This window comes from Hylobates moloch, unplaced genomic scaffold, assembly GCF_009828535.3.
Source record: "Hylobates moloch isolate HMO894 unplaced genomic scaffold, HMol_V3 SCAFFOLD_3, whole genome shotgun sequence".
NCBI classification, from domain to species: Eukaryota; Metazoa; Chordata; class Mammalia; order Primates; family Hylobatidae; genus Hylobates; species Hylobates moloch.
In genome coordinates this window covers 55213405-55790120 of record NW_026652278.1, presented here as the reverse complement: position 1 = coordinate 55790120, position 576716 = coordinate 55213405, and the positions used below count along the sequence as shown (strand labels likewise).

Below are 576716 nucleotides of genomic sequence, written 5' to 3'. Positions count from 1 at the left end.
AGGATTATGGGTGTGAGCCACTGTGCCTGGCCAAGTTTTGTAATTTCAATTCTAATAGGATATATTCCAATAAAATCTGATCTCCTTAACATTTTCTTAAAATTTCTTGCTTTAAATTTGTTTATAACTAGAAGTTTTTGTCTTTTTTTTTTTCTTGTAAATGTGTCTCTTATTCCCAGCCTGCTTCTGTAAGAATTTTGTACTCCGGTTCCATTTTAAAACAAAAGAATTACAAAGCTGAAAAGCTGAGAATATTTCTGTGGAGAGAATCAACTTGGAAGCTATTTCATCTTTTTATTTCCAAATAAATTTTTCCCTAAGTCTCTTTTAGGGTCTTACATGATACAGTATATTGATTCATGGCATTAATATGATGTAATGTAACTTTTATATAGTGTCTAATAATTATTCAAACTGTGTGTAATTATCAGGATAACAAATATACATGGTAATGTATGATTGATTTTATCAGGAAAATAAATTTGTTTTTAGGTTGGTGCAAAAGTATTGTGGGTTTTGCTATTATTTTTAAGTAATAAAAGAAAATTCTCTTTGGAATGCACTTTGACACATGAAGATGTCAGCATCTATTGGATGGAGTTTGGATTTTTAAATGAAATTTATAGTGGTTTTTGGCTTATCATCTACTTTAGAATGTATTCATTTACTTCCTTTATTTTTGTGCTACAAAACCTGATACCATTGCAATTTTTGGCTTCATTGTTTTGAAGTTGGTCCACAGCAAGCAGATATCATTTGTAAAAAGATGCTACAGCAAAGAAAGGCTAGGATTTTGCACTATAGGCTCTTTCCTTGAGCTGCCACCAGTTTGGAGCCCAGCAGGACCACCTGTGCTTACCTGCATTTATGGTGCAACACACTGTCCTGGGTTCCCTGGGTGCAATCCTGTCCCTGTTCTCAGGGAGATTACAGTCTCATGGGTTGACTACTTTTGAATTTTACTTAGAGAAAGGGCTCTAAGTGATATGGTTTGAAAAGGGTAATACATGAAAAAAATAAAAAGCATAGCTTAAGACCAGGAAGAACACAGACTTAAAGATGCATTTTGTGCTACGGTGTATCCGAAAAAGGGGAGAAAGCTTGCTTTGAACCCTGGTGGCAAATTCATATAAATCAAAAGCCAAAGAAGTAATAGAATTGAATAGATTGCAGCCAGTCTTGCCAGCTTTTAATGATTATTTAAGAAAAGCCAGAAATCTAATTTCTACGTGAAAGCTCTTGATGCTGAAATATTGAAACTAATATTTATTTAAAAACTTAGCATGGGTCAAAACAACCAACCAATCAACCAGCACAGTCCTTGGACTCCAAGTCTGTAACTGTTTTGAACTGTGTTATAAAGGGCTACCTACCATAATCAGTTATCACTGAGCAGAACATTGCAACTGAGTTCCTATGCAGAGAATCTTTGTGGTAAATGTTTATCTAATATATACCTATCTTCTTTTCCTTTATTGGTTTTCAAAAAAATTATTTTACTCTTTTAATTGTTCAAATACTGATTTCAGATTTCACCTGCCCCTCCTCCCCCTGCCCCAGGCAATGCCTTTTAGAAAAATGATTAAATGAGCACTGGATACATTGTGTTCCCCAAGGACTGAAGAGATAATTTTGAGTAATAGAAGGAATACAGAGACTGTAGCTGAAAAAATCTGGATAACATCTGAGCAGCTCAGGAGCTATAAACGGAGGTAGAATTTCAGATTTCCAAATTAGTACATATCAGCAGGTATTTATTTTATTAAAAATATATTATGAATTAACTATTTCAGAAAAATAGAAGATGCAATTAATATTTTCTGGATCCCTTCTATGTGCTGGGTATAGTCTATGAGATTTATGTAAGTTATCTCATTCTTAAGTCCTACAGCAAACCAATTAAGTGTTTTCTTCAGTTTTTCACTAGTGATCAAGCTTAACCTAAGAAACGTGTCCAAGGTTACCCAGTGGGTATAAGGCAGACCAAGGATTCTAGCCTTTCAGAATCCAAAGCCTAGTATCTTCTCTCTTGCCCTTTTAGCACTTCCCTATATTAGGAAAGTTTGCCATTCAGACAGTGTAATTAAATTTCAATTATTGTAATTTATCAGTTGGTATTATCACTGTATTAGTCCATTCTCATGCTGCTGATAAAGACATAGCTGAGACTGGGCAATTTTCAAAAGAAAGAAGTTCATTAGACTTACAGTTCCACATGGCCGGGGAGGCCTCACCATCATGGTGGAAGGCAAGGAGGAGCAAGTCACATCTTACATGGATGGCAGCAGGCAAAGAGAGAGCTTGTGCAGAGAAACTCCCATTTTTAAAACCATCGGATCTCATGAGACCCATTCACTATCACAAGAACAGCACGGCAAAGACCCACCCCCATGATTCAATCATCTGCCACCAGGTCTGTCCCACAACATGTGGGAATTATGGGAGCTACAAGATGAGATTTGGGTGGGGACATAGCCAAGCCATATCAACCACAAAGTGAAGGAAGCAGGAACACCTGCTTTAGTAGATTTAGCAAAGCTTTAGTAGATTTAGTTATTTACACTTTATTACTACATACGGCAAATTTCCAAGATTCTACAGCAAACTAGGTTCATAAAAACAGTTCAAATCTCACACATTGAGAGTTCATGACTGATACATGAACAGTAGTAGTAAGTAAATCTATCTTCACTAAAGGGCAATACCAAATTCACAAGGTGTCCAAGATCCTTAACAAAAACATATGCTTGTACTTTGTAATTATCCATAAAACTTTAAAGCCGGTGATGTTTATATTTACTGTTGTAATAAAAGCATTTTGTTGAAATCTCACATATGTATATCTTAGTAGGTTGTGAAATCTGAGACATGGATATTTAAAAAGTGTTATGCATTCAATCTCATTAAATAGTTGAGAGCAGCACAAAAATCAGCTTACTTTTTTTTTTTTTTTTTTTTGAGATGGAGTCTCCCTCTGTCACCCAGGCTGGAGCACAGTGGTGCGATCTCCACTCACTGCAAGCTCCGTCTCCCGGGTTCACGCCATTTTCCTGCCTCAGCCTCCCAAGTAGCTGGGACTACAGGCACCCGCCGCCACACCCGGCTAATTTTTTGTATTTTCAGTAGAGACGGGATTTCACCATGTTAGCCAGGATGGTCTCGATCTCCTGACCTCATGATCCACCTGCCTTGGCCTCCCAAAGTGCTGGGATTACAGGCATGAGCCACTGCACCCGGCTAGCTTACATTTTATAATCATAGACTAGAAGATACGTGAAGACTCCTATTTCTAATTGTAGATTAACAAGAAATGAATATGAATATCATGTTTTCTCAGTTCTAAGTGATATAATATGTTGCTGTCTCTGAAACTGGAGTGTATCTTATAATTGGTAAAGTCTTATCCTTGGTATTGTCCAGGCGGCAGCCTTGATGAAGTTGTCATTGCTCTCATGTGTGCAGGCTTGGTTGTTATTGCAGGTAGTATGATTGCAATGCCTCAAAATTTTAGTTAACAAACAAAGATGCTTTGAGAAAGGAATTTTCCGACAGTAGGTTGGAAGAAGTTCCTGGAGACAGTTGTGGAGCACATTGAGAAATGCTGCATCATCTCCCATCTTGATGGCACAGAGGTTGATGTTACATGTGAAACAAGGCATTGATGACTTGAAGTCAAGTCACTGATGACTTAAAACAGTAGGACTCCGAATATGAAGAAGTATTAAGAATACCTTAACCAGTTTATTTTACTTATTATCTTCCTGTTTTACATGCATATAAAGGTCATATGAGATAAAAGTCTCTATATAAATGAGCCTAATTTTTCAAAAAGACTAAATTTGAAAGTTCATGTGATAATCAATTGAGTCATAGTTTGACAGTATTTTTCTTTGTGTTAAATTAAAAATGGAACATTTAATAAACAATAGCAACTTAAATGTGATCAAACATAGTAGTAAATAACACTTCAAATCAAAATTCAAATCTCAGAAATAATTTATTTTCATCACTAAAATTAGAAACTTAATAGTATTATTTGTTTGTACATACGTATCTTCTTTTAAATTTTTGTACGTTAATTCGTAAATGGCATCCCAAAAGTCAGCAGTGTGTACTAATTTAAATTTGTAAGTAAGATAAAATCAAAAGTAGCAACATAACTGAATGGCCTAAAAATTAATTGGCTCTCACTTGGATTCCGTCTGTAAATATTTCATCAATAATGGCCCTTTCTACTATTTTCAATCTGATTCTTACTTTTTAAAACAGTTGTTCTTTGATCTGTTATTGAATGTATTGACCATGCCTTTTCATTTTGAATCTGCACGTTTAAAATATTACAGTGATAGATATCCTTGAATATTCAGGTTCTAAATTCATGTATAAAATACTGTTATATTGAAAAAGCAAGAAAACAAAAAATCCAAACCAGGCACTTTATTGCGTGATATATTGAAAATAGAGCCAGTGTCATGACATTGGTAAAATATGCAATTGAAGACATAGGATATGTTTAACTTAACTTTCGTGCATAGAAAATCCTTGATAAGGATACATTAAACCATTTCGTAAATTGTAGATATATTGAAGTGATGGAAGCCTCACTCCTGAAGAGATGTTGCATATTTGGAATGATATGGTTGATATATTAAGCAGAAGTTACAAAAAGGCATAAAATCTAGTGTATGAGTAAAAACCAAAAGCAAAAACAAAAAAACTTCCCAGTTTATGAAAAACTCATAAAGTAAAATTCACTTCATTATAGCAATGACTTCTCCAAAGATATATTAGCTGCCAGAATGTGCTGTGTTCATGCTTTTCTGCTGAATTTAAAAGGCAGATGCATAATTGTAAAGTTAAATATCATTTATTTTTTAAACTTTATACTTTCATGCTGCCATTTTGTTTTATGTTTTTTTAGAGAGTGTATTTTACTGTCTTTTAAGAATACAAGAAATATACCTTGTCATAAAAATACCAGAAAAATACCAAAAAAAAGAAAGAGAAGAAATTTATATAGCCATTCAAAAAATTCTTTTTAGTGTTTTAGACTTTTTAGAAATTTACATATTTTCTATACTCTTTTAAAAACTCTAAGCATATATATTTTCCCTTTCTTCTAATAAAAATGATATATTCACCTGAAAATTTTCAAGATACATTTATATCAAGCTTTAAATGAATCACACATGGCAAAAGCCTCTTAGTTACTTACAGGAAAGGAGTCTAAAAGCTGCTTATGTATCTTACTTTAATCAAGCCTATGCATCCCCAAGACACATGGATATTTTTACACATTATTACATTTATATAATCATAAATATGCAATATATTAAAATATATACTTATATAAAGTATACAAATGTCGTATTTTTATAATCTTTTAATAACAAAAATTGTATGATTTATATATGATTTTACTGTTGTGATTTTTAGTTTCAATAATTTTCATATGAAATGGCAGATTACTGAACAGGTCTGTTCTTTCAGTTTGAATTATTCTAGTTCACTTCAACGAAAACAAAGCTTCCTTATGGAAGCATGGTAAATACTCTTGCTTATTTCTTTGAAGGCATTCCATGTCTTCTACTCTTCTTGACAGCATGTTCCTTCTAGGTACCTGTGCACACATCCCAGAGTAATATGCCACCTAGTGACTCTATAAAGAATTCACAATTTTCAATCAATAGTCCGTCATGCATTAAAGCCATTTCACAGAACAGGTCTTTTTCTTTTTTTTTTTTTTTTTAATTATCGTACTTTTTTAGGGTACATGTGCACAATGTGCAGTTTTGTTACATATGTATCCATGTGCCATGTTGGTTTGCTGCACCCATTAACTCGTCATTTAGCATTACGTGTATCTCCTAATGCTATCCCTCCCCCCTCCCCCCACCCCACAACAGTCCCCGGAGTGTGGTGTTCCCCTTCCTGTGTCCATGTGTTCTCATTGTTCAATTCCCACCCATGAGTGAGAACATGCGGTGTTTGGTTTTTTGTCCTTGTGATAGTTTACTGAGAATGATGATTTCCAGTTTCATCCATGTCCCTACAAAGGACATGAACTCATCCTTTTTTATGGCTGCATAGTATTCCATGGTGTATATGTGCCACATTTTCTTAATCCAGTCTATCGTTGTTGGACATTTGGGTTGGTTCCAACTCTTTGCTATTGTGAATAGTGCCGCAATAAACATACGTGTGCATGTGTCTTTATAGCAGCATGATTTATAGTCCTTTGGGTATATACCCAGTAATGGGATGGCTGGGTCAAATGGTATTTCTAGTTCTAGATCCCTGAGGAATTGCCACACTGACTTCCACAATGGTTGAACTAGTTTACAGTCCCACCAACAGTGTCAAAGTGTTCCTATTTCTCCACATTCTCTCCAGCACCTAGAACAGGTCTTTTTCAAAATGCCTTCTATGTACCTGTATATGTACTGTTTTGGATCTCCTCTTTCATTTATATTTCCAAATGTCAATTATGATATTAATATTTGATTTGATATAAAGCAATTTCAACATATAATTTCCATTCCTCCTGAAGTAATAAATTTGATAGTCCTCAATAAAATCCAAGTTAAGTGGCCAAATTGCCTAGAATTCTGGGCAGATTAATCTTTTTCGTGTCTGGAATATAGTTAAGTGCTTCAGTGAGTTAAAATATGTTACAAGCACTAATTCAGTTAATTATGTACCTTACAAATAAGTACTAGGCCTTTTCCCGGAGGTGGAAGTAAGGGGATTGTTCTCTAAACAGCACGTACATTAGTTTTAAGAAAAATGTTGTGTTATAGTATTTATACTGTTGAAGAATGAGAATAAAATATTAAACTGCAGTAAATTAATAGCAAGAACATTATACAACATTTATCCCTGTTGTAAAGTTTGAATCATAAGCAGTAAGCCAAATATTAATTATTAATATTCTAAACTACAGCTTTTGAAACCTATTTCAATGTTATTAAATATTTTAAACTCATGGTGTCTAACATTTCCTGGAAAACCACGGTGTTTTTGTGTACACCCTGGTCAATATGATGGTATGTGTGTGTGTGTATATGAAGCATGCCCTTCTCTCTCTCATTTGTGTAGCAATTATTGATTACCTTGGTTTCCTTAATAATTCTATCATTCAGAAGGACTGGTAATAAAGGCTTGGTTTCTTACTTAATTTCCATGGGAATTGGAAATACCCACAATATTCCAATTGAGGAATTTAACAATTATACATTTCTGTTGTGCATATGATTTGGATTTTGGTATCAAGTTGTGGATTAAGTGAGCAGAAGCTGTAAATTCTTATTATAGAAAGCCCTGAACTCTCCAGCTTTAGCTTTCCTAGCCATAATAGTGGGATAGCATGATGTCTTGTCTACCTCATGAGATTGTTGTAAGAATTAAATGAGATTGGGAATGGGAACTTTTTCTATGGTTTATAACCATATAATTTACATAGAATGTACATAGAATGTAAATTATAATAATCCTATACTATAGTATTTTAGGAATTAGTTATGCATTAGAATGAAGGAATAAACTATTGCAATCAATGGGAACTAGTAAGGTATATTTAACTACTTAAGTCTGTAAGTGAGGAATGTTAATAAATCAGGACCCAACCCTTATTTTGAACTTTCACACTTAAAGTATTTGGGAAATATGGCTGGGTGCAGTGGCTCACGCTTGTTATCCCAACACTTTGGGAGGCCAACGTGGGCAGATCACTTGAGGTCAGGATTTCGAGACCAGCCTGGCCAACATAGCGAAACACCGTCTCTACTAAAAAACAAACAAACAAACATCAACAAAAAAAACATGCACACACAAAATAGCTGCACATAGTGGTGGGCGCCTGTGATCCCAGCCACTGGGGAGGCTGAGGTGGGAGAATCACTCGAACCTGGGAGGCAGAAGTTGCAGTGAGCCAAGATCATGTCATTGCAGTTCAGCCTGGGTGACAGAGACTCGTCTCAAAAAAAAAAAAAGAAAGAAATATTTTAAAATGGGTTTGAAATTCATTTGATTATATAAAACAGGTATTTTGATATTTTCTGAAACTATATGTTACTTATTGTTGGGTATTATGAAAGTTCTCTGTGAACGTTTTCAAATACTTTGGAAAATTTTCCTCTTTGGGGAAAAATGATGAGAACCTGTCCTCAGAGCAAATGGTGATTATTATGTTGTTTCAGACTTGTGTGTTTCCTTTGCAGTATCTTGTAATTTTAACTAATAATTTCTACTGAAAGGAAATTTGTGTAGTTTTTTTTTTTCTTAGAAATTAATAAAACTTAGAGCTATGATGTCTAGATGGCTCCAAACTTCTATATTGCTTGCGGATCAGTTTGTAAAACAGGTTTTCATACTACTTTGAAGAGTTTGAATAGGTAACTGCTTGTCTTTTGTTCTATCCTCTTCCTAAATATGTAGTTAATTTGCTTGATAAGGGCAATTCTCCTCCCTATTCCCCACCTCCCGCCACTTCTCTCTGTCTCTCTGTCTCTGTCTCTCTCTCTCTCTCCACCACCACCCTCCCCACCCTCCCCCCACAAGGCAGGTGGATCACCAGGTCAGGAGTTCAAGACCAGCTCTCTACTAAAAATACAAAAATTAGCAGGGCGTGGTGGCGCACACCTGTAATCCCAGCTACATTACTTGGGAGGCTGGGGCAGGAGAATCGCTTGAACCCAGGAGGTGGAGGTTGCAGTGAGCCGAGATCGCGTCACTCCAGCCAGGCAACAGAGCAATACTCTGTCTTAAAAAAAAAAAAAAAGAAAGAAAAAAGAAAAGGACTGGGCGCGGTGGCTCACGCCTGTAATCCCAGCACTTTGGGAGGCCAAAGCAAGTGGATCATGAGGTCAGGAGTTCAAGACCAGTCTGGTCAAGATGATGAAACACTGTCTCTACTGAAAATACAGAAAAATTAGCCAGCCATAGTGGCAGGTGCCCGTAATCCCAACCACTCAGAAGGCTGAGGCAGGAGAATTGCTTGAGTCCAGGAGGTGGAGGTTGCAGTGAGTCGAGATCATGCCACTGCACTGCAACCTGGGAGACAGAGCCAGACTCCTTCTTAAAAAAAAAAAAAAAGAAAAAAAAAAAAAAAGAGTTGCATTGAGGGAACTGACAAGATGAGGAAGCAAAGACAACATTAGTAGTAGTTCAAAATATGCCTGATTTCAAGTTCAGGCTCTGACGTTTACCAGCTGTGTGATCTTGGACAAATCACGTTACCTCTTTGTGATTCCATTTTAACTTTTGTAAAATGAGGTTAATATTATCTACCTTATGGAATCACTATGAGGATTATGAGTTAAAACGTCACCTGGCACGGGGAAGCACTATGAGAGCATCTGCCTCTCATAGAGTGGCCTGATGTTGTAAACTTTCTCGATCTTTTCTTTTAATTTGAATGTTTATTAAATATGTTTTCATTTTTGTAATTATTGTTTTTCCTCTATGTGTACGTTCCACCTCTTTGCAGAAATTAAGCTCAGTTGCTTGTTGTAGGAGGGGCCACAATGTCTAAAGGAAGTGAAATTGCAGAAATAAATAGAGCAGTTGAATGTAATGGAATGTTGGTTATTGCTAAGTTAAAATCGGTACAGAATATACTTGAATAAGAATTTACCCTAAAGTCATGCAAAACTCCTAGTATTTACCTTAAATTTTTAAGTGGCTAGTCATTTCTGTAGATCCTTTTAATTTCAGAGATAAGCTGTAAATTCAATTGCTTTCAGAAGGATAAAAATGGAATAAAAAATTGCAATAATATTGCATGGTAACTATAATTGTGAATGTGGTAATACCTTGTAATTATAAAAAGACTATCCATACTTGGCACCATGGCTCATGCCTATAATTTCAGCTCTTTGGGAGGCTGAGGCACGAGAATCACTTGAGGCCAGGAGTTCGAGACCAATCTGGGCAACATGGTGAGACCCTGTCTCTACAAAAAATGAAAAAATTAGCCAGGCGTAGTGGTGCATGCCTGTAGTCCCAACTACTCAGGAGGTTGAAGTGGGAGGATTGCTTGAGCCCAGGAGTTTGAGGCCACAGAGAACTATGATTGTGCCACTGCCCTCCAGATTTTAATTTATAGTGCCCTCTGTATGTCTATCCTGATCTTTTGACCTTGTGAGTCAGATCTAGATATATAATATTCTTTCCTTTGACTTGATAAATATTTTAGACTAGATCTAATATTTCTTTCAATCCCTTGAAAATCTTACACATTCATGAGAATTACAAGAACTGTTCTTGCCATCATACTTGCAGGCTTGAAGCCTTCTAGAATTTTTTTTTCAAGTTTTATAACCAAGGTTTATAATACTTGCTAGCACAAAATTGACTAGAAACTCTATGAAGTATTTGTAGAACTATTTTTTTTCATTTGACTTAGAACCACAGAATTTCAATTCTGGAAGTACCTTCACAAAACATTTAGTTCAATAAAAGACACCAGTATGCTCCCCAGAGATACATAGCTGGAAAACAAGATGAAATTGCAATCCCTGGACAAATAATTTCTGACACTGCTAGTTTTCAGGTCTCTCTTTTCTGTTCTCTCCCACAACTTTGGTATCTTTCCTGTATCATTTGGCTTCCATCTCTTCTCCGGTTCCATCTGATGTTCCTGATCATGTCTTTCTAAAAGCATCCCTAGGTTTCCTTTACAGTCTTTTATCAATCCTCTTCCCACCCTAGCATCATCACTGTTCATCATGACTTGGATTTACTATTTTACGGGTCTTTCGTACTTACTGATTATGGTTGTTTAACTTTTCTAAAACAGCGCTTGTTACAAGTTACAAGGTTGATATATTAATATCATATTATTAATGACATTAATTAATGATATTAATATGATATATTAATATCATATCATATATAGAGATATATCAACCTTGTAACTTGTAACAAACAAGCATTTGTTACAAGAGACTTCCGGGGAAGAATCAAGAAGGGACAATCTTAGCCAAGATAACATGGCACAACACTCCATTTCTGAAAATATTGTCCACGCCCTAAAATGATTAGTTCACTAGCAAGTCACGTAACTACACATCTACCACTGAATTACTTGGGGATTTTAAATGGATTTGTGTTAAAGTATTATTTGTTGAGATAAAGCTATATGGAAATTTACAAACATTGGTGATTAATATTTAGATTTCTTCAACTGTCCTAGGTTAAGGAGTACAATAGATTAACACAAACAAAATGATCAAGACAGCCTTATAAATGAGAGAATATGGCTAGAACTTACTAATTTTACATTATTTTGATATCTGTGTGTGTTGTTTTAGATTAAAATCTAAGTCTGTCACTTTAGAGTGAGCTGTCTAATGATATTTTCATATGTGTAACTGCCAGTTAGAGATAACTTGAAGTTCAGTGCAAAGTCATTATGTTTTAAAGGAAGAATTTGTTAACCTGTCAGAGTTTGAAGGTTATTAATGGTGATTAAATATAGGGGAAAAATGGAAAGCCATATTTCAAATGAGGTACTGAAGAAAGCAGAAATGCAGCAGGGATGGCAAAGGAGAATGTTAAATTATTTTATACATTAAGGATTTAGTAATCATGTTTTCTTTACTCTTCTTTACTTCCCAGAGACCATAATTACATTCTAATTTAAAACTTTTATATAACAGCATCAACATCAGATAGTCTGTTGAGTTAAAGGGTATTATCTCAAAATGGGTTGAAATATAACAAGACTAATACTATTTCCTGCCAGGACACAATGAGTGGGCTCTTAGAATAAAGCATATATGGATATTTACTGATGCCTGCCCCCTTCTCTGGGTTGCCTTCTGGATGGTGTTTTCTATACAGTACATTTTGCTTTCTGCAAACTTCTGAGCATACAACATACCGGTGTCTAGATCCTACTGAGTGTTTTGCACTGTAGCAAGCCAGGGAGAGAGGAATAGCCCTGTCTCACATTCCATTGTCTTTCCCCTTGAGGAGTTTACATTCTTATTGAGAGGATGGTAAATGAAGCAACAAAAACAATAACACAAGTAGCTTATTAAGTCAAATTGAGGCATAAACTGTATGTCCTATAGAAGTTTAGAAGAGAAAAGAATTGAGTCTGGACAGATTGGCTAGGGAAAGCACCATGCTGGGATTTCAGGTAAACTTTGACAGTTTTGACAATTGTAATTAAGTAGGTGAGAGAAGGTGGGCATTGTGAGAAAATGGAATTTATATCTCAGGAATGAATGATTGAAAATTTTAGATTAAAATTTTATGAGATTAAAAATATTTAAGAATAAATACATGTGCATGACATAAAAATAAAAATGTATAAATAGTGGGTACCTACCCAGTGACAGAGAAATCCCTCCACAAAGAGAAAATCACTGTTACCAATTCCCTTTCAGAGATAGCCCGTGTATACAAAAATGCGTGTATGTGTGCCTATCTGTCTGTATTTTTTTTCCCTGGAACTGACCTTTTCCCTGAAGAGATACCTTGCTCTTCACCACAGCTCAAGTCAATATATGAAAGTGCTTATTTTATTTAAATACTTTGGCCATTTGCCTATTAATAGACATTTGGGTCATTTCCAATCTTTAGCTTTTACAAATGTTGCAGTAAATATCTTATATCTTTGTGCATATCAATGTTTCTGTGGTATATATTCCTAGAAACAGGAATCTAGGGGCAAAAAATGTATACTCTAAATTTATAGATATTGCCAAATTTCCACAGAGTATCTCCCAAATTATCCCGTATTTCCTCTCAGTCATATATGGGACATCTTGTTTCCCTACAGCTCTGCCTTCACATAGATTTATCAGACTTTTTGATATTTGTCAATGTGAAAGGGAAAAATGTATTTCATTGTAGTTAAAATGTGTGTTTCTTAGTTTCATGAGATTCTAAGTAATATACATAGCACAATCCCTTAAGGACTATTTAAAATATGACATTTTACTAGAAAGATTACTTATTGGATACTTACTGGTTTCAGTGACAGCTACAAAACCATACTAAGGACAAGCTGAATCATGTTGGGTATGTAGGGTGTTAATTACCTTAGTGTTGTTGTTGTACATTTTTCTGGCTCCCACAGCTTTAAACATCATTAAAATAAGTAAAAGAAAATGTAATGGTTCAAACCTCAACCTGGTGCCAAGTGGGCTCTCAGCTGCTTGAATTAATGACTCAGTGAATGAATGGGAATCTTAACCTTTAGAAAGGTGAGATTTCAAGGCAGGAGTGATAAACCTCACGTTCTGGTTTTGTTCTCTGATTATCTAATTATTTTAATTCTCTCTCCACCCAAAGACTAATCAAGGGCAGAATGAAGAAATATGCATTATATTATCCTTAGTGTCCTGAAATAATAAATAATGTACTTTATTGATCAAATGCCTCTGGATTTCATTCTGTGATTTTTTTCCCCTTTCTTTTTATCCACATCTGCTATAAGGTATTTTTAAAATCAATAAACCTGCAGGATTTGTCTTCTTAGTAGAAAAACTAAAACAAAATAAAACCAAAAAACCCAACCCTGCTTATAAAAGAGAATACAGCCAATCCAAACATTCTTAGCATTTTTTCATGTTGTAAAGTGGTGTATTGAGGGAATGTCATCCCCAAAGTAAGGAAGATTAAGGTGGGATTTGAGGTAAATTTCTGCTATTGTAACTGTAATGCAGCATCTCAGTCTCAATAAAAGAACCAGACAGTTCCTGGGGGTGCAGACTCATATAGGACTCATATATTTTATATATATATATATATATATAATTTTTTGGAAGTACCATCAAATGAGTCCAAAATTCACAGGAAGGAGATAAAAGGATTAAAAAGATAAAGGATTAAAAAAAATTACAGCCACACGGTTGGTAATTGGTGTGTGGTTTTCACTAGTATGAGGGGAAGTGAGAGGATGTTTCTTGGCTCAAGCATCTTATTCTCAAACTACAAATGTGTTTACAAATTAAGAGCACACTAATGTATGGCAGCTCAGTCCCAAGGAAGTAGATTTTAGTTTTTAGTGCTCAGAAATGAAGGATTCCCACAAGGAACTTTGCCTACTGTACCAAAATAAAAGGATCATCACAAATAAAGCAATAATTCAGTTACCTGCTCCTGAATAAAAGTCTCTGCCTTATTTTTAAGCCAAGTACAGTGATTTCCCAATTTAGCTTTTTGGGAAAAGCCTGTCAGGGTGCTATGACAATCCTCATTTTCCTTCCTCAAAGGAACTCCCTCGTTTGCCAAAACCATATTCTAGCCTAGTAAGTAGTGAGACTTCATCTTTAGCCACACTTTTAGGAGTACTCTAGAGAGTCTGGGTGTTATTCTTAAGCTATTTATAGCAAAGGGAGTTGAGTGAAAGCTGGGTGCTGTGGTGGTATGGGGGTTATTTTTAGTACTTTCGGCACTTTGTGTTTTTCCAAAACTGTCGGTTCTATGAACAAGATGTAAAAATCACTAGATTTCTTTCTTTACAGTATTGCAGAGCAGTTTAAAAAGAAAGAAAACGTAATATTATCTCACATTTCTAAATATGAGTTTGCTTGCCATTTTTATATTGTTAAACCTATCTTTTATTTTCTGCACAGGCATAGATTGGGCTTAATACCAATATTGGTTTACTGATTAGAAAAGTGATGCATACTAGCAAGAAATATGAACAATATAGAGACCAACAAATCAGAAAATGAAAATCCCGCTTTAATCATCATCAGATGAAATCTCAATGAAGAGTTTTGAGGAGAGTCATACAGACTTTTCTCTGCATATTTTCATTACATATGTAAATGTGCATGCATGCATGCTTATTTTTGACCTAAGATGATAATATATGTTCTTTCCTGAAGGTTTGCTTTTTATTTCCATTTGTCAGTGTTTTTTGCTCATGGTTGCATGCCAATACATGTAGCATTACTAGATTACTTTTTAACTATTTGATGTTCCATTATGACTATATCATAGTTTAGTAAACCAGTTGCCTTTTGATATATATTTGTTATTTCCATTTTTTCACTTAGATGATACTATAGTAATAAATATCTTTATACATGCTGATGCAAATATTTCTACAATATACTCGGAGTGAAATTTTGATATGCATATTTGAAAAACTGAAGCCTTTAAATGAGCAAATTGTCACTGTCATGACAGGCTTTTTAAAGGTAGAATTATTTTAGGAAACCAAGTAAAGCCTAAACCCAGTGGCTATGTTGGTGATAGGTCTCATCACCTCCACATTCAAAATGCCAAGATGCAATAATTTGCCCAATCTCTTGAGTTTTAGAGACATTCTAAACCATCTTTTGTGTGGCTTTGTGAAGCTCTCACCATGGTGTCTCTTAATCTCATTGTCATGGCCATCTTCATCCATGTACCTTCCCCACTGTACCATGCTTTCTCTTAGCCGACAGTGTTTAGGATTAACTGGATAAATGGTTTCCTAATGTGCTTCCAGGTGGAGCTCAGAGAGCAATTTAACCCAGTTGTAATAACCATGTTTTAGAAAGATTAAGCCTATTTGGATTACTTTACACCAAAGAAGGGGATTTATCTGAAAGATCCAGATGAATTTCATGGATCCCATGGGCTTAAAACACAGTCATCCCTCAGAAAAGACTAGAACCAGGAACTGAAAAGCCATATAGAACTGAGGTCACTTCATCTTCCCAAGACCTTGGGGTTTCTCATCTCTGTGTCTCTCTGCTCTCATTCATTTTTTGGATGATCAATTATCTTGACCCATCAAGTGGAAACAAGCCACCCAAGGCCAGCAAGCATTTAACAAGATCAACTGTCTTAGAGTCGTGGTTCCAGATTTCCTAGGACAGAATGTTTTATTGGTCAGTGTAGTCATGTGTTCACTCCTGGTATACTTAGGGAATGAAGGTGAAGGAGCCTGACATTTTCTTCTTATCAATCACTTCCTCCTTCTCAGATGTTACTATCTCAGAGAAGCCTTTCCACCCACCCAAAATGTACCCCTTGTCCATGACTTTTCCTCTCTTGATTTTGTATTATTATTTTGAGGCATTTAATTTTGAGCTACTTTGTTGTTTGTTTTTTTCTCCCACTAGAATATTAGCTTCGTGGTATAAGAAAACATATCTATTATATTCATTGCCATAATACCAGGGCCTGAGATAGGGCTTGATTTCATAGGAGGCACTCAATAAATACATGGTGGGTGAAGACCCAGGTGGACAGACCTAGAAGACACCTCTTTGTCTTGCAGAGGCTGTCTCTTGGGATTTTAGTGGCTGGTGAAATTGTACATTTCAGCTTCTCTCAGAGCTGTTTTGTCCTATATGTACATTTGACTACTTCTCCTATTTGGAGACCATATATTTCACTACCTCTTGATTTAAACAGGGCACGCCTACCTTCAAACTGATTACAGTTTTATTAATTTAATCTCATAGCAACCACATAGGGTGAGCAAGTTAGGTACCATCTTCTTTGGTAGATATATTAACTGAGATGTTGCATGGTTTGTTCAAAATCAAATACCTAGTAGACAATGGAGCTCATTCTAGAACTCATATCTTTGCTGGGGTTCCTTTCAATAATCCCTAGCTCCTAGGATTAATTATTTGCAGTTGACAAGGAACTTTTAGGTCCAACTCAAAAGTACTGTTTCTTCATAAGGTACAACAAAGGATCATGCCAAGAAAAATCAATGGTATTATAGTGTATATCTGCTTTTTAAAACTTCCTGTGGATCGATTTTATAAGCATGAAATTTCTAACAATAATAGTTCTATTTTCAGAGATTTCTATTTCAAGATAATGTCAACATAATTATGACATTTCAAGTATTAATGGTAGTTTCATTTTTTTTTTACTCATATCCTGTTTTATGCTTCCCTTGGTAACAGATCTCTGAAAACATATTATCAGAGAACAAATGCTGTGTTACTCTGCATCTGCCCTCCTTTGGCTTTTATTACTACTTATTTACTCACGGTTAATGGAGAGATTACTGTGTGCCATGTTTAAAGAACTTCGTGGAAACAGCTTGGGTCAGTGAAATGTAGACAACCAACAACAACAACAACAAAATGGAAATGTATAGGCCAAATATTTTCAATAGGCTAAATATTTTCATTAGAAGCCATTGTTTCAATAACTATGGCACAGAGCTTATAATTTTAATCATACCATTTATTTTAAGAAAGTGTAAAAGTTATTAAAATGGATGCTTTTGGTATGTGTCTCATTCAGTAGTAAATATATATTTACTATTTTCTATATGGGACAAGATAACCCCTGCCTTTAGAAGTTTTAAATGCAGAAGAAAAAGTCACATTAAAAAATAACTGCAGAACCATGGTGTATGTTAAATGTGTGTGAGCATTCTTTCTACGTATCTGGCCTAGTGTCTAGTGGATTTCATAGCATATAGAATAGAGTATATAGACGTTTGTTGAATGGCTATATGCATGACTGGATACTTGAACAAACCTCCAAGTGAGTGATTAAAGCAAAAGGCTTGATGAAGAGGTAGGCTTTTAAGAGGCAACGTGGGAGCCAGAAGGCAAGTATTCCAGGCAGAGAGAATTAATAAGAGTTGATTTCCTTTTCCAAGGAAGGAAAAGATAATGAACTATGGCATGAAGCCTGCTGACAAACAGGTAACTGGGAGGAGTTGGCTTTTAAGAATCTTGTATACCTTGACTATACAGAAAAGTCTAGTGTATAAGACTTTTCTTTAGTGGTGGACAAATTTGGAATTCTGTAGAGAATCCATTTCCCTTATCTGTTATCCTTGTTCACCACTGGCCCTTTTCTTTGCCTCACTCAGTTTTAATCATCATCCTGAAATATCTTCTCTACTTCTAAAAACAGCTATCAAGGGACATGTGACCCAACCCAAATATGAAACTATGGTTGGCGGCCCCATGGATAAGGAATAACACAAAATTCAGTATAACCACAGTTGCCCTGCTTAGAGGGAAATGACATTTATCTGAAATTATTTTTGATGTGCTCAGATTTTAAAAAAGAACCTAGAATTTATTCATTACACTAATACATTTTAAATGTATTCCCTTATAAGAATGACTCATCATGAATCACACATTATAGGAGCATTTTAGTCACTGTACACAAATGAAACAGTGACAAAGGAAAATGAAATGTCACCTTGTTTGTTCCATTAAGTGTGGTTTAAAATTCAGATTTTTTTTAAGTTATAGCCTATAGCCAATACGCCATATATTCCAATTCTATCATATTTTTGAAAATCAAATATGAATTTTTAATTTGTGAAATAAGGCTGCTTGGGAATATTTATTTCATTTGTGCAATACCTTATTTTTATGATACAGAAATTAATGAATATAGTTTTTCCATGACATAAATTAATTTCCATTTTCTTCCATAAATTTCAAAAGCAGGCTTCTCATTTAAGCCAGTGAGTGGGGGTATTGTGAATATAATATTGCAATATATACTAAGAGTGACTCTGAATAATCAGGTGGGTTATCTAGTAGATATTTGACTTAATCCCACCACTTAATCCCTCTGTTTTCTGTGCGTATGATGTGATGGTTTGAGGTTCTCAATTGAAAATGATCTCTACTGTCCACTTTAAAAGTATTTTTCATACAACAATCTTAATTAGTATGTTCAAGAAATACATGAAAAATCTAAAACTAGGTATGCATCACATTAAATTGCTGAATTGTTTAACACATCCTTTTTTATATTTTCTCCCCAAATCTTATACGAACTGTTAGAAGAACTGAGTAGCTATAACAAAGGCATTTCAGGAAATACGATAACTATTTTCATTCTGCAAAATGACAGTATCTGAATGAAAAGAAAACTTTTGTTTAGTTGAATGTGGAATTTAAAATCCTACCTCTAAATTTTCATTTCTTTCAAATCCTTCCACTGAAATGTGAATTTTTTGAACATTTTTTTCCCATACAATTTTTCTTGAAGGTGATTGTCAACAGTAGCAATTTCTGGCTCTTGGTGGGTCAGACATTTAGGTTAATGCTTCCGCTGGCTTTGTTTCAGCCAACTGAAGAATTTTGATTGCAATTATTGGGATTACTTTAATTTAGAAAAGTGCCAGTCCCTTTTTGCAAGCATGATTTATTCTCGCATAAATAAAATTAAAAGTTTTTATAGACAGCAGATCTGTTTTCTTGGCTCTGAGGTGCACTATTCCTTAAAGAAGAAGAAACTAGAAGAAAGAAGATGACTTATTAGAGATGAGTCAGACTCCGTTGTGGAAAGCTTTGTCACCCATCAAACCACAGTTAACTGGGTGGATGCATCTTGCTTAGCCCTCTTTTCAGTAGAAGTGGATATGTTTTCTTGTTTATATGATTCACCTTTTCTTGAAGTGGTATGAGAAGATCCCTGAAAAAGGAATCATATATGAACTTGTGTTGGGTATATTTCAGGATACTCAGAAAAGAACGTTCCTCTCCTTGATCATGTCGACTATTTTAGAAGCATACCCTATTAAGTTTTTTATGAAGGCAATATTTTCATGTTTAGCTTGTAAAATTTTATTTAAAAGGATTTTAAAGAAGGAAAGCAGATGAATTGCAGGTGGCATTTCTCTAATTTTTTGCTGTTATATCATTGTAACTACACAACTTGTTCAATGTTTCATGCGTGCTTTAAAATATGTGTGCACTCTTCTGCAAAACAAGCTTTCTGAAGCTTAACTAAGAGGATGCAGATTGTTACAGCTTTAAAGTAGGACTGTCACATTTTTCATCTGCAATTATAAAATCAGTGATTACCATCTTAACAGAAATAATTACATATGCATTTTATAATGGGTTTGATAAGAGAGAGAAATAGTTTGTGAATTCCTGAAAAATAACCAGATAAACTTGTTGAAAGTAGTTTTTAGTCACTCCTAATAAGATGACAAGCATTTTGTAAAATATTTGCAACCACATAGAATTCTTTTTCACTTAGTTGCAATTTGCAATGGCTATCCTCAAAGAGAAAATAATTTGATTGTTATCGAAATCTTGAATGTAAACAACCAGTGTTGTTTCCAAAATACTATTTGTGATTTTTTTTTTAGCTGGAGATTTCAAACAGTTGCTTTGCCAATATTTAGAGCAACCATTGTTTCATTATCATTGCTCACTTAAGGGGCCTCTGTATACAATTTTTTTTTCTAATCATCTCCCCATAGTGAAATGTTAGTACTATAGATCTACTTTTTATCTCTTTATGTAGTATATTTATATCTGTACTTTATGCATAAAAATAATGTGCAATGAATAAGGTTTTTCTTCCCCCAACCCCAGAACCAATATTTGCCCTGTGAGGGGAATTAACACCCTCACCAAGAATGCGTGATGTAGACAGAGCAAACTCCATTCAACCTTGACTGAGGTAAGATCAGTAACAAGCCAAGAAATTACAGCCCCTCCTCTTTATTGCTAAGTTTTGTGGAGGGTAGATAATTTTCTTAGATGTAACATTAGGCTGCCTGAATATTATTTCACTATATATAGCCCACCAGTATGTATTTGGCATATATTCAAAGGGAAAATAATAGTCTCTTCAGATAAGGGGCTTTCAGAGTATTTTGCAATAAAGGACTATTTTGAGACAGGACAATTTCTGTTGGGCATCACCAAATCAGAAATTTTGAGTGAATGTATTTTTCATTGCTATAAAATAGAGAAATGAAAAGTGAGGAATTTCCCTTTCTGGATGTGGCTCATATAGTATATTGGTTTCATTTCTGACCTAAATTGAAAAGCCCACTGATATTGAGTGACTGTGAAACCGCAAACATTAGAGCCCAATAAATTTGGATGTTTCTAAATCTACAAGTGCTATGATTTAAGGCTGCCCGTCTACAATGACCTGTACTGCTAGTGGTAATGCTGAATAGTTTCACAAAAAGAAAAACATGTCTCAAGGAGTTCTGGAGCCATAGCTGCAGTGAGCCCAACTTGCTTCCAGCAGTTGTATGAATATTTACCCAGCTGTGATGAAATTAGGTTTGGTTTTAAGGATCCATGAACGCTTAACAGTGGAGGCTGATTGACACTAGGTGATCCTGCTGGGGATTTTTCTTTTGTGTTGGTTTCTTGCTGAAAAGCTAGGGAAGTACTTTTCCATCCTATAGCATTGGGACTTTTGTCACAAGCCAATAGTTTACCAATTGTGGTAATAAGAAACATGCATTTTCCGCACACTTGAAAATAGAAAATTGCCATTTTAACTGTTACAGCTGGCTTATGGCTATGATTTCAGGCTAATTACAGTTTTCTCACATATACTAATAACGCTAATTTAGAATTTTTAAATAATTACACTCTCAGGTAGAACTGACAAGCTTCTGAGAAGTGAAAACTTTGTGTATATCCTGGAGGAAATTTAGGTTGTTGCAGACTTCATGCCCTGCCCTACAGTAATGAGATGTATTATTTTTCTTGAGTGCCAATATATTTTATGCATAGGACCCTTTGAAGCAACTTCAATTAGAAAAAAAAATATATCTGGGCGCGGTGGCTCACGCTTGTAATCCTAGCACTTTGGGAGGCCGAGGCGGGCAGATCACGAGGTCAGGAGATTGAGACCACGGTGAAACCCCGTCTCTACTAAAAATACAAAAAAAAAAAAATTAGCCGGGCGTGGTGGCGGGCGCCTGTAGTCCCAGCTACTCGGAGAGGCTGAGGCAGGAGAATGGCGTGAACCCAGGAGGCGGAGCTTGCAGTGAGCTGAGATTGCACCACTGCACTCCAGCCTGGGCGACAGAGCGAGACTCTGTCTGAAAAAAAAAAAAAAAAAAAAAAAGAAAAGATATATATATCCTGAAGAATTCTTTGACTTATGGCAATTTAGAACACCCATTTATCTTTTACCGTGTAGTTGACTCTTGACCTTCACAGATTTAACAGGAGAGTCTCAGTGTTTCCCAAGTGATCCAGAGTAATTTGCAATTCTGCTGAGACATGAATATGTTTGGAGTTCTGGAAGGCTGATGCACAGAAGCAATTCGCTTGGTGAACAAACCTAGCCATCCACTCAGGACCTGCCACCCATTGCACTCTGTCCTATATTATTTGTTTGCACCTAGGAAGGAAATTATGTGCTAGAGGGATCCATTAATTTGGGGAGCCACAGAGGTCTCTAGCTTATCTAGTCATAAATATTAGCACTCTGTTGTTATTGTTACTATTCTGAAATATCGGAGTGGTGACTCTTAACACCACCAACTAAAGATTCTAATATGGACCTTCTGAGAATCACTTCCATAGTAAAAAGGTTGTGTCATAAATCCTCAGGTGTGTCAGGGCAGGAAGAAGAAGCAGAGGAAAGAAACCAACTGGAATGAGGCTTAAATATAACAATAGAAATAAAACACCTTAATTTTTATTAAATATTTTAATATATCCAGTGTTACTATATTATAAAGATAAATCTTGTTGATATTCTAATGGATAATGGAATAATTTCTTAAATTAAGTCTGTTACAATTAGATAAATAAAGGTAGATGGTATAAAGGGGCTTGAGAACAATAGTCCATATTCTTCCTTAACTTTCTTCTCTACTAGCTAATCTTATATTATACATTTACCTTTGGAATATAAGACAGCTATTCCCTAAAAATAATTCAGCCCAGCTCATGACAAAATGAACATGCATTACAAATAATGGGGTCAGAAACTGATTCTAGTTTTATTGTGCACTTTGTTCCCTCTTCACCCTCAACCTCCACTTGCTTTTTCCAGTGTTGATAATACTTCCCCCAGAACCCACAGAATTATCTTCTTCTTAACTCTACTTCCCGTGATACTACTAGGCTGTAATGTCCACTAGCTTCATCTTTTGTCTCTGAGAAGTAGTTACTGGTATGTGTGGAGGAGTGTTTTGGTAAAGAAGAGTGCCTAGCCTGAGCTTTAGAAGATTGGAGAGCCTGGAGCCCTTCTTCAGCTGCTCTGTAGAAGAAATAAACCCTCTGTCCAGCTCCTGGGAGGGTGCTGAGTTCTTCTCTGAGTGACAGCTTCCCTGACCCAAACATGATGGGATTCTTCGGGATCACACAGATCCGGTCCAGCTCTAAAGTTCTGAGTCCTTGTAAATTCTATTGTTCTTAGTCACTCCTTCATTTCCACAACCAGGGAGCCGCTGTGCCTTCCAAGGCCTGGTACCAGTTCCTTTTGGTCCAGCCATGTCCAAATTGAGCAGCAAGGGCCTGGGGCAGGCAAGAGCTGAGTTCATGAGAACAGCACTTCTCAAACCTTTAGAGTCCCGGGATCAAGTTCACACACAAGAAATGCTGGAGGAACATTTCAAGGAGTTGCATTCCAACATGATACACTCTGTTTTATGACTTTTGCTGGCTGAGAAGAGCTGTTTGCAGCCCTGAGCAGGCTTTCTTACATCCTCCTGAGGGTACTTGTTAAACATTCAGCCACTCCTCTTAAAATTACCCTCTCCAGGTTGTTCCCTGCCCAACATTTCCCAGCAGAACTTGCTCAGCTCAAAGGTCTGTCTGACACCTACACCCATAACATTATGCATCTTCAGTTATAGCAAAATTTATTATACTTGGTGATCATATTTGTCAGCATGCTTGAAAAGGGCCTATAGCATTCTGGTTGAAAACCTGTGGTCCAAAGAAGTGTTTCTGAAAGCACTGGAACCAAGAGATCACCATCCATATCACCAAATAATCACCATGACCCCCAGTCTCTACTGCATGACAACCCTGCAGTTGGGGTAGCGCAATCTGTTTTTTAATAAGGGCTGCAAACAGTTCTTCTCATCCAGCAAAAGTCCTAAAATAGAATGTATCATGTTGGAATTGCAACTCCTTGAAATGTTCCTCCAGCATTTCTTGTGTGTGAACTTGATCCTGGGACTCTAAAGTTTTGAGAAGTGTTGCTCTCATGAACTCAGCTCTTGCCTGCCCCAGGCCCTTGCCACTCAATTTAGATAGGACTCAACCAAATGTAGCTGCTACCAGGTCCTGGGAGGCACAGCAGCACCCTGGTTGTGTAAATGAAAGAGTGCACCCCATTTAGCATTCTGGTGCCTGCTAAAATTTGGTCGGCTGCACAAAGATGATCACACATACATTCAACAGAGAGGCCTGATTGTGAGAAGTAAGTATGCAACTGGGTCTCTTTAGACCGCAACATGCAGATTAATCTCAGTAAAAATCATTCGAATTGATCACAGCCCATTTTGATTTTAGAAAGAGGTTACTAAGCTCTGGCTGTGTGTCAGAATCAGGCTTTTAAACAATATTCATTCCTGTGTTTCACCTGGAATATTGAAATTCAGTCTAATCTGAGGCCCAGGTGCCTGTTTTAAATACACCTTCCAGGTGTGTCTGCAGCCAGTCTGCAGAGTGTTTGTGAATTACTGATCTGGATGGTGTTTCTCAAACATAAGTGAATATTAGAGTCACCAGGAGGGCTTCTTAAGCCTGATTCCTGGCCCCATTCCTAGAGATATCTTTTCAAGAGGTCTGAAATGGGATCAGGAATCTGCTTTTCTAACAGACTTCTAGGTGATACTGGTTCTTGGACCTCAGCGCTCTGACCTAGAAAACTGCAATACGAACTTCTGAGCTCCCAAATAAATGTCAGGCTTGACTTCCATGAGCTCACCAAGACTTGTACCAATCTCACTGAAGTTCTGTATTTATTGTTATTTTCCTTATTTTTTGAAATAGCTGATATATTCACATAAAAGTTATTAACTTTTATTATGTGAATATTAAAATTATGTGAATATTAAAAGTTAATAGCTTTTAATTATGTAAATATGTCAGCTATTTCAAAAAACAAGAAAAACAAAATGTATAAACAGACATAGAGTAAATTTTCTCTCTTCTGGCCCACAGCCACTGATTTTCTCTCACCAGAGGCAACTAATATTATAGTTAATTGTGTATCTTTCCAGAAATATTTATGTTTACAAAGGCACATGTATATAAATATATACACACTGAACCTCCTTTGTAATTAAAATCCTAGCATTCCCTGTTCTGTACCTTGCTGTTTTCACCTAATATACTGTGTGAATCTTTCCCTTTCAGTATCTAGAAGCCTCCCTGGTTCTTTGTGCGTGGTTGTGTGGTACTCATTGCATGATTGCCTCATAATCTATTTAAACAGCCTCTATTTATGGGCATAATTGAGTTGCCAGTCATGGAGTCCACAAATAACGAGCAGCCACCCAAAGTCCAAAAACATCACATCTGAGCAAATCACCTTATCCTCTCCATTCACTCCTGAAGAGATCGCTTTCTGAACATTGTCCATTATTTGTATTCTCATTGATTCTAAAAACAAAGTTTAATTTTGCTCAATGTAAAATATGATTTTAAAAATTACCATTAATGTATTAAGTGAAGAGTTCTCTTGTGTAAGGAAGGGTGGAGAGTAATATTTATTGAGTGCACCTTCAGGGCCATGTCCTTGGATTGAGGTGTTCGCAGACTCAATGATTAGGAGGCAAACTCTTGGTGGATATGTTCCCCACCCAACCCCCATCCACCACATAAAATAGCATCCGGCTCTGAGAAATTAAGGTGTAGAGCTAGCAAACAGTGGAGCTAAGGTGTTAACTCACTTCTTCCAAAATCCAAAACTCTGTGTGTGCATTCCCTTATGAATGTCTTCAGGTTAGGGGTGCCCAAGGCCATGGGGGCTCAAATCGCACCTTCCGCAGCAGGGTCAGCTTTAGGGTAAGGTGAGGAAGGCACGTAGGGCAATAAACTTACGGAGGCGCCCACTCTCAGAATCACGCCCGTGTGCCCGAAGTGCCTCATTTGCTGTAGTCTAGTCAGCCCCAGTGCCTTAGTTTTCTTATCTATAAAATTTGTACCTATATCATAGGGTTTTTTTTTTTTTTTTGGTGAAGATTAACAGAATTGAGGATTAATAAAATTTAAGCACATAAAATATTTAGAAGTGCATCGCCTATTGTAAGTTCTAGTTAAATTTAGACATCATTAAATTTAGTTTCTTGATTCTTCCCTTATGTAGAACAGTCATAATCTTGATTGAATAAATAGGGTTCCAGATGCTCAAAAATTTAAAAAAGAACAAAGAAAAATTTTGATGGCTTCTTGTGAGCTTCCTTTCATGGACTGACTTAGGAAGATCCTAACATCTCCTTTCAAGTCATCATCTCCTAAAAATCTACCCAACAGAAACCACTGCCTGGGCACCAAGATTGGCTTGTGTCTTGTGGTGGGGGGAAAGGGGGCAGGATTCTGGCAAAGACCAGCTGGTTGCAAGGGGTCAGGCCTGGGGGAGACGTTCTCAAGACTGGAGTCTTGTTTCCTTCTCCTTCAAAAGCAGGGGGTGGGATGGGGGAATCCCAATTCCTTTTTAATGCCAGCTTTTATTCAGTGCCTTTTGAGAATTCCCTCCTTCCCACACTTCCTCCCACTCAATATCCAAAAATATTAATGCCTGAGAATGAAAACAAATTCTGAGGCTTTTAAATAAGTCCTTTGAAAATGTCTATCATGTATCTTATGTATTGGTTTAGACAGTAAGATGATTGGGGGTTGCCTATAGATGGTGTTAATGTAATGTCTAAATGCTATATTGTCACATCTCATATATGCCAGTGCTTAATCAGAACCAAGGCTAACAGATTCATGACTAAAAGCTGTTAGCTGGTATTTGTAAGGCATGTTTTTTTCCTTTTCTTTAAGAATAAATGTTCCTTCAGAGCACGTGAATAAATAAACGTGTTTGAACTTCGCCATTCTTGCTTTTGATAGGAGGAAAACCACCTCACTATGTGTATGTATTTACAACACTCTGGAGTGCGTGCACGTGAGCCCCCAAACATGTCCATATATAATCAATCTTAATTTTCAAAATAAATTGTATTGATTAAACCTCTATTGATGTGTGGGGGTGGCACATAGATCAGTTGGTAACTGACAGCCTCTTCCACCACATGCATCTGTGAAGACAGTCCTAATTGCCATTCTCATTGTGTTTATGCCTAGGCATTTGAGAACATTTTGTGATCCAATGTTTCAGAGCCTTCTGAAAGCCTTTGCTTGGGAAAAGCACACTCAGGCCTGATGACTGTATGCTAGCCTGGCATATATACATGACTGTTGTTTCTGGCACTTTGCAGACATGTTTTCTCTCACCCTTATTGTCTACCCCCACTTTATCTCGGGAGAGCAGCTGCTGTGCATTCCCTTGCTGGTGGTTCTTTGCACATACCTTCTGTGCATGGCATGGTACTGTCGTGAGTATCTTTTGAGGGTTGGTAGATCACAATGTTCATGGTAATGGTGAACCCGTCATATCTTTAACAGATGGCTCAAATGTGAAATTCATGCAAATGTCCATATTGGGTTAGTATCTCAGCATTATTATAAACATTAATGTCAATCATCCCAGTTCTTTAGGCAGTGGTCTCCAAACTATTTTAATCATTCAGTAGTACAAACTCAGCATCTGTACTCAATATAGATCAGTGATTATTAACAGGAGATGATTTTTGTCCCCCAGGGACAACTGACAATGTCTGGAGACACTTGGGTTGCTGCAGTGGTTGGGGAGGAGGGTGAGGAGTGGTACTACAGACATCTAGGAAGAAGGGGACAAGGATGCTGCCAAACATCCTAAATGCACAGGGCATCACCCCACAGCAAGGAATGATCTAGCCTAAAATGTCAATAATGCTGAAGTTTCAAAACCCTAATGCATAGGTTGAACCATATGAAATGCATACAATTTTTAATAATACATATGAGGCTGAGCCATATAAAACTGCAAATATTTTGGTTTGTAAAAATGACAGTTTCATACAGTTCAACCTAATGTAATTATGGATTTCTGAATGAACTGCTGTACAAATAAATTATTTACATTTTAAAATTCAAAAACATTGCTGGGCGTGGTGGCTCACACCTGTAATCCCAGCATTTTGGGTGGCCAAGGTGGGTGGATTGCCTGAGGTTGGGAGTTCAAGACCAGCCTGGCCAACATGGAGAAACCCCATCTCTAGTAAAAATATAAAATTAGCCAGGTATGGTGGTGCATGCCTGTAATCCCAGCTACTCGGGAGGCTGAGGCAGGAGAATTGCTTGAACCCAGGAGGTAGAGGTTGTGGTGAGCCGAGATTGCACCATTACAATCCAGCCTGGGCAACGAGAGTGAAACTCTGTCTCAAAAAAAAAAGAAAAAAGAAAGAAAAAAAAAACCAACATTGACTTTTATAAAGGCTGTTATTCAGAATTTTAATATTTTCTTTTTGTTTGCTTATGGATCGTTTTGCATGTGTCCCATCTTGGTGAGCACAGTTCTAGACTTTTGTTTAATCTGAAGGTTGATGTGACTGCCATCAGTTTACTAGGCTACAGCACTCTCCTACTTGCTCTTTGGAAAAGTTAGGGGTTCCTTGGTGATGTCTAGGGGGACTGGCTGCCTCAGGTAGCACAGACAGACCTATAGGAATTTGGGCTCTAATCTTGTTTGCCATCTCAATTGAATCAGCCTTCCCCTGAAATGCTTAAGATATCCACCCTTCATTTAGATTGCATTGCAAGAGAGTCTTTAGCAGGCAAAATTATAGTTTGAAAACCACTGAAGGAGATGGTAACTTTCTGAAGTACAGGGATTATTTCCTTTCTCTGTATGCTCAGTATGTAGCACATAGCAACTGCCCAATAAATGCTCTTTTGAATGAATTTCAGAGAAAATGTTACTTGAATTGAGGAGGACTTTGAATTATGGAAAGGCAAATTTTTTCTTTCAGTAATACTTTCTGAAAAAAATCTGATTTTCTTAAGGTTCTTAGCCTTAGGCAGGTTTATATGCTATTTTTGTTTTGTTGGCTTATCTGGTGGTATTTATTAAGAACTCATGTGGGTGTGTATTTCTGAACACTTCTCTCTCTCTCGTGTTCTTAAATTTCCTGCAATCAATATGGATTACTAAAAACAAAATACTTCTCCTGCATATGGTTACGTAGTGTACATTGATCTTATGAAGCATGTTGAAGAGATCTGGTGCTTATCTTCCTAGCACTTAAGCAACTGATGAATGTTAGGCTTACCTAGGGAGCTTTGAAAAATCCAGATACCTGATCTGGGGTAGATCCTTAAAATAAGTATTTTTTAAATGGTGTTTAGGTGATTCTAGCTTTCAGTCAGTGCTGACAGCCATTGACTTAGAAGTTAATTATCATTTGTTTTCTACAACTTCTTTTTTAATTTAACTGCCCATCTAGCACGCTATGGAAATGGTCTCCAATATCTATATATTTAAGTGAAAAAAGCAAGACATAGATATTTATTAGATGTATACATGTATGTATATATACATGTATGTATGTGTGTGTGTATAACATGGACATTCACACAATACATATATTCAGAAAATGACTTCTAGAGAGACACACCAAAATTTTTAGTGCTGATCACTTGAGTGAGATTTGGGGTTTGGAGACTCATTAACTGTCCAGTTTGCGTTTTGTTTTCTCTATGAGCATTAAAAACGAGCAAAAACAATAAACTGCACTGAGCCTGCACTCCCTTTTCAATCTACATTTTTTTATTTCTTCATACTAGTCTTTTTCTAAATATACCATGTGGGTCTCTCATTTCTTTTCTACTGCATTGACATAACTTTTTGGAAATCTGTTGTAGAAAATATTAATTTGGCACTGGGAAAAGCTGATTATCTCTATCCTAACAACCTCTTTAAAACGATCCTAATATATTCCTACCACAATGCCTTTTTTGTTTCAAATTCTTGATGGGTAAGCGTATTACACTAAAGAGCTGTTTTGTCACAACGATCTGGAATAATCACTCCTGACATTTTTATGAGTCACTGCAAAATTCGAAGAATGTCTGTTTGATGGAACACACAATAAAAGGGACTCCAATGTATAGAAGCAGAGTATTAGGGATAATGTTATATTTTATAATCGCCTCAGCTGAGATTGATACTGTTTTTAAAGTTGCTACTGATTTCATTGTTCCAATAACATTGATGAAATCATTCGTAGGAAACCAACATTACAGTACTCAGAGAACAATCGATCAAATACGTCTTTTGTATACTGAGGAAAATAACAGTTTCAAAAGGCCTTCTAATTTTTCTGTCAACTGTGTGTGAAGAATGAGTGTATTTGATTTCACTGAGAGGACTTTGTTAAGTAAGGGAATTATGCAAATGAAAAATACCATTAGGATGGGGAATTCTTTCATAGTTGACTTGTTTTGTATTGTCCTGGAGGAGTCAGAGTTTCTGACAAGTTCCATGTAAACCTGGGCTAGCTCACATTACATTTTATTTCTAGATTTTTTTAAGGCTCAAATATCCTTTCTCTACAATCTCTGAAAGAGCTTAAATCCGTTTGGCCTGGTTTTCCTTGATGCAGCATCAGGCAGTCTGGACCAGCTCCCCTTTCTGCAAATAATGTTGGAGCTTTCACATCTGCGCAGAATAAGTGAACTCACAGGAATTAGCATTTGCCAGGTGCTTCATCATTTACAAAATGCATTCTCATGCATTTGTTCCCCACAATAACACGAATGATGTGGGCATTCTATTCCCTCCGTGTTGCAAGGAAGTTAAGTGATTGTCCAAATTCACAGTTTGAACAGATAGGACCAAAATACATGGTAAAGCGACAGGAATCCTTTTATATTGGCAAAATAAAAATAGTTGACAAAGTCTGGTGTGTCTCCTCCCAAAAAGGACTACAGTCATATAGGACAGAACCCACGTCTCTTATTTCCTTGGTAACTGCTGCAGTTTAGCGCATATAGTAGGCTCTCAGCAAGTACTTAATATCTTTCTAAGACACCTAATGAGTTATTTATATACCATGTTATCTTTCTTTCAAAAGGAACTAATAGTTTCCTTCAACCCTTCTAAATTTTATATGTTATTGAAACAACATGTGTATTAAATGCAATTTTCATATCAATAAAGGGCATTTACATGGATTTTCTGAGATGCTGAAGGACAGCTGTGACTATTAATATTGAAAATCAGCTTTGACATTTTTACATGGTTTCTGGGAGTGAAAATGTTAAAAATCCCGTCTCTTTTCAAGATGGATGTTTATAATAGAATCTTCTGACATTTTTCTCAAAATGAGATGCTTCTGTTTACATATGGAAACTGTGCTGTGGTTTTAGACTTAACCAATTTCTCCTACAATTGCCCATGAGAGAACTGTCCTATGGGTTGGAGTTTCTACAAAGAAATTAATGTCAGATGAAATTATTAGAAGGGAAAATAAAGTACTTAATTTAAATAATTTGTTTTGATATCAAATATCACAATGATTTGAATAAGCAAAAACTGACAAAATACAATGCTGAATTATTGATTCAGCTTAGGGTATTCAATGATTACATTGCAAAATATTTCACTTCATGGGTCTAGTTCATCAAGTGAACTGTGGGTTCGTGGACTCTTCATGCTTTTGACGTGATGCTCCCTTTCATCCTTGTACATGTGTCGTCGTGGGAGTTTATGACAAATCAAGTTCACTTGACCCCAATCTCAGTATCCTCCAACCCCCAGACATGATGAAACATATGGTTTTAGTCAAAAGCTTTTATGGTTGTATTAGTCTGTTTTCATGCTACTGATAAAGAAATACCTGAGACTGAGCAATTTACAAAAGAAAGAGGTTTAATGGACTTACAGTTCCACATGGCTGAGGAGGCCTGACAGTCATGGTGGAAGGCACGGAGGAGCAAGTCACATCTTACATAGATGGCAGCAGGCAAAGAGAGAGCTTGTGCAGAGAAACTCCAATTTTTAAAACCATCAGATCTCATGAGATTCATTCACTATCACTAGAACAGCATGGGAAAGACCAGCCCTCATGATTTAATCATCTCCCACTGGGTCCCTCCCACAACATGTGGGACTTACGGGAGCTATACAATGAGATTTGGGTGGGGACACAGAGCCAAACCGTATCAATGGTCTATATTCTTCTGTGGATTACTCTCTTCATAGCCAGGCTCCAGTTTGCTGCTTAACATAGTGTTTCTCAGACTTGCCTGATAATTAGAATTACCTGGGATGGTTGATTAAAATCCCCAAGACGTTTTCTTGGAGACAAGATTTGATTTAGTCCAGGAGATTCTTATTATCAGGAGTCTGTAACCCTTTGGTTATACCACCGAGTTTAGGACAGGACATTAGTAGACCTAGAGATAACTTAGATGGTAGTGGTGGAATGAATAAATGGGAGAGGCCAGAAGGAATAGAATATTTACTCTTGTGAGTATAAGAGCACCAGAGCATTCCTTTAATTTAATACAAGAAAAGACCTGGCCAAAGGCTTGTACACCTTTTGAATAAACCAGTGTGTGTTTATACATATGTGTGCAGATGTAGATGCTTGTTGTTTTTACCTGATATCATTGTTCAGAATGTAAGCATCCCATTTAATCTTACAACAACTTTTATTTTTTAATGGTGGTGACAAAGAGTGTATACGACCACATGCTCTTATTTTATCAGTAGAAAAATGTGTATCTCTGACCATCTACTTTTGGTACATAAATATTATTCTGAAAATTCTCAAAATTCACAAATCTACTGCATATACCAGGAAAGGCTGTAAAAGACTCTCAAATGGGCAAAAGTAGATTACTAGATGTCTTTTTAATGGACCGTTAGGTGATGTCTAGTATACTGTTTCTGGTTATCTAATTCTCTAGAGGTGTGTTCTTTTCATTATCTTTAACATAGGCTATAGAAAACTGACAGGCAAATTTCATCTATGAAGATTCAATTGACACCACCTATCTTTCTTGTAGAAGAGGTTTTGTGTCTTCTGATTCATTTCAGCATTTCAGATTGTCCATGTATGTGTCTGCTATTTGAACTGGTTGTAATATCTTCCCGGTTTCCTCATTAATTTAAGGATTTCAATAAAATCTTTGAAACATGTCTGTTTCATATTCATAGAAGAATCATCATTTTAGTCTTTAAAAATATCCTTTAACTCATATCATCCTTATAAAGCCTTATGAGGATTATAAAATGGATATTGCTATCTCCATTTAGGAGAGGATAGGAATTCAGCCAGTGGATAGGATTAGAAACCTCCTAGACAAGTACGTAGGAACTTGCAGTTATGCTGGACCAGAGGATCTGGAACCCAGCAGGTTAGAGTGTCAGCTCAGATAGGCCAAAGCCAGACAATGGGTACAGATCCAAAACCCGGGTCCAGGTAGAAGGTCAAAGATTTATATAAGCAACAGTTGTGGGCTATAGGGAAGGAGCTGGGTTATAGGGAAGGAATTTTTTTAATCTAGCAACGGAGACAGAAAAGGGCCATGTTCCAAGCAGAAATCTGGCCCAAAAGCATGCATTGGCTACAAAAAAAAAACAAAAAGTCTCAATATGGAACCTTAGCAGTCCCTTTGTGTCAGAGCCATTATGTCATCCTGTGTCAGCAGGAAACAACCCCAGCGTGAGCATTGAAACTAAGCATAAAATTGGAAACACCTGGCTAAACAGAGGCGCTTGTGGGTTGAGGCAGGCAGCAACTCCTGATAACTAGATAAGGACAATGGCCTTCAGCTGGGCTCAGCTGCAAGGAATTGCATTGATTTTTAGGCATGTGGTCTATTTCAGAAAACTGCTCACATTTTCCAAATCCCCGTGGAGCTGACATTTTCTTACTACCCTGATTAATCACACTGTGTTCAAAGTGAAGAAACTTCTCTGCCCAAGGTATTCTTAGTCCTTTAATGGCAGCAGTGCTACCTAGTCTCCCCTCCATCCCTCCATGCTTAAATTATTCTTGAGGTTATGTTTGCTGCCATTCTAATGTGGAAGCAATGTTGATATTTTAGTAGCTTTCATTATCTGCTACAGCCAGAAGACAGTGATGTATTGAAAGTGATTTAGAAAATGGGAGATTTTGTCATTGCTTTTTTGGGGTAGGACTGTCTTTTTTTTTTTTTTTTTCTATTTTTTCACTTTATTTATTTATTTTTTTTAATATTATTATTATACTTTAGGTTTTAGGGTACATGTGCACAATGTGCAGGTTTGTTACATATGTATCGATGTGCCATGTTGTTTTGCTGCACCCATTAACTCATCATTTAGCATTAGGTGTATCTCCTAATGCTGTCCCTCCCCCCTCCCCCCACCCCACAACAGTCCCCAGAGTGTGATGTTCCCCTTCCTGTGTCCATGAGTCCTCATTGTTCAATTCCCACCTATGAGTGAGAACATGCGGTGTTTGGTTTTTTGTCCTTGCGATAGTTTACTGAGAATGATGATTTCCAGTTTCATCCATGTCCCTACAAAGGACATGAACTCATCATTTTTTATGGCTGCATAGTATTCCATGGTGTATATGTGCCACATTTTCTTAATCCAGTCTATCGTTGTTGGACATTTGGGTTGGTTCCAACTCTTTGCTATTGTGAATAGTGCCGCAATAAACATACGTGTGCATGTGTCTTTATAGCAGCATGATTTATAGTCCTTTGGGTATATACCCAGTAATGGGATAGCTGGGTCAAATGGTATTTCTAGTTCTAGATCCCTGAGGAATTGCCACACTGACTTCCACAATGGTTGAACTAGTTTACAGTCCCACCAACAGTGTCAAAGTGTTCCTATTTCTCCACATCCTCTCCAGCACCTGTTGTTTCCTGACTTTTGAATGATGGCCATTCTAACTGGTGTGAGATGGTATCTCACTGTGGTTTTGATTTGCATTTCTCTAATGGCCAGTGATGATGAGCATTTTTTCATGTGTTTTTTGGCTGTATAAATGTCTTCTTTTGAGAAGTGTCTGTTCATGTCCTTTGCCCACTTTTTGATGGGGTTGTTTGTTTTTTTCTTGTAAATTTGTTTGAGTTCATGGTAGATTCTGGATATTAGCCCTTTGTCAGATGAGTATGTTGCAAAAATTTTCTCCCATTCTGTAGGTTGCCTGTTCACTCTGATGGTAGTTTCTTTTGCTGTGCAGAAGCTCTTTAGTTTAATTAGATCCCATTTGTCAATTTTGGCTTTTGTTGCCATTGCTTTTGGTGTTTTAGACATGAAGTCCTTGCCCACGCCTATGTCCTGAATGGTATTGCCTAGGTTTTCTTGTAGGATTTTAATGGTTTTAGGTCTAACATTTAAGTGTTTAATCCATCTTGAATTAATTTTTGTATAAGGTGTAAGGAAGGGATCCAGTTTCAGCTTTCTACATATGACTAGCCAGTTTTCCCAGCACCATTTATTAAATAGGGAATCCTTTCCCCATTTCTTGTTTTTGTCAGGTTTGTCAAAGATCAGATAGTTGTAGATATGCGGCATCATTTCTGAGGGCTCTGTTCTGTTCCATTGATCTATGTCTCTGTTGTGGTACCAGTACCATGCTGTTTTGGTTACTGTAGCCTTGTAGTATAGTTTGAAGTCAGGTAGCGTGATGCCTCCAGCTTTGTTCTTTTGGCTTAGGATTGACTTGGCGATGCGGGCTCTTTTTTGGTTCCATATGAACTTTAAAGTAGTTTTTTTCCAATTCTGTGAAGAAAGTCATTGGTAGCTTGATGGGGATGGCATTGAATCTATAAATGACCTTGGGCAGTATGGCCATTTTCACAATATTGATTCTTCCAACCCATGAGCATGGAATGTTCTTCCATTTGTTTGTATCCTCTTTTATTTCATTGAGCAGTGGTTTGTAGTTCTCCTTGAATAGGTCCTTCACATCCCTTGTAAGTTGGATTCCTAGGTATTTTATTCTCTTTGAAGCAATTGTGAATGGGAGTTCACTCATGATTTGGCTCTCTGTTTGTCTGTGATTGGTGTACAAGAATGCTTGTGATTTTTGTACATTGATTTTGTATCCTGAGACTTTGCTGAAGTTGCTAATCAGCTTAAGGAGATTTTGGGCTGAGACGATGGGGTTTTCAAGATATAAAATCATGTCATCTGCAAACAGGGACAATTTGACTTCCTCTTTTCCTAATTGAATACCCTTTATTTCCTTCTCCTGCCTGATTGCTCTGGCCAGAACTTCCAGCACTATGTTGAATAGGAGTGGTGAGAGAGGGCATCCCTGTCTTGTGCCTGTTTTCAGAGGGAATGCTTCCAGTTTTTGCCCATTCAGTATGATATTGGCTGTGGGTTTGTCATAGATAGCTCTTATTATTTTGAGGTACGTCCCATGAATACCTAATTTATTGAGAGTTTTTAGCATGAAGTGTTGTTGAATTTTGTCAAAGGCCTTTTCTGCATCTATTGAGATAATCATGTGGCTTTTGTCTTTGGTTCTGTTTATATGCTGGATTACATTTATTGATTTGCATATGTTGAACCAGCCTTGCATCCCAGGGATGAAGCCCACTTGATCATGGTGGATAAGCTTTTTGATGTGCTGCTGGATTCAGTTTGCCAGTATTTTATTGAGGATTTTTGCATCAATGTTCATCAAGGATATTGGTCTGCAATTCTCTTTTTTGGTTATGTCTCTGCCAGGCTTTGGTATCAGGACGATGCTGGCTTCATAAAATGTGTTAGGGAGGATTCCCTCTTTTTCTATCGATTGGAATAGTTTCAGAAAGAATGGTACCAGTTCCTCCTTGTACTTCTGGTATAATTCGGCTGGTCCTGGACTCTTTTTGGTTGGTAAGCTATTGATTATTGCCACAATTTCAGAACCTGTTATTGGTCTATTCAGAGATTCAACTTCTTCCTGATTTAGTCTTGGGAGAGTGTATTTGTCGAGGAATTTATCCATTTCTTCTAGATTTTCTAGTTTATTTGCATAGAGGTGTTTGTAGTATTCTCTGATGGTAGATTGTATTTCTGTGGGATCGGTGGTGATATCCCCTTTTTCGTTTTTTATTGCATCTATTTGATTCTTCTCTCTTTTCTTCTTTATTAGTCTTGCTAGCGGTCCATCAATTTTGTTGATCTTTTCAAAAAACCAGCTCCTGGATTCATTAATTTTTTGAAGGGTTTTTTGTGTCTCTATTTTCTTCAGTTCTGCTCTGATTTTAGTTATTTCTTGCCTTCTGCTAGCTTTTGAATGTGTTTGCTCTTGCTTTTCTAGTTCTTTTAATTGTGATGTTAGGGTGTCAGCTTTGGATCTTTCCTGCTTTCTCTTGTGGGCATTTAGTGCTATAAATTTCCCTCTACACACTGCTTTGAATGTGTCCCAGAGATTCTGGTATGTTGTGTCTTTGTTCTCGTTGGTTTCAAAGAACATCTTTATTTCAGCCTTCATTTCATTATGTACCAAATAGTCATTCAGGAGCAGGTTGTTCAGTTTCCATGTAGTTGAGTGGTTTTGAGTGAGTTTCTTAATCCTGAGTTCTAGTTTAATTGCACTGTGGTCTGAGAGACAGTTTGTTATAATTTCTGTTCTTTTACATTTGCTGAGGAGAGCTTTACTTCCAACTATGTGGTCAATTTTGGAATAGGTGTGGTGTGGTGCTCAAAAAAATGTATATTCTGTTGATTTGGTTTGGAGAGTTCTGTAGATGTCTATTAGGTCCACTTTGTGCAGAGCTGAGTTCAATTCCTGGATATCCTTGTTAACTTTCTGTCTTGTTGATCTGTCTAATGTTGACAGTGGGGTGTTAAAATCTCCCATTATTATTGTGTGAGAGTTTGTCCCTTTGTAGGTCACTCAGGACTTGCTTTATGAATCTGGATGCTCCTGTGTTGGGTGCATATATATTTAGGATAGTTAGTTCTTCTTGTTGAATTGATCCCTTTACCATTATGTAATGGCCTTCTTTGTCTCTTTTGATCTTTGTTGGTTTAAAGTCTATTTTATCAGAGACTAGGATTGCAACCCCTGCCTTTTTTTATTTTCCATTTGCTTGATAGATCTTCCTCCATCCCTTTATTTTGAGTCTATGTGTGTCTGCACGTGAGATGGGTTTCCTGAATACTGCACACTGATGGGTCCTGACTCCTTATCCAGTTTGCCAGTCTGTGTCTTTTAATTGGAGCATTTAGCCCATTTACATTTAAAGTTAATATTGTTATGTGTGAATCTGATCCTGTCATTATGATGTTAGTTGGTTATTTTGCTCGTTAGTTGATGCAGTTTCTTCCTAGCATCAATGGTCTTTACAGTTTGGCATGTTTTTGCAGGGGCTGGTACCGGTTGTTCCTTTCCATGTTTAGTGCTTCCTTCAGGAGCTCTTTTAGGGCAGGCCTGGTGGTGACAAAATCACTCAGCGTTTGCTTGTCTGTAAAGTATTTTATTTCTCCTTCACTTATGAAGCTTAGTTTGGCTGGATGTGAAATTCTGGGTTGAAAATTCTTTTCTTTAAGAATGTTGAATATCGGTCCCCACTCTCTTCTGGCTTGCAGAGTTTCTGCCGAGAGATCAGCTGTTAGTCTGATGGGCTTCCCTTTGTGGGTAACCCGACCTTTCTCTCTGGCTGCCCTTAACATTTTTTCCTTCATTTCAACTTTGGTGAATCTGACAATTATGTGTCTTGGAGTTGCTCTTCTCGAGGAGTATCTTTGTGGCATTCTCTGTATTTCCTGAATCTGAATGTTGGCCTGCCTTGCTAGATTGGGGAAGTTCTCCTGGATAATATCTTGCAGAGTGTTTTCCAACTTCGTTCCATTCTCCCCGTCATTTTCAGGTACACCAATCAGAAGTAGGTTTGGTCTTTTCACATAGTCCCAAATTTCTCGGAGGCTTTGTTCATTTCTTTTTATTCTTTTTTCTCTAAACTTCCCTTCTCGCTTCATTTCATTCATTTCATCTTCCATCAGCGATACCCTTTCTTCCAGTTGATCACATCTGCTACCAAGGCTTCTGCAATCTTCGCGTAGTTCTCGATACTTGGCTTTCAGCTCCGTCAGCTCCTTTAAGCCCTTCTCTCCGTTGGTTATTCTAGTTATCCATTCGTGTAATTTGTTTTCAAAGTTTTTAACTTCTTTGCTATTATTTTGAATTTCCTTCCATAGCTGGGAGTAGTTTGATCGTCTGAAGCCTTCTTCTCTCAACTCGTCAAAGTCCTCCTCTGTCCAGCTTTGTTCCGTTGCTGGTGAGGAACTGAGTTCCTTTGGAGGAGGAGAGGTGCTTTGCTTTTTAGAGTTTCCAGTTTTTCTGCTCTGTTTTTTCCCCATCTTTGTGGTTTTATCTACTTTTTGTCTTTGATGATGGTGATGTACAGATGGGTTTTTGGTGTGGATGTCCTTTCTGTTTGTTAGTTTTCCTTCTAGCAGACAGGACCCTCAGCTGCAGGTCTGTTGGAGTTTACTAGAGGTCCACTCCAGACCCTGTTTGGCTGGGTGTCATCAGCAGTGGCTGCAGAACAGCGGATTTTTGTGAGACCACAAATTCAGCTGTCTGATAGTTCCTCTGGAGGTTTTGTCTCAGAGGAGTACCCGGCTGAATGAAGTGTCAGTTTGTCCCTACTGGGGTGTGCCTCCCAGTTAGGCTGCTCGGGGGTCAGGGACCCACTTTAGGAGGCAGTCTGTCCATTCTCAGATCTCCAGCTGCGTGCTGGGAGAACCACTACTCTCTTCAAAGCTGTCAGTCAGATAGGGATATTTAAGTCTGCAGAGGATCCTGCTGACTTTTTGTTTGTCTGTGCCCTGCCCCCAGAAGTGGAGCCTACAGAGGCAGGCAGGCCTCCTTGAGCTGTGGTGGGCTCCACCCAGTTCGAGCTTCCTGGCTGGTTTGTTTACCTAAGCAAGCCTGGGCAATGGTGGGTGCCCCTCCCCCAGGCTTGCTGCTGCCTTGCAGTTTGATCTCAGACTGCTGTGCTAGCAATCAGCGAGACTCCATGGGCATAGGACCCTCCGAGCCAGGTGCGGGGCACAATTTCCTAGTGTGCCATTTTCCAGGCCCGTTGGAAAAGCGCAGTATTAGGGTGGGACTGACCCGATTTTCCAGGTGCCGTCTGTTACCCCTTTCTTTGACTAGGATAGGGAACTCCGTGACCCCTTGCACTTCCCGAGTGAGGCAATGCCTCGCTCTGCTTCGGCTCGCGCACAGTGTGCTTCACCAACTGTCCTGCACCCACTGTTTGGCACTCCCTAGTGAGATGAAACCAGTACCTCAAACAGAAATGCAGGAATCACTGGTCTTCTGTGTCGCTCAGGTTGGGAGCTGTAGACCGGAGCTGTTCCTATTCGGTCATCTTGGCTCCACCCCCCAGGACTGTCTTTAAGTTAAGGCAACCCTTTTCACAACTTTGATCAATTACATTACAAAGGAAAAATGTTATTTCAGATTGGGCCCTGGAATGGCTTCTAAGAAACCACAAATGATGTTTCAAATGTAAAACATTAAAATGACTGGGGTGCTTAATTCCACACCATCATCCAACGTTGCAACTACTGTCTCTATTGGTCTTTAATTTTACCTATGGGTCTTGCAAAGGTAACTCATCATGATTACAAATAAACTTTATCAGTCCTGTCATGAATTTTCTAATTATATTTTGTGCTCAGATACTAACCATTGCTCAGAACTCTAGACTTTATTTAAACTGTAAGACAGTTAATACTAGTATGCTTTTTCCTCAGTCTGATCAGGAGCCTAAGTAGCTAATAGCTTCTAGGTAGAGTACTTCTTTGCTATGGACACATTAGCTTTTTGCATTACATAATGTATAATATATTCCTTTAAAGGATGGAAAACTGTACTAGATATTTAAAAAAATTAGTTGCAATACGACGTAATCATTCTTAAAATAATATACTGTTGCAACTTGACTCATAAGCCAGATTCATTAGAACTCAGCTGATGTAACATATAGATGTTCTACAAGTAAGAGAAATAACCTCTTTAAAGCTGATGCAAAGTAAATAAAATAATATAAGGTCCATAATTATTAACCCAGTCTCCTAGGCATGATTTATTTATGTTGTGACAAAATAGATAACACTTGACAGCTCTAACTACTTTTATTTTTGAGATAACAGATTTTGTAGATTATAATGGCCAGTTGGCTGCAGAAACAGTACTCAAGATAGATTGCTGAGCTAGTCTATGAATCAAATTAAAAAAAAAATAGGACAAAAATTGTAAAATGGAAAAATGATTAAGACTTCTGAGCAAAGTAGGAATTCAAAGAATTCGAAACATGTCACTGTATAATTGGTCTATTAATATGTAAAAATTGTTTTTGATTTTCACTTTTGCCAAGGAATCATGTCAAACAGTTTTTAGAAGGACAAATACTTTCTGTTTGCCAGTCAAAATGATTTGAGTGACAACAATGGGCAGAAACACCATAGTAAGTACTCTAGGGAGTAATACAAAAAATAGAAAAGACTAGGCCTTTGCTGGAGAAGTTTATGACCTAGATGGTCAGGAGAATATACAGACAAAAATTCAATTAAAGGATTGTTAGCATACTGGAATTGTGTGCAAACTGAGCAGGCCTCTTAGAAGATAACTTTTTCATCGCCATATTTTAATCCTTTGAAATGCTTCTTATGTCATGACTTCTTTTCATTCCTATGAATGGATTGGAATGGAATGGAGATGGTCAAAATTTATTTTCTTTTTTAGATTCAATTTTATGTTAGATTTAGGTAATACATGTACAGGTTCGTTAATGGTTATATTGCATGATGCTGAGGTTTGGGATGTGAATGGTCCCATCACCTAGGTAGTGAGCATAGTACTCAGTAAGTAGTTTCTCAACCCTTGCTTTCCTCCCTCCTGCCTCCCCAGTGTCTATTGTTCCCATCTTTGTGTCCATGTATACCCAATGTTTAGCTCGCACTTATGAGAACCTGAAGAATTTAGTTTTCTGTTTCTGCATTAATTTGCTTAGGATAACAGCCTTTAGCTGATCCATGTTGCTGCAAAGGACATGATTTCATTCTTTTTTATGACTATGTAGTATTCCATGTGTATATGTACCACTACAATGGAATTTTACCTCAACAGATCTGAGCTTGAATCTTGGGCCCATCATATACAATAGAGTTACTGGACTTTGTGTTGCTTGTGTTAAAATTGAAACTCATGATCAGAGCATAATATCTCATCACTTCATGACAAAAATTTCAATAATCTAATAACTGATCAACCCTCTAACCCATCTTCCTCATCCTATACGCACACATACACAAACCATCTTCTCTGATGTCATCCGTATTTCCCAGTGTTATCTTTATGATTCTATGCCTTGGTTCTTACTGTGGTCAGGTGTAATAAAATGAACAAGAGAATATAAGCTTTTTGAAGGCAGTGATTTATTATTTTTGCCCGGTGTCCCCAGTATCTAGAACAGGGCCTAGAGCATAGTAGGTGTTGTATATACATTTGTTGACTTATTTAAAATTAGAAAATCTAGGATGAATGCTGAGGCTTGTTCTTAGTTCATTTTCAAGCTCTTGTCTTCTCTGAGAACCTATTTAGGTTATCAGAATTCAGAGTGAGAGGCAGCTTCCCTACTGGCAAAATGAGGAACTGGGGCAAGATAAATGTGTCCAAGGTATTTTGCAGTTCAATTAGCAGATAATGATTTCTTCCTCCTCCAAACCTCTGGGACATATTGTCATTTATCCTTCCTTTTGATTAATGTTTCTACCAGCATTGGGCTATAAGCTCCTGGAGGGCAGGGATTTTGCCTGAACTTGGATTTTGTTTCCTGTAACACCTGTCTAGTGTCTTAATATACAGGACACTGTGAGATATTTGGTGAGTGGATAAACAGAGGAGCTAGTCTATGTTCCAGTAAGTGCCTTAAGCCACAAAAGCAACTTTGTCAGCCTCTTTGCTGGAGCTTGTCATTCTTTCATGTCTCACCCAGGGCATTGGGTCCAGGCCAGGGGCCCCTCTCAGCTCCATAGATATTGCAACGTTGCTTTTTCTTTATTCTTCTTACTTTTTAGCCTACAGCAAGGAGGGAAGCAAGGGTAATATTCTCTTACTGTGTTCTCCAGCATCTACAGAAAACGCTTTTATTATAAAAGGGAAATAACTTAATTGCTCATCCCTAAGGCAGAAGGAAACCAGGTAGAAAGGAGGCTGGGATCAGAGCCAAGGAAGAGATGGGGACGCCTCCCAGTGCTTCCCAGCAACACCACGGCTGGGTTCTTTTTATCATTTTGGGCAAGTCATGAATTATCAAAATGCCTTCAGGCATTGCAAGCCAGAATTGCATATTGGTTTGGATAATTAAAAGCTGTTTCCATCAAAAAAATTTGTATTCAAGCCCTTGGTAGTCTTCAGGTGAAAATAGTCTTCCTGTCATTAAAGTTAATTAGTAAGTGTGTATGTGTGTTTATGAATCTGCAGATAATGGTTTCACAAGCCATGAGATTGGGAATTGGAAGGGAGGGGAAAGTGATAAAGAATCACTATCAGTGTCTAGTAGTCAGCTAGGCTTCTGAGTACACTGTATCCTAAACAGGCCTGATCCTAAGGTTCATTTGGCGTATAGATTCTCATGGCTCTTAGAGATTCTGATTCAGGAGCTCTGAGGTAGAGCCTGGAGTCTAGATGCTTAACAAGTACCCCAGGTGATTCTTATGATGGGCTAAGAGTGAGAAAACCTGCTGTGTGCCTTTCATAGGTATTTGAAGACTCCAGCTTCCTGTAGTAACGTTAGGAGGCTTGTGGCTCAAGGAGGCCAGAGCAGCAACAGTACAGGCCTGCTACGTGTCACCGGGAGCATCTCATCTGCTGGGAAATAGGAGCTTGCTATTTTTTCTCTTTTGACATTTGCTGATACGCACCATGTCATTTGAAGATAGAAGAAGTAGGTGCATTTTACATAAATTATGGGATGACAACACCAGAAACTTCTGGCAGCATGGAAGAAGTTCTTCCATGATATCCTTCTTGCCCCAGGTTTTGGAGTAAGATTTAGCCATGCCAACCTCTAGGGTAGCATGGTGCTAACGTATTTTGGCTACATTTATTCAGTATTTCTGCTGTTCAGGGCTTTGCTAAGCCAGTGAGTCATGCCACTTAAACTGCACAACTTCTCTGAGATGTAGTATTATTCTTATGTTTGTGATGAGATGCATAATAGGAGCAGAGCGAGGTTAAGCAACTTGGCTGAGTTTACACAGCTAGCCAGTGGGGTGGTTATCTGGTTCCTGTGCCTTCCTTTCCCAGTTACCCTTTACTGTCTGCTGGGGAGGGAGGCTCCAGTGGCTGATTTGTCTGTACCCTGGGAGAGTCATCTTGTTTTATACAGAGCACACTTCGGTCTCTCTCTTTCTCTTTTTTAATAATAGTGTCTTACATTGGTCTATATTTTACAGTTTACAAAGTACTTTAAAATGTGCCATCTTGTGTGAGTCCCCACAACAATCCTGAGAGGTTATTTCTAGATTTTGTAAATGAGAGAATTGAGTTTTAAAAAGTTATGACTTGGCCAGGCTTGCAGTTATAGCTTTTACTTTTTATTTCTTTAGCTGTTTTGGGCAAGTAATAAATACACGTGGCCCCAAATTCAAATTGTACAAAGAGTGCATGTTCTGGGTAATCTCGTTTCAGATGAGATGGAGCATGTTCAGGATGGTATGGCCATAGATGGGTAATCTCATTTCATCTTCACAAGCCTACCAGTTTCATAGCTAAGAAAACTAAGAATTGGCTGGGCGCATTGGTTCACACCTGTAATCCCAGCACTTTAGGAGGCCAAGGTGTCTGTATCACCTGAGGTCATGAATTTGAGACCAGCCTGGCCAACATGGCGAAACCTCGACTCTACGAAAAATACAAAAATTAGCCAGTGTGGTGGCACGTGTCTGTAGTCCCAGCTACTCAGGAGGCTGAGGCAGGAAAATTGCTTGAACCTGGGAGGCGGAGGTTGCAGTGTGCCAAGATCGCGCCACTGCACTCCAGCCTGGGTGACAGAGTGAGACTGGCAAAAAACCAAACAGAAAAAACTAAGAATCAGAGTGGGTCAGATAACTTGCCCAAGACCACCCAGAGATGATAAATTGTGGTCCAAGATTCAAAGCCAGAGCAGCTGCATTCCAAAGCTCTTTCCACGGAACGTGGCTCTACAGTATTTTCCTTAGTGTGCAACAATCAAGGAGGCTATTTTTCACAGAGGTTTTAAGAAGAGCATTGTCTCCCTTCTCCTTAGGAAAAAGAAAATTCTGCTTTGTGATCCCTTTAGTGACAGCTAAACCTACATATTTGGAGTGTTGGTGCATTTTTTAAAAAAATACAAAGTAGGGTCTTGCTATGTTGCCCAGACTAGCGTGCAGTGGCTATTCACAGGCACAATCATAGTTCATAGCAGCCTTGAATTCCTGGGCTCAAGTGATCCTCTGGGTAACTGGGATCATAGGAGCTCACTACTACTCCTAATTTTTTTTTCCTCCATTTTCTGATGGGAGTGGTTAGAGGTGGTGAGAAAATATTTGGCAAAACAGCAGCCTCATTATTTTGTCTACAGGAGTAAGTTGCTACAGTCTTTCAAAATATTAGACACTTGGCTAATTAAAGTAGGACGTTACAGTGAAAACCAGGCTTGAAGCTGCTCTACTGATGCCAATCTTGTGGTTTTCCCACCACTCTGTCCCTCTCTCTTCCAAGGGTGCTGTCAGTAGTTTTAAATCTGTTAAATGAGATTTCCCAGAACAGATCCTGGCTCCCAATACCTGTGCCCTCAGTCCCATGGATTTGTGTTACAAGTAGGTTTTTCTTCTATTTCAGCCAAGGTTCTCGATACCTTTTTCTCTTTTTGGGGGCTACTGTTATAAACATTTGATGACCGTTCTTCCTTTACATCTTCATTGTTATGGAATTGAGTCCTCGGATGACTGTTGGAGGGAGGTGACCTGCACATAAATTTCACCTCTTCCTTGGCCACACTTAGTAGGTCCCTACCATGTTCTCCATTATTCTATCCCCTATAAATAGGGATCACAATTCCCTGTTTATTACATTATCCCTGCCCCTGTCAATTTTGTTCAAAGCATTGACCACAACTGGTAGTGACACACTGATTTATTTGCTTGAGGTCATCTATCTCCCTTACTAGATTGCAAGCTCTGGATTATAAGAGAATGCATTTATTTGGTGTTTATCCAGCACTTAGCCCCGTGCCTGGTACGTAGTTGGTTCCAAAAGATAACAATGGAATGAATAGTTTTTACTAGTATAATGACATGTTTTTAGCTTTTAATGTTTATCAGTTTGTTTGCTTCTGGTTTTCTCTATTTAGCTGCTTTCTTTGATTTCTAACTCTAAGCAAGGTAGAATATGAGGAAAGACCAATTTCTCATGTTCCAAGGCTGTAACCATGAATCCTGGTGGCACTTGAGTAAGGATGGAACTTGATGTTGAAGGAGATGATGGTGGCTCTAAAATACCCTGCTGGTTAACTACTATAATATACAACAGCTTCAAGTAAATCCCAGGCACAGATATTTTAATAATGATTTATAATTACACTAAAGCACTTTATTACAGTAAACTAATCATTATTTTGGGCCTTGTCTATCACTGCTTTATTTTGAAAACTTATTTCCCTTCTCGTAGGCCAGAAAAGTTCCTGTGTAATCATGAAGATCCTCTTTCTGCTTATAGCATTTCTTATAAAATTGTGATTTTTGCCTGGAGGTTCTTCGTTTCGTGCTAGGCCAGCACAGACCCTGCTGAATGTGCAGGGGCTAGAACCGCTGGGGAGTGCTTATGGTCAATGCTTCCTGCAGTCTCAGTTCATTCCCTAAGTAATAAGAACACTGGAAAGTATTTGCTAAGTTGATTTAATAATTTCTGCCCTTGTTTTCCTATGATATCAGGTACCTTTTGGAAATATCTGTACCTGCATCACCGCAAAATGTCTAATATAATACATTACCTATATAGTTTCCTGATCAGAACTTCTTATAGTATAGCTCTAGTATTCCTACATATTATTAAGCCTATTTAGCCTTAAGTGCAACATATTCACATTTATTTATCCAATGGCAATAGTGTATGTAAATTTTGGCAATAGTATTTTTTAAAAAAATTATCAGTTTTATTTAGAGCCTAGAGATCTAGTTAGTTATCAACCAAAGACACAACTCTCTACAATAAAATTTGTCATTTTATATGAAATATGAGAGAAACAGCTTATTTGGTATACTTTTATGTGTTTATTTTTATTAAATCACTTGATTCAGATAAGTTGACATAGAAGCAACATATTCAACATAGAAGAAACATATTCACTAGTATTTTATCCTTTAGCGGTTCTATTTTCTTCTTCCTATGTTCTTCATTAGGAGAACATTTAATGCCAATCTCAAAGAAGAAAGTCCCTTGAAAGGACAGTCACGGAATAACGTTGACAAGCAGTGAGGGATAGGGATATATAGGCCATCAATTTGCTTTGTGTTTTTCCTATTTGTTTTGGATTTCAAAGAAGAGAAACTCACTCAAGAAAACTCAAATAGAAAAGAGCTTATTTTAAGGGATATTTAAAGGATGCATATTGGGGGATCCAACTGCAAGATTAATGTAAAGAACAGAAAGCTGATAATAGGTAATTTTGAGAAAGGAGATGTTAGAACTGGAGCCAATAATCAACCAGGTGAACTCTAAGCCCCGTTCACCTGGGCCGTTCTGATTTCTTAATACCTAAACCTTATCTGCTATTACATTTTAAATATCACTCCTGATAGGGTTTGCTTCGTTTTGGAATTTTCATTTTATCTGTCTGCTGATTGGGCTATCCAGTTGCGCCTTGAACAGAGAGGGGGCTAGGGCCACTGACCCCCTGCACAGTAAAAACTCTTGTGTATAATTTGACTTCCCCAAAACTTAACTGCTAATAGCCTACTATTGACGAGCAGCCTTACTGATGACGTAAACAGTCAACTAACACATATTTTGCATTTTTTTTCAGAATTACTTATGGAGGTTTTATTATTTTTATTTTTGAGACAGAGTCTTGCTCTCTCATCAGGCTGGAGTGCAGTGGCTCAATCTCGGCTCACTGCAACCTCCGCCTCCCAGGTTCAAGCAATTCTCCTGCCTCAGCCTCCTTAGTAGCTGGGATTACAGGCGCCCGCCACCACGCCCAATTTTTGTATTTTTGGTATAGACGGGGTTTCACCATGTTGGCCAGGATGGTCTCAATCTCTTGACCTTGTGATCCGCCTGCCTCAGCCTCCCGAAGTGCTGGGATTACAGGCATGAGCCACCGTGCCTGAACTACTTACGGAGGTTTTAAAAAATCTTTTAAGTCCAGGCCTGATGCTTAGAGAAGGTTACAAAGGTGGTCAGGATCTGAGTATCTCCAAAAAGCTCTGGAGGCAGCATTGAGGTTTCCTTCCAGTTGAATCACTGACTCTAGGTCAACTGGGGTACTTTGGGTTTTTTGGGCCATTTTTGGAGGGTGTGGGAAGCCTTTCTCACAGATTTACTAGAAGTGGTGAAGAACTTGGCCTCTGGCTTTTTTGGAGTCTGTCTCGCATCTTTTTTCCCCAGCGAAGGATTTTTTTCCTGCGCTGCCTCTTGTTTGATTTTTGGCTTCTTCCCTGGGCCTTTCCCTGGGGTCTCAGACTTTGCAGCTTTTGGGGTCTCAGATGCTGGCAAGGCCTTTCTTTTCTTCCCACGAGGTGTGCTGGGATTAGGACTCTTTGTTGGAGACTTCTTTCCTGTGGCATGTTTTTGAATCTCTACATTTTCATTAGCTGGAGTCTTCTTTCCTATTGGTACCAGCTGTGGAATTTCGTCTTCGGATTCATTTGTTGCTTTAACTTGGGCTTTTCCTCTGCCACGTTTTTTCTTCCCATGCTCTGGGGTCTGTTCCTTCTTTGATTCAGGTTTCTTTACTGTAGTATCACCACTTTCAGGTGCCACATCATCTTTACTAAGAACTGATGTGGTCTTCCTAGCCTGCTGCCTCTTCTTTCTCCTCTCCTTTTGTTTTTCAAAATTTCTTTCTCTTCGTTTTCTCCTTGCCTCTTTTTTCTTCTTATTAAGCAAAGATCTTTTGGTGGCTTCATCCCAATTGCTGACAAATGAGGAAAAGATGGGAAGAGCAGCCGATTTCTCAGTTTTCACAAACAGGAGTTTCACGCTCTCCCACTTCTCTGGCAATTTTTCTGGAAGTCCTTTGGTGACAGCAACAATGTTTTCAATGATGTGCTCAGTTTGCATTCCAACGTGACCGATACGTATAGCACTGCAAGAACCACTTTTAGAAATGTTTAACACCGTTCCACCTATACAGTCATTGATCTCTCTTGATAAATTCTTGGACAAAAGGTTTACAGATACTGGAACTTTCTTTCTTTGACAAAAATGTCTCCCAATGAGTGAGGGTAAGAGCCGCCTAATTCTGGCATCAGTAAGGAAGAAGTCAAAACTGCTCAGAAGGCGGAGCTTGGCTTCATAGGGTTTATATTCCTTCTTTAGAGTTTGGAGGGAGATAATCTGAGAAATGGTTTTAATTCCATGCTTGTTTAAAAGCTTTCTATAAAACTGTTCTGTCTTTTCAGAAGTTGAATTGGGTTCATCCTTCGTAAATAAACAGATATCTTCTGAATCTGATCGAATACTATGAGGCAAGGTCAATCTGACCTTCAGTTCTTTACTTGGAATTTTCCATAATACCACCATTAAAAATAAATTTTCATTCTCATTCAAAAGTAACCCATAATTGTTTTTCCTGGACTTGCAATGTGTCAAGAGAGCGTCCACTGCCTTTCTAACCTGCTCTTTGTCCAGCTGCTTCCGTGCTGTCGGGGCTGCTGGAGTCGAGGTGGAGGTTGCAGTAGCCGCTGAAGAGTGCGGCACGGAGGCCAAGCCCTCTATCTTGTTTCCTTTTGCATATGTTTTATATACTGTATTCTTATAATAAAGGAAGCTACAGAAATGGTTAAGAAAATTATAAAGAGGGAAACATTTACTATTCATTGAGAGGAAGTAGATAATTATAAAGGTCTTCATCCTCATTGTCTTCAGGTTGAATAGGCTGAGGAGGAAGAGGAGGGGTTGGTCTTGCTGTCTCAAGGGCGGCAAAGGCTGAGGTGGAGGAAGGGGAAGGAGAGGCAGACCCACTCGGTGTAACTTTTATTGAAAAAGGTCCATGTATAAGTGGACTCGCTCAGTGCAAACGCATGTTGCTCAGGGTTCAATTGTTTATATGTAATCTTATTTTAATTCATTAATAATTACTTGTTTCTTACGACTACCTGAGATAGTGCTATGCATAAGAATGTCTGTTAAACATGTTTCCCCTTTCATATGCTATGCATTGCTTTAAAAGATATTAAAAAGATAGGGTCTCTAATTTTTCACAGTATGTTGAGGGCAAATAGTACAGTATATTTAGGGAGAGATTGTTTTGTTATCAATTGAAGCCATATGACTTCAAATTTGGACTCATATTTTACCAACCTTTTCTTTTTTCCTGCTCAACACTAACCACCTATTCTAGCCAAACTTCCCTTATATTAAGACTCAACTCCCTTCAATGTTTCACTTCTTTTTGAGTTTCACTTCTTCAAAAAAGTCTCCCTGGTTCTCACTGCCAACCTAGACTGATATCTCATTAGTCTGAACCCCCATGGATATTAACACCATCAGAACAAACGCCCTCATATAAAGTAGAATCTTGACTGGTAGTTGGGTTTTTATGTTTAAATATCCCCAATTACTTTGTTAACCTTGACAGTAATGACCACATCTTATAATCTTTGTTTCCACCATAGCTACTCACACCTAGATGTATCTTTATTCATTTATTGAGCAATATTGAGCACAACCCATGGATCAATCACTATTTTAGATGCTAGAAATACAAAGATGAATGAATTGCTGTCCTCAATTTTTAATCTCATGAGGGAGGAAGACGCAGTTCAGAGAGGAAAAACACTAATAAAGGTATGAACCTCTTGAAACAAATTCAGATTTCTGGCAATTTTTTATTTTTCCTCATTGAGACACAGCTATGTTTTTAACATTAAAGTTGTTCATGATTCAGCAGTTCCTAAGTGCAAGTTTTTAACGAAAATAAATATGAATCATGTAAATTATGGAAAATAATGCTCTCCCTTGTTATTTCTACTTGGAGTTTACCTTGCAGGAATTCCCTGGGTCTCCTGCAATAGAGGCCACCATTACTGCTATATTCTAACTGTTCCTGCAGCTCTTAATTCTACTTGTTCATTAGCATATATGTAATCCAAATGATAACCCAGAAGTAGTTTTCTTATGGCTAATATTTCTTTGTTCTGCATCAGAATCGTAGTCAGTAATATTCTAAAAAATTTTATTCCCTCAAGGACAATTTTTCCAGATTGCCATAAGGTTTTGAAAAAGTCATCTTCTCATTAAATGAAGAGAGTAAGAATGTCTGAAGCCAGGAAATTATTGATAGCATCCTAGACCAGCAGCAAAATCATATTCCTTGCACTGCAGTGAATAATTGATTTTGCTTAAGAATTTTCTTTTCTCCTGCAGAAAGATCTTTTTTCTATTTCCTCAGTGTGAAAAATAACCCCTGTCATGTACGTCATGATACTTTCCCAGTTGGTGGTATCTTAAACACTTAAAATCAGTAGGGCTTTTTCACTAATTGGATGAACATTTCCTTTTATAATTCTTTATTCTTTAGTTTTAAAAGGCTTTTCAAGGATTATTTGCGTTGTTTGGTGCAGGGGGTAAAAGCAGCTGAAGATATGAGAGTGTTGGTTTTTAGTGACTGCACTAAGACCATTGATGCAAAATGACCCTATTCAATTCTGTTCTTATGGTTTTTGTTTTTATTTTGTTTTATTTACTTCCTTGACTTCTGGGAGATGAAAATGAATTTTTCCTATACAAGATAAGACCCAGACTGGTGTCTGCACATTGTACTTTTTTTTAATTGATGGAAAAGACGAAAGTTCCTGGAAACCTGTGATGTGTGCCTCTTGTCCAGGAAAGGTGATTCCCTGAGTGTTGCCACAGTGAAGAAGGACACTCTGTGCTCTACGGGTCGCTGCTAAAGTTTCCAAAACCTAGATAATTTCAGGATAGCTATTTCAATCTTGACTCGATGTTTACATCAAGAATTGAGACCTTCAAATGTCTCTGAAATTCTGTCATTACCAGAGGCATTTGAATCTCTCTTTAGACAGGAAAATATTCTGTGTACTGCACAATTTGCAAAGTCTCCTCTCTTAAAAAAAAAAAAAATGCCTTTCCCCATTGTCCTGCTGATAGTGCGAGAAAAGTGGGGGGAAGCAGGAGTTCCTTCTGGTACTGGGGGAACTGAGCTTATCCTTTCAGTATTCCATAGGGAGTTGAGGTCTTGTCTCTTAATGTGTGTCATAAGAGGCTGGAGGCCACATGCAGTCATCTGTAAATGCTTTGAAAATAATATTCTGAGACACATGAAGGGCTACTTGCATAAAATAACCCTTGTATTAAGGATACCCTCTGTGAGATACATTAAGTATTTATTTAATCTCTAGCTAATAGCTTTTATTATGTAATTCAGAGACGGAACTTTATTGGGGCAAAGCACAGATTGTACTACTGCTCTTCTAACACAACAGTTACTTTTTAATCTTATAGAATTCACAAAAAGCAATTATTTGGAGCTGCTTTTCGGTTTTGTAGTTGCATTCATTTTCTTGTCGTATTCCTCTTTCATCCTTTCACGGCTAAAAGTTAAAGCCATAGTAACAAAAAGCCCATCTCAGACTGTTTTTTATTGGCCAACATTCTCTTGCTGACAAATTGAGAGTAGAAAGGAGATAAATAAGGATTAAACAATTGTGACCATTTCTATTTGAAATAAAATTGGCTCATGAATATGCCTGCTTAATTTCATACCGGTGTTCAAGTGATATCCAGAGCAGTCAATAACATGGGGTACACAGATCTAAAATATAGTCATAAGAAATAGAAGTTAACTAGACCTGATGAATGCTATTTTCTCCTTAAAAAAAAAAGTTTTCTCACTCTGTAGATGCACATATCACTTTTTCCTTATAAAGCAGAGATAGTCATGTAGTCAAATGGAAGCAGGCAGCCCAAAGCGTGTCTTACAGTGTAGAGGCATAGGCTGGAATCCCAGTGGAGACCCATGTGTGCTTTCACCTCTGATGCTACATTTCTTATTTTATTTTATTTTTTTTTTTTTTTTTTTTTTCTTTTTTTTTTTTTTTTTTTTTTTTTTTTTTTTTTTTTTGCAACCAGCCTGGAGTGTAGTGACATGATATCAGTTCACTACAACCTCCACCTCCCAGATTCAAGCAATTCACATGTTTCAGCCTCCTGAGTAGCTGGGATTACAGGCACCTGCCACCATGGCTGGCTGATTTTTTTTAAATATATTTCACTAAAGACTAGGTTTTACCATGTTGTGGCCAGGCTGGTCTCAAACTCTTGACCTCAAGTGATCTGCCTGCCTGGGCCTCCCAAAGTGCTGTTATAGGCATGAGCTACTGTGCCAGGCTCTGAAGCTACATTTCTAAATCTGTTTATCTGTAAAATAAAAATTACACTATATTTTAAAGAGGATATTTGCTAAACTAAAATCAGCTGACATAGGTGAAATGCTTAGTATTGTACTTGGCACATGGTGGGTAATCAATGACTTTTGAATCAGATCCCTTATATGATTGGCCCCAAAGATAAGTTTATTAGTGGAAGGAGAAAACCACACATATGCCAGAACATTCAAAGGAATACTTTGCCCTTCAGAGTCTTCATGATAGAAAGTACCATTTGTATTCAAGGGATACTTGCCTTGATATGTAGATATATATATGAAAGCTCTATCTACCTGTCACTTACCTATGTGTCTATGCAATAACCTTAATGAATGCAAATATTTTGTAAGGGGAGATTTGACTTCAAAAATGACAAGTTATTTGATACTAGATGAAGGACTACTTCCACTAAATAATATGGTTTTTAAGTCAAAATCAAAGTTATAAAGAGACCATGGCCTTGTGGGATTCATATAATGTCTGAAGACAGCTCTAAAAAATGAGAGATGGTAACTACAGGGGAGTGAGTACACTGCTTCCATGTGGGGATGCTTTGAAAGGAGGTCTGATGCCATTGACTATAGAAGGTTATGTTACGTGTATTATCTCATATTTTATATATCAGGTATCAGTCCTATGAACAATCCTTAAACTTTAGTGAGACTGGTTTTAGAGAATTCATCTAAGAACAAATAATAATTTGATACTTTGCAAACTGATCCACTGAAGCGTTTTATTTCTACCAAAGACTGATTGTTAATAGTTTGTTCTAAGCGAATAATATTCACTATCTTAGAGAAAATAGCTATAAAACCATACTGTTATCATTTTGATTTTTTTGAAGTGCACAATTGCAGACTCTTCCTCAGTCTTTCAAAAACATGTCAAAATGAATCCCGTGAGGGAAAGAACTTTATGTCTTAACTCATGAATCTATGAAATCTGAGTTGACAATAATACACAAAATACAGACATTGTATGAATCCCACAAAGCACACATATCTTTATTCTAGCTTTGCCATTCTTGAACATGTGGCTTTCAGCAAGTTTCTTAACTCTTTTTCTTCCTTGTTTACAAAAAAAATGAGGATACTACTAGTTTATGCCTCAAATAATTGTTTAAAATATTAAGTGAATTTGTACATGTAAAATGCTTTGGTATTTGACACAATATGTGAGCTCATACATACTAGTTGTGCTAGAGTTAGAAGAGATTAATTTATATTAACTTTTTTTTTGCTAGTTATATGTCCTTGGTGCTTCACTATTTTGCATATTTCCTATGTCTCAAGACAAGAGGAATGTTTGTGTTAAAATATGCTTTTGAGGATGTGCACACCAAAGTGTTTAAGGGCAGAAAACTGCAGGGTAGTGAACAGTGATGGTATTTGCTGCTCTATTTACGGCTCTTTTAGATGCCAGTTGCCCTAGAACTACATTGGCAAACTCCCAGCAATAACTAGCACCATTTAGTCCTATAAAGAAAGAGTTGCAACTGATCCAGTGACAATCATTAGACACTTCCTGGGAAACATCCTCAAGATCTTAAGCGATTCCTGGTTCAATCACCTGTTTTATTGTCACATCTGCACTTCAACAAACGAAGAGCGATTGTTTATGAACTCACCATAAATAAAATATTCTACTTCTGCATCCAATTAACTTGTATCTGTCAAAGAATTTATAGATTGTAGGTGGGGGAAGGGACCTTCTATTTTCAAACAGTGTTATTAAAGACCACACAGTTATATTTGTCTTTTTCTTTGTCACATAATCTGCTTTAAGTCAAAGCTAATTAGTAGAGATGTGAAGAGATAATTGTGCTTTCATGATTAGAGAGATTTAAACCTCTGCTTTTCCTTTTGTAGGTAAGTGAACTTGGCATTGGCCATTGCTTGTTATGCTTCCTGTCTGGCTCTTACTCGTGTTGCCATTTTGTGGACTAAAACTCAAGGCCGTTCAAAAATACTGATATGCAGGTGCCATGGATGCTGTTGGAGTGTGTGTCCTAAGAGAGAGGGTAAGTGCTGGTTTTCCATTTTAAACATAGCTCGTGATATCAAGTTGCCCTCTCCCTTCATTCCCTGACTCCAGTCTTCCCCCGAAAGTGGCTCTCTTGGTTTAGTAAGCATCTCTACCCTGCAAAGCGGAAATAATGAAAAATGAGATTCATTTTGCAAGCTTGTTGGATGAGCTTCTGGAGAATAATTTTTACCAAAAGCCTGAAATCATTTGGCATTGTTGGTGTTTTCAATGCATCTGCATCACAGCACATTGCATTTCACATCTGGCCAGTTTGGAATGAAACTTAGAATATCACCAGACTACAGTGATGTAATTGTCATGAAGTGGTTTTTGTAGCTTAGAGAAAAAAAAAATGCTTGGCTGAAAGAATGGTCTGAAGTCCCACCCAAAGTAAAACATTCTAAATTAATAGTTGCCTAAAGACTAGAGTATTATTAGACTTCTATTTAAACAAAATCACAGTTCTGATCAAAGAAGTGTAATTGGAGTTTCCTTTTTAAATATTTGAAGACTGTATTTACTATGTTGATGTTCAAATATTAGATCTATATTTAGAAGGAAGTCTAGAGGCATTTTAAGCTAAATAGGAATGTGGATTCCTATTCAATTCACTATTGGAAAAATACACTGTCATTATAGACTTTTTAAAGTATTAAGTAGCTTTTAAAAAACATTATAGGACTGTTATAGCTAAATCTTTTTAATATCTTCATTGTTCTTAATTCTCTAGGAGTTTAGTAACATTTTGCTTTTTTTGGTAAAATTTGAAGTCTAATTTACTAGTTGGCTATTTCTTTACATTGAGAATAGTTATTACTTTTTCACTCTGAACAATTGAAAATTAAGAAAAATTACACTTAAATATAAATTCTTGATGGTTTTCTTTGCTGTTCTTTTTTTCATTTATTATTGGAAAACAGATACTGCATTAAAGTATTTGTTGAAATATGCCTAAGTGTGTTTTTAGATTGACAGATAGTACCTGGATTCATTGGTTTCCTATTTATTATAGCTTCATCTGGGATAAATGTATAGAAATCTTGTCATTACCTTTAGAAATTTTATTTGAGTGGCTCAATGTTATGAGTATTCTAAATGCTGACCTATTTCATTTTGAGTTTTTTCTAAGTGAATATGTTTAGGTGGTATGATTCTTTTAACTCATAATTATTATGCCATTGTGACACATTAATTTTTGGCAGTGATTATTGTTAAAGTAAACAAATATATACCCCCCCACCAAAGCACCGAGTTTCATACAAGTTTTTAAACAACGGTTTCTTTTTTAAAAAATTGATACATAATAATTGTGTGTATTTTAGAAGGCACGATGTGATGTTTCCATATATGTATACATTTGTGTAATGATAAAATCAGGGTAATTAGCATATCCATCATCTTAAACAGCTACCATTTCTTTGAACAACCCATTTCTAAATGCTGGATGGATGTGTGAATAAATGCCATTTTATAATGGTGGTTATTTTCACAACAAATTAATATATTTCACATTTCATAAATTGGGGAATATGAATTATAAATAAAATATTTTTCCCACGTAGTATTTGCAAAGCAACTGCTTTCACTGCTAATGGGAAAATGTCCTTTTTAAAAAAATTTGGATGTAAGAACTTTCAAGATGAGGCCTTGAGAGAATTGGGCACGAACTTCAGACCTGTGAAATTTTTAGTTTACCTTCTTCTGGACCTTGAATCTTGTAAATTTTATTTATAGTTTATTCATCAGAAATTAAAATCTCAATCAACATTATGCTTTGACCCAATAAACATCATACTACTAGTTTCAAATATCATGGATTTTACTGGGATACTCCTGGTCACACAAGTATTTAATTCTGATTAGAAGCAGAGTCATGTCTGCATCTGCTGAAATCCAGAGCCTTTAATCCTGGCAAAACTGGAGGTTCTTTAGAAGCCTGTGAAACTTAAAGGTAACTTAATATACAGTGAATTGTGTTTATGTTTGGAGTATATGGTTCACATCATAACATGTTTTTAAGTCCCCAAACTTTGGAAAGATGCCTCAGCCACATCTTTCTCTTTAATAGAAGTTCAGAAATAGCCAAAGTTGTTATTCCCAGATAAGCTTTCTAGAGTCACTTTGGGATTTTCTTGAGTGATTTTGTTTGCATTATGTGTCATTTGCATAGTCCTTTAAAGAGTGCTGATGGTAACTGAGTTGCTTCCCTTGTAGAAGTAGAATCATCTTAATAGCTGTTATAGAAGAACAGTACTTTTTCGTTAGTAAAATAATACAACTGGATGGGAAGGAAATAACTGTATTTGCATATATTCCTGCATCAGTGAGCACTCTCATCAGTTTTATTGTTTATATTTTTAAAAATATAAAATAATTACCCACTCCTTTTTTCTCTTGTGTTGTGCTCTTCTGAGAAAATAGGTTTGGGGGGTTTATTGTGAGTATGAATACTTAATTGAGTGGAGAAACTTGATCCAGGTGGCTGCAGAAGCAAGTTGTTTCTGAGGGCTGGCTGGACAAATTTGAACCTGCCCCACACAGTGATATTCGCCATTTTACTGTGTAAACCACAATAGGTTGATCTGCTTGAGATTGCAATATATTTAATTATGCTTGGAAAATACAGATTTGAGGTTTTGTAAAATAAAAAAAAAGAGCTTTTTAAAAATAGTCTAACTTATTTCAGAGTTTTTTAATACAGACGCTGGTAATTTATGGGGTCCAAAAGAAACTGGGTTATTCTGAAAGAGTTGGAGTGAGAGGAAATGAGGACTTGGGATGTTCATTGTACCTCTGGATTCTCCTCTGCCAAAAGGATTTTGTAGCATAAGGAATTGAAGATGTCATAGCTTTGGAAATGCCAGTAAATGTAAGGCTGAATTCAGAATCTTGATCAGGAAGAACTTCTGGTTCTTTCCCTGATGAAAAATATGGTCTCTTGTAATTTCCAGAAGAACAATTGCTAATGCTTAATTTGAACAAAAATTGGTCTTCAAGAACTAAAATATTAAAGACAAAATATATCTTGGTAGATGAAATAAAAGATTAATGTTTAATATAAAATATTAGGCAAATGAGATGAGTGAATTTAATCTGCAAGTAAAATGTCAACTCTTTCAAAAATATAATTTATATATATATCTTTTATGCTATAATTTTTAAAGGTCATGCATTTTATAATTCATGTTGATTAACACTATATATAATAGTTTTATATATTTAGAATTCTAGATTATCTCTATTTAAAGAAAATATTTTACTATAAAAATCACACACAAAAGTGGAGAAAATGATTTAATAAATCCCATCGTGCAAGCTTCAACACTGTGCCATATTGCTATTTTGTCTTTGGGGGTAGAGAGTGCTGAAATATTATAAAATGAATCTTAGATATATCATTTGCTTTTAAATGCTTCATATACATGTCTAAAAAAGGGAGTTTTTTAAGATAATTACAATAATATTGACACATAAGAAAGTTATAATGATCCCTTCATACCTTCTAATCCCTAGTTTACATTCAAATTTCCCTTACTGGCTCACATATGCCTTCTATAGCTAGTCTGAATTTCAATTCAAGTCAGTTTCCACTCATTGCATTTTTTATGTCTCTCAAGACTTAAATTTTAGGACAATTTCTACTTTTCCCTCCTCTCTCTTTCTTGGCATTGATATTGATGAAATTTGACCAGGGGTCCTATAGAATGTTCTATATTCTGCATTTTCCTGATTTCATCTTAGTTGTATTTTTTAATTTGTTCCTCCATCCCCCATACTTCGTGCAAACTAGAAATTGAATCTTGAGGGATTCTATTATTTTAATATTTTCAACAAGAATACTTTGTAGATGAGGTTTTGATACATTCTCTCAGTATCCCAAACATATTTGTTTAGTAACTAATGTCATTTTATTCCACTCTTCAAATGGACTTCTTGCTGCAATATTCAAAAGTAATTAAGTAAAAAATTAAGTAAAAAAGTAATTTCCCCAAGGGGGAAAAAAAGCCTTTTCCTGCCCAATAAGTCTTTATTATAATCAAATCCTTATGGGAGTAAACTTCAATTAATTGATGCATGAAAAATATCAGAGACAAAGTGAACCCTTTAATTCTCTAAATTTGGCTATGCATAAAGAAAGCTGCACCTACCATGCCTGTCATAAACTGTCAATGGCCAGTCAGACTGAACCTGCTGCCTTCACATTGCCCCTGTTGTGAGCAAGTATCTCCATGCTCTAGTGAACTCTTACTGAGACAGATCTGCTATTTGGAGCTTTGATGTCCATCAAGGTTTTACTCCCATCTCTATATTAAAGCATCATGTTTTTAGGTTTTGGATAAACATCCAATGTATGTCTTTTATGAGTAAAACAGATCACAAGAAATTATGATATGTGTTTGGTTTTCTTACAGACCTTGCTGTATCCAATTGGTTCGCTCTTATACTTTTGTATTTTTAACTCAACATCTCCATTACTTCTAGTCATAGGGCTTGACATTCTCACTGCTAGAATCATTCCTTTGGGGCTTTCTGGAAATGTTTATTAAAGAGAAATCAAGGTATCACATTACTTGGGAAAAATAACGCATATATAAGGCTCACTGTCACCTAAACCAAGATGATGATCTCAGTAGGCACTATCCAAAGAATGTCTTGACCTTGGACAAACATCTCATCTTGGAATTTTTCTTGGGCTCTGGACACCTGGGAAATACCTTGTAAAGACCAAATTCTGTTGTAGAAGTGGAGAACTTCAAAAGGAGAATGAGATATCTTGGGATTATTGCCTCTGGTTTCTAATAAACTGAATTATGTTGATAATGCCTATCCCAGGCTCTGTGGTCTGTAGAAGGAAGAGTGGATGAGGACTAAAGAGATACTGAGCTTCAGTCCTGGATTCCAGGCAGTGTAGCTTGGTGATCAACAGCACAAGCTCCAGATTCACATTGGGTGGCCTCTTGCTCATGTGACCTTAGAAAATTTACTTAACTTTCTGAGAAGCCTCAGTTTCTGAATCTGTAAAATGGTATTAATAGTAGACGTTGGCCTTATGGGGCTATTATGAGGATTTAGTGAGACAATCCATATAAAGTGCTTGCATAGTTCTGGTACTTAGGAAATGATCAATAAATGTCACCTCTACTGTTTTATTATTGATCGTAACTAATGGTTGTTCCCTTCATTAAAAACTTCACAGCAAATTCTGGCAGAGAATTAAATTTATAAGTTGCATTTTCTCAACATTTAGATTTCTTTGGCTAATGACAGTTATTTAATTTACAGAATTACTCTTTGTATGCCAAAGTCCTCTAATGATAAACACTAAATTTAAAAAGTTTAAAGAGCAGCATGTCAACAGAATCCATTCAACCTACTTGCTGATTGTTTGTGTACAAGAGTATAAATGGATGGTAAATTACAAATATATAAGTTTATATAAGGTCACATACTGCAGAGTTAAGCATGCATAAGTAATTGAACCAGAGAGTATGCTTGCTTGCCCGCCCTTCCTTCCTTCCTTCCTTCTTTCCTTCCTTGCTTCCTTCCTTTGTTCCTTTTATTTCTTTTCTTTTTCTTTCTGTCTTGTTCTCTTTCTCTCTCTTTCTTTCCCTCTTTATTTTCCTTTCTTTTCCTTCTTCCCTTTCTCCTTCCTTCCTCCTTTCTTTTCTTTTCTTTTTTCTTTTCTTTTCTTTTTTCTTCTTTCTTTCTTTTATTTCTTTCTTTCTTCTTTCTCTCTCTCTCTCCCTCTCTTCCTTTCTTTCCCTTCCTTCCCTCCTTCCCTTCCTCCTTCTTCCTACACGGTCTCCCTATGTTGCGCAGGCTGGAGTGCAGTGGCTATTCACAGGCACAATCATCACGCACTGCAGCCTGAAACTTTTGGCCTCGGGTGGGCTTCCTGCCTCAGTGTCCCCAGTTGCTGGGATTATAGGCATGTGCCATCATGCCCGACAAGAGCTTTCTTTAATGCCAGATATTCTGCCAAATGTTTTACATAGATATGTCATTGAGCTTTGGCAACGATTATATAGTTCGTGCCACTGTTATCCTGAGGACCAAGGCCACACTCTCAGAACACGGAAGATCTAGAATATAACTCAGGTCTGTCCAGCTCTGGAGCCACTTGTTACCTTCCACATAACTCTTTTTTCTAACGTGTTTTCAGTCAAGGGGCTTATTATGGCATCTGTTTGTTAGTGTGATATGTTACCGTGAAGCAAGAGTAAGTATTTGCATCTTGTGGTCCAAGAGTTGCTGCTACAGGGGCTGTAACTATTTGAACTGTCCCTGTAGCTCTAGTACCTAGGCTACCATCAATTCATTCTTGAGGCTTCAGACAGCTTTGTCACTTGAGCTAAAACTTTTCTAGCTGGTCAGAAGTTCTGGTCAAAGTATTTTCTATTATTTTGCTTAAATTTGGGGTATCCTGTAGTCATTTGGGAAGATGTTAAAATGTATCCTCTTTTTTCCCTGCATAATGGACAGAGTCTCACCCTGTCACCCAGGCTAAAGAGTGCAGTGGTGCAATCATAGCTCACTGCAACCTCAAACTACCAGGCTGAAACGATGCTCCTGCCTCCGCCTCCCCAGTAGCTAGACTGCAGGTTTGCGCCACCAAGCCTGGCTATTTTTCAATTTTTTTTTTTTTTTCTGTAGAGTTGGGGTCTCACTATGTTACCCAGGCTGGTCTCACACTGTGTCCTCTTTTACAGGACAAGTTTTTCATTTCTTTTTCATTTCATTTCTTTTTTTTTTTTTTTTTGAGACAGAGTCTCACTGTTGTGGCCCAGGCCACAGTGCAGTGGCACAATCTTGGTTCACTGCAACCTCTGCCTCCAGGGTTCAAGCATTTCTCATGCCTCAGCCTCCCAGCTAGCTGGCATTACAGGTGTGCACCACCACCAGCTAATTTTTGTATTTTTGGCAGAAACAGCGTTTCTCCATCATGGCCAGGCTGGTCTCAAACTCCTGGCCTCAAGTGATCCGCCTGCCTCAGCCTCCTAAAATGCTGAGATTACAGGCGTGAGCTGCTGCACCCGGCCAAGTTTTCATTTTCTAGGTGCTGTTCATTACTTGAAGAAATACATTCACTTTGTCAGCACTGTGGTTTGTCATTTGGAAAGAAAAATACACCCTTTTTAAGAAAGCGAGTTCCCTGTAATGTAATATGCTTTCTATTAGAACTCAAATCAGAATGAGTTTTGTTCAGCACTGATGTTTTCATTCCATCCTCCTCCTCTCACCTCCTGCTGCTCTCGGCCCACTGTCCTCTCTGCCCCATTCCTCCTTGGGTTGTCTCAAAGTCAAAAGCTCTCAGGGTTGTGTTGATTTGGGCTTGCAGAGAATTTACCTGTTGGTAAAGGATACCTTTGAGTATAGCAGCTTCTTTGTTTCTTGATGGTGATTTTTTTCCTACCTTTTAATGTTTCAATTTGATGACGTGGTTGATTAAGTTGGGACTGTAAGGACTTGGAAGGCAGAATATTTATATGGTTTGCTTGCATATCTCAAGGTAGATAGTGCTTTGCAAATGGTAATATTTGTTTAATAACAGGATATAATTACCACAATCAAATATTTAATTGAGAAATATGATATTATGTATGTATGTGACAGATTTCAAGGTGAGAATTCTGGGCCTTGAAGGAAAAATATTAATACCCTCTAGTGCAGTGGTTCTTACACTTTGGCATTGTAGGAATCACCTGAAGTACTTGCTATAAAACGCAGATTCTTAGATCACACTCAGAGAGATTCAGATTAAGGATGAGGCAGGGCCCAGAAACCTGGATAATTTAAAACATTATCCCAGTTGCTTCTGTGCCAGCGATCCTCTTAAAACACTTGGAGAATCATTGTTCTAGGGTGGCTTTGTTATCTCAAAACCTCACTGTATTTTCAATTGCTATTTTAGAGTATCTGCACTTACTGTTGGGATAGAGCCTAGAGTAGGTTAAGCAACTGAATAGCCTTTGCAGCCCTCCTCCACCCACCTCTTTTTGTGCACAAGGTACCTGGTTTCCTCGCGTTACCTGTTTCAGTTATATTCCTAATACCTTCCACGAATTGAAACTCTTTTTTTCTTCATCATGCTTAACTAGCTGTTTCCCGTAAAAGCCAAATTTGAGGTTTGGTATGCATGATTGACAGTTGCTTAAAGTGTTACCCCTTCCCAGAGTTCAGTTTACAAAGCCCAGATGAGTAACTCTTATAGTGAAAATTTAGTTAGTAAGGCAGATTTGGGGAATGGGCATGGGAAGACATGATTTAGGGCAAGGATCATTCTTCTTGGAACTGCTCTGATCATGCAACACCTAAGATGTTATTAAGACCTGACGTCAACCAAGCCAAGGTGGTAACATTTTCTGCTCAATAGTTGATGCAGCAAGAGCTCAGGTAATTTAGTCAAGCTCTTTGGCTTTTGAAAAGTGCCATAGTTTTCTGTTCTATAATAGATGATATTTAGTCAACTAAGTATTTCTGAAAGATGTCAAAGGTAAATATTTAAGCAGTTCTTTAAAATAATTCAGTAGATGTAGGATGGGGCTTGGGGGTGGGGATTGAGAACAGTATGGACAAAGCAGATTGTCCTGGTGTTGATACTCAGTGAAGCCAACTAATGGGTACAGAGTAGTAAATTATACAACACTCTTACGTGTGCGTTTCAAATTTTTACCATAAAACATTAAAATGGGCTTAAAATATTTCACCAAACATGGCCAAGCCTTCCTTTTTGTTATTTTTGAGCTGGCCCCTTAGTAATGTGGCATTCTGATCCTGTCAGTGTCTGGCTCTTCTGTAGGCCTTGCCGTGTAGACATGGTAGCTGAGTATGGAATGGGAAGATGCACCCATGTTAGCAAAATACTGGGTGTTAAGTATCCCTTATGAATGTGGTGTTTTCTCTCTATATCTCTCATATTTTAATCTGGACAGAAATGGTAAAATGAAATTGGTGTTATGTAGATAGTAATTTGACCCCTTGATTGTGATATTGCATAATGTTTCACTTATCGTGTATAGTTTTTTGAAAAGTTGAGCTCTAGTTTTCTTTTCCTTTATTGATGACTTATAAAAATATGTATTATAAGTATAATGAGCACTATAAATCATACTTTATAGACAACTGGTAATTGCTACCTGCAGGTGCCCACATGCAGCTGAATATGAGTTAGCTAATTTTATTTTCGCATGGTATATTATAAATAAGATTCCTGTTACTTTTTAGAAGTGAAGTGTATGGCATTATTCATGACCCTTTTGAGGAAGAACATGCATTTTTGTCAAGTAGCCAGGACTCTAATGAATTTTTATGGACATATTGAGGCTACTAGAACCTCTGAGGGTGAGAATGTGTCTTAATCTGTCTTTTCTCCCCTGCAACATCCTGGAGGACAATATAATGGGTACTTTGACTATAACAACAAATAAATGAACAGTGGTTAAAAGAACTGCCACTTTACGAAATTGTGATTAAGATACTATAAGAAGATAATGTGACTGGACTTTTAATTAATTGCTTGATATGACAAGTATAGATTGAAATCAATCATTTTTATTGAATTAGTGTGAACTACTTATAAAATCTTTATCCTTAACATAGGTATATTGATTGTTTTACAAATAGGCTTGACGGCCACCTTACAATTTTGTATTTTAATAACATACAATAGTAATGATTTGAATGGCAGTTTACATGACAAAATCAGTAAGTCAGTTAAAGACAATGGAATGGGATAGAATGTTGATTGAAAGAGTTAGTGTGTGCATTAAAAATATATTATCATTGGCTATAGTATTATCATGGCAGTAATCCCAGCACCTTGGGAGACTAAGATGGGAGGATCACTTGAGGCCAAGAGTTTGAGACCAGCCTGAGAAACACAGTGAGACTGTGTCTCTACGAAAAATAAGAAATAATTAGCCAGGTATGGTGATGCATACTTGTGGTGCCGGCTCCTCAGGAAGCTGAGGCAGGAGGATTGCTTTGGCCCAAGAGGTCAAGGCTGCAGTGAGCTGTGATTGTGCTGTTCTCCAGCCTGGGTGACAGAGTGAGACCCTGTTACAAAATAAAAATAAAAATAAAAAGGTCATGAAGTCAAAAGATAAAAATAGGCTAACTTCAAACTTGAAGTTTTGTGGTATTCTCTTCAATACACCCAGAGTCAACATATTTACCGAACTGCATGTCACAAACTGTGCTCTGTAAATTGGAGAGTTTTTGTTTTGTTTTGTTTCGTTTTCTTCTGAAATTAGCTTTGAGCTATAAAAGATCAAGAGAATGTGAAGAACAGTTGTTCTAATCATAGAAGGTTGAATATACCCAGTGATTCAAAGACAGAAAGGAGAAAAAGGTCTGGGGGCAGCAAGGTAGCAATGGGGAGGAAGGCTTAGGAAAAACCTTGTGTGAGAACAGAAGATGAGGCAATTTGGAGAGAGAGATTGTGGGTGGATTGTCAGGAGTCCAACGGTGATAATGGATGTTCCAACAAAAGGTAAACATAACTGCAGATAAAACCTCTAAAAATACTTTCTTTTCCTAAGAGACGCTGAAAGTTCTGTTCTCTGAGATACAGGGGTAAAATGAAATTTTGCGGGTGATTTATAGCAACCATATTTTGGTTTTGAGCGAATGGTGCTTTGTATGGTGCATCTATATCTCTGTGTTATCATCTAGGACAGTACTTTTCAAACTTTGTGCATCAAAGTTGTCTGAGTAGCTTTTTAAAACTGCGAAGGGGATCTGAGCATTATTTTTAAAATAGATGGCTACAGTGCCAATCAAATGAACGTTTTTAGTCTGTAAATACTATTATAAAGAATACCAAGCAAAGAACCCTTCTCTTTGTTCCTTATAAGAACCTTGAGAGGCATGTACAGGAAATGTGCCAAAATGAAATAAAAACAAAAGCTTAATAAATCAATCATGTATATGTTGAATTTCCTCCAGCATTTTGCTTTGTACATTTTTATGGCTTATCTCACAAACTCTGAAGTACAAAGTGTGAATCCATGACTGCCTGGGACTTCACTTTGTGTGTTTTCTATTGTTGGCTTTTGGGGTTAAGCATTTTTAAATGTAATTAAGTAGGTACCAGAACAACTACAATTATTTCTGACTATGATATTAAGAAGATTGATACTAGGCACATATTTATTACAACTTACTTGGGCCATTTTTTCTTTTTTTAAAGACAGGATCTCACTCTGTTACCTAGGCTGAAGTGTTCACTGCAGCCTCAACCTCCTGGGCTCCAGCAATTCTCCTTCCTCAGCCTCCTGAGTAGCTGGGGACCACAGGCGTGTACCACCACACCTGGTTGATTTTTTAAATTTCTTTTTTTTTTTTTTTGCTATTTTTTTATTTTATTATACTTTAAGTTTTAGGGTACATGTGTACAATATGCAGGTTTGTTACATATGTATACATGTGCCATGTTGGTGTGCTGCACCCATTAACTCATCATTTAGCATTAGGTATATCTCCTAATGCTATCCCTCCCCGCTTCCCCCACCCCATAACAGTCCCCGGAGTGTGATGTTCCCCTTCCTGTGTCCATGTGTTCTCACTGTTCAATTCCCACCTATGAGTGAGAACACGCGGTGTTTGGTTTTTTTGTCCTTGTGATAGTTTACTGAGAATGATGATTTCCAGTTTCATCCATGTCCCTACAAAGGCCATGAACTCATCATTTTTTATGGCTGCATAGTATTCCATGGTGTATATGTGCCACATTTTCTTTTTTTTTTTTTTTTTTTTGAGACGGAGTCTCGCTCTGTCACCCAGGCTGGAGTGCAGTGGCGCAATCTTGGCTCACTGCAAGCTCCGCCTCCCGGGTTCACGCCATTCTCCTGCCTCAGCCTCTCCGAGTAGCTGGGACTACAGGCACCCGCCACCACGCCCGGCTAATTTTTTGTATTTTTAGTAGAGACGGGGTTTCACCGTGATCTCAATCTCCTGACCTCGTGATCCGCCCGCCTCGGCCTCCCAAAGTGCTAGGATTACAAGCGTGAGCTACCGCGCCCGGCCTCACATTTTCTTAATCCAGTCTATCATTGTTGGACATTTGGGTTGGTTCCAAGATTTTTAAAATTTCTTTATAGTGACAGCATTTCACCATGTTACCCAGGCTGGTCTCAAACTCCTGGGGTCAAGTGACCCTCCTATCTCAGCCTCCAAAAGTGCTGGGATTACAGGCATGAGCCATTACACCCAGCCTGTTTTTGTTTTATTTTTTTTCTAAAGCTGATGTTGTATTCAAAAAGAAAAACAAATTCTTTCTGCAACAAGTCCTTTTCAGAGAGAACTGAACACCAATGGTAGTCTATATAATTTTGGTAAACAGTAAAGATACAAAGATTTGGTACAAATAGGTAGAAAATAGGAGACCCAGGCCCTATTCTCCCACCTGCCTCAGACCTACCTCCCGGCCAAGCAGTTCAACCTTACCATGCCTTGTGACATTCTCCTTTGTAAATTAGGATGATCTATTTTTTTTTCTTTTTGGTCTCAAAAAGTTATGTAGAGAATACCAAATGAGAGTCGAACATGTCTCTTATCTTGGACAGAAAGTACTGTTGCCTTTAAAGTAATTAAAGTTGGATAAATTGAGCCATAATAATATAAAGAAAAGCTAACGTTTGTATAGAAGATTTTCTTCTTGAAGTTGTTTTGGAAAAAAAAAAGAGCAGATTAAATTCCCCCGGAGATGAAATGTTATGTAGGAATCTATGAAGAAATAAAAGTGATAAAGATATAGGAAGAAGATTACATTGAATTTTGCCTGGCTTGTTTTACCAATGGTTTGTTTTGAGCTTATCTTCAGTTGTTTGGAAGCAACCTAATTGCTCAATAGATAGGAAAGGGCCTCATTCACAATTCTATCATCGTGAGTACTACAGAGTCTGTTATGAGTAGGTTGGTTTAATACATGGGAAAGTCTAAGGACATTTTTATTATGCCCCAATACTTGTTTGAATTGGTAAGTACTGCTTGGTATTTAGTAACTCAGGAAACTCTTGGGTTCGATGGGTGACTGGGAATACAGCAAGTAGAGTTCCATGTTGAACCTTGGTAGTATCCGCATCTAAATCATAAATTACTCATCAGGAGAAAAGAAAAATTATTTTTGTTTGAATTTACTCATTCCATATTGAGCTCCATCATATACCAGAAACTATGTTCACCCTAGCTATATAAATTAGAAGCAGACAATTTTGCCATTCTTGACATTGGAAACAAGAGGAAAAAAAAAGAAAAACGAAAAATGCACACACCAGTAATCTGTCCTTAATTTAGACTACATCAGCTATAAGAACGCTTATTAAATGCCTTTCCGAATAGGGATTTGCAAAGACAAGTTAATTATTAAAGACAAGCCTTTGGGAGTCTTATAAAAAAAAATCACAACTAACTGCTGCCTCTGTGCTTGAGGGCTGACGTCTTTTAACTCTTTGCCCCACTTAATGTTATAATTATAAAATTGCAAATTTATTTCCTCTTCTCTTTCCTCTACCCTATATGCTAGAACGTGCAGTAAGATCACAGAAATTTCTAAGTATTAAAAGTTATATCCAGTATTTTTCATACTACTTCATAAAGGCAGTTGTCATAACATTGTTTTGTCCTGAGTCAGACTATTGGCTTTTTGATGGAGCTCCGTTGTGCACAATGCGCAATTAAGCATTGCACTCGAATTCTGAGACTAGCTTTTGTGAATGATGGGCTCTGTATTATTTCAATGAGAACTCAAGCCAGAGGTCAAATAGAGGATACTCTAGAAGTGTGCTTCTCAAACTGTAATGTGTCTACCAAGCACTGATGGATGTTGTCAGCATGCAAATTCTGATTCAGTAAGTCTAGGTGTAGCCCAGGAATCTGATTTTCAATATCTTACCATGTAATGCCAATGCTGCTGATCCATGGACCACATTTTGAGTAGTAGCATTCTAGAACTATAGCATGAGCCTTAACCTCAGGGATCTTACTATAGTTATAGATGATATTGACTTTGAAATGTTAGTCTTGGTTTATAAAACTTTAGAAAAACTTCTTAAAATTGCCCCACCAGTCTACACTACAAAATAATTGTCCTTTGCTGTTGACCTGAACTTTTTGCTACTTTGTGAACATTTCTTAAAGGAGATAGAGTTTCTCTCTTTTACAAAAGAATGAGTGATGAGCGATGACATGTTTTGGCTTGCCTTCTGCTATTAAACTGATCTTTTGTGGAAAAGGTATTGTTAGATTTCTTGGTTCCTTGTAAAGCTAGAGTTGTTTAGCCTTGTAAATTATTTGCTAATCCCTGTAGAATTCATCTTATTCTGTGGTAATGCTTTAGAATGGTGAAACAAATCATTTGCATTATGCTGTATCTATAAGTATTTATATATTTACATCTATATACCATCAAATCTGTGCTATGTCATTCATAGTATTAACTTTATGTGGTAATACTTAAAAAAATCAAATCATGTTCCCAGAAACGTATAACATTCCTGAATTTTAAAGTGTATACTTCTTGAATGTAACTGAGAGAGGATCTTTTACAGTAACTAATAAAAAATAAAACTCAATTTTTTAAAAATAAGGCTAAAATAAAACACCTTACCTTGTTGGAACCAGTTTGCATTCATTTTACAAATATTTACCACAAACTATATGTCAAGCATCAGGTTATACTGTAGAGAGAGAACAGGCAAGTATTTAGGATTTTTATTATTCTTAATCATGAATATTTTAATACAGTGATCAAAAGACAGCACAAGAATGCCTACATTGAGATACATAGAACTATATATTAGCATAAATAATGTTTTTATATAAGCACACATACTCACATGCAATGCCTTCATAGGTCAGATAGGTCAGATGATATATCTCTTAAGCTTGTCTTTCCATATTGAAGTTTATTCTCTTGGTTTCAGTAAAAACACACTTTCCCATTTCCATTCTAATGATTTTCTTCCATCTCTAGTGTGGATACATTTTTTTTTCCATCAGCATGGTTTCCACTTCAAGTAATGGAAATCTTGACTCAAATAGTCTCACATATTGAAGACAGTTATTCTCTCATATAACCGAAAGTCCAAAATCTGCGGGACAGGCTTTGGATCTGGTTGATAGATTAGTTCAGCAATTTCACTAAAGGTCAGGTTTTTTCTGTTTCTATAAACAAAGAAAAATTCCCCAGAAGTCTCCCACCATACTTATCTTTGGCCTTGACTGGGTCCATATCTCTCCTAGTTGCTAGCAGAGGAAATGATATTATCATGATTGATATGTTCTGATCATTTGTAGTAAGGTGGAATGGAAGTTGGGCAGTCAACCACAGTGTCCACTATCCTCTTTCTCTGACAACTTTAAAATGTTAGTATTACCAGAGATTGTGTTTGAGAATCTCTCATTCTTACTGTATACTCTCTGTGTGATTTTATCCAATTCTGTGGCTTAACCACCTTTATGTATAATGATAGTTCTTACATCTCTATATAGCCAACCCATTTTTGGGGGTTGGCTATATAGTTCTTACATCTCTATATAACCAACCCATTTTTTGGGGTTGGCTATATCGAGATATGGGAACATGCAATTTCTCCCTAAATAACTCAACTTGACACTGTTAGCACAATCTCAAATTCAATATAGTCCAAAACTTAGTTTATTAATCTCTTTACCTAAAAGTCCCAATCCCCTACTACCAACTTGGAGAGTCATTTAAACTACAACCCTAAGGGTCATCCATGACCACTGAATGAGTCAGGAACCAAATTTGTTGATTCTTCTTCCTTCCCTTCTCTTGTGCTCATTCTTCTCCTCCTCCTCTCCATGTTGCTGCCTCCTCCCATAGGGCTCTTACTGTTTCTATCTTGAATGTTGTTTTCTAACTGATCTCTCCATCTCCACTCATGCTGCTCCCCACGTGCAATTTCTTCTTCACATTTACTAAGAGAACATCCCAAAGTTATATCTGATCTTGACACTTCCTGCTTACTGTCAGGAACTCCCATTTGTCTAGCAATATTCCTAGCCATTATATAGCAGGACCTTCTAAATCTTACCTCTTTAGCATGTAAATGGGTCCTGCCTTTCCCAGTGCCCTCATCTTTGAAACTTACAGTTCAGTTAGCTTTTCTTTTCTTTCTTTTTTTTTTTTTTTTTTAGAAGGAGTCTCGCTCTGTCACCCAGGCTAGAGTGCAGTGGCGCAATCTTGGCTCACTGCAACCTCCACCTCCTGGATTCACACCATTCTCCTGCCTCAGTCTCCCGAGTAGCTGGGACTACAGGCGCCTGCCACTACACCCGGCTAATTTTTTGGTATTTTTAGTAGAGACAGGGTTTCACCATGTTAACCAGGATGATCTCAATCTCCTGACCTCATGATCTGCTCGTCTCAGCCTCCCAAAGTGCTGGGATTACAGGTGTGAGCCACTGCACCCAGCTCAGTTAGCTTTTCTTATTATTTTCCCCCAAACACACAGTGCCATTTCTTTTTTTTTCTTTTTCTTTTCTTTTTTTTTTTTTTTTTGAGACAGAATCTCACTCTGTTGCCCAGGCTGGACTGCAGTGGTGCCATCTCAGCTCACTACAACCTCTGCCTCCCGGGTTCACGCCATTCTCCTGCCTCAGCCTCCTGAATAGCTGGGACTAAGGTGCCCGCCACCACGCCCGGCAAATTTTTTGTATCTTTAGTTAAGATAGGATTTCACTGTGTTAGCCAGGATGGTCTCGATCTCCTGACCTCGTGATCCACCCACCTCGGCCTCCCAAAGTGCTGGGATTACAGGCGTGAGCCACCATGCCTGGCCCCACAGTGCCATTTCTGACAGTGTCTATCCTCATGCTGTTTCATTTACTTTTATGTCTCAGGACAGTCATTATCCGCTTTTAAAGACCTCACAACTCTTTTACTCTGCCAGGACAACTGAGGACGAGGGGATCATGGTGATGGTGATGGTAGCTAATGCAGTCATCACACATTGCTTAATGAGAGGAATATAATCTAACAAATACATTATTAGGTGATTTTGTATGTGAACATCACAGCGTGTCCTTACACAAAGCTAGATGGTATAGCCTACTGCACATCCAGGCTATATGGTGTGGTTTATTACTCCTAGGTTACAAACCTGAATACCATGTTACTGTACTGAATAGTGTAAGAAGATAATAACACAATGGTAGGTATTAGTGCAATGGAAAATCTTCAGTTCCATTGTAATCTTATGGGACCATGGTTGTATATGAGGTTTGTCATTTACTGAGACATCATTATGCAGTGCATGACCATATATATCACCAGACACTATTCAAAGTGCTTTCCACATGTTAAGCCATGTAAAAATACTGTTAGGTAGGCACTCTTATATCCATATTTTATATGTGAGGAGACAGAGGTACAGAGAGATGAAACTACCTGCCCAAGGACTCAGAGGTTCCAAGGAGTAAAACTGAGATTTGACCTTAGGCAGTCTGGCTCCTAGATCAGTACTCTTAAGCACTACACTGTACTGTGTCTCAATCATTTGATCAATCTTTTCTTGGGAAGCATTTTACCTTGGACACAGTTTTATTTTGCACTTAAGATATTTTACTGCACTGCGTTTCATGTCTAAGTTCCCCAACTATATCAAAATTCCTTGAGGCTGGAGCAATTCTTATTCACATCTAGTCCTCAAAACAGTAGGCACAAAGTGTTGATAGGATGTGGATAGAAAGGAGTAGAAAGAATGACTGGTAAAGTATTTATGGGTAAAGAAATGAGTCAACATTTCTCTCAAATGCCTTGAAAATGTTATTATGATTTGCATTCACAGAGGCATGGTTTTTGATTGAGCCATCTCGTTCGTTTAAGAAAGAGGTTCTTCCTGCATTTTGCCAAGTCTGCAATTTAAGAACAGATGATTTATGCAAGATAATAACTCACCCAGGTCGATCCCTCACTTTATATATTTCTTCATCAAACACAAGTCATTCTACAAAAAGACTAATATACAAATGTTGATTGCAACCTTAGTCATATTATTAAAAAACTAGAATCAGTCCAAATATCCACCAATAGATGAATAAACAGTGTGCTATATTCATAGAATGGAATACTAATCAACAATTAAAAATTTAAATGAATAACTGATACCATGCAACAACATAGATGAACATCAAATGCATTATACTGAACAAAAAAGCCAGACACAAAAGAGTATATAATATATGATTCCATTTAGATTAAGTTGCAGTACAGGCAAAGTTAATCTTAGTTCTATAAATCACATCAGTGGTGGCCTGAGCATGTGAGGCAGAATTTATTGGAAAGGGACAGGGAAGAACTTTCTTGAGTGATGGAGATGCTCTGTATTTTGTTTTGGGTGATTTTTACTAAGTTTAGGCAATTATCAAAACTGACTAACCTGAACACTTAGAATCTGTACATTTTATTATATGCCAGTCATGCCTCTATTTTTAAGAAATGGTGGCAATAGCAAGGGAAGTGGGAGCCCAGGAATTTTTTTCAAGGTAGAATAAATAATAGCAAGCTTGTATGTTAAATAAAATGATCCATTGGAAGAAAAGTATTGATGAATAAGAGAGAAGGGAGAATTGGTGAAGCAATGTGCTTGAGCAGGAGAGAGGACGGGAGTGAGTGCACAGGTGGAGGGACTAGCTTTAGAACAGTCATGGATAAAGACAGGCTGTGTAGCTGTAAATGATGATAGCTGGTTGGTCATGATGTTCTGAGTCTACCCAAGTCTTCTTTGCCTGATTTTTCAGAGGGAAGTAAGAAGGCAGGACAACAGTTTTTAGTGAGGGTTAAGGATGGAGGAGGTGCAGGAGGTTTGAGGAAGTGTGGAGCAGTGGTCGTCAAACTTTTTCATGCATCAGAAGCATGGTGTGTGTTAAAACAAATGTTCTGGGCCTCATCCCAGAGTTTCTGGTTCAGTAGGACTGGGAAAGACCCTGAGAATGTGCCAAGAAGTTTTTAGATGATGTTGATCTAGATAAGACTCTGAGAACCACTGGTGTAGAGCTTTCACTTTTATAGCTGAGACATTCATGCTTTGAATAATAAAATGGTTCATCTAAGGTGATGGAACTGTGACTAGTGAGTAGTCCAGGCTGCTGCTTTCAGCTTGGGCTCATCCTACATATGCGCTCTGATTTCAGGGAGGGAGAGCAGCAGAAGGCAGTGGGTTCCAGGGGTTAAGTGGGGAGTGTGAACTAGGCAGGGAATTTTGGAGAAAGGAGAAACTGACATCACCAAAGCAAATCTTGTTAAGGTCACCTTACTATGTTATGGCCTGTTCCCTGATAAATAAATGTGGGCAAGAAAATGTTTTTGTCCTGTTCAGTACCTATGAGCATAGCTTCAGATTCTAGGAGGGCTTTGCTTTTTTTTCTATGAAGAAGGTTTGTTCTTAGGATGTTCATTAATGGAGATATGATTACATTATTTTTAAAAGGCTGGTTCTTTATTTTCATGCACATGCTTTTGTGGACCCAGGGTACATATATATTTTAAAGAAAATTATGCAAATATGACTGTAAAAATATATATTAATATTTAAAGAGCTTTTTGTTGTATATACATGAATTATATTGAAAAGCAACACAGTTATGGTGAAAGATGAATTTGAACTATGTATAGTAATACCAATTAATATACCTGTTTATGTTTACAGAAAAACTAGAAGGAAATGTGCTGTTAACTGTGGCTTTTCTTTGAGTTACATGATCACAGATGGTTTTAATTTAATTTTTCTATATTTTTCTGCGCTTTATGTTTCTAAAATGAGTGAGTTATTTTCATAAAACTTATTTGTAAAACAAACAACTCATAATAAATAAAATATAATGTAATATATAATATGTAATAATAACTAACAGCATAAAAGCTAATCTATGTCTAGTGCATTAGTCTTGGCTCCTGGGCACTTGGGATGTATCAATAACAGGTAAAATATCCCTCTACTTTCAGGGTTGGTATTTTGGAATATCAATGATTAAACTCACTGTGCATTGGAGAAGCTATTGATCCTAGTGGGTATCTTGGCACAGGGTAACTGCACATGTATGTTTTGCTTTGAAGTACTATTATTCATGTTTATGTTGTTTGCCTCTTTTGGATTATACATTTCTTGAGACTATGGTCATTGTGAAAATTGTCATTTGCTTCCAAAGTAACCACTTGTAATAAAAGTACTATAATTTTGCCTAGAAAAAAAATTAAATGTATTTTATCTGAATAAAAGTAGGATACCATATCCATTTCTGGTTGGAATCTATTCATGGAAATGAGCAAAATTTCCAAGACTATGTTTGGTAATGTCAAATAATAGCAAATAAGATGAATTATTTGATTTAAACAATTTAACATCCTCCAGTAACATACAGTACAGTTGTCTAATGCATGAATAAACGACAGCTTTTATCAAGACTCATCTTTTCTAAACATTTGATTGAAAAATACATTTTTTGGCAAAGAAAGGAATAAAATACCAATATTTTCTATCACGTGGATGAAACTTGAAAGCATTAAACAAAGTGAAAGAAGTGAAACACAAGAGGTCAATATATCATACGATTTATGATTCCATTCATATGATATACCCAGAACAGGCAAATTTGTAGAGGCAGAAAGCAGGTTCATGGTTGGGAGAATGGGCTGGGAGAAAGGGGAGAGCAGGGGGTGATTACTAGTGGGAATGGGGTTTCTTTTGGGGGTGATAAAATATTCTAAAATTAATTATGATGGTTGCACAACTCTGTAAGTACCCTAAAACTATTGAAATTTACACTTTAAATGGGTGAGTTGTATAGGATGTGAATAACATCTCAATAAAAGGATTACAAAACATTTTTAAAAATATTTCTCAACATATTTTTCAGGAGCTCTTCGTCTGCCCACACTTTCCTGTTCACCTTCCCATTCTTCCAGGGCATGTGTAAACTTGTCCAAGCATTTAGACTTTGAAGCAAAACAAAACTTGGCCTAAGGGATTCTTCTCAAATCAAGCTACTTTTGGCAAATATTTTAATTAGCTGACATACAAAGAAAATCCAAATGGCATCTATCTCATTTAATTAAACACTTTTTGGTATTTGTTTCTACTTCTCTACTCTCTCTACACCTCTTTTTTTCCCTGTATCTTACTTTATTTTGGTATAGTAGAAAAAGCACTCAACCTGAATTCTATTCCTATGTGTTTGTTCTCAACTTCTAGGAGGAAAGTTTGAGGAGATGCCCAGAGTTTTTTTGTTTTGTTTTGTTTTGTTTTTTGAGACGGAGTCTCGCTCTGTCACCCAGGCTGGAGTGCAGTGGTGCGATCTCAGCTCACTGCAAGCTCCGCCTCCCGGGTTCACGCCATTCTCCTGCCTCAGCCTCTCCGGGTAGCTGGGACTACAGGCGCCCGCTACCACGCCCAGCTAATTTTTTGTATTTTTAGTAGAGACGGGGTTTCACTGTGGTCTCGATCTCCTGACCTCGTGATCCGCCCGCCTCAGCCTCCCAAAGTGCTGGGATTACAAGCGTGAGCCACCGCGCCCGGCCGGGTTTTCAAAAGTATAATCCATACTTTGGGAGACCGAGGCAGGCAGATCACCTGAGGTCGGGAGTTCGAGACTAGCCTGACCAACATGGAGAAACCCCGTCTCTACTAAAAGTACAAAATTAGCTGGGCATGGTGGAGCATGCCTGTAGTACCAGCTACTCGGGAGGCTGAGGCAGGAGAATTGCTGGAACCCTGGAGGCAGAGGTTGTGGTGAGCCTAGATCACGCTATGGCACTCCAACCTGGGCAACAAGAGCAAGACTCCGTCTCAATAAAAAAAAAAATACATGAGCCAACATCATCAGAATTATCTGAGGAATTTATTAATATTAAAAATGCACATCTTAGGTCTAGTTTCCAGAGACTCTTGGGATTTACCAAGTATACTTTCCAAGTCAGATTTTCTTTGCTGGGACCTAGAGATATGCATTTACCAAGTATTCCTCCCTCTGCCCTGCCACCATCCCTATGTGATTCTCAGGTGCACTAAAATTTAAGAATCACTGCTTATTAATTTGTTAATGGTCTTGCCCATCTGTCATGCTCAACAATTATTGATGTCTTTTCTATCTCATTTGGCTTGTTCTTTCAGGCTGTTAGGAAACTCCTTTGCTTTAGTGTTTGCTTAATGAAGATTGGGACCAAAATGGTTACCTGAGATACTTGATTTCTTTGTGAGGACTCCTTCTAAATATCTTACTTCTTTGAATAATTTATATCTACTCCCTGTTCTCTTCTCTTAATGCGAAGTACTGGATGATTCCAGGTGTTGTGCTAAACACTAGATATTCTGAGTAATGCAGTATTAATAAAATACAGATATTTTCCAAAAAAAAAAATCGACAGTATAGAGTTCTTACTATTTGGTTTAGTTATTTTCCCCTCTCAAGAATTAGGTTCTTTTTAAGTTTCTTTTTTCCTTTAATTGCTCATTGCTCTAACTTTTGGAACAAATAATATATTTGTGTTATTAAATTTGGGAATAATTACATATGGCTCCTCAACTTAAAAATTCAGCATTGTGCATAAATAGCATGGAATTTAAGTAAAAAATATTTTTTATTATAAAACAGACTAAAATTTAGCATATAACTTTTAAGAATTAAAGTCTAGTTTGAAAAGTATCTTTTAAAATTGCATTGCTGTATATACTACAGAAAATTGGAGGGACACATTTTTTAGTGTTTACGTGAATATATCAGTAAGAGCAGTTCAGTTATTAGTTTAGTTTATTTTAATATATATTGTTAAACTATTAGTTCTTAGCCTAAGATTCCATGGCTTGGAATGTCTTAAGAATAAAGTATTGACTGCAGAGGGATTGGAGAATAAAATCAGAAAGTCTGGAACTCAAACGTGCTTATAAAATGTGACCACAATTTTGTACAAAGAACTATAGATTTCGTTGTTGTTGTGTTGAGACACAGTTTTACTCTGCTACCCGGGTTGCAGTGCAGTGGCGTGATCTCAGCTCACTGCGATCTCTGCCTCCTGGGTTCAAGTGATTCTCCTGCCTCAGCCTCCCAAGTAGCTAGGACTACAGGTGCGCACACCACACTCAGCCTAATTTTTTGCATTTTTAGTAAAGATGTGGTTTTGCCATGTTGGCCAGGCTGGTCTTGAACTCCTGACCTCAAGTGATCCACCCACCTCAGCCTCCCAAAGTGCTGAGATTACAGGCATGAGCCATTGCGCCTGGCCACAAATAACTATAGATTTTAATTGAGGCTTAGTATTTTATTTAAAACTAATAAGCAACTTTTTATTCACTATTCTTTTTATTAGAGGATAAATGAGATTTAATTAAGAAATTGTTAATTATTTTTCTCATTGCACGTATTTGTGCCACTTCCAGGGAATTCCTGTTCAGAAATACTGCTTCTAGTGTGTGGGTCAATCTCTTGCCAGTTGGTAAAACTGGAGCATCAGCCTATGAAACATGATGTTCCATTCTTTTTGAGTGAAGTTTTTCTTTGAGTAGGCTCTCAAGCACCCCTTTCCTGTTCCACTGGTTTCCTCTTTGCTTTTTTTCCTTCTTTTTTCCATCTCATTCTTTCATCATCTTTCTATACTTTCTCTTAGTTATAACTTTTCCAATCTCCTCCATTTTTAGTATCCCAAAAGCCAGTTTTTCAATGTATTACTTTAAAATTTACAGTTGCTTTAGATAGAATGTTCTCAATGTGCCCATCATGCTGACATTTTCCATGCCATCCTATGTTGTCCCAGCAAATACAACTCGAGTGTGCTAGACACTGAAAGCTGGAGATACACCACAAATAAGAAAGCCACAGGCTCTGCCACAACAATGCCCACACCTAATTTTAAATCAGTATGGCAGATGTACAGAGACTTGATCACAGAGACAATGGGAACACCGGGTGGGGACACCTACCCTGCCCTTAGAGAGCTGTGCTTGGCTGATTTACCAGCATCTTCACCACCTGCCTCCTGCCCTCTCCCAGAGGTTTAGTGTCCCTTGTTGATGTCCCTAGAACCCCATAATCCCTGCCACAGAACTGATCACATTGTTAAAGTCTTCCCTGAGGATAATCCCTTCCACATGACTGTCACATATCTCCGAGATGCCTTGCCTTTTCGCATGGCTTTATTCACATCCGATGAGAAAAGCCAGAAATAGACTTCTCTTTGCTGTTCCATCAGTCGGACTTGCCGAGACCTGTAGCCTTCCTAAAATTGGAGGTGTCATAATCTCTGGTGAGCACTGGGATCCTGAACAGGTGTAGACATGGAAAGGAACAGATCTCGGCCTCTAGGATGTTAGAACCAAAAGAATCTTGTGTAGCATGTAATAGAATCCAGTCATGGTACAGATGATGAAACTGACTCGAGTGTTGAGTGACTTGCTTGAGTTAGCAAGAGGTTTTTCTGGCTCTATTACCTGGGTGTCCTAATTCTTCATTTATTCTGTTACTCTTTCTGCTATATTAATTTTTGAGATTAGTGGCCCTTTATTATTTTTCTTTGATGATTATCATGGTCATCAAGGAAATATCAGATTTAATTATACCAATGATCTAGTTAAGTCAGTGTCAGTTTTAGAAATGCCAAAATACACAGACACACATGTGTGTGTATGTAGCTTTGAAATTCATTATTTTTACTTGATATAAAGGGAAAGTAACATTGGATTCATCTTAAATTAGTTTCTAAATATAAACCATGTCATAATTTTTGAAAAGGTCAACTTTGGAATGGGAAATACTCAATTTGGTGGCCTAATGTGTGATAGGTGGAAGTTGCTTAGATTCTGTCTTTGTTTTCACCTGTGCAATAGTAATGCTGAATCCATCATCAGAAAACAAGTGAGTCCTTCCACAGACTATGTAGTTAGACATTCCTATTTCCCCTTTATGTGTTTTACCAAGCTCTTCACTCAATTCTCTCTGATAATTAACAGTCTAGATTTTTTTTAACAGAGAATAATGTAATGAACCACTGATTACCCATCACCCAACTTAATGACCAACTCATTGCCACGCTTGTTTCATTAGTCTTTTCCACATATCTCTAATAGATAGGACTTTAAAAATAACCAAAATTACCATTATTGCATCTAAAAAATAATCCTTTGATATCATCTAATTCGCATTCATTCAAATTTCCCCAATTGGAAGAGTCAAGATTTGAATAATGAATACCCTAGATTTGTGTTTCTCTTTTACTAATTAACTTGATAAAGCTTTACTCTCATTATAAGCCCAGTTGACATAATCATCATCTGAGGTTGTCTCTCATTTCCATCCCCCTCAATGATTTTTAGTTTTCCTTATTATTTTTCTTTTCCAGGTTTTTCCATCTTAGATCCCTGTTGAACGGCTTATGCATTTTCAGTATTTCCCTATTTAGCATCATTAGTGGTGAATGTTAGCAGTACTTTATTATTGCTTATCTTCATTTAGGATGTGAGTTTAATAAGGGGGGAAAATGGTATCTCCAGAAAGAATGCACATGGTATTCTTCTGGTATTCCACCAGAAGGTGGAAGTCCAGGCTCCTTATCTTAACTTTGTTCTCTAACAATGTTAGCTTAATCAAGTCAACTAGTCACTTTGCTTATCTGTATATTGTGGGCAGTACCTGGACATTGTTCTGTCCGACTGTCGTATCTTTTGCAAACCTACTCAAGCCCTTTGTGACCTAAGAATAAATATAGACTCTCTCCTTGCCTTCTCATAAGGCCTTGTTCGGCGGTATAGACAAGCATGTGGAGTGTGTAGCTGACATGGGCCCACGGTGAGGGCTCCATGAGTTCCTGGGGGCTGGAAGGGGAGGTCGCAGAAAACATTCAGCCTTCGAAATCATTGTCATTAAAAGTGAAAGCCTAACAAAATATGCTGTGTGTCATTTTAAAATTGCTATTACACATTGATATAAAATCAAAGAGAAAAAAATATCAGTTAACTTTCGTAAGCACACAAAAAGAGCTGAACAGAACCCATTGGATCAAAGGTCTTTGCCATCTTATTTTTAACCATGCTGAAAATTATCTTTGAAGGAACATGAGCCTGAGGAAAGGAGAAAATGGGCAGCAAGGGTTGCAAAAGGACAAGTAGTTATTTACAGACTTATACCTTGGTTGCTATGGCTATATATTTGATGAAAATCCCATTACATGCAAAAATATTTTGGAAGTGTTAGATATTTTCATTATTTTGCAATTAAAGTTTTTAAATAGAGATATTACAGATAGAAGTCTCTTTGCTTAGTATGAATAATGGTATTTCACGCTTCTCTCCTCCAGAGATCAGGTGTTTGATGATGATTGAATGCCTGGGCCTTGGACTCAAACAGGCCTTTTTCCAAACACCAGCTCTGCCACTTAATAACCAATTCTTGGGACTAACAAGATACATAACTTCATTAATTTTCAGTTTACACAATTCAGATAAAAATACTCCTTATAAATTGTTACAAGGATTAAACAAGATAATGCACCTAACAGAACTCAGCACTGACATATCCACATTAAGCACGAGAATGATGTGATGCTCATGTGTTCTTCCTTGATCCTCAACATTTAGAAAAATCCTGTGCTTAGTTCTTTAATTTTTCTTTGGGAACATGATTCTATAACATAATCTGTTGTCTTTTATTTCTTTTTTCTTTTATTAAGGATCAGAGTCTCTTGGATAAAATCTTAAGTCTTTTTGCTTTTTATTTTACTTTAGTAAATGAGTCTTCTTAAGATGTTGGTAGAAGGCTGAGTGCAGTGGCTCACACCTGTAATCCCAGCACTTTGGGAGGCCAAGGCAGGTGGACTGTTTGAGCCTAGGAGTTCAAGACCAGTCTGGGCAATGTGGTGAAACCTGGTCCCTACAAAAAATACAAAAATTCGCCAGACATGGTGGCATGCACCTGTAGTGCCAGCTACTAGAGAGATTGAGGTGGAAGGATCTATTGAGCTCACAATGTCGAGGTTGCAGTAAGCTGTGATCAGCCACTTCACTCCAGCCTGGGTGACAGAGTGAGACTCTGTCTTAAAAAAAAAAAAGAAAAAAAGATGTTGTTAGAGAGTAGTTTTGATTATTTTGGGTAGGTATCTCAGAACACTTCTAAATCTGGTGAAGGAGATTTTATTTTAAAATGGTTGAAGATTAGCTAAAGGAGAAACTGGCAATATCTTTGGTTTGGGAATTAGGAGATCTGCGTTCTGGCGGAAATCAGTTTGTTGCTCTCAGGCAATTTACTTAATTTCTCTGGACACCAGTGTCCCTGTTATGAATGTGGGGTTTGGAATAAGTGATAGTGCAAATGCTTCAGGTCCAATGCCCCATGATTATTGTTGGGCAGGTGGAGTTTTGCCATTTGAGTCAGAGCAACAAGGGGAGCAAGGCTGATGAGTTTGAGGTACGAATTAAGAAACAACAGGAGATGACAGAAGGCATTACTTTTCATAATCAAGGGAACAATATGGGGAGTGGGAGGAAATATGAGAACTGAAGAACAGAAAAGGAGAGCAGTGCCAGGAACTTTAATCTGACTTTCATTTTTTGAGCAATGTCAGAATTTCATAGCAGTCTCCACTGATGCTTCTGGACATGCCTGTTTTAAGGAATATCTCTCAGGGAGTGTGTACTGTAAACCCAAATTCTGGGGAAACCCTAGGCCTTTGCAATTCACTGGAGATAAAGACAATATGAATGTTTTGGTGTCTGTGCTAGGATGCAAATGAAAGTATGATATGACCGCTTTTGCTCTCAAGTTTAATAGGAATTTCAAATATCTGGCTTGTGGCCAGGTGCAGTGGCTCACGCCTGGAATCCCAGCACTTTGGGAGGCCGAGGCGGGCAGATCATCTGAGGTCAGGAGTTTGAGACCAGCCTGGCCAACATGGTGAAACTCTGTCTCTACTAAAAATACAAAACATTAGCTGGGCATGGTGGCAGGCACCTGTGATCCCAGCTACTCGGGAGGCTGAGTCAGGAGAATCGCTTGAACCCGGGAGGTGGAGGTTGCAGTGAGCTGAGATTGCATCACTGCACTCCAGCCTGGGCAATAGAGCAAAACTCAATCTCAAATATATATATATGTATACATATATATATATACTCTAAGAAAGGATGGGACCCGGAAGGCAGAAAAAATAATGGATTGGGGCAGGCGGGGAGTCAAAAGGTGGGCTGATTAAAAGAAAATTCTAAAAGAGAAAAGGGCCTCTATTTCCCTTCCCTCTCTGGGACCCTCTAACCTCAAAGGGCCTGGTTTCTCCATTCCTCGCAGCACCCCCACTCCCACTAAGGACAACTGAGGAAGAGTAGGGAAAATGGTCTTCCACTTGAGGCCTGGTTGCCACTCGGCCTCTACATATATATATACATATATACACATATATGTACATGTATATATATATACACACACACACACATATCTCTCTCTCTCTCTCTCTCTCTATATATATATATATAGATATAGATATAGATATAGATATATTTATCTGCCTTGTGTTCATAGCCAGTAGGAACTATGGAATTTTGCTCAATTCCATTCTGCTGCTGCCAGGCAGCAGAATGTAAGGCTGGCTTTGGCTAAAGGCCTGGATATTAGTCATGCTGGCAGATACAGTGAAATCACTTTGAAAACATGTGCTCATGTTGCCTTGTGCCAGTAGTTCAGTAGGATTTCCAAAAATCTTCATCATGACAATTTGGGATTGGACACAGGCATGTAGAAAGATCAGCATTTGGCAGTAAAGTACTCCTTGCTACTGTTTGACAAACAGTATCCTCTGTTGTTCAAGCTTGTTAAGATCACTTTGATTAATCTTTAAAAGCAAGTTTCATAGAGATGAATAACCAGGGAGATTGAATGGTTACTCAGTCAGAGATTCACAAGATGTAATATCTCAGGGAAGCCAATAGCTTCTAAGATCTGGGACTTCAGCTTTGGAAGTCCGGTGGAATCATCTATCAGTGTGTGCACTGGCAGTCTAGTTCCTGACAACTGATCCTAACCGACCAAATGTACAAGATGCTGAAGTATAAATGAACATGGTAATTTATAGTGATGCATGAATGGATCCAAAACTTTTGTTAGCAATTTTCTACCCAAAGGAAAATTAACCTAAAAAGGACATTACTATCAGAGTTTGCACAGAGCTTGGGGGATTATTTGAGTGACTTTTTGACAAGCATCAAGTTGTGATTTTTATCTGTAGTTCACAGATAAAACTACCAAAAGTAGTGAATAACCAAGTTGGTTGGCCAGGGAGCCCTCTGTGAAAACATTTCCCCCTGCCTTATTTCCATGTTCATTATCTTCTTTGGTAAACTTTGTCTTATTTATCATTGTATTTCCAATTTCTAACAAAGTGCTTATGAGATATTTGCTGAATGACTGAATGGTAGATGTACAAATACATTGACTTGATTTCTTTGGAAATTGAGTAACAATCAGTTTTGTTTTAGCTTTCACATCCCTTTTTCTTTCGCCTCTTCCAATTGAAATTGAATGTTCCCAGATCTCTGGGCCACAAATTAGGTTACTTTGTAATCTCATTCATTAGGTGTGAATTTTTTTCTAGTTTCATTCTCCTCTTGCCCTTCAAGATATTTTTTCCATAAGCGTTTGTCTGTGCCCATGGCTTTGAACATGTTTAAAATGCTGATGATCCCTACTTGTAAACCTAATAGGTCTTGAGCTCTCATGGGCATTTTAAACTGAACAAGACCAAACTGAACTCATCATATCACCCCAAATTGACTCTTCTCTAGAACTTTCCTTTCTTGTAATGAGTCAAGTGCTCATGTTGGAACCCTAGGAGTAGTCCCTGACCCTTCCTGTCTCTACCACTACTCATCTAATCAACACTGCTGTGTCAGGGGTCATAAGTGGCCACATTTCCTAAACAATAGTTTTGTTTCACTAAGGCAGTGCCTGCCAGCTTTTTGTATTTATTGCTAACCTCCAAATGTACTGAATAGTTACTGTATATGATGTAATGGGAGCAATCAAACATAAACAAGACTAAGCCCTTTCCCTCAAGTAATCTATAAGGAGAAAGAGGTTTGTCATAAACATGTTGAAAACAAGTTAATGTGTGGTAAGTAATCAAAAGCGTTGTGAAATTCTGGAGGTTAATTTTGGCTGTGTGTGAGGCTTCATGGAGATGATTGTGTTTGAACTGAACCTTGAAGGATGATTTCGACCAACATAGTTGACTGTCTCTTTATATGCTACCAGCCTATAAAAAGAGGTATCTAAGATAGGAGTGTCTCCACTTCTTGGTGTTTCAGTTTCATGATAGCCTCGTAGTAAAGAAATGTATTTCACTGGATGACTTTGAAAATTTTTAGCTGACATGTAATTCTGTAATTTGATTTTAGGATTTCGAAAACTCTCAAAACCCAGAAATGAGTCAGCTAATCCTCTTAATATGCAGTCATGTGTCACTTAACAATGGGGATAAGTACTGAGAAATGCATAGTTAGGCAGTTTTGTCACGCGAATATCACAGAGTGTACTTTCTCACACCCAGATGGTATAGCCTACTACACACTTAGGCTATACAGTGTGTAGCCTATTGCTCCTAGTCTACAAGCCTGTGCAGCATGTTACTGTACTAAATACTGTAGGTAGTTGTAGCACAATGGTATTTGTGCATCTAAATCTATCTAAACATAGAAAAAAGTATAAAAATGTGGTTTTATAATATTATGTAACCACCATCGTATATGTGGTTTATCACTGAAATGTTATGTGGTGCATGACAGTACACTTTTTTTTAAGGAAAAAAATCATTCAGTTGCTATGATGTTTTTATTACTTAAATTTGAAGCAATTCCTAGGACAACCAAGTTCAGCTTGTTAAATATTGGTAAATAAAATAAATCTTAGAGGAGGCTTTAGTTCCATATATTTAGAAAATTTGGCTAATAAAGATGAGATCGTGTTTGGGAACAGCTGCCTTTTCTTTGAAAAATATCAACAATAATGACAATAAAAATAACCACCGTGTTCATACGCCAATAACAGTATTATAATATATACTTTTCATTAGCTAGCCTGTTCAGACTTCATAATAGCCCTTATAGTTATTAAAGTAGATATTACAATCCTTATTTTATGTGAGGAAATTAAGTTTCAGAGATACTGTAATCCAGGTCTTATGACCCTAAAGCTTATGCTGTTAACCACTAACATACTCCATTTGGTTTTCTATGATTTGTGTTAATGAAATATATTTATCAAATTTTTCTCTTTAAAAAACACAGTAGTAGTTCTGTCAATGAAAATGATTAGCTCAAAAACATCATTTTCTCCTTTCACCTTCCTTTTCAGGCTAACAAAATTATCAGAAATTTATATCTTTCTTGTACAGTATTTCCTTATTCTCAGCAATAATTGGCTCATATTAATGATCTATACCCACTTGAAAGAATAGCCATTTATTTCATCTCAATTGTCTTTAAATATTTGCTGTCAGATTTGAAACAGTGCTATAAAGGTAATTTCACAAAGTTCCATTAGTCATTCTTTATTCCATTCAGTTTTTGTTTTTACTATTGTATTAAAATCATCTATCATATAACCTACTGAAATAGCTACAGATTTTTTTAGCATTGCAGAAAAATATGTGACTGTTACAAACAAAATCAGGAAGTATGAGAAATGGCAATTTTCTGAAGTTTTGATTTTGAACTTGAAATTGGACCATGAAAAGAAACCCATTGAGTCAGACTAATAACCTCTTCAGGTTTGTTTCTTAAAAATGTTAATTGTTGACTGCTTCATGGTTGGACTCTGGAGAACCTCTTATTATAAATGTTATATCAGGAAAGAAACTCATCTCTTTGAAGATTAATGATGAATTCATTCTCCCCATTTCCGTTTGCCCAAATGAAGACTGGCATTTCATTTCTCATTAAAAGGAAGTCTCACTTAGTGGGTAATGATAGTTTATTTTTTACATACTTGCCAATTATATATTTTAAGTTTTACAAAGTCACCTGAGTTCATATTATCCTAGGAATGTCCTTCCTGCAGGATAATTAATAGATTACATGAAAATGTTTCAATCTGTTCATTTGCAACCTCTTTCTTAGTTTTATTGTTTCCTTACTGTGGAAAGAACAGGGATATACAATTAGGTTTTTGGTAAATGTTTTTGGTAAATATTTTAGAATAACTCTATCATCCTTTTTTGCTTACCTGTTTCCTCAGTCATTTATATAATTTTTATGTGGGAACTTCCTGGGCTTTCTAAGAACTTTCTAAATTTATGTGTTTTTATTTATTTATTTTAGATTGACTTGACCAAACTGGAGCTAGCATTCATTATTATGTTACTGTGCTTGTTGGTTTTAATAGCCTGTAACACTTTGTTTTCCACTATTCTTCATGCTACCTGGTGTGTGTGTGTGTGTGTGTGTGTGTGTGTGTGTGTGTGTGCGTCTGTCTGTAGGTATGTATATTTTGCATTCACCTGTACTTCGTATCCCCAAATCATTTTGCTTTAGAAATTAGAACATAATTCAAGAGTACAGAAAAATATAATTTCTGTGATTCTTTCCTTGACTTTCAGTGTTGCATTTTGCTGCTTATTCTACATAATTCAGGTATTTGGACTTGCAAGATCTTGTTACAGTAGAGAATGATGATCTTACCTTTTTCCAGATAGAAATCGGCCATTCCCCTTATGCTTCTTACTCATTGCCATGTTTATTTCCCACAAATTAAATCCCATAATTATGAAGTCTCCAGAAAGATGTTAACTTTTTTCAAAAATGTTAGCATCAAAGGCCCTCTTCACTCTCTCCCCACTTCTTGAAATTAAAATAAGTATATATTTTAAGCAGTAGTTTTATGTGGCATGCAGAATTGTAGAATTGCACACGCTGTATAAAGAGGATTCACTTAAGAATAGAAGTGACTTTTTTTGGTGGGTGTTCTAGAAGATTTTTTTGCAGGCTTTCTTTCCTTTAATGTGCCACCATTGGCAATTTCGAAGCTGGAAGATGCTCATAAACAGTTTTGCATATTAATTTAGGAGAAAAACTTTTCTCTATTCGTCATTGAATTGTTTTCAACTAGAATTCAAAAATGATTGTTGTTTTTCATTTAGTACCTGTAATCCAATTTAATTTTTACACAAGGTCTTCATTTTACAAATGAAAGGACTGAATCTCCAGACGGTCCATTGACTGGCTTAGGTTGATACAGTCTATGAAATAACAGAGCCAGAGTTTTGGCTGTAAATCCAATTCATATTCAGAGTTTTGGCTGTAAATCCAATTTATATCCAGAATTTTGACTGTAAATTCGGTATTCTCACCACTAGAGTAAAGCTACATTTTGGAAGTTGCCCCCTTAAACTTTATCAAAAACATATGGTTAGTGCCTACATATAATTTTTGGCATTGCATAATGTTGTTTAAAATAGCAGAGTAGGAGCTTATAGTTTTCTATGAAGCTCTTTGTTAGCTGAAAGAAAATAGTTTCTACCTACTTTTCGTTATTTCCTGATCATTCTCTTAGGTAACCAAGGCAAAAAAGTTAAAATCACTTAAAAAGGGATGTTATAATGTGCTGTGCCTACAGAAATTATATTATTATTTATCCTCTATACAAGTTACATCATCAAGTCATGTGTGGGCTGCCATATTTTGAGCATTTGATATGTCTAAAGGCTCCTCCTTTTGTTCCTTCAACTCTATTAACTCCATTATGAACATGATTTTCGAGAACAAATTTGGAACTTTATTGTTCTCTTTTCCTCCATTAAAGTCTTCTTAAAAATACTTTGTTATTTTATTCTGAGTTCCCAGTTACCAGATTCATAACAAACATGTAGGTGTGACTTCATTTCTCTTAGCTCCTGGCTTCAATGTTGAAGACAAAATATTATTAAAACAACAACAATAAAACATAGAGGTTTCTGCTAAGTCCTGTTGTTTTGGTTTAATCAAGATTTCTCTTTCAGTTGTTTTCTTTTTTGTACATTGGTTAGAGATGATCTTTTTGGAATTATAAACCCTTACTTTTAAAGCGCTGCTTTAGGTGGAGTTGGAATATATCTATCAGCATGGCGTGTGTCTTTGGTGTATCTTGGCTGCTTCAGAACCAGATTTTTTCAAAAGCGACTCCGTCCCATGAGACCAGTGGAAATGTGTCCAGACGGGCCGGTGGGATATGGCCAGAGTCTTTGAGAAGGGCTCTCTAGTTAGTGAAGATATACTGGTAGGTAGTGGGAATAATTATCACTTAGTAATATGTTCTCTTCTTTGAGGAGAAAAAAAAAATCCCTCTAAATTTTATAACTGGGTTTTGTTTCCTGATCTGGTAGACTGTTCCAAAATTAAACTATTTGGCTTTTCTTTACAAAACAGGTTTTTGTTCAGATGCTTTTATTTGGGGTAGGAAAAATTGTGTATAATACAGATCTAGAGATGCTTTTTCTCCCACAGGGGTAAAATCAGACTTCTATTGTCAGCTCTGAAATAGGACTAAAACATGTCTATATAGCTGATGTGACAAACAGAAGCCAAAATTTATGGATGCAAGGAACAGTAGTGAAGAGGAAATGCAACATTTATCTATGATCAGTAACTATAGTTACAGTATAATCATTATTTTCAACTCGGATTTATATAAAATGGGGAGATGGTAAAACTTTTTCTGTCATAGTTGATGTGTATTTTTCTGATAAGGATTATGGTCATAGATGGCTATCAGTGTGATCCATTTGCTTTTATAAAAAAGTTGAGATTCATATCATTGCTTTGTTTTCATTCAGCATTACTATATAGTGGCATATGTGCGTTAGTTCTTCCAAATCCTTCAAATGAATTTGCTACTTTCAATGCTGCCAGCAAGTTTTATAAATTTTATTTAAATTTCTGATTGGATGTGAATGGTAGCTCCTGAATGACACACATTTCAATAGGTAAGACTAGAGGTTTGGGGTTAACAAGATAACATTTATATTATATAGATAATTTCTCTTTTAGATATTTTAAAATATAAAAATGTTGCAGAAAAAATTTAAATGCAGAAAAACATAATGAAGAAGATAAAAATCTCCTACATTCCCACTACTTAGAAATAACTACTAATCACACAGTAGTACATATTCTTCTATACCTTTTTCTGTGAATACATACACACACAGAGATGTGTGCTGTTTTCAAAATGAGTATGGAATATTTAAAAAACAATAGACTTGCATATGTAATAATTAGGTTTTAAATTCATACTGGAAAACACACTAAATTCTACAGAAACTCTTATTCAGTCTTATTCTTAACCAAAAGAAAAACTCAGGTATGATTACTATTTGAAAGGCCACAATTGCTAGAGGCCGAAGTATGAAATCACAGATCTTAAAATCACCCAATCTTAACTGTTTTATTGTACATTTTTTTAAGTTTTTTTTTTTAATTTTATTTTTATTATACTTTAAGTTTTAGGGTACATGTGCACAACGCATGGACACAGGAAGGGGAACATCTTTTTTAAGTTTTTAATATAAGCTGGGAAATTTGTTTTTCCTTTGATTCAACCCACTGTTCCTATCACTGACCCCCACTTCCAGAGGGAGGCAGAGGCATCTTTCATCCTTTCCCTCTTCTTGGCAGCCTTCTCTTCAGAGTGACTTCAGTGATCTAAAGAATGTTGGTCCTGCCCTCTGGCATTAGAATGCCGTAAAGATCTCTAAGTCTGCCTGTGCATGGAAGCACTATCTCCATAAAGTTTGAGCATGTCCATTCTCTGTAAGTATGTATTCCTGTCCCTTTCCTGCACTACCTGGACTTTTTGAAAAACTGCTGAAGGATAGTGAATTTCTATCTGCTACTAACTGTAGCAAGCTTGAAATTTCTTTGGAAATATTTATTTAATTTATTAATTTATTATTTTTTAGAGATAGGGTCTCATTCTGTTGCCCAGGCTGGAGTGCAGTGGTGTGATCATAGCTCACTGCAGCCTCGAACTCCTGGGCTCAAGCAATCCTCCTGCTTCAGCCTCCCAAGTAGCTGGGACTACAGGTGTGCACCACCATGCTTGGCTATTTTTTTTTTTTTTTTTTTTTTTTTTTGTAGAAACAGGATCTCATTTTATTGCCCAGGCTGGTCTTGAACTCCTGGCTTTAAGCAGTCCTCCCATCTTGGCCTTCCAAAGTACCGAGATTACAGAGGTGAGCCACTGCACCTAGCCTGTTTATTCAAAAAGTTCATGTAAACATTGCATTCCACTCTGTCATATGTCGTTGTTTTCATAGAAGGATAATTTGCCAAGTCATATTACCATTCACCCTCCCTAAGTTAAACCAGCACTCTAGGAAGATGTCCACATTTGCCCTTGGGTTTTTATGCTTCAATCTCCTAACCCCCAGCCTGTGTACTTGAGGTTGAGAAGTCATGTTAGTCATTCATTCAGTGAATTGCATTACCTAGTGCTCCTAAATGAACAGGATAGGAAAGTCGTCCTTTTCTTAAGGGGTCCTTCATGCTCACCTTTTTATTATCTTCATGATAGGATCACATTTGAGATGCGCATTATTGCCTCGATTATGTCTTCTGATCATCTTAGTGAATGTAAAATCCTGACTTATACTCTTGTATTTGAATATAGAATATAATTCCTAAGACAAAGAATACTTGGGCATCTGGAAGTTTCTGAAGCATTAGGAAATAGATTTATATCCTGGATTTTCTTTATAAAATGAATAAATGTAAGTTCTTGATGTAGTTATTTGTACACTTTTAGAAAATAGAAATACAAAGAAAAAACAATGGTAATCCATCACTCAGACAAAAATCACTATTAACATATTTTTAGGCATTTCCTTTCAGAATTTTTTCTATATAAATACATGAGTGTGAATGTCTGTGGGTGTCTATAGACATGTCTGTGGATATTACAAAATTGGAATCATGTTTTATATTCAGGTTTGTATCCTTTTTTATTTGATATTCTGTGCATATTCTTTGATATCATGAAATATTCTTCAGTTGCGCTCAAAATACTCTCAAGTGTGTGTTCTGTTACTTATGCATGAAATAATTCCTACCTTACAGCTGCATGTGGGGAAGGACGGGGGAACTGTAGGTTGTTGCCCTTGTTATCAGGTGTTTCAGGTTGTTTTCCTGAATCTTTGAGCTCCACGTAGAAGAGGATGCCGTCATAAGCAATGAATGCTATGATTTTACAAATGTTGTATAAGTTTAAAATCTCAGGTTTTCTTTATTATGATAAGTTGTTCATTCACCCGATATTGAGTCAATTACTACCATGTGTCAAGAAATGTGTGAGCAGTAGGGATGGAGTAAGACATAATCCTATCCTTAATGCTGGTGCGGTTGCTGTTGCATGACCCAGTCTCTGTTGAAAGTAACAGTTTGCTTCTTAAAACATAAATGAATTATTTTAATAGGAGAAGAATTTACTGTTCTGATAAGTTTATAAAATGATGCAACTATATCTCACTCTCTGAAATAGAGCTCTGAGAAGTCCTATAGCTAAAAAAGAAAACTAAACAAAAACCCAACTCTATTCAGCTTTATTAAATCAAGCATTTCCAGAACTTTTCTAATCACAGAAAACTTTATCTGAACACATTAAGATGCCCCTGAATTCTCCTAATGAATACAGTAAATTATTTAGCACTACAATGTTTTGTGATGGCTTAGTTCTTCGCTGAAGGCTGAATTGTTACTGGAAATCTATGTGATGATATAAATTATCAGAGGACTTTTTTTCTGACCTTGAGTTAGTCTCAAATAATAGCATGAGGACTATCGATGCCAAAGTGCTATCCTGAGATTTCAGCACTGCTAGGTAATTGCAAAGAGGATTGCAGTGGTGCTTAACTGCTTGCAGATCATTCAATTAGTCTTTGCCTTGAACTTCTGAAAATCTTTATTTCCAAGTTTTATTTGATGTCTGTCATAAGCATCACTTGAAATGCTAAATTAGAGCCACTCTATCTGATAAGATCTAAGTCTCCTTCTCTAAAACTTTTTCTATTAAATTTCCCTGAAATAAATTCTAAGCATACAAGGGCTTTCACTGATAATGACTCCTTATCAAATATTAATATTATTATTAATCTGCTTTTGGCTCCTTTTAGTAACTCTTCTCTCTAGGGCCTTTATGTGCGGTATAGGAAAGCTCCAATATCTAGTGGCAGCTCCATTGAATGAAAGCACATTTTCATCTCAGCTTATTCCTTTGATGCATGTATGTTTTCCAGTCCTGTTTAGCATTTTAGTATAGTATTTTGTTGTCAGGCCATGGGTAAAAATTATTTTGATGTATCTAAGGTAAAATATTAGTAATTTCTTATAATAATGATCAGGGTTTTAAAATGTTATTCTTGGAAGGCAATTTGGCAATATTTTTCAGTAGTCACAAGGTATATAGTGTTTGATCAAACAATTTCACTACTAGGAATGTATCCAGTGGATATCCTCATAAAAAGAATCCCTCATGATAATGTAAAACAATCATCATTTCAGCTTTGTCCTCCTATAAGGCATTCAACAAATGACTGTTGGTACACCCATGCAACTGAATACCAGGCAGCCATTAATAAGTATAAATATATCTGCATGGGAAGACCTTCAGCATGGACCAGTATACTGTATAACAGTAACTGGAAAAATGATGCCAAGTGGTTTATACAGAATATCTTCTTAAAAGTAATAACAGTAACAAAAAGATAATACACACACACATACATACTGTATATCTGTGTATATACGTTTTTGTTTGTTTGTTTTCTGGAACTATGCACAAGAACTCTTGGCTTTGTTTTCCTTGAAAATAGGGACCAATTGGCTTGTAATTTGCTTTTTGCATTTTTCTGTATTGTTTGGAATTTCAAACTAATTGCATTTATTACTATTTTTTGTCAGTGCGAGTTATCTGTATGGTGTGATTTGGGGTCTTTTTTGTAAATGTCAAATGAGACAACATATGTCAAAATGCTAGAGCAGTGCTAATATTGATATTGTTTCAATGTGGTTTTTAAAAATCAGTGCTGTGAAGAAATAATAAGGGCACCAGGGGAGATAAAAGACATATCCTAGAAAGTCAGAGAAGTGCAAGTCAGGGAAAAATATGAGAAAAAGGGTTTGTTTGGGGGATGTGGGAAAGGATGACTGCTTTTAATTTTATTAACTGCACTTTTTTCAAGTTTTGTTCTCTCTGTAAACGTTATTATTTTATACTTGTTTTTTGTTTGTTTTTTATTCTTTGGCTTCTTTATTAGATTACTTCTCTACTCTGTGCTATTCCATTTCCTCCCACTCCCAGCTATTGGTCTGTGTGGTTCTTTGTTCTCTTTTCTGGTAGGGTTGCAGTAGGAGCAGGGCTTTGGGTATTGTTACTAAAGTCAACATCAGCGTCTATCCTGTGCTTATCACTGACCAGCCACGGGGGTGATTGTCCTCCAACAGCCTAATATCTGAACCGCCTCAAATGTGTATTTCTTCTACTCAAGTCAACTGATTCTGACATTCTCTATTTTTGTACTAGGAGACAGTGAATTGCTAGGGTTTTTTTGTTTAAAAAAAATAGTATAAAACTGTTTAAACATGATACCGCATTGATATTATTGGAAAATGCAAAGTATTGCATGATGGCAGAAAGTATTGACGTGCAAGAAATCATTGTGGTTTATTTATTGTCATGGTTATCTAACTTAATTTACCAAGCATAGCTCCCCTAATGTGTAGTTGTGTAATTGAACAGCTGAGGCCCACACAGTTACCCAAAATGACGAATTTCTGTCCAACTAAAATAACAAAAAAGAGCTGTAAAAACACATTTCCCCTGTGATATTGTAAGTTCCTTAATGCTCAAATGCTTCATATCCCACCATTTCTGTGATTTTTCTGATTTGACTAGCTGGAAACCAAGGAAAGCCAAAAAGCTTTGTAGACTGACATGGAAGATTATTGTAAATATTTCCCCATCTAAAAGAGGAAAACTATTCAACTCTGATTCTGGTCCCTATTTTCTCTATCACTAAGTCTAAAGTTGGGGAATGAAATTATACACAGATAAATAGATTATTATAGAAGTTATCTTTGGCCATTCAATTAACTTGTAAAGCTTGATGTCCATGAGCCCACAGCTCCATATGTGAGGCACGGTCAGTTCGGTAACCGAATGGGTTTCATTGGCATGGATTCATTTTCCAATCTGATAAACAAAAGGATGTGACTAATTGATAATGTGTTGATAGCCAGTCTTTAATATTAGTAAAAGTTTATAACTGGAAAAGAAATATTATGTTCAACACCTGTTCAGTGTGAGATAAAAAATGGCATATAGGACCACTATATACATATATACCACTTTTAATATATATATAGTATATAATAAAAAGTGGTGTATGTGTCTGTGTGTGTATATGCGTGTGTGTGTATATATATATTCACACTAAAAGTGGTGTGTATATATATATTCACACTAAAAGTAGTGTGTGTATATATATATTCACACTAAAAGTGGTGTGTATATATATATCACACTAAAAGTGGTGTGTGTATATATATATGTATATACACACACACACACACACACTAAAAGTGATATATATATATAGTGGTCCTATATATACTTCTCATATATATGTGTGTGTATATATACACACACACATACATGCACACACCACTTTGTATGTGACCACAAAGAAATATTAGAATATCAAAAAGACAAGTCTGTCTCAGTATTGCATTTTAGCCTTATCTTTTATTAATGTATGGTGTGCAATAACAAATCACAATAACCAGTGTATATTGAGTGATGTAATATATTATGCTGAAGTTCTTTCATTGCACCATCTCATTTATTCTCGCCTTAATGTTGGCTTTATTTTAAAGCTGCATTTTAAAGCAAAATCTGCCAAAGTTCACCCATGTAGTAAATGACAGAGCTGGGATTGGAAACCAGGCTAGAATTTCCTTGTGTGTGAATCAGTAATCATGGTAAACAAGAGACTGGTCAGGTGAAAATTTTGGTTGGAATAGAAGGAGAGAGAGTCCAGTATGTAAAATGTGATTTTGCTATTTTAGTTGAAAATTGTAGATTTGTAGAATATCAGACACCCATACTTAAATGAGTACAGCCTAATTATTGCTGTTCCATTTTCTTTCAGAAATTTGATACTCAAAATTCACAAATGAGGGCTTCTCCACATTTTTACTTAATTCATAGTTTCTTCACACATTTATAGACAATACACAGTTCAAGCATGTATGGTGCTAAGTTACATATTTTTGAAAAGTTTTTAGGCCGGGCACGGTGGCTCATGCCTGTAATTCCAGCACTTTGGGAGGGCGAGACGGGCAGATCACCTGTGGTCAGAAGTTCGAGACCAGCCTGACCAATATGGAGAAACCCCATCTCTACTAAAAATACAAAATTAGCTGGGCATGGTGGTGCATGCCTGTAATCCCAGCTACTTGGGAGGCTGAGGTAGGAGAATCACTTGAACCCAGGAGGCAGAGGTTGCAGTGAGCCGAGATTGTGCCACTGCACTCTAGCCTGGGCAACAAGAGCAAAACCCCATCTCAAAAAAAAAAAAAAGTGTTTTTATATGTTTTTTCCATTTTATCTTGAAATATTAAATTTAACTTTGTCTTAGTAATTTCACATTGTGTTTATGTAAGTTCAGTTACTTTGCCTTTCAATGATTTGTAGCTCCATATTTATTAGGTTTCTCCAACTTATGTATTCATAAACAGTCTATAAAATTTCCAAGGAATAAATCGAGTTTGTTTGCTTAAACTGGCTTCCTTTTTCTTTAATTACCTGTTCTTCTCTGAGAAAATAGTTTAAGTACATACCTCACATGATTTACTGGGAAATACTTTTTAGTTGAAAAAAATATATAAAATAATTGAATAATTTTTGCTCTTTAATTATAAAAAATTTGAAAGTATTTTAAATGTTACTTGTGAATATTTAGGTGAAAGATGTTCTCATAAAAGATTAATAGTGCCAGCCTGTGGCTAAATATGCCTCTATTAATAATTTTGATATTTAAATATCATAAACATAAACCTGTTTGCCAATTTTTCAAAAACCTTCTGTAAAGAATGGAGCCTTACTTCTTTAAAAATCTGATACCTCCCACATCCTGCTAAAGATGTGTTCAGGATTAGGATATAAGCGTTGGTGGAATAATTTTATTATCAAAATGAAATGAAACTTCTAGAGTGGCAGTGTGGGGAGTGGAAGAGCAACTATATGTTAATGAATTGCTGCATTGAAGCCTAAGCAGTGGCTACATGATAATATTTGAGTTTGTTCTTCTATGAAAGTTTGTTCATTTTCTGTTTCATAAGGGTAGTAAGCTGATAATGTATTAAATTGCCAAGTAATTGCATTTTGAGTCAGCCAATAAATTTTTAATCTTGGATGAATTACATACATTTCCTGAGCTTCACTCTCCATATCTTCTTCTTTTTAATAGCTTTATTGAGATATAATTTACATATCATACATTTGACTCATTTAAAGTATACAATTCAGTGGTTTTTAGTATGTTTACAGAGTTGTGTCACCATCACTACTATCTAATTCCAGAGCTTTTTCATCCTCCAAAAAGAACCCCACTCCTATTAGTAGGCACTCTCCATTACCCTGGAAACCCCTCCATTTCCCAGTCCTATGGGTGACTAGTGTTGTATGTTTTTACTTTACACATTTGCTTATTGTGCAAATTTCACATAAGTAAAATCATACATTATGTGGTGTTTAGTTTCTGACTTCCTTCACTTAGCATAATGTTTTCAAGGTTCATCCATGTTGTAGCATGCATCAGTATTTCATTCTTTTAATGGCTGAGTAATATTCCATTGAGATATATACATGTTGTTTATTCATCAGCTGTAGGACATTTCAGTTGTTTCTACTTTTTGCCCACCATGAATAATTACTGCTGGGAAGATTCATGTACAAGTTGTGTGTGGACATGTGTTTTCAGTTTTGGGGGGTATATATCTTAGAGTGGAATGGCTAGGTCAAATGGTAACTATATTTAACCTTTTGAGAGTCTTCTACACTGTTTTCCAAAGCAGCTACACATTCCTACCAGCAGTGTATAAGGCTTCTTATATCATTACAATAGGAATAATAAAACCTATTTCACCATTCTTCTGAAGATTAAACAAGGCAAACATGTAAAGTGATTAGGGTGGTATTGGCATAGTGAGGATTTAATAAATGTCTCTTTCTTTTCCTTGTCATTATTAGAAACACCCCTTATCCTGATCCAAAATCTTGAGCCACAGGACTCTAACTGAAGAGAAAGAAAATGAATCTACTGCCTCCTCCAAAGCTAGTCCTTCAGACACTAGAAGACAATTATGCCCTCTTTATCAAAGGCCCTACTTAAACCAGTTCAGTGATAATCGATTTTCTTTACATGTTTTTCATAAATAGACCCATGTGTTGTTTCTTACGTAATTATAGAAGTGTTCAAGAGAAACGAAGAGAGTGAGTGGCAGGACCATGGTGTGATGCAGGAGGAAGAGCTCTTGGCTAGAATCTGCTCCCAACTTTCCAACTAACTGTGAATCATTGAATTGTTACTTAATGCCTCTATAAAACAAAGGCTCATATGAGATGATCTCTAGGGTAGTTCCAGCTCTACTTAATATTTGGATTCTACTATAGCCAGAAAAAGAGCTTAATTTCACAAATAGCTAGACTTTTCCCAATGAAATACCCTAACTCTTCATCCTAAGTCCTCTTTTTTCGAAAAAAAAAAAAAAAAAAACAGAAAAGAAAAAAGAAAAAACTATTCCTATTAGGAATTCTTACACTGCTGTAAAGCATTCTGTCAAGTTTTACTATTGAGTTTATTTCGGAAATCATTTGAGAAGATGTCCCTGGCTTCTAACAAAGGGAAGAATCCTGCAATGTTTGGCCTCCGTGGCAGAGTGACCTAGCCTTTCAATATCCCTCTGGTCACACTTTCTTACCCATTTCACTCTGGTTTAATTTCCTCCCAAAACTCTTCAAGAGGAATGTCTCTCCTTTCTTTTGAATTTTACAGTTTCCTGCCCTATGGATACAGACATGATGACTGATCAGGACTATATTTATTTTTGCTGGTCATTTAGATGTGGATTTACGTTATTCCAGGCAACTGGAAATCATACATATTGATCTGTAATTTTGTGCAATGTGAATGGGAATTTTTATAGTTGACATAGGATCTAAAAATTCCTGCACAAGTCTCAGTAGTAAATGAAGAACTTCTCTTTCTTTTCTTTTCTTTTCTTTTTGTGTGTGTGGGTTTTTTTTTTGTTTGTTTGTTTTTTTGTTTTTTTGAGACTAGGTCTCACTCTGTCACCCAGGCTGGAGGCTGGAGTGCAGTGGGGCAATTGTGGCTCACTGCAGCCTCAACTTCTCAGGTTCAGGTGATCCTCCCACCTCAGCCTCCTGAGTAGCTGGGACTACAGGCATGTGTCACTAGGCCCAGCTAATTTTTGTGGGGACAAGTTTCACCATGTTGCCCAGGCTGGCCTCGAACTCCTGGGCTCAAGTGATCCACCCGCCTTGTCCTCCCAAAGTGCTGGGTTTACAGGTGTAAGCCACTGTGCTCAGACCAGGAACTTCTCATGAGAATCTGGTTTACCACAGAAACATAATTAGAAAATAGAGTACTGAAACATTTGCTTTGGAAAGCCTAAGGGTGTGGCTCATTGATTTCTAGATAATGAGTGCAGCAGGCTAAGGAAATGTTTTTATGAGCATTTTGTGATACTTTGGAGTGACTTTGCATTTTTAATATCATGAGCATAGAATTAGTTCCACACATTGCACCTAATTAAAAGTGACATTTGTGTTATAATTTTGTTGTTGAATATTTGACATGAAGCACTTTGACAGTACATTGGGGGTTACCAAGTAGAGCTAAACATAATAAATTTCTGAAAACTAGAAATAGAGCAAAAATATTCCATCTTCGTATGCTAAAGAAAATGATCAGAAACACTTAGACAAACAGTAGTTTCTCAGCACATTACGTCAGGGTGTTCTCTGCATGTGGATCACTTTTAGTTAGGTAATGTTTAAGATGCTTTAGTTAGAGAATGTTCTTATAGAGACAGGCTATCTCCCTGTCCACAGATAAGGCTTTGTGAATCTTTGACCAATTATGTCAGATATCTTGGAATAAATAGCAGGTTATTACTTTGTCTACTATTATCTGGTTTTCAGAAAAAATATTTTTTAGGAAAAAGATATGTGTTAATTTGAAGCATCCCATTTTAAAGCAAAACATTAAAGTATTTTTAGTTAAAAATGTAAAGATGAGAAGAAAACCAATAATCTAATACATAGAATTTTCCTTTCCTGAATAAATACTTAACATTTTTCTCACCTCTTGATGAGCTCTGTGATATAAGTTGTTCTAATGAATGGCGACAACAGCGCCGATTAGCACCCCCATCTCTGGCATTATCATCTCTCTGCAGACTTAGAGCTGTTTCTTCTTTACTATATGTACCTGTAGTACCCACATAGAAGGCACAAAGTTTCATACAGTGTGGAGATAAATCTCTGTGTGAAACAATGCTAATCTTTTCAGTGTTTCTGGACCATTTCATAGTTTTAGTGGAGTACATTTCTTGGCAAAGAAGGCAGCATTTTTAGCTCCTCAGCAGAGAGTTAAAAATGTCTTCTTGGTGGAATGTAGCCATCATTCCCCCTGGAGCATGGTATACAAAAAGCTCCCTTCCTCCACACACACACAAAAAATCTTTCTAGAGGAGAAAGAGTTGAGCCTATTTTATTATATTTGTTCATTAAATTTAAGGCTCCAAAAAAAAGTAGAAATGAAAAGTGTTTATAAAGAAAATCTATTATCTGTCTCAAAAAAAAAATCTCCTGGAAAATTCTTTGGTTTGGGTTTTTTTTTTTTTTAAGCAAGATTGTAAAATTTTCACCGTTGAGAATAAAATGGAACAGTTATGTCAGACTGTCCTTTGCAACAGGGCCACTAACCTGATAGATCAGAGAATTTTAATGTATGTTCAATAAGATCACTCTTGATATTCTTATGGAAAAGATGGGGGAAATGCAAGGAAGAGAAATAATGGTAAATAGTTGAGTGATTTTACCCAAAGACGACAGGGAGCTTTACAAAAACATGCCAGAGGGTTCTGTCTTGGGCCTTGACCTAGCCACTGTTTTTGTCAGTGGCCAGGATAAAACAGACACAGTGCTCATCCCCTCAAATCTAGGCAGACGGGAAATATATTGACTGACAAAAATACCGTAACAAGATCTGAAAAAGTGGGTCAAAAGATGACTCTTAATAGGGATAAATGTAAGGTTTAAGAAAACTTATGGAACAAGTCCAAAAGAGGAAAGAAATTTCTTAGCTATGGAACCTAGGGAGGCTGGGTGCGGTGGCTCAACACCTGTAACCCCAGCACTTTGGGAGGCTAAGGCGCATGGAATCACTTGAGCTCAGGACTTCCAGACCAGCTTGAAAAATGTGGTGAAACCCAGTCTCTACAAAAAATACAAAAATTAGTTGAGCATGGTGGCACAAGCCTGTAGTCCCAGCTACTGGGTAGGCTGAGGTGGGAGGATCACCTGAGCCTGGGAGGTCAAGGCTGCAGTGAGCCGTGATCGCATCACTGAACTCCAGCCTGGGAGACAAACTGGGACCCTGTCTCAAAGAATAAAAAATAAATAAAACTTTAAAAAAGAACCTAGGGAAAGAAGATAGTGAAGAACAGAGATATGACAGAAATTCTTAGCTTTGGTTATACATTCTTTGTGGGTACCTGGAGAGTTTTTAAGAAATTTCAATGCCTGAGCATCACTCCAGCCAATTAAGTTGGAATCTCGGGGGGTGAGGCCCAGGTATTGATACATTTTAAAATCTCCCCATGTGATATTATAGTGCATCCTAAGTAGAAAACCACTGATTTTGTTTATTTTATGGATAGATTTATAAATCCAATAAAGAACTAACAGTATATGACTTCCCATCTCTTAAAAAAAAAAGCTAAATTTTTTATTGATCTGATCACATTTAGAGAAATTTAGGGGAAAAAGGAAGTCTGTACAAGAAGAACAAGACTAAAATGGAGAAATGATTCAAAGTCTTAGAACTCTTCAAGAAATTGTAAATACTTAAAACTCTTAATATAAACACATATATGGCAGTAAACATTTTCAAGGAACAGATCTTAGCATGCATACTTTTACACTCAGGGTTATCAAGGAAAACTGGGGATTACTATTTGGGAATGTCTCCAAAAATATAGACTAGATTGTCTGTAGAGAATCAGAATATGACAGAGACCATCCTGTAAGAAATAGGGGCCTCATTAAAACGAGTCTTGTCCTTTTGGTAGTTTGGAGTTGGACATGTTTATCAAAACTTTTTTTTTTTTTTTTTTAACTTTGTCAACAGAGTTATCTAGAATCTAGAACGCTGGCCTTCCAATCATGGAAAAGCACTGATTTCTGCCAGCTCTTGACCAAACCTTCCCATTTTGCCCCTCCTTATTAGCTAGTTTAGTAAATCTCTTCTTTCTTCTAGTTTCTCTCTTAAAGCACAAATTGCACATCCGTAAACCTGTACTTCCATTGATCTTCTTCAGTCCCCTTGGGCACCCCACCTGCTGACTACCTCTTCCAGCATCTAAGCAGCATTGTACAGAACTTCCCCTTTCCTCCCGTCTTGTGGTAGCGAGGTATCCAGTGCTGACTTGGTGATCACAGAAGAGGGAATAATGTGAGAATAAGCTATTTTCCACATCAATCTCTTTACTCTGTCAGGGGTGAAATGTGTGAATTTATATTTGATTGCATGATTTTCAACCTTGCCCAATCCGAGTTTGCAGGGGAGTCATTTCAAACACTTTTCCTGATACGAAGCCATTCGAATAATAGTTATATTGTCTTGTTAACTTGTCCTCAAGTCAGTGATTGCCTTTTCCTGCGGACGGTTTTGCTGCAATTTTTGATGGAATGTTGAAGTCAGGGCATACACCTAGACGAGGAAGTCAGACAAAGTATGTCTTATGTATACAGATTCAATTTAAACAAATGCATTATTGGGCCCACCCTGGCCGTCTTTATTCACCCTGCCTGTTGATGTGTCTATCTGTGCTTCATAACATGTTTGGATGTTCCTATCCATTAGCAACAAATCTATGCACTGAAAATATCATTTTGGTCCAGTTATGAGTAGGGTGACTATTTTAATAACTGTAAAGCATTACTTATTAAACTGCTTTAGTTCTTTTAATCTTAATTATTATTATTTGGTAGTGTAAAGAAGTAGCCTGGAGAGTATAGCATTCATTGATTGTGGTTTAGGTTTGAGAAAAGAGTTTTTCTCTTCAGATCTAGTATTGGGGAAAGGATGCTCTCCCCTTGAGAAAAAGGACCAGAAACAAGAGCCTTTATTTTAATGAAATATGAGCAGCCTGTGATAGGATGTGACGTGCTGAGAGAGAGCATATGATAGAGGCCAGTGTGGCCATTCAGGGTAGATTCACGCTTAGTTGAAAATGAACATGCATTTTGAGTTCTGTGACCTGTGCTTAAATTGCATCCCTGCTTCCAGCCAGTGTTTCACTAGAAGTCACTACTTTTCTGGATGTTAGTGTCTTTCTCTGCAAAGTGAAATTATTTAACAGAATTACTCAAACCTCTCACTCAAAATCCTCTATGGTATTGTGAATTATAAAGTCTTATCTCATGTATGTACAGTATTATGCCATAGATTTGTATTTTAATAAAATTCAGCAATAATTGAAGTGTCCATTCAAACTTATAAATTTATGGTTCTGTCTGCTTTGTGTTGCTAGTGTCTTTATGTGGAAAATATGAGAATAAAATGAATTCTTAGGACTATGGACAATAAGAACTCTGAAGTACAATTTTTTTGGTGGTAATACTTTCAAGATCCGGAGAACTAAGACACTTTCTCCTCAACTTCTTAGATATTTCAGAATATTAGTGATTGTATAAATTTGACGTAAATTCAGATATAAAACGACACAAAATAAATAATACATTGAGGTGAAATCAGAACAGGGCCCTCAGAACACCCTGAAAACACCAGCCAGTCTAATTTGAATGCCACTGGAGTTACCTTGTTAGTTCTCCAAGAAATATTCAAGAGACTTAGGAAAAATGTACCTGTTTGGCTGACTCTGGCAATCATCTTTTTGTGCCTTAAATTTCTTATGTAAGTTCCCTGCAAAGTTGTATTTTCTCCCCAAGTTTCTAATGATTCTTGCTTTCCTAAATATTGCCTTTCTGGCTTCTTCATCTGCTGAATCATTGTATCTGCCTCTGGGAGACATGTGGTTATTTCCCAAAGGGTTTGCTCCTGACGACAAGTGATTCCCTACATATTAGCAGCTTAGGTGTTTCTGCTGTTTGGCTTCTTTTTAGATAAATCACAGTTTTTGTGAAGGGAGTGTACAGCTAAGCTCAGGTATAGGGAATTTCATGTGGGTGTGCTCAAAGGAATTGGTGGTGTGTTCTAGGCTGGCTTTTGTCTTCATGTTTCAGATGTTAGAGTGCAAAGGTGAGAAAACCGTTCTGCCACCTGCTTTTCTGAGCTGAGCTGTTCCAGCTTTCTTAGGCTCGTGTCTCATATACTCGACTCTGCTTTTGAAGCTTTTGCCACCAGAGCTGTGGTATATTTCAGAGACACGAGGAAGTTTTACAAAGACCAGTTGGAGACAGATGGCTTTCAGATAAAGGAAGCACCGAAAATATTGGCAAAGGAGATTGGCAAATGTCTAGGAGAGTGTGTGTAAGTTCCTAAAAACAGTAAATTACTAGGAGCCCATTGAAGGAACTCAGGGCTACTGATCTGAGATGGCTTTGGTTCATTAAGGTTATATTCCAGAAAGAAGCTGCATTTTACTTGCTGGGTGAGAAAGACGGAAATCTTTATGGAAACAGTTTTAAAATCCACCAGGCATCATTAATTAAAGCTGACAAAAGAAGCAATCAGTCAGAAAGAGAAAAGACCTGGAATTATGCATCAGCGTTGAAAGCAGATGATCTTAATAAAGTAGAAGAGGGTTCCAGGCAGTTGCAAAAAATAGCTGAGTAAAGACTCTGAGATAGTTATTTAACAAAGGTATCAGAAACAAGTATCTGAAAATGTCCAGAGTGCCTCGCCGCATCCATTATGTGATTGTCAGGTTGAAGTTCCTAGTTAGTACGGGAGCCAGTGGCAGTGTCCCTGACCTGCCAGATCATACAAGGTTTTGAAGTGAGAAATATGGTGAATGAGACAGGTAGGTGTGCTGCTTATTACAGATGTGGGTGGCTTTCAGATAAAGGAAACATTGAAAATATGCTCAAAGCTTTTCACTCTCAGACCAAGAGACTTAACCTTTTACCTGTCACAGGAACAGAATCTCAAATTGTTATGTATATAACACATCTGTCCTTTGCAAAGAGAATATATTTGTTCCTTATAAACTGATTCTGTCAAGACACAGTTGAGTACTTTTCAGTTTAGGCTCTTGGATATGCACTATCACTCATTTTGATGCATTATATTTTATGGTACTTTTTAGTGTTCTTCTAACTTTGTATAAAAAAATTCTCCCATATTTTAACATAGAATAAATGTCATCAACATTTTTTGTTAGTAGCATTAAGGCCAATCCAATTCTCTTTTTTTAAAGGTGATGCATATTCATAAATTCCTTGTTGTTTTAGGTCTGAATAACATAAGTAAGGCTTCTCACTTTCACTGCATTATTTGCAGACCCTCAAGCATGACCCCCGTGTCTTCACACAGGTTTAACTCCAATGAAATAATTGGGAGCCTCGTAAATCTGGCTGATGTTAATAACTTTCTTCTGTTATTATTTCCGTAAATTATCCATTGCTATGTGGTAGATATTTTTACTTGAGCTTATTGTTTTCTGTTTCCCTTTCTCTCATCTAGTCATCCAAAATAATATTGCAAGCTCACAAGAAAAAGTAACCTCTGTTTTCATCTCTTCTGCTCCCAAAGGTCAGAACCAGTCTCTCTCTCCCTTGTGCTCTGGCTGAATTTTCTCAGTACTGCTGTTACTACATACAACCATTATATATGAGGTCATAATCAGCTGGTGTTTGCCTGTTTCTTCCTCTAGATTGTGAATGCCTTTGGGGTCTGGAGGGGTGCCTAATTATTACTTATCACAGTAACCTAAGGTGTACCAGACACATATTAGGACCCACCCTAAGAGATGTTGGCATGTACCTTCTGTAAATGGAATTATGGAGTATCTGGGCTGCTAGCAAATCTCATTTTCTTGAGTTACTTTGATGGCAATATGAGATTACTGTGGAAGAAGCTAGTTCCAAATGAAAGAACATGACAGGAGAGAGTACACTTTCATTTCCCAGTAACTTCCATCTGTACTTGCAGGATGCCGATTCAGAGATTTTTGTGCACAAAACATCACAACTTCCCTGGGCAATTTTTATATATGGGAAATAATAACAGCCAACATTTTTTGTTCATGCTATGTGCTAGATAGCTGAAGGCACTTTCCATCCTCACCCCTTTTATTCCTTACGATAACCGTATGAAAAAGATTGTATATTATTCTACATATTAGAATAGAAAGAGACAGGTTAACTAACTTACCCAAGAACATTTGTGAAATGGCACAACAGACCCGTGATTGTGCCTGTTCCTGATTCAGGCCACGTCTTCTCTCTACTACACTACCGCCCACTGCATTTCGCTGATTCGCTCTCAGACTTAAATGGTTTCTGGCGGGATATACCAGACTAGGAACAGTGAGGACCCAAGGATAAGGCAGACATGAAGGAGGGGTTGTTTGCTTTAATAAGCAGAGCCTAGAATCTTCAAGAATATTCTCTCAAAGGAAATCAGGAGGCCCTAACTGTAATTCTTTTCCTGTCATTTTCACCTTCCCCACGAGGCTCCATCCCTTCATGTTCCTCTTCCAGTACTCTAAGGAGACACTGATGATCATTTTATCCTATGACTTAAAGGGTGACATGAAGGGGGAATCCCCTTTTATGGTTCCATTAACACAGCAGAGACCACTGGAACTTGCTAAATACCAAGGGAGAGCAAAAGGGATACAAACACAATTTTAGAACATATTAGCAACCTAATCTATAAATTCCAGGCTTCTGTTCTACCTGACTTCATCTTCTGCCAGAACTGGCAGAGCCTTTGACTTCTCCTCATTTCCTTCAACATCCATACATTAGCACAGTAATCCTAATGGTTTTCTCCATTATGAGGGCAACTTTTACTTAGTATAGGACAACATTTATTATACACAGGAATTCTTAGGCCCCTTTCAATTACCATACCCATCATTTCTACCCATTTCTGGTATCCACAGTTTAGCTCTAACTTTGCACATGTTTAGCTTCTATGGAGAGGGTGCTGTATTATTGCCCTCTGCCCAGGAGCTCCTTCTGAGTATGACAAACCATGGTTAAAGTCAAGGTAGAGAGACTTAAGGCTGTCTTACAGGCCCAACTTCCTAAGAAATATGCCCCTTCCTTAGATTGACTCCAGGAATGGAGACCCACCAATGTTTGGCCTTTTGGCCAGAAGAATAGAAAAGTCCCAGCTATAGTTGATAGTTGAAGACTCAGGCAGGCAACTAAGCATATGGTCCAGGCTCAAGGGAGAGAGGAGCAGTAAGAAGAATCCTATTCAGTGTTAGAGAGCAGTCAAACAATAAATTAAGGTTAACCAGACCTAGCAGCAGGAAGCAAAGATCTAGTGTTGGAGATTGCGATTTGGAAGTCAGGTGCCAATCCCTGAGTAGGCTTTCATAAGCCAGGACTTGAGTCTTAGAGGAACTTGGGTACAGGACCAAAGCAAGACTAGCAGCTAAGACTGAGTTGATTTTGGCTGATGAGGGTCAAGAATGAATGGTGCCAGAGCCTGCTATGGGACCATCCTATTGATGATCACAGTGCCTCATATGTAGGGAATTATCAGGATACAGTTAGAAGACATCATCAAAATTCCAATTGGCGGTTGCAGTCTCATTCGTTATTATAGTGTCATTGCTGGTTAGTTCGGTTAGGTGAATGGTGTCAGGACAGGGTGTATTTCCTCCCTCTGTGGGATCAGGGTAGGAGGGAGGTAGTTTGAAAAACCATTGATTGGTGTTGTAATATAATTTTCTTACTCATGGGGAAAATAGGCCCATTGTTTTTACAGTGTAAATTATAGAAACTAATGCTTGACGAGGTATTTTTGACTAATGATAGGAAATAGAGTGACTCATTCCAAGAAAGTGAGTGAATCAATCTCTTAGGGAAGATGAGCTATGTTTCCCCAAAGGGGGCGCTGGTGGCTTGACTCCTGACTGGATTTTTTTTTGCCGGCTCTCACAGGCATTTTACTTCCCTGGTTAGATACAGGATAAGAAGGATGTCCTCTGAGAAGAAAACCCCACGGCAGGTATCTTCCACTAATTGGGAGGACAGTTGATTCAGGCCTTTTAATATAGGTGGACCTCCAAATTCTGTCACATGTGTGACATTTATTTTAAAAATGACATGCTGAATTAAATCAGCTACGGAGACCTGGCTTTCCCTGCCTAGGGTGCTTATAATATAGATTCACCTTTGGTCACACAGAACTTGGTTGGATAGATTGAAGAGGGAACTGTTTAATAATCTCATTGTACATACCTTCACCCATATCATCCCATCTCCCAAGGGGAGTGACTCTTGAAGTTAGAGTGGAAGGACTGATTGTGTGGAGACCTAAGAAGGATTTATTCTTAGATGAGTAGCCGAGACTGAGTTGACATTTGCTGATAAGGACCAAATATGGTCAAAGCCTCCTATAGGGTTAGCCTGTGAATGGGATCACAGTGCCTCAAATGCAGATAATTTGAAATATATACAACGATGAGACAGGCACATAATTAAAATTATAGTCACCTCTTTTACTAAAATCAATGTAATTTCTGAGTGTGATGTAGACAAATGATTTATATTTACAGGCAAAGTAAAGGAAACATTTTAAACTAGTTAAACAATGAACATATAATAGTTTTAAGGTGACCAATTATAAACTGTTTAAAAACTGTAATAAAATATAACATGTTAGTACATTGAAGGCCCCTAGTGCATTAATATTTGTTGCCTGCTTAAGTTGTTTTGTGCATGCTTTCAATAAAGATTTTCATTACCTATATTTAGTTGAAGAATATCTTGACACAGCAGGGTGAAAAATTGAGAACTATTATTCTTTGAAATTAGTCATCTGTATTAATCGGGAATGTTTCAGTATCCTGGAAACAAAAAGAAAACATGCAGTGCTGAGACAAATATTATTATCTATAATGCCTAGTTTGAAATTTTGGAGTAAATCAAAGCAACCTTATTATTCTCATTAACTAATTTTGTAGTGGGTAAATTTGGTAGTGAAATTGGATTATGTAAAATATTTTTCCCAATAACCAAAAACCTATTTTTTTCTGTTTTATGCATTGGAGTTTGTTATTAATATCTTGTTTGAAAGTTGTTATGCTTCTTTAAAAACGTTTTAACAGCAAAAACTTCAAATGTTTGGGCACACCACACCAAAGAATGCTACTTATTTACTTATTGCCACATGTTACAGAAATGGAGTTTTTACAATAATGTCCAACATTTTCATATTTAAGAATGTGATCTTACTTTCCCCGTACTCAATTTGAGTGATAAAAAACTATTTGAGAACTTAGTTGCAGTGCTGTATAAGGTTTCACTATGTTAACTTCAGATTATTTTGTGACTGAATTTTTCCAGTAATAACCCATTCGATTAGCGCTTCGAGTCCAGAAAGCTTATTTGTGAACTCGAACAACTTCAAGTCAAGAAATAAATTATTTTATCTTTGATTTGCAGGTAGAGTCAAATTGAACAGCAGAACCCTTTTGTGTATGTAATGAAAACGTCATCCCAGGATGTCCTACTTCAGGCAGAGCCAAAGGGTGGCCTATTTTTATCCTGGTGCTTTGAATGGGGCTTCTCTTTGGCAGGGGGCATCCTGTAAACTGACCATCCTGGCCTTCTTCCCTATTGTAAAGGAAGTGCTCTTCCTGTCCTTATCAATGTCGGGGTTACAATTTCACAGGGCTCTAAAGCCGCCAGGAGACACAGGAGAGATTCTAAGAGGCTGGGCTGGCATTAATAGAAACTGAAGGCAGGAGCCTGAGGGCAGTCAGTGGATAGGAAAAGAGAAGGAGAAAAGTGTCATCCTAGATTGTGCTTTACTTCTACTGATTTTCTGTGGATTGTGCTTTTTCTCCCTCTTTCATTTTCCAGTGTATACAGAACAGTACATTTTAATGTCGAGGAAGACAGAACAACGTTATCAAAAGACACAGTCCTCGAGAAGTTTCTACTCCAAGTCAACATAACAGTTCAGCACCTATAATCCAACTCTTATAATTTAGTAGATGAACAAAAATGTAAAGGAAGCATCCAGTTCCTTGTGAATTTAAATCTACACTTTCAAAAGGGAAGGGAAGAAAGTGGTAGACAAGAATGGCTTTAAAAAGGCCTAATTTGCATATAGGAAAAATATGCCAGCTGTTTGATTCATTGTTTAACTTAAAATGTTGAGAAACCTATAAACCAGTCATATTTCATCTGGCTATAAATTTATATTTCATTTATTTTCAGTTTCTAGTTGCCAACAGTAACCAGATTTTAGTAAGTCATATGGGAGTTATAATGGGAATATCTAGAATGATTGCTAATATTTAGGCATAAAATTTGAAAAATGATGTTATGACTTCAGAAACAATCACATGTGGGGATTTCTATTTAACACACACTGTGTGTGTGTGTGTGTGTGTGTCTGTTTGTCTGTGTGTGTCTGTGTGTTTAGAGAGAGAGGCTGTTTCCTATCGGTTTGGTCTAGTGTCAAAAAAAGGTCCATTTTCAGTCAGAGTATAGAAGAAAACAAAGAAAAAAGTAATGGGGAGTTTAACTTCTCAGATATTTATTCAGCCATTTTCTCATGTGTATCTTCTAGATCCTACCTGAATCCCAAGATCATTACTGTTTAGCTTTGAAGTCTGTAAGACATGGAGGATTTTGTAGTCACACACATGCACAGATACATTTGGGACACATTTTAATTTTCTTTGAGAACAGAACACCACGAAGACTATTTAAATGGCTGGAAAATGTATTTAAATTCAACAAAGAATTCTTAACTTGAAGGAGTTAGAACAGATTTTGGAAGTAGGTCGTAGAATTTTCTTCTCCAGAAAGCATCTGTGCAGAGTGGTGAAAGAGGGTGAAAAGAGCCCCCGGTCTGTGCTGGCACTTGCCAGCAGTGTGCAATTCAGTACTCGAAGGTACTGTGTAGATTGCATGTTATTATTGATTCCTTATGCAGGATTAAATGGGCTGAGAGGTTAAGCCACTTGCCCAGGCTTTCATAGCTAGTAAATCCTGGAACTGAGATTCAAATTCAAGCCTCCGTTTCTAAAGATTGTGTTCTTTCCACTCCACTGTGCAACTTTCCCTAGAGATCATTTTCATAAATTTAGTTTTCTTTAAAACTACGAATTGGATTTGCAGAGTTTGTTTCAGCCCCTGCTGCCATGGGAAACAGAGAAGATGTCTGACTGATGTGGCCAGCAGTGCCTGGGCATCACGGGAAGTGTGCTGGGATGATTGGTGTCCAGGTATATGTGATGCGATGGCATTCTTCTCCAAAAGCTGTGAGCACCTGCATAGCTTGAAGTCAGTTTATGTGGAACTTTCCAGTAGTCACAGAACAAACAAGGCTTCCCAGCACAACTAATAAAAGGAGAAATCAAGTGAGAAGTAAGAGACACCCAAATCTGCAGGAAAACCCGCAAACAATTTAAATCAAAGGTGAACTTTTGGAAATATTTTAAAAATGTAAAAACTCACATAATTGGATGGAGCTTGAATTTCTGAGTATCTTTATAAAGTTTGGAAGCTCTTTATATGAGAAGATTCTCTTTCTGAACTGCAGTTGGCATTCCTTACTCTGGTGATATTAAAAAGATTTATTATGAGGGTTCCCCCTCCTTTTAAGGCAATTGAAGGGGAGGAAGACTGGTTCTCTAAGGTTCCTCTTTAGTTCACTGAAGATAGGGTATCAATAATACTAAAAGGGTATGGCCAGGCACAGTGGCTCAGTGCAGAGGCTGAGGTGGGAGCAGCCATTCTTATCTCCTGCTAGAACCTCATCCCAAAGGAACAACCCTGGTTGCTGTGAAGAAACCACAATAGAAGAACCTCTCGTGCTGAGGGTGCACGTAGCTGTGGTGATTACACTGAAATCAATAAGGACACAGCCCTGGCAGCATGAATAGCCAAGAAACAGTTCCTTGAAATTTGTACCTGGAGAAAGAATGGCAAAAAGATTTCCAGAGCTGATCAGTCCACTCTGCTGGTTTGCACTGTGTGTACCGCTAGAGGCTGGATGTCGCCTTTCTTACCCCTAGGGTCATGGGGATGTCTAGAAATGTAAAGATAACATTTTCAATGAATTTTCAGAAACATATTATTCCATTTTATTCCCCCCAGAAGGCAAAGTACTTCAGCAGAGTTTATAGAGCAAGACAGAGCGAATGTGCCTCACACCCATGTGCTAGTGAGATTCCACTCTGTTTCTAGAAGTAACCTGGCCACAGGTCCTCCAGGGTATGTTCAGTGTCCTTGAAGACAGTGGAAACCCTTGGTATACACTTGTCAAATCCTTCAGTGGTGGCAAAAATCACTCAGTTCCTCAAGTGACTTTTCTCTCTCAGGCTAGGCCAAAGGGTAGCTCCACACACCCACAGAGCTGAGCCGTGAGAAAAAACAGCCCAACGACAACCACATTTGGCACTACCATAATGCCAGCTAGTCCTTGGGCCCCAGCTGACTGCCCTGGTCTGGGTTCTTTATAAACACATTCATGGGTATAGGCAGTTGGGGATGTTGAGGAAAAGACAAAAAAGTCTGATTCTGTGTTCCGGGTAGGAAGTGAAGCTTACATTTTGCTTCTCCCTAGCATGAAGCAGCCTAATGTAGCTTCTACACTTTTCCTGGATCCCCATGTGTTCTTCAAAAGGCAAGCCCATGTGAAATAAGTTGAGCACTAGACCAGCTGCCAGAAGACTTGAGTTCCAGCTCCGGCCTCACCAAATTCTAGGCCAATGGTTTTGAAAGGGTAACTTCACCTCTCTGAAGCCTCAATTTCATGCTCATCTCTTTTCAAAGGCTGTATGAGTTTCCAAGGGTTGCCATAGCAAATGACTACAAACTGGGTGGCTTAAACAGCAGAAATGTGTTCTTACAGGCTTCTGGAGGCCAGAAGTCTGAAACAAAGGTATGCGCAAGGGTGGTTCCTTGTGGAGATTCTGAGGGCAACTGTCTTCCATGCCTCTTCTCCAGCTTCCGGCGTGGCTGGCGAGCTTCGGTGTTCCTTGGCTTGCAGATGCATCACTCCAGTCTCTTTCACTCCAGTCTGCCTTCACCTTCCTCCGTGCCTCTCCCTCTGTGTCTCCAAGTCTCTCCTTTTCTATCTCTTGTTAGGACACATGTCATTGGATTCAGGGTCCACTCTAATCCAGGATAATCTCTTCTCAAGGTCCTTACCTTAATTACATCTGCAAAGACCCTTATTCCAAATAAAGTCACATTCTGAGGTTCCCAAGTGGACAGATCTTTTGGAGGGCCAGTATTTAACCCACTACAGGAGTGCCTACTGCATAGGTCTGTATTAGGAAAAAGTGAGAAAATGCACGTTAAGTGTTCTGTGAAATATGAAGTGCTACATTTTTCTTGTTACTTTCCAACTCTGGCTTTGGTAAATTTCCTGTTTTCCTCTCCTATTCCTGATTCCATTTTCATTATGATGTGATCCTAAGCCATCTTTCCAGATTCATTTCCTGTTTTATCCTCTAAGGCATCTTATACTCCAGCCCAAAGAGCTTACTCTTTTTTTGATTCATCATGCATTTTCATCCCTCTTAATTTTTTTCACTCATTCTTCTACTTTACTGTAAGTTCTCTTTCCTCTCCTACTTATCTCTCCAGGCTGGGCTGCTAGCCCACTTCTTTGGCTAACTATGCTTCTTCCTGTAAGTTGAAATTTTTCCAGGGGTGTGCTGGAGCTAGCCCATACTGTCTAGATAGAGCTGATTGCTGATTGTTAAATATGCAGTAATACTTTCAGCAGCTCGAAATCAGCCATGATGGGAGTATTTACATCATGGAAAGTGGCAAACACCGCAAATCAGAGCTTGTTAATTCTCTCTCTATATTTTTCTTAAGACAGGGCCTCCCGCTGTCACCCAGGCCAGCTGGAGTGTGGTGGTGTAATCCCAACTCAGTGCAGCCTCCAACTCCTGGGCTCAAGTGATCCTCCTGCCTCAGCCTCTCAAGTAGCTGGAACTACAGGCACTTCACCACTACCAGATAATTTTTTATTTTTTGTAGATATGGGGTCTCACTATGTTGCCCGGGCTGGTCTTGAACTTCTGGGCTCAAACAATCCTTCTGCCTTGGCCTCCCAAAGTCTAGGATTATAAGCATGAGTCACTGTGCCCAGCCTCTTTATCTTTTTCTCTCTCTTTCTCTTTTCCTCTTTTTTTCTTTCCATAGCACCACTGAATTTTTCGGTTCTCTAGACTTTCAGAGCATTTTATGTTTACCTCTATTTTAACATTGTAACCATCTATTACTTAGTTATGTAAACAGCCATCACTTGTGCTACATTTTGAGTCCCTTGAGGCCAAAGGAATATTCTGTATTCTGGAAAATATATGGAGTTGTCTTATTTCTCAGAGCACCTAATTCATAAAAGGCTTTCAGTAAATAGAGTAGGGTAAATAAATGAAGAGAGTAATGCCAATGCACATTTACTGAGCCTCCTCTGTCCCATCAACTCTGGGAAAGCAAGTATGATTATTGGGCCCTTTTATGGAAAGTAACTGAGGTTTAGAAAGGTGAGTATCTTGTCCAAAGTTACACAGCTAATAGGTGGACCCCAGGAGTCTGAGCCTGTACCCTAAATTCTTAAGTACAATCTAAATATTTTTTAATGGTACTATGTGAATACTTTTTAATGAGATGAAATTTCCTATCCCAGACGGACCTCTGCCATCCAACTGAGTAGCCACTGGCTACGTATGGCTACTGAACACTTGAAATATGGCTAGCCTGAATTGAGAAGTGCAAAACACATACCAGATTTCAAACATTTGTTGTGCAAAAAAGGATGTTTAAATATTGAAATGTTGAAATAATAATTTGGATATATTGGGCTAAATAATATCTATTAATAAAATTTATTTTTTATATTTTAATGTGGGTACTAGAAAACGTATGGGTTACATATGTGGCTGGCATTATATTTTCATAGAAAGATAGACTACTATCACCTAGGACCTGGAACTCTCCTCTAGCCACCTTGTTACTATACTAGCATTTAGATATCCAGAGAGACCCATGCTTATTTTAGCATAGGGCCAAGGCATGTTCATTCAGAGACTATTTCACATGTTTCTAACCTCCTCTGAAATTTGCCTCTTGGTCATTTTACTGACCCTTTGAGATGAGACATTTGTTATGAATGAAGAGATAAGGTCAGTGTTTCAGTCAAATTGGTATCCTGTGAAAAGGTCGGGCATCCAGGGATTCATGGAACAAGGTTGGAGCCATTGGCCAAAATTTTATCTCTGAATAATCTGAATATCGGTTACAATAACTCTTGTGTTTGCTCAGTTGGAGAGGAGCCACAGCTCAAAAGAAGATATCTCAAAGGAATTAGTAATCAATTCCTCTCTTCCTTTAGGGCAGGAATCTGCTTCCAGTAAACACAAAATAAGCCATGCAAGAATCCTGCTGTTCTCCCCAACTGGCTAGGGTGAGGTCATGGGGTTGGTTGGGGAGTCGCTCTAAACTGATGAGTAGAGAAAATGCACGAAGCAGATAACTAAGACTTAACCACTCTATCCTACCAGGTTATCACAGGAGGCAAGTAGTAAAAGAAAAGGAACAATTTGTGTAAATAGGTCAACCAACTGTCTTAGAAAACAGAAAATGGAGCACCAATAAATGTCAGTAAAATGCATCTAACCAGCCTCCCTGCTTTTCTGTTCCTCTGCCAGGGGAGTTCTCACATATTCCAGTCTGAGTCAGAAGGAAAGACAGGATATGAGAACCCTAATTTTCCTGACTTTCTAATGAAGAAATAAATTATGAAAATGTTATGATGACATTTTATTTTTCTCCAGAGTGCTGTAGTTTCATATAATTATTTTGGCTTTTCTTCAGTGCTCTGAGTCTCTGATTGCCAGTTCCCAGAAATATAATGAATCTCCCCAATTTTGCAGCCGTAGAACACAGACATTAGTGCGCAGGCCGTGGTCATTATGGCCGTCTCTGATTGCAGTTGCAGAATGCTGCAGGCTTTCCCTGCCTGTTCTTCTCTAGATTCCCAGGTGTATGAAAGTGAGTCTCATCTAAGCTGCTATGTTGTGAATGAATGGGCTTTGCAAAGGATGTCAGAAAGGTTTCCTTCTGGCAGGGGGAGCCTATCTGCCCCTCCTTCATTAATACAGCACAATAATTTTAAGGGTCCCTATATTTGTGAAAGTCATTCCTCTAAGGGGAAAAAACCATAAGATTTTAGAGAAGGAAAAGATTCTTAAAATTATCTATCACAACCCCTTAATTTTTAGGTAAGTGACACGGCAAGGTTAAGTCACTCAAGGAGGGTCGTGTATCTAGGCCTGACAACTGCTACTCCAGCCTTCTTTCCACCATATCAGGCCATCCCATTTCAGTAAACAACTTCCAAGTCCCTCATTTCATTCACAGGAATAAGGTAGAGGGCAAGATACTATTTTTTTATAAAGGTCAGGAATAAATGTCATTTTTGACATTCAATAGGAAAATCTTGGCATTGTGCATTTTGCCCAGGGAACACCCCTTCTCTCAATGACTTTGGAATTCCCTTGTTGTTTGCTTTTTTTTTTCCCCCACATGCAGACATCATTTATTTCAGTTAATGTCAATGACAAGAACTGAGATGCTTTTACTACTGGAGTAGCACATACCCCCTCCTTTTAACCAGAAAACAAACAAACAAAAACTTTAGTGTCCTTCAATAAGTATGCTTTTGAGGGAAGAATTACCCTGTCTAGCAATCTTAGAAATGGTTCTATTTTTACCTTTTCTGAACCATCGCCATCCTTCTCAACACCCTCAGTTGGATACTTTATCTCTACTCTCCATTTGTCCTGATACCCCTTTGTCACAGGCTGTGATGTTTTTAGAATGCTTAAAAATGAAATTCCTCCTTTTTCTTATGGGGTTTCTTCTTCTTCCTCTCTGAGGGAAGCCCTCTAGTCTTTGAACACACAAGTCACCCCCTTCCCTGAAATGGAAGCAAATATGCACAGATGCCTGGGATGTGGCCGTGTGGCATTTGGCAGAGCAGTTGGCACTAGGAGAGTGCCCAGTCTATCACTCCCCTGGTATTTCCTGTCACTTGTGGAACTTGTTTCCTATTACCTTCGCTAACCCATGAAGGTCTGTATTTTAAGCAGACACTTCCTGCTTCCGTAGTACTTCTTACGTACAAGACCCAGAGTAATCTGTGGATCAAATGCAATGATTAAATGTCAAAGTAAGCTCATTTTAAATGGTGCTTCACTTCCAGGTACTTGTTAGGTGCCATTTTATTTATTTTTTCCAAGGCATTTTCATTGGTTATGGTAGTTTTGGGTGAGACCATTTGTCTTGATAATATAAAAATATCTTGTAGTATCCTAGCCTCTTTCCCACAGATAAACCTCCAAATTAACTTTTTAAGTTGAAGCTCCTTTGAAAGCAACCTTGGCATTGCTATTTGGAAAAATGGTATCAAGCTTCAGAGCCTGTACATGTTATCTGCCCTTGGCTGTATGGAAAAGCTCAAAAGAACAAACAAGGAGAGAGATAAAGAGGAGTAAAATATTTTGTTTGGATAAAGCTTTGTCACTGAATGTATTTGAACCCAAAGAAGACACCAGAAAGTCTCCAAATCTCTAATTCATCTGTAAACTGGGAACTCATACTAAGTCATGCTGACTGTAGGAATAAAAAGATGAAGAGGAATGGGGAGCTTACTAGGAATATCAGGCACTACCCAGAATTAGTGCCAATTGATCCCTGATCAAGGTGCATAGGCCTTGGAGAAGAGTAAGTTCGCAGGGCATAATGGACCACGCTCTGAGATGTAATTTTCTTAAACTTAGTTGGCTCTGGATGAGTGCATTCTAATGTGACGGAGGAGGTATTTGCTTCCTGGGAAGGTTTTCTTTCACAACAGGCAAGAAAAATTGCTCTTTAAAATATACCTCTTCGTGGATGAGAAGACAAAATCCTCCATTGCTTAAAATTCTAAATGGCTAGCCATCATCAAAAGTACCCCGGCATCAATGCATCAAGGCACCAGATTTGCTGTGATTTCAAGCTGGGTATTTAAAGCAGGTCACAAATTGCTTTCTGCTTTCCCTTCCTTTTGCTCCTCTGAACAAACAGGTTGTAATTTTAAGAGCAGCACTAATGGAGAAAAATGTTGATGACAAATGCCAGTGGTTACATTGGGCAGACATAAAACACAGCTTTCTGTATTTTTATGTTCATTTTCATATTCTGTGATCACCTCAGAAAGCCTTTGTCTACTTTCATTGTCTGTATTTTTGTCATTGATTGACATGCTGGTAACAGGCCTGGGAAACAAGATACAATTCTGCAGCAGCCTCTTCAAAAATTTCCCTGATGACCTGGCCCGGCCAAAAAGCTTAAGAACTGTGGTGCACTGTTTATGTTACCATTCTGATTGGGAGTTACCCAGAAATTCTTGTTTAAAACTGTTATTGCAGTTATGTAGGGAATTTTATTAGCTGGTAGTGTGTGAAACCTGCCTTTGATAGAGAGACTTGTACAAATATAAAGGGTGTTTACATCTAAATTTCAGCTCTCCTTTTTTTTTTTTTTTTTTAGTAGAAGATATACCAGACAAACTAAAGATTGACTAATCCTGGAGCCCTGATTTTTTTTTTTTAAATCACTGTTGTCAGCTTAATAACTATTTACTATGATCCAAGTATATGCTAAGAACTTTTGTTTGTTTGTTTGCTTGTTTGTTTCTTTTTTGGCACAGGGTCTTGCTCTTTTGCCCAAGCTGGAGTGCAGTGGTGTGATCTCTGCTCACTGCAACCTCTGCCTCCTGGGTTCAAACCATCGCCCCATCTTAGCCTCCCAAGGAGCTGGGGCTACAGGCATGCACCACCATGCCTGGCTATTTTTTGTATATTTTTGTAAAGATGGGATTTTGTCATGTTGCCCAGGCTGGTATCAAACTCCTGAGCTCAAGCATAGGCGTGAGCCACTGTACCAAGCCAAGAACTGTTTTATCTTTTTTTAAAACATAGTTTCAATAATTATTTTTCTTGTAATCTAGAATATTGCATTAATTGTGCCTTCAGAATTACTCCAAAATCGTTTATTAAGGAATGAAACTATCTCTCAAAACACTAATGACTTTCTCTTACATTACTTTTACTTTTACAGCTATATAATTGTGATGTTAGCAGAAGGAGTTCATTTTTAAAACAATTAAAATGCAAGAAAAAAAGTTCTACCGACCTCAAAATTGTGCTGAATTCAATAGGAGTAGCTACAAAATTGCAACCAAAAACAGAAAATTAGAAGGACCTTCGGACACTTCATAAATACCCACAACTCTTACCATGTATTCACAATTCAAAACTGTATGTTAAATTAAGCATACTAAAGAAAAAAGGAATGTTTTCTTAGCAATTTAAGAACTTGCTTAAAAAGAAAAAAAGATCAACCACTCCCTCTAGTGACAAAAATTAGCCACAAAATGAAATTCAGTTAAAATTCCAAACACTGTGGAGATGGAAAGCCTTGTATTTTAGATGAAAGGATTTATGGCTGGAATTAAAAGAAATTAAAATGCAGAAAAGTGGGTGAATGCAGAACATTTACTTTTTGTTTTTACATGTTAATAGCCACTTTTTGTCCAGTCTGTTCCTCCTTTCATTAGTCTTTATATATATATATATATATACACACACATATATGTGTGTATATACATATAATGTTTTACATGTTATATATACACATATATGTTACAAATATGTTTTTTTTCAGGAGCATTATATCATGTGAATGAGTTCAAATGTACAAGCTTGGAGATTGATTTGGAATCACTTAGCATTTTAACCTCAGAATTATTCAGTTTTGCTCTCTAGCTAGGATTAACTATTTTAATTCTGATACCATAATTACTTGCCAGAATTTTAGTGCTAGTGATACACAATAAATGGATATAAGGTAAGAAATAGAAAAAAATAAGCCAAAAGAAGAAAATAAACACAATCCCATTACTGAGAAGTACCCATGCTAACATTTGAGATACGTGTATATTTTCATGTTTTTTTTAAATGAAAATTCTGACATTTTCATCCTAAAAAAATCTGCGTAAGCGTCATTGAGGTGGGCCTCTGGTTAACTGAAGGTGAGTTCAAGAGCCCAAGGTACCTTGGTAAATGTAGGTTTGAGTAGATTCTGATATTAGTATATCTGAGATGGACATGGGCTCCCAAATAAGCAGCAGCTGCCATCTTGCTTGGCACCTATCAGAGGATCAGGAAATGTTTGCTAAAAGAATCAGTGAAGTAACCTCACTATTAAACAAAAGCTTTGAAGAGTACAAAGAAGCTTGAACTAAGGGCTTTTGTGATATATTTAGCCAAGAAGGACATCCATTTTCTGGTTGCCACCAAGCATCTGTCAGTATCACACTGGGGTACTCCCCTTGGAATGTCAAAGGCTTTTATTTTTAGTCATCTTTTTTAGTACAATATTCCCCAGGAAAAAATAGCATTTTAACTTGAAGTAAATTGGGCAAAAAGCAATGGGTCATGGTGGGGGTTCTGAAATGAAGGAGTTTATGTTGGCAGTAAGCATTGAAAAACACGATTGGGCCATTTTGGAAATCTGTGATTTATTATTTTTGTGCCAGAGTGGTGCAAAATCTTTTTTCACTTTCACTATTCTCAGGCTCCCAGAAGGAATATGATGCAGATTCCAGAAAAAACAAAGTGAAGCCTTTCATCTAGATTATGAGACAGCAGTGATCCATCCTCAGCCCACACCCCACTCCCAGCCCTACTCTAATACACACACACACACACACACACACACACACACACGTATTTTAACAAATGTCCTTTGTGTTTTCCCACCTTTATGTTTTTCTGCTTAGACTAACCTTCCTCTTTCCTCACCTATAGTACCCAGTACAAGCTTAGCCACAATGCCTATTTCAAAGCAGATATACAATAAATACTTTTCAATGAACAGTCAACTCTGAAAATGCTTAGACAGACATCCTTTAATGCTCAGCTCTAAGACCTGAGCTCTAAGACCTCCTCCTCCAAAAAAGCATTCATTGAAACTTGATGTGCTGATACAATGTTTATACTATGATGAAGCTCTAAGTTGAAGACAGATAATGTGAGTACCTAACTGTATACTTTACACGTATTTATTTTCACATTAATCCTTGGGTTTGATTTAGCAGTCTAAGTTTGAATCGTCTCTATAAGTATGTTACCTTGGGGAAATCATTTCACCTGCTTGTGCTTTAATTTTTTTATCTGTCAAATGGGGATAATAACATCTGCTGCATAGAGTTTGTGGGAGATCAAATGCTATAATCTATGTAAGAAATTTAGCATAATATGTAAAACAAAAAGAAGTTACTCAGTAATGATTGAATGAAGAATACTTTATTCCAAGTGAATCATGAAAGTTTTCAGTTTTTTTCTTTTAATGTAATACCTAATACAATACTGAGTTAAAATTTATTAGGTACAGTCTGCCTTTTGTATCTGTGGTTTCAACATCCATAGGTTACATATCTGCGGATTCTGCCAACCATAGATTGAAAATATTTGGGAAAAAACACAATAAAAAATAGCAGTGCAATAATAAAAAGTAAAACAAATTAAACACAATATAACAACCACTTACATAGCATTTACATTGTATTATGTATTATAAATAATCTTGAGATGATTTAAAGCATATGGGAGGATTGCCTGGCGTGGTGGCTCATGCCTGTAATCCCAGCCCTTTGGGAGGCCAAGGTGTGTGGATCACCTGAGGTCAGGAGTTTGAGATCAGCCTGACCAATTTTGTGAAACCCTGTCTCTACTAAAAATACAAAAAATAGCCAGGCGTGGTGGCGTGCACCTATAGTCCCAGCCACTGGAAAGGTTGAGACAGGAGAACTGCTTGAACCTGGGAGGTGGAGGTTGTGGTGAGTCAAGATCACCCCACTGCACTCCAGCCTGGGCAACAGAGCAAGATTCCATCTCAAAAAAAAAAAAAAAAAAAAGTATATGGGAGGTTGTGTATAGATTACATGCAAATGATACATCATTTTACATCGGGGTGTGAGCATCCTTGAATTTTGGGGTCTGCAGGGGGTCCTGAAACCAATCTCGTGGCTGCAGAGAGACAACTGTATTTGTTTGCTCTTCAGTGCAAAATTTTAAGCAAAATGTGTCTTAAAATTCTGCTGAGTGAAAAATAACCCATGGCTGCAGACCGTGGGGAAACAGAATATATCCCAAATTCTCTTGGTTAGTTTATATGGCAGAAAAAGTTAAAATAAGCAAATTATGATAAATACTTGGAATTTTAAGCTTACCATATATAAAAATCTAGGTGTCTGGTGCTTCGCTGAAATTTATGTACTTGTATGAACACTAGAGGGAAGTGTTGTGAATAGCAACAAAACAAATGAGTAGGAATTAAGTGATGTTATTGTACTTACTGTAAATATAATTTTATTATTATGCCAGATATAAACATTTTCTACACCTTAGTTGTTTAAGCGTGAAACAGGTTTTAATAGGAATTCCATACATGTAATTGCTGTTGTGTGTGTGTATAGGACCTACATACAGCATTTCTAAGAGAAAAATTCAAGATAGGAGAAGTAGAAATCAAGCTTCAGAAACTTTACATATTAACAAAATATCCAGAGGAAAAAATGGCTTCTGATAATAAGAGTCAGAGGTTTCATTAGATATTAGTTCATTCTTTGTTAATAAAAGTAATGCTTTCACCTAGATTTTTTGGAAAGTGTATCAGGATAACAATCCTAGATTTCTAAATCTCAAGAAATTGCTTGTTCTCAGGCTATTTGGCAGTTTTTCTCATCTCTAAAATCAGGAGTGGAATGATATTTTGATAAAAACAGTAATGCTCATTGAAAAGCAAATCTGAACGATGCAAGAGGAATGATATTATAAAGAAAGCAGTCACTCACAATCCATCTTACCACCCAGACATGACTGGCAACGGTTAATTTTTTGGTGAACATCTCTTCTAAACTTTTTCCTGCCTTCTGTTTCTTTTCCCTTCTCTCTCTTGCCCACCCTCCTGCCCGTAGGCAATACTCTTAAATCAGCATTGCCAGTTCAGATATGTCTCCAGAGTGAGTGCCATTCAGAAGTCCCACAAGCTCCTCAAACTCAATATTTTAAAACTGGTATATGAACAACTACCCTTTTTTAGTTTTCCATTTAAAATGTGTCTACTATTAGTTCCAACTGTTGAGGCTATATGCCACCTCACACACTTCACTTCCTACGTTAATTTGGGTGGTTGGATGAAATTTATGTACCTTTTGCTACGTAAGTCTCTCAACATTGGGGGCTCTCAAACTGTGCAAAGGAGTCACTCAAGAAACATGACAAAGATGCAAATTCCTGCTCCCTACTCCTAAAGATCCTGAGTCAGTGAGTCTTTGGGTGGGAGTCTCAGTACTCTGCATTGTTTCCTACATGATATGGTTTGGCTTTATGTCCCCACCCAAATCTCATCTTGAATTGTAATCCCCAGGTGTTGAGGGAGAAACCTGATGGGAGGTGAGGGTATCATGGGGCGGAGGGTTCCCCCCATGCTGTTCTTATGATAGTTAATGAGTTTTCATGAGATCTGGTGGTTTTATAAGTGTTTGCTTGTTAGAACTCTTGGTTGAAGAACTCTTGCTCGTTCTTCTCTGTCCTGCCGCCTTGTGAAGAAGGTCCCTGCTCCCCCCTCCACCATGATTGTAAGTTTCCTGAGGCCTCCCCAGCCATGCATAACTGTTAGTCAATTATACCTATTTTCTTTATAAATTACCCAGTCTTGGATATTTCTTTATAGCAGGGTGAGAGCGGACTAATACACTAGGCCACTTCTATCCCAGGTCATTTGGTACAGCTGCTCTGAGACCACACTTTAAGAAACTCCACCGAGTCAAGGGCAAGGAGGTGAACATTATTTAAGCTGTTACTCTTTATCCTTCCTCTACTCTTACTCTGATTTTTTGCATGAATTGTTGTAACAGCCAGACTTGTGAATACTCGTTGGCAATGGAGCATTCTGTGTAACATGGAAGGTTCCTGGGGGCATGCACCAGGAAAGGGCATATTGAAATGTACTTTGTACAGATTGAAAAACTCAGAGTGCAGAATATGTTAATTAACTAATTTTTTCCATGAAGTGAAATGTGCTACAATTGGTTTAGGTTTTGACACAGGTTTTTCAGCTGCTGGAAGGAGGAATATCTAGCTAAAGTGGAAATTCAGGAAAAAATTACAGTCATGAATTGTCAGAGATGCAAGAACTTCAGATGTCATTGGAAGCAATGCTTTTATTTCTCAGAGAAGGGAACTAAAGCCCAGAGAAGTGAAATGTCTTGCCCAAAGCCACATAGCAAGTTATAGTCAGAATCAGCTCTAGAACTAGTTCATCCTGCAGAACCACCTCCATCTAGTGTTTGCGCTTATCCTCAGTTGGATGGCATTCCTGAGGCTCACAAGGGTTTAACATTTTAAAATGTCCCATGATGGCTGCTTTTGATGTTAAAAACTTCATATATAAGCTATCAAACAAAGTCTGTGTTTTGGGGGGTTTTTTAAATTAATTCTTTTTCCATAGAGATGAGGGCTCAATTAGCCGGGCGTGGTGGCGGGCGCCTGTAGTCCCAGCTACTCGGAGAGGCTGAGGCAGGAGAATGGTGTGAACCCGGGAGGCGGAGCTTGCAGTGAGCCGAGATTGCGCCACTGCACTCCACTCTGGGCGACAGAGTGAGACTCCATCTCAAAAAAAAAAAAAAAAAAAAAGGAGGGCTCACTCTGTTGTTGCCCTGGCAGGTCTCGAACTCCTGGCCTCAAGCTATCCTCCTACGTTGGCCTCCCAAAGTACTGGGATTACGGGCATGAGCCACTGTATCCAGCCTGTTATGTGTTATTTTAAATAACAAAATGTTTTTGCCAGTCTCTACCACAGGATTCTGTTTAATGCAGTATTTTTGATAAATCGATATACCCTTCTCTAGCAGTTCACAGAAGTAGTTACAGGGAGCCACCACATTGAGTCATTTTTACAGTGGAGCCACATCTTACTCAGTGGCTAAGGTCTCGTCAAAATTCACCTTGAAAGGCTCCTAGATAATCTATCATTTCTCAATAATTTCAACATACAAACGTTTCCTGCAGCTTTGGAATAGATCTTTCTTCAGCTGGATTGGCTGGTTTGTGTTTAGGATCATGTTATAAGAAAAAAATATTCTTTTATACAGTAGAATCCCAGGGTTTCCCACATCTGTGAGACTTTCTAAGGAAATGACAGACTCGGCTCACTTTGTTTTAAGACTCTTAGGGGACAGATGTTCCTTCTGTGAAATGGCCAAAGGGATTTTCCACGATTTAAAAATTTTTCTTCCTGCTTTCCTCCCTCCCCACAGCAAAAGGTCAGCTCATCTGCTCTTGAGGGAATCAGAATCAAAATGTTATCAGGGGAAATATCTCAGAGGTCTGATGCACTTTCCCTTATGGTAAATTATAGAGAACACAATTATTATTTGCTCGTCCCTTCCTTATGTCGTTATTGCTCGCTGCTCAAGGCTCCGTTGAGGTTTTGTACTGATCACTCATTTGGTCTTCCTCGCTTAATAGAAACTTTTTATTTTTTTCATCTAACACCTAATCATCCAATCATTGTGAGGTGTGAATAGCTGGAAATGGCTTAGGCATTCACATTTGCCTTACTCTTCCCCACACTTTGCATTTTAAACTGGGCTTTTTGTTGCTTTAACAACTGAAGTACTAGATGCTGGGATGCAGGAACTGGGTTAGGTCTTCAAAGGGATTTAGTAGAAGAGTGGGAAGATGAGAGAGTAAATTTTCATAGAAGCTTCATATCCCATCCTTTCAATGTAGGCCTAATGGTAAGTGGAGTTGAGGCTCTATTATTTCAGAAATGGAGTTCTCATTTTTAATGCCTGTCCTGGCCATCCAAGCCTCACTCTTCAATCCATACATATATGTATATAACTTTGGGCAAGAGCAACCTGGTATATTGAAAGTTATTTTTAAGCTAGGTGTGTTCCTAAAACCACTAGCTAATCTAGGAATTGGAGAGTAGAAAATTAGGTATGACCATCATACATAAGGGTCAGCATGAATTTCTGGCCAAGGTAAGTTTGGCCTCCTCTCAGCTTTAATGGACACTTCAGCTTTTCCATTTGGAAAAAATAGTAAATAACTCTTTGCTGTTATATAATAATTGCTAGAAATTTAATAAAAGCATAGAGTTTTGGAGAGTATAAGAACCTCTGAGCCAACTCATGATGGTATGGTTAAATAGAAATACCTGCATTCTGGAGGCAAACTTCAAATCAAGTCTCACTTTCTGTGAGGTACTGCATAAGTTGCTTAATCCTTTTAAGTCTGTTTCTTCATCTGACAGGACAATTAGGGTGAAAAGATCTAATGTGAAATCTTGATGTGAGTGCTTTGCTCTAGGTCAAGAGATTACTAAATTTATATCCCTGTTCCCCTCTCCGCCTTATGCACACTGTAGGAATCATTTCTGCAATATCCTTCTGCTCGAGTATTCCAGGGTCATGGAACCTATTAATTTTTTGGATAGCTGCTTGCATTGCTTGGAAGCTAGAATCTGTTCATTCATTCCTTTATTTAGCAATAGTTATTAAGTCCCTCTTCAGTGCCAGGCACTGTGCTAACAAACTTTGCTTTACGTCAGATCCTGAGTCCCTGTCTCTGTAACTCTGTTTTTGGGTCCCCTGGCCCCTGCAGCACTGCAGGGCTTCCCTACATGACAGCCTACTGCTGAGTTAAGAACATGCCAAAGGTCTTTCGTGTATCTTTTCTTCTTTGAAGTGTCTTCAGCTGTTTTCTCCCACCTGTCACTATTCTGTCCACCTTTGCCTAGTGGCATTTCAATGTTTTTTAATCTTTCATAAAATATGGCACCCAGAAATCCCACCCCATCTGTTGTCTGGCCAGTGCTGAGTCCTCTAGGACTCTAACTTCCTCTATCAGGACCATCTGCCTGTGCTCATGAATCTCAGACTGTGTTCACTTTCCACCACATTTAAATAGTAATTGTGAATTTGTAATGCCAAACAAGTCATCTAAACACTCTGGAGTCAGTGGTAGTTCAACCAGAGGCTTGGTTAAGAGAAACACTGTTCCAGGTGGAAGAAAGGCCCACAAGACTGAAGGCTACATGGGGTCCTGTGCATTCTGACTCCAGTCTACATCAGACTAGATGAAGATTTGACAGACCTCATGTGAAAACTGATTCTCTGCAATGTCCTGATTAAATCTGTTGTTCTGTTTCTGTTTAAATCCACCACAATATTTGTGGATTAAAATAGATTGTGTTGATGTGACACCGTGTACAACCAGAGAAAAAAATAGATTATACTTTTCAAAATAAAAAAGCTTTTGTGCTTCAAGGGACATTATCAGAGTGAAAAGACAACCTGGAGAATGGGAGATATATTTGTGGATCATCTATCTGTCAAGGGACTTTTATCTAGAATATATTTTAAAAATCCTTACAACTCAATGATACAAAGATAAATAACCAAATTGAAAAATAGGCAAAGTATTTGAATCGATAGTTATCAAGAGAGGATATACAAATGGCCAACAAGGACATGAAAGATTCTCAAAATCTTTAGCCATCAAGGAAATCTAAACAAAACTACAATGAGATATCATTTTACACCAACTAGAATAACTATAAAAAAGGCATACAACAAGTGTTGACAAGGGTGTAGAGAATTGGAACCCTCACACACCACTGGCAGAAATGTAAAATAGTGCAGCCACTTTGGAAAACAGTTTGGCAGTTCCTCAAAAAATTAAACAGTTACCATATGACCCAGCAATTCCACTCCTAGGTATTTTCCTGAGGGAATTGAAAACATGCTTCCACACAAAAGCTTGAATACAAATGTTCATAGCAGCATTGTTGATAATAGCCAATAAGTGGAAACAGTCTAAACACTCATCAACTGATGAACAGAGAAACATAGTATATCCATACAAGGGAATACTATTCACCCGTTAAAAGGACTAGAGTACTTATTCATGCTACATGGATGAAACTTTAAAAACATGACAAATGAAAGAATCCAGACACGGGCAAATATTGCATGTTTATATTTGTATGAAATGTCCAGAGTAGGCAAATCCTGAAAGACAGAAAGTAGATTAGTGGTTGACGAGGACTGAAAGAGGGGAAAATGGGGAGTAACTGCTAATGGGTATGAGGTTTTTTGGGTCTGTGTGTTTTTGTTTTGGTTAGTGATGAAAATTTTCTGAAATTAGATAGTGGTAATTCTATAGCTTTTTTAAATGGGAGAATATTATATCTGAATTATATCTTTTTTAAAATGAAAATTCATCTTAAGGAAAAAAGATCATTTTTGCCCAAGGAAGATTTTTGAGAAAGGTGTATATGGTGATTAGGACTCATCTAGAGGAAAGATTGTTCTAAGAAAAGAAAATATGCTGGAAGTAAGAGAAAATAATATGGAGACAGAACTAAATTTGTCTTCTAAGGCAACAGTTTATACATTTGATAAATGGATTATTATTTCCAATGTAAGATATCATTTACATCAAATTAGTAGGAAACAGCTTTTCTTAGGAAAGTTTACAAACTTTCAAAAATATGCATTCCAATGACCAACAAGGGAAAACAGATTCAACCCGTAATCCTATACTGTTTTGTAATACAAAGAAACAATATATTAAACACAAAATACTGAGCAATGCATTATGACATTTTATTCCAATGATCACTGTTAAAGTAACACAGTTCTCAAGAATGAGGTTGGTCCATAGGAAAAGGTGTAGTATTCAGATAATCGCAACCCTCTTTTCAGAGTTATACCTATAGCTCATTGCCCAATACACTCTTTCATTTACTTCTGTTGGGCATTTTCACAGAGCCTTATACATAAGAGGATTCTCTTTGAAAAAAAAGTGAACATACTTGCTGAAAAGAAACTCAAGTTCACATAAAACAAATTTTTACATTAATCGAAAATAAAACATCACCGAGTTTTCAGTTTGGAGAATGCTCTGAAAAATTCTAAAGTGTAAAGTTATTGCAGGCATATAAATTCTGAAACCATTTGATTTGAGCTTCTGCAAAAATGCATACACTGTACTAAATAATAAAAAGATCTAGGCGTACTCTGGGATGCAGATTGGGGGCGTAGTTCCTAAGTTTATGCTTTTCCAAGTCTGGTTGTTTTCTCTGAATATTCCACAGGGTGGCAGTGCAGGAAGGCCATATGCTGTTAACAATTCCATTCAAGATGAACCTGCCAAAGAATTTAAGGCTCTCTATGTACAAAAGACTGTTTTCTGAACTAGGAGTTGATGATCAAGTGGATTTGATTTTTTAAAGCAAACAAATTAGAAGATAACTCACATTAGAAATGTTTTGTCTTTGTTATTCTGTTTTGTTAAAATCACTAATTTTCCTTAAATAGTGACTTCATGTACTCTATTCAATGTGTGATTTGATTTAAATGCCATATTCGAATTACCTGTAGTATAATAAGTAGACTATATTCCTTCTGAATATTGAATACATGGGCTATGCTATAGGGCCATTAATATGAAAATAAATTTTTGAAAATCAAAATTATAAGCTGACAAGTATCTGTATGTTATATTAAAATTAGGATGAATATTCACCGGTAAAGGTAAAACCATTTTCTTTAATCAAGAAATATGACAGCATAAACACATTTTTGATATTCCATAGGGGTTTTGAATGTTTACTCAAGGCCTTCCTTATTGTTATGTATTTTAAAATTAGTTGCTTGTGTATTCTATTTGTTCCACTTTTATGACATAGTTGACTTTTTTAAGGCTAATGAGTAATAAACATAGCTGGTACTTGCTGTGAATTTCTACAAAATCTGTTTAGCACATGCCAAGTGTAGAAAGTTTCAGCAGCTGGGACGATGCACAGTAAGAGATTTCAGAGTTATTCTACAGGACATGCATATCCTGCTGGCAGGATCCTCTAAGGAAAGCACTACTCATTCGAGCTGCATTTGATATATGTACTCAGAATTTGGAAATAGATCAAGAACTTGGATATACTCTGGGCGATTATCTCAATCATGAAGTAAGAGTGTTTTTCTAAAATATCGTAAAAGCATAATTCGATTATTTCAAGCCTTCTTCCTGGTTCCTGCTCCCTTCTCTGCCCTCCACCTCCCTACTTCCTTCTTTATCCCTAGGCAACTTAAAAATTTGTTTTTTCTTTCTCTTTTTCTTTTTTTCTTTTTGAGTCAGAGTCTCACTCTGTCGCCCTGGCTGCAGTAGCACGATCGTGCAGTGGCATGATCTCGGCTCACTGCAACCTCTGCCTCCTGGATTCAAGTGATTCTCTTGCCTCAGCCTCCCAACGTAGCTGTGATTATAGCTGTGCACCACTACACCTGGGGCTAATTTTTGTATTTTTAGTAGAGACGGGGTTTCACCATGTTGGCCAGGCTGGTCTCAAACTCAGTGGGTACAGGAATAAAATGTTTCTCAGCATTATTCTAAGATCTTGCAGTAATGAGGAGAGCATGACAAGTTCTTACCAAGTGAAATTATCCCACTGTAGCTCTGCTGCTGTTCTGACTTTCTCAGAACAGCTGGCCTCAAGCAATCCACCCACCTTGGCCTCCCAAAGTGCTGGGATTACAGGCATGAACCACCATGCCTGGTCTTACTTACGTTCTCTTTTTCAGTATTGTTCTTTGTATGTCTTTTTGTTGTTTTAATATTTCTTTTTTACCAATCATTTTTGGCCATTTAGGCTGTGATTAGCACCTGAAGTGGAACAGTTTTTAAAGAGTATTGGGGGCAGTTTCTGTCATCATGATCCCACTGTCTTCGTCTCAAAGGGGCTCTATCACTGTGGCCAACCTTTGGCTGAGGCTGGAAAAAGGAAGGGGACTGTTGATGATGGAGTGGGCTGATGCAGGAAGAGGGATCTGGGTCAAATTTTCAACTTGTTCATGAAGATGTTTATTCTGTAAATGACTTTCTCAGAACAGCAGCAGAGCCATAGTGGGATAATTTCACTTGGTAAGAACTTGTCGTGCTCTACTCATTACTGCAAGATCTTAGAATAATGCTGAGAAACATTTTATTCCTGTAACCATGCCACGCCTCCTCCTAGGCCTCCACCTGAATGTACAAGAGGTGTAATATTTGGCCTCATATTTGTTCAGCTTTTTCTAATGCAACTCTGTGTTCTAAAAGTTATCCCTTTTTATTATTTTGTCATCATTATTTAAGAAGGGAGCTGACATACTCCATGGATAGTCAATTCCTGGAGTTAATAAGGAATACAGTAGATGTCTTTGCATTAAAAGTACCAATAAGGATGTTTACCTTTATATGTGTTAGGAGATCTTCTGCTATCAGTGTCACCCCAAATCAAGGGAGGAACTAGGAAGTAAGAGTTTATGGTCATCAGATACTGTGGCCTAATGTCCTTCAGAGAATACCTTTGTGTGAACTCTCTGAAAGTTTATTCCCAAGAAAATACAACATACCTTAGAGATGAGCCCTTTCCTGGGGGTACCAAACTCTTAATACCTTCATATAAAGCAAAAAAAGAAAGAAAAGAAAAGGAAGATCCAGCTGGTTTGATGAAAAATTACCATTCATGTTAATGGTAATTGTTATAATATTTGATGCAGCCCCAAGGTCCTGCAAGAAGGAACAGTTATTCTGACTTGTATGGACAGTAGGCCTACTTGATGTGATACTGCCAATATCCACTTTGCAAGTCAAGCACTTATTTATAAACGGGGATGGCAAACAGCCATCAGAATAATGTTTATTGATCACCTCTTCAGACACATTTTAGGCTTCTTTGAATGTTTGGAATTCCAATTTCATTTCATGAGATAGGTAGGATAGAGTTAAGGCATACAAACAGTTTGTGATCCAGGTGGCATGGAAAACAGGCTAACAGACAGATGGGAAGGAACGAGTCAGAAGGGCAAAGACACCACGAAGAATTGTTTAGATGTATATGGCTGAATGTGGGACCTTTTTGTGGTAGATGTTGTCCTAGGAATTTACATTTTTTAAATTATGCTTTAAGTTCTGGGATACATGTGCAGAACGTGGAGGTTTATTACATAGGTGTACACGTGCCAGGGTGGTTTGCTGCACCCATCAACCCGTCACCTACATTAGGTATTTCTCCTAATGCTATCCCTTCCCTAGCCACCGCCCCCACCCCCCCAACAGCTAACAGGCCCCTGTGTGTGATGTTCCCTTCCCTGTGTCCATGTGTTCTCATTGTTAAACTCCCACTTATGAAATTTATATTTTAATGATGGTAATAATAATTATGATAAATACTTTACATCGGGGGTCCTTATCCCCTAGTAGTGGTCTGTGGCCTATTAGGAACTGGGCTGCACAGCAGGAGATGAGCAGTGGTCCAGAAAGAAAAACTTCATCTGTATTTACAGCCACTCTCCATGGCTCACATGACCACCTGAGCTCCGCCTCCTGTCAGATCAGCAGCAGCATTAGAGTCTCAGATGAGCACAAACCCTACTGTGAACCAGACAAACCCTGCTGTGAACTGCGCAAACCCTGCTGTGAACTGCACGTGTGAGGGATCTAGGCTGTATGCTCCTTATGAGAATCTAATGCCTGATGATTTGTCACTATCACCATCACCCCCAAATGGGACCATCTAGTTTCAGGAAAACAAGCTCAGGGCTCCCACTGACTCTACATTATGGTGAGTTGTGTAATTATTTCATTATATATTACAATGTATTAATAATAGAAACAAAGTACACAATTAATGTGCTTGAATCATCCCCAAACCATCCTCCTCCCCTGGTCCATGGAAAAATTGTCCTCCACAAAACCAGTTCCTGGTGCCAAAAAGGTTGGGAACCACTGCTTTACATGCATCAACTTAATCCTCAAAACAAACTTATAAGGCTTACATTTCTTTCCCTGTGTTATAGACGAGGAGACTAAGTCTCAGAGAGGTTGTTCCTTTAACCTGGGGTCACACAGCTAAGAGATAGTAGAGTAAGAATTCAAATCCAAGTTTTCTTTTTTATTTCAGACCTATTTGTGTTATGAAATATGTCTTTAAAACTCCATAAAACTTATTCTTCTGAGAAATGAGGAAACAAGAAGTCATGATTTTTCTCTCATTACTCACAAGTTGACTGTGTGTATTTTATGCTAATAAAAAAATTCTCTGCGGTAAAAAGCAGCAATAGTACGTGTAACTAGGATAACCATACCCATCGATTGCCTGGGACAAATCGTTCAGCTCTGTTACCCTGGTGCAGTTATTGATAGCACCCTCTTTCAATCTTAATAGTGTCCGGATTTGAACAATGAATTACATGGTCACCCTGAATTAAACCTCCTCATATTTTGCCAGAGCAGATTCTGAGAAGAGAGAAGCCCTGCCAGTTTGGAGTGGACGAACAGATGGCTAGTCATTTCTCTTGCACTCTGTGGACCACCAATACCACCTCATTCTAGGCATCTTTAGGGGAATGACAAGGTTTGGTCTTTGGACTATTTGAAGGTAGATGTTACGGGGTACAGACCAGTGAATTCTGGGCTGGTATTCCCACACACTCCTATGTCTAAACATTCCAGTTCTCCCTCCTTGATTTTCTTGGCATTCGGCCTTCAGGCAGACTTTCTGCCCAGACTTCCAAGCCTATGAGCCATCTACCACACTGGTGCTAGTTAAATGCATTACTCAGAAAAACTTTAATAACATGTTTGTATATAGAGCTCTAGTGTTTTAAAGAAATTTTGCATCTATTAGCTTTCTCAATCCTCCAGCACTCATGTGATGAAAGTAGGACAGGGAATTTTGTCCATTTTTATAGAGGGAGCACCTGAACTGTGGAGAAGCTAAGTGAATTTTTGCCAGTTGGAAGTCAAGCCAGGTCCAAAACCAAGAACAGTCCTTCCAGGCCAACAGCCTTCCACTGAACCAGTGTTCCCACTGTTCATCTCTATTCTGTCAACACATTCACCCAAAAGCTTAAAAATCATTCTTACTTTCTTATACTCACTTCTTATTTTTCCTACAAAAATAAACTCTTAATCTTTACTAATCTGTAAAGGCTTTTTAGAGAAAATTCTATCGTTTCTATCTGGGGTAAGAGTACCCTATTTTATTTGGAATATGTGTACCCTCTTTTCCCCCTTTTTCGCCTTGCCTTTCTTTCCTATTCCACATCTCCTTATATAAGTCCCTTTTACTTCCTTTCTTTCTTACTTTCTCCTAGACTTACAGAGAAACAGGAAGGAAGATAGGCTGCTTGAGAGAAGATAACAAAGCACCTCAAGATGTGTTACTTATAAGTGACTCAACAATTGTCAAATAGTTGGATCTGATGGATTACAGAGATTCAGCATCATAACTTCAAAACCATGTGACTTTCATAACAGCAGGCTCTGGAATTCCCTTGGGTTTTTGCCTGTCATAAAATACCTGAGATGGGGTCCCTGGGTCCTGTAATCACATTTATTTTTGGCAGTTGAATTAAAGCTAGATTTTAACACTGAACTTTTGGGCTCCAAATACATAAGTTATTTATATTATCCAATAACACACAGACGTTTAAAATGAGCAGCGCTTATTCCTGAAGATTTGATAGGAAATCATATTTCTAATTTCTTCTGTGAATTATCTTCCTCACAACACAGAGGGCAAGTTAAGACATGTCTTTCTCCTACCAAATCTAGAAGACCTTTCTGCCAGCATTTCTTCTTTGCTTGTGCATGTTTAATACAAGTAGATGTGGTTCCCAAGAAGTCAGAGTTCGTTCTATGTCCATGGAAACCAGGTTGGAAATTACCTTGCCCTTTCTATTAAAGGGAGAAGATAATACTGATTTATTCAGGGAAACCCAACATATTCCCTATCTAGCTCCTCCTTGAGTCTTAAGATATGATTTCAATGCCAATGCAGTTTCTAAAAACAAATGTTGCTTGAATTTTCAGTAAGTCACTGTTGTCAGGGTTGTGGTGTCCTCCTTACAACCCTGGCGCCTCTGGGAATGATATCATGGTGTAGTGATGAAGCAATCAACTCACTTAAAAAATAACCGTGAACAATAGGAAACTGCAAGGAGCAGCTTATTTTCAATCTTTCAATCTTCATAGTGTCCTAATTTGTCTTTCTTGGGCTAAGCCACTAAAGCTAGTCACAGCACCATGTAAAATGAAGAGCTGTGTTTTCAGAAGATAACCATCTTTCAAAGGAAGGATGAGCACAGAATCTAGGCCTGGCTCCACATTTAGGAATTCGATAGAAGCGTTATTCTCATGCTTGGTCATGTTTCAGACAGCCTCATTGTTTGAACTTCATGTTTTGATGCGCTTGTTTAATTCAGTGATGACCCATACAGGTCTTTGAGGGACTCTATAAACAACTATGAAGAGCTCACTGCCTAGACTCACTGCATGGAAATGCAGTTTAATTAACCTTTCAGAATTGGGTATTAGAAGAAATGAAGCAGTTGGAAAAAGATAAGTGCAGGACACTGCTGATGTGGGCTCTGGGGCTAGGCAGGTTATGGTACAGATTGCCCTCTGAAGTGAATGCCAGCCTCTTCCTCAAGGAAGATCTGAGGTGTTAAGATGCTCACTAGTAACTGTGCGTTGTTTAACTGCCTCCTCAAAAGTGTCCTCAGATACTTGAGTAATCTCATCTGTTCAGTGCATTGTCAGAAAATCTGGGTTCTAGTCTAGCTCTGCATCTAAGCCACCAACTAACCTGGTGACCTTGGGAAAATTGCTTTGACTCTCTGTTCATGAAGATTGGATGGCATCAGTGTTTTTTTTTTTTTTTACCTTTTTTGTTTAATCAACCCACCTATCTTTTGCAAAAACATTAAAATTTCATGCCGTTCTCTAATTTTTTTAAATCACAAAATGTCCATGGTAACTATAATCAAAATGGCATTCATATTGGATAATGTTCTTTTGAAAGATATTTGACACTAACTTGATTCTGGTATGTGCCACTTCTCTCACCAAGTTTGAACTCCTGAGGTTTTTTTCTTAGGGCCCTGAAACCCTATATTCTGTCATGAGACCTATTTAGAAAAAAGTGCTTTTAAAAGAACCACTTTCTGGTTTTCTCTTATCTCTGCGGTTCCTCACCAATAATGTCAGGAAAGCTTGCTTTACTGTTTACTCTATTTTGACTGTGAACATCCCTGTGCTTTCACATCAGATGCCCACACATATACAGGTCAGAATCAGGATATGTCAGTTAGTCTCTCTCTTTATCTCTCTCTTTCTCTTTCTCTCAGTACCTTTCACTAGTTAATGTGAACCAGAAAGAAATGTTTACTCCTATCCATTTCGATATTCTCTGATTGCTTATTTGACTTACATGTAGCATTTTGTTGAATTAGTTACTTAAATTGGAATGTTGGGTATCAATATTGCTCTGACTCTGTGAATTATTCTCTTCATGAACTTCAGCAAATGCTCAGTTGTTTTCCATGTGATAACACATTCTTTATCACTTGTAATTTTGCCAGCCTGGTGGCATAGAATCGTCAGAGCAGGAAAGGAATTCGAAGCATCAGATTGGGTCCTCTCAGTTTTACAGAAGAGAACCTGAGGCTCCAAGTTCACTGCAATTGAGTCTCACTGGAAATCAGGTGTGATTTTGCTTAAACTTCAGCCTCTTCCTTAAGATGCCTATACAATGCCTAAAATTTTTCATAGGATCTATTCCCATTAGCTGTTCTTTACATATCGGCTTCTATACTTCATAATTTTGGAACTTGGGTGACCTAATTGAAGATGCTGATTTTTGCTTTGCTAAAAGCTTCTAAAGCTATAAATAAGTAATTGTGGGAAGATGCTTGACGGCCTTTCAGCTGAAATAATAATCTCTTGGATTGATAGAGTTTCTTTTTTATAAGAGCTAAAAGCACTTCTTACATATTAGCACATTTATCTTCAACATCCCTGTGGAACTACAGCAACAGATTTCATCATCTGGATGATTCAACAAAACTTTGAGCAAGGATTTGCCAAATGACTCATTGTGTCTCCTGCCCATGATTTCAATCTAAATTATTGGGATTAAGGAAATTATAAGACAAAGTCCTGGCTTTGTATTAGTTATCATAATGAGATATGCAATTATGAGATGAGAAAGAAACACAGGAGGCTTTGTATAGGTTATTAAATTATAGAAGACAGTAGTATCGCAACTTGAGGTTGTGACTAAATTTGGGGACATGGCAGCTTTGGGAGCAGGTGAGATGGAATATAAATTTATGCTAAAACAAGGAGAAAGGAGAGAGGAGCAATCAGCTTATGATGAAAAGGCATCAACCATATAACAGGAGTTTTATTGGCCAAACTGGAAGCAGGAATCAAGGGGAGATCAAGAGAGATTAGAGAATGTGGTGGGCTGGAAAGGTGAAAATACAAATCAACTGAAGAGGAAGAAAGGTAGTTAAAAACTGATAAACATTTGTATACCACTTCAAGCTTTTTCAAATATTTTTGCTTCCCCAGATAATCTCCAAGGTTTGTTCTTAGTCAAGTACTCTTTTTTCTTCTTCTTTTCAAACCCGAGAGATAAATGATTCATATTATACCCATTTTAACAGATGAGAAAACTGAGGCCTGGAGAACCTAAAGGGCTTTCTCAAGGTCCCATGGTAATTGGCAAAGACTAAACAATACTAATATCATTTAATCCTCTGGTAACTCACACTCATTCTACTTCTTCTTCTTCCCCCTTGGTTATCTCTAAGCCTATTTGAACCTTAAGCCCAAGACCCAGTCCTTTATGTAGCTTTTGCTGACTTACCTCAGCCATTCCCTGTCATGCCAGAGGAGCCCACCTTAGCTTCCTTAATCTTTCATGATCTATTTGCTATGTATATTTTAGGCAAGGAAACTGCCTGCGTTGGGAACAAAATCTTGAATTCACAGATTATGGCTGTATCATCAGGGTTGGTTGTTTACTTAAGGAAGGGCTTTAGCCAAGATTAATGGCATGTGATGAAGGATGCATTGTTGAATCAGCTTGGCTTGCACAGGTGAAATGAAAGGCAAAACCTTTTCTACTTACTAATGGCCATAACTGCAGCAAGAAATCTATTGTTTAAACACATAGAACTTGACAATAGAAGTGGAAAGGGAAACAGAATCACTACATATTCCAATATTTCTTCCCAATACTTATTTTATAGTTTTATCAATGTGTATCTTCCAAACTCCTTTTGTGTTCTTTTGTTATTGTCCTCTGAACTCAAATCCATCTTTCCAGTGCTGCCAAAATTATTGGTCTAAAACACAAGTCTGACTCTGTCACTTACGCAGTAAAACCCTTCAGCAGCTCCCTCACTTGCCCACAGGAACAATGCAACCTTCCTACCTGAATATACAAAGACTCCATCACTTGCCCCACCCAGCTCTCCAGCTTCCCTTTTTGTCACTCTCTACCCTGAAATGTATTTCACCTCACTTGAATTTCCACAAGCGCCCTATGAACATAGTGTCACCTTTTCATATATTTGCTGCTTCATTTTTCTGTGTCTTCCTTTCTGTGCCTTTCTGCCCTGAACCATACTCATTTCCCATCTCTAGCTGACCTAAAGGCCCCTCTTTAGGGGTCACATATGCCTTTCTGTGTATATAATTGAAATAAGAAATTGATTACAAAGTAATGTCTTTAAATATCATTGTTTACCTTTGTTAACATCTCATGTAATCCCTGCAACCACCTCATACTTGGCACAGAGGCAATTAGAAAAGATCTGTTGAATAGAATCAACCTATAAGAGGGATATTATCATCTAGATTTTTCATGTGATAAAAATCATTTTCAGAGCAATTCGCTGTCTTTCCCAAGGCTCAGAACTAGGAAATGGAGGGAACTAACTGCCACACTACAATGCATCCCACAATTCTGCTTTAATTTCTATCTGTTCCAGCAAATCGTAAGGGTGGAATTGTAAGGTTCTCAAGGGCAGAAATAACTTTTTTCTTATTTCCTGAACCCAAGCATATTAATATAGGAAGAGCTCAAAAATGTTTGGTGTAATTGACCTGAATTTTCTTCGTATGCCCTTCTTGATTATTTTTATTTTGGAGCTAGGTTCCATCTCTATCTTTGAATACTGTCTATACTAAACAGTCACTAATTCCACAATTATTCAACTGACAAATATTAAAGACTTGATTTTTTTTTCCCTAAAATTAGTTTTCTAGATTCTCTTATTGGTGACCTTATCAAATGTCTCTCATAGACTCTCAGTATGAGAGTGATGGTATGATTTATCACACTTTTGAGAATGAAAGGGAACACTATTAACAATTATTTTGAGAGGACAGATATGACTGGAGCTGTGCTGGCCAAAACCAGGATGTGTGGTCACCCTAAGTATAGTGACTTCACAGATAGGGGTAACTTAAATTCAACACTTTTAACCAAGCCCTTAAATCAAACTTTTGTTGTCCTCTGATTTTATCATAGCATAGCAAAGTGCTGACAGTCAATCACAACTTCTCAAAATATAAAATTCCTTGACAAAATCTGGAATGCCCAAGGAAATAATATACATTTGCCAATATTAAAACACTTGTGTGAATCTCAAAATTAACTTTATTTTTCTTTAAAACCACCATCAGAGGTAACTTTTATGAAAGAATGGTAGGAGAGTTGTTTGCAACCAGCGTGCTACAGCACTCTAGAATACATAAACCTTGCACAGGGATACTACCAAATTTGGATCAGTGTATAAAGTGTATATTCTGGGTTTTCATACCTTTATTGGCATGCCTGTCTGGTACCATCCTGGCTGACTTAATTGTTCACGAAATACAGTGGAGAGTGGGGACCAACTTGTTCTTATTTAAGAGAGAAAATGCTGGGTAACATGAAGTTATTGGTAAATATGAAGAGTTTTTTTAATAGGGATATACAAGAACTTTGTTTTATTAGTACGTAAGGGATACAGTCAAGGCAGTTGTCCAGCCTGAAGGTTATCCCAATGAAGAGTGACACCACAGACACTATTTGAGATGTTCTGAGCTAGTATATTGTTATAGTTTGATTATTAAAATGTCCTAGTAACAAAAATAATAGAGTGTGCTGTGAAAACAAAAAGATGGAGAATCATTGTTGCAGAATAGATATTCCAGACTGCCCTACCCCCACTTTGTATTAAGACTTTTTGACTCAGAGGCAACTATGGATATTATTTTCTTTTTATTTGTTTTATTTAAAAATCAAATGATTGTCAATAAAGGAAGGTGATATGCAGATACCTAATGTGGAAATAGACCACAAGCAACTTTTTTTGGCAGTAATTGTCTTCTTTGGTGCTCCTCTTGCCCTAAAAGTATGTTTAAGACATAGTCATAGGAGAATTTCACTAGATTGGTTTTCATGTAGACAAATACTACTTCCTGATGGGTCTTTTAAAATTATCTGGAGGTGTTTTGATTGTCATGGTGACTGAAAGGACACCACTGGGATCAGTGGGTGGAGGTCAGAGGTAGTAACAGCCCTTCGCCCTTCAGTACACAGAACTAACCTGTACAGTAAAGAATTGTCCTTCACCAGGACCTCTTCAAGGAGAACTACAAACCACTGCTCAATGAAATAAAAGAGGATACAAACAAATGGAAGAACATTCCATGCTCATGAATAGGAAGAATCAATATCGTGAAAATGGCCATACTGCCCAAGGTAATTTATAGATTCAATGCCATCCCCATCAAGCTACCAATGACTTTCTTCACAGAATTGGGAAAAACTACTTCAAAGTTCATATGGAACCAAAAAAGAGCCCACATTGCCAAGTCAATCCTAAGCCAAACGAACAAAGCTGGAGGCGTCATGCTACCTGACTTCAAATTATACTACAAGGCTACAGTAACCAAAACAGCATGGTACTGGTACCAAAACAGAGATATAGACCAATGGAACAGAACAGCCCTCAGAAATAATACCACACATCTACCACTATCTGATCTTTGACAAACCTGACAAAAACAAGAAATGGGGAAAGGATTCCCTATTTAATAAATGGTGCTGGGAAAACTGGCTAGCCATATGTAGAAAGCTGAAAGTGGATCCCTTCCTCACACCTTATACAAAAATTAATTCAAGATGGATTAAAGACTTACATGTTAGACCTAAAGCCATAAAAACCCTAGAAGAAAACCTAGGCAATACCATTCAGGACATAGGCATGGGCAAGGACTTCATGTCTAAAACACCAAAAGCAGTGGCAACAAAAGCCAAAATTGACAAATGGGATCTAATTAAACTAAAGAGCTTCTGCACAGCAAAAGAAACTTCCATCAGAGTCAACAGGCAATCTAGAGAATGGGAGAAAATTTTTGCAATCTACTCATCTGACAAAGGGCTAATATCCAGAATCTATAAAGAACTCAAACAAATTGAAATTTACAAGAAAAAAACAACCCCATCAAAAAGTGGGCAAAGGATATGAATAAACACTTCTCAAAAGAAGGCATTTATGCAGCCAAAAGACACATGAAAAAATGTTCATTGTCACTGGCCGTCAGAGAAATGCAAATCAAAACCACAATGAGATACCATCTCATACCAGTTAGAATGGCCATCATTAAAAAGTCAGGAAACAACAGGTGCTGGAGAGGATGTGGAGAAATAGGAACACTTTTACACTGTTGGTGGGACTGTAAACTAGTTCAACCATTGTGGAAGTCAGTGTGGCGATTCCTCAGGGATCTAGAACTAGAAATACCATTTGACCCAGCCATCCCATTACTGGGTATATACCCAAAGGACTATAAATCATGCTGCTATAAAGACATATGCACACGTATGTTTATTGCAGCACTGTTCACAATAGCAAAGACTTGGAACTAACCCAAATGTCCAATAATGATAGACTGGATTAAGAAAATGTGGCACATATACACCATGGAATACTATGCAGCCATAAAAATGATGAGTTCATGTCCTTTGTAGGGACATGGATGAAGCTGGAAACCATCATTCTCAGCAAACTATCGCAAGGACAAAAAACCAAACACCGCATATTCTCACTCATAGGTGGGAATTGAACAATGAGAACACATGGACACAGGAAGGGGAACTTCACACCCCGGGCCTGCCTGTTGTGGGGTGGGGAGAGGGGGGAGGGATAGCATTAGGAGATATACCTAATGTAAATGACGAGTTAATGGGTGCAGCACACCAACATGGCACATGTATGCATATGTAACAAACCTGCACATTGTGCACATGTACCCTAAAACTTAAAGTATAAAAAAAAAGAAAAAAGAAGAATTGTCCTTCACCAAATGTGAATACTGCCTCATTGTGAAATGCCGTGGAGAGCATGTATTCCGATTTGGTAACACATACTCTGTTTTCTCTGTATGTATAAAAGTCAAAGCACAATTTTCATGTTTAAGATTACTGAAAATCACTCCCACATGAGCTTTCTATTTCATTGGTATGATTATTTTGACTTAGAACATTTTTTTAAATATTTGGCAAAGCTCTCTTTATTAGCTTGTGCAGTCTATCTACTTCTTATTTGCATTTTAAAAACTTCCTTTATTGTAACAGCTGTGCAAATGCCATTACAGCTTAGGAGGGAAAAAAGAAATAGGCTATGTTTATGAACCAAATTAATGAAAGGCATTATTAAAGAAAGTGATTGCTCAAGCTTTATTACCTAGAAATGAATAAAATAATGTGTTGCTAAATCCAAGTAGAACTGAAATCCAAAAGATAAGAACTTTATAAAAAGACATGTCACCCCATGTCCCTAGAAGCATAGATTTTAATATTTTAGGCAGATCTTTATGATTACTTCAATGTACTTGGATAGCAAGAGGATCTGTATCTCTTGGCAAATCGAAAGTCTAGAGCAATCTTCGTCAGCTAAAATTTACATTGCTAATCACATGTGAAGCAGAATAATTTTGTACATAGAAGAAGCTCTGCAGGTATTTGTTGGCAGCTGTATAGATGAATAAGTTAATGGAAGAACGAATGAATTTTTGTTCCTTGTGGCTTTTTAGTAACCAGTAATCTGTGGCTCTAAGTCTTAGCCAAGAGTAATTAATGGTAGAAACTTTGGGGAAAGACTTTGGTGGAAGTTGTTCAAAATTAAAAGACAAGACAGGGTCAACATTTAAAAACTACTGCAAAGAAAGAATCAGAGTCTGAAAATAGACTTCTTGATCACTAAAACTCAAGCCATGTTCAAACTCCTGCTCTATGGTATCTGATTTGAGCTTTTGTCTAAGACCTTTTATTTACTCATAAAAATGTAAAATTTTTATACCCTTAGTTTTAACAACCCACACTGGAGTCAGGGCCTTCCAAACTAAAGCCACATTTCAATAAACTTCTTCCTTTTCGTCACCAGAGTATCCCCTAATTAATTAAACCCTGTAGGTTTTAAATATAGACCTGACTGATACCACTTGTTTATACAGTAATGACCAATTCTGAAGGAGGATACAAATGCTGTGTTTACGATGTAAGAGTGTGGTTGGATTTTAACTACATACTTGAAAAGATCTAGTGGGATTACTTGTGCCTGGTTAACACAGCCCTGGAGTGCCTGTCTGCTGATGAGATCTATGGTAGGCTGCTCTTTAGGGTGAGGATGGGAGGGGAACTCCTAGGGAGTCAAGGGAGGTCAGTCGCAAGACCATGCCACTATCTACCTCCAGTACCTTCTGGCAGTAATTGTGCACTCCCTCCCCTCATTGTCCTCCACTTGATTTTCCTTTGAGAAATCAAAACCGATTTCTCTAGTCTCACAGGCTGGTAGGTGGTGCAACTGCCCCCTCCCCACTCTCATCAGGTCACTGTAGTTTACATGGAGTACTCAGAGATTGCAACCTTTCCTTTCCTTCCCCGCATTTAAGACTTTCCCTTTTTTCTCCACTTTTTTTTTGTAATAAAAGATGTGTAACAAAATTTGCCATTTTAACTATTTTAAGTACTCAATTCACTGGCATTAATTATATTCAGATGTTGTACAACTATCCCTACTGTCTATCTCCAAAATTCTATTATCACCCCAAACATAAACTCTATTATTAAGCAATAGCTGCCAATTCTCCTCTTCCCTCCGGAAATCTCTTCTCTCTCTCTCTCTGTGAACTTGCCTAGTCTATATATTTTATATAAGTATAATCATACAGTATTTTTTTGATGTGTGTTTTCACTTAACATGTGCTCAAGTTTCTTCTGTGTGGCATGTATCAAAATTTTACTGTTTTTGACGGTGGAATAGTATTCATCGTATGTAATTACCATATTTCGTTTATCCATTCATCTGCTGATGAACAGTTGGATTGTTTCCACCTTTTGGCTATTGTGTATAAGGCTATGAATATTTCACATATAGGTATCTGTTTGAATCCCTGTTTTTACTTCTTTTGGATATATATCTAGCAGTGCAATTGCTGGGTAATATGGTAATTCTGTGTTTAACTTTTGGAGGAACCACTTAAGGTAACTTTTTATTCCCTTTTATAAAAGGGATCTCTCCTTTTCTTCCTGCCAAGCCAGAAGATAGCCAGATGCTCAGAATCTGCATCTTATGTGTAAATACTGTTCATTTAGGGGACAAGAGGATATCAGATGTAATAATGGTTCATTTTGACACAGACTAATTCAAGGCACAATACTGTCCTGGAAACTTTTTTTTAATATATGCTAAGTGGGACACGTATTTTCTATTCTCTGGGTGGGATCTCATTGCATTCCTCTAATAAGCTGACCAATAACCATCTCAGTAGCTGTATGATCTACCTCTTTGAAGAGGAAAGACTGTGCCAAAAGACCTGGGGTCATTCTCTCTTTTCTGATGCTTATTCATAAAGCTCCTTCTCTCTTCAGCTAGACTGTAAGTTTCTGAGAGAAGATGCTTTCTGTGTCCCAGGCTCTCAACATGGGTCAGTGCCTTAAACATGGTGTTTGCCTGATAAAGAGCTAGTGAATAGTACGAGTGATTTGCGGGCTGTTTTATTCTGTTTTTAAATAGTCTTGCATGGACATTTAATAAATTGGGTGATAAAATATGCCTCTGTGTGGTGGTCAAAAAGGGGTGGGGGGAGGGGGGAGGGATAGCATTAGGAGATACACCTAATGCTAAATGACGAGTTAATGGGTGCAGCACACAAACATGGCACATGGATACATATGTAACAAACCTGCACGTTGTGCACATGTACCCTAAAACTTAAAGTACAATAAAAATAAATAAATAAATAAATAAATAAATAAATAAATAAAGAGGTAATCAACCCATGTTAGGTGACTGCTCCAGACAGCTCACTAGGTCTTCCCTATGGTATATAAACAGAGCTACTCTGGTGCGCAAAGCTCTGTTTGTTTCTGCCTACCATTGGGAGCAGCCAGTACAACGTTTTGCTTAATGGTGTCGAAGTGGGCTTGTTATTTGGAGATCATCCGTGTCAGATGTTTGGCTTTTGTTATTTAGTGAGAGGTCATTGGCTAATTTGCTACAGTGGAGATTGAATCCTAACAGGAAAACAAAGGTAATGACTGCTAGCAGAAATACTGTAAGATGTGTAGAGAAAAGAAAAGCAAGGCCCAGAGAGGTTGGATGTAACAAAATGACTACCACAGATGAATACTGGAGTTATCGAGTTCGATTTTGATGTTTCACTGAGGTCTGCATCCCTGTGAAAGTGTGGTCTCACCTGAAGTTAGGATTCATTCCAGGTGTCTGTTTTCTCTTTTAAAAAGTTAGGTCCCTGGACTAAAAATTAGAAATCAGAAGGCAGGCTTAGGTAGGCAGGAGAAGGGACTCGGTTTCTTCTTGAATGTAACAGGCCAAGAGGGCATCCAACAACCAATGCAGACACTTTGCTTCTGACATTCTTGTCTTTAATGATGTCCCGTTTTAGCAAAATGAGATGATATTGGAAGGAATGTAAAGTTCAGAGGCTTCAGAACTGGGGTGCATGGAGTTTTTCTGCCCGCCCAGGAGGCCAGGTGCTGTTTATATATGCAAATTTTCTAGCAGATGCAGGATAGGGCCAGGTATGCTAACTTAGAGCCTGTGGTACCAGGGCCCATGTCTTTGGCTTAATACAGTTATAGACTGTCAGAGTAGGAGGAAGCGCCTCTGAGATCATTTAAATTTTTGCTCTCCATATAATAGATGAGAAGAATGAGTGATGTGCCATGCCCAAGCTCCCATTTCAAGCTAATGACTAAGATGAAGCTGAAATGAGGTTTCCAAACTCCTGACCCAGTATTTTTTCTGTTAAATTCATCTCTTTTCAATGGATTTTTAAAACGAGCTTGTGGGACATTTGTAAATGTTTCCAAAACTTTAAACTTCATTTAAAAGCAAACAGGTTTATATTCAGTGGAAGATTGGATTCACACATTAGCCATTTAAGATAATCAAATTGAGAATTTCAGTCTATAACTTGTACTTTGTTTTTGAAATCAAAAACACTTAAGAGAGAATTGTTTTTAATATGTACTGTAAATATTACAAATACAACTCTAACATTATGCCTTCAAAAGAATATAGATTTAGAATCTCAGTTTTGATCAGCTTAAGAAAACAGAATTTTATGAAATTCAGGGTGTTTTATACGTTTGAAAAGGTCACCCTAAATAAATACAGGAATTAAATAATTTTTTAGGCTCTCTTAAAATTTCTATTTAGGGTTTCCAGGTCAGATACAGAATGCCCAGTTAAAATTGAATTTCAGATAAACAAGGCTTTTTTTTTTCTAGCCTAAGTATGTCCCATGCAATATTGGAGACGTATTTATACTTTAAAAAATATTCATTGTTTATCTGATAATTCAGATTTAACTGAGAGTCCTATATTTTACTTAATATGGCAACCCAATTTTCATTATATTTATTATTTTGATATTATTATTATGTTGTTAGATTTTCTTTAGATTATCCACAATTTAGGTGCTAGGCATTAAAAAATGAATAAAAGCCACTTTTCCTCAAGAAATATAGAGGAAATATGAATAATGCAGTAAGTGCAGCTACAAAAGCAAAGGCAAAGGGTACTTGAGCAACCTGGTGATTGGGGAAGGCTTTTGCTGGAAATGATACTTAGGCGCAGGTGTAGCAGATGAGGGAATGTTAACCACCTAATGAGACAGGAATGGGGTTCCAGGCAGAAGCAATGGGAACAGTGAGTCAGTGTGGTGTATATTTATTGAGGCTCTACTGGAAGTCAGAGTTGGGGAAGCTTTTGAAAACATAGTCACAATGGTGCTTCAGATGGACCATTCTGGCTGTGACCTGGACAGTGCATATCAGGAGGCCAAGATTGGAAGTAAGACAGCTTGGAGGCTGCTGCAATAGTCCATCTCAGGAATGATGAGTCAGAACTAGGGCTCTGATAACTGAAGGAGAAGGAACAGACCAAAAAGTATGCCACAGGCAAAATCACCTGTCCTTTCTAATTAGTTAGATGTAGATCTCACAAATAGTAGGTGGTAACTTTTCTTGAAGTGTTTTCACTTCAAGAAAATAGAAATGTGTATGTGGTGAAAGCACAATTTTTTAAAAAAAACCTTTCAAGTATGATTAATACATGTTTTATTTTGAGTGATTATCTTGATAGTATATCTACATGAATGCCTGTTTACTAAGCAGGGAATCCAGGGGTATTCAAGAAAAAGACACTGGTACCCATTTTCTTAATGTTCCTTCCCCAGAGTTCTCTTTAGGGAGTAGGATCTGATTTATTTCTGTTGGTCCTAATTGTGACATCATCCACCTGCCAGTCTGTGTCCCTCCAATAGTACCAGCTAGCTTTCCATGAAAACCACAGAAATTCCTGCAGATTTCTATCCATTCTTTCTGCAGGTTGCTAACTTCATAGGTGACACATCACCTTTCACTTATATCTTTTTCTTCATCCATTGTTCAATCGCAACCTGCTGCAAACAATGCCTGCTCAGACATCTGTTTCTGAGATCAGGACTATTTTATAAAACACCAACCTTATACAGAATTCCTCCATTCCCAGGAAACCAGGCCTGCACTAGTAAACTAGCTGGACAGTCAGATCAGCTTCTACATGTGTTTTCATTTCAGGTTTCAGGCAGTGGCCAGATTTATAACTTTTTCTTTGACCCTGGGGGCACTCAGTTTTCTCAGCTGACCCCCGTCAAGTTGCTGTTTCTCAAACCACCTGGATCATGGCCTAATGATTCACTTTTACTCATGACATCTTCCAGAACCTTTATGTCTAATATCTAGGACTCACTTTTCCCCTGAGTGCACATGTTCCACAGAGATCTCTGCTTAATCTCAAACTTTTTCTTGTCAGTTTAACACTGTGTGGCTAATGCAGTTCTTTCCTGCCTGCTGTTTGCTGCGTGTTATCCTCCATTAGGTCTTCCTGCCTCATCTGGATATCTTTCCTAGCCTCCGCTTCTCTCAGCCATCTTTTCTTTACCACCATCTCCTTCCCTTTAGACTCCTTCTCCTAGTCTTGGAGAACAGTTTATTCTTGGTACAATTTTCTCTCAAAAACAATTTTTGTAGTCAATTCTATTATGGTGTAATTTATATATCTTTAAACACTCAGCTTTAAGTGTATGGTTTCATGGATTATAACAGATGAGACCCCCTGGAACCACCAGTGAAATGAAGATACAGAACATCACTGCCAAGTAAAAGTTTGGGCGATGATAAAAATGTTCTATGCTGTCTAATATGGTAGCTATTGGCTACATGTTGCTATTGAGCATTTGAAATGAGCTAGTGTGACTGAGAAAATGAATTTTAACTTGTTTAATTCTAAAAATGTTAATACATCTAAATAGCCTTAGATGGCTACTGTATTGTACAGCTTAGATGTAGAACTTTTCCATCATTCCAAAAGTTTCCTAATGTAACACTTCTCAGTCAGTCTCCTCCCCACAACTCACCAAGCACCACTGATACTGAATTTTGTCACTTTAGAACTTCATATAAATGAAATCATATTGGATGTCCTCTTTGGTTTGGCTTTTTAAAAACACATTCAAGATATAATAAACACACCACACAGTGCACCCATTTAACATGGACTTAATGATTTTTAGCATATTCACAAATATGTGTGTCTAGCTTATTTTGGTCAACATGTTTTTAAGATTCATCTGTGTGGTTCCACGTAACAATAATTGTTCATTATCAATTTTCTGTTTTAATAGAAACAATCCATTTGTGCTACTATAACAAAATTCCACAAACTAGGTGGATCATAAATAACAGAAATCTATTTCTCACAGTTTCAGAGGCTGAGAAACCCAAGATGAAGGTGCTGATAGGATTGGTGTCCGAGACCCACTTTCTGGTTCATAGATGGTGTCTTTTCATTGTGTCCTCACATGGTAGAAAGGATGAGGGTCTTTCTTGGGTCTTTTTATTTTTTCTTAATAAGGACACTAATACTATTCATGAGGACTCCACCCTCATGACTTAATCACCTCCCAAAGGCCTCATGTCCTTATACCATCACATTGAGGGGTAGAAAGTCAACACATGAATGGGGGTGGGGGGACACAAATTCAGACCATACAGTGAACCAAAATATAAATTGTTACTGCTTTTACCAATGCCATATGTAAGTTTACTAGTATCTGAATGAACAGGAACTTTATTCAATGCACCTATTGCCCATTACAATTTTTTGTCAGGTACTATTTTCTTTGCTGCTTGGGTGAAATATTAGGGCTTAAAGCCCCATGACTCTCCTATAACAAACAGCCTCTGGCCACTTTTGGTCACAAAGATACTTTCATTTAGGAAATTAACAGGTTCATTCGAGTATAATAATAACAATAATAATAACCCAGAATTTCACTGGATGATCAAGCCTCTTCCCTCCTCCAGCTCCAGGCTGATTGGAAGCCTGTAGCAGGGTGTGGGAGCATAGAGGTTTTGTGCCCACTTTCCTGCTGCACATTTATCCTCCCTCCCCCAGGTGGCTAACTCTGGACACTCTGGGGTTGCAGCAGGTGGAGGGAGCAGAGGCGGGGACCACCACCGATGTCATCTGGCAGTAGTTCCCGATGGTCATTTAAGAGGAATTTAAAGGTTCTTCTTTTTGCATTTTGCAGATGATCCAGGCTGCCTCTGATTGATTGTAGTTTTCAGGAGTTTCCTTCCAAAAACACAGGCTGGTCTGCTCATCTTCCTCCCTCGGCCTCTGGGAATGCTGGAGGCATGATGCTCCTTCCAGAAGTCCTTGTAGGCAGGATTTTCAGTAGCTCCAGGCCAGACTGTCTCTTTCTACCCCATGCCCCACAGCTGATCACAAGAAACACCTGTGCACTCTGGCCTTGTTGCAGGTGGGACACGGAATTGTAGGCAGCTGACAATACAATCTGGTTTGTTCTTTCTCCTTCTGCTGCCTCCCCTCAATAGCCAAAGCCTCTGGCATGGAGATTTCCCCAGGCGTGTGTCAGGGACTGGTCCACTCAGCCTCTGGAATTCCAGAGGACCTCGAAGGAAATTCCTCGACTCTGTTCTCACAGTCGTTGTGGGTGGAGATTAGTCAGAGCATACTGATATCTCCAAATGATTTCCTTCTAATCTTCAGTGCCTCCTCTCAGCCTTTCTAATACAGTATGAAAGTGAGAACGCTAAGGCTACTGCTTTGGCAAATGCTGCTCAGGTGTCTAATAGCTCACTCTGAAAGGTGAAGGTAGCTGCCACCAACTTTTTATGCCTTCAGCCAAAAAGAGCGATGGAACCATATAATTTGAACATCCAGTAATATATAAAATAAGATTTTTGCCAGCATTGCACCATCTACCCTTCTCTGGTAGTCCATGGCACGTAGGAGAGAAGGCATATTTATTTAAACCTTCCCCTCCTTCCAACGCCTGTTCCTCCACCATGGCTTCCTTCCCTATCTCCAAAGGAGATCTCCCTCAAAAAAATTGTACAGCTTCTTATTTATACCACCTTTTTTTGGTAATTAATTAGACAAGCTTGTCCTTTACTGTGGTTATTTGTGGATATGCCTTGTGTTCCTTGAACTGCACTGAAGATCGATCTTCATTGTTATAAAGTTGCATGCTCCTGAGAAATTTTGTATATTCCTGTTATGTTTCATAATCCAATCCCCATGGATATGGGAGTGTATTGAATGGCTGAACACAACAGGCTATGGTTCAGTGCCGCCCTCTCCAGCAGGAAGTGGGTTAGTGGACTTGCTGGGAACAGGATTCAATCTATTCTACAGAACAGATCTCTTGTAGGCATGTTTTACATGATAAATAGAAATGCTGGTAACTTAAAATGCCATTGTTTCTGTGATATGAGACTAATTGAAACCACTTTTTTCAAATCACAAATGTCTTAAAAATTGGAGACAAAATTACAGTGCCTATACTGTAATATCAATATTTCCTTTTACGTTCAACTTTCATTATGAATTACAGAGCATTTGCGAGAGTGTTTTAGATTTTTCTGTTTGTTTGTTTTTGAGATAGGGTCTCACTCTGTCACTCAGGCTGCAATGCAGTGGCACCATCATAGCTCACTGCAGCCTCAACCTCCTAGGCTCAAGTGATCCTCCCACTTTAGCCTCCTGAGTTGCTGGGACTGCAAACAAGCATCACCACACCCAGGTAATTTTTTTCATTTTTTTTTTTGTAGAGATAGGGTTTCACCATGTTGCCCAGGCTGGTGTTGAAATCCTAGGCTCAAGTGATCCACCTGCCTCAGCCTCTCAAAGTGCTGGGATTACAGGTATGAGTCACCACACTCCACCTGTTTTAGTTTATGAAATATCAGTTAAATACTCCATGATTCTGAATAGAACATTTTGAGTCCCTTTTTTTCTGGGGTAAAATTGATTTTTCCCCAGACTTCTGTAGGATTACTTATTTTATTTTGCAGAATTTCCCAGATTTCTCAAAGGTTAATGTGATATTTGATGTTGAGCAATATTGTTTTGGAATTCAAGTAATCTTAGAGATTTTCATATTGTCTCCATAGAGAAGAGAAGTTACTCAATAACTACCTTGGGAACTAGAGAAGATTGTCTGTATAATAAAAATTTTATCTGTCATCTTTTCAAACACTTATTCTGTAGAGCTTTACCTGAGGCACTGCCGTGGAAGTTTTATAGGTAGTAACATAAAGGAACGTGGTAGCCCACACTTCCATATTCATTCCCATTCATTTCATGAATTTTTCACTTGTATACTATGTGCCATAGCATCAGAAGAGGAAATAGACTTCTTTTATGAACTCAATATTGCCTTTAGTAAATTGGCCAAAATAAAGTCTTCATTCAATGTCATAAAACTTTAGTGAGGAAGAAGTGGCTAGAATTGCTACAATTCTCTTTTATAAAAAGGCTTAATATTAGTGTCATAGAAAGGTGATAATTATTTTGTACTTTACAGTTCAGTTTTGTAAAGTCAGGTTTTATTGTTTCTGAAACTAGAAGGAAGGATTATTAATGAGTAGACTTTAGTGGATGATCCAACCTTTTATCGATTCATCAACTCTTTCAATTATTTATTGAGACCTTATTATGTACCAGATAGCATGCTGGGTGGGAATAAAAAGATAAATGAAGTGTGTACTCTGTCCTCAAGTGGCTTTAGAGAGAGAAATAAGACACACACATTGAAATAATCATAATTCTAAATAGAAAGTTCTGATTGTCATTAAAGAGAGAAAATTAATCCGTAAAATGTTTGTTGCACATTCTCTCTGTGCTGGGTGTAATTAGCAATGGGGCTACCATAGTGAAAATTATAGACAGTCTCAGCTCTAAGGGAGCTACTATGGCTAAACCTTCCTAATGTGAGCAATTGACAGTGAGATTTTTTTACACTCACACAGAGTATTAGGGTGTTCTGGAGAAACAGAACCAATAGGAAATATACACAGAAAGAGATTTGTTGTCAGAAATTGGCTCACGTGATTATGGAGGCTGAGAAGTCCTGCAATCTTCATCTGCAAGCTGGAGACCCAGGAAAGCCAGTGGTATAACGTAGTCCCAGTCCGAAGGCCTGAGAACCTGCAGAGCTGATGATGTAGATTCCGATGTGGGTCTGAAGGCCTGAGAACTAAGCTGGAGAAGATGGATGTAGCAGTTCAAGCAATCAGGCAGGAAGAGATCAATTTCTTTTGTTCTCTTCAGGCTCTAAGGGGATTGGATGAGGCCCATCCACATTGGGAGGGCAACCTACGCTACTGAGTCCATAGATTCAAACATTAATCATATCCAGAAGCACCCTCACAGACTCACCTAGAATAATGCACCCTGAGCACCCTGCGTGGCCAGTCAAGTTGACGAAGAAAATTAACACACGTAATTTGTCTACCTGGTGGCTGGGAACGTCTTCCCACTTGCTTCCTAACCAGCAGCCATTGAGGAATCCCCTCCTTACATACCCTCTACCAGCCACTTTTAAGGCTCTTTACTTTCTTATTTCTTCTGTGGTGTTGATAAACCTTTTAGAGATTCAAAAGTAGCTTTTCTTCAAGAAAGATTGTAGGATCCATTAGAACTAGGCAGTACACAGCTGGGATTAATTGCCCTGGCTCTCTTATTTTTTTAAATTTGACTCCTTATTTTTATATAGTACTTACTGGATTAAGCACTTTACAAATACTCTTTCATTTCAAAACCTCATGAGTACTTTCTTCTATATCCTCATTTCTACACTTTAGAAGTGTGGAAACTGAGGCACAGGCAGATGGGGTCACTTGTCTAAGGTTATTTTCCTAGTAAGTGACCACGCTGGGATTCATGTCCAGGCACTCTGGTCCTGGAGTCTGGGCTCTTCTCTAGTCCACTGTGGTGCTGCTTAATTCATTTCTATTCCAACTTCTTCAAGATTGGTGAGAGGGGCACACAGGTACCTGCCCCAGCTGGAGTTAGGCTCTGTGCCAATGTTCCCCACCTCCACCCCTCCAGAGACTGAGAAGCAGACTGACTGCCACATGCTCCCGTCTCCCCAGGCCTGCTCTATTAGAAGTGGTTCTCTTTTAGTTGCTGTTGTTATTTTCTCATACACACAAAAGAACCATCAAGAAAACATCTACTTATCCTTAATAGCACAACAACTTCATCTGGCTTAAAAAAGTTTAGCATTTCTCAGTTTAGGTTGCCTTGACCAGAAAGTACAGTTATTGCTAACCAGTTGTACATTTTGAAAGATATTTACCTCTGAACCCTGAATATAACTGGCCTAATTTTTGTTCCTCCTCTTCCTAATCCTGTGAGTCAGTGTAACCTAACTGCTAAAACAAACAACCTCCAAATCTAACATAATAAAAGTTTGTTTCTGGTTCACATCACAGTCCAACGTGGCTTGGTGTAGAGGCTGCAGTTATTTGGAAACCAAGCGCCTTCCAGCTTGGGGCTCCATTATCCACCAGTTCCTTGGAATTCCCGCAGTGGATCCTTGGTAGCTGGGTCAAAAGCCAAGAGAAGAAAAAGGAAGGAGAGGGATAAAGATTGTATGGGAGAGGCCAGGTACAGTGGCTCACACCTGTAATTCCAGCACTTTGGGAGGCAGAGACAGGAGGATTGCCTGAGGCCGGGAGTTGAAGACCAGCCTGGGCAACACATAGTGAGAACTTGTCACTGCAAAAAATGAAAAAAAAAAAAAAAAAAATTGGCCAGGCATTCTGGTGTGCACCTGCAGTCCCAGCTACTCAGGATGCTAAGACAGGAGGATTCCCTGAACCCAGGAGTTTGAGGATGCAGTGAGCTATGATTGCACAATTGCACTCCAGCTTGGGCAACAGAGTGAGACCCTGTCTCAAAGAAAAAAAAAAAATGGGTGAGAGGTTTTTAAGGACCAGGCCTGGAGATGCCACATGTCACATCAATCTGCATCCCCTTTCATCCTCAGTCACATAGCTTCACCCAGGATCATGAAAATTGTTTGAAAAATATCTAGCCAGTCTCTGCTACACCAACCAAAGTTTGATAAGAATGAATGTTCTTTTTGTTACATCTTCCTTCTTCCCTCCCTCCATCCTTCCAACAAATATTTAAGGAGAACCACCTATTAAGTATCAAACACTCTAAGCTCCGTGGAACACATTAGTGAAGAAAAACAGACGTTGCCCCTTCCCCCATGGAGCTAAACACCTGGTGTGGAGAAATTGCACAAAAAGCATGTCAAGTTGCAACTATGAGTAATGTCTTTTTTTTTTTTTTTTTACTTTTTAAGTTTTTTATGTAAAGAGGTGGGGTCCCACTATGTTGCCCAGGCTGGTCTCAAACCCTTGAGCTCAAGCGATTCTCCTGCCTCAGCCTCCCAAAGTGCTGGGATTACAGGTATGAGCCACCACACCTGGCCTGCCTAGTACTTTGAAGCAAGGTGTGTGATACTGTGAAACCTACAAGGTTAGGAGTTTATTCAATCAGAATATCAAAATTCAGTACTTGAGCTGATTCTTGGAGACTGAGGAGGCATCATCTAGGTGGAGAGGGGAAGTGGAGGGACTGGTAGAGGACCAGAGGGGATGCACCTATGGAGTGAGATGAACCTAGACATGATGAAGCTGAGAGACTAGAGCTCAGAGCACGTGATCCATGATAAAAGGGAGGTGGCAGAAGATGGTGTCATTCTGAGCTAAGAACACTGGTAGACTCGTGGGAGGCACATCATGTATTTTTAAATGTTGTTGAGTTTGATACTTCCGAGGGAAGACATCAAATAGGCAGTTGAATTTTGGGATCAGAAGCTAGAGGAGGGGTCTAGGCTGTGAGTCATTCCACATAGATGATCATTCAAGCTGCGGGCATGGATGAGGTGTCCTAGGCAGAGAGTACAGCCTGGGAGAGGAGAAGTCGCAAGGTAGAGACTGGACGGCCTCTAATATTCAGTGGGAAAGCAAGCTGTTCTGCATCAGAAGCAGAAGGAGCCCGACTCCTTTTGCAAAAGGAACTCTTTGGCAAAAGCTACTTTCTAAGCTTCATTTTCTTTTTTTAAAAAGCTAACCAGGCTGGGCGTGGTGGCTCAAGCCTGTAATCCCAGCACTTTGGGAGGCCGAGGCGGGCAGATCACGAGGTCAGGAGATCGAGACCATCCTGGCTAACACGGTGAAACCCCATCTCTACTAAAAATACCAAAAATTAGCCGGGCGTGTTGGCGGGCGCCTGTAGTCCCAGCTACTCGGGAGGCTGAGGTAGGAGAATGGCATGAATCCGGGAGGCGGAGCTTGCAGTGAGCCAAGATTGCACCACTGCACTCCAGCCTGAGGGACAGAGAAAGACTCCGTCTCAAAAAAAAAAAACAGTAGAAAGTGAATCAGCCAACTTCTTTATGTATACATCTTTTTACTTAATCAGAAAAGAATTCATTGTTTTTTAAACAAATGATACCCACATAGACTGATATTCTCCACCATGAGCTATATGCAGGAATATTTGCAATAACTTCTTCATTTCAGAATGGAGACCAACACCAATTGGTGGGAAAGGTGAAATTAATGCTATTGTTTTTCTCTTGGTCTCTCCAGAAATGGGAAATTTGCTGTTTGGGTTGAGTAGCACGTTTCATGAACTGAACTTTCAAGCAGTGCAAGATGATAATACATGGCATGAAGGGAGACTTTTTCTTTTTAATGAAACCCATAAAACGGAGAAATCAGCTGTAACCCTCACTGCAGTGCTAGCTATTTCTGTAAATTTAAGAAAAAGAAATTTGAACTCAGCAGGCAACTTGTAGTAAGGATTTTCTCTTTGCCTTCCCAGATATACTGACATCGCTGCCTGCTTAAGGAGGACAGGAGAGTCAGGCAGAAGCCACATAATGATAGCGTTGCTCCATGACTGTTTTCTGAACTCCTTACTCTTGTTAATTAGTTAATGCACCCAGTGTTATTAACTGATCTCAGAACCACATCTTTACTCAGGAGCAGCTGAGTTCATATAAAAGCCTGGCTGAGGGGTCTGGGACGGGGGAACAAGAGGAAAAGAAAGCCAATACCCAACTGCAGGAGGAAAGCTTCCATATCAGGCCCAGGGACAGAAGCGTTTTCTGTGTATGCACTAGGGGAAAGGATCTCCTGAGATAGCACTTTGGTCCCCAAAGGAGTAAAGAGATTGATACTTTCTTTTATGTTGAGATCTTTACTGCTCATTTCTCTAGAGTTATTCTTTCTTGTTACAGCCTGCATTAGTTCATTCTCATGTTGCTATGAAGAAATGCCTGAGACTCGGTCATTTATAAGAAAAGAGGTTTAATTGGCTCATTGCTCTGCAGGCTGTACAGGAAGCATGGCTGGGGAGGCCTCGGGGAGCTTTTACTTAAAGCAGAAGACAAAGCAGGAGTGAGCATCTTCACGTGGCCGGATCAGGAGGAATGTTGGGGAGGGGGTGCCACATGCTTTTAAACAACCGGATCTCATGAGAATGCACTCACCTACAGTATGGAGCAGGGACGATCTAAACCATTCATGAGAACTCTGTCCCCATGATCCAATCACCTCCCACCAAGCCACACCCCAACACTGGGGTTGACAAGCATGATGGAGTTGACAATAAAACATGGGTGGGGACACAGATCCAAACTATACCACAGTGACAGAGAAATCGTAAGCAGTCAGGCTGATAGAATATAACAGAAAGTTCAAAATGAAAAGAGTGTTTCTTAGGAAAGGGAATTCCTTATTCTATTGCCTTCCATGGATTTATTCCAGAGAAGCCAGAAAGAATATGAGAATACATCACATAGAAGGTGTGTTGGAAAGTAAGTTGCCTGAGCAGATGGCAGCAGGGGTAGGGGCAAGTCAGCAAAAGTTATTGGTTATCCACTGCGTGCAGATTACGGGAGACACAGCCAGGGCAGGCTAAGGTGTGAGCCTCCTCATTCATCCTTCACAGAAATAATCAAGTGGCAGAGATGGGAAAAACATAATAGAAAAGTGTAGCATTGTTTTGCATTGCCTCAAAAGGGCAGAAATTCATTAAATGTGTGACATAAAATATCCAGTATAATATTTACTGAAAGTCTTCAGATAATTTGCTATATCTGATCTGTGCCATTTCTGAGCCCTATGTGAAAGTCATTTAATCACTCTTGAGCCTCAGTTTACACAATTTATAAAACAGGAATTATAAAGTCTTAAGATGGTTTATATAAATCCTGGCATGTAGCAGTTTTTCCATACACATTGATGAATGTATAAATGAATGAATTACTTAGCACAGTGCTTGGCACATAATACTCATTAAATGGATCTATTATTGCTATGATGGTATTATTTTTGTAAGCCATTAAAGAAAGTGGAAGATGTCTCTTCCCTTGTAACAAAACACTGACATATACCCTCGCAAGTTTGTCCATTGATATATTAATTAAGTGAGAAATGGTTGGATAACTTGCATCCTCATAGTTCTGTAGAGGAGAATAAATTATAATTATCGCTAACATTTTCCTGCCTCCATTTCCTTTAAGATATTTGGAGAGAGGCCAGAAATAAGAGTTTAGAAGTGCCAGGTACTTCAAGAAAAGATCAATTTTCAGTGGGATTTTGAATACACAGCTTGGCACCAAGAAATAAATGAAACAATGTGGATTATGGAAGTGACCTCAGAGAAACTCAAAAGCAGGGGTTAATCAATTTGTTTGCTCTAGTTTAGAGTGAGAAAGAGTAACTGGGACTTTCGTGTGATATAACAGAGTAGAAAATCTGCAGAGTTCTCAATGAATTTCTATCTGAAAGTTTGCCTAGAAAATGCAGGGAAAATGATATATTTCCATTTATAGTGCAACTATTATAGATTTACTGAACAAAAGATCTATTATGGCTGATTAATTTGGTCAAATGACATTAAACGGCTTGCTTTCCTGTTATAATTTGCCTGGGTGAAAGACTTGGTGGCAAAAATGATGAATGAGGAAAAGGCAAGGTAATGAAAAAAGACAAAAACAACTAAAATTTACCAAATATCTGCTATAAAACAGGCACTGTGCTAGTTACTTTATGAGAGTTATCTAATTTATTTGTCATAATACCCCAAGTGATAGGCAAAAACCAGATTAATTTGACTCTAAGTCAATTCTTTTATTGATAATCTTTAATGAAAAAACCTAACTTATCTAGGGCAGGAGCCCTCAGCCCCTGGGCTGTGGACTGGTACCAGTCTGTAGGCCTGTTAGGAACCGGGCCACACAGCAGGAGGTGAGCCAGCATTACCGCCTATGCTTCACCTCCTGTCAGATCAGCAGTGGCATTAGAGTCTCAGAAGAGCACAAACCCTACTGTGAAGTGCACATGTGAGGGATCTAGATCGCTTGCCCGTTATGAGAATCTAACTAATGCCTGATGATCTGAGGTGAAACAGTTTCATCCTGAAACCATCTCCTAACCACCCACTTCCCCATCCATGGGAAAATTGTCATTTATGAAACCAGTCCCTTGTGCCAAAAAGGCTGGGGACTGCTGATCTGGGGGTCAGCAAACTACAACCCATGACCCAAATCTAGTGCCTGCCTGTTTTTATAAATAAAGTTTTATTGGAATGCAGCCATGTCCATTTACGTATCATCTATGGCTGCTTTCATGCTACAAAAGCAGAGTTCAATTGTGATATTATGTATGATCTGGAAAGCCTAAAATGGCTACTATATAGCCCGTTACAGAAAGTTTGATGACAGAAAAAGTTTGACCCCTTTTATTGCCCTGACACTTTGAGCAAGGTCCTCTTTGAGAGTTTCTTCCACAAGAAAACAGAGATAATGTTGCTGGCCTTGTCTAATATACAGTGTTATAAAAATGTAACCTGTTGTATATGAAAATTGTATGTAAACTGAAAAACGGTCTACCATGTAGTATTGGTTGCTTTTTCTCCCAACATGCTGTTAGGAGAATTTTCAAATGTAAAACCAAAAAAGTGGAAGAATATACAATGAATGCCCACATACCTAACCTTAGATTCTACAATTAACATTTTGCTGTGTTTGTTTTATTACCTACATACCCATCTGTCAATCTCTCTATACATTCATAAATTTATCTTTCTTTTTCTGTATTTCAATACATAGATGTCAGTAAAATTCACCCTAAACACATTAGCTTGTATGTTGTCATTAATTGGAGGTATTTATTTACTTTTTTCTTAGGTAAAATTTACATACAATGGAATGCACAAAACTTAAATGTACCATTTGATGAATGTTGGCAAAAGCATATACTTGGTAACACAGGCCTTTTGAGACACAAAACATTACTATCACCCCAGAAAATTTTCTCCCTTCCCAGTCAATTCCCACCTCACTCCACACCCAGAAGCAACCTCTGTTCTGATTTTTTTCACTATAGATTAGTTTTGCCTGTTTTAGAACTTCATGTAAATGGAACATACAGTATATACTCATTTGAGAAAGACTTCTTCTACTCAGCATAATATGCTCAGTAACAGTAGGGGTTTTTTCCTTCTTTAAGATTAATTGTATGAATACACCACAGTTTGTTTATCTATTCACTTGTTAATTAACATCTGGGCTTTTAATTTTTTGTTCCAAATAGAGTTTCCATAAACATTCTTATACAAGTGTTTTTGGGCATATGTTTTCTACCTCTTGTGGAAACATCTAGATGTGGAATTGCTAGGGTATAGGGTAGGTGTTTGTATTATTTTATAAGAAACCGCCAAATGTTTTTTCCAAGTGGTTATGCAATTTCACACCCTCCACTCACAATGTATTAGAGTTCTGGTTGTTTTACATCCTTGTAAACATTTGGTGTTGTCAGTCTTTAATTTTAGCCTTTCTGGTAGATGATAGTAGTATCTCATGTCAGATTGCATTTGCATTAGTCCCCAACTTTTTATGTATTGACCAATTTGTAAGTGTCTATTAAAGTCTTACGTTCATTTTTAACTGGGTTGTTTATCTTTTTGTTTTGATTTGTTGGAGTCACTTATATTTTCTGGACACTGATCCTTGGTCGGATATATCTTGAGAATATTTTCTTCCACTTGTGGCCTATTCATTTTCTTAACAGTGGCCTTTGAAGTGCAGAAGCTTTAAATTTTAATGAAGTCTAACTTTTTTTCTAATTTTGTAACTACTATATTCTGTATGCCGTATTAAGAAATGTTTGCCTACCCCCATGTTGTGAAGATATTTTCCTATGTTTTCTTCTAAATGCTTTAGAGTTTAGTGTTTATGTCTAGAGGTATGATTTTTCTTGGATTACGTGTAGTGTGTAAAGTAGGAGTTGAGGTTTATATTTATTCATATGGGTATTCTGTTGTTTTATATGGTTTGTTCAAATGATTTTCCTTATTGAATTGCTTTGGTGCCTTTGTTGAAAATAAATCAATGATATAAGTGTAAGTCTATTTCCCTTGCCTTGATCTTTGTGTCTATCTTAATGCCAGTACCATACTGTCTTGATTATTGTGTCTTTCTGTAATAGTAAATTTTAAATTCAGGTAGTGTCACTCTTTCAACTTTGTTATTATTTTTCAAGGTTGTTTTGGATATTCAAAGTTCTTTATATTCACATACAAATTTTATAATAAGTTTGTCTATTTTTTGAAAAAAAACCTTGTGGTGTTATGATTGGATCATGTTGAATCTACAGTTTCTGAGGAGAATTTTCATTTTAATAATATTGGGTCTTTCAATCCTTGAGTGTAGTAGATTTTTGCCTTAATACAGATCTTTAATTTCTCTCAGCAATGATTATAGTTCACAATGTGGAGGATTTACAAATGTCTTTCATTAAATGTATCCAAAGTACTTTATGGTTTTTGGTACTTTCAAAGGTAGAATTGTTCTTTTTTTAAATTTGATTTTCCAATCATTTGCAGACATCATACAAAATACAGCTGATTTCTGTATGTTGATCTTGTATCCTGAAACCAAGCAAAATACACTTTTTAGTTCTAGGAGTTGTTTCATAAATTCTTTAGGATTTTGTATGTTAACCATCACGTCATTTGTAAAAAGAGCCAGTTTTACTCTTCCTCTCCAATCTTGTGGCTCTCTTTTCTTTGCCTTATTATACTAGCTAAGGTCTCCTGTATAATGTTGAATAGAAATAGTAAGAGTGCCAATACTCAGGAGAATAGTGTGAACCGGGGAGGCGGAGCTTGCAATGAGCCGAGATTGCACCACTGCACTCCTGCCTGGGCGACAGAGCGAGATTCCATCTCAATATTAAAAAAATAAATAAATAAAAATAAAAAAGGGCCAATACTTTTGTCAGTCTTAGAGGAAAACATTCAATATTTCACCATTATGTGTAAATGAAGCTTGTATTTTGGGATAAGCCTCACTTTATTAAATTTGTTTTTGCTAATATTTTGTAAAGCATTTTTACATTTCTCTTGATGAGAGAGATCAATCTGAGGTGTGTATGTGTGCATATCTGTAATTTGTTTACTAGGTTTGGTGCAAAGGTTATGCTGGCCTCATAAAACAAATTGAAGTGTCCTCATTTGCTTTGTTTTCTGAAACAGTTGGTGTGATATTGATTTTTCCCCCAAAATATTCAATAGAAACCACCAGCAAAACCATATAGGTGTGGAATTTTCTTTGTGTAATTGTTTTTGTAATGATTGTTTTTGTAGTAATTTCAATTTCTACATAGGCTCCTTAGATTTTCCTTTTCATCTTGTGTCAATTTTGATAAGTTGTATTTTTTGAGAAATATATTCATTTTATCTAAATGTTCAATTTATTAGCATAAAGTTGTTCATAATATTTACTTTCCTTTTTAATATCTATACGCTTCGTAGTGATAGTCCCTCTTTTATGCCTAGTATTTGTGATTCATATTCTCAGCCTTTTTTGGTATCAGTTACTTGCACTGCATAACAAACCACCCCAAACTGAGTGGCTTAAAATAATAACCACTTATGTAACTGTTGGCTGGCCACTGGGCTGGAATCAGCCAGGCAGTTCTTATGGTTCAGGCAGGTTCCCACAAACAGAGTCTTTGGTTACCTGCCAGTCTGCTAGGTGATGCTGCTGCTGGGGCTTGGCTGGCTATTGTCTGGGGTGGGGGGTGATGGGCCACATGTCTCTGCTTATCTACCAGGCTAACCCAGGCTTTTTCACATGGTAGCTTGGCCATGTTCCTAAACAGAATGGAAGTGTGCAAATTCTCTTGAGGCCTAGGCTTGGACTAGTGCAAAATTGCTTTTGTTCTTTTTTATACATTATATTGCCTAAAGTCAGTCACATAAACAACTCAGACTTACAGGGAGGAAAAATATAGTTCACCAACAATTCCAAGTGAGTGTGCATATAGGATCATTTATTTCAATCTCCTGCATGTTAATGCATATTACAAATGTATACACCATTTGTTATGAATTAAACAGTTCATGTAAGTAGTTTAATGTTACCATCAATGTTATGTTACAGTAATCCTCAGGCATCCTCCCAGGCCTTACTGAGCAGTAAATTCTTTGGTGTCTCGTCAAAACCATTTCCCCCATTAATACTTATGCATTTTTTTATTGTTTATATTCTTAGTTTTATAAATCATTTATTTTGGTTATCCACACAACCCCAAACCAGTATAGTTCTAAGTTCTTTTTTGATCAGTATTACTGCTCTATGATCCATAATACTTGAATAATTCAAAATGTGGCACTGGTAAATATTATCATGAATATTTTGACTTTGAGTTTAAAAAGCAGCTTGGGTTTTAAATAATTTACAGCTGTTAATAAGTTGTAAGTAAAATGAAACATAGCATAGATAATATATTTCTCCAGGTCCCCGTTCTGTCCGCCAACTGTCACAGAAAATTCTTGGACAGAGAATATATAAGTAGAGTTGGGAATGGGATGATAGAAATACAGTTTAATTCCACCAGTCTCTTAAGTATATATTTTAGCCTAGCTGTTAAGTCAGGTTGATTTCACCTTTCCTGAAATCTACCTCCAGAAATTTATCCTAAGTTACTTAATGGGTATGTGAACTCATCTGGTGATAAGTGGTCATTTATAGTATTGTTTCTCTCATAAAAAAATTGGAGGCAATCTAAATGTATAATAGAAGGGGACTGGTTTAAAAAATGACATGTACATCACATGGAATATTATACAACCTTTTAAAAGTTATAGAAGAGGACGTAGTGATTTGCATGGATATTCATTATATACATTAACACATAATACATTTGAAAGTAGATTGTAAAACTACTTGAATGATTATATTCTTGGTAAAATAGTTACATTTAAATACATATAAACATAAAGAGATGCTTGGAATAATATACAACAAAATACTAATGGTACTCATTTCTGAGTAGTGGCAATACGATTTTAAAAAAAACTTCCTAGCTGAAATTTTCCTTTTATTTATCCTGTGCTTTCTGAGTGGCAGTTTTAAAATTTTATTTTACTGTGGTAAGAACACTTAACATGAGCTTTACACTCTTAACAAATTTTTTAAGTGTACAGTACAGTATAGTATCGTTGACTATCAGTGCAAAGGTGTACAGCAAGTCTCTAGTGCTTATTCATGTTGCTTGACCAAAATTTTATGCCCATTGATTAGTAACCTCCATTTCCCACTCTCCACAGCCCCTGAGAACCGCCATTCCACTCTTTGATTCTATGAAGTTGACTGTTTTAGATACCTCATATAGTGGAATCATGCAGTATTTATCTGTCTGTGACTGACTTATTTCACTTAGCATAATGTATATTTTTGTTTTTATGATTTTTAAATCTATGATTTGAAATTTTTAGAACGAATATATGTTGAAGACAGGAAAAATGAATAAAAATGACTTTTACAAAAAAGTTCCACACAGGCACAGTTTTCAAAATTATTTTTATTTTTTTGTTGCCACCCTCAATACAGGAAGAGCTCTCGAGCTTTAGAAAGCCTGCAGAGTCACTTCACACACTGGGGCCTGTTGGGAAGTGGGGTGGGGAGAGGGAGAGCATTGAGAAAAATAGTTAATGCATGCTGGGCTTAACACCTAGGTGATGGGTTGATAGGTGCAGCAAACCACCATGGCACACGTTTACCTGTGTAACAAACCTACACATCCTGCACATGCACCCCAGAACTTAAAAATTAAAAAATAAATAAAATATAATTCAAGATATGACAGGAAATTCCCCTAAGCTGAAGCAAGACTTGTTTCTTTAGAATCTAAAGGCAAACTGCACCTGCAGACTGCACCTGCTTTTATAAATAAAGTTTTTATTGTAATGTTAAAGAAAAAAAAAACTTGGAATGATCTGCTTATCCCCAAGACTGGTTTTATTGCCACCATGATAGAATATGCTATCATGAAATGCAGTAGTTACCTTAGGACTGTTGTTTCTGCTGTTAATACTCACAAGTACTCATAAAGTGGGGCAATTCTTTTTAAATAAGCATGATTTCTTTTTTGTTTGACATTACTGTGAGAAAGACTTGTAAAAGGTTTTGGTTGGAAGCCGAATCAGCATTCTTATTCCTTTCCCATAACTCCTATTCATAGGATCTGAAATCTTTTTAAAAACTCAAATTGGCTAGAAAATTATTGTTAAAAATAGACACAAATATTGCATCTGTGTTAAACCACTGGTTGTTATCCTGTGCTTGTCTCATCAGTCTGACTGAAGAGCTCACTGACAAAGTAATATCTGTTACACATCTGTAGTAAAATGGTATTTCTATTTAGCAAATCCCACTGTTATCACTGGTGTAGTACAGGCTTTAGTCAAATCTTACTAGATTTTAGTGCCATGGCTGTACACACACACACACACACATACACACACTGTATTGGAGGTTTTGATTTATATTTTGTTTTCATTGAATAGATTGTTCAAGCTAATTTTCATCTAGAAAAGGGTTAATGTAATGGACACTCGGTAATGCCCAGGGGTATTGAAACTTTCTGTAACCCAAATTAAATTTGATTTAAATTAGATGTATGCTGGAAAGAATTTTTAGAGTGGAGCAAAGTGTTGCAATATCACCACCTCTGCAGAAAAGACCACAATTTAAATTTTTTCATTAAATTATTTGGGTTGTTGCGGGAAGGAGTAAAACCTAGATACTGATGGCTGAGTGTACGGAGTTTAGTGCAAGCTTTCTTGTGCCGGCGGAAGCACTGGGGCAGATTCAGTCCACCTGGGTAACTGTAGCGGCTCCTTGCCTGCAGCTCCGTTGTTCAGGCAGCTTGTTCCATGTCAACACCTGCTCATTAGGAACTGGACCAAGACTCCCAGAGAGCTCTCCAATGGCCCTGGTGTTGTATCCCTGCCAATCTGCGCTAGAATTTAATAACAACCTTGAGGTGAAACTTGGGCCTTTCCTCATTGCTAATCCCCAAAACCATCTGGCCCTTCCCTTTCTCTGAATAACAATTTTGTGCATGCGTGATGGGAGGGAGGAGGATGGGGTGAGAGAAGGGGAACAAATATCTTACATTTCTTAAAGGACAATGTATTCACTTTCAGAGTAGATAGAGTTTCTTTTAGGTCACAGACCTGAGCTCGTTTCTTTCCATAGCTTCCACATCTTTAATGGCCAGATAATTGTTTAAAATTTGCACCACTCATTAACTGTTGACAAACCTCCAAGTTTAGTTTTTTTAGTGAAATAATGCCAAAAAGAAGCCTGTAAGTCTGTAATCATGATTCTGATTTTTAAAAAGATTATGCATTTTCTCTTCAATTTTCCGCTGGGTTTAGTACAGTATTACAAAGGAGATACCCCATAAATATTTGTGTATTCCAATGTGTGGCCCTAAAAGTAATTGAAGTAATTTATGTGCTCTACAAAGTAATTGAAGTAAGATATGTATCGTATATAATAGGAAATTACAAATAAAATATAAAGCATCAGAACTTCCTATGCCCTCTCCCCACCCTAGGGGAGGAACTGGACATGGTGAACCAGATATCCTATTTATTGCATACACATCATGTTTATGATACTGTTAGAGGTTCACTCCAGGGAAGATGCTCATTGAGTGAATGCCATATGCAATCACCTGTACTACTTAAAATTGTTTTCTTACTTATGCTCGCTGAGCATTTGTTGAGTTTGGGTGTCTTAAATAATGTTTGGATTATGCTGCTTCATTAGAGAAGGTACCCAATAAATATTTGTTAAATGAGTGAATTAAAGAAATGTTATCTGTGTGGACATGGTATAGAAAATGTACATAGCAACATACATTTTTCCATCACTGTAATGTTGGTGATCATGTTCAAATCCAGAGGATAAATTTTCATGGGTATTACATGAATACACACATCCACACATGTGTACATACATGTATGCACATATACCTGTGTGTATATGCATACAGGTATGTACATATACATGTATGTACACATAAAGATTCCAAGCATCAGGTTTTGACCATGCTATCCATTCACCCTTTCCCAAAGACCCTCAGAATGCTATGTTATTAACAATGTGGTACCTCAGAAGAGCAGTCAGCAAACGGGCCTGCAGGCCACATCCAGACTTATTTTGGTATAGCCTGAAAGCTAAGAATGTTATTTACATTTTAAGTGGTTAGAAAGAAATTAACAAGGAGTATATTTGGTAACACCTGAAAGTTAGAAGAAATTCATATTTCAGTGTCCATAAGTAAAGTTTTGTTGGATTAGAAAGACACTTTGATACCCTTACATATTGTCTCTGGTTGCCTTTTCACAGAGTCCATTAGGTGCAACAGAGACCACCTGGCCTTTGGATCCTAAAATATTTACTCTATGGCCCTTTACAAAAATGTTTGCTGACTCATGCCTTGGAAGATACAAAAGATAAGTAGGATGAAATCTTCCTGAATCAACGAATACCTCACAGTATTACTAACAATGCTGTTCACTATCAGCCCCTTTTTAAAAGATATTGGGAAAGAATGAGAAAACCGTTCTCGAGTTGTATTTTTTGAAGGGACCTCATCACCTTTATCTCCAAAACATAGGACCTTATATTCCAAACAGACTGTTTTGAATATTCAAACTTCAATCATTCTTGTGATTATATTGGCATGATCTAATGGAATGGCAAGGAAACAGTTGCAAAGTTGTGGAACATATAACATGAAGCTCAATTGGTCTGATTCCAATTTGCTTTCCAAAACAACACGAAAGAGAAAACCTGCTAACACTTGCCAAGTTCAAGGACAAGTAGGAAGAGGGCGAATCCCAAATCTACTCAGGAACCCTGAGTGCCAATCTGTGTTACTGTCTCCCCAACAGGATGATGTCCTGTGTTTGTGTGTTAATGTTTTTTTCTCTGTGGTGTCCATGTTGCTTCATAGACACTGGTTATTGAAACACACTGGTAAGATAGGGAAGAAGCAGGTGTTATTTCCACTCTACAGAAGGACGAGGCTATAAACTGTACATGTTGCCCTTTCCATGGCAGGAAGTCAGCTCAGTGCTAAATCCAAGAAAATAAGATGTCTTTTTGTTAGACTTAAATTTCTGCATGGTTGACATGTCCCACAATATGCTAAAGAATTATTATCTGAGTTTTAGTCTGAAATTTGACTGATTTTCATTATAGCATCTGGGGTAGTGTTTAGTTGTTTTTTTTTAATCCTACTGTAAGTATGTCCTCCTAAATCAACGAATTAAATGCTTCGTTCTCTAGAGATAAGATCGTTTGCTTTCTTATGTGTGCTGCTCCATTCCTCCTACACAGGGTCAGCAAATGATTCCTGGGCCAACAGTTTCCTGAATCTTCAAATACAATCTCCTTTGTACCTTTGCCTTTTAGTTGCTTCTTGAAATAAATGTTTTGAAAGTGAATTTACTTTCCTTATATCTTGATCAGAACTCACCAACATAAAAGGTTGCAAAAATCAATCACTTCGTCCTTACTGTAATTGTATTTCAGCATCACAGAGCGTGTATGTTGGGAGAGTTTAGAATTCCTTTCATGTTACTGATACAGAAACAGAAACTAGGTAGGATAAGGTCTCTGTAAGGTCTCATAGCTACTTAGCGACAAAGTTGGGGTAAGAGCTATTTTGCCTCACTTAGTTACTTTCATTATATTTCCTTTCAGCCAACTTAAATATAATTATTATATAGACATTAAATTACAAGAGTTTATTGAATTATCAGAAGAAATCATTTCATAGAATGTTATATTTGACTATGAAACAACAAGACTTATTTCCACAAGGTACACAGGAAAATTTATTTTATTACTCAGTGGTTATACTTTATCAGTCTTTTTGAATTGTTATTAAGCTATAAGTTAATAAAGGTGATGGAAACTATAATTATACAAATAGTTTAAGAGATAAGTGTTACCAAAGCATATCTATTATCTTCAGTAATAAGTATATTTGAATTGAACACATTACTTGAGAAACCATTTGCTCTTCACTATTAAATGAATTTCTTGGTTTAGAGGGCAATTTTTGGAGAATTACTACCCTAATAGAGTGAAATACCTGAATCAGCTGGCTCCTCATTGTCTTGATTTATTTTTCCTGGGGAATCTAAACATGGAAGGAAGCAGAGAGTTCAAAAACAATTGTTCCCCATCCGGTCACTTTCAATTCACTCATACTACTTTATTTTCTTCATAGCACTTGTTACTATCTAAAATTATCTTGTTCATTTTTTTATTTGTTTACTCCCTGGCTCAATATTCAAGAATTGAAGCTTCTGAAAAGGGGATCTTATCATCCTCATTCCCCGTTGTATCACCAGCACTGACAGCAGTAGCCAGGGCATAAAGGGAGTTTTGTATTCTCTGTTCAGGTTATGAGCAGTTGGGCATGTTGACTAGAATGTCAAGGGGTCACTTGTGAAATCGTAAGTTTCATGGGTAGGGAAAAGAGATCTGACCTAGAAAGCATTGTGCTGAGTGCTGACCTCTTCATTCTGTTTTATGTTACCCCATCCCTGCTTCTGTAGCACCTGTCTGTATGTTCTAATTATTGGTGTCCTTGTCTTCCTCGCCCATGGAAACTTAAGGGCAAGGACCAAGTCTCATTCCTCTATATGTCCCTGGTGCTGAACACAGTGACCAGCAGGGTGAGGGAACACATCCATGAGCACATGAATGCTTCTTTTCAGCACAATTGCCTGAGAACATACTATATCTTTATGCATCACCTCTACAATAAAGAAAGAAAGAAAGAAAGAAAGAAAGAAAGAAAGAAAGAAAGAAAGAAGAAAGAAAGAAAGAAAGAAAGAAAGAAAGAAAGAAAGAAAGAAAGGAAAGAAAGAGAAAGAAAGAAAGAAAGAAAGAAAGAAAGAAAGAAAGAAAGAAAGAAAGAAAGAAAAAGGCATAGTAGTTGACTGCTAAGTGTTCTCTGCTTGTTTGATGAAACACCTGCCTTCAAGAAGACAATTTCTGACAGATGGGGCTCTCTTTTTGTTAGTACTGTGTGAGTTCTTTATGTAGACCAGTGCTGTTGAGTAGGAATGGAGTGTAAACCATGCATCTAATTTCACATTTCGAACAGCCACATTTAAAAAGCTTTAAGAAAGTGAAATTAATTTACTAATATATTTTATTTAACTAAACATATCCAAAATATTATTTTCAACATTAATCAATATATAAAATCATTGAGCTACTTTGCATTTTTTGGTACTAAATCTTGAAACCTGTTATGTATTTTACATCTCAATTTGGATGCAAAATTTTTGTCGGAAATATTTGATCTGTATATTATATCATAAAATTGAAAGTTAGAAAAGTAGATTCGCATATCCAAATTGTTCCAAACACACTTGCATGTGTTCTAGTATCTGAATTGAATATCAATTTTAATTTGAAATTTTAAATAAAACTAAATATTTAGTTCTCCAGTTACACTACTCACATTTCCCTACCACTAGCCACATATGGCTAGTGGCTACTGTACTGACCAGTGCAGATTATATATAAACTCGGCTTGAATAAATCTTTCTTATATTTTTTTTAAATTTGCAAACACCCAAACCCTCCTGTCACATCAAATCACAGGATTCTAGAAGAGTGAGGACTGTCATTGAAGTCATCTGGTCCAGCTGCCTCCTTTTACAAGAGCCAGAGCGCAGAGAGGAAGTGGCATGTGGTTCATCTTCCTCACGCTCCTCTCTTGGTGCCTGCTTTGTACTCAGAACTCTGCCAGGCACTACCAGTCTACTCCTTCGGGTTGAACAGACACCACAGATATGGCTCTGGGGGCCTTCTGTGTGCAATGGAGGATCTCCTCTCTGCAGGCCAGTGTGGGTGTGATGGAGAGACCTTGGGGAAGCCTCTTCATGTGCCTGCCCCTGTCTGCCCATGTGAGGTCACAGAGGCAGCTGGCATGCTTGGGACCAGCTGGCTCTCTCTCCAGCACTGAGGTCAAGCTGGATAGTCAGATGGATGGGGAAAGAGGGCAGACTAAGTGCTAAGACAGATGGCACCAAGGCCAGTGCTTGTTATCCAGAGGTGCCACCCCCTACAAGGGGTGTATGAATGGCTACCAGTCCCTCAATGCTATCCAGTCACAGTTTTTTGTTTTAAGAACTTCGTATGTCTCATCTAAAAGTGAAAAATAATATGAGATTGTGAATTAAAAATTTTCCAGGTGTGTGTTTTTTATTTTGTCATTTATAACCATTGACAAGTTTAGTGCTTGTTTTCTTTCCTGTTCCTTCACCTTGTTCCAGACCTGCTCTAGGTCTCTTGGTATCATCTAGGATGCCAAAAATTAATGAAATGATCGTGGATCCAGATTTCTTTGTGAAGAAGAAATATTTTGACTATCTCTTATGGCGAGGCTGCTCTGCTTCTGAGAAAACTGAAGTGGGTGCAGCATGAAGTCGTTCTCATTCCATCAAAACACACACTTGCCTCATTACCAGGAACCTGGATTAGGGTTGAGGAGGCACACCCTCCCTGGCAGCCCTGGAGCTGTTTCTCGCTTTAGTTTCTTTCTTGTTTCCATCTTCCATTATTCTATACACTCCCCATCTTCTTCTTTATAGCACAGTGTAATATTTTTTAAATGTGCACAGCTCTTCTAACTTCAGAATCCCCAGGTGACAGTGTCATCTCTGTGGAAACCACATATATTGTTATTAGTGTGTGTGTCAACTCAGCTCAACAAGGTAGACACACAGTATGAAATGACGAGAGAGTAGTCAGGTTATTAATTGGCTGAACTAATATTTAGAGCTTGTCTTGAAATCCTGGAAAGGTATATGTGAAAAATGAGGGGGGAGAAATACTTGGCTGTGATATCTAAAGTCAGTAAGGCATCCTAATGAACTGATTTGGCTTTATTTTCGGTGGAATATTTAGTCACAATTGTTTGATTCCTGGATTAGATATCATCTGGAGTATGCCCATTACTCCATATGCGCAACGTGGAAAGATTTTTTATTATTATTATTATTATACTTTAGGTTTTAGGGTACATGTGTATAATGTGCAGGTTTGTTACATATGTATCCATGTGCCGTGTTGATTTGCTGCACCCATTAACTCATCATTTAGCATTAAGTATATCTCCTAATGCTGTCCCTCCCCCCTCCCCCCAACCCACAACAGTCCCCACCGGAGTGTGATGTTCCCCTTCCTGTGTCCATGAGTTCTTATTGTTCAGTTCCCACCTATGAGTGAGAACATGCGGTGTTTGGTTTTTTGTCCTTGCGATAGTTTACTGAGAATGATGTTTTTATTGTTTTTATAGAAGATTCATGCTGTAATAATGCCCAGGCAGGAAGCACTCTGCATGAAACTTGTTAGTTCTGGTAATAAATAAAAAAAATTATTTCACTGCATAAATGTCTTCTTTTGAGAAGTGTCTGTTCATGTCCTTTGCCCACTTTTTGATGGGGTTATTTGTTTTTTTCTTGTAAATTTGTTTGAGTTCATTGTAGATTCTGAATATTAGCCCTTTGTCAGATGAGTAGGTTGCAAAAATTTTCTCCCATTCTGTAGGTTGCCTGTTCACTCTGATGGTAGTTTCTTTTGCTGTGCAGAAGCTCTTTAGTTTAATGAGATCCCATTTGTCAATTTTGGCTTTTGTTGCCATTGCTTTTGGTGTTTTAGACATGAAGTCCTTGCCCACGCCTATGTCCTGAATGGTATTGCCTAGGTTTTCTTGTAGGATTTTAATGGTTTTAGGTCTAACATTTAAGTCTTTAATCCATCTTGAATTAATTTTTGTATAAGGTGTAAGGAAGGGATCCAGTTTCAGCTTTCTACATATGGCTAGCCAGTTTTCCCAGCACCATTTATTAAATAGGGAATCCTTTCCCCATTTCTTGTTTTTGTCAGGTTTGTCAAAGATCAGATAGTTGTAGATATGCGGCATCATTTCTGAGGGCTTTGTTCTGTTCCATTGATCTATGTCTCTGTTGTGGTACCAGTACCATGCTGTTTTGGTTACTGTAGCCTTGTAGTATAGTTTGAAGTCAGGTAGCATGATGCCTCCAGCTTTGTTCTTTTGGCTTAGGATTGACTTGGCAATGCAGGCTCTTTTTTGGTTCCATATGAACTTTAAAATAGCCAAAAAACACATGAAGAAATGCTCATCATCACTGGCCATCAGAGAAATGCAAATCAAAACCACAGTGAGATACCATCTCACACCAGTTAGAATGGCCATCATTAAAAAAGCAGGAAACAACAGGTGCTGGAGAGGATGTGGAGAAATAGGAACACTTTTACACTGTTGGTGGGACTGTAAACTAGTTCAACCATTGTGGAAGTCAGTGTGGCGATTCCTCAGGGATCTAGAACTAGAAATACCATTTGACCTAGCCATCCCATTACTGGGTATATACCCAAAGGACTATACATCATGCTGCTATAAAGACACATGCACACGTATGTTTATTGCGGCACTCTTCACAATAACAAAGAGTTGGAACCAACCCAAATGTCCAACAACGATAGACTGGATTAAGAAAATGTGGCACATATACACCATGGAATACTATGCAGCCATAAAAAATGATGAGTTCATGTCCTTTGTGGGGACATGGATGAAACTGGAAAACATCATTCTCAGTAAACTATCGCAAGGACAAAAAACCAAACACCGCATGTTCTCACTCATAGGTGGGAATTGAACAATGAGAACTCATGGACACAGGAAGGGGAACATCACACTCCGGGGACTGTTGTGGGGTTGGGGAAGGGGGGAGGGACAGCATTAGGAGATATACCTAATGCTAAATGACGAGTTAATGGGTGCAGGAAATCAACATGGCACATGGATACGTATGTAACAAACCTGCACATTGTGCACATGTACCCTAAAACCTAAAGTATAATAAAAAAAAAAAAAAAGAAAAAAAATTATTTCGGACAATTTTTAGCAGGGAGAATCACTTTTTTGATGTAACTTCTGGTAACAAAGCTGCAAACAGGGAAAACACTGAGACTCTTTGGGGCAGTATGGTGGCTTTCAAATTGTGCTCACCAAAGCTGCCTTCTGAAGGAGAGCTGGGACAGCTAAAGAGCTGGGGCTCCAGGACACCATTTTTTCCATTCAGCCATGCAGCTCCACTGTTATGTTCATTATAAGTACCTTTCCTGTAGGACTTATTCAAAGAATAATTTCTTCAGCTAATAAAAATTTGAAAGATCTCTCTGTACTATGTTTTGAAAGCATGGCTTAGGAATTCTTGTACCTGGGACTTTTATAAAACAAGAACAGATTTTTTCCTTTTTTCTTGAGAAAGGGAAGTCACTTAAGAATTTTTGTCCTCAGCATTTTTTTTCTTCTTTCTTTTTTTTGGGAGGGGGGAGCAGGGGGACAGTCTTGCTCTGTCACCCAGACTGGAGTACAGTGGTGTGATGCAGCTCACTGCAACCACTGCCTCCCGGGTTCAAGTGATTCTTATGCCTCAGCCTCCCTTGTAGCTGGGATTATAGGTGCACACCAACACGCCCAGCTAATTTTTGTATTTTTAGTAGAGATGGGGTTTCACCATGTTGGCCAGGCTGGTCTCGAACTCCTGACCTCGAGTGATCTGCCCACCTCAGCCTCCCAAAGTGCCGGGATTATAGGCATGAGCCACCGCGCCCGGCCTACCCTAAGCTTTTAATAGCTTTGACATTCTGTGCATGGGCCACGCCCATCCTATGCAAGTCCTATGTACACATTCTCATGGTCAATGGCAAGTAGTAGGACTGGAGAAGTTGCTGTAGAGGGAGGTGACCGTCAGCCTGACTGGACCTTGTACTGTTGTTTCCTCTAAGGCCATGTTTGCATCTCATTCTTGTTGCTACCAGGGATCTGCCCCACTTCTCAGACACATGAGCTTGTACCAGTTGGATAATTAGTTGTACTTTAAAGATTCATACTAGTTTTTAGTCTCCCAAATGACCATAAGTTCTTGAAATTTAAGTGGAAATTTTTGATAAAACTTTAGTCAAGGAATAAAGTTTTTAAAAGTTGTTTTAATGTTTTCATTTCAGCTATAATAAAGGCTTTCTAGAACTATTGATAAAAATGTCAATTCAGTTTTGGGGGGAAACTGGCATTTGTGGCTATCTTGAGTCAATGCCTTTGTGTTGAGAATAAGTACACCAGGAGCTTGAGAGTTACTTGTCAGGATGTCTGCTGTGTAGGGAGAAAGGGATTTAGCCTTTAGTAATATCACAGTCAAAACCTAGGACCCACAGGGCCGCCTTTCTTAGTAGAGTTACTGTTCAAAGTTCTAGTTTAGAAATGGAAGATAAAAGATCACATTTTCTGTTAAAAAAGTAATCTGAGCAAGCTATACCTTAGGATTTATTTTTGATGGGCTAACCGCTTACTGAGATAAGGGAAAATCCAAGGCAACAAAAAAGTCACATTATAGAGTCCTAAAAAGCCATGACACATTCTCAACTTCTGAACATTTGGGGGAAGCAAAGAATTATTCTAGAGAGAAATATGTTGAAAAATGCCTGCGGCTTATTTTCCTAATTTCCAACTATACTTTTGCCAATAGAAATCAATGAGAAAGTATAGTGCTTTGCCAGCCTTAGATGGAGAAGTTACTTGATCAAGCACACTTCTAAATATATTTTAAAGTATCATTAGTGTCTATAAAGAAAGAAAAAATGATCCAGGAGGCAGTGGGAAAGCCGCCAGCTTTTTAGCTGGCTGTTCTCTTCAACTTGCTGAAAATAAAAGAAATTGTATGAATGTTTTTCAAAAGTATAAGATGATTTATATTGGGAAAATGCATACGAAGTTTTAATTTTTACTCTGCCCCACCTGTTACTAATACAGTAAAATATCCTAGTAGAAAAACACTCATTTTTACTAAAGACCCAAATACCTTTCATCTGCTTTTGGATCTGAATTACATTTAATCCCCCACCTTCATGTTTCCCCATTTTTGTATGGCTTCATAGGCAGTGGAGAAACTTTGCAGAACTCTTTCTTCAGGAAGATAGTTTGTGTGGAAGTCAAGCATGTGAGCATCGGTGCACATAGTAGGCCCTTGGTAACTCTATGACCAGCGTGGTTTCCCTGTGGTTCACTGTGAGGCCTCAGAGAAGTGTGCAGTCCATTGGTAGCAGGAATGAAACGCCATGGTCCCTGATTCTTTCCCTTCCCATTTTTATCACTGCTTTGCAGAGACTATTAAGCATCCTACAAGAGGAAAAGAGGAAAGACCTTTGAACCCCAAATCTAGAAATATGGTGAGTAAAAGTTGTTTGCAGGAACTCACGCTTGGCACTCTTTGTGAAGCAGACAAACAACAGCTCCAGAGAACCCCAACCAAATCCTCACATGATGCACTGGGCTTGGTGCTCTGTCCTTTACACCTACACACTCAGCCCTACGAAGTCAAATGCACCGACCGCCAAAGTTATGGACTTTTGTATTGGAAGCAAACATGCTAACAAAGTATTTTCATCAGAACATCTTTTTTTTTTCCAGCTCATTTTCTTGGTGAAATTGGTGTGTGTGTGAGTGTGTTTCTTTATTTTTTACTAGGTCTCATATGTTTTAGGCCCAGCCTGACATTTCAGCAGTTTCTTGCTAAAGCGCTTACTGTGAATACTGTGTAGTATGTGTGCAAATGACTCCCGACTTATTAGATTTCTTCCAGTGTGTGCATCCTAGCAGAAGACACCCCAGCAGGCCTTGAGCACTACTGCTGCTTCACTTCACATAATGAATATTCAGAGGCTGCAGTCATTGAGAACTCAGGTGGCAAAAATAGTAAGGTGATTGAAGCAAACCCTAACATGAAAGCAAATCTGCATTTCAGTGACTCAGAAACACTGATTACAGCACAGATTCCTGACCCTCAGACCCCATGAGAGGAGAGTCCTGGGGAACCTCCTATGAATCAGGCATCTGTTCCATACACCAACATGCTCACGTCTTTCTGTATGATGTGTTGTAATCAGCATGTTGTTTTTAAAAGACAACAAGCCCTTCTGTAGTCCTCTCCACAAAACGCATTTAGGCTGATAGTTCAGCATAAAGGATGCACTGTTGAGACGGGCAATACATGCATTGTTTTACCCGTAATGCAGTCAGGATCTCCATAGCAAAATTTAGTGTGTTTTTCGAAATCTTATTTTATATATTTTGTCACCATCAGCAGTTGAACTAAAGTAGGAACAGCTCCATTCTATCAGGGGTTAAATTATTCTCCGTGTAGATCTAGTGGTGATGTATAAATTGCAGCCTTTTCTTTTTTTCAAAGGATTCTAAAATAGGTTTTCAGAATTAGCACTGGATTTTTGCTTCTGCATGTGTGGTGACTCTTGATTCTTCCCCTTTGGAGAAGCATCCTTTGCAGCATTCCCCCTTCCGAGGAATCACTTAGACACTTCCAGCTGGTGGCAGGGGATACAGCCATAATACAGCTTCCTCTGTCCCAGCTGTCTTCTTCACTACGGTAAATGCATTACGATGGCTGCACTCTCCTGTAAAGGTTCAGGTAGAGGAAGGTGTAGGATGAAGTCCGGACACCATCATTTGGGTTTTTAAAAGCTTCAGCTTCTCCAGCATCTTTGCATTGTGAATATCTTCCTGCTTCTAGTCAAAGCTTTCTCTCTAGTGATTGGAATGCTGCTGTAAGCCTGATTAAAGGTGCCTGAGGATATCACCTTTTACAAGGAAGCCCTGCGTGCTTGAGAGGATCTTTTTAAATGCATTATGGCTCATGCAGCCTCACAATTAAAGAAAACCAGGGATTTAGAAATCAATGCTGAAGAAGAGCCTGAGAAAAAAAGGAAACACCGCAAACGGTCCCGGGATCGGAAGAAAAAGGTATCTATGTATGCCAGAGCATATATCTTGCCTGGATTCTTTTTGTTTTAATCTCCCCCTGGCATCTGTTAGAGATATTAAGGGTTATTTTTACATGCTGGGTAGAGTGTAAATTGGGTGTGTAAATTGGGAACAGATGATAAACCCTATGGCACACCATGGCCATAGGATGGCCAAGGCAAGAGGGATGGTTTTCTCCTGTGGGGTGATTGCAGGGCTATGCGGAAAGTGTGCTTCACTTTATATAGGCATGGGCATGTTTCCATGACACGGAAAGGTGCTGTGAGGGAGTTACAAAAGTAGTTTCTTCACAGCCCAGTCAAGGTGAAATGCACTGCGGTGACTTGGGTTAGAGGGAGAGGCCAGAGAGCCAGGCTTTGTACTTCTTAGAGGTTTGTCTCGTGGAAAAAGAGCTTTTGTGCTGGAACTGTGTCACATGCGTGCGTTTCCCAGGCAGATCTGTGACCTTAGAGACGTAGCACAAAAGTCATTTCCTGCTTTGCTTTTATTTCCTCTTTCTTTCCTTTTGCCTCTTATTTTTACAAGATGCTTTTTGTCAAGTTGTGCAATGGAAATAAGCTGCTAGAAATAACTTTCTTTTGTTAAATAAAGCTGAAATCACAGAGGTTTGTTTTTCCCTGCTGGGTGAAAGTGATTATCCTGAATGCAGGAATTCAGTGACCTGCAACCTTCAACACTGATTGCTTTAGATCAAAGCATGGGCACTGATGATTCCTTACTAACATTCCAAGGCAGGGGGAAAATAGGAGGAATATTCTGGGTCAGTGGTGTTTTATTATAGCCCATGAGTACTTAGAGTGCCCTTAAATATGACTCCTAGGTACTGAGCCGGGAATAAGACCCCAAAGCACTTTTCCTCCATGATAATTAATAAAAATTGACTAAAACTCTGTGATCTGAATAGGAAAGGCAGGTCATAAAGCATTTTTATGTGTCTTTGTGAAAATTCCCAAGGGAAAGATATCCTTAATTTGAGCAGTAAGGCATGTGCTTTCTAAATGACATGCAGATTGCATCTCCCACATGTACCCCTCTTCAGGAGTGACCATGAATATTCCTGGTACCTTTGACATTTTCTTCAGAGTTATGATCTATAGAAGACTCTCTGCCTTTTGTTGCATAGCTGACTTTGAGATTGAAGCTGGAGAGCTGCAGTTGTTTTGCTGCAAGTTATTAAATATAGATAGTTCCTACTTTTATATTCTTGTAAATAAACTTCTTGAATATATTTTCATAAAAATACAAACTTGGGTTAAGAAATTGTGTGCAGGCGTATTTCAAAGCCTTGCACAGCAGAGTTGTTATGAAATTGCCATACTTTGCTAGATTCTGGTCTAATTTTATTGTGTGGGGTTTCTCTGTGGGTAGGTCACTACCACTTGCCCCCTCTCCATACATCTCTGCCTACGCCCACCATGATAAACTAGCTTCTACGAAACATGGCAAAGGTACATATATTTGTATGAAGATATGGTGTCATATTAATATTGACACTATATGTTAGGTCGTTAGGCTAGCTAGGTTTATGTACAGCAGTTTTCTGTAGCAGTGATGACAGATCTGTTACCTTTGTGCCTGGGCCCCTGTTTGACTTGGAAGCAAAATAGGGAAGGGATGAGGCAAAGGGAGTTTCTGGACTCACTGAGCTGTAGCAAATGCTTTGTGGACCAAAGTGCTTTGTTACCAGTACAACAGAGTCTGTCCAATGTAAATCTCTTAGCAACCAGAAGGGAACATGGAGAAATATCAGTATCTCTATTGTAAATGTGCAAGTGGATTTAAACATTTTGTTCTCAGGACACTCACAGAGTAGGTCCTAAAACTGGCTCGTGGATAACACTTTCATTACTGTTGTACTTGTTAATTCTTAACATAGTAAAATAGGTATATTCTGTAAGATACAGTGTATTACAGAAGATATAATATTCATAGTCAAATTATTTCATATACTACTTGCAATATACAAAGTGAAGACTGAATTATTTTGAAAACACTCCAGATTTCCTTCAGTGGCATAGCCATATATGACCCTCATTCCTCTATAAAGTGAATTGTTATGACTTTGAGTTTCTTTTTCCCCACCTTTTTCTAAGATCCTGATGAAGGCCTGTGGGCTACTTTGTTCCATGTTGTAGACCTCATGTCAAGAAAAAAAATGCTGCTTCTAAGTATTTTGTGGGTTATCATGGGGATAGTTGCTCTTGTTCATATGCAGAAATATTGTACAGGATTTTTTATTTTTTGAGACGGAGTCTCGCTCTTGTTGTCCAGGCTGGAGTGCAGTGGCATGATCTCGGCTCACTGCAACCACCACCTCCCGGGTTCAAATGATTTTCCTGCCTCAGCCTCCTTAGTAGCTGAGATTACAGGCACCCACCACCATGCCCAGCTAATTTTTGTACTTTTAGTAGAGATGGGGTTTTGCCATATTGGCCGGGCTGGTCTCAAACACCTGACCTCAGGTGATCCACCTACCTCGGCCTCCCAAAGTGCTGGGATTACAGGCGTGAGCCACCGTGCCGGGCCAGGAGCTTTTAATTACATAAAAGTAATAGTGGATGCACTCATAAAATCACAAACTAGAAAAGCTTGGGAAAATCCTAAAGAGTGTCTAGTTTATAAAATAAGGAATTTGGTCCATGACACTCCTGCAGTTCAGGTTTGAGCAAGGCCAAAGACGAAGCTTTCTTGATTAGGTCTGATGACACAGAATCGCATAGTATAGGATATCACTATGTGTTACCATGAAATCATAATACATATGTAGGCTTAACACTGGATTCATATTTCATCAAGTTTTTTAAAACTCAGTGAATTACACATATGGTCTATTTTGAATATGTTAATCATGAACACATGATTACCAGTCCAAAAAAAAGCAGTACAGAACTTCTAGGAATTTATAATTAGTTGAATTTTAATAAAGATGTGTTTTATTCTTGACATAACTTAAGTCGTGTTAAGAAAAAGGAAATCTTCCTATTTGTTGAAAGGAAATGCATCTAGGTGGATGAAACTTTACTTTTTTATTACTAATTTGTCTGGCTTGAAAAAAAAAGTTTGAATGAGTATCTTGTTTAAAAGGTGCTTACCAATGTATTTACAAATGCCCCTTACCCATACTTTCTCACTGCCCTTCCCTGCCATATCTTTTTCCCTTCACACTTCTCTGCTCATGGGCCGCTTAGGTTGGCAACCAGTGGGAGGCATGCCAAAAGTAGATAGAGTGCCTTTGGGTGAGTTATTACTGGATCCCTGCCCTGACTGAGTGAGTTGCAGAGAAGAGCTGTTTATATCTCCTGCTCCCAGCAGGGCCCTGGTCCATGAGCGGTGGTCAGTAGGTGGCTCATCCTACCATAAAGCCATGATGGGCTGAAGTCACACGTGCTCTCTTTGTGGTAAGGCCCCTTTGTGCCTTTCACACTCCCTGTCGTTGTTGGCTTCTGGTACCATGTTACCTGCGTGTCATGCCCTCTCCCCACATAAACTGTAAAATACATTTTGGCATTGAGGGGTATTACTAGAATTGACCCTACTTTGTTCCATAAGTGGGTTTTGTTAGTATATGAATATATGCTTGTATATATTTACCAAATCCTGTCAAAAAACTTGAGGTGACCCAATGAAATTTATATTAAAAAAGGAAACATTATGGAGTTTGCTCTCAACAGATAGGTAGGTAGGTAGGTAGGTAGATCTCCCTATATATATGCACCTGACACAGTGCTAAATACTGGGATAAAATGACAATTAATTCCATGATTAACATATTTTCCGATTATTGATGTCAAACATACAGTTAATCAGTCACAGAGCAGGAACAAATATTCATTGCTTCATTCTTGTATTTGTGTATTCATTCAGTAAACATTTATTAAGTGACTTCTGTGTATCAGGCATTGCATCAAATGTTGGAGACAAAGCCAATCAAAGCATAGTGGCAACACTACAGTAATGCCCAGAAGAGGCAGGGAGGGAGAAAGATAAGAGCCATTAATCAGCCTTCATAAAGAATGAAGAAGGAGCCCTAGGAGCCCACAGAAAGACCCTCACTTGGCTCAGATGCGCTCAGAGGAGAATCTCAGTGAAGCTGAGCCTTGGAGGAGGAGTCAGCAAGATAGTCAAGCAGAAGAACAGGAGTCTCATGCCCAAAGTAATAGAAGTAGGAGAGACTATTAGGCTGTGTGGGAAACAGTATTTGGGAATTCCTGGAGCAAAGGGGACCTGAGTGTGTGGCACGAAAAGCAAGCAGGTGCCAGAGCATGAAGATCTTCATATGCCATCTTGCATAGTTTGGAAATCATCCTGCTCAAAGCGGGGAGAGACCTTAATGGCAGTGGTAGAAGAGAGGACTGTGAATAGCTTTATGGGATAGAGCCGTCACTCAAGCATCCGTGTTGTAGCAGCAGCAGGGAGAGCAGTCAGGAAGCTCTGATGGGGATCCAGGCACGAAATGCTGAGTGTGAACCAAGGCGGAGACTATGCCAGTGGAGAGGGGGTGTTGCATACCAAAGATATTTAGGGGAAGACTCAGTAGAACTTGGCAATGGATTGTAGGCAGGATGTGAGAGAGAGATCGGATTCTAGGATAACTGCCAAGTTCCTGACTTGAAGGGGAAGAGGAAGAATTAAATGTCCTGGATTCATGTCTTTTCTCCCAGGCCATTTATTGACCACTTATTCTACACTAGGTAGGGTATTACATTGCTTTATAGGTGGAGACTCATTTAATCTTCCTAATAACCCTGTGAGAAGAGAAAGAATTTTTTTATTATCCCCATCTTACAGACAAGGAGACTGAGGCTGAGCCTTGAAGCTAGTTGCCCAAATGTTCACCCTAGTCAGACAGTGGTAGAGGTAGGATTCCAATTTGGATGGTCTAACTCTCTAGCTTGTGCTCTTAACTACCATGCCATACAAGGTATGTAGTATGTGGCATTAATATTTTCACAGCTACACATCAAAGTGGGCTTGTTTCAGAAAATCTTCTAAGTGATAAGCTATTTTCTAGACATGTGAAACTTTAAACGACAGGCTTTAGGTCTCTAATTCAGTATTGTAGTGTCTGTTTTTCTTACCCTGTGCAGTAAATTTTAATGTTTTTTCTTAAGATTCTTTTTTTAAATTTTTTGGAAGTTAGAAATGAAAATTACCAACACAAGGATTTCAAATCCTCAGACACATTGTGTAATGACAACATAAAACAGTGTGTTAGACGCCTGCTGTATGTCAGCAATGTGCAGAGGATTCCCATGGGTTATTCTTTTTTCTTCCCTATGACTTTCCTATGGGGCAGGCATTATTTTCAACTCCATTTTTGTAGGTAAAACTAGGGCTTAAAAATACCTTGTCTGAGGTCATATAGCTAGTGAGTGGTAGACCTAGACTTGAACTTGGGTCAAAGGACTTTGGGATCTGTATTTAACCACTGGGTTTATTGTAATGAGATGCTAGCATTCTCTTTTAAGGTCAGCCACAATTTAAGGGTTTGAGAACAGATTTTTTAGAGACATGAACTATAGTGTTATTTCTTGCTATTGAAGCCCAGTGCTTCCTGACGTTTTACAGGCTTTTCCCATTCCTAGTTACCTGAGTATCTCTGACACCCTAAGATGCCAGGTAAGAGTAAGGTTTTGTACTGCAGCAGCTGGACTTTCATGGTAGAAGATTGTGTAAATCTTTATGAGATCAAGGAAACTTGCTCTATTCGCTGCCGCATTGAGTATGTGGACTCCAGGTCTCCAGGGAGCATGGTCAATTAGCATATTTGATATTCTGTACCATAATTATGTGTTTACATGTCAAGAGACTATGAGCTCCTTGAGGCCGGAGATGGTGTAATTATCTACTACAACCAAACTGGGGCTTGCTGGGTGGTGAATGAGTGTATGAGAGGCAGTATCATGTAATGATTAAGAGTGTGAACTGTAGAGTAAGGTTGTCTGAGTTCAAATTCTGGCACTATCAGTTCGCTGTTGACCTTGGGGAAGTTATTTAGTCTCTCTGTGCCTCAGGCTCTCCACCTGCAAAATGGATGTAATAGTAGGATGTGCTTGGTATAGGGCTGTAATGGGGTTTCAGTGAGTTCATATTAAAACAGTGCTTGGCACAAAGTAAGAGCCATAGTGTTGTTGCAGTTGTTGTTGTTGTTCAGAACGTACAGACAAATGAACAGAAGCATAAACAGACTATAGCCTGAGTATTTAGCGTTAGCCAATGTACTGAGGCATTAACCAAAGTTGAGGTGTGTTTATGCAACTTGCCTCAGGTCACAGAAATACCTGGTCTTGGAACCAAGGCCTGTGTGGTTGTAAGTTTCTTGCTTGGGCCATCAAAACCTCTACAAGAGAGGTTTTCTTAAGGGTGATTCTTATTAATGGACATCAGGGTGAATTCTTACATCAAGAAAAAAATTATCACTTTTGAGATGTTGAAAGTTAAATTATTTACTAATTCTAATTTTAATAAATCATTTAAATTTAACTGCAAAATCTAGATTTGTATATTCCTTTATACTTAGTATACTTCTGCATTTAAAATTTTAAAATAGAATCCATTTACTGAAAAAACAATAAAAGCATTGGCTTCTATATATATAGATTTAGGTATAGGTTAAATATTGAAGGAGAATATCTAAATACAACATTATATTGTCAGTCACATAATTCAAATTTTATTTTCAAGAAATAACAAGCAATTTTCTATAGTTTTGCCCAAATTGTTGTTCTAGTTTATATTATGTAAATTAAAAGTAGAAGAGTTAAAAGCAAACCAGAAGACATCAAGCTTGAATCATTGACATATAGGTCAGAGTTTTTTCTGGTACTTATTCCATTCACCCAGGATTCTGCTTTCATGGACCCAAAGTGGAGTCATGAAATGGGATCACCCATTATTGTCAAATGTGGGAGGTGCTTATAAAATATATAGATTTCAATTTAGATTTAATTGGTTCTAGTAAATGATTTCTCAGTCATGGGTGACTTTCTGATTAATTAGGATCATATCCTCAGTTTTGTTTGAACTTAGATGTATCTCATTAGAATGGGAAGAACAGAGACTACCATTCATATCTGCTGGATATAGCTCACCTTTTGGCAGAAGAAAAAAAGTCTACTAATACCATCATCATAGGAGAAGAAGGATGTATGGACTTCATGGTAAAACAAATGGGGAAATAGAACTACGACCTAAGAGGGTTGGAAGGAAGGAAGTTCAAGATTTTCTAGGTACTGCAAGAGACACTGAGGCATTTGTAAGGTACCACGAAGGTACCCCTGAAATCAGAAATACCTTGCCTTGGAACCAATCAGATGAATAGCATTCTTTTACCCTAATAAAGTACAATTTTGTAAGACATCTATACAGTGAAAGAAAGTATGAAAACGTGGTAAATTTTGTTTAATATAAGATTAGAAACATTAATAAAACAGGCAAGCAATAAGGAGCGATGTGGGGAAGTATCTGGGGCTGAGTATTACAATTCATGGTATTGAAGAGAATGGGCCTTGAGGCTCAATGTGAGTTCACAGAGAAGCTGCTACTAATTAGCTGTGTGGCCATGAACTAAATTTCTTTGGGCCTCAGTTTGCACATTGATCAAATAGGGATACTATTTTTTCTTTACATACATGTGGTGAAGAGTAGAGATACTGCAGATAAATGCATTTGCCAGGTTCCTTGCATAAAAAGAGTGTATTTAGCAAGTTTCCATCTTCCCCTCCTAAAGTATAGGTTCTCAAATGTCATTGAGGGTTTGTAGTCAAGAATGAGGTGGAAGAACTGAGAAAAAGAGGGAATATTTTTAACAACTTTTGCACCTTATAAGCATGCAAAATTATTCGCTGAATTGATACAGTGAATAAAGTTTTACTAAGAGACTGTCATTCCCAAACAACCATTGAAGTCCCACAGTTAGCTCTTTGCAAACTTTCCACAGCCCTCAGGGAATTAAATTTGTCATTTTGAGAAATACTCCTGAAGACTCATATGTTAAATACATTTTTCTGTTCATTAACATTAGTACTAATTAGCTTCTCTCAGTAGTTAAATGATTGCTGAGGCAGATATTAAAGCTTAAGAACCCTATGTACAGACAGAGGAAGTGTCAAATGATTCCTTTAATAAATGAACTTTATTTTGCAGATTCGAACATAAATGTTGAAAAAGGAAAAAAAAGGACCACTTGGGTTGAATGAAGAAATCTTCATTATATAGTTTATGTGTTGTGATTATGGAGAAGAAACAAAATATTGCTTATACAATATAAGATTCATTACCAACCAATTTATCCCCCAATCTAGGCAGTGTCCATGATAGAGGCATTGTTACGGTTTTGGGACAGTCGGGGACTGGGAGAGGAATGAATAATCTGACCAGTGTAGACTTACCTGTTGTACCTGCTTTCTGAACCTAAGGTGGCCCAGTGGCTGTCTTCGTTTATCAGCGGATTCCCTTCTCCCTGCGATCTGATTGCTACTTGGAAGAGCCTCTAAAATTTTCAGTCACATATAGCTAGTTAACCTTCACCTGACCAGACTGGCCCACTTCCATAACTGCCACTTAGAATTATCAGTGTATTCATGCGCTCCCACTTGTCTTAAACAAAACAGAAGAACTGCGTCTGAAACCTGGACATCTTTCCTTAGACATTTTCATCATAGACCCTCTGTGATCTTTTTATTGTTCCAGGAAGGTCTACCCAGTGAGACATCCAACAGCAAAAGTATATGAAGCAGAATTTACCTGTCCTGTTATTTGTTGGGCTATAATTCATTGAGGGGCTATAATTCATTGAGGGACTACAGTGGGCCAGGCATTCTACCACGTGCATGACGTAGATCATTGTATTGAATCTTCGTGGCATGGATATTATTTTCCAGTGTTCTGGATTAGGGAAGTTATACTCTGAAAGTTTCAAAAACTTGCCCAAAGTTGCACAATTAGTAAGTGTAAAGCTGTAATTCAAACCCCAATTGGTCTGATTTCCAGCCCTGTGCTTTTTCCACCACTCTTCACACCTGGAATTGCCTCTATGTCACACTGAGAGCATCATTTTTACAGAATACTGAGCTCCATGAGATGAGTCTTTCCTGGACCATGAAAAGCCATGCAAGGGTTCCTCCCCCTAGGAAATCTCACATAGAATCCTTTTTGTGATTTATCTCTTTCCCTCTAAAGAACATTACAGAACGGGATGTAGATAGTAGGAGGGTGATATTACTGGATGTAATAAATAAGTTGACTCAACTTCAAATGACTTTTACTTCATTTACTGGAGTGCATTCTACCTTAACAGTACTATAATTCTATTAATGCTAAAATAAAAAAATATAAATATGTTTAATTCCCAATATATTTGTATTTTTGAAGATAAGTGACAAAATCACTTTGTGTCAGCTGATTTGGCAGGGGGTTCTTCGATTTTTTTTAATTGACAAATGTACATATTCATGAGGTACATAGTGATGTTTCAATAGAATGTAAAGCGATCAGATCAAGATAATTAGCATATTTATCATCTCAAACATTTTTTGTGTGTGTGTTGGACATGTTCGATATCATCCATCTACCTATTTGAAACTATATATTATTGTTAACTGTAGTCATCCCACTGTGATACAGAATACTAGAACTTACTCCCCTTACCTAGCTGTAATTTTGTATCCTTTAACAAATCTTTCCTCTATACCTCCCTTTCCCCTACCTTTCCAGCCTCTAGTATTCTGTTCTTTTTACTTCTATGAGATCAACTTTTTTTTTAGTGTCCACGTATGAATGAGAACATGCAGTGTGTAACTTCCTGTTCCTGGCTTGTTTCACTTCACATGAGGTCCCCCAGTTCTACCCATGTTGCTACAAATGACAGGATTTCATTCCTTTTTATGGTTGAATAGATTTCATTGTGTATATGTACACATTTTCTTCATCCATTCATCTGTTTTTGGACACCTAGGTTGATTCCATATCTTGGCTATTGTGAATCGTGCTGCAAAAAAACATAGGAGTGCAGATGTCATTTCAACATACTGATTTTACTTCCTTTGCATAAATGACCAGTAGTGGCATTGCTGAATCATATGGTAGTTCTATTTGTAATTTCTTGAGGAACCTCCATATTGTTCTCTACATTGGCTGTACTAGTTTACATTCCCACCAACAGTGTATAAAATTTCCCTTTTCTCTGCATTCTTGCCAGCATTTGTTATTTTTTTTTTGTCTTTTTGATAATAGCAATCCTAACTGGGGTGAGATGATACCTCATTGTGGTTTTGATTTGCATTTTCATGGTGATTAGTGATGTTTAGCATATTTCATATATTTGTTGTATGTTTGCTTTTGAGAAATGTCTGTTCAGATAATTTGCCCGTTTTTTAATCGGATTGTGTGGGATTTTTGCTGTTGAGATGTTTGAGCTACTTGTATATGCTGGATAGTAATCCCTTGTCAGCTGAGTAGTTTGCAAATATTTTCTCCCATTCTGTAGATTATTTTTTCACTCTGTTGATTGTTTTTTTTTTTTCTGTGCAGAGGCTTTTTAGTTTGATATAATCAAATTTGTTTCTTTTTGCTTCTTTTGCCTGTGCTTTTGAGAACTTATTCATAAAATATTTTCTCAAACCAATGTCTTGAAGCATTTCCTGTGTTTTCTTCTAGTAGTTTTATAATTTGGGGTCTTATATTTGGGTCTCTGATTCCTTTTGAGCTGATTTTTATGTGGGGTAAGAAGGGAAAGTCTAGTTTCATTCTTCATTCTTTTGCATATGGATATACAATTTTCCCAGCACCAATTATTGAAGGGATTCTCCTTTCTGCAATGAGTGTTCTTTGCACCTTCGTCAAAAATCAGTTGGCTGTAGATATGTGGATTAAAGTTTGCATTGTCTATTCTGCTTCATTGGTCTGTATGTCTGTTTTTATGCCAGTATCATGCTGTTTTGGCTACTATAGGTTTGTAGTATATTTTAAGTCTGATAGTGTCAATTTTTTGCTTTTTGAAATGAGTCTATTCCCACATTTGCCAGCACCTTTTATTTTACGCTTATCATTTTTATGAGAAAACTGTGGAAAAAGCTTTAAATATCTCACTCAGGGCTTTAAAACAGACTAATTTTTAGAGTTTAGATGAGAAATTAAATGCAGTTTGTAGAATGGTAAGAAATTAACACCAGCATCAAAAAAACTACTTCAGCTGATGATATAGACAAAATGTTAGAAATGAGTCACCTTGGACTTTACCACATTCTCTTCTTATTATCAGGATAGAAAAATCTTACAGGCCTTACGAAGTGATGGGGATTGTTTTCCTCCTTGACAATAGAAGCAATGAATAAAAAGTTGAATTTGAGGGAGCGGGCTTGGCAAAAACTACTAAATTTCTCAAAAAATTGATTAGACAAAAACAGACGCTTTTAGACTCTGCTAGCAAACCTCAGTTTGGATTGATAGGAAACCTGCTATCAAAAGTTAAGTTCAATTTACAATAAAACTAATTGGTAGGTGTCAAAGGTTGTTGTCTCACATAACAGTTAAATGAACCCTCTGAGTAAGGTGACATTATTCGCATTTTGCTGATGAGGAAATCAAGGCTTAGAAATTGCTTTTTATCACTATTACTGATAAATTCAGAGGCTGAACTTGAAGCCATGGCTATCAGACTCTAAGGCACCCTGCCCCTGGCCTTTGTTCTGTTCGCAGATTATTCACCAGTCATATAAGAGTCATGCATTTGGAGAAGGCTTTTACTTTCATTTTTATTACTTTATTTTCTATATATAAATGATTTTTATGTCATGTAATTTTTATCCCTCATCATCACCAGTATTGCTCATTTGTTTTATGTAGTAAAACTAGCTAAAAAGTGCTTTTTAAATAATGGTGCATGACTGAAGCTTTATGTTTTTAACTTCAGATATTACATGGGGATGTTAAATATTATTGCAAAAGCACAAAGCTATTTTGAATCAGGTGCATAAAGCTCATAATTGATATTGGCACTGTGTATTTACAATAGTCTAGGGAAGCAAAATTTGTCAAAAATCATAACCTTGAACAATGCATTTTGTTTTCTTCTAGTAACCCCTTGAAATGTCCAGTTTTTAAAATCCTGGCCACATATCTGCTACCTGGCTGATTAGGGGTGAAGGAGACAGGACACGCTGAAAGGAACACAGCTTCGGAGGTCACTGAATCCCCACACTGTTCCCTGCTCCCTCCCCTCTTCTGCAAGGACCTGCTGTCCCTCTGTTCAGTGGCTTGGCCACTACACCCCGATTCAATAACATGATGAGTATATTTACTTAGCTCTGTCAACCCTCAAAATACATTTACCTGTCCTTAAGTAACAGGAAGATAACCATATTGATGTTTAAAAGTGCTGCCTGTAATTAATTTCTTTCCTTTGAAGCATGGCCATTGTTAACGATCCCTGTTTTACTATGCCTCTTCAGCTGGAGTCATTCTTTGCCATCTAAAAATAAATGGCTTTGTTATGCACATTTATTCCATCTGCATTTATTCCAAATACAGTTAATATATTAATACTAGAAATTCAGGCAGATTAAGTTCACCCATTCGTTTGTCTTCATTATTATAGAATTAGTGACCCTGATCTCCTCAATTCCAGTCTGATTCGTTTCAAAAGATATTGAGTGTGCCTCATCTTTGCTGAATTGCATCTTTGGGGTGACCATGAATGCGTTTAAAATATGTGTTTACCCTGCTGACTGGGTCATGGCCTGGCCAATGCAAGTGCTGGTCTTGATTTTCCAGTCCTGCCCAGTGGCTAAGGTAGCATGAGTTTCCTCTTGCTCCAAAGTATATGAGTCCAGCTTCTGGTCTTTTCCTGAGCTCTCCGCGGAAGAGCCTTGTCTTCAGCGGCAGGCTGTCATTTGATTTTACATAACATGTTTCAGTGGATTTTCTGTATGATAAGGTTCAAATAATTATATAGCCATCCATTTGGCATCTGATAGACATTATGTTTTTATCTGCTTTCTGGTGGATTAGTTAGGATTCTGTTTTGGCACAGGAAAGGAGAGTACTCTTATGTTCATTTGGCATTCTCAGCTTTGACCTGTTTTCCTAGACCTCCATTTCAGCTTTAGTGGAAACTAAATTATTAATACGATCTGTATTGTGCCTGTGCAGAGAGCTTTATCCAGCCTGTTTTTTAAAGTGCTGCCAGGAATCTCTGAAGTAATAGGAAAACAGATTTTTGGAGGCCCTGTGGAATAAGGGAAACGGCCTGGGCATGGGCTGTGGAGGCAGACCGGCTTGGGTTTGAATCTTGACACAATTACTACTACTTCTCTGTGGAGTCTGAAGTCGGTTACTTAAGCTCTCTGAGCCCCTGCGCCCTCATCCATAATAATGCCTAGCATGAAGAGACGCTATGAAGGCTAAATTAAATTGAACATGAAGTGGCCATCCCAATTCAGTGATTCAACAAATGTTAATTCCTCCCACTTCCCCACTCCTTTCTTCATTCCCTTGTCCACCTGAAAGAAATGAGGGTTTATTTTATGCTAAGCATATTTAGTGATAGTCATCAGTGAAAATGGGCAAAGTAAATTTGCTAAAGTGAATTACAAGCTGAGGGTAAATAAATAAGGAAATGATAAATACCTGTATGTGTTTATGTTGGGGGAAGTAGGGAATATGTATTCCAGAGAGGACAGTTAAAACCAGAGCCAAATTTCTATTAGGAAGAAATGTGGTTTATGGAGGTATTAAACATGGGGCAGGAGGCTTGGGTTCTAGCGAAGTGTGGTGGTATTCCCCAGATCACCCAGTGCAGCTCCAGCTGCTTCCTCACCAGCACCCCGACAGTCAGTGCAGGTGCCTCGGCCTGCTTGGGAGATTTTCTAAATTGTGATAAACCAGTCCTTTTTTTTTTTTTTTTTCTTTCCCTAGGCGGGCTTTAATGGGTTTACGTTTGAGTTCTCACTAAAGGCCTCCCACTGGCAGTGCTGCTTGACTCCCAGAGCAAAAAGCACTTGGAAGAAATTTGTCAGCAGAAGTTCAGTTCTAGTGATTCTGATAAGAGTGCTCATATGCAGTTTCTCAGGGACAATTAGAAGTAGGCAAACCATGAGTTGATGGGTTTTCTTGCGAAATATTAACTGTCAATGCAAAGAAGACTGCTTTCAGAGCTTTTGACAGTGTTTAATACCTGTTGTGCCCCTTGTACTCGTGCTTGATTACTTGTAATGTACTAGAGCATTCTGTGTATTCTTTGGACTTATTGTTTTTCACCATCTAAATAGATGTCCATTGTAGAAACCACATTAAACCTAGAGAGGCAAAGATCACTCAGAGAAATGTGGCTGCTCCCATTTTGAAATAGATTTTTTCAATGTTTTTCTGTGTGTGTATATACGTCACTTCTTCTTTCCTCCCTTCTCTTTCATTTCTCTTCCCTTTTTTCCTCTTCCCAAATGAAGATGAGATAATAATAGTACCTCCTTTTTTGTAACCTCATTTTTCCACTAAAAATATAATATGAACATAAAAATGAACATATGTCCACTTCAATAAATATATTTCTTTAAATTTTTAAAGGATCTATAGCATATTACTTTATGAGTGTACCAAAAGTACCAACTAATCTCTTATTTTTCTATATTCAGTTTATTTTCATTTTTGTTTTTATGAAAAATGCCACAAAGAACAACAGCACTTCATCTTTTTCCTAAACCCACAGTGTTCTTATTTTCTGCTCTCCTGGGTTTCTGGTGATTTTTGTTTTGTTTTGTTTTTAGCATGGTATTCCAGGTCCTCCATTTTTAAGCCAGAGCTGGTATTTAGAACTCATTTTCCAAAAATCCACTAGCTGACATTAGTTCTGGTGAGAATAACTCTACTTTTCACCATCCCCAGAGCATACCCTACTTTGTCATTGTGGGTCTTTGTGTTGGTCTGCCTGCAATCCCTCCTTCTATTTCATATATACAAATCCTTCCAACTGCTGGGGCTCATCTCCAGCCTCACCCTCTTCCTGAAATGCTAGTTTATCCAGCTGGAAGGAATTTCTTTCATCTTAACTATCATTTTACAACTGTTTGTATCTCTCAGGAAACCAAAGATACTCTACATGGAATTATAGTTTTTCTGAAGACATCTGATGAAAAGTCACAGGTATTGATTTGGAATGTTGACAAGGCCCCTAAGGTTGCCCCCCCGGATCCCCTTTCCTTGTCTGTTTTATCTGGAGGACCCTGACACACTGGTCCCGAGAGTCCTTCCCAGCTCCAGTAGTATCCCTTGTGCTCCTACTACAGGACACATTGCTTGGGCAGGACTACAAATCACAGTGTGTCCTCTTCTAGCTCCCTTGACACTGTCCTGTTGAATGAAGAAATGATAGCGGGTGCACAGCTCTCTGCCCAGGGCTCTGTACTTCTCCTCCAGCCTTCATTAACTTGTCTGCAATTCTTTTAGGCCAGTGACTCTCAACTTATGAGAGAAGAGGCTTCATCAGGTTCATCTGGGGTTAGCGTAAGCACCTGGCCTGGTTTGCCCAGGACTGGAAGGTTTCCCAGGATTCCACTTTCAGTGCTAGAATAAGGATGGCTATGCCCCTCACTCCAAGAGCATATTAGAATTCATGGAGTGTGGTGGGGCAAATTGTAAAGCAAGGGAGAAATCCTCCATGCCACCTATCTCTAAAACCATCTCAGCCTTGTTGCCTTCTGTGGCCTTGCCTTCCATCTGTGATTATGAGATCACTTTTTTTTCCTCTAGGAGTCCATTTCCCATTTTGTAATTTCCAGTGTCATCAATAGGCTTTATTCCTTCCTAAATTTCCTACCATCTCCTGACTCTTTAAGTACAGTGACATCTTCCCCATGCCATGTCATGGTGAATCGATTATATGAAAGTACATAAAATTCAGTTTTGGGCACACGAACTCCTGCTTTCATTATTTAGGGTCTCACCCAGGACCCAATTTTTGCCTTGTTTTTATCTCTCTTCAACTCCCAGGATCTTGTTTCTTATTCATTTGCATTCTTGTTTTGATTATTTCCAACTTTGACTTTCCCCTGCCTGTACTGCCTTAGCCAAGGGATGGACATTTAAATCTTCTTCCCACACAAGAGGCCCCTGGCCTGGCTGCCACCTTCTACCTGATGAGATATTGGACATAAACAGACATAAAGAACATTACTACTTTCTAATTTAATTCTAGTTTCATTTTTTCCTATCCCAGTCAGAGAGAGCCCACCATTGTTTTATTAGAAAATGTTTTGATGGGGAACGCTACAAAGTTATGTAACTAAAATATTGCATGTGCAAGAGAATCACTTTTTACTCAAATTTATATGATGGAGATGACAAACATGATTTCAAATTGCTTTACAATAAATACTGGTTTAAAAAAATCTACTGATCATGCCTCTATTTTTATACCAATCACTCAAATCATATTTAATGCATTTTTAATGACTTTATAGACTGCAGATGAAAACACATGATTCAGTCACTTCATTGGAGTGAGTAAATGTATTGTTTCATTTATTTTAAGTGAAAAGAAAAGCTACTGTAGACATCTGAATTTAAATCTATAGGATTTATATAAACACATCAGTTTCGAAGGGCAGAGTTGTATGGAAAATTCCCAAAGAGGCTCTAGAGTCAAGGAATCTTAGAGATGCAAGGGACTGTTGAGGTCAGTGAGCCAGGGCCTCTGCAGAGCCAGCCTCTCCTTGACAACAGCTCTATGCTTTGTCAGTCTCTGCTTATGAATTGCCTGTGACTGGAAATGCCCTATCTCTGAACATAGCCCCCATTACTGAACAGTTCTGATTGTTAGAACATGCTCTCTTATTTTGAGACTAAACCTAGCACCCTATCATGGCCACCCATATGCCAGCTATTTATATAGATAAAGATAGTGATATGTTGGTGCTGCTGCTTCTCTTCAAGTTAAACGCTCCCTGTTTCTTTAGCTGGTCTTCATAAGACAGAGAGTCGTGATACCCCTTAAATCCTCTCTTAGCCATCATGAGATAACTAGAATTGACACTGTATTTCATGTGTGGATTCTCTAGATCATAATATATTTATGTAGTACATCCACAGTTGTTGCCACAATTGGTAAAAGGGGCCAAGGTCACAGTTGTTTTGGGGAGAAGGCAATTGAGAGCCCATTCAGACCATTTTCATGGGAACTTTGTTTCTGTTTCACATAAATTTTTTTCTTCCTCTTTAACTTTTAGTTTTATCTCTTGGTTGACTTTGAAATATATGCATTTAACTGATTTGTGGATATACTGCAACATTTATAAACAGCAGTAAAGTGTAGAATTACAAAGATGTGAAAGCTTTTTCCCTCTAATATTCTATCGTCTATGTTTTCCATTGTAGTATTTCCCATTACCTTATACCTCACACTTAGAAATTATATTCTAAATATATTGATTAAAGAACAACCCCATGGTCTACATTGCTTTCTCTTTTTTCTACTTCCACTTGGCTTCCGCCCTTCTATTTATGTTTTTGCTTTCTTTTCTCACCTTCTTCATCGTTGAAGTGTTCACTAAAATTCACTAGAACAGATGGAAATATTTTAATATCAGTTTGGATACCAGAAAGGAACAAGTTATGTAATGTGTTAAAATTTATGAAAGGCTCATTTTCATATAGTTCAGAATAACAAATTTAATGAACAGTTGGCTTCTAAGGGACTGAATCCTTAGATACTAGCAAGTATGTAGAATTATCTTGACTGGAAAATTACCCTATAAGAAGGACATTAAAAGAACAAAATTCTGAAACATTTGAGTATTTGTTGTAGTGCAGTGAATATGAAACATACATGTTTTGATTCAACAATATTTCAACATTTTGGTTCAAATATTTTTATGCTCCAGGGGTACAAAAAAATAAAACATGCTTCCAGTCCCTTGGGAACTGGCAGCCTATTAAGAGAGACAGACAACTTTAAAATAATTAAAATAGTCTTACAGTTGATATAGAAAATGTATAAAGTGCAGCCTCACCAACATCTGATATTTTTTGACTTGTTAACAATAGCCATTCTGACTGGTATAAGGTGGTATCTCATTGTGGTTTTGATTTGCATTTTTCTGGTGATTAGTGATGTGGAGCATTTTTTCATATGTTTGTTGGCCACTTGTATGTCTTCTTTTGGAGATCTTATGAAGGGGCACATCTACCAGGGCAGAGGGTGGAGATGAGACTGATGTGTAGATTGAAGGAGTCTTGAAAACTGAGAAGTGTGGCAGATATTGTAGGGAGCACAGGTAGAAATGCTTTGAGAATTAATGGGGCATGATGACTTACTGAATGGGGTTGGAAGAGAAAGGAAGGATCCCGAAAGAACCTGTCAGTGATGTCATGTGTGAGTGTCTGTAACCAATATATGGTGATACCTTATACTGAGAATGGAATGCACAGGGATTGGTTTCCACTTATTCAGGGTATGCCCCCTTCTTTCCTACCGATTTCCCCTACTACTTTCAACTATTAACAGTATGTTTGCAAAGTAAGAAATGCTATCTCAGGTTGATGTTTAGCTTGAGTTTTCAGAGCTAGCTCACAAATGGTGAAGTTCTAGATTTGGAACATCTGAGAACACAGAAATCTACCAAGCTGATGAATTAGAAACCTGGAGAATAATTACTGAATAATTCTGAGAAGTGTTGAAGCCACCGATTTTTAGTGACAGTCTAAGCTGTCATTCACTGGGCATGATGAATGTTAGAAATGCTAATTAAAAGGCTTCTCAGATCTAGACTATGACAATCTTTATGATAAGAACTGTGATGTTATAGTTGTGTTCTCCCATTTACTGTGCTGTAAGTATTTGTTGGATTCATGATAGGGCCTTTAAAACAGTGTCATGTTTTAATGCATTCTTCTACTTTGAGAGCAATATTTGAATAGTGATTTTTACATATTTTTTCTTTTAAAATTAATTTTTCAATGCTATTCATAGTGATTTTTAAAAAATGGAAAATTAGAAGAATCATCCACGGTAAGCTCTGCATGATTAATATAATCCATTTCTTTTTCACATGCTGTAATAGTATTAAACATTTAATTTTCAGAAGTTTAGAGAAATGAAAAAGGAAGCATCTTGAAAAATAATTTTATATGAGAAAGTTTTTCTTTTCAAATCTTTTTGTTAACAGAAATAGGCATGATTACACTTAGATGTAAGAATGCTTGGAAAAGTTGCCAAGCTAAGTCTAAACAACATGGACTAGGTTTCACTTGTCTGAAATGTGCTACCTTTATTGAAAGATTGTTTAAAGTTTGAAGCTGCATTTTAAAGATTTTTGCAAGAACATTAAAATGCACTTGGCTGATCTTTTTATAAAATACTTCTGAAGAAGTGTACATAATATTTTAATGAAAAATGTCACCTTAATATTAAAATCTCAAATTACCAGCAAAGAATGCCATTACCCCAAAATCCATGAGATTAATTTTCTAACTCTTCTTGTAGTTTGTGTTGTGTGTTTGCAAATCTCTCTGTATGTTTAATTTCATTAACCTGACAGTTGTATATCAGTATTGGCAGTTAATAGTTCTAGCAGAAATAAATAAACAGATATCTAACGTGATAAGAGTTTATCTTAGATAAGAGTCAAAGTAGACAAACATGAGAGAGAACAGTTCACAGTTCATTTTTTTTAAGATGAAACAGGTATCTACTGCTCAAATAGTTATGTTAAACAGGAGGTTCCCTGGATGGAATGATTGTAAAATATACAATGACATTTAACAATGTAAAGAAATCTTTTTATAATAAGAATAATTGTGTCTTGTCTACCTATGTTTGAGGTCACATATTCAATTATCATAAAATGAGGCATACATATATTCTAAGGCAAGAGGCCTTCTTAGACTCAGTCTTTTGTGCTGTAGACCACAGCTGGGTCATTTACTTCAGATAGGACTAGGACGTCCCGTAGTCCCTCTTGTCAGAATGGGGAATATGACAGGAATGAATAGCCCAGAACCTTAGCTTGAACTTGCAATTTAATAATGTTGAGCTTTTAATTGCATTCTCGGCAATGTTTACTTTCATCTCACAACATTAAACTATTTATGGTAATGTCCTGGTAAAGTGTGGCACTGAAGCAGAGACATGTGGCACAAGGAATCCCTTAGCTTTCGTGTAAATGTGCAGCCAAAGATGTTCATTTTATTTGCTTATTTGCCTTACAATTATATGTCCAGAAAATTCTGAAAGGAACTCTGTGCTTAGATCTTGTTAGTTTTTACTGTTTCTAGGGAGTTTTTTTTTTAAACCAAAGTATAATTTACATAGAGTCAAATGCACTGATCCTAAGGGTATAGTTAATCAGCTTTGACAAATGCACACAGTCATTTAACCTATTCCTTCCACAAGATGTAGAACCTTTCATCAGCCCTGAAAGTTCCTTTGTTCCCTTCTATAGTCAGTATCCCCCTGCTACTTGAAGCAGTCGGTGTTAGGATTTCCAGCACCAGGTTGGATCTTAATGTTAATTCTTAGAGGTTATATGTCAGACTGACATGTCAAAAAGGATTTTCAAAACTATGTTTTCTTTGAGGAGTTTTTTTCTCCATAGAGAATTATTCAGAAGTACATGAATGGGGATTTAAAACTCAGCCATGCAGATTTCCATTCTATTGCTTCTAAAACACATGACAGCATTCTGTGTCTAATTGTTATTAAAGGAGGAGCAGGTCAGTTTCCGGCCTGTCAAAAATATTTCAAGTAATTTTCTTTCTTGTTGTATTTTCATTTGGCTCTATTTTAATTTCCACTTATGCTAAAAAATTGCTGCCAATCCGTTATGATTATACCTTAACTTTGTGTGGTGTGTACTCCCTTTGTGTAGGGCGTAGATGATCAATACGTGTAAAGTTAGTAAGAACAATCAATAAACATCATGAATAAAGCCAAACAGCTCAGTACTCCCCCCACACTAAGTTTGGAGAAGCAATGTTTGCCTTGGTATCTATCAGCCCCTGTGGGGCGATAGGAGATCAAGTCAAAAACTCCCCATATACATACCTTCTCCATGACTATGTGCCATTGCATGAAATGTGAAGCTCCGTCATTTGGATCTCATGGTAGCCAGACAATACTTTTGTTCTTTTTCTTGGAAAGTGTGTGTGTGTGTGTGTGTGTGTGTACACGCACTGGTGTATAGCATCATGTATTGCCCCTAGAGATTTTCTCTTCCCTTCTTTTAGCTAATGTGCTCTTCTTGATAAATACATTTCAGAGGCAAGGTTGTAATAAACTGAACAATGCAGTGAGATACACGATTCTAGGATACAGGGCTACTTGTATTTCATTATTGCAACACATGGAGTATACAATGAAATTGCACTGCTGTTGTAATTTATTCTCTTTATTAAAATAGACAAGCATTAGACAAGCCATAAAATTTCCATCTGCATTCACAGCAGGCTCCCACCATCTGAAATACAGATTTTCCCCCTTCTCTTGAAAACATCCAGGACTGAAACATTTTAATATTGGGGATCAAGAGGATTATAATATTTAATTTCTGAAAGCGATGGTTATCCTCATCAGTGCTTTCAACTGCTGCATCCATTTTAAAGAGAAAGCTCGCCTTTTATACTTAAATGTCACTGAGGACACAGGAGTTGGGTCGGAAAGATCTGCAGTGCAGCAGAGGGAAATGAATGGGTTCCCAGCTTGGTAATTCTGCTGTAGTTCTGCTTCTATCACCCTACCAGCCTAATCACCTTCAGAAGGAAAACAAAAGGCATTTTTGCAGCGTGCTGATGATCACCCCAGAGGCAAGGCAACCATTGTCGTTTTAGCACATTTTTCCCCACTGCCTGAAGGACAAAAGCTTTTAATAATGGGAAATTGCCAACCAAGGCATGTAAAAGTGAAAGCCTCCTTCTCTGACTAGAGGAAGAATTCATTTCTTTCTTTCTCTAATTTCAAATCCAAACATTTGCTTGACATTTTAGGCATAGAAAGCATAGAGTCCTATAAAGATAGATAAGAAGGTAATTGTAAATTCTAATCCTCTTTTTAGCAAACTGTTCCCCCACTTGGAGAATATTCTGTTTCAATTTTTCATAAAAGCAGTCTGATGAAAAATTTAAACAAACTCTTTTAGGAGCAAGTCTTCCGTCAGATGTCACGCCAAGCTCCCATTTGGTAGGAACGGTTATGTAAGGCAGTCTGTACCATCTATCTCAGTAATAGACATCTAACAGGAATCCAGGGTCCAGGAAACTCTAATGCTTGTCTCTCCGTGAAGACTTCATTTTTGTGGTATTTCTGCCTCTGTTAACTTAAGTGTAACAGAAAATTTTAACAAGGTTAATCTCTTTAGAACAATGTCGGCAAAAGAGGATATATATTCTCTCCTTGGAGAGTAAAATAAAGTCTTCATGCAGTACTATAATTAGGTAAATATAGTAAGAATAAAAATGGGCTGGGCGCAGTGGCTCACGCCGGTAATGCCAGCACTTTGGGAGGCTGAGGTGGGCGGATCACGAGGTCAGGAGATCGAGACCATCCTGGCTAACATGGTGAAACCCCGTCTCTACTAAAAAATACAAAAAATTAGCCGGGCATGGTGATGGTTGCCTGTAGTCCCAGCTACTTGGGAGGCTGAGGTGGGAGAATGGCGTGAACCCGGGAGGCGGAGCTTGCATTGAGCCGAGATCGCACCACTGCACTCCGGCCTGGGTGACAGAGCGAGACTCCTTCTCAAATAAAATAAAAAATAAAATTAAAAAAATGGTAATAGAGCACGTTTGTTCATTGGATAAAGGGATGGGATACAGTGCTTTGAGAAGGACCTCCAAGGACACTGAAGGGGAAACCGAAAAATAAAAGTTCTGAAGTCTTCAGCGGTACATATTGATTTATTATTTACAAAGGACTTTCACGTACATTATCACATTTGATCCTTGTAACTCTGAAAAAGGATAGTGTCATTTTCACAGAAGTTATACTACTTGCTCAAGGTCAGTTGGCTACCAAGTTACGCTGAATCCTGAGTGATTTCCTCCCTGCCTCCCCTCTTCCCTCCTTCCCTTCCTCCCCAACCCCCCTCACTTCCTGCCTCTCTTCTTCCCCCCTTTCTTTCTTCCTTCAATGTATTAAACATGAAAAGCCTAGTATCTCCTCTTATTCTGCTAGAGTAACCATTTCAGGCACATATCCATGGTGAAAGCAGGAAAGAAAGGTCTAAGCCTAACCAGATTGTATCACAGAGACCTGGAGGAGGTGCTGAAAGTGCCTCCTTTCCTGGCAGGGTCATTATCACTAAGGTAAAAACAGAGAAAGAGCAGTTGGGCTTTAACAAAGAATTTCTAAGTACAGTGGTTTAATTTTTTTTTTTTTTTTCGAGACAGAGTCTGTCTCTGTCACTCAGGCTGGAGTACGGTGGCATGATCTCAGCTCACTGCAAACTCCACCTCCCGGGTTCAAGCTATCCTCTTGCCTCGGCCTCCCAAGTAGCTTGGGAGTGTGTGCCACCAAGCCCGGCTAATTTTTGTATTTTTAGTAGAAAAGGGATTTCATCACATTGACCAGGCTGGTCTCAAACTACTGACCTCAAGTGATGATCCATTTGCCTTGGCCTCCCAGACTGCTGGGATTACAGGTGTGAGCCACCATGCCTGGCCTAATATTTTAGTCCTAAAACACAGGTATTTTGCCCTTAACAGGTGAGAGACAACTAAGGATTGGTACAACTTACGGAGATTAAATGTGTGTGAAGTTGTTTCAGCAGCTGTATGTATATGGTAATTTATTATCATATTATTATTACTGTTATCACTCTCACTGATGCTGACACAATCATAGTTTATCTTGGTGGTTAGGAGTCAGTCAGCTCTGGAGTAGGATTCCTGGATTTTCTGCGTTTAAGTCTCACCTCTGTTGCTTACTAACTGTGTGGCCTTGGGCTTGTTAATTAACCTCAGTCAATGTCCTCAGGTATAAGATAGAGACAACAATAATCCGTCTCTCAAGGGGATCATTGGAAAAATTTCCTGAAATGGTCAACGTAAATTGTTTTAGAAGTGCTAAATAAGTCTCTGATGTTTTTCTCTCGTTCCATTTAAAGAATATACTTCCGATTAAATCTTGGTTGAGACTTTTTAAGTTTCTCAATACTTGTCAATAGCAGGTATTTCTTAAACACTAGACAACCAAGAGAGAAATGCTTCTAGTAAGTGGTAAATGCTTATAATGTCATGCAATATCATATAATTCAATTTTCCCTTTTAAGAGCAGATTGATTGCCCTTTATTGTTTTAGATATTTATTTTACAACAAACATGAAAACTGCTCAAGGAAAATGGTGATAGGTGTTATCAGATTTGGATTAATAGAATTTAAAGTGGAATTTGGGAGTAATCTTCAAAGCATCGGGATCTATAACTTCAGAAGAAAGTATTTTGTATTGTTTTTGATTTCCTGAATATCATTGAGCAACTTATGTGTCTTTTACATTGAATGATATCTCTGTAACAGAAAAGGCTAAGATCTTTATAAAGAATATCTTGCTAATATAAGAAGTTTTTCATTTCCCTCATCTCATTTTCTAGTCTTTCCTTTTTTCAACAAATATTTTAGCACCTATTTTTTAGGCACCATACAAGATGAGGGAAAATGGCAAATAATAGCCAAAGCCTTGACTTGGAATTTAAAGTCTGTGTTTTTCATTCCTTGATATGTATTACACATGTATTTCACATTTAAGTGTGTGGTAATTTGGGGGTATTTGCTCTCAAAAAAACATCCACAAAAGGTGGATGTTGTCTTTACCGTTTGGAAATATAGAAAATGTCTCTGAATTTATGTTTCATTTTTTTTGTTATTTGTTTAAAACATACAGTTCTTCCCCAGTTACTTACAGTTTTATAAATTGTCCACATTAAAAATTGTTACCATATTTTCTCATTACATTAGGAAACAGTTTACTAGTAGGCTCTATGGCTATATTGTCTTATTTTTCTAACAAATTACATCCATTTTTTAGTTATACTTTAAGTTCTGGGGTACATGTGCAGAATGTGCAGGTTTGTTACTTAGGTATACACGTACCTTGGTGGTTTGATGGACCCATCAATCCACCATCTACATTAGGTATTTCTCCTAATGCTATCCCTCCCTTAGCCTGCCACCCCGCAACAGGCCCCAGTGTGTGATGTTCCCCTCCCTGAGTCCATGTGTTCCCATTGTTCACCTCCCACTTATGAGTGAGAACATGTGGTGTTTGGTTTTCTGTTTCTGTGTTAGTTTGCTGAGAATGATGATTTATCAGGTTCAAGCAATTCTCCTGCCTCAGCCTCCCAAGTAGCTGGGATTACAGGCACCTGCCACCATGCCTGGCTAATTTTTGTATTTTTAGTAGAAACAGGGCTTCACCGTGTTGGCCAGGCTGGTCTGGAACTCCTGACCTTCAGTGATCTGCCCGCCTCAGCCTCCCAAAGTGCTGGGATTACAGGCTTGAGCCACTGAGCCCAGCCTGTTTTCTCTTAAAGTTAAAAAAAAAAAAACAAAAAGACTTCTCCTTCCTCTTTTTTAACTACAGTCGGCTGGTAACACCTTTGTTGTTAGCTTAAAAACAAATTAATCCTATCTTTTTACAAAAACTTACAACGTTTTTCTACAAGAAAAAGGATTTAGAAAGGACATTATATGCATATATTCCATTTTCCTGGTTGTACTGCCTTTTTCATTCTCATTTTTGATATGTACATCATATTTACTCTTTTGTTCTGTGATTCATGTTAAGGTTGTTTTGTTTTGGTAATTTTGACATTGGTGTGACTTAAGGAAATTGTAATGTTTTGAATTTCTTATTGGGCTGTGTCATTATAGTTTCTAATGAAAACATACTCATATGCCTTTTGGGGCCATCACAGTCAGAGAAGTGTTGCCCTGTACACTTAGCCATGCCTCCCAACCTAGAAAGGGTCGTGTGTTGAGAATCTCAGACAGTTGTTTAAGTTGCACATTCCAAATTCTATGGAATCTTCCCTATTTTGCCCTATCTGGGCCCTTTATTCTACTCTAATTTTCTTGCCTCTATCCAGATACAAGTGGTTGGAGGAGTGATAGATTTGTTAGGAATGTCTTTAGCCACAAATAGCAGTACGTCTGACTAACAGTGAGGTAAACAAAGAGGGGTTTCTTTTTCCCCCACAAAACAAGCAATCTGAAGGTAGACAGCTGCTGGTGCTATTTTGGTTTAGTGATGTTGGCCTTCCCTCCCTTCATTCAATGCTGCGAATCTGCATTCAAGATGGAAAGAAGTGAATGACAGGGCCAGCTATTCAGTGCCTTTATCAAAAAAAGCAGATGCCTTCCCAGAAGTCACAACCAACCTGGGTTTATATCCCGCTGGCCAGAACTGCATGTTATATTGCACCCCCCGCCCTCCGCAACCCCAGCTGCAAAGGAGACTGGAAAAGTAAGTAGTTGGCATTTCTGCTGGAAAGGGTAGCAAAAGAAAAGGGCTTGGGAATATCCAATGGATGAACAGAGAACAAGTCATCTGTGTCCAGGATAACCCACCCTATCTACTCTCCAGGACCAGCTCTAATGTCCCCAGGTAAAGCCTTTCCCGAATTCCTCAGACAGAGTTTTTCTCTGTGAATCCACCTGGTACTGCGGTCATCATCAACTAGACTGAGTGTGCTCTCTGGGGGAGGGCTCCATCACCTCACATGGTACCTGAGAGATGGTGCTCAGTGAAGATTTGCTAAGAAATGAATGAATGTGTGGGGATCCTCTCGGTGTTGCCTGAAGCCAGCTGCTGGAGGTATGCAGAGTGCTGAATGAGGAACTCTCCTTTCCACCTGACGTTCCATCCTTGTCCCTGGACATTCCCTGATGAAATGCGAAACCACAGCCCTGACCACTCACTCATATTCATTAAGATCCTGTGGGGAGCTTTTGGCCAAACCCCTGCAGGCTCACGTGCGATAGAAGTATTCTCATTTGGGACAATAAGCTTTCTGCCTTCCTAAAATTCTTACACAGTTTTAAATAGTGATAGCCATTTAGTCTCTTGATGATATAAATCTTAGCTCAGCATAACAGTCAGTGCGGTTTTCTGAAATGAGAAAATGTACAAAATATCTATTCATAGGAATTATTCTTGGTTATGTCTGAATAGGCATATAATTCAAAATATAGTTTATCCTTCCTGGAATTTATCCAAATAAGATAGTTAAACAAGTGTGCAAAGATATACGTACAAAGTTGTTTTTTGTTTTTTTCTAGCAGTATTTTTTAATGAAATTTGGAAACATTCCAGCTCTTCACTAGGAAGTTAGGTTAAATGGATAATGGAACACTATTGAATCATTAAAAGTGATCACATAGGGCATCCTGAGAGTACAGATATGTTGTGGGGCATATGAAGTAGGCTGTGTGTATGTGAGAAGTGACCTTCTCTGTTTACAAAGCTGAAATTATGCATATATAGGGGTGGCTATTCACCAGAATGTTAAATCATGATTATCTCTTCATGATAACATTTTTCAACCTTAAGATTTTTTGTATTGTTTTATTTTTGAAACCGTGTGTGTGTGTTTTCCAATAAGAAAAAGTAGTTTTCATAAAACATAATTTTCCCAAAAAATGCTTTAGGTTAATGAAAAAAAAAGTCTAAAGAACTATGTACAAAACTTCAACTGACTTGACCCAAATTAACAATAAAACTGGATTAACAGCCTTTTTCTTCTAATTCACAAGAATGGAAAATCAGGACAAAAAGTGAACTATAACCAGGAATATATTGTAAATAATAATCTTCAGAATATTTCTGGGACTACATCTCTTCCATTTCCCCCATACCTTGTTCCACTACAATGAATGATATCCCTGACTACAAACTCCTGCCAGTTCCTTTCTTACTGAATAAAGTGACTGAACTATATGAAACACAAGTGGAATAATACATTGGTGAAATATTTTCAACTTCAAGATCTAAACAAAAGGTATTTTCTGAAAAGTCTTGAGTTAAACCAAAAATTAAATTCACAATTCTATTCCCTGAACATTCCAGTTAATAAAGCATTCACCGTAGAAACTTTGAAGAAGTGGTTTTAAAACTCTCACTTTGAAATTCCATTATATCAAAGGACTATTACTATTAACCACAAATACGGGTGAAAATTCCCGAGAGCAGTTCACTCATACTATTGTATTGCCCTGCTTTTTTGTAAGTAGAGTAATTGTTAGTAGCAAAATTCTGATAACTCAAGTGGAAAATGTATTCGAAAGGTAAAGGTACACATTAATTCTGTGGAATACTGAACAGCTTCCTTAGTCGAGAAAGAAAAGAAAACCCCAGAAGAAAGATTTCAAAAAATAGAATTGATCCAATGTCTTGATTCTGGAATATGTCCAATATCTCTCAACTTCTTGTTGATAAAAACCTGCGTGAGTTTTCAGACTAGTAAAGATTTTTACATTGTATTAATTCAGAAAACCTATCTGGTCTATTGTTTTTAATAATAATTTAAGCAGGTGTGGCATTTTTCATTTTCACCAATCTTTCTTGGAAAAAAATTGATAATCTTTCTCTAAATCTTCCTTTTTCTTTCATGGATAGATCATAGGTAGAAATCAAGAAAAATAATTGTTTCTCTTTTTAAATAAGGGTTTTACACTATTAGATTTAAAGGTTAAATGTGATTTTTTATCCAAAAACCTCTTTAAGCTTCAATAAATCCAGCTCCTGTCTCCTGGGATATCCTGTCACTAGAAGGAAAAGAGAGTATTTTAGACAGTACTTTTTTTTTTTTTTTTTGAGACCAGTCTCACTGTCACCCAGGCTGGAGTACAGTGGCATGAACTGCAGCCTCAACCTCCTGGGTTTAAGCAATGTTCCCATCTCAGCCTTCCCAGTAGCTGAAACTACAGGTGCATACCACCATGCCCAGCTAACTTTTTAATCTTTTGTAGAGACAGGGTCTTACTATGTTATCCAGGCTGGTCTCAAACTCCTGGGCTCAGGCAGTCATCTTGCCTCAGCCTATCAAAGTGCTGGGACTACAGGCATGAGCCAACCCTCCAGGCCCTAGATAGTACTCTTTATTTTCTCTTCACATAGTAAGAAATATTTCATACCAACTTTATTAAAAACAAAATGAAATAGATGTCCCACTGTAAGTTTCTTGACCTTTTAGCTGAGCACTCTTATTCTTTTAGCTCCCTGGAATAAAAGAATTGTTTCTGATAAAAGTAGATCCTCACTTAATTCCTTAAGATTTTGGTCAAAACAGGCAAATAAAGTAAGCCTAAAAGTGCAGTTGTCTCTTGCTCTGCCAGGCACACATATAGCCACGCATGTACACACAGAGGACCAGATGCAACAAGATTTGAAACTGTGGTTAAGAAGCTCTAAAACTATCAAAACTATTTTATGGATCCTAAAAACACTAGATATTTTAGATATCTTTTAGGAATCAGTTAATGTACTATTTTATTATGCTAGTTCAGAAGTTTGGAGAGTACTGATACCAAATAGAAATTTTAGAAAGGAATAGTAGAATTGTGCTTAATCCTCTAAGTTTGGTCTAATTTGATTACTTAGTATAACGGTTAGGAATTTTTATATTTTAGATAGTATGGCTGAACTCTTCATTCAAATTGGCATGCGACTTAAAAGAGATTTGACTGATTGATAATCCTTTGATTAGTTTTAGAGACAGGGGCTTGCTCTGTCACCCAGTCTAGAATGCAGTAGCATGATCATGGCTCATTGCCTTGAACTCCTGGGCTCAAGCAATCCTCCTGCCTCAGCTTCCCAAAGTTCTGGGATTACAGGCATGAGCCACCACAACTGGCCCAAATAGCTTTGTTTTTAAAGGGGTTTTTAAAAGACCAATTAGTAAGGATTTAAATCAAATTACTCTAAGGAAATCATAAATCATGCCAGTAAAATATAATCTGAACTGAAGAATACATGTGGCAAATGCTTAAAAGAACCTCAGACTGACTGGTATATGATAGGGTGCTTTAGTAAATAATAGTAGTTAATTTATGCGTGAATTGAAAAGATGTTATTAGCTCTTCACCAAAGTTGGGCTTGGTATATATTTGCAGAGAGAAATTGATCCAAGGGAGCCATTCTGACCAACACTTCCAATCAAGGTGTGAGGCATATGCTTTAGCTGGAAAGGAGTGCTATTGAGGCCACTGACATCACAGGGTCTCAATCAAATTGGAAGAGTGAGGGTAGCAGGTGCTTATAAAAGAGGAGAGCCAGATGTCTTTATGAACCACTGTTATTTCTCATTACCATGTGTGTAGACATGGCATGCAAGCAGACATCAAGCATTCCTTGAGTACCTCCCTAGTGTCAGACACTGTTTTACACACCAGGGTTACAGTAGTGAACAAGACAGCATAAGACCCTACAAGAATAGGGCTTATAGCTAGTGGAGATAATCAAACAATCAACATGTGAACAATAAGCCAATAAGATAACTGCAGGTCCAAATAAATGTGTGAAGAAGGTACCTCGGCTAAGGTGGGTAGATAGTAACTAGAAGAGTTGCTTTATTTATTTAGGGTGGTTAGGATAGACCTCTCAGAAGAGATGACATTTGAGTTATAATCTGAATTACTAAAAGAAAAAATCTTTTCCAAAAAAAAAAAAAAGATTTATCAAACAGAAGGAACAACAAGTGCAAAGACCCTGTGGATTGATCTAAGCTGGTGTGTGTTAGGCTCAGAAAGGTGGCCAGTATTCAGGAGTAAAGTGAACAAAAAGAATGGCAGCAAGTGAAGTTAAATTTAACCTTGATAGGTCTGTTCTGCAGACAGCTGTAGCTACATCAGCAAGTCAGTCAGATATACAAGTAGGGATGTCAATCAGGAGTCTAAATCTGAGACATGAGACAGCCATCTGTCAGCGTATTGAATTTTAAACCAATGGAACTCAGTGAGGGAAACTAAAGAATAGAGGATGACTGAGCACAGAGCACCCCAACATTTAGAGATCTAGAAAAGGAAGAGAAACCAAATGAGAGGCTGAGAAGTAAAACACAGTGAGGCAGGAGAAAGACCAGGTAAGCCTGCATGATTGTCTAGGGAGGAAAGTGATTTGTGAAGGAGGGTGTGGCCAACGAACAGTGTCTGATACAAGGGAGGTGCTCAAGGAATACCTGACATGTGATTGCATGCCCTGTCTACATAAATGGCTTTGTAAGATGTTTGTTACTGGCAGTCTTGCTAGGTGGGTTAAAGAGGGGAGCGAGATAAAGAAGTAAAACAATATATTGGAGCATTTTATGGTGAAATGGAGCAGATAAATGATATAGTAGCTGGAAAAGTGGGATAAGAGAGAAGTTTTTTTTTGGGGGGGGGGGTGTATGCATGTTTTGAGTATGAGAAGGATAGGAAAAGCATCTCCTTGATGGGAAGATGACTGTAGAGATGGAGAAATTGACAATGTAAAAGGGACAGGAGATAATGGCAAAAGCTGAGTTTTTGAGAAGGCAAGAGAAGCCCAGAATGATGTGAGGAAGTTAGCACCCGCATTCAAGGGTTGGCCTTAGAGAAAAGCAGGGATGCTTCTGCCATTGCAGAAGGAGAGAGAGTAGGGTGCCTGGAACAGATTCAGAAGGTTGGCAGAGTGACAGTCAGAGATGAAGTAGTACTCATCACATCATATCTATTTTCTCTATGAAGTATGAGGGATGGCTGGAAGTGAAAAATGAAGAGGGTTTAAAGAATGGAGAAAGATTAGGTATGAAATAATTGTCTTATTTGGTTAAAAAAGCAAATTTGCTAGGGAAGTTTATAAGACCTTCTGGCACTATTGAGGGTCCATTCAAGATTCATAGTAACAAATTTGAAGTATGTCCAGTCAGCAAAGTCAGGTGGTTTTCTCTGGGATTGTTCAACTGGCCAGATCTAGGTGCAACTCAGTTTCCTTATACATATTGAAGGTATGGCTGAAATGCTGAGAGCAAAGCATATAAAGGAAGTGATTGCAGAGGAGATCATAGAATATAAGCTGATAAGGAGGAAACTGAAGATAAGAGGGAGGTGATGGATAGTGGAAAGGTGGCGGAGTCTGGATGTGAAGGTCTGTATGGAATGGAGTACTAGAACAAGTGAGCCAAGAGACACAAGGGAATGGTTAACTGGAAATACCCACGATAGTTATTTTGGAGGTGACGCAGCTGTTGGTGATTAAATTTAGCATGTGACCACACCAGTGTATGGCTGAAGTGGACTGGAGAAAGAGGCTTGGAGTGAAAGAGGTCAAGGATGTAAGAGGCCAGAGCCTCAGAAACATCACTACATGAATGTTGAAGCTGCAAAGAAAGCCAGGATCAATAGTGGAGTAAAAATGATGGGCCGTGGAATGTAATCATCAGTGACCAAGGGCAGTGATGAGGATAGGAATAGTAGGGTGATCAGAAAACATAGTAATTGTCTGGTGGGCCAGGCACGGTGGCTCACGCTGGTAATCCCAAAACTTTAGGAGGCCAAGGCGGGTGAATCACTTGAGGACAGGAGTTCAAGACCAGACTGGCCAACATGGCAAAACCCCATCTCTACTAAAAATACAAAAATTAGCTGGGCGTGGTGGTACACACATGTAATCTCAGCTACTGGGGAGGCTGAGGCACAAGAATCGCCTAAACCCAGGAGGCGGAGGCTACATTGAGCTGAGTTTGCACTGCTGCACTCCAGCCTGGGTCACACAGCAAGACTCCATCTCAAAAAAGGCAATGAAAAAGAAAACATAGTAAGTGTCTGGGAAACATGGACTTTTGATAGTGATCAAGGGGATCTTGGATATTAGGTGAGGTGAGACTGCTCCTGGAAATCTCTTCAGGAGGATGGTTGGTAATCCAATAGAGTCCAGAGCATTTAGCTGGGGCCAATGTGCAAGTGTTCTAACCTCCAGCTACTGCACAGTTGGGTAGACAGGGATTTTTTTCTCTGAGGGAGTTTCATGAGCTAGGAGTCCCCAAGGGAGGAACTGGAATGGTCATTCTCAAGCCAGTAGATGCCACACCTTCTGGGGACGTAGAGCAAGTGGAAACCTCTGATCATACAATCTTTCCAGAGTCAGTAGGGTTATTACTGACTGTACATGTAGACTGAATCCAGTATATAGATACATGCCCAGAAGCAGTTCTCAGCTCCCAGATGATTTTAGAAATCTGTGTATGTGAACCCAGAACTCAAATTTCCTGTGAAAATTGTGTTTAACAACAGAGGGTGTCATTCTCAGGGAAGTGTGTGAAGACATTTCACATGCAGGATGGCTAAACCAAAGGTCTAAGGAGACTACAGTGCTCACCATGCCTCAGATTATTTCTACTGGAAAAGTGCATTCTACTTACTGCTACTTCCCTGGGCTCTCACATAAGCAGCCCAGCACATGTTTTGTTTGTTCTTGTGAACTTCTTATGTGTGTGTTGCTGTTACTAGACTGTTAAGATCTTTGAATCCTACCACGATGCCCACATTAAATTGCCCTGAAAAACACTCCGAAATAACTGGTTTCTGTTTCTGCCTTGTCCTTTTTGGGAGGGCAAGAAAGGAATCTTGAGAAGACAGGAAGGAGAAATGAAGGAAGGAAGAGAATCCTTACTGGCTTCATTTTTCCACTTGTGTCTGAAATGTAGAACTTTGTTTAAAGTTGTGAGATGGCAAAATACGACTGACTAATTGTAGGCACATTAAGAAAAGGAGCCTGGGCCGGGCGCGGTGGCTCACGCTTGTAATCCCAGCACTTTGGGAGGCCGAGGCGGGCGGATCACGAGGTCAGGAGGTCGAGACCAAGGTGAAACCCCGTCTCTACTAAAAAAAAAAATACAAAAAATTAGCCGGGCGTGATGGCGGGCGCCTGTAGTCCCAGCTACTCGGAGAGGCTGAGGCAGGAGAATCGCGTGAACCCGGGAGGCGGAGCTTGCAGTGAGCCGAGATTGCGCCACTGCACTCCAGCCTGGGTGACAGAGCAAGACTCCGTCTCAAAAAAAAAAAAAAAGAAAAAAAAGAAAAGGAGCCTGGAGGGAGATGTTGGGGAAGGTTTGAAGTGCACCTTATAATCGACAAACAAAGGAATATTGCACTGTGACTGTGGAGGTGAGCGAGCACTTCATGGTCTTTTGTGAGTAGGTTAGAAGGGGGAGCCTTTGGTTGTTCGGCCAGCTTGTCTTTTTCCTCAATGAGAGCAATGTTTTCTGAACTATTTTTGGCTTCAGATACCTCATAGTGACTAAAAGTGATAAAGCCATATGGAAGAACTTTGCCCAATCTCCTAGCTCTGTCCAACAAGGTCATGGGCAATGACAATCCAATAAAAACTAGTGGTGCCACTAAAGGATCCCGAGGGAACAGGCTATTCAAGACAGTGGCATAAAGCTAAACTTAGGTTTAAAAAAAAATGATCACTGATTTCCTCCCTTTTAGGTCTTTGAGAAGGAAATAAAGTTGTTGACTTTTTGATAAGGTTTTGTTTTTGTTTCAATTAAACTTTTTGGAGAATACAGTTGATTTTCATTTGTTTGTAAATCTTGAAAATTATGAGAAATGTAGATTATTAAAAGAAAAAATTAGCAATACAGATTATAAAAAGAAGAAAATAGCAATCATGAATAGCCTCAATACCCAGGATTAAACATTGTTAACAATATAGCATATTTGCTTCTAGTCTTTTTTCTTATATACTATTTCTTAAGTGGCTAAATTATATACTATAAATAGTCTTGATAAAATAAATTTGTTATCTGTCCTTAGATTAAGCAAGGAAACAAAATCTTTTAGTTGTAAAGTCAACTATGAAGATGATCAGACTCAGGGTTATTTATTTAGCAGAAATATCAAATGTGGAATTCTCTGGAAAATTCAAAACCATCAATATCGAAAAATACAAAAGAAAATTTGTCTTAAATTTAAAAATTCATAAGCATAAGATAAACATGTATTATAATAATGTTCCACTTTTTATACAACCGCATTATAGGGGGGTAGCTCTTCTAAAATTGGATAAAAACAAGGAATTAACATTAAACACAACTTGCATCTTATCTTCCCTCTCCTTATCAGTAAGCAAGAGCCAGGAAGAACTGGGGCAAGAGCTATTTTTGTGTTATATGTTCTTTATTTCTGGGATTTGCAAGAGAAATGGCAGCAAACGGTTTCCTAACTGCTGTTCTTAACTCTGTTTTATTTGGAAAGTGTTATTAAAAAACAACACTGGTTCGGTTATTTTTCATTAAGGACTTACTAGACAATGTCAAATTCAGTATTCTATTGAGTTTGAAGATAGTATCTGTCTTTTTTTTTGTGGTAATGAAAGCAGTTTACTACTGAAGACAGCGTTTCAAGCAGTTGAAGATGTAATCCATCTTGTGTCTTTAAAGACAGCTATAATTCCTGGAGAACCACTGAGTTATCTGAAAGGCGTAAAGCACTCAGACTTAAAGGTTTCTCAGATCGTCTCTCACATTTCTTGTAGCAGATGTGCCATGCATCTTGGGGGAAGGGAAGAATCGCCTAAACCCTAAGGCTTGATTTTCACAATTCTGGAACAATTCACAATTCACAAAGTACCCAGTGGTCAAGTCTAGCTGATTGTATTGGAGAAGGTGGGATGGAACTGAAAACTGGGCTATTTATTCAACTTTGTTAGATAGTATACAATGCTGTGCAGGAGACAACACGGCCTCCATGACATCATGGACTGCACGTGGATATGGAGATGCGCAAGCCAAGCACAGCCATTTCGTGCCTGGTCACAGGCTGAGCTGATAACAATGCACGTGGCTCTGCTGGCCCTGCCTGCTGACAACTACTGGGGAAAATTAACAGGCTGGGATCTCCCTGGGGAATCCTATGAGAACTGAGTCAAAGGCTAGTGGGGTGAAGCAGTCGGTTTCTGAGGCAATGTTTATTTTAGAATTGGTCTTCATTCTAAAAACTGCCCCTGTGATCTTTGTATTCCTTTAGTGGTTACTGAATGTTCCTGGTTTCCCCTTTCCCCAGAACAAGCAACAGCACATGCAGGGAATACAATAAGAGTCGGCGCCTGTTATCTTCTGCCTCGGCTGCTCAGCTGGGGGCAGTGGGCCAAAGGTCTTAACTACATCTAGCATCTTCAAAACAGAGTTCCCTCACACGAGAGTAGGCTCAGTTTCTGTTAACGAGCAAAATTAATGACAAAAAGAAGATTGTGTGGCAGGAACTCCTATAGGCAGGAAATAGTATGAGAATCTAAAGACCTGTGTTAGGCAGGAGTAATCAAGGAAAGTTTGACAAAGGGGCTTATAATTAAAATAAGCAATGAAAAGATATTCTATTCATGGCTTATTACAGTGCATATTATAAGAGTTATGGTGAACTCATGGACTAAAGAAATACTAAATTTAAGATTCACAGTTCCTCCAGGTGCCGTGGCTCATACCTGTAATCCCAGCACTTTTGGAGGCTGAGGCAGGTGGATCGCTTGAGCTCAGGGGTTTGAGACCAGCCTGGGCAACATGGTGAAACCCAGTCTCTGAAAAAAAAAAAAAAAATTAGCCAGGTGTGATGGTGCACCTTTATAGCCCCAGCTATTTGGGGTCCGAGGGGGGAGGATGGCTTGAGCTGGGGAGGTGGAGAATGCAGGGAGCCGAGATCACACCTCTGCACTCCAGCCGGGGTGACAGAGCGAGACCCTGTCTCAACAAAAGGAAAAGACAAAAAATTCACACCTCCTATTTTTCATTTGTTTCTTCATATTCTCTTTCTCTTTCCATCCCTTTTTGCCTCTTTTTTCCCTCCCTCTAGTGAGAGTCTAGTTCCATTTACTCACGCTAAATACAAGTATAATTTAACTGTACTGTGCACATACACATAGCACAACATAGTACTTACCATCTCTGAGTCTTAAAATTTTAGTTTCTAAGTAGAAATAGAAAAGTAAATGGCTCAACACTTACATCTTCCACTTGCTAAGAATCCTACCCTCTGTTCTTTTGGGAATGAAAGTAAGGAGAGGAGAAACATGTGTTGGAAGAGTTGAAGGAGAGTCCAAGGATGGTGTAGAGTCATTCTGAAGAACATCATAGGAAGTTCTCACCTGTGCTCTCAGGGGCCATGAGAATACCAATATATGCCAAACACCACAGTTTCCTTGGATCTGGTGTCATACTTCCACAGCTACCAATTAACTTGAACTTCTAAGTGCTGCGGTAACTGAAATTAGATTATACGTTTGTCTAAATGAGAACTCTTACTTTAGCCAGTGCCATAGTGTGTTCAGGACTAGCATCTGTGTTTATGTGCATGAATGAATGAAGTCCAAAGGCAAACCTTCTGCAAGGACTTTATTATCACAAGTGAGAAAGGGTTTCTGTTTTGTTTTTCAATTTGCTATTTATTTGAGACGGAGTCTTGCTGTGTCACGCAGGCTGGATGGAGTACAGTGGCGCGATCACAGCTCACTGCACCCCTCCGCTTCCTGGGCTCAAGCAATTCTCATGCCTCAGACTCCTGAGTAGCTGGACTTGCAAGCACCTGCCACCATGCCTAGCTAATTTTTGATATTTTTAGAAGAGACACGGTTTCACCATGTTGGCCAGACTGGTCTCGAACTCCCGACTTCAGGTGTCTGCCTGTGTTGGCCTCCCAAAGAGCTGGGATTATCGGCATGAGCCACCGCGTGCTGGCCTTGCTATTTATTTTAATACAGAATTCAAATGAGCATGAGAATAAATTTCCATTGTGCACTTACACTTTTATAGTGGTATTTTTTTTCATTCTAAATGCATTTCTTGGTCTTTTTAATGCATTGTTATCTGAGGTACTTGTTTTATAATCCTTATTAGACAGAAATTTTAAAAGTAACAGTGAGGTGTACCTTTACATTCTGGGTTCTTGCTGAACTGTTCTTTGAGACCCCAATGGCCTAAGCAGTGATCCTCTGCCCATCTGTGGCTGCCCAGTCCCCATTAAATTCCCTGTGACTTGTCTTAATTGTTTCAGAGTCTGAATTGTAGGTAGCTGCACTTCTACCTGATCCTGTCGTAGTTTCCCAATAAGGTTCAAAATAGAACTTAACACCTTTACATGGTCTGTAGTTTGCGTGTTTTAATAAAAGAAGCTGGACTACAAAATGCAAATGAGTGGTCTTTTATTTTTCTTCTTCAAACAGGGAAGTTCCCCAATGCTCCTGCCCTGGGATGGAGCAGCCTGTCATAGCACTGAAGTGAATAATTCTAGACTTGGCAGTTCTATGTCAAAGCAAGTCTCATAAATACAGCAGATGTACGTTCTGGGTGACTGCCATTAGTGTGCATCTGAGGGGTTATTGACTGGTTATGGGCAGATTTAGGGGTAGAGGATAGTGAAGGAAGGGGAACCAGGACTTTCCCCCTTGTTGTTTTATTTTCTGAGTGATTGCCCCCAAAGAAAAACTTTCTCAGTCTGAATCTCTAAATGGATCTTTCCTATTGAAATGTTTGTGGTCATAGTAACTACTGGAAGCACTGAATTGGAAGATTTTCACTGAACAGAACGAAGTAAGCCTGTCTTTTGTCATTGTTTAAATTCCAATTGTTTCTTTAAAAAAATGAGGAAATATATGCCCTCTGAATGGTATTGTCTGGTTTTATAAAAGTCGGCTTAGGAGATTTTTTTTTTTCTCTATGAAACCAATAAAGCAGTTTTAAGTAATTGGAGCTAAATTATTCTTCCTGGAACACAGCCAGGTCAGTGGCCCTGGGAAGTATCGAAGGGCACAGGGAACTCTATGGTGGGCAGCAGCAGCATCATTTCCTTTGTCCACCTGGTGAGCCAGGGGCTGCTGAGACCCTGTGGAACCCAGCTTACCTTTCCTGGGATCCTTTTCCTTTTTGATGGCTGACCTAAAAAACTGCTCACACTGTGGCATTTCCCCTCTGCCTGTACCAGCAACCTTCAGTTGCTTTTATCTTGGCAACAGTTGCATTTGTAGATCTCCACAGCTGCTGCTTTTCCTTTAGCGATTAGAGCTGAGGTTTAAGAGACTCTCTTGGTTAGATTTTTGAGTCTCTTTCCTGGGGAAACAGGGATGAGACGATTGGCCTGAACAGGCTAAGGGACTGGCTTCATTACTATGAGACAAAGTTGGAATAGCTTCTCTAAATTACTTCTTATCTGTCCTGTCTGCCCTCATTTGTAACATCCCAAGAGTTAGAAGACTCCATATTGCTTGAGCTTTTCGTGACCTAAAGTTTTTCAACCACATTTATTTAAAGCCATACCTCTTTCCTCTGTTTGTTTAAGCTGTCCCATCCCTAATTCATTCCCTCTCCAACATCCCCTCCACTGCTATATACAACTGGTCTCCTTAAAGCCAAAACCTTTAGCTACCATTTTGCTCGATAATTAGCTAGCCTACATTTATTGGCTGTTGACTATGTATTCTACTATGCATATTATAGATACCTGCATACATTGTCTTATCTCCCGTCCTAGATTGTAAATTTCTTAAAATCAAGGACAAAGCATTATCTGTCTTCACCTCTCCTTCGTGTAGTGCCTTGTACTTAGTAAGTGCTGAATAAATGAGGCTGTCACTGTGATTATCACTCGACTTGAAATACATAAGAAATGGATATGTTAGCTATTGGGTGTGTATTCTCACCATTGTATCCTATTCCATTCATTTCCAGGAAAATGCTTACTAACTAGACAGGCCCTTACTTTATTGTCTTTCCCTGCTGTTTTCTTGTCTTACTGCTCCCTCTAAGTCTCCACTCACTTCTAAAAATTATGACTTGTCCAGAGACCCATGTTGCTCTGAAGTTTCTTATTCTTCCATGAATATTTGTGCCTATTAGAAGGCAGAAGAGAGGGTGGGAGTCTATTTCTACCCTCATTTCAACTTTTGTTCCAATGATTGCTACTATTTATATATCCCTCTCCTCTGTTTCTTTGTGCTTAGAAAGAATTAGGGTTCATGTGGGCTTTTTGCAGATAAATAGAGTTATTTGTAGCCAAAGAATTTGAGTTATTTTGAGTCTCTCTTTATGAGGAGCAATGATTACAAGGCAAGGGTAAGGATTAAGATTTTCATACATTTTGGAGTTTTTTGTGTTTAAAAAACATGTGGTTCTAGATGCACCGAATATTTCATGAATTTGTTTACTAAGCAGTTATCTTCCTTAGCATCAACCGATTATCCTTAACTAATCTTTGCTTACTATTTTCATGAGAACTAAAATTCCTATTTGCTTCAGTTTTGAATTTCCTGCCAGAGCTATAACACATGAGGTTTTTGTACTCTTTCTCTAGTAGTTGATGAAATCCAGAATTCAAGCTGTCTGCATAGACATCTTGCAGAAAAAGATATTTTTCTGATTTCTCTGGTTGAATTCATGAGATCACAAGTAGAATGAAAGGTTAAGTTCAAGTAGCAAATGAAAAGCAAAATGCAACACCAAACAGTTTGCACCAAAAATGTTCTGCATTTTTCTCCTTCAAGCAGCTGTTGCTCAACTAAGTTGTGGCGGTACTGATGCTCTTCCCTCTCTGTGTTTCTCATAAGCCCATCTTGTTACCACTTACTCACCCTTGGAGCAGGGCTTCTTCAAGTACAGTTCATGCTGGGGAGGCTGAAATGGCAGTAGAGAGCTTATAAATATGTATGAGAGATGTACACATTGCTTTAGCATCCCTTCTGTCTTTTGATGTTATAGTCTAAGATCTTTTAGCAGATAATGGATATACCCCTTTCATTCAACATACAATTATGGAGACCTTATCATGCGCATATCATTTACTGTACCAGACAATGTTGTCCTATATGGTCTGGATGAGACTACTATAAATTGATTTCTCGTGTGGCTTATGAAATCACATTTTCTTTTAAAGGTACCCTTCTATAAAATAGAAATATAATGTATCATGAGTGTAAAAACCACCACTACCACACCACCACTACTGCTGTTAGCAGCTACCAAATACAAGGGCTTTACTCTATGCCAGACACTATAATGAATCTTTCAGCCCTCTGAAGTGGGTAATGTATTTGTATTTAGCAGCTGGGAAGCCTGAGGCTAATAGAAGTTAAATTACTTGTTTTGAGTTAAATATCTAATTTGTTTCAGAGCTGAAGTTCAAACCCAAGTCGATCTTACCCCAAGTCTGTGTCCTTAGTCACTATCTGCTACTGTCTCCTGGAGGTTTTCAAATGCCAGTGCTTCCTGAGACAGCCAGTTAGTTCATTTTTTTTTTTTTTTTTTTTTTTTTTTGGCTAGTGATAGGATTTTCTTTCATATGACAGATAAGACAAGATACATGAATAATTAAAACCCTACACCCCAGGTTTCTGTGTCACCTAGACTTAGAATGGGCTGGCTGGGGTGTCAAAGACATAAGACTCAAATATGAGTCTGTTTGGTGTGAAATAACAGAGGCAAGATGGAGGAGCCTCCTTTGGCCCTTTAAAGAATTTGTGATCCATCCTCATCCTATTGCTAATGAGGCTGGAGAGAATATAAGGCCCTAAATTAGTGTAGGAAACAAAGTCCACTTTCTGGCTGACACTTCAAGTACAAGGCAAGCAAACGAAGCAAAGCATGGTGGTGGTGAGGGGTTGGGGGCTGGGGCTAAGAAGTTCAAAGTCACACCTGAGACTCAGAGCCCATCTGATGTTCTCATGCTGGAAAGCTGCAGTCCAAATATAGCCACACATTATTGAGAGTTTAAGGCAGTGGTTCTCAAAACTTGGTCCCTGGGCGAACAGAATCAGCATCAGCTGAGAACTTGTTGGAAAGATAAATTCTCAGGGGATGAGTCCCAGCCATCAGTGTCTTAACAAAGAAATTCTGATTCATAGCGAAGTGTTGCAACCATTGATTTAAGGTACACCTTTTTATATCATTACAAATAGGTCTAGTGATGTAAGAAAAAAGCAATAGATTTATGATTGTATCAATTCACCAATTTGGAACTTAACTATTCATTCACTACCATTTATTGAGTGTCAGGCACTTTGATAGATTTCAATTGATTTCATCCTTAAAACAACCCTGTAGTATGTTTTTATCCTCATTTTACAGATGAGGAAACAGAGGTTCAGAGGTGTTAGGTGACTTGTCCAACATCACACAGCAAATACTTGTCTTGGGATTTGACTCACATTTCTGGAAACATGCTCTGAAAATATCCAATCCCAAGGAAATGCTTCATAGTCAAGCAGAAAGACAGATACACAAGCAAAATTTGGGAAACCATGCTATCTATATATACTTTCATGGTGATGAAATTAACCTTTTCAGCATGCAAAGAGTTAATCAAGCTGATCTTCCCTTAAAAATCTACATAAACTCTTCTAGACTAGGGGGGTGTGGTAAAGAGACTAAGCATGCAGTCTTTCTATGTATAGTTTATAATCATGGAATACTGTATAAATTGTTATATTTGAAGACCATGACATTTTTGAACACCTGCTAGTGTGTAAATCATTCAGTAAACATGTATCTAGTATGTCTGTACAGTACTGCATTAGGTAGTACTAATGCAGTATATATATATATTGCATATATTTCTTACTAATGCAGTACTGTACATACATACTAGATAGAAACTAAAAAAGATAATAATAGGTGGCCTCAAGTTGTTTAAAAGACTCTTATGTATGAAATCATTAGGAAACAATAAAAGATAGAATATCAGGGCCTAAACAACATGACGTAATAGTGGTTGAGTAAAGGGTGAGATCAGTGAGGCTCAGAACACCCATTCTCTGTAAATAATTCAAGCCACCAGTGTTTTCCAGAAGAATAAGTCTGTATGATTGGTAAAACGAAGTTAGTTACTCTGGGCCTAGGGCAAAAGACATGAGGCATAGCTCACTCTGTGTATGTACTTTTGTGTATATATGTTTGCATATATATTTCCAAAGTATGAGAGTTGGTTATGTATGTACACATAAAACATCAACAGTAATTGCTGAATTGCCCCCATCCCCTGCAAGCAGATAATTCTCTAACAATGTGTGATAACCTCTCTTTGTATTCCTTAACATGGGGCGTTTATTATTCCTTAACGTGGGGGCATTTATTATATTTTAATCTTTGCTAATTTAGTAGGAAAATAATATTGTTTTTATCTGAATTTATTTAAAGAGTTATAAGTTTGAGTACTTTTTTGTATGCCTATTTCATTTTATGTCCTTTGCAGATAGTTTTCATTGAAGGGTTTCCTTAATTGTTAAGAGTTCTTTGTACTGTATGGATAGCAGTCTTTGTTGTATAATTTGCATATACTTCCTTTTGTTTGTTCTTTTTTTAACCTTACTTTTTTGTGTGCCATATAGAACTGTTACATATTCATGTACACAAAAGTATAAATTCTACATTCCCTATGAATTTTGCATTTTTCTCCTACTTAGAATTTCCTGCTTCAAAGCAAAATTATCCATGTTTTCATCCAGTTGTTTTTCTGGTTTTATTTTGTATACATGTATTTTTAAGAAATCTAAGTTTTATTTGTTACAAAGAGTGAGGAAGGAACTTAGCTTAATTGTTTTTTCTTCTAGTGGCCAACCACATGTTCTCGACCCAATCATTATGAATAATCTACCTTTCTCCCACTGATTTCAAATTCCACCTCTATTATATATTAAACTCCCAAATTTACTTGAGTGATTTAATTATTTTTGAACTAGTTTTTAGACTTCCTGGCATCTTCCTCATATCAGTCTACGCTCCTAGAATCAATTGCTAGTTAATAAGGGACCACTTTGTCCAAACAGCTTCCTCTTAGCACTGCCTCCAGTATAATTTACAGAAAAGAAGTGAGATGCAGTTTTAAAGAGTGTTTTTATTAAGAATATAAGACTCGTGATTTTTAATGAATATATTCTCCAAGAATGTAAGATCCATGAGGACCTAGAGCAGTGAACAGAGAAGAGCAGATTCCTAATAAACATGTGTTGGATGAACGAACTGGAGCTTTAGTATTGTCTTATCTGTTCTTTGCTTTCTAAAAGGCTAACATAGTTCATCCAGATAAGAAAGTAATACACCTAAATGGATATAATTCAGCCATTTTGTGTTGGGTACTATGTGTTAAAAGCCATAAAACTTTCTAAGAATCTATCTGAAGAAAATGAATCAAAAAGGAAAGGGAAAATTACACTTGTAAAGATTACTCTTCCAGTACTCTTTATATTTGCAAAATGTTGGTAACAGGTAATCTAAATGACCAATAAGATGAATGACTGACAAGATAATTTAGAAGCAAATACAAAAGTAGGGATATGGCATGCCAACTATTAAAACACACATACACACATGCACAAAATGGGAAAAACCTGGAATGAGTTACATGAAAAATGATAAATTGTACTGGGAGGTAATATTTCAGACCCCACTTGCTTATTTTCAAAATGTTAATGCAGTTTTTTGTTTCTACAGTAATAAAACAAATAGCACCATGAATCTAGTTTAATGCTCAGTTGAGGCACAGGTACATGTACAGCATCCTTAATTGGGCTTTGTTTCACAGTGTTGGCTGCTGATTCAATATTTTGAGCTTTATGCAGAAAGAAAGGGGCAAAACAAAAGGACATTTACTACCAAATCCATGGACCTGGGCCTGTATTTGAAGACCCAACTACACAAATGTCAGAAGTTCTGTTAGCCTTTTCAGAATGAATATGTCCCAAAATGATGCCTACTTTCCATTCTGTGTGTTCGCATGCAACACATTACTTTAAATCTCTTTCATCTTCCCAAGTTAACGAAATATTTCATTTGAATTTGCAGATCGCACAGTGAATTCGATTGATGCACATATCTGTGGATTCTATTGTGGCTACAAAATAAGTGAAGTACCTCCCACTGATAGTCACTTTTTAAGCTCTGTTTTCAATGTTGTATATTCTAATGAAATCTTGTTATCGGTAAAATATCATAGCCGTATATTTTGATCTAATGTTTTTTAAGAGTTTTGAAGTTGTGTACCTAGTGCCAATAACAAATATGAAAGATATTTTCAGCAGGGTGGTGGCAATATTTTTAAGAGGAGTGTTCTTTATAACGGCCTTTGTGCATGGGAATACCTTGGGGATGCAGAATGCTTTTTTATGCCTCTTTCCTATGTGTCTTTGTAGCGTTCCTCAAACAGAGCTGTTGTCTGTGTTGCTCACATCTCCTGTGAGATCTAGGCACTCCCATAGCATCTTTGGCATCAGGATAATCTGGTTTAGTAACTATATTATTGTTTTATTCTTCAGTTTTCTACAGCTACAAAAGTACCTTTTCAGATCACGTTTGTCTTAGCATCCAAGAAATGTGGAATACAGAATTAAGAATTAATATGGAATATGATATTAGGAATATTAACTAATGTGGAATATGCTTAAGATATAGACATGATATTAGATGGCCTGAGATTAGTTCACAGGTGATTTTCAGTGTTCTCTTTTCATTTGTTACCTGTTGGATTTTGGATGTTGGAAGCAAGTGATTTAGGTGAAAATGGCAATGGTGGGCAGGCAAGGCCTGCTTTTATGAGCTGGTTTAGTACTAGGCTGTTACTAGATCTGCCTCTCCCTTTTCCCCTTCACATGTTCAGAAAGGAGCAAGCATGCTAGAAAAATATAGGCCCAGGTCCATGGATGTGCAGAACTGGCACTTGCCGTAGCAAGGGTTCTCAAAATGTGGTCTCTAGATCAACTGCATCAGCATCACCCGGGGACTTGCTGGAACTACAGATTCTCAAGCCCCGCATCAGCCAGACTGAACCAGGAATGCTGGGGTGGGCCCAGCAGTGTTTCCACAAGCCCTCCAGGTGACTGTCATGTATGCTCAAGCTCAACACGACTCTTACAAGAACAGAAACTTCACCCACAACTATGTTCTCACTGTCATCACCTCTCTTTATGGCTGCTTAATACATAAAATCCAATTTCAAACTTTAAAGAAAGGTACCTCTAGATCTATCTCCACTCTCACTCCTCAGAGGAGCCATTTCTGATCATTTCTGGTTTTAGATATATTGGTAGTCCTTCCCAACTCTTAAATATTTTCTTTATGTATCATCTCTGATAACCATTTATTGCAACCTGCTTTGAGAGATGAGGATTTAGCTTACTTATACTCCCCTTTCTTTCTCCTGGCTCTTCCCAGTTGTTTATCACTTAGTTTTTGAAATTTCGGTTCTTCCAGAGATTACGTTTATAACTTTAAATTCATGTCTTTACTCATTGAACTTAGACAGTACTATGTAAAATAAATGGATATCCACTTCCCTACTCCCTCTTTTCTCCCTCCCTTCCTCTTTCAGATAAACCGTTAATTTTTATTTTATTTGTTATGCTGAATGCAAAACCACCAACTTTAGATTGTTGACATTTTTATTTTACTGTGATAAATTATCTAATAATGTGTATATACGTTGCTTCTGAAAATTGGAAATAGTGTTTGCAATAGGATGATTGTATAAATATTATTCATTGCAGAATAAAGGGATAGGACTGATCTTTGACTTAATAACTCACCCACGAGTGTGTGTCCTCCTGTCCTTGATTGCTTGCCTGGGTTTGGTCTGCAGCCTTACACTGTGTCATAAGAATGTTCCCCAAAGTGTTTTCTATAGGTTTTTAAGGAAAAACATGGCAAAGTAAGTTTGGGAAACACTTGAGTAAACAAACACACGACTGTAGAACTCATCAAAGCCTTTAGTTTCTAATGAGAATTGTTAATCTTCAAGAGAGGGATTGGTATATAGCATTTCTCAAATGTACTGGGTCATGGAACCCCTTTTTCACAAGTTATCTCAATGAATTCATCTTATGTAGAAAATATTTTGGAAAGCACTGCCATATAGGATCTGTCGATTCCAGATCCAGATGACCTCATTTCTGCCTAGATTCTACATCCAACCTATTACCTAACTTGTCTGGTTCAATGCTCAGACTTAGTGAACCACTGCTCACTGAGATCCCAGCCCTGACTTCGACCCAAGAAAATACATTTTCTCTCAGCTACCGTATTAGTTTCAAAGAGCTAATGTGTATGATCCATGATGCAATCAAGTACTGCCAATACCAGTGCCTCAGTCAGAGTGTCCCTTCACTGATTGTCTCTCATCAGATCATAGGATGGTGATTTGCACGTTTCCTAAATGCTCGGTTTCTCTTAAGTTTTCCTCCAAATTGTCCTAGAAGTAGTAACCTTAACCAACCTACCCCTCTGCAGATATTTTCTTTCTGAAAAGCAGAGCCATCTAATAATAAAACAAATTGACTCATTTAATAAGAAAACCCCTGAAGTACATTTCCAGTTCTTAAAATTTTATGATTCAATATCCGAATTCTTATCTACTGAAATAAAAACTATTTTTTATTTTGGAAAGGACTTTTTTGGAATACTGCAGTGTAGGAGACATTTAATTTCAGTCTGATTCATGCTTCTCAAGATAAAATATACCATCCTGAGGACAAAGGTTTTGTCATATTGCAGCATATTGCAAAGTCTAGGCAAGCACATGAAATGGGACACAGAGTAGATGCTTAATAAAAATATTTATTAATTTTTACCAAATGAAACTTTCCTACCTTTTCTCCTACAAATTTGGTTCCCTTCCAAACCCACTCCCTCTCATGAATGTGTAGGAAGCTGGTTTATATTTATCTTTCTGGAAGATATTTCCAGCTAAACCACCGCTGAGATACTTCCCTTTTTTGTGAAGATGACAACCATCTACCCTAAAATATGATATTATAACAAAAAAACCTATGCCTCTTGTGAATTAACCCTATTGTGGTCTACTTAAAAACCAATCTAAACATTTTTAACCTAAAATTAGGTTTCTTTTGACTAAACTGTGTATTTTGCATAACCATTCATTCAAAAACCAATCACTCAGTGCCTACTCTGTTTAAAGCACTATGCCAAACACAGAACAGAGCACAAAAAGGAACCAGGCACGATCTCTACCCTTAAATGCCTCCTCTTTACTTGGGAAAATTAGACATGTACATAAGTGGATAAAGTGCAAAGCAGAAGCCTGCCATGTAACAAGACCACGAATACAATTCTTTTGGAGTTCCCTGAATACAAATAATATTCATATTTAGGTAATTTTAGTGGGACCTCTGATATTATCTACTTATATCAATTAATTATGAGCCCTAATTGGTAGCTTCTGGGAAGAATCTAGGGAAACATAAGGCCTGTTTTGTGCCCTTGAAAAACTTAATCAGAAGACAAGGCATGAATGCGAATAATAATAATAATAATAATAGAAGAGGTAACCAACATAAACCAAAAGATAAATGAGCTCTTATAAAGTAGAGCATGACTAATCACCAGATGAACAGATTTGAGTTTCAAAAACTCTCCCTACTGGCTTTGATTTATTTTTTACACTTTCTCAAGAAATCAGAATGTCCCAGATGCTTAGTAATAACAATGTAGAGTTGAGTAGCCCATGTCAAGACTGGAGAGAAAGGAAAGATCAGAATTCTCAGGAGCAGTATCAATGACTGAGGGAGTGGTCAGATGGCAGTGGCTTTGAGCAGACTCTAGAAGGGATAAGAGAGAGCCAACATAGAATGATGGGTTAGAAGTTCTGCACTGGAGTGAAATAACCCTGGGTTTGAGTCCCAGATCTAATACTTTGCTCATTTTGAAAACTTGGGCAAGTTTTTTAATCTCCTTAAGCCTCTGTTTTCTTATCAGTAAAATGGTTATGATAATAGAATTCATAGAGTCATTGTGAGGATAAAGCAAAATTTTGCACATGAAGTCTTTAGATCAGAGTTTGCACAGATTAAGTGCTTAGTTGATGCTGGCTGCTCAGTGTTGCTACTGTTTGTACTACTGTCTCTATAGTATCTTCTCTGATCTGTAAGAAAAGGTAATAATAGTATCTCTGGCCAGGCACAGTGGCTCATGCCTGTAATTCCAACACTTTGGGAGGCTGAGGCGGGAGGATTGCTTGAGCCCAGGAGTTCGAGACCAGCATGGCCAACATGGTGAAACCCCATCTCTACTAAAAATACAAAAATTAGCCAGGTGTTTTGGCACATGCTTGCAATCCCAGCTACTCAGGAGGCTGAGACATGAGAATCACTTGAACCCAGGAGGAAGAGATTGCAGTGAGCTGAGATTGCACCACTTGCACTCCAGCCTGGGCAACAGAGTGAGACTCTGCCTCAAAAAGCAAGCAAGAAAAAAAAAATTAGCTGGCCCTGGATATATACAACTTGTATCCCCAGCTACTTAGGAAGCTGAAGCAAGAGGATTGCCTGACCCCAGTAGTTCAAAGATGCAATGAGCTATAATCACGCCATTATAGTTCAGCACTCTGGATAATTCAATACTTTAACCAATACTTAGACCAGTGGTTCTCAAATATCTGCATGCATCAGAATCACTTGGAAGGCTTGTTTGAAACACAGGTTACTGGGCCTCACCCTCAGAGGTTCTGCCTAGGCAACAGAGCACCCTATCCTGGGCAACAGAACAAGATTCTGTCTCTAAAATAAAATTTTAAAAAGTACCTCTTCATACACGGAAAATTTTTGTGAGAATTAAATGAGAAAGTATGCAGAAAGCTTAGCCAGGGCTGAAGCTTCCTATTGCATGACTTCTACACTGCACATTTCAAGGGAGGCATCAATCCGCTCACTGTCATCATAGATACGTGTCATCATCAGTACCTTTTCTTCAGGAAGTGACAATTATTTTCCAATTTGCAAAAAGTCATATTTGTTGGCAGAGAGCTGGGAAACAGCAAGCGTGTTGTAAATTCTAGTTGGTACTGTTACTGCTGCTGTTCTTGCCACTCCTGTAATTCCTAGTATTTTTACCTCCACTTCTACTCATGTTTTCTGTTCACCAAAAGCCTCAATCCTGCCCTGGGAGGAGAAAGTTGTCTGGACAAATCAGAAGAGCTACTCTGGTTTTATTATTTCATTTAGTATTTTCAAAAACAGTGTAAGATACAATTGTTTTGCATTTTATAGAGAAAATATTCTGCTCCTTACTGAAAAGCCTCAAATGGCCTCAAGTGATAGACTGATAAAGTTGGACTATAAACTTAGCTTTGTATATATTTTTCTGTTAACACATACAGCCTGCTCAGATGAAGCGCCTGTCCTTGTTTTACATGACAGGGAGAACTGATTCAAAGACCATGTGAGAGGATTATGGTGAAATAGGTATGTGCATGGGACACGATGACATGTTTATAATTAAGTGAGACATGTACAGGTATTATCATGTGGTATCCATCCTTTCCTCAGAGAAGAGTCAGAGAAGAGTTATAGGATTCTAAGGTTTGCTGATGCTTTATCTCTCTATTAACACTTTAATTTTGTTCCACAATCCAGAAATATGTTTGGCCTCTGAGTAGATTGTATTTTCATTGCAATGCAGAGGATTAAACTCCCACAGATGTTAGTGGAAGCCATATAGCTATGCAGCAATTTCAAAATGTACCACTTAATGTCTGAACCTTTTAATCATGCTAGAATTTTTTTTTCTATCAAATAAACTCAAATCTATTTTGGTACTAACAAAGAAAAGAAACAAGCACACATTCTATTTCACTCCACTCTTGGAGTATGTACTAATTGTCTTTGGAAACCCACCAAACATCTGTGAAGCTCTCCCCAAGACTTCATGGCTTCCAGACCCACAAAACGGCTCCTATTTATTTGGAGACAACCAAACAAACAAAACTTTCAGGTAACTAAAATTTTTCTACATTGAATATGTTTGGCCTCTGAGTAGATTGCATTTTCATCGCAGTGCAGAGGATTAAACTCCCACAGATGTGGGATTAAACTCCTACTATGGGGGAAAAGATTCTAAGAAGTGTTTAAAGGGCAAGCCTGAATTAGGGATTTATTTAGAAAAGCCGTATCACAATTTTATCAAAGGGGGGAACTTTCAGCCCAGTCTCCTCTACCTTATAAATCACCATAGGAGATGATGAATTGGGGTGGCAATAGTTCCCACAAGGGCTGGGGAGACACAACGTCATACACATCCTTGAATTTCCATTGCCCAATACAGGTTGACATACCATGCGCGTGTCCTGATGCTGTTGACCTTTTGCATTCTACTGAATTTGAGAAATGTCTGCTTATAGCCCATTTCTCTTACAATATCAATTTTCTAAGTGTGGCTTCTAGGCCAGCAGCATCAGCATCATCTGGGAACTTGTTATAAATGCATATTCTTTTTTTGTGGAATTTTTATTATTATTATTATACTTTAAGTTTCAGGGTACATGTGCACAATGTGCAGGTTTGTTACATATGTATCCATGTGCCATGTTGGTGTGCTGCACCCATCAACTCATAAATGCATATTCTTGAGCTCCAATCCAGGTGTATTGAATCAGAACCTCTGAGGTGTGGGGCCCAGTAATCTGTGTTTTAAACAAGTCCTCCAGGTAATTCTGATGCAACTGGTCTAAGTACTGGCTAAGGTATTGAATTGACCTGAGTACTGCTCTCTATGCCTGTTGGATGGGGGAAGGTTTATTCTAGCCTATTGCCCAATCTTTATACTAGTTAACTGTTTGTACTTTAAGTCAATCAGTGCTCTGTTTCACACTATACTGAACCTCAGAGTGCAGAGAAGTGGGAGCCAAGACTCGGGAAGAAATCAGAGATGGAGAGAGTAACAGGAACACAGGTACATCTTTCTCAGTACAGGTGAGAGAGGTCAGGCATCCAGCTTCTTCCTCATAGTTCACAACAGCAATTCAAGCATTTGTAAACAGTGGGACTGAGGTTAAAAAATGGAGCCAAATGAAATGTCACATGGAAAATCAAATATAAAATCAGATAATGGGATAAATTCAATGCTTCTTCATTGGCCAGTCATATACAAAATGCTTTTTTCTAATATGGTACTCCAATAATATATTTTTCTACTATAGCACTCACAAGGATGTGTAACAAGAATTACTTGTTAACCTATGTTTATAAAACTGTGAAGTCAGGGAATATCTTGCTTTATTCATTTGTGGTATGCCTTAGCACCTACCTAACATATATTAGGGGGCTTAATGGATAGCTGTGGAATTGAATCAGGCACTTCTGGTTTGGGGCAAGCTGCATGCTTGCCAATTATGAGATTAAAGAGACGTCACTGAGAGTGAAGGGGAAACATACTAAGAAGATAAACTAGGGAAAAGCTCAAGAGATTGTGGGGTCAAAGAGGAGACATGGAATTTAATAGGGAAAGTATTCAGTAGGAGCCTGGTAAGAGAAAATGCTGTGATTGAAAGTAGGAGTCTGGGATTGAAAAGAGAAAGGAAATGGTGGGAAAATGTGATGTTTGGAGGAAAACAGAGAGGCTCATGTATAAGGAGCAGAACTTAGATTATAGGTCTTGGCAATAATGGACAACTCAGAAAACAGAATGGAGCAAGATGGGGGTGGCAAAGAAAAGACTCCATGGAAGACATGGAACTACCTTGAGTAGTGGAAGAGGAGAGGATAAAAAGCATGGGGCCAGGGAATTAGTATTTTCCATTTTACTTGATCATCTGGACTTAAGGACTTTAAAGTTCATTGTTATCTTATTGTTTCATAGCCAAAGCAAAGTCCAACTCATAATTAAACCATCTGTCAGTGTCCCCACACTGCCCAACTGTCTTCCCAGAGAGCCCCCACTACATAATTTGCTCTTGGCAACAGAAATTCTTTATCTTCCACTGTTTTTTTTTTTAAGCCTTTCTCTTGATGACAAGCCACTGAGCAGCAATTCCTTTCTGCAGTCTGAAAACCAAGAGGCCAGGCCAGAAGGTTCAGGGGTCAGTTCATCATTCAGGTGCCATCCTCATCTGCTGGACCGCAAAGAGAATGTAGATGCACATAAAATGGTCCGAAGAACGAGTCCTTCTCTTTGTCTAAACACTGGGTACTTTTCTTACTGAATATACACTTTGTTCTGTGAAGGTGCTCTCAATCTTCAAAGGGGTCTGAGCTGGTCAAAAGCATCATCTGGCATCAGTAGATATGCTGGCTATTCATTTATAGTTGCCTTACGTAAAATGCACATTTAACTTCTTTTTTTAGTAAACCACTGATAGTTTTTTCTTAAAATGCACATTCATTTTAGAAAATATAGATAAGCCAGCTAGCTAGCTAGCTAGCTAGCTAGCTAGATAGATCTCCAAATTCCACCATACCAGAAATATGCAACTACTATGACCATTTTGGCATTGTGCTTTTCTGTGTGCATATGTGTTTGTGTCCTAGCAAAAGGAAATGCATTCCTGCAGGAAAAACACATTGGGAGAAGAGCATCCAGGGCTTACAGTTTACATTCTGTGTTGTGAGCTATCAGTTGCTATGATTTACTGAATTGAGGGGTACATTATGTCTGGGTTTTCATCTCTTCCCTCTCACTCTTACATTTTAAACTTTTCTCCTTCTCAAGAGCTTTCACATTCTCCTGCAAATATGCTCAATTCTCTCCCAGCCTAATTAAGCCTTGGTTGCCCCCAGGACCCCCAATGCCTGCTTCTCCCCTTTTAACCTCACCTTTTGCAAGAGTACTCTAGTTTGGCCTCCACTCCCCAACCTGCCCCAATGTGACTTTTGCCTGCTCCTTGGCACCAGGCTCCCCTCCCCCAAACTGTGTTAAAAATACTCTCAATAATGCACCAGTGATCATCAAACTTCCGCATCCAGAGAATATTTTCTGGTCTTTTTCTTACTGGGCTTCTGAATTATAACGGGCACTTACAGTTATTGCTCCTTAAAATTCTAGTCTATTGGCTTCTGTATCTAAGCCTGGCTGGCTTTCCATCTCTGCCACCTAGAGGTAGCTGTGTAATTTTGGACAAGTGTCTCCACCTCTCTATGCTTTGTTTGCCTCATTGGTAAATTGGGCGTAATAACAGAGTCTGCTAGGTAGGGTTGTTATAGGATTAGATGAATTAAAAATTTACAAATCAATTATACCATTACCTCAAGAAACAATAATAAATGATGATATGGATGATATCCTCCCATACCTGCCCATTTTATAAGGTTAGTTTTTAAGTCAAGACTGATGAGCTCATTAAAATTCTGATCACTCCATCTGTAGTTGCTCAAAATCCTAAGTTCCAAAACTGCTTTGGTTGCCTGTATTTATATAGCTTGATGTTTTGCCCTGTTTTGCTATTCTGCAGCTGTTTGTAAAGGCTGCAATTTAGGTGGGCCAACCTGCCACATTCACTCTGCCAAACAGCAGGAATGGTCCAGGCCTGACTTCTCATTTGCAGAGGAGAAAATTTTATAGATGGTCTAGAAAAGAACAACCTCCAGGTTAAAGCCTACCAGAAAAAAAATCCCTCTACTATGCAGAGATCATGTGTTTACAGTTTTTTTTTTTTTTAATGTCCCACAGTAGCTTTATTCCTTTGAGAAAACAAAAACTTTTTTTTCTAGCTGCTTGGAGGTTGAATGTGAAGTAGAGCTTTTCTTTAAGATTCTTATTTGTAACCCTCACTTCCCTCACTAGCCACAACCTCATTCTTGTTCTTGAGCATCCAGGAGTCCCTACTACAAACTTGGGAAGCATTTCATACCCTGGATTGTAATCATTTTTTCTGTTTCCTTAACCCCCAAACATACACGCGCATGCACATTTTTCTTAAAATCCATTTTTTCAACATGGTGTAAGTTGAAATAGAGGACCTAGCCCCAGTGTCAAGTGTCTCCTTGAAACTAGTCTAATAGTGGGAATATAAATATAAGGCCGTATAAAGCCAGTACAGTGTTTCAAACCTCTTAAATCCCTGATGAAAGTTATAGAATCCACCTTCCCCTGCAGATGTACATTAACACCCAGTAGGCACATAATTGTTTGAGGTTCATGAATCTCCTGAATTTGTCCCATGGAGTCCAGTTTAATAAATAAAAACTCAAGTTTAGATTATTATTTTTATGCCCATAAGATGCTAAGTTATAATAAATTTATCACTAGAAGGGGACTGTACTGGGCTCTTGTTCTCAATTTTAGGATAAAACATTTCCCATTTTTTTAGCTAAGAAAAATTTTACTGCATAATAAAAGACTTCAGAAATCCATCATCTTACATTAAAAACTTGCTGCAAAGTTATGCAAGGCCACTGCTTTCCCTTAAACCTCCTGGAGTCAAAGGGAGAGAACCTGTCCCAGCAACTTGGGATCAATCAGAAAATTAGCCCAGGAAACTCATCGGGTCTTCCAGCTCTGCTCCTTTGCACCTAGATAGACTCGAACCTCTCTAACTGTCAGATATGTAATAAAGCACAGTGATGCTGGCTTGCTAAGATGCAAATTTTAACCATGGTACTAAATATTTTATGAGGTGCAGGGGGAAGGGAGGATTGTGGTGCGGTGGCTTTTGGGTACTATTAATATAGATCACTTTTATCAGGGAAAACATTTGTCATTGAAGTACAGTTTCAAATTAAATAACTTACAAAGATTATTTTATGTGGTCAAAGTAAACATGTGAAGCCCATATTCATTGCATTAAGTGTTGGTAAAAATCTTCATTAGGAGAAAAAGTATAAGATGATTAGTAACCAACATATTCAAGACTGCAGACATTGTGTAACAGTCTATGTAACAGACTAATAGAGATCACCCAATTGCCATCACCTGGGATTTTTAACCTTTTTTAGTGTAGTGTTAATTTCTGCTCTCTGTCAAAATTCCTGTGAGCACATAGGTAGGAAATGAAACACAACTAACCGATACATATATACATCATTAGTGGACAACTGATGGAAGTAAAGAAAAAAATAGAAACGAAATAGTATCCCAGGTTCAGAAAACAGGATAATATGTGTTTTCGTTGGGCTCATCTGTAGAAAAGAAAATTTTCTTTAAAAACACTATGAGAATGGCGATCATTAAAAAGTCAGGAAACAACAGATGCTGGAGAGGATGTGGAGAAATAGGAATGCTTTTACACTGTTGGTGGGAGTTTAAATTAGTTCAACCATTGTAGAAGACAGTGTGGCAACTCCTCAAGGATCTAGAACTAGAAATACCATTTGGCCCAGCAATCCCATTACTGGGTGTATACCCAAAGGACTATAAATCATTCTTTAAAGACACATGCACACATATGTTTATTGCAGCACTATTCACAATAACAAAGACTTGAAACCAACCCAAATGCCCATCAATGTAAGACTGGATAAAGAAAATATGCCACATATACCCCATGGAATACTATGCAGCCATAAAAAAGAATGAGTTCATGTCCTTTGCAGGGACATAGATGAAGCTAGAAACCATCATCCTCAGCAAACTAACACAGGAACAGAAAACCAAACACCGCATGTTCTCACTCATAAGTGGGAGTTGAACTATGAGAACACATGGGCACAGGGAGGGGAGCATCACACACCAGGGCCTGTCAGGCGGTGGGGGTCTAGGGGAGGGAAAGCATTAGGAGAAATACCTAATGTAGATGACGGGTTGATGGGTGCAGCAAACTACCATGACACGTGTATACCTATATAACAACCTGCACATTCTGCACCTGTATCCCAGAACTTAAAGTATAATAGTAATAAAAAGATGCTCAAAAAAACACACTATGGAAATTTGGAGACTTTAGATGTATATCCATATGTCCCATTTTATAGTTCTTTATCAAAATAAAAAGATTAAAGAGACTTTAAATAACCTATAAAATTGTATGTTTTTATACTTCAATGCCTGGAAAGGGTATGTATGTGTACACACACTTTAAATAGACCCTGCTAATTATCCTAAAATTTGCTTAATGTTAGAATACTGGAATGGTGCGGTTTATTCTTATTTCTATTAATCCTCCCAACAGATCCATTCTCTTTGTCTTTTTTTTTTATTATTATACTTTAGGTTTTAGGGTACATGTGCACAATGTGCAGGTTTGTTACATATGTATCCATGTGCCATGTTGTTTTGCTGCACCCATTAACTCTTCATTTAGCATCAGGTATATCTCCTAATGGTGTCCCTCCCCCCTCCCCCCACCCCACAACAGTCCCTGGAGTGTGATGTTCCCCTTCATTCTCTTTGTCTTGTAATCACTTTTTACAGTTCAGTGATTTATCTGATACTATCTTAAAGCACCGATTCTTGGAATGGTCAAAATTAAACCACATAGCAGCAATTCCAGAGGCGGCACAGAGCCATCAAAATATACTGATGCCTTCCTTTAATACGGTTTAGAAATTAGAATAGGATGCTCTTATTTATATATTTATTTTTGGCCTTTCCCAGATATCTGTTGTGTTCCTTTTCTTCCTCCTCAGTGGCTGCTGCCAAACAAATGTGGCAATACTGACAGTTGTCACTTTATAGCAGCCTTGCCATTCCCTTCTGTCCCCCTCCATGTGTCCCTCTCACTGGGCCAACTGGGAGGTGACTACAAAGGGGTGCAACTGGCAGAAATTAGTAAACATCTTTCTAAAAGTTAGAAAAATAAGTGCTGGGTGCTAACATCAGAACAGTGGCGCCAACATCTACATACTCAGCCCTTTGCAAAATTCATACTTTGCATTAAAATATGTACTTGATATGAGGTGAGCTTCAAAGAAGAAATTGTGTCCTATTTTCTTGACACATTGTATTAAATATTATGCATATAATTAAGCTACATATGTCTTCACCAGGAAATTGCTAGTCGTTCTGAATAAAGCCCAGAATTGCTTCTTTATACTTTTCTCAATTTAGAATCAGAATATTAAGGAAACATGCCCATTTGCATGTGCTTCTAATGACAGAGACGGAGGGATGTCTTAATTAGTTCTAATCATGAGGAGAATGGTAACTAGCTGATATCCTTTTTTGCTGAGGTCAGCACAATAGAAAATGGGCTTAAACTGCAACAAAAAGAAATTGAGTTAGCCATATGGATAAATTTCCTGATGTTATGAGGTGTTCAAATGAATTACTCAGAGACTAGGTCTGTAGTTTAAAAACAAAGAAAAAAAGATGTTACCTGCACATGTACCCTAAAACCCTAAAGTATATTAAAAAAATAAAAAATAAAAAAAAAATAAAAAAAAGAAAAAAGGATGTTACCTAATTAAAGGGAGAAAAGAATCTCTTTCTGATTTTATCTTTAAAATGGTTTCGCTGCAAAGGTAATTTAATATTTAATATTCATTTCTGAATGAAGTCAGGTCTTCAGTTCTAATTGGTTACTCCTTGCAATAAATCATAGGTGTTAGTTTAAAATATAAACTGTTTTTTAAATCTCCTGGAGAAAATTACTTTGGTTTATTGATTAGCAAATTTTAACTCAAGGACATGTTAATGTGTTTGTCAGAAAGACTGACCTGTTTGGATTTGCCTTGAAAGAAGGATGGGCAGGAAAGAGATTCTAAGCCACAAGCAAGGTTGAAGAATGACCTGCAAGTTCGCTGCAATAAGAGTCTTTTTGTTTTTTTTTAATTAGGCTGTTTTAACTTCATAGGAGGGTTTCCTTCAAATTATTGAGATCTTCACTTTTAAAAAATTTAATCATTCCGATTGTCGAAATTTTTTAAAGTAAGTCATCTGTTAATTCGCCAACCAGAGAAAACACTGTTTCATTTTGTTTTTTTTTCCAATCTTCTGTTTAATTTTGGTGTATAACACATGTAGATACATATTTGTAAAAATAATTCCAGATCTTGTTTATTTTACTTAGCATTACAGGCTAGGCATTTTTATCAGATCATTTAATATTTCATAAACATTGATTTTTTTTATTATACTTTAAGTTCTAGGATAAATGTGCAGAACGTGCAGGTTTGTTATATAGGTATACACATGCCATGGTGGTTTGCTGCACCCATCAACCCATCATATACATTAGGTATTTTTTCTAATGCTCTCCCTCCCCTTGCCCCCGAACCCCCAACAGGCCCCGGTGTGTGATGTTCCCCTCCCTGCGTCCATGTTTTCTCATAGTTCGATTCCCACTTATGAGTGAGAACATGCGGTGTTTGGTTTTCTGTTCCTGTGGTTAGTTTGCTGAGAATGATGATTTCCAGCTTCATCCATGTCCCTGCAAAGGAAATGAATTCATCCTTTTTTATGGCTGCATAGTATTCCATGGGGCATATGTGCCACGTTTTCTTCATCCAGCCTAACATTGATTTGGGCATTTGGGTTAGTTCCAAGTCTTTGCTATTGTGAACAATGCCGCAATAAACATACATGTGCATGTGTCTTTATAGTAGAATGATTTATAATCCTTTGGGTATATACCCAGTGATGAGATTGCTGGGTCAAACAGTATTTCTAGTTCTAGATCCTTCAGGAATCGCCACACTGTCTGCCACAATGGTTGAACTAATTTAAACTCTCACCAACAGTGTAAAAGTGTTCCTATTTCTCCACATCCTCTCCAGCATCTGTTGTTTCCTGACATTTTAATGATCACCATTCTAACTGGCATGAGGTGGTAGCTCATTGTGGTTTTGATTTGCATTTTTCTAATGAACAGTGATGATGAGCTTTTTTTTCATATGTTTGTTGGCCACATAAATGTCTTCTTTTGAGAAGTGTCTGTTCATATCCTTTGCCTGCTTTTTGATTTATTTTCTTGTAAGTTTGTTTAAGTTCTTTGTAGATTCTGGATAGTAGCCCTTTGTCAGATGGATACATTGCAAACATTTTCTCCCGTTCTGTAGGCTGCCTGTTCACTCTGATGGTAGTTTCTTTTGCTGTGCAGAAGCTCTTTAGTTTAATTAGATCCCATTTGCCTATTTTGGCTTTTGTTACATTGCTTTTGGTGTTTTAGTCATGAAGTCTTTGCCCATGCCTATGTCCTGAATGGTATTGCCTAGGTTTTCTTCTAGGGTTTTTATGGTTTCAGGTCTTATGTTTCAGTCTTTAATCCATCTTGAGTTAATTTTTGTTTAAGGTGTAAGGAATGTGTTCAGTTTCAGTTTTCTGCATATGGCTAGCCAGTTTTCCCAACACCATTTATTAAATAAGGAATCCCTTCTCCATTGCTTGTTTTTGTCAGTTTTGTCAAAGATCAGATGGTTGTAGATGCATGGCTTTATTTCTGAGGCCTCTGTTCTGTTCTGTTGGTCTATATATCTGTTTTGGTACCAGTACCATGCTGTGTTGGTTGCTGTAGCCTTGTAATATAGTTTGAAGTCAGGTAGTGTGATGCCTTCAGCTTTGTTCTTTTTGCTTAGGATCGTCTTGGCTATACAGGCTCTTTTTTGATTCCATACGAAATTTAGAGTAGTTTTTTCCAATTCTGTGAGGAAAGTCAATGGTAGCTTGAAGAGGATAGCATTGAATCTATACATTACTTTGGGCAATATGGCCATTTTCACGATATTGCTTCTTCCTATCCATGAGGATGGAATTTTTTTTTTCCATTTGTTTGTATCCTGTCTTATTTCCTTGAGCAGTGGTTTGTAGTTCTCCTTGAAGAGGTCCTTCATATCCCTTGTAAGTTGTATTCCTAGGTATTTTATTCTCTTTGTACCAATTGTGAATGGTACATGCATGATTTGGCTTTATGTTTGTCTGTTTTTGGCGTATAGAAATGCTTGTGATTTCTGCATATTGATTTTGTATCCTGGGACTTTGCTAAAGTTGCTTATCAGCTTAAGGAGATTTGGGGCTGACATGATGGGGTTTTCTAAACATATAATCATGTCATCTGCAAACAGAGACAATTTGATTTCCTCTCTTCCTATTTGAATACCCTTTATTTCTTTCTCTTGCCTGATTGCCCTGGTCAGAACTTCCAATACTATATTGAATAAAAATGGTGAGAGAGGTCATCCTTGTCTTGTGCCAGTTTTCAAGGGAAATACTTCCAGTTTTTGCCCATTCAATATGATATTGGCTGTGGGCTTGTCATAAAATAGCTCTTATTAGTTTGATTTACATTCCATCGATACCTAATTCATTAAGAGTTTTTAGCATGAAGGGGTGTTGAATTTTATTGAAGGCCTTTTCTGCATCTATTGAGATAATCATGTGGTTTTTGTCATTGGTTCTGTGTATGTGATGGATTACATTTATTGATTTGTATATGTTGAACCAGCCTTGCATCCCAGGGATGAAGCCAACTTGATCATGGTGGATAAGCTGTTTGATGTGCTACTGGATTTGGTTTGCCAGTATTTTATTGAAGATTTTCGCATTGATGTTCATCAGGGATATCGGCCTGAAATTTTCTTTTTTTGTTGTTGTGCCTCTGCCAGGTTTTGGTATCAAGATGATGCTGGCCTCATAAAATGAGTTAGGGAGGAGTCCCTCTTTTTCTATTGTTTGGAATAGTTTCAGAAGGAATGGTACCAATTCCTCTTTGTAGAATTCAGCTGTGAATTCATCTGGTCCTGGGCTTTTTTTGGTTGGCCGGCTATTAATTACTGCCTCAATTTCAGAACTTGTTATTGGTCCATTCAGGGATTGGACTTCTTCCTGGTTTAGTCTTGGGAGGGTGTATGTGTCCAGGAATTTATTCATTTCTTCTAGATTTTCTAGTTTATTTGTTTAGAGGTGCATAAACATTGATTTAATGCCTGCAGTACATTCCACCGTAGAGATATAATCCTTTTAATCATTTCTCTATTATTAAGCATTGCTTACAATTGCTCATAAGTATAAATAAAGATGCAGTGAATATTTAATGGTAAATATTTGTCCAAATTTAATGTTATTTCTTTAGCAATAACACTTTTAACGCTATCTTTGATCATCTAAAACTGCCATCATCTTATAACTGATTTCATAAGCCTACATAATTCAATAAAAGAGATTGAAGGTATTAAACATGTCACTGAGGCTTCTATTTCTTGTTGTATTTGCTTCCATTGTTTCAATTGTTGTCTCTCAGAAAAGTCACCACTGCATCGACTTGAGTTCCCTATCTTGGAAATATCTACTTTAAGTGAATCAAGCCTACATTTGAATGGACAAAACAGACAAATTTGAAAAACATTGGATACCTTTTAGAAGGGATTCTTTTTTTTTAAGAATATGTTCACTAAAGAGTTTGTTTAATTGATGTCAACCCAAGAGTGTGTAAAATACAGCCAAACTTACCAAACTTCCATTTACATATACACACCTTTCTAAAAATAAATCATTTTGACTCTAAAGCAGTAGTTTGCAAACCTGGATGAGACTCCAGTTGCCTGAAGAGTGCTTTAACAATACAGTTTACTAGGCCTGCTAAAGCAGAAAGTCCAACGAGTGGCCCTAGAGAATTGGTATTTTTTAAATCTGACCTGTTAATTCTGATGATCAGCCAGGCTGTGGAGCTGTAGAGTCAAGGGCATCTTTTAGGTTTTATCCATCAATAATGCTAAAAAGACATCAAACAGAAGAAAGAAGGCATGGAAGAGTGAGGAACGTCTATTAGTCATAGTGACACAGGCTTTGAGCCTCTCTTTTACTTCCAAGAAATCCCACAGCACTCTCCCATATCCTCACCCTTATTCTTTTCTGGACCATTTAAGAGGACAGCGAGGGACTCCAGATCTAGAAGACAGTTTTACTGCGGTGTAAGGAGAGGAAAGGAAAAGATTAGTAGAATGTGGGAGTCAGTGCAAAAATAAGTTTTGGTATAGGCAGTATTTGCCAACCATCCCACTGTTCTAAATTTACATACTAATATGTATTTTATCTGTCCGCTTAGAAAGAAAAAACAAAAAAGAGCTTGCTATCTTAACCTAAGAGAAAGTGTCTTGTCCCCTTCCTATCTCAAAAGAGAGAGGACAGTCAATCTCCACAAGTATTTATTTGCTAAACCCATGTGTACCCTGAATATCAGTAGCCCAAGAACCTATGAAAGAATAGGCATAGAAGTGAAGGATGGTCGTAACTGTCACCTCGCCCTCCATTGATGCCACACTTGAATCAATCAGTCTGGCCAGTCTGGCTCTTCCTTTTATGCCTTCATCCCACCGAATGTTTATGAAAGCTGCATGCTCAGATAAAAATAAAGATCTGACTTGCTTTATGAAGGCCAGTCTCTGCCTTGAGGGAGCTTACTTTTTTTTTTTTTTTTTAGTCAGAGTCTCACTCTGTTGCCCAGGCTGGAGTGCAGTGGTGCCATCTCTGCTCACTGCAAGCTCCGCCTCCCGGGTTCAAGCCATTCTCCTGCCTCAGCCTCCCGAGTAGCTGGGACTAAAGGCACCCGCCACCGCGCCTGACTAATTTTTTGTATTTTTAGTAGAGACGGGGTTTCACCGTGTTAACCAGGATGGTCTCGATCGCCTGACCTCGTGATCTGCCCGCCTCGGCCTCCTAAAGTGCTGGGATTACAGGCATGAGTCAACGCGCCCCATCGGGAGCTTACTTTTTAATAAGGAGAGAAGACAGGGAATCCACATCCACCTATTCATTTAAATCACTGAGTGTCAGTAGGAGGGTCCCTGAGAGGGGTTGTGAGATTTGGCTGATCATTTACAGAACAGGTGGCGGCGATGGTCAGTCTTCCAGGGAGACTATGACTGAAAGGAGGGGAGAGGAAGCACTAGAACCCAGAGATGAAAAACACTGTCTCAAGTTCAAATATTTAGACGTGGTATGAAAAAAAAAGCAATGATAGAGACTCACATCAGGATAGAGAAGGATTTGGAGGTAAGAGTAAAGGTACAGGCTCTCACTGGAAATTGTTAGAGGCAATCATCAGAACTTCCCCCTTGATCTTGAGTCAAATGACACATGGAGGCTTGTGTCAAAACTGATACCAGCTTGGGCTTTCTTAAGCAAAAGGTAATTTATTTTTATTTTTATTTTTTTTTAACTTTTAAGTTCAGAAATACACATGCAGGTTTGTTATATAGGTAAACTTGTGTCATGGGGGTTTGTTATACAGAGTATTTCATCACCCAGGTATTAAACCTAGTACCCACTGGTTGTTTTTCCAGATCCTCTCTCTCCTCCCACCCACCACCCTCCAAAAGGCCCCAGTGTCTGTTGTTCCCCTCTATGTGCCTATGTGTTCTCTTCATTTAGCTCCCACTTGTAAGTGAGAGCATGCAGTATTTGGTTTTCTGTTCCTGTGTTAGTTTGCTAAGGATAATGGCCTCCAGCTCCACCCATGAGCTGCAAAGGGCATGATCTTGTTCTTTTTATGCCTGCATAGTATTCCAGCGTGTATATGTACCACATTTTCTTTATTCAATCTATCATTGATGGGCATTTAGGTTGATTCCATGTCTTTGTTATTGTGAATGATGCTGCAATGAAAGTATGTGTGCATGTGTCTTTATAATAGAATGATTTATATTCCTTTGGGTATATACCCAGTAATGGGATTGCTGGGTCAAATGATATTTCTGTCTTTAGGTCTTTGAGGAATTGCCACACTGTCTTCCACAATAGTTGAACTAATTTTCACTCCCACCAACAGTGTATAAGCATTCGCAAAGGATAATTTTCTGAAAGATACCGGGAGCTTGTGTCTAAGGGGGCCAGGAGACCCAGGGTTGGAAAACAGAGAATCAGTAAAAGTGTGTTGCTCGTTTTAGGTGTCAGGAATGGGGAGCATGAAAATCCACTCCTCATAGTTTGATCCAAACCATCTTACAATTTTATGGTCATTGCAGCTAGGAAAGAAAGCCCCGGGTTGGTGGTGGAGGGACAGGGGGGTGGTCTCAGGCTGGCAGTTAAGTGTTCCAGCTGAGAAGGGACATGTATAATTCCCACCTACCAACCATTGACCAAAAGTGGACATTTGTCTCCTGCTAACTGCAGAGAGATGTAATCTTCTCATAGGCACAGAAAGAGGTGAAAACTGTATATAGGGAAGTATTCAGTGCCTCTATGATGGGAGCAAGAAGCAGGACAGGTCCAGAGACCAAGGAAGTAGGAATAACAGGAACCTTATCTCAGATGGTCTTGTCTGGGCAGTTCCGCTGGTACAGCTGAAGCTGAACAATACTCAGATTCATTGTTGCTGTCATTAAGATTCAAATATCAAGAAGAAATGTCTGATTAGCCTAGCTTGGTCCAAGTGTTCACCATCTAACCAGGGTAAGCAGAGTACATTATGGGTAGTGACGGGCTAAGAGTTAAACCATAAGGAAATCAAGTAATTTTAGGGAGCAGCCTAGGATATGAATATGAGCTTTTTGTTTAACAGCAAGAATATCCACCTCAATCTAGAGGCTGCTGGGAGTACCTCATTTCAGTATTCACCAAATATTTATTAAACAACTACTATATGCTATTCTAGGCACTAGGGATATAGCAGTGGCCACAATAAACACAACTTTACTGTTCAATGACCTTATATTTTTAATAGTCAGATAATCTTGGTTGGTGAATTGCTGAGTGGCATGGAGAATATTCTAGAATTGTAAGAATAGGAAAAGATTTTGTGGTCTAGGCAGGCAAAGGGAGAGCTCTCCAAAAAAAGAAAAAAAATTAGAAGACTTAGGGGTCCCTGTGCTTCTCATTCCTGAAAGATTTCAAACTGCAGCTGACTGGCCATTTACCACAAATGTTCCAGAGGGATTGCATGGATTCTATGAGATAGGGAGACTGAGAACAACCTTCACTTAGGTTCCTTCCAGGTTGAAAGTTCAGGGAATTAATGAGAGCCCAATAAAGGGACACTGTCACTGAGAAACAGAAACATGAAATGAGATAATTTGAGCAATATTGTAATCAGAGAGAAAATATTTCTTCTTGGCAGGAGCAGACTCCCTAGGTCACCGTAAGTACAATCTTAAACTGGAGATCCAGATGAGCGCTCAGCTAATGATGGTACTAATAAGTCCCTGCTGCCACACATATTCACCTCCCACTTGCGCTTTGTCTTCTGTCCTGGCACCAACTGTCCATGTCTAAGGACATATTCTCAACATGTCCACAAGATTCATCTATTCTTGCCAACTCTGAGACATCACTCCAGCATTTCTCCCTTCTCTTTCTGCTTTCATAATTCTCTCTGTAGTGGATGGTTCCCATTCGTATCTCACATGCTTGTCCCCTGTCTTCTTCTAGTTACTACTTCTTTTCTCTGTCCCTCTTTATAGTCAGATAAGTTTGAGTTGCTCACATTCATTGCTTCCAAGCCTCTTCTCTGGGTCCCTCACGAACCCTCTCTAAACGCCATTATCCCTTACCACATCATCCGTGCTGCTCTCGCAGGAACACAGGTGGCCTCTCTACCACTAAATGCTTCAGTCAATTCTCAGCTCTGGTCTGACTTGACCTGGCAGGAGCATCTGGCACATTTGACCACCTCCCCCTCTTTGAAACATGTTCTTCACTTCACTTCTAGGACACCTCTTTCCTGCTTGTCTTCCTACCTTGCTAGCTACATTTTCTCAGTCTGATCTTTCTTCATCTCTCCAACTTCTGAATGCTGGCGTACCCCTGTGCTCGGTCATTAGGTGATGTCCCTTGTCCATTTTTCCTTTTCCCTTGGTCATATCATCCAGTCCCATGGCTTAAAAAACCTGGTAATATATTGATAACTACCAAATTTATATTTCCATTTGGGACACCTCCCCTAAACCCTAAACTCCAGAGGGGTGTGTGTGTGTGTGTGTGTGTGTGTGTGTGTATCTCTAATAGTCTACTTAAAATCACCACCTACATGTCAGGATAAACAATGCTGTTGTAACATCCATATTGCTTTGGAATGCACAATTCCCATGCATTTTGGCCTGACTTCCAGTTGTAAATATTTATAACTTAGCCAGAAGGCTTTCTCTAACACTAGAGCCTAGTCAGCCTACTTGGCCTGTGTATGAGGCTAAGTTAACTCCCTCCATAAGCTGCTGTCAACCAGTGACTGATGGGAGCTGAAGGATGAATGTTCCAGCTCGTTCACTTCTCAGGGACTTCTATGCTCCTGCACAGACATTTGTTTTGAGGTATCTTCTGTTTCTTAGCGTTCCCCAGAGAGATTGAGTTCCAATTGCCTATGGTATCAACTGGCTTGTTAATACACCCTTTAGTGGAGTCCTTACCCGTCTCACTTGAATTCCCTGTGATGTTTCCTGGGATCATCTCCTGGGTAGATTACTTGCACTCAAATGTGTGTCTCAAGGTCTGCTTGTGGGGATATACAAAGATAGGTGTCAAATGGGCATCTCAATGATGACAAGCCCCAAACCAAGCTCACGATCTTCATGCCCAACCTGCTCGAAGTTACAGGTCAGAAATCTTGTGCTCACACCTCATACTCAGTTAGTCAGCAGATCTGCCTTTAAAATATACCCCAAATTCAACCACTAGTTTGTTTTTCCCCATAGGTTTTCACCATCTGGAATAGTATAATATTTGACATTTCAAAATTTTTGTATCCAAACAATTAATTTTATGAGAAAGGCAATGTTCATTTGTTTTGTTTGCTTCTGTACTCTCAATGCCTAAAACAGAGTCTGGCATACATTAAACACAAAAAAAATCTGCTAAGAGAGTTGCATGGATGCTTAAAAAAGTTGATTAATGAGAAAAGGCCTTGGGGAAGAAAGGGATAAAAGGATGCTACATAGAATGCTTGGGTAGGATGAATGTACTTTTTCCAGACCAAATGTCTTTTTTTTGGACAATATATTTTTTATTTTTATTTTTTCAAGTAATACCAGTACTGTTTAACTATAGCCAGCACTGGCTAAAATTTTTATATTTTCAGAGCTGAAGTTGGTGAAGACATTCATGATTTAAACACCAGATCCTGAAAGGGGTTAAATCTACTTTGAAATGAATCTGCAATCAGTATTTCAAAGCTTTTGTGGTATTTTTAGTGATCGTATTTGACTAGACTTTTTCAGAAGTACTAAAGAAATTTTAACAGGTTTTTATTAATGCACAGATAAATAGAAATATAGTGAGGTCTATAGTATTAAAATAGCTTAAAAGTTTGTAAAAAAAAAATCTTTGTAATTACTTAATATATTAGTTAAGAACCCATCAAGCTTATACCAAATGTCTTTATTATAAAAATATTTATAACTAGAAAATAATCCTAAGACAACTTTAGATACTCAAGGTTTATCACCATAGGGCACTACAGTAAAATATTATGTTACAAAAGTAAGGAGGTCAAGAAACTAAGGAATCATTTTTCGTAATGCATTCTGCCAACTCCCACCCCCCACCACAAGAGTTCTGTATGCTCAGATTCACAGAAACTTATCTATTCATGTGGGTATATTGAAAAAAAATTTGAAATGTCCAGAATCACTCTAAGTGAATTACTGTCAGGGTCAATAAATGTACTCTTCTCATGACCCTGATGATCAACAAAGGGGAGGCAGGGCAGCACAGCAGTTACAGAATGGGCTCTACAGTCAGCTTGCTGATTTCAGCCCCAGCTTTGACACCCACTTCTGTGGTGTGACCATGGGCAAAGTTATATGACCTCTCTAATTTCAGTTTCTACACTTGTAAAATGAGACTAATAGTGGTGCCTATCTAATGAGGTCATTGTGACAATTAAATGAGCTAATACATGCAGAGTTCAGAGTAGAATGCCTAGCGAGAGTAAGCCCTGAGTTAGTGGAAGATACTCTTTTCTGTTTGGTTCATGTCCACGTATGTTTACCTGTCTTCCTCCCAGGCTATACTGTGAGTTCCAAGACATGTAAGCTATGCCTTTTCTTTTCTTTTCTTTTCTTTTCTTTTCTTTTCTTCTCCTTTTCTTCTTTTCTCTTCTCTTTTCTTTTCTTTTTTCTTTCTTTTCCTTTTGTTTTTTTTTTTTTGAGATAGGGTCTTACTGCATGTCTCTGTGCAGCCTTGACCCGCCAAGTTCAAGTGATCCTCCCACCTCAGCCTCTTGAGTAGCTGGGACCACAGATGTGTGCCACCAACTCTGGCTAATTTTTTAAATTTTTTGTAGAGAAGAGGGTCTCATGCTGCCAGGCTGGTCTCAAACTCCCGGCTCAAGTGATCTTCCTGCCTTGGACTCCCAAATTGCTGAGATTACAGGTGTGAGCCACCATGCCCAGCCAACTATGATTTTATATAGCATCATTATTATGTTTGTATAACACCTTCCACTTTTAATGTTCAAAATAGCATCATTGTAATTGGAAGGTATACCTTTTTGTCCTGATTTTACTAAGGAAGCTTAGAAAGTTTCTCTGTGATAGTGATTTTCAACCAGACTGGGGGACTTCGTGACAGAGCTTGCTGGGAGGATTTTGTCACCCCACACATACCCAGTAGAGAGTCTGAATCACTGCTGCATGAAGTCACTCTTGCAAATGGGGTGGTGGAGAAGGGAGGGATTGTATTCCACAGATTGAGAACACCCTGTCTGGTGGTATTTTATACTGGAGTGCACCAAACAAACCTTTTCTCTCAACTCGCACTATCCCATCCAAAATAGATAGGGAAGTCATTCTATAGGTTGTGCCATGCTCTGTGTGTTCCCTTCAGATTTCTGTACCACCAAGATGATTCCTGTGCTCTACACGCAGCAGGCCTTCAGACATATTGCTTTGTTTGTTTATTTGTTTGTTTGTTTGTTTGTTTGTTTTTGAGAGGGAGTCTCACTCTGTTGCCCAGGCTGGAGTGCAGTAGCACAATCTCAGCTCACTGCAACCTTCGCCTCCTAGGTTCAAACAATTCTCATGCCTGCCTCAGCCTCCCGAGTATTTGGGATTACAGGCATGTGCCACCATGCCCGGCTAATTTTTCGTATTTTTAGTAGAGACAGAGTTTCACCATGTTGGCCAGGCAGGTCTCCAACTCTTGGCCTCAAGTGATTCGCCTGCCTCGGCCTCCCAAAATGCTGGGATTAGAGGCATGAGCCACCGTACCAGGCCCATGGTGCTTTTTTGAATACAAGACCAGAGAGAGCTGGAGCCATGAGCTCCCTCCTTTATCCAGCCTTGCATTTCTGTGCCTTAAGGTACCCATCATGGGAAAAGCACGTGGAAGATTTGAGACAAAGTTAAGCAAATGGTTCCAAGTTACTCCAAAAGGGAAATTGTAGGTGGTAGTAGGGCTGCTGCCAGTTAGGCACAGGGCCCAGCTCCTTCTAATCCAGGAAAGAAAGTGGTTGGAACTGAGGAGAAACAAGTTTTAAGGCATTCAAGGAAGGACAGCCTAGCTTAGTTAAACATGATCTATATGAAGAAGGGACATAGAAGGCTGAGGGAAACTGGTGTCTCTTTTCTCCAGGAATTCCTCTGGAGTACCAGTTTGAGAAACCCTTATCTGGAATGTTATGGGGAAAGTTAGGGTGACTAGGGAAAGTGATAACAGGGAGTATTTAGGTTATAAGTAGTCATAATCAGTGGTGAAGAGGCATGGTTTATGGGCAAGATAGAGATAGAACTTTTAGGCCAGTCAATATACTGTAACATTTTTTTACATTTTGTTAGATTTTTGTGGCCAAGTAGAGAAAGGTGTCTTCACAGCATAGCTGTCTCTAAACACTTTGCCAGTTACCTATGGGTGGAGGCAAGGTTTCATTCCTTGAATCACTAACACAGAGTGTAGTGCCTGGCACCCAGTGAGTGATCATTAGGTACTTGTTGAATCAATAAATGGATGTGTTTTAAAGCATCTTGGGGACTGGCAAAATATGTGCTTAAATAGTAAATATTGGGTACAGAATAGAAGATATATTTCTTTATAAGAAATTCTACCTTACTATCCAGTTGTTTTTCCCCAGGCTGGCATTTGTCGTGTTGTCTTATTACTGTTGTCATGATGGGAGATTACGTTAATGAGCACAAGTTAGAAATTAAAAGGCCTAGTTCTAGTGCAACTACCTGTTTGGGGGAAAGGTTTTTAATCTCTATGAGCATTGGTTTCCTCGTCTATTAAAGAAGGATAATAATAACAAACCTGCCCAGAGTACCTTACATCTCAGGTACTAGTGATGATCAAATGAAATAAAACGTAACAAAGCCTTGGAACTAGAACCATCCCTTTGCCCTTTGCAAATGTCTGTTATAGCAGCCTGTGAATAGTGTTTTTTTCAAAGGCAAGAATTTACAGTCCAGCAATATTTTGAAGTAATTAGTAATCATTTGCAATAACAATGCCAGCTCATCAGTCTTCTGTAGTGAACAAGCAAGAGCACAAGTCTTCATTACCAAGTACTTTAGGCTCTGCAAGGCGCTGCTGATTAGTGAAGAGTTCTTCAGAATTCAGTGGCATCAAATGGCTTCATACTTAGGATCACAGCAACCTAAAATGCCACCGGGCACTCGGAGAAATTGTCAGTGTTTCTTAGATTCAGGAAAGTTTTCTTCCATAAATTATCATAGCATTTGGCAATTTTCTAATCCAGTTATTTAAGTATCTGATCACTATCAGCATTAAGAGATGATGTTTTGTGTCATAACATGAAGAGGGAGATTTAAAGAAAAGAGATAATGTTTTTAAAGGGGGCAGGGTGGTGAGGAAGTGACCTTTTCTTCTTGGTGTTCTGGAGTGATGGTTCTTAATTTGTTGAATTATGATCCCCCCTCCTCTCCCCAATGGCCTCATGCAGAAACACAAAAGCAATTTGCACTCTACTTCCCAGAGTTCAGAGAACCACTAAATCCTGTGACATTAAGACTACCTGGTCTGGTATATTACAATTGAATTTTGCTTTGAGTCAATTCGTATGTGGTCATGAAGGATGTTCAGTAAGTCAGAGCTCTGTTGGTTTTGGCTTGTGAGGTAAAGTCGATCCTGTTATCTACAGCAATTGATTTGAGAATCTGATCTTGGAAATTCAAATTTTAATCTATTAAATTTTTAGAAGGATGTATTATTGGTTGTATAGTCTAAGTGAAAATGCACTGTGAACTGTTAAGAAGGGCACTCTAGGAAATGTTTATAAAGCTGGGTGTTGAGTAGATAATTGAAAAACTATTATTTAAACATATGAACTAGTATCAGGGTAAATAGCTAATGCATGCCAGGCTTAATAACTAGGTGATGGGTTGATAAGTGCAGCAAACCACCATGGCACACATTTACCTATATAACAAACCTGCACATCCTGCACATGTATCCCAGAACTTAAAATTTTAAAAATTATGAAATAGGTACAGAAAACCCAAAGTAAACTATTTGTATAAATTGTGCATAGTAAATGGCATTTCTTTGGAGCATTTGTGTATTTTTTTATAACCTTATGAATATGTCAAAATTCTCTCATGAAGGCTGAGGCGGGCTGATCACGAGGTCAGGAGATCGAGACCATCCTGGCTAACATGGTGAAACCCCGTCTCTACTAAAAAACACACAAAAAAAATAGCTGGGTGTGGTGGCAGGTGCCTGTATTCCCAGCTACTTGGGAGGCTGAGGCAGGAGAATAGCGTGAACCCAGGAGGCGGAGCTTGTAGTGAGCCGATTGCACCACTGCAATCCAGCCTGGGCAACAGAGCGAGACTCTGTCTCAAAAAAAAAAAAAAAAAAAAAAATTCTCTCATGAGTTGATGTTTGGGGCCATAGCTACGACTCATCATATATCTGATGATGTTATTTCAGGCAACTTTTCTGACCTTGGTTTGCTCATTTGTCAGATGGAGATAATAATACCTACTTTATAGACATGCTATGGGCATTAAGTCAAATTTCATTTATTTAGTGATTTTTTAAAAATAGGCATATACAAAAGTAAGTTATGTGATGTAATAGAAGGTGCTAAGTGCTTTGAGAACAAATCAAGCAGGCTAAGGAGGATGGGGGACACAAGAGAGTTTAAAAGTTTGTCAAAGTAGGGGCCGGGCACAGTGGCTCATGCCTGTAATCCCAGCACTTTAGGAGGCCAAAGCCAGGGATCGCTTGAGGCCAGAAGTTCGAGACCAGTCTGGCTATCATGGCAAAAACCTGTCTCTACTAAAAATGTGAAAATTAGCCAGGTGCGGTGGTGCGCACCTGTAATCCCAGCTACTCAGGAGGCTGAGACACAAGAATCACTTGAACCCAGGAGGCAGACGTTGCACCACTGTACTCCAGCCTGGGCATCTGAGTAGGACTCTGAGTATACAAAGTAGTTGAAACCTATCAGATGTTCAATAAAAGTTAGTATGCATGTATATGGATGAAATTTGCCCTTGCCATGTGCAAATCCAAGTCCACACAATATATGGAATATGGGGCTGGGCACGGTGGCTCACGCCTATAATCCCAGCACTTTGGGAGGCTGAGGTGGGCGGATCATGAGGTCAGCAGATCAAGACCATCCTGGCTAACACGGTGAAACCCTGTCTCTACTAAAAATACAAAAAATTAGCCGGGCGTGGTGGGGGGGCCCCTGTAGTCCAGCCACTCGGGAGGCTGAGGCAGGAGAATGGCATGAACCTGGGAGGCGGAGCTTGCAGTGAACCGAGATCATGCCACTGCACTCCAGCCTGGGCGACAGAGCGAGACTCCATCTCAATAACAAAAATAAAAATAAAAAATATGGAATATGGATGGTTAAACTATACTTATGATATATGCATATGCGAGACAGGGTTGCAGTGTCTCTAAAAGGACAATTATAAAACCACGTTCTCTTCCTTTTTGTAAACAATAACAATGGAAATTACAACTAATATTTGTTGAATGCATACTTTATATACATTAATTAACCTCATTGTTTATATTACATTTACTATATTAAATTATTCCTTGTAGAAACCTTGTCAAATAAAACTGTTATTATGCTCATGTTTAAGATGAAAAAAGTGAGAAGTAACTCCAGAAGATGAAAAGAAGCTGAGTAACTAGCCCAAGGTTAAGAGCTAGGAAGGAGCCAAGCAAACTTTAAACCCAGGTAGTCAGCCCCTAACCTGACTTTTAACATAGGTAACCATGAGACTTCCTGCTTTTTTGTTTGTGTGAGGACATCTAGTTTGCTAAGGTGTCATACATTTACCTAGCATTTCTTGTTCTGTCTCTGCTTACTTGAACAGTTTTTCACAGGGTGAGCACTAGGCTGCCCCAGAGCCTGCCTTTGATGGCAGATTAGGAGAATCCAAGGATTAACAAGCATGTCCTCATAGCTCACCAAGCTGTATGGAGTTCTCAAGTCCTCCCTGTCTCTCTCCACAGAAGCTGTGGCACAGGGAAACCTTGATTTCGATAGGTTTTTGATGTTCAGGGAGCCCTGAGTCTCTGGAAATCCTATCTGCTGAGCCAAAAGCATTTTTTATGATTATTTCCATTGCAATTAGCCCACCTTAGCGCATAGAGTAAAAATGGAGGAGATTTCAAACACTCCTGAAGTATAACCATCAGAATACACTGAATTATCACCTTATCGCTCATAATATCTGCTGGCAGAATCTCGCTGAAACACTTAAAATAAATCCTTAACATGCTAGTTGGGAAGAGAATGGTAGCGAGTGGGGCCAGCTCACTCCTGGCACAGTAAATCTGCCATGAATTGCTGAGATGAGGAAGAAGTTAGAGAGAGTGGCAATATATATATATATATAGAACTTTCCCAAATCCTGTGGAAAAAAAATTAAACAAGTGAAGCTAAATCTTCAGATTAAATTTTACTAAAATATTCTCTCCACAGTAACAGGTGGATAGGTTAGACAACTTCCTAAGTCATTTCCATTGTTATTGTTAGTATTTTAACAAATAACTCATTTCTAACAGCTCTTTCGGCAGAATCAGTGATTCTGGGCCTGTTTTTACTTTTTAATTGGTAAGTGCTTGAATCATTGCAACCTTAGTGAGCTCTGACTGGGTTCTATGCCAGACTTCTTCTTGGGTTCTTGGAAGGGTCATTGCATTTACTGGATTTAACCAGCGATCTACTGTGGATTTCATTTGCACACCTCAGTGAAAGTTACATAGACCTTAAAACACAATAATATAAAATACTTTCGAGAAGAATTTACATAAAAACATAATATTCTAGGAAATATAAAAACAATGTCAAGTTGGGAATCCATTCTGTTTATCAGAGGAAGAACTCATAGCTACTACTTATTTATGCACTTTCACTTTTTATCCCCACTATCTCTGGCCCTAGAGTTCTGACTGTTTTAAACTCATCTGGACCCTCTCTCAACCCCTACCATCCTATATAGTGCTAGGCCACACTAGGAAAGAATAAAAGGGTGGATAATGGGCTGCGTAAACTGGAAAATTCCACTCTAATGTAAAGTACCATGAGAAAGTGAAAGATATCATCGTTCGTCTACATTTCTATAATTGTGTGGTATCAGAAGTCTAAGCCAATGTAAGAGCTTTACCTTTAGACTTAAAATCATGTGAATTTTAACATAACTCTGAGATCCAGAACACAAGGGTTTTCCTTTTAGATCTGCCCTTCATAGTTTATGTCCAGTTTTTTGAAATTAGTTACCAATATATAATAACTGGAGAGTGGCATTTTAAAACATCCAGATTTACAGCCTTTCTTGAACTATTAGAAGATCCACATTCTTGCACCTGTCAACTTGAGCCAGGTGTGTGCTGTCCTCCTCAAATGGAGTTTGTACCTTCACTCATCAGGGTCTACACTTTCTGCATAAAATTTTCCCCATTTGATGAAAGTGAACCTCATGTTTTCAGTCCCGATTATGCTTTTACAGTTGTATATTCATGGGATTGTTCCACAGAAATAAGCTTATTCTCTTTCCAATGAGTCATGTACTACTCATATAACACAGATTCCCAGAAGTGTGCCCTCATTTGCATTTCCTGCCTGGCCTAGACCTGGCTCTATTTACATAGCATAATCGAAAAATTGCTATTTTAAGGGTTAATTTGGTTAACTCCTGTTGAGATTAATGTTCTGCAAGCTCTCTCCAGTATAATACAGTAGTAAAGAGCCCTTGAGTGATTTGCTTATAAAACAAATAACAATGACTTTTTACAGTATGATGAAAATTAACTGGGAAAATGAATGCAAAATGCTTAGTGCAGTGCCTGGAATATATTGTCCGTGTTCATTTAATAGCATTAGCATTATGCATTTCTGTCTACACTGAAAACAGTAACTGGACATCACTTGATGAAAGCTAAGACTTTTGAAAATTTTTGCTTTTTAACTTGATTCTCTCAAAATATCCTCCTAATCAGAATCACCACTGTAGTAAATATTATTTATTCAATCACTCAAAAAAATATTTACTGAATACCACAGTAACCAATAGGTAACTTTTTGTCTTAGAAGAGTGCACACTCTAGCAGGGAGATGGAGAATAAACTACTAGAGATACATATAAATTCAGATTGAGATAAGAGCCAGTAAGCAAAAAAAAAAAAAAAAACAGAACAGAGGCAGGGACAAGGGTAATGGGTGATGCAGCCTGGAGGTGCTATTTTTTTTTAGCTAAGATATTCAGGATAAATCTCTCTGACAAGGTTACAGATGAGATATTATCATCAATTAGAGGTGATTTATAAACTTCGTTCAATGTCAACTGTTGGACTATTTATTCTTGTGTTTCATTTGGGACTTTTTGTTTTTGCTAAATATTTCTGTAAATATCGAGGATGTTAGGGTAGCTGAGTTTAATGAACTTGGTTTGAAACTGGAGAAAATATTTTATGAAAGTGCTGGTAGTTGCAGGAGAGCCAAGTTCAGGAAAAGACCAATTGAAGATTCAAGGAAATAGAGTGATTGACGACTGAAGTTAAGGAGGAAATGCGTGGCCCTGGAGAACAGGCAAAGAGATAAGCTGTGGACAGCAGAAGATCTATATGTTCCAGCTCATCCTTTCCTGCAGGAAAGACAAACCAATGATATCATGAAGTCAGCACTTTTTCCTTACTCTCTGCACATACCTGAGTCAAGTGAGGCTCTTTTTTCTCAATCTCAATTATATTTTACAATATTACATTCACATGGTTCTCATAAATATGCTTATTCCTTTTCCTGTGACTCATCTATTACTCAGAAGTTACTGGCTTCTTTTAACTTTCACTGAATCTCCAAACTCTCTTGAAGATATCTCTTCGACAGTGGTGTTGACCCTAACAAAGTTGCAGCTCATGTTATCCCCAGGGCCCTGGGAGTAAGCGCCATTTCCAGACTAGACGTGCTCAGTTCTGTTCTGGTCAGTTCTGCAGACATACCTCAGGTATCGTGCTCTGTGAAAAAGGAGCAAAGGTGAAGAGGACACCTGTCCCTAAAGATTAATCATAGCTACCGGGATGGGCCTTCCCAGCAAGATCACCACTCTATTTTGCACACTGGGGAGGCCCCAGCTGTCTTCAATTTGGCCTCATGATGGCTGTCAATCATGGAGCTGCAAAATCCACTGTTTACCAAGACAAGGCTGGGGAGAACTAGAGCAAACTGCAGAGAAAATGCCCAGCTCTAGGCCATAGCTGTGGCTCTGATGCAGCCAGTTGTTGCTACATGGAAAGGAAGGCTTAGCTTTGCTTAAAACATCTGATTTTTGAAAGAAGGGGCAAAAATCTGAACTCATAAAATCTCTTTATTTGTGAATATTGGAAATTAATTAGTTTTTTTTAACCCTAATAAAGATTGTAATTAAGGGAGATGCGATACCTGTTAACAAGCTGTGTGACTTTGAACAAGTTGTTTTTCCTGTACGGGTTCATTATCAGGAAAATTGGGTCCCACTGACTATGAGATCCCATCTAGGCCTAAGATTCAATGTTTGATAGTTGGAAGCCAAGACAGAATTGCTATGACTTGACAATATCCGTAGGTAAGAGGACTGTGTCCACCTTGCCAAACCCCTTTAAGGTAGGAACAGACCATGTGCCATGTCTACCTCTCTGGATCATCAGTAAATACATCAATAAGGAGCAGACATTTCTAGCGTTCAACAGACATTTATCAAGAGCTTTCACTGTGCCAAGCCCTGTGCCAGTCACCATCCTTTAGGCCTCTTTATGTGGATAAGGAGATTTATTATTTCTAGCTGTGACATTCAGGCACCCAGCCTAGCACTGGGCTCAGAACAAGGGCTCAATAATTGTTGGTTTTCTTCTGCTCCTTCCCATGGAGAATTCTTCCAGAACTCATTTTGCTTGACTTCTTCCCTTGGCCTAGGATATGTTTATCTTTCTTTAGCAATTTTAACTACTCTCAAAAGCCACCTCAAGTCTATCCTCTTTTATTCCTGCCCACAAACTCTGAATTCTGCTTGTTCACATTCATTTAAATATTAATTGAGCATCTACTATGTTCCTGGTACTGTTCACAAGATAGACAAAAGCCCTGCTTTTAAGAACTAAAATTCTACAGGGCTGGAGGCAAGTAGGAAACAAACTATGAACCAGTAATAAATGAGAAATTGATTAAATGATATTACCTGGAAAATAAGGGTGATGTGGTAGTGATTTCAGACCTACTTTAGATTGAGTGGCCAGGAAAGGCCCCTCTCAGGAGGCAATACATATTCTATGACCTATTGATAAGAAGAAAGCAGCTTTGAAAGATCTGGAGGAAGACAGCATTCCAGGTGGAGGGAACTGCAAATTCAAAGTCTCTGAGGGAGGAATACAATTGCCTTTAGGAGGAATATATAAGAAGTCAGTGTGTCTGGAGCATAAATTAGAGGCAGAGGGGAGAGGTACTAGGTGAGACCAGACCAGAGAATTTGGTCAGGTATAAAAAGAAATCAGGAAAGTGTTCTTCCCCCATTCCCCCAATTGGAGTAAAATTTTCTAGAAGGAACTAGGACTATTCTGTCTCTCTCTCTTTTTTTTTTTTTTTTTGGCTTCCATATACCCAATTACTTAGTTACTATTTAGTTAATTGAATGTGAAGAACTCACTAATCATTTAGTATTTAGTGTAGCAAAGTAGGGTTACATTTCAGTGGTTTGACTTAGGAATATTCAGAAGGATTGGGCTACACATAACAGCCTAGGAGGTTTGAACAGCCCTTTCTTGATGGCTAGTTCAGCAGTACCCATCTGAGGACAAAGTTTCATTCTTTGCTTCTTCATTCATCTGTGTGCTATTTCATTGAATGTTATTTTGACCCAGTAGCCAACAGCCCTCTAATATGGTTTAGGAGATAAAGAAGCAGGCAGAGGGACACTTCCACAAGTCTTTGTAATTGAACAACCACCACCAGAGGATGGTTTTTCTCCACTAAGTCTGGCATTTTAATGAGAGAAGTTCTTTTTGTTTCCTATCTCTGATAACTGACTACTCCTCCCCAATCCCCCTTCATCCTTTGCCTGAGAGAGATTAAAGGTGGCTGGAATGCAGGCTGGAGTCATTAAGTGTTCTCTGCCTTAAAACGAAACACATGACATACACCAGTCCTTTCTGCAGAGTAGTGGACTGTCATGTGACTTGCTCCACTTGACCTTTTGATTTATAGAGTTGAAGAAAAGGACATTGCAGAGAGGGGTGATGAATGAAGATATTTAGTTCTACCTCCTTTTTGAATTTCTGGGAAAAAATTATTTCAGTAGAAAGGAGGAGGTAACTTCAATAATTATATTATTTCTACACATTTTAGACATTGGGAGTTACTTGTGTTAGAATTGATTGCAGATCTGTCTGGCGTGGGCATTACGGCTCCTAAGTCTAGATTTTCTTTTTAATGTACCGTCACATTGATGTATTAATTTGTTCTCTTCCTATCTCCTGAACTTTTGTTAATACATGCATTTTTAGTTCCTTGCATTAAACTATTATTTACTCTTTTTTCTCACGTATTCAAATCATGCATAATTTTGTCCAAAGAACAATTTTCTGGAATAATAGTGCTTTTCATTCATATAATAAATGCGTGTGAGTATTTATTACAAAAGCAGTGCTTGGAAATAGGATCTAAGTTTGTTCCTTTTATTTGTGGATGAAGATCTGTCATCCATAAATAAAACTTGGAATAAAAGCATTGCAATTAGAATCAAATAATTATTGAAGATTCCTGGAAACCTGGGGGTGTGTGTGCACATGTGTATCTATTTTGCTCATGAAATGACTTTTTAAAAAACTGCAGTATGGCACAGTGGCTCAAACCTATATTCCCAGCACTCTGGGAGGCCGAGGCAGGGGGATCTCTTGAGATCAGGAGTTTGAGACCAACCTGAGCAACATAGCTAGACCCCATCTCTACAAAAAATAAAAAATTAGCTGGGTATAGTGGCATATAACTGTAGTCCTAGCCATTTAGGAAGCTGAAGCAGGAAGATTACTTGAGTCCAAGAGTTTGAGGTTACAGTGAGCTATGATCACACAACTGCACTCTAGCCTGGGCAACAGAGTGAGATCCTGTCTCAAAAAAAAAAAAAAAAAGGAAAAGAAAAGAAATTGATGTCACTGATATATGCCTGATAAAATGCCAGTTATAAAACTGCTGAATGCTTGATTCTGGGATGGTTGATTTTTCATATCTAACTCTTATTCCTTTGTTTCTTACCTTTGTTTTTGTTTGTTTTTTCTGATGCTTTAAATAGATAATTTTTTAAAGGGATTGGTATATTTCTACAGTTGTTTTTTCTTTAATCACAAGTATTTTAAACAGAGTATGTTAATTTTCAAACTGCAGACAAAACTACCTATTGCAAGTTATTCCAACCTCCTTATTCATCTCCAGAGATGTGTGTTGGTGTCATTGTTTCAGAACACCCCCCTGGAGTAATGTGTCAATGTCAAATGCACAACTGTAAGCTCATCAACTTTAAAGGTCTTGTTCTTCAGCTAATCAAACCCCACAGAGTTCATTACATTTTCAAAATCCTCCAAGCCCTTATTATGCATGACAGCAGAAATGAACATAGTCAATTTCATCTAGCTAAGAATATTATCATTCAATGGAGCCCCTCAGAGAAGGGGAAAAAGGTAATCATTTCATAATCAATTCTGAGTTTTGCGTGCTTCACATTTATATATTCAAGAGCGTATGAAATAATGAAGAAATATCTCATCATTGTGTTTCTTCAGGCTACACTGAACACAGCTTTGATTGTCAAGAAATAAAGTGGCATTCCTAATGTGATTTGGGCTTATGAAAATCAGCATGCTTTCATCATTAAGGGACAGCACCTTTTATGTGTTAGCTGTAAAGTGTGCTGGTGTCGAGAACACACGTATGAAGTCCTGAAGGCATTATTATTGCACATGATTTATTCTTTTTTATCTTTTCTTATTTCTATTGGCCTCATTTGCATCTAGGGCCATTTGCAAAAGTTAAGGAATGGGAGCAGGGTAGGACGTATGAATTCAACTATTCTAATACTCCTGGATTACAAGATTTTGAGGGAATGTGGTAGCGGAGCTCAGGCAGGAGAGGTATTATGGATGTGAGTAGGAAGCTATGAACCCAGTGGGAAAAACAGTACCCGAAGCAAAAGTTCCCCCAGGCATCCAATGCCAGGGGAGTTATGACTGCTTTCTATTAGGGATAAACCAGGCCTCCTGGGGGTCAGTAAAGTGGTCATTCCCACCTTAGAATCAGTCATATTAGTAAAAGCAACCTCCAAGGTAACTGTCATGTGCCCCTGCCTAGACAGTGTATCGCTGGGTTTGGGATGGTAGGGGCTGAGGACCTGAGGGATGGGAGAGAAAATGCCATTGGAAACAGCTTCCCTAACCACTTTCCCTCCTCCCCTCCCTCAGCCTGTTGAGTCCCTGACCTCATGGTCCCCACAACAGACATCCAACACCAGATTCCGGCCAGGCACAGTGGTTCACGTCTGTAATCCCAGCAATTTGGGAGGCTGAGGCAGGCAGATCACCTGACATCAGGAGTTCAAGACCAGCCTTGCCAACATGGTGAAACCCCATCTCTACTAAAAATATAAAAATTAGCCGGGCATGCTGGTGCATGCCTGTAGTCCCAGCTACTCAGGAGGCTGAAAGGCAGAGGTTGCAGTGAGCTGAGATCGTGCCACGGCACTCCAGCCTGGGCAACAGAACGAGACTCCATCTCAAAAAAAAGAGATTCCCTCCAAAGTCAAGGGTCTCCTGTCAAAACTGGGTCTCTAGACTTTTATCCTTTATCTTATCTGTTATCTTGGCTGATAAAGGAAAGTAGAATATGTTCTAATGAAGATCACAGGAAATACTGAATACAGCCAATCTAGATTAATTGGCTGCTTAAAAGCTTCCTTGTAGATTAGGTCATTTGCCCTCTCACAGACTCAATGAGCTGCTTTTTCCATGTGTTCCTTTGAATAATGTCTGTGTCATGGCCTCAGTTTGAAAGAAGGGAGAAAACAAGAAAAAGGGCACATTTTGTTACTACAAGTTTCCAGGAGTCACATCAGTGATATAAATGCTGTTGTCACATTTTCTTTTTTAAAAAGCGTTTCATATTTTTACTGAATACTGAACAGAGCAAATTATATAGAATCCAGGTCCTGGGGCTCAGCGTTTCATGTGTGACACACAAAGAGAGGCTAGAGAGGATATTAATGCTTTAAATTATTACATGAAAAGATAGTAAGGTTTTTTTTGTCATATAAAGCTAATAGGTAAGTGGACTTTTCTGGGGCATGTGTGGTTTCTACCATTTTTTCAATCTCAGGATCACACAGCATTCTAGGTTCATGGGAGTCCACAGCCTTTCATTTAAAAGTACATCATAGGCCAAGCATAGAAGCTTGTGTCTATAATCCCAGCACTTTGGGAGGCCAAGGCAGGAGGATTGCTTGAGCTCAAGAGTTTGAGACCAGCCTGGGCAACTTAGCAAGACCTCATCTCTACTAAAAATTAAAAAAAAAAATAGCCAGGCATAGTGGCACACACCTGTATTCCCAGCTACTTAGGAGGCTGAGGTGGGAGAGTTGCTTGAGCCCTGAAGGATGAGGCTGTGGTGAGCTGTGATCATGCCATTGTGCTCTGGCCTGGGTGACAGACTGGGACTCTGTCTCTATAAAAAAATAACAAAAATTTTATAAGTACATCATGAAGACACGACTGCCAAACCCCTGGTTCTAGATGAGTGGTCAGAAAACTTTCTCTGAAAAGGTAAGTAATATTTTAGGTTTTGTTGGCCATACAGTCTCTGACAACTGCTAACTCTGTCATTGTAGTATGACAGCAGTCATAGACAATTTGTAAACAAATGACCATTGCTGTGTTCCAATAGAACTTTATTTGTGAACACTGAAATTTGAATGGCATATGGTTTTCACATGTTAGAATATTTTTCTTCTTTTGATTTTTTTCAACCATTTAAAAATGTAAAAGCTGGGCAGAGAATAGTGGCTCATGCCTAAATCCGAGCTCTTTGGGAGCCTGAGGGGGGTGGATCGCTTGAGGCCAGAAGTTTGAGACCAGTCTAGGCAACATAGACCCTGTCTATACAAAAAGTTTCAAAAATTAGATGGATGTGGTAGTTCACACCTACTACTCGGGAGGCCAGGGCAGGGGGACCACTCATAAATACCCTAAGTCTTTATGCTTGTTCACAGAATACAGTTATGAATTCTAGACACACCAATATCAACTCACAATATGCCATCATGCAATCACTCTGGGCTTTTGTTTCTTCATCTCAAAAATGATGAGGTTCAACACTTTTACACTGCTGGTGGGAATGTAAATTAATACAACCACTATGGAAAACAGTATGGAGATTCCTTAAAGAACTAAAAGTAGAACTATCATTCAATCCAACAATCCCACTACTGGATATCTACCCAAAGGAAAAGAAGTCATTATATGAAAAAGACATGCACACACATGTTTATATCAGCACAATTCACAATTGCAAAGATATGGAACCAACCTAAATGTCCATCAGCAAACAAGTGGATAAAGATATATGTGTGTATATGTATATATATGTATAGGTGTATATATATATGCACATACACCATGGAATACTACTCAGCCATAAAAAGAAGTGAAATAATGTCTTTTGCAGCAACTTGGATGAAGGTAGAGGCCATTATTCTAAGTGAAGTAACTCAAGAATGGAAAACCAAGTATCAAATGTTCTCACTTCTAAGTGAGAGCTAAGCTATGATGTACACAAAGGCATAAGAGTGATATAATGGACTTTGGGGACACAGCGGGGAAGGTTGAGAGGGAGTGAGAGAGGAAAGACTACAAACTGGGTACAGTGTACACTACTTGGCTGACGGGTGCACCAAAATCTCAGAAACCACCACTAAATAGCTTATCAATGTAACCAAAAACCACCTTTACTCCAAAACCATTGAAATAATTAAAAAGGATGGGGTTCAGTTAAATGGTCTCTGAGGTTATGTGATTTCTTCAGTTTATTTTCCGTGAAAAAAATGTATTTTTACATATTGACTTTCCTTGAGGCAGGGCATATTGTTGTCATCAAATGAGATGGAAAATATTAACGCCATATCCGACTGTGAACGCAGCACTTTCAGTCCATCCACCAGAGTCCCAGCTCAGGCTCCACCAGCCTCCCCATCTCCCTGGGCTCACCCTTTGGGGATTCAGCTTCTGCCTCCATCTCCTTTTGCTGCTGCAGTATCTTTGAGATAAGTGACAGTAGTTTGAGAAACAAAATGTCCTGGCCAGGGGTTGGGTTGAAAGATACAATTACGGGAATTATTAGTCTTCTTATTTCGTGTAACTGTAGAGTGTTTTTCTCTCAAGAGCACCACAGAAAGGTTGAATGAGTAGGGATTATTTATCCTGGAGTGGGGAAGACTGTGGGGAGGGAAATGACTCAGTAACAGCACGGAGTGTTTAAAAAGACAATAACCAACTGCTGTCTCTTCTCACTAAAGACAGAGATTAAGAAATTGATAGCAGAGGGCTAAATTAAATGTGCGGAGTAATATCTTGCCAGTAAGCATGATTAAACTCCCAAGCGAGTTCCTAGGGGAGGTCTCGGTGGATAGGAGGACACGAATGTCCTGCTTAGAGCCAGACGTCTTATTTTCTGGTTTTTGTTGCTGGCACTAAGGTCTGCCTACAAGATCTGAGGGACAGACCCCCAGGCCTGGACTCCTGGCCCTCAGCATTTTGATAAAGCAAAGGTGCTCCACACAGACATAAAGAACAGATCAAAAAACGCAGCAATTGTCATCAGAACAAAATCTGCAGCTTCAGGGAAGTTAGCTGAGCTTGGGGTGTGTCCTGGAAGTTTATGGAAGAGTTTGATCTCAATTGGGTAAAGCCAGACATGGGGTTAGTGAAGACTTTTTAAGCCAGCCTCACCTTCTCCAGAGCATCAACTCATGGCATTTCTTCCCTTTCTATCTCCCCCACCCACTGTGTCTGCTGCAGGCAGATCAGATTTGCTATATTCCAGAGAGGACTGGCTCCACCTCACTGTGTGTCAATTGAGAAACAGGCACAGAGCAAGCAGGATGATGGTTTTCCAGGCCTCCCTGCCGAAGCATAGTTTCCAGCACATACTAAGTGCCTACCCTGTGCATGGTGATTGTATACATGAATGAATGAAGCAGGGGTGAGAAAGAGGAGAGGGGCAGTGAATAATGAACAACCTGTAACTGGAACTCTAGATTTTGATGTGCAGTCTCTCAATTCTCAAACAGTGGCAACTAATTTCAGTATTTTTTCCATCTTTATAAAGGTAAAAATTGACAAAAATTGTATATATTTAAAGTATATAACTCAATTTTTTTTTTTTTTTTGAGACAGAGCCTCACTCTGTCACCCAGGCTAGAGTGTGATGGCACAATCTCTGCTCACTGCAACCTCCGCCTCTGGGGTTCAAGTGATGCTTCTGCCTCAGCCTCCTGAGTAGCTGGGATTACAAGTGCGCACCACCACACTCAGCTAATTTTTGTATTTTTAGTAAAGACAGGGTTTCGCTATGTTGGTGAGGCTGGTCTTGAACTCCTGACCTCAGGTGATCCACCCACCTCAGCCTCCCAAGTGCTGGGATTACAAGCATGAGCCACTGCCCCCAGCCAATGTTTTGATAACATACACATTGTAAAATAATCACAGTCAAGCTAATTAATATCTGTCACCTTTTATAGTTTTTTTTTTTGCTGTGTGTGTGTGTGTGTGTGTTATGAACAATTAAGATCTACCCTTTCAGCAAACTTCAAGTATAATAAAGCATGGTTAACTATATTCACATTACTGTGTATTAAGTCTCCAGAACTCATTCATTTTTCATAACTGAAACTTTGTACCCCTTGACCAACATCTTCTTATTTTCCCTTCTACTCCTAGCCCTTCTACTCTCTGTTTCTGTAGACTTGACTTTTTTCAATTCCTCATATAAATGGGATCATGCAATGTTTGTCTCTCTGTGTCTGGCTACTTTCACTTAGCGTAATGTCCTCCATGTTCATCCATGTGGTCACAAATGGCAGGATTTATCTCTCTTTATGATCAAATAGTGTTTAATTATATATATATATGTATATATATATATGCACCACATTTTATTTATTCATTAGTCAACAGACAATTTAGTTCTTTTCTGTGTCTTGGCTATTATAAATAATGCTGCACCAAACAGCAGTGCAAATATCTCTTTGAGGTACTGATTTTATTTCCTTGGCAATATACCCAGTAGTGGGGTGCTGAATCATAAGGTAGTTCTGTTTTTAATTTTTCAAGGAACTTCCATACTGTTTTCCTTAATGGCTGTACCAATTTATATTCCAATCAACAGTGTACTAGGGTTCTCTTTTCTCTGCATCCTCACCAACACTTATTATCTGTTGTCTTTTTAATAATAGCTATTCTAAGTGGTGTGAGGTCATAGCTCATTGTGGTTTTGATTTGCATTTCCCTGATAATTAGTGATGTCAACCACCATTTCATATATCTGCTGGTCATTTGTAAGGCCAGACTTACACACCAGCCTTCCTGAAGTCAACTTTCGAAAAATGTCTATTCAGGTTCTTTGCCCATTTTTTAAATTGGGTTATTTGATTTCTTGCTATTGAGTTGTATGAGTTCATTATATTTTTTGGATATTAACCTCTTGTTACATGTATGGTTCACAAATATTTTTTCTGAATCCTAAGTTGCTGGTTCATTTTGTTGATTGTTTTCTTTACTATGAAGAAGCTTTTTAGTTTGATGTCTCATTTAATAATTTCTGCTTTTGTGGCCTGAGCTTTTGACATCATACGCAAAAAATCATTGCCCAGATCAATGTTATGAGAACTTTTGCCTTGTGTTTTCTTCTGTAGTTTTGTGGTTTGGGGTCTTACATGTAAGCCTGTAATCCATTTTGAGTTCATTTTTGTATGTAGTGTTAGATAAAATCTGATTTCATTTTTCTGCGTGTGGATATCCTGGTTTCCTAGCACCATTTACTGAGGAGACTATCCTTTCCCCATTGTGCATTCTTGGCACCCTTGCCAAAGTTCAATTGACTAGACACACAGATTTTTTCCGGGCCTTCTATTCTGTCCCATTGTTCTAAATTGTTGGACTTTTTTTTTTTTTTTGGCCAATACCAGACTGTTTTGATTACATAGCTTTGTAATATATTTTTAAGCCAGGTGGTCTGATAGCTCTAGCTTTGTTGTTTTTGCTCAAAATTGTTTTGCTAATTCAAATTTCTTTTAAAATACTATGGTAGTCAAGAAGACATATGTTTACTATTTGCTGCCAGCATGTGGCCTTATCTTTAGAATCATGTAGAATTAGATATAAATACTGCCTATTTACTAGTTGCTGACCTTGGCAAGTTCTTGATCTCTCTGAACTCTAGCTTCTTTCTCACAGAGAAATTGCTTCACAACATTGCTGTGAGAACTAAAATATTGTATGTAAAGAAATATAGCGCCTTGCATGTTTCATAAATGTTATTATAATATCTGATATTATAATAATGAATAGCTGATATAGCATGTTGATCCACATAAAATTGCTGGTATACGCTTGGTTTTAAACTATAAAAATGGCAATTTCATATGGTTCAACATAATATTTTGTATAAAATCCTCCCCATCTACATTATTATTGAGAGGCGACAGCATGCTGGCAGTCCTCACAGCCCTCGCTCGCTCTCGGCGCCTCCTCTGCCTGGGCTCCCACTTTGGCAGCACTTGAGGAGCCCTTCAGCCCACCGCTGCACTGTGGGAGCCCCTTTCTGGGCTGGCCAAGGCCAGAGCCGGCTCCCTCGGCTTGCAGGGAGGCGTGGAGGGAGAGGGGCGAGCGGGAACCAGGGCTGCGTGTGGCGCTTGCAGGCCAGCTGGAGTTCCGAGTGGGTGTGGGTTTGGCGGGCCCACACTCGGAGCAGCCGGCCAGCCCTGCCAGCCCCGGGCAATGAGGGACTTAGTACCCGGGCCAGCAGCTGCGGAGGGTGTACTGGGTCCCCCAGCAGTGCCAGCCCGCCAGCGCTGCGCTCGATTTCTCGCCGGGCTTTAGCTGCCTTCCTGCAGGGCAGGCCTGGGGACTGCAGCCCACCATGCCTGAGACTTCTCCCACCTCCGTGGGCTCCTGTGCAGCCCGAGTCTCCTCGACGAGCGCTGCCCCCTGCTCCACAGCGCCCAGTCCCATTGACCACCCAAGGGCTGAGGAGTGCAAGCACATGGCGCGGGACTGGCAGGCAGCTCCACCTGCAGTCCCTGTACAGGATCCACTGGGTGAAGCCAGCTGGGCTCCTGAGTCTGGTGGAGATGTGGAGAACCTTTATGTCTAGCTCAAGGATTGTAAATACACCAATTGGCATTCTGTATCTAGCTCAAGGTTCGTAAACACACCAATCAGTACCCTGTGTCTAGCTCGGTGAGGTTTGTGAATGCACCAATCGACACTCTGTATCTAGCTACTCTGGTGGGGCCTTGGAAAACCTTTATGTCTAGCTCAAGGATTGTAAATACACCAATTGGCACTCTGTATCTAGCTCAGGGTTTGTGAGCACACCAATCAGCACCCTGTGTCTAGCTTGAGGTTTGTGAGTGCACCAATCGACAGTCTGTATCTAGCTGCTCTGTTGGGGCCTGGGAGAACCTTTGTGTTGATACTCTGTATCTAACTGATCTGATGAGGACGTGGAGAACCTTTATGTCTAGCTCAGGGATTGTAAACGCACCAATCAGCACCCTGTGTCTAGCTCAGGGTCTGTGAATGCACCAATCGACACTCTGTATCTAGCTGCTCTGGTGGGGCCTTGGAGAACCTTTGTGTCCATACTCTGTATCTAACTGATCTGATGGGGACCTGGAGAACCTGTATGTCTAGCTCAGGGATTGTAAACACACCAATCAGCACCCTGTCAAAACAGACCACTCGGCTCTACCAATCAGCAGGACGTGGGTGGGGCCAGATAAGAGAATAAAAGCAGGCTGCCCGAGCCAGCAGTGGCAATCCGCTTGGGTCCCCTTCCACACTGTGGAAGCTTTGTTCTTTCGCTGTTTGCAATAAATCTTGCTACTGCTCACTCTTTGGGTCCATGCTGCTTTTATGAGCTGTAACACTCACCGCGAAGGTCTGCAGCTTCACTTCTGAAGCCAGCGAGACCACGAGCCCACCAGGAGGAACAAACAACTCTAGACGCGCTGCCTTAAGAGCTGTAACACTCACCACGAAGGTCTGCAGCTTCACTCCTGAGCCAGCGAGACCATGAACCCACCAGAAGGAAGAAACTCCGAACACATCTGAACATCAGAAGGAACAACTCCAGACGCACGGCCTCAAGAGCTGTAACACTCACCGTGAGGGTCCACAGCTTCATTCTTGAAGTCAGTGAGACCAAGAACCCACCAATTCCGGAGACATTATGACATTATTGCCACTGTTAAAGCTATATACCCATTTCCTAAACACACACTTATGATTCCCCCTTCCCTGCTCTATTTATTCCGATAGTATTTATCACTTTGAACATATTCAACAAGTTATTTATTATGTGTATGGTTTATCATCTGTCTTCCAACATCTGCTGGTATATATAAATTTCATAAAAAATAGGGATTTTCTCAGTTTTATTCATTGTTTTTCCTCCCCCACTGTACCCCTGTACCTAGAATAATGTCTGGCACTTAGTAGTCTCTGTGTAAATTATGTGTTGAGTGAATAGACTTACACACTGATCTTCCTGAAGCTTAACTGAGCCTACCATGGTCACGTTCCTTCAAGCCTTAAAGGTTTAAGAGAACTATTGATTAGAACTGTACTAAATAAAATATAAATGCAGGTTGTTATAATGATGGGTTCTTTAGGGCTCTGATTCTTGTGTGAGAACAGTAGAAAGTTATCTAAAGTGTGAGAACAGTAAAAAGTTGCCTAAAGTGTTGCATATCTGAAAAGCTGAATTTTATTAGTTGAAAAAAGCTAAGTAAAAAATATTTATCTGGGCCGGGTACAGTGGCTCATGCCTGTAATCCCAGCACTTTGGGAGACTGAGGAGGGCAGATCATTTGAGCTCAGAAGTTCCAGACCAGCCTAGCAAACATGGTGAAACCCCATCCTTACTAAACATGCAAAAATTAGCAAGACGTGGTGGTGGGCACCTGTAGTCCCAGCTTCTCAGGAGGCTAAGGCAGGAGAATTGCCTGAACCAGGGAAGTGGAGATTGCAGTGAGCCAAGATCCTGCCACTGCACTCCAGCTTGGGTGACAGAGTGAGACTCTGTCTCAAAAAACAAAAAAAATTTGTGTATGTGTGTGTGTGTATGTGTGTGTATATGTGTGCATGTGTGTGTGTATATATACTATATATATATACACACTATATACTATATATACTATATATATACACTATATACTATATATATACTATATATACACTATATACTATATATACACTATATACTATATATATACTATATATACACTATATACTATATATACTATATATACACTATATACTATATATATGCTATATATATACACACTATATATGCTATATATACACTATATGCTATATATACTATATATATACTATATATACTATATATACTATATATACTATATATGCTATATATACTACATATACTATATATACTATATATGTTATATATACTATATATACATATATATATATATAGTATATATACACTATATATACTATATATACTATATATACTATATATACACCATGTATATATATATATACACACACACACACACACACACCCCCCAAGATATAGTGTGTATATACATATATCTCGGAAGTATTCAATGAGTTATTTGTTTTTTTTTCTCTCCCCCTGGTTATACACGAGTTTGGCATAGTGCTGTATTTTTTAAAAAGATGATCATCAGTTGCGTTTGCCCTTTGATAAAAGGAAATTGGTTTAGTAAAGTAAATCTCCTCAGCAGTAAAGTATGCCCTCAGAGTGTGCATGTGTGTGTGTGTGAGTGTGTCTATAACTGTAGGTATACATGTCTACGCAGACATATATTCATTAGAAAAGCTAATACAGGGAAGGAAATTAAAAGTTTAAAAAGCCCAATAGTAAAAGTCAAGCCTGACTGGATTCCAGAAAGACAGAGGAGAAAATGGTGGTATTGTCTTTAGAAGGAATGTCAGAGTAGCGTGCGTACAGAGGAAAGTGCTGATAAGCAGAATGACAAAAGCTGGTCTCATGAGTGATTCCAAGCAGCCAGAAAGCCAGGGTACAATCCCCAGCTGATTGCCCTGCTATTCTCGGTATTCCACATATCATGACTAAATCCACAGAGCCAATATGGTAAGTCGTGGGGAATTCTGGGAGGTACTATGCTGTCTGTAAGGGCCCAGGCAGATTCTGCACTCTTGTCTGCCCCGCCCACCCCCCATTTAAATACTCTAGTTAGTTGCTTCTGACCAGCTCCTACCTCCTTCCTAGGAAGTGGGAGAAACCTTTACATTTCCGAAGGCAGATATTTTTAGATGTGATGCTCTGTCCAAAGTGTTAACTAATTGAGTTATCAGGTTTCTTACTTGGCCACAGAGAATGGCAGTGGAAGAGGGAGAGAGCTTCCCAGAACAAGTAAGCATTTACAGCTTCTAAATGAAATGTACTTTCCTTATAGAAGTTCTGTTTTGCCCTGAATAGTTGTGCCTTTTAAAAAATGTTTGTTGCTGGGTAGGAAGGAAATTAACCTGTTTGCACCATGGATCACTTGAGTTAAATATGTGTAGGACAATGGACTGTGTCGTTTCTTTCTGTTTTGTTCTGATCTGGACTCTAGATATGTTTTGCCTGTGATGTAATTTGGAGTGAGTTCAGCTAAGGCCTGCCTTAAGAGGATGCATAACCAAATACAAAAAGACAGGGGGCGATTAGGAGTGCAGGAAAAGCCTGGTAAATCCAAGAGCATAAAAAGGTTTATGTGGTTGCACTTTTTTCAAGAGAAATCCGACAGCTTTAAAATTCAGCTTTTTCTGATTTATTAATTGCAAGAGGCAATATGAAATTTTACAGTTGGGGAGAAAACATAGAATTAAAATTTATTTTTGAAACTCATATAAATGGTAGATGAAGGATGTAATTAGAAGTTGGAAAATGTAATTTTATTTCTATCTTAATAGAATTTCACATAGATATAAATATGTCATCTTGTTTAATAATTTTAAAGAATTGGCATAGTAAGCCATCTCCCCCTTAAGGGATACTATGTAGATAAAGGGAGTAAATATTTGCTTTATGTTTGTGAAATTTTAAAGTATTTGTTTCTGAGGGATTCACCTAACGCTATGTAGATCATGGTATAGTTGAAAATTTTCATGTGATCTCTTGTTTCTACCTGTATCCTTTCATCTAACTGTGTGATGTTACACAGTTAACATCAGTGTATCTAACTCTGAGAACACCTTAGATTCCTGAATATTGTGTTTAAACATTTAGTGAAATAGTCGTAATGACTAGAATGAGACATCATAAAAATGAGGACATTGTTGCTTGTTCTAATATCAGGCGGACAAACATACTAATGGTTTTGAGAAAACAGCTGCCATTTCACAGTGTTACAAAAAGCAATTTGGAAAACTTACAATTTTTATCTTTATTTTAAATGGATTCAGTTTTCATCTTGGTACTCTTAGAGACAGAATATTTTTTGCAAAAAGATTAACCTTTCGTGACCTTTATGGAATGTGGCAATATTGCACATGTACAATTATGAAATTTTTATCTGAGTGAGATTTTGTAAACATTCTGTGTGTCTCAGAGAAAGACTTGTTAAGGGTAACCTTTGAGATTCATAATAAAGCTATAAGATCGTGCATGAATGCCAGACATTAATGCCAACTGTAATTTACTAGTAATGTAAGCATATTGGCAAGTGAGTCCTAAAAATCATGTTATATCACTCTAAAAATAATCAACTTACCCATCCAAAACTTTTAAACTGTACTGTTAAATTTTTATGTGTATTCTGTTCCATCAGTTGTGGATTTGAAAACTTTACATATGCATAATCATAAATTACATAGTTAGACAGCTTTGAGAAATACTCATTGCTGGGAACGGTTTGAGAATAAGCTTTGCTGTAACAAGTCTTGAAGAATGTACCTGAAGAGTTCTGGCCTTTTATTAACTAAAAAGTTTAAAAAATCTGAGATCCAAAAGGAAAGCCCAAATAAAAGTAGACCATCTTGTTTCTGCCTCCTGTCAGAATATATCAACTAAATGGTGAAAGCATTTGATCTCAGCCCATATGTGCAGTGTTTTCTGTTTTGGTGGGCATGCTGTTTGAAAAAACGTGTAATCAAATGACAGACTGAATTTGAAATTATCATGCCCTAAGCAGTAACTCTGGAAGGGTACTGACCCGATACGAATCATATAGAAGTTCCATCACAATAGAGTAGCATATACTATTGCTGTACTGGGTTTTGCTGGAAAATGAAGAATTATTCCTCTCCTGCCTTTGTCTCTGACTTGAATGGAAGACTGAACACTTTATCTGCATGAGCTGAGCTATGGATAAGATCCTTGCAGAGAGGGTATAGTAGATAATTGCATTTTCATGAATGATCATTAATACTTCCTGCTGCTTCTGTTCGGCTTGTGGTTTTTACAATATTGTTTAGAGATTTTCTGTGTGGAAGAACTAGAACTAGTTTTGACATAAATGATTGATGAAAAGTTAACTTTAAAGTTTAACTCTTCAATAATGCTCATGAAAAAAACCTAGACTCTAATATTGAACAAAGCCCAAATGTAATCCAATTTTAATGTGCATTTTAGAGGTAGCTAATAATAAGATCCTTCAATAGCAACTGATGTGCATTAATTTTAAATCCTGTGAAGTTACCCTATAATGCCAAATAGAAAATCTTTGAATTCAGATGTTTCCTATTTTATATATATATATTTTTTCAATGATTGATCCAGTAATAAATACATATTTAACTGTTGGAGGAATCCCTCATTTTATTGTTGATTTTCACTTAAGAAAATTGGGGGCAAGTAGGATATTTTATATAGTCAAACTCAAAAAAAGGAATCACAAAACTTGTCTTTTGCTGCTGAGACTATTATAGTGTTTGTTGTGAAATGGAAACTTTTAGTTGTATAGTAAATATAATATTTACTTACCAACTAAATTTGTTCTGTGTGACAATATAAAGATGCTACTTCAGGTCAGTTATAAATTTCGATGATAATCAAGTTTAAGTTATCTGTAAGACCAAAAAGAATTTACAATATAATGTGATATCTTTTCGAAGTCATTCTCTTTATAATGTTAAGACATTTTTAGTCGCAAAGTAAATATGTTTGCCAACTCTATCCTAGTGCAAATGTGTATTTTTTAAATGTTTTATCATGATCCTCAGAATATATTGCAAAACCTAGTAATAAAAATTAAACTGTGTCTTCTAATTGGACTATTGATAAATATATAATTAGATTATATAATATAAATTTCAGTGTATTTCAGGGAAATATTCATAGTTACTAATAATCACTCATTAAACATAAGAATCTGTAAGGAATTTAATTCTTTTATTTTAGGAGTCTCTTTTCACTTTTGTAAGTAAGATTTTTGTAAGAATATCTTTGTAGATATTCATGATAGCAAACATTTCCAAAGAATAATGTTGGGTAGTGAATGCCATTTTTTTTAGTCAAGTGACAGTGAGTGATGGCAACCAGTTTGAAAAGTAGAAGCCAATAATATTAAAAATTGCTTTTCAGAATGTGGACATGTTTCAGCTTTATTTAGTCTTGAATTATTGATTATTTTGTATTCTAACTCAACATCATTTTGATATATTGTAAATTTACATACTTCTGTAATTCAGTGATTATTGTCATATTTTGAAAACACTTGTATCTGTAAGATAAGATACGTTTTGAATACTGCATACTTTTTTTTTTTTTGAGACAAGGTCTCACTCCGTTGCCCAGGCTGGAGTGCGGTAGCACAATCACAGCTCACTGCAGCCTTGAACTCCCAGGTTCAAGTGATCCTCCCATCTCAGCCTCCTGAGTCACTGGGACTACAGGTGTGTACCACCACACCCAGCTAATTTTTAAAATATTTTTTGTAGAGACAGGGCCCCACTGTGTTCAGCCCAAGCTGATCTCAGACTCCTAGGCTCTCATCTCAGCCTCCCAAAGTGCTGGGATTTACAGGCATGACCCACTGCACCTAGCCCTACTGCAGACTTTTAAACACAGACTGTGTCTTGCTCATTGTTTGATCCCCAAAACCTGGAATATATGTATTCAATAAATATTTGTTAAGATTTTAAGCAAAGCTTCATCTTTGAAGGGTACAGCCTTTCATAATTGTGGCCTTCTAGTCACCAGTTAGTCATACAAGAGACTATTTTAAAATATTTAAATATTTTTAAAAATGTTTAAAAGGAACATGCTCTAGTTAACTTTCCATTTTAGTGACCAGAATCAGGCTGTCATTTTCCATGTAGAAGTTTCCCAGAGCAGAGGATTTGTATCTGTAGTTGTGTTTATGCAACAATGACAAGTTGTCCTGAAGGAATTCTCATGCTATCTTTCTGGCAACATCACTTGCAATGGAATTTGTTGCTTATTTGTCACATGTCATTTCCAAGGACCTTAAGTGGACATCCTATGGGCAGTGTCATCCACTGAGGAAGTGTATTAGTGTTCAAGTATTTTGACTGTGTGGACATAGCCACTTGGAAAGACTCTAGAAGAACTAAAGCAAGGTAGCAGAAAAGCAATGAACAGGTACTGATTAGAGTGATCCTGATCTGTACTTTGCAAAAATAGTAGCACTATATTTATTTAGACTTTGTCTTCCTGCTCATTCTTGCCTTTTGCTTAAAGTATTCTCTTCGGAGGTGTTAGGCCTTTGTATCATGAGGTCAATCAAGAACCCCTGGGTGTCCCTGAGACCCTTCTAGCGTACCCTGAAGACTGGTATCCTTGACATACTTCAACCAAAACAATATGTACATTAAAGAGATTTGCCGACTCGTAAAACAATACCATTCATGTCATCTTTTTTGTTTGTTTTGGAAAATACAGTTATGTTTCATAAGATAAATATTTTAAGTTAACATGTAACAAGATTGCCATTGTTATTTTAAAATAAATTAATGATTAATTAATTTTTTAATTGTCAGCTTCATTTTCTAATGTGGTAAATAACAATAGTTATAATCCTCATAATCAAAAGCTCTTTGGGGCTCCTCAATAATAGTTAGGAGTATAAAGGTACCTTGAGTAATAAGTTTGAGAACCGCTGCTGTAGACAGATCACAATGTGAGTGTTCTCTGCTTTGTTTGCTTCCCTTACTTCCTGAAAGCATTGGGCAAATGAGGTCAAGTTCGTGGGTTCAGTCCCTGTATGTTTATTTGACTCTCATGGTTATAATTGTAGCCAAACAGAATATTAACTTAAAATAATTTTAAAGTGATAATTAATAAAGGATAATGTTAATTGGGGGCCAACTGTGTGCCATGCCATTTCTAACTGCTCGGCATGTATTATCTCCTTTAATATCAACAGCCCTCTGAGTTAAATTTTACTGCTAATTTCATTTTACAGATGAGGAAATTTAACTACAGTATGTTTAAGTATCTTGGCCAAAGTCACATCTTTTGTGAATTGCAGAGCCAGGTTGTGAACTTAGGCATCCTGGGTCCAGAATCCGAACTCTGAAATCACTAAACTATATTGACTTGCCAATAGAAAGTGACATATTAGTCTAGATCTATCTGCAAATGCTTAGAAAACACACATCACATAGCTCCTTAAATAGGAGTCTTTGCTCGTAATAACCCTCGTAGTACATTTTAGCTGTTAGACGGTAACATAACTGAAAGTCACCTTCCATATTATAACTACTTATAACGACAGAGTCCAATGGTTACCTTAACTTTGGGGTAAAGTCCACTCTTACTTGTTTCATTTTTTATCATAGAAAATAACATCCTTATTTTCTTTACTACATGTTTCCTTCACACTTCTAGAAAGATTTCTTGTGTGTCTATGTATGTGCTCTTTCTATATTTTGTCCTTTTGTTGTATTTAATGTAAAGCTGTTTAAGCCTCCCAATTCCAAATCAAGTCAAGGAAAAATATAAATGTCACTTACAGATTATTTACGATCCCGAATCAGTCTATCTATCTATCTGACTTCTCTAGTGAGCTAACCTTGTTTTTAAAAACATTTTTATACATTCAAATAAGAACTTATTTATCTATATTTTCAACAAGGCCTCCTAAAATCCCTTTGTTGATTACAGACTTAAGTAAAAATGAAACATTTTAAGTGAAAAGAACAATAGCATTTTGGTTTATTTGTTTTTTAAAAAATCAGCATGAAACCATCCTCCCTGCAAGCCCCCTACCTCCCAAAAAAGGCAGATAGTTTCATTTACCAACAATTCTAGCAAGGCTCCAGCTGCGTCAGCTGGGGGCCAACATTTTAGGATGATAAATTCAAGAACTCACTAGCTAACGCCTCCTCTCCCTCTGGTACCATGGCCTCACCCTTCAGTTCCTCTGGGCTTTTAAACCTCAGGCCTCTAATTATCTGACCAGGAAGCTGAAGTCCACTGTATTGTAATTTCCTAGCTGATTCGCACCATATGGAGTATATTTATGCATTGCAAGAAAATAGTTATGTTTGCAGTATTAAGTCTATCCACACTAAAAATCAAGCTATTTCCTGGTCTAAAAAAAAAAATTGTTGGGAAAATGTTCATCTGTTCAAATACTTTCTCTTCTCTCTGCTACCTAGACCAGTTTTAGCTTATCACTGTTTTCAGTTGCTATATATAAAATGTGAATAGTTGCCTGGATTAAATATTTTAGGACTCATGCCAATACCTCCTACATAATAAGGATCCTTAAGCATGAAGGCCTGAAATCCTTGTTCTGATTCATAACATACCAAATAAATGGAAAAATCCCAAACGGTTGTTGTGTTTTATATAATCTACCATGTATAATGTCAGAATTTCCTGCTATGTATTTCCTGAGCGGAACATAGCAATATCTCAGTATTATGAGGTACATCTCTAAGGGACTCAGCAGTTTGTTGTTGTGGTGGTGGTTGTGTAGCCAAGCTATGCAAAAAATTGGAATTTGTTTTATAAACAAGGATCTCCGTAGACTGCCAGATTTTAACTGCATAATACTATCTCGTTTCATTTTACATTTAATGAGACAAAGTTGTCGGTCATTTTTAGCCTTCTTTGTATGTGAGGAGTGGGTCCAGTTCATTCTTGTTCTGTAACATTAGGTGGTAGGAAGAACATTAAAGCCAGGGAACCCAAATTCTATTTTCAGCACTTTCTCTAACTAGTTAAGCAAATCACACCTATCTTTGCTTCAGTTTTCTATCTATTTGATAGAGATGATACGGTGACCGCTGCTTACCCCAAAATATAAGATGTGTATAACAGATAGAATTGTACGTATTTTTTTGTTCAATACAAAGCAAGTTGTTTATTAAGACTAAAAGTTAATCATTACTGTGTCTTTGCTTACCAGTTTACTAGTTCAGGGCTATGAACCATGAGATTATTTAGTAAATGTTAAGGTGAGCCAAGGGTATGTACGTAATTGACTAATGCTATCACAAGATGATAAATGAAGGTGTGATGAGATGCATGCCAGCGGATCCCTCCAGGAGAGGGATGTTTAAAGCAGCCACTTTCTCTGGTAAACAAGGAAGAATAGATTATGCATCAAGGATTTCCTAGGCAGCTTGGCTCACAGGAAAGCAAAAGAGAATTTCTTAACAGACATGTTCATGTGGGAAATAATTGAGACAGATGAGCTAGATGAAGCAAAGCAAAAAGAGAGGAAGGGGTGACTGATAGAAAGTTTAGGACCCTGGGCAGGGCTCGGTGGCTCATGCCTGTAATCCCAGCACTTTGGGAAGCCAAGGCAGGTGGATCACCTGAGGTCAGGAGTTCGAGACCAGCCTGGCCAATGTGGTGAAACCCCGTCTCTACTAAAAATACAAAAATTAGTCGGGCGTAGTGGTGGGTGCCTGTAATTCCAGCTACTCAGGAGGCTGAGGCAGGAGAATCGCTTGAACCCGGGAGGCGGAAGTTGCAGTGAGCTGAGATTGCACAACTGCACTCTGGCCTGGCAACAGAGTGAGACTCTGTCAAAAAAAAAAAAAAAAGAAAAAGAAAAAAAGAAAGTTTAGGACCCCAGTGGCTTTATGTTTTTTTTGTTCAGCACATGCCTTCTGCCAAACAAATGAAAAATACTTTAGGTATTTTGGGGAAGGCTGGCATATAGAACACTTACAGATTACGAACCATTAACTGCTCTTTTATTAAACCTTTGATTACTATCTCATTTTAACTCAATGGGGAAAATAATGCCCTGAAATAAACATGATTACACTTTTCCAAAGGACTAAATCTTCCTTATATTAACATTCCATTAGCGTGTATTAAGAAAAAAAAAAATTCTCCAGGGCTGCTGTACGTTTTGAATTGCTTAGCCATGAGAATGCAATGGATAGACTTTTTTTTTTTCCAGAGCAACATATTACTATTTCTCTCATGCTTCTTTGTCTCAAGAGGTAATCAGAAACAGGTTCAAACACAGCAGAGGTTTCAAAAGAGTCGTAATGAATACACCTGCAAAACATACTTTGCAGAAATGGTTTCTCCATCTGTGGTTATTTTCCAGGCTTGTTTATTTGAATCTTTAGATTTCAGAATAACCAAATATAAATATTTTATTAATTTTAAGGTTGACCTGTCTGTTCCTGTTGTATAGCTTAACCCAAGTAAAGGCAAACTCATGCTGTCCTAAAATTTCCTAATGAAATAAAGTCGAATAATTCGTTTTAATTTTAAATTTGAAAAACATCTTGACCTGAGCACAGTGGCTCACACTTGTAATCCCAACACTTGGGAGGCCAAGATGGGTAGATTACTTGATCCCAAAAAGTCAAGAACAGCCTGGGTAACAAGGCAAAAATCCGTCTCTACTGAAAATAACAAAAATTAGTCAGGCGTGGCGGTCTGTACCTGTAGACCCGGCTACTAGGGAGGTCGAGGTGGGAGGATTGCTTGAGCCTGGGAGGTGGAGGTTGCAGTGAGCTCCAGCCTGGGTGATAGAGACAGACTGTCTAGGGGTAAAAAAAAAGAAAGAAAGAAACGTATCTTGGATAAAGGGCTATAATTCTTTTCACATCTTGGGTTAGGTACCTTGGCCACAGTAGAACTTTTATTAACACTGCTCCATCTTTGCTTGTTTGGAAAATTAAACACTTACCATTAGCAGTGGAAGCATTTGCACATTGCATAATATCATGGAGCTTTTAGGGCAGGGAGGATCTTGCCTGTCATCTAGTCAAATCGTCCTACCACTTCCTTCCATCATTTATGGCTTTCTGCCTAACACAGCATAGTGACTTTGTGTCTGCAGCACAGTAAGATACCTTGCAACTTCCATAGTGTAAGGAAAATGAAAGTTTTGAGTCAAAATAGTTTGAAATCAAAATAGTTGGCCATAGCCTGGTACAAATCAAGACAAAATGTTACTATATTGACCTCATATTATTAAGACACAAATTCTCCTCTCCTGATACGTATGATTTTATATCCTCTGAGAGACAAGTGAAACTGGCTTTTTAAGATCTTACTTTATATTATCAGAAAATTTGTGACAAACACAAATCCTATTTTGCAGCTGAATATAATCAAGTTTATGTTGAGGAATATTAGAAATACCCACCCACCTACCAGCACCTGACATGTGTTTTTCCTCCCATGGGAAAATTTTTTTTCTTCTCTGTATTTATTTTCGTTGCTCATCAGTCTCCAAGAGAATTTTTAGGGGTCTGAATTCTGAGTGAGAAAAAATACCCCCAGGGCCTGAATTCTAGATCCTCCTTTTGATGTAAACCAGATCATAGTGGACAGACTGGATGAGGGTATGTTTTATCAGCACATGGCGAGGTAAATCTCGTGAAAACACTGCCTTTACAAAAACAAAAGCCTGCCAGCACTGTATTTTTTTTAACTGGTTCCCACTCCCCTCTATTTAAAGATAAAGATGGGAATGTTGTTTTGCCTTTCAGCATGAGAGTGGCCACTGTGCACAGACACCCCAGCAGGTTTGAAATGTGCACCAGCAGAGGCCTTTCTGGCACAGGTCCCAGTGCAAAGATGCTAACCATGCCTAACATGTGTTAGGGGACAGTGACCTCATTTTCAGGGATGAACTGAGGGGACTTCCAAGCAAAATCCATGCAAAGGCAGCCTTGTAGCAATCAGAGGGAATCTGTGGAACCAGCGCCTTTTACTTCAGTTAGTTTTGATAGTGTTTATTACTAATATAGACCACCTTTAGAAATTTAGAAGCATTTTTTTAATTGGTTAAGTAACCCCCTCTCTACTCCTCTTCTGGCTGATTTATGGATGAGAAATGCTGGTTTATTTCTAATAACTGGATAGCAATTAAGTAAAAAAAAGAATAAAAGCTTAATAATCTGAGGTCTTTCCTAACTAAAAGGGTTCAAGTTTTTTCAAGCTCTTACCATGAAAAAGGCACATAAAATTGCCCTTTATTTAAGATCTCCACACCCAAAACACATACTTGATAATAATGCATTTGCTGATATAGACCAATCTCTTAAAAAGAGAAATACCAATCTCTTAAAGATCCAAGGTTTTTACTGACAGGCAGCAGATTATAGTATGAATGTCACCGTTGTTTTCGTTTGTGTAATTGGTTGCATTCTTTTGAAATTGGTGGGAAATTAGATCACTGTGCAAGATATCTATAAAAATATCAGTGCACAATATCTTACTCTAAAATATCTGGCAACTTAGTGGTCACAATCGGGATGGCCATGTCCCAGTGACTCAGCTCTACTCTCATAGGAAAAAAAAATCCACCCTTTGGCTCCCCTCTCATGTGCTTGGGCAGAGCCACAGCTCTGTGTCCCACACGAAAGCCTTAAACACAGAAGAATGGGCCTTTCAAGTCATTAGACTAATTTTTTGTTGGACATTATCTTATTCTAAATAAATACATTTTAGATTTTGGAAAATTCAAGTCCCCTTTCTGATGGAGAATAATTTTCAAACTCATGTTACTTTGTTCACCAAAAATTACTTCTCAGTGCTACCAAGCAAAGCCTCTCATCTTTAGTTTCTGGTTATGAAAAGCAGGGGCAATAAGGCTGGGCACTGTGGCTCACACCAGCACTTTGGGAGGCTGAGACAGGCAGATCACTTGAGCCTAGGAGCTTGAGACCAGCCTGGGCAACATGCTGAAACCCATGTCTACAAAAAATACAAAAATTAGTCAGGTGCGGTGGTACCAACTACTTGGAAGGCTGAGGTGGGAGGATCACATGAGCCTGGGGAGATCAAGTCTACAGCAAGCCATGATAATGCCACTGCACTCCAGCCTGGGTGTGAGAGTGAGACCTTGTCGCAGAAAAAGAAAGAAGGAGGGAGGGAGAGAGAAAGAGAAAGGGGGAGGGGAGAAGAAGAAAGAGGGTTGCATAAGCCAGAAGCTGTGGATTGCTTGAGCCCAGGAGCTTGAATACAGCCTGGGCAACAGAGCAAGACCCCATCTCTTTAAAAAAAAAAAAAAAAAAAAAAAAAGCAGGGCATAGATGAAAAAGGGTCGGGGGAGGTAATTATGAAAGTGAAGAATTTAAAATGTGGCCTTGAGATCTTAATCTTGTATGTTAAATTAGAAGCCTGTCAGTATACCTTCAGAATGCCTCTTATATCACTTTCTTGTCCATTCCACAGCTAGCCCCCCCCAGTCTTCTCATCACATTGTCACATACAACCATATTTTCACAGTAACCTACTTCAGTGGCTTTCTCCTTTGGTGAAGGAGAACTTAATGTGCCACCAAAGGAGATCAGTTTGAGCTGCATTGATCAAAACGTCCCATCTCAGACCAATCGAATCTGAATCCCTTGGCTGTGACGTGTGTGTGTGTGTGTGTGTGTGTGTGTGTGTGTGTGTGTGTGTGAGATTCCTACCTGGGAGATCCCTGAGGCACGGTGGGGTTGACAACAGGGACCCACAGATCTTATCTCCATTTCCTCCCACACTCATATCTGACGTCAATTAATTGGGTCAATATGTAGCTTTAATGATGTCTTTTCACTCCTCAAAACTTTATTTCCTCCTGGTATCTTTATGGCGAAGTTAAATCAGATTTATCTGGTGTTCCAAACCTCTTCTGAACCTGCCCTTTTCGCCTACTCCCCTCTCCCAGGGGAATCCCCTTTCACAGAGATTGTCTATTCACAATTCCTCAAACCTTTCCGGCTCTTTATTTCGAACTACCTTTTCTTCCTTTTATTCTCCACTGACCAAATCCCCTGTTGAAGTCCTGCATCCTCCTACCAGCTGTTTTCCCAGTTGTAACAGGATGCAGAAATGGCCCTTCCCAATGAGCTTCTCTGACTTTATGAACTTCTGTAGGTTAATCTACCATGAATTCAGGCTCCAGTGTGCACAGCTAGATTAGGACAAAGACCTACCCTAAAAAAGATTATCATCCATCTCTGTAGGATATGTGATCCTAAGCAGAACAGACCAAGTGCTGTAGGAGTCCAGAGTGAGAAGGCGTCATGCCTAGTGTTTATCAGGGAAAGTAGCAAATATGAAGGGATCTTTGAGCTGGACCCAGAATTTAGTAGGTGAGTCTGTTGGTCGGGGAGGGAAAGTGAGGAGGGTTAGTGAGCATTACTAGCAAGGCATTACTGTTATTACCAGTGTCCTGGGTGAAGTCACAGTGCCAAGAAATTATAGGGGGTAGTTGAGGAATAAAAAGATATCTAGGTTGCTTTCAAGATTAGTGTTGATTCATGTTTTGTTTCAGGCTGGAAGTATGTGTTTGGGACAGGCTTTAAAGGGCCTGTGAGCCTATGCCATAGAAGTGGATTGGATATTACGGTTTAAAAGCAACAACATTTGAACAAATGAGATATGGTATAAAACAGCAATATATTAAACAGATAAGGGTAGACCTATCTGGGGCAAAACTGAAGATAGGCACACACAACTCTGCTCACTGAGCCCTACCTTTGATCTCAGTGTTTCTAAACTTTTGGGCTCCACAGAACTCAACTGGAAAACCCCTGGTGTTGAAGGAAGAGCCTGGGCTTGTTATCAAGCAGTCTCGGGTTTCATTCCTTGCTACTTACTTATTAGTTATGTGACCTTTGGCAAGCCACTTAATTTTTAAGAAAGGTTTCTGCCTCTGTAATGAGATTCCTGTTTTGATTGAATACTTAAGAAATAAATGATAATACATGTATAGTAAGACATAGTGCATAATAATAATACATGTAAAATGCTTAGTGAGGTCCCAAGTATATAGTAGGCACTCATTTAATAGCAGCTATTTTCCTTGTCTTGACTTTCTTAGAACCCTCAGTGGCTCTTTATAGACTGTTCAGTGCTTCCAGCAGATTCAACTAGTGCCAACTACAGCCTCTTGGAGATTTTTTAAATGACCTGGGCATTATATAGCAAGGGCCTGAACGGGCCAGGGAGAAGGATGAATGAGGAAAAAGAAGGTGAGCATATTTTCAGCTGTAGGGAAAGCTAAGAAGTTAGGAAAACAATAAAAATAAGTCTCTTAAAGTGCATCTTTGAACTAGCACTTTAAAAGTAAGAGGCCTGTAGAGATTTAAAAATATATATATGTGAAAGCAAAAACTGTTTTACTTGGTTGTATGAGTACAGAGTACAGGAGACAAAGCCTAGGACATGCCCAAGGTGGATAGTCTAATAAGAGACCCCACATTAACCTGGGCCCCAAATGGTGAGCCCCCAATATAAGAATGCACAAGAAATAAACCCACCATACAGAAGAGACAGGAAAAACATTCCTCTCCCCATTTGTCACCAGATGGAAGAGAAAAAAATCTGTCCTGAGAATTTGTAACCACAAGGAATCCCTCATATCTATACCAGTTTGAGATCTAAATTTATCCATGTAGTCTTAACAAAAACAAAAACAAAAAACCTCAAGCCAAGCATTTATTTTTAAAGTAATCTTGGGTTGATAGTGCCTCTAGGCAACTGGCAGAACCAATCTCAAATTTCTCTTTGGAATATGACAACATTAATCCAGGCATTAAAGAATTACCAAAGATTAGTTTCTAAGGAATATGAGGTCACAAGCAACAGTCACAAGCCAGGGAAATGTAAATTGGTGCAATCACTTTGAAATACAATTAACTAGAAATTAACTAGTAAAGCTGAATAAGCACATACTGAGTGACCCAGCATTTATGATCCTAAGATTTAAAAAACTCTTGCCCTTATGCACCCCAACTAGTGCCAGGATATTAATGGCAGTATCTTTCATAGTGGGTCCAAACTGGAAACAAGACAAATGTCCATCACCTCTACAGTGGATAAATACATTGTGTTATAATCACATAATGGACTCTTCTACATTAGCAATTATAAATTACCCACATGTTACATGTCAACATGGATGACTCTAAGAAACACATTAGACAAAAAAAGACAGAATGATACATAATATATAATTTTACTTATATAGAGTACTAAGACTCTTAAGTACTAAGACTAAGTCAATTACATAATATTTAGCTTAGGGAGGGGTACATAAATGTTAAAACTATAAAGAAAGGCGTGAGAGTGATTAACTAAAACAGAGGATGCCTTAGGAGAACCACTCAAGAAGGGACTCATTGGGAGTCTTCAAATCCGCTTGTAACTTGCATTCTTGAGCTGAATAGTGGGTATGTGGGTGTTTATCTTATGATTTTTCTTTAAACTGTTCATATCTGTTTTATGTATTTTTTAAATGTATGACATGCATCATGATAAATACTTTTTTTAAAAAAGGAGAAAGGAGAACTTAAAAAGTCCCTAAGACAGAATATTGAATCAGATGTGTACACATAACTTTCTGGAAGGGGGTTTGAGGGAGAGAGTGAGGAAAAAAAGGTAATCAGAGAGTTGCACCAAGATTGCATGCCTGGGTGGCTAGGATAATCTTGGGATGTTTAAATAAAAACAAGGAAATCTATTGTTCATATTTCTGTCGTTAGCATCTGGTTGCAGGCATATGCATTATATATCTCAGCACACTTCTGTTGTTGCTGTTGTTGAGTGAGGGAATTGTGGGACATAGAAATGTCTTGGGGTGAGGATGAGCACTACGTAGATATAGAGTGCTGAGCTTAGAGAGAATGGTGGGAGCCATAGAAGCGATGAGGTCACCTAGAAAGAGCATGCAGAAAGGAAAGAAATGTGAATTCTGAACATTTTCAGTGATGGGTTGAGGCAGTGAGGCACAGAAGGAAGTGAACAAAGAGATGACAGAAGAAAAGCTTGAGGGAAGATTTTCAAGAAAGAGAAGGTGATTGGTACTATCAAACATTACAAGAGGAGAAACTTAAAAGTCATGGAACTTGATGACTTGAAGGTCATTGGTGATTTTATACAGAGAGACAGTATTGATTAGTGAGAGAAACCGTATTGCCAGAAGTGCAAATATGAATTAGTATTAAGGATATAAGTCAGTGTGAACCTACACCAATCTTTCAAAATGTTTGATATTTAAAGGAGAACTCATAAACATCTATTTATTGAGTGCCTAGCTATGCACTCACATTGTTAATTACTTTACCTGAGTTATCTAATTTCATCCTAACAGTAGGTTATTTTATTCTGATTTGACAGCTGCGAAAACTGAGGTACATAGATATTTTTAAAAACTTGCCAAACACTAAGAGGTAGAATAGCTGAAACACAGATTCGGGCTGTGTGATTCCAGTGCTTTGGTTCTTATCTAGTCCACTGCACTGGGAAATAGAGGCAATCATCACTTGCAAGGGGGTGCTGGGTAGAAAAGTGGAAGGAAACTTTTTTGTATTTTGGGTTTTGTTTTGTTTTCTATGTTGGTAGGCAGAAGACAGGGCACCAGTAGAAAAAAGGAATTTGAAGTTTACAGGAAGGATCATCTGACCCTTCACATGGCTTCCAGGTAGCTGGGAAGATGAGGTAATGGGGAAAGATTAGAGAATTGGCACATCAAGTAGAAACAGGCTCCTGAGATTGCCCCCGCCCCCCAGAAAAGTTTAGAAGCAAAGGAGCAGAGCTATGTTATGTACTCACTGGGTCTCCAGTCTGCATTTTTTCAGGTGATCCACTGTTAGCCTGATCTTGAGTCACATAATAAACTCAATGAGGAAATTCTGATCCATGGAAGATATACCTGAAAGTGCCTAAAATAGTTAATTCAATGGATGGATAGACAAATCGATGGACTGATGGAAAATGAATGAATGAATGAATGAATCAAGAATTCTCATTTGGAATGGACCAAACATGTATTAAGCCCTTTCTTAGAATGGTGATTAACAGCCTAGACTCCAGAGCCAGACTGGGTTTGCATCCCTGTCATTCACAAGCTCTGTGTCCCTGGGAAAATCACTCATCCTGCAGCTCAATTTTCTTATCTATGAAATGGAGCTAGTAATAGTACGTACTTGTGTTAGTTTGCTAGGGCTGACATAGTAAACCACCACAAACCGGGTGGCTTAAAATAACCACAATGTATTCTCTCACAGTTCTGGAGGCCAGAAGTCCAAAATCAAGGTATCAGTAGAATCACACCTCCTCTAAAGACCCTAGGGGAGAATTCTTCCTTGCCTTTTCCCACTTCTGGTGGTGCTTGCCTTGAGGTAGCATAACTCAAGTCTCTGCCTCTTTCTTCACTTGGCCATCATCTCTCTTATGTGTACATGTGACTTCTCTTCTTATAAGGTCACCAGTCATTGGATTTTGGGCCCATTCTAATCCCATGTGACCTCATCTTAACTAATTACAACTGCAAAGATTGTATTTCCAAATATAGTCATGTTCTGAGGTTCCTAATGAACATCAGTTTTGGGGAGACACCATTCAACCCACTACATTACTTAATGGAACTGTTATAAGGATTACATAAATTAATATAAGGACTTATAAAATTAATACATATTAAGTGATGGATAATATAATTAAGTTAATATTAAGTGCTTGTAATCATGTCTAGCTTATAGTCAAAGGTATGAAGTATGACTGAGGTTGGCACTCTGAAAATGCTTATTCTTTCCAATAACTGCTTTCTGCTGAATAATATCAATATTCCACTGCCGGTAAAGATGCTGAGTTACTAGATTAATTCATAATAATGCTTGACTCTATCCCTGAAGCTATTTCCTTGAAAAACATACATGATTCATATTTCTAGTAAAATGACTAAGTAGACAGGACATTAAATGGTAACAAAGTAAACTTTCATTTCCAAATCCCTCAGATTTTGGTCACCCAGAGGAAAAAAAGTGCTGAACAACCTGTTCATATTCATTTTTGTGCAACTAATTCCTTAGGCAGTGGCTTTGTCTGTGTGACTTTCCATGTGGCTGCACCCAGCTTGTCTTTGAACCTAATTTCCTCCATAGTAATTTGTTGACGTTTTTGGATGAATCTTAGATATAGCATCAAAAGAGGCATTGTTTTGATACAAGGTTATCAAAAGGTTAAAAAAACAAGCTATAGACTGTGTTAAGAGTAACTCTTAGTTATTCCATGAAATGATGGCAATGAGATACAACCCACTGATACTGAGTCTAGTACAAAATTCATGTGTTTTTTACATGAAGGATATAAACAACAATATATTCTCTATGGGCAAAATTGGGGGGAAAATGGTTAAGGATCCAATATTTGCCCTGCCACTTATGCAAGGTTATTTTAGAGGAGAGAGAGTAAGAAGCTGTGAAATGAAAGCAAATAAGTCATTATTTGTGCCACATTTATTTTGTTCCACCAATGTGTATCCAGATATTGACACAATGCCTAACATGTAGTAGACATTCAACAAATATTTGAGGAAGAAGTGGCTATTTTGTTTGCCAGTGGCTAAAAGGAGGAACTTATTGGTTCTTTTTCTGTGGGCTTTGTAATGTCTCTTCCTATGATGTAAGTTTTCTTCAGGGCAGTCTTCATTCACCTCTTCTTGCTTTTTCCCTACCTTTACCCCTTTTTATTTGAAGTGGGTGGTTGTTATGGTTTTGGTGTGGTAAGCATGTTGATATGTAACAGGGCCAAGAAAAGTGAAGAAAATTAATTTCTGTTTCTGCTTGTGCTTCCTAAAATTCTGAGGCGGTCAATTAGCTATCTCAGAGAATTGTTTGATATCAGGGTCATTGAATGAAATAGATATAATGAAGGTGTCCACCAGAGAATTTTGTATCAGTAGAGCAGGAGTTCTTAAATGCAAGTTCACGAGCAAGCTTGGCACTCCTGAGCCACATGAAATTATGTGCAAATTGTGTGGGTGTGTGTGCAATTGTTGAAGGAAGATCATTTATTCACCACCTTTATTAGTCTCAAAGGAATCCAGATCCCAGATAGGTAGAGAACCGCTGAATTCGAAGATTTGTTTTATACTGATTTTGTTTTGTTTTAGAGGTTTGGATGGGAAGATTCTGAGGAAACTTGAGAGCAAAATGGACAGTGCATGGAATTATTAAATCTTTCCTGATATGGGATCAATTCAAAGGCTTTTTTCTTGAATTATAATACCTCTTTTTTAACTTCCTTAGCTGCCGTTGTTATGTACTCCATGTTGGAGTTTGGGATGCTAAACTCACAGTTGTTATCTCTGGCAGTTGAAATATCCAGGCAGACTGATGTCACTTGTTCCCAGAACGGCATCAGAGCCCTTCTGGGCAAATTCACTGATAAGTCATTGAACAGGCACAAAGAAGATGATATTTTGTGGTGCAATGAGCCATCCTTGCGTGGCTAATTTAGTTCTAACTGAACTTATAAACAAAAAACTAACCTCTAAATAGTGAGCCTCTTTAAAAACTGCATTCCGTTTTTCTTTAAATCCCTGGAAACTTTTATTTGTCCTTTGTTTAACTTGAACCTTTATCTCTTGTCATCTGCTTAACCCTCTGCTCTGATTAAATGATTTTCCTGCTTATCTCAAATTCTAATTTTATGTTATTTTAAGTAATAGCTATGTGTGCCCTCAGACACCTGACTCGGTGACTTAGTTTATAATCTCTGGTAGCTATCAGATTCTCAACTTAAACTGCTGCTGCTGCTAATAAAGCCTCCTGTATTATTCCAGGCAATAATTTAATTAATAGTTATTTCCACCCAATTTACTTATTTGTTGATGCATTCATTCACAAAAAACTTATAGGCACTTGCTATATGCCAAGAATGCTTCCAGTTGCAGAGGAAACAGTAAGATGAATATTACACATGGAGTCACAATGCCTTGTGCTGAGTCAAGGCTTGTGGCAACCCAAACAGGCCAAAGAGCTAAGCCTCCTTAAGTGTACAATCTTTATGTAAGTTGGGTTACTGTTTATTTAAAGCAGTGGTTCTCAACTAGGAAGACTTTGCCCCCTCCCCCAAGGGACATTCGGCAATTCTGGAGACACTTTTAGTTATCACAAATAGGGGATACCACTGGCACCTGGTCAGTAGAAAATGCTGGTAAACTTTGGACAATGAACAGGACAGTCCCCTACAGCAAAGAATTATTCAGATCAAAATGCCAATACCGCTGAGGCTGAGAAGCCCCAGTGTAGAGGCACAGTAGTGATTGAGAGAGGCTCACTACTGTGAAAGAGAAGGGGGCAGGTGACTCCAGAGGCAGTGGCCTCTCCTCTGAGGTTCTGAGCAAGTTGACTCTTAGTGAATTGACCCACACTGCAACCAAAGACCTTTCTGAGGGGTAGAACTTTCTTCTTCTCAATTACATTTCCATGAAAGAGTTAGCATTCCTCTCTTAAAGACTGGCATCTTGGCTGCTTTCCAGTTGCCTACTCCTTAATCTGCCTCCTCTGCTTATTCTGAAGGGGCTCATAATTTAGGGTGGAAGAAGGACAGGTATACCAAAACCTGTGATGTTGTGTAGTAAATACAAAGAGAGTTCAATGAAATTAATGCTGGGAGCACTGAGAAACTAAACTCTACCTGGGGGATCTGGGCAGGCTTCACAGATGAGGTGGCATTTGAACAAAGCCTTTGAAGGTGGTGTTTACCATATGGCTGAAAGAAGACACTTTTCTCTTTTAAGCCATACCCTGCATGATTGCATTTATAACTGGTGACAAGATGTTTTTGGCTGCTCTTTCAGGAAAACCTGCTTTTGTATTGTACTGCATTAAGCAAGACTTCTTTACAAATTTTGCAGGCCCAGCTTTGCAGTGTCTTTCCTCTCAGAGATTCTTCTGTCAGAGATTTCATTAGTAGGTGGTTTCAACTATGAAATTATAGATGTTAGAGTTTAGCAGTAGTTCAATGTTGCAAGCTTTCAATGAGTGAATTACATGTCCTGTTTTAAAATTTTATATGTATTTCTTTCTGCTGCTGCTCCTACGTATGGCTATGTACTGTAGGAAAATCCAGTAGAACATCATTGCCTGCAAATTTCTGTTAGACTATTAAGTACAACATAAAATGTGTTAAGCATGGTGGCTCATGCCTATAATGCCAACACTTTGGGAGGCCAAGGTGGGAGGATTGCTTGAGGCCAGGAGTTCAAGACCAGCCTGGGAACACAGTGAGACCCCTGTCTCTAAAAAATAAACAAGTAGCCTGGCATGGTGACGCATGTCCATAGTCACAGCTACTCAGGAGGCTGAGGCTGAGGATCACTTGAGCCCAGGAGTTCAAGGCTGCAGTGAGCTGTGATTGCACCACTGCACTCCAGTCAGAGCAACAGAGTGAGACCCTGTTTCTAAGAAGAAGAAGAATGCCATTGTGGGGTGGGGGGTGGGGGGGGCGGGGACAGCATTAGGAGATATACCTAATGCTAAATGACGAGCTAATGGGTGCAGGAAATCAACATGGCACATGGATGCATATGTAACAAACCTGCACATTGTGCACATGTACCCTAAAACCTAAAGTATAATAAAAAAAAAAAAAGAAAAAAAAAAAAAGAAAAAATTGCTGTGGTAGATGCGGATAAAAGGAATAGATGTTACATTTCTGCTACAAGAAAATAGTAGGGTCTTCATAATGTAATTATCAATAAGTTATAGAATTTCTCTTTTCCCTCTGGAAATTGTGTGTTGATTTAAGGTGCCTATGCGTTATAGGAAATTTTCTCTCTCAATTCAGAAGGAATTCTGACATCACACAAGGGATAACATTGTACTTTTGAAACTAGCTTTTAAAAAATGTGTCCTTTTCTTGGTTCTTTTTACAAAGAACTTTTATTCATATTTTCCTGTTAGAAATAAAAGAGTTCAATTATTTTAGTTTGGATCTTTAGCTGGATAGTTTATAAACATGCATATTGCTTCATTTTTCATCAAAAGGTTTTTCTTTTTTATTTTAGTCTGATGCCAATGCAAGTTACTTAAGAGCAGCTCGAGCTGGACACCTTGAAAAGGCCCTCGACTACATAAAAAATGGAGTTGACATCAATATTTGCAATCAGGTTAGTTGGAGTTATTACTGAATTTTTTACTTAAAATTCTAAAAATCTGGACTTCAAACTCCTTAAAGACTTTATTTTTTTGTGAGTTTTCCGTTGAATTTTATTAGCTTGTCATTGTCAAATTATTCTCTGTTAGAGGAACATTCAGAAATGTCAGCATATGTCCCTTAATAATTAATTTCTAAAATTTAGTAAATAATGATAACAGAACAACCCATCCAGTTTTGAAGTACTTTGATTCCTAATTCAAGATTCAAGTTCCTGCACTGCACACATGCAAGTGATCATCAGGTGGGACATTATAATATCTCAGGAGTTCTTGGTAGGTTGTTTACTGCTCTATTTTCAACCTGCTGAGTAAAGCTTTTCCTTTACTTTTGATCAGAATGGGTTGAACGCTCTCCATCTCGCTTCCAAAGAAGGCCATGTAGAAGTTGTTTCTGAGCTGCTACAGAGAGAAGCCAATGTGGACGCAGCTACAAAGGTCAGTATCACATATCTATGCTTTTTGTGCCACTCGCCATGTTCTGTGAGGATTCAGCCCTCAGTAAGAATGGGGGCACAACTCTCATAAGATATTTGTCAAATTTGTTCTCTTTGGGGAGAACAGGAAAATTCAAAAGATCGATGAGCTGATATATCTTGACTTTCATTTCACAGAAAGGAAACACAGCATTGCACATCGCATCTTTGGCTGGGCAAGCAGAGGTGGTAAAAGTCTTGGTTACAAATGGAGCCAATGTCAATGCACAATCTCAGGTAAGCCTACAACTCCATGCCACAGACATTTTGTTATCATTTACAAACAATGTTCTTTGGGTCAGGTGCTTGCTTAGTTCACATGTCCTCTAAGAACACAATACTTAAGAACTGTATTTAAAAAGTTATATTATTGCACACTTTGGAAGGCAAAGACGGGCAGATCGCTTGAGGCAGGAGTTTGAGACCAGCCTGGCCAACATGGTGAAACCCTGTCTCTACTAAAAATACAAAAAAATTAGCCTGGCATCATGGTGCATGCCTGTAATCCCAGATACTTGGGAGGCTGAGGCACGAGAGTCACTTGTTCCCAGGAGGCGGAGGTTGCAGTGAGCTGAGATTGCACCACTGCACTCAGCCTGGGTGACTGAGCAAGCCTCTGTCTCCAAAAGATAAAGTTAAATTATTGCAGATTATTTAAACTCATATGTATTTTCATTTGCAATATATATGTGTGTGAGAGAAAGATTTTTAAAGCGGCCTATCTATAAAAGATGCTAGTCATAGACACAAATGTTTAAAGAGTATCTGTAATGCAGGGTCTTACACTATTTTATGATGCTAGCTTAGGTTCAATCTTTTTAAAAACAGGCAGAAGGAACTTTAAAAGTCCTCAAGTTTAATAAAAATTTTCAGATTCTTTGTAAGGAACATAGGTCCTCCTATAAATCTTACATGGTCTTTCATGAATTTCTAAGAGGAATACCAATAGGTTATCATTTGATAGACTTTGAATCTAAAAGAATTAACTTTGCTTTATTTTGCTTAAAAATATAGGTCCTCATTATTCAAGTATTCATTATTTGAATCTCCACAGACAGGTCATGTAGGAAAGCAAACATCATCATAATTTAAAAATATTCACTAAGGACATGACTGCATTTAAAACTGGTTCCCACTCAAACATTCCTTCCAGTCGAATGCTGACTTCCATCCTTATTTGTCAGTGTGTCCCCAGGGATGTTGGATATTGAACAAATTGATTGCAGAACAAAACTGCAAGTTTTGACAAAGACGCTAAGTTTCCTGAAGTCAAGGAAAGTGATATTAGAGAACTTCTGGGTGCACAGCTGACCTGTGGGTACGTGGCACTCTGGCAGTATTAAGCTAGGAAGCATGTGAAAAGTTAGGATGATTTCCTGACAGCAGTTTCATATAGGAATGATTTGAAAATACATAGATTAAATGAAGACAAAAAGATAAGTGAGATCTTTGGATGGCAAATACTTCTTCCAAAAGATGGTCTTTTTTGCTTATGCTATGAAAATTAAAAATTGAAGAATGTCAACATATATCATTTTGCTGAGAAAAATAACACTTGGTTTAGTCTTTGTTCATTCTGAGAACTTATACATGAATCCAGTTGTAATTTACATTTTATTAAATTATATAAGCCTATTTTTATAATTTCCAGTTTTATCTTTTAAGAGTAAGTCTGAATCAAACTTTAAAAAATTATTTACTGTGGACTTTTGCTCTCCATTTTAAATGCACTTGATTTTACCAGGCTTTTCTAGCACGATTATCTTTGGATATTGGGAGTCTCCTCTGTTTCATGGGTTCACAGAATTGCAGTGACTTCCTCCCCTGCTTACTACTGACATAGCAATGATAACTCTGACCCCATCAAATGTCAGAGTCAAAGAAAAGGAACTGCACAGTGCTTCCAACTGCATGGTTCTTGTATATTTGCTCTAAATTCATTCTAGTTCCCTGTTGTTGGACCTTTGTCACATGATCTATGCCAATTATTCCCATTCCGTAGGAGAGTTCCCTTGGAGTAATAACGCTTTTCCAGAAAGGAATGATGTAAAATTGAATAGCAACAAGTATGGTACTTTGGGAGAGATACAGACCAGCTTACTACCATAGAAGCATCGTGCTTTTAAAGGGATGTTTTTCAAAATACCCCAATAATATTTTACTGAAATGTGGCTAGGTAGTTTTAAGCTCTGAGATAGTGGGAAAACTCTTTAATCCATTTTCATTTCTTTTATTATTTTCTCCAGGGAGGAAAAAATCGACCTCCTTCTTTCAAACATCACACCATTATTGACTAATGCTTAGAGTAGCCATAGTTTTAAAATGGCTCGGCAATGTTTGGGAGAAGCTGCAGTTGAAATAAAATCCTAATCAGTTCTAATTTCAATTTATACACATTCCACACTGATGATGCAGTAAGGGAGAAGAACATGTGAAATTCCCTGTTACTTACAGTTGTGCTCGGAATTACCAGCCACACGTGGCACAGCAAAGCATTTGCCCCTTCATCTGAACACCTGCCCACATATGCCTTCTGAACTGCATTGTTCTGTGGATGGAATAAGTAATGAGATGACCCTGCAGAGGAATGGAGTTTCTATGATAATTCCTGGTAACAACTCTTCAGTAGGAACTGTTATAAAGAGTAACAAGCAATGATGTCAACTCCATTTAGGAAGCAGCACATAAAACAGTACAGAAATATTAATATTCAAGACAGCATCTCTGTTGACATGAAATTTTAACTTGTAAGTGATATTTAATAACCAACAAAAAATAGTGTTAAAAAAACCCCTTACTCTTCTTTACTGTAAAAATTCTCCTTATCTTAAACATAAAAATGACATTGGGCAATATCAAGTTCTCATCTTATAAATCAAGACTCTATAAACTAGGGATTTGTAGATTTTAAAGTAATTTTTGTAATTGCCTTGATCTTAGGTCTTAACAAGTTAACTCTTTCTTTTAGTACTTAACATTCCAGTAGTCATTTAGTCCTACTCTGAGAAAGAAATTGAGTTGACTAAACTGTGATTATAAAGAATTCTATTATTAAGTCCTTAATACTTTATATTAGAGATATCAACAACGATTAACAATGTTTGCTATTGAAAAACCTCAAACTGCACAGTCAAATGACATCCCCCACTCTTCTCTCCTTCTCTGTCTTTATAATATAAAATACCAACTGAATTTATAAGGAAGCAAAGTCTGTTTCCAATAATATTTTAACTACCAAAGTATTTTTAGTGAACAGATTTTTCTAGTGGTGTTTGCAAAGGTAAGACTGTTTAGGTCAGCCAGTGCCTCCTTGGTCTTTCTGGGTACTCTGATATTCCCTATGGTGGGAAAGTCGGATCCTGACAAAGTTAGACAGTACAAGTATGGGACTTTGGGTATGGTTCAGATTGAGCCTCTGTGACCTTATATCGCACCTCTAATCTAACTGACCTTCACGAAAGTCAGTAACATATATGAATCAATGCAAATCTTTCACCATACCCTTAACATCTTAGTTAAGAACAGCACTTTATGATGTGCAAAGGCTGGCCATAGAAAACTAGAATGAATAGAAAAATTTCACGGATGAAATTTAAGCCCTTCTCCAAACGAAGTCATAGGAATACTTATTATTTTATTTTGGTGTGTATTAGACAGCATGCCTCAGTACTATCTACAAAATTATAAGTCTGCAGATTTGCATGCTTATAATAGCACCACTATAAACATTCAGAGCAGAAGGTATTGAATATATTGGATAAAATCAGACTTCAAATAGCATACTCATTCCATCTTAAGTTGCTCTGCCTTTTGAGAATTTAGTCTGTTGTTGCTACAGAAAAGAAAATGCAAATTGGGCACCCGTATATTCCTTTTTAGCTAGCTTTGTTTTGGAAATGTTCTAAGTTAGGAAATTATTATAAAAACAGTGGTGTACTTTTTTCTCTTATTTTGAAATCTGACCATTCTCCCAATCCACGTGCCATTTCACAGCAAGCAGTTATGGCTCTAGGTTGTCTAATGACAACACATTGAGTTAATGGTGCCTCAACCTCTTTGAGCTAGGGAGTGATGGCAATATTTTTATTTACTCTTTCCAAAGAACACTTCTAATTTTCTCTCTAGAATCATAACTAAATGGTTATGTATGTGTTCTCATGTCTTGACCATTTCTTGAGACATAAAATTTGTAATTTGGGGGTGTTATTTGAATTACAGGAAGAGAAACTAACTTAAGCACAAGAGGGAATTTATTGGAATTAGTTGAGGAACACAGAGAATAGAAAGCTAAAGAAGCTTTCAGAAAGCTTTGGAAACCTGATAGCTGGGGTGGAGAGTGGGAGAACCTAGTGAGAAGCGAGAGAGCAGGCTTGGCCTTTGACCTGGTTCCTACAGGTCAATCAGGGCTGGAGAGGGAGAATCAAGGGTGGACCTAAAAGAAAAAACAGAAGATAGCCTGCATGTGTGTCTACCCTGTAATTAATGAAGGGCAAGCTTCTCTGTCTCAGTCCATCCCGGACAAGTCCTACTTGCATAATGAGGAATAAGTAATTCTCTGAAAGAAAATAGGGGTGGCATTGTCCTGAAGGGGAAATTGGTGTGTGGGCACTGGTGACCAAAACTAAAGCAAAATAAAACAAACACCCATGCACTACAAATGACCACTATAAAATTGAGATTTCCACCATGAAACACTCACCAAAAACATTTTATCAATATAGATAGCAGAAATAGCATAAGAAGGCCAAGCACAGTGTTCACGCCTGTGATCTTAGCACTTTGGGAGGCCAAAGCAGGAAGATCACTTAAGGCCAGAGTTTGAGACCAGCTTCAGCAACATAGTGAGACCCTATCTCCACAAAAATAAAAATAAAAAAGCCAGATGTGGTAGTGCATGCCCATAGTCCTAGCTATTCAGGAAGCTAAGGGTGGAGAAACACTTGAGCCCATGTTAAGGCTGCAGTGAGCTATAATCACACCAGTACACACTAGGCTGGGCAATAAGAGCAAGACCCTACCTGTATTAGTCTGTTCTCATGCTGCTAATAAAGATATACCCAAGACTGGGTAATTTATAAAGGAAAGAGGTTTAATTGGCTCATACTTCCTCATGGCTGAGAAGGCCTCACAATCATGGTGGAAGGCAAATAAGGAGCAAAGTCACCTTTTACATGGTGGCAGGCAAGAGAGCTTGTGCAGGGAAACTCCCATTTATAAAACCATCAGATCTCATGAGACTTATTCACTACCACAAGAACAGTGTGGGGGAAACTGCCCCCATGATTCAATTATCTCCACCAGGCCCCGTCCTTGATACCTGGGGATTATTAGAATTCAAGGTGAGATTTGGGTGCAGACACAGCCAAACCATATCACTCTCTCTTAAAAAAATGAAAGAAATAGTATCAGACCATTCAAGGACAGATATCACATGATTCTGTTTATATAGAATATCCAGAATAGGCAAAACTAGAGAGAGAAAGTGCATTAGTGGTTACTAGGGAGAAATGGGGAGTGATTACTCAGGAGTATAGGGCTTCTTTTTGGGGTGATGAAAATATTCTAGAATTAGATAGTGGGAAGGGTTGCCCAATTTTATGAATATACTTAAAGCCACTAAATTGTACACTTTTAAAAGGTGAGCTTTATGATACGCAAATTATATATCAATAAACAAATATTTTAAAAATCAAAAAACGAGCAAGTATGTAACCATTCAGAAAATGGCCAACTTTCAGGTAATAATCTTAGGATGGCAAGCACTCAAAAAGAAGGTGGAAAGCTATTGTGGAAAAGGAAAACAATTAATTACAGGGCTGCATCTTGCTGTGGCTGTTGTCTACAAATATTTCTAAGTAGTCCTAATTCTGTGCATCTCAGTTTCTGTCATCGTAAAACAAGGCATGTAGAATGATTTCAGAGTTGTGCCTCTTAAGAATAACTCTCGAGAAGCTCCAGGTCTGTAAGAAAGCATTACCTTAAAACCCAGTGCCCGAGTCTGGGCTTTCTTCATGGATCCTGAAATGGTTGGTTCTGGAAGGAAACTGTGAGAACAGTGGACACTCACTAGAGCCAGAGATGTGCGGATAGACTAGTGTTTCTTAGGCAGTCTTGGACCACCACAGGACCTCCACTCCAACATTGAGAACGAACTGGCATTACTTGTCTTGACATAAATATCTTGTTGCTATTCATGTCTGAGAGAAAAACACTTATTTTGGAATTAAAAAAAAAAAGGCCAGGTGCAGTGACTCACGCCTGTAATCCCAACACTTTGGGAGGCCAAGGCAGATGGATCATGAGGTCAGGAGATCAAGGCCATCCTGGCCAACATGCTGAAACCCTACCTCTCCTAAAAATACAAAAATTAGCCGGGCGAGGTGGCATGTGTCTGTAGTCCCAGCTACTTGGGAGGCTGAGGCGGGAGAATCTCTTGAATCTGTTAGGTGAAGGTTGCAGTGAACTGAGATTTCACCACTGCACTCCAGCTTGGGCGACAGAGCGAGACTCTGTCTCAACAAAAACAAAAAACAAACAACAACAACAAAAAAAAAAACTTCTAAAAATCTGAACCTGCCCTCTGGAAGTTTCAGCTTTCAGAGAGAGCACTTGATGAGGGAAGATAGATGCTTAGTACCTAGTTTAGCTATAAGAAAAAGCCATACTGGTTTTGGCCTTTTCTTTTCTTTTCTTGTTTTGTTGTTTAAAGAATATTTAAATTAACTAAAGATGTAATGATCTTTCATTTTGGTCCAATTAGAAAATGAGAAAATCGCAATATAATGAGGATAATCCTAAACTCCCTTTGAATTTTGCTCATAGCGTCATAGCACTGGGAAGAGGGACAAAGATGAAAGACACACGGACCTATGGGCGCATGTGCGCGCACACACAAACACAAACACACACACACACACACACCCCCCACAGTGTTCCAAGTACTCCATGCTTCGTGTTTAAATGTGGTAGAATGTTTCATGATAAAACAGAGTAACAGTGGGCTCCAGAGATATTATCAGGTAGACAATTTAAAAGGAAGAAGACTGAATGTGATGTTGCATTCCACCGCCTCTAATTTTGTGTTTCTAATCTTGAGCTTGGCAACTAGATCACCTAACTTGTTAGAATTCTGTGCCAAATAGAGGAAGTAGAATAGAGGAACTCTCTGATAAGTACATAGCCATGGTGGATTTGCTATGTGGCATCACATTTATCTGCTCGAGGATCTTTTTAACTTACTTTCTAATTCCCAGTTAAAAGCCAAAAGCAGTGTGTTTACCAGAGGCCGAACTTATGGATAAGTAAGATAATCATATAGTAGTTGATATTTATAATAATGAACCTAATCCTTTTGAATCACAAAAGGTTGAATATTTGGTAACATTGTGGTTTAGAATATATTTACTTTTATTCTTTGAAATTGCATAATGTATACAATAAAATTTCTAGAACATTCAGTTAAATAGAACTGCATTCTGAAAAGTATATTCAAAAAGAATTTACTGGCTTGGTGCAGTGGCTCACACCTGTAATCGAGCACTTTGGGAGGCCAAGGCAGGTAGATGGCTTGAGCTCAGGAGTTCAAGACCATACTGGGTGACACAGGGAGACCCAGTCTCTATAAAAAATAAAAATAAATTAGCCAGGTGTGATGGTGCATGCCTGCAGCCCCAGCTACTTGGGAAGCTGAGGCAGAAGGATCATTTGAGCCCAGGAGATTAAGGCTGCAGTGAGCTGTGACGGCACCCCTGCATTCCATTAGTTTTTTATTATTATTATTTTGATACAGAGCAATGGAGCAAAGCCCTGTCTCAAAATAATAATAATAATGAAACAAAAGAATTATAGTTTGAAAATTGTTTGATGCTTATGTCTTGCAATAAGATTTTAAAATAGTATAATATTTCATAGATATGAAATACATTATTCTAGAGAACAAATATATACACGACATATTTTTAATAGGAAAAGATGTAATATGCATATTAATTTGCTTGAATCCAAATTCTTTGAGAGTTGATGCACATTTCAGAGAGGCACACATACACACAAACTAAATATATGTGCATATGTATGTACGTATAATATGTATACATATATGTATTCTGAACATTAAACTACCTTAGCAAAAAATACAAAGAAAGGAGGCCTACAAAAAACAGACTATGAATTAGATTGAATCATACCATTATGCAAATTGGCATTTCTTTTTTGCTCTGAAAGACCACATCTGTGGTAACTTTGAAGCTATTTGAAGCTATTTGAAAAGCTTTGAAGCTGTTTGAGATTAATATAAATTCCTCCCTGAACTAGTCGAAACTAGTTCAGATACTTTTGTGTGAAAATATTACATATTTATTTAAAACAGATAATTGATGCTTGGGAGCTACAATGACTAAATGTGTTTTTCTTCATATTCTCATAGCATCTAGTAAAATACTTACTCATGGTAGACTCTCAATAAGTGGTTGATGACTAAGTGAGTGTACTTATTTCTTTAAAGTGAGTAAATTGCTTTGAATTATACTTGGACTATTAACTATGAACTATTAACTATGATCTATACTCAAATTATGAATTATGAAATATAATTTTGAATTACACAGATCAGGAATTTAGCTTAAGCTATGGTGCTTGGGTTTTCTAATAAATATATCTATATGGAAGTATTATTAAATTTATTGTATGTGAGCACTTCTTGGAGCATAAATCATCAATACCATGGAAAAATAGATTGTCTCTGGAAAGCTGCAGACAAACATTTTTTTTCTTATTTTGCAGAATGGTTTCACGCCATTGTATATGGCAGCCCAGGAAAATCACCTGGAAGTTGTCAAGTTTCTTCTTGACAATGGTGCAAGCCAGAGCCTAGCCACAGAGGTAAGACACTGTTTTTTTCCTGTGGGTAGGTCCACATATTTATAGGGCATTTTGAAAACCTGGAGTTGTGAATTTGTCCTACTAGTAGTATTTCAATTGAAGTTTTATATTAATGTGTGGGTTCATAATTTTCATGAAATACATTACTATAAGTCTACTTTTAATTTTTAAAAATCTTCTGTTGCTTAGATACTTTCTGCTCTTAAATGCCCCATTCTATTCTATAATTATGCTATTATTTTAATATTTAATGTGTTTGCTTGAGAATTATTTTCTATCTCTTACAATTTTGCCTTATAGGCAAAGGCAATCATTGTTTTGGAATAATTGATGTTAACTATCTTTTCAATAAAACATTACTTTTAAATTGTTTTTCCAAATTTAAGTTTACCTAATTATAATGATTGAATTTGTATATTTTTTAAGTTAACTAATTAGACTTAATTCATAGTTATAAATAAAACTATTCCACTTTTTTGGGGGGGAGGGGGAACGGAGTCTTGCTTTGTCACCTAGGCTGGAATGCAAAGGCGTGATCTCAGCTCACTGCAACCTCTGCCACCTGGGTTCAAGCAATTATCCTGCCTTAGCCTCCTGAGTAGCTGGGATTACAGGTGCCCACCACCTACACCTGGCTAATTTTTGTGTTTTTAGTAGAGACGGGGTTTCACCATCTTGGCCAGGCTGGTCTTGAACTCCTGACCTCGTGATCCACCTGCCTCGGCCTCCCAAAGTGCTGGGATGACAGGTGTGAGCCACCACGCCCAGCCAAAACTATTACACATTTTTAAGTGTTAAATAGATGTGGTATTTGAAGAAAAAAATCTTTGCTGTCTAGAATAGAAGAATTATTTAAAAATAGAAAGTTATTTAGACCATTGGTACTGTCTTAGGTAATGTTGTTTATTTTTTAAACTAATCTGAATGGAAGACTGGAATCACTTAAGCATGTCACCAGAAATCTATTGCTAATAATAAAGGATCAATATTTGAGTATTTTTTATTTCTAGCAAAACAGTGAATTAGGGCAGATGCAGGGTTATAATAGAGATTATAAACCACTACTCTTGCTTGCATGCTGATGTGCTTCCTGAATGGCACAGAAAAGATGGCAATAGAGACACTGCATCTAATCTCACTTAGTTTTTGAGATTATACCTTCTAGGGAAACCACTAAATAAATTAAGAGATAGCGCACACAAAAGATACACAAACAAACATAAATATATGAAAAATTATCATCCTCATTTATAGTCAAATACTAATTTATTAGTCAAATAAAAAATAAGATCTCATCTTTTGCCCATGAGACTAAAAACCAAAATTTGATGGGGAGAGGAAATCAGAACTTTCCTACAATACTGGTGAAATTGATTGTTGGTTACAACACTTTTACAGAACATTTGGCAGTAACTATCAAAAAACTAGTATTTAGAAGCCTTTTTACGTAGCAGCTCCACTTCTAAAAAGTTATATTATAGAAATCTTAGATATATCAAATATATATTATAGATATATTTGCATTAGGATGCAAAAATAGTATACAAGGATGTTTGTCAACACAATTAATAATAGCAATTTTTAAAAATCAGAAAGAATCTAAATTTACACCAATAAGAATCCTGTTTATTCAGAACTATTTGGCTTTGAAAGAAACAAAAAAGAAACCTGTTAGTAAATGTTCATATATTTAGACAATAACATGCTGTTAGCACTGTTAAAAATGAGACAAGGCTCTATGTACTGATATAGGAAAATGTCCATAGTAGATTGTTACCAGTGGTTTGCCCTGAGAATTCGGAGGGAGCCTTTGTACCCATCCGTACTGTTGGGGATTTTTATACCCATTTTGTTATTTTATACCCATCAGTACTTTGGGGAATTTTTATCATGAGAATATACTATTATTTTAATAGTATTCTTAAAGCTAGTTAGGAAATAACTACTGGTTGATACCAAAACAACAAACATTTAGCAGGGTGCAAGGGCGCACACCAGTAGTCCCAGCCCCTCAGGAGCTAAAGACAGGATGCACTTGAGCCTAGAAGTTTGAGGATGTAGTGCTCTGTGGTTGCACCTGTGAGTAGTCGCTACACTCCAGCCTGGGCAACAGTGAGACCCTGTCTCTAAACAAACAAAAAAGAACAAACATTTACTAGGCAGAGAGCGGTGCCTCTCTTCACACTCAAGAGTAGCTATTCTAAGCACAGTACGATACACACATTGTGCCCTAGTGGACAGGGGAAATAGAGACAGGCAGAGACTGTTGGTTAAGAGAAAACCCATCGTCATTTTTGGATGGAAATATTAAGTACTGTAAATAACCTAATGAAAGTGATTCCATAGCTTTCTTTGTGAAGATGGTGTAGTACTCTTTTTTTACACTGTGATGTACAGATCACTAAGTATCTCTCCTTTAGAAGCAAACATAACCCCAATTTACTGCTAATAGATTTGAATTAGATTGTAAACCAATTACCAGTAACTCTCAGAGCTCTCCAGGACTTTTTTAAGTTTTCAAGGCCCAAAAAGAAGCCCTACAGCTAACTTAAAGAAAAATAGTACGTGAGATCTTCAAATCACTACTTCAGTCTTTTGGCAAAGGATATATATTTTTAAAGTTTTTACTCTTTTACATGGATTTAATTTCATATTATTTTTGTAGTTTTAAAGGAAAAAACAAGAAACATTGTGTCTAATAAGTCACGTTCATGTCTTCAGGGAGATTGCTGTTATATTGCTATATAAACAACATCTAATTACCTAGAGATGTTTGAACCTTTGAATTTTTTCTCTTCTTTTGGATTATTGGTATTGGAGAATAAGAACAACAGGAAATAAGACATTTTATTCAAATGATATTCTAATTACTGTATTGCTCTCTCATTAGCAATAATATTGGTGTCATTTATAGAGAAGTCTGTATTTACAGAACAAACAGTAGGGGGCAATTAAAGGATCCTTTAAATAGCAAGTTTTTAATAGAATCTTTAATTCACTATACGATGGGATATTGCCAAATTCTTTCAAATGTATTTTTTTCAGTAAGCCTGGCACTCTTCAAATCTTGTATATATGTAGCAAGACTTCAGTATAATTGTGGTTTTTAAAATGTTTTTATATTACTGTGTACTGCATCTCATATCTTTTCTATATATATGTAATCTTCCTTTTGCTAATTACGATTCTGAAGCATGCAGTATATTTGTTTGTGCGTTTATTCCATGAGTAATTATTAAGCACCTATTATGTTTCAGACGCTTCACAAGGTACTGGATATCCTTGAGCAACCAGGGGATGGATCTTTTTTCCAGTAGCCTCTATCACATTTCCTTTCTGCTCATTTTTCTCTTAAGAATAACTGCACAAAGCAAACCACACCATTTAAACGGTTTTGAAACAAAATCTGGAGCTGCTAATTTTAGCTATTAACACCTTAGAGCTGGTATCTTTGTGTCTTTAATTGGCTTATGCAGGAAACATATTCTTGTCACTGCTAATCGGCTCAGTTGCAGTTTATTTTCTGGTATAAAGTAGTTTCCTTTATGTATAGGTCCTGTGAATTTTAAAATTCACATCAGTGGAAATGTAGCCATTTTGTTTGGATTCAGAACAGAAGTGGACTGTCATTTTTACCCCTTAGCTTTTGTTCAGGTTTTTTAAGTGAGATGCAAAATTAAATCTTAAAACACAATTTTCCTTTTGCCACACTCTTAAACAATGCATATTTTCTTTTTTTTTTTTTTTTGCAAAAGTAATACCTTACATAAATGAGAAAGTACAATAAGAAGCAAGAAATCTGTTAATTTTCCCTAGAGATAACATTTTACCCGATTGCTTGCATGTGTACACATTAGATACATGTATGTATCTTTATGAAAATGAAAATATATATTAACATTGACATGTAGACTACTTTTCTTGTTATATCCTAAAGTTCCTGCCTTTAAGTGTAAACTTATGATATCGTTTTTGTGATATCTTGGATGTATCTAGCCTTTCCCTGCTTTTTATCTTTCTTAAGGCTTCGGGGAATAACCTTCTAGTTGTTTTGGTTATGTTATTGTTTTCCTTTTTCCTGCTGTCTTCGGTAGTAAAGTTAAAAGAAACAGGTGGCATTTAAGCCAGATCTTGAAGAATGGAGGGTAGAGGGGATTTATATACATACAGAAAAGAAGAGGGCATTTCAGGCTGGGGGGGAATAGCATAAGTACAGGTGTCAGAGGAGAATTAAGTCTGTACCTGCATAATCAGTACAGACAATGGCAGAAAGGATTTTATAGGGGACAATACTGAGCAATAATGTCCCTTAAGTGCTTTGAGTCAATGTTTTGCACATCCTGGGTATAAGTGTGCTGATTTGCATTCAATCAAATGAATTATGAGAGCCTTTCTCCATATGCTAGCAAGGGAAGGAATGTTGAAAGGGATGTTTTAGGAAGACCTTGGTGCATATGTGCTTCTATGTGTTTTCCAAATGCTTTTCTTTACCACATGACTACAGAAATAAAATATCATGACCCAAATAAAATAATAAGTAACTTGCATGCCAGTTCTCTAGTTAAAAAAAAAAATGCCCTTTTGAGTATATAATAATGAAACCATTGCAGACTTATAATTTGTGAGCCAGTCCTAGGATTTTCTACCCTGTGCTTTTTTTTTCTACATTCAGCAACTCTAGGTAATCCACAAGTTAATTTAACTGCAGTGAAATCTGTAGCTGTGTCCCCTTTATCAACTCCCAGGGCAACACAAAGGGAAGATTCAAAATGTATAGAGTATGTATGTGTGTACTTATGTCTGAACTTATTCTAAAGTCATGTTTTACTCAAATTCATAGAAGCAGAGAGGAACATGGTGGTTACCAGAGGCTAGGAACTGGGAGTAATGGGGAGACAGGAGGTAATGGTCAATGAGGAGGGATAAGTTTTTGTTTTTATTTTGCTGTTTATGAAATTTATTGCACAACTTGATTAACAGAGTTAGTAATAATGTACATATCAAAATTGCTAAGAGCATAAAGTTCAAATGTTCTCACCACAAGAAAATAAGTACGGTAATGAAGATGTTACTTAGCTGGATTTGTCCCCATTGTATTTATAAATCATAATATCACTTGTACCCCTATAAATATTTATAATTTTTAATTTAAAATAAAATTTAAAAAGAAAAAAGACAATAACCAGAATAAATGTATAAAGTCATGTTTTGCATGATCTTTGTGTTGTCTTCTCTCATTGGTCACAGAAGCCAAGAGTCTTTCTCTTAGCTCTAGAGACCTTAGTCTCCATAGATCTTTCATAAAGCAACAATGAGTACAGTTCATGAATTCACTTATCCTGACAGCACCAGGAATATGCAAGGCAACAGGGCACAGTAATGAACCAGACAGGCATACATCTCAGTTTTCAAAAATCCGTAGAAATATTTACATCTTATTTAAATGAGCTCCTTTGAAAACTTTGCCTGGATTTAGCCTGAGTTTTTTTTTTTCTTTTTTTTTTTTTTTTTAAGACAGAGTCTTGCTCTGTCACACAGGTGCAATGGCATGATCTTGGCTCACTGCAGTCTCCGCCTCCCGGATTCAAGCTATTCTCCTGTCTCGACCTCCCAAATAGCTGGGACTACAGGCATCCACCACCCCCAGCCAATTTTTGTATTTTCAGTATAGACGGGGTTTCACCATGTTGATCATACTGGTCTCGAACTCCTGACCTCTGGCGATCCGGCCGTCTCTGCCTCCCAAAGTGCTGAGATTACAGGCGTGAGCCACCGCACCTGGCCCTGAGATTATTTTATGAATATTGATATTATACCAACTTTTGTATGTAGTATTTTTGTACATTTTCAAAATTTTCCCAATTAATGTATATTAATTTTTAATGGAAAAGAAAACCAAAACCCATGAACTTATTACAAATTTCTTAGTGCTTTTTACTTTGTATAGATAAATATTTTTTGAAAATATCTTTTCACATTTCTGTCCATTCGAATATGTTGTTAGTTTTAATAACCCCAAACAAAAATTGATGCTTGGTCACTTGGTTGCCTTCTTGTTTGTTAATTTAATAAAAAAGAAAATATTCATTGGAGCCCATCTTGACCCATCCATTTATTTGCAGGATGGCTTCACACCATTGGCAGTGGCTTTGCAACAAGGTCATGACCAAGTCGTTTCGCTCCTGCTAGAGAATGACACCAAAGGAAAAGTGCGTCTCCCAGCTCTTCATATCGCGGCCCGAAAAGACGACACGAAAGCCGCCGCCCTGCTGCTGCAGAATGACAACAATGCAGATGTGGAATCAAAGGTGAGGCACGAGGGACACGGGCCTGTCATGCAACTCTCCAGTGTTAGACACACAACCTTTAAGAGCACCCGGTCTCCTTCTTGGCAAGCTTATGCCATGCCTTTAACTTCATTGAAGGGAGGAACAGAGTGTGTCTGAGCTAGCCACTGAAGGCACAGCCTCCCTTCACATGAGAAGCTAGGGGGTGAGGGGAATGCGGCCCTATGCGTGCTAAAAGGGAGGCCACCTCAAAAGAAATCAATTTCTATGCAGTGATCATTTCTTTCCTTTGAATATAGTTTTGGAATATATTCAACACTTCAGCTCAAACATCAGGGTGAAAAATTACAAAATGCTAAAGACAGTGTACACAAACAAACCTCTGGTTGATATCCAAGATGACAGGCCAGGCACTGAGCATAGATCAGCTGCGGAGAGCATGCCAGCAGCAAAAGAGCCGCAGCCAAAAATTCCCATCGTCTTGACATGTGGTACCTGAAAGTCTCTGTGATGGAAATGTGGCATTTGGACTAGGCCGTTGCGTGGCCCATCATTCAGTCTAGCTTTCTTTCTGTGCCTATTGTGCTTTCATCAGAGCTTCCATCCTCATTACTTAGCTGTCATGAGCTTTCTGCAATCCATATCACCAATAGTGAACTAACCGTTCATTTTTTCCTCCTCTTTGCTTCCAAATGTGTTAACCTAGATGGTGGTGAATAGAACAACAGAGGTATATATATATGTATATATGCATATACGTGTAGTCTATATCTGCATCATCATTTTCCCATGACTTAGTGCTGCTGCCTCATGTCTCTCCCTTCTTCTTTGCATCGCCTTCTGTAGGCTAGATACCTGCTTTATCCCCAATCCCTCCTCTCCCCAAAGGAGCATGTGCCAGATAAGATAGCAGTAGTTTGATTACCAGGGCTTTCTGCAGCTGAACCTGGTGTTTGAAAGAGATGAGGAATCCTTGACTCTTAAGGGTATTGCAATAGAGCTGTGTGAGATGAAGAGTCTGGACACTTTAGATGTTTATCAGCTATATGTAAAGCTGCAGACAACCCTGTCATTCTACTCATCCAGGACTCGTTTTTTAGGGTTGTGCATGACACTTACCCTCTGTGGTGTCAGCAAAAGGAAAGGTATTTCAGAATGGTGTCAATGTGACCCACCCTTCTACAAGACTCAGTGAGATAGCTAGCATGGCTAAGAAGCTTGCTAACAAATTAGAAATGCATCTAGTTCCTATAAGGTTTCAATCTTTGGGGACTAAGTGAATCGCTGCATGTTTTAGCATTTTTTAAGGAAGTAAAATGACCTTGGTATAAACAATCCAAAAACATGTGTTATTTAATAGGCACTGGATAACAAAGAGATTAACTTGTGGATTCTTCATGGAATACAATTGCCCATTATATAAAACCAATTTTGTGGTAGTACCTCTTCCCCCCAAAATTGCTTTTGTCATTAAAATTGGCGTTTACTGTTGGTTAATTTGAATCTATATCAAAGATATAAACTAATTGAATTTTGAGTTTCAATGCACAATTCTATCATCAGTAATAAAACAGCGGCACTAATCAAGCTATCAGCTATAAAGATTTTTCTCATCTCTATCTTAATTTCTTGAAATGTTGGCTTTTATATAGTTCTGTTATTGGATTACTAAAATTGCTCAGTCTCCACCCTTGGTTCCTCCCTGGCTATTCTTCTGCCTGTAAGTTTGGGGTTTATTAGAAACCCTGTGAGCAATTGGCACTGATCGAAACCTAGTACAGAATGGAACATAGACCTCAGCATATTTTGCTTCCTCATTTTTATTTGGGCAGGGTTGTGATATTTGCCTGTCAGGCAGGGGGCTGGCAGGAATCAATTGAACGTCTGCTATGTTTTCTTTACAGAGTGGCTTCACTCCGCTCCACATAGCTGCTCACTATGGAAATATCAATGTAGCCACGTTGCTGTTAAACCGAGCGGCTGCTGTGGACTTCACTGCAAGGGTAAGAGCACAGCAATGTGTAATGCCTTTAAAGCATTTGAAATAATTTTATGCTCTCTTTCCTCAACATGAGGAGATTGGGACAAATTGCCTCCAAGAGTCCTTCCAGTCGGTGAAGGCTATGATTTGTACTCATCCTAATGTATGTTCGTGATTTTATATAGGTGTGCCTGTTTCCTAGCAGAAGAGGTAAACCAAGATCAGGAATGCTAGCTGGGATGGATGATAAATAAATATATAAATGCATATATAGAACATGCGATTCAAGGAATCGTGGCTGGGGACAACAAATAGTTCCCTATGTTAAAATTTCTGAAACCCTTAGAAATTGGTCAGATGGCACTCAGTGCTCTAGAGATCAGAGTCTTGACCTTACAATGGGAATGTTCTGGAATACCTGGGTGAGGCCTAAACTACAGAACCCAAATAATGAGACCATCTTTTGCCTTTATCTTCTGTCCCCTACAAACTTTCATAGTGAGTAACAAGGTTGTGTAACCTGAATAAGCTCATATCCATTGAAGAAAGGAATTACAATGTCATATGGCCCACTGCACAGCAGGTTGGACATCCAAACAGAGTAACACTGCTCTCAATTTAAAAACTGGTGTTCAGCTTGACCATCAGAAACACTGTCGGAAGTACAAGTGAAGCTGGAGGCAGGATGAAGTAGTGGCTGAAATCCTGGACTCTGAGACTCCTTAGGTTCAAATTTTGGCTTTCACTTTTTTCCCTGTGTCTGTCAGTTTCCTCATTTATGAGATGAGATAATATGAATTATGAAATTAAATAAACAATTATAAAACATCACCTCTCCCTCACTGCGTCACTGTGAAAATTAAAAGAGATAGCATATGTAAATCACTCAGCCGGTGCCTGATGTAGTATCATCACTAACAGCAGCGGCAGTAGTGTATTGGTCTGTTTTCACATTGCTATAAAGAGGTATCTGAGATTAGGTAATTCATAAACAATAGAGGTTCAGTTGGCTCCTGGTTCTGCGGGCTGTACAGGAAGCATGATATTGGCATCAGCTCGGCTCCTGGGGAGGCCTCAGGAAACTTAAGAATAATGGCAGGAGGCGAAGCAGGGACAGACACATCACATGGCCAGAGCAGGAGCAAGAGAGCAAGAAGAGTGGTGCTGTACACTTTTAAATGACCAGGTCTCATGAGAACTCCCTCACTATCACGAGGACAGCACCAAGTGGATGGTGCTAAACCATTCATGAGAAGTCCTTCCCCATTATCCAATCACCTCCCACGAGGCTGCACCTCCAACACGGGGCACTACGTTTCAACATGAGATTTGGGTGGGGACATACATCTACACTATATCAGATCACTGTAACACAAGCAGCACTGTTATTTTGAAAGTAGCATTTGAAGTCTTATTTTTTGCTGAACGCTCACTTCTTAGAAGAGAAATGGAACTAGATTAGATAGGGAGGTAGAGTATAATGCCAGCAACAGCAGTACAGTGGTAGTTGCATCAGCAGTAAAAATAGTATCATTTCTGAAGTCGTTCCTGACTGTAAGATGCCAGGCTATGCATTTTATCTCATGCATACTAATATAAGGAAAGGTATAGTTTATCCTTATTTTACAGAAGGAGAAACCTAGGTTTAGAGATAAAAAGTAGCTGCTTTAGGATCACAGTGCTAGCGGGTTGGAAGAGGCAGGATTTCAGCCCCAAAGTTCTTAACCACTATTCTCTCCCCTAGGTAACTTAAAGGGGTTTATTTTACTTTTCCCCTTATAATTTGTTAGTTGTATAAAAATTAATAAGGCCTGAGATTGTACTAATAGAAAAGCTATTTCCTATCCTGTTGTCATGAGCTTGCTGAAAGCCTTCATCAGTTTAAATGACTGGAGAGCGTCAGTCAATTTTATTCACAATTTTTCTTATTGCGTTAACTACATCCTTGATATGGCAGATCCAAGGCCTAGTTTGACACTTTGAAGGACAAAGTTAAGCCCTTCTTTAAGTCAAGTATAAACAGGGTATGTCAGTGTTGAAGCTGAAGTTCATTTCAAGATGCATTCTTCTGGTTTTATTTCTGTAATTCATAGCATAATAAAACCTTATTAAGTTACATCTTCTAATTAGGACATTTGGAAAATTTATGTCAGGGTAGTGTTCGAAGTTTGTCTTTGTGCCTTTGTTCAGAAATTTCCTGATGTTGCTGAAAACGAGGATTAGAGAAATGTTTAAGCAATTTAAGGGGACATATTACAGTATTTTCAGACTTTTCCAAGTGATTCTAAAGTGTTCATTTGCATTAAAACAATGACTGTGGTCATTGTTTTACAGAAGATGCTTATTTATTGATTAAAAATCAGTGGAGACATCAGACCCACGTTGTTAACCTTCCTGAGTTACCATATATGATTTAAAGTACTTACACTGTGCTTTTGTTTAAAATATGTTAAAATTCAGACTTTTCACTGATTCAGAAATGCATTTTTCCCAGTCTTTCCTAATTAATGAGGTCTAATAGCATTTTGAGCTGAAGGCTGTGGTGGAATTTGATTTTATTTAATAGGAGGCTTGGGCTGTTGCGTATTCCCAAATGAGCTATGCTTCTCTCTGCAGTGGGTGATTGATGACTGGCTTTAGGGTACCTGAGAACTCTTTTTAAAGAGCTTAAACTGAGGCAACTGCCAGCTGCCTCAAGCAATCCATTTTAGGTCCCAAATTTGTAGCAATTTTATTGTATAATAATCTAGCATCTCCACTATGGTATTACAGAGGCTTCTCCCTTCCCAGCTTCCATGGGGTCTTTCTAGGTCATAGTTCTCTCAAGAAGGTAACAGAAATAGCAGGTGAAAGTAAGAGGGCCCTGAATGCAGACAGGATCAAATTCTATCCAGTCAGAGCAATAAAGGGAGCATCATTAAGCCTCATTTGCTAAGAATTGGCTGCAAATTGTAACCATAAATCATATGCTTCAGAGCCAGGTTTGGAGAGAGGTATTGATGAGGTGGTTAGAAGCAGATTAAAAAACACCAGCACCCTTTGTCTTGGGGGACTGCAATTTCTGTTTTCTGCCTGTGACAAAATACAGTAGGGAGTGGAAGATTTAAATCAGTGAAGAAAGAAGTATGACAGATAAAGTCTTGCAGTTCTTGATAGCACCGTAAACTGAGAGAATGTCCCAGAGAGTGACCACCTGCTAGCAAAGAGAGCTGGGGAAGAGGAAGAATGACAACACTTCTGGAATCTTTCCTGCATGCAATAGATGTTCATTTCCAAAGCAGATAATAGGCAGAAACAAATGCGATGTGACTGAAGGGAGTGCACAATAGAAGGAGTTGCTTTCTGTGTTCATTTGTAGTGCCAACTAATTTATGCAGCAGTAAAGCAGGTCCCAGTCAGTGGTGAATGTATACTTCTGAGTAGCAGCTCTGGTAACTGATTTATGGCATACTTAACTGTTTCAATAACACCTTTCTTTCAATTTTTATTATGATGTTTGCATTGTAATTTTACTGTGTATATGTAAGATATCTTGTCTGACATCATCAGTATTTCCTTTTGGATTATCCTTGGAGATCTATTCAGGCTCATGGGTCTGCTGCAGGGAGTTAATGCAGTAGCTACTGAATGCTGCAATGCAGCGTCAGCATTCTTCATTCTTTGAACTGAGTCTGCTGAGATGGCACTGACACTGTCTGAATTTATGCATGACCCTTGCTGTCTTTGCAAATCATTCTAGCTCTCTTGGGAAAGAGAATGTAACTAAAACATACCAGAGCTACTACTGATTGTCATTTCAGTAAGGAGCATTTGTGCACTAGAGTAACAAAAGGCCAAATTATATTATGTGGTTGCCTGCAAAGTTCCCTTTATTGATTGAAGAAGATAGATTAATACTTTGCTGGCTGAATTTTTTCATCAAATATAATGGACCACCTAATCTAATCTTCACTCTTGTCATTGGCCTTTCTCTTGTAAATTATTATTCAACTTCCCATTTTGAGAAGATAATTGAATAAAGCCTTCTTCTATTAGTCTTGCCATTTAGCACTTTTTGTTTTGATATCTGAAAGGATTAGGGATTTATGTGTTTGGATTCTTTACCTCATTTGTTTCCAAAAAGATTTCAGGTGGTTTACAGATTAAAATATACAGATGTGAAGGGCGGAACCAAAAAAGTAAATGTTACCAAGCAGCAAAAATGAGCCAGTAAATACGATGGAAAATAAATATATGCCTTAAAATCTTTGATATATATAGTGGAAAGGGAAGCATGGATAATAGAGTTTTCACTTTTGACAACTGAAATCCTGTAGTTACCTGTAGAGACAATTTTTGTGTAAAATAACTCAAACATTATTTTTATCGTATGAATCCTTAAGAACAGAGAATTACATAGTTGCAATATCTTTAATTACTGTACATCAAAAGGCTCACTTCTACTTCCTACTGCCTGTGACTGCTATATCTCCATCTGTGAAGGCACCTTGCCCAGAGAAGCTGAGAGACTGAGGCCCAGCTACTTAGCTTTATGATGTTCTAGTTGTATAGGAAGGAACTTGGCACGTATGGCACAGATCAATGACTGGTTAACATGTCCATTGGGCTGCCTTTTTCAAATATTAGGTATTTTATACAAGGTTTTGATAGGTATCGGACCACATTCAGAACCCTACTAAATCATACAAAAGTTTACTTTATTGAAGATATTTTAATGTTTGGATAAAATGAGAGTAATGTTTTTAGATACTTGAACTACTAAGCCTGTTGGTGGAAAAATAAAAGTATTAGACTTCTCTTCTGCACTTATATACTGTGGGTAGGAACGTAAATTAGTTCGGCCACAAATTGGAAAGCAGTTTGGAGATTTCTCAAAGAACTTAAACTACCATTCAACCCTGCAATCCCATTACTGGGTATGTATTCAGAAGAAAATAAATTGTCTTACCAAAAAGATACATGTTCACATGTTCATTGAAGCACTGTTTATGATAGCAAAGACACAGAATCAACATAGATGCCCATCAACAGTGGACTGGATAAAGAAAATATGGTACATATACACTATGGAGTACCACACAGCCATGAAAAGGGAACAAAGTCATGTTTTTTGCAGCAACATGGATGAAGCTGGAGGCCATTATCCTAAGCAAATTAATGCAGGAACAGAAAACCAAGTACCACGTGTTCTCATTTACTAGTGGGAGCTAAACATGGGGTACTCATGGACATAAAGATGACAACAACAGACACTGGAGACTACTGTTGTGGCAGAGTTGAAAAACTACCTATTGGGTACTATGCTCACAACTTAGGTGATGAGATCTTTCGTACACCAAACTTCAGTGTCATGCAATATACCCACGTAACAAACCTGCACATATGCCTCCTGAATATAAAGATAGAAATTATTTTTTTAAAAGAATTATGTTCTGTCCAAACCTGAGGCCAACATGGCTTAGCACATGCATGAGCAGAATAGTATCCATGGATGAGCATTATCTGGGGAATTTCTTTTCTAAATTCAATCCAATTTAGCAATATTTATAGAGCATCTACTATAAGCTGGACCTGAAGGTTCAGACTTGAGTTACCTACTCTACCATTAGTACTTATTACTAATGTGACAATACTTAGTACTTTATTAGTCCCTACTCTACCAATTTGTTCAGGCACCAAGGTGCCAAACCATATAATACAATTTCTCCCATAAGTCCTCAAAGCATAACTACATCTAGGCTATAATGCTGAATGGGACTTTTCTAAAAACTCAGGAATTGATGAGTTGAAAGCAGAAAGGCAAAGCTGAAGGATAGGTCCTCTGTAACAGTGTCCCCAAAGACCACAGGCTGTGCTCCCTTCCTTGGAGTTCGTCTGGTGACCCCTCCTGAGCCCCCGGATACCACTGTGTTGCAGAATCTATCTCATTTCCCCCAAGTGGGAACCCCTTTACCAGATCTCTCCTAGCCAGAGTCCAGGCCTCTTAACCACCTCTGGGCCCCAGTGAGGAAGGAAACTGTTTTCTCTACACCTGGGCTATGTTACTTCAGTAGCCACTAACTTGGGGAACTAGCTTTGATTTAAATAATTTTTTTTTTTTTATTCTCAAGAGCATTTCAAGTGCTCAATAACTAGTGGCTACTGTCTCATCAAGTGGCACAGATATATCGCATGTCCATCATCATAGAAAGTTATTTTGAACAAAGCCATGTCACCATCCATCTTAGGCCTTCCTTCCCTTCAATGTCATAATGATATGCAAATGCAACATTTCCCTCAAGGAAGACGGTTAGTCCCTGACCCCCTAGGTGAGCATCACATCCTGTACTTCCACTCACATTAGGCTTCAGATATAATTTTATTTCTCTGCTATTGTCCATTTTGCACACTCTATTTGCTATCTAAGCCCCTGGAAGGTTGAGATGCCCTAGTCATCATCTGTCTCTAGGTTTTCCTTTGGTCCTCATGTGCCTGGCTCTGTGCTAGTGACTTCAACATGAACTTAATTCTCTCAGACTTTCAGTGGATGATTTGTTTTTGCTGCCTGATAGCCTTTTTTCTATCTACCTTTCTTGACATATTAATAGAGTCACCAAAATGTTCAGCTGCACTTCATTCAGCTGGAAGGCAATGAATGTAAAAACATCAACAATTCTGCCTGCTACAAAATAAGTGCTCAGTAAATGTCTATTCCCTTCTTTTCTTCTGCAGGTGAGATTTATAGTAATAATGATTTTTAAGTTATAATTTATTATCCAGCTTCTTTATTAGGCATTTTACACTTATTGTCATAACAATCCTATGAGGGCTAAAGTAAAAATGTAATAAAATATAGCTCTCTCCCACATCCTGTTTTTCATCTCACATGCAGACTTTGAATTCCCCAAGAACAGACCTGTGTCATCTTACACACTTTGGAATCCCTGGAGTATAGCCCAGTACCTGGTGCTGGGAGGGACTCAGTATATATTTATTGAATTCAAAAATGAATGAATAAATCACTTCTTGGCCTTCCTGTCCACCACTCCTGGTCACCCAGCATCTATGCAAACCTGCTTTCCTCTCCCTAGCCTATCAAAATTCCTGTTACTTCAACTTGAATCTCTCCTGGTCTAGGAGCTGCTTTCCAAACTAAACTCAGCTGCATTAAGGGAAATGGAAAAATTCACAGGATACTAATAGAATTTTAGACCAGTGCACCAAACCTAAGTGCTGAATGTCAGAGGCAGAGGGACAAGTTTATATGAGCAGCAAGGAGACTTTGCGTTCAGCTCTGTAGATGACCTTGGAAGTCAGGCCCAGGCTAATTGGGCTAAGCCTAGGCTAAAAGTCTATTGCCAAGCTTTGTTCAAAATTAAGAGTGTTTTAAGCAGGGCCTCAGGCTCTGGGCTGTGAAGGCCCAAAGTGACCACCAGAAGATGCTAGAAAGGACATCAGCTACTGGAGCATGGAGAAGAGGTGAGCCTGGCTCCAGTAGGAGTGTGGCAAACTCCCGATGGTTTGACAAGGGTGTAGGGCTTTTGGAGACTCTACTTTGGTTTGTGTAGTGATGCATTTGCAAACATATCTTTAAAATACAAATGGCCCTCCACATTCTTAGATTTCACATCCATGGTTTTAACCAACCATGGATGGAAGATATTTGGGGGAAAAAAAAACAATAACAAATAATACAACATAGAAAAAGAATACAAATTTTAAAATACAGTGTAATAACTATTTACATGACTTTTACATTGTATTAGTCATTATAAATCGAGAGATCATTTAAAGTGTACAGAGAGTGTGTGTAGGTTATGTGCAAATGCTGTTTTATATAAGGGACTTGAGCATCCACGGGTTTTGGCATCCTCAGGAGTCTTGTAACCAATCCCCACAGATACCATAGGATGACTGTATATTTTCCTCTGATTACACAAATCATGCTTTAAACAAAATACAATAAATCACAAGTGAGAAAATAAAAACCACTTATAGCAGTCTTTTTTTTTAGCATTTGAATGTTTATCCCAACAGAGACCACACACACATACATTTCTTTTTTATTGGTACATATTTTTTAATAGGTTTATCTCCTAGTATAGGCTCAACAGCATTAAAGACAAAGACTTCTTTTCTTTCTTTTAAGGGTTATGTAAACCTCCTGAATGAAAATGGAGATTTGAGAGCCTTAGCAAAGGAATATGAGTTATGGGAAAGTAGCCATGTGTCTACTGCATTAAGCATATTCTTGTTGCCATGGTGATATTAACATTTCAGGAGGAACAAAACCAGTAAGTTTTGGTAAGGTGGCAGAATGGAGGAGATGCATGTTTACATGAATTTGCTCCTATAATTATGCCATGCAATCTCATTTCTGCCTTTGCCTGAATGCCACATCAAAGGAGAATCTCTTACATACATTTTTTAAAGAAGTATTTTTATCTGATATCCATTTATATATTTGAAATTCATTGACATCTTCCTGTGTGGAGTGGGGTCTATGTTCCTCACCTGAAGAGGTGCCATTTCTAAGTGACAGTGGAGTGAGGGGAGGAATACGTGCTGGACCCTGGACTCTTGTCTTGGCTGTATCATCGATCACTGATGTGGTCCAGGGGAAGTCCCTTCATCACCTGGCCTACAGGTGTTTTAGCCAAATGAGAGAGACATCAGCCAACCCCAGGCCCTTGCCCTCTGCCCAACCACCTGTCTGACAGCAATGGAGACAGTCTTCAGCTTCCCTCCCCCTTTCACAATAGAGTACATATGGAACAGTGGCAAAGTAAACCACACTGTCAGACTGCTGGAGTCCCACACTAGCCTTGCGGCTTATCCTGGTGCTCTTGAGTAGGTTGTTTATGTTTCAGCCTAATCATCCATATGATGGGTCCAATGGTAGAACCTAATGCTATTGTTGTGATTGTGACGATTGAAAGAAATAATCCACAGAAATTGCTTAACATAGTGCCTGGCCCACAAGACATGGGCAAGGGCTCAAGACATGGTGGTGGTTGTCACTGCTTGCATCCAGGAGGGGACCCTGTCACTGCAAGGCACGTTTCCCTGTAAAGCATGACACATGTCAGGTCGATGGCACCAAGGTAGCTCTCTAAAGTACATCTAGAAGTAGTCAGGAATGCGGCCTCTCAGAATAAATTACGTTGTTTGCGGTGGTGTTTGTCAGTATGAGAAAGTCAGCCTTTAAGAAACCATTAATTAATGACATTGTTTGAGACAATAAGAAAGCCAACAAAAGAAATCATAGACATTTGAAGGTTTTTCACTTTTTCTCCTTGAATATGTGCCTTGCCGCCCTGGGTGCTGCTCAGAATTGTTGCTCTGAGAACATTTTTAAATGACCCAAAAAAATCCTATTTTGAAGTTGTGTGAAATAAAGTTCTATTAAGGTAGGAGTTGGCAAAGCTCACTTTATTCATTTGCACTTTAAAAGAGAATTATTCATTAGCTGTAGAATTTTTATTTCCCCCATTCAGTGAAAATAACACCTAGGGGCTGCCATGCCCCAGACTGATCCTCTGCTAAATGTTCCAGCACGTTGTCCACACTCCCTGTCATCAGACAGTGCATTTGGATCTGCTCAGATGAATCCTGGTCCCCTCCTTGAGCACTGCAGTTCTTCCACGGCAGTGAAAAAAACATTGCTCTTCTTCCTCTGGTGGTTTGAAGAATATACAGAAAGGGCAAAGGGCTACCTAGAGTGTGGAGGTTGGGGTTCATAGAACTGAAGCATTGCACAGGTGTCAGCCCCTTTGGACACAGGCACGATCATTTACTGGCCCTCTTCCAAACTTAAGCAAGAAGTTCTAAGAAAATAAATTCAGATAGAAGATCAGCATGGACCAGATAATTGGTAGGAAAAAGTTGCAATGCTAGACTGTGATGGAAATATAGAAATGGGGATCAGCTCCAAGAAAAGGAGGCTGAAGCCCAGATGCAGGTGTGAAATGAGACTGGAGATGAATTATGAGAGTCCAGCCCGGCGGGGAAGGGGCTCAGTGAATGCCAGTGGGCACTGGCCTTGATCCTGCAGGTAGAGGGAGTTACTTATTGCAGGTCTTTAAGTGGATACAATGATGGCAGTAGTGTTTAAGGTGAATTATGACACGTATGAAGGGGAAATCAGGAAACTGAAGTTACAAGCTGTGGCTGACTCCAGCCACAGAAAGAAAAGAACCGACAGGAGCAGCATGTTGCCCCCTAGTATGATGCACTTCTGCTTGCTGATGACCTCTGTGGAGTCTGGCCAGAGCCACTGGTTTTCAATGGAGGAAAAAGGAGCATCATCTGCCTTAAAAGATTTGGAAATTTGTAGAGGAATTTTTGGTTGTCACAGTAGTGGTTGGCACGTAATGGGAGAGGGCCAGGATGGCTTAGCCTCCTTCAATGCATGGGTCAGTCTCACACAAATAACAGTGTCCCAACCAAAAGGCCAGTGATGCATCCATCAGACATGCTGGATTGAACATCTCTTTACAGCCAAGAAATGGAGCGGTGAGATGTCCCAGGATGGGAGGGAAGGGCCCAGAAATCCATGGTTGGTCTGGGATGCTCCTCAGAACGTGTCTAGCAACCCCCCAGCAATGCACCCCAGACAGCGGTTGGTCAGAAGACCCTGAGGCTCTGTTCGGCTCCCACTGCTAAGACTTTGAAATACGAGGTGGAAAAAACAACACAAAATTCAAACTAATGTAGTTAATAGCTTTCATGTATCACTGGGTGCCAGGTACAGTAGCAAGTATTTCATTTATTATTCATAATAATTTCATGAGGTGTGGATATGATTTCCATTTTACACTAGGAAGCAAGAAGTTCCATAACTTGTACAAAGCCACACAAACTAGTGGAGCTAGTGCTAAGATACAGTAAAGACAATAAAAAACTGTGTAGTTCATAAAATTGTAACATCAAAGGCAATGTGTATTTGGGCTTTGACGTAATCCAACATCATCACAAGAAAACCAGAATTGACAGCAGCCTCTTGTGTTCTGGCTGGTGATTTGGTCTCTGCCTGGGCCAGGCTTGTGAGATGAATTAAATACATTTTTGAATCCCTAAATAATCGTGCTTTTAAATGGACTCTGGACATTTAGAAACTCGATGACCTTATGACAAAAGCATATGATATATATTTCCTGGTAAGAAATACAAGGCAGGCTTGTCTCTAAAAGGAGTGAGGTCCCCTTAGTTTAAAATGTAAAAGCAGGCCAGGCGCGGTGGCTCATGCCTGTAATCCCAGAACTTTGGGAGGCTAAGGAGGGTGGATCACAAGGTCAGGAGATCGAGACCATCCTGGCTAACATGGTGAAACTCCGTCTCTACTAAAAATACAAACAAATTAGCCAGGCATGGTGGCGGGCGCCTGTAGTCCCAGCTACTAGGGAGGCTGAGGCAGGAGAATTGCTTGAACCTGGGAGGCAGAGGTTGCAGTGAGCCGAGATTGCGCCACTGCACTCCAACCTGGGTGACAGAGCGAGACTCCATCTCAAAAAAAAAGAAAAAATTAAAAGCAAATGTTCTAATAGTTTCTAAGTCAGGACCTCTCAACTAGTTTTTCCCAGTTTGTCTCAGCCACCTTTTCCCATAGATTCTGAATCATTAACTCTGCAGTGGGGACTTGCAATCTGTGTTTTTAACAAGTTCCTCAGGTGATGCTTCTGATCAGGCAAGATTAGAAAATATTGACCAAGGCTATGTTATGAAAATGTTTCTCTATATAAATTGCCCAAAGTTGATTCATGGAAGTCTTTAAAAATCATTTACTTGTAACAATTATTTTTGTGTTGATAACCCCTTAATATAGCCTTGAATTTATTTTATGTCTTACATCTTACAAAACACATTTAGGTATAGTCCATCATATGAAATTCACAAAAAATATACAATTTTATAGATAAGTCAGTGAGGCTCCCATTTGTCTTGGGTCCTACTGAGAATAAAGTGGCAGAACACGGATGTGAATCCAGACCTTCTAACACATTTTGGTACACCTCAGTGCGTGACCTGTGGAGCTGGTGGGGCATGCTGGGTTGTGGAGAGAGTCAGCACGGTGCTCAGTGGGCGGCCTCGGTGCCTCATTCTCGTTGAGGATGGGGTATTGGCACTGATGGTAGCTGGGGTCTTCATGGCACCTAGAACAGTAGCTCCAGCTCCTTAGGACACGTGTGCTGCCTACTGATAAAGCTGTTGGCACAGACTGACTTTAGTATTTCCAAACTGTCTTTCTTTAGAAACTTCAAAGACATTGTTTTCATTTCTTGACATGTTTGAAACTCCAGCATCTAATTTGTTAAAAGATCAAGTGAAGGCAAGATACCTGAGAAACTAAGAATTTCAAGTTAACTAATATCTCAGAAGCCTGCAAGAGTGGTTTACTTTCTGGAGGGGTAAGAAAAAATATTCAACACAGAAATTAATTTAGTTCCAGCTTTGTCAGAAGTGATACAGGAGTATAGAAAATTTGTAATATAAATCCCCATTACTTTTTAAAGAATTTTTAATGGCAGAATGTTAAAACAAAAGTGGGTGGACTTTTTTATTGAAGTTATAACATTCATTAGAAACATTTCAGGAAATCTAATATCATTAGCTCAACATATTCTAAATTGTTTCAAATGTTAAAATAACTTTCCTCAAAGTAGAGTAAGTAATTGATTCCTCCACAATTGAGTTTTAAATGCCCCTTTCCGTTCAACTACTATATATATCTCTCTACTCATAGATCTTTCTAGCTGAGAGGGGCTTTCTTTACTGTAAAACAGATAGCAGACTACTTTTGAATGAGCTTTAATAGTGACATCTTTAAAGAAATACAAAGAAAAACCATGAGTTCTTATTTAAAATGAAAGAGTTGAACTAACCACTCTTTTAGACATTAACTATTTTTGCTGTCACTGAATACGCTGTTTCCTTTTGGTTGGAAATTGTTTCTCGGCAGCATTTTCTGTATAGAGACTATGCTACTTGGATTCAGAGCTGGAGCTAGTGTTTGCCCAAGTTAAGAAGAGACTCACTATCAGGATGTGTTTTCTCTTCTGTGACCCACAGGAAAGAGCACAGCTTTGGGAATCAGACAGCTCAGGGTCAAACCTCAGCTCCGGTATTTTCTAGCCATGTTTCCTGTAACCCCTTCCAGCTTCACTTTGCTTCTCTGTAAACTGACATTAATAGCATCTATTTCATGTGTTGTTATGGAGATGAAATGAGATGATGCATGTTTCATACAGCCTGCACAAAGTAGAGGTCCCATAACTGGTAATTTTCTTCCATTTTTAATTACGTTTGTTCTCATGTCAAACAAATAGTTTCTTGGTCTAAATGAGCGGTGTCCTTTTTTTTTTTTTTTTTTAGCAGAACTCTTTTTCTAACAAATTTCTACAGGAATTAGGCATTTACTGTGTCAATCTTTAGTGCCCCCAAATTTCTTATTGTTTATGGAATTATGGAAACTCTGAAATGTAGCCTGAAAAAATATAAATTTAAAAGCATATATGGAATACTCATTAAAATGGCTACTATGAAAAAAAAATCAGAAAATAGCCAGTCTTGGCAAGGATGTGAAGATATGGGAACTCTTGTACATTGTTGATGGGAATGTGAATTCATACAGCCACAATGAAAGCAGCTCATCATTTCCTCAGAAAGTTAATACAGTTAACATATGATCCAGCAGTTCCATTTCTGGGTATATACCCAAAATAATGAAAAGCAGGTTCTCAAGAGGTATTTGTACATGCATATTCATATATATTCATAGCAGCATTATTCACAGTAGCCAAAAGGTGGAAGCAAGCCAAGAGTCCAACAGATGAATGGATAAACAGAATGTGGTACATCCATACACTGGAACATTCCTCAACCTTAAAAAGGGAGGAAATTTTGATGCATGCTACAGCATGAATGAACCTTAAGACATTATGCTGGCCAGGCGCAGTGGCTCACGCCTGTAATCCCAGCAGTTTGGGAGGCTGTGGCAGGCACATCATCTGAGGTCAGGAGTCCAACACCTGCCTGGCCAACATGGTGAAATGCCATCTCTACTAATATACAAAAATTAGCCGGGTGTGGTGATGTGTGCCTGTAATCCCAGCTACTTGGAAGTCTGAGGCAGGAGAATCCCGTAAACTCGGGAGGCAGAAGTTGCAGTGAGCCAAGATCGCACCACTGCATTCCAGCCTGGGCGACAGAGTGAAACCCTGTCTCCTCCCATCACAAAAAAAAAAAAAAAAAAAAATGCTGAGTGAAATAAGCCAGTCACAAAAAGACAAATACTATGATTGCACTTAACACAGGTATCTATAGTAGTCAGATTCAGAGACAAAAGTAGAATGGTGGTTGTCCTGGGCTGAGAGGAAAGGGGCATAGGGGCAGCTAATGGCTATAAAGTTTTTCATTTTTCAAGATAAAAGGAGTTCTGGAGACTGATTGCAGAATGCTGTGTACTTAATGCTGCTGAACTGTGCACTTAAAAATGGTTACAATGGAATGGTATATTTTACCACAATTTAAATTAAAAAAATTTTTAAAGCATCTATTGAAAATCAATGGGCTCTGGCCGGGTCCATGGCTCACACCTGTAATCCCAGCACTTTGGGAGGCCAAAGTGGGTGTATCACAAGGTCAGGAGATCGAGACCATCCTGGTTAACATGGTGAAACCCCATCTCCACTAAAAAATACAAAAAAATTAGCCAGGCGTGGTGGCGGGTGCCTGTAGTCCCAGCTACTCGGGAGGCTGAGGCAGGAGAATGGCATGAAACTGGGAGGCAGAGCTTGCAGTGAGCCGAGATCATGCCACTGCACTCCAGCTTGGGCAACAGAGTGAGACTCCGTCTCAAATAAATAAATAAATAAGCAGGAAAATCTCTTGGCTCCAAAGACCCAGTCATCTGTAACATCTTAATCATGCAAAGGTGGAAGAGAATTTGTAATTAAGGGAAGAGATCCAAGATCAGCTTCCATCCTAGTCTTTCTCCTCTGGCAACTCCTGGGATTGTGTGTATTGGCTGAGGGTGTGCGTGGGGAGAAGCAGATGTGGGAATCTTTAAATATGGTCTGCCTTCCCCCTAAATCACTTGAGAACCAAAGGAAGACCTGGCTGTGCCTTATCTGAATTGTTGATGAGCCATCCTCTATTAATTCAAAGGGAGCCCTCTGACAGGATTAACAATAAACAGCCTCGTACTATCCTTAAAAGAAAATAAGGCTCTTGAGTTTAGAACAGATCCCAACACTCAGAGCCTGACTTCACAACAAACAGCAAACATCCAAGCATTTGCTGCTGCTTCCTGGGAAGGCCAGCACTATCAGGTGTCTGATCAAATGGGATTAGTTGGTCTCTCTGAGAGGAGTGAGGTTGAGGAAATGTCACTGGTGTCAATATCTTCGGTGTCAGTCTCAGCAAATCCAGTATGGACTTAATCTCCTTATCCAGAAAGCACACAGAGAAAAGCTGGTGTAGAATAAGCAAACAGTTAGCAAAACTGGAAAAGAGAAAAGGACTTTGTCTAAAAAGACCTATTTCATTTAATTGAAGTCTCATGAAGAAAGAGGAAAAAAAAAACAACTTACAATGGTGGTCATCTTTTTTTCTTTCTTTTTTTTTTTTTTTTCCTTTTTTTTTTTTTAATGTAGGATTTTTCTCTCTGTCGCCCAGGCTGGAGTGCAGTGGCACAATCTCAGCTCACTGCAAGCTCCGCTTCCCAGGGTCAAGCAATTCTCGTGCCTCAGCCTCCCAAGTAGCTGGGATTAGAGGCACACACCACCATGCCTGGCTAATTTTTCTATTTTTAGTAGAGATAGGGTTTCTCCATGTTGGCTAGGCTGATCTTGAACTCCTGGCCTCAAATAATCCATCTGCCTCGGCCTCCCAAAATGCTGGGATTACGGGTGTCAGCCACCATGCCCAGCCTAGTGGTTATCTTAATAATGATTACTATGGTATGAAGGAAGTTTCTGAGTTTATTTTATACTTGTGTCACTAATAATAGGTCATCTAAGTCAAATTTTTAAAAAGAAATGTCCTGCATATAGTGTCAGACTAGGAAGGCTGGAGTGTTTCCGTATCAGTCTATTCAGATATTAGAAATTTTCCTGAGTATATCCTTGAAATCTCAAATCCTTATCATTGGAAGTTATCATTGTTTGCATATGTTTTATGGGATTCTTAAGGAATTTAAAAATTTGGCGTCCTCATGAAAAGAAATAAAGTACTGATAAGTACTACAGCATGGATGAACCTTGAAAACATGCTAATTGAAAGAAGCCAGTCACAAAAGATTACATATTATATAATCTCATTTGTATGAAAGGTCCTGAATAGGCAAATCCATAGAGACAGCAAGTAGGTTAGTAGTTAACAAGGGCTTGGGAAACAGAGAAATGGGAAGTGACCACCTAATGGTATGGGATTCCTTTTTGAAAATGATGAAAATGTGCTAGAATTAGATACTGCTGCTGATTGCACATCCTTGTGAATGGACTAAAAAAATCACTGTACACTTTAAAATGGTTAAAATTATGATATGTCAATCTTAATAATGCCATTATAAAAATAAACCATTAGAGAAAACTTTCAGTGCAAGATAATAAAAACTTACAGAAAAAATATGTTTTTATACTCTTAAGAAAATTAAAGGGAATAGAAATTCAGTTCTCTAATTTTCTACATTGTATCAAACCTATATGACTGTTAAATAGAATTTATCAAACATTTATTGATTACCTTTTCTGTGCTGGAGAGTTAGCAGATGCAACCTCTTCCCTTAGAGGCTAAAAGAGTTTTCAAAAGATATATATTTATAATGTGAACAAAGATGGTAGTAATCTTTGCTTCCATGTATTTCCTGTGCTTTCTCTGTGAACGTATTCACTAAGCATTTTTCCGTTTCTGTATATACTAGAAATAATGCTAAAGTATAAGAAAATAGAATAAGAAAACAGAAAAATCTTAAAATGTATGTGTTTTAAATGTAAATCACACACTGAAATCTTGATCTTCAATTTGTTATGCTACTTTGACTTATTTTTTAATCATAATAGTAATTTTGTGACAAAAATTATGACAAGTGGTAAGAATTAGCAGAAGATACTGGATTCCATCTCAACTTTAATTATTTTAGAATTTGTCTTCAGTGGGAACATGTCAAGGAACCAAACTAAAAGGCTGTATAAGTTAACCTTTCATTATCTACAAGATTTTGAGTGATATCATCCACTTAACTCTTCCCTTAATGATAACCTCTCCCAGACATTTTTAAAGAAGAGATGAGACATGGGGGGGAGTTGAGGGAGACATCAGTGATTCACATACATCCTTTATATATTTAAATGAAAAGTTTCCCATTTATCACAAGTAATATAGAAAATGGCCCTGATTTCACTTTGGGCAGTTGCAGACATGCCCCTGTTTTGATGATTATTTCATAAAATAAATTTGGCTGGGTTTTTCAGAAACACTGAGAAAGAAGAAATAAGCAAGCAATTCCACATTTCCCAGCAGAGGCGGTTGTTTTTCCAGGTCCCTGACATCAATAGTACCCATATATTTCTATCATATTCTATCACATAGAGCATGTTATATACCACATATGCCTATCATTTTAAATCAGCTCCAGCTTGGCCTGAGCTTCCCATTCCTCTCAGCTGCTCCTGATCCCAGCATGGCTCACAGACACAGCCTGTTCTCAGCTGATGCTCCTCTAAGACCTTTTGCATCCCTCATAAGATCCACCTGATTTAGTACCTTATCGTTCAAGGCTTATTTTAAATCGCCATGTCTTTTCTACCCAAATTATTTCATAATATCCTTTTGAGATGCAGTCATTTCATACATTTCTAAATGTCTGTATAATAAGTAATAAAAATAATATAACATCTAATAGTTATAGTGTTTACTAAATGCCAAGCACCATTCTTAAGACTCTACACTTATTAACTCATTTGTCCTCCTGACAGTCTATTGTCTTAGTCCATTTTTTGTTGCTATAACAGAATACCACAGACTTGTAATTTATAAAGAAAAAAATTTCTTATAGTTCAGGAGGCTGGGAAGTCCAAGGTCGAGGGGCTGCATCTGGTGAGGGCCTTGTCAAGATGGCGGAGGACATCATATGGTGAGAACAAGAGTATGCATGTCCAGTTCAGGTCTTTCTCCTCTTCTTATAAAGCCACCAATCCCATTGTGGAGGCCATACCCTGATGATCTTATCTAATCATTAATCCCTGCCAAGGGCCCTACCTACAAATTCCATCAACATATGAATTTGGAGATTAATTTTCTAACATATAAAATTAGGGGGGCATATTAAAACCATGGCAACTATGATATGAGCAAGTACTATTATTAGCCTAATTTTACAGATAAGAAATCTGTTATACAGAGAATTTAAGTAAACTTACCTAAGGTTAATTAGCTAATATGGAGCAGGCCTGGAATTTGAACCTAAGCAATCTAGCCCTTAACCACTGTCCTGTCCTGCCACAATGCAACGTTTCTCTCTTAGCACACTCTTAGGTGCTCCAAAAATGCAAAAAGAGTAAGACATAAGTATATATTAGTACACTACAAAGTATGGTGACAGCATGACCTGGTCCAGCGAAAACAAATATGAACTTAGGGTTAGACAACTGATGGCAGCTTTGTGACATTTGGCAAGGTATTTTCATTTCTAAGGTCTTCAAAAAATCAAATTTTTCAGATTTTTACAGATTTCCTCATCTGTAAAATAAAGAAAAACATTCGATAGTACTTCTTTCTAGGGTTGTTGTGTATATTAAATGAGACAAAAGACATGAAATACCTGTGAATGTCCTTCTTTTAACACAAATTATCTCATGTCTCCTCTTGACACCCCTGTGATGGAGGCAGTGGAGGTATTGTGTCCACTGCACAGATGAGGAAATAAGTTCATTAAGGATAAGGCACATTCTCAGTATCAGCTCTCATGAAAGTGGGTGTGGAAGAGTGAGAGTGGGGCCTTGTCTTCTCATTCCCGATGAAATGTGCTTCCCACTAGACATATGCTAAGGATGGGACTGAAATAAAGTTATAACCAGGATAGAATTTCTCCCCCCACCTAATTCATTATTAAAATTTTTCTGTACATTTCTAAGCCAGTTTTATAGTTTAGGAAGTACTGTAAAAAATCATCTTTATTTTTGGAGTTAGATGATCTTTCAAGAGTTATTCTAAAGTATATCATATGATATAACGTAACATATAATACCATATATTACTGTAGAGCAGTGTGATGAAGTTGTAAAGGAATTTATTGAATTTTTACAAATCCTAAGCGATCTTAGTTTGTTCTGGGTGATTTGCTTCTCTTTTTCCTAAAAGTAGAAGGCAAAATCTATTCTAAATTGGAATTTTATCCCCTAACTTCAGTTGTAGGGGCCTTCAAGGAGTATAGGCTGGAGACTAAAAACCTTATCTGAAAATCGAGGTGGAAGGAGGTCCTCAGAGAAGAAAGTGAATAAACTACAAAAGAAAAAAGGGCTAGAAATGGTATTATATATAAGAACAAAAATCTACACATTAGAGATATAGCAGTGATCCATGTTGTTTTCTTAAGTACTTAATTAATTTATTGGCCTAGAAATTTGAGAGAATTAAACTTGCTGTGTACTGTAATTTTGCTCAGTCAAATTTCTGAATATTTATCCAGGTCCCATTAGTGCTTTATATAAATATATGTATAGCTGATTCCCTTCGTTGTTTATAAAATGTATCTGCGTATATATGTGATTCCCTTTTTGTCTTTGTCCACCATTTTTCAAAAAGGATTAAGGAGAAGTAAATGCTAGAGAAATAAAAAGGTACTGGTTAATCATATGTATACTTAAGTTTTTTAGAGTGAATAAATATTACCTTGAATAGTTTGATGGGAAAGTTAAGTTAAATAAGATGCTATTGTGCTGGTGATGAAAACAGTGGTTTATAAATAAGCCCAAAGAGTTTAGTGAAATGGAAGGGGTAGTACCTGGGATTTGGGAAACCTGGGGTCTTGGCCAAGCACCAAGCTCTGTGACTCCATGTAAATCACTTAGCCTCCTCCCTGGTCTCTTCCTTACCTGTAATATAGGTGATTAGACTGAATGAACTCAGAGGTCTTTCAGGAACTTCCCAAATGCTAATGTATTCTATAACATTTTGAATGAACAAGAAAAAATTTATTTGGTACAAGAACAAACATTCTATTAAGGAACTAATATATATATAATTACAATCGTATTTACTTTTTGTTTGCACTAAATCAGGTCAAATTCAAAACTCCAGGTTGAATTTGTTTTTATCCAAATGTTAATTCATGCTTCTTCTCACAAAGTGCATATAGATCTTTAACTCTAGCCATACTTAATATTCTACCTTAATGGGAAAAAAATTCATCATATTTTTAGGTGCAGGATGTTCTCAGGTTCCTTCAAAGTTTACGTATTAGGGAAGTTAATGGCTAAGTTAAACCTCTCTGGGGCATCCAGAGTATAGAAAGCAAGGGATGAGAGTTGAAACAGATGGTGGTAGTGGGCTGCAAATCAGGCAATATTAAAATACAACTATTTTTCCACTGTACAAACGTACATGGTAGAAATTTTTTAGAAAAGCATGAAGAAGCAAAAAGTCATCTATAATCTCATTACTGAAAGAAATTGTTAACATTTGGATTAATATCTCACCAGGCATGGTGGCTCATGCCTGTAATCCTAGCACACTGGGAGGCCAAGGTGTGCGATCACTTGAGGTCAGAAGTTCAAGACCGGCCTGGTCAACATGATGAAACCTCGTCTCTACTAAAAACACAAAAATTCTTTGGGCATGGTGGTGGGCACCTGTAATCCCAGCTACTCAGGAGGCTGAGGTGGCAGAATCACTTGAACCTGGGAGATAGAGGTTGCAGTGAGCTGAGATTGTGCTACTGCACTCCAGCCTGGGCAACAGCAAGACCCTGTCTCAAAAAAAATTGACTGGGTGCAGTGGCTCACCCCTGTAATCCCAGCACTTTGGGAGGCTGAGGCAGGTGGATCACCTGAGGTTGGCAGTTCGAGACCACCCTGACCAACATGGAGAAACCTCGTCTCTACTAAAAATACAAAATTAGCTGGGTGTGGTGGCGCATGCCTGTAATCCCAGCTGCTCAGGAGGCTGAGGCAGGAGAATTGCTTAAACCCGGGAGGCAGAGGTTGTGGTGAGCTGAAATCATGCCATTGCACTCCAGCCTGGGCAGCAACAGTGAAACTCTATCTCAAAAAAAAAAAAAAAATATATATATATATATGTGTATGTGTGTGTGTGTGTGTGTGTGTGTGTGTGTATATATATGTATATATATGTATATATGTGTATATATGTATATATATGTATATGTGTATATATGTATATATGTGTATATATGTATATATATGTGTATATATGTGTATATATGTATATATATGTGTGTATATATATGTGTATATATGTATATGTATGTGTATATATATGTATTATATATTCACACACACATATATATTTGGATCAATATATTTTAGAATGCATATATACTTATGTATAAAAATTGATCTTATTTTTCATAGTTTGATATCTTTAATAATATATGCATGTTTTCCATGTCATTAACTTATCACAGTATACCTTCAAACATGGTATGAGCCTGACAACAGCATAGTTCCAGTTCCTCCTTTTCATCTATGTGTGATTATTGTCATACGTTTTACTTTTGCATGTATTATAAGCCCCACAATTTGTTGTTTTTGTCTTTGGACCATCCGTTATCTCTTTTATTTACCTTCATTTTTTGCCATTTCCGGAGCCCTTCATTTCTTGGTGCAGGCCTAAGTTTCTGTTTACTATCATATTCCTACTGTCTGAAGAACTTTGAACATTTTATGTATTGCAGGTCTGCTGATGATGAATTCTCTCAGCTTTTGTTTATCTTAAAAAGTCTTTATTACTCCTTGAATTTTTTAAAGGTATTTTCATTTGGTGTAGAATTCTTATTTGACAGTCAGTATTTAAAGATGTCACTTCTTTTTTTCTGGATTGCATAATTTCTGATGAGGAGGCCACTCTACTTATTATCTTTGTTCTCTGTATGAGATGTGTCTTTTTTCCCCAGGCTACCATCAAGAATTTTCCCTTTATATTTCGTTTTTGGCAATTTGACTGTTGTGTCTAGTTGGAGTTTGTTTATTGTTTATCTTGCTTGGTGTCTCCTGAGCTTTCTGGATCTGTATTTTTCTGCCGTTCATTACTCCAAGACGATTCCTGACCATTCATTATCTCTTCAAATATGTCTTCTGTCCCATTCTATCTCTTCTCCTTATGCAGCTCTCATTAGCTGTTTTGTATCATCCCACAACTCTTGGAGGCTCTGTTCTTTCTTTTCCCCTCTTTTTTCTCCTTAATGTTTTTATTTTCAATAACTTAAATTGACATATCTTTAAGTTGAATGGATCCTGCCTCAACTGTGTGAAGTCTATTGAGGAGCCCAACAAAGGAATTTACTCTGATATTGCAATTTTTCTTACCAAAGGTTTCCATTTGACTCTTTGCTAAGAATCCCATGCCTTTGCTGCAATTCCCTGTCTTTTCATGCATGTCGTTCCTACTAGATAGAACACTGGATATTGTGTGTAGAAGGGGAGAGATTGAGTTAAATAATATTTGTGCCTGGAAATGAGCATACTCATACTTTTTCTTCTGTGCTGCAAATATGAGAGGTGGAGCCTGTTTAGGCAGGAGTTGAGCTGAGTTTACATTTTGTCTCAGGCTTCAGATTCCTCAGTGGAAGGCTGCCATTGCTTTCTGCTTGGGGTGGAGGCTGGGGCATCAGAGAATTTTGCTTAGTGTTAGGGCTCCACCCTGAGCTTTCTCTGCACACCTGCAGTACAGAGGAGGTCTCCCCACACCCTTGCCTTACCTCAGCAGTTGACTAACCTTGCTTGTTACTCTGTGCTAGGCTGGTGCTAGGGGTCGGGGGTCTTTCATGTAGGCTCAGACTCAGTCTTTAGGGTGTGTGTCTGGGTTCAAGGCTGGGTCTTTCTCCACATTCCTGCCCTTTCCACCACAGCAGCCAAACTCTGCCCTGTGTGTATGGTTACAGATTTGAAGGCTCTTTGTACAAACTGCCAAATTGCATTCTAGCAAGCATGTACAAATTTACATTTCACCAGCAGTAAATGAGGGTTCTCTTAGGCAGGGTTTCTAGCTCTAACATCACTGAGTTTCTTTGATATGTTGGGATTTCTTAATTCTGTTGCGTGCTTAGACAGTGGAAGTACAGCTCACAGTGTTACTCATAGTAGGGCACAATACATTTTTATTGGTTAGCTGAGGAATCAAAATATGAGTAGTCCATTGAGTGGCCCTGAGGTACCGCTTTCATTTTGATTTGTTTCTACTTCACAGGGGCATCCACGATGTGACTCAGGAATAAAAAGTGTTTGCATTTTAATGGAAGCTGCATTTGACAGAGATGAGAAGCTAGGGTTTTTAAACAAAGGTCTTCTGAATCCTGCCTGAAAATACCACAGCCTGAGGGTCTGGAAGCCCGAATTCTGATCCTGATTCTGCCTCTAATTAGCTGTTTCTTAATCTGCAAATTACCAGTTCTGTGCCTCACTTTCTTTATCCAATGGGGTTAATGATATTTATCCTATTTCAATGGATTGTTGTGAGGGTAAAATGAAATTACAGAAGTGCAGGCCCTTAACAACACTGTTTAAGTGCTGTAGAATATAAAGTATTTCTCTAGGAAGGGCCGGAGAGGTGGAGAAAATGTGAGAATTAGAAACTCAAGGCACCTTTTTTTCATCTAAACATCCACAGTATGAGAGAGTGCGTGAATATGGAAGAGAGTGAAATTAGAAACAGACTTCTTCCTCTTACTAAACTTAGCCTGTTTGTGATAAAGGTTAATTAAGTCTTTCTCAACCAGTGAGGGCATAATTTTAAAGGGAAATGGCATGCCAGCCCTTACACTGGGAAGTGATGAGGTCTTCATGTCACGTCCCACTTGGGGCTCAGTGAGCTCTCCTATTGGTCGACGTTTCCCTTATTCCCAACCTGACTCTCCATCTGCTGTCTCAGCTCTAGAATTCATCCACTGTGCCGTTTGGGTCACTAGAGCAACACACACTTGTACTCAGAAAACAGACGTAAGCAAGCAGATCTAAAAGTCATCGTGAAATTTATTTCCTTCTGCCAGCTTTCACTCAAACCAAATAGTCCTCCACACCAAAAAAGACCACAGCGTGCACAATGGCACAGCCTATAGTTTCACTTCTCTTTTGTAACCTGTTATACACAGTTGAAAGCTGTGCAGCTGCAAGCTGGTAGGCCTAGAGCAGGGGTCAGCAAACCACTGCCCACATTCCAAATCCAGCGCACTGCCTGTTTTTATAAATAAAGTTTTAGAAACACAACCGCTCCCATTTCTTTACATATTGCATGTGCCTGTGGCTGCCTTTGTGCTACAATGGCAGAGTTCAGTAGATGCAAGAGACTGTATGGCCTGCAAAGCAGAATATATTTGCCATGTGGCCCTTTGCGGAAAAAGTTTGCCTATACCCTGAGTAACAGCAATATTAGTCTGTTTACTTTCCACCAGCATTACTAAGAGAAATTTGTTTTCCTCAGGTCTCTTTCTTCTTTCATTTAAGATTTATATTTTAGCATCTAAGAATAGTGAGCAAAGAGAATGTGCAACCTTTCCATCTGTGGAAAGGTTGTAAACCTAACCCTAACCCTACAACCATTAAAAGCGTTTAACTAGAAAAGTTTACATGAAATACAGGGAGAAAAGGACATGTTAAACAACTCCCCATGAGGACTCAGTCAGTCAAATCCAGGTGTGGAAGAGTCTACACAATAAATTACCCAGTTTCTTCAATAAATAAATGAACGCATCGGGGAGAAAGGTGGGATAGAGGAGCTGTGGAGATTAAGAAAGACTTAAAGGACTCAACCTAATGCAATATGTCGACCTTCCAACTTGAGCAGACTAATGGAGATAGTTGGAGATAATGGGAGAATTTGAACATGGAGGGGGTCTTGGGTGCCATAAAGGAATTATTTTTACTTTCTTCATTATGATAATGGTATCGTGATTTTTTGAAATGTCTTCATCTGTTAGAGATAATTAAATTGCAGTATTTATGGGTAAAATAACATGATGCCAAGAATTCTCTTTCTCCTCTTCTTAAACTCCTTCAGAAGGAAAAAAAAAACAAAACAGTAGGGAGCATAAAAGAAATAATATTGGCAAAAGGTTGATGTTTACTGAACCAGGGTAAGGAGCACTTGAAGTTCATTATGTTTTTTTGCCCAAACTTTGTGTATGTTGAAACTTTTCATTATTGTGTTTTTTAAAATCATGCATTCAAGAGTTTAAGTGTTGAAGAGTTGAATCCTGGTTCTGCCAACTGTTTCTGCATGTGTAAAATGGGGATTGTAATTCAGATTATGTATGATAATATGAGGATTGTGAGAATTAAATGAGATAGTAAAGAGTTTAGCATAGTCCCTCACATGCAGGAAGTGATCAATACTTGATAGCTACTATATTGTTTCGTTATCAAATTATAAATACATAATCCCTGTGAGCCTAGTTTATTTGTGATGTAATTGATTCTTTGTGAACAACAGGATTTAAACTCATATTGCTGCTACACAAGAATAAGAAGCCAGGCATGGTGGTGCACACCTGTAGTTCCAGCTACTTGGGAGGCTGAGGTGAGAGGATCGTTGGAGCTCAGGAATTTGAGACCAGCCTAAGGAACATAGCGAGACTCTGTCACTTAAAAAGAAAAAAAAACAAAAACAAAACAAGAAATTAGGGAATTGTTTTCAATGTATGCGTACATTTCCTTGACAGTCTGGAAACAATCATAGCGCCTGTAAGATGCTTGGAGAGGAGAATAACTATGGTAGCCTACTACTGAAATCAAGGAGAACACAATTAGAATTTCAGATAAACCTAACAATCTGGTTATTCTTCAAATATTTGTCAAATAAGAATTACAGTTTTCATGAGACTGCTAACAAATGCCTGTAAACACATTTAAGCACCACGGACATGGGAAGTTATGTGACTATGTATAGAAGTAACAGATTTTCCAGTTTGAGTTCCTATTGTCTCTCCTTGACAAGCTGATGCTCCCAACGAAACCTGGGAAAGGCTCCAAGTCACATGACACTCCTTTAAACTCAGTCTGTACTGACTTAATCAGCTACTTGTTAGTCAACCACTCACTAGCCAGTATGTATCACTCAAATTTATAGAAAAATACATTGACTTAAAAATGCAGGATTTTTTAGCAAAAAAACAAATTATCACCTCATCCATCAGTCACCTCAAGTGATTGAAACAAATTAACTTGGACCCTGCCTCACAGATTCCCTTGCAATTCATTCGTTTTTAAAGTCTCCTTCTGAAGAAAATTCCTGTCAGAAGTATTAGGAAGCACACTGTTCATAAAGGATGTTTAGAAAAGAAGAGGGGGAAATGGGGATATGCTGGGGGAAGTTTAGAAAGGAACGTTTTGTTGAAACCAAAAATACCAAATCTGTACTTTTTCCTCTTCTTCCCAGAATGACATCACTCCTTTACATGTTGCATCAAAAAGAGGAAATGCAAATATGGTAAAACTATTGCTCGATCGAGGAGCTAAAATCGATGCCAAAACCAGGGTAAGTGTGCAACTTATGTACCTGCTTCTACTTATATTCAGGAAGTAGGAATACTTTTCCTAATACCTTTGTGCTGATACAACATGAGCTTTGTTTTCTGTTCTATTTGTTATAGTCTCTTGAAAAATGACTGCTACTTTTATTCTTTTTAAAATGGTATGGCCATCCATCTATATTTATCAATACTTAATTCACAGTTAAATGGTACCTGGCTTTAAAAGTTCTAGAGTTTTTGTTGCATTTAATTTTCAAGACACTGTAAGCTAAGCTATTCGGTCAGTTTGTTACTAAAACTGCAAGTTATTCTATTTAAAAACAAATCTGTCTACCCTTGTGCACTGCTGGTAGAAATATAAAATGATGTGACTGCTATGGAAAACAGTGTGGAGCTTCCTCAAAAAAAAATTAAAAATAGAGCTAACATATGATCCAGCAATCTCACTTCTGGGTATATGTCCAAAATAATTGAAAGCAGGATCTCAAAATATTTGCATAACCATGTTCACAGCAGCAATAGGCAAGAGGTAAAAGCAGCCCAAATGTTCATGGACAGATGAATGAATTTTAAAATTTTAAAATGCAATGGAGTATTATTCGGCTATTAAAAAAGAAGGAAATCTTGTTGCATGCTACAGCATTGATGAACCTTGAGGACATTATGCTGAGGTGAAATATACCAGTCACAAAAGGACAAATACTGTATGATTCCACTTATATGAGACATCTAGAATAGTGAAAATCATGGAAACAGAAAGTAGTATGGTAGTTGGCAGGGACTGGGGGTAGAGGAAGTAGTTATTTGATGGGTATAGAGTTTTAGTTTTGCAAGATGAAAAAGTTCTAGAGATCTGTTACACAACAATGTGAATGTGATTAACATTATTGAAGTGTCCGCTTATGGGCTGTGAGGGTGAATTTTATGTTGTATGTATTTTACCCCAATTAAAAATTTTTAAAGGCTGGGCCCAGTGGCTTGCAACTATAATCCCAGCACTTTCAGAGGCCAAGGCAGGAGGATCGCTTGAGCCCAGGAGTTCAAGGCTACAGTAGGCTTTGATCACACCTCAGCAACAGAGTGAGACCCTGTCTCTAAAACAAAACAAAACAACATTTTTTAATTAAAAAATTATAAAAACCCACAAATATGTCTAACCTAGGTGTTTATGGCATGTTGCTTCTTTGGTGTGATGCGTTGTGGGTAGGGGAAAAAACCAAGACTTAGAATCTGATTTGAATCCACATTCTAAACTTAGCTAGCTGACTTAGGTAGGCTATCTAACTTTACTGATTGTACTTTCTCTATCTGAAAATAAAGAAAATTAATGGCCACCTTGTAGGGTTGTTGCAACGATCAAGATAATGTTTGTAAACTGTGCTGGCATGAAGTAGGCCAGAAATAAATTCTAGCCACTGCTAGCATATCTCAGAGCTCCAGTTAGTATCAAAGTTCTAGCCACGGGTTTTCTTATTCAATATTTCTTGTGCAAGAAGCAATCTAATCAAAAGGTGGTCTCACCACAAACATCCATCTATCGCAGGGTTTTAAGTAGTTTTCTTGTAACTGCAACTCCTGCAATCCTGTGCTTCCCTCTTCTAAAAATTCTGATTCCATGTTCCTAAAACTGGCCTGGTAACCTCAGCTTAATTTCTGTAGTGCTTTGATTTACTACTTCATTTTTTATTCCTTGCATTTATTTACTCAACCAACAAATGATCATTGAGTGTCTACTGTGGACCAGACATAGCAGGTGACAGAGCAAGACACCACAACACTTCCCCTGCCCTTATGAAACAAAAGGTCTAGTTTGTATTCTGTACTTTGACCCTAAGACAGCCCAGCCATAGGCAGGAGACCTCGACTTCTTTTTCTTGATTACCACTGAACCTGGAAACCATGTATGTACCTTAAAATAAACAAACTTTCTAAATAGGAAAAGGGAAGAAAGAGGAAGGCCGACCCCTAAATGACTGTCTTACTGGAGAGGTAAATTGAATATAGGTCTTATTGAAGTGATTTTGCATCATTCCAGTAAGAAGCAATTATCAGTATGTAAAGAATGCTAGAACCATTGCTTTAAATGGCAGGGGTCTTCGGCTAAGTGCAGGCTATTTAAGGAGTTGCAAGGAATAAAAAGTAGAGATGCACTGCATCTGTTGCCTGATTATCACATGGAGGAAAAGGAACATTTGTAAAGAGGAGGAATCTTTGCGAAGGGAAATGAGGGTTACCAAGACACGCAGAAAAGAGAAGCTTGAAGAGGTGCCTGGATATACAGATTTCAGTTGGTATATGGATTGGAAATTACCTTATTTCTCTGTCTGTTGATATGGTAAATCAACAGAACAGCAAGATGATTTGTCAGTCATTTTTCATCATTTGTCAAACACTTACATGTCCTATTTGGTTCAATGGGAGGAGAAAAGGATACATAGGAAGTTCAGGCCCCATCTTTAGAGGGCATAGAGGGTCACAGGGGAGGGCCAGGAGAAAAACATACAAATTCCTCTGCGTGAAAGTACCAAAGATAGGAAGTAATCTACATAGGCAAAGTTTGGTGTACAACTTGGTTTCTGTGCCACTTTGCCTCCCTGTTCCGAAGGGCTGTCTTATTTTCGACAAAGATACAGATTCCTTTGTACCTCCCATTCAGTTTTGACTTGGATTTACATTCCTCCTGTATTATGTGAAGGAAAGACATGGAGAACCAGAGAACAGAAAAAACTGACATTCTTCTGCAGTTGTCCTGAATGGAATGGGTTGGGGGAAGGGTGTCAGTTGGGCACAGACTGAGTTTCTGGCAGACTAAATGGGAGAAATTATAGTATATACCCGAAATATGTAAACTCTTTTGTGTTCTCTTCATCAAAATGTCCCTTCTCTCCTGCTGAAATGATGAAGTAGTGATTGGGTGTGTGGGTGAAAGGGAAGGAGTGGGCTAAAATGTCAGAAAGCCATGGGGGCAAGCCTAAAAATAGAAAGGAGAATTTGTCACAAAAACAAATTCTAACTACCCAGTCTGGTAGCCCCTGAGAAAATAGATACCGTTATCTACCCATCTGCCTCCCACCAAGTACTTACTATTATGGCAACCTTGCTTGCATTCAATAAATCTGATCTGCTACACACTTATCCCCTGTGTTTTAGAGGCAGGAAAGCATCACTGGATTTCACCTCAGAGGACAGCACTGTAAGGGACCTTGTTCCTATTGCTCTGTGCCCTGCCTGGGTGCTCACAGAATAGAGGATTCAGTTTAAAAGAAGATTCTTAGAGCTCTTTCATTCAAGGATGTAAACTTGAATTGTGTTCAGTGTAATTTAAGTAGAATCAGAGCAAGATATTACCAGCTGGAAAGGCAGATGAGTGAATTTAATTTCACCCTAGTGCCTGATCTGTAATCTTAAGTGTGACTAGCAAGTAGTGAAATTGTGACCTGAGAAAAGTTCACCCTCCTGAGTCATAGTTTTCCAGCCAGTACAGATAGAAAGTTGTTCCTGATGATCTCACTCTCTCAGCTGGAAGGGCACTGGAAATTGTAACTTTAAGAATAATTAGTTATTGTAAAATTTAGGATGATTGCACATGAATCTTCTTGGAGGTGTTTAGCTAGGATATGATGAATTACGGACCCTTCAGGTTTCTTTTTTTTTTTTTAAGATTGAGTCTCGCTCTGTCGGTCGCCCAGGCTGGAGTGCAGTGGCGTGATCTCGGCTCACTGCAAGCTCCAACTCCTGGGTTCAAGCCATTCTCCTGCCTCAGCCTCCCGAGTAGCTGGGACTACAGGTGCCCGCCACCATGACCGGCTAATTTTTGTATTTTTAGTAGAGATGGGGTTTCACTAAACCGCGTGTTAGCCAGGATGGTCTTGATCTGACCTCGTGATCTGCCCTCCTCAGCCTCTCAAAGTGCTGGGATTACAGATGTGAGCCACCGCACCCGGACCCCAGACCCTTCATGTTTCTATTTACCTCATTTCAGGAAAATCTTTCCCATTTTCCCAGCTCCATAATGCTAATTAATATCAACTGGCTTGTTAACTCATGTTCCTGTTGATAGTAAGTATATACAGAATCTCTGTCATAGTGGTGGGACATGTGCTGAGATATAAACACCTATCAAGGCATATTTGTCAATCTGGTCTATATGCAGCTTTCTAATTTTAAAATGATTTATGTAGATCATTTTTTCAACAAGATCACAATGGCTTCGTTTCTTTATAGACTAAAATGTTTTGCTAAGAATGGCCCCTATTTCTTTCCACTGAATTCTTCCCTCTTTAAAGCTAGTGTGAGTATTTGGTACATGTTGAAGGAAGATACTTTGCAATGGATGGTCTCTCGTCATTTTTAGTTTGCTCTGCATCAATTCACAGACCAATCAGAGACTCAATATAGACCCTAAATCAGAACCATTTTGAGACTTGAGTTCTCTATCTCTTTTCACTGACTCCTCTCCATCTGATAATAAAAGCAGCTATACTTGTATTTAGTGCTTCAGAGAAGATGCAAAATCCCCAGTAGTGTTGGTAATAACAATACTCTCATTGCCAGAATGTTACTCTAACTGTGCCCCTCCCAAGTTCTAGCCTTTCTAGCAAGTTGCCACTGCCTGCATCCTCGGAGAAACCCATTACCACAGTATTACTTGCAAAGCTACACCTTAACTCTAAGATGCACGTGGTCATCTTAGTGTCTGTCGCACTTAGCATACTTAGCACGCTTCCTGGTACATATTAAATGCCTAGTAAGTGTTGGCTGAATACATTGAAATAAGATATACTTCTTAATATTACATTTGTCAAAACATCTTAATTTACTTGACTTTATACTGGTCCTATGGTAATGTAATTTTTCCACTGAAGTTAATGGCATCCGGTTTATGTACAAGAATAAAGAAGTATTTATGCTCAGGTAGATGAAGTGTTTTCAAGGCACTTCCAATCTGTCAATTGTTTAATTTTTACTGCCTGGGAAGGTGTTGGGGACATTTGGATGTACTATAATTTCAGCCTATGCTTTCCCAGAAATGTAACTGGTTCTGTTTCTCAGGTTAAATACTAAGAAAAAAGAATTATTGATACTGACTTTGCTCTTGATTATATTTCCAGGGATGCAATTGTCCAAAGTTAAAAATAAATCCTTGAATAAAATATTAAATATTTCAAAGTCATAGAATAGTCTCTCTGAAAAAGAAAGTCTAAAACAATACTTCCTCCTTGAGTTCTAAAATAGATATGTTGACAAGAACATTAGAAATAGTGAAGAAGACCCTGGGTTTCTATATTAGTTGAAACTAGCCTGAAAATGTTTCTTCATGTCATACAAAAATATATCAATTTTTTCATTTTATGTCAAAAATATTACAAGTTAATTGAAAATATTTATTTAGATTAAAAGAAGGACCAGTAATCATGAAATGCCACTAGCTTTCAAAACACGAGAGAATATCTTTGAAGGAAAGAATGTTTTTTTACAGTTGCAAAGCATTCTGAGAACATGGAGGGAGCATCTTTTGTTTTATTTTTCTCCCTCTCCTAATGTTTTTACACTACGTTGTAAACCTCATTTCCCTTGCCAAATTAGAGATCTAAAAGTATTATGGCAAAAATCATAATTGTTGTTGCACCAACCTAATAAATGTCGTATGCCTGGTTCTGTTGAAGAGTCAACAACATAGGCTCAGGACAGTTTTATTTTAGATAATTGCTATGTGGTTCCAAGTGCTAATGGTCAGAATGTTGTCTGCTTTTTCTCCTACTTTTTCTTAGTATTTGTTGGTAATGCTCACATCTAATTTTTTTTTAAATAGCTCTACATCAGTTAGACACAAAATTACCCTATAGCTGTCAACTATAACCATCTTTAATTACCCTCCTTCCTCAAAGGAAAGATAAAGATAAAAGAAGTTATTAGTGTTTTGTAAATTGTGAATATTAAATTGTTTCAAACATGTAACATCTTATAAGAAGTATATAAAAGCACCTTTGTATGTTTGAAATTTTCTTTTTTTTTTTTTTTTGAGACAGAGTCTCACTCGGTCGCCCAGGCTGGATTATAGTGGCGCAATCTCAGCTCACTGCAACCTCTGCCTCCCGGGTTCAAGTGAATCTCGTGCCTCAGTCTCCTGAGTAGCTGGGATTACAGGCACACGCCACCTCGCCTAGCTAATTTTTGTATTTTTAGTAGAGACAAGGTTTCACCATATTGGCCAGGCTGGTCTCGAACTCTTGACCTCGTGATCCGCCCACCTTGGCCTCCCAAAGTGCTGGGATTACAGGCATGAGCCACTGCGCCTGGCTGAAATCACATTTTATAGTAGGCTATTCAATATCTACCAATTGGAAAGTCAAGAATTCTCTCATGTATTCATAGAATAAATTTTCATAAGTGGTGCATGATAGAAAGAAATACAAACTATGATGGCGTAATATGCAGAGGTCACGTATCCTGTTTTTATTCAAATATATGAGAGTTCTGGCATTAAGTTATGATGGAATAGCTTGCATTGGACTAAGCCTTCTGCTGAGAAAAATCATCAGCTCTGGACAAAACCAAGCTGCTGTAAGTTCCAAATTATTTATAACATATCATACATAATACCCAGTATGTAATTTTAAAATTACTAAACAAAGTCAACTGGAAAATATGACCTACAGTCAAAAGAAAAGTTAGATAATAGAAACAAACCCACAGATGACTCCACTGTTGAAATTTGCTGAATTTAAAATAACTAAGATAAATATATTAAGCTATAGGAGAAATAAGTATAATGCAGGGAAAGAACCAGATGGAAATCCTAAGATTGAAAAACACAATATCAGAAATATTTTAAAAACCATTACATGGGATAAATAACAGATTGAATACAAAGGAAGAAAAAAAATGCACAACTCGAACACAAGTCATAGAAATCATCCATACTAAAGCACAGAAAGAAAAAAGATTAAAAATCAAATACACTGCTATGTCAGTAACCTGTGGAATAATAGCAACTCAGCTAAATCAATACAATGTAGTCCAACAGGCAAAGGAGAAAGAGAATGAGGCATAAAATAAGTTTATATTTACTTCCAAATTTGATCATAAACTGCAGCACTCAAATCAAGGAATCTTAGCATACCCCAAAGAGGATAAATACAAAGAAAACCACACAGAGTCATATCACACAAAAAATCAAAAAATCAAAAAGAAAAAAATTTAAGTAGCCAGAGAAAATGACATATCATGAATGGGAAAGACAATTATAAGAATTTTATCTGACTTCTCATCAGAAACACTGAAGGTCAGAAAATGATGGGCCACCTTTAAAGTGCTGAATGAAAAATACCTAGCAATCTACCTATATAGATTGATATAAATATCTAGTAAAAAAGGTATTTATATCTACTAAAAATTATATTTATGTAATAAAAGCAAAACAAAGACTGTTTCATACAAGCAAAAGCTGACATAACTTTGTTACCATCAGGCCCATACTAACTAAAATACCGAAGAAATTTCTTCCATCTAAGGGAAATGATACCAAAAGGAAAACTGGATCTACATAAAGGAAAGAAGAGCTAGAAGTAGTAAATATGTGGATACAATAAAATATTATTCTTCTTAAGTTCTTTAAAAGTCAATTGTGGAAGCAAAAATATCAATCTATTGTGAGGTCTATAATATATAATAGTATGTAGAAATAAAATATATGATATAGTACAAAAGATAAAACTAATAGTGTAAATATAATTATAATATTGCAGAATTCTCATTATACATAAAGTGGTATATTAATTCAGTATATATGTAATATTAATATTACTTTATAATATACTTTTTTATATAATGAATACCATGTATTATATATACTATATAATATAGTATATTAGGTTATACTATAATTTATTATGCTATATTATACTATATTATCTATATTATATAATATATATACTGACTTTTGCTTTTGATTATATATAGTATATATACTATATTATATATACTATGTATATATTTTGATTGTATACATAGTATATATACTATATTTTATAGTATGTTATATATTATATATTATATAATGTTATATATAATGTTATACTATATTATACTATATTATGCTATAATTTACTATATTATATATACTATATAATATGGTATATATACATAGTATATATAGTATTACATATATAATACTATATATTACCACGTATAGTATATAATATATACTATATATTACAATAAATACTATTTAGATATATACTATATCCTCTATATTATATATAATATATACTATATACACTCTCTATTATATATAATATTATATGTAATATACAGTTATTACATTATAGGAATTACAATTTGTAATATTATAATATTCACACTAGTAAGTTAAAGATACACATTTTAATTTATAAAACAACTATCCCCCCAAAAAAATTTAACTAAAAAAATCAGAAGATAGCCAATGATATATATGATGTTTCAATGATTAGAATACTAAATAATTCCAACGCAAAAGGAGACAAGCAAGGAGGGACAATAAACACAAAGAACAGAGTGGAAAACTACAATACAAATAACATAAGGTGTGTTCTAGTCTCAGAATGAAGGCTGTAGTTTTCCAAGTACAGAGGACACAAAAGGATTTTACCTTATTTTCATTTAAACATATAGGTGGTATGGCAGTAGAAAAAGGAAGCTAATTAATATATTTTCCCTCCTATATATAAAAGGCAGAAATGAACTCTTGATCTTAAATAGAACATTGACTGCTTATATTTTTTGAAGAGGTTGCTTGGCATAGCAGAAGGAACCCAGTCCTTCAAAGGGAGGCAATCCTGAATGTAAATCCTATCTATTTACTCTATGTACTTGCCATGTGACCTTGAGTAGTACATGAATCCCCTGGAGCAGTTTTCTCATCTATAAATGTAACTACTGACGCTTTTCTCATAGAATTGCTGTAAAGATTAAATAAGATCACAATTATAATGAGCCTATAACATAGAGGACATTCAAAAAATTTTATTTCACCTCTTAAGCTATCTCGGTAACTGCTTAACACAAAAAAAATGAGGACACAGTCCAAATTTTTGTTGAAAATCCCAATATGAAATAGCTTTGCTGGCTGGGTGAGGTGGCTCATGCCTGTAATCCTAGCACTTTTGGAGGCTGATGTGAGAGGATTGCTTGAGGCCAGGAGTTTGAGACCAGCCTGGCCAACTTGGTGAAACCCCATCTCTACAAAATTGTAAAAATAACTGGAAGTGGTGGGGCATGCCTGTAATCCTAGCTACTTGGGAGGCTGATGCACGAGAGTTGCTTGAACCCAGAAGGCAGAGGTGGCAGTGAGCGAGATTGTGCCATTACACTCCAGCCTGGGTGACAGCAAGACTTTGTCTCAAAAAAAGAAAGAAAAAGAAAGAAAAGAAAAGAGCTTAGCTATTAGACTGTAAGTGATGCCCTTTAGTTTATCTTTCACTATCATCATAGTTCTCTTCTCTTGAAGGACCCTCTACATTTTTTTCATTGTTTTCAGTTTTTAATTAAAGATTATATCGTATTCTACAGCCATGATCTATCTGCAGAGTTCTCTCTGCTTGAATTCCTTTTCTTTCTCTAGAGTGAGGAGTTTGTATTTATTTATTTATTTTGCTGGTGAAAAAGAAAAGAAAGAAAGAGTATCCTAAAGGATACAAATCAAAATAAATATGTCTCTTCTTGAAAATATTTCCCAAACCACAAATTTGTGTCACTTCAGTGACACTGAGCAAATTTGACCTGCTAAAGACACATTCTGGTTTCATAGTCCTAGGTGTGATGCCTTAATATCCTGCTTCATGCTTTTCAGAAAAATCGGGTGAGAAAGTCTTTTGACCTTCACGTGTACAAGGATTTGCTCTTAGACTAACATGAGAGCATTCTGTCCAGCGAGTAACGTGCAGTTCCCCTCCTCACTAATAAGATTACTGTCACTAAAATGACATACGAGATCTGGACTAGCCAGTTTGTGTTGCTTTAGAATTCTGCCCAAGGGAAACTTGTTCATTATGTGAGTCCTTTAAAAATCAAGGGAATTGGAAAATATTACTAACCCCATGTAATTTCATTTCCCTTCCGTAATGTTACTATGGCAACTCAGCATCCCTCTCCTTCTCTCCTGTCCAACTGCATATGTTGCCTTTCGTGAGGCACCCCCTCCCTCAATGCCCCAAAATTGCCTTTGTCTAGCACTTTTCAACTGGAGATCAACACTATTCTATGCAGTTGAAAAACTGCTTTTTGGTCTACAGCTCATTCTAAGTAACTTTGTTCATTAATTATAAATTTCTAGGGGTTGGAAGCAAGTAAGAATCCTTATTCTGCATCAAAAAAAAAAGCGTGGCTCTAATTTTAGGGAAATGAATATGCCAGTTCTCTGCTACATTGCAAAGCACAGTATCAACCATAGCTCTTTCATTACACTTATTAGTATTCTGAGTAGAAAAAGGAAATCTTATTTAGAGCAAATTCTGAAAGCTAAGAGACTTAGTCACATCCTTAAATCAAATCCCAATTTACAAGTCACTTATTCTATTGAGAATTTTACTTTTCTGGAAAAATAAGGTATTTTAATAGTGCTACTGAAGTAGACAAAATGAGTCTACTCTTAAACAAAAAGAATGACAAGGAAAATAATTTTAAACAACTAACTAGAAAATAATTTTTTTAACTAGCCTGAAAACACATTCATTCACTCACTCCATTCATTCATTTACTCAGTAATTTTTATTAGGCAGCTTTCATGGACATAGTACTAAGTTACCTCCTCTGTGAGATTCATTTATCCCTTAAGCTGGTAATCTTGTCCTTAGAGATAAACTAGTGTTAAACTAAAAAATTATACATGATACTTGTAAGAAAACAGTAAAGCTGACTTTATCCAAAGGGGGCTACGACAAAGGAATTTTATAGTAGTAAAGAGATCTAGCTCAACTCTGAATACAGCAAGGAAAGGTGGGAATTTATAGCCAAGGAGTAAGGTGTGAGGTCAGTAAATAGAAAATTACTAAGAGGAAATGTCAAGGGTAGGAGCAATTCTGGCTAAACTGACTTGACAAGATTATTGCCAAAGGCAGGTCAAATTGATAAGAAAGGCAGGGTGGGAGATAAGGAATTTGATCTAATAGTAAGGGTTGGGATTTTCATTAAACTGATCCAGTAGGAGTCTTGCTAAAACTGAACTAAGCAGACACTAACATAAGGAAGGCCAAAAGTCTAGAGGAGAAGAGAATTCAGAGAAGCTTGACTAGAGTTAAGTCAAGGAAGAGCATCTTTGTCACTAGAAATATCCATGTGTGCCCACAGGTAAAGAAAATACTAGGTAAAAAGTTGCAGGTCCCCCAAAAGAGGTATAGAAAATAAGACAGGAGTCTGGAAGGTAGAAAGATTCCATTTAATTTGTGAAAAGGTTTCAAAGAAATGCTCTGCTCTAAGATAGTAAGGATCCTGCAGGAAGTGGGAAGGGAACTCTCAGGTACATGAAATGGTGTGGGCAAGACAGTAAAACAAGAAAAGGAGGGACTCTTACCAGAAGCTGCAGAGAGTTTGTTAATTGCAGTATAAGTTAAGGGAATCAGGAACGACCAACTTGGACCAAGTATAGCAGGAACTGATTTTAGATGACTTTGAATGCTAACTTGAAGAATTTAGACTTGACTGAGGAGTAACTGTGAATGACAGTTAGTGAAAATCATTTTGAACAGAATGGCATCCTAAATCAGAACCATGTGTCAGGAAAGTGAGTGATAGGCCATACCAGCTTCAAAGCCAAAGAAATGAGTTCAAAATTTATTTTTTTAACCAAAAAGTAGGAGTGAAGTAGAACAAATGCCTGCTAGTTTTCTTCCTCTTTTTTTTTTTTAACTGAATTAAGTGTGAATCATTAAATGGCAGGTACTTTTCAGTCCCACTGTGGATCAGCTGGTCTTGCCTGTCTTCATGACTGCAAGAACTGTGATGCTAATTAAAGATCTTACATTCACCCTAGGCACTCGTTTTCCACTGACCTGTCAATGTCCCAGCAGCTGGGCCAGCACTGCCTGTGCAGCCAGGCAGTCGCATCATTGATATCTTGTGCAGCTTCCTGATGAGGCATCCCTCCTGCAGCAATTTTGGCTACTTGAAGAGCTACATGCCTTTGAAAAGAGCCAGACTGAATCTGTAGAAGATCCAAAGGAGACTGACACTTGAAGTCGGTGTTCAAAATACTACAAGGAAAACTACAGTTGAAAGAGTTGTGTTTCAAGTAGCTCTTTGCAGTTCAGCTAGAACTGATGAGTTGTACCTCAGGGTAGCAGCTGACTTTGTCATGGAAGCAAGGTGATTAAAGGAACAATGGCTAAAGAATATAACACTTCACAGCTCTTCCGCTGGTGAAATGTCACCTTTCCCTACTGAGTCTTTAGACGCCACATGTTGTTAGTAAACAAACATCAGAGATCAGAGGTAGCAGCTTCTGAATGTAGCTAAGGGAAGGCTAAGAGTGGCTGCAAGTGTGAGCACAGGGACTTTGCCTTAGTAACCCCTCTGAAGACATGCCTTGATTGTCTTGTAGAGCCAGCACTCATAGTCCAAGCCTCATTCTAAATTTGGTGCGTGCCACCTTAGATGAGTAATTTCACTTCTTTGAACCTTGGAGTCTCTATTTATCAAATAAATATTATACTCTTATAGGACTAATCATGATGATATAATAATACGATGTCTTGGATTTGCTTCAAAATAATACAAGAAAAGGGTTTGACTTTTGGTCAGTATACAGACGAGTCATGACTGACCATGGGGTGACAATTGTTGAAGCTGAGTTAGGTACCCAGAGGTTCATTATAATATTCCATCTATTTTAATCTGCAATATCTTTGAAATTTTTTATAATTAAAACTTTTTTTGAAAAGACAAAAATCAGGCCAGGCACGATGGCTCATGCCTGTAATCCCAGCACTTTGGGAGACTGAGGTGGGCAGATCACCTGAGGTCAAGAGGTCGAGACCAGCCCGGACAACATGGTGAAACCCAGTCTCTACTAAAAATACAAAAATTAGCCAAGCATAGTGGCAGGGGCCTGTAATCCCAGCTACTCAAGAGGCTGAAGCAGGAGAATTGCTTGAACCCAGAAGGCAGAAGTTGGAGTGAGCTGAGATAGCGCTATTGCACTCCACCCTGGGCGATAAAGCGAGACTCCATCTCAAAAAAAAAAAAAAAAAAGGGCAAAATCAACAAAAAATGTCTATCTGTAAGAAGAAACAGTATACCTCAAAGGATTAAGGAGTTGATGGATGAGATAGATTTTGCTCTTAGCCAAACACTTTGCATTCAGTATGTAGCATTTTGCCTTGTGGAAGATAATTTTCAAGGATGAATGAATGCAGCTAAAATAGTTATTTTTCTGTGTGACCATAACTTGAAATTATTGATGCAAAGAGTCAGACCCTGGTAAGATGTTTGAATAGATTTATTCTGAGCCAAACATGAGTGACTAATGGCCCGTGATGTAGCCCTTAGGAGATCCTGAGAACCTGTGCCCAAGGTGGCTCGGGTACAGCTTGGTTGTATACATTTTAGGGAGACATGAGACATCAATCAATACTTGCAAGATGTACATTGCTTCCATCTGGAAATGCAGGACAATGGAAGCAGAGGGTCTTCCAAGTCATCAATGGATTCAAAGATTTTCTGATTGAAAGAGTTACTCTGGTTGAAAGAGTTATTATCAATACAAAGGAATATCTAGGTTATGATAAGGGGTTGTGGGGACCAAGGTTTTATCATGAAGATGAAGCCTCCCAGGCTTCAGAGAGAATAGATTGTAAATGTCTCTTATCAGACTTAAAGAGTCTGTTCTATCAGTAATTCCGAAAAGGAGGAAGGCAGAATGAGGCATGCCTGGCTTCCCTTACCCATCATGACCTGAAGTAGTTTTGCAGGTTAATTTTGGAATGCCCTTGGCTGAGAGGAGGGGTCCATTCAGATAGTTTGGGGCCATAGACTTTTATTTTTGGTTTACAAACATGTCTATGCATATTTTGTCATTTTTTACTTCTTAGAATCTGCAGAAGAGAAAATGAAACAATTTTGACCTTTTAGTTCATAAAAAACAATCACTGTACTGCAGTCTGTATGAAATGTTTTTTGTGTAGGTGGTGGAAGGTGGATGTGATTATTGTATATTATTTCTCCATCAGATGTCTTCAGGTTTTACATTACGAAGTAGACATTTGGACATTATTTTTTGTATGTTTCCAGATTTTATTTTATTAATAAAATGCTATTTTCACTTGAAAGGCTGCTTTACTTTGGTTTATAAAAGCAAATGTTTTAAATCAACATAAAAGGCAGAAGATATAAACGTGCTCCAAAGAATGTTCAAATTAGGCCATGTACTATTTGCAATTCAAATTTTATTTTTAAATAACATTAATACTATTGAGATTTGGCTAGTAGCTTAGAAATAGGGTTGTATCTTGTGGCTTATACATTAGAATAATTAGGCTTACTTTCAATATCTGCTCACACAATCCAGAAAGTTATATGAATATATTGAATCAAATTTTGTTGTATTTTTAAATGTGATTATCCTTAGGGTAGGTACTAAGTACCAGTCTCAGGGATCTTCAAGCTGGGGAACTCTTAAACCAAGAACACTTGTGAAAACTTCTCCAGTGGGATTGGAGTCACTTAGTTTTAAATGAATAACTCTCTGCTTCATCAATTTCCTGCAGAGTCTCCCTTCCCACCTATCCTTTAACACATATTCCCTCTGCCCTAGTACTAAGAAAAGCCTAGCTCTCTCACACACACATTGCCCAAGGGTGCAAAAACCCCTGAGGTGGTGGAGGCAAGCAAAAAAATTCAAAATATTGGTGTTCTGCTGAGAACTGCATGATTCTAATGATCCGATAAACCCGTTGCTGCCCACAAAAATGAAAGACCTAATAAAGTTGTCCTGTGATGGATCATTGAGAAGAATTTTGGGGGAAAGATCATTAAGTATGGAGGATCAGATGGACGAATTGACAGAAGTAGGCTTCGGAAGATGGGTAATAAAAAACTACACTGAGCTAAAAGAGCATGTTGTAAACCAGTGCAAAGAAGCTAAGAACCTTGATAAAAGGTTAGAGGAATTGCTAACTAGAATAACCAGTTGCGAGAGGAATATAAACGAACTCATGGAGCTGAAAAACACAGCACAAGAACTTCATGAAGCATATACAAGTATCAATAGCTAAATCGACCAAGCAGAAGAAAGGACATCAGAGTTTGAAGACCACCTTGCTGAAATAAGGCAGGCAGACAAGACTAGAGAAATAAGAATGAAAAGGAATGAACAAAGCCTCCAAGAAATACAGGACTTCATAAAAAGACTGAACCTACTACTGGAATACGAGAAGGAGACGGGGAGAATGGAAACAGGCTGAAAAACACACTTCAGGATATTAACCAGGAGAACTTACCCGACCTAGCAAAATAGGCCAACATGAAAATTCAGGAAATACAGAGAACACTATTAAGATACTCCATGAGAAGATCAACCCTGAAACACATAATAATCAGATTCTCCAAAGTCTAAATGAAGGAAAAACTGTTAAGGGCAGCCAGAGAGAAGGGCCAGGTCACCTACAAAGGGAAGCCCATCAGACTAACAGCGGACCTCTCAGCAGAAACTCTACAAGCCAAGAGATTGGGGGCCAATATTCAACATTCATAAGGAAAAGAATTTTTAACCCGGAATTTCATATCCAGCTACACTAAGCTTCATAAGCAAAGGAGAAATAAAATCCTTTACAGACAAGCAAATGCTGAGGGATTCCATTACCACCAGGCCTGCCTTACAACAGCTCCTGAAGGAAATACTAAATATGGAGAGGAAAAACCAGTACCAGCCACTGCAAAAACACACCAAAATATAAAGACCAATGAAACTATGAAGAAACAGAATCAACTCATGTGCAAAATAACCAAATAGCAGCATGATGGTAGGATCAAATTAACATACAACAACACTAACCTTAAATGTAAATGGGCTAAAGGCCACAATTAAAAGACATAGACTGGCAAATTGGGTAAAGAGTCAAGACCTATCAGTGTGCTATATTCAGGAGGCCCATCTCACGTGCAAAGACACACATAGGCGCAAACTAAAGGGATGGAGGAAAATTTACCAAGCAAATGGAAAGCAAAAAAAAAAAAAAACAGGGGTTGCAATCCTAGTCTCTGACAAAACAGACTTTAAATCAACAAAGGTCCAAAAAGGAAAAGAAGGGTATTACATAATGGTAAAGGGAACAATTCAACAAGAAGAGCTAACTATCCTAAATATATATGCACCCAATAAAAGATGGCCCAGATTGATAAAACAAGTTCTTTGAGACCTATAAAGAGACTTAGACTCCCACACAATAATAGTGGGAGACTTTAACACCCCACTCTCAGTATTAGACAGATCTGTGAGACAGAAAATTAAGAAGGATAGCCAGGATTTGAATTCAGCTCTGGATAAAGTGGACCTACTAGATGTCTACAGAACTTTCTACCCCAAATCAACAGAATACACATTCTTCTCAGTGCCACATGGCACTTATGCGAAAATTGATCATATGATTGGAAGTAAAACACTCTTCGGCAAATGCGAAAGAACTGAAATCATAACAAACAGTCTCTCAGACCACAATGCAATCAAATTAGAACTCAGGATTAAGAAACTCACAAAAACTACACAATTACATGGAAATTGAGCAACTGCTCCTGCATGACTCCTGGGTAAACATTACGAAATTAAGGCAGAAATCAAGAAGTTCTTTTAAACCAATGAGAACAGAGAGACAATGTACTGGAATCTCTAGAATGCAGCTAAAGCAGTGCTAAGAGGGAATTTTATAGCACTAAATGCCCATGTCAGAAAGCTTGAAAGATCTCAAATCAACACCCTAATAAAAGAGCTAGAGAGGCAAGAACAAGTGAATCCAAAAGCTAGCAGAAGACAAGAAATAACTAAGAGAAGAATTAAAGGAGATAGAGACATGAAAAACCCTCCAATGAATCAATCAACCCAGGCACGGCTTTTTTTTTAAAAAATTAACAATATAGATAGACCACTAGCTAAACTAATAAAGAAGAAAAGAGAGAACAATCAAATAGACAATAAAAAATGACAATGGGGATATCACCAGTGACCCCACAGAAATACAAACTACTATCAGTGAATACTATAAACATCTTTATGGAAATTAACTGGAAAATCTAGAAGAAATGGATAAATTCCTGGACACATATACCCTCTCAAGATTAACCAGGAAGATGTCGAATCCCTGAATAGGCCAATAACGAGTTCTGAAATTGAAGCAGTAATTAATAGCCTACCAACCAAAGAAAGCCCAGGACCCAGATGGATTTACAGCTGAATTCTACCAGAAATACAAAGAGGAGCTGGTACCATTCCTTCTGAAACTCTTCCAAACAATTAAAAAGGAGGGACTCCTCCTTAACTCATTTTATGAAGCCAGCATCATCCTGATATCAAAACCAAGAAGAGACACAACAAAAAAAGAAAACTTTAGGCCAATATCCCTGATGAACATTGATGAGAAAATCCTCAATAAAATACTGGCAAACCGAATCCAGCACATCAAAAAACTTACCTACCACGAGTAAATCGGCTTCATCCCTGGGATGCAAGGCTGGTTCAACTTAAGCAAATCAATAAACATAATCCATCACATAAACAGAACCAAAGACAAAAACCACATGATTATCTCAATAGATGCAGAAAAGGCCTTTGATAAAATTCAACATCCCTTCATGTTAAAAACTCTCAACAAACTAGGGATTGATGGAACATATCTCAAAATAATAAGAGCTATTTATGACAAACCCACAACTAATATGATACTGAATGGGCAAAAGCTGGAAGCATTCCGTTTGAAAACTGGTACAAACAAGGATGCCCTGTCTCACCACTCCTATTCAACATAATATTGGAAGTTCAGACCAGAGCAATCAGTCAAGAGAAAGAAATAGCATATTCAAATAAGAAGAGAAGAAGTCAAATTATCTCTGTTGCAGACGACGTGATTTTATATTTAGAAAACTCCACCATCTCAGCCCAAAAACTCCTTAAACTGATAAGTGCCAAATCGTGAATGAACTCCCATTCACAATCACTACGAAGAGAATAAAATACATAGGTATACAGCTAACAAAGGATGTGAAGGACCTCTGCAAGGAGAACTACAAACCACTGCTCAAGGACATAAGAGAGGATGCAAACAAATGAAGAAACATTCCATCTTCATGGATAGGAAGAATTAATATCATGAAAATGGCCATACTGCCCAAAGTAATTTATCGATTCAATGCTATTCCCATCAAACTACCATTGACATTCCTCACAGAATTAGAAAAAAAGTATTTTAAATTTCATATGGAATCAAAGAAGACCCCATATAGCCAAGACAATCCTAAGCAAAAAGAACAAAGCTGGAGGTGTCACGCTACCTCACTTCAAACTACACTACAAGGCTACAGTAACCAAAACAGCCTAGTACTGGTACCAAAACAGACATATGGACCAATGGAGCCGAACAGAGACCTCAGAAATCTGCAACCATCTGATCTTCAACAAACCTGACAAAAACAAGCAATGGGGAAAGTATATCCTATTCAGTAAATGGTGCTGGGAAAACCAGCTAACCATATGCAGAAAACTGAAATTGGACCCCTTCCTTACGTCTAATAGAAAAATTAGCTTAAGGTGGATTAAAGATTTAAACATAAAACCCCAAACCATAAAAACCCTAGAAGAAAACCTAGGCAATAGCATTCAGCACATAGGCATGGGCAAAGATTTCATGACAAAAACACCTAAAGCAATTGCAACAAAAGCCAAATTTGACAAATGAGATCTAATTAAACTAAAGAGCTTCGGCACAGCAAAAAAAAAAAAAAAAAAAAAAACCAACTATCATTAGAGTGAACAGGCAACCTACAGGAGATGGGAGAAAATTTTTGCAATCTACCCATTTGACAAAGGGCTAGTATCCAGAATCTACAAAGAACTTAAACAAATTTACAAGAAAAAAAAAACCATCAAAAAGCAGGCAAAGCATATGAACAGACACTTCTCAAAAGAAGACATTTATGCGGCCAAGAAGCACATGAAAAAAAGTTCAACATCACTGATCACCAGAGAAATGCAGATCAAAACCACAATGAGATACCATCTCACACCAGGCAGAATGGCAATTATTAAAATGTCAGGAAACAATAGATGCTAGGGAGGCTGTGGAGAAAGAGGAACACTTTTACACTATTGGTGGGAATGTAAATTAGTTCAATCATTGTGGAACACAGTATGGCAATTCCTCAAGAATCTAGAACCAGAAATACCATTTGACCCAGCAATCCCATTATTGGGTATATACCCAAAGGAATATAAATCATTCTACTATAAAGACATATGCACATGTATGTTTATTGTAGCACTATTTACAATAGCAAAGACATGAAACCAACCCAAATGCCCATCAACAATAGACTGGAGAAAGAAAATGTGATATATTTATATCATGGAATACTATGCAGCCATAAAAAAGAAAGATGTCCTTCGCAGGAACATGGATGAAGCTGGAAGCCATCATCCTCAGCAAACTAACAGGAACAGAAAACCAAATACCTCATGTTCTCACTCATAAGTGGGAGTTGAACAATGAGAACACATGGACATAGAGAGGGGAACAACACACAACAGGGCCTGTTGGGAGCTGGGGGTTGAGGAGAGGGAACTTAGAGGATGAGTCAATAGGTACAGCAAACCACCATAGCACACATGTACCTATGTAACAAACTTACACATTCTGTACACATATCCCATTTTTTTCTTTTAGAATAAATTTTTTAAAAAAGATTTTAAACACAAAAAGATCATTAAGTAATTTTTCACATGGAATTCAGAGAATTCATAATCCTACTACAACAGGCTACACAAACAAGGTTTCTCAGCACTAATATCTATAAAAGCAAAAATCAGGGCTAATATTGATGCTGAACCCTGTCTCCTTCTAGCAATAACTAATCTTCATTAGCAGATACATAAACTAGTCATGAAAAAAGCATATCTCATTAAAAGAGAAATTTTTAATACCTTGTTTTTGTGGAATGGTCACAAAACTTTTTATATATTTTTGCTGTTTTGATTGGTTATATTCAAATAATTATAATAATCCAATCAGGTGATTCATTTTTTACACTTAGAGGCATGTGTTGTCAGGAAATATTTAAATCTTTCTTAAATTTAAACTTATATAATTTCATGGCAGAGAAATATGTAGTAATCAATAAAAAACCTTCAAGCATAAAATTACATTAAGATAAAATTATGTAGGGGAAATGGAATGGAAATAGAAACGCAAGAGGAAAAAGAACCAATGTAGAATTTCTATTACAAATTTCTATTTAAGAGTTTATTCATGTGTTTTTTTTTAATGGTGAGCATCAAATTACTTGTAGTACTTAGATTTTATTGGCTATTCAAAAGAGTAGTGGAAAAGTTATATATTTAAACGTCAATATTCAAACTTGTGGGAAATGACATACTTTGCAGCTACTTAAACTTATGAAAAAATGTCGTTTTCAACCTAAAATAAGGAAGTATTTTATGAAATAAATGAGCAAATGTTTGAAGCCCACTTGCCCACAGCATCTTGGGTGCCATGCTGGATCTTGAAGAAGTACACTGCACTCATAGAATTTATTGTCAAATTTAATTGGTGATGTTTCCTTTGTTCAACAGGATGGTCTGACACCACTGCACTGTGGAGCAAGGAGTGGCCATGAGCAGGTGGTAGAAATGTTGCTTGATCGAGCTGCCCCCATTCTTTCAAAAACCAAGGTAATTTCTTTCCAGGTTTCTGGACATTGGACTGTATTTATTTTGATGGTTATATGATCTAGCCTTTCGAATCACACAGAAAATGACATTTTCAATGTAGCAGTCAGAGTGGTTATGTTCCCCAGATCTTTACAGAACCTCGAAATAAGTTTGGGCTTATTAAGATTTTATGTAGAATGTGCTATACCACAAAGTTGTGTGTGTGTGTGTGGTTTTTGTTTTGTTTCGGGAATGCTTACTGCTTGATTTTACTCTGTGAAATTTTCATAGCTCAGACACAATTGTTTGTCAGGTTAAGAAAGACTAAAAGTTCTACACTCTCTAAAGTTTGGGTGCCGGCTATCTTTAGACCCTCAGCTTACTTCTTCAGAGTTCACAGACTATTAAGGAGGTCAAGGATATCACTTAGCTGATAAAGACTGGAAATTTTGGAAAGACAGCACCTTGATTGGGCTTTTGGGAATGTTGACATATCTGAAAGGAACACATGATGATTGCCTGAAAAAAATTAATGGTTGACTCTCTTTTAGACTTTTTTAAATAGTAAAACCATTTGACATAATTTGAAGAAGAGAATATTTGCAAATAAATTTTGAGACATATAAACCACCTCATTGTCACTACTACTTTTATTAATTAAACCAGTGATTGTTTTGGAAATGATACTAAGCTTTACCAAGAGCTTTAATCTGTAAACATTATCAAACAACAAAAGCACATATTATTTCTGTCTTCACTCTGGTCAGTGTTTCCTCAACAACATTAGGAAGACTAGACAGGGTTGAGATGGTCTGGACAATTCCATCACTCATGTAAAATGTAGGGTTTAGACTGGTGAGCGGTTGAGGGTTTTGTCTAACAGAATTAAACAGCCACGATGTTTTCATTGTATATGATGACATCTTGGCCTTTTGAGTGTTTCTTATCTTGACGATTCTATTTGTTCTTTTCCTTTTACATACCCCATATCTATTTTCTTTCCGCCTCCAATACTGTCCCCTAAGCCACATTATCATCTCTCACTGAACCACTGTAGTAGCTTCCTGTTGGTCCCCCGTTTCCCTTTCTGCTCCTTTACAAATCAGTTCCCACTTTGCAGTCAGAGTGGCCATATAAACTGTCATCCAAATCATGTCAGCCTCCTGCTTTAAAACCCTCCCATTAACCCCCATTGTTCTCTTTCAAATTGATTCTCATTTTCTCAAAGCAGTAAGGACCAATGTTAAAAATCAGAGAGTTGCTCATCTTTTTTCTCCTATTCATTTCATTGCTTTGGATTTTTTCTGAGAAATCTTGATTTTTTTCTTCCAACCTTTTAATTTTCAAGAACATCTTCTTGTTCTCTGATAGCTTCTTTTCTTAAAGTATCCTGTTCTTGTTTAATGGGTACATTTTTTTCTGTTACCTTTCTGAGAACATTTGAGATAACTTTTCTTTTAATTTAGTTTTTCTGTTTACCAAATGTCCCTAATTCCTCCGATTTCCTTTTTTTCCCTTTTTTTTTTTATTGTTTTGGCTCTATATTTTATAATGAAGGCTTCCCACAATGGCTGTACCTAATTTTGTCAGGCACAAACATGTGAGTGGCAGCTCTAAAGAGTGTAGGCAGTGCTGATCAGGTGGCAGTGGTTAAGAGGGGCTCTTTAATGTCACAATTAGGCTCCCTTTACCTTAGGCGGTACAGTTTTTTGAGAGACAAATCCACCAACCTTTGCAGTGCACACATGTGCGAATACATTCTGAGTAGGGGAAAGAGGCTGCCAGTCTTGTGCTTTATGCATACTTTAATCATAATAATGATAACTAATATTTACATAGTGATTACTGCTTATCAGGCTCTATGTTCTTTACATGTATTAACTCATTTAATCCTCATTAAATGAGATACTGGTATTACTGTTATTCCCTTTTCATAGATGAGGAAACTGAAACCCAAAGAGATAAAGTAGCTTTCTCAAAATATCCCAGTTAGTGGCAGAACAAGGATTTGAACCCAAGCAGCCTAACTCCAGAGACCACATCCTTAACGCCTCCATTCTCCTTCCTTTTTCTGTGATCACCTATTTTTGGTCCAGATCCTCGTCACTGCCCTCTGTTCTGCCTGGGCCCTTGAGTCTGAATCTCTCTAGTTCACCTTCTCCAGACACTAATTCTGGTGTCCTTCAGGCTAGCAGGAGGCAGTTACCTGACTTTGCTGAGTTGGGAAGGGCCTGGAGACCTGATGGCTCTATACACAGTCTTTGAACTGATCTTACTTGCAGCCCCAAGTCTCACTTCATCTTCTGAGGTACTACGCTTCCACAGCCTCTGCCTTTTTGGGATTTGAGAGGCAAATCAGCTTGTCTTTTTATTCCTAGCAGTGTGCTGGAACCTGATTGTATCGTCTCATGAGCTGGTTGTGTACATCTCTTTCCAATTCCCCATTCAGTAACATCAGATGGACGGCTTGAAATTGATTATTGTGGGGGGATTTACAGCATGGAAATTGGCTAGTGCTACACACTGGGGCTTTTCTTTTTCCGGGAGTTGGGTTCTAAAACATTTGTCAGCACAGTACTGATTCTACTGCTTCAGACCCTTAGGTTTCAGCCTCTGTCTTCAGCTGGATGAATTACCACACTCAAATCCTCTTTTCATATTCCGAAGTTTGGAGACAACCCTCATCTGTTTTTGATTTCTTCCCCATTGTGTATGTGGGAATGGAAAAGGACACACACATGTGTGCCCTTCTAGATTTTACCCTTTAAATCCATTACTGCTTTATGGTGGAGTTTGGGAGAGGAAGGATAAATATATCTATTACACCTGCTGTGTTTGATCAGCAGTCTCCCTCTGCACTGAGGATAGACTTCTGAACAGATTCTGACCACCTCTCTTCCTCATCTCCTCCGGTTTTGCTCCTTCCTCACCATCTTCTAGCTAACCAGCCTTCTTTTACTTCCTAGAATACACCTTTGTTCTCATTTCCTGTTTGCTTGGTTTGAGTTCCCTCAGCTTGTTCCAGATCTCTGTGGTCCCTGTACATTCTTCAACTCAAATGTCTTCCTCATAGACAGGCGTTTTCTCACGATTCACCCCTCCCATCTTCACCACCTCCTGCCAGTGCCATCTGGCCGTGTTTTATTTTCTTTCGAGCTTGTAACACCATCTTGAAATTAGATGCTTGTTTACTTGCTTGCTGTCAGGTTCTCCTCAATAGAATGAAAGCAAGAACTTTTCCTTCTTCAGTGCAATACCCACAAGCACCTACTTTCATGCCCAGAACACAGTAGGGCTTCAGTAAATATTTGTTGAATGACTATTAAGTAAATGAGTACATTCCTAGCCTTAAGGCCATCTGACCAGTTCTTCAAGAATTTCGTCTTACTGAAGAAAGTCCATCACATTGGATCCATATTTTCAGGCACCATATGTAATACCGCCTCTTTCCATAGGGCAGATGATCTTTTCTTTACTGTTTTCTTGTCCTTCTCCAATTATCTTTAAGTTTCCCATCCACACAATGATTGTGTTTTTGCATTGCTAGAGATTTTTTTTATTGACGCTGCCTCCCATTTCTACTCTCCACTATTATTTGTTCTCTCAGACTTTGTGGGATTTTTTTGTTTGTTCGCTTGTTTACTTCATGTTTTCCTCTAAGACTGTGTCAAAACATAAAGCAAAAGAATGTTTTGGCAGGAATAAAGCAGTCCATATGCTCGTGGGTAGCAGTATCTCAAATGGGAAATGTTCCTACCTTTTCCTGCACCTTAATTTCTATGGTTTAAAATATTTGAGGGAAATTTTTTAGGCAGAAATATCCTGATGGACTGACAGTGTACGAGATCTTTAAATTGACCTAGATATTTGCTGAGCTCTTTCTGTATATGCAAAGCTCTCTTCTGGGCAATGAAAAAATAATAACCATGTACCTCTTGCCTTCACGGAACACAAATAGTTGAAATATATGTCAGAGAGTGGATAATGCCATTAGAATGGTTAACAAGGAGCTTATACTACTTTTTCTTATCTTGAACTCCTTCTTTATGTCATCCATTGATAAATTCGGAGCAAATAACTCAGCTCAGAGGATTCAGAAACCTCTGGTTCCTTGGTGCATATTTGATCTGTCATTGTCAAAATTCGTTGATGACAATTTTTTTAGAAACTGAATTTGCTGTCAAATTGCTTTTCCCCAAAATATGTTAAATTATGTTACAATAATTGATAGAGCCTCTCTTGATAATTGAATTCTCTAGGAATTTCCCAGGCTCCCCCACTTCGCCATCATAGTTAAAAGAAAGGACTGACATCTTCATAGCTTGTTTTAACTTCATTAGGAAACATATTGAGTGCCGGTGTCATTCTAGGTTTTATTTACCTTTGACCCTATTTATTTATTCTCTCTGCTCTTTAAATGAATTTTCAACTCGTTCCTACTGCACATGATTAACTGTGTTATTGAACCCAATTGATTTAAACTAACAAGGCAAGCATTAGTTAATGGCTTTGTCAATGCCTTGCCTTTCCTCATCATAGACACATGGGGGCACCAGATTGATAGAAAAGGGAAAAGTTTTCCTTTCTTTGATGTGAGATGAAATGCATTACATTCAGACCTTTGGGTATTAGTAATCTCTAAGGACAAAATTAATACCAGTCCAATGAATACCACTGTTCTTACCTTCATTTTTTCTTTTAGTCTTAAATATTAAGAATTCCTATTCGGCCAAGTTACAGTGGCTCATACCTATAATCTCAGTGCTTTGGGAAGCTGAGGCAGGAGGATCGCTTCAGGCCAGGAGTTTGAGACCAGCTGAGCAACAGAGTGAAACCCCATCTCTATTTAAAACAAAAAGAAAAGTAAAATTCCTATTCATCTAAGTTATGACCCATGCTGCAATTCTCACTTCTATTAAATTAGGAAAATACATTATCCTTGACAACTTGTTATTGACTGACATAAGCTGTTGGGAGGACCAGTTTTAAAAATAGCTGTAGTTCAAAATAGTTGTCAAAAGCTTTTACAAATAGAAGGCATTTTCATATGAAGAACTGGAGTTTTTATCTGTTTATATTTGCACTTTGTGTTCTGCACATTTGTGTTTAAAAGGTAAAAGAATGAACTCTGATTTCTTTATGTGTTCCAGAATGGATTGTCTCCATTGCACATGGCCACACAAGGGGATCATTTAAACTGCGTCCAGCTTCTCCTCCAGCATAATGTACCCGTGGATGATGTCACCAATGACTACCTGACTGCCCTACACGTGGCTGCCCACTGTGGCCATTACAAAGTTGCCAAGGTTCTCTTGGATAAGAAAGCTAACCCCAATGCCAAAGCCCTGGTGAGTGGCTCAGCCAGCGAGTCCAGCCTCAGTTGTCTTGCTCACAACGTGCTGCCTCTGTATGTGAAGGGAGTGCTTTGAGGAGGTTAAAATAGAAGGTGCTAGTTAAAGTGTACATCTTGTCAATTTTTTCAAATATCCTTCAGGAAAGTCTGCAAAATTTTCTGTTTCTGACATGAGAAAGGCTGATGGAGCCAAACTGTTAATGTTTTTATGGTCACGTAAGTGATTCCCTTATGAACCCAAAGACTGCACAATTATAAAAAGACTAAGGTGGCCAACGTCATCTTATTGTGGATAAACTTATAATTCTGTGAATTAAAAGTTTATTCTGAGATCTGAAAACAAGGCAAAGTTATCAAAAAACTCTATTTTAAACATAAGTGGTCTAGGAATTTGTGAGCTAAAATTTTATATTATCTTAACCTTGTAGGTTAATGAAATATTGCCTGTAATCTTCTGTTTCCTTTTGCCAATCAGAATTTTGGTCCAGTTTATAGGCTTCACTTTAATTTGTTCTTTTAACCTTTAGCCATGCTATACTTTGGTTTTCTCAGCAAGATGGTGCTTGTTGTCTTTGCAAAAATAAACGGTCCCAAATTAGTAAGCTGTCTATTTCAGAATAAGTACCCAAGTTTAGGAAAAAATAAGTCACCCAATTTTAGGGAAAACATGTGAGTTTACTAGCAATTTTGAGGTAAAGGTTGTCATCATCCAACTGACCCGTTTAGGAAGGGTTTTTGCCTCTTTCCAAAGAGTGCGGTCATCCTGTCTGGATAGATCCGTACCACCTCTTGTACTCTGTGGGCTCTAAAATTCAGAGTGGGCAGGAAAGAATGACGAAAGAGAAACTCTCCAGACCCCAGACACCTCCTTGCCACTATAATTCTAAAACCTTTTACCAAAGCAGCATTTCAAGATCTGTCTGTTGACCCACCCAGTCTATCAAATGGGTCTGAATTCTGAGAAGGGAGGAAAGGAAATTAGCAGTCATGACTCATTTTTCCATACAAGAAAAAAAATAAGTCCTAAAACAGGGCGTGGGCTCCCACTCTCATTTTCCTCTGACTCTGAAGATTTCACAACATATGGAGGTTGTAGCCAGTCATCCTGGGATGGACTGTGGCCAAATGGTCTGAGAAGCCTCTGTGAAAGCACCTGCAGTGACTTTGACCTAAGATTTTACAGTGGACTCTGGTATTTTATAGTTCTCCACTGGCAGCTGAAATACATGCCGCAGTCTCAATCGGCAGGCAGGACAACTTGGGACATAATTTATTAAAAAACAGATTATTTTATTAGATTAAATAGTAAACCAAATGATTCAAATAATGGGTTATTTACATTTCTGCATCCTTGGAGTAAACACCTACTTGAAGCATAAAGCTAGAGAAGAAATCAAAACATTTTAGAGCTGGTCTTGTAGTTGTCCTAAAACACAGCAAAGAGAACAGAGTAAACCTTTGTGAAGTGGAGCTGTGAGGACAAATGTTGGGGCCAGGCGTTTTCAGTCTGTATTTGAAATGAGGTAGAGGAGGGACATATTATTATTATTTATTATTTTGAAACAGAGTTTCGCTATTGTTGCCCAGGCTGGAGTGCAATGGTACAATCTCGGCTCACTGCAACCTCCGCCTCCTGGGTTCAAGCGATTCTCCTGCCTCAGCCTCCTAAGTAGCTGGGATTACAGGTGTGTGTCACTATGCCCGGCTAATTTTTGTATTTTTAGTAGAGTTGGGGTTTCACCATTTTGGCCAGGCTGGTCTCGAACTCCTGACCTCAGGTGATCCACCCACCTCAGCCTCCCAAAGTGCTGGGATTACACATGTGAGCCACCACACCCAGCCTGGGACATATTATTTGGAAGAGTGAATTCCAAAATAAAATAATGAAATGAATGATCATTTTTACCTCAGCTAACCGGGAGACTGTAACAAAAATTCACTTCCTGTTCACAATCATCAGGGTACCTTGGGTTCCCAGGGCAGCTAGACTACTTCCAGAATAGAATCTACATGCTGCTTAACCCTAGCACTTTCTGTTCATTTCAATTTACCACATATCATTTTAGCAAAACTATTTACTGCACATGGTGAAACTGGATTTTGATGGAATGTAGTCAAGCAGGTATATGTATTTGTCCCTTGCAGAATGGCTTTACCCCTCTTCATATTGCCTGCAAGAAGAATCGAATTAAAGTAATGGAACTCCTTCTGAAACACGGTGCATCCATCCAAGCTGTAACCGAGGTGAGAAGAGTTAAGATTTCTGGGAGTCCTGAGATACCGAGAGTATAGCCTTAGCAGCCAGAGCCCCAGGGCCATCTCCAGGGACCAGCTAGTTTGTTTGCATATCATGGCCATAGACTGCATTCTGAACTCTTTAGGAAGAGGGCTGCCAGTCCCTGGGAGAAGCAGACAAACATGTTGGTGGGTGAGTTGGATGCAAATGTATCACCGTGTCAAGAAAGGTAACCTAAAACACATGCTTAAGGGGAAGGGCACCTTCACAGAAAGCATAGTTTATATCAAATCCTATACTATAGTACTTCTCTAATGGGTGCAGTTTTGTCCCCCAAGGGGCATTTAGTCACGTCTGGAGGTACTTTTAGTTGTCACAAGTGGATAGTACTACTGGTCTCTAGTAGGTCAAGGCCAAGGGTGCTACTAAACAGTTTACAGTATACAGGACAGTCTCCTGCAACAAAAAATCATCTGATTCAAAATGTCAAATGCGCAGAGGTTGAGAAACCCTGCACAAGACGACCTTGGTGCTTTTGTCAAGTAAGGATTACTCTGTCTCAAAACTCAAAATCAATGAAACAGCTGCTGAGGTTAGTAAAGTATTAGATCTAAGTTTCTCTCATAGGAACCAACTCAGAACTCAGAGAAATGATCCATCAGAATCAGGGCTGCGCCTTCTACAAAGCAAACCAAGCCTGACACCTACCCTTTCAGACTTGTCCCAGACCCCCAACCTCCACCTCACTACCTCCTAGCACTCTGATCTCTGTTAATTCTAATTCTAACCCTTGGCACTTCCATAGACTAGACACTCTCTTGTTTGCCTCTGTATGTCTCTGCCTCTGTGTGTCACACCCCCTTGGCCAGGCAAATCCTGCGCATCCTTTAGAACCAGATCTGGGCCACCTTCTTCAGGAAACCTCCCCTCACTCCCCAGCCTGGACTACATGTTCCTTCTAGGAACCATCAGCTCATCCTGTGCATATTTCCATCAAAGCCCTTATCCAGCTCTCTGATTTATGACTCAGTGACACTCCCAAGACCCCCAGAGGCTGAAAGCTCCTTGGAGGCAGGGCTGAGTCTGACTGGTCTTCATATACCCACAGTGTCTGGCCCATACACAGATCATTCAGTAAAGTTTTATTGAATGCCTGATGCTTAACTATAGGATTTGAAGCAAACATGAACATTAAAGTCTAGTCTAGTGATTGTTGGCTTGGCTTCAGTTTCTTGCCTGCAAATGGAATATTTGCCTAGATTTACACTTAGAATTTTTAAAATATTAAATGGTTGACAATATGAATACTGATTTGCCATATTGTCAGGCTTATGGCTTCATATTAGGCAACCGGTTATTTGTAAGTATAAAATAGAAAGTTTACTTTCAGCGCATAGGAACCCTCTTAGAGATCAGAATAGGCTCTAAAATAAAAGGAAATTCTTGGCTGATGTTTGAGTAAATGTCCAGAGATGTCAACCAGTAATCCAGCTCTCGGTTCCCTAAGAGCTTTAAAAGGCAGTTCAGACCAAGATTTTGCCTTGCACGAGCTCTAACTACTCCCCCTGCTGATGGAAAAAGGTGCCAAGACTATAACAAAATTCTCATTTTCCTAATTGTCCTCCGTTCTTCTCACTTTTTGAAGTCTGGACAGCCGGAATTATTCCTTTTCTGTCTTTTACCTCACTTTGATTGTATAGAATTCCTTTCATATATTTTTGACATTTCTCAAATTTCGGCTGAGATTAATTATCCCCTTCTGTCCCTTTTTAAAAAAACAGGTAAATTATACATACTCTTTAAAATATTAATGACTTGAGAGTTTTATCTTTCTTATTCACTCTAAATCTCACAATCATGGACATATTCAATATAAAATATCCTGGAATCAATAAATTCTGCTTTATGCTGAAGAGTATTCTGGGGTCTATGTACATTTATGTATATGTATGTGTGCATAGGATCTGAAGCAATTCAAGTCTAGTCTAGTGACCATTGTAATATTTGCTTTATTTATATTGCCTTAATTTACAATACCCATAAAGTTAAAAAATTAACTGTTCGAAACTATTAATGCTGATTTGTTCATTTACTGAAGAAACAGCTTTGTGTTAGCTACCCTGCTCTTTTATATGGGACATACATGGGAATCCTCTTTAAAGCCCAGAATAGGATCTGAAATAAAAGTTGACTTTTTACTAATATGTATGAAATCACAGCTGTCCTCCTTCTACACACACACATATGGATAAGGAAGGTTTATTAGTAAAGGGGAAAAACAACCTTCAAGTTATTTATCAATTTTTTCAAAGATCTACATTAAAAGTATGAAATAAATTCTCTTTCTTTTCTAATACGTATGACATAAGTTTCATAGTAACAGAGTTTGCTTTAGGAAAATGAAGATTATATGTTTATATATTTACCATCTAGAATCTGTAACATAATGGTGAATGTCCTGATGTCTTCTAATCTGATCATTAAACTGATTTAGATGGATGGATGGATGGATGGATGGCAGGCAGGCAGGCTCACAGACAAACCTTTTTTATGCTAAGCTAACAAACCATCATTTTCTTCTTTTCCCCTTAGTCGGGCCTTACCCCAATCCATGTTGCTGCCTTCATGGGGCATGTAAATATTGTATCACAACTAATGCATCATGGAGCCTCACCAAACACCACCAATGTGGTAAGTATTCTTTGAACAAAGGAGGTCCATTGTGAGTATTTAATAAACTGGCAAAGGTGGTTTTTATCTACTTTTTTATTTTTTATTTTTTTAAGAGTTGGAGTATTGCTCTGTCTCCCAGACTGGAATACAGTGGTGCAATCATAGCTCGCTGCAGCCTTCAATCCTGGACTCAAGTGCTCCTCCCACCTCAGCCTCCCAACTAACTGGGACTACAGGAATGTGCCATCATGCCCAGCTAATTTTTAAATGTTTTGTAGAGACGGGGGCCTCACTATTTTGCCCAGGCTGGTCTTGAACTCCTGGCTTCAAGCAATCCTCCTGCATTGGCCTCCTAAATTGTTGGGCTTATAGGCATGAGCCACCATGCCTGGCCTTACTGTTATTATAATTAATTAATATGTAATGAATATGACTACTTAAAAGAAGAAAATTCAAGAATATGTTGGTTTCCTTTAAAGGCAAGATCTACTCAGTCTCTAGTTGGCCACAAATTGTTAGGACTTTTGAACTATGTTCATTAACCTTACGGGTACGTTACTACTGGATACTATGTTTTAAAAAATAAAGTGTGGCCGGGCACGGTGGCTCACGCTTGTAATCCCAGCACTTTGGGAGGCTGAGGCAGGCCGGTCACATGAGGTTGGGAGTTTGAGACCAGCCTGACCAACATGAAGAATCCCCCGTCTCTACTAAAAAATACAAAATTAGCCAGGCGTGGTGGCGCATGCCTGTAATCCTAGCAACTTGGGAGGCTGAGGCAGGAGAATTGCTTGAACCTGGGAGGCGGAGGTTGCAGTGAGCTGAGATTGAGCCATTGCACTCCAGCCTGGGCAATAAGAGTGAAACTCCATCTCAAAAAAAGATAAATAAATAAAAAATAAAGTATGGGGGGTATTTTTCTACAATAAAAACATTAAAAAGTACCGCATGTTGGAGAGGTCGTTTAGACACTATCGTTATTTATACAAAGAAGTGATTTTAGCAGGGCGTGGTGGCTCACGCCTGTAATCCCAGCACTTTGGGAGGCCGAGATGGGTGGATCATTTAAGGTCAGGAATTCAAGACCAGCCTGGCCAACATGGTGAAACCCGTCTCTACTAAAAATACAAAAAAGAATTAGCTGGGTGTGGTGGTGCATGCATGTTAATTCCAGCTACTCAGGAGGCTGAGGCATGAGAATCACTTGAACTTGGGAGGCAGAGGTTGCAGTAAGCCAAGATCATGCCACTGCACTCTAGACTGGGCAACAGAGTGAGACTCCGTCTCAAAAAAAAAAAAGAAGTGATTTCAACTAAATTCAAGGTAGTCTCTCTTTAATGTGCTTCACCATGTTATAGCAAACCCACGGAATTCTGTGTTCATAGATTACTCGATGGTATTCTTTTCCCACACTAAGCATTGCTCTGTAGGAACCACGAGGCTCACTTCAGAGTAGCTATCAGAGTGGTAACTTACCACCCATGATCTGCATGTGGCATTTGACATTGTTTTACAGGATTTCAAATTTGACATCATAATATTAGCACAACAGACCATAAGCATAATGACACTCATTGGACTCATGAGCATTAAAGAAGTAACAATAAAACAAGCACCATCCTGGCACAGAAGGGGCAAGCTAGGAGGCCCTGCACACTTACCCTGAGAGTGGGGCTCCCCAGCAAGAGTGCATCTTCCAGCAGCCCCAAGCAGTACAACCAAAAGATAGAAATAGACCAGCTTCTCAGATGAAATACAGTCTTTCCTGGTACTAATTGCACAGAATGTTTTCATTCGTAAAGGGAACACTGAGTAATATACTAAATGACATCCTCAGCATCTTTCCAGTAAACACAATCCACCAGTTTCCTGTGGAATCTGCCTTCACGTGTCTTTCCATGGAAGTAGGTGGCCTATAAAGCAAAGACCAATTTATAAAGGCAGTTTAAGAGTGAGCATCACCTATGTGAGAGAATATATTTCATTTTTGTTATTTGTCCATTTCAGTGTATCTGTTTCTAATGTCATTTTCATTTTTAATCAAGTAAAGAAGTAATCTGAATTAGAATCTATTTGGTGAAAAAGTAGGGGGAGGGTGGTCCAGGGCAAAGAAAATGCCCCACTGGGAAAAATGCCCAAAGACTAAGATATTGATCTGTTCAGATAAAACAAGAAATGCAAACCAGCTGTTGACAAGCCAAATCCAGCCCTTGGCTATGTTTATGTTGCCCATGTAGTGTTTTGTTTTTAATTCTGAATTTATGGTCAATATTTAAGAATTAGAAAATTTGTATAAAATCCAGACTGCCACTTCTTCTGAAAAGTTGCATGGTGTGGCATGGTAAGACTGGCGTCTTGCACAGTGACAGCAGCGAGCTGCAGATGTGGGAGGTGGGGGGTTGGCTGCCTGCTTCAGCGCAGGTGCGGGCTCTCTCAAGCACTCCACACCTGCCCAGCTGTACTCACTCACCCCACTGCTTGGCTCCTATGAGCACTCGCCTTTCCAGCCCCAAGGGAGGCCACATTGTAGGTTACTGAGCAGCACCCCTGGCACAGTGGGTGACAAGACTCCCTAGGCTTATGCCAAAGTCTTTGCCTCATGGACCAGGTTCCTGTGAAATTCTTATGCATTTGATTTCCTATCTTTTCAATAAGGAAGTGCTTAGGACTATTTTTTATTTTTGAAAAAAGTCCATCATAAGCTTTATGCCAAATAAAATACGCCACTCTTCTTCAGAGCTGCAGCTAATTTACTTTGGCTCATGTTCCCCAGAGAGGAGAAACAGCACTGCACATGGCAGCTCGCTCCGGCCAAGCTGAAGTTGTGCGGTATCTGGTACAAGACGGAGCTCAGGTAGAAGCTAAAGCTAAGGTATGCACAATACTTGAAAAGTGTTTGAAATTGAGGAAAAACTGTTTGATTTTCATAAAACTTTTAAGTATATACATGCCGTCTTTCAAGAATACTTTAAAAATAGTGAACAACCTCCATTGATGAAAGTCCCTACCCTAGTAACATTGTAAAAAATCCCCTCCCTCCAGATTCGTTCATTCTATTATTTAACAAAATGAAATAGGAAGAGATGAGAACTTGTGCCTGAAACTGTCAGCACACGGCTAGTCCCTAACAGATTGGGGACTGAATCTAGACTTGGTCCAAAGTTCTTCACACTCCGTGGAGAAGGGCTTATGCACAAAGCTTCTAGAACAATCACAACCTAGAGGCATAACTGAGCTTTTTCGGTTGACTTATAAGTCAGCTGTCAACAGCCACAAAAGGAAAATGGGGGATTTTTTTTTTTTTTTTTTTCTACACAAGCTGTATGGCCACTTCAGAATTGGCCTCGTATTTCACCTGCAGGAGAAACCCACTTATCTGCTGCTATTGGGATAGATAGTTCGGTCTAGTTATCAGAATGGCCAGTTCGGGTCCAGAATCATAAACCATTTAATTTCAACCTACAATATGTAAATATACATTTGCACAAGTCTGCAGTCTCAAGTTAAGGGGTGGCAGTAGTAGCAGTATGTGAGATTTTTCCTTGGCACCTATTTGTTTCTGCTTTCAATATTCCTCTTCTCCCTCGCAGCATCTCCCTAACTCCTCTTATGCTTCCTACTGGTTAGATAGCCCCTCTTACTTTGACATTGACCCTCATCCTCCTTATTCTTCCAAAATGGTGTTCTCTCTTCTAGCCTCTTTTCTCTACCTTTCCTACTTAAACCATTTACCTGAACCTTATCACAATTCAGTAGAGAATTTCTATTTAGAGGACTACCACAGGGATCTTTGAGCAAATTAAAATGATTTGCCCTCCCACTTGCAGATAAGACCCTAGGGGATCAGGACTTGGTGAGTACTGCCCTTGGGTGAATTGTAGTGAGGTGGCTCTCCGGTTGAGACAGATGCAGCCCTTGCCAGGATGCACAGCCTGGCAAGCAGAGAGCATCAGCCCCTGCTGACCCTTCAGCTGGCAGCCTTTGCACAGGTATACTGCGCAACCCTACACTGCCTTCCTCACACTCTGCTTTTGTCTATGGGAAGGCAGAACCAACAAAATAATTCATTCCATGTGAGTGCATAATAACTGGTGTGGAGGTATTAATATCCCTCCTAGGTATATGAGTTTTACTAGGATACATTCTCTTATCTCCCAAAGAAGGAGCAATTAAAGTTCAAATTTGATTCTCTGTGGCAGGTGTTGGTGGAGAGTAATTTATAGACAGAACTGCATTTCACAGTTTTCTTATTAATGAGTCACTCTCCAAAGGTATTTAATTAGCTTAGAGCTACCATCTCCTCATTTCTGAACATTGAAGAAAAAGACAAATGAGATTTTTTTAGCGTTGACTCAAAAAGTTGATTGTACCTCTTACATCAAGCAGCTAATATTCCCTGAATTTTTCATAAAGGCACTATTGTTTCCTCAGCTCATCAGCCTTACATTTCTACCTTGCTGTTTAGGATGACCAAACCCCACTCCACATTTCAGCCCGACTGGGAAAAGCAGACATAGTACAACAGCTATTGCAGCAAGGGGCATCTCCAAATGCAGCCACAACTTCTGGGTATACCCCACTTCACCTTTCCGCCCGAGAGGGGCATGAGGATGTGGCCGCGTTCCTTTTGGATCATGGAGCATCTTTATCTATAACAACAAAGGTATGAAAGCAAATCTCAGAATCCTGCTCTGTCCCCCCAAATACATCTTCCTTACATTTCCCAGCATAGTAACAGGTCCAGAAGCTGCAAAACAAACAGCATCTATTCTTGCGATCCCACGGTAGTCATTAATATGGCCAGCAAAGCTCTGTGGTGGGAGAGGGTAACTGGTAGTATTTTGTAGGGTGGGGGGGAGTTGCCTTACGTTTCTTAGTACATTATCTTCCAGTGAAAGCTTACTGATATCCAGAGTTAGATTTCTTGTAAATTATTTGATGGCCTTAAATGGTAGTTTAAAAACAGAGCTACAGATTAGCAAAATGCTCAGGCCAAGCACACAAACCACATTATCACAGCACAGTTGGTAGATGCTTTTATAATACTTGCAAAACTGGCAGTGAATTTTTCTTGGGGTTGTTTTTGTTTGTTCTCATTCTTTTTTGTGTCATTATTGTCTTGTCTGATTTATGGTTTGATTTATTTTTATCTCAACTCTGATGCCTTAGAGTAATACCCTAACATAAACAGTTGTTCTGCATGTGCAGAACGCAAAATTTGGAGCTCATTTTTTTTGTGATACTACATAAGCCTTGCAAGTGTGATAGCAAGATGAATTGGCTTGTGGCGCATCTTCCGAAGCTAGTAACTGGTACTGCACTCTTTTATTTGGATGCAGATAAGAAAGACTAATGTGTAATCAATATAGAAGACAATTACAAATAGAAAACTATCAGGATAAATAATGACTATCTCAAATTTCATTTCTTGTGATTCTTTGGGCTCTTCAGTAGAGTTGAGATGCAAGTTCAGGAAGCTCATTTGATGTGAAACAGAATAATGGGTGATAGGGTCTTGAGTATTCAGGCATTTCACCATACCAGCTGCACATTCCTTTTAGTTTGCTGTAGTCTCATGAGGTCGAATGTGCTGATGACCCCCTAATCCCTGACTCATGATTGGGACCCCCACAACTGTGTGCTGATTGGCTGGTTGATACACAGATTCTTGTAGGAGCTGGAAGTGTGAGGGAGCCAGCCACTCAGCTATTAATATCCAAGTGTTGCATATTTGTCCATGTGTCATTATTCAGTTCACCTACAGAATAGGCGTCGTCATTCTAAAACCGTGTCATTATTCCGTTCACCTCTGGTGGCAAAGGTGAGAGAATTTCTGACTCCTCCTCCTGAAGGCTAGAGGACACATAAGGATTGTGTATACACGGAGAAACAGGGAAAGAAGACGAGAAAGTGTCCGGTCTGGTGATGTGAGATTGTGAGAGGTTCAGACTTGCCCTGGATTTTCCCAAGCCCTCCAAACTGAGTCTGGGACCCTGTAACTTATTCTTCCCACAATATGAAACTCTTAAAACAGCCCTAGAATAAGCCTCAGATCCAGCTCTCCAACTTCATCCTGGTGAGATACCTGAAGACTTCCAGAACAAATAGCATGTCATGGCTCAGTCAGCAAAAGGGAGAAAGATTAGGTATCCTCGTATGTTATGCTCACACCCTCTCGATAAGAAGGCTCTTGAACTCTTATCTATGAGTCTTGGACTTTAAATGCAGACCTCGCTGCTCATCATCAATAGAATAATTAATCAGTTCTGGAAAGCAGTGCCCTTATGTCATACCTTTTTGTTTGTTTGTTGTTTGGTTTGGGTTCTGTGTGTGTTTTCCTTATGTCATTTCTATTGTTCATTATTTTTATGTTTCTTTTTTTTCAGAAAGGATTTACTCCTCTTCATGTGGCAGCAAAATATGGAAAGCTTGAAGTCGCCAATCTCCTGCTACAGAAAAGTGCATCTCCAGATGCTGCTGGGAAGGTAAGAGCTCACCAGCCCCCCTGAAGCAGGCCACTTCCACGATTACAAAACACACCCTTGCTAATACTCACTAATAGCCACTCGAATTATAACTAAATATTTAGGTCCCACTAGGATGAAGAACACTTGGGAAATAAAAGGTAAATACTGGGGTCCAAGTACTGTGGAAAGCGGAATGTAAATATGCCCTATGTCGTATCCAATCTAATTTCATTTCCTCAATCTAGGCCTCTGGTATTAAGACACCTTTGACACTGGTTGTTATTTCTGCACGTGTTTTCAGAGCGGGCTAACCCCACTGCATGTAGCTGCACATTACGATAATCAGAAAGTGGCCCTTCTGCTTTTGGACCAAGGAGCCTCACCTCACGCAGCCGCAAAGGTACCTATAATTCCACAGCCTAAGGAGACTGATGGGTAAGGTCTGTCAGTCTCTATCTGCACATCTACTTCTGCTTCACCAGGAGCACCCTCCTAGTTTAGGCACCACTAAAAAAATCACAGAAATAGAAGCACCTTAGGACATCTGTGCCTTCAGTGATTTAGTCTGCTAATATGGTAGATGCTCAGGAAATATTTACTTGTCAGTTGATAGTCTTTGGCAATCCAGGACCTCCTGGAGGAAGGAGAGCTGGAACACTCTTTAGCCAGATGAAAAACATAAGCACAGCCTGAGGGAGTAAGGAAGTTCTGATTTGTCAGAATTATGAAATATGTGTTACATTTTTCTGGCCATCTAGTTGCCTTCGAGTTGTTTATCTGCATTTAGTAAAATAGGTTGAGAGGTTTTACATGTGTGTTTTTATTATTGCTAAGGATGATCGTTATTGTTAGGGCCTTTTTGATCAGTAGACAACTTAGATTTCTGAGAAAAGAGAAACTGAGTGGGTATATAGCTATATTATTATTTTAGTAATCTAATTTGAGGGACAAATCATAAAGAAGAACTTCCTTAAAGACAGGTTAATAGAGTGCTATTGGTTTAATAAGCTTCCTATTGTTGAGCAGGTGGCTATGATCAGAGAACACTGAAATGATGCAAACCACCATTTCAGTGTTGTTCAGTTATTTCGCTAAACACTATTGGTTGGAGGACCCTTGAGTATCCCTTATGCTCCTTATGCTTTTTTTTGTTTTTTGGTTTTTTTTGGAGACGGAGACTCGCTCTGTCTCCCAGGCTGGAGTGCAGTGGCGTGATCTCGGCTCTCTGCAAGCTCCGCCTCCCGGGTTCACGCCATTCTCCTGCCTCCGCCTCCCGAGTAGCTGGGACTACAGGCACCCGCCACCACACCTGGCAGATTTTTTGTATTTTTGGTAGAGACGAGGTTTCACCACAGCCAGGATGGTCTCGATCTCCTGACCTTGTGATCCAACAACCTCTGCCTCCCAAAGTGCTGGGATTATAGGCGTGACACACCGCGCCCGGCCTCCCTTGTGCTTTTTACATCTTTGATTTACTAATCCATGTTGGGGCAGCTGCAGTGCTCCCCTTTAAACCTAATGTTTAGATCACATTTTTGTATACACAGATGAATGAACTGGGGTTGTTCTAGATTAGATACCCTAAGAGATCAAGTTTTAGGTACTGTCTCCATTTAGAGAGTGTGTTATCTTCGACAGATATTTCTTCCTGGAAACTTTCAATCATTTTCTGCCCCATCCTCCCCAGAATTATACCCAGTGAAATCTAAAATTCAAAATCAAACTCCCAAACCTGCTTTTAATCTAAATGTAGCTTTCCCCTCCATAATTTCTGACCCTGACAAACATTCTTTCTATTACAAAACCACAACGTGACTTGATAAAACTTTAACTTAAAAAAAGATACAGCAGCATTATTCATGATAGCCAAGAGGTGGAAACAACGCAAATATTCATCGATGGATGAATGCATATACTCACTGTGCATATACACCCAAGGGAATATTATTTAGTCTTTAAAAGGAAGGAAATTCTGACATATACTACTATAATACATGGAGGAATCTTGAAGACATCGTGCTAAGTAAGCCAGTCACAAAAGGACAAATGTATGATTCTACTTATATGAAGTATATAGAGTAGTCAAATTTATAGAGACAGACAGAGGATGGTGGATGTCAAGGGTAGAGAGAGAGGGGAAGGGGGGTTAATGTTTAATGGATAGAGTCTCAATTAGGAAGACTAAAAGGTTCTGGAGATGGATAATAGTGATGGTTGGAGAACAATGTGAATACACAGTAGTTAATACTACTGACCTGTACACTGGAAAATGCTTTAAATGGGAAATTTTGTTATGTGTATTTTAGCATAATTTTAAGGAGAAAAATTTGTAAGGAATTTAATGGTTGTACATTTTATTTCATTTCATTTTTACCTCTGTGCTTGTGGGCTACTTTTCTTTTTCTTTTTCTTTCTTTTTTTTTTTTTTTTTTTTTTTTTTTTGAGACGGGGTCTCGCTCTGTCACCCAGACTGGAGTGCAGTGGCACGATCTTGGCTCACTGCAACCTCTGCCTCCTGGGTTCAAGCGATTCTCCTGCCTCAGCCTCCCAAGTAGCTGGGATTACAGGCGTGTGCCACCAGGCCCAGCTAATTTTTGTATTTTTAGTAGAGCGGGGGTTTCACCGTGTTGGCAAGGATAGTCTCGAACTCGCGACCTCAAGTGATCCTCCCACCTTTGCCTCCCAAAGTGCTGGGATTACAGGGGTGAGCTACCTTGCCCAGCCCCTTTTCTTATTTATACATACTTTTCTTATGTATAAATAACCTGGAGTCCTTCATAGATAACAAGTAAATAATTAGTAAGTGAACTATTTTTTCCTTGGATGAGAATAATAATTTTGGCACAAAAAGCAGTGTAAAATTGACCAAAGTTATAAAGCAATAAGTGCAGCAAATGACTCCAATCTCTCTTTCTACTCACAAATAATTTTTTTTTTTTTTTTGTCACCCAGGGTGGAGTGCAGTGGCATGATCTCGGCTCACTGCAACCTCCACCTCCCGGGTTGAAGCGATTCTCCTGCCTCAGCCTCCCAAATAGATGAGACTACAGGCATGTACCACCATACCCAGCTAATTTTTGTATTTTTAGTAGAGATGGGGTTTCTCCATGTTGGCCAGCTGGTCTTGAACGCCTGACCTCAGGTGATCCGCCCTCCTTGGCCTCCCGAAATGCTGGGATTACAGGCATGAGCTACTGTGCTAGGCCCACAAATAACTCTTAAACAGGGCAATAGTTGGTATATTCCTAGTTGATTTCTCCTTTATATTTGTCAAACAAGACTTAGTATTCATAGTTCCCTATCTGCAAAACATCCTTTACAAATATTTGAAAAGAAAAGCAGTCCTTTAAATAATTCTTTATAACATTCCATTAGCCTTAGGCATATTTTTATAGTCAATTAAACACAGGCTTTTCTAATGGGACATTGATTCTCATTTCCACACACAATTGCCTCCATAAGAGCCTGGGTAATGCCATCTCTGGCACATGTCCAACAATCCCTGTCTTCAGGGCAGTGGTACTGATCAGGAACTTTTTCTAGACTTTAATCTTAAGCAAAGCCAGTCATATAATTTTAGGTATTGGCTTTATCTGCTAGAAAAAAAAAAAAAAATCCTAGCTACTATGGTTTAAATTGATGAGTCTCCATTTTCTCATGGCACGAACAGTTAGGAGGTAGACAGGGCAGTTGTTGATGTTGATATAGGGTGTCGAGGCAAGTTCCCTGTGACTTTTTAAAAAATCAGTTTGGGGGTACAAATGCAGTTGTGTTACATGGATATGTCGCCTAGTGCTGAAGACAGGGCTTTTAGTGTAACCATCACCCAAAATGTGTACATTGTACCCATTAGAGAATTCCTTGTCCCTCACCCCGCTCCTACCCTCCCACCTTTCCAAGTCTCCAATGTCTATTATTCTGCTCTCTAGGTCCATGTGCACACATTTAGCTCTCGCATTCAGGCAAGAACATGCGGTATTTGACTTTCTGAGTTATTTTACTTAAGATAATGGCCTCCAGTTTCATCTGTGTTGCTGCAAAAGACATAATTTTATTTTTTTTTATAGCTGAGTAGTATTCCATGGGGTGTGTGTGTGTGTATTTATGTGGGTGTATATATGTATACACCCACATAAATTATATATATTATAATTATATATAATATATATATTTCCAGCTTTATATTTGTCAAACAAGACTTTATAACTGAGTAATAGTCCACTCAGCTATAAACATATAGTATATACATATATATACACACATACACACACGGTATGCAATATCTGCATACCATGGAATATTACTATATGTATGTATATATACCTGTATACACACACACATGCACCATGGGATACTACTCAGCTATAAAAATGAATAAAATAGGCCGGGTGCAGTGGCTCAAGCCTGTAATCCCACCACTTTGGAAGACTGAGGTGGGTGGATCACGAGGTCAGGAGATGGAGACCATCCTGGCCAACATGGTGAAACCCCTTCTCTACTAAAAATACAAAAATTAGCTGGGCATGGTGGCCAGCTACTCAGGAGGCTGAGGCAGGAGAGTCACTGGAACCTGGGAGGCAGAGGTTGCAGTGAGCCAAGATCGCACCACTGCACTCCAGCCTGGGTGACAGAGTGAGACTCGGTCTCAAAAATATAAATAAATAAATAAAAAAGAATAAAATGTATATATCCCACATATTCACATATTCACATATTCTTTATCTAATCATCCATTGGTGGACACGAAGGTTGATTACAGGACTTTGCTATTGTGAATGGTGCTGCAATAAACATACAAGTGCAAGTATCTTTTTTGATATAATGATTTATTTCCTTTGGGAAATATCTAACCAGCAGTATCTAACCAGCAGTATCTAACCAGTCGTGGGATTGCTGGATCAAAGGTAGTTCTATTTTTAGTTCTTTGAGATATCTCCTTACAATTGTCCTTAAAGATTGTATTAATTTACATTCCTACTAACAGTGTATAAGCATTTCCTTTTCTCTGCATCCTCACCAGCATCTATTATTTTTGACTTCTCATAGTAGTCATTCTGATTGGTGTGAGATGGTATCTAATTGTGGTTTTGATTTGCATTTCTCTGATGATTAGTGATGATGATCATTTTTTCATATGCTTCTTGGCCATTTGTGGGTCTTCTTTCACGAAATGTCTGTTCGTGTCCTTTGCCTTCTTTTTAATGAAGTTTTTTTCTTGTTGAGTTGAGTTCCTTGTAAATCCTGGGTATTAGTTCTTTGTCAGATGCATAGTTGTGAATATTTTCTCCCATTCTATATGGTATCTGTTCACTCTGTTGATTGTCTCTTCTGCTATGCAGAAGCTTTTTAGTTAAGATTCATTTGTCTGTTTTTTGACTTGCTGCATTTGATTTTGAGGTCTTAGTCGTGAATTTTTTTCCTAGTTCAATGTCCAAAAGAGTTTTTCTTGTGGTTTCTTCTAGAGTTTATATAATTTCAGATATTACATTTAAGTCTTTAATCTATCTTGAGTTAATTTTTGTATATGGTGAGAGTTACGGGTCCAGTTTCATTCTCCTTCATCTGGCTATCAAATTTTCCTAGCACCATTTATTGAATAGGATGTCCTTTTCTCTGTGTTTATTTTTGTTAACTTTGTCAAAGATTAGTTGGCTGGAGGAATGTGGCTTTTTTTGTGAGTTTTCTGTTCTGTTCCACTGATCTATGCATATATTTCTATACCAGTGCCATGCTGTTTTGGTTACTATAGCCTTGTAGTATAATTTGAAGTTAGGTAATATGATGCCTCCAGCTTTGTTCTTTTTGCTTAGGATTGCTTTAGCTATTTGGGCTCCTTTTTGGTTCCCTATGAATTTTAGGATTGCTTTTTCTAATTCTGTGAAAATGAGGTTGATATTTTAACAGGAATGGCAGCGAATCTTTGGCTTTTCCCTCCAAAGACTGTTGATTGGGTTGCCAAATTTACTTTCAAGCCACAGGCAGCAAGAAAGTCAGCACAACAAGGCTTTCCCAGAAGTTCCACCAAACCACATCTCCTTATACCCCACTGGCCACTTCTATGTGCAAAAAAAAGTTGGGAAATAGTGCTAAGCACACTACCAGAGAAGTTTGTCTGTTTTGTTTTGCTTTTATTTTTTGTGTTTTGGTTTGGGGATTTGTTTGTTTGTTTTCACTAAGAAAGAAAGAAGAATAAATACAGAGTAGGCAATCTGCCTTCTTTACTCCAAGGAAGCTCAGGCATTCCTGAATTCTGGCAGTGGTGAGAGATAAGGTGCAGAGCTTCAATAGGGCATGATTACTATGTGGATGTGATAGCAGCAACCTCAGTGTTAACTCATCATCAAATCACATCCTTTGTCCTTTTTCTTAGAGCATGTGATACCTTCTTCTTACCCTTTCTTCTCCTTTCTTCTCTTTTTTAAAATTGCCAATGTATCGTCTTACTCATACATGTCCTAGAAATGTGAAGAGGTTTCAGGAAATCGAGGTAGTGAAAAGTAGATGCGCTGCTCTAATCTATTTTAGTCCAATCTATTTCCTGTGGCAGGACGTTATGCTGGCAAGAGGATTGGCTTGAGTTCAGGCATAACCTGGATACTAATTGTAGAAGAGATAGTGAGCTTTAAGTACTATTTATCAGGTTTCTCTTCCATAAAATGTGCAATATATCTATTGATATGGATCAGTATATTTGTGAAAGTTCTTGAAAAAAATTAAAATATGATTTAAATGCCATATATTACTTTTGATAATTTCAAATTGCATTTGCTTTTATTTTAATTTTGAAATGCAAAAGCACATGTGGCAAGCACTTTGTCCTCTACATCAAGAGGGAAAAAAACCTGTTAGGTCAGAATTATTCTACAGTTGAATCACTCCCTATTTAATTTTTCTTTTGATAGATGCATCTGCCTTTCTTTGCGTGGCAAGTGAGAATCATTTCACTTTTCACAAAGTAGAAACAACTTAGAAAATTTAGAAAATTCCATCATAATCCTCAAGATAAATGTGCTTATTATTTGAAGATATTTCTTAAGTCTTTCTGAGATTAACTTTTCATACTAAAATAATACCTGAGTCACTTTTCCCTTGCTTTGTACTTTCCTTTGTATGTCAGGTAAGGAGCTCAAGATAAATCCTTGAGCAATAATAGTACTTTGCCTGTAATTGGCATATATTACAGAGCTGAGTCTGTCTCTGTCTGTCTCTCTCTCTCTGTCTCTGTCTCTCCCTGTATCTGTCTCTCCGTCTCTCTCAGAGTTTTAAGGACAGGCTCTCTCCATGTTGCCCAGGGTGGTCTCGAGCTCCTGAGCTCAAGTGATCCTCCTGGCTCAGCCTCTAAAGTAGCTGAGACTACAGGCATGCTCCGCCATGCCTGACTGCCACAGCTCTCTTGATTGAAAAAACTTTTTAGGACATAGGATTCTTTTTGGTGGCATTAGAAGTAAGTAAGATTTTCATGTGTGAGCTGCCTTACCTTGTTAGGGGGTTGAGAAGTGATTAACCTGAATATTATGTCAATAGCAAAAGCAAAAAGAGAGAAGGTGCATGATAAGAAGCTAAATTCTGAGTTTATCTTGCCTTTACCACTTGAAGTAGTTAGGTTAGTGTTAGACACATTGACTAATTATATCTCCTATTTTAGTGCTGCTTTGTGAATTTTCTCTTTTATGCTGGTCACTCATTGTAGCACTGGGCTCAGACCAAAGCTCTGCATTTGGCTCTGAGGGCATCGGTCTCTGAAGGGTGTGTCCCAGCAGAGGGCCAAATGCTTCTCAGGGCAGCTGGGGTTTTCAGATGGCAATAGGTCAAAATTAAAAATAGGGATATAAAGTCTTCTTTTACCCTGGCTCATCCAGTTTGGCAGAGGCTAGTTTCAGAAGAGTCTAGAAGTGACATTTCCACTTTCATGGGTTGATATAAGGGTTTGTCAAGTGAGGAATGCTGCTGGACTTGGACATGCCAGTGACTTAAATGTGAGGGTCACTGCAGCAGGATGGCTGAGTACTGGGTGCAGCAGCCCCTCAAAATCCTCTGTGTTGTTTCCGATCCTTCCACATGGCTCAAAAGGATTGTGACTGATCCATTGTCAAGATTTGGATCATACTTCCAAATATAAATTCTTAGATTCTATTTTCTTTTTCTAAATCTTCCTATCCATGGGAAAAAAAAATCATTCTAATTTGTCATTAGCATATTTTACATACTCAGGTTTATGTCCATATCAAAATGTAATCTTTCACTTCTTGTAAGTGACTGTGAACCAAGGCAACATTCCCCAAAACTCTTTATTGGGGCAGCAGACCCTGATGGCTCCTGAGGCACAGCTGACTAACAGTTTATCAAGGGAATCTTGATTGTCTCTCTCTGGATATCAGGGGTCAGCCAAGAGAAGGATGCCAGAATGTGCTGAAAGCTCTAGTACTCTTGATTCAAAACCTGAGGATTCCTTTCTTCATGTAATTAATGCATGGCAGTTATTGTGAGGCACTAGAGAGATACAAAGACAAATATAACACAACATGTGCCCTTAAGAAATGTATATTTAGTAGGAGGGGACAGATAAATAAACAAAAGAGTGCCACTAAATTTCCCCAGGACTTTGATAAGAGTCAGTCAGGGTCCGGGGTAGGGGTTGAGGCTTGAGGGATGGGAAGAAATAAAAAACCTCATGGAGGGTGTGACCCTTGAGCTGAATTTTCAGCTGACAGATGCTGGCTCCTGGGCATGTTGGGGAAAAGCATTCTTGTAGAGTAAGGCAAGACAGAGAAACATGAGACTATATTCTGTTTGGGGGACGTGCAGGATGATAGACCAGCATGAAGATAGGCTTTGTAAAAGAGGAAATCAAGGACCAAATGAGAAGAGATGATAGTGTCTTAACGTCCATGAACATTAAAAATTTCAACTTGTAAGCAATAGATGGCCATTAAAGGTATTTTTTTAAATAAAAGAATGAATCGCTCTGAACATGCCCTAGTGATAAATCATTGTTTGTTGCTTCTTCCTCTTGTCCTCAATTTAAATAAAGCAAGTAATTATCGAGCATGTTGTAACATAATTTCCTGTAAAAGGGAAATTTATATTCCTTTTGGAAAACCAAGAATACTCTGACTCTTTTTGATTAAAATGTCCATATTAAGCTGAGCGCAGTGGCTCACGCCTGTAATCCCAACACTTTGGAGGCGGAGGCGGGTGGATCATGAGGTCAGGAGATCGAAACCATCCTGGCTAACACGGTGAAACCCCATCTCTACTAAAAATACAAAAAATTAGCCAGGCGTGGTGGCAGGCGCCTGTAGTCCCAGCTACTCGGGAGGCTGAGGCAGGAGAATGTCGTGAACCCGGGAGGTGGAGCTTGCAGTGAGCCGAGATCCAGCCACTGCACTCCAGCCTGGGCGAAGAGTGAGACTCCGTCTCAAAAAATAAAATAAAATAAAATAAATAAAATGTCCATATTAAATTATGTTTTCTCTACTTAGGAATGCAGGATACATGAGGGCACTATATTCATGTACCATTTGGTTTACCAGTATTTGCTTACTTAATCATGATTTCTTAAGCAATCATAGAAAACCACTAGAAAGAGGCATAAATTATGTGAAAATGCACTGTGCACATTTTTATCTTGTTCCTGGGCATGTGACCAAGTGATTTGTGTTGACAGAATGGTTATACGCCACTGCACATCGCTGCCAAAAAGAACCAGATGGACATAGCAACAACTCTGCTGGAATATGGTGCTGATGCCAACGCAGTTACCCGGCAAGGAATTGCTTCCGTCCATCTCGCAGCTCAGGAAGGGCACGTGGACATGGTGTCGCTGCTCCTCAGTAGAAATGCGAATGTGAACCTGAGCAATAAGGTAACCCACTTCTTTCTTGACAAACCATGCAGCACACCAAAACCTCACCCCTCAGAAAGGTCACTAAGAATTCACAGAAGATCTGGTTCAAATAGGATGTGTAAAGTGTAATATTGCACCAAGTTGTTTATCAAAGTGTTACTTAACAGAGCAAAAATTTGGAAACAATCTGTTTAAACAATAAGAAAAATGGTCAATAGGCCAGTTGCTCCGGCTCAGGCATTTAATCCTAGCACTTTGGGAAGACAAGGTGGGTAGACTGCTCGAGCCCAGAAGATCGAGGCTGCAGTGAGATGTGATTGCTTCTTTATACTCCAGCCTGGGTGACAAAGTGAGGCCCTGTCTCTTTAAAAAAAAAAAAAAAAAAAAAAAAAAAAGAGAGAGAAAGATAATGGTAAACAATTCAGATAATTCAGTCAGACAATGAGTGTGTATGGAAGTGGCTCTATATACATATAGCCATAAAAATGAAGTCCAGGAAGTTTTTGTAGTAACATAAAGTTTTGTCACAATGTTAATTCAAAGAGCACCATTGTTACTTCACCATAACACAGCAAATAATATGTTGCAAATTGTAGCCCTTTGCTTTATTCCACAAACATGTTTGGGGTCCTGCTCCTTGCTCATCCGTTTTTAAGTTCTAGGTTACAAAGAGAAATGGGAAACATTTCTGCCTTCATGAGTTCATTTTAATAACAAATTTAGAGTAGCTATTTTATGGAGTAGATAGGAGAAGTTGTTGGCAATTTTGAAGGAACTTGTGAAGACTGTTCCCTAAACTCTTCAAACACCCATGCCATCATCTTTGATATGCTCATTATTCATGAAGAAAAGACTAGAGTTTTGTCAAGCAAAGTGAAAGTTCAGCCCACAATTAACCAGAAACTTGTTATTGAAGTTACTGCCTCTCCCTGTATGTATCAAAGAATTTCGGTTGGCTGAATTGCTCATTAAGATTCACCCAAAACACAAGACAGGTGTTTCTAAATCTTCAGATAATAGAAAACCACACAAGAGGGCCCTCAGATTCCGATAACCTCCCCTCTCTGGCATTTAGCTTCTCTTCTGCCTGCTGGGTGTGGGCATAGCTGTCATATTTCTCAGCCCTAGCTCAGATATTGGAGTAGGGTTTCAAAATAGCAATAGTCTTATGTTGACAAATAACAAGTAATTTAAATACTTTTAACACGTGTGCCTGTGTTTTGAAATCACAGAGAGTTTGAATCCTAAGTCGGATTCTTCCTGTGTCATTTAGGCCAGATATATTACCTCTCTGAGCCTCCGTTTTGTCCTTTAGTACGTGGAGATAACAATACTGACTTCTTGAGATGCTTTGAGGATACACTGAGAAAACATTCAACACTTTTAAGTAAGAAAGAATCATTTTTTTAATTTTGGAATTTTTACAATTTTGGAAAAAGCTTACTCCATAACAATCTGAATTCTCAAGGTTATTGTTTAACAAATTCTGTAGACCAAAAGACATATACAGGAGACCAGGGATATCTTTTTTTTAGTTTTAGTATTGTGAAAATCTTTTTTGGTCATTACAGAGCAAACACATTTTTTAAATTTTTTTTTCTTGTTAAACCTTCCTTTTAGGAGTGCATGTCTCAGCATTAATAGGAATCAAAAACAATTTCATAATAGTCATTATTGTTAAGATTTGTTTGATCTTTTGAATTTTCTATAGTTTTATATACCAATTTAGAGACCAGAATTGTAATGGCTTGCCTCAAAACTCAACTTGTCTTTATGACAAAGAGGACCTTGTGTTTCCCAAATTGAAGCACATGCTGAAGTGTATTTTTCTCTTGTGAGTCCATAATATTGTATTTCATCATTTCTTCCAGAAACAATGTAGTACTTTCACAATTGGTTTAAATTGAATATTTCCAGTAGGTTTGATACCAAACTGCGGTGTGACTGTCTTTGTTTCTTCAAAATCCTGCAGCCAACTGGTACAATATATACCCAGCCTTGAATTCACCTTAGACTCATAGAGCGATTTTAGGCTAAAAATATTTAGGGCAAAATTTTTCTCAGTGCTTGCTTTAGTAGAGTGGAAATTAACAAAAGGAATTCTGAAAACCCAAAGACATATAGTAAACCAGGGAAACCTGGAAATTTCTGGCCACCTTCCTGAATAAATGATACCCAAGCAGAGATATTCCTAAAGGGATTCTAAAAGATCAACTGGCTTTCCATTAGCATGTTGAACTTAAGGAACTTCCGAGAACTTCTAATACTTTTAATTTCTAACTTCTCTTTAGAAACTATCTAATAAGAAGGCATTTGTAAATCCTTGCATCCTTTCTCCATTGTCGTTTTCAGTATAAAGCACTAAATATGCTCTGATATGAAAACAGAAAAGCAGCAAAACTTTGTATTATTCAATAAGGAACTGTCTCTCAGTTTTTGTCAGTTTTTCCTGAGCTGCCAGTGTTTTAAGCATCAGTTACTCACTGTTCCCTCCTCCCTTCTCCTGCCTACCTTTCCCTCTTCTCATATAACACTACATTTTATTTCCTTGCTAAAAAATAACTATTAAAAAAGATTTAGCTTTCATAATTTATGTTGAACTAAACACTTATTCTTTTTACTTTCTTTTTTCTTACTAGTAACCAGCACTTTCCCAGTACTTTTAAGGAAAAATGATCATGAACCCCAAGTTATTGTTGAGGTGCTAGTGTTTGATTTGATTCAGTTTTGCTTTTGATGTTCCTATTTTCCCGTATAGGTTTTGCAGACCCCAATGCTTATATTTTTTATACAACTGAAAGAATATTAAACAGAGCTGTTGCTATTTTAATTTGATGTTTTCTCTGTTTCAAATAAATGCTTTTTTTTTTTTTTTTTTTGAGACAGAATTTCATTCTTGCTGCCCAGGCTGGAGTACAATAATGCAATCTTGGCTCACTGCAACCTCCACCTCCAGGGTGCAAGCGATTCTCCTGCCTCAGCCTCCCGAGTAGCTGGGATTACAGGCATGCACCACCACACCCGGCTAATTTTGTATTTTTAGTAGAGACAGGGTTTCTCCATGTTGGTCAGGCTGGTCTCAAACTCCCAACCTCAGGGGATCTATCTGCCTTGGCCTCCCAAAGTGCTGGGATTACAGGCGTGAGCCACTGTGCCCGGCCCTAAGTGCTATTTTTAAAATGAACAATGATCGAAATGCCATAAAAGATCAACAGGTAACTTCTGAACTCAAACAGGGCTGTGGTTACTTTCATATTGTTTTTTAAAATCTTTTAAATTATAGCCATGAATAAAAAATAAAATGTTATTTGTATAATTTATACTGTTCTACCTAAGAAAAATGTTTGATTTTTTTTCTCTGATTTAATCAATGAATGGGTGGACTAAATTCTAGATGCTAGACACTGGTTATATAAAAATTAAAGATACAATACTTGCCTCAACAAGCTCACAGTGGTTTGAGAAAGACAAGCAAGAAAACAGAGTTTAAATGCAGGATTATGATATTTTTAATAGAAGTGAGCACATAGTAGATTTGCACATAAATGTAATAACTTGGCCCTTTATTGAAACAAGAAGAGAGAAAGGCCAGGGAAGCCTGAAGTGACTCCATCAGTGAGTGGGTAAGCCAGGTGAGCAGCAGGCACCTAGACATGGGAGCATGAGAGGACAACATGTGCCCACAACACATTTCTCAGTCTTTGCTGAGAGCTACTCAGTGAAGTACCCTCAGTGCCAAAAGTTTCAGACTTAGAATAGGTGACCATGACACTCATAAAATGTTGTGGCTGACAATAATATTTCCTCTGAAGTAAAACATGGAACATGGTTCTGTGATGAGGTCAGTGTTTGGGTGGTGCCAATTTTGGCTCTGGTTTATTTTTCTTGAATTTCAAGTGAATGCGTCAGTCCTCCTTTTCACATTTCCCCCTTTATTCAGTTCAAGTGAGCTTCCTCCAAAATTCTATAAACATTATTAAAAAGTCCCAACTTGACTCTCTCTGCGTTCCATAATTGCTCTGATGGAATAGCAACCCCTGAATAAATAATGTTTCACATCTAGAAGACTCTGTGCTCTTCCTGAAGCTGCTTTTGATTACCTCCTTTCCTCTGACAAATAGAACAGGCTGATATTTTCATTGCACAGATGCTAGAGGGGGAGAAAAGACTTCCAGGATTAAGATATTAACTTCTGTGCTCATAATGGATGAAAGCAAAAAATCTGAAAGCACTAACATCAACTCACTTTCTCTTAACTATTATAAAAAATGCTTTACAATTTAAAGAGGTTTTTTAAAACCAGAGTATAGTCTTAGTAGTTTTTTTTCTTGGTCATGAGAGCAACCATGTGTTCTGCAAATTCTCTAACAGGGTTAGTTTCAAATACTGTATCAGTCTTGTTAAACCCACACATCATCTAAATGACCTGGAAATTGTCATGATCTTGCATTCACATTACATTTCACAGGTGACCTTTCCTACCCGGAGTGACATACAGAAAATATTCATTAGACCTTGGGAATTAATATGGAGAAAATATTATCAGCATATGTCAGTGTTCACTTTGTAAACAGATATCATTTAAATAATTTTTGGTAAAGCTAGTGGCATTGACGATATATTAAAACTCTTGCATAATTTTTTAAAAAAAAGAGTCTAATTTTTGGAGATGAACAGTGAAGTGTATGGGGACAAATGTTATAATGTCTAGATTTGTTTTAATATTGCCACAAATAAATGAATGAGAAGGAAAAGAGGGATAGGTGAAACAAATATAGGAAAACTTTGACAATTGCCAAGTCTGTGATGAGTATACAAGGCTCAGTCCATTTCTTACACTTTTGAGTATGCCTACAATTTTTCATGCAGCCTACAGATAGTAATGTTGCCACAGTGCTAAGACAGTATAACACATAATTTCTTTTTTTGAGACAGGTTTCATTCACCTCCGTCACCAAGGCTGGAGCACAATGGCACTATCTCCATTCACTGCAACCTCCACCTACCACGCTCAAGCAATTCTCCTGCCTTAGCCTCCCAAGTAGCTGGGCCTACAGGTGCATGCCACTGCACGTGGCTAATTTTTGTAGAGATGGGGCCTCACCATGTTGGCCAGGCTGGTCTCGAACTCATGGGATCATATGATCCACCTGCCTTGGCCTCCCAAGCATATACATTTATTCCATAGGTTTTTTCTGACATAGAAATTCTTGTCTTACCATCTTAGAATTCACAAATGGTTTCTCAAACATGGCTATGTGTGTGACATTCCTTCCTGTAAGATGACTGTGCCCTTTGAATGTTTTGCAGAGTGGCCTGACCCCACTCCATTTGGCTGCTCAAGAAGATCGAGTGAATGTGGCAGAAGTCCTCGTAAACCAAGGGGCTCATGTGGACGCCCAGACAAAGGTATACGGCCCTCCCTTTCCACACGGAAAAGAATGTGTCCATTTGGTGACTACAGTAAGGAAGAAACTATAATTGTATCAGGAGAACAAACCCTTTAATCATCTCTTTTCTATGTAGTATTTTAAATATTTATTTATGCAAGGGACACTAAAGTCTCTGGTTGCCATATTCCAGGGACTTTTGTCTTTAACGGCCTGGGTACTTGATCCTAGCTGCATAGTAATTTCCCCCTATATTACCACTGTTGAGTTTCCTTACAACAGATGTATCCTTCAGGGGCAGAGTGTGAAAGCTTGTACCTTTCTTAGTTTTTGTGATGGATTTTTTAAATGCAGACAAATAGACAAATAGAAAAACTTGTAATTTGCGACCTCTACATTTGTTCAGCATGATTTATGAAACAGGATAAATTAAGGCTTATTTAAATATTACTCACTTGCTAAATTCCTAATGGTCTGTGCGGTCATGCAAGTGTCCTCCCTCTCTCAAATGAAAAAGCTCTCATTTCAAAAAGAAAAAAAAGTTGCTGATTAATCTTATATAATGCCACAATTCAAACACACACACAAAAAAAGGACTTCTCATGTCATCATCAAAGATATAGCTTCACATTAATCACATTTCTCTGAAAATTTTCTTTATATGCTTAATTTTGTTATTTCTTCGTATCAGATTTGTGTCATCTACTCTAACATATGTTTTTTTTGTTTGTTTGTTTGTTTTGTTTTGTTTGGAGACAGAGTCTCACTCTGTTACCAGGCTGGAGTGCAGTGGCTTGATCTCGGCTCACTGCAACCTCCACCTCCCATGTTCAAGCGATTCTCCTGCCTCAGTCTCCTGAGTAGCTGGGACTACAGGCCTGTGCCACCATGCCCAACTAATTTTTGTATTTTTAGTAGAGACGGGGTTTCACCATGTTAGCCAGGATTGTCTTGATCTCTTCACCTTGTGATCCACACGCCTCGGCCTCCCAAAGTGCTGGGATTACAGGCGTGAGCCGCCGCGCCCGGCCACATATGCTTTCTTTCTATATGCCATGTTTGACATGAAAAAGAATGACTACTAAATATTGCAAATAAAATTTTTATATGTAATATAGGCAGGTTCTGAGGTATATGGGCATACTGAAGTAACTAGTAATACAGAAATATTACCCCAAATTAGCCAGATAAAAGGGTATTGACACCAAAATCAGACTGAATTTAGCTTATTTTCTTATGCTGCTTGAATGCTTTCATCAGGAAATAATTCTTGACTTTGGAAATTTGCAATTTTATGGTAAATTTCTTCATTCCGTACTGCTTTATTCACACACACACACACAGAGAGAGAGACAGACTTAAACACTTTCTTAAGTTCTCTCTCCTTTTTATAGATACAAAACTCTAGAAGGCAAGGTCTGGGTCAAGTTTCTCAACATTTTTCTGCCCCAGCACATCCAAGGCATGCCCTAAAATTCAGCCAGGGAGTATGGTGAGGATTCTCAAGGCCAGGTGGGGGAGGAGAGAAACAAGTACTGTGCTGCCTCCATCTGTTTTCCATTTGCACACACAGCCCCTTGATGTAGGAGTCTCAGGACTCCACCACAGTTTCCTTCTAATCCAGCCCAACTCAGGTCCCAGTTGGTAGTCTTTTTTTTTTTTTTTTCTCCAAGAGGGAGTCTCACTCTGTCACTCAAGCTGGAATGTAATGGTTTGCTGCAACCTCCACCTCTCAGATTCAAGCAATCCCACCTCAGCCTCCTGAGTAGCTGGGACTATAGGCGCATGCCACCACACCCAGCTAATTTTTGTATTTTTAGCAGAGGTAGGGTATCGCCATGTTGGCCAGGCTGATCTCAAGCTCCTGACCTCAGGTGATCCATCTGCCTTGGCCTCCCAAAATGCTGGGATTACAGGCATGAGCCACCATGCCCGGCCACGTAGTCATTTTTGTACTCCGTATAATATCTTGCGGCATGTAACCTTTCCTGCCCTTTACGAACGGAGCTGAGCGTCTCACTTCAGAAAGCATCTCTCTGTCCTTTAAAAGTTATTTTCCTTTCCTTTCTCTTCTCTGCAAAGGTCACAGCCACCAAAAGGAAGTGAAGCCATGATTGTCCCATAACTAGAGCACAGCAGAAGTGCAGATAGCTGGGTTGCTTGCATTTGCTGCTTAATTTTGTGAATAAGGAGTTTGTTGTATCCCAGGAGTGTTCACATTCTCACTGGTAAAGAAGACATCCCCAAGCAGCCCACAGGTGGGATGCATACCATTCAAATCATTGGCTTACATGCAAAAATAATTAATAATAATAAAAATATCAAGACCTCTGCTCCCTGATGAGGAAAAGACTAGAAAATCCTGGTAACAGCCTTTGCAGTCCTCTCCCCTTGCACCCCTCCAGTTTGCTGACCCTTTATACCCACCCCCTTTTTGCATTTGAAGTTCACCAAATGAGTTTAAGCTAAATTGTGCCACGGGGTATAATAATCAGTGTTGCTTGACAGAGATGAAGCCACTGCTTTTGCTTTTTAGAAGGATGATGTCCGGAAGCATTTTATTTAGACCACCCCTGAAAGGCGTTGATTCTTAGAGGACACTAATTAGGTATCAGGAGTTACACTGGATTTCTTTAAATGTGTGTAAAAGCATAAAAAGCTTTGAGAACTTATGTGATACTTACTCATTTCACATTTATTTATAGATTTCCTACTGGTCACCAAATTCTTACCTGGGAGATACATTCCTTGCCCTCATAGAATTCATAGTTTAGAGAGCAAAACACGTAGTATTATAATAACAAAGTCATCATCATAATAAAATAAAACAATGTATTACCCATTTTCTCTATGCTCGGTACTATTCTAAGTGCTTTTTATTTATTATTTTGTTTAATTCTTACAACTACCCTGGGAGGCTGGTAAAATTAGCATCCTCGTCTTACAGATGAGGAAACTGAGGCACAGAAAAAGTAATTACTTGCGTAAGGTCCCAAAGCTAATTATTACAAAGCCTGATTTTAACCATAGGTCTAGATCTAGAAATATATATAATTTTAGGGTATTAGGTAATAACTAAGATTTTTGACAAAGGTAGGTAGGATAGAGGAAGCTATACCTTGTTCAATATCATGGGAACATGTGAAGAAAAACGGGGATTATGTCTTAAGATATTGCTAGAAAATTAAGAAGACCTCAGAGGGCCTTAATGTACCAGGCTAAGCTGTCCAGCTTTTTATCCTGTTTGCACTGAGAAGCCACTGAAGGTTTTAAACACAGACGTGATAAGATCAGCAATCTGGTTTACAAAGATCCTGGGAAACAATGCCAAGAATAAGTTGATTTTAAACCTTCGAGCAGGGGCAGTTAGGCTATTGTGAAATCCAAATGAAGAATAAAGAAGGTCTGAACTAAGTGGCAGATGAGACACTGAGAACAGGAGAGAAATTAGAGAAATAATTAAAAGACATACAAACAGCTAAGATTTGAAGACTTTTGGAAGGCCGAGGCAGGAGGATCACGAGGTCAGGAGATCGAGACCATCCTGGCTAACACAGTGAAACCCTGTCTCTACTAAAACAATACAAAGAAATTAGCTGGGCGTGGTGGCGGGCGCCTGTAGTCCCAGCTACTCGGGAGGTTGAGGCAGGAGAATGGTGTGAACCCAGGAGGCGGAGCTTGCAGTGAGCTGAGATTGCACCGCTGCACTCCAGTCTGGGCGACAGAGTGAGACTCCATCTCAAAAAAAAAAAAAAAAGATTTGAAGACCATGTGTGTTTGGGGACTAAGGAGAAGCAAGAAATTCAAGATGAAACTAAGGATCTGACCTGTGCAACTGGGTGATCACAAGTACCATTCAATGAGACAGGGAATAAAGGAGACAAAGCCAGCTGGGGAAAGAGGACTATGAGTTTCGTATTGGTGTATTGAATTGTAGATTACCGGGGGCCAATCAAGTAGGAAAACCCAAGAAATGACTCACATATTGATCTGGACACAGAAAGGATGGCTGGACTAGAGATGCAGATTTCGGAATCATCACAATAAAGGTATTAGCTGACACTGTGAAAGTAGATGTGATCCTCAAGGAAAAGTGTGGCACACACCAAAGACAAAACCGTCGGGATCTGCTCCATTTTACAGTGGATGGAGGAGGCAAAGGAGGGCTGTCCAAAGGTAGAGGAGAAATCAGGAAAGAATATGATAGGGCTGTCAAATTATGAAAAACTATCAAGGTGTTTCAGATAAGAGAAGCTCAAAGTCCATGCATGCCATGCATGGCTGGGCACTTGGGATATTAAAAAGCAGTTTAACTAGAGTAGTGGAGATGGTGAAATGTAGGGAGAATGGGCTGGAACAGTGAATGAAGGTTTTTTTTTTCAAGAAGCTTAGTTTTGAAAGGATATTTCGAAACCTAGAGAAAAGGAGAAATATTTGAAAGGATTACTTTTTGTTTCTAAGATGGAAACATAAAAATATGTCTATAAGCTGAGATGAGCATGCCGGAGGAAAGAAAAATGGTTAGCAAAATTATTTGTTTTTTTTAAGGGGGGATGGAGTTTCACTCTTGTCGCCCAGGCTGGAGTGTAATTGTGTGATCTTGGCTCACTGCAACCTCTGCCTCCCGGTTTCAAACGATTCTCCTGCCTCAGCCTCCCAAGTAGCTGGGATTACAGGCACCCACTGCCATGCCTGGCTAATGTTTTATATTTTTAGTGGAGACGGGGTTTTGCCATATTGGCCAGGCTGATCTTGAACTCCTGACTTCAGGTGATCCGCCAGCCTTGGCCCCCCAAAATTCTGGGATTACAGATGTGAGCCACTGTGCCTGGCCTGTTTAGCAAAATTATAAGGGGTATCAGAAGTGGGATAGGCTGAGCCAGAGTTAGAAATGACAATTTCTTTTTCTTTTTCTTTTCTATTTTCTTTTCTTTGTTTGTTTGTTTGTTTTGTAGACAGAGTCTCACTCTGTTGCCCAGGCTGGAGTACATAGGCATGATCATGGCTCACTGCAGCATCAACTTCCCAGGATCAAGTGATCCCCCAAACCTCAGCTTCCTGAGTAGCTGGGACTACAGACACATGCCACCATGTCCAGCTAATTTTTTTTTTTTTTTTTTTTTTTTTTGTATTTTTAGCAGAGACAGAGACCAGGCTGGTCTTGAACCCCTGGCCTCAAGTGATCTGCCCGCCTCAGCCTCCCAAAGTGCTGGGATTACAGGCATGAGCCACCACACCCGGCCTGATCTTTTCCTGTTTTCAATCATTAATTTACCGAAGATTTAAAATATGTATTGAGCACTGATGATATGCCAGGCACTGTTTTCAGCACGAGGTAATAATAGCTAACCCTGTGTGTCAGACACTTGAAATAATTGTTAACATAGTTAATCCTTATGACAACACAATGACTTTGGTACTGCTACTAAAGTCCGTTTTATAATGTATAAGCCAATGTACAGAGAGGTTCAATAACTTATCCAAATTCACACAGACAGTAAGTAGCAGAGCTGGGTCCCAAACCCAGACAGTCTGCCTCTGAGGCCCAGGCTCTTGGCTGCTGAGTCCCTCCTTCCCCAGTTCTCATCAGTCAGAAGTGCAGCCTGATCAGTGAATGGATGTAAACATCTACTACTTGGTAATCAAGAGAGGAAAAAAGGAAGGAAAGTTGTTAAAGACTCGGATGTATCTTGCAGGGTTTTGCTGAGCTCTATCCAGTGTTGCCCAAAGGAAGGAAGGAAAAACCTAATCAGCTTGTAATGATGTTATCAGTGAGGCAGCTACGACAAAGAGGCAGAGGCTGCTCCGTTCCCTGGGCTAGGGCTCTTTATTTGTTTGCTTGTTTATTTAGCTACTCAAGAAAAAAATAGTGAGTCTTTGAAAAATTTGTTACTGCTGATTGGAAAGAATTGCTCACGTCCCACCTCTCTGAGCGTATTTATGCGAGGTGCTATTTTGTATGGGAATGCTGTTAACCCCAATGAATGGAGGAGCCCACATGTGATTTCTCTGAATGCAAGTTTAATCTTCTTGGCCATGCCCACGTATTTTTGAAAAAACACTTTAGTGTTTGTGGAACAGCAGGAAGACCAGTGTCCTGGAGCACAGCGACCAAGAGTGAGAATGGTGGGAAGATTAAAAGATGTATGGATGGGGGATGAGGAGGATAGGGGAGACTAGAATTAGAGAGCTCCTAACACTGTATTATAATAACTTAGGATTTTAGTAAGAATGAGATGGGAAGCTATGAGGATGAATAGAACCTGTGCATTAAAATATTTAGGCCAGGCATGGTGGTTCACACTTGTAATCCCAGCACTTTGGGAGGCCAAGGCAGGAAGATCACTTGAGCCCAGGAGTTTGAGACCAGCCTAGGCAACATAGTGAGACCTCATCCCTACAAAAAATAGAAAAATTAGCCAGGTGTGGTGGTGCATGCCTGTAGTCACAGCTACTTCAGATAGATTGAGCCCAGGAGGGGAGGCTGCAGTGAGCCATGATCCCATCACTGCACTCCAGCCTGGTGACAGAGCAAGACCCTGTTTCAAATAAATAAATAAACAACCCTGTCTCAACTGTATACATCTAATCAACACATCCATCTCAACAACTATTAGAAATGGTTGTATTATAACTTAGGCAAATTGACTAAAATCTCAAAGAATTTTTTAATATTTAGATTTTTAAAAAATATTGGGTCCATATGGTTTTGACTTGTAAGGGAAGTTCTTTGAACTTGGAAATAATGTTACTTCAATCAGTTAAACCAACTGTACTGAGCATTGATTGGACACATTATTTTCAAGCTTCCCTTATTAAGCAGTATTTTGATCATGGGTGCAGTATCTGAGTTCCTCTGTACTGAAAAGGAGAACCCTGCAAAGCAGGCAAATAGATTCTGGTCACCAGAAAGGAATATCCTCCATCGTGTATTAAGTAGCGTTAGAGGTTGTAAGTCAGTTTCCTCTATGTGGTTATGGTGAGCTTTCCAGGGACAGTCTGGTCAGTGTGGATGCACTGGCAGTTTGTTTAGTGAGACAAAGTCTACCAAGAGTCACCCCTCTAGGGCAGCACATCCCTGGTAAGGTATCTTCACCTTCTACAGTCAACTGTAGTTTGGGCATCTCTTTTTCAAATTCAAATGTATTCATTTGCTGGGGCCACCATGAAGACACTAGTGCCATCATATAAGATACAGACCCTTGAAAACATGGATAACCCACCCCCATTCCTGTTTAGAAATATTGTGATAAAAGGTCAGTGTTCTCCCTTTCAGAGATCTGGTATTGCCTGTGTCATTATGAACAGGGGCTCTGAAATTGCAGGGTAGTATGTTATAATGAACACAGCCATCTAGAGAAGGATCTGGAATATCCTTATTTTAAAGAAAATAATTATCTAGATTGTATACACATACATGCACACACATATACACAGAGAGAACTTATAGCCCCTCAGGGGTCAGTGGATACTAATTTGAGAAACAAACCATTTCTTGTCTAAATCAGTGAATCAGCGGTTTTCAAACTCTGGGACTCTAGGTAGGAAGGCGAAAGACTAACTCAATATACTTTGTTCAAGTTCATACTTCTCAGACCACCTGAGCTCACACCAGCCTCCCTCTTCCTTTTAGTGTTTCTGTGCTTCTTCCTATCTCTATCAATCAGGCATTCTGATCATCACCTCCTGCCACGTGTTATTATTTAGCCACTTCATTTTTGCCTAGATTTAAAGCTTTCAGAAAGTATTCAATAAACAAGTCAAGTCTCCATAAAGTGCTCTTCTGACCCTGAACAAGAAGCCGCTGAATCAGTCTGTCTATGCTGTCAGTTGTGCCATCTTTCCTTTGTATCTTGAAAAGTTCTAAGAACAAGATGACCTGATAAAACATAAAGCACTTTGGGGAGCTAACAGTCTTACAGGCAGTGGTATTTTAAGTTATACCTAAGTCTTATGCTGAGAATTATCAAGGGCAATTTTTTTAATATAGAGAAGAAAAAAACCTACTTTTTCCAGCTCAAAAAGAAAGGTTAAATAATGATTTTGCTTCTGTTTAGGATAGCTGTTAGTAAAAGTATAATTATGATGCTTCTTTCTTTAAAAAATAATAATTGCAGATGGGATACACACCACTGCATGTGGGCTGCCACTATGGAAATATCAAGATTGTTAATTTCCTGCTCCAGCATTCTGCAAAAGTTAATGCCAAAACAAAGGTAAGCTCCTTCCTTTTTTGTTTCTGCCAGAATCATTTATTTTTGTTTCAAAGGAATTAAGAATCATCTCTTCCATCTTCCTTCTACAGAATGGGTATACGCCATTACATCAAGCAGCACAGCAGGGGCATACGCATATAATAAATGTCTTACTTCAGAACAATGCCTCCCCCAATGAACTCACTGTGGTAAGCACTCAGGGCAAGCTTAGGAGAAGAGGGAGGAGATAGATGGGCCTGGACTCTGGTGTCTTCTTACATTTTTCATTGTACTTTCATGAAGAGGCATAAACAGAGCATTCAGTAGAATGAGGAAAGAAGGACAATAACCATATTGTTCTGAGCTGTTCAGAGAGAGAGAGATGATTAGTGTTTTATATGTGAAAACTACCTGTTGCATTGTCATCTAGTAGGAAGTACACATGTAAGAAAAAAAAATTGTGTTGGTTTTATTGATTGCTTACTTAGAATGTTAAAAAGCCTCTCGGATTGCATGTGTAGCTGCCCAGACTTTGCTGTATGAGTACAAACAGGTTAGGTGGGTTTTGTGCAAGGTATGTCTCTAATGAAACACTTTTTTGTGTATGACAGTGGGATGGGTCTGATGAGACACTCACCTTACATTTTGTATCAGCAAAAAAAAAAATGTGGAATAAGGCTTGCTAATTCCTTATTCACATTTTCCTTTTGCCAGAATGGGAATACTGCCCTTGGCATTGCCCGGCGCCTCGGCTACATCTCAGTAGTGGATACCCTGAAGATAGTAACCGAAGAGACCATGACCACAACTGTAAGTAAGGAATGCAGAGCCTTGTTACCCTAGGAGCCAGCTTTCAGCCAGTTTTCTTGGGCTTTTCTGAGATGAATATTTTTTCCCATTCATAAACTAAGCACCATGTTTTAAAATACAGTCACCTCATTGTTGGTAGTCAGGATAGCAAAGCTCTTATTGCTAATATGAATAAAAATTTAAAACACTAAGAATACCTATTTAAAAGATGCATCTGTAGCTATAGAGTTTTTACTTCCATATACAGCTAAATGTATTTATTTATTAGTTTGCTTTGATATAACAAGTTTTTAATGAAATGATAGTGAAGGCCGAAATTTTTTAACATCCTTCCTTGGCAGCGTAAAGAAATTGAAAACTCTAAGTTGATTCCTTAAAAATGTTTTAATGCACAAATGGTACATGGATACATTATCATTCCTGTAAAAAAAGTTTACATTGTTTTAAAAAAATCCAGATGGGATCAGAACTGGTTTTGCCTGCTACTGTCACTCATCTTCTGTCCTATTGGAGTTTTCCTAAGAAACACAATAGGCTGTTTTGTTAAAATTTAAAGTGGATATTTACCAGGAGGCTCTATTGCATCAACTACATTTTTACAAGCTGTAGCCTCTAGGATAAGTCATTTTTTTCCAACCCCATCTGATACCTTTGAACAGCATCGAGATTTGGTAACTTTGGAATTAAGAGCAAATATTATATGATATCAGAGGCTTATTTGAGTTATTCCTAACTCCATGACTCAACACATAGACCTGAGGTTGACTCTAACAAAGTAAATATAGGACTCTGGAACATTTTGAATTATCAGCTTTGTCCCCATTTCTCTTCGACCACGTTCCAAGATGAAGGAGAAAATGGTTAGCATCTGCAAACTAGTTTGTATCCCCAGTGCTTTTTGTGGAAAACATGGGTTGAAGCTCTCTGTAGCTACCTGCAGTTTGAGTTATCTGGCAGTGTTACTCAATGTATAATTCTTAGTCTTTAGAAACTAAAAAACAAGCCTGCTGATTACGGGAGAAAAATTTTGTAATTTGCAAAAGAGAAAACAATTGTTTTAATGGAACAGAACAATGATTGTCAACCAGCACCCATTCCAAACTTCAAGTTATACTTTGTCTAAAAGAGAAATTTCCACATGTTGCTTTCATACACCTCTTGAGGATTTTATTATATTAAAATCTATCATTAAGTTCTCAAAAAAAAGTGTTCAAACCAATAATGTTTGTTACCTTTAATTTTATATCCCATGTAGCTCTATCTAGGATAGGAAAGGAGAAGAAGAGGACAAACTATTTAACGATAGCCAAGTGTCACAATGCTATAAAGATTTGAAGTGATTGCAGTAAATATATAATATTAATACTTCTATTTCAATGTTAAAAGATTTGAGACATGTAAAAGTTCAAAATACAAATCTTATTTTGTTGAATGTAAATGACTTTCTCACCCATTATGAAATTTCAAAATGTTTCTTCAAAATCAAAAAAAAGCTTTAAGAGAAAGTAGAGTTAAGAACAAAATAAAGTTACAGCTTCAAAAAATCGACTGAAAAACAGAGAAAGGTCTCAGAGCTCCATCAGGTTCCCATCAGAAGAGAGAATGTGTACAGGAATAGTGCCTTTTCACTCCCAACATCATCAGCTGTCCTTGCTGGTGACTTTCTGCAAAAGAGAGAAGACACTATGCATGCTAATTGGAAAGGTCCAGTTTGCCTAGTGAAGAAAATGAGGCTTCCACCAAAAGAAGTGTTCATGTTGATTAAAAAAGAGTCCAGAGAAGTCTCTAAAACTTCGCCCAGCATTGTGGTATTTGGTACATTATCTCAAGCTGAGACACCACCTTGTCAGCCTTGCCTTAGCGGTTACATGTAAACTAGCTTAGACAAGACTGATGTAATTCAGGGTGGAGTCTATGACTTTAAGCTAATAACTATAGCTCAGCCTCCACCACAGGCATGATATTTGTATAACCAGTTCCTGGGACTCCAGCAGCCATTGACTCTATAAGCAGACTTCAGTTTTTCAAAACAAAAAGAGAATGTCTTTTCCATATGAGTAAAATACATGATGTGGCAATGCTGAGAAAGATGGTTTAGTTAATTAGATTACAATCAAAACAGCATACCAAACTGAATGGATAGAAGCTGATATTCAAAAGATGTGAATTGTATCTATCAAAACTGCATTGTTTAAAATACCCAATTACTTCATATGTAAGGAGCAGGACACTTCTAGCACCCAGATATTGGTTGCTAATACCATTTTCTGCTAAAAGCAAACAGTGCTCCTTGGAGAAATGGCTGAATCTAAGGTTAACACAGTAAATATATAAGATGAGCCTGGAACATCTTAGAGTGCCAAAAAGTAAGGAAATGCTCCTCCCTCCCCCAACAAAAGTAAATAAACTAATACAGAGACACAGTGGTGGGGGGTATGTCGAAGGGACATAGGAATTAACTAAAAGAGTTCCCAATGGCCATAGCTGGAACAATTTGAGCAAAAATAAATAAATATAATAGTATTGAGGTATAGTGCAAACTGTAAAATAAGTATCCATGAATTCATACTATTACACATAAGTAATTCAATAAATAGAAAACACAAATTTCTCAGGCAAAAGAATTCCAAATAATGTATGAAAATACTTCACTCTCAAAGTGGAACATGATTCCTCACTGCTTACATGTGGGCTGAACATAGTGATTTCTTTGCAAAGAAAACAGTATGGAAGCAGGGGGAAATAGAGTAACTTTACAATGGAGAAACCTAACAAATACTGCTGCAGCCATGTGATCAAGATCAACATCAACAATGATAAGTCATGTTGATGGTATGTACCCTTGATACAATGTGATGAAATGGCACTTTTCCTCTGTGATCTTCCTCCCTAAAACATACAGCCCCAGTCTATTCAAAAAAAAAAAAAAAAAAAAAAACCATGAGACAAGCCCCAGTTGATGGACATATCTGACTAGTACACTGCAAAACTGTCAAGGTCATCAAAAATAAGGAAAGTCAAATGCAAATCGAGACTGCAATGAGATACCATCTCATACCAGTCAGAATGGCGATTATTAAAAAGTCAAAAAACAACAGATGCTGGCGAGGCTGTGGAGAAATAGGAATGCTTTTACACTGTTGGTGGGCATATAAATTAGTTCAATCGTCATATAAGACAGTGTCGCAATTCCTCAAAGACCTAGACCCAGAAATATCAGTTGACCCAGCAGTCCCATTACTGAGTATATACCCAAAGGAAAGCAAGTTATTCTGTTACAAAGATACATGCATGTGTATGTTCATTGCAGCACTATTCACAATAGCAAAGATGTGAAATCAACCCAAATGCCCATCAATGATAGACTGGATAAAGAAAATGTGGTACATATACACCATGGAATACTGGGCAGCCATAAAAAAGGAATGATATCATGTCCTTTGCAGGGACATGGATGGAGCTGGAAGCTGTTATCCTCAGCAAACTAACGGAGGAACAGAAAACCAAACACCACATGTTCTCACTTACAAGTGGGAGCTGAACATAAGACCACGTGGACACAGGGAGGGGAAGGACACACACTGGGGCCTAGGGGTGGGGAGGGAGAACATCAGGATAAATAGCTCATGTATGTGGGGCTTAATACCTAGGTGATGGGTTCATAGGTGCAGTAAACCACCATGGCACACATTTGTTTACCTATGTGACAAAACTGCACGTCCTGCACATTTAACCTGGAACTTAAATTAATTTTTTTTTAAAAACAAGGAAAATCTGAGAAATTGTCACAGCCCAGAGGAACCTAAGGAGACACAGCTAAATGTAATACAGTATCCTCAATGGGATCCTGGAACATAAAAAGGACATTAAGCAGAAACTAAAGAAAAATGAATAAAATATGAACTTTAATAATAATGTATCAATGTTGATTCATTAATTGTGATATTTTCCATGCTAATAAAAGATTTTAATAATAGGCCAGGCGCGGTGGCTCACGCCTGTATTCCCAGCACTTTGGGAGGCTGAGGCAGGTGGATCACCTGAGGTTGGGAGTTCGAGACCAGCCTGGGCAACGTGGCAAAAACCCATCTCTACTAAAAATACAAAAATTAGCTGGGCATGGCCATGCATGTCTGTAATTCCAGCTACTCAGGAGGCTGAGGCAAGAGAATCGCTTGAACCTGGGAGGCAGAGGTTGCAACAAGCCAAGATTTTGCCACTGCACTCCAGCATGGGCAACAGAGCGAGACTTGGTCTCAAATAATAATAATACTATCAATAAAGATTTTAATAATAGGGGAAACTTGGTGTGGGGTACATGGGAACTGTCTATACTATCTTCACAATTATTCTATAAATCTCAAACTCTTCTAAAAATAAAAGTTTATTTTTAAAACTGCTCCATTGCAGTATTACATGCTGGAAAAGACATCAAATAATGTTTTATTTCAACACAGTAATTGGGGATGGGGTAGAAATCACATTTACCATGTATTATCTCTAAGAAACTATGACTTTGTACCTTTTTTAGTTTTAACAACCTGGCTTTTTTCAGTTGTCTTATTTAAACGTGTATCTTCCCTTGTACCATTAGTGTCTCATATGCTGAGAATTAAAAAACAAAAAACAAAAACTCACTTTTAAACTAAGGTCATTAAGATTTTCTTACCAGTGATGCTAACAGTGTCTTTTGGATGGGTATAATCTAAGTTATCAAAGAGAAAGTAAAAGAGGCATTTGCTGCATAATATACTGTTCTTTAAATTTTGGGGTGGGCTAAAATGATCTGCCAATGCATCACCTTTTAAGTATTTTTTCATACACATTGTTGTAAAGATTATTGTTGTAAATATTATTTTAATATTTTGTTTTATCCTATGAATTAAAATTACATATAAGAGGAGAACACAAAGCAGACGGAAAGCTTGGCACAAGTAATAGAGACATATTTCTTGCAGTTCATTTGGCTTATCTTCAGCCAAGACCTTTCGTGGAATGGGGCGGCAGATTCATCAGACCATGAAAAAGTATAGCAGTGGAGTAGGAGGGGCAGAATCTTCGCTTTTCCTTTGAAAAGCTTTATTAGAGACCTAAATCTTTTAAGCTGTGGTACTTTGCCACTAGAATTCTTTCATTTTGTACTCCTGTGCTTTGTATATGGTGACAACCTTTGTGTCACTAAGGGACAACAATTTTGGTGTTATTTTATATGTGGGAGATTCAAGATATTCAACACATGCATTCCACAAGAAACTGATTAATTCAGAGGTAAATGAAAAGACCCATTAAAATGTACAGTCTGCTCACACTAAAATGACTGCTTTTTTATTACTAGACTGTCACAGAGAAGCACAAAATGAATGTTCCAGAAACGATGAATGAAGTTCTTGATATGTCTGATGATGAAGGTATGAAAATGTTCTTTGAGTTCACAATAATTATAAGTGACTGTGTATTTTGTTTGTTTCCTGAAGAAATTCCATTGCAAAAATGTTTATCAGGAATATTGAAATGTTTTGTTGTAATATCAAGAGTATGTATTTTTCATCCACTTATATTGTTCACTTAAATCATGCAGTTCGTAAAGCCAATGCCCCTGAAATGCTCAGTGATGGCGAATATATCTCAGATGTTGAAGAAGGTATTTGTAAATTTTTATTGTGATGAAACTTAACTACTACCAACCTTATCTTCCATTTCTTATCTTTGAAATATAATATTTCCTTGAGTTACTAACTTCATATTATCTTGAGATTATTAATTTGTGTATTATTTAAATAATGTATATCTGGTACTATTAGCTCTCCTTTTTAAGTCTCTTTGAATCCTCTTTCCTTGAACCCATTTCCTAACTTTAAAATATAAAAGTGTCACTAATTATCTGGATTACTTGCCTTCTGTTTGTTTCTATCAAACAGAATACAGATGCTTTTATTGTTTGCATCTGAAATCTAGAAAGGGAAAACTGATTAATGTTCATGATTACAATATTTTTTAAAACAAGAGAAGTTTCCTTATAGGAAATCCCTTTACAGGCCCTAAGATTTGCCCATTCTGCTAAACTTTGTAGAAAAAGCAGCTTTTGATCTTGAACTGATAATGAAAACAACCTGAAAAAAAACTTTTGAAATAGAAATTTTCAATAATGATTTAATGAAAGAGATCAAAATATTATTATAGCTATACTTTATGTGTTTTCAGAAATTGGTTTCTGTTTTGCTTAAAAAACAATACTTTGACCAGGTCATGATATACAGATATATCAATGAATGGCATCTTTAAAAGGTCCGTTGGAAAACAAGCATTTTTATAGTGAGTAAATATTGTACTGATGACACATTTTGGAGTCTCACTGAAATAACAAAATATTTACCATGGGAAAATTATATTTACCTGCTTTTCTTGCATCATTTGACTCTCCCAAATGATGGGAGATCATCAAATACAGTCTACCCTATTGTGACCTCCATTTGCCACCTGTCATGTAGTAGCTTTCTTTTGGGTTAGTGTTGCTAGTCTTTTTTTGCCTTTAAGTAATCTTCCCTATTTTAATTCATATGATTTCTTTCTTTGAGTTGCACGAATTTCAATGGGAACCTAAACAGTGGAAAAGTCTGCCTGGTCCGAAGCCACTTTAATCTTTTTGTTATCCAATCAATGACTTCCCACTGTAATGCATTGTGGCCAGGGACTGCACACCCCAATGAGATAATGTCCTGGTGGTCATTTAGGGACCTCGGAGGATCTGGCTGAATGTTTGTAAATGTTGTTTTGATAAATGCTAAAGGCTTTTACTCACTTTTCTTTCTTTTTCTCTGAAACATCAGCTATACATTTACCTCCCTTCTATCCCCAAATGGATAATATTTGTTATCGTCTTTAGGACTTTTAGAGTAATATGCCTACTGTCATATTATATTTCATTGCCTTCTCATACATTTCAGAGTAACTTCTGTGCAGAATATAAAAGAAAAAATGATATTCTTACATAGATGTTTACACACACAAAACATGACGTCAAAAGTATGTTTGTCAAATGAAATTATTAGGAATCATAGTATGACAATCATAGACCTAAAAATTTACTGTTCATTAACAAACTATCTAAAATTATCCCCATTGATGAGAGGCCAAGTTTGAATGGACTAACAGCCTTATACATATGGATAACCAAATAATTTCAAAAATGGAGATTTTGAATCTCGAAATTTGAATTTAATTGACCTCGTTACTTAACTAGAAATGGGTTTATCTCAGCTTGGGAATTTGAAATTGGCAATTTTAAATTCTCATTTTATGCATCTTTTCTTTAAAATCTTTGGCCCTTACTTTAGTGTGTCCAGGGCTATTGGAATCAAACGGCTTTTGATTTTGTGGTATTGCCGAATTTAATGTTGAAAAGAATTCCTTAAAGGTCACTCCATCTGAGCAAACATCTGCTGGAATCTCATCTGCTTAGGATCTCCTGTGCCCAAGCCCTTCAAATGATGAGAATTCTATAATTCCTAAACTGCCTAGTCCATTTGGACAATTCTGTCTTTAAAAATTCTTCATGTTATTGAACTTCTTGTAGCTTCTACTCATTGATTCAAGCTTTGGTGTATTTGACCAAGTTGATGGAAAGACTACATTCTACATAGTATTTTGAATAAAAGCTGCCTTTTCTGTGTGACAATCTTTCAGATATTTAAAAATACTTTTTCTATTTCTTCTTAGTTTTATTTTTTTTTCAGGTATATCATTGCTACCTCCTTCTATTGTTCCCCTCATCAACCTGGTCGCCCTCTCCTGTGCATGTTTCAACATGTCTGTGCCATCTCAAGTTGAGGTGACCAGAACTGAACACAATATTTGTAGTCTCGTCAAAGCAGAGTACGGCAGGGCTATTGCATTCTCCATGGAAGATGTTAAAAGTCCATTTTTGAAGATTAAGGTTATAATACACTTTTAATTTGAGTCATATTAGTATTACTGTCTGCTAAGATCCCTAAATTTTGCTTACAAGAGCTCTAGTAAGCCACATTTGCCCTATTATGTATTTATGTTGTCCTCTGCTGCATAAATTAGCATTTCTAACTACTGTAAGTCCCAAAACAAATCATTTTGAAATTTGGATTCTAAAAGGACCCCTACAACTTTAATGATAATTTTAACTTCTGACTCATTTGCCTGATAGTCTTGCCAGAGCTTTGATTGTCATTTTAGTTAGATTTAGTGTTGACCATTTGAGTAAGCTCCTATGCAGCTGTGGCAAGTGTTCATTTCCATGAAGCCATAGGCATGTTGTGAGTATAACTATCTACAAGAACTAACGAGAGATCATCACATTGGTATCCCCGGACACTAAAGAATAACAGCAGCTTTTAAAAGCAAACAAAAATAATAAGCAATATAGGCTGCCAGTTTGTCTCAAGAAAGAAAATGAAAATGAGTTTGTAATAAGGGAAAATAAAATTTTAATCCGATTCTAAAAATAATCTACTGTAAGTAGATATTTAAAATTTAAAATAAATAAGATAAAAAATAAAAAAGCAAAAGTAAAATAAATATTAAGGAAGAAATGCCAAGAGTAGTCTCTCTCTTCTTTTTCATTCTCTTTTCCTTTTTCTTCTTTGCTTTCTCCTTATCGTCTTCCCCTTTTCTTTTGTACACTATGAGAAACTAGTGTAAGTGAAAGAATGTTTGGATTCGTTTCTCAAAAAAATAAAAATTAAGGAATATGAGACTAGGCAATACATTTAATGAGGTGGGAGAACAATGAGGCCAAGATGCAAAGTTGAACACAGGTCGAAGCATCAGCAAAGCAGAGCTGTAGAAGAGGTCAAGCAACTTTGTCCAAGGCAGGTTTTTAAGCTCACATTAGGCAAGTGGGGGCTAAGCAGAGCTCCTCGGAGGGTCAGATGCATTTGTAGATACCTTACTGCTCTACTGTCCCCTGTTCCAGAAAAATAGCTATTCATATAACATTCAGATAACTTTAATATACTTACAAAATTAGTATCTTGATTTTAGTGCTAGTTTGATCCTTATGTTTTGCAATTCTGTTTGTAATTGAAAATATGAAACAGTGTGTGTATAGAAGAAAGAAAAGGAAGGAAAGAAGGAAGGAAGGAAGGAAGGAAGGAAGGAAGGAAGGAAGGAAGGAAGGAAGGAAGAAGAAAGAGAAAGGAGACACAAAGAGGGAAAATTGAGATTAAGGTTCAAGTGATTGAGTTTGGCGTCTCCTCCCAAGGGATTTCACATTGGCTTTGGTTCAACTCTGATCTTAAATTGCAACTGCCTATAAAATCTATTTTATAAATCAGAGCAGGAGGGTATAAAATGTTATTTTAGCTTGCAGAACTCTAGTGGGTTGGAGTGTGGTTACAGATCGAAAGAACTATAGATGGGACATAATGAGAAGTGGAATTCAGCCATGCAAAGTAAAAATCTAAAAGGCAGCTCTATGAAATATGACTCTACCAAACAGGTTTAGGAGAGAGCAGCTGGTGAGACAAACTCCTGCTAGGAAGAAATTTCGAATTCTAAGCTACTTTCGAATTTGATAGGGCTGAAAAATACCTTTCTGAATCACATGCAGACACTAAATATTAAAGGAAAAAATAAGAGGCTAAGTGTACCTGTAAACATAATATCAAGTAGGTGTAAGTTTGAGATATAATAAAGCAATAAAATTTTAGCAGATAATAGAGTGACATGAGGGGTAAGAAGAGTCATGTTCAGCTTTGTGCCAAATTTGGTGGTCAGTGGAAGCCACAGCAAATTAAAATTCACTGACTTCAAAGAACTGAAGGGGTAAGTTGGAGTCTTGTAGGTCTATTCCTGCCATTACACTGATGAGGAAGGAAAGCCCAGATACACATTGAATGGTCTTTCCAATGATGTTTGTGGCAGAGCCGGACAAGAAGACTGGTCTGACACTCTGTGGTTTTAGATCATCTCATTCCCCTGTCCCCAAAGTCTAGTCAAGTAAAGCACTGGGAGTAGAGAAGGAACACATAGATCTGTAACTGGTTGTGATCAGTTACTTGCAAACAACACTGCATAGATCATCTATTTCATTGCTATTCCAACTTGAAATGTTTCTTATATATAGAACCCAAGAATGCATACTTTTAGCTTCAAAAAAAGGAGGTGTGTTAAGGAAAAGGAACAAATCATGTTCTTGGAAACTATCACAAGGTAATAAGAATATTTTAATTTGTAATTATAGATACATAATAATTGTACGTATTTATGGGGTATATGTGATATTTTGATACAATTATGCAATGTGTAATGATCAAATCAGAGTAATTGGGATATCTATCACCTCAAGTAGTGATCATTTCTTTGTGTTTGGAACATTCTGGTTCCACTCTTTTAATTCTTTTGAAATACATTGTTAACTATAAATTATTGTTAACTATAGTTGCCCTATTGTGCTACCAGACACTAGATCTTATTCCTTCTAGCTGACTGTATTTTTGTGTCAATTAACCATCCCCTCTTTATCCCTGCTCTTTCCAGCCTCCTGAAACCATCATTCTACTCTCTATCTCCATGAGTTCAATTTTTTTTTCAGTTCCCACATAGGAGTGAGAACATGCTAAATTTATCTTTCTGTGCCTAGCTTACCTCACTTAAGATAATATCTCCAATTCCATCCATGTTTTTGCAAAAAACACGGGATTTCATTCTTTTCTGTGGCTGAATAATATTTCATAATATTTTATGTGTGTACCATATTTTCTTTATCCATTCATCAGCTGATGGACACATACGTTGATTCCATATCTTGGCTACTGTGAATAGTGCTGCAATAAACAAGGGAGTGCAGATATCACTTTGAAATACTGATTTTCTTTTTTTTATTTGGATGTATACCCAGCAGTGGGATTTCTGGATCATATGGTATTCTATTCTTAGCTTTTTGAGGAACCTCCATACTCTTCTCTATAGTAACTGTACTAATTTACATTTCTACCAATAGCATATGAGGGTTCCCCTTTCTCCATTTTCTGTTAGCACATAGAAATGATACCAATTTTTATGTGTTGATTTTGTATCTTGAATTTTACTAAATTTGTTTATCAGTTCTGATAGGTTTTTGGAGGAGTCCTTACGTTTTTCTAAATAGCAGATTTTATCATCTGCAAATAAGGATAATTTAACTACTTCTTTTCTAATTTGGATGCCTTTTATTTATTTCTTATGACTAATTGCTCTGGCCAGGGCTTCTAGTTCTATATTGAATGAAAGTGATGAAAGTGGGTGTCCTGGTCTTGCTCCAGATCTTAGAGGAAAGGCTTTCCGTTTTTCCCCATTGAGTATGATACTAGCCGTGGGCCTGTTGTTTATGACTTTTACTGTATTGAGGTATGTTCCTTGTATACTAGTTTTTTGACCATGAAAGGATATTGAATTTTACTGAATGCTTTTTCAGCATCAATTAAATAATCGTATGGATTTGTCCTTTATTCTGTGGATATGATGTATCACATTGATTCATTTGCATATGTTGAACTATCCTTGCATCCCTGGGTGATGAATCCCACTTGATCATGATGAATGATCTTTCTACTATGTTGTTATGTATGGTTTGCTAGTATTTGAAGATTTTTTGCATTTATGTTCATCAGAAATATTGGCCTGTAGTTTCCTTTTGTCTGTGTGTGTGTATGTCTTTGTCTGGTTTTGATATCAGAGTAACACTGACCTCATAGAAGGAGTTTGGAAGTGTTCCCTCAATTTTTTTGGAATGATATAAGTAGGATTAATATTAGTTCTTTTTAAAAATGCTTGGTAGATTTCAGCAGTAAAGCTGTCAGGTCCCGGGCTTTTCTTTAATGGGAGACTTTTTATTACTACTTATATCTTGTTATTCGTTAATAATCTATTAAAGTTTTCTATTTCTTCATGATTCAATCTTTGTAGGCTTTATATGTCTAGTAATTTATCCATTTCTGACAGGTTTCCCAATTTATTGGCATATAGTAATGAGCCTTTGAATTTTTGCAGTATCAGTTGTAATGTCTCCGTTTTCATCCCTGATCTTATTTATTTGGGTCTCTTTTCTTAGTTAGTCTGGTTTAAAGCTTGTTGATTATCTTTTCAAAAACCAACTTTTTGTCTTGTTGATCTTTTGTAGTATATTTTTAGTCTCAATTTAATTTATTCCTACTCTGATGTTTATTATTTATTTTCTTCTACAAATTTTGAGTTTGGTTTACTTTTGCTTTTCTCATTCTATAAGCTGCCTCATTCAGTTGTTTATTCAAAGTTTCCCTGCTTTTTTGATGTAGGCATTTATTGCTATTAACTCCTCTTTTAGTAGTACTTTTGCTGTCTCCCATAGGTTTTAGTGTGTTGTGTTCCCATTTTCTTTTGTTTCAAGAAATTTTAAAAATTTTCTTTTTAATGTATTCATTGACATAATGGTCATTCAGGAACATATTGTTTAATTTCCATGTGTTTGCATAGTTTCCAAGGTTTCTCTTGCTATTGTTTTCTAGTTTTATTCCATTGTGGTCAGAAAAGAGACTTGACATGATTGCAATTTTTTTGTTTAATTTTTTGAGACTTGTTTTGTGGCCTAACATGTGGTCTATCCTTGAGAATGTTCCATGTGCTAAGGAAATAATTTGTATTTTACAGGTGTTGGATAGAATGTTCTGTACATGTCTGTTAGGGTCATTTGGTCTATAGTAGGTTAAGTCCAGTGTTTCTTTGTTGATTTTCTTTCTAGATAATCTGTCCAATGCTGAGAATGGGATGTTAATGTCCCCACCTATTGTATTGGGGTCTATCTCTCTCTTTACCTCTAATAATATTTGCTTTATATATACGGGTGCTCTAGCATTTGGTGTGTACATATTTATAATTTATATACCCTCTTGCTGAATTAACTGCCTTATCGTTATATAATGACCTTCTTTGTCTCTTTTTGCAGTTTTTATCTTGAAATCTATTTTATCTAAGTATAGCTATTCCTGTTCTTTTTTTGGCTTCTATTTGCATGGAATATCTTTTTCCATCCCTTTATTTTAGTCTGTGTGTGTGTCTTTATAGGTAAAGTGAGTTTCTTGTAGATAGCATATCGTTCAGTCCTGTTTTTAAATCCACTTGGCCACTCTATGTCTTTTGATTAGAGAATTTAGTCCATTTAAATTCAGTGTTATTATTGCTAGGTAAGAACTTACTGTGCCATTTTGTTGTTTTCTGATTGTTTTGTTTGTCCTCTCTTCCTTTCTTCCTCCTTGTCTTTCTTTGTATAAAAGTGATTTTTCTTGTTGGCTGGGCACGGTGGCTCATGCCTGCAATCCCAGCACTTTGGGAAGCTAAAACAGGTGGATCACTTGAGGCCAGGAGTTCAAGACAAGCCTGGGCAACATGGTGAAACCCCATTTCTACTAAAAATACAAAAATTAGCTGGGCATGGTGGCATGCATCTGTAGTCCCAGCTACCCAGGAGGCTGAGGTGGGAGAATTGCTTGAACCCGAAAGGCGGAGATTGCAGTGAGCCAAGATAACACCATTGCTCTCCAGCCTGGGTGACAGAATGAGATTCTGTCTCAAAAAAAAAAAAAAATGCTTTCTCTGGTAGTATGTTTAATTTCTTGCTTTTAATATTTTGTATATCATAGGTTTTTGTGTTTACCATAAGACTTGCAAATAACAATCAATTGTTTTAAACTGATGACAATTTCATTCTGATTACAAAGAAAGGAAAAACAGGCAAAAAGAAAATGAAATATTCTACACTTTAACTTCATTCTCCTCCACTTTTTGACTTTTGTTGCTTCTATTTACATCTTTTTGTACTATCTATCTCAAAAACTTGCTCTAGTTATTATTTTTGATAGGTTTCTCTTTTTGTCTTCCTACAAAGGTATGAGTGGTTTGTACACCACAATGACAGTGTTGGGGTAGTCTGTATTTATCTGTGTACTTACATTTACCATTGAGTTGTATAGATTTAAATGATTTCTTGTTGCTCATTAATATCCTTTTCTTTCATACTGAAGAACTCCCTTTAGCATTTCTTATAAGATAGGTCTGGTTTTTCATGAAATCTCTCAGCTTTTGTTTGTCTGGGAAAGTCTTTATCTTTGCTTCTTTTCTCTCACTGCCTTTAGGATTCTTTCTTTATCCTTGATCTTTGAGAGTTTGATGACTATATACCTTAAGGTAGTCTTATTTGAGTTGAACCTGCTTGTTCTTTGATTTTCTTATACCCGGATATTCATATCTTTCTCAAGGTTTATAATGTTCCCTGTTATTATTTCTTGGAGTAAACTATCTACCCTGATCTCCCTCCCTCCTTCCCTGCCACTGCCTCTCTCTCTCTCTCTCTCTCTCTCTGTCTCTCCATTCTCTTTAAGGCCAATAACTTAGATTTGTCCTTTTGAGGCTATTTTCTAGATCTTGTAGGTATGCATCATTCCTTTTTATTTTTTTGTTTTTTCTTCTGTGACTGAATTTTCATAGAGCCTGTTTTCAAGCTCATTCTTTCTTCTGCTTGATCCATTCTGCTATTGAGAAACTGATGCATTTTTAGTTTGTCAATTAAGTTCTTCAACTCCTGAATTTCTGCTTGACTTTTAAAAATTATTTTAATCTCTGTTAAATTTATCAGATAAAATTCTGCTCTTTGTTATCTTAAAGTGCATTGAGCTAGCTTGGGCAACATAGGGAGACTCTGTCTCTACAAGAAATAAAAAATAAATTAGCTGGCCATGGTGGCACACACCTGTGATCTCAAGTACTTGCAGTGTTTAAATGGTATAAACACCTGGGCCCAGGAGGTCAAGACTGCAGTGAACTGTGATTGCACCACTACACTCCAGCCTGGGCGACAGAGTGAGAACCCTTCTCAAAAAAAAAAAAAAGGCTGGGCACAGTGGCTCACGCCTGTAATCCCAGCACTTTGGGACACTGAGGCAGGCAGATCACCTGAGGTGGGGAGTTCGAGACCAGCCTGACCAACATGGGGAAACCCTATCTCTACTAAAAATACAAAGTTAGCCAGGTGTGGTGGCTCGTGCCTGTAATCCCAGCTACTCAGGAGGCTGAGGCAGGAGAATGGCTTGAACCTGGGAGGCGAAGGTTGCATGAGCCAAGATCGTGCCATTGCACTCCAGCCTGGGCAACAAGAGCGAAACTCTATCTAAAAAAAAAAAAAAAAAAAAAAAAAAAAAAAAAAATTCATTGAGCTTCCTCAAGACAGCTATTTTGAATTCCCTATCTGAGAGGCCATATATCTCCATCACTCCAGGACTGGTCACTGATGCCTTATTTAGTCCATTTGGTGAGGTAATGTTTTCTTGGATGTCCTTGACGCTTGTAGACATTTGTTGATACCTGGGCATCGAAGAGTTAGGTATTTATTCCAGTCTTCACAGTATAGGCTTGTTTTTAGCCATCCTTTTTGAGAGGACTTTCTAAGAATTCAAAAGGGATTGAGTGTGGTGACCTAAGCCTATGGTCACTGCAGCCATTTCAACACTAGGGAATGCCCTAAGCCCTGGAATGCTGCAACTCTTACAGGCTCCTTGATACACAGCTTTGGTAGATTTTGGGGAAATAAGGGAGAATTCCCTGGGTTACCAGGTAAAAAGTCTCTCCCACTTCCCTCTCTTTCTGGCAAAGGAAGTCTCTCTCTGCACCAGGCTGCCTGGAGTTGGGGGAGGGATAAGGCGGTCACTCTAATGGCCATGACAGCTGGCACTGCACAAGGTCACATGTAAAGCCTTGTAGCCCAGCACAGTACTGGGGCTCACCCCATGGCTGTAGTCACTACTGCCTGGCTGTTGCTGATGTTTATTCCAGGCCAAAGCTGCTTTATTCAGCAGAACGGGGTTTGTCCCATCAGGACATTGGCTTCCCTGCTGGCCCAGGGTGGGTCTAGAAACACTGTCCAGAAACAAAGGCATGGAATCAGGAGGTTCAGGAGTTTCCCTGGTGCTTTATTTTAGTGTGGCTTAGCTGGTACCCATGTTACATGACAAAGCCCCCTGTATTCTTCCCTCTCCCTTCTCCAAGTGGAAAGAGTCCCTGAGCTGCACTGCCTGGAACTGGGGGATGAGTGACACAGGCACACCCTTGGCCATCACAGCTGGTGTCACACCTGAAGTCTCCCACCTTTGTATTAGTCAGGGTTCTCTAGAGGGATAGAACTAATAGGATAGATGTGATATATAAAGGGGAGTCTATTAGGAGAATTGATTCACACAATCACAAAGTAAAGTCCCACAGGCCATCTGCAAGCTGAGGAGCGAGGAAGGCAGTCCGAATCCCAAAACCTCAAAAGTAGGAAAGCCAATAGTGCAGCCTTCAGTCTGTGGCCAAAGTACTGAGAGCCCCTGGCAAATCACTGGTGTAGGTCCAAGAGTCCAAAAGCTGAAGAACCTGGGGTCAGATGTTCGAGGGCAGGAAGCATCCAGCACGGGAGAAAGATGGAGGCCAGAAGACTCAGCCAGTCTAGTCCTTCTATGTTCTTCTACCTGCTTTTATTCTGGCCTTGCTGGCAGCTGATTAGATGTGCCCATCCAGATGGCGGATGGGTCTGCCTTTCCCAGTCCATTGACTCAAATGTTAATCTCCTTTGGCAACACCCTCACAGACACACCTAGGAACAATACTTTGCATCCTTCGATCCAATCAAATTGACATTCAGTATTAACTATCACAACCTCCAAGACCAGTGTAGCACCAGAGCTTGCCCAAGGACTGCAGTCCTTGTGTCCTGACTGCTACCTAAATTTATTCTGAGCCCCAAGCCACTTTAGTCAGCCAATGGTGAAGCTGGCTGGGACTCAGTTTCCCCTTGCCGGGGTGGAGGATTCCCCGCTGGCCCAGCACTGTCCTAAGTGCTCCTTCCATGGGCACTGGCAGAATTCTGTCCTGTACTGTGTTCCACTGTGACAGGGCAGTGCTGAGCTCCAATGCAATGTTGCACACTCATTTTGCTCTCTCTTTCCCAAGCCCACAGATTCTTTCTCTATGCTGTGCTGCCTGGGGCTGGGGGAGGCGTGGTGTAAATAATGCAAGACTGTCTTTCCGAGCTTTTCAATGCCTCTATCCTTGATATTACATTAAAATCAGGTACTGTGATTGCTCACTTAATTTTTTTGTTATTATAAAACTGCTTTCTTGCATTGATAGTTGTTCAGTTTGGGGTTCCTGTGAGGGGACAATCACTGGAGTGTTCTATTCAGCCATCTTTCTCTACCTCTCCTCCCCTTTACAATAATGATAAATATTTAGAGAACCTTCCTCTGTTTCTTTTGGCAAAAGAACTATATACACCAAGATGAAAATTCAAGTAAAATAAATATAAACATAATTTCAAATAGATTTTAAGAACTAAAAGCCAGTAGTTTTAGTAAATGTATCAGTGTATTCTCATTAGGAATGAATAAACAGATTTTGGTTATTTCATTTTGTTTTGTTTTGAGACAGAGTCTCACTCTGTCACCCAGGCTGGAGTGCAGTGGCATGATCTTGGCTCACTGCAGCTTCCACCTCCCAGGTTCAAGTGATTCTCCTGCCTCAGCCTCCTGAGTAGCTGGGACTACAGGCACCCACCACCATGCCTGGCTAATTTTTGTAATTTTTAGTAGAGACAGGGTTTCACCATGTTGGCCAGGCTGGTCTCAAACTTCTGGCCTCATATGATCCACCTGCCCCAGCCTCCCAAAGTGTTGGGATTACAGGCGTGAGGCACCACGCCTGGTCAAGTAAATAGATTTTGACTTGACACAATCCAAAACTCAAAAAAGTAGGGTGAATTACTTTGGGAAATGTGACGGTAGATCTGAAGAAGACCACCAGGAAAAGACCAGTTAGGATCTCTTCTTGCCAAATGTCTAGGACTCTCCTGCTACCCTAATCTCCTAATCATTCTAAATAAATAGGACTGTTATGTTATTAGCTTAATAGATCTGGAAAGAGGCCATGGAGATCAGGTTGCCCTCAGGTGATTCAGGGGTTTGGTTTCATTAAGTCACTGTCAATAGCAGCTTCAGAAATTGTTCTTCACCTGAAATTTTATCGTTTTACAAGAACCTCTTATATCATTTAGCCTTTTGTCTGAAGATTTCTCTGCTTACAATTGGCCTTTCAAATCGATGTTACATAATTGCTTGCATCTCTCAGGGATAAAGCCAAAATGGTAACTTTAAAATACCAGAAGCAAAGGCTAAATCTTATTCTCTGTTTTATCGCAAGAACCTGGTATACTGCTTGGCACACGGAGATCTTCAATACCTGTTTGATCGGTTGCATCAACATGAAGCCATACTCAAAGGATAGTTTAGCAGGTTTCTGAGATGAAGCAAGATGAAGATTGCCGACAATGCTACCTTTTCCTTCCATTCAACTCCTTTTTACTGAGACAGTCCTAGGCTATGTCTTAAGTTGATAAAACAGCTTTATAATGACTCTCCCAAAGCATATCTGCATCTCAAGGAATAGTTGATGAATTTAAAAGAATTACCAGCTAAAGAAGAAGATCTGTGGACTGGGACAAGGGCCTTTATTCTAAAGCAAAGTCTGTTCCATCATTGGTATCCTGTCTTTGGAATTAGAATTATATAGTGATTATCACCCACACTATCCACTTATCAAGCTATGTACATTTTCGTTTAGGTTCTGATATCTTACGTCACCTTAAGATACCTAAACATACCCATTGAAAATAGTGTCTCTTCTCACCCTTCTCCATCTCAGTAAATGGCTCCATCGCCCAAGGCAAAATCTGAGTTTTATGCAATCTGTCTTCCCATAGCACTTCTATCCAGCCCATCAGCAAGTCATATCAGTTCTACTTTCAGAATACATCTCAAATCTCTCTTCTCTTCTCCATCTCCATTTTCACCACCCCCATCCAGGCCACCAGCATCTCTCACATGGAATACTGCAGGAGCCTCCTTACAGATCTCCACTTCTTCTCTTACCCAGTACTCAGCTTTCTCCACAGCATCCACACAAGCCTTTAAACATATACATTGGATCATGTTATTCCACTCCTTAGCTTAAAACCATCCAAAGCTTATAGTTAGGCTTTTCAGATTTATTCATACTGTTGCATATAATTGAAGTTCATTCATTTTCATTTCTATACAATATTCCATTGTCTGCCTGTACCACATTGAGTTATCCACTCTACTGTTGATGAGAATGTGGGTTGTTTCAAGTTTGAACTGTTGTTACAAACCTTCTTATGTAAGTTTCCTGGTACACGTATGCATACATTTCTGCAGGATGTAAACCCAGGAGTATAATTGCTAAGTTGTATATTATGCAAAGACAACAGAATTCTTCAAAACCAGATGACAATAAACTATGCTTGTAAAATTAGATAGTGAGATTTTTAAGCAAGGAAAAGAATATATAGAAAGCAATTACCTTGAGGAGGTAAGAGGGGCCTGTGTTTGGGGTGGGGGATGTGGGAGTCTTCTGAGGTGCTGATGATGTTCTATTTCTTGACCTGGGTGGTGTTTATAACAGTTAGCCAAAATGTATATTTATATTTTATATTCTCATCTGTGTGGTTGCCGTATTTTGTAACAAAAGTAACCAAGCCACACAAATAATATAAATACACCCTTAAAGTAGTACAAATACAAAACTAAAACCCACCCAAGGCTTTATATTGCATTTAGAGTAATTTCAGTAGCTTGCCATGGTTAGTAAGTCCTGTGTGATATGGTCCCTGGCTACCCCCTTTCCATTCTCCTTTCACTTATGCTTTTTTATTTCATCCTAATATTCATTTTATTAGCATTAATTTCAAGAGTCAGCAGACTTTTTGTATAGAGAGCCAGTGGTAAATATTTTTGAATGTTTAGTCCATATTGGTCTCTGTCACAGCTACTAAACTCTGCCTTTGTAGTACAAAAGCCACCAGAGGTAATACCTAAACCAACAGGCCTGATTGTGTGATACTGATAAAGCTTATTTACAGAAATAGGCAAGAGGCTGGGTTTGGCCCATGGATTGTAGTTTGCCAACTCATGGTTAATTTTTTATATTTTCTTTCAAACTAGACTAGTCAGTGCCATAGGATCAGAGTTGTCCTGGTCTCTATCATAGGTCTTAGGGTGTATACATCTGTACCTTCATTCATGAATGCATCTACTGGCTTAATTCTACACATTTACCTGTGTCTCTGTCCCTCCTGAGGATTCCATATAAATTGATACTCTCACCATCAGAAACAAGGTATTTACCATTATTGAATCTTTCTATGTGCTAGGCATTAAGCCAGACACATTTCATGCATTATGTAATTTAACCCTCACAATGATTAAATTGGAGCCATTGTCATTTTTATTTCATAGATGCGGAAAATAAGTTTCAGTAAGGTTAAGGAACTTGATTAAGGTCACACAACATCAGTGCTGGGGCTGATATTCAAATCCTTGTACTTCTAATGTAGATGTTGTCTGGTAATTTAGATAAGAGCCCCATAATGGTCGAGTTATTGTAAGTTTGAATGACTATGCTAGTCTGTTTTGCATTCATATGAAGGAATATCTGAGGCTGGGTAATTTATAATGAAAAGAGGTTTATTTTAGCTCACAGTTCTGCAGGCTGTACAAGTAGCATGGTGGCTAAAACAGATTGTAATTTTGAACACTTTTTTTTCCTCTACATTGTATCTGTCCTCGCCCATCCATCTGCTTCTGGTAAGACCTCAGGTTGCTTTCACTCATGACAGAAGGTAAAGGAGAGTTAGGTGGCAAGAGAGGAAGCAAGAGAGAGGAAAGGAGGAAACTTCAATTATATACAACAGTATGAATGAATCTTAAAATCCTAACTAAGCCAGGCTCTTTTTAACATCACATCTCACGGTAACTAATAGAGCAAGCATTCACTCTTTACAGAGGGGATGGCACAAGCCATTCATGGAGGATCCACCTCCATGACCAAAACACCTCCCACTAGGCCCCACCTCCAACACTGGGGATCACATTTCACCATGAGATTTGGAGGGGATAGACCTTCAAAGTATATATAATGGCATATGTAAAAAGCATTTAGCCTAGAACTTGGCATGTGGTAAGAACTCAGGACATGTTACTTGCTTGGTGCTTTATCTTTGTTACTTCTCTCAAAGTATTCAACAGCATTATTAATACTATTTTTACTCCTAATTTCCATTATGTCCTAATTTAATACCCTAATTTAAAGTACTATTAGTCCTAATTATATTAAGGAGTCAATCTCAAGGAGTTTAAGATATTTGCTCAGGTTCACACAGTTATGGAAACTGGAATTTGCATTTAGAATTTTTTGGCTTAGACTTTCTACTCGAGATTCTGTGTTAGTCTGTTTTGCACTGCTAGAAAGAAATACCTGAGTCTGGATAATTTATATATATATATGAGGTTTATTTGGCTCATGGTTCTACAGGTTGTACAAACATAGCACCAGCATCTGCTTGGCTTCTGGTGAGGCCTCAGGAAGCTTCTATTCATGGCAGAAGGAGAAGGGGGAGCAGGAATGTCACATGGCAAGAGAGGGAGCAAGAGAGAGGAGGAGGTGGCAGGCTCTTTAACCAACTAGCTGTTGTGTGGACAAACAGAGTGAGTACTCACTCATTACAACAAGGAAGGCATCCAGCCATTCATGAGGGGTCTGTCCCTATGATCCAAATACCTTCCACAAGGCCCTACCTCCAACACTGGGGCTCAAATTTCAACATGTGATTTGGAGGGCACAGACCTCCAAACCATATCAGGTGCCATGAGAGAATAACAGATCAAGTGACAAGAAAATTAAAAAGACAGGGACATCATTAAAGACCTCAAAAACAAACTTGAAAGGCATTTTAAAGAATAGATAGGATTTGGACACACAGACATTTTGCATGGGTAGAAGGATGGGGATTGGGAAGAGGTGTTTCATATTTAGAAAACTTGTTGGTCAAAGTGTCAGAGATAGGAAAGTACAGGCCCCCACAGGAGAGCTCAGCACACAGGAGTGGGGACAAGGGTGCAGACGCCAGGCACCGGATGAGATCCCAGGGCAGCACACAAGGAGGAAGAGAAGCAGTTCTAGAAAACTCTGGGCACACATAAGAGGAAGAAGAATGCTAATGGACATGGAGAGGGAGTGGTGAAGGATGAAGGGGAAAAAGCCTGAGAAGTGGGTGCCAGAGGAAGCCTGGGAGGAACTTTCCTAGAAAGCTCCAATCAAAAGAGCACAAGTGGTATAGGAGGCCGGGTATGGTGGCTCACACCTGTAATCCCAGTACTTTGGGAGGGTGAGGCGGATGGATCACCTGAGGTCAGGAGTTTGAGACCACCCTGGCCAACATGGCGAAACCCTGTCTCTACTAAAAATACAAAAAGTAGCCAGGCGTGGTGGTGGGTGCCTGTAATCCCAGCTACTCAGGAGGCTGAGGCAGGAGACTCACTTGAACCCAGGAGGTGGAGGTTGCAGTGAGCCGAGATCGTACCACTGCACTCCAGCCTGGGCGACAGAGCGAGACTTTGTCTCAAACAACAACAGAACAAAATAAGGGGTATGGGAATCCTTGGTGACCTCAGCAGCTGCCATGCCATATGGAATATACTGGATATAGACACAGAAGATAAGAGTTCTAGTGTAGGTAGGGAAGGTCATAGCGTGTATATTTTTTTCCTCCAAGAAGCTATGATAGAGTGAGCAGCTAGAGCAGCCTGTGAAATATTTAACAGACACCAAGGAATTGTGTGCTTGTTTAACTGCAAACAACAGGCTGTTGTGGTTTTTTTTATTTGCCCCAAACAAATTGTAATTTTGAGTATTTTTTCCCCCTAAATCATGTCTGTCCCTTCCATCTACCTGAAAAGTCTGACCTGCTTCCTGTAGAAGGTTGTCCTAATGTGACCACCCTGTAGCCCTCTCATTAGCTCAGAGAACACAACAGTGAGAATGAATGAGCAAGGGGAAGACAAGGTGGTGCACAGGGAGCTAGGAGCAAGAAGAGTGAGAAGACCCCGGGAAAGATGTCCCAATGGGGAGGGGCGTGTCAGAACCCCAATGAGAATGAGAACTGAGGATGGGCCCCATGTGTCTTTGCCTTGTGTGTACACATCTCTGGGGTATAGGTTGGAAATACAAAACAAACCAATAAATGGGTGTTTATTGCCAGGCACAATGATAGGCAATTTGGGTGTAAGGGAAAGAAAAGGCCAAAATCACTGTTTATACAAGAGCCTGGTACTTCTTTATACCTGGGAACAGCGATTAACGTGTTCCTGTATTGTACTCCTGGTCCTTGTGTGCCTAGGCAATGAAGAGGCGAGAATAATGAAGTCTGGATTTGGGGTTGAGGCTAGACAAATAGCTAAGGAAGAATGAATAGGACAAACCAGCTGTCATGACACTCCCACCTTGAATTTAGCTACCTAGTTTCTCTGCAAGTGAGAACCAACATTTTTGTGCCTGATTTTCCAGGGCTAGTTTGTGGCTAGCAATTAGTTCATTGTCTAGTCTTCTTCACAAGTGGCTCAGATTTTAGATAATGAGAACAGTATAAGTAATCTTGTACTTCTTTCTACCTGCATTCTGTCTTTAGACTTCAGTGCTCCTTTGACCAAGTCAGTATGGTGTTTGATCTTACTTAGAGGACTAAAGGAATTTCTGTATCCGAGTTAAGGAGTACTAATAAGAAAGAATATGAAGAAATTTTAGAGTCTGTCCCAACATTGTCTTTTTCTGCCTCTTCATAGGAAAAACCTGAATTCTCTTTATTCTGTTCTTTGTGGGTAAATGTGCTTCTTTTTAAAACCTGTATAGCACTTTACTGCTCCTTAATCCAGGCTAGATATAGTTTCTAAAGTAAGCATGCATGACTCAGTGTTGGAACTTTTCCAGGTGCAGCAATGAAAAATGTCCTATGTGATCTTGGTTGGGTTAATAAACAAACCCATCTCAGAAAGGAAAGAGAATTCAGGTTTTTCTATGAAGAGGTAGAAAAAGAATCAAACTGAGTTTGTACTCAAAAAAACAGCTTAAGCAGAGTCATTTGTTCTGTGGAATGAATAATGGCAGTTTGCTGTTCTTTCAGAGGTGTCCAAACTTTGTCATTCACACCTGATTCTTTTTTGGCCACCTACAATGCCAGGCTCTCATGAGCACCTAGAACTAGGGAAAAGAAGGCAGAATGCTGCTGGTGGCCATCCCACAGGAGGCGCATGCACCCCTTAAAATGAGAACACGCTTCTTCAGCCTTCTTAATTTACCTAGTTTACCCAATGCTTATTTAACTATTTTCTCAACTTAATCCATGATTACCACCCATTTTCAGAAGGAAAGCCAGAAAGTTGTATTAGTCCATTCTCACACTGCTATAAAGAAATACCTGAAACTGGGTAATTTATGAGGAAAAGAGGTTCAATTGGCTCATGGTTCTGCAGGCCGCATAAGAAGCATAGCAGCTTCTGCTTCTGAGGAGGCCCCAGGAAACTTACAATCACAGGGGAAGGCAAAAGGGGAGCCAGTACTTTACAAGGCTGGTGGAGGAGGAAGAGAGAGGAAGGGGAGGTGCCCCTCACCTTAAAACAACCACATCTCATGATAACTCACTCACTCACTATCACGAGAACAGCACCAAGGGGATGGTGCTAACCCATTCATGAGAATCCACCCATGTGATCCAACCACCTCCCACCAGGCCCCATCTCCAACACTGGGGATGACAATTCAACATGAGATTTGGTGGGGACACAGAGCCAAACCATATCAAAAGTATATCCTAGCACTTATTTTATGTTTTGAAAGAACAACAACCATGGCCAGCATATGATGGCAAACAAAGGGTTAAAGTGAAGACCCTCTCTTCCATCCCCTAAATAATCCTCTCCTTCTTCTTACTGAGAGGAGAGGTGGAGAGTGAAGGGGGCAGGAAGTAAATGCTCACTCTATTCTATACCTTGAGCATGGGACCGTCAATTTTTCTCTGAGCCTCTAGTCCTGCCAGAAGGTACAGAGATGAGCTGGGCTTGCAGCATCTCCACTGCAAGGCTTGCAGGTCCTCCAGCCCGACACAGAAGTTCCTGGGCTACACGCAGGAACCTCCTGAAGTAGATGGCACAATTCCATCCTCCAAACACCACCTCCTGCTTTTTATCGCCTCTCAGAATATTCACAGGAAACCTTACTTAACATGAGCTATTGCTCCAAACTGAAAAATGAAAGGAGAAATACATGCAGATCTGGCATCTAACTAACGTTCCCAACAACCATTCTGTAACTCTGGGCTAGAATTAGACTTTTAGCATCCAAGTTTGAGGGATCAGGATCCTAATCCTACCATATTTCTTTTTCTTACTCTTGCTTCCTTGTTCTTTTGAGAATGAAAATATCAGGAGATCAAGGGAAAAGTAATGTGAGCAAATACGTCATTTGGATTCTCTAGGCTGAGAATTTATTGTCTAAATGTTGAATGAGATATAAATCTTTGCCGGGCTCAGTGGCTCATGTCTATAATCCCAGCACTTTGGGAGGCCGAATCATCTGAGGTCAGGAGTTCAACACCAGCCTGGCCAATATGGTGGAACCCTGTCTCTACTAAAAACACAAAAATTAGCTGGTCATGGTGGCGGGTGCCTGTAATCCAGCTACTCGGGAGGCTGAGGCAGGCTAATCGCTTGAACCCAGTAGGCAGAGGTTGCAGTGAGCCAAGATTATGCTACTGCACTCCAGCCTGGGTGATAGAGTGAGACCGTGTCTCCAAAAAAAAAAAAGAAGGGAGCAAGAAACACCAAGGCCTACTTGGGGGTGGAGGGTGGGAGAAAGGTGAGGACTGAAAAACTGCCTATCGGGTACTATGGATGATGAAATAATCTGTACACCAAACCCCTGTGACATGCAGTTTTCCCATGTAACAAACCTGCACACGTACCCCTGAAACTACTAGAATAGTGTGAATCTCCTTCTTCCTGCCTTGTTACTTCACTTTTTCTGTTCCATCTCTTAAAGAGGCATGTAAAGTAGAATATCAAAGTATTGAGTGTTCCCTCTGCTTGATTGCTGGATAACCACTGGTACACATACACATCTTCGTATCTACATGGCAGACTTATGTGAGTGACAATACTGTTTCTGGTGGATGGAACATAGAGCTTACATGACTTATCTGCAGTCCCTATATTTTGTTTTGTTTTATTTTGTTAATTTTATTCATTTTTTGAATAGGTAATAGATGCACATGGTACAAAATTCCCAAGGTACAAGAGTTTACAGTGAAAAGTAAGTCTCCCTCCTCTTTGCCCCAGTAAATATAGTTCCCATTTTGAAAGGCAATCACTGCTCTTTCATTCATTCCACATTTATTGAGCACCTACTATGTGCCAGGTTCTGTTCTGGGCAATGATATGAAGCAAAACAGACAAAGTCCCCTTGTCCTCAAGGAGCTTACATTTTGATTATGAATTTCTTGTAATATTCATTCAATAGTATCTTAAGTTTTGTATGGCCAGCCCACTGTGGTAGTTAAAAGAAGGGCTCTAGAGTGACAGCAACTGATTTCGAATCCTATTTTCTCTATATTCTAAGTAATCTTGGAGTATTTATTCCACCACTCTAAACTGTGTTTTATTTTGAAATGGAAATAACGATTCTGTTTTATAAGATTATAAGAATTAAATGAAATAATACATATAAAACACCAAACACAGTGCCTAAAACATAGTAAATGCTCAATAAATATTAGTGTTAATTATAACTGATCTGATTCTGCTGTTCTGTAATGCTGACTAGAAAGAAAGGATTTATTTTCCCAATAGTTTTCATTTCCTCTCTTTGCTGTATGATCAAAGAAAATCACTTTTTAAAGGATAAGCAACAGTAAATTTAAGTCAAGTTTGATCATTAATCTCTCATGTATTAGACTATTTTCTGAGTCCTATTAAGAAATCAACTCCTAGTAAATCAGTAGAGTATAGAGACACTGTTTCTCTTTATTCTTTCTAATCTTTTTTAATCCCGTGTAATTTGGAAGGTTGTACTATTTGGTCTATACTATTAACTATTAATTTAAACTTTATAATGGGAGATTCTGTATTTTACAGCAGAATTAAACACTTCTGAGCAAAGTTTCTAACAATACAATTTGGTATCCTTATCTTAAGGAACTTTATGACTCAAGTCTCCAGCCAGACGGGAAAACAGCTTTCAGTTCATGGAAAAGTGACAGAAGTTTTCCTTGGTGATGGTCTTAAGGTGGAAAGAGATTCGAAGAAAAGTACATCGGGTGGGGGAAGAAAAGAAGAGAAAATAACTTCTAGGATAAGAAAACACTTTTAAATATTAGGCCAATAACTATTTCCTTTATTCAACATGAAAAAGGATCATTAGGGGGCATAATGAAAGATTGTGAGGATGTTGGATTGGGTATATTACGCCATGTACTGGACCATTGACTTGGAATCTAAAAAGGAATGAGGGTACACCTATTTGGCCCACCACAGTCCTGATAATCATTTAATGTACTCTCTTTCTCTCCTTTATTCCTGTTTCTATTTTGTATTGTTTTCCTGGCAGACGAAGTTGATGGATCTTTGAATGGCTGATTATGGTGTAGGAAATCTCTTCTTTCAGCCTAGTCATGAGGTAGGGAGGAGTAGGAAGAGGAGATTGCTGAGTAGTTGAAGTAAAATGCCTCTGAACTGCTTTCATTAATTGGTTAGTGGTGGGATCAGGTAGATTTGGGGAGTTTTATATTCTTTTTTAATATTTTCTAGGCTCTGATAATTTATTGACAGAAGTCGATTAACAATAAGAACATCAGTGCTCAAGATAAAAGTTTTGAAATGCATCAAGTCAATACTAAGTGAGGCCTTCTCTAATGGCATTTGCCACTGTGCTCCTGGGCTTTGTGTATACATATCATTTAATGCACTACAGAGCTAACTCTAATTTATTAGTGATACATTAGGCAACCAGAGTGTGACCTCTTTGGTTTACCTTTGGACCTTGTCATTTCTCATTTTTGTTTTGGTTACCTATTACAAAATTACAGCCTCCCCTAAACTCAGTGATTTAAGGTCTTATTATCTCCCTTGGTTCTGTGAGTTAACCGGGGCTCAGCTGAGTCTTGGGATCTTTTATGAGATGGCAGTCAGCAGCTGAGGTGGAGGAATGTGACCAGATGTCCAAGATGGTGTCTTCATTCAAAGGTCTGACACCTCAGCCAGGATGGCAGCAACAGCTGAGCGTTGGCTGGGCGTTTCTCTGTATCTCTCTCTCTCTCTCTCTCTCTTTGACTCTCTCTCTGTCTCTCTCTTTCCCTGGTTCTAAGCAGCCTCTCCATATGGCTACCTTGAGCTTCTTTATAACATGGTGCTATCATCATAGTCAGATTTCTTACAATCGGACTGGCTTCCCCCAAACCACTGTTTCAAGAGACTTGAGGAATCTGCAAGGTTTCTTTGAACACAAACTCATTCATTCAAAATCACTTTGCCAAATTTCACTGTTCAAAATTTCAGCCAACCCAGATTCAAGTAGGGGTACTACGCAAGGGCATGAATAGAAGGAAACATAGTTCATTGGAGGGAGGGGTGAGGGGGGCATTTTAAAGATGAGCTGCCAAAATCCTCTTTGCCTAAAAATAGTGAAATTCCTCTATAACACAACTATTATTTCACTGCACCAAATACCTCTAGAAAACATAAACCTACACAACTCATTTTTAGTAAGTGAAAGTATGTGACTCTTGGTAACATTTTTAAGCTAAATATATCTGATATAAAATGCATGTCATCTTTTAATAAAATTACCTTGGTTGGCTTATACACACCTGTTAGAAGCTGCCACTAGCTGAAATGTGTTTGGATTATATAGTGGATTAGAGAAAGTTAACAAATCACACAATACAGTTCATCTCATTCCTTTCTAATCTTTGGTACGGTGGTGTGTTGTACTGTATAATAATGATAGAAAGTTTTGTTTATTGAAAGGAGTGTGAATGAACTTTGTTGTTGTTATTGTTCATTCATTCATTCCATCAACAAATTTTGTGATTACCTAACACAGTGCCTGGCTTATAAGTAATGGAGAACAGGGACACTTTACTGCTGTGATTGGATTTTTGCCTTTACCAGTATAAATAGCAGCAATTTAAATGCTATTTGAGTTCATGCATTCAGATATTTGGGCATTGGAAAAAACTGTGCTACAGAATAATAGTAATCGTGCTGATTAAGCCCTTACTTTGTGTATTATTTCATTTAAATCTCCCCAGGAGGCTTGAGGGTAGAGGCAGACTTATTACCCCCAGTTTTATAGAGGTTGGAACTATGACTCAGAGCAGTTAAATGGTATTTCAAAGGTCACCCAATCAATACATGGTACAGCCTGGATTGTGGAAAACGGCATTAAAGGAACACCATTGCTTTTATTTCTGAATTCCATGTCTTTTAACAAATGTTCTCACCATTCGAAAATGCTAAGTGGATAATTACTTAATGTGATAAGGCTATTTTATTTTCATTAATCTTTGGCCAAGTGTGTTGACAACTCTCACCCCTACCCTAGACTTCTTTTGGTTTCATAGTGACCATTTCTGAAGTCTAAGAAGTATGGTTGAAGAATAATGGAAAATTACTTTCATTGAAATTTTACTGTATACCAGTCATTTAACAATATTTGAAAAGAGTGCTAAGTTGCCATGACATGTAGATTTAAAAGATAAAAATAAAAATAACATATTTATTTATTTATTTATTTATTTATTTTTATTTATTTATTTATTTTTTTGAGACGGAGTCTCGCTCTGTCGCCCAGGCTGGAGTGCAGTGGCGCAATCTCGGCTCACTGCAAGCTCCGCCTGCTGGGTTCACACCATTCTCCTGCCTCAGCCTCTCCAAGTAGCTGGGACTACAGGCGCCCGCCACCATGCCCGGCTAATTTTTTGTATTTTTAGTAGAGACAGGGTTTCACCGTGGTCTTGATCGCCTGACCTCGTGATCCGCCCGCCTCGGCCTCCCAAAGTGCTGGGATTACAAGCGTGAGCCACCGCGCCTGGCAAAAATAACATATTTATTATCAGTCATGGATTCCAAGATTATTTATGAGAACTTCCAATATACCTGGCCCAGGAAGAATACGGCTCCTAACTTAGGGGATCTCACCAGCCAATGGGAAAGACTAAGCAGATGTGTTTACTGGCAATACATTCTGATGAGGGACACCTAATGGTGAGTAGAGGGTGCGAGCACTTCTAGAAAGAGTCAAAGACGAGAGAAGTTCGTCTAGAAAAAACGATAAAGGTTCCATCAAGAGAATACACCCTAGTAAAGGCTCAAAGTCTAAAGAGTTTAAGGACTTCTAGGGACTGAAAAAATTCTGTATAACAGGAGGGAAGGTGGGTGTGGAAGAATAGCCAAGAAGGAAAAATAGCCTAGAAGTCAGTGGAGGGAACATTCCATCATAGGCCTTGCTGAGAAATTGGAATGAATGACAGTATTTGAATAAGGCTTTGCTCAGTTCTGTAGTTTGGATTCGAAATGCAGACTTAAAAAGCCGATGAACATCCAGACATTTCTCTTTAAACAAGACTTCCCCTTCTATTCTTTAGACTTGGAAATTATTCTCTGCTTGGGAATAGTTTTCAATATGTTCCAGACATTATAAATGACTTCCCTTCTATTTCCATGTATTTCTCATGTTGATTACAGCCAGGCTGATCAGAGTAATGCACCAGGTGTCATAGCATCCTAATATTATATGAATCATGCATTTATCCATTCATCTATGCATGTATCCAGGGAAAACAGATTTTTTTCCCTACTTTTTCAGTTCTACAGATTCAGATTCCTGTATATTTAGGTAACATTCCAAGGGGATAGATGTGCTTTTATAAAAGAGTGCTTACTTCAGCAAGACAGTTTCTAAACCCTTTACTTTCGAGCCCAATTCTCCAGCTATTATCGGGGGCGGTGGGGGCTGGAGGGAAGCAAAAAAAAAAAAAAAAGAAGCAATTGAAATGGCCTCTCCAGTGTACCCAGATGGAAGATGGGGAAGTCCTGCTAGTTTTTTCCTTCACTGCCAACATAAACAGCGTGGAGCAGCTGAGAAGGAAGGCCACTAGTGGAGAGGGAAAGAAACAATGTAACAGCAAAGTGACAGACCTCAGTCCTGCCTCCTATCTGGGGCAACAAAGGCCTCTCCAGCCAACCCCAGTTCTCCCTTTGCTTTGCACTTCCTGCAGGGACCTCTCGAAGGAGCACCAGTGAGTCCCTCGATATTAAATAGTTGAAAGAACTTGGGCCAAAAATAAAGCAGAACACCCATTTGCTTTTTCCAACTTGTCTCACTTCTGCTCCCTTCTTCAAACTCTTGATAAAAAGCAGCGGCAATTAGTGTATTGCAAAGTGCTTCTTGGAGAGTTATGGGAATCACTGCTGCTTTCCTTAGCCCCAGTTTCACAACCTCAACTCAAGGGCAGGCCCTCCCTCTCTCTTTTTCTCCTCCTTCCACCTGACAGGGACCATAAATAACTGAGGCTCCCAGTGTTCCCAGCTGAGAACAAAGTTGAAAGTTTGCCTGGAGCTCCGTGCCACTCCCCGCCTGGGCCACTGCTTTGTTTTCTTCTAATGTTTTTCCTCTACCTGGGTTGGCTGTTTCTTCATTCATATTTGAGAAGAATCACCTCCTAATTAAATGTAGCACTTCGCTCTCTCTCCCTACATGAAGGCTGTCTCGGTTACCCGACTAGGCAACGCGCATTGGTATCAAATTACCGAAAGTCTACACCGGAGCAGTCCTCATATTTACATACAAATAACTCAGGGGCTTGCATTTATGTCACCATTCTGTCCTGCTAGAGGCTTGCCAGAGGAGTTTTTAATCCAATCAGAAGGAGCTTTAAAAGGATGTCTGCGGAGTGGTCAAAAGGATCTTAATCTCAATTAAGTGGGTTTTTTTAAAAAGATTTTTTGGAGGGCCTGAAATTTTGAAAATCTTCGATCTCTGAGTGAGGAAAGATGTATAATTCCTCAATTGCCTACGAGGATATCAAGATGCTGAGAGGAATTCAGCGGTGGTGAAGAGAGTGGATACAAACCAGGGATTGGTTTGCTTGAGCTGGTTTGGAGGTTGATTCTAAATCACTGCTTAAGGAATTCCTGGAAACATCAGGAAAACATTTGATCATCCAAGCCTAGTGGAAATGGCTTTACCGCAGAGTAAGATCTTTGAGTTGTACTTGGTGTGTGCTGTTTTTGTTTGAGATGCAGTGAATGTGCAAATGGCCCAGCCATAAATAGTTACTTAAAATAATCTCTTGGTACTGGGTAGCAGCAGTAGAAAGTTGATCTGTTTAGTTTTTACATTTGCAAAAACAGTAGTTGACAGTGTATTTTTAGACTTGATTGGTAGTTTAAAAGCTGAGCTCTTGCGGTTTCCTGAGTTTAAATGAATGGAAAATGTAAACAGTACCGAATGTAGGAATTGGAAAATAATTCTGGGGGAATGAATCACTTACCTTTGAGAAAACACAACATGTACACTTTTACAATCTCTTGGCCAGCGAAGCTTGTGTCCAGAAAGAGGGTAAGAGTTTGCCTGTGTGGGGAAGGAACTTTTCTGCAGCCCGTGCTACCTTTTGAGAAGGATGGGAAATGTCCCAGAGGGCAAAAGACAGTTGAAAAACCTGCCTTGTCACTCTTGGAATGTGGTTTTTCCATGTGAGGTCATGTTTTGCATACGTAGCTGGTAAAAGTATTTCACATAATTAACTCTTTGTCTTGATAATTAAAGAGCAATTTATATAGTCCTTTCAAAGTGCTGAAGCACCCATATTATCTCTGGAGAAGGCTGCGTTGCTTTCCATGTAGATTTCAAGCGTTGGGACAGTTGGGCTGTTGTTAATTTGATAGGTTTAGAAACATTTCAAAATTGATGTGTTCCAAGGCCCTCCAACCGAGCAAGTTATAGTTCACATAACTTGCTAGTTTCTTACATAAGCCCTAAACTGAAATCCTGTGTGTGAGAAAACCGGTTTTTTTTTTTTAAATGTCTGTTTCCTTCCCACATATAATTTCAAGAACAGTAATGAAGAGGTGGTTCTTATTTTGTAATCCATGTCCATTCAAACAAGCTGCCCTCATCGTGGGTGAGGTGAGGTGAGGAAAACTATAACTGACAGAAAACATCCACCTTTCTAGTCAGCTGAGGCTTACGGGGAAGCAAAGGGATAGGGGTAATGTTTTAAGATTTGTACTTAATACCGGGAGTTGTTTCCGCTACTTAAATTCACTCTTGAAATTGTGTACTAACCTTTACCTATACCTTTTCCTTCTAAACGGGAGTTACAAAAATTATCCAGGGGATACGGGAAGGTGAATATGAGATAATGGGGGATTTGCTGATAACCAAAGGAGTGATTTTCTCCACAGCTGACACTTTCAAAAGGGAAGCTTTTGATGTGGGCTTGCTCTCTACATCTGCAGGTGAAGATGCAATGACAGGGGACACAGACAAATATCTTGGGCCACAGGACCTTAAGGAATTGGGTGATGATTCCCTGCCTGCAGAGGGTTACATGGGCTTTAGTCTCGGAGCGCGTTCTGCCAGGTACTTCATTGTTGCTGTCTTTCATAGTTAATTTAAAACAACCATGATTTGTCATAAATCAAAATCATGTTCATTTTTCACATTATCCCAAAATGTGTTCTTTGGATGAAGATGTGAATTTAGCGAAATGTTCTCGACGCAAATACACATGCTCTGCTATTTTCTTTTGTGGTTTGCAGTTGTTAATTTCATGTGATTGAACATGTTAATTGTGTGTTCTTCTTTTTTTTTCCCACTTTGCAGTCATGCTTCCAGCACAGTAGCAAAAGAGCTCACTGACAAAACTGGGAGAACCAATCTGAGTCACATATTTCAAAATTAAGTTTTGTTCCATATTGAAAGAAAATATTATTTGCTAATAAGTAAGAAATATGTGTATAGATTGTTCACTTTTCTCTCTTTGTTATTGAAATAATAATTCATGATTAAAAGAGCATTTTTGAAAAAAAAAATATTGTTTATTAAAGTTGTCCACCAAGTGTTTGAGTATCTCTTCTAAAACTGTTCCATTATTTTGTTTACAAGGGACATGTTAGAAGTATAACAGTGATTTACCAAAAGTCACAGACAGGAATGGTGACAAATTCAGTTCTTACAACTGAAGTGGAAAACTTCTGCATGGGAAAACCTTGACTCAAACTTTTCTTAAACTAGTTGAAAGAAACAGAACCTCGTGCAGAATTTGGAGACTTCTTTACCCTAGTGTGGATTAACAGAGTGTTTGCTGACAGTCAAGTTATTTTAAAGCTAATAATTAAACCTTCTAAGCCAGAGCCCTGAGGACATTTTCCTATAGTTTAAGGATCTGTTGTAAAAAGTTTCATTGTCTAATAGTAAATGGCACTTCCCACAAAGTAAACCCTGGAGTTTATTCTCAGTGTAGTTGGTGTGGCCAGTATGGATATTGAATTGATTTTTCTTCTAGCCTTCTTTTAGTAGGAATTTGAAACTCATATAGCTTGGTAGAACTTTTGCCTTATAAATACATTTATAAAAGGCCTTAAAGTCTTATTGTAGCAGCTGTCATTAACAGGAAGAGGAAAAATAACTTTAAAAAAATATGCAATATTTTAGGCGATCACAGATAGCAACAAGTTAAAATGGAAAATATGTAGAACCTTTAAGGTTCTTGAGATCCTGTAGATCTTGTTTAAATCGTAGAGATTTATAGCTTTTGAAATCCAATAACTAGCTTGCCTTCTCTTCTGATAATATATGACACATTTTGTGATCAATCATTTTTTTGTAGAAAACTGTAGTAGCTGACCTCCAGTGACATAGGTAACCAGAATATCGCACTGTAATTTTTTTCTTAATATAATTCCAAGGCTTTCACACTTCTAATTTTGATTGCACTATTATTTGTTGCTATTATATGTAACTCATTTTTTTTACTTTGATGACTCATGTTATGCTCAGAGGCAAATATTTTTTAAAAATCTATAAAGCCAATATTTTTAAGCACATTGTTAGAGTATTATCAAGTAAAATATATTCTGAGTGTAACATTTTAAAAGGAATACATTAAATGTGTAACTCATTCAACCATAACATTTTTTTTCTTTTTTCCCTGTCTGATTTTTTGCTTTCTATTTCTTCTGTTTTTTTTTTTTTTTTCTAAAATTACTTTAAAATAGTCCCAAGATAAGGTAAGAAGACATGGCACTTTTATAGTGTTTCTCTTCCCTCTCCTGGCTCATGCTCTCATTTTTATTTTCTTTAGCATTGTAATGTGATGTGCTGTGATGTGCTGCGATGTGCCTTCTTTTTTTCTGCTCAAAAGCTTTAGAAAAATCAGTAAAAATTTTGTGATTTTAAGAAAACTAGAAAGTATATAGTAAATATTACTTACGCAAAATTGACCAAATACTTAAGGAATTTCTTTCCCTTAACAAGTTTTATATAGTGCATGAAGTAATTAAAGAAATTTCACTGGGTTTGAAGAAAAAGTCCTGATGTGAAGGGCTGTTTGTTTGCTGATTGCTGTTTTATTTGAGTTGTGCTAGGTAAATTAGTATAAATTTAGAATTCTGAGGCATGTTTTTCTAACACTTCCTATATTTAACACTTAGGGTATACTGATGGCTACAAATAGTTGGCCTTAGTTAAAAACAATTTAACGCTTTCTAGATCCCCATACAAATAATCTTTAATATTAGGCTGAAAGTACTTCAAAGTATTACGGGTTCAGAGTGAAACTTGATGGATTTAATTGACTGCATATGTCTAATTTAAATTGGTCTGGAATGATCAGAAGTAGGAACTTCAGACATGCAAAATGAAGACATCTTTAGGCCTTTCTGTTGATAGCTCCCAATTCTGGGCTCTGTTCTGCAGTTGGCACTCATACGGAAATTAAAAGAAGGAGGAGATGTTTAAGAAGTATCAACAAAGTTTAGATACATTTAAAAATAGAAATTAAAATGAATAGGTAATTATTTTTTAAAACTTTTAAGTGTTTGTCCACATAGAAAACTGTTTCCTGCACCACTAATGTTAACATATCATGCCATGGGGACCATAATTTGAAGAAATGAATGTCTAATGCAAAGAGTGGCCAGCGACTCTCAGATCACACCACTGGAGCAAAATGTAACATAGTTATGAGTACTTACAAGCTGCACTAATAATGTAGCCACTAGCCACCTATAGTTACTTAAATTAAAATTAGTTAAATTCATTTGTTCGTTCACATCAGCCACATTTCAAGTGCTCAGTAGCCACTGTTGTTGGACGGCTCACATTTAGCACATCCCCTTCATAGGAGAAAGTTCTGTTGGACAGTGTTGAGTTAGAGAATTCCTGCTCTTAGGAAGCTTCTACTGTATTTGAGGGAAGGTAAGAGAATAGAAACAGGAATGGCAGAAAGAAGGGCTTGCAATTGAAACTGGGGAGAAAAGAGAGTAATGGGTTCCATGATTGGGCACGGAGGGCCTGACTGTGCAAGTGGCCAGAGTCATGTGGCTTACTAGATAAGTTCCTCTGTGCAGGAATTATGCTTATAATGGTCTTTTAGTAAGTTTTGCTGAATACACTAAATAATGACTGCAGAATGATGGTTGTTTGGGGATAAGAGAGGTCCGTCTGAGATTCTGATAAAAGTGAAGGTGCCAATCCTAGAAGAATGTACGTACCTATCTGTGTAGACATTAGAATGAGGCCTCTAATATCAGGAGGCTCTATATCTTGATAAAAGGATACCCACTTTCCTATTTTCTTTAGTATAGCAGGCAGTGGGGGAAAGAAATTGTTTCATGCAAAGAATCATTTATTTACCTCTTACGTATGTCTTCTTTGTTCATTTCCCCATCAAGCACACAAAAGGCAAGGCCAAAGCCAAATTCTGGCTGGTTCAACTGGTAAAGATATAAGAAGCCACTTTTAGATCCAGATGGTTTTTTCATTATATAGGCAGTGAAAGAAGAAGTGAAAGATGCTGGCTTCTCATGATCCTTGTCCCCTACACCTAAAAGGACACCAAAACAAAAGGGGCTAGAAGTCTACAATGCTAGTTATGGGATACCCCATTGCTGAGGAGCCAATTCTAGACTTTAGCTAAATGGTTTTATATTCTGCAGCTCTATTCCAAGGAGAGCAGAATAGGAAGCCTCATGCATCATTAGAAAGAGGAAGTGATGAAAGCTATCTCATGACAGCCTCCCAGGTGAGACAGGGAGGTGAGTAGCAGATGATCTCGTGGAAGCTCCTCACCAACCTCCATCCTCTGAGTTCCTGGAAGATCATAGGGTGTTCTGTGAAGGCTCAGATTAGCTTCAATTCTGGTCTTTGCCTGTATGACTTATGTGAATACATGCAAGGTCACGAGAGTGACATGGCAGAACTGTTCTCCCAAGGGCCCTGACTCTGTTGAGTTTTAGTTTAGAGGTCACTGTGATGATGACATATCAGGGCATCAGGGTACCTGCATCTGAGAAGTTCAAGGGCCATGTGGAGGATTTGACAGTGGCTGGAAAGAACAGTTGAAGGAGCTAGAAAGACAACAGTAGAGCAAAGAAAGAATATTTGCAGAAAAGACCAAATAACCCTGCAGGGCATATGAATGTTTCCTCAAAGCCAGGAAGATGGCAAAGAGGATCATGCAAAGTGTATTCATAACACTACTTCCTTCTTGATGTTTTCTATGAGTAGCAACAACAAACCAGAGTTCTCAGTAAGTCTCAAAGACTTATAAACAGACCCATTTAAAGTAGACATAATTCTTATCAGTAGTGTATGTCAAGTAGACATAGACCAGAAAGAGGAGACATTCTAACATAAGATCTCGTCCTAGAAAAATCTGTCAACTATCTGGTTCTTCTCAATTGTCATGTCGGTTCAACTTCATAGTGAAACATCCAAAGTTTTCATGCATTTCATATTCTCAAAATTGGCCTAATTTTAAACAAATTCTAATCATAAGGTTGTCTACACTGAAGACATTTTCTCAAATATAAGGGATTTTACTTTTCACTATGTCCTTTCAAGAACAACTTTTGTTGATATTTTTAGCCATCTTGCCTGTTCTTAAAGTTGCATGCATTAATTTTTTTTTATTCATCTCATCATCATCTACCACTGTTGAATGGTTAACTGTAAATACAACAGCCTCCGCTCCTTCAGTTCGGATAGGTCTTACACCTTGAACAGAAGCTCCTATGCACGGGACAGCATGATGATTGAAGAACTCCTTGTGCCATCCAAAGAGCAGGTATGCATTCTTTTCAAAATAGCCTTTGACCATTAAACTTACATTTGTATGATTTAATCAAGCTCTTTGTCTTGTGACAAAAAATATAATTCTGCATGTTCGATTTTACATTTGTAAATCTTCTGGTACTAGCCGGTTAAAAAAAAATAAGTTGTACTATAAGCAGAAATATTCCTATCTTCTGCAGGTGAGGAAGATAGGAATATCAGAGAGGAACTCACAAAGTCCTAGGAAATGTGTAGTTACCTTTCTCTTCTCTAGGTCAAATCTATTTCAATTTTTTAAAAGGAGAGTTAATAATCATCGGTAGCTGAAGTTGCTGTTATTAACCTCATGAATGTTTTTGTTTGTTTTTGGAGACAGAGTCTCTGTCACCCAGGCTGAAGTGCAGTGGCATGATCTCAGCTCACTGCAGTCTCTGCCTCCTGGGCTCAAGTGATTCTCATGCCTCAGCCTCCTAAGTAGCTGGCACTACAGACACACCACCACACCCAGCTAATTTTTGTATTTTTAGTAGAGATGGGGTTTCACCATGTTGGCCAGGCTGGTCTAGAACTCCTGACCTTAAGTGATACACCCGCCTTGGCCTCCCAAAGTGCTGGGATTACAGGTGTGAACCACTGCACCCAGCCTGAATGTTGTATTTTGCTAAACAAACTGTGTATCTATGTTGGAATTTGTTAGAATTGTTTTTAATAAGTAAAGATGAGACTGGTCATTTTTTGTTCCCTTAGCTTCAAAGCTGCCTTTGATGGGTGTCTGAAGATGTGATAGTATTTGGCTTTCTACCAGAATCTCTGCTACATGCATTTGGTGTTTGTGTAATTTTTTTCTTCCAATAATTGTGGTTGAATAGATAGTGGGTTACTATAAGAAGTTCCAGTAACACAGTCTTCCTGCATATGGGCTCAGGATGGTCCTGGAATAATTACTACACAGATAATACCTGGCTTTAAGTGTGCACAGCAGTGATTTAATGATAGATGAAACCATCTGGACAATAAAACTTTTAAAGGTGGCTTATAATATTTAAACAATGTAAATAATTGGTGAAATCATGCTGGGCTTTTTGACTCACTGCACAATGAAGGTGAATTGGAGCAGATAAATAAGTGATAGTCACATATCACAGCCAAGTTAGAGGTTAAGCAATAGGTAGACTTTTGGGACTCCCACATGTCTGCAGATGCTGATGTCTAGACATACACGTGTGTGTTGTACTTCATAGGGACCTACAATACATACTTTATTACTTTTTACTCTCTAGAACATTCTTAACAAGCAGGCCTTACAGAGGTGAATATAGTGGTTATTCAGTGTTTGGTCAGACAAAAAAACTATTTTAAAAATGATTATAGGCTGGGCATAGTGGGTCATGCCTGTAATCCCAGCACTTTGGAAGGCCAAGGCGGGCAGATCACTTAAGGTCAGGAGTTCATGACCAGCCTGGCCAACGTGGTGAAATCCCATCTCTACTAAAAATACAAAAATTAGCCAGGTGTGGTGGTGGGCGCCTGTAATCTCAGCTACTCGGGAGGCTGAGGCAGGAGAATTGCTTGAACCTGGGTGGCAGAGTTTGCAGTGAGCCAAGATTGCGCCACTGTACTCCAGCCTGGGTGACAGAGCGAGACTCTGTCAAAAAAAAAAAAAAAAGATTATAGGTGCATGTATTAGTATGTTCTCACGCTGCTAATAAAGACATACCAGAGACTGGGTAATTTATAAAGAAAAGAGGTTTAATTGACTCACAGTTCCACATGGCTGGGGAGGCCTCACATTCATGGTGGAAGAGCAAGGGACATCTTACATGGTGGCAGGCAAGGAGAGAACTTGTGCAGGGTAACTCCCCCTTATAAAACCATCAGATCTTGTGAGACTTATTCAGTGTCATGAGAACAGCACGGGAAAGACCTGCCCCTATGATTCAATCACCTCCCACCAGGTCCCTCCCACAACAGGTGAGAATTGTGGGAGCTACAATTCAAGATGAGATTTGAGTGGGACACAGCCACACCATTTCAGTGCAATAGCATGTCATGGGTTTTAAATGGGTATTAGCACTAGAGAAAGCACTTGTCTCAAATAATGAAACTAAGCTCTTGGGTATAAGGTGTTGCCGGGAATTGGTTGAAATTTTCTGCTTGGTTGGCTGTGGTCATTATCTTAGTCTATAATCCTGCTCTTTTCATATTCCCGATTGAAATGAGATGGCAGTGGAGATATTGATACCACTTATAAGTATAAAAATGCCTGTTATTCTCTACACTCTAAGGAAAACCCACAAAATGTAAAATCACAGGTGAAAGGAGGCTCCCCAGGTATCAATGACACTTTGCTAATGTAGAAAGCATGTGCCAGGGAATTTCTGATGGAACCTAATTGTGGCTTATATTTCTGCATATTAACTTGCTATGGGTCAAGGGCCTGAAATTGGAACCACCACCACCATCACCATGACCTTACCATCATCACTGTCACCTCCACCACTGCTAACACCACCACTATTACCACCATAGTTACTCCACCACCCAGCTTCTGCACATCAATGTTGAAGTAAAATGCAAGTGTTTGTGGTGCTGTAAAATGGCTTCTGAGGGTTCTCACACCATTGCCTATTAACTATTACCAAGACCTACTCACTCAGGTAGACTGGTAGGGGCAGCATTTACTCAGAACTAAGGATTTGTGAACAGAAATAGAAGACAAAGAGAATTTTTGAGATGAAACTGATGCTCTTGTAGTCAGTTGTTGCTTCCAACTCAGAAATACCTGTGTGGACATCACGAACGCTTCTATAGACCCATCAGAGGAAAGGAGAGCACAGGACATCTGAAAATCTTTCAAAATAAACTTTAAGTTGATAATGTAGAAACAGAAAGTTGCCATCTTTAATGAGCACAGAATACCCACATAGGCATTCCTTGTGGAACCAGCATGTTTAATAAGCATGTAACACCACTCAGATCCATGCAAATCCAGAATAAATTGGCAGGAGATTTTGGAGCAGGAAATGAAAGTCATAAAGACATTTTAGGGACTGTTGGGGGCATTTGAAAATGTCTTGGAGATATCTGTGTATGTAGGAAATCACTGATAATTTTCTTAGCAGTGATAATTTTAGCATTGATAATTTTCTTAGCTTATCACTGCTACTTATTGAACCTACTCAGAGAATATTGGGGTATGCATGCTGAAGTTTTCCAGAATTAAGCAATCATTAATTCAACTATTTCCAAATAGTTCAGCCAAAATGCATGTGGATAAAGTTAAAGCAAATATAGCAATGTTAATTGTTGAATCTAGGTGGAAAGTACATGGGTATTTTTTATACAGTTTTTCAACTTTTTCATTTGTGTGAACAATTTCAAAATAGTAACTTGGAGGAAGGAGGAAAAATCCTGAAAGAGGTGCATTAACTTTTTAAGTCTCTAGTTTTGAGACTAAAAAAGCGAATGCACCTCTGTCTATTATTATAGATAAATAAAATTATAGATACAGAGGAGAAGGAAAAGGCTAATTCCTCAAAGAAGAAGCTGGCAGACAGAAGTGTTTAGATACACTGTGCAAGACTCATGGGAAGCATTTACTTCAGAAGTGCATTTAAACACTTTAGGATTAAATGACAAAATTATTAGTTTCTGTTTTTCATTTCTCTAATTTTGTATTTATAATGTTCAAAATATAGCTCTTCCACAGTAATAATTTTGTTGGAAAGCATGAAAGAAGTTTTCAATATTTAGAATTCCCAAAGCAATGACATATAACTTACTGTCAGATTTAAAACTGCACTGTCATTGCCCAGTTAAATTTGCCCTGACAAGTAAAGGTGAAAAATGAGTAAAAATGAACTCTCATACACTTCTCTTTTTCAATGAGTAGACCTCACTCATACAAAGTACAGTTGCCTCTTTATTATCCTGCTGATTAATCAGTTTGCATATTAACCACAGTTAAAGTGTAGTTGAGACCTGGGGTGATTAGTGCAGGCCTGCCACCTCACCTTCTAGGGACCTGTGCTGGCTGAAGGCACACGTGGAGGCCAGAACTGGGGGAGGGGAGTGGGAGAGGTGGAGCCATCCTCACCCCCTGTTGAACCCCAGTACTTAGTCTGTAATCCGCTTAATTCCCTCCTGGACAGTCAAGAGTAGACTCTTTTGTTACAGGTTATCGTGAACTTCCTATTCTTTTACCTTCCCTTTACTTCAGAAGTGCATTTAAACATTTTCTATTAGAATTAAGTGACACAAAATCATTAGTTTTTGTCTTTCATTCCTCTAACTCTGTATTTATAAATTTCAAAATGTAGCCTTTCCACAGCAATAATTTCATCAGAAAACATGAAAGAATTCTGTCAGCCAAAAATCACCTAAGATATGTTTTTGAAAATGTGTATGTAAATGAAATCATGTCTTGGATTTGTCAAAAGATCTTTTTATTTAAAGCAATGACTCAGTCCGGACCACTTACGAGCATCACTTGGAGAACTTTGGGGTGTGTGTGTGTGTGTGTGTGTGTGTGTGTGTGTGTGTGTGTGTGACAGAGTCTCACTCTACCACTCAGGCTGGAGTGCAGTGGCATGATCTCAGCTCACTGCAACCTCCACCTTCTGGGTTCAAGTGATTCTTGTGCCTCAGCCTCCCTAGTAGCTGGAATTACAGGCGTGTGCCACCATGCCTGGCTAATTTTTGTATTTTTTAGTAGAGACGGAATTTTGCCATGTTGCCCAGGCTTGTCTCGAACTCCTGACCTCAAGTGATCCGCCCAGCTTGTCCTTCCAAAGTGCTGGGATTACAGGTGTGAGCCACCATGCCCGGCCACCTGGAGAACTTTTAAAAAGACGATTGCTCAGTTCCTGATTTCTTTGGCTTGTGTAGAGCCTGGGCATGCAATTCTAAATGCACCCAAGGTTGAAAGCCACTGATTCATAGACAGTATTCTTAACTGAGGGTGCCCACTGGAATTAACCAGTGGCTCTTTTAAAAGCAAGATGCCTGCAGAATCAGAATTTCCATGTCTGGGTTCTTGGGCATGTGTATTTTTAAGGGTCCCCTGACCATTCTAAGGTGTACCTTTAGTTAGTAACTACCGATTTAAGGCAACTCTCACTGGAAGCTTGGTGTGTATTGGTCAGTCAACATCTAATGTATTTGTTTTATAAGCTCAGATTCGTGTGTGTCAGATTGTCTGAAAGCAACACCTGTGCTTGGAAACATTCCATTCCTCTCCAAAAAGGAGTTAATAAATAAAGGGATGAGTCTAAACTGAAGCCTGATTGTCTGGGATGAATGTAATAGCGTGGAGCTTTCATTTCTTCTGATGTAATTATTGAAAGCAACTGTCTGGTACAGCTAATGTACTTAAGACACATTACTGTGTGTGATCCAGATTAGACAGTGCTCATTACATAAATGGAGTGCTATTCCCTAGATACCTTCAGTGTCAGGAGAGATAATGGTGGTAACACTTATGGTGGTGGTGAAAACAGCTAATTTTGAGCTCCTATTATGTGCCTGGAATTATGCTAAGTGATTTAGCAGTATTAAGCTGTTTACAGTTCACAATATCCCTATGAAATAATTTGTTAACCCCATTAAAAAGATGAAGAGGCCAGGCACGGTGGCTCACACCTGTAATCCCAGCACTTTGGGAGGCCAAGGTGGGTGGATCATTTGAGGTCAGAAGTTCGAGACCAGCCTGGCCAACATGGTGAAACCCTGTCTCTATTAAAAATACAAAAATTAGCCCAGTGGTAGTGGTGCACGCCTGTAATCCTAGCTACTCAGGAGGCTGAGGCAAGAGAATCTCTTGAGCCTGCGAGGCAGAGGTTGCCGTGAGCCGAGATTGCGCCACTGCACTCCAGTCTGGGCAAGATAGTGAGACACTATCTCAAAAAAAAAAAAAAAAAAATGAAGAAACTGAGGCACAGAGAGCATGAGTAACTCCCCCCCGGGGACACAGCTTATAAGTGGCAGAGTTACTGGCCATCTGGATCCAGATTGCCTCATTTTATCCTGAACACTCTACATCTGCATTGCTCAGTGCAAGAAAAAGGCCCTTGAGGAGTCCAGGTATTTTATAGTCTGTCCTCCAGGATCTTATACTTGCTAGTATTCTTGGTTGGGCCACAGAACCACCATCGTGATCTATTTTTTTAGCATGAAAGATTATATTTAGACAGTGTTCTTCGTTACATTTATTTCTAATCCTAATAAAGTCTTTTATTTATTCAATGTGCTTTAAAAAGAACTGACATAACATATTCAGTAACAATTATAAAAAGTATGAAGAACTGGCCGGGTGCGGTGCTTCACATCTGTAATTCCAGCACTTTGGGAGGCCAAGGTGGGCAGATCACGAGGTCAGGAGATCGAGACCATCGTGGCTAACACCCCGTCTCTACTAAAACTACAAAAAATTAGTTGGGCATGGTGGCACGTGCCTGTAATCCCAGCTACTTGGGAGGCTGAGGCAGGAAAATCGCTTGAACCCAGTACGTGGAGGTTGCAGTGAGCCGAGATCGCACCACTGCACTCCAGCCTGGGAGACAGAGCGAGACAAAAAAAAAAAGTATGAAAAACTAAAAAATATGGCATGGAAGGCATCATTACAGGAATGGAACTATTTGACCTTCAGACAGATAAAAGTAGAAGGCATGACATTAGTTTTTTTTTTTTTTTTTCTTTTTTTTTTTTTATTATACTTTAGGTTTTAGGGTACATGTGCACAATGTGCAGGTTTGTTACATATGTATCCATGTGCCATGTTGATTTCCTGCACCCATTAACTCGTCATTTAGCATTAGGTATATCTCCTAATGCTGTCCCTCCCCCCTCCCCCAACCCCACAACAGTCCCCGGAGTGTGATGTTCCCCTTCCTGTGTCCATGAGTTCTCATTGTTCAATTCCCACCTATGAGTGAGAACATGCGGTGTTTGGTTTTTTGTCCTTGCGATAGTTTACTGAGAATGATGTTTTCCAGTTTCATCCATGTCCCTACAAAGGACATGAACTCATCATTTTTTATGGCTGCATAGTATTCCATGGTGTATATGTGCCACATTTTCTTAATCCAGTCTATCGTTGTTGGACATTTGGGTTGGTTCCAACTCTTTGCTATTGTGAATAGTGCCTCAGTAAACATACGTGTGCATGTGTCTTTATAGCAGCATGATTTATAGTCCTTTGGGTATATACCCAGTAATGGGATGGCTGGGTCAAATTGTATTTCTAGTTCTAGATCCCTGAGGAATCGCCACACTGACTTCCACAGTGGTTGAACTAGTTTACAGTCCCACCAACAGTGTAAAAGTGTTCCTATTTCTCCACATCCTCTCCAGCACCTGTTGTTTCCTGCTTTTTTAATGATGGCCATTCTAACTGGTGTGAGATGGTATCTCACTGTGGTTTTGATTTGCATTTCTCTGATGGCCAGTGATGATGAGCATTTCTTCATGTGTTTTTTGACATCAGTTTACAAATATTTAGCAGGCTAACCAATTAGTTTATCTTTCTTTAAATGACCCGGGAATTAGTTGTAAGACCGAAAGGTATGTATATACTGTAGGCAGAAACATGTAATTCAGTATGACTTTTTATAGAGTCATTCAAAGATGGGAGAAAAGCATAAGTCACTTATCGATGTCGGTTGGTTTTGCGTGCATACACCCATTTGGCTTTCTGCATACACCCATTTCCGTGGCAGTGCCTGGATCTGATGGTTGAATCCCTAACCCCACCCATTTCTCAGCTGATGTTGTTTAGAAGGGGCATAAGTCCCTCCTGTTCTGCAACAGTGAGACCCAATTCTGGCCATTCAGAGCATTCCTATCTCCTGGATTACAGCAATTACTTTGGGATAAAAAGTGAAATCTGAGCCCATCTAGTGAGACTCAAATTTGAGACTTTGTCTAACCTTTTGGGAAAGAAAAACTCTCCTGGGGATCCTAAGCTATAAAGATGACATAAGTCCAAAGCTCCTGGGAGTAGAATGTGAAGACAAATGATTCCTACCATCATTTGAGCTGAATTCAACCGACCTTGAAGTTAGCACCATACAGATTTTCTTGCCATATAAACCAGCAATTTAATTTCAATCTCCCCCATCCCTGGAAAGGGAGTATCTTAAACCAGTTCAGTTTGGTTTTCTGTCATTACTAATGTGGTTGCTGTTGGTGGTAATGAAACCTGGTAGGAACAACCACATATCAATGGAAACGTAAAAAGTCTAGCATCTTAAAGTGCCATTCAACCTTGAGATTCTATTATTTTATGCTTTCTCTCTAGAAATAAGTAAGTTCAATATTAACAAAAGAGAAAGAAAATGAAGAACTATGATTTAAGAGAATGCTATAAACTTGGGAATTTCTTTTTTCTTTTCTCTTTTTTTGAGACAGAGTCTCACTCTGTCACCCAGGCTGGAGTGCAGTGGCGTGATCTCAGCTCACAGCAACCTCTGCCTCCTGGGTTCAAGCAATTTTCATGCCTCAGCCTCCCCAGTAGCTGGGATTACAAGCCTGCACTACCACACCTCGCTAATTTTTTTTGTATTTTTAGTAGAGATGGAATTTCACCATATTGGCCAGGCTGGTCTCAAACTCCTGGCCTCATGTGATCCGCCCGCCTCTGCCTCCCAAAATGCTGAGATTACAGGCGTGAGCCACCACACCTGGATAAACTTGGGTATTTCTAAACAAAAATTTTAGAAAGGAGCCCCTTGCCAATTGATCACTCTAAAATGAACACCTTCCATTTCTTGATAGTTCTGTTGACTTAGGGGCAGTGCATCTATGAAAAGAGAGGAATGGGACAGCTGTTTGGCCCTGCTCTCTCTGAGTAGATTTCTTTCTTTTGAAGACTTCTTTTTCAGACCAGATTTGCCTATGTGGTTTGTTCCTGAGGGGACTAGTGGCAGGCCTTCAATAGTGACTGGTTTAGAAGGCTTAACTAGACTATGATGTCAACAGTTGCACTGGCTGTTTGAATGCTGACTGTGGAGAAAATTCTGTAAGTAATATTGGAAGCCTCATTGTAGCCATCATGTACAGGAAGGCTGCTGTCACATCTTCCACCCCATAACTCTTCTCATTTATCTCACAGCCAAGGATTCTGATTCCTTTGGATTGGACTTGGTCTTTTTTGAGGCTAAGGATGATTTCATATACATTTAGTCATATAATGTGTAATGTACAATTTGATACGTTAGCAAGTAGTGTGAAAATTGGAGCATTCTTCAGAAGAAACTTCCTGCTTGTATTTTCAAGATCCAAGCATTTTCAATTATCTCAGTAATAGGGAGAGAGAAGAATACCTAACCCAAAAGGCTGCCTATGCTAACAGTCAGATTTTCCTCCTCTACCTCTCAACCCTATTCCACCCACACTCCCACCCCCATCTCCCACACTCATCGGCAGATTAACCTTGCTACTTCTTTCACGTAAGCTAATTTCTAAGGGGAGTGCTCAGAAACGTGCATGGTGGCAGAAGGTAGCCAGCCTCAGATTAAAGATTTGCTAGAGATAGTCCCCCTAGAAGATAAGCACCTTTAACTGGTGACATTTAATATGCTGCTTTCTCTCTTCAAAGTGCTTTGCCAGCATTACTCAGGTGATGCATTCAACACCTCTCAAAGATTGGTCAGCAAGATTACAGATTTTTTTTTAAGGCAGAGAAGTTGGTATTGTGACTTCCTTAAGGTAGTGCAGTTAGTTTTGATGTCTCAAGCTAGGTGTTGACATGCTCAGCTTCCACTCTGACTTTGATTGACCTTCTTTTGTTCAAGTTCATAACCAGATTGTCTTGAAATCAGTCCAATTTGGAAATTTAATGAATGAAATTTCTTTATATGCTATTCTCAAATAAAATAAGTCTTAAGAGTAATAATAGTTGACTTCAAGAAAATAAATACTGTAAGGGAAAAAAGACCTGCTTTTTCTATTATAGTAGGCCTTTAATTTTTATTTTATTTTACTACTTGTGTCAGGTTTCCTTTTGGGGAATCCATTTCTTAAAAGTGTTTCCATGTAGTTGTGCTGGATGTTTAAACCTACTACTATCTATTTGGGTAGCAGTTTGCCATTTCACTCAATATCCACTGCACGTCACAATAATTATAATACTTAATACACTACCTGCCACAATGTTTTATTAAATGCATCATCTCATTTCATGCTTTTGGCTACCTGATGAAATGGGTATTATGATTACCACTTTACAGATAAGGAGACTAGGGCTGTGAGGAGTGTTTAGCTTGTCCAGTTAAATAGCTTGTCTATTAGGCGGTAGAGCTGAGAACGGACTGTAAACCTGATGGGTGCTTAAACCCATTCTCCTGCTGGCCACTAGGCAATAGTGCCACTCTAATAAGCAAAGCATAGCAGATCCGAGTAAAGCATGTTAGCCATGGGAAGAATCGATGCGTAGACAAGTATTTTGCAAAGCAAAAACACCACTATTATTTTTGTTAATCCAGCAGGCAGCTCTGACTTCTCCCTGTGGTGTGAAAAGGATATGCTATCCTAAATATCTACATAGAGGGATGCAACATTATAGAACTATAAGAAATAAATTATCTTCAATTATTAAAAATCTAGAGGTAGTCTGGGCACAGTGGCTCATTCCTGTAATCCCAGCACTTTGGGAGGCCAAGGTGGGTAGATCACTTAAGCCAGGAGTTCAAGACCTGCCTGGCCAACATGGTGAAACCCTGTCTCTACTAAAAATACAAAAAAAATAAAATAAAATCAGCTGGACATGGCGGCACATGCCTGTAATCCCAGCTACTGGGGAGGCTGAGGCAGGAGAATTGCTTGAACCCAGGAGGCAGAGGTTGCAGTGAGCCAAGATAGATCGCGCCATTGCACTCGAGCCTAGGCGACAGAGTGAGACTCTGTCTCAAAAAATAAAATAAATAAGTAAATATCTAGGGGTATGAGATTAACATCATCTGTGTTTTTGTTTGCATGGTAATTTAGAATTTTCAAGTCACTTTCACATTACTAGGGTCATTCCATTCTCACAGTGAATCAGGGCAATTAATATTTTCTACCTGTCACCCTAATGCAGAAATGGAGGTTCAGTGAGTTTTTTGACTTGCCATTCGCTGGGCTATGGAGTGACAGAGCCTGATTCAAACCCAAGTCATCTTATTCTTCGTGTGGGGAACTGACACCCACATGACTTCCTCTGCCTTGGCCCTGTCCAAGTTGTGGCCATAGAGTGAAGTTATCCCTGATAGCCCTTTACTTTCTGTGGCTCCCAGTCTGATTGTATTATCCAACTGTTACTAAACTAAATTGTATTTACAATCTCCCAGAATTGTTGCACTGAGTGTTGCATGTGACCTGTTATTGGGAGATTTACTGTTTGCTGTTAACATTAGCCTGTCAAGGCCAGCAGTTAATTTGCAAGACCACCTTCCCCCATAGGTGGTAGAGCTGTTAGATAAGGAAACTTGCAGAGTTAGTTCTGGACCTTAACTCATGTCATCTAACACTGGAGGTTGACAGTCAGCAAGCTAGAGAATTACTCATATTGGAGTTAATTGGATTTCTCCTTTTTTTTCTGTCTCTCTTGCAAACACTTTCTTGACCCTGCCTCTTTTCTTCCCTGCCTGGACAATTATTTCCAGACCTGGGCATTTGGGTGTGTCCTTGTTTGTAAGGCCAGTGTGTACTTGTTCTCGCCTTTCCTCCAATGAATAGGACTAGTGAGAAACTATTTTTGGAAAGTATTAAGCTCTTGGAGACAGTGATATCATCATTAGTCAGGCTTTGGACTCTATTAAATAATGTGCATTTTCAGTTTAATAATCCTTGACATCACTTCCAAAATGAAAAGTAATGTGCTTATTCATATTATCTTTGACATGGGAATAAAAATTATTAAAAATACAAAATGTGAATTTTTCTTTAACATAGTGTTCTATTAAAGCCACCCAGTGCTAGGTGTTGACTTTGTATTGCCTAGTTTTTGAAGTCTTTCTAAACCTCAGTTTCCTCATCTGTCAAATGGCTCCATTACTCTCAGGGCTAATAGGTTCTGACAACTCAAACAAAAAATGAATGTATAGGCCTAGGTCAGTCCTTACCATTGAACTGATGCACAGTAAGTTGTGGTACTGCTGTTAACAAAGGAATGTAAATATTTTGAGTCAATAAATAAGACCTAGGCATTAATAAGATGCATTCTTGAATGGCCTCCACTGGTTTGATAAAAGCACTCTGTGTGTATTACTATAATGCCCCAGTGCTGGGACTGGAATATTTTTATTTTTGCTGTTTTCCCCCGTAAATGATCAGATTGTGACAAATGAGCTAATATAAGTAAAAGTCCTTTGAAAAGTATAGAAAGCTTTACACATATAGGGAGACATTATTATAATTCCATGCCACCACCAGCACTGCATTAGTGCCAGACTTTGACGTATGTTTTCTTTTATCTCCATATCAACCATCCCCAGTTTGAAAATGCAGAAACTAAGACTGAAAAAAGTTGAGTAATCTGCTAATGATCACAAAACCAGCAGGTGATGCTGGGACATCTCTGAAAGAGCTTTCGATAAGTAAAGATAAGGAAAGGTCAATGGCAAAATATCTCCTTTATTCCTGATGGAGGCCAGGCGAGGACTGGCTTAGTGTCTGAGCCGCGTGGGCCTGCTAACTGAATCCCTGAGATAGGCACACCCCCCTACCCAATGACTGTGATGCTGGCCCAGGCCAGGCACACTTTTTGCAGAAGTAGGCTTTGGAGAGAAGAGGAGGCTGCTCACTCTCTGTGCCTGTAGATTGAAAACTGGATCTGAACAGAACCTTCCCAGCTACCTTTCCCAAATCTATCACTCAGATACATCACTTTAATTTCCAGGGCTAAAGTGAATATAAAGGGGTAGGGAGAGGCCCATAGTTACACAACTGGGTTGTCTTTTCAAACTGGAAAAATCGGGAGTGGGAAAGAAGAGTTTCCATTAGCCAGTGGCAAAGGCAATTTCCAAATCTAAGTCTGTGACTCAACTTCAAAGCCAAGCTTTTCCATTAAGCCCAGGCAACACCCCTCCTTGCTGAGAAAACTTAAAAGTCGGGTCTAGTTCATCTTTAACCATCATCATATGTGGTATCCTGTTTATCGTGTTTATTTTAAAATTTTTGTGAATACATAGTAGGTATATATATTTATGGGTGACATGAGATATTTTTATACAGGCATGCAGTGCATAATCACATCATGGCAAATGGGGTATCTATCACCTCAAGCATTTGTCCTTTGTGCTACAAACAATCCAATTATGTACTTTTAGTTATTTTACAATGTACAATTAAATTACTTTTGACTGTAGTCACTCTATTGTATTACCAAATACTAGGGTCTTATACTTTTTTTTTTTTTTTTTGAGAAAAGGTCTGGCCCTGTCACCCAGACTGGAGTGCAGTAGCACTACCTTGGCTCACTGCAACCTCCACCTCCCAGCTCAAGCCATCCTCCCTCCTCAGCCTTCCAAGTAGCTGGGACTACAGGCAAACATCACCACGCTTGGCTCTTTTTTGTAATTTTTATAGAGATGGAATTTTGTCATGTTGTCCAGGCCGGTCTTAAACTCCTGAGCTCAAGTCATCCATCCACCTTGGCCTCCCAAAGTGCTGGGATTACAGACATGAGCCATGCACCCTGCCTTTATTCATTCTTTCTAACTGTTTTGTTGTTGTTGTTGTTGTTGTTGTTGTTGTACATTTTAACCATTCCCACTACCCTCCACCCCCTGCACTCCCTCACTACCCTTCCCAGCCTCTGGTAACAATCTTTCTACTTTCGATCTCCATGAACTTAATTATTTTAATTTTTAGCTTTCACAAATAAGTGAGAACATGAGAAATTTGTCTTTCTGTGCCCAGCTTATTTATAATGACCTCCAGTTCCATCCATGTTGTTGCAAATGGCAGGCTCTCATTCTTTTTTATGGCTGAACAGTACTCCGTTGCGTGTACATACTCCGTTGTGTATGTATTTTCTATTTCTGTTCATCTGTTGATGGACACTTAGGTTGCTCCCAAATCTTGGCTATTGTGAATAGTGCTGCAATAAACATGGGAGTGCAGATGTCTCTTTGATATACTTATTTTCTTTTGGGTATATACCTAGCAGTGGGCTTGCTGGATAGCAGGGTAGCTCTATTTTCAGTTTTTCCAGGAAGCTCCAGACTGCTGTCTGTGGTGGTTACATTCCCACCAACAGTGTAAGAGGGTTCCCTTTTCTCCAAATCCTGGTTGGAATTTGTTATTGCCTAACTTCTGGATAAAAGCTATTTTAACTAAGGTGAGATGATATCTCATTCTGGTTTTGATTTAAATTTCTCTGATGATCAGTGATGTTGAGGACTTTTTCACATACCTGTTTGCCATTTGTATGTCTTCTTCTGAGAAATGTCTATTCAGTTCTTTTGCCTATTTTTAGTTGGATTATTAGATTTTTTTTTCCCTAGAGAGTTGTTTGAGCTCCTTATGTATTCTGGTTATTAATCCCTTGTCAGACAGAGAGTTTGTCAATACATTCTCCCATTCTGTGGGTTGTCTCTTCACTTTGCTGATTGTTTCTTTTGCTGTGAGGAAGCTTTCCAACTTAATGTGATCCCAGTTGTCTATTTTTGCCTTGGTTGCCTGTGCTTATGGGGTATTACTCAAGAAATTTTTGCACAGTTCAGTGTCTTGGAGAGTTTCCCTAGTGTATTTTTTTTTTAGTAGTTTCATAGTTTGAAGTCTTAGATTTAAGTCTTTAATTCATTTTGATTTGATTTTTGTATATGGCGAGAGATAGGGGCCTAGTTTCATTCTTTTGCATATGGCTATCTAATTTTCCCAGCATCATTTATTGAAGAGACTATTATTCCTCCAATGTACATTCTTAGCACCTTTGTCAAAAATCAGTTCACTGTAGATGTATGGATTTATCTCTGGGTTCTATATTGTGTTCCACTGATCTATGTGTCTGATTTTTTTCCCAGCACCATGCCGTTTTGGTGACTATATCTCTGTAGTATAAAGTCAGATAACGGGATTCTTCCAGTTTTGTTCTTTTTACTTAGGATAGCTTTGGCTGATCTGAGCCTTTTATAGTTCCACCTACATTTTAGGATTTTTTTTAAATTTCTGTGAAGAATATCATTATTTTGATAGAGATTGCATTGAATCCATTGATTGCTTTGGGCAGTATGGACATACTGTTAAATATTTAACAATATTTAACAATATTGATTCCCCCAATCCATGAACATGGAATCTCTGTTAATCATTTTATTTCTTTTTATTTATTTATTGTTTTTTTGAGATAAAGTCTTGCTGTTTTGCCCAGGCTAGAGTGCAACAGCACGATCTCGGCTTACTGTGACTTCTGTATCCCAGGTTCAAGCGATTTTCCTGTCTCAGCGTCCCAAGTAGATGGGATTACAGGTGCATGCCACCACACCTGTCTAAGTTTCTTTTTGAATTTTTAGTAGAGATGGGGTTTCACCATATTGGCCAGGCTGATCTTGAACTCCTGACCTGAAGTGATCCACCCACCTCAGCCTCCCAAAGTGTTGGGATTACAGGCATGAGCCACCACCACGCCTGGGCCTGGCCCTGTTAATCATTTTAAATGTCTATTTGTTCAGTAATTAAATAGAGGCAAAGTTTTTTTGTTAGTACTGTGGTGCTATGCACAGTAACATGTCAGAAAAAACATAAGTGAATAGTTGAAATTTTACATTTCGGTTTTAAGTAGATTCTAATCTGTAGGAGTAAGTCTTCGCAGACAGGTAGCATGGAAATGAAATACCAATTCAGTATCTATGTGTAAAACCATAGGTTCCATTGAATTGCTTCATTTTATATTTAGATGGATGCTCCGTAGGACGAGTATTTTGTTTGCCTATATTTAGGTTATTAAAATTGAGTTATGTCTGCTCATAAACCTGAGCAAACCACAAAACTCAGAAGAGAAAGTACTAAGGTACCTAAAAACATGTTTAAGTGTTACTATCTGGGACAAATATTGGGACATATAGCTCAAAATAATACAGCTCATTGTTTTGATCAAGTATGAGATTTATTCATGTTACAACAAAGCTTCAATGAGTGGCAGAGTTGTAAGAGTAGAGAAGTTAAGAAAGGACTCAGAGGGATGTGGAATCGATGTCCTGGCACACTCTGGCTTTGATAAATATTACATGATTGCAGTGATACCTTTTTGTGAGATATAATTCATTGTTTCAATAATTAATGGCACCAGGGCATGTTTCTAAGAGTACCAAAGGTAAATAATTTACTGTAATTACCGAAGAGGAATTATATTATTTATTTATGGGAACTTTTTTTAAAAAAATGAACCGTTGTGAAAAATAACCTTAGGCTCCCCAATATAAGAACTGTAGCTTGCCCTCCACTCCACTCATGCCAAAAAAATTAAAGGAACGTCACTACTTTGTATTAAGTATTTTGCCCTACTCTGAAGGTTTGTTGGTTTGGGTCTCTGAAAGTCAGTATAAGTTGTTGTTAAATAAGGCCAGACTGAAACCAACACCTCATATTTGGTTAATCCGTATAGAATTTGGGAACTTTCCTAAATGGTTTATTGCTTTTGACAGTTAGAATCTTGGTTCCGTGGATTCTTATTAGAAACTTAATTGCACACCCATTCACTAGATGTGTCCTCGCTCATTAAATGCAGATAAAGCTGTTCCTCATTCATTTTTGTATTTTCCTAGGACGTGGGTGAGATAGTGACTTGCGTATAATTGCTCTACAAATTTATTTTTCAATTTGACTTCAGGGCTATTTTTTAAAAATCTGTGTAATTCAGAGTAAGTTTTTAAATTTAGATTTTATTATTACCAAAGTTATGCAATTAAATAAAAAGCCACATCATTCTACAAGACACACTTGTTAGGAAAAAACGTAATCCCCATATACACCTTCAGTCTCCAATTTCTCCTTTCCAGAGACAAGTGCTTGGAATAATTGTTGATAACTCTTATGATGTGCTTGGATATCTCTAAATACTACATGTATATTGTTCTTGTTGATTTTTCTCCATTTCAGGAATTATTGATTGACTTCCTCAAATGAAAGATGAAGCTTTTTTTCCCCACACTTTTCCTCCCCGACTATGCACACTTCGTATCCTCCCATTTCCGCAAACAGTTGTAATATATTTTGCTTATATCTGTATTTGATGCTTATCTTGTTATGCCTATGTAAATGTTACCCACATACGTGGCTTATATTATGATTGCTTTTTCTTTCTTTTTTTTTTTTTTTGAGACGGAGTCTTGCTCTGTCACCCAGGCTGGAGTGCAGTGGCGCAATCTCGGCTCACTGCAACCTCTGCCTCCCGGGTTCAGGCGATTCTCCTGCCTCAGTCTCCCAAGTAACTGGGATTACAGGTGCATGCCACCAGGTCCAGCTAATTTTTTGTATTTTTAGTAGAGAAGAGGTTTCACCATGTCGGCCAGGCTGGTCTCAAACTCCTGACCTCAAGTGATCTACCCGCCTCAGCCTCCCAAAGTGCTGGGATTAGTCATGAGCCACCGTGCCTGACCTGATCGCTTTTTCTTTCCAGCACAATATTTTATTTTCCCTGGAGTTTTTTCACTTGCTTGATGTCCTCTGTGCATATCAATAGTCCAATCCCAAAACTCTCCCCTAGTTGTACAAATCTCTTAATATGTTCACATTCATTAGGTGATCTGTCTGCCTCGTCTACTTAGCTCATCTCGCTTAGAGCTTTCTTACTTGTCATATTCCTTGTAGGTCCACTGCACACAGATGTGCTCTTGGGTCTTCCTTCATCATAACCATGAAAATTCCCTTTGTTTACTCTTGTGTTGGAGTCCATGCCCTCCCTTTTCTTGGGTCAGTCCTTCACTTTGGTGGAGTACATCTTCCATTAGTGTCCTCAGAGAGTGCATGAGAAATACGTTTTTTAAGGTGCTATATATCTGAAAGTATCTGTCTAGTTCATACTTGTTTTTAATTTAGCTGGTTATAGAATTCTGACTTGAAGTCATTTCCTGTCAGAATGTTGAAGGAATTGCTCTATTGCCTTTTACCTTCACGTTTTGCTGTTAAAAGTCTGACACAGACCCTCCATCTGTGACCATTTTTTCTCTCCATGTTTATAGGCTCTGTCTTTGTCTCCGAATTCTGAAATGTTACGATGATGTACCATAATGGGTTCTGTATTCATAGTGCTGGTCACTCCCTGGGTCATTTTACGCTGGCAACCTCTGTCTTCAGCTCTGGAAAAGTTTCTAAAATTGTTTCCTTGATTTATTTTCCTTTGTTCACAATTTTTTTTTTCTTTCTAGAACTTCTTTTTTTTTTAGGCTGAGGGGAGGATTTGAACCTCCTGAACTTATCTTTTGCTTTCTTTTATTTTCTCTCCTATTTTCTAGAGTTAAAAATTTCTCTATACTTTCTAAGGTTTTTTTCAATATATTTGTTACTTTCCAAGAGTTATTTTTTCCCTAAATGTTTCTTTTTTTAATAAGTAGTCTATTGTTTCATAGGTGTAAAAATATCTCATCTCAGCCGGGCGCGGTGGCGCACGCCTGTAATCCCAGCACTTTGGGAGGCCAAGGCAGGCAGATCACAAGGTCAGGAGATCGAGACCATCCTGGCTAACACAGTGAAACCCCGTCTCTACTAAAAATACAAAAAATTAGCCGGGCTAGGTGGCAGGCGCCTGTAGTCCCAGCTACTCCGGAGGCTGAGGCAGGAGAATGGCGTGAACCCCAGGGGGCGGAGCCTGCAGTGAGCCGAGATCGTGCCACTGCACTCCAGCCTGGGCGACAGCGAGACTCTGTCTCAAAAAAAGAAAAAAAAAAAAAAAAAAAAAAAAAATCTCATCTGTCTCTAGATATTAATGAATACTTTTAAGTTTTCTTCTCCTTGAAAAGCCTGTTTCCTGCAATTTGCTTTCCTTCTGTTTGCTTGTTTGTTTTGTTTTTATACTAGATGCTTTTCTCAACTGTCTAGTGACTGTCAGCTGTCTACTCATTAATAAACTCATTGGAAGCTCTCTATATGGTGTAAAGGTTGTCATCCGTGATTTCCACTGAATAAGCCAGAACATTTCACTGGGAAATTCCAATGGGCAGGTCAGAATCCTCAGAGACTTCCCGTTTTCTGCCTAGAACTCTGTCCCTAATTGTGTCTGGGAGACCAGTAAAGGAAAGATGGGAGTCTGAATATTCAGTGTACAATCCCCATTTTCAGTATGGTGCCTCTAGCCTTCTAGTCTCCTGCCTTTAGTCTTCTGCTAGGGTTGGTGGTTGTGATGGCAAGGGATCATTATTTGACAACTGAGGGGATTATGAAGGCCAAATCACTTTTTAAAGAGAATTCTAGCCAATCCTTCTGTTTTTCTGCTGATGTGTTTTCTCTTATTCTCTCTGTCCTTTCTGTGTCTGTATTTTTAAATACGTGACTGTCATTTCACTGAGGTTTCAGTGGGAAGCAGATTGTGGGGGATCTGTGGGCTAATACCTTTTATCAGATTTGGCACATTCGTAGCCATTATCTTTTCAAATACAGCTTCTACTTTATTCTCCTATTTCTAAGGGTCCAGTTTACACCTATGTTAAAATCTCTCAATGTTCCACATCTTCTACTGTTTTCTTTTTTTTTTTAACCTATCCTTCATTTTGCATATTTTTCCATTTAGGTCTCTAACTTAATCCTCTTTTATATTGTGTCTAAGTAAAGAACTGACATTGTATTTAGCACTGAACCAATGCCCATTTGATTCCTTCTTATGTATATTCTAGTGTTCTATCCCATTTAATTTATTTTCTCTATCTTCCCCTGTGTTTTTGTAAACATACTGATCATAGTTATTATAAAGCACTTACTAGCGTACCTCAGAATCGGGATGGCCTGGGAGTCTGTTTATAGTGTCTATCTAGCTTGGTTTGGTTTTATTTCATTTTTCTGTTTTTATCCACCCACTCTGACCATGCTTGGCAATTTTTCACTTTGTGCTAGACATGGTGTATAAAAAATTGTGGACACACCCGATGGTGATATATTCCTCCACAGAATGTTTGCCCTCCCTCTGCTAGGCAAATAGAATAGTAAATTTTAATTCAGTTAAGATTTTGCTGAAATGAGGCTGGTCTGCAGCCCTGGTGAAAGCTCACACTACCTCTGGTTTCCCCCCAGCACACCAGCATCCTTATTTAAAATTGTGGTATGATCTTCAAATCTCTTCCCATTATAAGTTCTAAACTTTTAAGTCATTTTCTTATTACTGCCAAAAATCTCCATTATGCTCTTCAGAGATATTTCTGGTTAGGTTTTGAGCTTCCTGTTCTGCACAGCTTCTGAATTCAGCAAATGTTCTTAGCAGGAAACTGTAGCATGCTTGACGCCACCCAAATCTCCACCAAAACTCTCCTGGCTTTTTTGTTCAACAACAGTGACCCCTGTAGGTTAAAAGTACAGATCTGTTTGCACTGGTAACTGACAAAAGCCTGTAAGTTAAAAATGGGCAACAGAAAGTCAACTCAACTCCTGAAGATGTTCACCCTCCCAGAGTTGTAGTTCTTTTAGTTCTTGATGCTTCAGCCGCCCTCTGCTGCATTCAGATACGATTTCTGTATTTTATCTGGCTTACTTGGAAGAAGCACTAGGCTGCTACTAGCTACTCCGCCCCACTTGGAACCAGAAGTCATCAAGATTGAAGTTTTCATTTTTCATTTTGAGAATTGGGAAAAAAATTACAGTTGTTATAGGATTAATTTGCAGACATGTTGAAGTGCTCAAAATCATAGTTGGAGTTAGTTCTGTGATATTTCTTTGCCATGTCAGTTACCCAGGGAGCTTTCTTAAAAGATTGAAATAAAACAATACATCAATAGACTATTTTCTAACATTATACTCAGATTTCAATGTATTTCTATAGAGGAGAATTTACAAATTATTTATGTTGAATGTAAGTCTATCTGGAATTAGAGGAATACAGATATATTTTATATGTGTAGAGAAACCAGTCTTGTATGGTTTGTTGATGTAATTTAATTTACCATTTTATTTTTCAGCATCTAACATTCACAAGGGAATTTGATTCAGATTCTCTTAGACATTACAGCTGGGCTGCAGACACCTTAGACAATGTTAATCTTGTTTCAAGCCCCATTCATTCTGGGTAAGTAACCTAAAATGCCACTTTTCATTATCCTACTACATGAACAGTGCATTTATTATTTAGAGTTATAAATTCACATCAACAAGCTTCCTATATATGAATATATTAATGTATGAAATGTATATTCATTAGTATATGTGAGATGCATTTGTAAATCATTAAGTTTTTTTCTAAGTAATTCTATATGAGTTTTTTTTGAGAAAAATTTAATTTTGTTAGAAAAAATAATGAAATTATTAGTACAACAAACTTTCCTGGCTATTTTAATCCTCTAGGTCTTTAATTTTCCTTTTCAGAAAATTTCCTTTTTAAGTTTTTTAAAATTTGAAACATAATGATTTTTCTCCATTTTACTTTTCTATTCAAATGAAGTTTTTCTAGGTATCTGATTTTTCTTTCCAATAGAAAATTAAATATGTAAGTATGCCTGTTAATTTACCTTAACTGACTTTTGTGCTTCCCTTAATAACAGAAGAATTCCTCTCAAATATTTAGTAGTTGTTTTTGTTTTTTGTTTTTGACTGGGTCTGGCTCTGTCGGCCAGGCTGGAGTGCAGTGGTGCAGTCTTGGCTTACTGCAACCTCTACCTCCTGGGCTCAAGCCATTCTCCCACCTCAGCTTCTTGAGTAGCTGGGACCACAGGTGTGCACCACCATGCTCAGATAATTTTTGTATTTTTTCATAGAGATGAAGTCTCGCCATGTTGCCTAGGCTGTTCTCAGACTCCTGAGCTTAAGCAATCTGCCCCCCTTTGCCTCCCAAACTGCTGGCATGAGCCACCACACCCAGCAAATATTTAGTTTTTAAATGAGCAGTAGGCTCTGGTGTTGTCTTTTTTTTCTCATATGATACAGGTCCTTGATTTGACAAATGATTTGTTTTGTATGATTTTCCTTTTAAAATAATATATAAATTTGAACTTTAAGTTGGTGCCTTCTGCATTTCTGAAATAAAATTACAATTAAGTTGTATTAAATTGTAATTAGAAAAAAATGAATAAAAAGAATAAAGATATTTACTTTAAAAAAAAAAAACATACCAGTGTCTACACTGGAAGTGCTGTGGTTAAAAACCACATCGAGTAGCCTCCTCATCCTGCCTCCCTGGTCAATGGAATTCGAGGCAGGAGGCTAAAAGGGGACCTGCTTCAATTACTGAATTAACAAATCAGTGTATCTTTAGATACTGGATTCTTCATCTTTGGGTAATTCAAATTTGGGATAATTGACATCCATATAAGTAGAATCAAAATACTTCATTAAAATGATGAATAGCTCATGGTATTTTTGCCTTTGAAATTGGCATTTAGGCCATAAGTTAATTGTGATCAAGGGCAAGGGCAGATTATTTTGGAATTAAATAAATTAACAATAATTAACATTCATGAAGTGCTTCATATATTATATGAAGTATTTGCTGCTGCTTCTAATTAAAATAAATTTTAATAGCTAATGTTTACTTACTTCTTGTCATATACCTGGTGTTGTGCTAAATCTTTTACATGTATTGTCTCATTTATATTTACTTGAACCTTATAATGATACTGTGAGATACATATTATTCATTATCCTCACTTTACAAATAAAAAATCAGACTCAGAGGAATGCTTCAGGTTAAAATAGCATTATAGATTTTGGCTTTGTAATACTACAATTCTGAGAAACAGATCAATATCATTCAAATGGGAATAATTGACATGGAAGTGCTTCATAAATTATAAACTTTATGGTGGCTTTCGAGTTAGTAACATTGCATTTCTTTAACTCAATTAGAGAAACCTTGAATTATTATAATTTTAAACTGCTAAAAATATTTATATAATTTATATTCGATGCATATGGGTCTAATATTGGAAAAGCAAAAGAAAAAATCAGATTCAAGAAGGAAAATATACAACATCTGGGATACATTCAGGGAGCAAACATGTTGAAGAGTTTTTTGAATCACGCTTGATGAATTGCCACCATATTTCAAAGACCTGAAACCATCAGTTTGTATTCTCTACAAATCAAAGACAAGGTACTAGGGCTTAATTTAGTAAACTGAGAAGTCGAAGAAACATGATAACAGAATCAGAAATGAACTTTCCCATACATTAAAAACAATGAAGTGGCCGGGCGCGGTGGCTCACGCTTGTAATCCCAGCACTTTGGGAGGCCGAGGCTGGTGGATCACGAGGTCAGGAGATCGAGACCATGGTGAAACCCCGTCTCTACTAAAAAATACAAAAAATTAGCTGGGCGTGGTGGCGGGTGCCTGTAGTCCCAGCTACTCGGAGAGGCTGAGGCAGGAGAATGGCGTGAACCCGGGAGGCGGAGCTTGCAGTGAGCCGAGATCGCGCCACTGCACTCCAGCCTGGGCGACAGAGCGAGACTCCGTCTCCAAAAAAAATAAAAAATAAATTAAATAAAATAAAATCAATGAAGTATTTGAGTATGCAAGTTATCTCCCCTTCACCTTGAATGTTATTGAAGACAACAGAGACAATAGACATGTGCAAGAAAGCAAAAGTAATGGCAGCAGGTGTGGGCTTATTTGAAAAGGAAATTATAGACCTGGTGTATACTTAGAAATATTTCACTGATGCCAGGTCCTTGCAGTTTATGCAGCTACGCAAGGCAGATATTTTTCTAGGTTGTCCCACAAATGCCAGATGCCCCGGTTTCATTTTCTGATGGTTTTTATTTTTCCTTTGCTTGTCATTGACATTTTCTGTTGCTTGCTTCTAATTATATTACATTAATTCTTCCCATTTGCTTTCTAAATTATTTTGCAGCTATTCTTCTCCACTTCCTCAGTATGATTCAAGGTGATAACTGTGTCCTTTATGTGAACCATCCTTTTTGTATTTTTAATTTATGTGAATTTTTCCCATAGTTAGATCGTGTCAATGTCTGTAGTATATCAGCATTTGTCATCCTGCTGTTCCTAAAACTAGAAACATTCATGTATTAGTTTTAGGATCATTTGTAGAATTCATGCTATAGTTTAAATATTAATAAGATACAAATATTATTACATACCACCTTTTAATTTATTCTATGAGTTATGTTGCATGACTTTTTTACACAGAATATGTAAGACATGAGTTTGTAAAACAAATCACTGTATTTTATAATGTTATTAAATAATAGGATCCATGTCCTGTTTAATGAATAGTCCCACTTTTCCTCAGTCTGTTGACTCTATGAAGTTGAGAACCTCAGAACAATAAATGGTTGCTGATGAGCACCAGCCATGCACTGTGTGCTATACAGAACACAGAGAAAGAGACTCTTCCAGTTTGTTGTTAATATCATCTTAACTAGTGTTTTTTCCATTGGTTTTGATATTCTTTACAGCTGAGATATTTTTATTTTAATTCTGATAAACCGTACACTACCTTCAGTCCGCTCAGCTCCAATCAGCTATCTACCTATCTATCCACCCATCAATCCATTAGTATTAGTAACCAAGTCTTACCTACACAGTTTCTAAGCAAAATAGTTTTATTCATTGGTTCATTCAGTAAACATTTATCATGTCCCTATTTTGTGCTAGAATTGTGCTTGGCTCTGCAGGTCAAGCAGTGAACAAGACAGACCCAATCAGAATTACTGTCTGTATTGATGAGACTCAGCGGTTGCCAGGGCAAACATTCCCCTCAGTGGAAACATTCCAGTGTGTGTGTATGTGTGTACTGACACAACTGAATCTACAAGCCCAGAGTTTGTCGTAAATCATTTTAAATCCATTCTGTTACTATTATTCCTAATGAAAAATTGATTTCGTAGTTACAACTACTAAGTGCAGGGAATGATTCAATTTTGTCTTATAATATTGCCATATTGCCTTCATTATTGAATAAAAGTAGTTGTTAAATATACGTATGTCTAAGAAAATATAGGCAGCCCAGAGCAATTTCAGGTGAGCCTCATGTCTTTTAGCATTGGTAACAATTCATCCCAACACTTGTACAAGTGAACAAGTATCTTTTTCTTTGACTAGGGAGGAGTGATTTTTGTTTTGTTTTTGAGAGAGTCAGTGTTTTCCCCTCTTACCTTGATTATCATAGTGGTCCCAATCTCCCAAAATCGATAGAATGTTATAAAAGACATAAATTCATTCAGAGTAAAATGGTTAAATCCAAAATGAGCAAAAGGGTGTGAAGATGAGTCCAGCTTACTGATGAGCAGAGTTGGTTCTAGGAATCTGATAGGCTGAAAAATGATCGCCAGCCCATTGCCTCTCCCTGTGGGGAATCACAGGCCAGTTTACTTGAAAAGGTCACTCTTTCAAGGTCGAGAGGTACCATTCTTCAGAAGAGGGTCCCCAGCTAGGAAGTCCATGCAAGGTCTTAAAACCTGTTTGCAGGATGTTAGCATTGTTTTTAGGGGAAAAAATAGTAAAGATTTTTGATGGATGGGATTTTTTTTTTCTAAAAACACTTTAAGAATTCAGACAATTTTCTAATTATCATCATTTTGTACTGTGCTAGTAATCTGTATATTTTCATATGTGGAAACTAGAATACAGGGATATGTTTGTGTTCCCCTGTCTGACCTTAACTCTTCCACACATTGAACTCATTGATTTATGTTTACTTATGACTCTGTGATAATGATAACTGTGTTATAACTCTGTGATGATGATAGTGGGACCATGCATATGTGATAGAAGACAGTGATTCCAATATGCTTCTACTCAAAAATAACAGTTAATTTCTTTACATTTCTATACCTATTAATACATGCAGACAGTTTTTTCCTTATTAGCTTTAATAAGAGGCCAATGACAGAATTATATTATTTAGAGCCATTTTCTAAAAGTCTAAGTTCCATTTTTTAAATCATTGTATAAAATATTCAAATGTAGGTTATTTCAGACAGCTTTTAAGCCCATATTTATACTGAAAACATTTAATCCCTTTCCATCAAAATCACCATAGCAAATCTAGTCATCTCCTGCTTTTATCTTATATTCTGCTTCATCATAGTAAAAATTAGTGTTGGTATGATTAAAAATACATTTATTTTATGAGTCGTAAATGTCAAGACATACTGTGGAGTTTCATCTTACTTGTAAGAGACCATATGGCAGCATATGGCAAAAACCACTTATAGTTAAAATGACCTTTGAATATGAAGACCACAGTTTTTTTGTTTTAAATGCATGAGAATCCTCTTACTAGACCGTTTTTACTCCAGTTTTGAAACGTTCCTTATTCCTTCCATTTGAGCCTGGTAAAGTAGTTGGCTTTTCTGTGGGGGCCATGTTCCACCAAAAACAAGTTGTGTTTCAGTTTTTGCAAAGTGCACAAGTTGAATGCATGTTTGATGTGACTCCACTGTATTTACTTCCGATTTATCTTTAAAGGGAGGAAATGATAGCTACGTTGTCTGTTGCTTTAAATAAACTTAAACATTTAATTTCCAAACTTGCTGTGAACACAGTTTATTTCCATTCTTGAATTGGCCTCTGATCTTCTCCTCTCAGGTTTCTGGTTAGCTTTATGGTGGACGCGAGAGGGGGCTCCATGAGAGGAAGCCGTCATCACGGGATGAGAATCATCATTCCTCCGCGCAAGTGTACGGCCCCCACTCGAATCACCTGCCGTTTGGTAAAGAGACATAAACTGGCCAACCCACCCCCCATGGTGGAAGGAGAGGGATTAGCCAGTAGGCTGGTAGAAATGGGTCCTGCAGGGGCACAATTTTTAGGGTAAGTTGTTTTGTCAGTTTTAACCTTGGCCCTCACGATGCATCTTTGATTTCCTTTACCCTTGTTAACTCAAGGAGTTAACTCTTAAAACTGCTTAGTTGGACCTGATTGAGTATACTTTTTGTAAAGTGTCAAAGGTCACAAAGCTGTGTGATTCTGTGAAAGGCTAATAGGCTGATACTTTCTTAACTCAGTTTGCTGGTCAAGGCTTTTACTAACCGAGAAGCATGTTCTCTGCTCAGCAAGTGCACGGAACCCCAGTGGTCCCCGTAGAAGTCAAGGCACCATTCTAGGGAAAAAATACAGATGCTGGAATTATTTTACCGCATTGAATATATGGCTACTTTGGGGACATGTCTTTTTAAAGAAAATTTTTTGGGAAACAGTTCATTGTGATATGGTATTTTGCAAAAAGGAAAAATGAATTTAATTCATTTTCTGAGGTGGCACTTGGGTACAAATCAGGCAGGCTCTGTCGCGACTGACAGTTTGTTCACAATTTCCCCTTCTCGTTTCTCTTTCTGCTGCATGGATGTTATTCAGTAAACTGCATCTTCCTACCAATCCTCCCCCTGTAAATGAGGGTGAGAGCTTGGTTAGCCGAATCCTGCAGCTTGGGCCTCAAGGAACAAAATTTATTGGGTAGGACCTTTATAGACAAGATACAGAATGTCTACAATTTTTTTTTCCATTTTCAATTTTTTTCTGTCACACTCATGGTCTGATTCTTGTCTTAAGTTTATTTTTATTTTTTAAGTTTTTTTTTAATGCTTTCAGTTGATGTGTGTCACTGAAAGAAAAAAAAATCATAGTGGCTTGACTTAATGTAGCACCGCTACCTACCTTGTGCTTTTCAGGCATGTGGAATTCACTGCAAGCATTCTGCTTTCATAACTTCGTGCTTTTGTAAACCTTTCTTTTATTTGAAATGTTTCTTCTGAATATGATACTTTTTAAGACAGCAACAGTCTTTAACCCAGTGTAAGAGAAGGTATTTGCAGGCTTTGAGTCAATATTTGCTATAAATTACGTGTATGTACACCTGTGTGTGTGTGCACGCGCGCACTGTGTGTGTGCGTGCACACGTGTGTGTGTGTGTGTGTAATTAGACCTTTTAAAAGTACATGAGTACTGTGTAATTTTTTATGGGCTTTGAGGAGAAGTCATCAATAAGTAAACAGATTTTGAAAAGTGTTGGGAAAATAAGATATTTAAATAAAATTAAATAGGCAGCAGATAGAATATTCTTTTAAAGTTATAGAATTGTTCCGTTTGGTTTTGTTTGAGCTGAAATGCATTGGTATTTGTTGTCTGTTCGCTTGTCTGTTTGACTGTTGTATTTGCCTTGGCAGTCTGCATGAAGAAACCTGTTAATGAAAAGCTATGCTTGGCTTTCACCTTGATCAAAGACCCTTGTTCGTACCTTCTCTCCAATATCATTGAACATCATACATAAAGCCACATTCCTTAAATATTTACAGAGACAGTATCTGACATATTAACCTGCAAAGATTGTATCTTGTTCTCAAAAATAAATACAATTTAATGTTGAATTATAAGGTGTAGTTAAAAACCCTGGTAAATATCTTAATCTTGAAATTATTAATACTGCTAAGAACACTTCATTTTATTTTTACCTATTGAAGAATAAAGGCATTATAAAAATTATTTTTTAATCTTTAATTTGAATGAATTATGATTTTGCCAAAAGCAAAATGATCATATTTATCATCCCCGTTTTAAGCAAATGCTTTTCTAATAAATTGATATTCATGTTTTTATTTATGTTATTTGATCATTACAACTACTATCCCTTTTTCTGCTCTTACTTATTTAAGCCTGTATCTTCTGTTATCACATATACCTAAACACATAGGTTAAGAAGTGGGGTTCCATACAACCTCTGTAGGAGAATAATGATACTGTCTACTTAAATGTCATAAAATAAAGCTGCACAATCCAACTACATAAACTGTGTGTGATTGTGGTCTGCTTACTTCCATTCATCTCTTTTAGTATTTATCCTATTTTAAAATTTAACAAAATTATTTCCCGTGGCTTGATTGGCTATGTTCAATTTGCAGCCATTCTTTTACATTCCTTTGCAAAAGGACACTGTCAAAAATTACTGTGTCATTATATGACAATTTCAAACCAACAAGTACTTTTACAGAAAGTGTAAGTATTCCTATGCAGGTTATATTACAGCCAGGAATTGAAGCTACCTACTACCATTTCACAAACTGAAAAATACAGGAATTGTCTTAACTGTACAGGCCATGAAAGGCATGGCAATCATCTTTCAAACTAGGAACTTTATAGAATTTTTTTTTAAAGAAATGACTGTGTCCTTTTAAATCATTAGCATTTGTATAATATACCTATTGTGTCTTTTAAAAATGGACCAACTTTCTTATGGTCTACTTTAATAAGTTTCCATTCTGATTCAAAATTCCTATTTATATGTACTGAAAAATTTCCCCCATTAAATCCTATGCCTAACATGTGGTAGTCCTCCAAGAACTGTTTGTGAATGAATGAATGATGGCATGTTTTCAGGCTTCGAAAATATTCTTTAATTAGCAAATGATTCTGCAGCTTTGAAATCATTCCCAACCTTAGTGGCACCTCTGATTTTCAAATGAATACTGTTAATGAAACATTTTTTAAGTATGATACTATAAATATATTTAATTTGATACCAAAATAATGTGGATTTTTTTTCCAGCCCTGTCATAGTGGAAATCCCTCACTTTGGGTCCATGAGAGGAAAAGAGAGAGAACTCATTGTTCTTCGAAGTGAAAATGGTGAAACTTGGAAGGAGCATCAGTTTGACAGCAAAAATGAAGATTTAACCGAGTTACTTAATGGCATGGATGAAGGTAATAATGATGGCTCCTTGGTTCTGTAAATGTCTGCAGGCAGAAATTAAAGGAATGACTAGGTTACATGAAACAGGACCTGAATTTCACACATTTGTATTTTAAGCTAGGACCCAGGTTCTTCAGCTTTTATTGCTGTTTTCTATATCCTAATGCTGAAGTTCCATTTAATCTAACAAACTTTATTCTCCGTAATATAGAAGTATAAGTATTTTGATGATTCCATCTTTAATCACATACATCAATCTTTCCAATACCAAAGAAAGTTTTCTAAGTCAAAAATGAGCAAGAAGAGGGTGAAATAATAATGGAAGGTATGCAAGGCATGCTGAGCATTTTGAAGAAAATATGTTCACATTTTATTTTTGGAATTAGTTCTGGACTCTTTCAGCTTTTTCAAGTTTCTCCCAGATAATTTCAGTATCCTTCATAAATTTTTAATTTCTCTTGGGCCATAATTAGTCTTTAAAAAATGTTTCAGGGTAGTAATTGGAGTCTGTGGTGTTTCAATGTCTCATTCTTTGACCTAGTAAGACTGGTATATATCTGAGTATGTCACTTTTTCATACACAACTTCTTCAGGCTGTCTGACCCTACGAACCAGAGCAGTTTTTCTTAGTAGACATTGGGAATAGTCTGGTTTTGAGAATAGGTGTTTGACGCAGAGTTTTCCTTGAAAAATGTAAAAAAAAAAAAAAAAAAAAAAAAAAATAGAGAACAGGCTCACCGTAATGCCTGAGGCTGAGAGAAAAATATCAGAGCTAATTCTTCCTTTACACTCACTTCCTAATCTCTCCAAATCCAGGAATTATTTAAATAACAGCTTTATTAGAGATATAATTCATATTCCATAAGATCCACTCTTTTTCAATTCACTGACTTTTGGAATGCACTCAGCATAGTCTCCAGTGGGTTTCAAGGTGTGAACAAAGGAGCGAGGTGAACCGTAGGGTACTTGAGGAATGACCTTGGGCAAATTTATTGAACTCTGTGAGCCTGTGTTTCTTCTGCAAAATGGAGATTACCTTCCTGACTTCCTATGGTTATTGTTGAGAATAAATAAAATAATTATGTGAGGCACATATGAAATACAGTCCTTGTTATGTTGTAAGCCCTTGATAATTGTGAGTTATTATCACCATTATATTTGTTCTATAGAAAAAATTGTCATGCCAAAGGTTTGGTATAAGACACAATCACCACCAACCATGAATTTAAAGATCTCTTTACAGCAAGGTAGAGGGAAAATAGTAATTGTTGAGTGTCTAGCATTCATGAAGCACTGATAGATGCCTTCATATGTGAAAAAATTAAAAAAGATAGCACTGCAAATCAGGTGGTTTTAATTCCACTTTACTTATAAGGGTGCTAATCAGGTGGTTTTAATTCCACTTATAAGGAAACTGAAGTTCAGAGATGTCAAGTAACATATCTAAGGTTATTCCACTGAGTGTAAGGCTGGGGTCCAAATGTAGGTCTACTTCTTTGCTTTTGTTTCTTTTGAGATGGAGTCTCACTCTGTCACCCAGGCTGGAGTGCCGTGGCACAATCTCGGCTCACTGCAACGTCCGCCTCCTGGGTTCAAGCAATTCTCCTCCCTCAGCCTAAACTAAGGCTCAGAGAGATTGAGTGCTAAACTCAAACCTACACGTGTAGGTTTGTTATATAGGTAAACTCGTGTTGCAGGTGTTTATTATACAGATTATTCTTTCACCCACGTTCAAAGCCTAGTACCTACTCGTTATTTTTTGTGATCCTCTCCCTCCTCCCACCCTTTACCTTCAAGTAGGCCCCAGTGTCTGTTGTCTTTGTGTCCACGAGTTCTCATTTAGCTCCCACTTATAAGTGAGAATATGCAGTATTTGGTTTTCTGTTCTTGCATTAGTTTGCTAAGGATAATGGCCTCCAGCTCCATCCATGTTCCTGCAAAAGACAGGATTTCATTCTTTTTTATGGCTGCATAGTATTCCAAGGTGTAAAGAAACAATGATATAATCTTCTGTCTTGGATTCTATGTGTTATTTTGGAAAAACTGGATAGCATTTCCTTGCCACATTTTTAAAGACCAGATAAACTTTGGTTCCATTTTAGACAATTCAAAGGAAATGCAAATACTTCCAGGCTTAAAGAATCGAGCACTGGAGGCCACTAGAGCAAAACTGAGGACGGAATTTTCAAGGCACAGGTTTTCTTCATGTATTAAACTTAATAGTAATGAAGCAACCACTACACACATTTTATAATTGAAGCTCAATTAATCAGATTGTATGCCAAACTCGAGCCCTTCTCACCACTCTTTTCATATCCCCAAAGACACTTCTTTCTTTCCAGAACTTTCCTCTCTTCAAAAGCAGACCAGCAAAAAAAAACCCCAAATCTGTCTTTTTAAAAAGCCAACTTTTTTCTTGAAGGTACAACTGTTCAAAGTTCTAGTTCAGAGAGAAGCATAAGCACAGTTTAGGAGGTTTCATGTTTTTTATGTTCTTTTATCCTCTCTGTTCCCCTCCCATTTTGCTGTTAATTAACTGTTAATTAACAAGATAAAAATAGTTCCTGAATTAAACCAGTGACCAGGTCACTCAAGGTTTCCTTAAAAAAGACAAATAGGCTGGGTGCAGTGGTTCACGCCTGTAATCCCAGCACTTTGGGAGGCCGAGGCAAGTGGATCACGAAGTCAAGAGATCGAGACCATCCTGGCCAACGTGGTGAAACCCCCGTCTCTACTAAAAATACAAAAATTAGCTGGGCATGGTGGTATGTGCTTGTAGTCCCAGCTACTTGGGAGGCTGAGGCAAGAGAATCACTTGAACCCGGGAGGCAGAGGTTGCAGTGAGCCGAGATCACGCCACAGCACTCCAGCCTGATGACAGCAAGACTTTGTCTCAGAAAAAAATAAATAAATAAATAGTCTTACCATTATTTAATATAACGTATTAATTTCATAACAATTAAAGTTTATCTGTCATCTGTGGCAAGTGACCCTTGATAATGCCTGTCTTGTTATAAATGTTTAGTTTTTCAACCCCCTTCTCCATAGATGAATTCTATGTGCTACTTTATAACCAATCTACTTGCTACTTTTATAACCAGTCCTGTTGTAGGTTCTCTGAAAATCTTAAAACTCAAGTATTTAAAAATCATCTTAGCAAATATTCTGATCACTGATTTTTATTAACACAATTGTAAAGATCAGTTTATGTTCCTATAGTGTGTTAAAATGTGTGAAGCCTTTCCATGTACACAATCAAATTTAACTGTTAGAATAACTCCTGGGAAAGAAGTTTAAGGAGCAGGATAATTTGCCCCATGTAATGTGGTGGTTGGGATCATGATTTATGGAAGTTACACAGACTAGACTTCTCATCTTAGCTCCACCACTTACTCGTTGTGTGACTGTAACGAAGCACTCAATCTCTGAGCCTTGGTTTAAATGTGTAAAGTGAGGATGTCTAATAGTGAACTAATAGGGAATAGATGAGCTAATATATGTAAAGTTCCTATCTTGATGCCTGATATATGAGAATCACTCAATCAGTGTTTAGTCATAGTCACAACTGCCACGTAAGTTGTGCAGGAGAGCAAATGGGGTCTGAAATCCTGCCCTTTTCACTTGTCAAGCCATCTGCCCTGACACTGGCCTGTAAGGCATAGGGGTACTTTTTTCTAATTTGCCCAAAGCTGCTATCCAGTTGCCAAGCTGTGTACCTACAAGGTTGTGTACACCCCAAGTGGGCACCCTTTTCCAGATCGTACAAAGACACTACATCAGCTAGTAAAAGCCATGGTCATGGTTGACTATGGTGACACACCCTCAACATTGCCACCACCCAGCTGGGAAACAGTCAATAGATTTAGTCTTCCAAAACCTGGACTTCTGACTCCACACCTAGTTGTCTCTCTGCACTGCTCCTTTGCCTCTGTATGCTCTCAAATGAATGATGCCTGTGAAAGTGCTTTGTGTAGAACAAAAGAGCCACATATATGTCAGCTGGTATTTAAGTTTTCCATTACTAATGAAGACACCTCTTAGTTTTTTTGTATGACACAATACGGTATATATTCAGGAAAAACTGTAGCTGCAAAATAAGGGGGAATTAAAAGTTACTCCTTATCACCAGCAAGCCCAGGGACTAAAATATCAGTGGTTTTGCTAACGAAGTAGGTGTATTAGCAAAGGTCTATTGAAGAGGCTAGAATCGCAGAAAGGACAGTTGGTCTGGGTGTGAAGAACCTGCCATCACCACTAAGGTATCATGCAACAAGAACAGCTTTTAACTTTGGCAGCAGACATAGATCTTGTTCTAGTCTTTGTCAATTTTTGTTTTCTCAGCAGAGAAAAAGATGCTGCAAACAGAAAACAAACATTCATTCCTCCCGCCAAATTATAACACAGCGAACTGAATTCACTTTTTAAGTTTAATGAAAACCTTACTTTAATTAAACTCACAAAGTTGAATTAAACATGTTTAAAATTACACCTCCAAAGTCAGACCCCAAAGAGTGTTTTTAGTTTGCTGTTATCTTGGATCTGGAAGCATTTTCTAGTAGAAGAGGTCCTTAATTTACAAATCAAAAGCTCCAGAAATGTTCTAGTCCTGCCCTGTCCCATATAGTAGCCACTAGCTCCAGGGAGCAACAGAGCACTTGAAATAAAATTAGTACAAATGGAAATAGGCTGCAAATGTAAAATACACCAGATACATGAGGATGAGCACCCTCCTCCAAATACATATCTCATTATTAATTTTTACATTGGTTACACATTGAAATGGTAATATTTTGGATATATTAATCTAAATAAAATGTGCCTATAATCCCAGCTACTCAGGAGGCTGAGGTGGGAGGATTGCTTGAGGTCAGGATTTCAGGAGCTCAGCCTGGGCAATGTAGACTTCATCTCTAAAAAAGAAATAAAAAATTAATTTCACCTGCTTATTTTTATTTTTTAGTGTGGCTATGGGAAATTTAAAATTACATATCCAGTTTACGTTTTATTTTTACTGGGCAGTGCCTCTCTGGACAGTGCGTATGCTTTGTTTTACGTATCTATTTTGTTTTAACACAAAAATTGTTGCTACCTAAGTATGACACAGAAGGCTTTGAGTATATATGAATTATGCCATTATTTAAAAATCCCAATCACTGTCTTGGAACAAAATGTTGCTGAAGTTCCCCCAAACAATTTTACAATGCTAGGAACATATTTTCTTGTCATTGCTGAACTTTCAAATGAGAGCAAATGAAGTTTTTAAGATAATACATTTTAGATTGAATAATTACACTATTATTTTATTGTAAACAGGAAAGGGAAATTGGTACTTGCTGTGTAACAGAAAATTTTGTAAATTTACTATCTGACTACATAAACAATATCTTAGAAAACAGACTTCTCAGAAGTTGCCACTTGGGTTCATTTCAATATAATTTAATTGTTTTTGCCCTGAGACCAGTAGTGTCAAGTCATTGTAGAAGCAGTTGAGCACCAATGTGAAATATGTAGCTTTGTGTTGTGCACAGCACCATCTGCTGGAGAAATCTACAACAGTTTTGAAAAATTCCCAAGGAGAGAATAGAAATGGAATTTAACCAAATCAGGATTGTGGTTGGGGTGCAAAAAAAAGAAAATGAAAAAACCATAGTAAAATACTGACTTTCAGCCTATTGCCATAAACTGGCATTTTAAATCGATTGAGTGATGTCCATCATGTTGTAAAGGAAAGGAAACTGTAGCAGAACAGCCCCCCAAACTAGTAGAAATAAAAATTCTAGTTTAGAAATGAAAATTAGGACAAAGCAAATAAGCATTAGTAAGGACAAGTTTTGAATGCATTTGTGTATATGGACTTGCCAGAAATTACATGTCTTTTTGAAACATTAGTGGATCAAAATAGTGACATCAGCCATCCTGCCCCCCACCCCACATATCAGGCACAGTAGAGCTTTTAGCCCTCTGAGGGCAGTGAAGCAGGTCCAAGAGGTTGGACATCAGCCTCCACTACCTTTAGTGTTGATGTGAACAGAGACACCAGTGTGCCAGAAACTGCGGGTCTAAGCTTTTGGAGTTTAGCGTGTTCTGTATTTGCTGCTCATGCGAGGTTATTGATTCATGGTGTTTAAGACACTGGTTATGATCCTGGATTTTGAAGATAGAATCATATTAATTGATTTTTCCCTTAGATGTAACAGTAATGGCTTAAACGATGGGGTGAAAAAAGTGACATATGGAGACTAATTGCATGAAACCATGTTTTTATTTGCACAAATGGAAAAGTAAACAAATGTAAGTCTCTTAATCTGCAGTCATGGAAGAAAACCTTAGATTATTCCAACGTGGCCAGACATCCCCTACTTCTCTTCCTCCAGGAAGCCCTCCCTAAACCCCAGACTCAGGTCAAACTGGTAAATGCACCCACAGCACCATAACTGCAACTTTGAACTTTGATATCTTCCTTGGTGCACTGCAAAAGTCCAAGAGGGCAGAGACCACCTCTGACTTATTGACAGCCATTATGCCCACTGCATATAACAACTCTTGATACAGAATTGTCACTTCATCACAGTCTGTTGAATGAATGGAGAAATGAATGACTTGTGTCAGGCATATGCCCCCCTGTTGGTGACACTTTTTCTCAATCCAGTGACCCATACCCAAGAGAGAGAAAAACTTTCTGGAAGAAGAGAGGCTACACCAAATGGGGAGAGGAAGTCTGGGGCCTGGGGAAGGCTCTGGGGCAGGTTATAGTCATTCTACACACAGAGTACAAAGTAATCTTAAATGTCAACACTGAAGGTAGAGTTCAAAAAATAGTCACATTTCTCCCTGATTTTTAAAGTAATATCTCATGAGCACATCATGATTAAAAATTAATCTTCTAAAAATAGCTTTAAAAATATATGATTGTCAGAAATTATATTAATAGACTGCTAAAACTGGAGGGAAAAACAAGTAGGTATATCATTGTTTCCAGACATTCTGCATCATCAGCACTTATTACACGTGCAAATCTAAACAACAAAGAGGATCTCTACCCTGAATAAAGATGTGAAATAATGCTGACCCAAATATATATAAAGCAGATGACAGAATTGAATATGAGTTAAACACTAAAATTATAAAAGGTGCATGGAGCCTTTCGTACTATCTTTGCCATGCCCCATGAATTTATAATTATTTTAAAATAAATGTTTTTTGAAACATTGAAAAGATCTCTATGATGTTTACTTCAAGGAAGAAGTATCAAGTTTTACCATTTGAGGATTTTTCCCTATAACATCTTATGTGCGCTTATTATGAAAGTTGCGTATTTTGATGGAGCTGAACTTTAATTCCAATGGATTAAATGCCTGTAGTTTTCTAAACTAGTTCAGTAAATATATTACAAATGCTATGTTGTTCTGCATATTCTATAACTAGAGTTGAATATTATAGATTTATTTTTTATTTTCTTCATTTCTCCCAACTTATTTGATATTTACTCTTCAGTAATTGGTGATTTTTTAATGGAATGAAATGGAAATGATAGCAATTCAGATTTACACTTTGTAGAGAATTATTTTTAAAATCTAACTTGTGTATTCCCTTAGATCTGCTACAGATTGACTCTCTGGCTGCCCTCAAAAGCTGGGTGACCTCGGAAAGAATATATAACTCTTCTAAGTTATTATGTGAACAGAATTGTGCTGGGTGGTTTTCTGTCTTTTTTTGGTCATATCCATCCCAGAGGAAACTGCTCATCCTAATCACATAGATGAGGAACATATGGCTCAGAGAAGTTCAGGAACTTGCCTGAGGTCCAGGTGCACTGACTATAGAGCTAGATTTCAACCCTGGGCGCCTGTCTACAGTGACTTTCCACAGACCCCATAACTTGCTTTTTGAAATCTGACATTCTAAAAACCCTTTGCTTTTTCACCTCTCAATATCAAATACCCCATTGTTAGAGGAGCTGAGAAAAGCCTGCACCTGACTAGAAATTAACCCTGATACAGAAATCATCCTTTGGGAAACCTTGAGGCCATTTGTATTTCTTCCATGGGCTATTCACACTCCACCCTGAGACCAGGTCACAAATAGCCTTTGAAATCTAAATTGATGTAGGAAACAGAGCTCTGTCTCCGTTTAACCAAGTGATCGAGACATTTAATTGCGTGCCCATAAGAGTGAGGCAAAAACTAATCAAGATGGTCATTTGAAAGCGTTAAGAGTAACCCATTTAGTCAGAACATGATTTCAGTCATGTTATTTATGGTGTCCATAACCATTTATATTTGCAAAGCATTTTACGATTCTTATTGTTTGTAACAAAACCTCAGTCACAGAGAATGCTGTCCCACCTTTTACAAATAAACTGAGTTACAAGGTGCTTAAGAAATTTATCATTTATCTATGAGGCAAGAAGGCTATAGAACATTAGTGGCTCTGTAATCAGGCCTGCTGGTTAGATGGGTCAATGAGAAGTCAGGTCACCTTTTCCACCACAGCATTTGCAAATCTATTCATTACTCATCTATTTATCAACCACCACTCATGTGTCAGGCAGTCTGCAAAGACATTGTTAAAGAGTGGTTGAAGTCCATGTCTGTGTGACTTCATCTCTTCCCAACGCCCCTTTCCTAGACCTAGGTTCTAAGCTCTAAAACTGACGAGCTAAATCCATCTGGACAAGTCACTTAACCTCTCTGAAGTTCAGACACCTATTTTACCAAAATGCTGTGTGGGCCAAATGATAATGGACCTGACACAAAATAGACCTTCAGTAAGTGTAAAGTTCAATCTTCCTCCTGGCCAAAACTGCCTATTTCAGAACTCACTTCTCTTTTCCCTTTAATCCTCTTTTTGTATGTGAGAATTTAGTAACAGATTTTAAAAAGAGAGGAGAGAGAGGAATTTCAGGGTCTTTTCATAGTCTATGGCATTATGAATCACCCTGAAAGGTAAGAAGCTCTTATGTTTATGTTCTATTGTTTACCTTACAGGAACTTATGCCATTTTCTCCCTCAATTCTGTAGCTGTGGAGTTATTTAGAATATCCTTTTAAAAAACAAAACCATATAAAAGTAATGAATATTTATTTTTGCCAATAAGCTTTTCTTCTCATATTAAACCGTTCTTATTTTTTATAGGGTCCTGTTGTCATGTTTTTAACAATTTGGGTTTTGAATTTTTAAGACAAAGTACAGGATGAGAGTCTATCAAGACATTACTTTTTCAAATGTGTCAAAAAGTCACCTGAGTGTGAAAACTGATTTTTAGGTTTCACCCCAGGTCTGCCTAGTCAGAAGCGCAGCAATCTGTGGTACTAACGTAGTACGATTGTTTCTTGCAAACTGGCCAGGTTGGAGAACATTGCATTAGGTGCTAGGAACTCTGCAGATGTGAATGTGATAGAGGTATTGCATTTGTGCCACAGATTATTTTGTCGAGCTTTTCTCTGTAATGTATAGGATGGGACAAAACAAAAGATTCTTAGTAATTATTGCTGCTTCTTTGACCTAATTAGTAAGGACCGTTTTTAAAATCTAAATACATATAAGTTCAATCCCAGAAAGAATATTGGCACTGTTCATTTTTACATTATCAGGCTTTATTACTATTTGTCTGGAAATGTGACTTCTCTGATATACTTTTATCTTAATTTTATTTCTTTCTTTATTTTTGAGATGGAGTCTCGCTCTGTCACCCAGGCTGGAGTGCAATGGCATGATCTTGGCTCACTGCAATCGCCACCTCCTGGGTTCTAGTGATTCTCCTGCCTCAGCCTCCCGAGAGCTGGGATTACAGGCACCCACCGACACACCTGGCTAATTTTTGTATTTTTAGTAGACAGGGTTTCACCATGTTGGCCACACTGGTCTTGAACTCCTGATCTCAGGTGATCCACCCACCCCAGCCTCCCAAAATGCTGGGATTACAGGCAAGAGCCACTGTACCCAGCCTCTGATATACTTTTAAAATATGTAATACAAAACTTCCAGAAGGAGTTTTATATTCTCATGAAAGTTAAACTCATTTTGTGTAAATGTTAAGTAAACAGTAATTTGAGTTATAAACACATGGACATAATAGATTTCACTGTGGATTAAAAAGTAGGAAGATTAGAACGACTTTTTCACATGCATTTTTTTTTTAATAAAAATAAAACTAGGCCAGGCACAGCAGCTCATGCCTGTAATCCAAATACTTTGAGAGATTGAGGCAGAGGATTGCTTGAGGCCAGGAGTTCAAGACCAGCCTGGGCAATATAGCAAAGGCCAGTCTCTACAAAAAAAGTTTAGAAATTAGCAGGGCGTGGTGATGCACATCTGTAGTGTCAGCTACTGAGGAGGCTGAAGTGGGAGGATTGCTTGAGCCCAGAAGTTCAAGGCTGGAATGAGCTATGATCATACCACTGCATTCCAGCCAAAGTGACAAAGTGAAGCCTGATACCCAATAAAATAATATAATAAATCTAAAAGAACAAACAATAACCAGTCTCTACTAGTAAGTATATTTTATAGCAAGACTTAAAGAACTGTACAGTTGTTTGATATGAAAAGTGTCTGAGTCTCATTGATTCTCAGTTGATTTCTTCGGTAGATGCTTGTTTAGCACCTGCCGTGTGCCAGGTCTCAATATCAAACATCATTTAATTTAATATAGTTTAACTATGGCTACCTTGCTCTTTATGAAAAGAACACCTAATTTTTAAAACAACTAATAATTTTATTAGACTCAAAAGCCTTAGGGGAAGGTACTCATGATGCCGAGCAATGCGGCCACAGTCAGGGTGTGAGAGTTAGCTGAGTGTGGAGGGTCCTTGCCTCCTTCCCCCTTGGAGCCTCTCTCCAGCTGCCTGGGGATTTAGTTCTCTATTTTCCAGCACTGAGCTAAGGATATTTCGTTTTGTATTTCACTTTCCTTTTTTAAAAGCAAGAAACAGGGAAAAAGCAGGTTTGAGTTGAATGTGTTAACACATTAAAATGTTATCTAGTGTTTCATTTACATATAATATTTATTAATGCTAATCCTATTAATGGTCAGGTAATAAATTTTCAGATCCTAAGAATTCTGTAGTGACATTACTGATGGCTTTACCTCCTCCTTTTGCCTTTTCACACTTACCTACTAGCTATGTCTTTTTTTTTTATTTATGCAATATCCTAGAATTTCATAGCCTAGCCATCAACTGCAGCCCTTGAAGAGATTATGCCTTTCTTTACAAAACAATATTTAAGTAATACTTTTTGTATATTTTTGTATTTTTCTTGGCTTTTATTCTTAGGGAAAAAAAAAACTCAGAAATATCTTAAGCACACAAACAGGATGAAACCTAGTTATAAGAAACCAGAGAGGGCTGGGCATGGTTTTCACGGCTCATGCCTGTAATCCCAGAACTTTGGGAGGCCGAGGCGGGCACATCAGTTGAGCTCCAGAGTTCAATACCAGCTTGGCCGACATTGTGAAACTCCATCTCTACTAAATATACAAAAATTAGCTGGGCATGGTAGCGCACGGCTGTAATCCCAGCTACTTGGGAGGCTGAGACAGGAGAACTGCTTGAATTGGGGAGGTGGAAATTGTAGTGAGCAGAGATCATACCACTGCACTCTATCCTAAGCAACAGAGTGAGTGAGACCCTATCTTAAAAAAAAAAAAAAAGAAAAAATAGGATACTCTTTCTCCATTTCATCATGTAGACACCTGGAAATCTGAGTGTTGAAGAAGGCAGTGCATGTGATTCTATTTAAGGAATAGTACATGGAGACACTAAATGTCCCCCTTGCCTACAGCAATGCCTGAAATTCCCACATTAGTTGTGTCTTTGAGTTGGGGCTTATCTTCAAAATACTGTTAAAATGTACATTGAAGGTCAATAACCATGCAAGTTTTAATGGTGTCAAAAGAATTGCTAAAAGCTTTGAAAACAAACAGACACGACACAGAGGGTCCCTGAGCTGCTGGGAAATTATAAAATATGTCAGAAGTTGAATGTGGAGGGTACTGATCAACTTCTCCTGGGAGCTTCTCTGTTTATATAGTTAGAAATCTGAGCATTTCCACTTACAACTTCTCTGCTGCATCTGAAATATATTTGGGGTGGCTTTAATGCCTTATCAAAGGTGACAGAGTATAGCTTAAGTGTGGTCAGCCTGCCTCTATTACGCAAAGTGGCAATTCTCAATTCAGTGCTATCATCGTTTTCAGGGGTGTTATAGCTGTTTCTTTCTACTTTTAATCCTCACAAATGTGTGCACATATACCCAGAACTCTCTCACACACAAAAATAGCTAAGAAGTGTACAATACTGCCAGTTCCCCAAAAGATGCCTCAGTTCCTCTGGTGGGTCTAGACTGATCTCAAGTAAATTTCATACTCACAGGATACACAGCTTGTTATAAGCAGAATTAGGAAATCTGCCCCATTTGAAGGATGTAATTTCATGATCATGTCTTCTTAAATTGCTAGCACCATAAGGAGTCCTGAGCCATTTTGAAGGAGAACATAATGATATCTTTGTGGCTGAAGTGAAAAAATATCTGCTTAGCTGCTGATGATCTGCTGTTGTATAGCAATTTAAACAGATAATCAGAACTTTCTCAGTTGCAGCATGAGTTATGAACTTGAGGAATTCACTCTCTTAAGTAAGCCAAATCATGGAGAGGGAGATATATTTGCTTTCTATGGAAAATGTTTATCTCCTTTCAGTTACATTGAATAGGTGAAAACTCCCCCAGAATATTCTCCTAAGCAAACTGTTTGATTCTTTCCTATTTTTCTGTAGGAAAACTTTCTTTTTAAAAATTCTGGCCGGGCGCAGTGGCTCACGCCTGTAACCCCAGCACTTTGGGAGGCCAAGGCAGCCAGATTGCCTGAGGTCAGGAGTCTGAGACCAGCCTGGCCAACATGGTGAAACCCTGTCTCTACTAAAAATACAAAAATTAGCTGGGCGTGGTGGCACACGCCTGTAATCACAGCTACTTGGGAGGCTGAGACAGAAGAATTGCTTGAGCCCAGGAGGTGGAGGTTGCAGTGAGCTGAGATCATGCCCCTGCACTCCAGCCTGGCCGACAGAGTGAGACTGTTTCAAAACAAAATTAATTATTTGTTTTCTTTTCTTTTCCTACACTAGGATTTCAGTGTTTAGGTTTACAGAGAAGAAGATACTTGAGGAGGCAAAAAGGAGTAAAATTGCAGTTCCTTTTTTTTCTAATAGTTACCATTTTTAATTAAAGGAGAAAATAGTTCTATAGTCATTGTTCCATTTGGGAAATCAATGTTTGATAATAAAAGTTCTGTTGGTGGCTCATTTTTTAAATCTGGGTTGGACCCTGTTTCTCTCCTAGTGATAATTTGATCCTCCCATCTCAGAGTTTAGTGGTCGATCCATAAAATGAAAAGATGTATTGATTCAATTACCTAATCATTCATTTTGTCATTCTACAAGTTTCTATTTGAAATAAGCCATAATCTCAGCCTCACATATCTGATAAAGGAGGCAGAAATGTTAATAGTGAAGGGACAGGGGGACATGTGCAGTATGTATCTGAGGTCTGAAAAGAGGCCTATAGGAGTAATGAACAACAGAACAACCCCCCATCCCCCAAAGTTTGTGAATTTTTCCTTTATTTTGTTAATAGGTAAAACAAGCACAGCTATATCAACCCAAGGGTAACATTCCTTGTTCCCTACCCTCTTCTCATCTTCCCTTCCCAACTCCATTTCCTGTTCCTCTGAGGTAACCATTGCTAACAGCCTAGAATGTTTCTTCTACATATTTCTTATAAAAATATACAAACGTAGCCTGGCGCGGTGGCTCACGCCTGTAATCCTAGCACTTTGAGAGGCTGAGATGGGCGGATCACGAGGTCAAGAGATCGAGACCATCCTGGCCAACATGGTTGAAACCCCGTCTCTACTAAAAGTACGAAAATTAGCTGGGCATGGTGGCGCACGCCTGTAGTCCCAGCTACTTGGGAGGCTGAGGCAGGAGAATCGCTTGAACCTGGGAGGCGGAGCTTGCAGTGAGTCGAGATTGTGCCACTGCACTCCAGCCTAGAGCGAGACTCCGTCTCAAAAAAAAAAAAAAAAGTGCAGATTACATTTTCCCCTATAAAGGATCATCCTGTGCACATTGCTGTGCATCTTGCTCAGGTGCACAGCAATTTCCGCAGGTTATACAGGGCATTTGCTGTTTGCCTGGCTCCCTCCCTTCCTCCCTTCCCTCCAGTCTACCCTCTAGTGTCATATCTCAAATCATCCTGTTCAAATGAGAACCTCTCCTCCCACCCCCACCCTCCCTGGTCACATTCTAGTCCCTCACTTTGATTTATTTTTTCTTCATATTTGTTTAGTGATGTATCTACCCCTCTTTATCCCCTATTAGAATAAAATTTTCATGTGAGAGTGACTTTAATTTCCTCTCTATCCTATCCCCAGTGACTAGATCAGTGCTCTACATGGTGGTCCCTCAGTAAAAACTTGGTAAATGAATGAATTGGAATCATTCTGTTTACTAACGCAGGAATGTCTAGGATATGGGTAAACTGTTACTTATGTAACCATTCCCTTATTCATAGAGATGCAAGTTCTTTGCTTTAGTCTTTATAAGCAATGCTGCCGGGTGCTGTGGCTCATGCCTGTAATCCCAACACTTTGGGGGGCCAAGGTTGGGGGCATCACCTGAAGTCAGGAGTTTGAGATCAGGCTTGCCAACATGGTGAAACCCCGTCTCTACTAAAAATACAAAAATTAGCTGGGCGTGGTGGCATGTGCCTGTAATTCCAGCTATTCGGGGGGCCGAGGCAGGAGAATCACTAGAACTGGGAAGGCAGAGGTTGCAATGAGCCGAGATCGTGCCATTGCACTCATGGGCGACACGACGAGATCTGTCTAAAAAAAAAAAAAAAAAGAAGAAAGATGTCAGTAAATGGTATTGCTGGGTCCAGGATAGGTGCATTTTCAATTTGAATAGATGATGCCCAGTTACACTGTTAAAAGATTATTGCCGTTCATACCCACTTGCAATAATGAAAGCGCTTGTTTCCCTTAATTTTTCTCTGATAACAAGATGTGATTAGTGTTTAATTTTAGCTAATCCAAGAAGTGGGTGTGGAGGGAGATAGTATCTCATTCTAATTGGCATTTCCATGTAAATTATCCAGTTTGAACATTGTAATATGTTTTATTGACCATTTTTCAGCTTCTGTGAATTGCCTGTTTATAATATTTTGCTATCGTCTATTGACTTATCTGCCATCCTATTATTAATACATTTGGTATTGAGCATATTAATCTTTTACTTGTCAGATGTTGCTATTTTTCCAGTCTACTTTTTGCTTTTCAAGTTTACTCTTTTTGCCATGGAAATCTTTACATTTTTATGTAGTCAAATATATTATCTTTTATATTATGCTTTTAGGCTTGTGGGTTTCCAGTTTTGTATAGGAAAGTTTCCCCTAACTAAAGCTAAACCATATTTTCCTGAGTTTTTTGGTAAGATTTTAATTTTTTTTTTGGAAATGGAGTCTCACTCTGTTGCTCAGGATGGAGTGAGTGGCATGATCTCGGTTCACTGCAACCTTCGCCTCCCAGGTTCAAGTAATTCTCCTGTCTCAGCACCCCAAGTAGCTAGGATTACAGGCACATGCCACCACACCCAGCTAAATTTTGTACTTTTTAGTAGAGATGGGATTTCACCATGTTGGCCAGGCTGGTCTTGAACTCCTGACCTCGTGATCTGCCTCGGCCTCCCAATGTGCTGGGATTATAGGTGTGAGCCACCACGCCTGGCCAGATTTTAATTTTTAAAAATACTTGTCTCCTAAGCAAATGGAATTTTTTATTTATATACAATAAGATGTGATTTAGCTTTGTTTTTCCAAATAGATTTCCTATTATGTAAATACCATCTTTTAAATAAATAATCTTTCTCTCACATATTTGAAATGTAAATATATGACCTTGATTTAAATATAACTTAAATACATAATACATATATAAAAGTATATATGGGTTTATATATATTCAGTATACATATTTAAACTTGAATCTATTTCTTGATTCTCTATTATTGTCCCCCAAACTATTTGTCTATTCTTATGTATAATTCTTGTATTTCTATATGTGTGTGTTTAACTGTTTAATTATGGTACTTCTGAGTAAATCTTAATATCATATAAGATAAATTCTCCATCACAAACCTACTTTTTCAAAATACTCTTGCTAATCTCAAACACTTATTATGCCATAAAAATTTTTAATCATTTATTCCAATGAAGCCCACCAGAATTATGCATAAAATTTGGCTTTGAAACACACACACACACACACACACACACACACACACACACATCTGGATGGACTGGAGTGAGAGAGGTGAGTTGGTTGGGAGGTGGTCTTAGCAATTAGGCAAACTAAAACAGGGCCTGAACACCCAGGTGACAGGAGGGTGAGCCGCGTCCAAAAGAGAATCAACTGGACTTGGACTTTGACCATTTGTTAAGGAAGTTGAGTCATAACTATTAGAGTGAAGGAATGAGCAGATCGTAAACCCTTCCTAGAGTTAGGACTATGGAGGAAAGTAGTTTTGGAGGTAGACAGGAGGGAAGAAGATGTATCCATGTGTGGACAGGTTGAGTTCCACGCATGAGAGCCATCAGTGGGCACAAAGAAATTGGTGATGATGATGCTGAACATTTGGATGACTTTAAAATATTTGAAAGAGGTTTTTAAATGAAGTTCTGGAGCTTTCAGGCATGCTTAAGTTCTTATTCATTTTCTTATGAGGCCTCACTTTTTTTTCTTTTTCCTAACTCATTTCTACTTTTGGCAGCTTAGGGGCAAATTATTGTAAATTCCCACTCTTGTTCTTGAAAACTGGGAATTTATCCACAGGTGGTAAAATGTCAGTTCTTGAAAATGTTTGTTCCCACTCCATAAAAATATTTTCTACAAATACTTGTATTAATAGTTTTATAATATTTTTGCAGAACCCAATATTTTATGGTCACTACCATTTTCTCTTTATCATAAAAACTGTTTAGGCTACGGAGTATAAATGATTTTGACTATTAAAATGATGTATCGGCTGGGCCCAGTGGCTCATGTATGTAATCCCAGCACTTTGGGAGGTCGAGGCGGGCAGATCACCGGAGGTCGGAAGTTCGAGACCATCCTGGCCAACACGGAGAAACCCTGTCTCTACTGAAAATACAAAATTAGCTGGGCATGGAGGTGCATGCCTGTAATCCCAGCTACTTGGGAGGCTGAGGCAGGAGAATTGCTTGAACCCAGAAGGCTGAGATTGTGGTGAGCCAAGATCACGCCGTCGCACTTCAGCCTGGGTAACAAGAGTAAAACTCCATCTCAAAAAAAAAGATATATCATTTTGACTTAAGGTATGTTGTAGATATGCTTATTCTCATGGCATTTTCTTTCATTTGTCTTTTCAGAACTTGACAGCCCAGAAGAGTTAGGGAAGAAGCGTATCTGCAGGATTATCACAAAAGATTTCCCCCAGTATTTTGCAGTGGTTTCCCGGATTAAGCAGGAAAGCAACCAGATTGGTCCTGAAGGTGGAATTCTGAGCAGCACCACAGTGCCCCTTGTTCAAGCATCTTTCCCAGAGGGTGCCCTAACTAAAAGAATTCGAGTGGGCCTCCAGGTAATGTTCACAAAAAGTTGTTTCCCTCAGTATGCGCAGAAAGCATGTGAGTGCATGTTTTGCTCTGGAAAGAGTTATTCTAACTCATCCTAATTATACTGCTAATTAGGCCATTTGGGGAATCATTTACCTATTTCAGATAAAAAGCATCAAGTATAAAGTTAGCTTACTGGCTTGTCAAATAAGGTACATATTTTAGGGTTGTTCTGTTTAAAAGTCTCAGTTGGTTTCTGATGAAAAATAATTTTTTCAATCATAGGTTATTGGTCTCAGTATGTGGAACAACATACCAAGCCATGGTTTATGATATGCCACATCATAAAAATCAGTTATAGTGAAGCCTGCAAACTTTAGTGTTTTGATTTGATTGAAGTAAATCATAAATACTGGGTTTTACCCAAACCAATTGGAACTTGATTTGGTTTGGAAAGCTGACTGGAAATCTTGGATCAAAAGATTTTTCTTATATTTATTTCAGCTAGACTTTGGTTCTTTTTTTCCTTATTGAATAAGTAAAATGAACTAAAGTAACTTAATTGATGTTATTAATATTGTAATTAATAGTTTAACTGAAGGTTCATGTTCTTCTTGTGAGGCTGGACTCTTCTGCCCAATGGAGTTACTGGGTTTTGTTTGTTTGTTGTTTTGAGCCAAGCACATTTAAGTCCTGAGATGACCTTTAATAAGTACTTAGCACTAACGAGACCACCTTACATTTCAGGGGTATGAAGCGCCCTTCTCCTGCCTCCCATACCAAGTTATTTTACCAAACAGAAAAGAAACCAAATGGTAGAAGAGAGGCTTAGTAGACTAGAATTGAAATCTTTTGAAATTTTGAATGCATTTTGTTATTAACTCTGAAAGCCTCAATTTTTATGTGGGTTTGAGTTGCCTTTATGAGGTTTTACTGAATGTCCTGCATAGGTTTAAAATATATTGGACTCAGCATTTATTGTCCTTTAATTTGGACTAGAATAAGAAACTTCTATGCCATGAGACTAGATCCCCTCTCTTTCCTGCAAGCCGGTGCTATTTGTGTTCTACTGGGGAAATACTCAGACTGACCAGTTCCTATCACAGTGTTTGGTTTTGTTTATTCATGCTTTCCTAAAATAGTAAGAAAGGTTAAAAAAGACATGAGGGGGTTTTTTTGGTTGTCTGTTTGTTTTTTTTCCTTCTCACTTAAAAAGTAAACTTCCTGATTGGGGGAAAAAAAAAAAAAGTCACTTTCATTTAAAGTCCTTTCTCTGTCTCTAGGCCCAGCCTGTTCCAGATGAAATTGTGAAAAAGATCCTTGGAAACAAAGCAACATTTAGCCCAATTGTCACTGTGGAACCAAGAAGAAGGAAATTCCATAAACCAATCACAATGACCATTCCGGTGCCCCCGCCCTCAGGAGAAGGTGTATCCAATGGATACAAAGGGGACACTACACCCAATCTGCGTCTTCTCTGTAGCATTACAGGTTTGGTTAAGTCACTGCTGTACTTCCTATTGATTTACAAAGATTCTGTACAAACACATAAAACCTTTGAAATATCCATGCCAACATTATAAGAGAAAATAAAAGAACCAAACATTTTACTTGTCCATCACCTCATCTCTGGTTTCCCAAGGATCATTTCTTGGGAAGATCCTGGTCAAGATCCTGGTCTCATGACTCATTTAAAATTTAGTGATAGCATCTTTCCTGCTATTAAGGTTAGCATTGGTAGAAGTATCATTGAACCTACTGGAGCATCTAGGTAATTTCTAGATTCAATCTAGGTAATTTCTTGGTGACCTAGACAGAGGTAATGGACTTAGCAACATGCTTTAAACTACAAGGAAATTGGGTGGACTTTGGGAAAAATACATATCCCACAGAGCACTAGTAATAGGAAAATGTTGAGTACATGGTTATTCTCACCTACTGTACTCAACAGTGTAATCCGAGAGTTTAAACATTCAGGGCTCAGAAGAACACATTTTGTGATAAACACCTGGAATCTAGAGCTCAATTCATCCTTTGATTATCCTAATCTGGTTTTTAACTGCAATTCCAAGATTATTAAAGATAGGTTTTGTTTTTGATCTTCTTTTGTTCTCCGAGGAGTAATTTTAATGGCTGATGCCCCTTTTTACCCTTGGTAATTAATTATACAGAATGCCATGTACAGAATGAGCTGTTTCTTAACTTTGGTAGTTCTTACCTTTTTGAAGAGTAAGAGACTGGGCGCGGTGGCTCACGCCTGTAATCCCAGCACTTTGGGAAGCCGAGGCGGGCGGATCACCTGAGGTCAGGAGTTCGAGACCAGCCTGACCAACATGATGAAACCCCGTCTCTACTAAAAATACAAAACTTAGCTGGGCATGGTGGCAAGCGCCTGTAATCCCAGCTACTGGGGAGGCTGAGGCAGGAGAATCGCTTGAACCCAGGAGGCGGAGGTTGCAGTGCGCCGAGATGGCACCATTGCCCTCCAGTCTTGGCAACAAGAGCGAGACTCCGTCTCAAAAAAAAAAAAAAAAGAGTAAGAGACTTAATTATCCATCTGAAACAACAAATCTTTGCACTTACAAATTGCATTTATAAAATATACTTATAAATTGTGGCTGCCCCAAGTTTAAGCCATTCATTAGCACCCAGACAGAAAACAAGAAATTTTTTTTTTAATTTAATACCATCTTACAAGGAAATCACAATAAGCCTGGTGAAAGTATAAAAGGAGAGTGGAGAGGAAAACTACCTTTAGTACACACTATTAAACTGAAGGTGTTGAAGTTTTGCCAGTTTGTGGCTATGCAGAAAGAACAGGATATGATGAAAATTTTACAAGGAGCATCTCCCATGATAAAGTCAACATATCTGCTGTTGTTCTCTCAGGGGGCACTTCGCCTGCTCAGTGGGAAGACATCACAGGAACAACTCCTTTGACGTTTATAAAAGATTGTGTCTCCTTTACAACCAATGTTTCAGCCAGGTATGGAAATAAAGGATTCCAAAAAGCAGTAAGGAATTAGTTTTTATTACCTTTTGGAAAGTAAAAATTGTTGTGTTCAATACTAAAAAAAAATGTTGTGAGAAAAAAAAATCCTTAGTATTTGCTTATCAAAATTATCCTCAAATAACAGAGGGTTTCTGTGTTTCATACATGGAAAAAACATCTTTGCTAATTTAAATGAACAAGTTAATGTTTTGGGTTAGTTCCTTTACATATTCTGATTTTTTAAATTGTGAGTCTTTTTAAGATTTGGCTTTTAAATAGCCACATTTTCATACTTCTGTTTTTTGTTTTGCTCAGATTTTGGCTTGCAGACTGCCATCAAGTTTTAGAAACTGTGGGGTTAGCCACGCAACTGTACAGAGAATTGATATGTGTTCCATATATGGCCAAGTTTGTTGTTTTTGCCAAAATGAATGATCCTGTAGAATCTTCTTTGCGATGTTTCTGCATGACAGATGACAAAGTGGACAAAACTTTAGAGCAACAAGAGAATTTTGAGGAAGTCGCAAGAAGCAAAGATATTGAGGTACCTTGTTCACAAAAACAAGTTCATTTCATTACATACTCCAGATACGAGGTTTTATTTTGTGGCATTAATAGCACTCACTATAAAATACTAAGTGTATTATTGATTTTACTTTTACTTTTAAAAATTTGATATAGATTAATACTCAATTTTTTTTCTTTTTTTATTTTTATTTATTTATTTATTTATTTTTGAGACGGAGGCTTGCTCTGTTGCCAAGGCTGGAGTGCAGTGGCACGGTCTCAGCTTACAACCTCTGCCTCCCGGGTTCAAACAATTCTCCTGCCTCAGCCTCCCGAGTAGCTGGGATTACAGGCACCTGCCACCATGCCCAGCTAATTTTGTGTATTTTCAGTAGAGATGGTGTTTCACCATGTTAGCCAGGCTGGTCTCAAACTCCTGACCTCGTGATCCACCCACCTCGGCCTCCCAAAGCTCTGGCATTACATGAGTCACCACGCCCGGCCAATACTCAAATTATTTTAAATGTCTTTGGGGCTGTCTTAGCTGGTTAAAACATAGTACTAATGAATTTAAGTTATGGTCTCCATTTTCTTGTGGCCACTTGAGTTACCTACTTTTCAGAATCACTGTTTATACACATTACTATGATTTTCCTTTTTCAAACCCAGTGAGCATGTAAGTATCTAACAGTCCAAAAAAAAAAAAAGCTTTCAAAATATATACCAATAAGTGATTGATGTCAGGAACATTCTTAAATATTTTTAAAGTTGCCAGAATAAAAATAAATGTATAATTCTGTTCTGTATATGTCCATGATATGGATTCCAGTTACAGTTGGTGAATTGTAAGCACACAACATTATTTTTATTGCAAATAGCACCACAGAAGTAACTGCCTAATAGAGACATGTGTGATATAGTAACATGTCAGTCTTTTAATGTTATGTGACATAAAATCTCAAAATATTTCAAACTCAGATTAACATTAAATTGTTTATTTCTTTTACTCTAAAAGGTTCTGGAAGGAAAACCTATTTATGTTGATTGTTATGGAAATTTGGCCCCACTTACCAAAGGAGGACAGCAACTTGTTTTTAACTTTTATGCTTTCAAAGAAAATAGACTGCCATTTTCCATCAAGGTAAATCATCTTTAACAGAGAATCTGTGAATTATGGGGAAAAAAATACTCTTAGAGAATAAAAATAAAAGGTTTTAATGATTTATTTAATTTGAAATATCCCACCAAATCTGAACTCATAAGGTCAGATTTTGTTCTGGTTCTACCAGAGTATACTTTCAAGCCAGTAGAGCTTTATAATTGGTAAAAAGGATCTTTATTTTTCAAAGAGTTTAATAACATTTATGTTTAAGCAAACATTTGTAAAACCAAACAATCTAGAGTAATAGAATGTATTATTTCTGGTTAATGTTCAGTAATCAAATAATGGATGAAATGCAAATTCAGTATTCAAGTTTCATTTTCATTTCTGGTGGAGCCCAGGGACATTCTAGAGGGATCACCTTCTTTCTCCAAGAACATAAAAAGATAGGAAAATTGTTTTGTCATTATTATTTGCTGTTACTGTTGCAAAAGCTGGAGCTTTCAGAAAAAAAAAAAACTGTTAGAAGGAAAATGCACATAACTCAGACTGTACTATGAATTGTCAGGATTAGATCATCAGACACAACAAGCCTGCGTTTAGGAATCAGGCATCTAACTCTTGTTGAGTTCAGATGTGACCACCCCGGTTGCTGCATAATCGTAATCATCATCTTTTCCCTTTACCTTTCCTGCCTCTCATGGGGCTTGATAAAACAACCATGTTTAACTCTTATACAGTTAAAAATCCTCAGATAAGTCTCATTCTATAACCATCAACTACCGAAATTCTTGTAGATTAGAGACACCAGCCAAGAGCCCTGTGGTCGTCTGTCTTTTCTGAAAGAACCAAAGACAACAAAAGGACTGCCTCAAACAGCGGTTTGCAACTTAAATATCACTCTGCCAGCACATAAAAAGGTATCTTTTACTACTGCTTTAAATTGTCTTTCCCTGGTCTTGAAGAAGTGGGCCTTTGGTATGCAATTAAGGAATGCTTTGTAACATGAATAAAGCTCTTGAAACTGAAGTTGTATTAGTCTCCTCGTGTAGATTGCCTAAGTCTTGTTAATGTGGTGTCAAATTCTTATAGTTTGTATGATGGAGTCTTCTCTGTTTATCGCTTTTGCTTCTGCTGGTAGCGCATAGATTTTTATGCTTTCAAATAACGTCATATGTTAATTTGCCATGGATGTACAGTTCTTGATATTTTTTGTTGGCTTTTTTTTTTTAATTTGCTTTGCTTTCTAAATCAGCTTGCATTTGTGCTCCCTACTCAGTCCTTTTCATATCCTGATATTCTTTTCCCTGCTGTCCATTATAATATTCCTTGTCTCTGCAATGCATCTTGGAACCAAAAGGAGACAGAGTCAGATCAAGATGATGAGGTAATATAAACACTTCTGCTTTTATTCTATCAGAAGTAGAATAGAAATTGAATCTGTATGACAGAAGTTGCAGTGGGCTAAAGTGTGGGAAACATATAAATTATATTTTTGCAGGTCTTAAGTAGGTAAAAGGGTATATATTTTTCTTAAATGGTTCACTCTTCTTCCACACGTACTTAAGAGTACTTAAATATATTCAACAAAATTATAATTCAGCTAATGATTTAGAAACTGAAGGTCTTTAAACATTTTTAAATATGGTAGATTGGCATGTATAAATAAACATTAAAAATTTTTTTAGACAAGTCAAGTGCAATAGTGAGAAAGGGGGAAAGAGTAGGACGAGGAAGTTCTATCTATGACTGACGAGAACAGTCAATTGAGATAACGCACTAGCTTCGAACCCACCAAGTAGACATTTTGTGAAAGTTTCATGTGCCTATTTTACTATCAACTATATCCTACTATCCAGCATGTTATAACATTTAAATCAAGATCATGTTTAATATGTGCAATTTTATTGTACAAATAAACTTATGTTGTATGTGATACAAAATATTTGCTTATTAGCTATTGATAAATCTTTGATACTCTCACTAAAGAAATTTATCTTGACCATTTTTTTAAGAATATAGTTCAATTAAGTTGTCTCCTAATGTTTCTCTAAGTTATATGATAATTAGATTTTTGAATCCCACACATCAATAGTAATAAATAGAATCAAGTAGCCTTAGGATGCAGTAATATTACCTCTGGCCAGGCGTGGTGGCTCACGCCTGTAATCCTAGCACTTTGGGAGGCCGAGGTGGGGATGGGATGGGGGGATCACCTGAGGTCAGGAGTTCGACACCAGCCTAGCCAACATGGCAAAACCCCGTCTCTACTAAAAATACAAAAATTAGCTGGACTTGGTGCTGCATGCCTGTAATCCCATCTACTCAGGAGGCTGAGGCAGAATTGCTTGATCCCAGGAGGCAGAGGTTGCAGTGAGCCAAGATCTCACCACTGTACTCCAGCCTGGGCGACAAGAGCAAGACTCCGTCCCTACCCCCCTCTGCCCACCCCCCCCAAAAAAAGTACTTCTAACAAAACCATTCATCTGTTTTCAATCTCCTCATCTACACTTTATGCCTGTTAACATACAGAAACCCCAGCAGTAATTGGAATAATAAACTTTGTGTGCCTTTCTCCCTTGAATGTACTCACATAAAGTGAGTGTACTTTGTGATATATGTGCTTTCAATATGAACAGATCCGGGAAAATTAACTGCTCAGCATCAGAAGTCTCTGTAATGCTTGTCTTTTACTTGTACTTCCCTGTAGTCTGCTGTGTTGGTGCTCTTAAATTTGCCAAATGATGATTTTGGTTAAGACACGGGGGGTGGGGCTATAAACTCCCAGTAGGAAATTAGCATTTCCTAAGAAGGAAAATAAACAAATTATCAACATGCCATCCTACAAAATGTTTTAAAACTGAAGATGTCACAGGGAAGTTGGAAATAGAGTTGTCTTTTTTTTTTTCCTTTTCAGATTGAGAAAACAGATAGACGACAGAGCTTCGCATCCTTAGCTTTACGTAAGCGCTACAGCTACTTGACTGAGCCTGGAATGAGTGAGTTTTCTAACACATTTACTAATCTATGTGGATTTTCATAAGAAGAGACATTTTTTCTATACAAACCAAATTTTATCATTTGGAAACTCAATGGCAAAAGAAAAATTGCCCGCAGGAAAACCCTATCATACAACCTAGGTAATATTTTGTACCTACTTGAAGATGTGAGGTAAAAACACCCCTAGCTCATACTTCAAAACAGTTTTTAAAGGCATTAACTATTTTTAAATTAGAAACATCTATTACTTTTCTTTTAAAACCTTGATTTTTACTTTGAGTAACTATGCTAGGAGATAAATATGAATGTTGCTTTAGATCTATGCTCAGATGAAAAAACTTACTCAAATATTTGGAATGGTAGAAAAATGATAAAGTTACTTTGTCATCTCATTTTTCTCAGTATAGATAGGTTGTCATATCCTAGTCCCGATTCTTTTTCTTCCCACTTTGCAAGAATCACATTTCCTTACCTTCTTGAGGTAGCACTTGTTTACAGAGTTCTTCTTTCCTCCCTCCCTCCCTCTCACTTCCTCTCCTCCTGTCCTTTATTAAAATATCAGTTCTAAGGCTGGTCTTCGCTAGACCGGTTAGACCCTTTTCTTTTCTCAATGATTGTTTTGGTTCATTGTTAGCTGGCATGCACTTATTAAGATATAGATTCATTCACTCTTATCTGTTTATATATTTTCTCTCTCTCTCTCTTTCTGTCTGCCTCCTCCTCCCTTTCCTTCCCTCATCCTTGTAATCATCACCTCTGGTGATCTCTACAGCCCTCGAGATAACCCCCTCCACCAGCAGGAACTAAGAGTATTGAGCTCAGCATTGTATTTGACTGACATATTTGTGCCACTTTAACCATTCTCCTCATTTTAAATGAGGGGAAATTATACAAAAATTATTTTTTAATTAGTGAATCATCCTAGCTGTTTCCCACTGACACAGTTTAAGTTCAAGGAGGTCTGGAAATTTGCCAGTAAGAGTCACAACTTTGGCTTTTCCCACCTTTTCTGAAGTCTTGTTTTTGTGGGCCAACAGCATAGCATGTAAGATCTGCGGCAGGACACTACTGCACTACTTAGTTGAGATGGTCTTAGCATCATCTTCTGGAGCCTAGCTCCTTGACTATTAGAGAAGTTTCAATATTTAAATACAAAATGGAGAATATAAGAGAAATGAAAGAAATCTACCACATTCAAGAATGTTTCCTCAGATCTCAGTTCTCCTCTAGCAGAAATGTTTAAATCCTCCCAGAAACATAAGGGCTCAAATTAACTCATATTATGCTACAGAGCAGAAGAGAGGTGTGTGGGTGTGGGGTGTGTGTGTGTGTGTGTGTGTGTGTGTGTGTGTGTGTGTGTGTAGCTAGGTGGTTTCCAGTAGAACTAAATACATTCGGGAGGTTTTCTTTGGAATACTATTTTGCCCTAGAGATCCTCAGTGGGTAGTTGGTTGAGACCCTGTAGGCAACATCGTTAAGCTTTGGACAGGCTCAATGGACCAGTTGCTTTAGGTCGGAGGCCCCTTCAGGCAGGTGAGTTTCCATCTGATTCTGGTTGCTAAGGCAAAGTCAATGGAATGTTTCCCACTTATAATAGTGTTACTGGTTAGATCCAGCTAAGGTGTATGCAGCTTGTGTTCCTGGACTTTTGATAGAAGAGGAGGGAACTTTTCTGTTTTATGAAAGAGTACATAAGGGTGGTAAACAAGGGAATGAATAGGAATAGGAAGTGACTAAATGAAAACTAAGTCTCAAAACTGGTGTTATGGAACTCCAAGTGAATGCCACTTTTCCCTCACCACGCTGCCTTTCCAACCCCTTCCCCCCAGGAAAAAGATTCTGGATTAGTTCAGTGCCTGACATCCAGAAATTCCCTGTTATGAAGGGATCCCAAAATATATGTCATTAAAGCATAAAATGTGTCACTGATTGATTGGTAGGTTGGTTGTTCCTTGCGAAGTATAAAACCATAGACGTGGTTCAAAAGACTTCTTTGCCTGTTAGAGCCAGCCATCAGTGGTAAAGGATAGATGCTTTGTCAGTGTCTGATAGTTACAAAAATAAATGCTTGTGAGACACAGACTAAGCTCAAATCATTGAATTTGAAGGAATCCCCGAACCTTCCATTTGCAGCGTGGCATTTCCAAAAGAGTTCAGCAGTATAATATTGAGAATTATGGCAAGAAGGGGTAATGAATAGGCGAGTTTTTCCTTAGTTCTTCCACTTCCTTTAGAATAATATGTAAGCCTAGGAAAGGATGTGTTCAGAATGTTTGAATTTAAATGTACACTAGAAATGAACATCTTCACCCTTGTGGGAGTAGCTGCTAATCCAAGGACTGGATTGTAGCAATGGCACGGGCACAGCATGAAGAAGAACATAAAAGCTGAAGCAGATTCTCATTTTCTCTTTGAGTTTCACTATTCTGAACCAGGGCTTTCTTGGAACAAAACTGTATTCAACTTTGATGTAGAACATTAGCCGTTGGCAGACCTTGCAAATCTCTGTGACCAGTTTGGTTTGTTTAAGTTGTAGAAGCAGAGAGGACCAAGTATGTGTTTGTGCTCCCGAGCAAGTGTGCTTACCTCATTTGTGTGTTTCTTGCTCCATTGCCAGAAGAAATGCTGGTATTACTATATCCATTCTTTCTAGTGGTAGGTCTACCTCATGACTGCTTCGGTGTTTGTGATATCCATGAGTCCCATGAATATTATGGGAAGGCACCAGAATTGGTACCTTTGAAACTGATAAACATATACACACACCCCACATATCCTACTGTAGGTACTTAAATATGGGGTGTTAAAAATATGAATGTACTTTTTAGATGTCCCCCATGATAGCTTTTGAGAATTAAATGTAGATTAGTTTATGAAAAAATATCTGAGATAAACTATATGCTTTTATCCATAATGAAGAGTTACAGACATGGACATATGTAGTTGCAGGTGATTTTATAATGTGCAGTAGAAAATATCTTCCTAAAATCTCAAAAGGTACCAAGACTTCATATCTCACGGAAAAAGTGTACTCTTCTTTCTAAATGCCCTTGTGAAAGTATCTTTAAAGTTTATATATTGTGCATAATATGGCATACGAATTGTATTACTTCATTGGCTTGTTTGCCATGATATATTGTGCATGATAAAATGTTTTCAGTTGCTTTGCTTGCTTATGGTAACCATGAACCATATTTTCTGTTTTTTTTTCTTTGTGTGTGTATATGTACACATGCATTTTAAAGTCATTTCATATTATGTTTTCTTTCCCCCTCATCAAAAGGAATATACTGCATGGAAAAGATAAATGCAAACATTCCTTTTCTTTGTTTTTTTGTTTAAAATTCTGACTCAGAAAACTTCTTGCTCTTATTGGCTTTTTATGGGTGTAAAGCATAATCGAACTGTGCATGGGAGATACAGATTTAAAATCCAGTGGCTTCACAGTTTGCACATCAGTTGCCTGTCACTTAAAAGTTATTTTGGATTCTGCATGAAATAGGCTTGAGTGGTTTTTGAAAAAAAGTTTTAGATATTTAATGTATAGCTACATATATTGAAATGGTTCTAAGTAGGTGCAATCTGTATCATGGAAAGGCTAAAGGAGAGAGAGGACATTAGAAATTACTAAAATGAAAGTTGTATGGTTGCACAAAACAAACATGTACCTATACAGGCAAAATAGAATGGCTACTGCTATTTCAAAACCAACACATAAGAAAGTCAATAGGAAGTAGGGAACAGTTTTCCATTATGGTTATTTTTCTCATCATTAATTCTTTCCTCATGTTTCCTATTTTTCATTGTTTGCCTCCTTGGTTGCAATGTGCTTTTTCTTTCATTTCACATTACTCTGTTTTTTATTTATTTAGTTGTTTTTTTTTTTGAACTTCAGATTAGTTATGTCTGTAGAAATTTATTTTTCCTCTTAATTGTTCCTTTTGCCTCTTCCATTCTAAATCATGCAAACAATTGTACTTGCTTTTGTAATATTTCAAAGTTTACTGACCAATTTTTTTCTCTGGTCTCTCTGTTTCTCAACCATTTTTGTTGATTTTTGTGTTTGATTTCATTTTAAAATTTAAGAAACAGTTGAACGGAGTACAGGAGCAACAAGATCCCTCCCCACCACTTACTCATACAAGCCATTCTTTTCTACAAGACCATACCAGTCCTGGACAACAGCTCCGATTACAGTGCCCGGGCCAGCCAAGTCAGGCTTCACTTCCTTATCAAGTTCTTCCTCTAATACGCCATCAGCTTCTCCGTTAAAATCAATATGGTCTGTTTCGACTCCTTCTCCAATCAAATCCACGTTAGGCGCGTCAACTACATCTTCAGTTAAATCCATTAGTGACGTGGCATCTCCAATTAGATCCTTTCGGACAATGTCTTCACCGATAAAAACTGTGGTGTCACAATCTCCATACAATATCCAAGTTTCCTCTGGTACCCTGGCTAGAGCTCCAGCAGTCACGGAAGCTACGCCCTTAAAAGGGCTGGCATCCAATTCTACGTTTTCCTCTCGAACCTCTCCAGTGACTACAGCAGGGTCTCTTTTGGAGAGGTCATCAATTACTATGACACCCCCTGCCTCCCCCAAATCAAACATTAATATGTATTCCTCAAGTTTGCCATTTAAGTCAATTATTACATCAGCAGCACCGCTAATATCTTCACCTTTAAAGTCAGTGGTGTCTCCAGTTAAATCAGCAGTTGATGTCATTTCATCAGCCAAAGTTACAATGGCATCTTCTCTCTCATCACCTGTGAAGCAGATGCCTGGACATGCAGAGGTAGCGTTAGTCAACGGATCTATTTCCCCTCTAAAATATCCATCATCCTCAACTTTAATTAATGGATGCAAAGCCACTGCCACGTTACAGGAAAAAATTTCTTCTGCTACAAACTCTGTGAGCTCTGTGGTCAATGCAGCCACTGACACAGTTGAGAAAGTGTTTTCTACCACGACTGCAATGCCATTTTCCCCACTCAGGTCATATGTGTCTGCAGCACCATCAGCTTTTCAGTCTCTAAGAACTCCTTCCGCAAGTGCACTCTATACATCCCTTGGGTCGTCAATATCTGCAACTACCTCATCTGTAACTTCATCAATTATAACAGTGCCAGTCTACTCTGTAGTCAATGTTTTGCCAGAACCAGCATTAAAGAAACTTCCAGACTCTAATTCATTTACAAAATCAGCAGCAGCCTTGCTGTCACCCATTAAAACATTGACTACGGAGACACATCCTCAGCCTCACTTCAGTCGAACTTCATCTCCAGTTAAGTCATCTTTGTTCCTTGCACCCTCTGCCCTTAAGTTGTCTACACCATCTTCTTTATCTTCCAGTCAGGAGATACTAAAAGATGTAGCTGAAATGAAAGAGGACCTAATGCGGATGACCGCAATACTACAGACAGATGTGCCTGAGGAGAAGCCATTCCAACCTGAACTCCCAAAAGAAGGGAGAATCGATGATGAAGAACCTTTCAAAATTGTAGAGAAAGTAAAGGAAGACTTAGTGAAAGTTAGTGAAATCCTTAAAAAGGATGTGTGTGTAGATAATAAAGGATCACCCAAATCACCAAAGAGTGACAAAGGACACTGTCCTGAAGATGACTGGATAGAATTTAGTTCGGAAGAAATCCAGGAAGCCAGACAACAAGCTGCTGCGAGCCATTCTCCATCTCTGCCAGAGAGAGTGCAAGTAAAAGCAAAAGCCGCCTCCGAAAAGGATTATAACTTGACCAAAGTTATTGATTACCTAACAAATGATATTGGGAGTAGTTCACTGACAAACTTGAAATACAAGTTTGAGGATGCAAAGAAGGATGGTGAGGAGAGACAGAAAAGAGTTTTAAAACCAGCAATTGCTTTGCAGGAACACAAACTCAAAATGCCTCCAGCCTCCATGAGGCCTTCCACCTCTGAGAAAGAATTGTGTAAAATGGCTGATTCCTTTTTTGGAACAGATACTATTTTAGAGTCTCCTGATGACTTTTCTCAACATGACCAAGATAAAAGTCCCTTGTCTGACAGTGGCTTTGAAACAAGAAGTGAAAAGACACCTTCAGCCCCACAAAGCGCTGAAAGCACTGGTCCTAAACCACTTTTTCATGAAGTTCCCATCCCTCCTGTCATTACAGAAACAAGAACTGAAGTGGTTCATGTTATCAGGAGCTATGAGCCCTCAGCTGGGGATGTTCCCCAGACCCAACCAGAGGAGCCCGTGTCACCTAAACCTTCACCTACTTTTATGGAATTGGAACCAAAGCCTACCACCTCTAGTATTAAAGAAAAAGTTAAAGCATTTCAAATGAAAGCCAGTAGCGAAGAAGATGACCACAATCGGGTTTTAAGCAAAGGCATGCGTGTTAAAGAAGAGACTCACATAACCACAACCACCAGAATGGTTTATCATTCTCCACCAGGCGGTGAAGGTGCATCTGAAAGAATTGAAGAAACCATGTCAGTCCATGACATCATGAAGGCCTTTCAGTCCGGGCGGGATCCTTCCAAAGAACTGGCAGGTCTGTTTGAACATAAGTCGGCAGTGTCTCCAGATGTTCACAAGTCTGCTGCTGAAACCTCAGCCCAGCATGCAGAGAAGGACAACCAAATGAAACCCAAACTGGAGCGTATAATAGAAGTCCACATCGAAAAAGGTAACCAAGCTGAGCCCACTGAAGTCATTATTAGAGAAACCAAAAAGCATCCAGAAAAAGAAATGTATGTATATCAGAAAGACTTATCCCGGGGAGATATTAACCTAAAAGATTTTCTGCCAGAAAAACACGATGCTTTTCCTTGTTCAGAGGAACAGGGTCAGCAAGAAGAAGAAGAACTTACTGCTGAAGAGTCATTGCCTTCTTATCTGGAGTCTTCCAGAGTAAACACTCCTGTGTCCCAAGAAGAAGATAGCCGCCCTAGTTCTGCTCAACTCATATCTGATGACTCTTATAAAACATTGAAGCTTTTGAGTCAACACTCAATAGAATACCATGACGATGAGTTGTCAGAACTAAGAGGGGAGTCTTACAGGTTTGCTGAGAAAATGCTTCTGTCAGAAAAGCTAGATGTGTCTCATTCTGATACCGAGGAATCGGTTACAGACCATGCAGGACCCCCTAGCTCAGAGTTACAGGGGTCTGATAAGCGGTCCAGAGAAAAAGTAGCCACTGCCCCCAAAAAAGAAATTCTCTCCAAAATCTATAAAGATGTTTCTGAAAATGGTGTAGGTAAAGTGTCTAAAGATGAGCATTTTGATAAAGTGACAGTGTTGCACTATTCTGGCAATGTTAGTAGTCCAAAACATGCCATGTGGATGCGCTTTACTGAGGACAGATTAGACAGAGGTAGAGAGAAGTTGATATATGAAGATAGGGTGGACAGGACTGTGAAGGAGGCTGAAGAAAAACTGACTGAAGTGTCACAGTTTTTTCGTGACAAAACTGAAAAGCTAAATGATGAACTGCAGTCCCCAGAGAAAAAGGCACGCCCTAAAAATGGCAAAGAATATTCTTCTCAAAGCCCTACCAGTAGCAGCCCTGAGAAAGTGCTACTGACAGAACTGCTGGCATCCAATGATGAGTGGGTTAAGGCAAGACAGCATGGCCCTGATGGACAAGGCTTTCCCAAGGCCGAGGAGAAGGAACCCAGTCTGCCCAGCAGCCCAGAGAAGATGGTTCTCTCCCAACAGACTGAGGACAGCAAGTCCACAGTGGAAGCCAAAGGAAGTATTTCACAGAGCAAAGCACCAGATGGGCCCCAGTCTGGATTCCAGCTCAAACAATCTAAACTCAGTTCCATTAGATTAAAATTTGAACAAGGCACACACGCAAAAAGTAAGGACGTGTCTCAAGAAGACAGAAAGTCAGATGGCCAGTCCAGAATCCCAGTTAAAAAAATACAGGAGAGCAAGCTACCCGTCTACCAAGTTTTTGCTAGAGAAAAACAGCAGAAGGCCATAGACCTCCCAGATGAAAGTGTATCTGTGCAAAAAGATTTTATGGTATTAAAAGCCAAAGATGAGCATGCCCAAAGCAACGAAATTGTTGTAAATGATTCTGGCTCTGATAATGTGAAAAAACAGAGAACTGAAATGTCAAGTAAAGCAATGCCTGACTCTTTTTCTGAGCAGCAGGCTAAAGACTTGGCATGTCATATAACCTCAGATTTAGCAACTAGGGGACCGTGGGACAAAAAGGTCTTTAGAACATGGGAGAGTTCGGGAGCCACTAACAATAAGTCTCAGAAAGAAAAACTTTCGCATGTACTTGTTCATGATGTAAGAGAGAATCACATTGGTCACCCTGAGGGTAAAAGTGTTGATCAAAAGAATGAATTTATGTCTGTGACTGAGAGAGAACACAAATTGTTAACAAACGGCTCTCTCTCAGAAATTAAAGAAATGACTGTAAAATCTCCCTCCAAAAAAGTCTTATATAGGGAATATGTTGTGAAAGAAGGGGACCATCCAGGTGGATTGCTTGATCAGCCTTCCAGGAGGAGCGAGAGCTCAGCAGTGTCACACATTCCCGTCAGAGTTGCTGATGAGAGGAGAATGCTGTCTTCTAATATTCCCGATGGTTTTTGTGAACAGTCGGCATTTCCAAAACATGAACTATCACAAAAATTGTCCCAGTCAAGCATGAGTAAAGAGACAGTTGAGACACAGCACTTTAATTCTATAGAAGATGAAAAAGTTACCTATTCAGAAATCAGCAAAGTTTCCAAACACCAGAGTTATGTAGGTTTATGCCCACCTCTCGAGGAAATCGAAACCTCCCCCACCAAATCTCCTGATTCTTTAGAGTTTAGCCCAGGAAAGGAATCTCCCTCTAGTGATGTATTCGACCACAGTCCCATTGACGGATTGGAAAAACTCGCACCACTAGCCCAGACAGAGGGAGGGAAAGAGATAAAAACTTTACCCGTTTATGTCAGTTTTGTACAAGTGGGGAAGCAATATGAAAAGGAGATACAACAAGGAAGTGTAAAAAAAATCATAAGTCAGGAATGTAAGACAGTACAAGAAACCAGGGGGACCTTTTATACAACTAGACAGCAAAAGCAACCTCCTTCTCCCCAAGGTAGTCCAGAAGATGATACTCTAGAGCAAGTATCCTTTCTAGACAGTTCTGGGAAAAGCCCTTTAACCCCAGAAACGCCCAGTTCAGAGGAAGTGAGTTATGAATTTACATCTAAGACACCTGACTCGCTCATAGCTTATATACCAGGCAAACCCAGCCCAATTCCCGAGGTTTCTGAGGAATCAGAGGAGGAGGAACAGGCCAAGTCAACCTCCCTTAAGCAGACTACAGTGGAGGAAGCAGCAGTCGAGCGTGAAATGCCTAATGACGTGAGCAAAGACTCTAACCAAAGACACAAAAATAACAGAGTTGCCTATATTGAATTTCCCCCTCCTCCACCACTGGATGCGGACCAGATTGAGTCAGATAAGAAGCATCATTATCTCCCAGAAAAAGAGGTTGACATGATTGAAGTCAATCTGCAAGATGAGCATGACAAGTACCAGCTGGCTGAACCTGTCATTAGAGTGCAGCCACCTTCACCAGTTCCTCCCGGGGCAGACATCAGTGATTCAAGCGATGACAAATCTATTTATCAGCCAGTCCCAGTTAAAAAATATACCTTCAAATTAAAGGAAGTGGACGATGAGCAAAAAGAAAAATCCAAAGCTTCTGCTGAAAAGGCTTCCAACCAGAAAGAACTGGAAAGTAACGGATCTGGAAAAGATAATGAATTTGGCCTTGGCCTTGATTCACCTCAGAATGAAATTGCCCAGAATGGGAACAACGACCAGTCCATCACAGAGTGTTCCATTGCCACCACAGCAGAGTTTTCTCATGACACGGATGCCACAGAGATCGACTCTCTGGATGGCTATGACCTGCAAGATGAAGATGATGGCTTGACAGAGAGCGATTCTAAACTCCCAATTCAAGCCATGGAAATTAAGAAAGATATCTGGAACACAGAGGGCATTCTGAAGCCAGCTGACCGCTCTTTTAGCCAAAGTAAACTTGAAGTTATTGAGGAGGAGGGAAAGGTGGGACCAGATGAGGACAAGCCACCTTCTAAAATTTCTTCATCTGAAAAGACTCCTGATAAGACTGATCAGAAGTCAGGGGCCCAGTTCTTCACACTGGAAGGCAGACATCCTGACAGATCAGTGTTTCCTGACACTTACTTCAGTTACAAAGTAGATGAAGAATTTGCCACTCCTTTTAAAACAGTAGCTACCAAAGGTCTAGATTTTGACCCTTGGTCCAATAACCGAGGGGATGATGAAGTTTTTGACAGTAAATCACGGGAAGATGAAACTAAGCCATTTGGGCTGGCGGTAGAAGACCGCTCTCCAGCAACAACCCCTGATACAACGCCAGCCAGAACGCCAACTGATGAAAGTACCCCAACTAGTGAGCCTAACCCCTTCCCATTTCATGAAGGAAAAATGTTTGAGATGACTCGCAGTGGTGCAATTGACATGAGCAAGAGGGATTTTGTTGAAGAGAGGCTCCAATTTTTCCAGATTGGTGAGCATACTTCTGAAGGGAAGTCAGGGGACCAGGGGGAAGGGGATAAAAGTATGGTCACTGCCACACCACAGCCACAGTCAGGGGACACCACTGTAGAAACCAATCTAGAGAGAAATGTAGAGACACCTACAGTGGAACCTAACCCCAGCATCCCGACCAGCGGAGAGTGTCAGGAAGGCACATCCAGTAGTGGCTCCCTGGAGAAATCAGCAGCAGCCACTAACACCTCTAAAGTTGACCCCAAGTTGCGCACGCCTATAAAAATGGGAATTTCTGCATCCACCATGACCATGAAGAAAGAAGGCCCTGGAGAAATAACAGATAAGATAGAAGCGGTGATGACCAGTTGTCAGGGATTAGAAAATGAAACTATAACAATGATTTCAAATACAGCCAATAGCCAGATGGGCGTTAGGCCCCATGAGAAACATGATTTTCAAAAAGATAACTTTAATAACAACAACAATTTGGATTCTTCCACTATACAGACAGATAACATAATGAGTAATATAGTTCTGACAGAACATCTTGCACCCACTTGTACCACAGAGAAAGATAACCCAGTGAAAGTCTCATCAGGAAAAAAGACAGGGGTACTACAAGGACACTGTATAAGAGATAAGCAGAAAGTTCTTGGAGAACAGCAAAAAACAAAGGAATTGATAGGGATTAGGCAAAAATCCAAACTTCCCATAAAGGCCACTTCACCAAAAGATACCTTCCCACCGAACCATATGTCAAACACTAAAGCAAGTAAAATGAAGCAGGTTAGTCAATCCGAGAAAACCAAAGCCCTTCCTACTTCTTCATGTGTAGATGTAAAGTCCAGAATTCCAGTGAAAAACACACACAGGGATAACATAGTTGCAGTTAGAAAAGCATGTGCCACACAAAAGCAAGGGCAGCCAGAGAAAGGCAAGGCCAAACAGCTTCCATCCAAGTTGCCAGTAAAGGTAAGATCCACCTGTGTCACTACCACCACCACCGCCACCACTGCCACCACCACCACCACCACTACCACCACCACCAGCTGCACAGTTAAAGTTAGGAAAAGTCAGCTCAAGGAAGTATGTAAACATTCCATTGAATATTTTAAGGGAATTAGTGGTGAGACCTTAAAGCTTGTGGACCGCCTCTCTGAAGAAGACAAAAAGATGCAGTCCGAATTGTCCGATGATGAAGAAAGTACCTCAAGAAACACGTCGTTGTCCGAGACTTCCCGGGGTGGCCAGCCTTCGGTTACAACGAAGTCTGCTAGAGATAAGAAAACAGAGGCAGCACCTTTAAAATCAAAGAGTGAAAAGGCCGGCAGTGAGAAAAGGAGCAGTAGAAGGACTGGTGAGAATGAAGGCAGTCAGGTCTCTCGAGCACTCTGCTCACATCCTGGAGAACGAGCATAGTTTGTAAACACTTTCCAACTCGTAGACCCTAGTGCATGAACTGTTGTGATTGCCTGTGGAGTGACTTAACCGTAGTTTCTCATTATGTCATTTGTCATCTGTATGTGCTGTCGTATATACTCTTCTTTCTGCCTTTTGATCAAACTACACGGTAGACAGCTAGGGAAGCATGCTGAAGATATTGATGTCATTCAAGATGAACAACCTTTTTTTTTTTTTTTTTTAATGTGCTAATGGATATGATTCTGTCAAAGCAAAAGCACAGATGTTGAAATCCCATCATGGTGTTTTCACCAACACGACACTTCTGTAACTGTTTAAACTAGCTAGCTCGTCAGCATGTTCAATCCCATTACATTGAGCATCCATGTAGTCTGACATTTGGCCTGATGCAGGTGAAAAACAAGTGAGCCATGTGCAAAGAAGTGTTCATGTAGGTGACTAGGACACATTTAAGTGTACAGTGTTAGCATTAGTCTCTCTGTAAAATCTGCGTACTGCTAAAAGCAATTTTCCAGTATCGTATCTTTCTTGATGATTATTTTAATTAAGAAATTGTAAATCGTAGGTCCACAGAGTCCATGTGAACGGACAGATATCAGGATGGCAATAGTAGCCGATCACCTGGGACTTAGTTGGACAGGTAAGTGTACACACTCCTGAATGGAACAAATTAGTTTCTTCATTTCTTTGTCTTACTCACAAGCAGTTCAATATATATATTTTAAAAGTAGAAACAGGCAACTAGTAAAAAACATTTTTATCACCAATAATTTTATCTACCCAGAGATAAAAACTGATTGTACCCTGTATACTGTGTTTTTCCAAAGCCTTTTCTATGCATATGCACTAAGAAATAGAAATTTAAATTTATTTTACCTTAAATTTAAGCATTTTCTTCACAATGTCACTTCTGTAATATAGGTTAACCTTTTACTGAATAGCAAATTTATCTTGTAGCACAAAAGAAAACACAGCTAAGGCCTATGACTTAGTTAATCAAAATTCTTTCACATGGTTTATGTCCTTAGAGCAGCTTTCTAGGCAACAGTTCAATTAACCCACGCCTAGGCTGCACAAATTTTAGTCATTCACTGTGAAGTCCTCTTCACAATTTTTATGATATACACATAAAACTCTATGTGTATTTATCTGATACTCTTCTTTGACTCACTTTTATGCTCAAATATTTATTTAAAAGAAAAATCTTATATCATTTTGATAATGGGAAACGATTATTTGCATTATCTATGTAAACAAGAAAACAATGACAGTAAGTTTAAATTTTGAATTAAAAATTTTTAAACGTGATTTTTAAAATATAAATATGTAAATAAATGTATTTAATTCACAAAAGTTGAATTCTATAAAATTCATACCTGTAATCCCAGCACTGTGGGAGGCCGAGGCAGGTGGATCACTTAAGGTCAGGACTAGCCTACCCAACATGGTGAAACCCTGTCTCTAGTAAAAATACAAAAATCAGCCAGGTGTGGTGGTGCATGCCTGTCGTCCTGTCTACTTGGGAGGCTGAGACAGGAGAATCGCTTGAACCCGGGAGGCAGAGGCTGCAGTGAGCTGAGATCACACCACTGCACTCCAGTCTGGGTAATAGGGCGAGACTCCATCTCAATAAAACAAAATAAAAGATGATGAGATTTCATAGCAATTGGACAAATTGGACAATTCTGCATTGTAATTTTGAGCTTCACAGGACCCTTAAAATCCTACCTCACATGAATCTGAGAAATTTTAAGTTTTATAGGTTAAGTATATTTTTTAATGCATGGCCAAATATTCATTATCATCACATCTAAATTCATCTTGCATACCATTAGCAACATACATTCCATACAGTTATCTCTATTTAGTGGGAGAATATGAAACTAGATAATAGGAAGCAATTTCATCTAATTTTTTTTTCCTTTGAATGACTTCAGTCCCCGTCCACCCCCACCACCACTACCCCATTTCAAAACCTCCTCTCTTCATCAACCTAGTCTCTGCTCTCAGGTATACTGCTAATGGCTGGGAGCTGAGTGGAGTTCTGAAAAGATAGGTGGTCTGAGTAATGTTTTGTAGGCAGTTGAGAGTTAATAGTAATTTATTATGTATAAATATTTACTAATATCAACTTTATATTTTAACATTGGACATTGTAATCTGAAAATATACTGGAGCAAATGTTTGTTTTGCATTATTATATTGCCAGAACTCTTAGATTATTTTCCTTAAGCAAATACAGTCAGAGTAAATTTTTGGAGATGTGGCATAATAGCCAGACAAAAAGCCATAAACCTAAACTTCCTAGTGTCAGTGTCTTTGCTCTTTATTAAGTCTCTAGACAGTGGATACAATTTTGTCATCAAGGCTTATTGGGCAGTAGGAGTATTGTCTCTTAAGACACAGAGATGAAGAACTTAAAATAATTAACTTCTCTAACTAGAATTACTGTATGCTCAATGATAATTATTAAGAATATTAAGCATTTAAGAGAACAAAATTTATATCTGTCCCTCGAAACCACTATTAACATCTTATGTGCTTTTTTTAAATAAGAACTTTTTATAATGTTATACATACAATGTAATCTGCTTATTTGTAACTGTGTCATTCTACAAAATTAAATATTTTCTGATCTTGGTTTTAATGCATAAAAAAATATCCAATAGATGTACCTTATGATGGTGGTTTTCTAACTGTGGTTCACAATGCTTCAGTGAGATGTGAAATCAGTTCATGCTTTGTTTTTGTTTTTAAATGGAATATTATATAAAAGAAAATGACTGTGTTTAAGTGTATTAAGGCTAAATTTTGCTCCGTGAAGATCTGATTTATTTATGTAAACACCATGATATATAATGTCTTTCTAACTGTAGGCCATGATCACAACAGTTGTTTGCAAGCCACTGCCTTAAATTAACTCTTATCCTTTTGTTCAACATGTGGATTGTTTTCAATGAACATTCATGTATATAAATCATTGTATACAACTCATACATTGTCAGGGTAAATATCTAAATGTGAATCACTTGGTCAAAAGATAATGGACTTTTTTGAGCCTCTGAATGCATTTTGCAAAATTGCTGGAAGTATTTTGTAAGGGGGATAGAGTCTTGACCAATTCCTTTTCCATGGGACCATTTTTGCCCATTTCTTGCTTTTTGTTATCATTTAAGGTAACACACACCTGATAAATTGTTTTGATACCAAAAAAGAATACAGTGGGAACTAAGTCTCCTTCCCTTCTCTGACTCCTAAGTTTCCCTCTTCCAAGGCAGCCACTAATACTGAGATCATATGTATCTTTCCAAAGACACTCTGCAATTTACAAGATTGAATATGAGTATATATGAGTGTATACGAGTAGATGGACAGAAAGCTGTCTCCCTTTTATTTTTTACTCAAGTAGCTTCATGTCATATAAGATGATCTGGCCTGGAGTCATCATATAACCCCCTGTGTGGAGTTTATGAAACTTGAAGGCATAGAGGGTGGCATATTATGTGAGTAAAAGATATCTTCATGAAGATTGCTTAGCACAAACCCTGTCAGCATCTCTCGTGCCATATACATGAATTGTATACCCCTATGTATCTTGTAATTTGCTCAAATTATAGAGAATTTGGCTGAATTAAAACAATCATGCAACATCCTCTTTGCAAACTCCAAAAATCTTTTTTATTTTTTGAGATAGGGTCTCGCTCTATTGCCCAGGCTGAAGTGCAGTGGCGCAATCTCAGCTCACTGCATCCCCTGCCTCCTGGGCTCAAGTGATCCAACTCAGCCTCCTGAGTAGCTGGGACCACAGGCATGTGCCACTGCACCTGGATAATTTTTGTGTTTTTGTTGTTGTTGTTGTTGTTGTTGTTGTTGTGTGTATGGAGACAGGCGTTTTGCCATGTTGCCCAGGCTAGTCTCAAACTCCTGAGTGCAAGCAATCCACCTGCCTCAGCCTCCTGAAGTGCTGGGATTATTGGTTTGGGCCACTGTGCCCAGCCTAAGTCTAAAAATCTTTATAAGATGGTCTCTAAAAAAAATCTGGTTTTAAGTAATTACCTAAGGAGAGTTAAGTCACAGCCTGCATATGGTCACTACTTTGCTATGAAGCCAAGTATATAAAAATTAATGCCTGAGGCTGTACTTGAGCTTGACTATAAAATTCCCTTTTCTTTTTGTGGCAATTGAGCATTACTTTTATGAAACATGTGTGATAAAAGTAGAGTATGCAATCTTAGTAACTCTCTTTCTTTTCTACAGAACTGGCAAGGGAACTGAATTTTTCAGTGGATGAAATCAATCAAATACGTGTGGAAAACCCAAATTCTTTAATTTCTCAAAGCTTCATGTTATTAAAAAAATGGGTTACCAGAGACGGAAAAAATGCCACAAGTATGCTGAAATTATATTATTTTAACTTTCAAAACTGCATAAATGTAATATTTTAGATAAGCCAACTGTTAGGTTCATTCGAGTATTGTTCTAATTTTCTGTAATCTTTAATATAGAAAACTAAGTGATCATGAGGTAATAGCAAGTCTTTTAAAGTTATACTTGTTTAATTTAGTGTTAACAGTCTAAACTTCTATTCTTCAGAAACTTTTTGGAAAGCAAGTAGCAGGGAATTTTTCGCATCTGGCCTGTCATTCTCTCTGTGACCACCAAAACTGAAAAAATAATTTTAGTTGTTAAATCATGGGACACAGTCATCAGAAACACTCCAAAATTACCACTATCGCTGGAGGTGGATGTGCAGAGAGGGAAGACAGGATCATATTAGGGGAGCAAATAGTTTTACTCAGCTTGGTTGGCTCTACTGTTGTTGGGTTTGGTTTTGTTGGCTGGTGGGATTGGGTGGTAGTCCTATATTTTGGCAAGTGCCAACCCACAACAATGTGGAATAAATTATTGTGGGTTTGCCTGTGTCAACTTGACCTTAGAAAGTCATTAAAATAAGTACCAAATATGAGGGTGACCTATTTTGACATTCTAAGAGGAAAGGAAACTTTAGTTTTATTAGATCCCCTTGTAACCAACAGGAATCTAGTTATTTTAAGGCTCATCTGCACTGTTCCAGTGGAGCACAGCTTTACAAAGTGATGATTAATACTCTGACACCTTCCCTGTAGCAGCAAGCATTCTGAGTCCTCTGGATAGGGAGATTGCAGAGATGGAGTAAGAAGGAGCTAAAATGTCAGCAGGGCTGCAAAAGCCATGCCTTTGTGTAGATATTGTGCTGACTGAAAGAACATAATTTAATTGGGTTTTCAACCTTTTTTTCTCCTTTTCAGCTGATGCCTTAACTTCCGTCTTGACAAAAATTAATCGAATAGATATAGTGACACTGCTAGAAGGACCAATATTTGATTATGGAAATATTTCAGGCACCAGAAGTTTTGCAGATGAGAACAATGTTTTCCATGACCCTGTTGATGGTAATTGAATTTAGTGTTCATATTTATTTAATCATTTGATAAAATTTGAAAGTGCAGTCAGACAAGGCAGTCACTTAAAAGCAACTAAACTGTGATTTGCTTGACTTAGTTTCTCATTTTCACGGCCAGAGTCTGCAAATAAACACTCTGATATCAGAGCAAACTTGGTAAATACCTCTGTTTATATACAATATAAATGACGATATATGAACGCCTAAGGTATCTGAAAGAGTTGGTATTTCTAATATTTCATAAAAGTTAAATATCTAGAGAATGCATTGCTTTTGTCACTTTTAATTTTTATATTAACCCCCCCCCCCCGCCAAACTAGTTACCTCTTTGATTCATATATAGGTAAAACAAATGATGAGCCATTTTTATCAAATAAGCAAGGTATTGAGTAAAGTGTAAGCATATAGTATATAAATTGTAAGGCAAAATGGCAATTTACTGTTGTGGCACCAGGTATTTAAATGTGCAGTGAGAAAATTTAATGTATCATTCAAGTACATGCTTTAGTTATTTAGCATTATTATTTTAACTTCATGAATATGCTGCCATTTATTCCTTGGAAAAACTACTTGATCTATTGTATATCAAAGGCAGCGTAATTTCTAATTGAATTGGTATACATGTTACTAATAATAATTCCGCTTTCACATTAGCTTAATTTATATAATAATCTTGTCATTTTTTCCTCATTATGTAAATTGGTGCTTTTTTCACTGAAATATTAAGAAAAACATAATATCTTCCTATGTTTTTCAAAATAGTGCTGTCTTATGCTCACAAATGAAAATGTATTCCTACAATGAATTTTTGTGTTTTTGTTTTTTTTTGAGATGAAGTCTCGCTCTGTCGCCTAGGCTGGAGTGCAATGGCACGATCTCGGCTCACTGCAACCTCTGCCTCCTGAGTTCAAGCCATTCTCCTGTCTCAGCCTCCCGAGTAGCTGGGATTACAGGTGTGCGCCACCATGCCTGGCTGATTTTTTGTATTTTCAGTAGAGATGGGGTTTCACCATGTTGGCCAGGCTGGTCTCGAACTCCTGACCTCAAGTGATCCACCCGCCTCTGCCTCCCAAAGTGCTGGAATTACAGGCATGAGCCACCCCACTCAGCCTCTATAATGAATTTTGAGTAGAAAATTTGATGATGGTGTGGAGGCAGGAATAAGAACTAAGGATATTTTTCTACTATTCCATTTTTAAACTGGCAAATTTAGACTAACAAGAGTTACTAACTAACTTCTAATTAACTTCTAATTCTGCATATATTTTATGGAAAAATATCTCAAAATTCTTAAAAGGTTTCTGCTTATTAAAAAGTTTAAGTCTGGCCGAGCACAGTCTGTCTCTTAAAAAAAAAAAGTATAAGTCAACAAAAGATTTAAAGCATACTTGTTATCCAAGTAACAAACACGGTGGGTAATGAAGTAAAAAGCGGTTCTTTTTAAGTTTATAAAGACCACAGAACCTTGGAAAAACGCTCCCTTTGAGGCCTTGTCTTATATGCAAGGCCATATATTAGTAACCGCATGCTTTTTGCACTAGATAAATATAGATCATCTTATCAAATTTTAAATTATTGATAAGTTATAGTTTATACATGCTTCTAATATTCTTTATTGGGAAAAATATTTTTTAAGTAACTCTAATAAAAAAGATCACCAGAACACAACAGAAGTAGTTGTGTTGAAAGCTTCATTTAATTTGAACATTTTAAAATTGGAATATCCTTAAAATACAGTCAAAAATGAAAGGGCTTTTTGTTGCTGTATCTTAATATTTTTAAATTCCTTGTTCAAAATTTCTTAGGGAAATTTAGAAACGTGTATATGAAGTAATTTCACTTAGGCAGATTATAAACCTCAGCTAATCTTAGCCAGCTTTTCAACAAGAGTCTGGTTTATAGATGACCATAACTGAAAAATGTTCACTTTGCTATAGCAATTTGAGTTTACAACAGCAGCTAAGTTGGTGTTTACCTTGGACTGACGGAAAAATTAGACTTTCATTTTGTAGACCAACAAACAATTCAGAAACTGTGCTTTGTGGCTTTTTTCCTGTCTCTCCTCTTCGTTGAACTTTTATGAAACTTCCTTTCCTCACCATGACCAGACCATTGTTGACTTTTCTCTCTGCTGAGGCAGAAAAATGCTTGCATAGTCCGTGCAGCAATGTTTAAAACAAGGGATTAGCTCCCCCCTCCCCTTTTGTGTAGCCTGGTTAATAAACTCTGTGTTTCATAGCATTGTCATGAATATTCAGAGTGCTCCTTGCAAATGGTTTTCCTACTATCTATCTATCTCTGTTGTGTATCATTTCTCTTTATTTGATTCGTGGTTCTGAGTGGACCCTACCACCAACTTCACCAAGACCTTCATGTACTCCACAACCCTTTCATCTTGGTCATATCTGTTTTTGTACAACACCCTAAAACTACATGGAGTCTTTTAAACTTGGTCTGTTTTTTCAATCTTTTTCTTGACATCGTTTAAAATTTTTTTCCCAGTGCCACTGCTCTAAAATCTAGTAATCATTTCTTTCCAAAGATTAAATCCATTTTTCTGTGCTATAATTTCATGTGAAAGAAGAACTAGGTTGCTTTGCTCGTATGTACAGTTCTTAAAATAAGTTGTAGGTAATTATTAATTACAAAAACTGGTTTCTTGTGGCTTGCTGTATTCAGTCCACCACAATATGAACTTTGCATGCTAAATATAGAAAGATAATAAGTATCTCATATAATGACAACTAACTTTATATTGGATTAGTCTGCATACTTTGGATTAGTGTGCATATTTACTTATTGTATCATAATTTCCAAAACAGAAACAATTGATATCTTAATTAGTATTCCATTTTATTGGAGTTTGCAGTAGGCTTTTTATTTCATTGTGTTACATTTAATTGAACTAAACCGATAAATTTATCGACATTAATCTGTAATTCATCATACATTTTCATGCCTGATATAATTTTAGTCATTCCATGTGTTTTTGTTTGTTTGATGTATTCTAATTCATTCCAGTCAGTCCAAATGTACTGTCTTCCATAGGTTATCCTTCCCTTCAAGTGGAACTGGAAACCCCCACAGGGTTGCACTACACACCACCTACCCCTTTCCAGCAAGATGATTATTTTAGTGATATCTCTAGCATAGAATCTCCCCTTAGAACCCCCAGTAGACTGAGTGATGGGCTAGTGCCTTCCCAGGGGAACATAGAGCATTCCGCAGATGGACCTCCAGTCGTAACTGCAGAAGACACTTCCTTAGAAGACAGCAAACTGGAAGACTCAGTGCCTTTAACAGAAATGCCTGAAGCTGTGGATGTAGATGAGAGCCAGTTGGAGAATGTATGTCTGAGTGAGTATCCTCAATACCTTGGAAATGTGGCTGGGTCCCCAAAAGATGTTAAACCAGCAGAGCCTAGAAAACTAGGAGTAAGCTCTGAGCAGCAGGAGAAAGGAAAATCTGGTCCTGATGAGGAGATGACGGAAGAGAAACTCAAATCTCTATTTGAGGACGTTCAACTTGAAGAAGGAGTAGAGTCTGAGGAGATGACAGAAGAAAAAGTACAGGCTATTCTTAAGCGTGTTCAGCAAGCAGAACTGGAAATGTCTTCAATTACAGGTTGGCAGAATGAGACATCAACTGGAAACCTAGAGTCCTGCGCTCAAGCTCGAAGAGTAACTGGTGGGTTACTAGATCGACTGGATGACAGGTATGGCTGTTTCCAAAAAAGGAAAGTGAACACAGGTTACTTGTTAATAGTTTATCTTTAAATACATGCTTTTTAGTGGTGACTTCTTCTAAATTACCATTCTAGTTCTGGGACAAAACCTGCTTTAAAGACCAGTTTGTTATGCTAATCTGGAAAGGAAAGTGAATTTAAATTTAAATTTAATTCTCAAAACTATTGAGAGGCTGAAATAAAATGCAAGAAAATTTACATACATGCCCAAGATTTATATGTTGTCTTTACTTTAGAATACTATTCTTTTCTACCTTATTACTTGTATGATTCTTTTCATATAGCCAGTAATTATTGTTCCTTTAAAATAATGAATGAGATGGGTGGATCACCTGAGGTCAGGAGTTCGAGACCAGCCTGGCCAACATGGTGAAACCTCATCTCTACTAAAAATACAAAAATTAGCTGGTTGTGGTGTCACGCACCGGTAATCCCAGCTACTCGGGAGGCTGAGGCAGGAGAATTGCTCGAACCCACAAGGGTGGAGGTTGCAGTGAGCCGAGATCACACCACTGCACTTCAGCCTGGGAGACAGAGTGAGACTCTGTCTCAAAAAAATAAGAATAATAATGAATGAAAGTCCATGTTGTTTAGAAATATAAACATTACTGGTTTTTTTCCTAACTGCAAACATAAATATGCTCATTATTAAAACTTAAAATGCAGATTAAACAAAAATCAATACACCCCATCATCTACCAATAACATTTTGGTGGGTTTTCTTCTATACATGATTTTTTAAATGTCTTAATGTAAAAAGTGCAGAGAAGCAAAAATAAAAGCCATCCATTCTCCTGCCATACTAGGAAAAACTGATTTTACATATCCTTCTATTTTTCCACGAGTCTTGTTTTTCATAATTTGAAAGATACACAGTTTTTTACACCAAATAATATTGCCATGATGAACATTTGTCTTTACCCAAAATGATTTCCTGGTCATGAATCTGGTTAATTCTCATACTGGCCTTGCTCTAGAAAGGTGAGAGTCTAGAATCTGAGACATAGGTTCAAATCCCACCACCATTAGGAATGTAGTTTGTGATTTGGGACGAATGTCTAAGCTCTAAAAATGTCACTCTAATTATCTTTAAATATAAGAATACTACCACCTTCCTTAAACAGATTTATAGATAGAAAAAGAGAGGATGTATCATGTCTACCAAATGACTGACACAAATAGTAATTTCTCAGTAGCACTAGGCATTATTTTTATTTACGTACACATTAGACTAAAATATAGTTTACTTCAGTGACAGCTAGTGATAAACTTAAGTTGGACACAAGAGAACTTATATTATCTCATAACCGTATTTTATATTTTTATGTCATTCATAACCGTATTTTATATTTTTATGTCATTAATAAGCTTCTTGCTCAATAAAAATTCCCAAAGAGGGAGTTTACAAAACTACTTTTGAAAAATTGCAGGCATGAAAGAATTCTATCTACAGCCTACAAAAGAGACAATTGCAAAGAAGACAAACAGTACTAATTTTGATGTCTATGTTCAGATATAGTCACACAATTTATAGTTACATATCAGGGAATAGATATAGGAAAGGTGTTCATTATTATTAAACCAGCTGAAATTCCTTGTTTTATATAGGCTCGGCCAGTGAATTATTATATAGAAAAAACACTAGTGAATCCCCTGGTTCCACAGAAAGATGAAAATGCCAGTCACTTTGCTCCTGTTATCAGAATATGTAGGGCTGGAGAACGTAGGCAAGCAATGTGGACTGGGGAATAGAAAATTAAACCAAAGTCATAAAGCTATATGTTACAGGATCTTCACAGTATGCTTGGATTATTTATCCTTACACATAAAGAATAGAGTGTGCTATGGATGGCTTTTAAAAATAAGTATGTTCAGATAATCAGAATCTGATTTAAAGGAATACACACACATATATATTATACATACAAAGCATTGTACTAGTTATTGCGTTCTAGCGCTAATAAGCAGAGATGCTCAAAATAATATGCAAGCTACAAACAAAGTGAAAAATAGTCTATACTGAAACTTGTAAAAAACTTAGAAGTCAATTTAAAAGAAAGCATTGGAAAGGAAAGAGTTTTAATAGTTAAGGGAAAAACAGTTCTCTCAGTAGGTAGAAAAGGGTGTGCAACACTCAAATCACTAGTGAGATTAGCAGAGGCCAAGAGCAGAGAAAAATGAGATTCAAGTAGAGGTATTAGAGTTGGAAAAGTAAGGGCAGGATTCATGACTGAAAACATATACAAAGAACTGGAATTTGGGGTTCTTGGGGGAATACCACAGTCTTGACCACAGGAATTTGTTTTGTTCTTTTTTGGAGACAGGGCGCAATTTTTTGTACAGTAGCTCAATCTTTGCTCACTGCAACCTCTGCCTCCCAGGCTTAAGCAATCCTCCCACCTCAGCCTCCTGAGTAGCTGGGACTCCAGGCATGCAACACCGTGCCCACTAATTTCTGTCGTTTTTTGGTAGAGACATGGTTTTACCACATCACCCAGGCTGAACTCAAATTCCTGGGCTCAAGGGATCCTTCTGCCTCAGCCTCCCAAAGTGCTGGGAATATAGGCAAGAACCACTGAGTCTGGCCAGCAGTTTATTTTTTACTGGTGATAGAAAAGCATTCTGAAATATCTTCTCCTTTAAGATTGGTGGGCTTGGAACTCTAGGTATGTCCATGAGCCTTTCAGGATCACTCATCAAGATGGTAGAATTCAAGTAGCTGTAGAACTGCAATTTGTATATTTATATGAGAGCATAGCTAGGCAATTTGGCAACTGAGATATGGGGGATGTCTAGAAGCTGTGTAGCACCTCCTGACACCCCACCCATGAGAGCCCTTTGCATTTTATTTATTTTGAGACAGAGTCTCACTCTGTCACCCAGGCTGAAATACAGTGGCACAATCTCAGCTCACTGCAACCTCCACCTCCCAGGTTCGAGCAATTCTCTTGCCTCAGCCTCCTGAGTGGCTGGGATTACAGGTACGTGCCATCATGCCTGGCTAATTTTAGTGTTTTTAGTAGAGATGGGGTTTTGCCATGTTGACCAGGCTGGTCTCGAACTCCTGACCTCAGGTGATCTGCCCGCCTCAGCCTACCAAGGTGCTGGGATTACAGGCATGAGCCACCGCGCCCAGCTACATTTTAAATCCAGTGGCCACGCTTTTCACACTTTTCTATTTTATGCCTTCAGAAGTAGTCAAAAGACACAGTTCTTAAAACTTCAGAGTTTCTGAAACCTATATTCAGTCATATGTTGCCATTGTAAATTTGCAAATTTTCTGTTGCAGCCCTGACCAGTGTAGAGATTCCATTACCTCATATCTCAAAGGAGAAGTTGGAAAATTTGAAGCAAATGGAAGCCATACAGAAATCACTCCAGAAGCAAAGACAAAATCTTACTTTCCAGAATCCCAAAATGATGTAGGAAAACAGAGTACCAAGGAAACTCTGAAACCAAAAATACATGGATCTGGTCATGTTGAAGAACCAGCATCACCACTAGCAGCATATCAGAAATCTCTAGAAGAAACCAGCAAGCTCATAATAGAAGAGACTAAACCCTGTGTGCCTGTCAGTATGAAAAAGATGAGTAGGACTTCTCCAGCAGATGGCAAGCCAAGGCTTAACCTCCATGAAGAAGAGGGGTCCAGTGGGTCTGAGCAAAAGGTATGTCATCTGGTCATCCAATAGCAGTCATTGAAATGGAAAGTATTGATGCTTTACTTCTTTGGATTAATCTTGTAGCCTTGGGCCCAAGGTTTTTTACAATTTCTAAATTATAAATATGTGAAATTGTAGCACTAATGGTGGAGGTAAAGAAAGTACTGAGTTAAACACATAGGTAAAAAAAGTTCCGAGTAAAATGTATGCCATTTGATTATACCTTCATTCATTGTGCAGGAAAAGGGAATAAGTATCTGTTTCGCCATTTTTAGGACGGACAAGAACCAGAGAGATGTTAAGTAACTAGTTTAAGACCCAGTATTTTATCTGGGATTTAGGTTTCCTAACTCCCACTCCATGTTCTTCCTTACGGGAGGAGGATAATCATTCTGATCCTTTCTGGCTCCTTGGCATAAACAGTCTATAGCATCTGACCCATCTAAGTTCTATTCTGTATGGTCTGTTGTCTGAAAGCGTGTTTTAAAAATTAAAGAGATGAAATTCCAAGCCTAAAATGAGGTGAGTTGACAGCAGTTAGTTAGAAATTTAAAATTAGAAGTATAATTTTTATAATTTATATAAATTGATGATGATTGTCTTAACATGTATTTCTAATCACTTTAAAACCTTACTGTGATAGATTTGCTTGTTCTTTGTACTTCTGTGGTACAATCTAATAGATTTTTTTCTTTGAGGTTTACTATATTTTTAGATATTAAAAGTATTTTAAACTGAAATTATGACTCATACGTGGATATAAGAAGATAAAAACCAGCTCTGTTTCCTACATTTTTTACTGCTTTTTACTCTCCCAATTTTTATGTCTTTTCATGAACTCTGCAATAGACAGAGATTGGTAGTAGCACTTGCAGTTTTCGCTAAGACATATCCAGTTCACTGAAGACCCACTTTAGTGTTTTGGGAGGAAAAAACAAGTCTTTTCTAAAATAATGAGTTCAAGATTGATTTGAGGTTTAGGAAGACTTTTAACAAACTCAATCGCTCAGGAGCTGATTCTCAGCTTATCAGTAATCATATCCTTTCCTTTTCCCTTCTGCAGACAATGTTTGACTATTTTCAGGCTTGTTAGAAGGGAGAGTAAGAGGAAGTATAGTTCTAGATCATCTATTTTTTTTCCCTGTAAGTTGCTTTGATATAAGATTTGGTGGTGGTAATCAGTTGCTTAAATGATATCCTAAAATAATCTCCAGCTCATTTAATAACTGCCTTCACCAAATTTTTATTAACGGTTTTGTTTTAGTTTTAAGCTCTTTTAAGTCTTTTTCAGGCCTTCTTTAACTCCAGCCTGACAAGTGTGGTTTTGAATACTGATTTCTGTCTTTGACTTGACTCTTAGTATATTTAAGTGATGTGAGTTTTGGAGAAGTTCCCTTTTAAAATGATCCCACAAAATATAGAGAGAAGCAATAACATAGTGGTATTTTTCCTGTGAATATTTATTCTGCAAAAGTCTGTTAAAGTTCTAAAGGCAAATTTCTATACAAATACATATAAACACCACTGTGTGTGTACATGTGCATATGTATGGGCCACTGGAAAATCATATTGGCCATTGGCATAAAGACGGTTGAAAATTAAGTTTTAAACCCTGAGTGGAAACTGAGCTGAGTTTGTCACTAATGGAAAATAATTTACCATTAGGAAACATTTTCAAGATTTCTTGTAAATGAGTTTGTGCCTCTGGTATTGGTTTCGAGTCCTATTCTAATGCAGAAAGACTTCAAGACCTAAAAAATCCATAATGGAATTGAATTAAAGCTTCTAGAAGACATGAACCTGACCTCACAAGAAAGCCAAAGATGTTTAGGATGTGTCGTTTGTGGCTATACCATAGTATAATAGCAACCAACTAGGTCATCTGATGTATGATCTCAGAAAACAGCCCCCTTTTTATCCCCTAAAAAATCAGGTCAAAAGTCCGGGTGCGGCTCTTACACGGATGACTGCCTGCTGTTATAAGGTAAAATTCTGCTATTTTCCACCTGTTCCCATGCAGCGACCCATGGCAAAGAGTACTGAGAAAATTCCATTTGGTTTCCTTGTTTTCCCCTTTACCAATTCCTAGATAATTCACTAAAAGGAATCCTGAGCCTGAGATTCTTCCATTTTCACTTTAAGGTTAGGTTAGCAGAGATTCCAGGGAAAAAGCGGAAACTGAAACAATGACCAAATGGCCATTTTTTCTTTATGTAAGGGGTTGGGCTCACGTGATTTTTTTGTAGGATTATGCTATAATCAACTCTAGGTTTGTTGTTTGTGTTTGCTTTAACATAGATGTTCTTCTACTTTTGAATTCACCCAAGTGAAAACCTTTCCTCAACTTAAGATTCCATGTACAGATAATTCAGATGCAGTTTTCCCTTTTGCCTCATCCAACCCATTAATCCTGGAATGCTGACTAATAATTCTTTTCCTTCATCAACACGGATTCCTTTTACCTCTTTGACTTCTTGAGCCTTTGCAAAGCTTCCTTCCACAATACTTAGATCATTCTAAGTCTCCTAAATTTACTGTCCTTTACTGAAAATTTTAAAATAATAATAGCAAACTTAGTTCAAGTTCTTACTCCTTGTAAGGATAGTGGCTACGACTTCCTTTTAAAACCATATTGTTCAGTGGGGTGGTTTGTTGAGGTGAAATTTCCTATAAAGTCAAGACTGATATTACTGTTTAACATTTTTAAATACTTGTCAAGTTTACTGTTGATGAAAAAAAGGCCTAGTTTATTATCTATTCAACTAACATTTCATAAAGCATTTTATCTAACACCTGTACCTCCTATAGCAATTTTATTTTGTTTCCACTTTTTTTTAAACAAATACTGGAATTCATTTTTCCAGTGGATGTTAACTAAATTCTATCTCTGGGACTATTAGATTTGAGGTAATGAATTAACTTCAAAGATAAAGTATCAGAATTATTTTCATAGTTCCACCATTTAGAAATTTAACCACTCAGTAAATCACTCTTCCCCATGGCATCTTAGTGAAAGCTAAAGATATTTCAAATTATGAACTATTTGCCCCTTGGTAGTTTTTCCAGATTCCCACCTTTATTGCCTAAAAATTAATATTTTGTGCAGTAACTATATTCTTGTCTGTGAAAAGTATTCTATTTTATATTCTAATTTCATATCAGTTCTTTAAAAAGAGATTTCAAGCTTTTACACGTTTATTCCTTCATTCATTTGAATAAATTCTTTCTCAGTACCAGTTATGTGTTAGGTACCAATTATGCTGATATTAATCTCTTGCTATAAATATATGTGCCAAAATATGCCAATATAAATTCTTTACTTTTTTTGTTGTTGTTGTTGTTGTTGAGACAGAGTCTTGCCCTATTGCCTAGGCTGGAGTGCAGTGGCACAATTTCAGCTCACTGCAACCTCCGCCTCCCAGGTTCAAGCAATTCTCCTGCCTCAGCCTCCTGAGGAGCTGGGCTTACAGGCACACACCACCACGCCCAGCTAGATTCTTTACTTTTTAATAAAGTTCAAAATAGCTTTTGATAAGGTTGTCAAATTTGACCAAAATTTCATAGAAGTCCAAAATATTATGCCTCTTTCTGTAGATCAAATGAAATGTGGCCCAAATTACAAAGGTGTACACATTCATGGCAGATGAATATAGATTTTAAACTAGTTTTAAAAGGAATATGAATGATTAATTGTAGTTTCTGATGCAAAAAGGCTCCATAATTATTTTTAATAACTTTTATAACTACCTTGATCTTTACCTGTACACATACACACATGCACAAAGTAATTTCACTTAGAATCCTGGTCAAAAATGTTCTTCCACTTAAATTTTTTTTAAGACTCTCACAAATATACACCATGATTTTCTTTAGTTGGCAAAAAAAGAAAAAAAAAGAAAAAAAAAAGAAAAAAACATCAAGTAAGTGTAATTCTTTCTTGATTTCCCTTCTCAGAATGTCTTTTATTTTAAGTGTGATGGTAAAATTATACTAAAAATGCATTTATCAGGACTTGAAAGACAGTGAGAGTGATTCAAGCTCAGAGGAAGAACGGAGAGTCACTACCCGAGTTATTCGCCGGCGTTTGATTATAAAGGTATCCTGTAGCTGGATCATTATGTGGCATTGCTGTACTATCAGAAACTCCTTCCTTGTGGTTTTGAAATTTCAGCATGCTTGATAATGAAATGGCTTCGTGTAATTTTTTTGTACCCTTGAAAGCTTGTAAAAACAACAACCAAAAAGAAAAAAAGCCATGTCGCATGGTATTCTGTATAGGCCTATTTGATATGTGGCGGTTGTAGTTTTATTTGAGAATTCTTGGCATTTGTATCCTGCTTTCCTTGAAGAAGTGTTATGTGAATGAGCACAGATTCTGTCTTGGTGACGCAGTAGTTCATATCAAATGAAATGTTCAATTGAAACCTTAGAAACTGTAATAAGGTATGAGGCAAGATAAAGAAGAAAGAGAGTGAAAGAATCAAAAGGCTTCCTTCTCAGTCTCAAATTCCTACTGCCTTAAGAATGTTTAGGCCGGGTGCGGTGGCTCATGCTTGTAATCCCAGCACTTTGGGAGGCCGAGGCGGGCGGATCACGAGGTCAGGAGATCGAGACCACGGTGAAACCCCATCTCTACTAAAAATACAAAAAATTAGCCGGGCGTGGTGGCGGGCGCCTGTAGTCCCAGCTACTCGGAGAGGCTGAGGCAGGAGAATGGCGTGAACCCGGGAGGCGGAGCTTGCAGTGAGCCGAGATTGCGCCACTGCACTCCAGCCTGGGCGACAGATTTCACAACAATCATGGCTGAGAATTTGAGGTTATAACCTGGCATGGATATATGTGACACAATGCAAGTCAATTAAAAAAAAAAAAAAAAAATCTGAACACACAAGGAAAAAATCAAGCTGTATTTTTAAGTATAGGAGTCAATTCTAAAAAAAAATGGAAAATAGAATTCCTCCCTATTACGGCACAATTGAAAACACTATTAATAAATATTCTTTCTTTCCTTCACAAAGGTCTGTTGAAGCACTTACCTTTTGCATAGTAAGGTTCCACAGAATGCTTCTTGTAGTCTCCCCCTTGTCTTCATTACTTCGTCATTAGATCTTTCTTAGGGTTAGAATAATTGAGTTCAGAGAACTAGAAAGCCATTTTCAATGCACAGACTTTTGAATGTGATCCAAATAGCTTGAGGCTTCTTGGTTACTGCCCTAGAGAGAAAGAGGAAGAGAATATCTATTGAAAACCATTTATCAAACTTATCCAATCCCAAAGTGTCAAGAGACCCAACAGAAAGCAGAGAAGTTGGCACAGGTGTCCAAAATTTCTTAATCCTGCTGCTCTTCACTTTTCATGAAGAAACTCCACAAATCTGCCTTAATACAGTTTTTCTAAGACTCTGGAAACATTAGGGAAGAAAATCCTTGTCTAAATTTTGAGTTATCCTGCAAATCAACTGTAAGCTCAATAGGGTTCCTTTAAAAACCATGAACCACTTCTTTGAAAATTCCATATATATAAGCAAGCCAAATTACTTATTGCTGTCTAGCACATTTGCAAGTATTTAACCTGCTATCAATAAAATCCTCATAATAAGTCACCTCACACATGTTCTCTGGGATGGGGTGGGGGAATGCTTGATTCCGTTTTTCTGAGTTTTTGCTATTCTCATCAGTGTCTTCAAGATATGATATTTTAAAGTGAAACATCTAGAAAAAGCACATAGTGCTTTGAACTTGTCTTTTATGCTTAACATATCACATACTAATGTTACATCTAAATCTACCACATTCCTTTATAATAGCTGCCCATGATAGAAGTTGACTTTCTTCTATCCAGGACAAAAGAAAACAAATATAACTATGCAAAAAAAGTGGAAGGCAGGGATAAAGAAGTTTTTCTCTGAGAAGACAAAAACAATAACTTCAAAACCTCTCAAATCAATAAGGGCTATTTCCTTTGGTCTCCTAGAATTCTAGACATGCACCAGCAAGTTAGCTATTAAGTAATTTTCTCAGAGTAAGTTATCTTTGTTTTTCAGCTTAAAATATGATTATAACATATTAACATATTTATTAAGAACTTAGATTTAAAAGACAAAAATCCACTATAATGTTGTAGGTTTCATAAAAACAGGGGAGTCTGTATTCTCCCCAAATGCTTTTTTTTTGAGACGGAGTCTCGCTCTGTGGCCAGGCTGGAGTGCGGTGGTGTCATCTCGGCTCACTGCAACCTTCACCTCCCGAGTTCAAGCAGTTCTCCTGCCCCAGCCTCCCAAGTAGCTGAGACTACAGGCGTGCGCCACCACGCCTGGCTAATTTTTATATTTTTAATAGAGACGGGGTTTCACCATGTTGGCCAGGATGGTCTCGATCTCTTGACCTTGTGATCTGCCCGCCTTGGCCTCCCAAAGTGCTGGGATTACAGGCGTGAGCCACTGCACCCAGACCCATCACTTCTTGAAGTTAATGTAATTTTAGAGAGATTGAGTGGAGTCATCAGAGAATAGGTTTTATAACTGAAGAAGGCATTGTATAAACAATAGGATCATTCCCAAATGAGCTTTGAGAGATATCTTTCATATGAGATGAAAAAACCAAAGGCTAAAAAAATAGTTATAGTCATCATTGGAAGCTATAGGTATAACAAAAACACTTTATAAATTATTTTTCTGTTCAGATTTTTGGGGCAATTGCAAAGAGTCACACTTCTGTTGCTTTTCTCTTTACTCCATATGTTGCTATATTTCTAATGGAAAAGAGCTCGAGGACTGTAATAGTATATGGTAAATATGACATGGGAACCGTCTCTTGTCAAAAACATAAAATGGGAATGTAGTAGCTAAATGGGTCATTGAGACTAAAATTACTGTGTTTCCAAGATCTCAGAACTGAAGATTGGAGATAAATTTATTTACTCAAAATCACACAGCCAGACAGCAGCAGCTCTGGGACTAGAACCTAATCCCTAGCCCTCTAGTGAAGTGCATTTTCCTCAATACTATACAATTGGACCTCCATATCTGGGCATTCCACATGCACAAACTCAACCAACCTTGAGAAAAGAAAACAATAAACAATAGAAGTAAGAAGCAATATAGTATACCAATTATTTATCTAGCATTTACATTATATTAGGTATTATAAGTTATCTAGAGGTGATTTAAAGTATATGGGAGAATATGTGTAGCTTATATGCAAATACTACACCATTTTATATCTGGGACTTGAGCATCTGCAGATTTTGCTATCTGCAGGGGTCCTGGAACCAATCCCTGTGGATACTAAGGAACAAATGTATTCTCTTCCAGAACAAATGAAAAAGTATTCCTTTTTGCTAGGCTAAATCAGGTATTTGGCCATTCAGATCTTTTCAGCAGCACAGAAGAGGGCAGCATTGGGCTGTCATTCCTGGGAACCATTTGATGGGGCTGGAATGCTGGGAATTTGACCTACCTCATGGATGCTGTCCAAACCTGGACTGAACCAGCATAGTTAACACTGTTTGCCATAGTAAGCCCCCTAGCACTTAGTAGCCCAGTTCTGAAAACTAGTCTGGGGTTGTTCCATCCCTCCCAGAGCTAGCTCTGGCTGGGAAGTATCTCCCAGAGGAAGCAGTATGTATGCTAAGGATTGGATTGCCAAAAGTCTGGGCAAATCTGTCTTCTTAGAATTCCATTTGTATAATAAATGAGGTGACAGTGATTTTTCTCTTTACTTTCAAAGTGGATCCATTCTTTTTCTATGAAGTTTTAACCTTTTTTTTACATTTAATGTTTTCAAACTCCTATAGAATGAGACAAGTCAACAAAATCTCCCATTTGTCATGGGACTTAAATGAATGTGCTGATAAAATTTTGATCTCTACAATTAGATAATATCACAGTGGTTTCAAATGCTTAGAAGCAATTTATGTTACTAACCAGTCCTGAGTTTACCTTATTAGCTTAGCAAATCCAGTAACTGCAAAGGTAAAAAACTGTAAACCAACACACAACCAAACTATTGTGAAGTTTCATAAAATTCAAATAACTGAATTTTTACTATATAGTACAACTGTATTTTTATTTCAATTTTTCAACATTTTTACTGGTTTTCTAAATAAGAGCTTACATGTATGTTTCTGCTAAATCAGGCAGTTCAAAGGTATGGTAAGTTCTATCCGTTCATTCCATTTCCCAGAGGTAACCACTTTTCACAAGGTTCACATTGTTTTTACATACATATACAAATATGTGCGTAAAATGTGTAGGTTTCTTACTATTTATATTGCTTAGTACTTGCTTTTTGTAAAATTTATCACATCAATCCTATTTTTGGGCAATTCAAGTTTTAATGTATCCATCAAAGCAAATTGGTACATTTCATATTGTCACTCTTCCATTTTATTCAAAAATTCAAAGAGAAATAAAAGTTATAAAATGCAGTGCTTCTAGCAGGAGTCCAGAGGGAAGTACAGTTAATTTTCATTAAGGCCGTCACCAGAGCTGAAAATGTAACACCACATGTGCTATTATTTTCCTTGATAATGGTCGGGGGGAAGGGAAGGGAGGTTGCCAGAAATGATGTTGTCAACAAGACCACGGGGACAATTTTGTTTACTTAAAAATACTAAGTGTTTTCAAGAACTTTAAAAACCTCATTGAGGCCAGGCGCGGTGGCTCAGGCCTGTAATCCCAGCACTTTGGGAAGCCAAGGCGGGTGGATCACGAGGTCAGGAGATTGAGACCATCCTGGCTAACACGGTGAAACCCCGTCTCCACTAAAAAATACAAAAAATTAGCTGGGCGTAGTGGTGGGCACCTGTAGTCCCAGCTACTCAGGAGGCTGAGGCAGGAGAATGGCGTGAACGTGGGAGGCAGAGCTTGCAGTGAGCCAAGATCGCGCCACTGCACTCCAGCTGGGGCAACAGAGTGAGACTCCGTATCAAAAAAAAAAAAAAAAATGAGATTACTTTCTCCCATTGAAGAGAGGCCTTAGAGCTCTCTCTTAGGTAACATTTGGTCTCTAGTTGACAGAATTAAAGATGGATAAATTTTTAAAAAACATATTTTACGACTCCCTACTGTCTTTCCTATTTAATCAACTCCTATCTAATCTATTCCTCCTATTCATTTTGGCTTATTATTTATAAGTAGGGTTTTGCTTTTTGTAAGGCTATTAATCTAAGTCGATGAATCTAAGTCAATGAATACATACTTGTATGTATTCACTATGCTTATACATATGCTTACTTCATAGTCCTTTCAGAGATTGTCCAAACAATTCAAAAATTAACTGGCATCTTTTCCCACAAAAAGATTCATTCAGTACCTGCCCAATAGGACACCATTTTAGGGATTTTCCTGGGTTCTTTAATTGTCTATCACTCAAAGAGGTGTACATTTCCAAAAGTTAGTTCAAAAATAGTTGCCATTCATGTTTAAGCTATAAGGAAAACTTTCATTACTTTTTATTGACTTTTTTTGCTGTCTTTATGACTTGACTTTTAAAATAAAATTTTGGGTTTTCTCCAAACATTCGAAACCACCAACCATAGAAAATACAAATAACACTGCCATTTAAAACTTGTTGCAGATTTTAGTGCATTTACACAAGACCTCTACATTTTTCCATTTTTTCTCCCCTCTCTTCACTGCACTGATTCAAACTTGGCATAAGCAAGATTGGGGATGCACTAAACAAGATCAAGAAACACCTTGTTTTATTTTCATTCCACCTATGCCACAGTGAGGAAAAGCAAGTTAAATGTCCCGCCCATTGTTGTGAACTATGGACCCACAAACTGTAAGAACACAAAGTCACTTTGTAATAAGAAAAAAAAATAAGAACAAAACTTTGTTAGCAAAACAATAGTGTTCTAGTCTTTTTATTCTGTTATTTTGAACCAGAACTGCCTTTCTACTGATTGTGACATATGGCAATCAGAGAATGTTCTCACCATTGGCTGGCACTGACGAAATTATCAGAGCCACTATCTTTTCCATTCCAGTAACACAAAGAGTTAAAATCTCACTTTTCCAGGAAGGCAGCTGCTTTTGTGATTGGCCATTTTCCCTAAAACAAAACAAAACCACATCTGTACACTGCCAAGCAGCATTATCCATTTCACCTATTCAGTAAGAAGTTTGACTGACAGATCAATAGGTCCCTGGAATACTAGTCCATTCTTAAGATCTTTATCCTTGTTCTCCCGAACTATAAGTGGCACAAATCTTAAGTCAAACACAAATGAAGGTGATGTATTGCAGATATGGTCCTACTTTTGCTGAGTAGTTTGTCTTGTTATACAATCATAGAGCTAGTGGAGAGATACTATGGAGCCATCTAAATCCACCAAGCTGTCTATGACAGGAAAATAGGCACCCACCCTGGAGAGTTAAGAATGTATTCTATTTTTAAAACTCAGAGTGAGACCTTTCAGAGTTTCCCCTCCAAAATTAGATAAATCAGAAAGCCAGAGTCTAACTCTGTGTTACTGGAATGTAAAAGATAGTGGCTCTGATAATTTTGTCAATGCCAGCCAATGGTGAACACATTCTATGACTGCCATATGTTATAGCCAGTAGAGATGCAGCAGTTCTTGGTTTAAAAATGACAATAAAGACTAAAACACTATTGTTTTGTTCTCATTTTATTACAAAACAACTTTGTGTTCTTATAGATTGTGGGTGCATAGATCAGAAGATATCATCTTAAATTCTCTTGGTATTGATTTTATCTATTTTTTTGCCTATGGCAGTGAAGATACATCAGTGTATAAACTATGTACTATATCCGACACAGTTATTCTCACTTATTTTAAGAGCTATGAAAGATTCAGTCTTCAAAACAAGATTCTCTGTACCCTCAACTTTTCTCATAATCTTTCAAAAAATGTATTTATTATCTTTAGTGAATGAATTTTTAAATAAACCAGAGTGATAAATATCATGCCCAGACTAAGGTACTATCTTAGTTCAAGTTAGATAAAACTCAATCCACAAAAATCTCTAGAGGTTTGGTAGAACTAATGAAGAAACAGTGCTTAAAGTGAGATGATCTAATCAGAGCTCTAGTCCTTGGCTAAAATTTGTTTCAACATATGAAGCCTTTTGGTTTACAGTGTGTAACTGCATCCTAAAATTATGTATTTTCAAATTCTTCCTTCTGGAATCTGTTGCTAACCATCACGCTTATACATACTTGAGGTTTAATGTTTGAATGTTGTTGACTGCTAAATAACTGTCAGTGAAGTCAGCCTTTTTCCCTCGCACTGGAGTAGCAAGTAGAATTTACAAATTTCTCTAAAATTCCAGAGCATGTGTGTGGTGTTTGGAGTAGTGTGGAGATTTCTCCATCTAGTATGTTGCTAATCTTTATGCCACATCCTTTAGGGAGAGGAAGCAAAAAACCTTCCTGGTGAATCTGTCACAGAAGAACAATTTACCGATGAAGAAGGCAACCTCATCACCAGAAAAGTAATCATCATTGAGATTTCATGCTTCTCTTGGAATTTAGATTTTCTGCATTAAAAACTCTGCTACTTTTGTGCTGTAGTGTCATCTCCTGAAACAGAAAAATCTCTACTTTTCACCATTACTTCCTACAGATCACTCGGAAAGTATTAAGACGAATTGTTATCCCACAAGAGAGAAAACATGATGATGTGGTAATGGAGAGGGACTGCCAAAGAGAATGTAGAGGACAAAAGCTTTGTGCACTCCCTAGAAATTGCTGCTAACAGGCTGGCATCTGCAGTGTGGCAGCTTGAAGTGTTTGCTGCTTTTGACATCTTATGCATTTGACCAGGGTCAAAGAAAAATACTTTTCTTCCTAACATTCTTTGTTACATACTTTTTTTTTTTTTTTACTGTCTTCAGAGTTTTCACGGAGATAAGGTCATTTATAGGGGATAGAATGGGCCAGTTTAAGGGAGAAAGAAGATAAAACCTTCACCATTCACCACCAAACCTCAGAGCAGTGCCTCAGTCCCACCCAGGGCTTGGCCTTCAGCTGAGTGTCTGTTGGGACAGGGGCGGAGAGCACTCCAAAAGCACAGGCTTTAAAAGTTAGAATGGCAAAAGGCTCAGTTAAGATCTGCACGTCGGATCCATACATTTTTCTCTTTCCAACATGTTCTGCAGGGAAATCTGAATTCCTCCATCTTAATCTGAGGAGGGGGTTCCCCTCTTTGGGTTTATAACAGCCCATTTCCAATGTGCCAGTTAAAGAATCCCTCCAGTCAACCCCTGTCTCTCAGAGAAAACATCTCTGGTTATTTTTCACTTGTTTCTCAGATCTCTACCCTTTTCAATTTAAAAATAGAAACTTTCATAGACTATGTTTACATTAGAAAAAGTAAACTGAAAATTTATCAGAAGTACAAATCAGAAAATTGAAAAGGCTTCGTTTGTTTTCTGTTAAAAATTGGGTAAAAACTGAGTATTTGTGCCACAACCTTGCTCTCGGGGAACTGTATTCCTGATGCTCAGCGAAGAGAGGATTTGTTTATGCAAAATAGATGCCTCCTTGGTCTGACACTAAGAGGAAGTCATTGGCAATTCCACTAACTTAAAAAAGTCCCTGAGATCAACAGCATTTCTATTGATTAGTACTTAACTAAGAAGTTTGAATCTCATTGCAACAGACTGCTTACAATTCTGCTGCCTTGTGAGCTGTGGTGCTGATTTCTTTTAGCTTACTATAGGAAATGGATAGGCTGCTCGTTATTTTGATTTATCACTAACATACTGAATTACTGTCAAGTACAGTTATGTTGTATTCATTTTGACAGTGCTCTCTAGCTTGCCTTGATGATGCTAAACTGTGTGGTTAAGCTAAAGATTGTATGTATTTTTGGACATGAAGTGACAAAGTGCTTTAAACTGTTTCACTTATCCTAATCCAGCCTCCAAGGATCAGAATGGGACTGCTTTATAACTAAAACTGTTTCACTGTGAAATCTTAATATGTACATTCCTTTTAAAGCAGGGAGAAGGTTTTAAGGTGAAAACGAAGAAAGAAATCCGGCATGTGGAAAAGAAGAGCCACTCATAACAGCGAACGGTCAGTCAAGGTGAGGTGTGTTCATATCAACAACAGTAGGACTTAAATTCCTGTGAAACTTATAAATTTCACTAAGTAAGTGATTCAGATTTTCCCCGTCCTTTCCTTTTCACTGAATTCCAGCTTTGAAAGTCAAATACGAAGTTGTTCAAGTTCTGTTGATGTTTGCGTATATATACACAATGAAACTTGACTTCGGTTTCACAGTCCATTAACTTTCTCCTCACAAATTAGGCAGCAATTTAATTGTAAATTATGTTTGCAGAAGCAAATATAAATACTGATAAGAGTAAAGGCTCACTATGAAACACAGTAGCCTTATACAGTCTAACAGGAAGACTATTTGGCAACAAATACTTCTTACGGTTATACTCAGAGTTTTATTGATCCAGACTTTCACCATTTTAGCAGAACAGCATCTGAGGATATCATTTTGGTTGAAATAAAGTGAGTTTCCAAGTCTAAATTAAATAACTGATATATCTATCTGGTGTTTTATAGAAACAAAAGGAAAAAATAGGAGGTTAATGGCACTGTTGTTTGTTTTTTACGTTAAATGTTTAGTAAGTGAGCTTCGTTTACATTTGCCTGAACTTTTCTTTACAGATCACATTATTTTCCTTTTACATTGTCCTATTTATTTCTACTTAGCTACAATTAGGCCGTTTGGGGTGAAAAAGAAAGTCCTCTATAGTCTGTAAGGTAAAGCAAAATCACTTCTTTAGTTCACTGCCAGTCTTCTTAGCCCCACAGGTTAAAGTAGTAAGAAAGAGCAAACAGATTCTAGTTTTCATTTTCATGCATCTGCTGTTCCCTACTTGCCAGGATACTGGTATGCAGAGTGCTGAGGGAAGGAACTGGGAAGTAATCTAGTTTCACTGCCTGTAATTTTATGTATGAGCTAACTAAGGCCCAGATAAGTTCTCGATTCTCCCTCCCCGCAAGGCTTATCATTTGTTTATTCAGTATAACATTTACTTCATTTCTTTCTGTAAGACTTTCTCACATGACCATTTAATGGCATTGAGAAAACCACTAAGAACTGCAGAGCATTCTGGAAAGAATGTTTACTACACATCCTCTTCCCAGTGTTTCATGTGTGCTCTTCAGGCAATCCTCACAGCCAACCCTCTTGGATAAGGCCTTCATCATCCCCATTTGATAGATGAGGAAACAGGCCCAAAGTGGTTAAATGAATAGCCCACGCTCACATAAGTAAAAAGTGGCAGAACTAGGATACAAACCCGAACAAGCTGCCTCCAGTGTCCACTTGTTTGCCAGAAACTTAACCTGGGTCGGAGGTGACGGGGAAGGTTTCCTTGAGAATGTGATGTTTGAGTTGAATTTTAAAGAATGAGTAGGAGTCAGTCATCTCTGTAAGGATTCTGGGCTGTACCCAAAAAGCAGTGGGAAACCACTAAGGGATTTTAGGCAAGAGTGAGGTATGATCCAATTTATATGTTCTGCATCACTCGCTCTAAATGCAGGGTAGTTAATGAATTGGAAGGGGCACTGGTGGATGAACAGAAAACCTGTTGAGAGACTAGCTTGGCAGTGAGGATGGCTAAATAAAAAAATATCAACACAACTTGGTTTTTATTGGATGAGAAGGATCCAAGATGAGAAAATGAAGGATGACATCAATGTAGCAGTAGCTAGAATGAACCCACTGCTATGCATGCCCTACTGCTGAACCTGGTGAAAGACTTCTCCCTATAGCAGATCCACAAAATACTAAGCATGAGTTTGTTATCTCGAATTCGTCTATTTATGCAATTCTAAGTGAAAAATGAAACGAAAGTAGAAAAGAGTTCAGTCATCTGTAGTATGCCCCTAAAGTTTAGCAGCTTGTTCAATCATATTCTCAGGCTCCAAGTGGAAAAGAACCAAAAGGGTTACCTACACCAGCTGAGCCATTTTCTACAATGACATATTCCTAATATCTGTGAATAAATGACACCAAAAAATATGACAGCACTATGCTTCCAGGGTCCTTGAGACTGTGTTAATTTAAAAAGGTTTGCTCACTAAATATAAAGGAGGTTTTAAAATTTTAAATAATCATCTTATAAAGAAGTTGTCAGTCTCACTTGCTGCACCACTCAAAGGAGAGAGAACGTTGGGTAGATTCATATGAATGTGAAAATAACTTTAGCTAAAGCAAACAATGTGTCAGATTGAAAGAACAGTGACTTGACAAGCCTAATTTTACTTTCCAGGTAGTGTTTACCTTCCGTAAGTGAACTTAGGGAATGAGTCCAAGAATACTGCCTGGAATTCCAGGAGACTGAATGTATGTGCTCCGGAAAAATCAATTTGCAAATATATTGAGATTTTTTATAGTCATGCTGGCTGCCTCTTTTTAAAAAAAAAAAAAAAAAAAAAAAAACAACTAAGCAAATAGAATGCTGCCAAATATGACTGAGTCTTAGATGGTAACATCAAAATTTGTATTTCCCATTTTAGAACCAGTTGAATTTTGAGCTATCTGAACTCTGCACCTGCTTTTCTGTAATATTGAATCATAGCCATCCTATTTTTAAAGAGAAAAGCCAATGACTTTCAAGATTTGTACATAGTATATAGTGATTTATAGTTTACAAAGTACTTTTACATTTTTGTCTTATTTAATCCTTCCAACAAGCCTTAAGGCAAGTCAGACAATTTTGCTTGTGACCTTTTACAGATGAGGATATTAAGGCTCGGACAGGTCAAATGATGTTTCTGCCTTCACACAGTTTATGACTGGTACAGCTAAGACTTGAAGTCAAGATTATTGATTCTCAGCCTAATGTTCTGTTACACTAAGCTATCTCTCTAAAATTATTTACAAAGAATAATAATCATCATCTTCTGTGAAATGATTGCTATATGGCAGGCACTAGGTAAATAATTATATATATTACCTTAGGAAATCCCCAAAATAATGCTATAAGGCAAATACAACTATCCTCCAACAGCTTTTTTTTAAAAAAAATAGGGAAACTGAGGTTTAGGAAACTTAAATATTTGATTTACTCAAGGTACTACAACTAGGGAGCAAAAGAATAAACTTTGAACTTATCTAGAACATAGATCTTAACTACTACTTATATTAATAAATAATATTTGATCATTAGAGACCCAAAAGCAAATTCTGAATCAAATACAGGTACAAAAGCAACTTGTCGTAAATTTTTTCTTACTCTACACAGTGAAAGGACTCATAGTTTTTTATTCTTTTTTTCTTAAACAAAGCAAGACTTCATTTCTAAATCTCTAGATTTTTACTTCAAATACCAAAAAAAGGGGGCTGATTCATGAGGTCATGGCAAGGGAAGATCCCCAGATAAAAGGTCATTTAAGCCATGGCAAAGACTTGCATGACACATACTGTATTCTAAACCTCCTCTAGGAAAATGCTTAGGTTCCCACACCCATGTGTAAGCCAAGAGTGGCAAGAGTGCCCATACTTGTCAAGGCAGCCCTTTACCTGAGGCCAAAAAGTTAACCCATTTCATTTATTTCTTCAAAGATTATTTGGCCATCTGCCTGGCTTAAAGTGGAAGGACTAGATATACAATAGTGAATAAATGCTTCATGGTCTCTGTCTTTCTGGATCTCCCAGTCTGCAGTGGGAAAAAAAAATGGAACAAATGTTTAAACACTGAAAATACAAAGTCCAGGATCCAATGAAAGAATGTAAGAATGTACTTAGACTTGGGGGCTAGGGAAGGTCTCTCTGAAATCATGACATTTAAGTTAAGACCTCATCGGTGGCACCAATTATGAAAATAATGGAGAAGAACAAGACCCCAAGCAAAGGGTACAACATGTGCAAGCTCCCTGAGGTGGGAAAAGGCCTAACATAGTTGAAGAAATGAAAGATCATGCACTGATCTTACATATTTCATTTCTTCAAATATGTAAGATTGGTGTGTGATCTTTCATTTCTTCAACTGTGTTAGGTGAGCTGGTAGTAGGTAAGATAGGCACAAGATAACATTAAACACACACACACACACACACACACACACACACACACACACACACCATCATTCAGAGCCCTGTAGGCCAGAGGAAAGGATTTAAATTTCATTCTAAAGGGAATTTTAAGTTCCTTATAGATGCTGGATGTTAGACTTTTGTCAGATGCATAGTTTGCAAATATTTTCTCCCATTATGTAGGTTGTCTCTTTATTCTGTTGATGGTTTCTTTTGCTGTGTAGAAGCTCCTTAATTAGGTCCAGTTTGTCAATTTTTGCTTTTTACAAGCAAAAAACAACCCACCCCATTAACAAGTGGGCAAAGAACATGAACAGACACTTTTTGTTTCTTCTTTTATTTTTGAGACAGTCTCACCTGTTGCCCAGGCTGGAGTGCAGTAGCACAATCTCGGCTCATTGCAACCTCTGCCTCCCGGGTTCAAGCAATTCTCATGCCCCAGCCTTCTGAGTAACTGGGATTACAGGCACATGCTACCATGCCCCGCTAATTTTTGTATTTTTAATTAAGACGGGGTTTCACCATGTTGGCCAGGGTGGTCTCAAACTCCTGACCTCAAGTGATCCACTCACCTGGGCCTCCCAAAGTGCTCGAATTACGGACGTGAGCCACTGTGCCCAGCCACGCACAGACACTTTTCAAAAGAAGACAGGCATGTGGCCAACAAGCATATGAATAAAAGGTCAGCATCACTGTTCATTAGAGAATTGCACATTAAAACCACAATGAGATACCATGTCACACCAGTCAGAATGGCTATTATTAAAAACTCAAAAAATAACAGGTGCTGGCAAGGTTGTGGAGAAAAGGAAACATTTATACACTGTTGGTGGGAGTGTAAATTAGTTCAACCATTATGGAAAGCGGTGTGGCAGTTCCTCAAAGAGCTAAAAACAGAACTACCATTCAACCCGGCAATCTCATTACTGGGTGTATATACCCAAAGGAATATAAATTGTTCTATCACAAAGGCACTTGCACACGTATGTTCACTGCAGCACTATTCACAATAGCAAAGACATGGAATCAACCTGAATGCCCATCAATGGTAGACTGGATAAAGAAAATGTGGTACACACACATACACCATGGAATACTATGCAGGTATAAAAAAAGAGCGAGAGCATGTCCTTTGCAGGAACATAGATAGAGCTAGAGACCATTATCCTTAGCAAACTAACACAGGAACAGAAAACCAAATACCGTATGTTCTCACTTAGTGGAAGCTAAATGATGAGAACACATGGACACAAAAAGGGAGACAACAGACACTGGGATCTACTTGAGGGTGAGAAGGGAGAGGAGAGGAAAAAGTAACTATTGGGTACTAGGCTTTGTACCTGGGTGACAAAATAATCTGTAACAAACCTGCACGTGTACCCTTGAATTTAATAAAATAATTTTTTGTGTTCATATTTAGAGGAATTTGAAGCCTCTGAAGGATTTTAAGCAAGGACCTAACTTGGTCTTTTTTCCCCTCTTTAAAAAAATGATAAGAGCACGGACTATCTAGAGAATGGATAGGGGGACAAGAATAAAATGAAGGTAACCAGTTAGGAACTTATTGCTTCAGTTCAACTAAGCCATAATGGTGGCTTCAGCTGGGAAGATTGACAGCACTTGATAGATTAGCATGGTGGGTAGAGTGGAGAAGAATCATTGAGTCAAAAATGACTCCTAGATTTCTGGCATAAGCAACTAGATGATAGAGAAAGAAGCAGAAGTGGAAGAGGAATGAGTTTTAAGAAGAATGACAGGCATTCAGGCTTGGACTTGAGTTTGAAATGCTATGAGACATCCAAGTATTTATGTTACATACACAAGTCCAAAGCTCTGAGGAAAAGTTGGGGCTGTGCATATAAAAATGTGGGAATCATCACAAAAGAAATGGGTATTGAACACCAGTGAATAGATGTGATTACCTAGGGAGAAAGCTGAAGCCAAGAAGCGGCTCAAAAGTTGAGTCCTCAAAAGCAACTTTTCAGAGTTTAAAAAAATTTCCTCAGCCAGATGCGGTGGCTCACGCCTGTGTTCCCAGCACTTTAGGAGGCCAAGGCAGGCAGATCACGAGGTCAGGAGATCTAGACCATCCTGGCTAACACGGTGAAACCCTGTCTCTACTAAAAATACAAAAAGATTAGCCAGGTGTGGTGGCAGGCACCTGTAGTCCCAGGTACTTGGGAGGCTGAGGCAGGAGAATGGTGTGAACCTGGGAGGTGGAGCTTGCAGTTAGCCGAGATCTTGCCACTGCACTCCAGCCTGGGTGACAGAGCAAGACTCCGTCTCAAAAAAAAAAAAAAAAAAAAAAAATTGCCTCCGACCTCTCTCTTCTGCAGAGCTCCAACCATGACCCTCCTTAGTAAGCACTCAATAAGTGTCAGCTATTGCTACTAGTATTAAGAGGACCAAGAATAGAACCTTGAAGAGCTTTGGATTACAGAGGCTGGTGGACTAAGAAGCAGTAGCCAGTGATGTTAGAATATAACAGTGGGAGAAGTGAGAACAGCAGTATCTGAAATCTTCTGCATGTGATGGTAGTTTACACTTCAGAAAAGTTTCTATTATTTCTCATCACTTGTTTCTCATAGTAGCCCTAGGAAATTAGTAAAACAGGATTCTTGTTCCTCTTTACTAAGGAATGAACGGTGACAGACAGCAAAATCTCTAAGGCTGAGTGCAGTTAATGACAGGTCTGGATTTCCTGGTTCTGATTCTCAGAAGTCAGAGCTATGGGCTGAATCACTTCACTACAAATTCAGGACCCTGCCCTCCAGAATATTTTACCAGAATTCATATAGAGTATATATGTTTTTATATTATATATTTTTATTTTTATTAAAAATATGTAATATTTTTTATTTTAAGAAATAAAATTAGCCCGGCTAATTTTGTATTTTTAGTAGAAATGGGGTTTCTCCATGTTGGTCAGGCTGGTCTCAAACTCCCAACCTCAGGTAATCTGCCTGCCTCGGCCTCCCAAAGTGCTGGAATTATAGGTGTGAGCCACCGCACCCGGCCCTTTTTTTATTTTTCTTACCCTTAAAAAATTGCTATTAACAAAAGCCTTGGCTTCAAGATAAGAGCTAGAGGCAGATGGCTTGATTTCCAATTCTGGCTCCACTATATATTAACTGTGTAACCTTGAGCTCACTATTTAAAAGCTTTGTGGCTCTCTTTTTGGCCAGGCACAGTGGCTCACACCTGTAATCCCAGCACTTTGGGAGGCCGAGGCAGATGGATCACCTGAGGTCAGAAGTTAGAGACCAGCCTGGCCAACATGGTGAAACTCCACCCATTTCTACTAAAAAGACAAAAATTAGCCAGGTATGGTGGCACGTGCCTGTGGTCCCAGCTACTCAGGAGACTGAGGCAGGAGAATCACTTGAACCTAGGAGGCAGAGGTTGCAGCGAGCCAAGATCATACCACTGTACTCCAGCCTGGGCGACAGAGCAAGACTCCATCTCAAAAAAACTAAATTAATTAAAAAATAAATAAATAAAAGCTTTGTGGCTCTATTTTCTTATCTATAAAATGGAAAAAATAATAGTACCTCACGATTACTAGGATTAAATTAGCTAATCCACTTTAGAACAGTTTAGAATAAATATCTTTACCTAATAAAAATAACAGTAATAAAACTTTATTACTGTTAGGTTTTTCTTTCACTGCTAAAACACGAATGAACAGTTTTCCAGTATTTTTTTCCAGCCCTTTGACTTAAGATACTTTTTAATCACAAGTGAACAGAAAAGAACAATGAAAAAAGCCCTATTTATTGGTATTAGTGAAAAAACAAAGCTACCTGAATTGGGAATTACTTTAAAACTTCACTGTAGTTTATTTTAGTTACATAAAGTAATTTAAATTAATGTTTAGAAAAAATTCTTAGTCCATGATTTCTGTAACTACAGAGAAGGAAAAAGAGAAAAGAAGGGAAAGGGAGAGGTGGGTAGGGAGAGAAACAAAGAACTAGAGTAAAGACCTCTCTGTCCTCAGTGGGTTCAGGCTTTCCTTAAGCCATGACACAGCTAAGTCTTAAAGATGAGTAAGAGTTGAACTACAAAGGTGGATTTCATTAGGGAAAGACGTCTGAACTTTCCAGGAGGTGGCATTTGAAACAAATTTGAAGGGTAGAAGAGGAATTAGCCACAGATGATAATCAGAGAAGGCAAGTGTGGGTGGATACAAAATCATGAATAAAGACAATGAAGTTGGAAAACAATTTGTAGTTGATACCTGTTAATCTAGATCCTCAAAGTGAAGTCTGTGGACCACAGTATCAGCATGCCTAAAAGTCTGTTAGAAATACAGAATTTCAGGCTGGGCATGGTGACACGCCTGTAATCCCAGCACTTTGGGAGGTCGAGGCGGGCAGATCACCTGAGGTCAGGAGTTCAAGACCACCCTGGCCAGCATGGTGAAACCCCATCTGTAATAAAAATACAAAAAATTAGCCAGGCATGGTGGTGGGCGCCTTTAATCCCAGCTACTCAGGAAGCTGAGGCAGGAGAATCACTTGAGCCTGGGAGGTGGAGGTTGCAGTGAGCCAAGATCATGCCATTGTATTCCAGCGTGGGGCAACAGTGCAAGACTCTGTCTCAAAAAAAAAAAGAATTTCAGACACACTGACCTACTGAATCAGAATCTATACTCAAAGACTCCTGTGTAATGCAGATTAAACTTTGAGAAGCACTGTTCCAGAACATTTGACTGGCTCTCAAATTATCGAGTTTTTAAAAATTTTTGATGCTGGCCCCATCCCGAAAAATTCTATATAAACTGGTATGGGATGTGGCCTGGATATTGTTGTTGTTGTTTTAATCTTCCCAGGTAATTCTAATGTGCAACCAAGTTTGAGAACCACTGGAGATTGCAAAACAACTTTTCAGTGGAGGACAGTGGGAATTAAACCTAAAAAGGTTCATTGGGCTGGACCAGAGAGCTTCAGATGCCAAACTAAAGATAGGAGACCCTTTTTAAAGCTAGGCATTAGGGTCTAAAATCCACATGGTATGTCCATTCGCCTATAAAAGACAAGTCAGTTCTGTACCAGAGCATGCTCCTGACTTGAAGATGTGATGTATGCAGTACATATTTAACTGTAAATTATCAGCCGCCATGAAAATCCAATGAATTGCTGTTTCCAAGTTTGTTTGTTTGTTTTTTTGAGACTGAGTCTCGCTATGTTGTCCAGGCTGGAGTGTGATGGCGCGATTTCAGCTCACTACAACCTCCACCTCCTGGGTTCAAGCAATTCTCCTGCCTCGGCCTCCTGATTAGTTGGGATTATAGGTGCCTGCCACCACGCCCGGCCAAAGTATCAGCCGCCATGAAAATCCAATGAATTGCTGTTTCCAAGTTTGTTTGTTTGTTTTTTTGAGACTGAGTCTCGCTATGTTGTCCAGGCTGGAGTGTGATGGCGCGATTTCAGCTCACTGCAACCTCCACCTCCTGGGTTCAAGCAATTCTCCTGCCTCAGCCTCCTGAGTAGTTGGGATTATAGGTGCCTGCCACCACGCCCAGCCAATTTTTGTATTTTTAGTAGAGATTGGGTTTCACCATGTTGTCCAGGCTGGTCTTGAACTCCTGATCTCAGGTGATCTGCCCCCGTCCCCCGCCCCCGGCTTGGCCTCCCAAAGTGCTGGGATTACAGACGTGAGCCACCGTGCGTGGCCCTGTTTTCGTATATTTTAAAATGTTTCTTAAAAATATAGTGAAATGGCTAAAAGGAATGATTGGTTTTCTGATTTAGTTTCTCCCACCTTTAGGTTTGGAAGTCATACAAAACCCCAAGAAAGACAGATTCCTAAGTGCAACTGCATCTATCTCATATCCATTATCTAAACCAGAAAAGGGAGATGAGTCAAAATTCTATTTCTGAAATGTCATCTTGATGGCTTCTGCCCTAACACCTTCCCATCAGATGGCGCTGTCATCACAGTTTATACCAAGTGTCAATATTTTTATAGCAAGTACACAGTCACTTAGCCAAGGTTCTCATGCTTTTTATGCAACATTGTGCTTGGTGTAAAGTCTTTTGTCCAATGAATGACCTTCGTGTACCCAGTGTGGTTGGGACCAACGGGCTCTGATTGCATAACCAAGAAAAGAAAAAGTTATAAGAGGAACTAACTCCCACTTAAAAAAAATCACCCAAAACACCCTCACTGGAATATAAGTGGGCATAATTCACAGCATTGTTTTAAATGATAGAAACATATCCAATATATCCAGAAAGATAACATTTGCTTGGATTGAGGTGAGAAGAGAAAGGCCTTGCTATTCATTACGAAATTAACCTGGGAAGTTGGATTGGTTTTTAGGAGACATGGAGAAAAGTAGTGATGATCACACATCTACATAAATATTAAAAATTATCAAGCCAGGCCTGGCGCAGTGGCTTATGTCTATAATCCCAGCACTTTGGGAGGCCGAGGCAGGTGGATCACTTGAGGTCAGGAGTATAAGACCAGCCTGGCCAACATGGTGAAACTCCATCTCTACGAAAAATACAAAAAATTAGCCGGACATGGTGGCACACACCTATAATCCCAGCTACTCGGGAGGCTGAGACAGGAGAATTGCTTGAACCCAGGAGGCGGAGGTTGCAGTTAGCCGTGATCATGCCATTCCATTCCAGCCTGGGCGACAGAGTGAGACTTCATCTCAAAAAAAAAAAAAAAAAAAAAAAAAGAAGAAGCTGTGTATTTATAATAGCTGAAGTATGATATATAAATTATATATCAAGCTTCAAAAAGTCAGGGGGAGGGGTTTAGAGAAAGCAGGGAGTAAGACTGTAGTAACATTGTCATAGGACCATCTAAGAAGCCTGGTGCCCACAAGATTAGGATTAAATGATAAAAACAGGTGAGAAAATCCTGATCATCATCTTCTGATTTGCCCACCCCCTGCAAGATGATCTACCCAAGTGAATCACTTTCCTTCTTTGGAACCTCAGCAGAGTCCCAGGGGAGGGGTGTTGAAATCACATAGGAGGAATTGATACTTTCATGTTCTTGGCTCCAAGCATCGGTGACCTGGGGCATGGAGGTCAGTAGCACTTTTAATACTAAAAAGGAAGCCAGGTCCTGTAGGGGGGCAGAGAGAGGAAGTGCTGTACCAACATGTTTCCATAAGCCAGGCTGTCCTAGGTGACCCATCTAAAGAGGAAGATTCTTGTCTGAGGTAAGTAAACATCTTCAAGGTCACTGGAAACACTCCTGGGCCCCAAGAGAAGTCGAATTCTAAAGGTTGTCCTAGATCTGCAAATATAGTCTGTTGTTTATATGGAAGTGAGCAGGGTTATTCTTAAAATTGTTCTTGCCTTACTCAGGATTTCTATAGGAGCTGTATCTTGTTCTCAGGCAGGCAGGCATGCAAGTTTGTCAGCTTTTCACACTGAACAAGGAGGAGAGACAATATATGGGAAGAACTTTGTTTTATGGAAAAGACAAATTCATACCACAGTAGTGCACAAAAGTATGAAAACCTCTGCCAAAGAATGATTTATTTTGACACAGTAAGACTGGTTATAAAACACAGATGCTTTATGCAGGAATCCTCCAGCAAGACAAGACATTCTCAGTGGAGCCTCCACTAAAAAGCTCAAATAAAATTAATTTGTCCCATTATGACTGACATGGACAGGAAAAGCAAAAGTTCTTTGCAGTAGTAGAAGTTTGTCTTTAATTTTAATTTGGTTATGGAAAAGAAATTTCATTGTAACGAAGTAATGACACTTTTCTTCCTTTTGAAAGATTAGTTGAATTTTTGGAGAAGTCAGAGACTTACAAAGCATTCAGAAATAGCTGAGATGCTCTATCCTGACTCCTTATCCCTGGCCATTTCTGCTCATGGAGGTCCCAAACTCCTTACATTTTGATGTTTAGGGAAGTCTCAGAGATTACCTCTCTCAGCCACCTCATTTCACAGATAGTCTCTGAGGCCTGAAGGGCTACAAATGGCTTCCGCAAGCAGCTGAATAACCTGAGCTTCAGACAGAACTAGAAGAGGGTCTTCCCAACACAGTCTAAAACTGTCACCGAACCAAACTGGGTGTTTGCCTGTGCACAATGGAAAGTCAAACACCAACCGAAGCACCAGGTTTTTGCAGAAGAAAGGTGCCACTTGACTGACAAGGAGACAGGAGGAACCACTCAAATCTGTCTCTCCAAGCTGGGGGCTGGGTCATGTTTCAGAAGCGTAGGGTAATGAGGCATGATCTGACTGGATCCTGCAATGGGGTGACGCCAAGGCTCTATCTGACTGGATCCTGCCATGAGATATAAGCTTCTTAATTAGCTCCTCAGTCTGAGAACTTAGGTTCCTCCTATGATTGCATATTTAGTTCATCTGGGCATGCTCAGATTACGTGACCTTCAACCTGGTGGTGTCCATGGCAACTCAAAAACAACTCACAACTTTGTTACATAAAAGTTGAGGGCCGGGCACGGTGGCTCACGCCTGTAATCCCAGCACTTTGGGAGGCCGAGGTGGGCGGATCATGAGGTCAGGAGATCGAGACCATCCTGGCTAACATGGTGAAACCCCATCTCTACTAAAAATACAAAAAATTAGCTGGGCGTGGTGGTGGGCACCTGTAGTCCCAGCTACTCGGGAGGCTGAGGTAGGAGAATGGTGTGAACCCGGGAGGCAGAGCTTGCAGTGAACCAATTTCGGGCCACTGCACTCCAGCCCGGGTGACAGAGCGAGACTCCATCTCAAAAAAAAAAAAAAAAAAAAAAAGTTGAACCAGGTGGTCTGGTGCAATTACAAAACACAAATACAGTAATAAGCAAGGCTCTCTGGAGGTCGCCTAGAAAAGGTCACTGCCTTCTAAGAGCTTTCCAGTACACCTTAGGGCCTTGTCCTCTAAGGCATCTAGCAGGTAGCATCATGTTAAACCACCCCATAGGGAATGGAGGGCCTCTGTTCTCTGAGACTTTTCTATTGAATGGCAAGTAAGGCTTACACTAGTTGTCTTAGAAAAGAAAAGAGAAAAAGAAAAAGAAAGCTAAACTCACTATCTACTGTCTCTTTCCACAGGCTCATAAGTTTTTACTGCCAGTATTGAGAAATTCATGGAAGAAATGTCAGCAGGAAGTAAAAATTCACCGAGAAGTGTGTGTGTGTTCGCTGCTTCCACACGTTAATGGCATGATCTTTTTTTATGCAAAAAGAAAAGAAAAGAAAACCACCCACATTTTAATTTAGCATGAGCCAATTTACAGAGCATGGAAATCACTTTCATTTCCGGATTGGCGCGTGTGCAATTAGCAATGCAGTGTATATACAAGAAGCCATGCTGTTAACAGTTTATCTCAAGTAATTTGGTGTCATTTACAAAAGGAAGAAATTCCTGCCATCAGAAGGGACAGAAGGAGATGGAATGATCAAATCACTGAGAAACACTAAAATTACTAAATCTACAACAGCTCGCCTTATTTTTCTTGGACCCAAACTGTCAGGGTATAAACACTATTTGTTTCTTTTTTAAAACATCGATAGTTTTGCTGTAAATAATAACACTGTATAAATTCTAACAGAAAAATAGAATAAAATGTTGATAAGGCACTGCCTCTTAGAACACAAACAGAATATTGCAAATGCATTTAACAAATAGGGGTCTCAAGTGACTTCACCCTAGAAGAGGAGGGAGGGATTCTGGGTGGGGGTGACTCTTCACTGATTCTTGTATATTAGCAATTATAATGTTTGTATATGCAAAACTGCTAGCTTGATTTTAAAAAAAAACAAATCTTTAAAATCTGCTGCAAATTTAAATAATTCCCAAAATGAGGAATTCTGTAGTTCTGTGAAAATTTTTTTCTTCAGAATACTAATATTTTGATGCATGTGTATCACCTTATTTTGATTAAATCTTTTCCAATTTTGCAAACACTACAGTATACTGCAACACAAAAGATTTTATCTGTAAACACAAAGCCCTTCATCTAATATTTGTTGCTATTGCCAATTTTTCAATGAAATGACCTAAAAACAACAAAAAAAATAACCTATACGGTAGTTGCTTTAGGGGGTGGGGGGATGCTATCTGTTAGTGCTTAAAAGGGGGTAAATGCTTGCCGCTTTAGAGGTGGATGGTGCTCATAAGAGGCCCCAGTTGGGGGTAATTAAAAAGGACTGAACAGAAATCCTTAGCTAGTAGAATGGCAGCACGCTGTAAAATTATTACTGTATTGTGTACTGGCTATAAGATGTAGACACCTTTCAGTAAGCCAATCATTTGTAACCATTCTAGCAGTGTCATATTAGGTTAATAAGGCTGCTGTGTTTTAAAGGGCATTTTTATTTGGGTTTTGGTGAAATTCTTTAATTTGTTGATTATATTCACATAAAATCAGCATTCATTGACACATAGCTCTAATGACATATGTATGAAAAACCATACACTGGATGACCTAGTCAATTATTTAAGCATAAAATAAATTGTGTTAAACTCTTCACCTATCTGTGCTCTACAGTCTCCTTGTGTTTTCTGGCAAAAGGTAGTTGTCTAATCCCTTGTCATATGAGTCCTGGCCAATCCACCCCATTGGTCCTCTTTGTGCCTCTGTGGTCACTGAAGAGATAGTTTCTAACATTCATATGTGCCCCGCAAGCTCCCAGCTTATAAATTCCGTGCATTTCATGGGGAAGCCAATAATTAAAGATTAATTGACAAGTAAGCTTTGCCCACATCTGTTCAGGCCATCTCGAAAAGTGGAGAATTGGAGATACTATAGCTAGCATGTCAAAAAGTTGACTGGCACTTCTAGGAACCATCAACGTGCAGTTGCTTTTAGCCCACAGAGCTTTCGTTTTGTTTTGTTTTATTAATTTACATTTATTGTCCGTTCTTACAAGTTGGGAGATTTCACATAATCAAGTTGCTAACTTCTCTTAAAAAGCAAGATTTGGCAACAACGGACCTCATTCCCAGAAGGTAACAACCTGCTGGAGCCAAGGTGTCCCTGCCCTCTCCAGCCAGGTGTAGGGTCTACAGGTATCACTGCCGCAGCCTCATTTCTTATATTTGTACATCCTGACTATGAGTTTGCAACCCATACACTGCATGAATCTAAATTCTACTGAGGCAGAGACCATGGCTGTTTTAACTTTTATTCTAGTTACCAGCTTAGCATATGGTAGTAGTGATAGTAGTAACTGTGATGGTCATCATCACTAAAACTGGAGTGCTCACTACATGCTATTCTCTGTTCTAAGCACATTCCATTTACTTACTTAGTCCTTATATCTACTTTATGAATTAGGTACTGTCTTTCTTTGATGGTAATGATCCTTTTACAAAATTAAATGGGTGCTTAGAAACTTTCAGCAATGTTATATGTTGCCTGTTCATTAAAGATTGTTGCCAAATGGAATGAGTTGTCCCCAGTAAGGATTCACTATCAATGCAGAAGAAATGCACAGATAATCTACTTTGCATAAAGAATGGGGCTAGGTTGCATCTGCATGGTATCCCAAATAAATAAACTGTGCCACTACTCTTGCACCAAAATTATTTTATGATGGGTAAAGTGAGACCCTTGAGAGGTTTAAAAAAAAAAATAAAACAACAACTTTCCCAAAATGCCTCTCTGTAAAGCCAGGATCAGAATATAGGTGTCCTAACTTCCTATCTAAGAGTTACGAATTTCTGACTCAGTCTTTGAGAGAAGGTGTTTATCGTGAACCAGAAACTCAATGATGTATACCTGTTTAGGTATTAAATAGTTGTGTTTATATACCCGAAAATTTGACTTTAGGTATATGTGATATGCTTTGGTTCTGATCAAGCAAGAGGTCATAAGTTTACTCAGAAGTATCCAAAATACGACATTCAAGATTTAACTTGCATATGTGTGTATATGCATATATTTATACATGTATATGTAGATTGAATGTGACATAACATTATGTATTTCTAACATAATATTTGGCCTGCCAGCTTATAGATATGTATTTAAGCTTTTCATTGATTGACATTACTGTAAAAAAATGAATTATGATTGATAAGTTCTGGATATTTGCTGTTTTCTTCATTTTATATTCTTACTAAATTATTGAATTTGTTAAATTAAAATGTGCTATCACTGTATTGCCAAATTATGGCAATACACTATGCAGTATCATTTCAATACTTTTAAGAGGCATCTATTATTTCATTGAACACATAAGCAGCTAGCATCCTTTCCTCTGTAAATAAGGACTTTTCTGGCATCCTGATGTTCCTCGCTGTTCATTTGGTATCATCCTGGAGTTCCATCAAGACTGAGGATTTTCTCCATGGCCAATAAACTGTTGTCAGCATCAGCTCACGTTTGGCTGTATGACAGGGATATGTGAGAAGCCCAAAAATAAATCACAAAAACAATAAGGCATCTTCTGAGTCTCTCTGAAGAAGCCGGTGATCCAAAAACTAACTTCTTATCTGAGTGAGTCTTGCTATTCTTGATTTGCTTGAAGAGGCTGTGACATATTACAAGGTGTGTAATTTCCCAGGCATATCACACTGCTTCTGTTTCATGAATTGATCAAATTGTCCAGAAGTAAACATTTACAAGATTAAGATTTGAACCAAGCTTTTCAAGAGTTCTTTTAATAAGAGGTGGAAGGCAGTGGTATAATTTCTTTACATGGTTACCTGGCTAAACATGTACCAATACAAAAATTAAATAATAGAGCAGATTCTGATAAGTATCCTTAGTAACAAGCCCAACAGCTTTCATTTCTTTAATAGAATTAAATGCAGATAATTCAAAAATAAAGCAAAATGAAATTTACCATTATATCTGCTGCACTTATTGTTAGCTACATATGATATGTGCAAGTCAGTGAACATGAAGTGAAGAATTTTTACTCTTCAGCCCCTAGTGCTTCCTGAGTTAGAGAGTAAAACGCCCTGAGGGTTGCATTTCCAACTGGACATCCTGAGACTCCTCACCAATTCCAAAAGAGTTCCATAGCAAAGTTGAGATGAACATGCTCAGAGGATTCTAAGGTGGTGAGAAGAACCACCTTGGAATGCCACAGGAAGCACACCAAAGGCAATACCTGTGAGGACTTTTTTTCTAGGACCACCATGGAACTCTGATATCCCAAAAAATGTGATCTCCCTGCCTGATTTCCCCCAACATCCTCAATTACCACTTCTCCTTTGTCATCTAACTCAACCATTGGCATAATTCTGAGAGCTGGGATAGAATGATGGCTTGCCAGCTTTTCAAAAATGTTCTGTCACATGATGTATGTCACCAGGTCTTCATACTAGACTGTACACTCCCTGGGGATAGGGACTTTATTTTGTTCTATGCTATATGTATAGTACCTAGGATAGTGCTTGCCACCTTATGAGTGCTCCAGAAATATTTGTTGAGTGCAAGAATGAATGAGTCAGCAAACATCAGAGGGCAAGGAGCAGCAAATAGGGAATGTTACTCTATACCATTTTCTTTACAGGCTCAACCAACTTGGAAATTGAAGGAAAGCACAGCTTTTGATTCTAATGACTTCATTCACCAAGGACTAACTTGTGTCACCAACCTCCACTGGTCCATTCCAGTTGCATGACCTCCTTGTTAGCCAAAAAGTCCTTAGTAATTGGGGTATGGATGTTCCAATACCTCATGAGCAAAGAGCACACAGTCATGCTGCTGAAGTGGCCATCCGTCCTGTGGCCATGAGCTATGGTGCTCATCCTCATCACTGACTGGCCACTGAGAAACCAGGCAAGAGTGCGGAGAACCTATCATGAACCTTCCTGTCTATAACAAAGTTAGTTTGGTTGCCTCCACCTTGGTGTTGCTGAGTAAATGTGTTTCACCATTCACCACAGCTCCTCTTCCTTTCCCTGTTTCCTCTAAAGTCCAACCTACTTTATTCGTTTCTATCCCACATCTCTGTTTAATATCATTAGAGGAAGGAAAAGAAGGCAAATGAATGCTATTCTGTTTAAAATCCTTCTTTCTGGCAAGCCAGATATCTACCTCATTTTCATCCCATCTCTCTCAATGCCAGTAAAAGGAGGATGGAATAAGGGAGCATGTGGTTCTCCAAACCCATGCATCCCTCCAATCATTCTTCTCATTTCACAACATGTACTCAGCGTATGCCACCTTCCAGGTGCTCTCCCAGGCACAGGATACATCAGTTCCCTACCCACTACCATCAAAGTGAGGAGAATACCATCAGCCTCTGTGTGAAATCTAAATTAGGGCTCCTCAGGACAGGAAATTGTAGAATTACTTGTGGAAATAAAACTACCCCAGCACATCATAGGCAGTGCATGCTGAAGAACGTGAGAAGACATGTAGAATGGGGAGGAACAGCCCTGTGGCTGCTGAGTGTAACCAATGCACTTTCTCTTTTTTTGAGATGGAGTTTCACTCTTGTCACCCAGGCTGGAGTGCAATGGTGTGATCTCGGCTCACTGCAACCTCCACCTCCTGGGTTCAAGCAATTTTCCTGCCTCAGCCTCCCAAGCAGATGAGATTACAGGCACCCACCACCATGCCCGGCTAATTTTTTTTGTATTTTTAGTAGAGACAGGGTTTCACCATGTAGGCCAGTCTGGTCTTGAACTCCTGACCTCAGGTGATCTTCCCGCCTCGGCCTCCCAAAGCATTGGGATTACAGGCGTGAGCCACCCAGCCCCACTGCACTTCCATATTCCACCTGCTAGTCAGAATTTAGTGGGACTCAAGCCCTGACAAAAATATTTCAATAGAAAACTTTAAAAACATTTTAAAGTTAGCTAACCAACTCTATAATATTGTATAAGCCCATCTGACTTCCAGAGATTCTGAATTTAGGTGAAACCAGTTGTAACTTTGAACTCATGCACGATGTTCTCCTTCCATATGTCAACTCCTACATAAATTTGGCCACTTCACAGAGCCTGTCCCTGCTGATGCCAGTCCACACTGGCAACTGGTAAACTAAAGGAAGACCTCACAATGTGGCACTCAAATCTACATCCTCTGGTAGTCCCCTTGCTCTCCAACAAGGCTTGTGCTTTCCACATTTCCATGAGCAGAGATGGGTATACAGGCAGTTTGTAATGTTGAGCTTCGCATGCCTAATCATTTACCTGTTCTTTATGGTAAAGCCTTAGACTTCAACTATGCTGCAATATACATCTGATAGCTCAGTCTGGGCGCACACCCCACCCACTGGAAGCCAGTGCTTAAGTGCGGTGAAGAGTGGAGCTAGAGCTAGCACACAGCCTGGCTTTCTGACACTGCTATCATAGTTAGTGTGCCTTGCCCAGGTGGAGCCCGAAATAAGTAAAGAATATCTAGGGAAAAGCCTATGAAATATTAGCCTATTTAAGAACATGTGGCTCTAAAGAATAATAAAACAAATGTAGTGGTGACAGCTATAGCATTGTAAGCTTTAGAGTAGCCCTCATGCTTCTGGCCATGATAAAACTAGATTCTCAAGTTCCTTAGGCCAGAGTGGTCACACTGAAGTGTCTATGGAGACTAGGCAGGTCATCTAAGCAAAGGGGTTGTTGTAGACTATTGTACATAAATAATAGCTGCCTCTCCCTGAGGGTGGATTACATTTCCCAGCCCCAATGCCTTCACCCTTGCCATGGAACTTGCTTTGGGCAATGAAATAACAGCAGATACTTTAGGAGATAGTGTATTTTTGTTAATGTACCCTTTCCTCACTCCAGTGATGCTCCAGAGAGACTGCTCCCTGCTCTGGTGCTGGGGTGAAGATGAAGAGGAGCAGAACCACAGTCAACCCACCATGGATAAGCAATGTGAGCAAGAAATAAACCTTTCTAGTAAGCCAGAGATGTTTTAGTCATTTGTTGCTGTGGCATAACAACTGCCCCAATTAATATACAAGTCAGGTATAAGACATTAAGGGCTGATGGGTACTGGGTAAGCAAAATCCTCTTCTAATGAGGCTGCCTTGTGGGAATATAAGCCCAGCTCTGCCAGATTTTTAAGTTTTTTAGATATTGGCAGCTAATTTTTTTCCTTAATAATATTGTATGGGCCAAATGAAACACGCCTGTGGGTCACCGTTTTTAAGCTCTGCCACTAGCTCTTGGCATTTGCAAAATGGACATGTTCTTAGATCATGCTACACAAATTAATGTATGATTTTTGATCACACCCTGTGAGACCAGTGTGCATAAGCAAATAACTCCTGAGTCAGATTCACAGACTACCTCTTATCCCCACCTCAATACAGCTTAGTTTTTCTCTATGCACCATTTCGAACCCTGGAACTCTAAGGATCTCAAGGAGTCACTTAAGCTTTTTTACTCACATTTTATTGCTTTTTTAGTGAAGACTTCACCAGTCCATTTGGGCTTGGTATGGTTCCCTGCCTACCTGTATAACCACATCTCATCCCATCTTATCTCTTTCTCTCATTACACTTTAGACCAGTGATAAAGTGTAGCCCATGTACTGGGCTTAGTCTGAGAAGCCCTTGTTACCTGTCTGCAATGAGACAAGAAACCTGAGCCAGAATGTAAATTGACTGCATTACTAAGCATATTCTTTACTTCAGCTGATTTAAAAAATACAGTATGTTAACTTACATAATACATAGTACTCCCCATATAGTCTTATGTTGTATTTATTTCAGAATATATCTTGGTTTTATGACTAGAATAAAGCTTTTTTGAGTCCATGGGTCTCAGCTCTTATTCTTTTTTATTTCTGATACATACATATGTCTAGAGCAGTGACTTGGACACAGTATAAACTAAATAAATACCACTTGAGCTGAATTTGATTTACAGCCATACCCACATACATCCATGTCCCACTTTCATCCCCTCTCCTCTTGAAAAATCAGAAGAGCTGAGAAATCTAGGCCTGAATTCCTACATTGTGGTATTTTGTTAGAGCTAACTAAGCACTGTTTTTGGTTGGAGCATGTGCTCTCCAGTTTTCTACAGTCTCTACTATTCTATCATGCCTTGCACAAGGCCCTGTGGCACTTGATTTTTGACCATTGTAAAGCCAAAAGAGTTTAGATTGCAGCTACCATTTTGCCCCACTAGGGTTAGAAGAGTTGCAGCCTTTATAGAATGTAGCCACTCAGGCTGCCTGAACAGTTCTTTTCTGTTATTGTTTAACCAGGAAGATTTTCATTTCAGCCAGAAAGATGGCTCATTTTTCTAACACCAATTTAGCAGAGGGTGTGCATACTTGGGTGATTCAAAGAGTCATCTAAAGATCTGATGCCATGACACGTACCAGATGACTTTAACAACCTTCCCATCACATGTCCTTGGTACGAAATGGAAAAACACTATGATGACACCTGACAGTAACAGAAGTCTCATGAAATACTGTAGTGGGGGAGTTGTTATAAAGCTCTTCTCAGCAAGACTTCACTGGGGGTGGAAGCACAGCAACCCTCAAAGGCAAACTGAAGTTTTGATACCTTACAGTGAGTCACTGAAGATGTGAGTGGTTTTCCTTGACATTCACAGCATTCACAAGATACTGATCCAAAGCTATTCTTATTTGTGCTTCCCTTCATCTCTCATTTGTTTATTCAATAAATGTTTGAATGACTACTAGTGCCAGGCCTTGTGCTAAATGCTATGGATACAGCAATGAATAAGAAGGACAATAAAAAAGTGTACAAATAAACAAGGTAATTATAGTGACAGATGCTATGAAGGTAATAAAAATGGTGATGTGACGGAATAATTGGGGGGAATCAAGATACTCTAGAGAGGGTATGCAAAGAAGGCATAGAGAGGGTGACATTTGGAAGCTGAGATGGAGCTTCCCTGGCAGCCCTCTGCCAATAAGTACAAATGGGATGGGATGAGAAAAGAAGGCCCCTGACATTTTTTGAGAAACAGAAAGAAGAAGCTGGTGTGGCTAGAGCCGTGCTATGCAGAGCATCAACAAGTAACAAGATAAAGAACTTGTACCAGGCTGTAATTCTGTACCACTTTCTTCTCAAGAAAACATTACAACATATATTAATATAAAGCACAAAACAGTAAGTGCCACATGTGTTGGCTGTTATGATTGTTAATAGTATTATTCCATTTTCATAATGATCTCAGGATTGGTTGATGAAGTGAACTGGAAATGGCCTAGCAGAGAGCCTTGCACATATTAGACACACAATAAATACTAGTTTAATGAATGAATGCTTAGTGGAAGAGCAGCATTTGAGTTGGAACTTGAGAAGCAAGTATGACTTTAATATGTGAAGAAAGGAGGTCTAGGCAAAAGGAATAAAGAGGCTAGAAGGCATAAAGCCATCCAAAGAAGTGTGAGCAAAATTTGTTTTGATCATAATTTGAGGAGAAAGGAGGAACAAAGATGGAAAAGAGTGACTTACCATTGAGAGCTTAGACATCACAAGAGTTGTAGGCACTGCTTTCAGCAGCCATCTTCCTCAATCATATCTCGTATGTGTTTGCTCGCATCAGCACGTTTGCAAAAAGTAGCTGCTCAATGACTACAAGGCTCTATTACACACTGGGCTCGCCGTATAAGATTCTAAGGCTTGGGAATCTGAGTCCATATTTGAGAAGTGTTTCTGAGTTAACTGGGGGATATACCTGGGCTTGAAAACCTATCTTTTTGGACATGTACCATAGGAATCCATCTTCATGTAACCTTAACAAAGCAATTTCCCATCCCTCTCCCAAGTAAAGTGAAGCATGGTTTTCACCAAACGCATTTTCTAAAGCCAGCTGAATAAGAATAAAGAAGCTATTGGATGTGTGTGTCATTTGCCTGATTTAAAAGCTAACCAAGATCAACTGCAGAACAAGAAACAACTACTTATGAAATCCTAATTGTTGACTGACTGACATGAGGCAACATGAGCAAACTAAGGCCCAGAGAAGTTAAATGACTCTTTCAGTGTCTCACAGACAGCTTGTGGTAGAATCAAGACTAGAACTCACATCTTGCACCACACCCTACTGCCTCCCAGTTGGTTTATGGATGAACCTAAAGAGTCATGTATAGGGGATGGTGTAAAAAGGTATCTCGCTCCAGCTGGATTCACCTGAGGTCCTTGTGACTGCAAATCGAAATGTTATAAGGACTCGTTGGCCCTTATCTTTTATTTAAGAGGAATTTTTAAAGTGTATTTTAACTGACAAATAATTGTACGCATTCATAGGGTACAGAGTGATGTTTTGATACATATAATGTAGTGATCAGATTAGTGTCATTATCATATACATCATCTCAAATATTTGTTATTTTTTGTGTTGTGAATGTTTAATATCCTCCTATTTGAAACTATATATTATTGTTAACTATGGTCACCCTACGGTGGCATAGAACACTAGAACTTATTTCTCATTTCTCCTGTCTAGCTGCAATTTTGTATCCTTTAAACATTCAGCCTGTTGAGCATCTTCTCTCTTCGTCTTCCCTCAGAGTCCTCTTGCTGGGTCTCCTGCTACTTCTCTAGGTGCTCCTGATTAGTTGGTCCCAACGAGATCTTCTTCTCCTATCCATCCTTTTACCACTGGGATAGACCAAAACTCTGAGTGATCTTATCTATTCCCAAAACTTTAGTAAATATTAATGTGCTGACAAATCCCAGTCTTTATCTCCCCCCACCATATCTCTGCCCTAAGCTCCAGAACTCATATATCAGCAGCCTTCAAGGTCTCTCCACTCAGATACCCCACAGGCTCTACAAACTCCTCATATCCAGAAATGAATACACGCCTATCCCCCTCAAAAGAAGTCAGCTCAGATACTCTTCTCTGTGAATGGCATCACCATCTCTTGCCCAGGTCAGACACTTGAGAAACATTCAGGTACTCCCTCTGCTACTCCATCCAGTTCAAAAACATGTCTCCTAGTCTCTTCAATTGTCGCCATTCACACAGCCCTACCTTAGGTCCTCAGTTCTCATCTGAGTAACTGCAATAACCTCCTAACTGGTCTTCCTACCTCTGACACTTGAATATCGCAATTTTTTTTTTTTTTTTTTTTTTTTTTTTGAGACGGAGTCTCCCTCTGTCACCCAGGCTGGAGTGCAGTGGTGCAATCTTGGCTTGCTGCAACCTCCGCCTCCCAGGTTCATGCAATTTTCCCTGCCTTAGCCTCCTGAGTAGCTAGGATTACAGGTGCTCACCACAATGCCCAGCTAATTTTTGTATTTCCTTTTTTTTTTTAGTAGAGATGGGGTTTCACCATGTTGCCCAGGCTGGTCTTAAACTCCTGATCTCAGGTGATCCACCTGCCTTGGCCTCCCCAAAGTGCTGGGATTGGCTGGGTGTGGTGGCTCACGCCTGTAATCCCAGCACTTTGGGAGGCCGAGGCAGGTGGATCACAAGGTCAGGAGTTCGAGACCAGCCTGACCAATATGGTGAAACTCCATAATTTTATATTTGTAAAAATACAAAAATTGGCCGGGCGTGGTGGTGCATCCCTGTGGTCCCAGCTACTTGGGAGGCTGAGGCAGAAGAATCACTTGAACCCGAGAGGAAGAGGTTGCAGTGAGTCAAGATCATGCCACTGTACTCCAGCCTGGGCGACAGAGCGAGACTCTGTCTCAAAAAAAAAAAAAAAAAAAAAAGTGCTGGGATTACAAGTGTGAGCCACCGTGCTTGGTCATGAGCATGTATTTCTTTTAAAATCTCTAATGATATTACTTCTGAAGAATGAATTCCTTTGAATATCATATAAAACTTAGCTATAAGACCTTGGACATGTCACTTAATCTCTCTGAGCCTCAGTTTCCTCATCTATATAATAGGTCAATAATCCATACTTCACTGGATTATACAAAGAATTAGATTGAATGATGCAGGTTAAATGATTGGCAAAGTTCCTGACACAAAGGAAGCATTCAGTAGATTGCAGCTACTAGGGTTTATTACTAACTATAGGCCCTCAATTATCTTTCATTCTTTATGTGGCTCACACTGGTCCTTTAAAATATTTTGTTAAAACCCTCTCAGAAAATGTGATTCTGGAATGATCTCAGGAACTGAGATGGAACTCAGTTCCAACATCTGCTCCCTCACAAGAGTACTTTTGGCAGTACTTAGATTCTCCCCTCTCTAGATTCCCTCCTTGCCCTGTGGCTTAATAGCATTGTTTATTCTCCTATCTCTTCCTTCTCTCTGCCCTCTCTATTAATTGTGAGCTCTTCAAGATAAGTGGTGCCTTATTTGTTCTGCTGTACTAAATACTCAATGAAATGTGAGGACTACACATCCTACCCCATGACAGCTCACTCCCACTGTTTCAACTGTCTATCATCCTACTGTATGCTCAACCAATTCTCTGAACATAGCATACTTTGTTACAAAATTCACTTCCTTTTGTTAATACAGTCATCCCTCAGAATCCATAGGGGATTTGTTCCAGGACCCCCAGGAGATAACAAAATCCACAGATGCTCAAGTCCCTGATATAAAATGGCATAGTATTTGCATATAACCTATGCACACCCTCCTATATACTTTAAATCATTTCTAGGTTGCTTATAATACCTAATACAATGTATATGTTATGTAAACAGTTGTTATACTGTACTAGTTAGTGAATGACAAGAAAAAAGCCTACACGTGTTCAGGACAGATGCAACCATCCAGTTTTTTTTTTTTTTTTCCCAAAAAATATTTCTGATCTACAGTTGGTTGGATTCATGGATGTGCAGCCCACGGATATGTTGGGAAGACTGTATATGGTCAAAGAAAATTCTACGAACAGTAATAATACACTTCCTTTCTTCTGTCTACTCTTTCTCAGCCTTTTTTTTGTTTGATTTCACCATCCTAGGAGGTAGACAGGGCAGAAACCAAAGAGTGTCAGGAGTCACACAGCAAGCCAGTGGCAGAGTTGGGTGGATCCAGTGCTATTAGAAGAGTCATACATAACTAGATGCATACCCATAATCAGATTTTTTTAAATGACTACTTTCCCCATACATACAAAGGCTCAGGAAAGCAAGGGCTGGTTTTCCATTCTCCAATAACTCTTAAGACCTTTTTAAGTGGGAAATTTTTGTCCCACTGGTTTGGACATGGGATACATTTATTAGGATGAAACCATTAAAGTTTCTGAGAACTAGAAATTATTCAGAAACCACCAATCTGAAGGCCATTCTGAAAAAAGTCAAGGAAGGGTAAAGAAGAGTGGGTTAGGCATACATTGGAGTTAAAATACCAGCATTATGAAGGACTTCCCTACCTTATAAACAATTGCCCTAACTTCTACTATAATAACAAAATAAATGCTTTTGTGCAAGACGAGTTGAAACTGTCATGTCAATTTTAAATGCAAAAATAATTTATAATTTCAAATCAAGAGGATTGTTATAAGGCTTAAATGAAATAATTCTTGTAAAATACTTATCATACCTAGAGCAAAATAGTACCAAGTAAATAGTAGCTATTTTTGTCACATTAGTATTTACTAATGTTCCCTGACATAAGAATCACCTGGAGTATACCTGTCAAAAATATCATTTCTGGGGCCTATACAAGGCCCATTAAGACAGAATCTCCAAGCAAGGAGACCTGTAAACCCTATGTTTACAGTTGTATTTTATATGATGAGTAAGAGAAAAATTCTATACTAAGAAATTGTGGCCATCTTAGTGATTTTCCATTAATACCAGAATGTGTTTGGTGCAGGGTGGTAGGGTCTGGCATTCAGGCCACTCTTTTCTTCCCTCTCCACATTCGAGTCTTCTAGTATCTAATTTATAAATATAGGAAATATTTTAATATTCTTTCAGTAAAAGCAGAGAAAATCTTTTCTGGTTACTGTGTTCATACTGAGTAGAAGAAGTTGTTACTGAAACACCAGGGGTTCAGTCTTGGTCCTGCTGCTCGCTGCACAGAAAGCCAATCACTATGATGCCGAGTACTGCCAAGGAAGAAGGCTTTAATCAGGTGCTGCAGCCAAGGAGATGGGAGCTCAGTCTCAAATCCATCTCCCTGACTAAAACCAGGTGTTTATTTGGCAGGCAAGAGAGATAAAAATGTGTAAGAAAACAGGAACCTGGGAGAGGCAAGGAAGCAATCTTGGGGAATTAGGAGTCGGCATCTGGTGTGGTGATCTGGTTTCAGTTCTTTCATACTTTTCTGAGAGGACTAAAGGTCATTTCCTGAGGAATAAACTCAGATAAAACAAATATAAGTTTCAGGCTTTTTAAGACCAGAAGGGTCAATTTCTATGTTTATCAAATAGAACAGTCCATGGGGCAATTGGATTGGTTTCAAAATGACTTTAAATGCAAATATGTATTTTTTAAATCCCCAATTCATCTTTACTGTATTTGAAAGTCATTGATACTTAACATAATCAACCTAGTTTTCCATTTGCACAGACATCTGGGAAAATCCTGGGACAGAAGAGACTTGAAGGAATGGATAAAATAGAATATATTAAAGCTGGCCAGTATGAATCAAATAAACGTGTATAGATTTAATATACTTAGTATTTTATCAATGAAATAATACAACAATATCAAGGATATTTTGAAAGAAGAAAAAACGCCACCTAAAATCCTACTAGCATCATGAGTACACCAGGCCCTCCAGTCCATGTATTCTGCATCTGTGGATTCAACCAAGCATGGATCAAAAATTTCTTTAACAAAATGGGTGGTTGCGGCCAGGCACAGTTGCTCATGCCTGTAATCCCAGCACTTTGGGAGGCCGAGGCAGGTGGATCACCTGAGGTCAGGAGTTCGAGACCAGCCTGGCCAACATGGTGAAACCCCGTCTCTACTAAAAATACAAAAATCAGCCGGGTATGGTGGTACACGCCTGTAATCCCAGCTACTCAGGAGGCTGAGGCAGGAGAATCGCTGGAACCCGGGAAGCAGAGGTTGCAGTGAGCCGAGATCGTGCCACTACACTCCAGCCTGGGCGACAAAGGAAGTCTCCGTCTCAAAAAAAAAAAAGATGCTTGCACCTGTACTGAACAATTACAGACTTTTTTGTGTCATTATTCTCTAAACAATACAGAACAACAGCTATTTACATAGCATTTACATTCTATTAGGTATTATATCTAACCTAGAGATTTTTTTTTGAGACGGAGTCTCACTCTATTGCCCAGGCTGGAGTGTAGTGGCGTGATCTTGGCTCACTGCAACCTCCACCTCCCTCGTTCAAGCAATTCCCCTGCCTCAGCCTCCCGAATAGCTGGGATTACAGCTGCACGCCACCATGCCCAGCTAATTTTTTTTTTATTTTTAGTAGAAACGGAGTTTCACCATGTTGGCCAGACTGGTCTTAAACTCCTGACCTCAGGCAATCTGCCCACCTCGGCCTCCCAGAGTGCTGGGATTACAGGCCCCAGAGATTATTTAAAGCACAAGTGTGATGGTTAATACTGAGTGTCAACTTGATTGGATGGAAGGATGCAAAGTATTGATCCTGGGTGTGTCTGTGAGGGTGTTGCCAAAAGAGGTTCACATTTGAGTCACTGGGCTGGGAAAGGTAGACCCACCCTTAATCTGGGTAGGCACCATCTAATCAGCTGCCACCATGGCTAGAATATAAAGCAGGCAGAAAATAAACATGTAAAGGCTAGACTGGCTTAGCCTCCCAGCCTACATCTTTCTCCTGTGCTGGCTGCATCCTGCCCTCAAACATCAGACTTCAAGTTCTTCAGCTTTGGGATTGGGACTGGCTTTCCTACTCCTCAGCTTGCAGATGGCCTATTGTAGGACCTTGTGATTGTGAGAGTTAATCCTACTTAATAAACTCCCCTTTATATATATATACATACATATATATAGGTATACATATATATACACACATATATACATATATATGTATACATATATACACATATATACATATATACGTATACATATATACACATATATACATATATATGTATACATATATGTATATATATATGTATACATATATGTATACATATACACATATATATATATCCTATTAATTCTGTCCCTCTAAAGAATCTTGACTAATACAGCAAGCATACTTCATATTATTGTGCTTTGCATACACTCCTCTTTAGAAAAAAAAAAATTGAAGGTTTGTGGCAACCCTGCATTTAGCAAGCTTATCAGCACCATTTTTCCAACAGCATGCACTCACTTCATGTCTTGGTGTCACATTTTGGTAATTCTTGCAATATTTCAAACTTTTTCATTATTATTATATCTGTTACTGTGATCTGTATTCAATGATCTTTGACGTTACTATTTTAATTGTTTTGGGGTGCCATGAACCACTCTCATGTAAGACAGTAAACTTAATTGATAAATGTTTTGTGTTCTGACTTCTCCACTGATCAGCTGTTCCCCATATCTCTCCCTCTTCTTGGGCCTCCCTGTTCCCTGAGACACAGTGATATTGAAATTAGGCTAATTAATAACCCTACAATGGCCTCTGAATGTTCAAGTAAAAGGAAGAGCCACATGTCTCTCACTGGAAATCAAAAGCTAGAAATAATTATGCTTAGTAAGTAAGGCATGTCCAAAGCCAGTATAATCTGAAAGCTAGGACTCTTGCACCAATTAGCCAAGTTGTGAATGTAAAGGAAAAGTCCTTGAAGAAATTAAAAGTGCTCCTCCAGTGAACAGAAAAATGATAAGAAAGTGAAACAGCGTTATTGCTGATATGGATAAAATTTTAGTGGTCTAGATAGAAGATCAAACAAGCCACGATATTCCCTTAAGCCAAAGCCTATTCCAGAGCAAGGCCCTAACTCTCTTCAATTCTATGAAGGTTGAGAGAGGTGAGGAATCCACAAAAGAAAAGTTGGTAGTTAGCAGAAGTGGAATCCTGAGGTTTAAGGAAAAAGGCTTTCTCCATAACAAAAATGCAAAGTGAAGCAGCAAGTGCTGATGTGGAAGCTGCAGCAAGTTACCTAGAAGATCCAGCTAAAATCGTTGATGAAGATGGCTACACTAAACAACAAACTTTCAGTGTAGACAAAACAGCCTTATATTGGGAGAATAGGCATCTAGGATTTTCACAGTTAAAGAGGAGAAGTCAATGCCTGGCTTCAAAGCTTCGAAAAACAGGATGGCTCTCTTGTTGGGGGCTAATGCAACTGGGGACTTTAAGTTAAAGCCAATGCTGATTTTCCATTCCAAAAATCCTAGGGCCCTTAAGAATCATGCCAAATAATCTAAGTGTGGTCTCTCATGCCTGTAATCCCAGTACTTTGGGAGGCTGAGGCAGACAGGTCACTTGAGATCAGGAGTTCAAGATCAGCCTGGTCAACATGGAGAAAACCTGTTTATGCTAAAAATACAAAAATTAGCCCAGCATGGTGGCAAGTGCCTGTAATCCCAGCTACTCGGGAGGCTAAAGCATGAGAATCACTTGAACCTGGGAGGTGGAGGTTGCAGTGAACCAGGATCATACCACAGTACTCCAGCCTAGGCGACAGAGTGAGACTCCATCTCAAAAAAAAAAAAAAAGAATCATGCTAAATCTACTCTGCCTGGTGCTCTATACATGGAACAACAAAGCCTGGATGAAGCATATCTTTTTACAGCATAATTTACTGAATATTTTAAGCTCACTGTTGAGACCTACAGCTCAGAATATTTTTTTCAAAATATTACTACTCATTGACAATGCACCTCATCACACATGAGCTCTGATGGAGATGTACAAGGAGATTAATGTTATTTTCATGCCTAACACAATATCCATTCTGCAGCCTAAGGATCAAAGAGTAACTTAAACTTTCAAGTCCTGTTATTTAAGAAATATACTTCATAAGGCTGCAGCTGCCATAGATAATGATTCCTCTGATGGATCTGGGCAAAGTAAATTGAATGCCTTCTGGAAAGGATTCACCATTCTAGATGCCATTAAGAACATTCATGATTCATGGGAGGTCAAAATAGCAGCATTAACAGAAGTTTGGAAGAAGGTGACTCCAGTCCTCATGGATGACTATGAGGATTCAAGACTTCATTGGAGGAAGTAACTGCCGATGGGGTGGAATTAGCAAGAGGACTAGAGTTAGAAGTAGAGCGTAAAAATGTGACTGAATTTCTGCAATCTCATGATAAAACTTGAGCAGATGAGAAGTTACTTTTCATTAATGAGGAAAAAAAAACTTCTTAACGGTTTTCCTGGGATGGATTCTACTCCTGGTAAAATGCTGTGAACATTGTTAACTGACAAAGGATCTAGAATATTACATAAACTTAGGTGATAATGCAGTGGCAGCATTAGAGAGGACTGACTCCAATTTTGAAAGAAGTTCTGTGGGAAAAATCTATCAAATAGCATCATATGCTGCAGAGAAACTGTTTTGTTTTTTTTTTTTTGATGGAGTTTTGCTCTTGTTGCCCAGGCTGGAGTGCAATGGCACGATCTCGGCTCATCACAACCTCTACCTCTCAGGTTCAAGCAATTCTCCTGCCTCAGCCTCCCAAGTAGCTTGATTACAGGCATGCACCACCACGCCCAGCTAATTTTGTATTTTTAGTAGAGATGGGGTTTCTCCATGTTGATCAGGCTGGTCTTGAACTCCTGACCTCAGGTGATCCGCCCACCTCGGCCTCCCAAAGTGCTGGGATTACAGGAGTGAGCCACCACGCCTGGCCGAGAAACTTTCATGAAAGTAAGAGTGAATCAATACAGTAATCTTCATTACTGTCTTATTTTAAGAAATTGCCACAGTCACCCCAATCTTTAGCAGCCACACTCTGATCAGTCAGCAGCCATCAACACTGAGGCAAAAAGATTATGACTCACTGAAGGCTCAGATGATTGTATTTTTAGCAGTATTTTTTAATTAAGGTATGCACTTTTTTAGACATTATGCTATTGCACACTTAATAGACTACAGTATAGCATATAAGTAACTTTTATATGCACTGGGAAACCAAAAATTTGTGTGACTCACTTACTGTGATATTTGTATTACAGTGGTCTAGAATCAAGCCTGCAATATCTCTGAGGGATGCCTCTATATAAGAGGATGTGCATAGATTATATGTATATACTACATCACTTTATATAAGGGACTTGAACGTCTGTGGATTTCGGTATCCACAAAGGGTCCTGGAACCAATCCCACACAGATACCAAGACAACTACATTTCGTTTTTGTAATTTCCCTCTCAGTTATTTGTATGATTGTGTGTGTGTGTGTGTGTGTGTGTGTGTGTGTGTGTGTGTGTGTGTGTTGGAATTGCTCAATGTCTTCTTGCTCTGTGCCCTTTTAAACTAGTTGTACTAAAGAGAACATTTGTAATGTGAATACAAGCAAAGGGCTAGAAATCTTTTTGTCATAATACTGCAAAGCTGGTTACTTTTGACAGTGCAAAAAAATCTAAATGTTTACATGTGCTGGACCTTGAAGAAAAAGGAGTGGGTGTGTAGCAGAGATGGAGGAATCGGGAGGGAAAGAAATGAAGGAGTCCATAGAGGGCAGAAGCTGCTCAGCAACAGTGAGAGCAATGGCACGGGCAGCCCCAAGAGTTCAGAAGGAAAATCTATCATATGTGAGGGACTAAATAGAATGAGCTGAACAGAGTAGAGAAGCCATCACTATTCCTGTTTTTCTTGGGTGGGGTGGGGAATGACTCCATGTGGATCACAATAAGCACTTGAGTGCAATGTAAAGCCTATTCTCTACAACCTTCCAGATTGCATTTATGACCATTCAGCCAGAGTAAGACTAATATTCAGAACGGTCCCAATTTTTAGATATCAAGGACAAGGAAAACAGAGCTTCATGTGCATACATGCTTTTCTGTAGTTTATATCCTGCTGTACTAGTTATATGACCTAGGGCAATTTACATAACCGTTATGTTTCTTCATCTGGCAAATGGGGGTGATAGTTTTACCAACCACAGATGGTGAAGATGAGATCATCCATATAAAGCACTTCAAAAAGTATCTGGCACAGAGTAAGTGTGCTCCATAAATGTTACCTGCTTTTTATTATTGGTAGTTGTGGTGGATTATGCTTAGAGGTAAAGCAGAGGAAAATGCCTTGCTTGGGTCTCTCTGGCTTATGGGTAGTGGTGCATGCAGGTGGGAGGCTCATGACAACCTTTCATGCTCTAGGATGCTACAGGCTGCTGCAGAGGCCTGGGGACACCCACTCTGGCTTCCCTCCACTTCAGTCTTGCCTCCAGTCTGCTTCTAAGACCTCAGGGCTCCAGCAGTCTTCTCTCTCCCACCCACACTCCAAGGCAAATGGGCTTCATTCCTAGCCAAGGATCCTAAGAAACTTTACCCTTAGGACCCCTTAGGCAGGATCCTAAGAAACTTTTCCCCTTCTCTACCATGCAGCTCCCCCTCTCTAAAGTCAATCACTGACTCCCTTCTCTAAAGTAGAAAGGTCTATCTTAGAATAATAGTCTCCAATTTCATTCGTGTTTCTCTAAATCCACTTCTGCTCCAAGGAAAAAGGGAAATTTTTTGTTGTTGTTGTTCAGAGTCATAAAATATGTGTCTACCTTGGGTGGGGAGTAGCGGTTGAGTCATGGGAAACTTCTATCCAGAACCTATTTTTATGAGTTGAGCCCACATCAGTTAACTATGCCAACTGATTAAGATAAGAAGTTTTTGGTTCTTGGATGATTTATCTAATTTGATTTGGGATGATGAAGAGGTAATGTTCAAAGCTTACGAAGTCATAAATGAGTGAATTCCCCAGAAAAATTAAATAGGATATCAGAAGGGAGAACTCCCTCTTCTGGGTGCAAGCTGGGCAGTGACCCAAACCAGAAAGCATGCTGAGTTACAGGTATGGATGAGAGACCATGCCACACTAAAGATCTGTAATCGCGGGCAGCAAAGTCAGGGCGGGCTTTGGGTGTTCTCATGAGGATACTGGAAAGCTTCTGACAGCACTAACCTAGAGGCAAAGCTGACTTTGGCAACCAAGCAGCTGGGATAGGACGTGAGTCAGGAAAGAATTCAGGATTGTTGTTAAATGCTTTCCCTGTGGCTTGGGTCTGCCACCTTCAAATGTGGCGCTGTTCACTCTGGGAGCATCTTAAAGGTACCACTTTAAGACTTCCGAAGTCTTCTGCAAAGTACAAAGTGTCTCAAAAACACAGGTTGTTTTTAATGCTATTGTTATCAACAGCGTATAGTGGCACTGATTCATCAGAAATCATTCAAAGTCTGTTTGCTTTTCACAGCTATTTTGTTGGCCAAGGGACTAGGCATTCTCTCTTTTTTTTTTTCTTTTGAGACAGTCTTGCCCTGTCACCCAGGCTGGAGTGCAGTGGTGCAATCTCAGCTCACTGCAGCCTCTGCCCCCTGGGTTCCAGCGATTCTCCTGCCTCAGCCTCCTAGGTAGCTGGGATTACAGGCTCCTGCCACCACGCCCGACTAATTTTTGTATTTTTAGTACAGGCAGGGTTTCTCCATGTTGGCCAGGCTGGTCTCGAACTCCTGATCTCAGGTGATCCACCCACCTCAGCCTCCCAAGTGCTGGGATTACAGGCGTGAGCCACAGCGCCAGGCCTAGACATTCTAAATTCCAGTGCTTTGCTGCTTTTATTTCTTTGCTACTTTGTACCCAATAGGGGAAAGTAGGAATATTAGACTCCAAAGAGTTATTTTCTCCTGATTTCTGTAGTTTCCTAGGTGCTACAAGTTTTTTTTTTTTTTTTTTTTAAGTTTTAAGTCTGTTTTAAAACAACAAAATGATTAATTTAAGTACTAGTTAAAAGGAACTTGTTCTGTTGTCACAAAGTCTCCTGAAGACAACAAGCAAGTAGGTAGAAGTATGGAGAAGTGAACAGGCACAGGCTTCTCGGTGTGACAGACATGGGTTCAAATCCTAACTCTGATTGTAGGCAAATTTTATTTCCATATGTAGCTAGGACACTAACCTTACCTTGCATGGGTATTTGAGGATTCAAGAGAATATATCCTTGTCCAGTAACTACCATATAATTGATCCTCAATAAATGGTAGCTGCTATTTTAGTCAGAGACAGAATTTTGATTAGAAATTAAATTACCATGGCCCCAATAGAGTCAGGTTGAACACTATGCAGACATAGCAAATAAGTCATTTTAAAGGCTCCTTGCACTGCGGCAGGAATGCAGCCTGGTGGGGTAGGAATAAAAGATAGAAAAAGAGCAGGGAGCAAATGGATTGTGAGTCAAAAACATTCTTTATCTTTAAATATGCCCCATTACAACTGCTCTGAAAACTGTTTGTACTAAGACACGTTTCACATTGTTTATAGAGAAATTAAGTTGTAACAAAACGTATACCAAAAAAGGCCTTTCTATTCTTGACACATGGAACTGAAAATGTCTATCTTTACCACCTACTCCAAAGAGGGGGAAAACAGGTAAAACTTGTTTATATCTTAGAAAACACATAATGCTTAAGATACCTCATTATTAAGTACATTTTATTGACTTCTAAAACTGAGTTATGTGGATTGCTATTAGATCTGAAGTCTGCTTATTATCTGTACTGCATGGAAAAAATGGTTTTAAGTATATTTATATCCCCTTATTTGTCTAAAGTCTCAAGCGTCCTGTTGTCATGGAGCTATATTCTCTGAGGATCATATTAGGTATGTTTGCATTCTGTGCAAACTGATTACCAGTATTTGTCACACTTGCCAATCCTATGTGGAGGAAAGCTGATTATTCATGATTCAGATATAAGTATCTAGTGTAATCCACTAGCTTGAACTGAAATGGAGCTGAAGTGGTATTGATGGCTACAGAATGACAAGGAGGAGGAGGAGGAAAAGAGTAAGAACAAAATCACCAAGTGCAGTGGCTCACACCTATAATCCTAACACTTTGGGAGGCTGAGACTGGTGGATCACTTGAGCCCAGGAGTTCAAGACCAGCCTGGGCAACATGGCAAAACCGCATCTCTACAAAAAATACAAAAAATTAGCCGGGCATGGTGGCACATTCCTGTAGTCCCAGCTATTCGGGAAGCTGAAGTCCCAGCTATTTGGGAGGATTACCTAAGCCCAGGGAGGTCGAGGCTGCAGTTAGCCTGGTTAGGGAGACATTGCAACTGTGAGGGACACTCAGTGCTACCACTGCTGGCACTGGTGTGAACCCGAAACTGTCCCTTCTTCTTTGTGACATTCACTCCAGACACAAAGTTCTGGCGTGGATGGTCTGACAGACTAAGCTCAGGAACTTAGGTTGTGTCCTAGTGGTCAGCGGTCTAAAGGATTTGGCCTTTTTCAACTTCCACAGTTTAAGGTGGAACCCTCACCTCCTACCAGACTCACCAAACAGAAGGTGGCTTAGATGTTCAGCAGCCTCCCCAAAATACCAAGGTTCCCTCACAGAAGGTTTCCTTTGTGTTTATGATTTGTATACTCTCTCTACCTTCAGAGAACAGTTACGAAGGCTAACAATAAAAAACACTGATTCAATGTCTGTGTTAAAACAAAAGAATGAAACCTAGAAGCCATGGGACAAGGCCGGAAACGCCTTAGGAAATTGGAGCAAAAGGATGCTAGAGGGAGAAAGAGAAAATTTTTTCTTATTTTTTCTTTTATTCTTTTCCCTCTCACATTCTTCTCAGTAGTGCGAAAAGGTATTTTACAAAGGCACTCCCGGCCCACAGGGCTTCTAGAACTTGCTCTTTAGTCTTCTTGGATCAGTTTTCTTGAAGTTTATATATAAAGGGCTACTAATATACAATGCTGAAAATCTTTACATGTTACTGGCCAAGGTATTAAAAGCAAAATCTTCCAGTCTGTGATTGAGGCCAAGTGTTGTGAAAGAAGGAGCTTTAGCCTGACTCATTCAAAAACCCATATCTATTTCAAAGCTTTACCTCTTAGAAATGAGATGCCCACAGGAAACCCATCTAACCTCCATCATGGTGCTCAAAGTGGCTAAATTGACAAAAGACTATAATGAAAGGTAAGGTGTTTCTGAGCAATCCAACGGACTTTTCTACCCACTCATTCATCTACTTATTCATTGAGTAACTACTATTTGGTAAGCAAAGCAAATAAGACAAAGGTTACTACCCTCAAGGAGCTTACATACTAATAGTTTAATTGGAGTTTGGATGAAAACTCAAATGCCATTGGTAGCTAAGAAGGTAAGAGAAACTGTGTGAAGAAGCTTTTTTTTTTTAATGTGTCAGTATTGAGCGGTGGAGCCTATGGCAAGTCCTATCCAAAAGTATTCAATCTCATGTCTTTTAAAAAAGTCATATATGTAAATAAGGAATTAAAACATAGGACATTATATGCAATAACGTATGTACAAATTGATTCAGAAACTAGAAAGTTTTTCATTCTGCCCAGAGTGGAATGGTAAAGGTGTTAGAAAATTTTTCAAGAGGACATGATGCCTGAAAATGGTTTTGAAAGACCAAAGGAGATCCCCAGGTAGATAAGTAGGAGAAAAGCAAAGTACACATCATGTGCAAAGACATGTAGGATTGAAGCAATATGTATAATGGGCTATATGAGATGTTTAATGTGACAGATCCAGAGGAAAGCAAGGAAGAAATGAAACTAGAGAGGAGATCTAGAGTCAATTAATAGAGGACCTGGTATTACTATCTTTAAAAAGTAGGGAACAGAGGAAACTGAGAGGATCTGAAGTAGTTGGGAGGAAAGATTTAAGGAAGCATAAAAATAAAAGCAAAGAGAGCCATTAGAAGGGATAGCAACATCAAAGATGAAAGATAATGGGGCTTCAATGAAGTGTCTGTAGAGATGGAGAAATGCTACATCTAAAGACTCTCACGGGGATAAGACTGGAAAAAAATTTAGTGGTTTAATAAATTTGTAGATTAACCTAGTGTGCTGCCATTGAAAGAGATCTATGAAAATCAGGGAAAGAGATATATGGAAATCAGGGAAAATAAGAGAACAAGGATACCAGCGTCATAAAAGTCAACAAAGGAGACAACTTTAATTGGAGATGGATGTCAACTGTATGAAATGTAATGGGAAGATCAAGTAAGTTAAGAGCAGAGACATGTTTTTTTTTTTTTTTGAGACGGACTCTCGCTCTGTCGCCCAGGCTAGAGTGCAGTGGCGCAATCTCGGCTCACTGCAAGCTCCGCCTCCCGGGTTCACGCCATTCTCCTGCCTCAGCCTCTCCGAGTAGCTGGGACTACAGGCGCCCGCCACCACGCCCGGCTAACTTTTTTTTGTATTTTTAGTAGAGACGGGGTTTCACCGTGGTATCGATCTCCTGACCTTGTGATCCGCCTGCCTCGGCCTCCCAAAGTGCTGGGATTACAAGCGTGAGCCACCGCGCCCGGCGAGACATGTTTATTGATATTTAACAAGGCCTTTAGACTTTTGGTAAAAGCAGTATAAACAGTCTTAATGAATGGCAGCGGTTAACCCTAAACAGGGAAATATATCTGAGGAAGGGCATATATAAGTAGAGTCCACAGTGAAAAGCCCAATCCACTGACCCTGTATGATAGATTCAGGAAAAAAAAGACGAAAAGGCCTGACCTTATGACTCTGGTTTTGTTGTCAATATATACATTCCTCCTTCTTCTGGTGACAGCATCTCGATTTTTCTTTAGCAACTAACCCTCCATCTCTCAGAGTCTATTTGGTTTAGGATAGACATTCCCTAACCACCACATGGACACATGACTCAGACCTGGTCAATCATAGGATTCCATTCCCTTGGCCATAGCAATTGATTCAGTGATGAACCACAACCCAAGCCAGACCATGAGACACAATCCTTTGGTGTTGGCATATATTTTTGTTGTAGCTTTTGTTTGGTGTGAATTAGGATGTCTTTTTTAGAGCTTTTGAGCTCCTTTCCTCTGGGATTACCAAGAGAAATTATCTTTCCTCTAGTATTACTGAAATTGCAGGACATAAGCCTGGAGGTGCTGGAAACCACCAGATGCAGAAGGCTTGCCTGGGAATAAGGCCAACGCATAGGAAAGTAGAACTGAGAGATGGAAAAGAGGGCAGAGGAGGAGAAGAGAGAAAGTGACTAGGTTCTAACGACATCATTTGAGCACTTGAAGCCAACAAATACTTTTCAGTAATGTGAGCCAATAAATCCTCTTTATTTTTATTTAAGCCACTTAGAGTTGGGATTTCGGTCTCTTCTAGCCAAAAGAACCCTATTTGAAACAGTGGATGGAGAGGTGTGGGAAGCAAACCAGTTTCAATTCAGCCTTGCCTGGTGCCAGCTCTGATCATGGATCTCAAAGTTTGCCTTATCCCCCACCCTACTCAGCCAAAAAAATAGTTTAGGTGTCTTATCATCTTAGTCCTTCAAAGGATTGATTCATTGACAGGGGGCTGTGAGGAACCTTGCAGAATCTCAGCAGCTTGGCCCTGAGCCAGGACCAAATTGTTGCTGATGGATCAAGGTTTCTGGGAACCAGCTGTGAAGGAAAGATATCATACAATCCTTAGAATTCTTAGAGCAAGGACCCCTGACTGCTCCTGTTCTGCAAAAAGTAAAAAATGGGAAGCACCATTTTCTGCCAGAAAAAGCCAACATCTGAAGTGCAATTACCATAAGAAATGGAATTGCAAACCCCTGCTACTGTACATTTAAAGCAGACACAATGGCTTCTAGGCACAGTTGTGCTCAACTCCAGGGGCACCAAACACATTGTAGTTACGTGAATAGCATCCCTTGGAGTTATGCCATGCTCAACCTACACAGCCATATGTAATGACCCTGGCAGACACTCACTAATTAGTGAGAAAATTAGCATCCATGGACCCTCAAGTACAGAGGGACTTTGTATCTGTGTCAACTACAGAGAGGATAAGAGAGAAAAGAAACAATTTGCAACAGTTCAGATAGCAAAAATCTTTAGCATCTCAGTTCTTCAGAAAGGAGCCAGCTGAGTTGTCTGTGTGAACCTACTTTGTCCCAGAGCCCTTGTCCCAAAGTGCAAATGTGAGGCAGGGTTCATGGCCAAAGATAACTCAACAGTCCATCCTGGTCTGAGTCCCCACATGCTCTCTTTCCTAAAAAGACTAATATGGGCAAACACTGAGTAAAACAACTGGTACTCCAGAAAGCACCTGGATTTTTGAGCAAAAATAGTACTGAGCCAACTTAAACAAAAAATAAGTGGTCTTAATTTAAATATGGGCAGAGTCAGTTTGGGGTCACAATTAAACTCTCAGGATTCCACTGTGTCCCGTTCTCTTCCAGAAGTGGGACACAGTAAAAATAGCCTCAGATAGCCTGCTCATATGCAAGTCCAGAAAAGATTTGCCCCAAATCTTTCCAAGGACTGATATTGAGTCTGCTTTTCATGATGTGAACAGTGTGTCCAGGTGAGGCCTAAATACAGGTCTTTGCCCCTTATCAATTCCATGTGGGAAATACAAAGAGATTGCCTTTAATTTCCCAGAGTAGGGCCTCAAAGACCAAGCAATCCAGCCTAAAATAAAAGAAGCATCCTGAAAGGAGTAGTAAGCTTTCCCCACACACACTCAGAAAAAAAATAAATAAAACTAGGCCGGGCACGGTGGCTCACGCCTGTAATCTCAACACTTTGGGAGGCCAAGGCAGGTGGATCACCTGCCTGAGGTCAGGAGTTCAAGACCAGCCTGGCCAACATGGTGAAACCCCATCTCTACTAAAAATACAAAATTAGCTGGACGTGGTGGCATATGCCTGTAATCCCAGCTACTCAGGAGGCTGGGGCAGGAGAATTGCTTGAACCAAGGAGGCAGAGGTTACAGTGAGCCGGGATTGCACCATTGCACTCCAGCCTGGGCAACAAGAGCAAAACTCCATCTCAAAAAAAAAAAAAAAAAGAAAAAAAGAAAGACCCAAAATCAATTTTCCTTTTTCTTTTTTAATAATTTCAACTTTTATTTTACAGTACATGTGCAGGTTGGTTACATGGATATATTGCACAATGGTTTTGGCATACAACTGACCCCATCATCCAGCAGTGAATGAGTCTATTACCCAATATTAATTTTTCAATCCTTGCTCTCCTCCCTCCCCTCCTCTTAATAGTGCCTGGTGTCTACTGTTGCCTTCTTTATGTCCCTGAATACCCAATGTTTAGCTCCCACTTATAAGTGAGAACATGCAGTCTTTGGTTTTCTGTTCCTGCATTAATTTGCTTTAGATAATGGCCACCAGCTGTATCCATGTTGCTGCAAAGACCGTGATTTTGTTTTTTTATAGCTGCAAAAATCAATTTTTCTCATGTCTCCTGTAAAGCTGCAAAATACAAAGAAGCCATTTTCTCCATAATTGTAACCATCACAGGCAATCTATTTGCACTCACGGGAAAAGTCTGATACGGAGTATTTTTTCTAAACTAGTGAGAACTTCCACTTGTAGCTAATGATCCCCTCGCCTCACTTGCATTTTTTTCTGAGTAACAATAACTTTCACCTTGGATGATCTAATCTTTAAATGACTGTAATGTGTTTCCAAAGGGGCACTGTTTCAACATGAGAACTGCATTAACAATTGGCAGAAACCCTTGTTTTTTCTCTGTCCCACTTACCATGATGGCTGTCCCAGGCCAATATTAAATATTCTGCTAGTTTACGTTTGAGCAAATCAAACAAACACCTGTTGGTTCCCTGTAGTATTTCAGAGATAGGGATTACGGCTAGAAAGTTATAGTAGGAACAGCTACCACTTACTGAATACCTAAGAGTGTTTTACATACATTGTCTTTAATTCTTAGAATAACCCAGCAAAAGTGCTAGCACTTTTATTAGGGTTTTTTTCTCTTTTATTTTTTCGAGATGGAGTCTTGCTGTGTCGCCCCAGGCTGGAGTACAGTGGCCCAATCTTGGCTCACTGCAACCTCCACCTCCCTGGTTCAAGCAACTCCCCTGACTCAGCCTCTGGACTAGCTGGGATTACAAGTGCATGCCACTATGCCCAGCTAATTTTTTTGTATTTTTAGTAGAGACAGGGTTTCACTATGTTGGCCAGACTGGTCTCAAACTCCTGACCTCAGGCAATCCACCCACCTTGGCCTCCCAAAGTGCTGGGATTATAGGCATGAGCCATGCGCCTGGCCAGAATTATTAGGTATTATTCCGTGGTGGACAGCTCTGTGCAAACTTAGCCCCAAAGTCCAAGAAAGCGGAGAGGTTGAAGAAAGAGACTGACATAGCCACTTTCTCAGAAAGAAACACCTAATAGGGACTTAAGAACTGAAGCCATGCTGGTGTCTCAGGTGGTGGCGAGATGAGATGGTGGATCCCCACACCATTACCCTCCAGACGTGGGGCTTACATACCACAGGGAAGTAATGTGTAGGACAGTTATAGAGAAAGGCAAGAATGCTATGTTAATCTGCATAAGGGCAGGATTTATTGTTAAGGATGTTTAGACCTAAGAGTCAATACATCCTTTTACACAGGAAATGATAAAACAGAAATCTTAGAGGCATTCCTGGAACTAGGGTTAATCAGAAGTCAACATGGCAGATTAGCATACAAGATAGAGTTGCTTTAGCCTCCACAGGTGTTGAATCTGAAATTTAAACTCACACCTACCTAAGATGAAAGACCAGGATCTTAGGCCATGAACTGTCTCACTAAGTCAGCTTAACAACAGAGAAGACAGGCATCCTTAACTCACAAAAAACTGCAGTTTTATCAACTTGACATCACACAAATCACAGTTCCTGTGGTGACTGGTAGGGGATCCCAAATGTGCCAGAGGAGTAGTGACCAGTAGATTTTCTTTTTAATAACAAGCAGAGTTATTTAATTCACAATTCTAGATGCTGTAAAGTTCAAGAGCATAGTGCTGGCACCTAGCAAGGACCTTCATGCTGTGTCATCCCACGGCATAAGGCAGAAGGGCAAGAAAGAGCAAGATCAAGACAGCAAGAGGAGGCCAAACTCACTTGTATAAGAAAAATACTCCCAAAATAACTAGCCCACTCCTCGATAACAACATTAATCCAACCATAAGGGCAGAGCCTTCATGACTTAATCTCTCCTCATTAGGCACCACCTCCCAACACTGTTGCATTGGGGATTAGGTTTCCAACACATGAACTTCGTGGGAAATCTTCAAACCATAGCATCCACCAAGGGAGATGGGAGTAAAAATTAGAGATATCGACAAGAAAAAATGTTCCCAGTTAGTTTTTCAGGTTATAAATGGGCACATTTGCTCACGTACTCATTTCTGCCCTCCCTTCACATGCCTATTTTGAGCATTATCTCTATGCCAAGATTTGTGATGATTATGCACTAAGAGACGAGGTCTCACTGGTTGGTCAACTAGCCCTGGTGTCACCATTCACAGCAGGGACAGGGAGGTAAGTGATGGCCTATAACATATCAATGCAGCAGTAGTAGAAAGCAGATGCCAATCTTCATGATGGAATCCAGACCCTGAAGGCACCCAAGTATACAATACCTAGACATAAAACATTAAGTCCAGGCACAGTCGACTCACGCCTGTAATCCTAGCACTTTGGGAGGTGGAAGAAGGAGAGTTTCTTTAGCTCAGAAGTTTGAGACTAGCCTGAGCAACATAGCAAGATCCCATCTCTACAAAAAAACTTTAAAAATTAGGCTAGTATGGTGGCATGCACCTATAATCCTTACTACTCAGGAGACTGAGTTAAAAAGCAGGAGGATCACTTGAGCCCAGGAGTTTGAGGCTGTAGTGAGTCATAATTGTGCCACTGTACTCCAGCCTGAGTGAAAGAGCGAGACTCCATCTCAAAAAAAAAAAAAAAAAAAAAAAAACACCACACAAACAACCTGAAGCACCTAAATGGAACACTTAAGAGGTTAAATATTTTCAGTGTGGTAGTGAGAAGGAAGATTTAGATACCCATAACTGCCTGCCAATGACAAACTACCTTCTAAAACCCAAACTGATGATTCTGTCAACATCACTGAACTTGAGTAGGAGATAATGGAAAGTAAAGAATCCTTCACACCTCCAGCTCAAACAAGTGAGCAGGAGTTCACCAAAAATATCTGATCAATATGGTTCTCGTAAAACTTTTAATATTAGAGGTTACTTAAATGGACAAAATAAATGCCATTCTATTATATTGCAGGCATATTAGTTTACATATATTAAAATTTAAGTTAGGGGAAAACTAAACTAATGATTATATCACTGAAATACCAGGGGTTTGGTTTAGGTCCTGCTGATCACCACACAGAAAGCCAATGACTGAGACGACAAGTATTGCCATGGAAGAAAATTTTAATTGGGTGCTGCAGCCAATGACATGGCAGCTCAGTCTCAAATCTAACTCCCCGACCCACTAAAACTAGGAGTTTATATAGCAGGGAAGAAATGCTAACAATGTGTAAGAAAATACGAACTAGGGAGGGGCAAAGAAGCAATCATGATGAGGATCCCACATCTCATTGTCTGGATGTAGTTGCTTTAGCCTGAAATACTGATAAGTTTCAGTATTTTGATACTTTTTTTTTCAAGAGGCCTGAAAGTCATTTCCTGGGGAAGGAACTCAGATATAACAAATGCAAACTTCAAGCTTTAAGACCAGAAGGGTTAATTTCTATATTTATCCAAAAAACTATCTATGGGACTATTAGGTCAGTTTCAATTAATTTCCTGGATTTTAGTTTTAAAATGTTATAGATTTTAGAATATGAAGTACTTTTCTCTGCTTGTAAATTTGAGATTTAAAATATTAATAATTTTAAAAGGTAGGTGTCCTAAAATTAAAATTAAATCTTATTTCTTAAAAAAACACTCAGTTGATTTTATCTTCACATAAAAGGTCATGGTAAAATAACTAATCTTCTATTTTTGAAAAATAAAAAATATATTAATGTTTTCAAACATATGCTTTTTAAAAACCACAGGGAAAAATATAATCTAATAAGAGATTCATGGATCCGTAAAGAGTTGAGTGGTCAGGGGGGTCCACTAATACTCTGAATGAAGCCTTGTGTGTGTTTGTGTCTAAGTGCCATCTGTGGAAAAAGAGGGGAGGGAGTTAGTAATTTTTTCAGATTCTCAAAGGTGTATGTGACCCACATGAGCGTTGATATTGACTGTAGGAAAGTATGAGAAAATGTTAAAACCTTGTCAGTTATTGGAAGCTATGACAATCTCTGATTAGAGTCCAAAACAAAAACTAGCTAAAATATAGGTACAAAATCTGAACTCCAACATTCAGATGAATTAAAGATCTTTGGGGGCAATGAAAGAACTGACTCTCTCTGTGGCCCTCAGTAGCAGCCACTGAGCCAATAGTCCATCAGGTCATTGTTGTCTCTATCCGTCCACAAAGAACCAAGCCCACAATGTTAAGAGATTTGCTTTGTTTTTTCAACTCCAGGGCCCTAGCAGTTCACAGTAGCTGGAACTAGTCCAAGCAGCCTGCTGGATAAGGATGAGCTGGGTATTTCATTTTTATAGACCAAATGGCTTCTCGATTATTTATCATCTGTGTGATAGAGAAAAGTACCAATGAAATGTGATCGTAAATCCCTACCTTCTTCCGGGATCAAGGAAAGAACGAAAAAAAACTAAAAGGGAAATGACAACACAGTTTTGTGACCTAAAAATGTGTGGCCGGGCACGGTGGCTCATGCCTGTCATCCCAGAACTTTGGAAGCCAAGGTGGGCAGATCACCTGAGGTCAGGAGTTCAAGACCAGCCTGGCCAACATGGTGAAATCCCGTCTCCACTAAAAATACAAAAATTAACCAGAAATGGTGGCAGGCGCCTGTAATCCCAGCTACTTGGGAGGCTGAGGCAGGAGAATCGCTTGAACCCAGGAGGTGGAGGTTGCAGTGAGCCAAGATCACGCCACTGCACTCCAGCCTGGTGACAGAATGAGACTCTGTCTCAAAAAAAAAAAAAAAAAAAAAAGTATGTTTTTCTAAATCAGATGCTGTTCTTGTTTCTTGAACTAAATATCCCTGAAGATGTTGAATCTCAAAAGTAGAAAATTTGGGGAGTGGGGATGTCGAAGAATTGACTGTTTCTGGGCAGCCTATTGAGTGAAATCTTGAGATAGAGTCTTTGATAACATTCCCCTAGGAAACATTTTATCTGCTATTTCCTGTTAACATGAGAACTGCATCACTTTAACAGGTTTGGGCCCCTCATCCCAGGAAGCATTCATCATCAGAGGAAAATAAATCACGCACATGAGGAGGATGGGGCTCGTGTTACCAAGGACTATAAGAAATAAAACCCCCCAAAATAAAATAATTAAAAGTTTAAAAAGAAAACTTACCACTGAATGGGTTTCACTGGAATCTATTTCTAGGATTGCTCCCACTTACACATCTGTGGCATTGTTTTACCCCAAGAAAATATTTTCATTCTAAGAATTTTCTTTTACTTTTTCAGCAAAAATTCATGGTTTTACATTCCCTCAGATGCATCCGCAGCAGATCCTTAAAAGAACAGTGTAACTCACCTCTGAGTAACCTTCATATTGTCTTCTGCAAATGCAGGAGCCCATAAGAATTCTGGCCTGCACAGAAGAACTAGGCTGGAGACTGACTCCCTTCCCTACCTTGTCAATGTCCCAATCAAGGCCTGTGCACACTGGTGGCTACTATGTATTCATGGAATATTAACCATAGCTAACATTTATATAGAGTTCACTGTTGTAAGCACTTTACTTCACACAAACACTGCACGACAGGATTATTACACCATTTCATAGATGAGAAAATGGAAGCACAGAAAGCTTAAGTTGACCAAGGTCACACAGCTAGTAAGTAGTGTAACTGTTATTTAATTCTAATAACCCATTGGAGTATGAATAATTTTTCCTATTTTTTGCACAAGAATCGTGAGCCTCAAAGAGGTCAAGTGACTAACCTAAATTCACACAATTAGTAAGTGGCAGTTAGAATCCCCCCTAAGCCAATCAGTATTCTTTCTCCATGCCTCTCTGCAGGCCAACGATAGAGATAGCAGCACTTAAATCCTCTAAAAACTGTCTTACTTTGGTCTTTGTTTCCTTTATATCAAAAATAATCCTTCATCCAGACAGAAAGTAAGGGATCTAGAAATAAAACTCCCAGGAAATAAAAATGTTCTGTACGTTTCTTGTTCTCTCCATGTGTGAACAATTACTACAGAAGACTAATGTGCTTGCTCACTTGCTTTAAGCTTCACTGGCAAGAACAAACAAGTTTGAAGAGTCATACACACACAAAAACACCAATAGCACAGAAAAGCAGTTGAAAATACCTATCAATGTCCTGGCAGGAACAAAGGAATTCCAGCTTACTTCACTTCAGTTAAGGGTGAAATATACTGGAAATTTATTTCTAATAAATGAACTATTTAACTTGGCAAACGCTGGAGTAGAAGAACTTGCTTCTGAAGCACAATGTCATTTGTAGAAAATGCCTCACCCCTGCATAATAAGGACATTTGCACTGACCTCAAGTGTTTATAATCTTAGAGGAAATAAAATGTTTTTGGCAGAATGACTTATTAGGCTTAGAGTTAGAATTAAACCAGGGCTTAGACAAAGATCTTGCTCTTGGCAGTTCTTTGTGAAACAGCCAAATTTTGCTGTCAGCACCTCTCCAGTTTACCTACCACCCCAACTCCAGGTGTGTTCCTAGGACTTACATACTGTCCCAGGGATGTTCACAATCAGCCCCATCCCACAACTATAAAAATTGCCTCCCTGAAAAGTTCAGAGTGTTTGTACAACAAAGTCTCCTTCTCTGTTTGTACAACAAAGACTTTTTCTCCCCCTTAAATAGAGAAAATACTAGAGTATGCTTTCCAGAGGAGAGAGGTATGAAATGGAAGAGTGGAAAGATTGATAAATATCCCCCCAATATCCATTTATCCTTTCTATATGTTTGTAATATAACTCCTCTGCCCAGCTAGAGACATACAACCTAGCATGTCTCCACCTAGCCATGGCCACGTAGCTAAACATTTGC

The 576716-nt window shown here is 38.3% G+C and overlaps 2 protein-coding genes and 1 long non-coding RNA gene across 13 annotated transcripts; 1 reads left to right on the top strand and 2 right to left on the bottom strand.

Annotated features, from left to right (window-relative positions):
- Positions 1-48139: 48139 nt before the first annotated feature.
- LOC116480680 (ribosomal L1 domain-containing protein 1-like) lies at positions 48140-107657 on the bottom strand. Its single transcript, XM_058437014.1, has 5 exons — positions 107593-107657; positions 107066-107211; positions 100808-100933; positions 92474-92600; positions 48140-49760 (listed from the first exon to the last, which is right to left on the bottom strand). Exons 1-5 carry the CDS (start codon positions 107655-107657, stop codon positions 48239-48241), a joined length of 1986 nt encoding a protein of 661 aa, XP_058292997.1. The 3' UTR covers positions 48140-48238.
- Positions 107658-178451: 70794 nt separating this feature from the next.
- ANK3 (ankyrin 3) lies at positions 178452-543388 on the top strand. Of its 11 annotated transcripts, XM_032138005.2 has the most exons (47): positions 178454-179070; positions 291525-291626; positions 292012-292110; positions 292287-292385; positions 300930-301028; positions 307151-307336; positions 308022-308045; positions 309220-309318; positions 335883-335981; positions 356783-356881; positions 362011-362208; positions 364359-364457; positions 367042-367140; positions 369896-369994; positions 371588-371785; positions 373509-373607; positions 373891-373989; positions 383257-383454; positions 388747-388845; positions 396944-397042; positions 397132-397230; positions 397736-397831; positions 403167-403239; positions 403410-403472; positions 431263-431386; positions 435992-436094; positions 457159-457265; positions 462741-462965; positions 463509-463607; positions 465694-465848; positions 483279-483490; positions 484748-484955; positions 486354-486450; positions 486772-487000; positions 487979-488104; positions 488863-488985; positions 489426-489452; positions 490983-491064; positions 495152-497734; positions 503600-503674; positions 507292-507423; positions 508323-508466; positions 511526-511834; positions 512102-512192; positions 515512-515890; positions 528856-528943; positions 541964-543388. In XM_032138005.2, the coding sequence occupies exons 1-46, from the start codon at positions 178957-178959 to the stop codon at positions 528922-528924; spliced, it is 8337 nt and encodes a 2778-aa protein (XP_031993896.1). In that variant the 5' UTR covers positions 178454-178956; the 3' UTR covers positions 528925-528943; positions 541964-543388. The 11 variants fall into 11 exon arrangements, with proteins under 11 accessions (XP_031993838.1, XP_031993857.1, XP_031993847.1 ...); XM_032137966.2 differs by having other exon boundaries at positions 178453-179070; positions 436007-436094; positions 511526-512192; XM_032137956.2 differs by having other exon boundaries at positions 178453-179070; positions 511526-512192.
- Positions 219032-241911, bottom strand: LOC131383060 (uncharacterized). Its single transcript, XR_009212779.1, has 4 exons — positions 241489-241911; positions 241284-241360; positions 225582-225673; positions 219032-219684 (listed from the first exon to the last, which is right to left on the bottom strand). It is a non-coding gene; the product is annotated as an uncharacterized LOC131383060 (long non-coding RNA).
- Positions 543389-576716: the final 33328 nt, after the last annotated feature.

Excerpts from the sequence above, each read along its gene's own strand:
- LOC116480680 (XM_058437014.1), bottom strand. The coding sequence starts at position 107,657 with ATGGATGTTGAAGGAAATGAGGAGAAGTCAAAGGCTCTGCCAGTTCTG. Across the intron at positions 92,601-100,807 it reads ATCACAGAGCTCATCAAGAG|CATTCATTGCTTATGACGGC; the intron begins GTGAGAAAAATG and ends GTAAAATCATAG. Across the intron at positions 49,761-92,473 it reads TCCCCACATGCAGCTGTAAG|CTTCCTTTATTATAAGAATA; the intron begins GTAGGAATTATT and ends CCATTTCTGTAG.
- ANK3 (XM_032137947.2), top strand. The coding sequence starts at position 178,957 with ATGGCTCATGCAGCCTCACAATTAAAGAAAACCAGGGATTTAGAAATC. Across the intron at positions 364,458-367,041 it reads CCATCCAAGCTGTAACCGAG|TCGGGCCTTACCCCAATCCA; the intron begins GTGAGAAGAGTT and ends TTTTCCCCTTAG. Across the intron at positions 388,846-396,943 it reads ATGTGGACGCCCAGACAAAG|ATGGGATACACACCACTGCA; the intron begins GTATACGGCCCT and ends TAATAATTGCAG.